Raw genomic sequence first — 499,856 nt, forward strand, 5'->3', positions numbered from 1 at the left:
ACAGTCACTCCCCCAATGAAATCATATAATTCTAGTGGCACAAGTCACAGTCACTCCCCCAATGACATTATATAATTCTAGTGGCACAAGTCACAGGCACTCCTCCAATGACATCATCTAATTCTAGTGGCACAAGTCACAGGCACTCCCCCAATGACATCATCTAATTCTAGTGGCACAAGTCACAGGCACTCCCCCAATGACATCATCTAATTCTAGTGGCACAAGTCACAGGCACTCCCCCAATGACATCATCTAATTCTAGTGGCACAAGTCACAGGCACTCCTCCAATGACATCATCTAATTCTAGTGGCACAAGTCACAGGCACTCCTCCAATGACATCATCTAATTCTAGTGGCACAAGTCACAGGCACTCCCCCAATGACATCATCTAATTCTAGTGGCACAAGTCACAGTCACTCCCCCAATGACATTATATAATTCTAGTGGCACAAGTCACAGGCACTCCTCCAATGACATCATCTAATTCTAGTGGCACAAGTCACAGGCACTCCCCCAATGACATCATCTAATTCTAGTGGCACAAGTCACAGGCACTCCCCCAATGACATCATCTAATTCTAGTGGCACAAGTCACAGGCACTCCCCCAATGACATCATCTAATTCTAGTGGCACAATTCACAGTCACTCCTCCAATGACATCATATAATTCTAGTGGCACAATTCACAGTCACTCCTCCAATGACATTATATAATTCTAGTGGCACAAGTCACAGTCACTCCTCCAATGACATCATATAATTCTAGTGGTACAAGTCACAGTCACTCCTCCAATGACATCATATAATTCTAGTGGCACAAGTCACAGTCACTCCTCCAATGAACACATCTGTTAACACATATCCCATCCTGATAGACTGCGCTGCGCTACATAATACATACTATATCAGAAATGTGAAGGACATTACAAAGTCTCACAAGTACTTTACCAAACTCTCTATATGCAACTTTTTAAATATTATATATGTCCCTGTTTGATTCCAGGTCTACACACACTCAAACATCTAGGGGTAAATGTATCAAGCCGAGAGTTTTCCGGCGGGTTTGAAAAGTGGAGATGTTGCCCTTAGCAACCAATCAGATTCTAGCTTTCATTCTGTAGAATGTACAAAATAAATTATATCTAGAATCTTACAGGTTTTTCAAAAACCGCCAAAAAACTCTCAGCTTGATACATTTACCCCCTAGAGTCCAAATATATATATATATATATATATATATATATATATATATATATATATATATATATATATATATATATATATATATATATATATATATATATACACACACACACACATATACATACACACACACACACACACACACACACACACACACTGTAGTACATATAATCAGACAGTTGCATTCATACACAAGGCTCTCCATACTATAAAGGCAGAGAGCGTATTGGGTTATTCTGCTAATTTTACAAACGGTTTGACCATAAATAGTCTTGTTTCAAACACAGGGCCAGGAAGGAGCTCTTCAATGGAGATCAGATTACACTCACCTCTTCAGTGAGGTATTTTCGCTAGGAGTCAGTGGCCCAGGCCCCATCCTAAGTGAGAATTGGGGGCCTCCGACCTCTTCTCCAATTTCCTTCTTCCCCCAGTGTGGCACATGTACAGCTAGTTCTGACCCCAGTGTGCGTTACATACATACATACATAAACAAGTCGTGTGATAAGCAGAGACAGGCCACTGGTGATACACAGTGCAGAAAGCAAGTTCATAGGGCAAGTGTTTCATGTAATTCTAAAGACTATTCATACCAATGTAAACCTTCACACCACAACTAAACTGAAATAACGGTCCCATCACTGGCAAAATAAACAGAAACAAAAATAATCAGGATTATTTTAAAAACAAACAAACAAACATAGGAAAAGCAATATAAAGTAATGTAGCACAACAGAATAGTGATTGGCAAAAATAATAATATGGTATAAAACATGTTGCATTCTAAAATAAGCAAGCCATGACATTGTTGGGTAACATAGCTTTCTAGTTTGGCATCATTAGATAATTAGCCTAATTCAGAAAACTATGTTATGCTAGCCTCACACATGGCAATTTCAGTAGTCAATTTGGTGGTTTTAGACCAAATTGACCAACGTGCGTAGGAGGTCAAATTAGTCAGAAAACAATTAATCTACCAGTAAGGCTGGCTACACACTATACAAAATTGCTCCCAATGCGATATCCTTAACGATTTTACCAACGGCTGCCCATTCTTGTGTACACACTAAACATGATTTACCTTCACATCTGTGCTCTTCATCTGTCATAACCATCGGCTGAAGAGACCGTAACTCTGCAGAGAGATCTATGGACACTGCTGGTCCTGAGTACATACACACCGCAGGATTGGAACGACATTGTTCCAGCGTTGATCAAGATTTTTAGCTCAGTTTAAAAATCAAATGAAACAATATGATGCGCTTTGGACCGCTCATCGTTGGAGCGTACACACTAATGAAATACCGGGCCGAACGGTCTTTATCATGTGATTGTCCCAAAAATCGCTTGCAAAGTCTTCAGTGAAGAAAGTCTAAAGAAATGCTTTGGCAAATGAAATGAATGAGAAAATGCTGCATTAAATAAATACATAAGTAAATTAAATACTATTGTGAAACTAGAAGCACCAGCATGCCCTTTTCTGCATTAATAATGCATTTATTTGCCACTAATGCCACGGCTATCTATGTGGCTGGAGGTCAGTACCCGATCACCAAAATACACCCGGCCGGCATGTGAGCATTGTTTGAAATTGTCTGAGCCCTCTCATTCATTTCTATGTGCATTTCAATAGGCTTTCTGCACCTATTGAAAATGCATTGCTTAATGAGAAGAATAGGAGATGCGTACATTTTCCGGAGAGCAGAATCGCCCCAAGTTGCCTAAATTTAAAATTACATTTGTAACAGATTGGAGAGTTTGTGGAATTACTTAACAATTTAAGTATGCCGATGTTAGGAGATTTTAATTCCATCGTATATTGATGGATCTCCCCAATACCTTTAATGTGCAGCTTCTTTGGCTTTAGAAACACATTCCACTTCTTGATTTGAATTGCGTAAACAATTTAAGGGGTTCTTCCTGTTCTTACTACTACCTATAAAGAGTCGTCCCCCATGTCGCCTGTGTCACTTAAGAGTAAGGTTGGGAACGACTTTCACCAAAGTCCTCACCAACTCCTCCCCTTTATATATTTTTGACCTCGTCACAAGTTACACTCCCCCTCACCCTCTTCTATCTGCCTCTAACCTACCCCTCTCCTACGCTCTAGTAACCACCTCTCACTCCTGCCTCTAAGACTTCTCCCGTGCTGCTCCTCACTTATGGGTCGCCTTACTCTGTCTGATCAGACTCTCCTCTAACCTACAACTGCTTTCTCTTGACTATAATCTATCCTACTCCCACCTGATACTACTCCTACTGGATGTTCTACCAGCTTCGGTCCCACATGCCCCTATTGTCTCAGCATTGCCCTCTCCCTCTAGGTGCCAAGCTCTCTCAAGCAGTGTCCTCTTTACCCTTTGTCTCGTATCTGCACCTCGTTCATCAACCTCATCTGACCCCTTCTGTTTTATGTGCGTGTTTTATGTAACTCTGTCTGGCGCTGTGGACTATTGTGCGCCTTACACAATGAGAATGATGGGGACAGTGTAAACCTGAAATTACGGTCCTTCATCCATAGGACTGCCATTGACTTTCTGTCTGGATCCTCTCCTCACAGAGATAGAGTTAATCCGGATATAAAAAATAAAATAAAATCTAAATATATAAATATCAAATAAAAATAAAATGGTCTACATTAATGACATCTTCATATTCTTTCCTGATATGTCCTCTCACAGGTTACTTGATAAGACTGTACTACAATGTCTATGAGACAAAGACCTCTATAGTAAACTGGATAAATTTAGCAATCCCAGGCCTCTTTTGTGGGGTACATTTTTTTTGACATCTAGTCCCCAGATGGACCCAGACAAAGGCTAACCCTCTTAAATAGTCCCCTAAAGCATTCTCTGCTTTCCTCACTTTGAAAAAAGATTTTTCTTCTGCTCCAGTAACTGGTCACTTACCTATCCATGTGCTGTACTCCCACTTACCCAGGATCTGCACTCTCCCGCAGAGTGTTTTATTATGGGTATGTGTGTTTTATCATAAGAATGTGAATTTGGGCAAATTGAGTCTCTATTTAGGCAACACTGCCCTTTCACCAGTTGCTGACCAACAGGTTTTATAATTTAGCTCTTGGAACTATTCTAATGTCAACTGAATCACTATGTAATGATCCAGTTTGTTTGACTGTTTCTCTTGACCTGATCTTCTCCTGTTATTCTGTTTTTCACCTGTGCCGCCTGACCCCGACCCTGACCTTGGATTGGATTCTGATTTTGAGTCTAAGCTACCTGTTGTGACCTCAGATTATATTCATCTATCTGTCAGCAGTCACCTATGGAGAGTAGTCGCTGAGCGGTGACCTGTGGTTCTCCTGCAGAAAGGTCATCATTCTCTTGCAGCATTCCCTATTGAAGACAGAGGATTTCCATTAGACTCAGGAATATGGATCAGCCAGTGGCAATTGCCAGTGGTATACTGGGTCCACATCGGAGAAAATGTGCGACAAACACCATATAGAATTGTATAATATTATTAAGCAACATTTATTAATCACCAATATTTTACATAAAGCTGTAGAATTAGTAAAAGATGAAATCACATGGAGAATTAAAGTTCATTAAGGGCATTAAATGAGTGAAATATTACCATTGATTTTGAATAAGTTCAATTTCATGTAGTGAACGAGGATCACAGTTGAAAGCATGTAGATATAACATGGTTTAGGAGTGAATGTGGACTAAGGGGGGGGGTCTGGACTTTTTGTTTAGAATGGGGTGGATTGTAAACCCTGACCGGTAACATAATCCAGGTTACCCCTCCCATCCAGCTACTTTACTCTGCTCACCCCTCCCAACCTCACTGATCACATTACCCAGCTCATCTACTGTTACTTCCTTTAAACCCCCTCTATAGCTTCTAACCTTACCTGCCTCACCCACCACCACCCACTGGGACAGCTTACTCCCTACCCTCATTCCTCTCTACCTTTCCCCAATAAACATACCCCCCCCCCCCATCCTGTACAGCAGCACTGACCCTCTCCCACGCTGCTGCAAACCCTAGAAAGTATCCACCTCTTGTACCCTCCGCAGGCATGATTTAAAGGAGGAATGATGCCGAAGGAAGATAAGATGCCAAAGAGCCCAACCTCCATCCACAACCCTTTAAAGAAGCTGAAAGTTGACTTCTCCACAGACCCCCTCACACAAAAATAGACTGGAGAAAAAAGGTAGACATGTTGGTCTCAGACCAGGAACTGGACAAACAGCTTGTCGAGGTGGATGAGTTTCCTGATATGTCAGCTGTTTCGCCCTTTAGTCAAATGTACCCAACTGGCATGGCGGCTGAGAACTTGTAGACCACAACAGATTTCTGTCAGGTATCACGAACACTGTTGAACCTGCATTAAATCAGCCAAGGACACTTCCACTGCATTTCTGGAGGAAAACTTTATCGTGAAAACCTTTAGGTCGGGCAGGACCTCAGGAAATAATCGTCTCCCAGCTGAGCTCTGTGTAGCACTGTGTGAAGCGCCAGGGAATCTCATTGGCCTGGACCTGCTACAGCTGTGCTTTGCCTTTGTCCCTGATGGAGAAGATAATCACAATCTTGTATAAGTGGATGGGGAAGCAATTGCTTAAAAACTGGCATCCCATCTCTCTCCTGAATGTGGACTACAAGATAATTTTCAAAGTGTTAGCCAATAGGTTACAGACTGTAATTGGAAAGATTGTTCACCTGGACAAGTCCTGTTGTGCAGGATTGCAGACAACCTTGGCCATAGTGCACTATATCAGGTACTGCCAAGTGCATGGGGCCCTGGTGGTCTTGATCAGGAGAAGGCCATTGATTGTGTTTTCCCATAGTTTACACTGGAAGAATTGTTCTGTTTATACGTTAAATCTTTCTGTATCAGGCAAGGCTGTCCTCTTGTCCCCTGTCGTTTTTGGTTGCATAGAGCTCTTCACTGAGTACATCAGGCAGAGCCCAGAAATCATCGGGATCGCCACACTGGGACGATCATCATTAGCTATTTATCTAGCAGCGCTAATTCCGCAGCACTGTACAGAGAACTTATTTATATCAGTCCCTACCCATTGGAGCTTACAGTCTAAATTCCCTAACATACACATACGGAGAGACTAGGGTCAATTTTGATAGCAGCCAATTAACCTACCGGTATGTTTTTGGAGTGTGGGAGGAAACCCATGCAAACACAGGGAGAACATACGAACTCTACACACATAAGGCCATGGTCTGGAATCGAACTCATGACCCCCGTGCTGTGAGGTAGAAGTGCTACCCACTAGGTCACTGTGCTGCCCAAAGACCATACAAAAAAGATGATGTCACTGCCTTCTTTGCAGACCAGTGTTCCATGCCAACACTAATACAGATCTGCAAAGACTTCAACTGAGCTTCAGGGGCAAAAGCTAACTGCAGATAGTCAGAGGAGACACTCTTCGGCAGTTGCATGTCATCCAATGCACCCTCCTCACCCAATATCAGACCATACTTCATCAAAATTCTGAGGTTCTGGTTTAGAGAAGATGCTGGGACAAAAAATTGTACTATGATCCTTCCCATTCTGCAGTACAATGACAGGCATGACCTCTTCTGATCAATGCTTCACTTCATCTGGGGCTCCAAAATGGACATAATAAAGTGAGTAGTAGTGTACAAGGAGACCTTCCAAGGCAGGAAAGGGATTTTGATATTTCCACCATGCCTTTATAGGACCCCAATTTGAGCAGCAGCTCTGCAGACAATTCCATGTCTCATTATTTCATTCTGACCCTCTGGAGATGGATTGGCTGGGACAGTTCATTTTCTTACAACTTGGACGTTTCCTTGGTTTTACATGGATGTTTGAAAGTTTGTGATTGAACACCAACTGGATGGAGTTAAGCAAACTCGCAGAAACCAAAACTATCCACAAGCTCATCAGGGCACGTTTGAGTCTACTCCAGGGCTCACTGTTGCCACAATAAAGGCCGTTTTAGAAAATAAGGCTTTCAGCAGGTACAAAGACATGGCATGTATGGTTATCCAAGGGGGCCCGGCTCTCAGGTCTTTCACCTGTGCACATCTTCTGGGAGTGTGCTTCAGCACAGGTCCTGTTGAATACCCTGGAACTCATGACCCAAGTGCTGGGAGGCTAACTGCTAGACCATCGTGCTGCCCATGGAACCATAAGGCCCCTTAGGAAGCAGGTAATGAAAGCTATAAGACCAGATAGGGGAGAGGAGCAAAGTCTACCAACTGTCCAATTCTGATGCAACAGTCACGAATTTGGGGTCTGTCCAGAGCAATTAGGGATTTGTCGCAATTGCACAGACAGTTAGGAGGTATGCCCCACTTCATCCTTCTCTGTTACCGTGAAGGAACTGTGTGCAACAAATCCATCCCTGCTGGTGACTATACAGTACAGTGCTTACCACATAGCCCATGCATGGTCATATGCTGCACTGTTATTACACGCTGGGCTCCTGTAATCAGGACTCTGCACATGCTTCTCCGACAGCCTTTGGTGCTCGGCCACACGTGAGAACGACATCTGACTGCAATAAGCCCACAGCCCATCAGCATCAACAGAGAGAGTTTCCCGAGAGTAGAGGTAAAGCATTTTTAATAACACTTGATGGGGGAGCATTTTAGTGTAGTCATATTGGATAGGTGGATGGCTGATTGGATGGGGGCTTCTCTTTGGGAATAGGATATCTGACTGGGTGAAGTTGCAGTAGGGGTTACTGGGGACCATAATAAAGTGGGGTGGGGGCAAATCAAAATGAATATTTTTGTGGAGGAGGGACGGGAGTTCCTTGGAAATATGATGGTGGGGGCAGTAGGGAATAGATTTCTGTTTTACGATTTCTGTTCTACGAGTGACATAGTCTTCAGAGGAGGTTGACAAGAGACGTAGTTCTATGTTAATTTAAATAGAGTGACCTGGTGGATAGGTGCCGGGAATGCAATGGGAAAGGATTTTGGCACAGACAGATCAGGAACAGGGGAGGGGAACTAGTGCTACGGCCACACTGGGTTCATAATCTGGCTTTGATGGTAGATAAAAGGTTTGTGCAGTATAGAACTTAGTGTGTAAGCTCCAATGGGGAGGGACTCATATGAGTGGTTCATATACAATTGTCCGATATCAGAAATAGACAATACAGAGTCAGATAGGAATAAAATCAATATTTTTATATGCTTAAAAGCCTTTTTCTAATGCTCACTCTTATTAAACCTCAGGTTGAGCTGGGTCTTACTATACAGGAACAGAATACAATGATGTCCGGTTTGCATTAACAGATACACTAGAAAAAAAAAACAAAAAAACCTCATGCACAATGAAATATCGAGTTCAGCCAGTTATGCAGAGGTTAATCAGCTCGTAGTCACAGTTGGAAGTAATCGGATTGTCTTCCTCTTGCTAGCAAACACTCTGCCGCCTGGATCTCTCCTTGTCCCCCAATTAAAATAAAATGGGGGAAATAAGCCATCACATGGAACAGCTTAGCGTTTAGCCGCAGTTACTCGCGCTCCGGTGATCAAATGTGGTCAGTGACAGCCACGCAAGGTGAGTTCACTTGTAAAGCGGTCCGGCGAGGGTCAACGTGAGGACAAGTCACCTTTACTATCCACATGTGGCTAAAGGGTTATACAGCCTGAGGCGAAGACCACGTCCTCTAATACAGACAAGCAGCACATTCAATAACAATCTTATTGTCACACAACCAAGTAACAAAAAGTATTTTTTCCAATGCTCCAGACACACCCCAGAGAACGAATATATTTCCCATAGTCTCCTAATTTCTCCTTCGTGTTATCAATGTGGAGGCAGCAAATTAGAGGGTTGATCCAACACATTTAGCAAATGGAGGGTTTCCTACCAAGAAACCCCCCAGTAAGCTGTTGCAAAGAGCCAGCTCATTACTTTTTGTGCTAGTTTTTGCCACAGCAGAACTGCAGAGAAAATAAGCACACTGCAAGCCATCCATATTGCTTCAATAGAGATCTATGGAAGCCCGACTGATCGTGTTAATGCCAAGATCTGCAGCTAACGCCGTCTGTCCGATCCAGGTTAACAGGGTAACAGAATTATGGGAAGTCTTCTTGTTTCCCTGCAGTTACAAATTCGCTTTCTGACATTGGTAGCTGGTTATTTAGTGTCCAGGAAGGGGGTGGCAGGACTGATTAAGAAGGGATTGTCCAAAGTGACCTCTATAGGGATACTTATCAATAAATAATTATTTTTATGACAATATACTCATTTTTAATAAACTTTTCTGATGTTGTTGCAGGTTTAAGAAAATCCTTTAAATGCTGGCAAAATCCTCATAGGTGACTGTTAGAAGGTAGAATATCTCATCCACTGATCTTTCAATAAAAGCTGAAAACACATTGGGGATCATTTATCAAAAACAGTTCAACAAGTAACGGTTATCTGCTTTCATGTTTTAAACTGCACATACAATGACAGATAGGATCTGATTGGCTGCTATTATTTTATACACACTTACCTGTAGAGCAGTTTTCATAAAAAGTGCAGAGACAGACCCACTCCCTACTTTTCTTACCCTCTATAATTCCTAATGGTTTGTTTGAACCTATCCGCTTTTAATGTGTGTTTTAACCATTAGTAACCAAGTTCACACCATTGCATTCTAAAATCTTGATACTGCATGCTCTATTTTTCATGTTTTAATGCATTCTACCAATACAATAGATTACATGGGCTAAGAACAGACTAAGAAAAGAACGAAAACATGGTAAACATGCAAACGTACACATACAATATACTGATGTTCCACAATCTAATATTGTTACAGAACTCAGGGACATATAACAGAGAAACTTCTAAAAGCCAGAGACAATCCCATTTCAAACACCAATTAAAAAAAAACACAAAGTCTTTCCTTTAGCGAATAGTAATGAATAAAGACACAGATAATCCTGTTCTAAAACAGTCTTTATCTCGATATGCTATATAATATGCTGGTGTTACATATTTTATATTATTTTATGATTAACAAAATAAATGGATGTAAATCAGATATTTTAAGAACTATTCTACAGAGCTATATATTTTTTAGTTTAATAAAGATAAAATTGCAATGATATATTTACCTTTGGTGCTGTGTTACCTCAACATCCAAGTGCTGTGTTCCTATCTCCTACCACTACTTGCCTCAAGTTTATCAGAGAAGGTCATTGACACCTGCTCAGTCGAAAGAGGCTCACACTACTAGGAGAGAGGAGTACAACGCTGGAACATCGGATCTGTGAGACGCCAGCCCAGGGAACCATCAGATCAAGGTAGCACTGCGGCAACATTTTAGTTTAATCTCATGTTAATGAAATCTACCCAGAATTTATTTTTTATTTTGGTTTAGGGTGGAGTTATCCTTCAAGAATTTGCCCCTTATGGGCGATTCCCAATGCTGGACCGACCCTGTACGTAGGAGGCTACATCTTTAGTACATTGAGCATTTGAAGTTATGAATCAGGATCCGATTGGCCATAAAAGCTACCAAGGGAGCCTCTACAACACGTTTAGCACAAGTAAAATTATTTAATGGTCCTCAGATATCACAAAGTCCTTTATCAGATACGCTCATTTTGTAGATGGATGGTGAATGGATGGGCTTCATAACATGTATTGTTTTTAACTGTGTAAAGGGCCATTGTAAATGGACATACTGCAGTGTTCTTCATGATTCCCTGACAGCTCCTGCCGTCCTCCTAGTGATTTACTGGTCACCAATTTTAGGACAGTCCTACTGTACACAATGTACACCTGCTCGGGAATAACACACACTTCAGTGAGCAACATCCTCTGATCTCTATAGTTAATCAAGATGTCTGCTCCCTTGTCAGCTTTACTTCTAAAGAGTACTCATTTAATTTTTTTTTTGTTTTGTAAAGTAAACATTTTAAAATGATGTAATTATGTGTATAGTTTTCCGATACATACTGGGGAATTATTACGGTGTAAATATGTCGGAGCAGAGTGGTGAAGGCGGCCATTTTGAGTCAGGCATATCAATTCTCCAAGGACCAATTACCAACGTCCCTCATGAATATAGGTCCAGGCCACAAAATGTGTCTCCATAGTGTGTAGGTAACAGATTCGCTTTCCCTGATGGTGGTATTGCTTTCCTAAGCATGGACCTGTCACCTGCACACATCAAAGACATCTATTTTATGGGCTGAACATGTATGCAGACTATGAATTCGCTAGGAACTAATGACATCACAGAGGCGCTGCCTGACTTGTATACATGAGAGACAACTTATATTCAATACTAGCTGAAGTACCTGGAATTGCCTGGGTTTAAATCTTGAAGTTATTAAATTATCAATGAGTTGGATGTAACGGTCAACATTTTAAAAGTAATTAGCAGCCAAGACATCATCCAAATCCGTCCAGTGAAAGGCCCAGAATCCACGGGTCAAAGTACTGCCCAACGTACTGCAACGGGAGGTCTGACAGAGACCCTAACCCTCCTAAAACCTGACCAGGATCCAATTGGACCACCTCGTGTTGGTTTCATCCCAATCGGTGCAAGAGGGCCTGAGTGCATAACCAGACAGACAAACAAACAGACCAATGATTTTTATATGCAAGATAATGAGAAGCTACGTTTTCATGAACACAGATTCAGACCACAAACTCACTGTTTCCACTGTGTGTAGGTGACGGGGTTATCATAATATTTTGGAGGAGAGGTTTTACGAGAAAGCCCTGCTCCTGAAACCTGAAAATGGCTTCACTTAGCCAACAGAGGACTATGGAGCTTTAGAAAGAGCACCAATGTTTTTGGTAAACTTCACACCCTTCATGTTTGATAAGCCGTGGACAAAGGTTGGGACGTTTACCCTGAAACATGCTGCTGGCTACTCTAATAAAAAGATAGGATAGTAGTATACATGATTGGCACAGCGCCATGGCTCAGTGGTTAGCATTTCTGCCTCACTGCGCTGCGGTCCTGAGTTCGATTCCTGCCCAAGGCTTTATCTGTGTGTAGTTTGTATGTTCTCAGTGAGTTTCCTCTGGGTGCTCCGGTTTCCTCCTAGACACCAAAAACCATACTAGCAGATTAATGGGCTGCTGACACAGTTAACCCTAGTCTGTCTGAGTGTGTGGTAGGTAATTTAGACTGTAAGCTCCAATGGTGCAGGGACTGATGTGAATAACAAATATTGTCTGTAAAACACTGTGGAACTGGTGGCGCTATATAAATAAATAAATGATGATGATGATGATACTGAATGTGTGAAACCTCGCATTTATCTCCGGTACACAGTCCAGTCTACAATATAGAATGACGCGATTAAAATAAGCCAGATTGTGGGTGCACTTCGTATCAGTAGTAATATTGCTGTTTATTTATAAAACAACAGCCGTATTCCGTAGCTCAGTGCAATTAGAGAAATTGCAGACAGAAATATTGGCAGACATATACATACAGATTTACATTTACAGCTGCCACAACGGACTTACGTATTTATACAATGCAAATGGCATCCGTCTACCCTGGAAAGTTCTCCCCTACAGAAACAATGTGTATGCAAATCAGCAATATATGCAACTGGCCTTATCCTATTGATTACAATGATCCCCGCCTACGTATATCGGTTGTGGTGCAATCAGGATTTTTATTTTAGGCATTTCCCTGCATTATTTTGCCCTACAGAATATATATTTTCTGCCCTGATCACACGATTGTGATTGCAGAATATTGTTTATGAACGACCATCAATGTTTGGTCCACGGACACCACATATGTGCAGCGTGTTCTTGTGTAGCAGTATATTGGCTGTGACGTGACCCTGCCTTCCATATGGTGGGTTCCTCCAAGCCCACCAACACAAAGAATGAATGGGGAAAGACAAGCACAACCCTGTCCCCCTCTGGACCAGTGACTGGCAGCAAATGATGGATCACTTTGCTGGGCTTTAGTGTCAAGAGGGTATGACCTCTCAGCAGCCAGCCCTCCAGAGGCCAGATCTCTGCCTGTGACAGCCGGCATGCCAGCCACACAGAGCTGTCCGCATCAGGACCCCGGGACTTCAATTAAATGGCCCAGAATAAAAGATCCATCAAAACGGGGAGGAGAGAGGACCGGCAACTGGATCATAGTGATGTGTGAGACAGGCCAAGATTGATGAGAGGTGGTGGGGGGCAGCTGATAAAAGTACAATATGTTCTCCTCAGAGGTACAGAGAAAACAAAATCACAACACTCGCCTACACGAGAGCACGCAGCAATGAAACTATATATTTATCCAAAATTCCACGGACATAGGTGGTCGCTAGTTCTGAGAAGACAGGAATACAGTCCATAGCTACATGTCTACGCTAATGTATATGTGTGTGTAAATAATAATAATTTAAAAAATAAAAAAATATATATATATATATATATATATATATATATATATATATACATATACATATATATATATATATATATATATATATATATATATATATATATACATACACACACACACCATCATCATCATCATTTATTTATATAGCGCCACTGATTCCGCAGCGCTGTACAGAGAACTCACTCACATCAGTCTGTTCAATAAACTATGCTCACAAACTGTATTGTGTATTGGAGTTCTTATAATGAACAAATAACAAAGGTATTTATACACAGCGCACTTTGCTTTTTAAAATAAAAGGTTATCCTGAAATATATAAATGATAAATAGAAAACATTTACGTACAGAAAAACGGTCCATAGCGATCCCACGTAGGTGTGTACTATATCATGTGAGGCATCAATGTGTTCTGTTTATCCTGTGGTTCGCCATAGTTTTTAACCATCTAAAATACATAAGAAAAATTATTATTAAAACCAGAAATGGAAGAATAAAAAACAAAAACTAACAAAACAACTAAAAAAAAAGGTGGAGATGAAAGAAAATGCTGGAAAACACTAAAAAGAAGGACACATTTACCTCAGTTTATATGAAGAATATTCTCAGAAAGGTGAATAAAAAGCAAGATGGCGTAAACTACGCCAACATCAGAAGACCTATTTTCGCTGTATGCTTGTGAGCCATATACGATTTAAAAATAATATCAAACAATGAAACCTATAGGTGTCTGAGAAGCCAGGGAGCACAGTAAGGTCGGATAGGGTGTGGTCCCAAGTGTCGCCAGCCCTAATTAAAATAATCGTAACAAAAAGTGGAGGGAAATCCTGTGGTCAAAATTTATTTTTGGTTTCATATTTATTTTACGCCATTTTTTTTCTTTGTCAACTTTGGAGAATATCCTGAGGGTATCTGGGTGGACGGAGACCTTTGTGCAGTAGTTAAATATCATTTTCATGAGGACTGAGAGTGAAAGTGCCCAGGTGAAAGATCCAAGGCAGTGCAAAGAGGGATGCGGAGGGAAGATGTAAGAGGGAGGGGGGGGGGGGTCTTTGTTCCACTTGGTTGATCAGAGAACCCCCTTTGAGCCCAGCTGCTGCCATTACAATAGTTTGCAGCACAAGTCATGTGGGACTTGTTTGCGGTGCCCTTACAACAAACAGCTGCTTTAAAGGAATAAGGCTTCAGTGGAGACCATGCCGAGGTGTCCGCTCTCTGTGACCTGCAACTGACCTCCGGCAAAATGGCCGCTCTGAAATAAGGCCTCTGCATGTCATTAAATCCAAATGCAGGGGGCCAAATTGTAAAGAATGTCAGTAATTTAAGATTACCTGTTAGTAATTATTCTTTCAAACTCTTGTGAGATTGATACGATGATATTTTATTTAAAGCTTAATGTAGGTGATGTACGCAATGGCAGTGTTTCACAAAGACATGCTCCTGGGGGATATTTTGCCAACAATAATTCTTTGAGAAATTAAGGTGTACCCGTCACCCGTACACAAGTAGGGGCATCTATTTTACAGGCCCCAGTGATATTTTCCAGAATGCAGTCCGTCAATCCTTCGGAAGCCTTGATTTCACTGAGACAGGAGACTCGTTGTACAGACGTCCACTTTCCAGCATTCACAAGAACGCGTCCAATCACTTCACAACAAACCAATGATATCACTGAGGGACATTGGTGACATTATAGGCGGCATTTTCGTGAATAGGTCTGGAGTCCTCAATGTGGCTGTCTCCTCTGTGTGCAGAGGACAGGCAGGTTTTAAGGGACATTGAGGACAGAAGACCTCATTTAGAAATCCAGCTAAAGTGTGCAAATTGTTACACGGCCAAACCATATTCTAATACATGGGGTGCAAATGCAAATTTATTTCTTTTTTTGCATACTGGCTGCTTTTGCATATAGAACACAAATACTGAACAGCTTTATTTTAACACTGCAATTAAGTTGAGCGAGTTCAAGCCCCTCTCTCAACTCTAAATCTCTCCGAAATTTTAAATTTGCCACCTCTGCAGCACAACATGGTTTCGCCAATTTGCGGAACAGCAGCTTGGTCTACTCCCAAAGTTAAATAAGGCCCATAGAGAAAGCATAGATTCTTGTACTCCACCACTGTCAGGCATGGGAAACGCTGCTGGTGGCTCCCGGGAGAGAACGACTTGGCTGGGGAGTAGCTATCAGACACCAGGACCGGGAAAAGCTGTTTAGACCTGGGACGACGGGGCATGAGTGTCAAGGCTGAAGTCAATGGGTTAGAGATGATAGAATCGTGAGGGATGACACCATAGATGATATAAACAGGCAACCAAACAAGACTCCTGAAGTACCAGCAGAGAATCGAAATTCCAAGTTGTGCAAAGATTGGCGAGAGCCCTATAAAGGCTTCACAAAGTTGAGGTTTCTCTTAATTGACTTTAACTTTAGCAAAGTGCTAGTTGCAGTAAGTAAAAAAGAATGTGCAGTAGTCAGTGTTAATGGTGCACTGCCACCTGTCGTTTGTAGTTGGTATTGCGGTGGATCCTCATATGTTGCAGTTGTCAGTGTTGATAGGGTACTGCCACCTGTCGTTTGTAGCTGGTATTGCCGGGGATCCTCATAGCGTGTTTGTATTAAAGTTCATGATTATGCATTGTTGTAATCTTGAATTATTTGTTAAAAGTTGGGGCTTTTTTTTTTTACCCCTGCTCTCTTTCTCTAAATGTTCAGTGCACAAAGGATCCAATTTCTCCCTCCATTTGCATTCAGTGACCTCATTAGGAGCTGCCTTGCTGGCTTTAGTAACAGGCACCAACGGAACCTTATTAATCATCATATTTGCACTTATCAACATGAGAAAAAGCTGCCACAATGCATCCCTTGGGCTGAGCAAAATACAAATATTACTTGTATATGGAGATGGAACAGTGCCACCCAGTGGCCACATTATCATGGAAATTAGTAGAAAGCTTCTATATCACATATCCCTGTGGGAATTAGGGTTCTATTTATTAAACGTCAAAGAGTCTCAACTCTGATTGGTTGCTATGGGCAACACCTCCACTTTTCCATTTTTGATACATTTACCCTAGTTCTTCTTTCTAGTAACTATAATTTGAGCCCATTCCATAAACACCTTGTGATTGCGAGCGAGGAATTAATAGAAAGCAGAGGAGATGCCACAAGTTGGTTGAGCCAAAAAAGACCAAATATAAGACAATGAAAAAAATAAATTGGTTTCGCCAGTAAATACATTATTGACTGCCAAGGTTTACCCTTAGACATTCCTGCTTTCTTGAATGCTGGGTAAGGGAAGGTCCACAAATACTGTTAGAACTAGCGGATCGCTTGCATGCAAAGTTAAAAAAAAAAAGTTGGTTGACCAGATAAAGTCATCAATGCCTGGGAATAGTTACAAGACGATCATCCTATTGGACTTGGGAATAACGTTAAAATTCCCCAAACACTGTAAATAATTCCATGAATAACATTTTAATAAGACGACAAAGCAGGAATGTAAAGAAGGAATTTAAAAATTCTTTAGGAAGCGATGTTTGCGAATTTCACTCAGCGATATAGACTTTTGGGGGGATGGTTCTGGAACATCAAAGGAACATAAAAGTCATAATTCTAATGGTTTCTTGTGTGAAGCATGCTGAGGGCCCACTGGTAGATCCTATGGCAAATTAAATTGCCTGTCTGAGCCTGTGCATTCATGTTTGTCTCTGTTTTACCTGTCAATTCACATGATTATTCCCATTTACAGTATGCCCTTCAGACATTGTGGTCTGTATAACTATCACTAAGTGCAGTCACTGTGGGCCAGGTCCTGAAACTCTCCACCTACCTGGTCCAGCCAAGGACTTGGTAATAAAGAATGAGAAATCATCATCATCACCATTTATTTATATAGCGCCACTAATTCCCCAGCGCTGTACAGAGAACTCACTCACGTCTCCATATTCCTAAAGCAAGTGTGACACTTGGTCCAATTTCAACTATTGGCCTCTATTTGTCTGCACATGACGGACAGAGAAAAAGGGGGGCTCATCAAATCCTCAACGATTCAGGTTTTTTTAGGGGAAAAAAGAAAAAAAAAAAAGTATTTTCTGAAGCAAAAACATATAAAAAAGTAAAATAATCATAAATTGTATCAATCCGTTGTAAAAATCTCTCATGTGCCTTATTCCTTTCCAATCACCAGGCTGCAGTACTGCATCGCCTTGGGTTTGGGCAGAGTTCCATGTGCCAGGAACGTGACGCTTACACTGCCCGCTACGTGCAGGGGAATGGAGAGCCCAGGGGCAGCGTTATGAGGACTGATATAAGCAAGCACAAGAGGGCTCGTGTGACATTAACCCACAGCGGGCTGAACAGATCCTGGTCACCAGGGAGACTAGGAAGTGCCCATGGGCAACCAGAATATATCATGGGTGGCACACAAGGCTGGCATATCATGTTTTATGGGTGGCACACAAGGCTGGCATAACATGTGTGCAGGAGGGTACAAGGGTAGTATAATATGCTGGTCACCTGAGCTTTATAACCCAAGCATGATCTGCTATATTAGACTTATTGTGCAATTACACGATCACAAGTATGTGGACACCTCTTCTAATTAGCGTTTTTGGCCATTTCAGCCACACCCATTGCCAACAGGTGCAGAGGATCAAGCATGCAGCTACGCAATCTCCAACTGCAGCAGTAGAATGGTTCATAACACGGCATGGTCATAGGGTGTCACCTTTCCAACCAGTCAGTAGGTCACATTTCTGCCCCAGTCAGCTGTAAGTGCTGTTATTGTGAAGCGGAAACATCCCAGAGCAGCACCAGCCCCACTGTAAAGCGGAAGGCCAGACAAGGTCCCAAGACAGGGCCGCCGAGTGCTGAAGAACACAGGGCGTATAAATTGTCTGACCATGGTTGCAACACTCACTACAGAGTTCCAAACTGCCTCTAGAAGCAACGTCAGCACAAGCACTGCTTGTCTGGACCTTTATGGATCCGGGATTCCATGGGCGCGAAGCTGCACACAAGCGTCACATCACCATGCACAATGCCAAACGTTGACTGGAGTGGTGTACAGCACACCGCCATTGGACTCTGGAGCAGTGTAAACTCGTTCTCTGGAGCGAGACCAATCACGCTCCATCATCTGGAAGTCTGACAGACAGATGTAGGTTTGGCCGGATGTCAGGAAAATGCTTCCAACCTGGATGCATACTGCAGTGGGCAGCATGGTGGCTCAGTGGTTAGCACTTCTGCCTCACAGCACTGGGGCCATGAGTTCAATTCCCAACCATGGCCTTATCTCTGAGGAGTATGTATGTTCTCCCCGTGTTTGCGTGGGTTTCCTCCGGGTGCTCCGGTTTCCTCCCACACTCCAAAAACATACTGGTAGGTTAATTGGCTGCTATCAAAATTGACCCTAGTCTCTGTGTGTGTGTGTGTGTGTGTGTGTGTGTTAGGGAATTTAGACTGTAAGCTCCAATGGAGCAGGGACTGATATGAGAGAGTTCTCTGTACAGCGCTGCGGAATTAGTGGCGCTATATAAATAAATGATGATGATGATGATACTGCCATCTATAAAGTCTGGTGAAGGAGGAATAATGGTCTGGAGCTGTTTTTCAAGGTTTGGCCTGGGCACATAGTTCCAGTGAAGGGAAGTCTCAATGCTACAGCGTACAGAGACATTCAAGAGAATTTTGTGCTTCCAACTTTGTGGCAGGCCCTTTCCTGCTTCACAATACCCCCAGGCACAAAACAACGTCCATCAAAAAATGGTTTCTCGAGTTTGGTGTGGAAGAACTTGACAGGCCTTTTGGGTGAACTGCGAGTCAGGCCTTATAGCCCAACATCAGTGCCCAACCTCACGAATGCTCTTGTGGCTGAATGGATGAGAATCCCCACAGCAAGGTTCTAAAATCTAACGAAAAGCCTACCCAGAAGTGTGGAGGCTGAAATAGCATCGTGGGGGGGGGATGGGACCAATTCTGTATTAACGGCCATGGTTTTGGTAGGAGATGCTCAACGAGCAATTAGCACATTTTACATTACGATATTGGTGGCTCCTAAATTTTGGCTGTTGTACATGTCTTTTGGGGAGATATGTCCAAGACAAACCTAAAGAACGTTCTCTGATAAAATAAATGATTGCTTTAATAAATAAAGCAGTTGTAGTATTGCAGCCCATCACATGACAGGTTTTTATAATGATTCTTCCTCAGAAATGATGTTGCTTAAACTTTTTTTCCCCTCAAATGTCAAGGGTTAAAACGGAGGACTGAGTGATAAAACTTTGTCACTTCATTTTCCTCACGTTACCGCCTCTCTATGCACGGGAATACATTTAACAACTATTTTCTCAAGTTAGCGTCAAACGCTTCGTATCTGCCGGCTGGGCCTTGTGCGCAAAGTTATCTGGATACTATTCGAATTCTGACACCAACGCTTGGTGTCAACAGATCCTGCGAGGAAAAAAAACAGAGCAGAGTCTGCTTATTTAATCCTCCTATGATCTGCAATTTTATCATTCCAACGGATTTATTAAACATAAACAAGTCGTAAAGCAGGGGCCAGCAACGTCTGATACACAGTGGCAGCCTGGAATGGCCCCATAAGGGCTCACAGCGGCTGGTGTTACGTTTCTTACTAGACCAGGTGGCTGAAGGTACAAGGGCGCCCTCTTGAGGCTAAACAGGAGAGTAACCAAGCTTATAGAGAAAGATCAGAACATTTTATTAACTTCCATTAAAACATGATCAAACATGACATATCGAAGCAGGATTTTCAAATTAAAAACAAGAATCCATAGGGTTTATTTTCTTGCAACAATAATCTGCCATTGGTAATTAACCGCTGATCACAAAAAATAACAGAGGCACTTCTGAGCATGCGTGGTCCGTCATTGTCGGTCAGCACAGCGGTCACACGGCCAAACACCTATAGTTCAGTCAATGCACAAGGGAAAAGATCTTGCTAACATGCCCACCCTGCTAGCCAAAGACCTGCGCGATGTACATGCAGCCATTTTTCTTGTGGTTCTGCCAGTTTTGTGATACAGAACTGGAAAGTGTGTTAACCACTTTAAAATCGTGGCAGAGGAGGGTTTGAGCGGGAGGACCAATCACAATCTGGAATTTCTTGATTGCGGCTTGTGATTGGTCCTTACACTCGGCCCCTTCCCATCTGATTTTCAACTGGTGTTATAAGAGCAACTGCAAGATATTTTACTAATGTGTCTCTATTCCTAGTAACCCCAGGGTCCTGGCTAGGAGCAGGGCTAGTAAAATCTTTTACTAGGTGGTAGTACAGCTTTAAAGAGAAAGTACAGCCATTCTCTGACATTACTTTGTGTATCAGTGGCTGTGCAAAACCTTCCAACGGCCACGTCACGATGGGCGTGCTTAGTCCAATTGAAGCTCTAACCCATTCTTGTCGCTATACAGAGTGGCAGTAAACGGGTCTTACCTCCCAGCTTTTGGATCCGCGGGACAAAGATATCAGCTCAGACAGAGCCCTCAAATCGGCACGGCCCTGCCAAAATCAGGAGTTGGGAGACTTGGGCGTCTGGTCTGCAGACTTGCTTGTACAAATGCACTGTGCGGATTAGTGTGGATTTATACACAGTGATGTCACAAGAACTCAAATGACCGCCGTCGCGGGTTCTTGACCTCCAAGAGACCCCATCAGGAAAAGATTTTCAGATATTCAGCGTTACTCTACTTTCCACTACAGCTCCGTTAAAAACATAAGGTGCTACCTACCCACTCGGCAATCGTCTTTTCGGATACAATATAGGTCACCTATTTCTCCTGAGTATATGGATAACATATCTGATGATTAATCCTCATTTTTACAAGACTAAACTTGATCCACCCTTCTGAATGTACGTTATGGAAAAAGCAATCTCTGAGATCACAATAATTACATGGAATATGGGTGTTTTCTAGCAGGGGAGACCATCTCTACTCTCCCTCGGTTTCCCCTCTGCATAGGGGGTGTCCAGGAATGCAACTTAAACAAGCAGAACCCCTGGCATTAGTAACACATATCATTCACTGTAAACACTGTGTATCATTACAGGCCAGGAATCAGCAGGCATCCTGGTACCACAGCAGTTATAGGCAATGCAATCATCACTGGACCCAACTGTTATAAACGTCATGTTGCAAAGCACACGTTTATACATCTTATACTATGGAAGAAAGAAAGAAAGAAAAAAAGAGATAAAAAGAACGATTAAAACAAAAAACAATGTTTTTGATATGTTGTAAAGGATGGTGGACTCTTTTGCCATAGCACTCTTCAAATGTCAGGACAGCTCTGGTTAATGAGAAAAACATTCAGAAGTTGCTCACCGCACTCTGCCAAAAAAGCCAATTTTACACTGCAGGTACTTGACTTGAATCAATGCTCGAAAAACATCGATACCAAAATGCTTCAGTAAACAAAATAAGTAAATCCATGTTCATGAACTCTTGACCTCTCCAAATTACAACAACGTGGCATAAGATAAGCGCAGATATGTAATCAAAATATTTGGGAATTTGTTTTTTTGGGGGGAAATGCACATTATGGCTTCCTGGTAAAAGTGCATAAACACACATAGGTATGATATGGGTTTTCACCAAAGATCACTGCAGGCTTCCGGACGGGTTTACACGCGGTAAACGCACAACACTGAACAAAAGGACTTCAAAAAAAATCTCTACCGCAACATAAGTAAAAGGCCAGTGGGCCATTGGAATCAATTCCTCTGGGTGATCCGGATTCCTCCCACACAGTTAATATGGTTAAATGGTTAATGGACCCTAGTTTGCGTGGTTGGTAATGTAGACTGTAAGCTCCAATGGGGTAGAAAATGAATGACTAATTGTAGAGCGATGTTTAATAATAATATAATGGCACTATATAGACATCCAGCTGATTTAATGAGCCTAAGAAATAAACTGACTAGATTTTCTTTGGATGTCTCTACAGTAGGTTGACTATTTGGGACAGCGATGGGTCCACTTTAAGGGCCCGTTCACCCCTATCTTCCATTAATGTGGTTTTCATCCGTTAAATAAACTCAGAGGCGCATCTAAACTTTTTTAGATTGTGTCAACCAATGAAAAGACCCTGTTCTACTAGTACGATACATTGTACTGTTAAAAGCACAGTGCACAACAAGTGCAGGGATATGTATAGTGAAGTGCGTGTTCGTTTATTTTCCCAAAGCATATGTGGGAACGAGTTCCAAATAAGACACACAACAGATATTTATCCTGCAACTAGTAGCTCTTGTATCTGGACACCTGAGAATTTTGTCACAGACCAAAAGCTTCCATCTTGTATTCAGATCTGTCCCACTGTCAGGAAGGGGGGTTACGGAAATCAGTCGAATGTGCAATGTGGAAAATATTTATCTTTCTGTAAATAGTCACTCAAAAACTCACAGGCATTAATCTTCATTTTAAGCCTTTTGTAGTATCAATTAAAATGTGCTTGTGAGTTCCACAAAGTAGGGCGGCCATTTTGTGGCTGAACCAACATTAAGCAGGAACGAGAGATGTCAATGAAACAAGAAGCTAAAGTTGTCTCTTCCCTTTTGGATGTCGCTAATTCCCGTGATTTCATAAGCTGTACTCTTAGGCCGGTCTCAATGCGTTTAAAAACCAGGTTTGAAAGTGACCGATATTCAGTTACCAAGCGTTTCAGCTTGCGTTCAAGAGGAGGACACTACCAACTTAAATGCATTTAAGTTGCGTTAAATTCACTGGATGAAGCAAGAAGCATATGAAAAGTGTGCGACAAATCTAACGCGACTGAATGCAAGTAAAAACACAAGTTGGTATCTACGGTCTATTAACTGTTCGGCCAGTAATTGTGGGCTGAATCAAAAGCCATTGGAAATGTCTGAGTGATGTTACTAGTTCCTAGTGAATTGGTAGATTATGATATCATGAAAAAAACTTGTCTCCCACTACATGCAGAGGACAGCAGCAGTTTATATCATTTGTCCATGTTCCCCTACATAAGTACTGTATTTAAAATGACCCTATAAAAATTTGGAAGAACCCATCTTAGTTTAAGCCAGAGTGTTGGCATACACTGCCATCTACTGGTTAGGCAAGGTAATGCTCTGCACTGTATTGTTTTACATTTAGATTACAGGGTGTTAATCATAAACAACGTGCAAAGGAAAGTCAATATTAAACAAGTTGAACTTCTATGGTATGTATGGTTAATATAGTTGTAGTTTCTACATTCTCTCTCCAACCAGAGGTAAAAAAAAAACAACAAAAACGTTTATTTTAAAATTTGGGGAAACTTCCTTTTTAAAAAGGAAAATAGACTTTTTGTGCTCTCTCTCATACATTATATATATATATATATATATATATATATATATATATATATATATATATATATATATATATATATATATATATCATCTGGCAAAGCCTAAAGGATCCCTGGTGATATTGTACACATTTGAGCTTAAGTATAAAGCTTTAAAATATTTTTTTCTATCACCCAGATATGGGTGATATGCTCATGAAAAGGTTTCGTCTTTAACTTAAATTGTAGCATGGTTCATTCATGTATACATGGCCTGTCGTCCATACCACTGAATAAAATATATTATAATGCATTACCTGCAGCTGAGGGCAGAGGAGAGATTGGTCAACACAACCATCCACACGGACCTGAGACATGTTACATTATAAAATACTCTTCTCCTGCTTTCCCCTATGACCAGTAATAGTAATAACCAGAAACAACAGAACACTGTGATCCTCACCTTGTACCTGAGTTCTGTGTCGTCACAATGAGCCATGAATGAAGACCAGCCCATGTGACTATGTCGTCATCTCCGAGGAGCCGGTGTGCAGAAGCTGCAGTGCACGCTGATCACCAGGAGGGGGCGCACAGATTGATGTTACAGGTCAGTGTATTAATAACAAGGAAGTTTTGGAAACTTATAATACGAATAAGTCGTTTGTTATAATCAACTAACCGCAGATCTAACATGGGGCAAATCGAATAATGTAGACCAATAGCAGCAATTCCCTTTTCCTTTAGTTACATTGACATACCTAGAGTTTTGTTTTTCACCATAGTTCACTCCCCATTACAGCAGCCTAACATGGGTTATTCGTTGTCTCTAATTTTCAAAGTTTTTGTTGTTGGGCATATCTTTTTAGACTGCAGCTACACAGTAATAGTGGATGTATTTGACCTGTATGCTTAATGTAGTTTTCAGTATTGATTCACATGCTGGAGTTATTTTCATTCTCCCTGAATGTCAGGGAGACTCCCTGAAATAGGGGTGACGTCCCTCACTCCCTGAAGAGTCTGGCATTGTCCCTGATACTGAGCCAGTACAAGACGTGGTTGGCTTCGCCATCTATGGCATGATGACACAGTTCAGAAATTGTGTCCTATGTCCATGTATTGATGCCTATGGAGGTGGCCATTTACATGGAGACCAAGATTTTATCAAAGACTGACAGGTAAGACAACTTGACTTCAGTAATGGCGACAGAAATGTAAAAGACACTTCAGTCTCTAGAGATTCATTAGCTGCTTGTTTTTAACGCATATTTGCCTACTCTCACGGAATGTCCGGGAAACTCCCGCATTTCTGGGAGACCTCCCGGGAGAGCAGGGCAACCTCCCGGTTCTCGCCCCCGCAATAGATAAGTGGTGGGGGGCGGGGCTTAATGGCACAAAAATTGCGTCATCTTATTGCGTCATTGTGCCAATCATTTAGGGGGCAGGTCAAAATGATGCCCCACATTCCCACATCCCCCTGGATCTCCCTGAAGCCAACGAGGAAAAGTTGTCAAGTATGAGTTATTTGCATAGTGAAAAATGGCTGCTGTGCAGTGCAAACCAGTTTTGGATCCACCATGGTGCATGGGTTTAGGATAGAAGATGTCAGTGTTTGTGCAGGCACAGAGCAGAGTGGATAACTAGAGTAATGTCTTGAACTCTGTACAAGTTCATAGCTGGCAGTCTCATCCTATACTTGATACCTGGAACTTACTTTGCGTCACCATGTTGCACTTAAGCAGGGAAGGGCATTTACAGGTGCACTACAAGTCACATCATAAAAAGCTTCACGCATACAAAATGAACACATAGGATAAAGACATTGCTCATATACCCTCACTTTCACCATTGCTGAAAAGTTTATTCAAGTGTTAGGAGATTTAATATGACATTTATACATTTGCATGTCTGGAGATTTTTCATTCTCTACTTAGATATACTTCAGGTTTGCAGATGTGTCTCCCAAGAATGGAGGCCTCCATCTTGATGTGGACCACCCAGGTGCATATCTGCAAATTTCACGCATTCTAACTTGTACATCAAGGACCTCATTTAAAGTAAGGAGCAGTTTGCAACTGGAGAAACCATGTTGCGATACACAGGGTGCAAGGGTTATTTATTTTTTATTTTTTGCATGCAGGGGAAACACATACTGGGCAGCATTATTTTTATACTGTGATTTAGAGCTGGGCTAGGACGACCCCCTACCCCCCCCTCCTAACCCTAAATCTGTCCGCACATTTTAAATTTGCCCCTTCCCCCTGCAGCACAACATGGTTTTGCCAAGGCAACGTTTCACCTTCTAGCAGGGCTACAGAACTGACCTCTGCTGGATACATGGACAGATGCACAGTACCACTTCTCTTATTGTTTCATGTATGGAATGCTATTCTCAGTTACATATCTTATGTAGGCTACGCAAGCTGTGAGTGAGTGTTCCAATATTGCTGTGTGGGGCCCGAAAATGACCATGATGTCCAATTATGTTGATCCTAATAAAAGCAAAAGGATCATTATCGGTTATGTTGTAAATGGGTAAACTTATCAAGCTGCGGTGTTGAAAAAGTGGAGATGTTGCCTATAGCAACCAATCGGATTCTAGTTATCATTTATTTAGTACATTCTACAAAGTGACAGCTAGAATCTGATTGGTTGCTACAGGCAACATCTCCACTTTTTCAAACCTGCAGCTTGATAAATTAACCCCTAAATGCGGGACATCCTGTAGATGCAGGCATTTCCCAACTTCACTACCAATCTGCAATGACACCAGAAGTGATATAGCCACTACACCAGAGGGCCAACAGCCACTTATGGGTGTTGCCAAATTGGACCAAGTCGCTCTACACTTGTGCTGAGTGATAGGAACGGCCTGTGTGTGGACAGATTTACTTAGAACAGTGATGGCTAACCTATGACACTCCAGTTGTTGTGAAACTACAAGCCCCAGCATGCTTTGCCAGCTATTAGCCAGTTATCTACTGGCAAAGCATGCTGGGACTTGTAGTTTCACAACACCTGGAGTGTCACAGGTTCGCCATCACTGACTTAGTATGTTCAGACAACTGCACAGTACCATTCCTTGTGTTCTGTATGCTGGGAATCACACACTCTACATTGTGTTGTTTTGTGTGTATTGACAACATCAAAAATACCACTAATTATGTATACCTGCCAACAGTCCATTCCCTGCTTGTAGTGTATCCTGGGTCGATGTAGACATGGTGTGGGTGTTTGGGGATATAGTCTAATGTGTCCTGATTTTCCTCTGAGATGGGTTCATGTTCTGTATGCTGGATGTAAAAATTATTACTTCTTATTCTCCTGCTCTATATCCTGGTTATAATTCAGTATTTGTATATATGAATAACTCCATAGTACCACTTCTCTTGTTTGTTATGTTGGATGTAGTAATCAACATGTGATCTGATTCTAGGTAGTATTGAAAATACAGAAGGATTGTCATTCTATAGGGGGACGTGTACAACTTACCTGCCCGGAAAAACAGTCTATGGGGAAATTCTATAACTATATGCTAGTACCCGTACTAAACTTGGAGTATGTACTCAAGTGGATCTGAAATAATTAATGAAATCATTCACTGTAATTTATTTCCCTAAAAATAGGGTCCCAGACTGTGTCTGACAGCGTCCACTCATCTTGTGGGATGTTAACTCAATGATAGTGCAGTATGTGTTAATTTTCCTGACGGGTGTATGTCACATGTGAAACAATAAGTGGGTACACTATGTCCTCCCTACACATATATATAACAGGACCTGTTCTGGCCACAAACCGAACCTCTTTGTTAAATACAGAAGTTATTATTTTGCAAATGCACCAATAAAAGTTGAAATGTGAAGGAGCCTTCACTATCTTATTATGCAGTGGCTCAGGGTAGGGATTGTACATTCTCTACCCAGAGTTCCAAGAGTGTCCCTTTCACACTGAACCACAGAAGGTTTAATACATTTGTGGCCAGAAACTTTGTGGCTTTCTTGCCAATTTACCTTCTTATATTCAATATACTGGGGACTTTATTACTAAGAGTAGAGTTTACCAACTGATGATAATATTTTTCTTATTACGTACCATGTGAAATATATTTATACTTCATCATCATCATCATCATTTATTTATATCGCGCCACTAATTCCGCAGCGCTGTACAGAGAACTCACTCACATCAGTCCCTGTCCCATTGGAGCTTACAGTCTAAATTCCTTAGCACACACACACAGAAAGAGACTAGGGTCAATTTGATAACAGCCAATTAATCTACTAGTATGTTTTTGGAGTGTGGGAGAAAACCCACGCAAACACGGGGAGAACATACAAACTCCACACAGATAAGGCCATGGTCGGGAATTGAACTCATAACCTCAGTGCTGTGAGGCAGAAGTGCTAACACAATCATTTATAGGGCAGCACAGTGGCTTAGTGGTTAGCACTTCTGCCTCACATCACTGGGTTCATGATTTCAAATCCCGACCATGACCTTATCTGTGAGGAGTTTGTATGTTCTCCCTGTGTTTGCGTGGGTTTCCTCCAGGTGCTCCGGTTTCCTCCCACACTCCAAAAACATACTAGTAGGTTAATTGGCTGCTATCAAAATTGACCTTAGTCTCTCTCTGTCTGTCTGTCTGTCTGTGTGTTAGGGAATTTAGACTGTAAGCTCCAAAGGGGCAGGGACTGATGTGAATGAGTTCTCTACAGCGCTGCGGAATTAGTGGCGCTATATAAATAATTGATGATGATGAATCATTCATAGGAAGGGCATTGATGCCATTTCATGAAGACTGACGTTAGGTGGACTTTTTTTCTCCTTTTTTTTACTGACTATAATATTTTCCACAATCACTGTCCATTGACCAAGGGTACAGCTATGGGTTTTTAATGTGCTCCGTGTATGCCAGTCTGTGCCCTCAGAATAGTATTTTTCTGGTACTCTGCTGATCATTTGCATTTTATTTCTTCATCAATGTGAAACACGTTCATAACTTCTCACATCGGGCGATAAAAACAAACACACTTTTTTTTTTTCAAAATAAATAATTATATTGATAAAGTTATAGCTTTTTCTTGCATTAATATGACATGCTGAGAACCTTTCTGTGTCATCACAGGCAGACTCAGAGAGACGCGGGGACAAACAGTGGGGGAAACAGGGAGGGGAGAGATGTAAGGACGTGACACCAAGTGAGAGAGAGATCATGTAAGAGGGGATAGAGAAAGAGAAGGACAGCAAGGGAACTAAGAGATAGAGGGAGAAATGGAATAGAAGAGAGAGAATGAGGGAGAGAAGAAGGAACAGAGAGACAGAAACCTGAGACAGGGGGAGATACACAAAGAGAGAAGGGGAACAAAGGAACAGTGAAACCAAGACGGAGAACCCAAGGAACATAAGAGGGGATAAACCACATGAAGACATAGAGATGACCCACCTAGAATATTGAAGGGAGAATGAGACAAAGATTGGGTAGAGGAAGACTGAAATAGGATAGGTGCAGACAAAAAATAAGGATGATGCATTGGAAAGAGGGAAGACTGAGAAGGAAGCGACCTAGAGAAAGAGGGAAGAGAGAACTAACGGGATCGATAGCGAGGAAGGAAGGGAGCAGAGATAAATGATACCACTGAGTAATGGAGCAGAAAGAGACACGGAGTAGTAAACTTGGCAGGAGCAAGAAGCTCAGGAAGACAAAGAGGAACCAGAAGATCAGCGGCTGGGTTGAGACAGAGAGTGGGATGGACAGATACACGGACTAAAACACTAAAGGGTGTAGCCAGCATTACATATAAAACAGCCATATGGAGACACTACTAGTACAACGGGCAGTATTATCTCCTCTCAAAGTCTGCAGTGCCCTCCTCTGGAATAGGATTCGGGACAGACCTGCCCCGATTTTTTTTTTTTTTTTTTTTTTGGTAAGCTTATAAACAGGAAATATTGATTAGTTTTTCGACCCGCCAACCATTGCAGAGCGGGACCTGGTCCTTGTGGTGTGCTTATTTAAGTCTGCAAAGTCATACACACGTATACAGCCCTGGTTAACCAGATAACTCCAATGTCAACTGGTGGATGGACCACCTCATCTTGTGCCTCTGTAGATAATCACCGTGAGGTGCCTGCAGGAATGTCTGAATGCAGGATGGGTAAAGATGATTTGGAAAAAATAGTCACACAGTCTGACCATATATTGTCATTGCAACCTGTCCTCAGTCATTTGGTTGGTCTTCACCTGGCTCACAACCACTGATAGACAATGCAACGTCCAGTCTGAGATCCTTCAGAAGAGTCCTGGATTCTGAAGGTCTCTGGATAAATGTGCAATCATGTGGCCCACTCCAGAAATGGTTCTCTGGTGCCCTTCTACTGTTTGATGTGTTGTAACTGGACCTGGAAGACATCCAGATGGCTAATGGTGTCATGGACTTGTAGCGTTAAAACAGTAGATATTTCTTTTGTCATCTTAAAATTGGTAGGTTGGGTTGGATGGTTTGAAGTTCTTCCTTGATGACTACTACAGTGGACTTTAGGGTTTTCCAGTGCTTCCGAGCAAGCGATATTCCTGCCTGGACGTCGGTGAATCATTTCAGGATAGTGTTTGACCTTTCGACTTATTGGCATAATTAGAAGCACATCTTTTTATTAATCGGAGTTCCCAAGGAACGTAACGCTCCAGACCACAAGGACAGGAACTCACGGTGATCCAACTCTTGAAGCCTAACCTCACTATGCTGGGCAGTACTGGGAGGTAAAAATGGCTGACTTTTGTACTGTTCTACACTACACTGGATCTGTACCCCCCCCCCCTCCCCTGGCTGAGCAATAGACATGCAGGAGCCGCTGCCCCCCAAATTGTAGACATAAAGAAAGGGGGCTGGCAAATGGCTTAATCCTGATTGGCTTGGGAAGCCCGGGGCTTGAAAAATGACCGACAGTCAGTACAGAGGAACACCAGTCTAATATTACTGATGGACCACATCAAAGGGCAGTGGAAGCTGAAAACTCATAAGTTCAGTAATGACGTTACTCTCACACAGAGATAAAAGGTCTGTAGTACAAGAAAGACGTAATTTTCAGTGTCACATTCAGGATCCTTTCTGTCTGTCACTGGCCCTCCTACTGCAGGGTGACACACACAGAAGGGAGCTATGAGACACGGAGTCGGTCCCTCCCACTGCAGGGTGACACAGAGGGAAGGGAGCTATGAGACATGGAGTCGGTCCCTCCCACTGCAGGGTGACACAGAGGGAAGGGAGCTATGAGACATTGAGTCGGTCCCTCCCACTGCAGGGTGACACAGAGGGAAGGGAGCTATGAGACATGGAGTCGGTCCCTCCCACTGCAAGGTGACACAGAGGGAAGGGAGCTATGAGACATGGAGTCAGTCCCTCCCACTGCAGGGTCACACAGAGGGAAGGGAGCTATGAGACATGGAGTTGGTCCCTCCCACTGCAGGGTCACACAGAGGGAAGGGAGCTATGAGACATGGAGTCGGTCCCTTCCACTGCAGGGTCACACAGAGGGAAGGGAGCTATGAGACATGGAGTCGGTCCCTCCCACTGCAGGGTCACACAGAGGGAAGGGAGCTATGAGACATGGAGTCGGTCCCTTCCACTGCAGTGTCACACAGAGGGAAGGGAGCTATGAGACACAGAGTCTGTCCCTTCTACTGTAAGGTGTAAAACCTAATTAAATTTATTCCAATGCAAACTTTGCATCTTTAAATAGTCTCTTTTTCTTGTATTTAATGAAACCCGTGGCTGAATATCCAGGGTGGCAACAAAAAGGGGGCAACCCCTTATTATCTAATAAGAAAGGTTTGATCTGGGCTGCTTGGCACAAGCGGTCTGTCTGGAGTTTGTATGTTCTCCCCATGTTTGCGTTGGTTTGCTCCAAGTATTTACTTTTCCTCCCACAGTCCAAAAGAACAACAAATTTGTAGGCATTTTTTTCTTTAATGTCGCCATACTATTACTGTCTATCTGGGTTGAAGGATAAGTACACTGTGATATTCTGCTCAAAAACACATCAGATACTCTTAAAAATCCTGACGGTAAGCTTGAAACCGCTACTAACTGCTTCGTTAACGCTGCCTATCATTTTACAAGTCGCTCATAGATGTTTATACTAGAAACCACTATGCAGAGGAAAAATCCAAACAGGTGAATGAACCTTATAAGGGGACTTGGAGAAGAAAAATATGATGCGGGGTTGGAATTGCTTTACATGGGGGTGACTGTAGGACACCAGATTGATTGAAGTGAAAGGCTATGGATTTTAACCTCATCTCTGACTGTGGGTGAAGAAATTGGATCAGTAATCTCTCCCCAATCTCGTTGCCAATCTGTCGTATTGAACACTGTCAAAAAAAAGTTGTGCAGAATATGACCCGCTCTCTATAGTTGGCCAAAATAATGGCAAATACTTAAATATGCATTAGTATACATTAGAATCCACTATCTACTTATCAGTATCATGTTATATTATGTGAGATAAACTCCTAAGTTTTTCTCTGATCGAATGACTTGTCAGCTGACGTTGGATGAAATTGCACCAGTGCTCCTAATATCTTGTTATCCAACATTCAGCCCATCCGTTCACTAGGTACTAGTGACATCATTGAGGCATGAGCCACAAAGTGCCTCTTGCTTCAGTGCTGCTACTGGTTGCTTGTGAATTGATTGGCTGCCACCTCATGGATCTTGGTTCAGCCGACAAAATGGCTGTGCGTAGCCCACAGGTTTATTTTAATTGTGACTGATCAACCAACAAGGAAGAAAATGCATACAAGAAGTGGTTTACTGTACGTTGATAGGGCAGATGTCTCCACCTTAACCTCAAGCAATAGTTTAGGTACCGTTTGGTGCTGCTTAGGCCTAGCAGTGGTTCTCACCCATTCCTCTTTGTATCTAAGAGTCTATCATTCCTATACAGGGCTATTCCCAAGCCCCCTTTTATTTTTTTGCTAAACTGTGCTACTGGACCCAAGTAGACGTGGAATGGCAGAAGGATATGACCACGATGGGAAAATAAATACAAAAATAAATAAATTATTCCCTATTTTTTTGTCTTTAACTCCACCCTAATGGAACATCTCACAACCTTTGTGAGTGGCAACCCATGGAATGTTTGAGTTCTAGACGAGAGCCCGTGGTTGCATCCTCAATGCCTCCTCAGAAGCCTTTGATATGGCAGTAGGCTTCCAGGCTAGAGAACAAGATGTAGAGGAGCCAAAGACCTACGAAAAGCATGGAGGTGAGGGTCTTGGAGAGGCGAGTCCCCCCTAGCTCACCTCCTATACTCGGTCTACGGCGGTACAAGAGGACGCCGATACTGATGAATGCGAAGATGGTGAAGAGTGTGACCGAGAAGGCCAAGCTGCCAGCCTTCACCACAAAGTCTTTCCCTTGGATGGCCCAGTAGACTGCAGCTACAGACCAAGCCACCCCAATACCCAAGAAGACATTCACTGCGTTGCTGCCCGTCACGTTGCCGATGCACGCGTCTGCGTATTGGTCCTGCGTTGCTGCCACCTTGCTGGCGAACGTGTCTGCAAACGGAAAAATAAAGACCAAGTTAGAATTAAACTTTCTAGTTTCCTACAAAACACAACTGTAAATAGTGAAACCCTGTTCCCATATTCTTATTCACGTTAAACAAGTCTATCAAGTTCAACCCCGCATCCGTTTTTCCGTTTGTTTCATCAGGCACACACACCTCCAGTGCCCTGTGGTGTGAGGTTATGGGGATACCGCCCATTCTGACTCCAGTATTAGCACTTAGATTCTACTGTGGATATACATTACCCTGTAAATAAGCTAAGCAGTCATAACTTTGTACAGTCTTCTCTTCTGTAAGCCATATCCACATGCCTTTTCACAGTATCCACGCTATTGGACAACAATCCCTCCCTGGGCAACCCATTCTGTATTTTTACTGCTCTTACTGTAAAAAATCCTTTCCTGTGTTGCTTATGAGACCTGATTTTGATTGGTCTTTTGGGCATTTTTGTAAATTGATACCAGGGCGTAAATGTATCAAGCTGAGAGTTTTCTGGCGGGTTTGAAAAACCAATAAGTTCTAGCTATCATCTATTTAGTATATTCTACAAAATGATAGCTAGAATCTGATTGGATGCTATAGGCGGCATCTCCACTTTTAAAACCCGCCGGAAAACTCTCAGCTTGATACAGGTTGTCATACCTGCATAACTCTCCTGGTTATCGGAGAATGACCACCTTACCTGGGATGGATGTGCCAAGTGCCACAAACACCACAGCGGTGACCGAGTCCTTGAGACCCACGGTACAGCCGAAATGTGATGCCAGGTCCCCTATGACTGCAGTCAGGAGCCCCACAATGGTTATGCACACGAAGAAACAGGCCCAACCATTCCAGTATTCTGTGGGGGGCACAAAGGCGAACAGGACTTTCCAGAACACCGTGAGGAAGTGCATGACGTAGTCAAAGCAGGAAGGTAGTTTTTCTTCTCTTCCGTCGTCCTCTTCTTCCTCGTCACCTGGGGGGGAGGTCAGACCTGAGTGAAATCAGTCATATACACAAGTATCGTACACTGGTATCCTCTCTGTATATAACATACACAGCTATCTCACTGTGATCCTCTCTGTATATAACATACACAGCTATCTTACTGTGATCCTCTCTGTATATAACATACACAGCTATCTCACTGTGATCCCCTCTCTGTATATAACATACACAGCTATCTCACTGTGATCCCCTCTCTGTATATAACATACACAGCTATCTCTCTGTGATCCCCTCTCTGTATATAACGCACACAGCTATCTCTCTGTGATCCCCTCTCTGTTTATAACATACACAGCTATCTCGCTGTGATCCCCTCTCTGTATATAACATACACAGCTATCTCGCTGTGATCCCCTCTCTGTATATAACATACACAGCTATCTCACTGTGATCCCCTCTCTGTATATAACATACACAGCTATCTCACTGTGATCCCCTCTCTGTATATAACATACACAGCTATCTCACTGTGATCCCCTCTCTGTATATAACATACACAGCTATCTCACTGTGATCCCCTCTCTGTATATAACATACACAGCTATCTCACTGTGATCCCCTCTCTGTATATAACGCACACAGCTATCTCTCTGTGATCCCCTCTCTGTTTATAACATACACAGCTATCTCGCTGTGATCCCCTCTCTGTATATAACATACACAGCTATCTCGCTCTGATCCTCTCTGTATATAACATACACAGCTATCTCGCTCTGATCCTCTCTGTATAACATACACAGCTATCTCACTCTGATCCTCTCTGTATATAACATACACAGCTATCTCACTCTGATCCTCTCTGTATATAACATACACAGCTATCTCACTGTGATCCCCTCTCTGTATATAACATACACAGCTATCTCGCTCTGATCCTCTCTGTATAACATACACAGCTATCTCACTCTGATCCTCTCTGTATATAACATACACAGCTATCTCACTGTGATCCCCTCTCTGTATATAACATACACAGCTATCTCACTGTGATCCCCTCTCTGTATATAACATACACAGCTATCTCACTCTGATCCTCTCTGTATATAACATACACAGCTATCTCGCTCTGATCCTCTCTGTATATAACATACACAGCTATCTCGCTCTGATCCTCTCTGTATATAACATACACAGCTATCTCGCTCTGATCCTCTCTGTATAACATACACAGCTATCTCACTCTGATCCTCTCTGTATATAACATACACAGCTATCTCACTCTGATCCTCTCTGTATATAACATACACACTTGGAATGTGTGACAATATCACTTACTATGAGTGCAGCCTACCACCTGGTTCATTAATCTCAACTTTTCTCTTTTTTGTTCTTATAACATACTGCTCAATTGAATCTCATTTATCCTTAAACAAATCTGAATGAGTGAATATTGGGACTGTCTTTATTTCATCTCATCTTAGTACATTTGATGTTTTTTATTAAATGTGACTAATCATGCGCTTTCTTATACAAAGTGCGTCTGCAGGGTCCCATTGAGAATATGGAATGAGGCCCGATGTCCTCCATAGCTATATCATCCACTAGGCTCCCACATAGAGCCCAGTGGGCACTGAGGGGCCCAGATCACCCTGACCCTTTCTATGGTTTAATTGACAGAGAGGAGGAAGGGGGCCCAAACCAGTCTACTGCCTAGGCTCTAGGGTATGCTGGTTTGGGCTCTGAATTCTCCACCACCTCCGTGCATTAGAGCAAGAAGCTTATCAGCTCCCTGCTAAACAGGGAGCATGTCGGTAACTGTACTCTCTACACTCATTTATATATCTCGTCATGGAAAATATATATTTTTTTTTTACATGCGGATACAAAATGAGGGACACAAATGCCCACATTCTGAAAGATGCGCCCAAATTCACCCACATATTCCCTTCCCATCAGAAGATGACATACTTTTGCACCCCCTTTAGACACAGCTATCTTGTTGCTCAGATCCGCGCGCATCCTATACAAATAAGCGCACTTGCTCAGAAAGAAAGTAGAGCTGCCGGCTCACATTATCGCCAATGAGTCTTCTTGTGGTTGATAATATTGATGCCTGTGCACAAGTGAATGACTTTGGTTGAAGTGTCAGTAAATTATATCTTAAGTGGCTTCATGGGAATTTCTTAAAATATTTTCTGATGGGAACACTTGAAAAAGAGAACTTCGTAAACCCTGAAAGCTCAGCGGTCTAGATTAGGGATGCTTTTCCACTTCCTATCACAAGAGGGCAGTAGATGCTTACCTGAGCTAGCCTTGGCTATAGACTACATGGCAGCAAGCCAGCTGCACCGACTTTACAAGGTACGTAGTCAACTCACCTGCACTGACAGTGATCGCTTCCATGAACTGCTCTCTCCAGGAGTGAGTGCCAATCACTAGAGCCAGGTTAGTCTTCTTTATAAGCTTGTCCACTGTGCTCTGCGGGGAGAGAACAGGTAAATAAACAAGTCTGGGCACGGATAATACTCATTTCTCTCTGCTAATCAACCTGGAAAATGTCACCAACTAATCTCTCCCAGAAAACCGACGTCCAATTAGAGCAAAGATCAGCCATAGCTGGCCCTAGGGCCACATGCGGCCCTCCGAGCCTTCACCTGCGGCCCCCAGCTTCTTCCTGCTTTACTATCAGATGTGTTGGTTATAGCTTGTAACACTTGTATAAAATGCCTTATGATGGGTTATTACAGATAGGTGTCTCTTTCCTTAAATACATTTATTTTTTTAACTTATTACTGAGATTAAGGGTATTGTGTGGCCCTTTTCATGAGTAGAGGGCCACCAGTACGGGCCCTGCAGTGTCAGGTTGCCTATCACTGAGTTGTATGTATCAAGCTGCGGGTTTCCGGCAGGTTTGAAAAGTGGAGATGTTGCCTATAGAAACCAATCAGATTCTAGTTATCATTTATTTAGTACACTCTATAAAATGACAGCTAAAATCTGATTGGCTGCCATAGGCAACATCTCCACTTTTTCAAACCCACCGGACACTGGCAGCTTGATACATTTACCCCCTAAACCAGTGATGGCTAACCTGTGACACTCCAGGTGTTGTGAAACTACAAGCCCCAGCATGCTTTGCCAGTTTTCAGCTAGTTATCTACTGGCAATGCATGCTGGGGCTTGTAGTTTCACAACACCTGGAGTGTCACAGGTTAGCCATCACTGCCCTAAACCATAAACTGTCTGCATTATCATTAACCAGGTATTGTAAACATTTGGTCTGGTGAACTGGCTTCCATTAAGGATAATCTGCCTAAAGTATGCCCATTGCGCACGCAGTGAACCTCATTTCTGAGCGCCTTGGTTTTGCACCTCTGCTCCTCTTTAGTCCAAATAGTGCACTTAGGTGCATGCCTACTGTACGCTCATGTTAGATATCTCACACAAGCTGGAAGAGCACCTAGGTCTGCAGGGAGGCGCACTGTGCAAAGGTGTAACCGTCGTATCGAAGCCCAACCTCCGACCAGCTCAGACCCATCCCTTTCATTAATGATATTATTCAGATTTATTCCTGAAATCCTGCTCATGCAGCCTAACTTTGGCTAAAAGTAATCATGGGACCTGGTGGCTGTCTTTACATGTGGTACTTTTGTGTATATGAAGCTTTAGTTTATATTGGTCAAAGCGCAGGTAAAACTGCGCTTCTCTGCAGAATGCGTCCTATTTACAGTTGAGGATGAGACCCCGTCTCCGACAGCTGAAAGCTGGTGTAAAATTATTTTTGCAGAATGAAAATCGCTCTGTGCCCTTCCAAAAGACTAGGAACTCCCCTAAAAAAGACCCACTTTCCAACCCTTATTTTATTTTAATAATCGTATTACACAAAATAAAACCTTCCCTCCGCATAGCTCCTCCCATTGGCCAGTCTGTCCTTCCGCAAACCTGCGCACTCCATTGGAAATCAAAAGTTCGCCGCCACCAAAAACAATATTGCACTGCTCCTCCCCCTTCCTGTGTGTTGTAAATGAGGCCCTATGGAGGCAGCGTTGTTCTGGTTTGAGCCAATATTCATGAACATTTAGGGGTAGATTTTCTAAGCTGCGGGTTTGAAAAAGTGGGGATGTTGCCTATAGCAACCTATCAGATTCTAGCTTTCATTTATTTAGTACCTTCTACAAAATGACAGCTAGAATCTGATTGGTTGCTATAGGCAACATCCCCACTTTTTCAAACCCGCAGCTTAGTAAATCTAGCCCTTAGACTCTAAATTCAGTAGCATTCTTATACATATTGCGGACAACACTTGTTGCCTCTGTTGTGTGTGTATGCAAAATATTTTACCCGGTATGCTTAGTCTTCTCGTGTTATCAACCCCACGACCTGCTGTCAGACATCAGGCAGGAAGACCTTTAATCTACCAAACCATCGCTCTCAGTAATACAATCACAGTGATGCAGAACAGAGACAACATGTGCCTTCAGATATTATCGCCTCTGTGCCCTTTTCCCACATTAAGGGAAGATGACCGAAGCCCCTTATGACGTAACTGGACCATGTTTCCCTATCTTGTCTCCAATTATAGAAGAACATTTTATAAACTCTTAAAAATATTTAGGTATTTCTGTAAGATAAAACCCGGGAACTGTTTGTGTTAATTCCATTTATTTGTTTTTAAATAACAATGTAACTGGCCTGTACTTGCCCCCCTGGAATCGTTCTTTACCCTATACATTGCCTTATCTTTGTAGCTTCCTAAAGTGCTTCTCAGCTATGAGTAGACAGAGGTGTTTCTTTTTATCACTCTGGGATACAGGTCTTATGTGCTTTCTGTATTCTATATATTGTATCCAGGGACCAGCTTAGTGTTGTATCCAAGGGCAACCAAAATAAACAAATATGTTTTGTATCATAAAGGCATTGTTTAAAAGCACAGAAAAAGAATGCATTTTATAAAGGTTGCAACAGGGCTTGCACAGACCAATAAATTAACGTTATCTACATAGTTAATGAGGTTGAAAAAAGACACCAGTCCTTCAAGTTCAACCTAATTTGGATCTCCTGCGATCCTGCACTTATATTTGAAAATTGATCCTGAGTAAGCAACCGCCCATCTGTTTCAATTGTGGAAATCCCCCCAGACCCAATATTGCAGTCCTATTTTTACCCTATATCCACTACTATCCTTCATTTTAATTAACGGTCGTATCCCTGGATACACTTTTCCGCTAAAAATTTGTCTAACTCTTTCTTAAACATATCTATTGACTCTGCCATCACAACCTTCCCTGGCAGTGAATTCCATATCTTGACTGCCCTTACTGTAAAGAACCCCTTCCTTTGCTGGTTGTGAAACTTCCTCTCCTCTAAACTTAGGGGGTGACCGCATGTGCTGTGTATAGTCCTTGAGGTAAAAAGTTTCCATGAAAGTTCTCTGTATTGACCCTTAATGTATTTGTACATAGTAATCATATCTCCCCTTAGATGCCTCTTTTCTAAAGTAAACATACCTAAACTGGCTAACCTTTCCTCATAACTTAATGACTCCATACCCTTTATCAATTTTGTCCCCCTTCTCTGAACCCTTTCTAGTTCCAAATTATCTTTTTTTATAGAGTGGTGCCCAGAACTGTACTGCATATTCAAGATGAGGTCTTACCAACGATTTATACAGTGGCAAAATGAAACTGTCTTCCCTTGCATCTATGCCCCTTTTTATGCATGCCAATACTTTGTTTGCCCTTGCAGCTGCTGCTTGACATTGAGCACTATTGCTAAGTCTACTGTCTACGAGCACTCCTAAAGGTGTGAAGCCCCAAAAACCTAAATACAGAGGTAAAAACCCTGTCTTTACATCACAGGGTATGATGCTGAGTTAGACACATTTTGGGCATAAATGATGATTAAAAAAGTGATCCATAAAAATAGCATGTCTCCTGCATCTCAGGATGTGCCCAGCTCTGCACTTGAATACGCCAGGCTTACATCAGGCACACTCACAACTAGGTCATAAGCACAAGAAAAGTTTTTAACTTGTTTTGATAGCGAATAACGCATTAGCTATTAGGCTTCAGTTATAATATTCCATCTCATTTACAAAATTCTGTAACATATGCACGATCAATGCAAAAATCACCAATCGGCTTCAGGGGTGAATTGCAAACAGCCAATCAGAAACAGCCATCATTATCATCATCTGAGCATACTGTCCTCTAGCAGGTGCAAATGATATTGCGCTTGGTGAGTGTCTATGCGTTTCCATGCTGGTCATTTGCATGAACTCGCCCTAGAGATACTTGCCTACGCTAGACTGCCAGTGCCATGTCAAATGTGCCCGACTTTGCATGCGTGCCTAGGTGTCTTTTTATGGACATGCGGAGTGCAAATTTTTCGGAATTTACACAAACTGGCGTAACTTTAACTCTATCAGGCCCACTATGCTTGTCTTCCATACTTGTTGGCATAGGAAGTCAGTATTATTAATCTGAAGCCTATATGTGAGTTCTGGGATGTACGGTCTCACGTTACATTGTTACTGAGTGGGATTAGCTGTGTAGTACTGGATTAGCCGCACTGAATGTATATACAACTCCAGTGCAATCTGATATTAAGCCGGAGAGCAGGACACAAGACCCCCATCATTACTCACAGTTGGCTTGTACCTCAGCTGCCATGACATACTGCTCATATACAAATGATTTCTGCTACCACAGCACCGCAGAAATGCTTAAGCTTAAATAAGGATTATACAGCATTCTTCCCCTCTTTATGGGTTTACTACAGCAAAAAGCAGATAAACCCTTGTGCTAATCTCTTCCTAGCATTTAAGGATGACTGCTGAAAATGATAATTATGAACTTGCAGCAGAAGGAGCTGTGTCTATGACGGATGAGAGGTGTCTGGTCATTAATGCTGCTCTTCACAATTATTAAAGTGATTTAATAATGCAGGATTCCAGGACTGGAGAAATGTAGTGTTTTTTTTTTTTTATATAACATTTGAAGGAGTCAGGAGACACTGGATAATGGAGTAATGAGAGGAACATGTAATGGGGAGTCAGAGGATCTAGGCAATGGGTATTCGGGGGGGATGCGGGAAATGGGGATTATGGGGGGGTGCGGGCAATGGGGATTCGGGGGGATGCGGGCAATGTGTAATCGGGAGGATGAGGGCAATGGGGATTTAGGGGGATGCGGTTAATGAGAATTCAGGGGGGATGCGGGCATGGTGGAGTCAGGAGGATCAGGGTAATGGGGAGTTGGGTCGCGTCGGAGGGAACCAGGGAAACTGGAGTTGGGTGAAGTCGGGAGGATCCGAGTAATGGGGAGGACCCGGTCAAGGTAGACTTGGGTGGCGTCGGAAGGAGCCAAGGAAACTGGAGTTGGGTGGAGTGTGGAGGATCTGGGTAATATGGAGGTGGGAGGATATGGGTAATGGGGAGAATGCGGATAATGGGGAGGTTCCGGGTAAGGTGGAGTTGGGAGGTTCCGGGTAAGGTGGAGTCGGGAGGTTCCGGGTAAGGTGGAGTCGGGAGTCGGGAGGTTCCGGGTAAGGTGGAGTCGGGAGGTTCCGGGTAAGGTGGAGTCGGGAGGTTCCGGGTAAGGTGGAGTCGGGAGGATCCGGGTAAGGTGGAGTCGGGAGGATCCGGGTAAGGTGGTGTCAGGAGTAGCTGTGTAGTGGGGAATTAGGAGCAACGATATTGGAAAGTATAGGGTAATTGGATAATAGAGAATCAGGAGAAACTGGGTAGCAAAGAGTCAGGTGGAGGTGAGTAATGGGTAGTCATGAGAAAGTGTATAATGGGGAGTCAGAAGGATCTAGATAATGAAGAGTCATAGGGAACTGGGTAACACAAACCACACACACTATGAAATTGCAGCTTATAACGGGCTGTTGGAAATGCCAATGTTTCAAAAATCGCTGCAAGGCCTGTTAGTAATCTGATGGAATCAGATCATTGTCATGCATGTTGGAAGATGATTTGTCTAGGCATATATATATATATATAATCATTTTTTTTTTTAAATGGAGATCCAGGAAAATCGACACTGAAGATCCAGGCTGGAATGAATACTAGAGAGTCAAGAGGAACTGGTTAATTGGGCAATCTAGTTATTGGAGATACAGCAGGAACTGGATAATAGATATTCATGATAAGTTGGATATTCAGGAGACAGGATGACATGAATATTAGAGAGTGAAGAGGAACTGGTTAATGGGCATTCAGGAACTGGGTAATTTTAAATATCAGAAAACCCACTGACATTTTAACTCTTGCTCACATCCCACTATAACATCTCCGTCATTGAGAACCCTGCAAGTGGTCACTGTCCACGTTTAAGGAGAGACTGTCATAAACTTGTGTATACATTCATGTGTATTGAAACATAGCCTAATGGATATGTTTCTCTAACAGATTATCGAGTGGTAATTGTCCTGTCTCCATATACAAACAGAACGCTGCCAACCTGCCTTCTCTATCCATCTCTGTCGGGAGAATTGTGCAGACTGCTGCAAGTAGATTCACATTTTACAGGAACTGAGTGTATCAATCTATAATCTTTTACCATTCAGAACCTGATAGTTCTTCTTTTGCAGAGCCTCCAATTTATTGTACAGATAATCTACAGACTATAGATTACTGACATTGACTAGAGATCTGCAGAGCATTGTCCTACTAGTGCTTGATATATACACATATTGATATATATCACATACTTAACAACCAGGAATAACCCAACAACTTCAATCATTTTGATCCATTATTTACTGCAAATAATTTGGTGGAACGATCATTTCAGCAGTTCCTGCGTTCTTACACCTCTAACTATATCTAGCTGTCCCTAACATAGAAGGTTGGAGTCGTTTATTGACCATATTCTGATAATGACGGCATCCCAGTGACATTTATAAATATCTCACATGTGTTGGTTTACATTCTCTACAGCTCTTTTCTCATTGGCTTGTCCCTTTTAACCAGTGTTGTTAAAGGAAAGTAGAACGTGTTATTTTAATGAATACCCGCACTAGTGCTGTATATTGACCGTAGATCAGCATGACTGCTGAAGTACTGGAACAGTGAACACTCTGCCACACATGTGGATGGATTAATAGCAGTCATCCGGTTGCTCAGGTGCGAAACAACTGGATAATACCGAAAAGCATTAACCAGCTAATTCATGGGTCACTTCGGAGTCGTTTACCGCATGTCCCGATGGCTCATCATCAGATGGCGATAAGAATTGGTGGCCTTTTGGAACCCATGAATGCTGTAAATTGCACACGATTCAATCTGAAACGGCCTAACTGGCTGGCAAACTAGTCAGTGTGTTTGTTAGTAGAGACACTACAGTCACTGTACCTTGAATTCATAGGACTCTTCGATGATGATCTCCATCTTGGAGTGCTCCCCCAGAATTGGTTTCCCCATCTCCGCAATCCTCTTTGCCTCTTCCTCCTCCGCAGTCAGCTTCTTGTCTTCCTCATCTGGCCACGGAGAGAGCACATCTTACACATGGTGACAAGCCTGCATGCAGGACCGTACAAGACCTAAGGTGCCTAAAGCCAACAAGTCATTCTGAAGGCGACTCATGGCTACTCTAAACTTGTGTGGAACTGTATCGTATACTGTGAGGCGGTAAGGCCGGACCTGCCGATAGCTTGAACTGCCTCTGTGCTGTGTAACTATGTTTTTAAGGCATTACCCAGAATAACCGGCTGCAGCCAGGACTGTATTTACAATTTGTGCTGTCATTAGGCACACCGTATTGTCATGGACCCAAGTCGGCCATTAGCTTTACTGGAAAAATTGGTGGTTGGTTAAGTTAATATCGCCTCAGGCATGTGCTCTATTGTAAATGTAGCCTGGCCTCAGCGGTAATACACTGTCAACATATTGTAAACCAAACTGATACTTGAGCTATCACTTTTCCCCCTGTCAGCCTATAGAGGTATATATGTAACTCAGTGCTTAGACTATCTAACCAAAACCCTCAGTGATATCAGAACTATTGTATTGTAACAGGTGACATTACTGTCTAATTATAACAATATAATCAACAAGTGATATTAATATATGAATGATTAACTGTAAATTATACCTGTGTAAACTGTGAGTTGTGATATCTTGACTTATAATCAGTGAGGTGTGATGTCATCACGTCAGGGGGTCATTATAAATGTGTGTATAATAAGGGATAATACACCCCCTACTGTTCATTATTAGGCATATTAGAGGTCACCTCTGATTACTCTGACAGAACTCCTCATACCCAAATAATTTACAGTAGGGAGTGTGTTATCCCATATTTAATACAGGAAATGATGGCCATAGGATTCTTGTATATTATGAGTCTGTTAAAGACTTTTGATGACATTAACAGTAGCTTTCAATAAGGAATATAACAGGGCAACATAACACGATTCTTTTATAGTATATGAATTGTACATAATTCAATTTAAAATGTTTAATTAACAGTGGGCACAGAGAAGTAAGAAAGACAAAGAAAAGATCTTACCTTGACTGAGTAGCAGAGCTAGAGAGATGGGGACAGAAGAGAGTGAGATGACAGAACTGAAGTACCAAACTTCAAAAATCAGCACCCCCCCCCATTCACCCCCCCATCCTGACATCACACTTTACAGTGATGTGTCCCACCTTGATACCACTAGTCTGTATTCTCCTTGGAACAGGGTTACACAGTTATAAGTTCTTTATTTAGAACAGAATTGCGACTTATACGATTTTACTCTGCTGTAAGCTTTTCGGGACAGAATCTGTATATTCACCTCTAGGGCAGGCCTGGCCAGTCTGTGGCTCTCCTGGTGTTGTGAAACTACAAGTCCCAGAATGCCTTGCCAGTAGATAGTCAGCCAATAGCTGTCAGGGCAAGCTGGGACTGGTAGTTTCACAACATCTGGAGAACCACAGGTTGACCAGGCCTGCACTAGATTATAAAACCCAGAGGATCTGTCATTATACTACTAGATTGTTAGCTCTTTGCAACAGGGAATCCCTTTATACTACTAGATGGTAAGACCTTTCGGACAGGGTTTCCTTTTATATTACAAAATTATAAGCTCTTTGGGACAGAATCTTAAATTATCTTAAATCCAAATGTATCACTGCATAGCAGTGGCGGATCCAGGGGGGGGGGGCGATCGGGGCTTGCTGCCGACAGCTACACACTGTGCAGGTCCGTTCAGCAGTGACAGTATGCTGCCCGGCTGCTCTGATTGTGTTTTAAACACAATCAGAGCAGCGGGACAGCACACTTTCACTTCTGAACGGACCTGCACAGTGTGCAGCCGCCGGCAGCCTTAGAACACAGAAAGGGGGCGGGGCCTAAATCACCCCCCCCCCCTAAAATCGCCCCGGGTAGGGCAAATGTCTGGGTCCGCCCCTGCTGCATAGTAAGTCCGTTGGAGCAGGTTCCCACTTAATACCACTAGGTTTTAAGCTCAGTTACATCACAAAACTGGAATCTTATCAGACCAATAGTTTTTTTCTAAGATTATATTACTAGATTGTCAGCTTATTGCGCCAGCCAGAGTCTCTCATTCACACCAGTACTCTAGCGTAGTCCATTCACTATATACATACACAGTGGTGTTAAATTTACTCAAATTCATTATTTGATTCAATTTGAATATGTGGCACATTGTCAGTGAGATTTCCATTGTAAAAACCACAGTCAGTGATATGTGATGAATAACAAATAATAGGGATATCCTCAAAACCCATTTTGGTTTTGCCCCAGCGCAGGAATAAAGTTGCCCCAACTGCAGGATAATGCTGTTATTCCACTATATCCATCCCAAAGTTCTCAAGCTATTTCAACCACTAAGCAATAGGCTGGCATTGATAGCGTAAAAGTAGAGCTGTACCCATGAGTGCCGCGCTATGGACACCCTGCAAACATTTACGCCATGCTGTCTGTTGCTTAGCAACGACCGCACTGGGTGTTGCTGAATTACACTGTATTCTATTCGACAGGATAACGCGATTTGCCAACAATGTGCCACAGCAAGATGTTCCTAGGCAACAGATGAAGTATGTTGCTAGGCAAAAGTGTAATCATCTGCATGTTGCTTAGCAACAAAGTAACTAAGGAAATCAATGCTTCCCATCCACTGGAGATAATGTGAGCCCTATAAACCATTAGCAAATGCTGCCATAGATTTCCTAATTAAGAGACTATTTTTAGGAGACTCTGATTAACCTTTTCCATGCCAGAGAAAGAGTAGCTTTATTATTGGGCCACTTAGGATCTATTTCCCCTCGATAGGACACTAGTGGGATTGAGAGAGTGGCGTCTAGACTGATAGATGTGAGAATCTGCGGATACCTGAAATCCCACGTTTCATCCATCTGGGCTCTTCCAGGACCACATAAAAGTTCTCTTGTTTCTCGTATTCTTCATCGTCGACAATTTTGACCTGCAGGGTTTTACTGAGGAGAGAACATGGAATAGACTTGTCAGTCTCAAAGTATAAATGATTGCACTCCTATCACATACTGGGCGAATTTCAACTATATCAAAAGATGAGGCTGACATGGCGAGAATAATACATTAGCTCAGTTCCCTGGAGATGGAGAGTTACGTGTTTGGTGAATCAGTGATTGTGCCCAAGGTTTTTAAAGTTTCTCTATCACCAAAAAGGAGCAAAGGCAGTCAGGGCCCTCTTAAGAACATCTTGGGCCCCCGGGCAAGCAGTGCACCGGGGCCCCTATATATACAAAAAAAATAAAAAATGATTATATATATGGGCCCTGCAGCCCAGGGGGGCCCGTCATCACGCCCGCCCAACATCCATTGCGGAGCGCGACGGAGGAGGAGACCAGGGAGGGAGCCAGATCGCCAGCTGACCGCAAGGTAAGTATTTTCTTCTTTTTTTGCAGGGTTTTTTTTTTTTTTTTGCTGCCTCCGACGGGCCCCCCTGGGCTGCAGGGCCCCCGGGCACCTGCCCATTGTGCCCAATGGAAAAGACGGCCCTGAAGGCAGTCACACCATTAAGTATGAGAATGCAGTTTGCTGGGATCCACTGCCTTGTGAATATTAGTTTTGAAGTGCTACCAAGTATATGTCATAAGTTGCTATTGAATGGATAGCGGTAGATTTATTAAACCTTTTAAAAAGGAAAAGTGGAGATGTTGCCTATAGCAACCAATCAGATTCTAGTTATCATTTATATAGTTCATTCTACAAAATGACATCTATAATATGATTGGTTGCTATAGGCAACATCTCCACTTTTTCAAACCTGCAGTTTAGTAAATATACCTTTAAGGAGTTATTCTAATTTTTTTCTTTTTCTCTAACAATTGGCCTTTAGGGGGGAACTGTTCCATTGTCTAAGGATCATTTTCAAAATGTTCTTGTACCAGGAAGCAATGTGGTAATTTTCATTTGTAATATTTAAACGTAAATATGCAGAGAAATGATTTTCTCTCTGTGTATGTCTATGATGTCATTGCACATTTAATGGAAAATATAGAGCTACAACCTCCATTCTGGGTATGTTTATCCCAGTAACCACCTGCTGTTCAGGAATGAAAAAATAAATAAATATTTATTTATTTATTTGCTTCTTAGTCAATTCATACAAATTTTATGTTGTGTTATTTAGGGCTTTCTTTTAGTAGCATATTGGAATTAATATAGTTTTATTGTATGTGAATTCTATACAGGAAAACAGTCAAAAGTGTGTTAAAAATGACATTTCCATTATTCCGTGGTTACATTTATGCAATTAGGAAAACCCTAGATATTTACCTGAAATGTGTGTACTTTACTGAAGGTGTGCCACTAATAAAGGGCTCTGACAGTGCTCTTATGTCCTAGTTATTAGCATGTTAATCTGGCAAAACATTCTGTACCTCCAACATTTAGAATCCTGAAGGCGGGTCAAAATAAACCACGCCCCCATTCAGACCATACTCCTCCCATTAACGGGCATATTTGTATAAAACTCCTGTTGAAGCCCCACCCCTTTTTTGTTCCGCGAATCGTGATGTCCCTCTAAAATCAGGACCATTGGGAGGGATGCATTCTTTCATCTCCCGCCTCATTCTATATGGTATCCCCCTCACATACAGCAATCTCTGGTTGTACTATATATGGTCGGCTAAAAGTGTTGTGCAAACATACTTTATACAGGTGTCCCCTGAACGCCCTGTGAGCTCCCTTCTCTTAGGGGCGTCCCTGGGGTAGGACCGTATTTTCAGCCGACACTGTCCTAAGCATTGTGATCAAATGCATCCTGTATTAGTAATGGTGCCCTCCACATACGTGCACCACCTCTATCAACAAACATAAAAACTCATCTAAAGTGAGAAACATGAATATAATTACCATAAAACTACATCTGTGCTGCCTAGTTTGCCTGTATGGTAAGTAGAGCCAGGCACTGCTGATGTTATGGTTTTGACAGAGCCACGCTGGCACACACCTTTCCATATAAACCCACCACAGTGGTCACTTGCCCACATTGGTGTACGTCTCGCCTACAGTGTAAAAATGGCCCATTTATAGAAAGAACCAATATTCTAGTATCTTGTATGACCAGCTGTCTCTCTGCTAGGTCCAGATAGACGACTCAACTCTACTAAATCTCAACATGTTCAAAACTGAGCTGCTCATCTCCTCTCGTCCCAGGGTCACCACTACCAACACTACAGTTTCCGCAGGCTCCTAAGTGCGCTGTTTTGACATCCGCCTGGACTCTGCCTTCTTCTTCACTCTCTACATCCTGTCACTCACCCAGTTTGTGTCTCCCCCACCTTCAGAATACGCCCTTTTCTCACCTAAGATGCAGCCAAATTACGTATTCATTTTCTCATCATCTCCCGCCTGAACTACTGCAACGTCCTTTATGGCATCCCCCTCGCCCATCTGTAGCTGCTTCAACTCATCCTAGATTATTCAGCAAGACTCTCTGCTCCACATCTACAACACAAATCTGCAAATCACAACAATGGTTCTCTGTCTTCAAGAATCCTATTAAAATGACTTACCTACAAAGCCCTCAACAACACCCCGTCATACATCTCAAGCCTCCTCTCGAAATACTCTCTCACATGCCTTCTTAGACCTGCACCTCGACTCCTCTCTCATCACCACACATCATTCTCTCCTACAAGACAAATATTCCCATCTGCACTTATTTTTTCCCTCTTGTATGTCACTGTATTACGTATACTCTGTTTTCGCCACTGTATGGCGCTGTGGAGCACTGTGGAACAAATCACAGATAATAATATTCATGAGAATGCAGCCTATTAATTCACCAGGGACCGGTAGGATCACTGAGACGTGAAAACCAGTGAGGACACTGTTCCATTTGTGTCTCTGAATAATATTTTATTCTTCCTAAACAAATCAACTGATATAACATTGTCAACTCATGCTGGGAAATGGTTGGTACATGCAAATATGGTGCTGGGTGACCTATCTACATATATTTTACTAAACCTATATTTAAAAACGTCTCTCGCTTCCATTCTTGTCCATCGTATTAGTAGTCATTGCAAACTTAATCTCTTTAGAACCTTATTAATGAAGTTGATGCTTGAGCAAGAGCAGTTTGCAAGACCTGGGATATAGAAAGCGACAGAGTATTGATGGGAGGGGTGGAGTGGCGATGGCAGATAGTATGGAAATGTATGAGGATGTCCTGGGAGAATGATGATAATGAGTATCTCTTCTAACACCCATAGGCAAAGAATGGAAGAGTGAGGGGGGGGGATGATAAAGGGGGGGGGTTGCGTAGAGTTTGCCAATGAATAATTTAAGCCCCAGATTCATAGAGTGCTGTCCCCTGAGGTCATCAAAACACTCTATCAAAAGCATTTCTCTCTCTCCTCTAATAAAAGGTCCATTACCAAGTCAGAACCCAGGAAGGTCTCTCCCAGGAGAGGCAGGGGAGGGACATCTGGTCTTTATGTTCATGTCCTCGTCTCCCAAGGTTCTATATTCTGTCCTGTACATTGTGAGATCGATGGGGAACATTTAATAAAAGTCAGTGCCGGGAACAAACGTTGGTATACTAGTATAAAAATCGGCACACTCTGGGTGCGATTTATAATTTAGAATGTGATCTTTTTTCCTCCCAATTATCATTTCACGGTAAAGGGGTATGTAATACTTTTAAAGAAAGTGGCACCATTATACGTAAATGACCACATTAAACCGACAGTTCGTATAGAGGCATAGGAGGGATTTTTTTAAATCCCTTTTTTTTTTTTTTTTTCTATCATTCTTTATCAAACAATAAAGAAACGTCAAAATAGAAATTAAAATTGCCCTAAAAAACAGTAAAAGGCTTGGTGTAAAACAAAATACCCAACAGCCGCAACATGGATACGTAGTATTTAGCCACCTGTCGTTTTTCGGGTTGTCGCAGTGGGATGTCTGACGCCCACCATTCACTTTGTGTAGACTAATTACAAAACAAATTTAAATGGGAGTTTTTTATTTGTAGATTAGAAATGAAGCAGCGCAACCTATTTAAAGAACCATGGGTTTATTCTCACAGGTTGTGATCTGCATTCTCCTGGGATCATACAGAGTAGGAACTGAGTAATGTCGGCAGCACGGTGGCTAAGTGGTTAGCACTTCTGCCTGGGTTTCCTCCGGGTGCTCCGGTTTCCTCCCACACTCCAAAAACATACTAGTAGGTTAATTATCTGCTATCAAAAATTGACCCTAGTGTATGTATGTATGTATGTTAGGGAATTTAGACTAGTGGGGCAGGGACTGATGTGAGTGAGTTCTTTGTACAGCGCTGCGGAATTAGTGGCGCTATATAAATATATGATGATGATCCATACGTGTATTAGAGGACAGACCAAACTGCGTGAACAGGCTCTGGCAAAAGAGTAAAGAGCCCCATATTTGGGAATATCCAGTTGCTCAGTGTTCCTAGTGGATTGATGAACATTAGGCCAGGACACACACTGATGCCTTCAATGTGTATAGGGGATATACTCTAAGCAAAATAAATACATTGAAAGAAAATTCCAGTATGCAATGTTTTTTTCTTCTTCTTTTCTTCCATACAATACGGTGCTATGAATTCACTGGCAGAGTTCAGGGTTTGCTATTCACACTCTCTAGCTGGCAACCTTCTAGATTCTCAGTGTGGTCTCTAGTCGTGACCGTTCTCTTGCAAAGAAATACGCAACACTTTTGTCTCCTGTTCATTGTGTATAAGCAATTTGTGTCTCTTCTGGAGGCTGTTTGAGCGAAGGAAGCAGATCTTACACTTGTGTTTATCAAAGAGTAGGATCGTGGAGAGGGTGTATTGGGAATAGATTTCATCTCGCACAAACGCCTACGCATACTCAGCACACTGCTCTCACAGCGAGGAGGGGACATTTATTTGGACATTGCGTGTGCACTGTTTCTTGGGATGCTGCTAATCTCAGCATGGTGATGCCGGGGAGGGATGGGTGTGTAGGGGGGTGTCAGAGAGACGGTAGAGATTGTCTTATACAAGTCTTATTCCACGGGTAACAGAACACAGCATTGCTGTTGTTGCTATGGCTCGTGGGAGCTATGTCACTTTAATCTATGAATCCAGGTTAATGACATTTGTTCCAAATCGCCTTGAACGTGTCTCTATATATACCTCCCACCAATCCCGATTTAGGAGGGCTGTGAGTTGAAGGCTCTGTCCCACCACCCCAATCAGGGCAGCCTTGTCCAGTGGGCTTATATGTCTGCCATCACCAGCTGAACAGGGAGTGTGGCCATGGCAAAATAGGGGGGCTCACGCCGCTCGAGGGCTGCCTAGCTCTGCAAAGAGCTTGGCTGCCCATTACATACCTCCCTACCCTCAACGATACAAACATTTCCCCTGGGCAGAGCCCTAAAACTGGGACTGTCCTGGTTTCAGCGGAACAGGTAGGCACAGGGAGGTATGTCTTTTTCACTGCTGCTCTGCATGGCATGCGGGTGTTTGGAGGGGTAGGGGAGAAGAGAACGGGGCAGCCTATCGCTACGAAAGCACTAGGCACGCCTCTGGGTGAGTCCCAAAGGGGCGTTGTTTGCCTACATCATGATGTGGCCACACCCCCATCCAGATGCCTCCTAGCCAAATGTAGACAGGTAGGTATATGTTTGGTTTTATGCATACTTGCAAACTATCCCGGAATGTCCGCGAGACTCCCAAAATTCGGGTAGGTCTCCCGGACTCCCAGGAGAACAGGCAAATATCCCGCAAACGGCATCATGCTGTCAGAATGACGCCTTTCGCGGTGCCCCGCCCTTCCCACCCTCCAACCACGCCCCCTGCCTGGGATCTCCCGGAAAGAAGTTTAAAAATGTTGGCAAGTATGGTTTTATGTCTATCTCTTGTACTTCTCAAAATCAAGATTCATATATGCTTAATTTTAACTGCACAAAGTTGTTTTGATTTTTATTTTTTTTGGGCTTACCTGTCACCTACCCACAGTGGAGGCAGAGATTGTGTGACCTGAAGAAGTATTCATGAGAGTGCATCAGTTCCAGGAACCAGTGAGGCATAAAGCACAGACTGCCAGTAGGTAAAATCTGATTGGATGAGACCAGTGTCCATCGATTCCGGTGCAGCCTGTCATTGCAACCAGCGCTTCAGACCCTGTGGCTTCTTGGCACATGAGTTAGGCGGAGACAGTTGCATCACACAAACAGTGGGCGCATCAGGAGACAGAATAATATTCACATATGTCAAAGTGCCAGGAGCTTATCAGAAGAAGATATGTAGAAAGTCGGGATCATGGTTGGGGGGGATTTCCTGTCAGTAATCCCATTGAATGACACTGCAGCTAGGCATTGGCAGAACACAGTAAATGTGGCTTTCACAGTGCATATACCAGCCCCTGGGAATCACTTCAATTCCTGGCCTGTAGCAGAACCCCCTGCAGCTTGTTTTAGCTACCTTTTTGGAAAACTGACTGATATCAGAGTACAATAGCTTACACCCAGCAATATAGCACATGCAAATATAATGTCTAGACATAAATTGGGACAATGACACTAGTGTTCTGGGAAAGGAAGCCAATTTGTATCTATGTTAAAAAGACAACTAACGTTCTCAAGGGGCACAAGAGCCAACTGGGTTTGACTTGAGTTTCCATACTATGTTTTGTAAAACTAAACATACATAAAACTATACATTTTAGAACTGCAAAACATAATCCGCTTAGAGAACCATTTGAGCTTGAAGACTGGGAATGTGTACTATGGAAAAGAAAAGGAGACCAAATGGGACATTTTTGCAAATATTTTAAATAAATACTGTTGTAAGTACATACCGTATAGCAAAGTACTTGCTGTGAATAAAAGGCAACCAATGTGGGTAATTAAGAAAGTATTGCAGGGGATTAGGGGGAAAAAGAGAGAATTTAAACTGTTACAACTGGAGGGTACTGAAAATGCAAGAAATGTAGCAAACGTATGTAAACATGAAAGCAGATTAGCAAAGATTAAAGCTAAACAACAGATTGCTAAACAAAGCAAATCGAATCCCAAAATATTTTACGAATAAATCAATGGGAATAAAAATAAAAATAGATTTTACGAACGTGTCCATCTCCTTGGTCAGAGCTCAGGGGCTGCTTCAGAACCAGTCAGTTCCCTTCCCCAGTTTAAAATGGCATTAGAGGCAGGGCCGGATTAACCATAGGGCTAACTGGGCTACAGCCCAGGGGCCTATGACATCCAGGGGGCCCTTGAAAGTGCTCAGCAGCAGTATTGATTGGTCGGGGGCAGGTGCGCCCCCGGCGCGATTAGTGCTGCCGAGCACTTTCACTGCGGTCCTTCTCCAGCACGCTGTAGTCTCCTTACTGAGGAGATCTCGTGTGAGTGAGACTCACGAGGCCAGCTCGGATCACGGGGGGGGGCCCCCTTAGCCCAGGGGCCTCCATTCCCTTAATCCGGCACTGATTAGAGGGGAGGGTGTGAGAACGAGAACCAATCACAAGCCGTAACTCTTGACTGCGGCTTGTGATTGGTCCTCCTTCTCACACCTCTTTAAGGGCTAATATACTGATGTAAAAAATGAGTAAGCATGAACCCTGCCACACAAGTGACCCCCATTATGAAGGACGTGCATCTAAAGTTGCCCAATTAACTTCTCTTTTGCTCACTTAAATTTCTGGCTTGCAAATCTTGGTGTTGCATTTTTCTACGTGCAAAAAATCTGCCCGCTTAGCGTCAGCTGTGGCAACCTCGGTATGCCCAGCATCCTGCAAATATTTACAGGCGTGATGATGCCATCTTGATGCCCAAAAGCAGGTCTAATTGTGCAAGAAATGCTCAGAATCAGCTGCTTGCATGTTGTAAATGAGGCACCCTGGGCTTTTTGGGAGAAGTTGGTTGTATTTTGGACAAATTCATTCATTCTTACTCCATTAAGTTTCTTCTTTGTGTTGACAATAGGACACAGAAGCGGATAGTTATAACTTTACTAGAAGTAGGGGAGATGAGGGGATAAGAAGATAAATGAGAGACATCTAGCCTTGCCTGCATAGCAACTCCGATCCTATGTAGCTATCTATATACTAAACTAATACTGCAGAGATTTCCATATCATTAGTTGTCACCAGGGGGCAGCAATGAGCAGAGGAAAATCCACTTGAGCAAAGCTTTTTGTGGTCCTAGATTTCTCATATTTTATATTATTTAGCATTTTATACTTATCCTTTTATACAGCACCAACATATTCCACGTCGCAGACTTTTATCCCCCCACATCCGTCACTTACAATCTAATTTCTCTACCTCAGGCACACACACCTGTCGGTTATATTACCAGTATGTCTTTGGACCACCGGAGGAAACCGGAGCACTCACAAACACATGTAGAGCATACAGACTCAACATGACTTCAACCCAGGGCTCAGAGACAGCAATGCTAACCACTGTGCGTTAAAAACCACAAAAACATTAGTTTTAGTGTAGCTGTAACTGTGATTGACTCAAGTAACCGTTTTTATTAGGCAATAATTAATGGTTCTTCTCCATAAAACTGCAGCTGTAATAAATGCTACTTAAACTCCTGATGATACTTAACGTGATGTTTATTCCTGTATCATTTTTGTTAGGGACATTTAGCAGTGTGTGTGTTAGAAACATTCTGTGCGCAAAGCCAGGAAACACTTGTGAAAATGAAGACAATTAATAAGCTATAATGGCCGTGCCCTGCTGTCTTCTTACATTGTACGAGAAGACGAGCGTAGCGTGACCAGGCAGATATTATAACATTATCGTCATCTAATTGTCTCAGGCCATCGGGAGATTTGTCCACCGCGTCCTCCTGTAACAGAATCCCTACTTATGAGACTCAGAAAATCCCAAGACACTTGTGGTAAAGGGGACAATGGAAATATGAAATATAATGGTATAAGAGGAGAGGGGGATGGCGAGGCACAGGCAGAGGGTGGGAGACAGGAAGAGTATGGTACAGAGATTTGTAAGCTGGGTTGTGTAAAGAAAATCGGAGTACGATGGAGACAGCACAATAGAGAGTATGAATGGGAGTGTATAAGGGAGTATTATAGAAAGATTAATATAAAGAGTGCTATAGATACTGGGGAAAAAATGGACAAACATGGATACATGAGGGACACCAAGTATATTTAAAGCAAGGGCCTCCCCACAACCATGACTCATGTTAATTAAACAACATTCGAGCAAGGTCGGAGTCATGTATAAAACTGTTGAACTACACTAGTTGCCTATAATTGTGTATAGCAGGGCTTCAAGAGGGGAGCTGAGTGACTTTGAACTGGGGCTGATTGTTGGGGTGCATTTGGTAGGAGCTTCAGTGGCAGAGACAGCTCACTTAGCTAATGTTTCACATGCAACGTTGTCTAAGTTGATGTCGCCATGGAACTCTGAAATCATCACCAGCAGCGGGCAACAGTGGGCAGAAGCAGATGCTCCAGGAGCGTGATATCCGTGCATTTGGCAAAGCGGGCAAGAAACTGCAGATCAATAGATTGCAAACTTCAACTTTTGGCATAAGCAGCCAGTTTAATAAAAAATGATCCCATGAAAACTATACGAAGCAGGATGTGACCGTCGGGTTGTAGGGCATAAACCACTTATAACACCTGTCAATGCATGTTTGTTAGTGGTGGAAAGAGCACAGGCAATAGTCCATCCAGCAGTAGAGGAAGATGATATGGTCAGATGAGCCATCATTCATCATGTTCTCAACAATAGACGAGAGCATGTGTGGCCCCAATATTAAGAGCCCCGAGTGCTTGTTTCTAACCGTAAATGGTTTTGATGGATCCGTAAAGATGTGGAGTGATGTTCCTTGCTATGACTTGGGTGCAGCAATCTCCTTAGAAGAAAAAATCAGCGCTAATCGCTACTTAATGGCACCAACTTCACCCAGTGATCCAGCAATTAATGGGAGGGTTGTCTTCAAATTTAACAATGCCCCCATCTAAAGACCATGTGTAGTCTCCCAGTGGTTTGATGAGCAGAAAACCAATGTTATCTATATGTCATGTCCTTTGCAGTTACCAGATCTGAACCCAATTGAGAATTTCTGGAATTTATGTAACAACCCTGGAGACGGTGTTTTCCATCAAGCAGGTGTCAGTTGAGGGACTATCTTGTGGAAGAATGGTGCCATATGGCTCCTGCACAATTCCATGCATTGGTTGGCTCAGTGCATACAGTCCATACTGGCTGCATAAGATGGGACGAAGCCTAGTAACTGACTTTATATTGGTATTTCCATTTTTGTCCACTTCCTATAGATCACAGGAGCACAATGTGCGGGCCAGATGAGCAGGACAGATATGAGGAGAGACACCGGGACAAATGCTACTGATGCGTGTCCCTTGTATCTGTCCCGCATCGTAACAGGTGTCACCGTGGTTAGCGGAGTGGGGACTTTGCCAAGTCCTGACCCCCAAAGCCACAGTGAGATCTGACATTTGTCGGGCAGCACGGTGGCTCAGTAGTTAGCACTTCTGCCTCACAGCACTGGGGTCATGAGTTCAATTCCCAACCATGGCCTTATATGTGTGGAGTCTGTATGTTCTACCTTTGTTAGCGTGGGTTTTCTCCGGGTGCTCCGGTTTCCTCCCACACCCCAAAAATATACTGGTAGGTTAATTGGCTGCTATCAAATTGACAGTCTCTATCTCTGTCTGTGAGTATATGTTAGGGAATTTAGAGTGTAAGCTCCAAAAGGGGCAGGGACTGATGTGATTTCTCTGTACAGTGCTGTGGAATTAGTGGCGCTATATAAATTGCCGATGATGATAATGACGAAGAGAGGTCAGTCTGGCAGTGAATGAAAATGAATGAGCTTCACTCTGATTGGCTACAAGACTGTCCCAGTACTACTTACTTAATATGTTAGAGGGGGAAGGAGGTAAATTTGTTACTACAGAGGCAATGGTGTTACTACAGTAGTCTGGGGAGGAATGTTTTAAATATGTGAAACTTGTTCACTCGACAGCAGCGGCAGATCTAGACTTTTCTCGTGGGGTGGGGTGGGGTAGCAGAAGCCCCTTTCCATAATCTCTATTGGTGTAAAAATTAGACTCTCTCTACCTCTCAGTGCACTGTACAGGCCATGTGGCAGCATCCTGCTACTCTGATTTGTTGGATACTTCCAGCCATTTACCAGTCAGAGTCTGGAGACCTCCTGCTACTCTAATTGGTGAATGGCCAGTGCCATCCACCAATCAATGACAATGTCACACTCAGTAACTGTATGGCCACACACAGCCTGGCAATTGAGAAGTAGACAGCGGATGCTGCCCGCCCTCTTCTATTGTATATAAAACACAAATCAAAACCATTACATTGACCGGCACGGGAAGCAGACTCTACTGTCCCCCCGCTATGGAGGCAATCTCCCCAATTGCCCTTTCCACTGTAATTTGTCCCTGCTCAACAGTGGATGACGTTTTGTTGCGCAAGTCCAATATATTGTGTTATATGCCCACTTTAAGAGATCATCATGGTAGACCTCAGTCAGCAAGGGGAGAAAATGTAGTGCTGGTCTATAGAATAGTATATGGCATAATAGTCACACGTGTACTTTCTTTGTGTTACAAGGACTGCACAAAGTGGGCCTGAGTCATTAAGGAAAGTAATACAAAAAAAGGAGTAACTTCTCTCCGGGACAAACCATTTTACAATGCAAGGGGCGCAAATTAGTTTATTATTTTGCACATAAGGTAAATACTGCCTGTTTTTTCATATAGCGCACAAATAGCTTTATTTGTATACTGAAATTTAAAGTTAATCTAGGACATGCCCTATCCCAACTATAAATCTCTCCTAACATTTTAAATTTACCTCCCGCCACAATGCAACATGGTTTTGCCCAGGAGCAAAGTTACTCCTTTTTTATGCTTTGCTGTCTTTAATGTCTCAGGCCTAATGGGTTAAACATATCTTTCTGCTTGATAAGCGATAATAATAAAAGCAGATTTAACACAAAATAATACATTTTCCTTAAGACAACCCCTAGACCCCCAGCATCAAGAAGTCAGACTAATGATGAACCCTGAACATAGAGGTCCAGCCCCAGGCTCCCATTATCCCAATTAGCAGGCTGACACAGAGCTTAGCAGAGCACGGAGGCAGCTAATTGGCCGGAATGAAGGGCAGGAATCCCAGAGCACAGACCATTTCTGTAACACGAATCGCTCTGTTTGCAAACTGTGAGGCTCGTAAATAGATCTCTGAGAGAGCCTGCGGCACAGTAAGTGGCACAGACAGAAGGGAGCTATGAGATGTGGAGCCTGCCCCTCCCACTGCAGGGCGACACGGGCAGAAGAGAGAGCTAGGATTCCATCCCTCTATGTGTGCATACATAGTTTATATTTAGCACCATGGTATGCAATGATTTAAACAAAACTCGCCAGGAAAAAGTGCAGATTATTGGTGAATTTCCGCAGCAGTAACGTAGAAATTGGGAATTCCCTGCCTCAGAGAGCTGAGGTTCTAAAATGTCTACTGCTAAAAATTACACCCACACTAGGTAATATAATAATAATTTATATGTGCATTTTTCAAGAAAGTTGCACACAGGTGTTTGAGAAGGTAAGAAGGTGCCTGGTAATCATCATGTGGGAGAAGTAAAGAAGAGAGAAGAAATGTATTGAGGTACAGAGGAGTCAGAGGAGTCTATGGGTAGACGTTTGTAGCTTATTCTCAGATTAACAAGGGCTCCAAAAGAGAGTTTTCAGACAGAACAGGAAGAGACTGAGAGAAGAGAACAAATAGATAATCCTTGCTTCAGTATTTTGGATGAACTCTACATTGGCAACAGTAGAAACAGGGAAAGCAATAAGAATACAATCAGAGCAGTGAATGCAGGACAGAATTAGGGCACGTTTTAGTGGTTAAGTGGCAGTGAATGGATGTATCTTACCGATGTTCCAAAAGCAGAAACAACAGACTAGACAGTGGAAGTGTCGACTAGAATTGTCAATGGACATAGAAATAGGATTGTGGGAAATCATGATGGGGTTGTTTGTGTGAGGATTCACAACTCTAGCTCCAAATAACAACTGTCAGAAAACAGTTACTGTGAGGAATCACACACTAACTCCAGCTGACAGGTTTCAGATAACTATTCACAATGACAGCTACAACCATCTTTTTTTAATTCTGTAATCAGCACTCTGCTAAGACCAGTAATCTAGCAAGTTACCTCACCTGGACCGCACAGCTTTGCTTACTCTGCTATCGGCCTTTAAGTGGAAATGTCAAAGCAATCAGAACATTTATCTCACCTGTTTGTAGCTTTTAAAAATTTTCCCTATTGCAGGAGCAAAGTTTTGTTTTGGATTTCTCCGCGGGATGTAGTTAAAAAGTCAACAGTGCAATGTTGACACCAAAATGTCTACAGTCATAAGGTCGACAGTCAGAATGTGTACATGTTGAGAAGGTTGAGACAGTTAAAATGTCGACATATAAAATGTGTACAGTGTTCTAAAGTCAACAGTCAAACTGTCTATATATATATATCAGTAGATTTAAAACAACAATACATGAAAAAAATAAAAACGGCGTGCCACCCAAACAGCTTAATCAACACTAGTGCTGCTAGCCTAGGCTAGTAATAGCAAAATCAGGGGGAATAAAAAGTGTGGGGCCCTCCAAATTTTAATATTACCAGCACTAGGCTTTACCAGTGCTGGTTCCCTAGAGAGATCGGGTCTGCAACAAAAAATGCGGAACCCCCACCCCTAGATTTAACCAACACTGGGGCTCTTCCTATACCCCTGGGGCAGTGGGTGTGGGGTAATAATGTTTCAATTTTGTCCCTGGTGTACTACAGATTTCAGCATGCCCAGGCTGCCATTAAGTGTTTGGGCATGCTGGCGCTTGTAGTACTAAACCATTCTACCCCACCATTCTACAGTCTCCAGTCACTGGACTTTGGCTTCATCCATCACTATTCTACCTTCTACAGTCTTTTGACTTCAGCTTGTACCTCACTACCAGTCCCCTCAGGACTAAGCGGCATGGCCGGACGTGATGTGTCTCTGATTGCTCCCCCCAGCCAAGTAGGTCTTTCCTGGGAGCTGCCAGCATTGTGACACCTTATGTTAAATGCAAATTAATCATTAATTTTGACTGTAAAATGCCATAAAAACAGTAAAAGCGGGTGGAGCATCCAATGCAATTGTGGGCAACATCTGATTTGTGAGCTATGGCCTCCAGTCCAGCTCAGAACCAATCATATACTGTCCACTCTACAAAGCAAGGGGAGTACACCAGGCTTTTAAGAGCTCTGCTCCGTTCACGGTGTGCTTCAGGTGACTGATCAATTTTGACATTTCTTGTAGGCATTTGGTGATTGGGGCAGAGAAACAGGACTATCTTCAACATATAGGCAGTAGCTGATTCCAAATTTGATAAGCAGCCACAAAGACTACAGGATCTTACACCACAGACTACAGGATCTTACACCACAGACTACAGGATCTTACACCACAGACTACAGGATCTTACACCACAGACTACAGGATCTTACACCACAGACTACAGGATCTTACACCACAGACTACAGGATCTTACACCAAAGACTACAGGATCTTACACAAAAAGACTACAGGATCTTACACAAAAAGACTACAGGATCTTACACCACAGACTACAGGATCTTACACCAAAGACTACAGGATCTTACACCACAGACTACAGGATCTTACACCAAAAGACTACAGGATCTTACACCACAGACTACAGGACCTTACACCACAGACTACAGGACCTTACACCACAGACTACAGGATCTTACACCAATGACTACAGGATCTTACACCACAGACTACAGGATCTTACACCAATGACTACAGGATCTTACACCAACCCTTGAGGTTGTGAAGATTAATTGTCAAAAGAGACTCCAAAAAGAACAATTAAAGATGTCAGGAGAACCAAGAAATGTCAGTGCCTCTGAGGCCAAGTGAATGAAGAAGTGCCAAAACTGTGGTCATCCATGTAAGTAGGGAATAATTACCCCCTCTTAGCCATATGATAGTCAGTGACAACAGTGTCTGTAGAGTGTTATATACAAATATTGGATTGTAAGCGAATTTAGTTATAGAGAGTCTTCAAAGTAGACGTTTAGGGCTAGTGGCTCAAATGCTTCTTTGGCAACGAGCAATCGAGAATCTGGCAAATATTGTTCATAATTGCAACAAAAAGATAACTACCTTCCTGTAGTAAATGCAGCCTAAATATTCCTTGGATTTCGCCAATCCTAAAATAAATGATTCAATATAAATATACTTAGAATAAATAATGGCATAATTATTACCATGGTAATAACGGTTCAGGAAATACATTGGAGGAAAGAGTTAAATCAGAGATTTCTGGAAAGGATTGGTGATACAGTGAAATACTGATTTCAAGAGATATAACATAATGGCATGAGGACTGCTTGTTGAGGGGTTTAAAAATAAATTCCATAATATTCTCTGTTAAAATGGGATCACGGTAAGAAGAAGAGAAGAGGGAGTGTAAGAAAATAATATGCGTACTACAGGAGGCTTTTGTGCAAAGTGGTTTTTGAAGTAGCTAATCAAAAAAAATGGAAAAACCTGATGTGGATAGGTTTTATTAATAAGCGCTGTGAAATGTCAGAGCACGGAATATTAGAACATGGCATTAAGGCATAACAGGATACATTTGTGGTGGTGTTAACCTGGAAGAGAACTGGACATTCTCCCCCGATATTCTGGATAGCAGCATAAACAATAACTAATCCTGGTTGCTTATGTTGCATAGGCTGATGATTTAAGCCTTGAGATCACATACATTTTAAAGGAGCAACTTTGTCAAGACGGGTGGATAAAACGGAGTCAATGTTTTCAACTTAAAATTTGCAGCTAGATGTAATGAACTTTTGTCCGCCCCCTCTATGACCAGATGGGCAGGGGTTGTGTAAGAAGGACACACCACCCTACATGGGAGCAACGTTCAGTGCATTGTCATTATTGGTGAACCGTATCGCACTCCCCACCAGGAGGTGTGAGGACTGTGAGAAGAAATGGCTATACACAGTAACTTTTCCCAGAATGCTCAGGAGAAAGGAGGACAAGTAGAAGCAATTGCTCCTAGATTTCTAGAGATGGCATATTATTTAAAGATATATGACATGGAAAAAGAGGGTAAGGACAATGAGCCCTGGAGGATCATGTGAGGGCAGGCACCAGTGGAGGCAGCTCTCTCCATGGTGCTGGACAGGGGATCATGGTGCTGGACAGGGGATCACTGCAGTTCTGCAATTAAGCAGAAGAAATACATGTCTTTCTTGGAGTTCTCCTTCTTTAGCAGCGTGGCAGATTCTACTGCTCTCTATCTAATAAACTAGACTTGAAAATATAGCATGGATATGTGAATACACTTTGTATCGCTTTATGTTTTTACCAGCAAAAAATACTGTTTTAAGAAAAGAGGTACTAATGTTATTCATCTGATAATTCGACCAAAAACACAAAGGTAGCCTTATATGAAAGAACCGTCTTGCATTGAAACAAGAGGGCATTTTAAGAATGTGAAAAGCCATGTCTTTCTGCTTTGTTATGTCAAACACCCAGTTTTGTGCCTTTGGGTGTCCCAGAACCCTGGCACAATGACACTTTGCGTCCCAGAACCCTGGCACAATGACACTTGGCGTCCCGGAATACTGACACAATGACACTTGGCGTCCCGGAACCCTAGCACAATGACACTTGGCGTCCCGGAACCCTGGCACAATGACACTTGGCGTCCCGGAACCATGGCACAATGACACCTGGCGTCCCGGAACACTGACACAATGACACTTGGCGTCCCGGAACACTGGCACAATGACACTTGGCGTCCCGGAACACTGACACAATGACACTTGGCGTCCAAGAACCCTAGCACAATGACACTTGGTGTCCCAGAACCCTAGTACAATGACAAGTGGCTCCCAGAACATTGGCACAATGACACTTGGGAATTCAATTGGCCGTGTTACTTGAAAAAGTAATGTGGCCTGCACACTATTACCATTATTATGGTAATAGTGCGCGTAATTACCGTTATTACGGTAGTTTTAACACCAGCTTTTTGCTGGAGCTGCAAGCAGAAAGCTGGGTTAATATTACTGTAATAACGGTAATATGGTTAATGCGGCGGTACTTTGGGGGGAATTGAATTCCCCCTTGGTGTTCAAGAACACTGGCACAATGACAATGGTATCTGGCACCAAGACGTTAACAATCGATCCTTTAGGTCCTGTAAGTTGTGAGATGGGGTCTCCATGGCTCGGACTTGTTTTTCCATCACATCCCACAGATGCTCGATCGGATTGAAATCTGGGGAATTTGGAGGCCAAGTCAACAACTTGGAATCTTTGTCATGTTCCTCAAACCATTCCTGAACAATATTTGCAGTGTGGGAGGGCGCATTATCCTGCTGAAAGAGGCCACTGCCATCAGGGAATACCATTACCATGAAGGGTGTACTTGGTCTTCAACAATGTTTAGGTAGGTGATACGTGTCAACGTAACATCCACATGAATGCCAGGAACTAAGGCTTCCCAGCAGAACATTGCCCAGAACATCACACTGCCTCAGCTGGCTGCCTTCTTACCATAGTGCATCCTGGTGCCATCTTTTCCCCAGGTACATGGTGCACACACCCGGCTATCCATATGATGTATAAGAAACGTGATCCATCATACCAGGCCACCTTTCTCCATTGCTCCATGATCCAGTGCTGGCGCTCATGTGCCCATTGTAGGCACTTTCGTTGGTGGACAGGGGATCGGCATGGACACTCTGACAGGTCTGCGGTACACAGCCCCATACGCAGCAGGGTGTGATGCACTGTGTATTGTGGCACCTTCCTATCACAGCCAGCACTAACTTTTCCAGCAATTTGTGCTACAGTAGCTCTTCTGTGGGATTGGACTATACGGACTAGCCTTCACTCCCCACATTCACCCATGATCCAATCCGTGGCCCTTGTCAAAGTCGCTCAAATCCTTACGCTTGCCCATTCTTCCTGCTTTCAACACATCAAATTCAAGAACTGACTGTTCACTTGACAGGAACCATTGTAACGAGTTAATCAATATTATGTACTTGTCAGTGGTTTTAATGTTGTAGCGGATCAGTATATAATTCTAGCAAATATTCTGCAATATTATGGACATTCTTAAATATACACATGTGATATAGACAATAATATAGAATGTTTCCCATGTTAACTTGCATTATAGATTCAGATTTTTCTATATATCCTAATTACTCCTGCTTTATTTTTCATTAACTTTAATGATATGGTTTTGCCCTATAAAATTGTTTTACCCAATAGAAAAATCACTTATGTGTCTTGTAGAACTATATTATAGAGGCCGAGTCCTAGAGACACATTAGTTTGAGAATCGTAATATAGATACATTGAATAAAACCTGTCTCATTCTGCAATAACTAATGTTATACATGCACAGGTTATATATGTTCTGTATGCTGACATTTCACATACTCCGTGTAGCCTGAACATCACATCTATTACCAGTCTAGATCAAATAAATTACTAATCAATACCTCACTGATGAGAAAGCACCATGACCTTCATATTCTAATAAGAAGAAATTTGACAGAGGTCGGTGGCTAGATGTCTGTGTATTAGGATGAGGTGCAAGGTCTGTATCTTGAAGTCTGTAAATTAGGAGGAGGGGGAGATCTTTATCCTGATGTCTGTGTATTAGGAGAAATTGAGAAACTTGTGTATTAGGAGAAGAGGGTTGTGTTCTGATGTCCGTGTGTTAGGTAGAGGTTAGAGGTCTGTATCTTGATGTCTGTGTATTAGAAAGATGTGAGAGGTTTCTTCCTGATGTCTATGAATTAGTAGATGAGGAGCTTGCTGTGTCCTGATGTCTGTGTATTAGGAGGAGAGGAGATGGTTGTGTCCTGATGTCTGTGTATTAGAAGGAGAGGAGATGGCTGTGTCCTGATGACTGTGTATTAGGAGGAGAGAAGATGGCTGTGTCCTGATGTCTGTGTATTAGAGGAGGAGGTGGCTGTGTCCTGATATCTGTGTATTAGGAGGAGAGGAGATGGCTGTGTCCTGATGTCTGTGTATTAGAGGAGGAGATGTCTGTGTCCTGATGTCTGTGTATTAGAGGAGGAGAGAAGAGGTCTGTGTCCTGATGACTGTGTATTAGGAGGATGCGAGAGGTCTGTGTCCTGATGTCTGTGTATTAGAGGAGGAGATGGCTGTGTCCTGATGTCTGTGTATTAGGAGGAGAGGATATAGCTGTGTCCTGATGACTGTGTTTTAGAGGAGGAGGTGGCTGTGTCCTGATGACTGTGTATTAGGAGGATGCGAGAGGTCTGTGTCCTGATGTCTGTGTATTAGAGGAGGAGATGTCTGTGTCCTGATGTCTGTGTATTAGGAGGAGAGGAGATGGCTGTGTCCTGATGTCTGTGTATTAGAGGAGGAGGTGGCTGTGTCCTGATATCTGTGTATTAGGAGGAGAGGAGATGGCTGTGTCCCGATGACTGTGTATTAGAGAAGGAGGTGGTTGTGTCCTGATGTCTGTGTATTAGGAGGATGCGAGAGGTCTGTGTCCTGATGTCTGTGTATTAGGAGGATGCGAGAGGTCTGTGTCCTGATGTCTGTGTATTAGAGGAGGAGATGGCTGTGTCCTGATGTCTGTGTATTAGGAGGAGAGGAGATGGCTGTGTCCTGATGTCTGTGCATTAGAGGAGGAGTTGGCTGTATCCTGATGTCTGTGTATTAGGAGAAATTGAGAAACTTGTGTATTAGGAGAAGAGCAGAGGGTTGTGTCCTGATGTCTGTGTATTAGGAAGAGGTGAGAGGTCTGTGTATTAGGAAGAGGTGAGAGGTCTGTGTCCTGATGTCTGTGTATTAGGAGGAGGTGGCTGTGTCCTGATGTCTGTGTATTAGGAGGAGAGAAGAGGGCTGTCTCCTTACATCTATAGATACTTGTGTATTAAGAGGACTGTGTGACCTTTTTATTTAAGTGAGATAAGCCCATATCCCAGGGAATTCAGCCTTGTGCTGAACTGACTAGTGCTCCTGCTGCAGGTTTCCCTACTATAGTATCCCCAGCTCTGCCTTTCACAGCGTAGTGCTGAAGACGGCTTTTTGGGGGGAAAGGGGCAGACTATTTGTCCCCCTGATTTTGCCACTACGAGCCCAAGCTATGAGCATTGGGGGTTTTTTTTGTTTGTTTTTTTTATATTTTATAGTTTTCTATGTTTCCATCCGTGATGATGATCAGTTTTTTTGTTGCACTGTCTTTTCTACAGATGACCCTGTAAAGGTATTTCTAAGTTGTCAGGTCTCTGTGAGATGTGTTGGGTGCACACGTTGACCCTGTGGAGTGAGAAGCGTACACTCTGATTATTCACTAATCCCTCATTACCTTAGAGCACCCATCTATCATTAATACTGTGAAAGCTCTTCTCACTCTCACAGAATCAGCCCACGCTCTCTGCCGGCTGATTAAAACCTGGTAAAAAAAAAACAACTGTATCTTGGATCGGCAGAAGAGGTGGGCGGATAGACCTCTGATATGCTGCAGTAATCTGCTGTCACTGTCTCCTCAATACAGAGGCTATTTTAGCGTGGCCATTTCCAGAGTACAGTGACACTCTAAGACAATTAACTTGCAATCTGTGAGGCACAAATGTCTGTGACCTGTATGAAATCACTTAGGGCCTGATTCATTAAGGATCTTAACTTGAGAAACTTCTTATTTCAGTCTCCTGGACAAAACAATTATACAATGCAAGGGGTGCAAATTAGTATTCTATTTTGCACATAAGTTAAATACTGACTGTTTTTTCATGTAGCACACAAATACTTGAAAGCTTATTTGTACACTAAAATTTAAAGTTGATATTTGTGTGCTACATGAAAAAACAGTCAGTATTTAACTTATGTGCAAAACAGAATACTAATTTGCACCTCTTGCATCGTAACATGGTTTTGCCCAGGAGACTGAAATAAGAAGTTTCTCAAATTAAGATCCTTAATAAATCAGGCCCTAGAGAATATTTTGCATGATATGAATAGGGGCTAGTCTATAAAATTGGGGTAGGGACAGAATTGTCTTAAATAAAGTTTAAAAATAACATGGAGCATAAGACAGAAAATGAAACATTTAATGTAAATGTCACGTAGGCATCTTTCATATATGTACTGCCCTGACAGGCGTGAGAAAGTGATTGTGACGCCCTTTGGGTGGGATGTGGGCTTCGCGGAAACTGGAATGTTTAAATGTGGGACTCCTATTCTTGGAGGAAAGGATTCGGTTTAGGGGATTGATTGATAATTATGGGTACTATGTTTTCTGTTCAAACCTGTGTGTGTGGGGACACCTGTTTGCTATCTTTAACCCACAGGGTTAGAAGAACTGTACAAAGCACAAACCAGTCTCTGGTATATCCCCTGAGCATTGGTGTGTATACTGAGTGGTGTGAGATGCTGCTGTGTGACCTGTCTACACAGGGCAGGGGGTAGAGGAACTGCACAGAGCACAAATCAATGTCATTGCTCCAACCCCTGTCCATTAGTATGATTATTTAATGTGAGAATCCTGATACTGTGTTACCTGTAAGATCAACTGTCAGACTGTAAGGGGTGGTAGTCACTATTCTGATAGTGATTGCACTGTTTTGTCCGACATGAAAAATCCAAAGGCTAACAGGGCGACATGGCAGAAATCCTGACTTACCCATCACAATGAACCAATACATATTGCAAAAGCCGCAATGGAGTGACCTAAATACAAAAACAACTCTATAGAATAGCCCAGAACTCAAGAGTCTGTGAAATGATTTATAGATTGTTGTTCATCAATGGTCCCTATTGATGCTACTCAACCACTATTGCCAAGAAGAATGGGTGAAAAGTACAGTGTCCACCAGCTGGCGTGTTATATTACCGCTACAGGGGCTTCTTCAAAATATTGAAACAAAGGGAATGAATACGTATGCAATCAATCACTGTCTGCCTTTTATTTGTAAAAAAAAAACGTTAACTGTAAAAACAACAAGAATATAATACAGACTTACCTGTAAAACAACAAAGCAGATTTGCGAAGAGAGCGGCGTGCTGACAGCTACAAGTTCCGATGACGGGGTTGGCCGGCACTTCATGTTGACGTCAGTTTAAAGAGCGACATAGAGGAATGTGCGTTTAAAACGGCAATGTCAGGACCCCACAACTACACACTTTAGTGTGTGTTACATTAAAGTGTGTAGTTGTGGGGTCCTCACATTGCCGCTTTAAATGCACATTCCTCTATGTCGTGTAAATGCCATTGGGTAAACGAATATAACCGAACTAATCAGATTCTAGCTACCATTTATCTAGTACATTTGAGAAAATGATAGTTATACCCTGCAATGGGCAACACCTGCACTTTTCCTGTTTGGAAGGTTGGATAAATTTACCCCGTGGACTCCTGGGGCTTTGGTAGAGGAAGTGGTCCATGTAGCAGCAGTGATCCGTGGTGCACATAGTGAGTCTAGTGAGTGGTGTGAGGACTCAGCCGCTGTGTCACCTCTCCTGGCACTTTAAGACATTAGCGGATCACATTAGTGGACCCAAACAGTACTGATTTCAAGGAAGGAGTGAATTAGAAAGAAACACAAACCTCACTATCATCACCCCTGAACAGAACCCCCTAGTGCGACTTGTCCTGTCTACTGTGACGGAGGAGGAAACTAAACTAAACAGAACACCAATCAGAGCCAGCATCGTCTACTGCTAAACATCGGTACATCTACTGCTGACAGAATGGACAGGAACATAGATATCACTGATAAGATAGATGACACCGCATCACACACTGGGTGGAATAATTGGCTTACTAGATAATGATAGAGGATAACGGTATGTAAAGATTCATGAGAGAGGAGATGATGAGAACGGAAACACAGATAACACCTTGATTATAGGACTTGCTGTGTCAGAAAGTTTTGTGCTCCAAATATTCCCCCCCAGGGAAATGCCTTTCAGAGGCTGCCTGGGTATGATGGGAAGTTCTGGGCTCACATACGGCCCTCAGAGCTTTCACCTGCGGCCCCCAACTCCCTCCTGCTTTAATGGCAGACGTGTTGGTTATAGCTTGCAGGGCTTGTTTAAAACGCCTGATGATTTGTTATTACAGATAGGTGTCTCTTTCTTTAATTAAATGTATTGCTTTGACTTATTACTGAGATTAAGAGTAATGTGTGGCCCTTGTCAAGATGTGGCCCCTGAGGTGCATCAGGTTGCCTATCTCTGGGTTACACACTAGAGAGTGCGATAGTCCTGCATCCCTGGACAGACAACCACATTTACATAAACTGCTAATTGCACATTTATTAACCAACAACTTAGATATCAAGGGATTTGGTAAAAGCTTTAACCTGTTCCTGTCTGGATTGTAAGTTACCGCCCCCCCGACAATTAAACATTGTCTTCTACATGTTGGACATTCTGCGGTGGGAAAAGGAATTTAATTTCTACCTCTCCAGACCCAGCTGCTGTTACACTTTGCCGGCTGAGCATTCCCGCTGTAATAGCTAAATATTGACTGTCTGTTACCGCCTTTCTGACTGATCTACACACAGGATTTGATGGTAATTAACTCTTCCTGAAAGCAACACATGATCCTCCTTGGGGACTCCTGTGTTGTGTAGGAACTCGTCCAACACCGTTTACATATAATGCTGCCTATCTGGCCTAAGATTCCATCAGTTGCATAATTAGAGCAAATCAGGCCACTATTTTACATCACATATCAGAGGATGTGTATTACTGAGCTGAACAATTACTTGGGAATTCTTACCGCTCATCGACACAACTCTGTAATGGCAAATAAAGAAAACACTTCTAATGCGGTTTCATAATAATTACAAATAAAAGGCAGACAGTGATTAATTGCATACGTATTCATTCCCTTTGTTTTAATATTTTTAAGAAGCCCCTGTAGCTGTAATATAACATGCCAGCTGGTGGACACTGTACGTTTCACCCATTCTTCTTGGCAATAGTGGTTGAGTAGCATAAGGTTGGATGCGGACCATTGATGAACAACAATCTATAAATCATTTCACAGACTCTTGAGTTCTGGGCTATTCTATATAGTTGGTTTTGTATTTAGGTCACTCCATTGCAGCTTTTGCAATATGCATTGGATCATTGTGCTCCTGAAGTCCCAAGTCCTAGATCTCTTAGATACTGCAACAGGGTTATGCTCCAAGATTTGCCTATATCTTGCTCCATCCATTCTATCCTCTACTTTGACAAGTGTTCCAGTCTTTGAGAAGAGTAGCAGCAGCGTAGCTTGCCCAAAGGATTGTGTTCCCACGACCATGCTTCATGGTAGGGATAGTGTTCTTGGGAAAATTCATGGTGTTAGGCTTGTGCCAAACATCTCATTAGACCATATAATCCGACTCCACTTGGTATGAGGGTCTGCCAGATGCTGGCAAACTGTAGGCAACACAACATGACAATTTTTTTACAGTGGTTTTCTTGTTGAAAACCCTATTTTTGCAGATTTGCAATCAACAAAATTCAGCATTGAAGCTGTGAAACTACCCTAAGTACGTTGGTATTTCAGCCCATTGCTGATCAGGTGGGTTAACTACAGAGGTACCTTGCCCTGTGGGTCTTTCTGTTGTAGAGCGACCAGTCCACCCTGGCACTGTTTTTGCAGGGAAACTCTCCGCTACTCTCTCTATTTTAGCGGTAACCACCCCAGACTATGGGAGTGGTGCTGCTTACTAGTTTGGGGGGTAGGTACAGGCGAAAGTTACACCTCCTTTGAGTCAAGTCTAACCATGCTGTATATACAAGAGACATGCCCCTACTGTATTTAATGTGCCCATGCATGCCCCTGATATGCCCCTCAAAGTGCAATTTACTCTAAACACGTCCAACTGTGAACGAGGCCCACAAAGTAAAACATAAGATACAGGATAAATCCATATAGTCTGCCCAATTACTGATCTGTGTACAACACATTCTACTATGGTCAGCACTTACTGCATTCATTCCATAGAACACACAGAAATTCTTTCAAAGTTTCAGAACTCAGCTAAAAGCTTATCCCAGCACTTTCCTCCATAAATACAGATATCCTACCCAGCCTTATTCCATTCACACTTCAGTCCACGACTTCATGTCTGAGCACTTACATACACTTTCCACCTGAAATTTATTGAGGCCATTGAAGGCATCCAGACTGCAGTATCACAGCATTGCTGGTGTAAATACCCAGACATAACAAAAAGTTAGATTGCAGGAGCACCCATTGGTAGTTGAGCTGAACCTCGCTCATCCCTGCTCCACTAATTTGTTTTTCGCTTTTTTGCTGCCGCGCTGTGTGAGGCGGATTAGAAGTGATGTGGAGAGCGGAGGAGGAACTCAAGTATTCCCGGAGGCTGTTGGTTTCTGCACATAAGCAGGTAAGTTCATTAATTAATTGTATGTCATTATAGTAGATTTTGTGGGGGGTTTTTAGGCATGTATATGTGAAATAATAATAAAAATATATATGTGAATAAATAAATGTGTGTATATATGTGTGTGTGTGTGTGTATATATATATATATATATATATATATATATATATATATATATATATAATGTGTTGTATATAATATGTATATATATATATTGTATGTAATATGTGTCACTCAAGTCCTACCACCCGTACACTAAGATATTGTTGAGTGAGGCACTAGTAGTTTTATTTTAAAGGACAACTTTAAAAGATGCCCTCTTACAACTTTTAATACATTTATTACTTCATCTTCCTTTTTCACATGAATCATATCATTTAGGCAGTGTTGTTTATTTGCATTGCCTAAGCTACGAATCAACTCTACTCAATGCATTGTATACAGTTGTATCCACAGAGCAGTTTGGTGTCATATCCAAGGTCATTGATAATAAGCAGAGAAGGTTGATAAAACAATGTATTTATAAAGAAATTAGAGGAAGGTACATACAATCTAATAAATTAAAGATGTTTGAAGCCCCTATAAATACTTTCTTCTGAAATGATACAATCACATGCTTTTTTGCTGTTCATCATTAATGCATGTCGTTGCACACTTGGTTATTATTGCTCATATTTGTTTAATGATTAACAATTTATTTCAATGTAAACTATACCTTGTGTATAATGTATATATAGTTTCACTTTATTGGTGTTCAGTAAAATGAACCCGTGGGCATACATTATTTTTCACTGATAATCTATTTTTCTTGCATGTTTTTATTTATTAAAATCAATGAGAGCACCCAGCAGCTGGTTATGATGACGAATTGTATTGCAACTGCAACTTGATTTTGCCAGAAAGAACAGCCATATTATAAACATACAGCATGTACATTTTAAATGTAATGTACCCTTAATACAACCTTTTGGCTCCTTATTTTTCTGACCAGCACAGAATAAAATTATGTTAAAGGTTCAACATCTGTCTACCTTGGTCGTGCTACTTACACCGTTTCGTCATTCAGGAACTCCAGCTCTCCGTAGGCGTCCTCAAAGTCAATGCCTCCTCCTCTTGCTGTGCCTTCTACCGTCCGATACGGTATGACAACTGTTCCTCTTGCCCCAGAGTTCCTCACCACTCGTATCTCCAGGACCCCAACACTCTCACTAACATGAAGTAGTTTCTCCTCAAAAGTAAATATTCCAGCGTGATCATCATCCAGTATGGTCACGGTGGCAATGAGTGGAGAGACCAGACGTGCTTTGGGATGTCCTTCCCCATCTGGTTCAAACATTCCTTCTGCATCTCCCACGCTCAAGTTCATCAGTCGCACAAAGAAATGCTCATCTTCCTCAAAGATGTCATCATCAATTATGCCAATTTTAATCTCTTTTTGGGTCTCCCCTGGTTTAAAAATCAATGTTCCTTCACTATACTCGTAGTCGGAGCCTGCGTTGGCAGAGCCGTCCTCTGTCTTGTAGTCCACGTAGAATGTGCTCCCACCGTCTCCTCCTTGGCAAGTAATGTTGAGTGTCACAAATCCACAATTCTCCAGGCACTGGTAGTTACAGGGTTGGAAGAAGATCTTGCTTGTATTCTCCTCTCCAGAGTCAGATGTCACTTCCTGTAGGTTAGCTGGTTTTTTGCTGTGGTCTGCTGCGTGTTTCTTCAGCACATTGCCTGCTCCAATCATCATGCGTGTGGCCTGGATGCGATAGAAGGCTCTGCTCTTCTGCTGGTGCAACAAGGCATAGTAATTGGCCATTTCTACCAGCTGATCCAACTCCCGCTCTGGGTACTTCTGTTTCAGCTCCTTTAGGATACGGATGACCTCTTTTCGGCTTTCATCGAGTTCCTTGGCTTCGGCAGCTGCTGCCGCGCTGTCTTGCGCTGTTTGGTCTTTATTTTCTGTTGCCACCACTGCAGCTGCCCCCAACTTCCCATCCATCTCTATGCTTTTGGGGAACTCGCCTTCGGTCTCAATGATGATACCTCTACGTTTATCTGCTCGGTATCTTTTGTAAACATATTTGTAGAAGAGAAGTCGCTTGTCTGCCACCCAGGCAAAGAGCACACAGGCCGGAAAAAATAAGAGCGTGACCAATCCTTCCCAGACCTGTACACGGCCTGGGGAGATGACGGCGAGAATGAGATACAGCCATATGTAGGCAAAGATACTCCAAGTAGCGGTGACAAAAAAGACTCTTGGGTGCTTTATCTTCCGCGACTCGCCATTGGGGATTACGTAGACGCATATGGCAATAATGACAAACATGTTAAATGCAGCAGATCCCACAATGGTTCCTGGTCCCAGATCTCCTGCATGGAAGTTGTGACCACACACTTCGATCACAGAAAGCAGGATCTCCGGTGCAGAGGAGCCTAGCGCCATCAATGTTAGATTGGAAACGGTCTCATTCCATATGCGCACAGTCGCCACGCTGGTCTCCCCGTTTGGTTTGGTCAGAGTAATCTCCTTCTCTTGAGATGTGATTACCTCAATGGATGCCATGAAGCGGTCAGCAATTATAGACACGCCCAGGAAAAGGTAAAGCATGGCCACAAAGTAAACAACAGCTCGGGCCACCTTGTCTCCCGACGATGGGTTATGAGGGCTCCAGACTGGGAGCAGAATACCTGGTTGACATGTGGTATCACCTGATGCGTCACAGGTTCCATTTTCCGATGTTTCTGATGAGGCAGAAGCAAGTAAAGATACTATCAGAAGGAGTCCAACTCTCAGGAGGTATGCCATAATTGGTCCGTCTGTTTTGGAGGTCTTAAGCAAGATGGTGGTGGGCTTATGGCAGTTGTGGACAAAGACGCCTAGGAGAAAAAAAATGGGAAAATAGTAAAACTAGGGTAAAATACATGTATACAAATACAACTATTCCTATTAGTATTTTAAATCATTTAAATGTTATAAAGTCACAGCCAATGCTTTTAAACATTTACTAGTAACCCACCAATTACCCTGCTACACTCTTTTAAAGGTCCATAGCAGCGTCCTTGACAACAATTTCCTTATGTACCTAATCAAGACCTTAACACGATTCTCTTCCTATTTATTCCTAATGATCAATACCATGAACCATTATAATGCTCTTCTTGATGACCACTCTCAAGGATGTTACCAACGTTACTTTCCACACCAAGCGATCCCACCAAGGACCTGAGATAACTATTCCTATTGACTGGTGTTATAGACAAAAACTTCAGCTTCCTAATAATCCTATAACCACTGCCTGCATCACAGAATTTAATTCTAAATATTTTTGAATTTCCCAAATCAAGAGACTTTCAAACCTTGGTAGTGCAATGCATGTGTTATATTTGGATTTTGATGAAGTGTTCAATACTCTTCCATATAACTGGAACTGGTACATGAGAGTACTAGGTCTAGGGGTGAAATGATGTACATGGATAGAGAACAGGTTGAAAGATAGAAGACAAAGGACTGATAAATGGAATATATTCAGAATGGGCCTTAGTTATTAGTGGTATACCACAGGAATCTGTGTTGGGCCCTGTTATTTTCAATGTTTTTATGAATGAACTTGTGGATTGCCTAGAAAGTAAGGTGCCCATATTTATTTTAAAAATGAGGTAGATACAAGTACATTTACAGAGGAGAAGGTCCTAACAGAGCTCTCAAAACTGAAAGTGGATAAATCAATGGGCCCAGATGGGATACATCCAAGGATACTAAAAGAGCTTAAAGGGGTGTTGGTAACATCATTAACAGAATTATTCAATCAGTCACTAGCTACAGGTGTAATTCCAGAGGACTGGACAAGAACAAATGTAGTCCCACTGCAGAAAAGTGGAAGCAAGGAAGAGGCGAGCAACTACCGACCAGTGAGCCTTACATCAGTAGTAGGGAAATTGATGGAAACACTCTTAAAAGAAAGAGTTGTAGAATATCTCAAATCCAGTAACTTACAGAATCCCAAACAGCATGGATTTACTGGGGGAGATCATGTCAAACAAATCTTTTTGACTTTTTTGACTGGGTGACTAAAGTAATAGATCAAGGAGGGGCTGTAGATATAGCTTATCTAGATTTTAGTAAGGCTTTTGACACTGTTCCAAATCCCAGACTGTTAAATAAACTTGAAAGCTCGGGGTTGGATTCAAAGATGGTGGAATGGATAAGATCTTGGTTGCAGGAGAGAAAACAGAAAGTTATAGTAAATGGAGTACATTCACGGGAGGGAAAGGTTACCAGTGGAGTACCCCAAGGATCTGTACTTGGACCAGTGCTTTTTAATATCTTTATTGGAGATATTGCAAATGATATTAAAGGGAAAGTATGCCTGTATGCAGATGACACAATGATATGCAACAGGGTTATATACACCAGGAGGGGTAAAACAAATGATTGATGATCTAGGTAGACTAGAGGAATGGTCAAGAGAGTGGCAACTACAGTTTAATGCCAAAAAATGCAAAATCATGCACTTGGGTCTCAAAAACCCAAAGCTTAAATATAGTATTAATGGCACTATAATGTAAACTACTGAGGAGGAAAGGGATCTAGGAGTCACTATTTAATGTGACTTAAAGGCAGGTAAGCAATGCAACAAAGCAACGAGGAAGGTAAGTCAGATGCTTGGTTGCATAGCGAGAGGAATCAGTAGCAGAAAGAAAGGAGTAATAATGCCACTGTATAGGTCATTGGTACGGCCTCATCTAGATACTGTGTTCAGTTGGGTGGGGTACGAATTTCCGCAGCTGCTATAAGCGGCAAGTGGTAGGATGACAAAGAATTCACGAAACTCACTTGCCCGACTCCTAATAAATGCTGACTGACCTTAACAATGACAAAACAAGTCCCCGACAGAGTGGTAAGAAATCCCGAGTATCAGTAATAGTTATAAAGGTGGGTAAGGTATGGAATTACCACATAAAGGGGTGATGGCAAATTTACTAGCAGAATTTAAAAATGAATTGAACGCCCATAGTATAAGACATAGGGGGGAATTCAATTCCCCCTCAGCATAGCGCCGCGCTTAGTGTATTACCATTAATACAACACAGATTTAACACAGATTTCTGCTCGAGGCTCAGGGAGCCGCAAGCAAACAGCCGGTCGTTGAAATTACTGTATTAACGATAATTATAGGGGCAGCACATCTGCCTTACAGCACTGGGGTCATGAGTTCAATTCCCGACCATGGCCTTATCTGTGAGGAGTTTGTATGTTCTCCCCGTGTTTGCGTGGGTTTCCTCCGGGTGCTCCGGTTTCCTCCCACACTCCAAAAACATACTGGTAGGTTAATTGGCTGCTAACAAATTGACTCTAGTCTGTGTGTCTATGTCTGTCTCTGTCTGTGTGTGTATGTTAGGGAATTTAGACTGTAAGCCACAATGGGGCGGGGACTGATGTGAGTGAGTTCTCTGTACAGCGCTGCGGAATTAGTGGCGCTATATAAATTGATGATGATGATGATTATGCAAACTATTACCGTAATATCAGTAATAGTGCGCAGGCCGCGTTACTTTTTACTAAAATGCAGCCATTGAATTCCCCTCATAGTATCCACAGTTATAATTAGTAAAGGCTATTATGGGGGGAGATTGATCCAGTAAATTTAACTGATTGCCACTTTTGGGGTCAAGGATTTTCTTCACCTGTGATTATGAATAAGTCACTGTCACACTGGGGGTTTGTTTTGCTTTTATCACAATTAGAATTTATGAACTTAATGGAATTGTCTTTTTTAACCATGTTGACTATGTAATTTGCAAACATTTTAATATGTTTTCAGTGCAGCAACATTGTTTAGAGAAAGTAAAAAAATACCAGTACTTGAACAGGGAATGTAGGGGGATGTAGAAGCTCAGAATTCTGACTTTTCAAATTTGTATGTCCGCTCAAATCTATACATCTCATAGCTGGATAAGTCATTAATAATTTTACTGTGTGTTTATTATTCATTCAAAAGGAGGGAATGAAAGTTCAAGTATTACTACCTACTTCAGAACTCTAGAACATAGTCTCAAGTTATGTAGAGGGCTTATGTTTTTTATATCTCTTAGATGTCGATACACAGTGTTTGCTGAAGAATGAAATCTAATTAAAAATATAATTTGCTTCTTGAACCAGTATTTTTTTGAGTCTTGCAAGGACTACATGGGTGTTGTCATGGGTGAAATTAAAATAGTTGTCGACGGGACAGTGCGTACTGCAAGTGACCCGCCATTAGATAGGTGGCTTCGCAAATCCGTTAGTGTTCGTACCCTAGCTCAACCACAGTTGGCAACCATCGTAAGTTTACCGGTTGGCTCCACTCCGCTCAGTAAATGGCATCTGCAGTGGTTTTTCCCAACAGTATCCCAGTGAAGTCACCTCTACCTGACTGCTATGTAGGGGGCTTCTTAAGGCCACTTACACACTAACACCAAAGACCCCTGAAAGACCAAGGGTTGTTTTCCAGCACACGTTGGCAGTATCACTGGTTTCTGATTTCCTAATGCCAGTGGGTAACCAGCCTTAGGGTTAGTCTTCTTTTTGACCAGCATTCACCTTTAAATGGGAGCAAGAAGGAGATACACTATAAATACATGTTTTCTAAGTTGAAAATTTAGTATTCAAGACAAAAACAACAAAACAAAAGGGCAACCAGCCACTAATATGGTTATTCTTCATGATGTTTTTTTAAAAAGAATTGGTGATTCCTTCCTCTGATAAGCATGGATGTCGCTGCTGTGACAATGTGACAAATAAGCATTGTCTGACAAAGGGGCGATGTTGTTTATTTATTGTACATGTTACTGCTGAGCTAGGCGGCCCGCTCTGCCGCCTCACGCTGTGCCGATCCTTTGTTTGCTGCCGTCTCAGGAGAGATGTCAAGCAGGGACAGACTTAACGTCTACGCTATTTATACACCTCTCACCCCTGGGAGAGCTCTAAGCCGCGTTCCTCTCCCTGTGTACCAGCCCGAGACGTACAGGAATCTAGTGCCAGGTGCCGCAGGTTTCGCGTCGTTAAACAAGGGGAGCCCCTGGGACACTCTTGGTATGAGAGCTGCACATAGATCAGCTCAGTCTGCAGAACTGGAGACTGGGGGAAAGCTGGATGAGAGAAGAGCAATGTTGTTTAAAGGCCTTTACAAACCTGGGGCTGAGAAAACAAATATGGCAGGTGGACTGGTCTCATTTCTCAAGTTACTATAAGTTCATGAATTTATCCTTGAACAACTGATGACTAAATTACTGTTCTGTAGAATTAATATGCCATCAATAATTCCTACTAAGAATGCCAGTGATTTTTTTTTTTGTACCCTTTTGAATGAAGGACACTCCTCCGTGGGTGTTATGTAAAGGACCGCCGTGATTTGGGAGGAGCAGACCCCAGCCAGATCCTGCAGTATTATAATGCTCCAGGCCTCTATAGACAGGAACCAGACTGGAGTTGGCAAAGTGCAAGTTACTGATAACGTGACCGGCTTAGTTTCTTGTTTTATTCCGAACAAATGAAATAAAGCTGAAAAAAAGTGCACAAAGATCCTGACTTAGTGTTGGCAGAAAGTCCAGTTGCACTATAAAAAATACAACGTGCGCAAAATTTGTGACATTGCGCATGCACTCAGCTTGGGGACGTAGATTGTAAACTCCGATGGGACTGATGTGAATGATTACATGTCTTCTGTGTAATACGATTGGCGTTATATAAATTGATGTTGATGATTAAACAAATTTAAAAATAAACCTAAAATAATCTGAAAAATTTACTGTGTGAAAGTTTCACGCGTGAAAAGCCTATTGTTTTTAATGAGGAAGTTCATGCCAGGTAACCAAGATAGTTACTGTTTGACTGGATATACATACCCATGAGTAATCCATGCATCGGAAAATAGGATTATGCATTGATTTATCCACTGTATCCTATGCACTATTTTCCTAATAAAACCCATATATAGAGAAGAAGCGGAAAGCCAAGTATAGCTGACTTTCTAGCAATGAGGATACATTACGATTGGATTCATCCCCCAGTGTGTGAGTCATACGTGCTGAGATGTTAGCAGTGTAGGACTGCGAGTAAGTCGCGGAGAATGAACACAGAGATATACGGGTAATGACAGCACAGATTATGGCTTTACAGTCTTGCATAAGTAACTTAAAAATAATTGTGTTGTCTCCCTCTGCCCACTGCCTTCACACAGCAAAGATGGGAAAGGAGTGGTTGGTTAAGGTGTCAGTGGTACAATCAAATAAGCAAGAACAACGGGCACCAATTATTTGAAAGAATGATGTACCCAATTTTTTTATTCCTTTTTATTATTCCTCTCCCTTCCTTCCTTTTGTAGCGTAGCTTATTGAGTGCATTATTTTATAGGTATAAATGATGTACTTAGAATTTGTTGGATTTACTGTGGTACACAGGAGCACAGAGAGTGGGGGGGGGTACAAAGTATAGGGGCCTGGCTCTGTAGTGGGTGGAGCCACCAACCTGATGTGGCCATGCCCATTTCTGTGGCTATGGAACAGGCCCCAATGTTGTACTGGGGCCCAAAATTCCTTTTGCCAGCCCTGCTGGTACCCTGCGCTTTCCTGACAGCTATAACGGCCTATTATATGCTCTTCTGTGGTTGCTAGTACTACAATATGGTACTGTGGGATAACCAGTTCTAAACACTATAGTGGCTGGGGAGGTCAGACATCTACACCTGCTCCCAAATGCTGTCAGTATAACATCCGATAGGACCGGGGCAGAGCTAGTAGCAGAGGTCAAGGCAAGACTGCAGTGACAAGATGAGTATTGCTAGGGTGTGAATAAGCTACTGGTCAAAGGCAGGGAGCATAAGGGGGGTGGAGAATTCCTTTAAGAGGGGCAGCTAGTCAGGAAGCTCTCCTCCCACAACTAGTATGCCCAACGCCCAGTAAGGGATTCTGGGGATTCTCTCCTAGCACCTGTGACGTATTCTCACGGTCTAACAACCTTCCAATGTTTTCATCAGACCAGGGGGTATATTTACTAAACTGCGGGTTTGAAAAAGTGGAGATAGCAACCAATCATATCCTAGCTGTCATTTTGTAGAGTGCACTAAATAAATGACAGCTAGAATCTGATTGGTTGCTAGAGTCAACATCTCCACTTTTTCAAACCCGCAGTTTGGTAAACCTAGCCCCAGGGCTCATCCCCCATTCCGGGTCAGCTTATAAATTCTGCAGACCATTATGTGTAGAATACAGATGGAATGTTGGTGCCAGGCGGGTATATGTGTCCTGAATTATGATGGACCCAATCACTGGGGTTTTCTAGTTTGGGAAAGTTTGGTTTTTAATTTCAACATGTCCCCAGTTCCAGCACAATAAACCAAGATTTTCATTAATTTTCATTAAATGAAAGGGACACTTTGCATTTAACCACCATGCTGTTCATAAGTTGATGAACACCTCTATGTATTGTGGGACATAGTGAGAATCCTGTGGAATATTTTGCCTTCATACATAAAGCTGGGGTAAGATTTTGTCTTGACTGTTTGATGTGCAAGATACAATACAATGCATTTCCCTCTCATTAAAGCACAAAGGAGGAGGAGGTAGGAGCAGGAGGTAGTTGGTAGTGATGTCGGTCACATTGCTGGAGCCTGTAGGTAGTGACCTAGAAATATCTCGGTATTATACAAAAGAACATTTCTGTAAGACAAGAAAACTATATTCAACGTGAGAAACGCAGAACAGAGGGAAATTGGAACAGTATTTTACATTAAAAGTCTTTGGAGACGAGACTTTACGGACCTCAATGTGTGCGTTACGAGAGGAGAACAGGAGGCAGCCGTAGAACATAAAAGACATGTCTGGATACATCAAAGCAATCATCCGGGGACTCCATAGATCTTATTGCCGGGGAAAATAAAGATATAAAGCGAGGGATCGTGTGCTAAGCTGGGGAGGGAAAGCCCCGGAGAGACGTGAGAAAAATTCTTTAGCATCCAATTGAGTTTGGGTGCATGGAAAGGACTCCCAGAGGAGGCAACCGTGGAAGGCAAAGTGCAAAGAGGGGATTTAAAAATAGTAGCTTGTCAGGAATCAAAGACCGCTGATGCTAATGTAATCAGAACGGAAGGACAGGGAAGTCTCAAGAGGCCCCAACCTATGGTGGCAAAAAATATGGGGTCAGCTGCTGTGTATGGTACTGATCACTGCTTGTTAAATAGGTGAATAAAAAAATCATCTGGGATGGAATTCTAATTGGAGGAGAGCTGCTAATTGCCATGCAGTGTCATATAAAACACTAGCTCTGAGAACCACATGCAGAACCCATGTGATGTATATATCTCGGTCCACTGCTTAAATACACCGGGTCATTGCTCACTCTAGCCGCAGTGATCCACATTATTATCATAGCCGATATCGTTCACATGGTCACCTGCTGTTCCTAAATTATAGGAGCGTCAAAGGGTTTGAATATACGGCCCTGGAAGTTCTTGTTCATAAAGATGTGTGTGTTTTATTCAATGCCGACCAACTACACCAGGGGTAGGCAACCTGCGGCTCTCCAGGGGTTGTGAAACTACAAATCCCAGCATGCCTTGCCACCTATCTGCTGGTTATCTACTGGCAAAGCATGCTGGGACTTGTAGTTTCACAACACCTGGAGAGCTGCAGGTTGCCTACCCCTGAACTACACAGTACTACTTCTCTTGTTCAGTGTAGAATGTAATTACTCAGTATCTGTTTCTATTCGGTGTATAGGGTTATGTCAAATACACTGTCATGAAGTCCATTAGTCTGGTCATGTTGGGGCTGTAGCACCTCACTGTCAATCTACTACAGTACTCATATCAATGGGAATCCCTGGATATTTCAAAGCTTAGTAACAAGACATTTGAAGCCAGACTACTCTGGTCTCTCAGGACCATGTCTGATCTGTCAGTTTACCTGATGTTAAATTGGGATCCCTACAATATTACAACTAAGGCTGACAGAGCATGCTGGGACTTCTGGTTCCACAACAGCTGGCATGTCACAGATTACCCACCTCAAAAAAAATATCAAATGTATCTTTTTCTTTTTTTTTTTAACTGTGTATTTATTAAAGATCAGTACAGTGCAAAACAATAGGCAACAAAAGACAAAACAAAAATCTCAAAACACAATATCAGTTGTACATACAAAGATAACAATTCAGAGTATTAGAGAGAATTACGAAACAAATACTGCACTTCCCATTTTTTGGGGTATAGATCAGAGAGCGGTAAGAGGGACAATGGACAGAAGAGGAGACGGCGTGGCTAGAACCGTCAAAGAGGAGAGAGGGGAGAGTAGGTGGAGAGGAAGGGAGAAAATGTAAAGTAAATGGAGAAGTGTGAAAGAAGAACAACCAAGGACCCCGAACCTTGGACTTGGAGAAGTTCTTAAGTTCATAAATTCCAGGCGCTGGACGTGCCAGGAACTGCTGATGATTGGAGAGTGGGAGGAGAAGAGAAGACTGTTTCCAGTCAGAAGCAAGTTGACAGGTGAGTTTATTTTGGTGATGTGCGTTGGCAGGAATAGAAAGGGGTAGGAGGAAAAATTTGGGTTCTAAGGGAATCATACGTTTGAGTAGCGGAAAATCATATTCTTGATTTCCAACCAGAAACCAGTGAGCTGTGGACAGCCCCACCAAACGTGCTCTTATCTGCTTGAGACATGTAAAAGTCAAGGACTTCAGTTTTGTCTGGATTTTATCTTATAACCCGAAAAAATGTCTGTAATTCAAGTTCAGTAAGAATGGGGAGAAAAGAGAGCAGAGCTGATTCGCTGTAGTTAGTAACACATCATCCGCATACAAAGCCAATTTATGCTCCGTGGTACCTACATAAACATCAGATATCTTTTTATTAGATTGAACCCAGGCGGCCAATGGTTCTATAATGAGAGCGGAAATAAGTGGTGAAAGTGGCGTCCTTGACGAGTGCTATTGGAACAAATGTGTCCTTTTCATCTAGAAATATATCGCTTAGGTTGGTTTTAAATGGTGAAATTATCAAGTATTATACAAAAAAGTGACAAACGCTGTATCCCTACAATTGTATTAATACCAACTCTGCCGGGAGTCCACTCCATGCAGGTCATGCATATTCCCTGTATCACACTTATTGGTGGTATTCTCCTATAGTGCGGGGTCTCACATTGCCCCTTGTTCTTGTTATGAGGCTCCATCTGCTGGGTGTGGGGATATGTTCCTGAGCTCCCCACTTATTCTATACGTTTATATAATGTAGCATCACACTGCCTACCACCTCCTCTCCCATCATACAATATAGAGGTTATAGCCCGTGTGCTGGGCTGGTAGAATTTCCTCGTTCTTGTGAGCTGGATAATACAATCTGCAAGCTGCCTGCGTTGGATGTTTATTTTTGGAGAAGCAGTTGTCTTGGTGACGCTGAATCGTATGAGATAGCGACAATGCCAATGGAGACTGGAATCTTCTACAAATGATCAGAGCACATTGAACGAGTATCTTTAGCCGCTCTTTTCTTTCTCATTCACTTTATTAAGCAATTAGGTCACACAATAGTGGTACTCACAGATTTCTGTCTGTTTATAGATTGGTGGGTCACCGGGTATACGAGTGATTTGTGACACCAGTATAATTGTTTCTAGAGGTTAAAATGTTCTCGGGATAACAGATTGGGAGATTGATGCACACAATAGTCACCAAAAGGGTGTAGTTTCCATGGCAACGTTCATGTGTTGCCAACTACACACTGCCACTTCTATTTTTTGGATATGCTTTTTTTACATCTGTTCTTATTATGTTTGTCTGGATAACCACAAGTGCCACTATTCTTATATTCTGAACTGATTTTTTAGTGATAGTCTATAGAAGTGGAGAAGCTTCAAAATGTCCCAAAAAATTACTTTTATGGAACAACTAAACATTTTTACTCAGTATTCTATTAAAATGACCTTTTTTTTTTCGGTTGACACATTGGGCTAGATTTACTAAACTTCAGGTTTGAAAAAGTGGAGATGTTGCCTATAGCAACCAATCAGATTCTAGCTGTCATTTATTTATTGCACTCTACAAAATGACAGCTTGAATCTGATTGGTTGCTATAGACAACATCTCTACTTTCTCAAACCCGCAGTTTAGTAAATATACCCCATTGTCTCTTTTGTCCATTTCATTCCTTACAAAAATTATTTTTTGTTAGCTTAAGAAAACATTTTGTCATTCTCTTCAGGAGATGCAGATTCAGTAGAAAAAAATGATTACGTGTACTTTATAAAAATGACAGTTTATTGTGGTGTTAAGTGAACCATATCTACTTTGTATGTCCATGTCCCTTAGTATAAGAAGAGAAGGAAGTGGTGATATCATGTTATACAATATTGATTCTTCTCCCCCCTTCACCCAGGAGATCCCAGAAGAGAAGTCATGTGCAAATCACATTATATTAGCCCTACCCCCAGCGGCAAAATACCGCAATCGTATTGAGACCCCTTCCCTTGGAACTGGGTAGGATCTGGGAGAAAGTCCTACTCGCACGGGGGTCCTGGAGAACTACTTGAAATTCAGGAGTCTCCTGGAGTAGGCAAGTATGCTGAAGACAAGTTAAGGCAAAATTTATTTCCCCCCCCCCTCATTTTTTATAGAACATCACCTACAGCATTTGTTCTTATTCAGTATATATGGACTACGGCACAGTACCACTTCTCTTGCCCTGTATCATGAAATTAACTCTAAGGGCACGCTTGCCTACTCTCCCGGAATGTCCGGGTGGCTCCTGAAGTTTGGGGAGTTCTTCCCGACTCCCGAAGAGTAGCCCAGCCTCCAGGATCCTGCCTGATCTTCTTGCAAAGTTGTTGGGGCAGTGACTGTTGTTGGGGCAGTGACAGCTGGTGGGGCAGTGACTGTTGTTGGGGCAGTGACAGCTGTTGGGGCAGTGACAGCTGGTGGGGCAGTGACTTGGCGGGGCAGTGACTATTGGTGAAGCAGTGACTGTTGGTGGAGCAGTGACTGTTGGTGGGTCAGTGACTGTTGGGGCAGGGGCAGTTGGTGAAGCAGAGACTGTTGGCGGGGCAGGAGCAGTTGGTGAAGCAGAGACTGTTGGCGGGGCAGGAGCAGGTGGTGAAGCAGTGACTGTTGGTGGAGCAGTGGTAGTTTGTGAGGCAGTGACTATTGGGGCAGTGACTGTTGGCAGTTGCAGTTGGTGAAGCAGTGACTGTTGGCGGGGCAGAAGCAGTTGGTGAAGCAGTGACTGTTGGCGGGGCAGGAGCAGTTGGCGGGGCAGGGGCAGTTGGTGAGGCAGTGACTGTTGGCGGGGCAGAAGCAGTTGGTGAAGCAGTGACTGTTGGCGGGGCAGGAGCAGTTGGCGGGGCAGGGGCAGTTGGTGAGGCAGTGACTGTTGGCATGACAGTGGAAGTTGGTGAAGCAGTGACTGTTGGTGGGGCAGAAGCAGTTGGTGAAGCAGTGACTGTTGGCGGGGCAGAAGCAGTTGGTGAAGCAGTGACTGTTGGTGGGGCAGGAGCAGTTGGCGGGGCAGGAGCAGTTGGTGAGGCAGTGACAGTTGGCATGACAGTGGAAGTTGGTGAAGCAGTGACTGTTGGCGGGGCAGTGGGGTACTTGTCTTAGGTCTTTTTTAAAAGTAGAGAATTATGGAACTATACACCTGTATACCATATTCTATTTAACCAAGTATATAGGAATTTACTTTTTTGATGGGTTTTTTTTGGACTTCAAAGAAGGATAATCCTAGAGATAATATTACAGTGTCATGTGTGCTACATGTCACTAGCTTGTGTTGTGATTTACATACCAGGAAATTAGTTATAAGTAGACGTTCCGATGTATTATTTCAACCCCTCCCCCCCCCCCCCCCAAAAAAAAAAGAAAAAAGAAAAACAACACCCTGTTTTCGGTTAAAGGCTTCAAAATCTTATCCCTCTATGAGCAGGTTACTGGCCCCGCACCACTCACTTCTGCCGCTGGTCACTCTCTGTCCCGCTCCCTGCCTGAAATTGGTGGATGTTAATAAAACACTATGGACACTGATTGGTTTTGAAATTACAGTGAGATTTGTGATTGGCTGCTGTGTGATGGGTGGAGTTCCAGCCTCAGTAGATGTGGAGAACTTCCAGACTGCTGCAGAGGAATATTGTCCAGCCTGGCTGGGTAGAGCCTCCAGGAGAGGCTATATATCAGGAGGGTATCAGCTGTCGTTCAGATGAAGACCCTTCCCCCTCTATGATACTTTAACAGCTCCTTCTGGGGTCAGTTGTCTCCTGCAGTAGTGTCTGAGACCAGGGACAGCTACTTCTTGGGGCCCCTTCCATAGCCACCAAAGGGAGCGGAGCCACACCAGGTTGGTGGCTCCTCCCACAACACAGACTAGCCTGGGCCCTGGATCCCTCTTCTCAGCGCCCCTGACTGTTCCTTCTGTATTATTTCAGGTGCTCTGTTCCACCAGGTCATATTTGTGTTTAATTTTTTTAATTTTTTTTTTATGTATCACATTTATGAAAATGTAATATTTAGTTAATTTGTTGTAATTATTAGTCATAATTGTAATCACTGACTCTATGACATCAATTTTAACCAATTATAAAATTTTATAATGATAATTAAAATTGATTATTACATTCTATTATAATTGCGTATTTGCAATGCAAAATTGAATGTGAACCTTGTCACCCCATCCTAAAGTTAATTAACCCCTTTCATCATTCCCTATTCAAGTGTGCAATAGCTAAATACAGTTAAAGTGCTGAAAATAGAACCTCTTGTATTGGATTATGCGCTTTAGGCAAGAATGTGCCTTAGAGCAGTGCTTACTGTGACGTTTTACACACAGCGGCCTCTTCAATCCTTCCCCATTTTTTGGGATGGGAGCTCCCATCGCAACTCCATCAGCGTCTCTGATAATTGCCGTTTGTCTTCCTTCCTCTCCCCGTCACCCATTTTGCCCCCTCCTCTGGCAACATGTCCCCCTCTCCTTGTCACCTGACACTATCCCCTTCCCTGGGATCGTAACACCCCTCACTCCCCTACTTAAAATAAAAACCGAATTACATGAAGTTTCCTTTTTATGGTATATTTAATCATTAACACTGAAAAACACAGATTTTTTTTTTTGCATGTAAACTAAAACAACAGGAAAATCAGCACTGAATTGCTGAAAAAAATTTAACACTGAAAATCGTAACACCTAGTTATAAGGGAAGAAGCGGATATAGTTTATATATCGAGGGCTGTTGTATGACTCCATACATAAGGGCTGGAGGGAGTTCCTCACTTGGTGCATATGAGTAGGTGGTCCTCAGCATAGGAGACAATTTTTGAAAATGATTGCGGGTAATTATATATATATATATATATATATATATATATATATATATATATATATATATAATTATAGCACCCTTATTTGACTGAAAAATGCCATGCCTACATGTTATTGGCGGTGGCAGCACAAGTATTCGGGGTGGCATCTATGGTCAACGGTACCATGTGCAATACATGTGTCTATCCCGGGCAGTGTAAACATATTTACTGTTATTACCTTTTACATCAGCGCTAGTTAACATTTTATATGGTCCCCAGTTCACAGCTGATTTGCAGGTGATGGGTGTACATAACATACATTACATTAGTTCATAGTTGTCCGGAAGACTCCCGATTTTTTGGTGAGCTCTCCCAGACTCCCGGGAGAGCAGGGCAACATCCCGAATCCTGCCCGATTCGTTAGTGAAGTGGGTGGGGGTGGGGCTAATCGTGTCATCCTGGCACCAAAATTGGTATTGTATAGCAGGGGGCAGGGCCTAATGACACGATTAGTGTGGCCATCATAGGCAAACCGTGGGGGGTTCCTAGTGCCTGGAACCCCCCCCCCCCCTCCCAGCCTGGGGTACTGTATGCTTTAGGTGGCTGGACCCTGCCCTGACCAGCTTGTGTGCAGATTGTTTCTGTCTGCACTGTTCACAGCCATCTCTCCCCAAGTACTGAAAGCAGCAAGAACAGGTAGGAGAGAGCAGGACGGTCTGTCAACTGTTCTGACACACTCAATCGGGACTTTGTTCTGATTGTAGGGACAGTTGGGAGGTATGTCCAGCTTCACACAGCTCTGCTCGAAAAGGGAGAATTGTGTGCCCCTAACAGTAGTGCACACAGCATTGCCCGTGTATATAATGGGAATAGAAAGAGTTGGAGAGCAGCCAAGCACCGTCTAAATTTATAGCCATGCCCCGAAGCATGCTGGTCACACCCACTGCCGGTGTGGCATGGAAAAATCCTGCGTTTGCCTCTGGCCATGGCCACAAGACATGAACAAATTTCAAGATCTCCTGGAGGGCTGATCTCCAAAGTTGGCAAGTATGCATTAGTTAAACATGTTACTCCACTTTGGACTAAGCCCCCCCCCCCTTTGTGTTCTCTTCCATGTATTACAAAAGGGGTGGAGCCTGGGAATTCTCTTCCCTGGATCTAGAAACAACCATTTATCTGATTACAGCTCACAATACAGGGGAATTCCATCTGTTCTATGGAATGATTCCATTCTGTTCTATTAAATTGGAAAAGACTGATTGAGTCCTCCGACTGCATTCACCTAAATGACACGATCCATCTTCATGTTTTGGCAGGACCCAGGGGGTGACTCAACGAAAGGGGGAGGTTGTCCAAAAGTCCAACAGCCCCTTTAAAGTAGTTACTTGAGGCCTCTCCGGAATATTTACCAATTGCTAGAATGTAAAGAGCTATAAGCTAAGTGATTGCTCTTCATGGTAGTCGTAAAGTACATATCTGTCCTGTGTAAAGTATGACTGCTCATTTGTGTTGTGTTTCAGAGGGTTACAAGATATTTAGGGGTAGGTTTACTAACGCTTCTAAAAAGGAAAAGTGGAGATGTTGCCCATAGCAACCAATCAGATTCTAGCTATCATGTTCTAGAATGTACTAGATAAATGGTAGCTAGAATCTGATTGGTTGCTATGAGCAACATCTCCAATTTTCCTTTTTAGAAACTTTAGTAAATCTGTCCTCTAATGTTGCAATGGGATGATAGCTGGGAAGTTGCTGTGTATTACAAATCCTTTAAAGTGTATTTAAAGCAGCATATTTGTATGTACCTCATTTATACATCACACTTTCTCTTGAACAGACAATATAGCAAAGCATTTCTGTTACAATTTTGTTGTCTCCGTCTATACATAATAGTACCACCCACTCTCAGAGACATCCTCACGGAAGCCCCATTCATGCTTGTACAACTGATTTACATTAGTCTACATAGACATAAGTCTATTTGCGGAGAAAATGTTCTATTCAGTATTCCTTTGCACCATGTTTACCAACTGTCCTACAGTATTTGTAATTCCTAGTCAAGTATTGAAATGCTGATGTCATTAGCATGCAGGAACATCAGTGAGACATTCATACTGCATATGCAGAAATAAGGAAGCATGGTGGCACAGTGGTTAGCATTGCTGCCTCACAGCTCTGGGGCCAGGAGTTCTATTCCGACCAGGACCCTATCTGTGTGGAGTTTGTATGCTTGCGTGTGCTTCCTCTGGGTGCTCTGTTTTCCTCCCGCAAAAGATTACCGGTAGGATAATTGGCTTCTGACACATTGGACCCTAGTCTGTGTGTGTGTGTGGGAGGGAATTTAGATCCTAAGCTCCGATGGGGCAGGGATTGATGTGAGTGATTACATATCCTCTGTCCAGAGCTGCGTAATATGATTGGGGCTATATATATATAGTAATAATAATGTCACAGTTGTAAGCCAGACAAAGGAATTCTTCTGGTCCCGGTACAGGACTGCTGTTGAAGGTAACCGTCTTCCAATGAGAGGGATTTGCAGCGTTTTTGTGCCTCTGTAATTAAGACTGATCTTGAGATTCTTAATATGCCTCAGTTTGAGACCATATAAAACAATTGTGTCGTATGTGTTCACCAAAGATCACTTCTATAAATGTACCCAGCTATTTATTTATTTTTCCATTTTGCACTGCTTAATGTAATCCCCTAACCGCCCTGCTCAATGAATGGAACAATCTGATTACATAGGAGAGGTGGAGACTGGGAGACTCACAACAGATGTGGATTCAGCACAGATCATTGGAGTGTAATTCACATCCAGTCAGATCCCTTTAACTGGCATCAGTGAACAATGCTCTTATGAAGAGTGCACACAAGTGACCAGTCCTGAAAGAAGGGCGGTCCTACCACAGCCAATCAGATCATTCAGTGTAATAAGCGCCATGGATGATATGCTTTATTAATGTAGATCACTATAACTGTGTTCATGAAGAACACCGCTAAAATACTACACCAGTGGATTTAATAGACACTGTACAAAATCAACCTAATATGCAACATGTGAAGCCGTAAAACAACTGCTGTGTACTGGTCCTTGTACTTAGAGTCATGTAATACCTGACAGGTGATCACCGGTGGATCATATTGACCATGAAGATATGATAACGTAGGGCTTGTGACTGTCCTTATTTCTACATGTAATTGCTGGAGATTACATGGAACTAGTGTTATTAGGCAGATTCGGGTGACAGAAGCTGGTTACACGTCAGGAAGGAGCTGTCCGTGATTTCAGCATTGCACTTATACAGTATCTCAGACCCACTCTCCAGACTCCATGTGTTACATGAGAACGTCAGTTCCCCATTTCTTAATCTCTCCAGGTATTAACACAAGTTTATTAGGTAGCAACAAAACTTTACCACTAAATGAGGTCTCAAACTCAGTGCGCGACCAGCTGACCACCAACACACATGTATAACACATGGATACAACACGTGTACATACTAACACAGCAACCGCCTGACTTCCAGCACTACACCAACATGTATAGAATCGCACATGGATACAACACGTGTACATATTCACACAGCAACCACCTGACTGCTAGCACTACACCAACATGTATAGAATCGCACATGGATACAACACGTGTACATATTCACACAGCAACCACCTGACTTCCAGCACTACACCAACATACATGGAATCACACATGAATACAACACGTGTACACATTCACACAGCAACCACCTGACTTCTAACACTACACCAACATACATGGTATCACACATGAATACAACATGTGTACATATTCACACAGCAACCACCTGACTGCTAGCACTACACCAACATACATGGAATCACACATGAATACAACACGTGTACACATTCACACAGCAACCACCTGACTTCCAGCACTACACCAACATACATGGAATCACACATGAATACAACACGTGTACACATTCACACAGCGACCACCTGACTGCTAGCACTACACCAACATACATGGTATCACACATGAATACAACATGTGTACATATTAACACAGCAACCACCTGACTGCTAGCAGTACACCAACATGCATGGTATCACACATGGATACAACACGTGTACACATTCACACAGCGACCACCTGACTTCCAGCACTACACCAACATGCATGGTATCACACATGGATACATCACGTGTACACATTCACACAGCGACCACCTGACTTCCAGCACTACACCAACATGCATGGTATCACACATGGATACAACACGTGTACATATTAACACAGCAACCACCTGACTGCTAGCAGTACACCAACATGCATGGTATCACACATGGATACAACACGTGTACACATTCACACAGCGACCACCTGACTTCCAGCACTACACCAACATGCATGGTATCACACATGGATACATCACGTGTACACATTCACACAGCGACCACCTGACTTCCAGCACTACACCAACATGCATGGTATCACACATGGATACAACACGTGTACACATTCACACAGCGACCACCTGACTTCCAGCACTACACCAACATGCATGGTATCACACATGGATACATCACGTGTACACATTCACACAGCGACCACCTGACTTCCAGCACTACACCAACATGCATGGTATCACACATGGATACAACATGTGTACATATTAACACAGCGACCACCTGACTTCCAGCACTACACCAACATGCATGGTATCACACATGGATACATCACGTGTACACATTCACACAGCGACCACCTGACTGCTAGCACTACACTAACATGCATGGTATCACACATGGATACAACACGTGTACACATTCACACAGCGACCACCTGACTTCCAGCACTACACCAACATGCATGGTATCACACATGAATACAACATGTGTACATATTAACACAGCAACCACCTGACTGCCAGCACTACACCAACATATATGAAATCACACATGGATACATCACGTGTACACATTCACTAACCAGACTCCATGTGTTACATGAGAACGTCAGTTCCCCATTTCTTAATCTCTTTTGGTGTTAAAACGGGTTTATTAGGTAGCAGCAAAACTCTACCACTAAATGAGGTCTCAAACTCAGTGCGCGACCAGCTGACCACCAACATACATGTATAACACATGGATACAACACGTGTACATACTAACTCAGCGACCGCCTGACTTCCAGCACTACACCAACATACATGAATTCACACATGGATACAACACATGTGCATATTCACACAGCAACCACCTGACTTACAACACTACACCAACATGCATGGAATCACACATGGATACAACACGTGTACATATTCTCACAGCCAGGTATATACTTAGACTAATACATATACCATCACACATACATGAATTTTCACAGACAGCACAGAAATGCCATCACTGAAGGAACTGGTAAGGTTTGCATATAAGGAATCACACAGGTACAGATTATAATAGATATACAAGCCTGGATTTTCTACAGATATCCACACATACATGGAATCAGAGACATGCTGATACTAACATGGAACCAGACTACTGTCACACATACATTAAATGACACAAATGATCATACATGCCTGACCTCACGGACATGGTGAAACATACATACATGGAATCACACAGATGGTTACACACACGGATGAATTCATTCACACACTTGACCCTGGTGACCCTCCATCTTCATTCTCCCTAGCAACAAGATTCCTGCAGTCACTCTGTCCCCCCAGCAGTGACTCCTCACCCCTAATAACAGGATGAGATGTGCTCCATCAGCAAGCTCAGCTCCATGTCACAAAGAGAGTAACACAATTATTATATCTGGAGGTGTGTGTGTATATGTGTGCTTCTATATCCATAGAGTAACAAGGGGTAATACTGAGGGCAATAGGAGGGTACATAGAGATTATTAGCTACATTAGTGGGGCATTAGCTGTCACTCTGTCTGTCTTATGAATATAGAAATTGATAGCAGACAGTTCACCCAGGCTAACCATTATATTCCCTATATTACAGTAGGTGTCACTTGGCATCTCGGTGGTGGGGGGTTAAATAAATGCCCCCTCCATCCAATCTCTCGTTCTATAAATCATCTTGTTAACGCTGTACTCACCCTTGATATATTTGCATGTTTCTGTCACATCACCTCAGTCCCTTCTTTACGTGATACATGTCAAGCTCTTTAATTATTTCCAGATAGGTTTTACTTTCTAGCCTATATATCATGTTATCAGCTCGGTCTAGTTTATACCTCCAGAACTGTACACAATACTAAGGATGAAATCTCACAAGTGACCTATACGGCGGCGATATAACCGACCTGTTCCTGCTACTAATACCTTGTCCTATACAATGTACTATTCCACTGGCTTTTGACATTACATGACTACACTGCTTCCTCACCATCATATCATATAACACACAGGTCCTAATGCTGTTGCCGACAGTACATTATCATTCACTGTATAAGCTGCAACTGATATTTCTAAATTATATTACAAATGTCCACAGTTTGATTGACAAGCGATGATGCATATAATATATACGTATCACTAAAGACAGCGACCAATCAGCCAGCTGGGTCAGCTTGGACATTTGACCCCATTTACACTTGGACATTGAACCAAATACGTTCAGACAGGTGATAGCGATGGAGAAGATTCTTAAGGGCTAATTCCTCTGTTTAATAGAGACTGCAGCTGTTCTATTCACGGCCACCACTGGGTGTTAGAGACCACGTATCTATCACATCACACAGCTGTGCTTGGAAAATAAGCCCCCAGCCTCTTATTGGGGTATCAGGCTGATAAATGATACTTATCTCTATAAAAGGGAAAGAGCCTTTAATTAATTGCTTCAATGGAAATCATCATCATTCTTCCCCACGTGCTCCACTCTTAGTGCTGGGAGCAGGGGGCTGCCACTTGTGGACTGGCTTTGGGAAAACAATTAAGCAGCCGATACAGATGGGTGAGCTATGTGCATCCAGTAATGGAGAATGGAATTCTATCTCGGAGTCGGGTGCATGGACAATACCAGGCTTCACACTGGGCAGTGTCCACACACATCTGCTTGTTGAGACTGTTGGACATCATGGGATGGAGAGAGAGGGAGGGACAGAGAGATATAGGAAGAGAATATATATAGGGACAGGTAACGTGGTGCATAGACCGGGATCAGCGGTGTAGATAGTGATGGGGGATATTTGGATCAGACTAAGAGCTCCCTGTGTATTAGAAGGATTGAGTGCACTATGTGATTACCAGAGATAATGTGGTGTTTGTGTGAGAGGGAGGCAGATCTGGAGAGGTACAATTACACAAATTAAGATGAGGGTGGAGGATAAGACAGAGGGGATAGAGGGCAGATGTGAGAACCGGGGAAGAGAGAGAGAGAGAGAACTGGGAAGGAGGGAGAGCCGGAGACAGTAGCTATTGTGATGATCTTGAATGGAGAAGCAGAGAAGGATACCAGGCACAGCCACACACACAGAAAATGAGGCAGAGAGGACTCATACAACAATATATAAGAGAAGCTTGGCCACTCTGACAGACAGACAGACATCTCACCTGTTCCCTGGTCTCTCTCCCCACATCACACGCTCCAATGCATGCCTGTCCTTCCCTTGCTCAGCGAGGGGGTCCCTGGCTGCCTTGAGAAGGGGGGTTGCAGGAGTATCAGTGTCTGCGGAAAAGCCTCAGCTCCCACCCCCCTGCTCTCTCCTCTCCTCCACAGCTGTTGCGCCTCCAGCTTCTCTCCACCTCCACTCCCTCTCCCTTGCCTGTCTGGATCCGCATATTGCTTCTCCCTCCCTGTGTCTCCACCCTCTACACCCCTCCACACATCACCCACCTCTCCTTTGTCAGCCTTCCCTCTCCCCTCTCTGGCTGCTCCTCTACACTCAATTTCAGCACCTGGACAGCGCCAGAGACAACTCGCTGTTGTCACATGTGCACGTTACACCTGGATATATCAGACTCAGCAGAGCAGGCACAGGACAAAGGCTTGTACAGAGTAATAGGAGGGGATATAGGGGGGAACAGGAGGTGTTAACAGAAGGGGTTAGATGTAATAATAGGATGAGAGATTATATGTATTATATATATTATATAGTGCCAATAATATTACACAGTGCTGTACAGAGAATATACTCATTCATATCAGTCCCTGCCCTATTGGAGCTTACAATCTAAATTCCCTAAAACACACAGTCTATGGTCTATTTTGTCAGTAGTCAATTAAAATATCAGTTAGCTATTGGAATGTGGGAGGAAACTAGAACACCCGGAAAAAAACACGCTCAGGCATGGGGAGAACATACAAACTATACGCAGATAGGACCATGGTCGAAATCAAACTTGTGACCCCAGTGATCTGAGACAGCAATGCTAACTACTGTGCCACCATGCTGCCCCCAGTTGTAAATTTATATAGATATAATTAAGTGATTCACAAAATAAACAGCAGAAATATGTAAAGACAATATTATTAATAGCCACCAAAAATGCATATAATTTGAATGCAATAAACACACGGCCTGACAAGGACAAGGCTGGCAACTGTGCAACAGACACATGCAGAAAAAGACACATACAAATAAAACCCACCTCCCCCCACACACAACACAATCGTGCCATGAAGCATTATATACATAAGACAGACTAGGGTATTATAGTATATAATATATGGACTATTACAGCTATAGAGAAAGGTTATACAGGGGCAAACGCAGGACTTGTAGAGGGGGGTTTCCACACCACACCACCAGTGGGCGTGACCAGCATGTATGGAGCCATGGCTATAATATTAAACTTGCTGCACTCCAACTCTTCCTATCCCTATAATATACATGGACAATGCTGCGTGCACTACTGTTAGGTGCACGCAGCTTTCCCTCTTCAAACAGCCATGTGAAGCGGGAGCAGGGTCCAATCACCTCAATTATACAGTGCCCCAGGCTTGGATGGGGGGTTTCCAGGCACTAGGAACCCCCCCCCCCCCCTCGGTTTTTAGGAGGATTTATATAAGGAGGGGGCAATATGGATTATAAGGAGGAGTCATAAGGAAAGGCTATATGAAGTAACATTAAGAGGTATAAAGAGATTATAACATTAGGAGGTATAGAGAGATTACACGGAGTAACGTTAGGAGGTACGGAGATATTACACGGAGTAACGTTAGGAGGTACAGAGAGATTACACGGAGTAACGTTAGGAGGTACGGAGAGGTTACATGGAGTAACATTAGGAGGTACGGAGAGATTACACGGAGTAACATTAGGAGGTACGGAGAGATTACACGGAGTAAAATTAGGAGGTACGGAGAGATTACACGGAGTAACATTAGGAGGTACGGAGAGATTACACGGAGTAACGTTAGGAGGTATAGAGAGATTACACGGAGTAACATTAGGAGGTACGGAGAGATTACACTGAGTAACATTAGGAGGTACGGAGAGATTACACTGAGTAACGTTAGGAGGTACGGAGAGATTACACGGAGTAACGTTAGGAGGTATAGAGAGATTACACGGAGTAACGTTAGGAGGTACGGAGAGATTACACGGAGTAACGTTAGGAGGTATAGAGAGATTACACAGAGTAACATTAGGAGGTACGGAGAGATTACACGGAGTAACGTTAGGAGGTACGGAGAGATTACACGGAGTAACGTTAGGAGGTACAGAGAGATTACACGGAGTAACGTTAGGAGGTACAGAGAGATTACACGGAGTAACGTTAGGAGGTACGGAGAGATTACACGGAGTAACGTTAGCAGGTACGGAGAGATTACACGGCGTAACGTTAGGAGGTACGGAGAGACTACACGGCGTAACGTTATCAGGTACGGAGAGATTACACGGAGTAACGTTAGGAGGTACAGAGAGATTACACGGAGTAACGTTAGGAGGTACAGAGAGATTACACGGAGTAACGTTAGGAGGTACAGAGAGATTACACGGAGTAACGTTAGGAGGTACAGAGAGATTACACGGAGTAACGTTAGAAGGTATAGAGAGATTACACGGAGTAACGTTAGGAAGTACAGAGAGATTACACGGAGTAACGTTAGCAGGTACAGAGAGATTACACGGAGTAACGTTAGGTGGTACAGAGAGATTACACGGAGTAACGTTAGGAGGTATAGAGAGATTACACGGAGTAACGTTAGGAGGTACAGAGAGATTACATGGAGTGAAAGAAGGAGGATATATAGAGTAATATGACGCTTTATAGATTGAGGTTATATGGAGTTATTGGAGGTGTTATAAGGAGGAGTTATATGTAGTAACAGAATGAGATATAGGGAGGGTTGTATGCACTAGATAGAGTAAGAGGAAGAGTAGAAAGGTTATAGGGAGGAGTCGTGTAGTGATCAGAGGATCTATATGGAAGCTATATATGAAGTTATATGAGGAGTTACAGGGAGTAATAGTAAGAGTTATAAGGAGATTATATAAGGAGTAATCCGAGGTTTTATAAGGAAATGTTATATGGAATAGTAAGAAGTGATATAGGGAGGGGTTATATTATTATTATTAATTATTATTTATAGGGCACCACAAGATTTCCGAAGTGCTGAACAGAATACAGACAGTGGACCGTACAAGAAAAACAGTACAGAACAATAAACAACGCCAGGACTCCAAAAGCTCCAAGCATAGCTAGTGCAGTGATGTTGGAGCAGAAGAATAGGTAGAGAGACAGGGGGGAAGAGGGCCCTGCTTGTAAGAGCTTACACCCTTAAGGGAAGGCAAACAGACAGGAGGCACAAAGGGAGTCATAGGAGGGGATGAAGCGTAAGGAGTGAGTAGCGGGACAGGCGAAGAGAGAAGGGAGAAGATCAAGCATGGAGAGAAGGTTAGGTGGATGGCTGGTAGGCTTTGAGGACTAGATGAGTTTAAAATGCCCGTTTGCAGATGCACAAATTAGGGGACAGACGGAAGGAGTGTGGGAAGTCGTTTCAGTGGAGGGGCTCAGCCCGGGAGAAATCTTGGATTCTGGAGTAGGATGAGATGATCACAGTGGAGGAGAGGTGACGGTCATTGGCCAATTGTAGGGAACGGGAGAGTGTGTGAATGGAGAGGAGGTTGGAGATGTATGGGGCTGTAGGGGAAGGGGAGCCAGTGTAGGGCAAGGCAGAGAGGGGAGGCGGAAGAGGAGCAGCATGAAAGGAAGATAAGTCTCGCAGCCTTATTAAGTGTAGAATGAAAGAGGGCGAGATGGGAGAGGGGTAGGTCGGTGAGGAGAAGGTTACAGTAATCAAGATGGAAAATGATGAGTGCTAGGATAATGGTTTTGGTGGAGTTGGAAGCAACAGTTGGGAATAATGGGAGGAATTTGTATTGATAAAAACAAGCTGAAAAACAATTGAGCAACAATAACCGCTCATAAATATAAAATGATATATATAATCAAAAGTCCACCAAGTCCATTTACCCTGAAAAACTAATGTCCATTGCCCAAGCCAAATGGTTACCATTTAAAGAGCATCTGTATATGTTATACTGATGCTGTTTTATTTTAGACTTCAGTCTTCCTGTAAAGTTATTCATTCAAACACCTTCCTATAATGTTAAATTGTTCCTACTTTTCTTGACCTCTAAAGACTTGATCCATCTTAGTTTTGACAAAATGAGATCCTTCAAAAATAGGAAAGGCTCCAGGTTAATCCAAACTCTTGTTCTTGTGTGCCGGTGATAATATTTTGTTATCAGATAACTACTGTAAAATATTACCACTGGCTCTCGCAAATGAATGTGTCCCCCTGACAGCCGTTAATCAGAGGGAAACTTTTAGCCTCCCTATAAAAAATGTTTAGCCAATCAACAAACGGTCCCAAGATACTGTACTGTATACACAGATCGTCCTGGTCTTCTCCAGCAAAGACTTTAGCCTGGTCTAGACCAACAACATAATGGCCTCAAAGCTTTGAATCTCCCAAACATTCCCCTTTCTTTTGACATTCATTAGGGCTTTTAGCCTCCAACGACACCAAGCTCTTTACTTTTGGGTAACATAATCAACAATGACACCGTCGTGGACTCTCAAGCAACTTTCATATACATCCACTAGAATTGGAACTAGGAGGTATTTACCTTTCTTCTAAAACTGTCTTGTTATACTGGCTGGTCCCAGGGCCTTCTTTTGACACAAGTTGTCTACAGCCTCCTTAACCTTTTCCACTATTAATTCTGCTCTCGAGGGTTAGAAATCCAGATCATCAGTGTTCGGTATAAGAGATGTCTTCAAAACCTGTGATATTTTATTTTTATCCAAAATGTTTTGTTGTACAATAAATCAGCATAGTACGTTCAGACCAGCCGGTCTATCCTTTGTCCTGACTCCATCCCCTCCAAATAGAGTGACAGCATCCACCTTAATGGTTCTGCTGAAGAATGTCTTTCTTCTTTTTTTTTTTTTTATCTAATTTTGTCTTATTCATTTTGTATCATACTTAGGACACAAATGTCTGGAACAGGAGTAATTTTCCAGATTCTTGAAATACTGTACTGTGTAGAAAAATGTAATTTCCTGCAAGAAGGATCTTAAAAGCCCCTGCACAACAGAATCGTTTACCAGACTGGCATTGTGTCTCCATAGACCTCTACTTACTTCGTGGTGCTTACTAGCACCCAAACGGAGATATAGGGCCACATGGTCTAATAAGGAACTTATATTTTTACTCCTCGTGTTGATGACTTCTGCAGGACTCGCACAGGCCAAAGTCATTTTACTGTTTCTTTTACCTCCTGGATTTCTATCATCTTGTTCAAATACATCATATTTGCCACTATTCACCATTCTGCCAGTGGATCTGTCACTTGGTGTCCTAGCAACATTGAGATCCTCTGCCATAATCACTGGAACAGATGTAAAGAGATACTGCTTAACTTCATGGAGTAATCACATTCTACCTGTCACTGTCTGTGGACCGTAGATATTGACGAGTGGAAGCGTCCTGCCTTTAAGGGTTATCTCCAGAAGTAGACACATGTCCATCAATACCTCTGTCGCTCTAGGTACAGTCACGGAATTGCAGCTCCTCCACAGTCCTATTTGCCATTCCTTCACAGCTCAACGTAACCGTCCTACTGCATATAGGTGTGTCTCCTATACATCAGCATCTAGGTATTTCAGATGGTCATAGACGTTATCTCTAGTTTTCCTGAGCTTAGTGCTATTCACGTTACTTGAAATCACTTGTCAGAAAAAAACATCATAGAGCGCATAAAGAAGACAAAAAGGAGTAGAAACATGTCTCATCATTATATATCAGGTTCAGCGTCACCGTGCTGATCACCTTACTGTGCTCTGTGCCTTGGTTCTCCCCAGTCTTATGGAGAATAATGATTCAGTTACCTGTTGTTCCCGGGAAATGCTTTTCTGGGGTGGGGAACGTATACTCGATGACAGTAACACCGACAACAATGACACCGACATGAAAATCACGATTACCATCAATGCGACTATGAGTATATATATCTACATACCATAATTTAGATGTACAGCATCTCCGTCACCTTAAATTGTGACTAGACAAAAAGCGGCGACTGGTAAGCTCGTCATTTACACTGCTTAGAGTGCAGCAATGGGTGGGCCCAGTGCCAGAATACATTATAGAGGTGGTGGGTCCACCCATTGCCGCCTTAAAAGCGGCAATCGCACTCAGAGCGCTCTCTATACTCACTGTCGCATTGATGGTAATCGTGATTTCTTTATCGGTGTCATTGTTGTCAGTGTTATTGTCAACGGGAAAGTGACTATCATCACTCTTCTGTTGTGTCTTCTGCTGAACTTGTTAATATTATCCCAGACATTAAAACCTCCTCTTCTAGGACATCTGCTTCTGCTGCCTGTCTCTCATCTGGAGCGTCCCTATAAATGTTGTGCCAGGCACCTGGACAGTCTATATGAGAGTGGCTATAAACCGCACCTATCATTCACATAGGTAGCCCTTACATGGCCAACCTCACTGCACAAATTCCACTTAATGATTGTGCAAACCCCTGTCACATGATCAGACTTCCTATCCTCCATCATCATCAGCTATTTATATAGCGCCACTAATTCCGCAGCGCTGTACAGAGAACTCCCTCCCATCAGTCCCTGCCCCATTGGAGCTTACAGTCTAAATTCCCTATCACACATACACACGTCTATCCTTAAAACATGTCCTGGGCTAGACTCAATATAAACATACTCCTCTCTCATGTCCAATGAAGAATTAGGGAGACGCTGGGTTACATGGCTATGTTGCTGCAGTTTTACCTAAACACTTAACCACCAGTCCAGACACCACCGCCATGTTTATTCTTTGTCAGATCTGATGCTAGATCCCAATGCCTCTTGAGACAGATCACAGTGTCCCGGGGAGTCATTGCTTCATTACAAAAAAATATTGTTACACCGACTGTCTGGCTTGGAAAACTGGAATAAAATTTAACTTACTCCAACCTTCCATGTCCTTAAACTTACTGAAATATGCTCAGGATCTATCCAAGTCAGAAATAAATTTAAAATCCATATCATATATTTGTCTATCTGGTAGTTTTTATATTGCTAATATGTTTTATGGTACAAAACCCATCTGGTGACATAACTAATCTAATATCTTCTCTCTGGCAGCGGCTCTCGTGTCCCTGACCACACTAGTTCCATATAGTTTGTATTAGAGCTCAAATATGGTGCTCCATGACTCCTTGCATTTGGAGGGGGCACATGGTCAGATCCACTATTTGTTCTACCTCTGTAAGCTTCCCTCACCCTCATTCACCTCCTGTATATTATCATCTGTATAGTCGACTTATCACTAGGCAAATTTACAACGTCACAACATATTATCAACATTTTTGTCCGCACTGTCCCTATGTATGGCATAATATCACTGAACATGTTAGCAAGGTAATTCTCTTTTCCCTGCCGCATTTCTGCAGGGTTCCTGTATTACTTTGCTGAGTTGTATTGGCATTTCCATTCTTTCACACTGCTCCTTAACACTGCCCCCTGGTGAATGTGGGGATAGCACAGGTACTGCAGCTCTTTACTGCTGTTGCTGAATACTGCCCCCTGGTGCTTGCAGTGATAGCATAGGTACTGCATCTCTTTCCTGTTGTTGCTGAATAGTGCCCCCCGGTATTTGTGATGATTGCACAGGTACTGCATCTCTTTCCTGTTGTTGCTGAATAGTGCCCCCTGGTATTTGTGATAATTGCGCAGGTACTGCATCTCTTTCGTGCTGCTGCTGAATACTGCCCCCTGGGACTTGTGGTGATCACACAGGTACTGCATCTCTTCTCTGCTGTTGCTGAATACTGCCCCCTGGTGCTTATGGTGATAGCACAGGTACTGCATCTCTTCCCTTCTGCTGCTGAATACTGCCCCCTGGTGCTTATGGTTATAGCACAGGTACTGCATCTCTTTCCTGCTGCTGCTGAATACTGCCCCCTGGGACTTGTGGTGATCACACAGGTACTGCATCTCTTCCCTGCTGCTGCTGAATATTGCCCCCTGGTGCTTATGGTGATAGCACAGGTACTGCATCTCTTTCCTGCTGTTGCTGAATACTGCCCCCTGGTGTTTGTGGTGATTGTACAGGTATTTCTGCCCTTACCTGCTGTTGCTACCAAACACTCGTGAGATTTCAAACAGTTTTTAGCTTTTCTCAGCAAAATGAGTGTCTCTTACAATAAATGCAAGGCCCATACTTAATGAATTAAGTTTGCCATCATATAAAGTTTATTTGATTAGATTTTCAGCCTTTAGTTTTTAAACACAATTAATCTGTTTTTCTGTTATCAATTTTTTTTTTTTTTAAGCCTCTATTTTTGGTTTATAAGTGAACACATTTTATATGCGAGGCACAGCTTAGGTGCACGTTCTGCCCCATTAAGACTGCATTGGGATTTATACTGGCTGTTTGAATCCACTCAGCCTCTTTGATGTTCCTGGCCTTGGAGAATTCCTTTCATTAGGCACGTCCATCTTTACTATAGCACTGCTCATTCCTGCCACGTCTCTGCTCTACAGGCGGACAAACCTGTCATGTCTTGAAGACTGCAGCCTTCATCATTGCTGCTCTTGTTGGGTCTCGATCTCCAGCTTAAAGACTGGTTCCCAGGTTTGTTGTAGCCACAGCTTTAACAGTACTTTGTTTTACTGGCTGCAAGGGCTTCTCTGCAGATTGTAGTTTAGTTGTATCCACTGGCACAGTCACATTATAGCCTCTTCCAAGTCCCCCATCACCTGACTGGGATCGAGTGTGACTAAGGCACCGTAGCCTGGATACTAGCACTTGGAGGTTTGCATACCTGGTCCTGCCTGATATACGGTTATTGCTGCATATTTTCTTTGATTTTTCTTCCATTTGAAGCTATTACATTTCCTATGTTTGGATTTTTGTTTGAGGCAGTTGTATTTGCTGTTTTGGTGCTAATGTGTCAGACCAAACCTTTTTCTTCTTTACTAAATGCACTTTCTTTCATTAATACTTCCACGTTCACTGCACCTGATCTGGGGACATTCACATCACATTGCTGTAAAATAACTTTTGTCTATTTGAGCCAGGGAGATGTCTCCCAGTACAGGCCTTGAGTCCTGGGGCTTGCCTGGAGAGCTTCCCTACCCAGGGTGACCCGATGTGGAGTTATACAAGTAGTTATATGCATACCTCTCAACTGTCCCAACAGCCAGGAGGAGTAGGAGTTCTATAGAGTGAAAGGAGAAGTTATAGGGAGAAGTTATATGGAGTAATAGGAGGAGATATAGGGTGGAGTTATATGGAGTAATAGGAGGAGATATAGGGTGGAGTTATATGGAGTAATAGGAGGAGATATAGGGAGGAGTTATATGGAGTAATGGGAGGAGTTATATGGAGAGTTATATGAACAATGGAGGAACCATAATTCGCTCTTAGATAAAAGACAGTAAATATACATCATCATTTACTTATATAGCGCCACTGATTCTGCAGCGTTGTACAGAGAACTCACATCAGTCCCTGACCCATTGGGGCTTACAGTCTAAATTCCCTAACACACACACACACACACACACACACACACACACACACAGACTAGGGTCAATTTGTTAGCAGCCAATTCACCTACCAGTATGTTTTTGGAGTGTGGGAGGAAACCGGAGCACCTGGAGGAAACCCACGCAAACACGGGGAGAACATACAAACTCTTCACACATAAGGCCATGGTCGGGAATCGAACTCATGACCCCAGTACTGTAAGGCTGAAGTGCTAACCACTTAGCCACCATGCTGCCCTCACATATCCACATAAATATCCACATATTTACAAACTGGTTACCTGGTAAAATGTTGATAACAATATCAGAGCATCAATTTCTGTAAAAAAAAATATGGTAAAAAACTTTAGCTTTAGAGTTCACAGCTGTTGGGGAAAAATGGGCAATAAACATCAAAGTTATTCATGTAGATAAATACCTTCCCAGAATTTTACATACTTTCTACTTTTCTTTACCCCTAAAGACTTAATCCACCTTAGTTCTGACAAAGTGAGATTTACAGCCTTCAAATATAGGAGCTCATGGTGATCAGTTCCATAATGTTCTGCTTCCCCAGTAATCAGTCATAAAATGTTCCAGCGTTTCCTCCTGATGACAACCCAGAGGACAATTCCTATCTGAATGCATAAGAATTTTAAATTACTGCTGACAAACTTTTTGATAACCAAGATATGTCAAAAAACTTTGCCGGAAGTCTCGACCTATTTAACTTTAAATTTTCTTGCAAAATTCTATCTACACAGTCTCGGAGTGCAAGTTGGGAACAAAAGAAGGTCCTGCATACTTTATAATAAAGTTATTTTCTTGACTTATTCTCAATATAAGATTTCTCTATTGCCCACTTCCTCAGAGACTTGAGACCAGATTCCAGATGGTGTGGAGTAGTTCTGCGTCCATCTACCCCTCTGGAGACCACCACCTCGCAGCCAATATTCTGCAAAAGGCAATATCCAATTCCTGATACTGTTAACCCACAGAGAACCAATATATGAGTCCAAGTTTCCAAAATGTACTCTTAAGAACAAGGAGTCAAAGAATACCCTTGGGTTCAACATATCCAAACCAATATCTTTTCTCTGTAGGTAAGTGATCCCCAGACTAGAGAGCCTGGCTGAAAAAGATTCTGTTACAGGAAAAATTACAGCAATATATCAATAAACAAACCAGAAAAGTTTATATCATTGTAATCCTTTCACTGTAGATCAGCCTCCAGGCTCTCCACCTCTGAAACTTTGCATTTCCGATTTCCAACTTCTCCTCTCCAATTTAACCTGGCATTATCTTCCTTACCAAATTTCACCCCTGAGATCTTAATATGGACGGAGGCCTTTGCAAATTCAGGCAGATCAAAAGCAGGATCCCCTAGCTGTGTCCATAAAGCTTCAGTCTTTTTATGGTTGACCAGAGACCATGAGGCCACTGAATAGCTTCTGATGGCAGAAGATAACATCTGGCCATCGCAAGGCTCAGACACCACTACAGTCACATCATCCGCATATGCGGCTACAGTCAGAGGCAAGCAGTGGGAGACCGGTACCCTTTGAAAACCACAAACTTGTAATGACCTCAGAAATTGGTCAAAGACAAAGAGTGGACTCAAAGGACAACCCAAAATCACCCCCGCCTCAATTCTGAAAATGTCACCCTGCCAGTTATTAATCAGAGGGAAACTCTCTGCCTCCTTACACAAAGTTTTTAGCCAACCAACAAATTGTCCCGCGATACCGTACTTATAATCATGATCTATTTTATCAAAGGCTTTAGCCTGGTCTAGACCAGCAACTTACTTCACACACCCAAGTGTTTTGCTTCTCTTAAACATTTATTAAGATAACTGTTCCAGAGATGTTCTGCCCTTTTACTGTCAGCCTGATAATAATGCTGGGGAAAGACAGACTAATCTACAAAAAAATCAACATCGAAGATGATTAGTGGCCTCCAATTCTTGATGTCACCAGGCTCTTTACCTTAGGACAACAGAATCAACGATGACTTCCTCATGGATTGAGGTGTGCAGCGCTTTTCAAAACAGCTTTTATTTACACCCACCAGAATTTCGCGATCTTACCTGTTCCCCGTTCCAGCGATTTCTGTCCTCTGACAGCACTCTATCCGGCACTTCTGGGTGTCGGCATCACGTGACCGCAAGCGGGGAGGCAGGGAATTCAAATCCCCTTACTGTTTAAACTCATTCTGACACTGTAGCAGTGTCAGAGCAACAAGTTACCGAGCTTGTCTGACTCCCGGTTCCTGTGTACCTGGTGCCTGTCCCCTGTGCTCTCTCCTCCAGAGCTTCCCTTATACTTGCTGACCGCTTGTGTACCAGTTCTCGGCTCCGTTTGACCCTCCAACTGCTTTCTGAATTGCACCTCATTTGACTTCTCTATTGTGTCCAGTATTGAGCGTGTTACACCTAGTCGCAGGCCAGGGGACCGCAACCTGCGGGTTCACTGCAGCTAACCCACCCATCTTGTGTTGGTTCTTGGTGAAAACCAGGGAACCCGTTAGACTCTGCAATCCTGGTTGGCCAGCACCAATCTAGGTTAACATGAGGAATCCTAAATATCTTTGTACTGTTACAAATTAGAGGATTTTTATAAAACTCTGTTATATTGTCTGGTCCTTGTGCCTTTCTTTGACGCAAGTTGTCAATAGTCACCTTAACCTCTTACACTGTTAATTCTGCTGTCAAGGGGAAGAAACCCAAATGATCAGTATCAGGTTTAGGAGTTGCCTTCAAGAATTGGGCCACCTTTTCTGTATCCAAAACCTTTTTCTGAAACAAGTCAGCATAGTACAATTTCACCACTCCCAAAATACCCACTTGAGACTTTTGTAAACGACTCTGAGTGCCTATGAAACCTGATGTTAATTTTTTTTAAACTCTCAGGTGCCTCTGGGGACCCATAATCTATTTCCAGGATCAAAGACTTGTATCTGCTGTACTGTATAACAGTCTTTAGCCAGTTAATCTTTTGTCCCGCATCCCTCACCTCCGAATAAAGTGACTCCAATTCCTTACGAAGTCTTAGATACTAGAAATACTTACTCTTTCCCCTGCTAACTTGCAGTCTGTTAAATAGAGAAGCGATATCCTTCTTGACATCTTCCCGCCAATCTGCACTGCTTTCATGTTTTAAGAGGGATTTTACCTGACCATGTGCAACAGAATCCTCTACAGACTGGCATTAAGTTTCCACAGCCCTCTACCGACATCTGGGGGTAAATGTATCAAGCTGAGAGTTTTCCGGCGGGTTTGAAAAACCAATCAGATTCTAGCTATCATTTATTTAGTACATTCAACAAAATAATAGCTAGAATCTGATTGGTTGCTATAGGCAACATCTCCACTTTTCAAACCTGCCCGAAAACTTTCTGCTTGATACATTTACCACCTGGGCTCTTTCTAGGACCCAGGCAGAAATACTGGGCCACATGATCAAAATAAAGAACTAATTTTTCACTCATTCTATTAACATCTTCTGGTGGACTTTATTCTACTTCTTCTTTCACCACCAGAGTAAGTGAAACCTGTTTTTCTACCTTCTTGCTCAAAAACATCACATAAATTAGTTTGCAAAATAATCTTGTTCAGGACCTTGAACTCTTTATACAACATTCTGGCCGAGGATCTGTCACTAGCAACATTAAGAACGCCAGTCATAACCTCTGCAACAGATGTAAAGAAATACTGCTTAACTTCATGGAATAAACTGATTCTGGCACTGTCTGGGGTCCATACATATTGATGAGTGTGAGTCTCCTGGTCTGAAGGGTTACCTCCAATAAGCAGACTTCTACCCATCAATACCTCTGTCAATCTATGTACAATCACAGACACTGTTGTAGAAGAAGATGATTCAACTGGCTGTTGCTGAAGGGCATTTTCTATTGGCCATTGGACACTTTCTGGCTGGTGAAGCTCTTGCCTTGTAGGCCATCTCCTGCTGAACTTCCTGCCATGTTCGTATTGACCCTGACATCAATGTCTCATTTTCCAAAGCCCAGGGTTGGTGGGGCACCAAAAAACAACTTACCTGATCGCATCGTCGGCACTCCTCCTCCCTGTTCCATTAGCACTGAATGTCGAGCGTGGCGTCATCACGCCCAACATTCAGTGAGGAGCGGCGCAGAGAGGAGCTACAAGCATGAAGACAAAAGGGAAGAAGGAACGAAGGAAAGGGGGGAGCAGGATCGCACAGAGTGATGAAGGGGGGGAGCAGAATGGCAAAGAGTGATGAAGGGGGGAGCAGGATGGCAAAGAGTGATGAAGGGGGGAGCAGCATGGCACAGAGTGATGAAGGGGGAGCAGAATAGCACAGAGTGATGAAGGGGTGAGCAGGATGGCACAGAGTGATGAAGGGTGGAGCAGGATGGCACAGAGTGAAGAATAGGGGAGCAGGATGGCACAGAGTGAGGAAGGGGGGAGCAGGATGGCACAGAGTGAAGAATAGGGGAGCAGGATGGCACAGAGTGAGGAAGGGGGGAGCAGGATTGGACAGAGTGATAAAGGGGGACCAGGAGAAGGAGGAGCAAAAGCAGCATGGCACAGTGTGAGGAAGGGGGGCCAGGTGAAGGGGGGGGGCAAATGCAGCATGAAGGGTACAGTGTGATGATGAAGGGGCACAGTAATGTGTGTATGATGGCACAGGGCTTGTGGCAATGTAATGTGTGTGATGGCACAGGGGGCTTGTAGCAATGTAATGTGTGTGTGTGTGGTAGCACAGGGGGCTTGTGGCAATGTAATGTGTGTGTGATGACACAGGGGGATTGTGGTACTGTAATGTGTGTGTGTGTGTGTGTGTGTGTGTGTGTGTGTGTGTGTGTGTGTGTGTGTGAATGATGGCACAGGGGGCTTGTGGCAATGCAATGTGTGTGTGTGTGGTGGCACAGGGGGCTTGTGGCAATGTAATGTGTGCGTGATGGCACAGGGGGCTTGTGGCAATGTAATGTGTGTGTGTGTGTGTGTGTGAATGATGGCACAGGGGGCTTGTGGCAATGCAGTGTGTGTGTGTGATGGCACAGAGGGCTTGTGGAAATGTAATGTATGTGTGTGAGGGCACAGGGGGGTTGTGGCAATGTAATGTGTGTGGTAGGTGATGGCTATTTAATGGGTGCTATTTTGTTTGTGGGGTGATGGGGGGCCAATTTAATTTAATAGTGAGGACTATTAATTTAAGATGGGGTAGTTTGGAGGCTATTAATTGAATGTGGGGGTGAGATTGGGAAGAAAAAGGTCTATTTATTACATGTGAATATTAATTATTTAAGGGCAGTGACGGTTGCGAGAAATAGGTATATTTATTAAATGTAAATACTATAAATTTATTACTGGAGCTGTTTGGAGGAAGGGAAATAGGTTTATTTATTATATGGGAATACTGTTACTTTAATGTTGGGGTTGGTTGGAGGGATATAGATCTATTTATTAAATGGAATAATATTATTTTAATATTGGGGTTGAAGGAAGGCCTAATTATTAATCATGGCTGCTATTGAATTACGCCAGGGCTGGTTGGAATTTTCTAAATATACCCATGTTTTTTCCAAATAGGGCCCCCAACATTCCAGGATCCAGAAAAGCTGCAACTAAAGAAACCTGCAGCCACGGGTGGTGAAACTGACAAGAACAGGTAGGAGAGAGCAGAACAGTCTGTCAAGTGTTCTGGTTCTAGTGGGACAATCCCGATTTTTGGCGACTGTTCTGCCCAATCTAAGGGGCAGGTCAAGACTGTGTACTCTTTATATACACACTGCATTCATTATATACTACACTATGGTGCTATCTGTCCTTCATGGGCTTACCACACCCCTTCTAGTAATTTGGTTATGCCTCTCTAGTGGCTGGTCACACCCTCTCTGGTGGACCTCTACCATTGTATACTCCCTGTGGGCCCTTTATGCCCCAGTTCGACACTGCCAAAGCCTCTTCGTCTACCACCAAACCCTTTTCTGGAGAATCCTTACAAATGTTGTGCCAGGCATCTGAACAATCTTTATATATCGGTGGCCAATTCTTCCACATAAATTGCACATAACATTCACACAGGTAGCACTTACATGCCAAGCTCACTACACAGATTACACTTAAGGACTATGCAAACACTGGCCACATGACCAGACTTCTCACATTTATAACATGTCCTGGGCTGACCTACAAGGAAACATACCCCTCTGTCATGTCCAATGAAGAAAGAATTTGGCATATGTTGGGTTACATGGTTATACTGCCGTAGATTTACCAAAACCCTCCAACCACTAGTCCAGACACCATCAGTATCTTTGTCGAGTCTGACACTAGATTGCAATGCCTCCTGAACCAGATTACAATGTCCTGGGAAGCTCTGCTTCATTCCAAAATATTATTGTTATACTGACTGTGTCTAACTTAGAGATTGGAATAAAACTAAACTTATTCCAGCATTCTACATCCCTAAACTTGCTGAAATTGGCCCAGAATCTATCCAGATCAGACGTGAGATTAAAACTCACATTATACCCTTGCCTATGTTTATTCCTGCCAATATGTTTGTTGGTACAAACCCCATCTGGTGACACAATAACTCGCGTATGACATATCTTCTGTCTGGCAACTCAACTCCTCTCTGGTACCTTTGCTTCTGAATCTGACCACATTCCTCCTCCTATTATGCCAGGAGGAACCCAGCCAGATCCATTATTTGTATTATATTCTTGTGTACCATTTTTTTTATTATAATAAATATTTTTCAGAAATATTTTTGATGGAGGTTTTTATTGAACATGATATCTTGTGCATAAGGGATTGTTCTATAATTATTCTGCGGTGTTCGGAGATTTCACAACAGTATGTAAATGAGATGAGATGGTTTTTCATGCACATTGTCTGCTTGGAGAGACACAAGGGTCACCTGCTCCACTCGCCTGTAGGAGACGTTTGCATTAGATTGAGAATCCATATTTTCAGAGTTTGAGAAAGGTTTGTGTATTAGAGATATCACGAAAGGCCAACTTGACACACACTTGGGTGTTTGTATTTCACCACACAGTTTCAATAAATGCAAATATTTCTTCTTTCTGTTGGGTATCAAAACATGTATTGACCATCTGGAGCCGGATTCGTATAAATTTGGATTAATTGTTATTATATTTTTGATGGATATTATTAGACACCTTTCTTGCATTTATAGTTGTTACTGTGATTCCGCATTAATATTTATTGCTATATTTAATATAGTTATTATACTGATAAATTGTTTTAGAATTTTTTTCATTCATTATTACTATATGACCTCCCATATCTAGTACCTTGACACTAGATAATGCATGCTGGGAAAACTCGCCAGATTCATACTTTAAAGCTACTTATATATAACCTCCAATAATTATTTTAATAATGTTACTACCCTGAAAATTAAATTATTCAATCAGCCCTATTTCTCCACTCACTCCTCAGTGATATAACCCTAGACTACATGAGCCGGCTAGTTTAGTGGGGGTTTCATTGTGGAAGAAGTAGGGAGTCAATATTATTGAAGATATATTCACAGATACTGCTCTCCTGTCATTCCAGTAAATGCAAAATAGATATTACATTCTCAAGGAATCCTTTTTCATGTTTCTTCAGATTAGACAAGCTGTCCGCAAGCGATGAGACCCTGGGGGGGTGCATTATCCAGAATTCTCCATTAGCAGCGTTACTACTTAAATGAACATAACGGACATTTTTAACCAAGATATATAGTATAGTATGCTACTATCAACCAAACTAATAGCAGTAGGCAACACACAGGAGGTCTGGGCAGATAATATATAAGAGCTCTCGTAGGATGAGTAGAGGGCGGCTGTGGGAGCCCTTCATCAGTTTATTCAGAACTTGATCTCGATCCAAGTCTATGTATAACCTACTCAGATGTACAAAGGTTTCTTCTCCCACACCCAGAAATGCCCCAAATGCCAAAGAGCGGTTGGCACATTCATACATCTAATATGGTCTTGCCTGCTGATAATACGCTTTTGATATGATATGTTGCCCCTTTTATGAACACTTATTGAATATCCATATCCTGCCTCGACAGTGCTGTGTCCGCTGGGGTTATTTGATGAATACATCCATACTACCCAAGATAAAACCTTGGAAACATTGTTCTATGCTAGGAAAACTATGACAAGCAAATGGCTAGCTTTGGATCCTCCCACTACAGTAACGAGGGAATCATAGGAGGAGCCACCCAAGAATGTTCCACAATATGTTTTGTATACATGCAAATGTCTAGATTTGTCCAACCAGTTGGCCTGGGAATATTTAAGAAATGCACAAGACTGGGTTTAGAACTGTAATGACCAGTCTGTGTCTTTGTCCCAGGAGATAGTCCTACTGCTTTTAACCATACAGGAGAGTTGGCTAAATTAACAGGTGTTTTTGAGGTACTATGTATCGTTAAAATAGAGATTTTATATTTTGACCCCCAAAGTAGTGAACAAATATATCATGTAAACTTTTTAAAGGCCTGGAAGGAGCAGGAATATATTTGTACCTCCACTTATGGGTGACGTTGATCGGGTTACCCAGTATCAGAGCCCAGAGTCCCTTATGAGCTATCCCTTATCTTTCAGTGGAAGGAGTCCTTCTTCGGTGCTTTGGTTGCAGATGGGTTTTCTGACACTCAAAGAAGAACCAACTTGGAACGACACGATATTGTTAGTCCACCAGGTGATGTTGTTCACCTAAGACCATATATGCTCCCAAAGAGGAAAAGGGGGGTAGTAAAGTTAAAGATATGCTGAGGCTGGGGGTCACTGAGGAGTCCATGAGCGAATGTTGTAATCCCTCTGTGCTTCTCCCAATATAAGTAATCACTTTGCAAGGACATTTGCAAGATGAATATTATTTCCACATTTAATTCCTACCGACTCTGTACGGACCCAGCCTTATGATCCCTGAATTTCAGTGAACAATTTATTCTCCAAATGGATAGCTCTGATGTGAATCTTGTGGCAGACTTGTGTCTGGACTTTGAGGAGTTAGAGTCTCCTTTGTTGTATTTATTCTGGAAGCTCTTGAGACTGAGATGGTTGCACTCTATGAGGTAAGTTAATCTTCACATGTAGAGGTGATACTTTCCCTCCAGCTATATCTTTTGTGTTTTGTCATCTTCAAGTATGCTTGTTCTTTAATGAGGATTTTCTGTCCTGTACAGGGTTGTAGTGCCGAGCTTCTGCCTTGGCCCGTCTAAAACCACCCTCTAATGGAGGAAGCATGTGGTAGGGTTGAGGTCAGCCATGTGTGGAAGAGGTGAACTTCAATATAGGATAGGGCCACCAGTACGTCTGTTTTTTCCATACTGCACATGTGCACCAAACATGAAAACACATACGTCCATATGAAGATTTTGTTGCATGTTGTCTCCTTACGCTTGGAGAGGAAGGAACGGGTGAGTGTAGGCCAAGTACCAGTAATTGGGACATAGGTAGACCTGGATGCATACACATTTACGCCTGTTTATTTTTGGACAGAAGATTTCAATATGATTTTTAAAGGGGAAAATAAAAGATGTTTTTTTAAATTGTATTTAACTTAATTTGTGTTTGTATTTAATTATATTTTACATGGAGAATGAGACATTCACATTCTCTCGCATAGGCTACTTTTTACATTATTATATTGTGCACAAGTAAATTAATGGGACTTTCGCATTTACTACTAACACTGTTAAGCCACATACGTCATCTCTTCGTTATGCCTGCGCTATCGTGGTGCATAAGTATTAACACTTGCACCTCCTGACCTGCCGCATACACTAGTGTAGCGTTTCGGCTGGACATATTACTGTTAATGTGCTTATTATTGCGTGCATCCTACTCTACATGAGCCTAGTCCTGTGTTGCTGTCCCTGCTTTTGGACCGGTGGTTGAAGTACACGTCTGTCTCTAGAGTCCTGGATCGGAGCCTGGGGCTAGTACAAGATATGGCCACTAGACATGCTCATGGAATGTTGGGATTTTGTTTTAGTTACCTTCTACTAAACTGTATTTGTACATTATAGAACATCTTTAAAAACCTTGGATTACCCCAGGAAATTAGGGTTAGCTGTCTTTTATGGCTATTTATACTCTTTTCCGGCTGCTACGTGATATATTATTAACGCCACAGCATAACTCAGTGTTGTGCAGACGTATAGAGGATGGTATTCATATTAGCTAAGTGATTCATTGTCCACTTGCCCTGAATATTTAATACAGTAGTCCTTAACCCTGGATGTGGGATGTCTTTGTCTTCTTCCCTTGGAGGATCCTTAAAATCTGCTTCTTGTGATGACCCTGTGTCCTCCGCCATACATTATGTAGGATAACAAAAGGGGGAGAGAGTGGTTATGTAACCTGACTCTAGGTAATGATATGATGCAGTCTCCCATTTCACCAGGCACCATGGCAACCTGAGACCTGTCAATCAGCAGCATGCACTGGTATGTATGGATTATCCAGTCAGCGTATAGTGCACAATTAACTCTGCCTGTACATCAGACCCCTCTGTTATAAGTCACCCATTTCATTGATGGATGCCTTTTTTAAACTCCTATAATTGCTGCTTTATGGAAAGCCCCTCAATGTGGAGTCTTAGAAAATATAGTCATTTTCTATTCTCTAAAAAGGATAATTTCTTATTTTTTCTATATGGATTGCTGTTTTCGCTTGAAAAATATTAAAAACCAAGCAAACAAAACTATATATATATATATATCAAAAGCGGAACTAGCGACATGTGGGCTCCGGTGCAGGGAGTGGGGGGGGGGGGGGAGGAGGCCCACAGATCTCCATTGGTCCACCAGCTGCACCAATGGTAGTGCTGACATATATATATTTATATATATACATATATACACATTTTATATATATATATATATATATATATATATATATATATATATATATATATATATATATGTGTGTGTGTGTCTATATATTTGTGTACTATATATATATATATATATATATATATACATACATACACACACTCTATGCCCTCTGTGAATGGGAATTAACATGTCCTCTACAGGATACAAAGTGGATTGCATCTTTCTCCAAATTATAAATAGTTAATAAAAACATCTACAAAAAATAACCGCCCCCATAAGTTTACCGTTATCCAGCCTTACCTTATCTTACTTCTGGAAATAGCTGCACTTTGTCTAGCACAGAAAGACTCTTATGTCTAAAAGTTTGCGATCTCCCTCAGATTTTTAACAGTACTGAAATATCAGGACAGTGAAGCCTATTTAAAAAAAATTCACGTTCTTCCTGTAACCACATCACGGATCTGAGACGTTACGGGACATCTTGCTGAATTATACTACATCTTTTCAGCTTTAGGTTCCTCAAGTCAGAGGGAAATTATGATATGATGTTATTATTTACTTCAGTGGTTGAAGTGGGGTGTATACAGTGGCATGCCATACCGCCACTACAACTACTGCCTTCATTGTAACACTATCTTATTCCAGTCACTTACAATAATATATATACACAGATGTCCAAGTGGGCATTTAGAATTGCTGGTATGGAAATTTAAAGTAAATAGCCTGTACAGTAATCTATTTCACTGGTAAAATAAACAGAAAAGAAAGTAGAGTGTAATGTAAAATTAGTGTCCTTAGGTGAGATGCTCCAGATCTTATATCTATAAGTTGCAGACTACAATAATTCCTTATGATTTAAGTCAGGTGCATCCCAGTAAGGTGACCGATTTTTCAGATTTGCCTGCAGAAATTAAAGAGGGTACTCAGCAGTTTATTGGCAGTCATACATTTGTCATAGAGTATGATGCAGGTACTCACTCTTGTATGTCAATGTGCTGTTTTTGTAGTCAGCTTTCCAGTGCCATCATTCTGGAGTTTGGGGGTAGCCCCTCCCTCCTGTTCATGGAACGCGTTATGCTGCACTGCTGTTCTGGCGCCCCGTTGCCATGGGAATGGAAGTAAACTACGGGAGACCTTGTGGACCAAAAGAGAGTAGTTTGCTGTTCACTGCTGGGCTGTGCAGTTATAGCGCCCGTCCATGCTGTATGTCTTAGTGACTTGGGCGGTATATTTACTAAACTGCCGGTTTGAAAAAGTGGAGATGTTGCCTATAGCAACCAATCAGAATGACAGCTAGAATCTGATTGGTTGCTATTGGCAACATCTCCACTTTTTCAAACTCACAGTTTAGTAAATATACTACTTGGTGTTAATGCTGGCCCTCGCCTTTTCTCTAGCCCAGTGTCAGCATGCACCCCTCCCTGTTTCACCAAGCTACCCCCTCCACTTCTACACATGTTGTAAAAGCTGCCCCGTCTGTTGGGATCCCTACATGCTTCTAGTGGCCCACTTCAAGCACCGAGCGCTGTATATGTGTGTATATATAGATATATATATATGTGTATATATATATATATATATATATATATATATATATATATATACATATACATGTGTAAATATAATTACATGTATATATATATATATATATATATATATATATATATGTATATATATATGTATATATATATATATATATATATATATATGTGTATATATATATATATATATATATATATAGTATGTGTGTACAGAGTTTGTTACCTTGAGGACATTGGTCACATATTCGGAATTGCAGGGATGAGAGACGAGGGTTTATAACACTTCTGCTCCTATGAGCTACATTGTAAGTGCAATTTCTGTTTTTAACAATAAATGCGCTAATAGCATTACACTATGGTGACGTATCTCTCTTTTTAAGAATACACTAACATTGAACTGATTGGTTGGGAGTTGTTGAAATTTATCCCTGCATCAACCCTCTCCAAAAAGGATGATTACAGAGGGGATACAAGCTGAGTGGGTAAACAAAAGCAGACTCTCCTTACCGATTGGCTACAATATTTAGAACAATACGGAATTTAAGGTACCTTTTATTTGGTTATACGATGCTATCGGAATAGCACATATTTGTGGGACCATTAAAGACCACTATTGAGTCAGGACGATATAATTATACAGCGAAGGCTGAATGAGGAAATAGAGCTGGACTGAATCATTACACCTGCCCAGTATTTTCTTACACAAGAGAGATCAATTCGTTGTGCAATTATTCACATCAGTAACTGTGGTTGGTTCTGGTGCGCTATTGATTTCTTCACTTGGTATCAAGTCTAAATTTGCATTATACAGCAATATGCTTTTTAGGTAAAATAGTTAGTTTTTTTTATATTTATTTTTATAATTTATTTTAGATTTTGTTTTCATTTCTGTTTTTTTTTTTTTTTAACAACTTTATTTATTCAAAGTTCAGCAGGTGACATCACACAATTATGTTATGGAAAACAGTAAACATATAAGCCTTTAGATACAGCGTTAAGTGGTGTATATGACATTGTAGTAAATAAAAGTAAAGGATGTTGATTAATCAGCTGGGACCCTGATAGCAATAGGTGCTGAATCGTTTTTGTCAAAGAAAGGAAGAGAGAAGAAATAGAAGAGAGGATTAGAGAATAGATTCATGGATGGAGGCAGTGCGGCGTGCGCTGTGAAAGGTGGGCTAAGAGATAGGGAACAAAAGAGAGAAGAAAGAGAGGGGGAGGGTGGGGGCTAGGAACCAGGATGGACAGGGCTAACAGATTAGACAATTATGTTAAGAAGGGGGGTTTGAATATGAAAGTAGGAAGCCCATACTGAACGATTTGGATGTGTTTTGGATAATGCTGGTTATGTATTTCATTTTATATGTCTACCAGATTCTATAATTGTCTGTGGCGTGGGAGCATGGGTATATTTCTATATCTATTTTATTTATTCTCAACAAAATAGTTTGATTTCATATACAACACCTTTAAAGTTCTCTTTTCCAACTGTGGATTCCTTTCCTTGAGCGCTAAATTCCTATCATACTAGCAGGATAGTATACAACCTATCCAACTGCTACCTTAGTAAGAAGGTGGGAAGATAATACCCATCTAATTTTTGCCTGGACCATTCACAAAGGGGAGAGACATCTACACCTATCCAGTCACTGCCTGGCAGGGGAGGACTGGAAAATTTTAGCCCGAGGGGCAAGTCTCGACTCAGCAGCCCCTATTTTAATGAAAATAAAAATGTAGGTGACCCAGCCCAAGGTAGCCCTCTATGGGACCTGCCAGGGGGGCAGATGCCGCCTTGCCCCCCAGTCCAGCCTGCCCCTGCTGTCTGGAGAATGCACAAAGGGGGTGGGACAGCAACACCCAACCCATAGGCCAACCGAGGAGGGAGCGGGTTTCCTAGTGCCTGGAAACCCCCCTCCAAGCCTGTGGCACTGTATAATTGAAGTGGCTGGACCCTGCCCCCGCTTCACACAGCTCTGCTTGAAAAGGGAGAGCTGTGTGCACCTAACAGTAGTACACGCAGCATTGCCCATGTATATTATGGGGATCGGAAGAGTTGGAGAGCAGCCAAGCGCTGTCTAAAATTTTAGCCACGCCCCCATCCATGCTGGTCACGCTCACTGGTGGCGTGGTGTGGAAACCCCCCTCTACAAATCCTGCGTTTACCCCTGCAACCAATCAATGCTTGGAGAGTTCACAAAGGAACAGGACAGCACCACCCATCCAATCACCTACTAGGAATTTTATAAAGTGAGTAGGACATAATAGTTCATTTGTTCAATGCTGTAAACATTTCATAAAACTATCCATCTGATGCTGCTTGGAGAATTCACAAAGGTGGTAGAATTTTTTAACAAGGTACAGGAGGGAAACATTCTACATAGGAAGAGAAGTATTAGAACACGAGGACATGCACTGAGACTGGAGGGAAGTAGGTTCAGAGGAAATGTGAGGAAAAACTACTTCACAGAAAGGGTAGTGGATAAGTGGAATAGCCTCCCATCAGAGGAGGTAGAGGCTGATACAGTAGAGCAATTTAAACATACTTGGGGTAGACATAAGGATATCCTTACAAAGAACTAAGCATCAAATAGGGTTTGAGGTTACCATAGGTTAAAAAATGGGCAGACTAGATGGGCCAAGTGGTTCTTATCTGCCGTCAAATTCTATGTTTCTATGAATGGCATCACCCATCCATTCACTGCCTGGAAGCTTTGCTAAGCGGGTGCTATGGCATTATCCACTTGCTGTCAGAACAATTCTCACTTCCAATATGTGATGGTGGAAGGTGAATTCTGCCTAGAAAACCAAGATTCCCCCATTGGTTTCTCTAGAATATACTTAACATGTAATCCTTCAGCCTGCAAGGAACTCCTCAATAATGACAATCCTTTAGGGGCAGCACGCAGCTGTGGACATAATATTAACACTGCCGTTCCAGGGGGGGGTGTTTTAATAGTCTGAATCAGGACTCAACAGGATTATGCCTCTTGATCCATGACTTGTCCATGATTACTGCATCGCATAGAGAGTGTGCCGAGCACGTGTAGATAGCAGTCTATGTATAATACTGAAATCATGTCTGACAGGCAGTGCTAACAGTGTATATGTTCAGTATGAATATTATCACTGATATAAACCAGAAATCATGGTATCATGTAGATGCGTTATTACATGCCGTGCAAGAATTCATTTATAATTGAAATAAAAAATAATAAGCGTGGTGCTTTTAATATAGTGTTTAATATAGTGTTATTTGTGCTCCATTTGTCTTGAAAAGGCAATTAAAAGGTTAATGGTTTACTAACACCACTGGCAGCGATAGGGTTAATGGAATGATTAAACCCTCTTGAGCAATAAACGTTTCTTAGAATGTCCCCCGTTAGGTCAGTATAGACTTTAGGGGACACTAAAGATATTCTTCATGCCAGCTCCAGTTAGAGCTGAAAGAGTTAACGTATTGTTTTTCACTATGACAGATAATCCTGGTCTTCTTAGACCCAGTAGCCCTGCGATCATGCAGGGTATAGAGAATAGCCTGTAATCCGTATACATTACACGCTGTATAGAAGTAATCTAGCCATTAGCAATCGTTCATAATGTATCCTGATGGTCTCTCTGGAGTCCCAGACCTTCAGTGACTAGGCCACCAAAAGACGGCACTTAGGATTGTCTGCCTGACATGAAAATGTGATTGGCAGTTGTGAATGGGTTAAATACCGCTGGCTTTCTGGGTTTTTTTGCTATTTTTTTGCAAACCACAAACAGGTTGACCTGCAAGACACATTAGACATGGAGAGAGGGTTGTTTTCTATGCAGAAACACTCTCCACATTTCACATAAATTTCCACTAGAGAATAATACTTGTCCGGGCCTAACCCTATCCCCATGTGAGTAAGGACACTGGTGCCTGCTCTGTACCTTAAATGACCTGCTTAGCACAGAGCTATAGGGAATTCCTATTACTTTCCTTCTCTCATACTTGGCTCTATCGGTGTAGAACAAGTGCCTGAACACAACGGTGGTTAATCCGCAATATTATTAGCCACTCTCTGCACTGCCCATCAATAAATAATTTAATCACTTATTAGATTTCATTAAATCCTACAGCTCTGCATAAAACCCTACTGCAATTTACATTTATGTCCTGAACACTTGCAGCTTCTACCAACTTAGCTCTTGAAGTGCCCCAGTTGTCTTATACATAACATATTATTCACTTGGTACTTGAGGACACTTAAACATGGGGCACAATGGCCAAAAATGTCTCCTTTGGCAACAAATACAATTGAAAAGTTTTGTGTTTCTTTTCTAATGCACAATGTATCCTGAAACTAGAACACTTTGCTTATTTAATAACATGCAGCGTTAAAACACGCAAATTCGCACTTCAGAATTCAGAAAGAGGTTGGTGCCAACATTTCTATTTTGGGAACGTCCTTGAACGTGTAGTATATTTTATATTTACTCTCATCCTTTGCTATTCTGAACCTTATCTCATTCATTTGTACTACGTGTCTGTGCAACTGTGTATGAAATTTATTATCTATTGCTTTAACCTGTGTTGGTCTTGTGTTCATTGATGCATCATTTATGACAGTGGCCCGGCCTCATCTAACCTATTAATACAAATAGTTGTTCTTTTTCTCTGATCAGCTGACCAATTATCTCTGATATAGCTGGTTTGTATTCATTCCAACTATAGCATTCAGTCTAAGGGAAAACGTGTTTGGGGTTTCCTACATTAAGTGGGTTTTCTCAGATAGTGTTGGGAAATGCACAATTAAATAACATAGTGAAACAAACATTGAACAACATCTGAAGACATCCAGAAATAAGTAGCATCTGCTACAAGCTGACCCCGCACGTCTTCTCTGGCTGCACTGGACATTGCAACTAGGTATTTTGGTTTGTTTTTAATTGCCTCAGTTTCTTGCCCTTTATTCTTAAATCCCAATGTTGAACAAATTGCTTTTCTTATTATCCTTTTATGGCATTATCATTAGAGCGATATCATCCTTCTTCCCTGCAACACACACCTTTGTCCACACGGTCCCCTCACTACTCCACTCCCCTCTAATTAACACTTATGAACTTTTGTCCTATTTTTATTCACTAACCGGAACATCCTCATCCTGTCGACAGAAAATAAAAGGTCACATATCTCACAATCATCTTACCTATCTTCCTCTCTCTCTGCTTCTGTTAGCTGGTGATATATCACCAAATCCAGGTCCCCCCACATCCCCCATGCACGTATATCAGAACAATACCGAAATCCAGCAAACCTCAAACACATCACTGGTCTGCCATCATCTTCAACATTTATTTATATAGCACCAGCAAATTCCGTAGCGCTTTACAATTGCCATCTCTTCCAAGGTCCTTTCAATGGGTAGCACGGTGGCTCAGTGGTTAACACTTCTACCTCACAGCACTGGGGTCATGAGTTCAATTCCCAACCATGGCCTTATCTGTGTGGAGTTTGTATGTTCTCCCCGTGTTTGTGTGGGTTTCCTCCGGGTGCTCTGGTTTCCTCCCACACTCCAAAAACATACTAGTAGGTTAATTAGCTGCTATCAAAATTGACCCTAGTCTGTCTGTCTGTGTCTGTCTGTCTGTGTCTGTCTGTGTCTGTCTGTGTCTGTCTGTGTGTGTGTGTGTGTGTGTGTGTATGTTAGGAAATTTAGACTGTAAGCTCAAATGGGGCAGGGACTGATGTGAGTGAGTTCTCTGTACAGCGCTGCGGAATCAGTGGCGCTATATAAATAAATGGTGATGATGATGATGTGCCCTTTGGAACGCACGCTCTGTTTGTGACAAACTTAACTCCATACACAACTTCTTCCTCTCAAACAACCTCAACATCACGCAATCAGACACTGCTTCACCTGCAGCCCTTTCACATGGTGGCCTCCATTTCACCCATACACCCAGACCTGGAGTCAGACAAGGAGGTGGGGCTGGACTACTTCTTTCCCCATATTGCACATCCACAGTTCTCCCAAATGTCCCAACACTCACATTCCGATCTCTTGAAATACATGCTATTTTTAACTCTCTATGCATATTCCTGTGATCTGGAACATTTCTCTGAATGGCTCCTTCATTTCTTATCTTACAACATCTCCACCATCATTATGGGTGATTTCAACATCCCCATTAATTATCCACATTCCAATTGTGCTTCCAAACTACTCTCTTTAACTTCCTCCCATGACCTCTCCCAATGGACTCAATCCTCTGCTCATCGGGATGGCCACTAACATGATCTTGGTTTCTGACGCTAACACTCCTTTTCCCCCTCTCGGACCATCACCTTATCAGCTACAAGCTCTCCCCCAATACTTTACCCTTTCTGCTGTCTAACTCTACCAAGCCTCCTCATAGCCGCAGAATTCTTAACTCTACTGATTTTCAATAGTTTTCCACCTCTCTCCAACAAATTATCTCCCCAATTTATACATTCTCCTCCCCTGATACTGCAGTACCTCATTACTACCAAACCCTAGCAACAGCCCTTAATCAAGTGGCTCCAACGACTCTTCATAATCCGCGTCGACTTTGATGTCAGCCGTGGCACAGTAAAGCAGCACAAAATCTTCAAAAATGTTCTCGCAAAGCAGAACATCACTGGCGTAAATCTCGTACCTCTAATGATTTCCTCTCATATACTTCTATTTACCACTCCTATTGAAATGCTATGGACACTGCAAAACAAACATACATCCAATCTCATCTCTGTTCAGGCTTCGAACCCCAAATGCCTTTTTAACTCATTTAAAACTCTTCTCAATCCTCCCATACATAACCCTCCAACTACCATCAGTGCCCAGAATATTGCTTCCTACTTCAAGGACAAGATTGATAAGATCAGACTAGAAATGTATCATCTCCCTCGACTAGCAATCAGCTCAATTCTTTCCCAGCACCCTCTACACCCTTTCTTCATTTGATCCCATAGATGAAGATGAAGTATCTACTCATTTCTTATGTTCCTACTCTACTACCTCCTGTCCTTTTGATCCTATACCCTCAGAAATCGGTAGAACCGTGTCTCCTGTGCCTATGCCACCCTGAACTAAAATCTGTAATCTCTCTCTCTCTCTCTCTCTCTCTACTGTTTTCTTCCCTTCATTATACAAGCACACAGTGATTACTCCTATTCTGAAGAAAACAAAATTCTGACCCAAACTTTCTCTCAAATTGCCTTCCCATATCTCAGTTCCCATGCCCCTCCATGCTTCTTGAGAGAATTGTCTACACTCGCCTCACACACTTTCTTACCGTACACAACCTATTGGATCCTCTTCAGTCAGGCTTTCATTCTCAACACTCCACAGAGACTGCATTGATTACGGTTGTCAATGATGTGATCACTGCTAACACCAAAGGTCATTACTCATGTCTAAATCTTCTGAATCTCTCTGCTGTATTTGACACTGTTGGTCCCTCTCTCATCATACAAATGCTACAATCCCATTATACACTGTCCTAACCTGGTTCTCATCCTACCTTTCTAATCGCTCTTTCAGTGTTAGTTTCTCTGGATCCACCTCCGCTCCGCTTCCTTTATCAGTTGGAGTACCGCAAGGCTCAGTGCTAGGTCCTCTACTGTTCTCTATCCACACAACTTCTCTTGGAAAACTAATAAGCTCCTTTGGATTTCAGTATCATCTCTATGCGGATGATACACAATTTTATCTATCCTCTCCTGATCTCTCGCCATCTGTGTTATTGACTGTCTTTCTGTCATTTCATCTTGGATGTCTTCTCGCCAACTCAAACTCAATCTTTCAAGAACTGAATTAAAAATATTCCCACCCACCAACAGAAGTTACCTACCTGACATTTCTATTTCTGTTTACAACATGACCATAAATCCCACCCCACAAGCTTGCTGCATAGGTGTTATCCGTGACTCAGAAATATCCTTTGTTCCCCACATCGACCTATAGCTAAATCATGTTACATACATCTAAAAACATTTCCAGAATACGTACATATCTCACACAAGACACTGCAAAAACTGTAATTCATTCACTCATCATCTCCCGTATTGACTATTGTAACTCCCTCCTTGCTGGTCTTCCCAAGATCAGACTTGCAAATCATTCTTCGCCTACTGAGCCACTCTGTCAGTCTCTACATTGGTTGCCTGTTTTTCACCGAATCCAATATAAATTACTTCTACTAACATACAAGGCCATCAACAAAACTGTACCAACATACATCTACTCGTCTCAAACAAGATCTGCGTCTCTCTTCCACTCTCATCACTTCCTCCCATTCCCGGTTACAGGACTTTTTTGAGGGGCTGCACCCAATCTGGAATTCCCTCCCTTGCACAATAAGACTTTCTTCTGGTCTACAAACCTTCAAGCGTTCTCTGAAAACCCACTTCAGGCAAGCTTATAATATTCCTCAACCACCCTCTTAACCTCCCTAGTTTACCCTATTACCACTCTTTACACAGTTCACACAAGACAACAACTTCTGACCAACTTTTTACCTTTGCATTCTAGCTGGACCAATATGTAGAACTTAACGTCATGTATCAGACCCCCATTGTCCCATAGATTGTAAGCTTGTGAGCAGGGCCCTCTTACCTCTCTGTATTATCCAGTATTGTTTAATTACTGCGTTTGTTCCCAATTGTAAAGTGCATGGAATTTGCAGGCTCTATATAAGTAAATGTTCATTATGATAACATTTTACTATCACATGTTGAAAATTGAGTTTAAGCACCTTCTAGTGTCTTTCTGAGCTGACGAAGATAGCATGACTAGTTGTGTTATGTTGTACAGTCACAAAGGCCTGCAGTCTAAAGGGTGAATGTATCAAACTGTCTCAAAAGAAAAGCGGAGGTGTTGCCCATAGCAACCAATAAGATTATTGTCCTATAATTTACCTAGTACATTCTAGATACCTCCATGTTTCCTTTTTAGAAAGTTTGACACATTTACTCCTAAATCTGATCAGTTAATAGTAAATGGTGTGAAACTCTTACCTCTTTTCTTATTGATAGCTAACCCTTCATAGTCAGACATTAAAAAAACTGCACATTAACTATACATTATGTTAAATAAGTTATATATTTGTACTGTATTTTTTTGTTTTGTTACCAAGGCTTTTATGTCCTATAGAAAAAATCACTCTTGGATACGACACAGGTCAGCTCTGCTCCATTCTCTCGATACAGTTCTACCCACAAGGCAGTCTTCTGTGGAACCCAACATGAATCAACATCTGCCTGGACCTCATAAAGGCTTTGATGGGTAAAAAAAAATAAAAAAAAAATTATATAAAGCAATAAATTAAAGTAATCTGAATGGAACATTTAATTAAATACTAACATGACCTATTATGATTTATTTAATGTTCATGTTCTTTTGTAGCTTTCATTGTGTGTATATTGTTAAATCTATATAAGTTAAATTTTATTTTGACCTTCGGTCATATATGTGTCCTCCAGCCACATATCATACGTGTTTCAGATGGCATTACACAATGCGTGACACGTTGGTGTGACTGTGTTGTGTGTACTATTATTGTACTATGGTCCTTCCTGGTGTAATGATGTCTTATTCCGGCTGTCAGAAGAGAGATCTGGGGATCGAGCCAGCTCCCTCTATATCTCACAGGTCTCCTATTGTACAAGCTGGAGGAAGGATAAACAGGGCTATAAATAAAACACTCTCTCCCAAGCCAAAAACTAGGACATAGTGACAGGTATGCTTTAAGGAGACAGATGGGTTAATATGCTGAAATCCTGGGGTCAAAGTATTTTACTGAGAATCTGCATTAAAAGACGATCAAATCAAAAATACAAATTGAGTTTTATATACGTCTAACATTCAAAGATAAATATGTAAATTCAGCCAGACATAAGCTGTTCCTGTGCACTCCTAAAGCCAAGTGCTGTCCATTCTGTATTTACAGGCATAACCAGAAATGTGTAGATCATAAACGCCAAACGGCTAATATTCTCGCTCTGCACATTCATCTTCTACCCCTTATATAATAAAAATACATACTGAATAACCTGAAATAAGACACAGACACAGTTTTAAGTTTTGGCAAACTAAGGTCACAGTTTTAATGGTTTAAATAATGGTGGAGAGGAAAGCAATACAAGTTAAACCAACAAGGTAATACTATACAACCAAACATAGGGATGGCCAACCGGCCCAGAATCCCAGGCGCTAACATACGGCGTCGGAGAGACTACACCCCTTCTGGCCTCAAAGGGCACGTTCGCTGGAATGCTGCCCAGGGCCTTTGCAGAAAGGAGCCCAACAGAGACTTAGATCAGTGGGGTGAGAATCCTGCGGCCTAATATAAACTCTTGCGCCACGTATTAACCGATGACTGCACTGCTTTCCCGCCGACTGTGCCTCGTCTAAATAGGGAAAAATTAGGTTAGCAACACAAACAACCACACAGTACATATACATAACGCGACGGGGAGGGACTTTGTGAGGCAAAAGAGAAAGAACTTCCTGTTCTTGGATGCTATATCGGCGTGTTTGCCACTCCCAGTGGCAGACTATTGGATGAACGTTCAAAAGAAACCAGGGAAAACTTTAACCCCTGAAGGTAAGTGCAATGGAAGCCAACAAGCCTGGCGTCTAAGTCTATTCATCCTTATGCAGGTCTTCATTTATCATTATCAGTTATTGCAATGATTTCTATTACCTCACATGCAGCAGGACAAATTATGGCATAATGTGAGCAGCCAAACTAGAACAGCTCTTATCTTGACACCTTGGACAATAAACTTATATATGTTTTACAGCTGAATGCAAACTATTGTTCTGTTATTATCCATTCTCATGATTGTAGAATGCTTGGGAAACTTATGAAAACAATGTGTTAATATTTACAATCTGTGGAACCAAGGTGCACGCCTTTAAATAATGAAATGTGTACATGTGAATAAAATCATTTGAGAGAGTGCAGCCAGGATAATTAAGACCACTGTGTATGTGCAAACAAAAGAAAAGATTGTCCGGTGCTCTGAAACAAACAATATATAAATCACTTTGTGGCAGCAGATACATAAGTAGGAGAATTTCGTGCACAATATCGCTATATTGGGATAATCTCCCCTGCCAATGTCAAGGCACCTCCTGTAGGCGAGTCCCTAGCCAGTTTAGCAACAAGTGTACTCAGAGTGTCACATTTAAAACGTTCAAGAATCTCCATTTTCGAAATATGCAGCAACCTGTGTGTTAATATGTTAACGTTGTCATGGGCTACCCGGCTATCTGAATTTACTTTAGACCAATGATGGGCAACAGATGGCCCTACGTGCTTTCATCTGCGGCCCTCAGCTGCTTTCTGCCTTGATGTCATATTTGTTTGCAATAGCTTGTAACAGTTGTTTAAAATGCCTGTTGATATGTATGACGGATAGATGTCTCTTTGATTAAATGTATTGTTTGAACTTATTAACTGTGATTAAGGGGAATGTGCGGACCTTGTGAAGTATAGAGGACCATCCATGCAACCCTTGAAGTGTATCGGTTGTCTATCATTGCTTTAGATAGAATGGCTTCCAGCAAATCACTGTGGGTGAACAAACAAGGGGTTAATGCATTTTGATGAAGGAAAAAAAGATAATTCAGGGATCTTACCCTGATCATTTACCGTTATCATAGAAGGGCTATCAACTCTTTTTATTGCAGTTAAGAGTTCCAATGAAAAGATTGGCTAGGTGTCTGTTTGGGTAAATCCGGTGTATAATCCTTATGGGAAACATAATGAATTAAATCAATACTTTCCATAATCCATGTTTGAGAAGACCTCTCTTGTACTCTTGAAAGGAACATCATTTTATCATGTGTAAATGATATATACAGACTTGGGATGATGTTATCTCTCGTAGGAATCCATACAAAGTAATCACGTTTCTTATGTACATGCAGAGAAAATCTTACCATGTTTAGTGGAATTAATGTCATGTCTCCGATATGTTCCAGAAGAGAGTTAGGATATTTTTTGAGAAACCATTGCTAGAACTGTAGTTAGACAAAAGGGGCTATAAATTGGCTGTAAAACAGATTAGCATACCAGCACACCTCTTTCAGTGATGTCCCAAAGGAGGGGATTTTGAGCAAGGAATAAAGTTTAGAAAGTAATTAAATGGTTTTAGAACTTGTCAGTGTTTTGGGTGCCTGTTTGCTATTGAGAACTGTCCAACTTCTAGCCTTCAGATTACGTGAAAAAGCATGGGTGTAGTTTTTCTGTTTGCCTTTTTTTTAATTTACATTTTTTTGCATTTATATTTCTGTATGTCAAAATTGTTCTCACTATTTTTATTCAAAAATCATTGTGATATTTTGGAATATTACTAGCTCCTTTATATGATGCAAGCTGCATTTTAGTGTTTGGTGCTGCTTTAAGGTCATTTCATCATCACCACTTACATGATGTGTAGACTTTTACGGTGAAATCTAACAATCTCTGCACATTAATGCTTACCTGGATCACACACATGTGCTAAGTGACCACATATACTGTGTGTGATATGTACTGAACAAACATGCAAGCCGTGGCATGTTGAGTAAGCAGCGCATTAGCTCAGCTCTATGCCTTAGCTCACACTTTTTCTTGTTCTCACATATATAAGGCATAGGATATTTGTGGATATTGTTAGGGAACGACACAGTAGTGCTGACATTACATCAAAATCGCTGATCTGAAGTACTTCCCTCTGCACTCTATTCTCCTCCGGCGACGGCCAGTGTCCTTTCCTTCCTCTCGCCCCCCTTCACCTCATATTCTTGGAAAATGTTCTACAGATTGAGCAATTAGTGCAAAAATTCTTCTTCTTTGTTCCTCTAGTGACAATATGTGTTTTTTCTGCTGGAATGTTTTTTCTTTGCATTGTTATCTACCTGTTTTTGCAATGTACTAATTGTTGATCCCTGTCTGTATATCAGTACTATCTTTCAAAATAAATAGAAGAAAAAAAATTGCTGAGCTACCATCTCTATTCAGCTGCTGGCCCCTCTGAGCTCAACTGTCATTGATGTTGCCATCAATGTTTGGCTCCTGAATGAGGCCAACAGCCAATATGCTGGACCGCGTGTCAGAGCTGCAGAGACTGCTGTAACTATCAACCACAGCCAGGGGGCGGTAAAGTATTGTTCACCTCTTCCATTGCCCTGTACAATGTGTTTCATTATCTACCCTACCTAATCCACATCTCTCCATTCTGCAACTACTTATTTTACACTCGATCTTTCTGATCCTGCCCCTTCTCATGGCTGCTGGGGGCATATCATCTAGGCTTGGGCCCTGTGCAATCCCCACTATATGCTCACGCAATTTGTTCCACCCCAAAACTTTCCATTCACCTGTTATGGCTAACGGCTACCAAGATAAACTATATATACTAGAACATTAGGTATCAGGGTCTTCACCTTTAGCAGCTGCCTTTCCCGTAGAGCTAACTGTGCTCACAGGTATTTGGATGCCCCAGGTCTTAAGCTAGGTGTAGTAAAAGTTCATCTATGGCGGTCATAGCGCAGATGGAACAGGAGCCGGTAGCCAAGATAATGCAGCGGGTGGTCAGAAGCAGGCCGGGATCAGGGGTTGAAGCGAGCAGAGTAGTCAGGGTCAGGCCAAAGGGTCAGGGTCACAAGCGAAACAGCAAAATCCAGAATTCAGGCAGAGATCAGGGCTTCAGGCAAAGTCCAAGTTCAGGCATAGGTCTCAACAGGAGGTCAATCAAAAGTCAGGTGACAAATGAGCAGGTCAGCAACCACACAGGTAGTGAAACGCTATAACCGGCAAGGAGGCTAAGCCCTCCCTGCTGTATATACACGCATAGACCAATGAGAAGCGAGAGGGCTAGATAAAATATAGGCCCCAGGACTTGCCTTATTAATTTGTACAGCCTTCCTCCTAATGCCCAGGAGGCTGTACAACTAAAAACTACATAAAACATGCCTGTGTCCGTTGCCTAGGTGATGGCTGGGACGCAAAACCAGAAGTGACGTCCTGCTCGTCATGGCGATGACCAGGACACAGGCCAGCAGAGGAGAGGGAGTTGCGGCAGCTTGAGGCACTGCCACGGCTTATAACACCACCTCATACTTCCAATCCCTCCAACGTATCTCAACTACCTTCTACATTTTCCTGTGCAGTTTAGAACGCCAGATCTGTTTGTAACAAAGTCTCATCCATCCATGATCTATTCATTTCAAAATCCCTCAGCCTCCTTTGCAATTTCAGAAACCTGGCTCACCCCCACCGACAGTAGACTTCATCTTCCACACACTGTGATTGACTCTCCAATGACCTTGCCTTCTCCGGCTTCTGCTCCATTTCTAGTTTCTTCAACTTAGATATCCCACTCTCCGATCACAACCTCCTGTCCCTCAGCCTCACCTAACCTCACGGCCCTCCCCCTGCACCCAAATCCACATGCACACAGCACCATCTACATACTCTTAACCCATTCCGCTTCATTTTCACTAACACTACTGATTTCTCCTATGACTACTGTGTCCTGCCCTAATCAGGCTGCCTCATTCTACAACAAAACACCCACTATTGCCCTATTTCTCTCCTCCCCTTTGCCTCCAAACTACATGTGCAACTTCAGTACAAACACCTATCTTACCTTCTGTCCTCTTAACTCCAATGATCTACTTACTGCAAAGTCTAAGGGTCACTTCTCCAAACTCATCCTCCTGGACCTTTCTGCTGCTATTGATACAGTTCATCACCCTCGTATCCTGTACACCCCTTTGGTTTCTGTGACGCTGTTCTTTCCAGGTTCACTACATAATGGACCCACATAACAAACCATTCCTTTAGTGTCTCTATTTCTGGAACATCCGCCCCTACCCTCCCACTATATGTTGGGGTCCCACAAGGCTTTACTCTCGTTTCTCTGCTTTTCTCACTGTACACCTTTTCTCTTGGGGCAAGTAATTTGCTAATTCTGCCAACAAAACTGTGACAAGATCAGGCATCACAGTGAGAATATCGGGCCAGCCCGAGCTGTCAATCAGTGGGCCAACTCAACAGCAGAGGTCCACTTAGTTATTAAATGCCACCCAGTGGCCAGATCCAGTATTGCTGTGGAGTCCAGAAGAGGGAGGGGAGAGGCAGCTTACAGGAAGTGTGAAATAGCTGTTGACCCTGTGACATAAAAAAAAGAGTGGAAGGGGTTAAAAACAAGAGGGTCAGGACTCTATCTACAATCAGAAAGTGGAATCTGCCTGTTTACTGACGATTGTTCCAGCTCCTCTCCAACCCACACTGGATGGCACGGAAACAGCAGTTGGTAGACAAGGTGTCATGTGTTACCTCCACTCTTTACCACATAGACTCTACACACCACCAATAAAAAGGGACCATGGTTGGGGGTGTTTGACCCAGGGAGGGGGCAAAGATCAGGTGACCTTGGGGAAGGGACAATAATGAACCCCCTGAGAAGGTGGTTGTTGTTAGAGAATCTTGGAAGAGAAAGGACTTAGGCTATGTACACACTGAAGAATTTTCCGCCCGACCTGTTATCTCAAACGATTGTACCCTTATACTGAAAGGCCGATCAGTCTGGCGATTCATGCATTCCTTCTACAGTACTCTCTACATCTATTCACCAGGACATTCATCGCTAGCATTGGCTGAAAAGAACACGACTCTGTAAACTCTATGGAGATCATGAGCATGAGTGCTTAAACACTACATGATCGGTCGGAAAATATTAAACAATACAACCAACCAAATGAAACGATGATCGGCACTTTGGGACAACTTTAGATCATCGTGTCACTATACACACTCACACGATATCTGACCAAATGCTCGGATGTCGACTGATTGGAGATTTTTTCATGCAATCATTGGGCCAGTGTGTACCTAGTCTTAGACTGATATAGAGTAACCGTATTCTATCACAGCCAGAAAATATTGCTTGAAGCAGGAGCTTCTTCAGACATGGCGGACAGTGTACTACTAGGACTGATTCTGTCACCACTCCGTCGGTAGACACTCGTTCTGGGGAATTGGTGAGCCTACATCGGTAGGGAGACTAATACCCAGGGTCCCACCAAACTGGTGAAGAGTTAGCCGAGTGGCTTGGATCAGCAAGATACACAGACCCACCTTATGGATCAGAAACCTTGGCCTACTTGGATTGTCATCTGTAGACTTTATTACTGGGAGTTTGTGCCTGCTAGGACTCTGTGCTGGAAGGTAACCTGCTGGGGAGTTTTTACTTGCACTCGTGATTTTCTGACATTTGTTATATTTGGTGGAACACGTTTCTCTTTGGGGAGCACTGTTGTATTTTACTTAGTGTTTACACTTTGTTAAATAAACGAGTTATTATCTCTGCTTTGCCTCCTTACCTGTGCGACCTGTGAACCTAGAGAGTATCTAGAGGGTATCTAGAGAACTACGGTTCCATATTCTGCTATCTCCACATGGATGTCCCAAAGCTGCCTAAAACTCAACATGGCCAAAATAGAGCTATATATATATATATATATATATATATATATATATATATATATATATATATATATATATATATATATATTATATTTCAGTGTGTTGAGAAATTGCATCCATTCTTTGTAGATACATACATTGCCCCAGAAATAATTGAGATACAGTCTGTTTCATGCATCTCTGAAGACAGGGTCTGAAAACTACCAGGAGGGCTGGGAGAGACCTGTGGTTACCGTATATGGGAAGTCTATACACATTTCACAAACATTTTTGTATACATCACTTTCCAGAGGGACATAAGCACTGATTTTCCAAGTGCAAATGTGGATTAATAATGATACTGTTGAACACAGAACTATTTAAACATTTCAATTCACTTCCCAGAGTTACAGTAGCGCTGGACATCTTTTATCTTAACCGCCAGAATCGCTGCTGAATCCTTCTCCTCATTTCCATGTAATTCTCCTAAATTCTGAAAGAACTGCCAGCAAAATAGATGAAGGAAGCATTCTAGGAATAAGCAGCAAATGTAATTCTTTTCACACTATCTAATCAGGAAATGTTAGTCTTCAGCAATGGGTTTTACGTTAATGAACAGCTTATTGCGCTCTTTTAATTCTTTACATTGTAAAATCCTATCCCATCTGTTGGGCAGGCATTCCAAGTACCCATCACCCTTACTAAATACATACCCTTATCACTTCCAGAATTAGAGAATATTCATCATTGAAACCATTTATGTTTAAAATAATTAGTACAAATGATAGTTTACATTTGGCAGCATGGTCTGTAAAATAATCCCAAATTTAAAATATGGATTCAGTGCAACACTCCTCTCACTCTGAATGTACCGATTACCTGTCTTCATAGCCCAGATAACACACAGATCACGGTTTGAGAAAGATAAATTTAATATACATTTGCCCCACCGCTTCGGAGCTATTACACACAAGTATTACAGCAGCAGTGTCAGGATGCACTGTTTTTATTATTCCCAACAATGATAATACAGATCTGGTATTTGGAAGGGTGTCCCTATTTCACCTCCCACTAAGGGTGGAATTGAATTGCCGGCGATGTGATGTGCAAACATTGCCAGCAATTACGGTTGAAATCGCTGCTCATTTTTTAGAGGTGCAAGTAAAAACAAAGGGTCTCTGGAATGTCCGTAAATTCCCCCCTAAGTGTCCGGAGACCGCTCAGGTGTAGCGCCAAGTGACAGCTCAGCCTCCACGTCTCTCGGTGCGCACTACATGTCCGGAGACCGCTCAGGTGTAGCGCCATGTGACGGCTCAGCCTCCACGTCTCTCTGTGCACACGAATCCTCCGGCGTTCTGTTGCGCTCCACTTGCTCTCGCAGCCTTTGGATGAGGCTGTGGGAGGTCTTCGTCAGACTATGCTGTGTGGGGAGGAGAAGGAGAGAGGCGCGATCAGTGATTACTATAATAAACTAAACACCAGCGACTATCTTTATTTAACTGCAATGTCTTCTAGCTGCTCTAACCAAGTGAGTCAGTCTATTTCCAGTTATATCGTAGTTTGGTTAAATATAGCTTCAAATAAGACACGGAGTAATCTGAAAATACAACTCCATCTATAGACATGCGGTAGCTGATCAGACCCTTCTGCAACCAGTGGCAAAATAAAGCTTTGCACCTGCTGTCTATTGTGTTATGCAAATGTCCAAGGAACAACAGCAGCCTAAGCAAGAGCTACTAGCCAATTAGTAATCAAGCGGTTAGCTGGGATATAACAGGTGTTGAGAGGGCTGCAGCTTGATCTCTGCAGCATAGAACTATTATGTAAAAAAAGATAATAGCAGTATATGTCACAGTTACTGTATCATGAGATATGCTACGTTAATAATTATAAGCACATGGCTGTCAGAAAAATGTATGTCTGGTTGGAGCCCTCGCTATACATCACACTCTGTTCATCCTGGATCTATAAGCAGCACAGCACGCTGCACGACGTGTCTTAATGAATGCACAGTATTTGGTCTACCAGTCCGTTAATAAACATGATTGCTTAGGATTTTACCCTTGCAAAGCCACACGGACAGGGAACAAACCTTACATCTAAGGCATGTAGCCTTACACTATATGTGCTGACCTATCAGGTTGGTCAGAGACACAGATGAGAGTATAACTCAGTGTTGGCTAACCTGTGACATTTCAGGTGTTGTGAAACTACAAGTCCCAGCATGCTTTGCCAATATATAGCAGCTTATTGCTGGAAGGGTATGCTGGGACTTGTAGTTTCACAACACCTGGAGTGTCACAGGTTAGCCAACACTGGTATAACTAATAGACATGAATAGTAACAGCGCCACCTCCTGGAGTATCCTGTGTGCTGCCCTTGTAACACTTTTTCCCTCAGGCATTTAGAATGTCTAATGCTCGATGATTCATTCCCGTTAATCAAAGAAAATCAGCACCACCAGTAATAAATTACATAAGCAAATGTTTATTCATCCAGACTAGAGGCAATGTTTCAGGAATACAACCAACTTTTATTAAGTCCCTCATTGCTGTTGAGAAGCATGCAACAGGACGAAGACCTGCGTCAGATGTTCATGTAAAGTGTATATACCAGGAACAGGTACGAATCTACCGGTGGTAATCGAGTTATCGGTGCTGTAAACATAGACACTGTTTACTCCTACTTAATTATTCCGATAATGAACAAAGCGATATAGGAAAATGAACTACTTACCAGTAAAGAGACACAGAGGAAATCCGATGACAGGACATCGCGACACTTCCAAATGACATCAGTTGCGTGCACAACTTGGAAATTTCGCTTTATAAAGCGGCAACGCATGGACCCAGGTATTACCTTTACGTTAGGGGTTAGGAATAAAATTAATATTACCATAGTCCGTGCGTTGCCGCTTTAAAAAAAACAAACAAAAAACAAAGTCGTGCACGCAACGGACGTCATTTGGAAGTGTCGCGATGTCCTCTCATTAGATTTCTTCTGTATCTTTTTACTGGTAAGTAGTTATTTTTTCTATGTCGCTCTGTTCGTTACGTAGGAGTAAACAGTGTTGGTGTTTACAGCACCGATAACTCATACTACACCCCACATCTACAAATAGCAAATGGCTCATTGTAGTGCTGAAAAAATCTTTCTAGACATATTTGGGGGATAATGAAAGTTCCTTGCCCTCCACAATAACCCCATAGTCCTCCATGATGGGAACTCCTCACATTGAGCAGTCAGGGCCTTACACTGCTACAAACCTTTTCTCACTGGCCAGATTTGACCAGAAACACTGGAGGACTGACCCAGATTTCAGCATAGCCAACAAGGCGAAGCAAAAACAATGCCACAGGTAGATTTAAACAGATAGGTATATTTTTAAATTATTTTTTTTTGTTTGTTTTTTTGCATTATTGTGCAAGATAATTTTTTATCCAATTGGTACGGGTAAGGGTGATGTCACAGGGGCGGGACTAAAAACTGCGTCCCTCCAGTAAGAATAATGCAGTGTTCTGATGCTATTGTCTAACACAGAACGAGAGCTTGCTCTGGACTATAATAAGCCACTACCGGAGTTATTCACTGTATCATATCGATGCATGGTTCTGGCTAGAAAAACTCAGCGTTCATCTGCTCCCGTGTAACAACACCCCGAAGAAAGATAATGTTCATTTACTTACGACCCCATGAAACCTTCAGTCTGCACGAAGGTTCCATAACCAAGAATTGGAGTAAATCATTTTTATTGAACAAGAAAAAGGTTTTAGAGGATATTCTTCTCATCTGTATTATTAAATACTAGTAAAAATGACCTTGTTGCTGCCGGGTGTGAGATAGCTGTATAAAGATATTCAGTATTACAAGTGTATATTAGGGTGAAATGACAGACGCCACAGAATCATGTTTCTAAATCTCCAGAGTGAATTACTAGTCCCACGCGGGAGATGATTAATTAGTAGCGAGTTGTATGAGATCTTCCAAATTATTTTTAATGTCTGTGGTTCCCATTTTTATCTCAATTGCAATCAATTTGCATTCCACCATATATCATCTCTACAGTCAACATCTTCTGTTTACAAAATGATTACTAGTGAATTAATTAGGAGGAAATACAGACACTGTAAGCTCTCTGCATGCAACATACACAATTACAATATACATTCAACTACCAGGTACCTGGTCACCGTAAGGACTACGTTATGCAGGATAGGTATTTTTGTAGGCGGCAAGTACACTTTAATATAGTTTTAATCATATTTATAGTTTTGTTCTAATACTTCTTTTGAGTTTGTTTAAAAACCAGAAGCAGTAGACAGCGACTAAAGCTAGGTACACACTACACTCGTCCAATAATCGGCTAAATCGTTCAGTCGTGTCAGTGTGTGCAGTGACACGATGGTCGAAAGTCTGCCCAAATGGACGATTGTGGCCTCATTTGATTGGACGTACCGTTTAATATTTTTGTTCCAATATCGTTTCCGTTGTGTAGTGTGTATAAACTTCCGACCGATCCACAACAGTGATTACGAAATTACAGTCATTGCTCACGACAACATGGCTGTAAAAAGTCGCTTAAGGGACGTCCGCTCTTCCCTTTATCGTCCTAAACAAGGCTAGTGTGTATGCAGTCCATGGACCGAGCGATCGGACCATCGATCGCATGTAAAATCGATCGGCATAAAAAGTTGGTGGAAAATTCTGTAGTGTGTACCCAGCTTGAGTAACGTCAGCATACTAAGAAGGAGGGACATCGGAGATGAGACACTGAAATATTACCAAAGTGAAACAAGTTTCCTTAATAAAAATAGACAGATGCTAGTTGGAGAGTGCTAGGAAACCTCTGAAACAGGAAGATAATACTAGAGATCCGCCCAATCTTCCTATGAGAACTAACGCAATCTATTAAAGTCCAAATAGCTGTCTAGATGTTGGAATGAAGCCTCTCAGCTTATCCTGATGCTAGCATGGCTCCAGTGACAATTAGAAAACTAAAGTAAACATAAGGTGATATGTTAGGAACCTGCAGGTCTCTACCCACAATTCCTTGCATCTCTGGTGAACATGCTTGTTGTCTTGTACTAGCTGTGAGCATGCGTGAACGGAACAAGCAGCTGACCCAGAAGGCAGAATGTAGCAGAGAGATCTTTAATCATTACACCTACGAGAACAGCTATAAAGCCACTTTTTGATTAAATACTGAAACTCGCTCATGTTTTGTAACATTTTATGCAATAAACACTAAGGGCTAGATTTACTAAACTGCGGGCTTGGAAAAGTGGAGATGTTGCCTATAGCAACCAATCAGATCCTAGCTTTCATTTAGTGCATTCTACAAAATGACAGTTAGAATCTGATTGGTTGCTATAGGCAACATCCCCACTTTTTCAAGCCCGCAGTTTAGTAAATATACCCCCAAGTTTCATGTTGAAGCTGTGGTCCTGTTGCTGTGCGCGCTCTCAGACTGACAGGTCACAGCTAATATTTTATTGCCATAATAATCCACACCACAAGACATCACGGATGAACCAAATATGTTAATAGCAAAACAATAAAACAGCAATTTGCATCATACTCACATAGACTGATTTGCATCTATGATTATAGAAGAGGTGGATTAATGAAACAACATTCTAGCAAGACCTGGAACAGTTACAACACTCAGCTATGAAGGGGAGCACTGGCTCAGGGCCCTCACCTGCAGTATATGGAGTCCTTTAAGGCAGACAATGGCCAGCTCACACAGCCCATCCCATGTCAGATCCACCTCAGCCATGCAGAGCAGGGGGCTGGGGAAGCTTCTTTGCCACAGTCGCTGGAAATGCCCCCCCAGACCGGGCCGCTCTATGTACTTGTAACACAGCAGCTCCTGAGAGTGGAGAGACGGAGAATGAGAATAATCCCGGGAGTTCCGAGTAACCAAGGAAACAGGACATTAAGAAAGGACTGTAATCAGTGAGGGATGGTTCACACCGTACAGCAGTGCCCGGAACGTTTAGTTCAGAAAAGTATGTAAAGAATCAAGTACAAATAGAATCAATTCAGCGCAATGTGTCTTCCGGATAGTCCGTGGAGACACACTGAGCAATGTTGGCACTGAAATCTCTGCTCATTTTTCCCCTCACACCAACATGTGCAGAGATTCCTTACCAAAATGGCCGGCAACGTGCACAGCCGAACATGGCGGTGATGTCCGGCGGTACATCACGATCAACACTATCCCCCCATATATGGGGTTCCTCAGGTCAACTGGCTCACGAGGTCATTTATTTGTACTCGTTATTGATTTTAATGTTGCCCACCAAGAAGTAGTTAACGCTACGGTGTAAACGTGGGCTTAGAGTTACATCATGGCTGAATTCAGACACCACTACAAAGTAAAACTACAGCAGAGCATGAGAGGGTAATAAGATGCAGCAATCACGCTGTGTAACACCTTAGGGGGCTGTTTACGTGGGAAATAGCACTTCAGCAAGCCACAGGCAGAATAGCGGTCTCACAAGCTGCACTTATTTAATTAGATTCATTGTTGACACCTTCACTGCCAGTTTCACCCACCCATACAACCGACATGTGTCAGTGGGCGTTAATCTAATTAATGTAGAGTTGTTAAACTGCAATTCACCCTCCCCCGTAGTGCTATATCCAGGGAAAAGAATGATGCTTCTGCTTAAGCAACTACAAGCGGGACAGTGGGTTCAGGCACCTCCGTATTACGGTATAAAGTGGGGTCAGTCACCAAAAATAGGCAAATTTGAACAAAACTATTAAAAATACATTAAAAACAAAACAAGGTTATGTGGCAAAATACCCATTATGTTTATTACTTAGGAAACTCGGAAGTCGGTCACATAAGCTTTGGTTTCTATACTATCTAATGTCATCTCGGAACAGAAAGCAAGCTGGGTGGACTTAAGGGTCCAATTGACACACATGAAATAAACATTTATATAAAGCCTCCTTTCTGTGCAGGGCTTTACTAAGAAGCCCTGCTGAGGAACCACACTGGATCAGAAAGTAGAGTTTGGAGATGAGCAAGTGTGTCCTCTATAAACATTTATACATGTTGCCAGTCAATGCCACGACCTGCCATTAGATTTGGGACTTACCTGTCCATAAGTTCCCAGTAAAATTTCTGGCTCTCCATCAAAATCCACATCCGCTGTCACAGCACAGAGGACACTGTCAAACTGGTCGCTATCTGGCAGAAGGAGCTGCTCTCGGAGGCCGTTTTGCAAGATGTTCCTGAGATAACATTGGAATGAATAGCAGACAATGCATCAAAAGTGAATATGAATAAAACAGTGTAATCATTATTGGTAGAATGCACTGCGGAATTTGATGGTTCTATTTAAATATATGCTGGTGATGAAATTTTGATGATGAAAATATTAACTCCATGTCGCATAGCTCCCCTCTGTCTAGGTAACCCTGCAGTGGGAGGGGCTAACTCCATGTCCAATAGCTCCCCTATGTCTAGGTAACCCTGCAGTGGGAGGGGCTAACTCCATGTCCAATAGCTCCCCTCTGTCTAGGTAACCATGCAGTGGGAGGGGCTGACTCCACGTCTAATAGCTTCCCTCTGTCTAGGTAACCCTGCAGTGGGAGGGGCTGACTCCATGTCTAATAGCTCCCCTCTGTCTAGGTAACCCTGCAGGACAAAGGAAAGCACTAACCTATAAACTGCAGACAGCTCTATGGTACTGGTCACCAGGACACTGTACTCCTCCTGAAAGGTACGCCTTTCACCAGCACCTAGGATTAGAGATAACAATTGGGAACAACAGAGAAAATCATCCTCAGTTATGACGTTATGTTGATATCCTCACCGTCACATGGGCACAGCTCCTCCTCTCTTCTGTGGATGCTGGGCATGCTGAAGACGACAACCTTGGAAAGAGGACCATCCTGTTGTAGAGACCAGCTCTGCAGAATCTCTGCCCAGAGAAGGACAGAGAGGTCACATGTCCATAAGAAACATCTTCTGAGGTCATTAACCACTGTGTTTATTTTATTTTTAAATGATCTATTTCATTTTAAACTATTTCAGTTAGGCTCAAGCCAGAAGCAAAAGGTAAAAATTTCAGATTCCAGGCTAGGTGGAGCTAGTCTGCCACCTGATCAGGCATTGGAATTGGCACAATCCCATACAGGACTAAAGGGTGTGTGACCAGACCTATCTGCAGGCCAGTATAGAGCTCAGACAGGAGCTGTGGGTCCTGCACGAAGCAGGGAGGAGCAATTGGAGACAGACAAGGGGTCTGTCCAAGAAGACTGTAGTCTTGAGTAAAGTGCCCAGGGAGGCCATTATGTGTCCTACAAGAGGCCTAAGAAGACAGCTGAGAGAGGAGCTGTGGTGTAACCTGCAGGAGGCAGGGGAGAGAAGCTGCAAAAGAAAGGATCTACAGAGAGGTACAAGAAAGGGGCTCCTTTGTGCAGCCACTAGAGAGTGATCAGTAGCCTAGCTGCCCACTGGCTAGACGGGGTCCAAGCAGGGAGCTAGTGCCAAGAATGGGGGATGGAAAACTGGGACTGATTTCCTGCAAGTAATCGGCTGCATAAAATGCATGCCGTATACTCTGAATGGCTGCATCTAAATGAATGTTCTTCTCAGACTGGACGCAACACAAGGTTCCCATCTAAGATTACGTCAATTTGGTGGTTAATTGCATCAAATGCCCTCCTGGGGGTATAGTTACTAAACTGCGGGTTTGAAAAAGTGGAGATGTTGCCTATAGCAACCAATCAGATTCTAGTTATTTATTTAGTACATTCTACAAAATGACAGCTAGAATCGGATTGGTTGCTATAGGCAACATCTAAACTTTTTCAAACCCGCAGTTTAGTAAATATACCCCTGGAGTGTTCGTTACTGCTGCCAGAGTTATCAGCTTCCTGTGAACTGGTTTACAGCTTACTGTCTTTATCAGCATGTTAGTGAGGAATCCTTCGCTTTGTAAAACTGCTTGTAGATTTTATATATTCTGTGTATCCCATGATATTTATAAGTTTGGTTATATCACTTACTATGAACTATCTATGCTGTCATTTTTTTGTGTCCCTTTGCTTGGATTAAATACATATATTTGAATTTCGAGGCTTCTTAACATCCGTATTTTTATTTGCCATCTGTTTATACAGTGACTTTAATAAAGAACCAACACTGACTCTTATTATCCGCTTAAGGGTATCATCTATTTTGTAGAGCTAGTAATTGTGAAATGATTGCAATGGTTGCTTCCTTGAATTGTGTTAATGAAACAATTGATCTTTGGAGTCACTATAATAAATGTTGGTGTTATTAGCGTGCAGTTCTCTCAAAGTGTTCTGTATCTTTTGGTGTAATGTGATAATGATTAAACAGCACCATCCTCTCTTCACACGTAATCTCAGCCTGGGATTTATATTATATTATTTACAATGGAAATTTTTATTTGTAGGTCACACATTCATCTTCACAAAGGCCCCTCAAACAGATGAATACTAAACATCGGACAAATAGTAGATATATAGTAAAAGTAATAAAATTACATTAAGATATTTAATTTCTTAAATAAGGATTCACCGAACCCTTTAATCAATGCTTGAACCACCTCTGACTATTACTTCTTTTTGGATAAGTCACTGATAACTCTGAACACAGATGGGGCAATATTTGCCCTTCCTCCTTGTAAAGTAGCCGAAGCTGTATCAGGTTAGTTGGGGAGCGGCGAGCGGACAGCAAGTGCCAGGTCTTGTCTCAGACTTTCCATGGGATTAGGGTAAGGACTGAATGAGCCACTCAAGGTTCTCTATTTTAAGCCATTCCAGTGTTGCACTTGCAGTGTGTTTTGCATCACTGTCCTGCTTTTTGGCAGAGGGAGCTGGTATTTGTCATAATGTGCATCACAAATCTTCCCGTTTCTCTAAGAAGCACATCCACTGCACAATGCTACCTCCGCCATACTTCATAATGGTGGATGGTGTCACCTGGCTAAAGTGCAGTGTTTAATTTGCACCATACAAATCTCTGGGCAATCAGGTCTAAAAGTTCCATATTAGTGTGGTCAGGCCACGGGACTTTCTGCCACATCTCTGAAGTGTGCTCTAGGTGGTGTTGTGCAAACTCTTTGCAGGAAAGGATAAGTTTTGTTTTGTCAGCCACGGCTTCTTCCTTGTTACTATCCCATAAGGAGCCATTTTGTGGCGTGCCTTGGAGATTGCTGACCCATGTACATTATCTTTCATTGTAGCTTGACCAACGTCACAGTTGACCACGAAGTAACGTCTTGGATAAAGGCTTTTTCTGTCCATCAACCAAGTCTAGGGATTTGGCCTGATCTAGGCTGTGTGGCTGTAGTTTTATACATCTTCCCACTTCTGAGCTCATAAATATGTTCAATACCTTTGCTATGGTCTCGTACCCGTCCCCAGATTGGCACATCTCTATAATAAGATCTCTGACTTACTTGGACTGCTCTGTCATACCTGACCAGATGACCTGTCATTTCTTACACAATGTTTGTTTATTGAAACCACCTCTGTGACTTTTAAAGTCACAATTCTACTGTAATTTATTTTAAATTCAGAAATTGCAGCTATAAAATGTTGAAAATGGTTTGGGGACCCAATTCATTTTCAAAGCTCTGTACATGGATGTTTGCGAGAACGGCTGTGGTAAAATGAAAAGTGTTTAGATTAAAAACAAAGATCTATTACTTTTTATATGTGTTCAATAAAATATATGGAAAGTATACAGCAGGGATAGCCCCCCTCTGTGTATTATTACTGGTTCATGTAACATTCAGCTGGGGTATATATCTTCAATATAACACCATCCCCACAGCTCCAGGTATACCCCAGCATCAGGAGTATAGTGAGCTAGGATAGGAAAAACAAAAAATCCAAACACCTCCCTCCCTTCCCTATAATAGTACTTTGGTGAAGATCCCTCCACTGGGACCCCCGGACTTGTCATACTGTCAGGGGCCTGACACTTACGTCTAGTGGGCTCTCCTCCAATCAGGAGCTGGCTTTAAGTTACAGCTGCTGTGTCTCCAGCACCGGAGAGGGGAGAGGTCACAGGATGAAAAGAAGATTTGGTAAAAATAAAATGTAAAGAGAAAAACCCCTGCAAGGGGAAATAAGTATTGTGAGTTAAAGATTTTGGGTGGTCACATGTGAGGCTTACCCTAGACCAGGGGTGGGCAAACCTGTCCTCAAGGGCCATATCCAGTTCATGTTTTTAGGATTTCTGTCTGTAGAAACAGGTGGGATAATTACTGACCCAGCCAAATAGATTAACTCAGCTGTACATGATTAAAGAAATCCTAAAAACATGAACTGGATATGGCCCTTGAGGACAGGTTTGCCCACCCCTGCCCTAGACACACCAATTGAGATATATATATATATATATATATATATATATATAATTTGTCTCTAATGTACAGTAATAGTAAGAGTGTACCTCTCTTTCCTTGATCCACATGTGAGACACAGAAATATCCGCTCTGACATCCATACGCTGTAATGCGTCTCTGGGTATCCGGGATGTTGTGAACACTCAACCAGGTGACACTGTAAAATTACAAGTGTGAGTGATTGGTTTCAGACATTGGATCACTTGACCCAGCTTAATGTAATGCATAAGTAGATGCTGTTATTTACCTATAAAAATAACAAGCAGCGGCACTAAGGCAGGGGAATACTAGATTGGACTATTCAACAAAATATACATATTTTATATGGAATACTCAATATTTTCTATACAATAATTTATTTCTCTGTAATATGGAGCAACGTGCCTAAAACCTACTATAGGACAGTTAATAGGGATACTTTACTTTCCTCACACTGCCAAAGCATTCACCTCATTTTCTTGTGTAACAATACACATCAAAGTGGCAGTAAGGGGTGGTACCATTAAGAATGTCTGTATATATAACATTCTACTCATTAGCCTGTCTAGCAGTGCTCCTCACAGTGACTGCAGGAAGCACTCGCAGGTATGATATTCCACTCATTATTTGGTCTAACAGTGACTACTCATCATGACCATAGTATATTCAGTGATCATGCCAGACTGTATAACATCCCCTACTTATTACCTTCTATAGTAATGCTTCTCAAAGTGCCCATATGATACACTCAGTGATCAGGTTTGTATCACTTCCCTCCTTGTCATTCAAAGTGACTGTTAGAGAAACTCAGTGATCATGTTTGTATGTATAACATCCCCTCATTACTTTGTAAAACAGTGCTCCTCGCAATGACTGTATAAATAGACTTTCATTGATCAAAGTCCGTGTGTATAACATTCCCTCCTCATTATCTTGTACAGCAGTGCTCCTCACAGTGACTGTAGAACCTCATTGATCATGTTTGTGTGTATAACACCTTTCTCATTATCTTGTACAGCAGTGCTCCTCACAGTGAATGTAGGAGAACCTCATTGATCATGTTTGTGTGTATAACACATCTTTCTCATTATCTTGTACAAGTGATTGTAGGAGACATCAGTGATTATGTCTGTGTGTATTGCACTCACAATGCAGCAGAAATTATTTACTTCCCCCCCCCCCCCCATTTTGCAATACTGGGACTCTGATTAAAGATCCAAATCTACTTATGGCTCTATAGCAGATTAAGATGTAGTTCTATTGAGTTCTTGATGTTTATTTAAATTGATGTTTCAATGTACCAATCATCTAAACTGCAAACACAGACATATATACAGAAACAATACAATGTGTGTAAATCCCTGAAGTGCATCAGACTGTGTGTGGACCCATTCAAAATGGCACTTACAGTTGTCGGAGATTGACGCACCTGTAATAACAGCCACAGCCACTTACTTGCTCGGGAGATCTCTCAGCTCTGGGAAGAGATTTTCCACTGGTTGTTCTTCAAACTGGTGCAGACCTTCATTCTATCATCAAACCAGAACATTGACATTACTTTTCTTGAACATGTCCAGAGCGGGTATAAACAATTCTCACACTTCTACCTCTCCCCTTAATTCCTCCTCCACTATCATCTCTCCCCTCCAGCTTCACCTTCAGATAAGTTAGCTATTGGCTTGTACATGCCCTCTTGCAACTTTTACTAATACACTGATATATATTTTTGACATACGTATATGCCATTCAGCAATATTCTTACATATTTTTGTTGTCCCTACAACACAATGGCATACAATGGAGAAAGCATAGCAGAGGTGTATCTGTAGACCAGCGTTCTGTCGTACTCCAGGGCAATAAAGTTGCAGGGGGATATTTACAAGCCAAGTAAAGCTATCTGAGCGTGGAATACCAATAGTGTCAGTGTGTGAGCAGCATGCTCTAGTACCCTATATAAAACGTCCTCTCACCTCCTTGTACAGGTGGATATACTGATCGTTGCCTCCCAGTAAAAACACCGTCTCCTGCTGGTCTCCATCTTGCACCCTGTGGGATTGGGATTGGGATTGCACCCATATTGGGATTAGATAGAACTGTCACAGATAGCAGCAGCAATACAATATATCAGCTCTGTGGTGTAATTAGGCAGCATGGTGGCTCAGTGGTTAGCACTTCTGCCTCACAGCACTGGGGTCATGAGTTCAATTCCTGACCATGGCCTTATCTGTAAGGAGTTTGTATGTTCTCCCCGTGTTCGCGTGGGTTTCCTCCCACATTCTAAAAAACATACTAGTAGGTTAATTGGCTGCTAACAAATTGTCCCTAGTCTGTCTGTGTGTGTATGTATGTTAGGGAATGTAGACTGTAAGCTCCAATGGGGCAGGGATTGATGTGAATGAGTTCTCTGTACAGCGCTGCCAAATTAGTGGCGCTATATAAATAAATGATGACGATGATTATTATTAAATGACCCTGCAGTTGGGGCATTTATAAAAAGGCAGCACCTGCTTAAACCACAGATAGTGGAAAAAGTGAAGTGCACCAGGTGTGAATATTCCACTGTACTAACCAAGCGCACAAATGGAGCCAGAAAGGCACAGTGTGGTAAATAAGAAGTACGAGCAACAAATACATAGCAGCCATTCAACAATTTTGAAAACCATCCATGGGAACATGCTCCATTCTGTTCAGGAGTCTCCCCTTATCCATTCTTCACAAATGAGCCTCATTGTCTGACATTCTGAGAGGAGGTGGCTGCAGGTATTCACATACAGCACGTCAGTGTCGGATACTCACTCTGCGTGACACAGCTGGAAAGGGGTGAATTTCAGCTCCAGATTTAAGCAGCTCTCTGCGGGGATAAAATGAGATTCCTGACTAGCAATATATTGTAGGTCGCATTTTTTATCTCTTAAATCCATCTTCTTACATTTATGGATCCTGTAGCATAAGAATTATTTGAGCCTGTCATTAAATGGACATCTTCACCCTGAATTACAGCATAGCTGACACTAATGTATTCATTTAAGCAAGGTTTATTTTCCTTATTATCTTTTACTTATATAGTGCCAACATATTACACAAGCTCCAGAAAAAGGGATATTTCCTAAGGATCATTTACGTTATAAAAGTCATATCTGTGCCCACTGGCTCACTAGCGACACTCTTTATACAAAGCGGATTGAGTGGCTGAAACCTGCTTCAATGTAAATTTCGGTAGTCAGAGACAACCACTTGAAATACAAGGGAAAGGGAGAAAACATGACAGCATCCAGCATTGTATCACTTCCCCGACACCACTGGGCTAAGAGACAATTTTTAATAAAAAATATCTATGAAGAAATAATGTGCATCAAGATACTAGACCATTTCTTTGTAACGGTTTATGTAAATCTTACGGGCAATGGAGTCCAGATTGTATTCAGATCCTGGCTCATAGTCACAGTAAATGTTTAGAAAAGGACTTGCTTTATCACCAGAATCCTAAAGTAGAAAGAAATAAGAACAGTAAGAGTCTGCCCAACCTGGATTTTGCAGACTGACACAGGGAGCTATGGGGAAAGGAGTTTGTCTCTCTCTGTAGTGTGCGATATGAAAATGGCACTTTATAGGATCTGAACACACCTTAATAAACGTTATTCCAACTACCAGCCCACGCTTGGGAGGCGACTTGCTGAAGGAATCAATAGAGACAATCTCAGCATCAACTACAAGGAAAAAACAAGCGAGTTAAGTCTGGTACAGACAGATAAACCAATACTATTTATGATCCAAGCATCACTTAATACTCATCCCCTTCTCTGCTCCTGGCTAAGCCCATCCATCACTCATATCCCCTCAGTTTAAGCTTTGTTGCTGGACCTACCATCTCACCAGTGCCATAGTTACCCCCCTCAGGGGCTGCAATTGAAGGGTTGAACAGCTGTGACACAATCCATCAAACTAGGCTCTTCCTGCCCACTTCTCTCGCCATGAAGTTAAGGGAAAGGGGGGGGGGGTGCAAAATTGTAACGGAAAGGTAGAACAAGAGAATAAGAGAATAGTAAAGTAAAAAAAGAAAACCTAAAGGAAAAATAAGTATTTTTTTAATGTTGACGTATTCCCACGGTAAAGGATGAAGACAATGGGGGAGATTCAATTAGCGATGGTCTGAGGAACATCGCAGCCGCAGGATTTTTAAAACAAATCTCCGCTGATTTATCCTTGCAAACCATAGAGGTGTGAGGAAAACCATCAGCTGAGAATTTACTGTACTAATGGTAAAAATGCACAGACACGAAGTTCTGAGGAACAATGCGGCTAATTGAATCTCCCCAATAAGTGATCCTTGGGCAGGCGCTGGAGGATAGGTGCAGACATGACAGTCCCCTCCACCTTCACTAGCCCTTCTGTTCTACTATACGGTTTTGATTTTTTAACTGTATACGTGGCAAAGATTGCCATAATCCTTTTAAAAAGCAAAGTGGAGCGGAGTTTAAAAAACATGTGAACACAAACATTGGTGGGTGTTGGGGGGTGAAGGAAGCTGCATGTTAAATTAAGGAGGAGTCCATTGTTGCCTTTTGTGGAAGACAAGGGGGCGTGACAAGTGCATTAGCCTAGGTTGGCCTGAACTTTTAACCAGGCCCTGCTTCCAAGGCCAAGCCCTCTACTCAAACATATACACCAAGGACCATCCCTCACCTCAAAACTGGTCATCTGTGTTAGCTAATCAAATGGTCTTCAAAAGCCATGTAGTATGCACACCAGTCCCATCCCTTGCACATGACCTTTCATCACACCTGTACCGCCCACTAGGACACACCCTTTCATCACACCTGGCCCACTTCTGCTTCACATCTAACCCACCCCTAGCACACGCCCCTGCTTCACATCTGGCCCACCCCCTTGCTTCACATCTGGCCCACCCCTAGCACACGCCCCTGCTTCACATCTGGCCCACGCCCATTCCTCTCACCTATCCTGTCCCTAGCACACGCCCATTTCTCACTCATATCCTGCTCCTAGCACATACCTTTTCCTTACATCTGTTCATTCCCCATTTTCACACCATTTTAGCTCAAGGGCCACGCCCTCTCACACCTGTTCCATAAGGCCACGCCCTCTCCTCATACCTGTCCCATACAATGCCACGCCCTCTCCAAACAACTGTTTCCAGGTATGGCCAAGCCCTCTCCTCACACCTGTTCTCATGTAAGACCACGCCCTCTCCCCACACCTATTCCCATGTAAGACCACGCCCTCTCCTCACACCTGTTCCCATGTAAGACCACGCCCTCTCCCCCACACCTATTCCCATGTAAGACCACGCCCTCTCCCCCACACCTATTCCCATGTAAGGCCACGCCTCTCCTTACACCTATTCCCATGTAAGGCCACGCCCTCTCCCCCACACCTATTCCCAGGTAAGACCACGCCCTCTCCTCACACCTGGTATGTAGGTGAACTGGAGCTCCCGGGCCCCGGCGCGCAGCTTGTCCCGCATGTCTTGGTACTTGAAGCTGGTCACTTTACCCTTCAGGGTGGCAGCCAAGAGCTCATGACCGGCGGCCCCGGTGCAGGGCAGCACCGACAGACCGTACACATTGCTCTGTGATGGGAACCGACTGAACGTATCCTCTGTGAGTGGACAGCAGTCGCCAGACATATCCGGAAGTGACGTCGTCCGGTGCCCGCTGCCAGCTATCAAGATGGCGGACTGTGACATCCGCAGCTAGCTCTGCTGATAGCCTAATAAACTGACAGCTGCCTATCAGTAACAATCATAAGGGCATCCCCTTAATCATATTACACAAGTGTGCTAATTGCTGTATGTGCTAGGACAAACAAGAATACAATGGTTTACATGTGATATCACAAGCACAGTTAATTATATTTGCACTAATTAGTCTGATGTACAGTTGGGAATAGGTAAACTATTGCATCTGTTGCAAAAATAATCATTTAAATACGATCAACCATTTTTCTTTTGTTCTGCTGCAGTGTTTCCAGATGTATATAGTAAACAGAAAGATCATTGCTGACAATGCACCAGAAGTGTGTTGTCCATGTCCTCTTTAAAGGAAATTCCAGAACAATACAATAAATAACTTTTTCCCAAACAGTAGAGAGGTACGGAGGTTCATTCCATGGACCCTGGAATGTGGGAGCTACTCACTACTACTGTTAGTCCTGGTAAAGATTGTTTCTTCCAGTATAAGATCCTGGACAAATTCAAAGAACATAGGCTGAGGAGACCAGGCAAGGGATTTTTTTTTTTCTGTTAGCACTTGCGAGGAGGATGAGGGTAGATGAGACAGTTAAAAATAATATTGCAGTTATAAATTCCCTTACCTAATCTATAAGCATATATGTATATTAACCATATTCTGTGGTATATAACCAATGCTTGTATTAAGCATTCTTTGTAAGTGTCACAATGCCTGGGCTTATCATTCTAACAAATGAACAGTCATGTGATTGCTTTGTGTTTTTAGCAGTCCTTTATGCCTTATCGGCTACAAGAACAGTGCTGCTATTGGTCGGATTGTCATGTACAATGGTAGAATTTTGCTTGTTGTTAAAGTTATATCACCACCTCAGAAGCGAACAGAGCATTATAGCCTTGCCTGCTCCCCAGGGGGAGAATCTGGAGGTTTGATCCATGGTCAGTCTCACACCTCCAGACTGGAAAAGGGGCTTGTGACATTTTGGATGGTGTTTTGAGTAGGAGAACCAAAGAGAAGCCGTAATCACGAACATTGAAGTTTCTCATTAGTCCTCCCACTTACCTACCCCCTGTTCTGCACCCATGTTAAAGTGGTGAACAAAAATGTTGGTAATTCATCTTGCAAAGTGTACCGATCTCTTGTACACAGTTGATGTAGCCATTTTATGAGCTGAAACAATATACATGAGAATGCAGGGTATTATTATTATTATTATTATCCTTTATTTGTTAGGCGCCACAAGGTTTCCGCGGCGCCGTACACTATACAGGGTGAAACAGCCTGTACAGGGTATCATTTCCCTACTGTCCAGTGGCATCACTGGGGGATAAAGGCTACTACTTCACTAAACACCCCAAAATGGTGGTTTTGACAACTCTGTGTAAACTGGTGTCCAGGAACACAGTGACTTCAATTCAACTAAATATAATCTACTAACCTAAACTTTAATTGCATCTCCCTTGTAATACTACATATTTTGAGTGAGTTATGTATTCATTTAAGTATCAATGCTCATCAAAACAAGTAGCCAACCTGTGGCTCTCCAGGTGTTGTGGGACTACAAGTCCCAGCCTGCCCTGCCAGCAATCAGCTGTCTACTGACATATCATGCTGGAGCTTGTAGTTTTACAACACCTGGAGCCACAGGTTGGCCAGGCCTGGTTTAGAGCACAATAAATAGATCTTTTTCAAAGATCTAAACACTGGAAAGTGATCACACTTGTTAATGCAATTGTTAAAGTGTACAGGTCAAGCAGTTTTGAAAATTCTAGCATTAATAATATTGTCTGGGCGGAAGCTTATGGCAATGTAATTATTAGCACATATTACTATTGTGGAAATCAGCTACAAAATAGTGCTGTCATAAATGCCATAAGCATTATTTAAATTCGTTATTGAACGCAGTTGAATTTCCTGTGACACTGAGCTTGAGTCATTCAGATCTGGCAGTTTGATGATGTCACAGGTACAGTGAGCATGCTGCTGCCAGTACATGGGCTAGTCACACTCTCAATTATATTCATAAGGCTAGGTACACACTGGAAGTTTTTCAGCCAATATATGACTGTTCGGTCAGATATTGCATTAGTGTGTATACTTACACGATACACAACATTAGTCCCCTTTGGTTGGTCGGCGTGTTTGATAATCTCATAGACAACATCTCCACTTTTTCAAACCCGCAGTTTAGTAAATATACCCCATGGTCTGTTCAGCCGATGCCAGCAAAAAACATGACCCAATGACTAAATGTAGAGTGCTGTAGATGGAGACTGAATATTTCGTTTCAGAGTCACAGAAGTTGACAAAATTCGTTATGACATGTGGATACCTATACAAGGTGGTTAATCAGTGCAACAGGAATGAATGAATTTATATTGTGCTGTCATTCTCTCAACAACTATAGGACCAGATGAAGAGCACAGATCTGAAGGTAAATCGTGTGTAGTGTAATAGAATCCCACGCCACCTAAATATTTTTCGAGAAACATGTACTGATAGGTACCTGTAACACTCTGAATTGGCTGCTTTTCAGTAGCCAGCCACTCGTATACTGGCGGGAGTATATCCCCCATCATGAATGTCACTCCTGAGAATAAGTATAGAACCCCATTAATACAAAAATAACTTATTATACAAACTAGCTGCGATAGGTTAAAGCACTGGGATCTAGTGTTCAGCTAGATTAATCACTTTTTATGATGCCATTGCACGGCTATAAAAAATTTAAAGTAAATACAAATATTTTCTTCTTTAAAAATTAGCTAAATACACTTTCTATTTTAGTGATCTTTGATGTTTTGGAAAGAAAATCGTCTCTGTGACACTTACCTGTGTTTTATCAGTGTGTTTGTCTTGCCCACTCAGTTAACCACCATTAAGCATATTATTCGCTGGTTAGCATATCATAGTAACTACATATGACACAACAGTAATCACATGATCCCCACCACTGCTTGAACCTGCTCAATGTGTGGTTTCCCTTTTGGCAAAGCCTGTGGAAGTCACATGATCAGGAGTGGACAGTAGCACATTGGAAATGATCTGAAACTTAACCAGCAGTTGTTTCCTTGTTACAATTTTGTAAGTTACAGGGGCAACTTTGTTTTTTTAATTATTATTACTTTAAATACAGAACAGGGTCCACAGACGTGTTGTATCCTACTTGCTTTATTTAACATGGCTCAGCTGCGTTTTTTTACGAGATGGTTCACGAGACAATAGACAAAACCAAGAAAAAAAAAAATGCATTAGAAATTGCAGATAAACACTCACATCTACAGCTTTATGCAAGATAAAGGAATAACAGTTATGTAGCTTACTAGCGACGCTCTGAGTCACTGACGGAGATTGGCAGACAAATGTCAGGTTCTCCATTCTCCTTCTGGAGCCCTTCGTCTCAGACACATGTACGGCTGTCACCCACACACTAAGCACAAACGACATTAGCTTTGCTTTATGAAGACAGTGTAAATTCCCCACAGTGTCTTGTCCCTGGACCCTTGGGCTCCGCAGTGTGCCGAATCTACCACAATTTTATAGATTATATGTTTGTGTTATCTAACATCTCTGGATAAATAACTTTTTATTTTAATTCTTTTGAATATACTCCATGAAGGCATATAGTAATAAAATGTATTGTCACTGTTTTACTGACAACCGTGGCAAGCTCTGGCAGCTGATCTTCCAAAACTAAAAATACATAGAACCCCAACATTTGGTCAAGCTGCAATTATGGATATCCCTATAAAGAAAATATAGTATGCTAAGTGGGGGGGTGAGGTGATTACGCTTAAAGACCCTACCCGACCCAATTTTATTCTCCCCTCCATGCGCCCAAAATCCATGCAATGGTTAAACGACTGAGCCTGTTGTCCCAAAAAGCGAGAACTGCACAAAGATGCTGTCTGAGTTGGAGAAAGGAAACCACCGTAGACGTTGGGTGAGGTTTCCATGGCTAGCTAAAAACGTGCAGGAAAATCATGACGCCCACTGCAGTATTGTATACTTAATCTGTGATATCACAAGACCTCCAACCATATCTCTAAACACCAGGCCTGGCCAACCTGTGGCTCTCCAGGTGTTGTAGAACTACAAGTCTCAACATGCCTTGCCAGCTACCGGCTGGCTATCTACTGGCGAAGCATGCTGGGGTAGTAGTTTCACAACACCTGGAGAGCCACAGGTTGGCCAGGCCTGTCCTACACTTTTAAAAGTCCACCCAATGACTCCACACAGTGGTGCTGCCATTTTGTGTACAGAACCGGTAGCTGAATGCAGCCTTCAGGCCACATTCTCAAGTATTTAGAAACAACACACAAAATGGCTGCCACGTCTGTGTGTAGTCGTCAGATGCACTTCAAACACAAATAACAGAGGTTCTTGTGGTAAGTTAGAATTTTATGTCAATATTGAAAATGGGCTTTAGTGTTCCCCCACCCCACCCTCAAAATTCCTGAAGTGGACTTTGGCCAGTGGGGAAGGGGATGCAGGATAGGCCCATTAGCGCAAGTCCTCCTCTTCTCCTTTGATGGTCTTCTTGATGCGTAGCAGCATGGTGGTCAGCCATTGGTCCAGACGAGAGATAGAGTCGTACTCTTTTACCTATTGGGCGAGAGGTCTGGTTACACGATGTGCTTCCGAAATAAATGGTACTTTCAATGTGTTGGAAGTTATAGGCAGAGGTTTACCCAGTAAGTTATAGTTGTATGGGCTTCAAAAGATAAAATAATTTGTGCCCCCTTTAACATATCTTTAAAGTCAAAATACCACAACTTACTGCGTCTGTATAATTATCCACATTCTGTTCTTCATGAGCTTCAACAAGTTTCTGTCAGGAGAGAAGAGATCATGAGGGAAGTATAAAATAAGTATAATATATAGAGAATAAGATATGATAACAAATATATATTTATTATATATACATATGGAAAGCTATCAGAGTTCCCGCTATATAAAATCCAATTCACCATCTGTCAATGAACATCTATGTGATCAGAATGGTTAATACTTTGGATGGGTTTGTAAACCTGATCATTAACATTTCTTAAACTTTCCAGTCTGTCCGGTGTGGATTGATGTCTGTCGAATCTAAATCAGATTGTTCACCTGTAAGTATCAGTTTATCAGTTATGAGCTCATCAGCTAAAGAGAATTAAATACACTGCATGGTTTGCGTGTACAATTAGTTCTGCTTTATTAGTTACAAGTCCATATCTATATAGCAAAAATCACGTATTACAGAAAACTACGCCCCAAAAGGTTTTAACTGCTTTATTCTCTCATTTTCACACAGGAATACTCCCCAGGGGGGAGTTGGCTTATCTCCTGTGCTGCCATATTCAAGGCCATGAGCACAGTCTCCTGCAAACAATGAATAACTCCTACAAACTAGCTGTATCTAATCTGTCTTTAAGCTATAAGAGAATAAAATGGCTATAAAGGCAACAAGATGGCGTCAGCTTAGCAAAATCACATTTCTCATGCCCCATAGAAGTCAAATACATCACCTTTATAAGTTTACACTCCCTGGATTCGGAGAAAGCCGGGAACATCTCCTCGTACTTCTGAATCGCCAGCTGTCACACAAACACACACAGGTCAGTACTTTAATCAGTCCACTCTTTATACACATATGTTTGCGCGTGTACTCTACCTTGGCATTGTACATATCGATGCAGAAATGGCAGAGGGCAGCTTTGAAGAAATATTCTTTGGCACTATACTTGAGCAGGGGGCTGTCCATGGCGTTGGTACCAACCTAACAGATACAGGATGACAAACTAAGCAAACAGACATGTACAAAAGGCGTTGCTATATGGTCCCTCTGCCCTACAGGATTGGCATCCAGCCCCCCCTGGAAAACCCCAGCGGGTTCCACCCAGAGAAGACCTTAAAATTAGCTAAAGACTCAAGGCTCTACCTGCTCGTAGATTTCCACTGCCTTCGCGTATTGCTCCAGCTGAGCGGTATAAGTGGCCACTTTCAGCAGACATTTGTTGGCAGAACTACAGGAGAAGCAGAGAAGATTATGGCCATGTATGATTGCAATTAGTTATTTACAAAGGACAAGATAGAAGCCTCTAGAATGTTGCTGTATCTTAATACTGAATAACTAGGAGTCTTGGCAGCTAAATGCACCATACTGGTCTGTAGTAAGAAGTTAGTTTGGGGTTTGAGAAGCTCCCTAAGACATCAGATAAGATAAAATGTTCACTCCACCCAAACCACAGCAAAAATCTGTTTTGACAAGAAAACATATTTCAGGATTTCGTTACTATTTTGGTCATATAAAGCAACTTGTGTTTTATCTTTAAATATGTATGAGAACGAAACAGTACTAAAGAGAAGGCTATATTCATATACTGAAACACGATAAAGAGATACCACAATGTTACAGACAGAAGGGTCACCCTGCAGGCTCTCGATCATATAGCTATATAACAGAAAGGACATCGCGGGTACCTGTTGGACTCCTCCCCCTTGTAATAATCCGCTGCCTGCTCGTAGTGGGCTATTGCCTGTGGGAGAAACACAGAACAGGAAGAGTAAGGACAAACATAATGTAATAAGCGGCCAATAAAGATCCCTCCCACAGAGAACCTCCGACAGCTCCATCGTCTATACACCTACCCAATACAGCCCCCCCTCACACACACACACACATCAGCTAGCAGTACGAGTGAGTTTATAGTCATCCATCAGAGGGAGAATGACATGTAGCTGCAGCGAATAACACAGACAGGATTAAAAAGCTGTGTGCCGTTTTTGTGATATGTCAGACAGAACATGTGATACTAAGCCAACATCAGATGTCAATCACAGTCACTGGTTTCTAGTGGATTGACAGACAAATAATATCTGTCTCTGTATAAGGGGGGCACTATACTGTGACCATCAGAAGAAAGACAGAACATAGAAGAGGACTGAAACATGGCAGAGAGGTGGTAATACGGCAGGGAAGCAGGTAGAAGTAGATTCAGACATTAAAAAGGAAAGAAGAGCATTTTGTTTGTATGTTGTGTTGGTTTATATGTTCTGGAAAATTTAAATACAAAAGAAGAGATTTTGCATTGACAACGGTGGAGAATCAATTCAGCTTCATGTGTTCCGGAACAATGCAACGTTCAGGCTGAAATCTCCGCTCATTGTCCTCTCTCACCATAGAGGTGCTCAGAAAAATGAGCGGAGATCTCTTACCGCAACAGGCGGCAATGTGTGTAGCTGTTCATCGCGGCACATCACTCCGAATTTAAACTCCCCCAATGAGCATGAAAATGTGAATGCTGCGTCTGCACAAGTTTAAAACTAAAATGACTTTTTAGAAGCCCGGCGACACACCTTCTCGATGTCCACCAGCTCGGACTCGTAGATCTCTGCTATAGATATGTGATGTTTGGCTGCGATGGTGAATCGTCCCTGTATGACAAAAGAACAGCGTCATTAATACTGGAAACAGTTTGGTAACTTAATAAAACATCAATTTCCAAAAAGCAATGACATGTAACAGAGTTCACCAAATACCCAAATTAGGTACAACATTAGTGAGCGGTCTCAAGTTGTGACATAAAAGTCTATACTGAAATAATGAAAAGCAGATGCACATGATCTGAAATAGGCAGTGGCGGATGCGGAGCAGGGGCGACCGGGCAATCACCCCCCCCCCCCCCCCCAACAATACCTTTGCAAGTTGAGAGAGAGTTCTGGCTGTCTTGTAAATCAAAAGGAAGTGGTGGGGACCACCAATCACAGTGAAGGAGGGATGTGGCTATGCTAAATTGCCCTCCACCCCCTACAATAAAGTCTAGGTCCGCCCCTGGACATAGGATAAGTTTAGCACGATAATGCTTAATAAAGGACTGCTTTGGTGCAAATACAAGAAAGTTAAGAGTAGATTTATCTGCATGCTTGTCGTGGCGCTTTAAACAGTAAATAGCACCGTTCACACGTCAATGGTTTTAAAATCCCCAAAATATCACAACAGTCACATTTGCAGCTCCCAGCCAGGAGAAGGGTAGAAGTCACGTGTCCAGCATTTTTATGAATGACTCCTTATAGCATGGAGTTACAACACAGGGATGAAGTCACAAGGTATAATGGATTACTCACCATGTCAGTGTAGATTTCAATTGCTCGGAGAAGACAGTTGATGGCCTCTGCAAAACAAAGGTACGTACAATGTGACATCAACCATCAGCTACCTCCTGATACGTTCTCCCACCCACTCAGTTGTCTTTCCATCTAACAGGCAAAATGCCATTAACCTAGAAAAGGTGTCATAGTCAATCACAGAAATGAGAGGAGATGCCTATTTATACTAAGAAATTATAACGCAACAAGCATGTAACCTACTATAGACAACAACAGTGTCATCCATCATATATAATTTATTTTTATAGGTATATTTAATTGTTACGTTAAATTATATAATTGTGGCAATCATTGAATTTTTACAGCCTTTGTAAACCATAATCTTTTCTTACATTCATACTTCGACATGCAGCCACTAGAGGGCGCATCTGTCTCTAATGAGAAACTGAATTTTGCATGTTCAGCTGCAGCAAGAATATTCTGAGTACAGGATGTGCGCCCTCTAGTGGTAAGGGGCTACTATGAATCTTATTAACTTTACAATGGTCTCAAGTAACTAAGTGGGTGAAATTGGGTTCCCTACGTTTAATTGGATATTTGTTTTAATAATTATTAATAATAATGTATCCAAATTAATTTATTAAGCGTTAAGGGGTAAATAACACATTAGACAACAGTTTATTTTTGTATCACACAAGTTAAAATAAATTATGTATTATGCCTACAATATAAAGATACACTGTAAACACTGACTATTTGTTAAACCTATTTGTGCTTCTAAGAGACTGGGTACACACTACAGGGTTTTCAGACGATTATGGGGCCAATCACACGATAAACGACCGTTCGGCCCGATATCGCATTAGTGTGTATGCTCCAACGATGAACGATTATATCATCATCATCATCATTTATTTATATAGCACCACTACTTCCGCAGCGCTGTACAGAGAACTCATTCAAATCAGTCCCTGCCCCATTGGAGCTTACAATCTAAATTCTCTAACATTCATATACACAGACTAGGGTCAATTTGTTAGCAGCCAATTAACCTACCAGTATGTTTTTGGAGTGTGGGAGAAAACCCACTCAAACACGGAGAGAGCATACAAACACTTCACAGATAAGGCCATGGTCGGGAATTGAACTCATGACCCCAGTGCTGTAAGGCAGAAGTGCTAACCACTGAGCCACCTTGCTGCCTTATAGTTTCAAAGTACATGGTATAGTTTCATTTGATTTTATAAATGGACTAAAAATCTCAATAAACGATGGAACGATGTCGGGCAAATCACGCAGTGTGTATGCACTCAGGACCAACAGTTTAAGCCATTGTTGGCTAACCTGTGACACTCCAGGTGTTGTGAAACTACAAGTCCCATCTGTGTACCATGTATTGTATCCTGCAGGCATCTAACTCTATAGAGCTTGTCATTAATAGGATTCTTGCTTTGTGTGTTCAGCAAAGTGTGTAATGTTTTCGGCTGTTTGACTAATCCCAATCAATGTCCGCAGACACCAGGACTTCCCTTACCTTGTGGGTCAGACTTTTTAAAGGCGTTTCCAGCATCCACAAAGTTAGTGGCGGCGTCATGTTTGCTCTGGACCTGCAGGTGCAGTTGGGCCGCCTGGCAGAAAGCATTGCCAGCAGCTAGGAGACAAGGAGAGGGGTAATGACATATCATACAGTCTAGAAGCAGAGGGGTAATGACATATCATACAGTCTAGAAGCAGAGGGGTAATGACATATCATACAGTCTAGAAGCAGAGGGGTAATGACATATCTCATACAGTCTAGAAGGAGAGGGGTAATGACATATCTCATACAGTCTAGAAGGAGAGGGGTAATGACATATCTCATACAGTCTAGAAGGAGAGGGGTAATGACATATCTCATACAGTCTAGAAGGAGAGGGGTAATGACATATCATACAGTCTGAGAAGCAGAGGGGTAATGACATATCATACAGTCTGAGAAGCAGAGGGGTAATGACATATCATACAGTCTAGAAGCAGAGGGGTAATGACATATCATACAGTCTAGAAGCAGAGGGGTAATGACATATCATACAGTCTAGAAGGAGAGGGGTAATGACATATCTCCTACAGTCTAGAAGGAGAGGGGTAATGACATATCTCATACAGTCTAGAAGCAGAGGGGTAATGACATATCTCATACAGTCTAGAAGCAGAGGGGTAATGACATATCATACAGTCTAGAAGCAGGGGGTAATGACATATCATACAGTCTAGAAGGAGAGGGGTAATGACATATCATACAGTCTAGAAGCAGAGGGGTAATGACATATCATACAGTCTAGAAGCAGAGGGGTAATGACATATCATACAGTCTGAGAAGCAGAGGGGTAATGACATATCATACAGTCTGAGAAGCAGAGGGGTAATGACATATCATACAGTCTGAGAAGCAGAGGGGTAATGACATATCATACAGTCTGAGAAGCAGAGGGGTAATGACATATCATACAGTCTGAGAAGCAGAGGGGTAATGACATATCATACAGTCTGAGAAGCAGAGGGGTAATGACATATCACACAGTCTGAGAAGCAGAGGGGTAATGACATATCATACAGTCTGAGAAGCAGAGGGGTAATGACAAATCATACAGTCTAGAAGCAGAGGGGTAATGACATATCATACAGTCTAGAAGCAGAGGGGTAATGACATATTATACAGTCTGAGAAGCAGAGGGGTAATGACATATCACACAGTCTGAGAAGCAGAGGGGTAATGACATATCACACAGTCTGAGAAGCAGAGGGGTAATGACATATCATACAGTCTAGAAGCAGAGGGGTAATGACATATCATACAGTCTAGAAGCAGAGGGGTAATGACATATCATACAGTCTAGAAGCAGAGGGGTAATGACATATTATACAGTCTGAGAAGCAGAGGGGTAATGACATATCATACAGTCTGAGAAGCAGAGGGGTAATGACATATCACACAGTCTGAGAAGCAGAGGGGTAATGACATATCACACAGTCTGAGAAGCAGAGGGGTAATGACATATCATACAGTCTAGAAGCAGAGGGGTAATGACATATCATACAGTCTAGAAGCAGAGGGGTAATGACATATCATACAGTCTAGAAGCAGAGGGGTAATGACATATCATACAGTCTAGAAGGAGAGGGGTAATGACATATCATACAGTCTAGAAGGAGAGGGGTAATGACATATCATACAGTCTAGAAGGAGAGGGGTAATGACATATCATACAGTCTAGAAGGAGAGGGGTAATGACATATCATACAGTCTAGAAGGAGAGGGGTAATGACATCATACAGTCTGAGAACGTTGTACAGAAATGGCCTCTATCTTTATACTGACCACAATCATTATTACAGATTTCTACAGCACCAGCTCAGGGACTTTGCAAATTAAATCACATTTCCAGCCCCCCAGGACATAATGGTACCACCTACCGCTCCAATTTTTCACTATTTTGAACATGTTGGCTGCCCGGGCGTAGAGCTCACAAGCTTCTTCTACCTTGGAGGAGCCCCTGAAAAAGAACCAGATTGGGTAAGAAACACAGCTCCCCCACCATGGTTCCAATAGGTAGGGGGGGTCTTGCAGATACAGAGACGGTATAAACAACACAACCCCATAATAATCTCATGGACCAGAATAAGAGTGCGTGGGGTGTGGGGGAGGGGGGTGGGTGTGGGGGGTGTTCTTGTGAGGAACACAGTCCCTATTACCATAACTCCTCATGGGCGGGTCTCGACCAAGGACACAGGTGATATAGAGACATTAGTACATTAGCATATTTAAACACAAGAGGATTTGTAGAACAAGAGGAGGGGACTGAAAGGTAACACAAGGAAGCGCTTATTTAAAAATGAACAAAAAAAAAAGTGGCAGAGCCGTGGAACAGCCTCCCAGCGGATGTGGTAGAGATTCATAGCTACAGGGACTGAATCCATGATACAAGCAAAGCTACTGCAAGGACTTCTTAAAACAAAACAAAAAACCTACAACCTCCCACGCTACACAAAATAAATAAATGAATCCTATTTCTTAAGCTGTCAAATTCTATGTTTCCAGCATGCGGCTGCCACTGCTAGAATGACGGATGTTCTAATGGAAGTTTACACGACACTGCATGATGCCGTCATTTAGGGAGATCTATCAAACTCGCATCTGTACACACAATTAGGGAAGGTATAAAAAGAACATTCTCACTAAAGACATTATTATTAATAATAATAATAATAATAATAATAATGTGCTACATAGAGTAATATCAGTGGTCGCAGAATACCATACCACCACTTCTCCCACTACCAGAGGCGCCAGCTCTGCGGATCTTCATGTCAGCACCTTTGCACTGACCCTATTCTTAATCTAATCATCCCCCATGCCAGATGCCCCAACCCCCCCCCCAATCATGTACACCCCAGCGGGTAGCCAGCTCCACTATTAAACATATAGAACACTCTATTTCCAGGTGCGGTGTGTGTGAGGACACCGAAGGTGCTGCCGTGAGAGGCTTTGGCTAAAACAAAGCAAAACTGTGCCCCTCTTCCACTGGTTCCCTTGTGAATTCTCCCTCCAGCAAAGGGCAGAGAGACCCCGAAGATTGGCTCTAAACTGAGAACATCTGGTAGCCGGTTGCCATAGACAAGAGCGCAGGGAGCAGCAACAAGCAGTAAGTGGTACTATGGAGCTCACAAGCGGTAGGAGGAGACAACACTTGGGGACGGAGGTAACAGGCAGAAAGCAAGATATAAGGGCACATAGGACTAATGAGCAGGGAACGAGGGAAGCCACAAGGATGCAAGAAGGACAGACATAACGGTAGCAGACCGACGGCTAGGTGGGAAATAAGGAAAAACAGAATATGTATATAATGGAGATCACTATGCTCATCTAAGACAATGGGGGCTTTTTCTCAGCAAAGTACCCTCCCCTAAAACATTGGAAAAAGGGTCATTATTGCGGGAGAATTGGTTAGGGACAAGGTAGGCCAAGTTTTCTGCTTATATTCCATGTGTGTAATGATTGTTATTACAGCTTAAGGCAGTGGATTCCAAACTTTTTCTGTTCAAGGCACCCTTAGGGTCTCCAAAAATCTTTCAAGGCCCCCCTAAGCCAAAATAGTTACCAAGTAGTCCCCCGCCTTGCTTATTACTGGCCCTGGCCGATGCACCCCTGTGAGATCTCCAAGGGAGCCCAGGGAGTCTAGGTGAACAGTTTGGGAACCACTGGCTTAAGGGTTTGAGGCCAAGGGAGGGACTCGGGGCTTAATGTTAAGTGATGGCTGGGGGAGGGGGGGGGGTTATAAAGTTAATTTCACACTATCAAATTCCATGCCACCACTTCAACCTCCGGTAATAATAATAATTAATGACGTCGTATCACGGTATAAAAGCACATGAATAACTGCACAAGTTCTTGAATGACAGTCCTATAGCCAGACTGTCAAGGAGGGGGAGACAGAGTGGGGGTTCTGACAAATACACTCCCCGTAGCATTATATAATCTGAGGGGCCAGGTTGGGGGATACATAAAGGTACACAGTTCTCCATTACATTCTATTCCCGCCACAGGCTGCACACAGACAGATGTCAGTAGTCTCTTACTGAAGCTCAGGATGACAAAACAGGTTTAACGTTTACTCTACAGTGATCCATCACTAATAGGATCACTGCCACCAGACAACTTGTTTCCAGGGCTCGTCATAGACAAACTAACCGCGATTAACTACGGTCATTAAATACAATCATCAACTCTAATTAGCACACACAACTGAGTGTATAGATTTTTTTTATGTACAAAATGCCCTAATGACAAAAAAAAATAACAAGATATATAAAAAAAAAAGTAAATGAGATATTTTGTCATGAAGAGCTGACAATCTAAATGGCACAGCCATAGACGTGCAGTGCGGAGATTAATGTCTATTACCTGTTTCTTCTCATTACATCACGTCAGTTGTCAAACAGATTTGCATAAGAGTTTTTTGTTGCATTTTGTAGAATAAAAACAAAATGTCAGTTTTTACATGGTGAACTCACATAATCTTAGTGTAAAAAAGTACATAAGTATAAGGTAACTTTTACCAAAAATAGAAAAAACAGTTAAAACTAACAAGATGTTTCAGCCTTTTAATCATCATCATCATTTATTTATATAGCACCGTCAAATTCCGTAGCACTTTACGATCACTATAACACTCTAAATGACAGAGCAATTCTCAATATACACTATGGGCCAGAGTCATTAAGGAGAGCAAAGAATAAAAAAGGAGTAACTTTGCACATGGGCAAAACCATATTGCATTGGAGGAGGAGGTAAATTTAAAATGTGGGGACAGATTTATAGTTGGGGTAGAGTATGTCCTAGATCAACTTTAAATTTCAGTGTACAAATAAGCTCACAAGTATTTGTGTGCTAGATGACAAAAGAGCCAGTATTTAACTTATGTGCAAAATAATAAACTAATTTGTACCCCTTGCATTGTAACATGGTTTGTTCCAGAAAACATTTACTCCTTTTTTTGCCTTACTTTCCTTAGTGACTCAGGCCCTATATGTCCCCTATACCTGCATCCTTAATATACACAGACACCATCCACGGGGGATAACAGTTCCATAAATTTCTACTGGTCCATCTAAACATAAATCTCTGCGCCATAGTTTATCCTTGGTAAAATAGAGCTGTCACACTCTGTCCTCTATTCTGTCTCTCTACGTTTTATCCCACTCTAATGCACCTCACTTACGTGGTCCCACACAAAGACCCATACTTCTGTCACTATCGTATTTGGTAGGATTTTAAAATAATTTCCAAAAAGCGTATATGCATCTAACTATGCCCTCTGCAGTACAGTCTACATAGACTAGTGCACAATTCTCTTCAAGACATAATTACTTAACTTGGTTATCATTTTTTTTTTTTGCATTTTAAATAATCTTCTTCCAAAGATATTAACTTATAAATACCAGAGAATGGAGTAATAAATAGTGACAACTATATACAGAATAAAATGAAATATAATCTGCAATTAATCAATATAGACATATCCAGGGACACTCCCTGTAATTTGGGAAATATCAAATATGAATGCCCAATCTCCTATACTAACAATGTCCAGATCCTTACCTTACTACATTATCCTATTCTGCACGATGTATGACTTACCTCTATGAATTTAAGGCCTCATACCCACTGCACACTACTGTGCCAATATAATGCATGAAAATAGGTCTGAAAATGGAAACTATTGCGTCTAATGACTCAATTCCTGGCGTTACTATTTTTTGGAGTGTGGTGTGTGTTACCAAACACTGCTCCACTCACTTGTGTTAGCTGCAAGCGAGCGTATTAGGGAAGCACAAACACGTTTCACATGCGTTTTTCCTATAATTTCTAGTTGTGTGTTTTAATAGTAAGGCTGTATACCCACTGGCATTTAAGAGTCACAATCAATAGTCAGATTCACATGAACGCCATCATAATACACCACAAATTCCTGTCTTGAGTCATATTCTCACGTCATTATACCCCCTCCCATCCTGTGACACCCTGCATGCTGTCAGAACCTCAATTCTTCAGCTACCTTTTGGCTCCCCCCCAATATTTCAACAGTCACCCCGTTACTCTCTATTAGCCTTATCACCCACCCTGTAACTGCTGCCCAATCCCGCAACAGTCACCCCGTTACTATCAGCCTTGTCACCCACCTTGTACCTGCCTTCCAACACATTCACCCAGTTACTCTCCATTAGTCTTGCTACCCACCCTGTACCTGACCCCCCAACAGTCACCCCGTTATTCCCTATCAGCCTTGTTAACCACCCTGTACACCCCCCCAAATCCCCCAATAGTCAGCCCGTTACTCTATCAGCCTCGTCGCCCAACCTGTACCTGCCCCCCCAATAGTCACCCCACTATTCTCTCTCAGCCTTGTCACCCACCCTGTACCCTGCCCCCCTACACAATCACCCTGTTATTATTTATCACCCTTGTCATCACCCTGTACTTGCTCACCAACAGTCACCCAGTTATTTTCTATCAGCCTTGTCACCCACCTTGTACCTGCCCCGTACCCCAGTCACCCCGTTATTCTTTATCAGCCTTGTCACCCACACACCCAAGTACCTGCCTCACCCCCCAATCCCTCAACACACAGTCACCCCGTTATTCTCTATCAGCCCTGTCACCCGCCATGCACCTGCCCCGCACCCCAGTCACCCCCTGCTCACCCGAAGAGCCCGGAGAAGAAGGACTGGGAGGATTTGACTTTCTTGTCGGCCTCAGCCAGGAGCTGCATCGCCTCCTTCTCCTTCCCGGAGTTATCCATGGCGGGTGACAGGCCGGGCACCGGGGATCAGTGATGGGGGTGGTAGGTGGGGGTATAACCAGCGCAGTCCCGGAGATGAGGTTGGGGGTGGTCTCTGTCTCCTCCTGACAGCTCAGTGATGGGGGGGGAAGGCTCAGGATCAACCGCTGACACAGCTACACTGCTACTTCCGCCCACACCATGCACGTGATCGGCGCAGGAACCTCACTTCCGCCCACAACTCAGGTCAGCTGACCCACACGTCACATGACCGATTTAAAGCCCTCGCCGACCAAAAAAAGCGCAGACTAGGAACTTGGCGGCATATGTGAGTCTCTGCTTCATGTTGGGACTTAGGAGAACGAATAATTTATTTTTTTCAGATGATATAATTGCTTGTTATAGTAATACATTGTATGGGAGTCTTATTAAAAACCTGAATACACTTTGTTTTCCCAGCTAATTGTATTTGAATACTTAATTATTGTTAGTTCCTACAGCCTTTATTAGAGGAGCCCAAGTTCTGTCCTCAAGAGCTACCAGCAGTTCATGTTTTCAGGATATCTTTAATCATGCACAGGTGAGTTACCCTATTTTCTTGGGTTGGTAAGTAAGTATCCCACCTGTTTCTACAGACTGAAATCCTGAAAATATGACCTGTTGGTACCTCTTGGGAATTGGGTTTGAGTACCTCTGCTTTACTAGATACATTGCTGCCTGGCTTCCCTCTGTTTTTCAATCATGTATTTATATAATCAGCAAGCTTTGGTTATTCTCATTAACATTGTGTTGTATTACACAGTCCTGCTGTGCTCTCCACATTAGATGCAGTTGTATGCAGAGAATGATCTGATTATATGAGTACATGGCTGACAAAGGCCAAAAAGATAGATATGTATTTGTGAGTGGGCATGTTTAAGCCAATACATTAGTCATGTACATGTGGAAAAGTTCCTCTTTAATGAATAGAGGAAAAGTAAGAAATGACAAAATAGTTGCACATGAGCAGACATTGTGCAATATCTGGAATCAGCATGGATATTAAAATATAGATTAATGTGCAAAATAAGAAATTGAGGGCTTGTTTGTTTTATATTTTTTTCTCTTCATCACTAGATATAGGTGTTTATTATATACAAATATTTTCAATATATTCTACATTGAAGTGCTTAATGTTATACTGTTTACAGAACCACACACACATCTATGTGAGTTTTCAGTGTGTACTGCAGTAGTGTGTGTGTACATAGGGTTACAGGTATCAAATCTTCTAAAAAGGAAGTTAAGTTGTTGCCTATAGACACCAATCAGATTCTAGCGATCATATAATGTACTAAATGATTGCTAGAATCTTATTGGTTCCCTGCAGTAGTACTAACGTAGACATGATGGCAAGTATATAAACCACATGCAATGCAAATAATATTTAATAAACCATCTTCATATCACCTGTACAGATGGGAACAGTGAAAGTAGTGATCTAATGATCCAGGCAGTCCAACAGCACTGAAACGATCTTGATAAAGGTCGTTTTGGATTGAAATGATCAATCCACTTTTTTTCCCTCCAGGAATCTAACACTTGCAAAAAAAAAAAAAATCCAGTCTGTGGCAGTTTATTGTGTATAAAAAAATAAATAAATGGGCAGTATATGAAAATATCATTCCCAAATATCCATGTCCTCCATTGTGATTTTCAATGTCTTGCAGGTCACCAGTGGCGAGGGACTCGGATAGAAGGAGTTTAACCATGAGCACAATCAGAAAAGAGTAAGTACACAAATGTATAATTCACATGTCAATATACACATACAGGATGTAGACTACAGAAGACAAGTGAAGCAGCTCCTCTTTCTGTTACATAGGGGATTCAGTGAAACAGAACATTTCATAAATGATTCTAATAATTTTCTTCCAGGACCACTCTACAGAGAAGATTGTTCAAAAATCCAAGTAGACCTGTGAGCCTTAATTAGCATTGTTTAAAGACCAGGGCTGGTGCATTTAGTCCAGTGGTTCCCAAACTTTTTCAGTTCGCGGCACCCTTAGTCTCCAAATTTTTTCAAGGCACCCCTCCAAAATAATTACTGAGCAGTCCTGTTTTAGAAGTAGTTGGGTCAAAAAATTGTAATAAGTATTTAGGTCACGACAGAAATACTTATTCAGTTGTATGCAAAAATGCCCCCTCTGCATCCAGGCACTCTGCCCCCTCCTCTGCGCCCTGTCGCGCTGTCCCCCCTGCTCTGCGCCCTGTCGCGCTGTCCCCCCTGCTCTGCGCCCTGTCGCGCTGTCCCCCCTGCTCTGCGCCCTGTCGCGCTGTCCCCCCTGCTCTGCGCCCTGTCGCGCTGTCCCCCCTGCTCTGCGCCCTGTCACGCTGTCCCCCCTCCTCTGCGCCCTGTCACGCTGTCCCCCCTCCTCTGTCACGCGCCAGGCGCCAGCCATAGAAAAAAGAAAGAAAACTGGAACTTACCAATCCGCTGGGCGCCGGGACACAGCAGCCTCCTCCTCTCTCCCGCAGCTTGTTACTGACGTCGATATTCAGTGACAGCTGAATTTTGTATATGATCATTGAAAGGCAAAGCTCTTTTCCCTTCCATACTGGTACATTTTATAAGTTCTAAAATGTTGTGACGAAAATTAGGCATGTTTACTAGGATTGCCTCACTGTGTCTATACAACGCAATCTGCAGAAATGTGTGGGATTTGACATTAGCAGAGATTCCATGTTCTCTGGACCAATAACCTCCAGCAGCCTCTGGAGCCAAATAAACAGGGAGGAAGGCTGGGTAAAGAATCCTCTACAGTGTTCTTGACCTGCTTGTAGATAAGTGTTTAACAGATCAGCAATTTCTTCCTGAATATCTAAAGTTCAACAGGGAACTAAGTTCCTGAAAACAGTTTCCTGCAGCAGACCCATTCCTGACACCTCTCTTAGCTTACACTACTGGCCACAGCACAGTTTGCATAAAGATAATTTATAGTGTATACCACAATATCTTTAGAAGCAGCTTCTTCTGATATTCCAAGTATAATACGCCCATACCTGCCAGAAACTAATGTAGAGGTGACATCCCTGTGAGTTACAGAGCGTGGGCTACAAGCCATTCGCCAAGACACTCTTGAACCGAGCTGAGACTTAATTGACCGCAGCTTCCAGTTGGATCAGTGCAGACATCCAATGATGTGACCTGCCAGTTACGTGGTCACAATTAGATACGCTTCAGTGAGCGTCAGTTCTGCAGCTGACCACAAGATGTCCTTGGTCTCGCACCAGCCATGTTTCTCAGGCGCAAACCAGGCAGCCAGTTGTCCTCAGTGATGTATGTCCCGTCTCAAGCAGTGAACACAACCTAACGAAAAATTAAGCTGTTAAAGACTTCGCTTGTTTTTGAAATTGAGTTTTATTCTTTTAGGAGACAAGTGATGGTTTTCTTGTAAAGAGAAACTAGCCATGAAGATGGTGCACGCATTCTATGTCCAACAGCATCCAGGGTTTATCGCTTTTGGATGGTGGAGTTATCTTGATCGTAATCAGCACTTTGCTGCTACAAGTACATTAGTTTGAGAGATACATTATTAAAACTAGCTTTGCAATAACTAAATTCAATTAACTTTTTTTTTTTTTGCGTCTTTGGAAATAATATTTCCATTTAGCATCACCATGAAAGTCTGAAAATTATGGCAACAAAAAATTGCACCTTCTTTCAAATCCTTTTTTTTTTTTTTTTTTTTAAAAAAAAAAAAATCTCAGGAAAATTATCAATCAACTAACGCTTACAAAGTCCTACAATATGATAAATCTAACCATAACACCTTTTATTTTGTCATTATTTTTTTTAAAAAACAAAACAAAAAAACAACATGAAGAAGCCATGTGTGAAATGGTGAATACACCCTTCCTGCTTCAATATCCAAGAATCAAAGCGTTGTAATGGCCTAGTTGAAGGCCAAACCTCAACCTCATTGAGATGCTAGAGCGGGACCTGAAGAGCATTAACAAATGGCCACAACATCTATTAACTAAAGTAGTTTTGTAAAGAGTGGGGTAAAATTCCTGAAATACCATGTAAGAGACTGACCAAAAAGTGTACTGAAAACTATCACTTGAAGTTATTGCTGGTTCTACAAGCTACTCAACCATGGCGTGTTTACTTTTTGACACATGGCTTCTTCATGTTGTGTGGGTTTGTTGTGTTTTATTTTGGGGTTTTTTAAATTTTATTTAATTAGTGAATAATGAAAGAGCGGTTATGGGTTATATTTGTCACTTTGGATTTAGATTACCCAAGTTTGAGCATATACACTTATATATTTAAAAGCACTTTATCATAATACAGTGGCTATAAAAATCCATTTTTACATTGCGGAGAGAGTAAAATTGGACATACTTGAGAATTCTGACCGCTGATCAAGTGGAAGGTTGCGTTATCCAGATGTACAGAATTGGAAGAGAGTTGCCCAAATAGCCTGAGTTGTAATTGCCGCTAAACAGGATTCTAACAAGTATTAAAACAAGGAAGCAGTGAATACTTATATAATCAATGTAGGCCTATTGTGTTGTTTTTTTTTTTTATTTGCAGTAAAACTTGATAGTTTTTGTATTGTACATTTTAAAGTATTTTGTTGACCAGTGGTCAGAACGCCCAAATAAATCTATTTTGATTCCATGATACAAAGAGAAAAAATTTGAAAAAGGTAAGTGGGGTGAATACTCCTTTGTATAGTCTCTGGAGGCTGGTTAAAGATCATCCTTCAGCCCATGATGCCCTCCTCTTTCTAGCCTTTGATTCCATTCTGTATCTAGATCACAAATTGCGATTTAAGTTGGCGCCTTCGCGTTCTTAGTACGGTAGTTTATATTCTCTGTACCGTGACTGCTGTTCTTGTTTACAGTCGGTTTTATCCCAAGTATTAGATTGCAGGGATACGGTGTTAAATCTTTGGAGAGTGCCATATATTTATTATAGGCAGTGGTTCATAGTCTCTTTGGTGTTATACACATGCCACATGATTAACTTTATTGTAAAAAACACCAATGTTAAAATATTGTAATAAACGCCATAATTAACTTTGGCTTTCAAATATACTTCTATTTATGTAATAAAATTAAATAACAAGAACTATGGAAAATATGTACCAAGACTTCTGTTAAGATGAACAACATAGGACAGGTCTGACCAACCTGTGGCTCTTTGCCAGTAGATGCCTAGCTGATGGCTGGGACTTGTAGTTTCGCAACACCTGGAGAGCCACCTCTTGACCCATCCTGACATGGGGCATCATGACACAGTATTGAGTGTTACAAGGTGGTTGAACAGCTGGCAAGAGGTACAGACTCCTTCTGTATGTTTGGTATTCTGCACATAGGTATAAATAAGTACACTACATAATCGATGAGGGGGATTCATAGAAAACAAATGTACTTGCCCAAGGTGTTTGTGGGCTGTCTGTAAAGTTCTACCAAGTCGTATGATATATTTAAACCACACAGTAGTACAGAAGTTTCAGAATGTGATCAGTTTCTCTCTCTTCCCCCAGAAAAATTATCTATAATTGTTCCCGCCTATAAGATGGCATCTGGTTTGGTTACCGCAACACGAAGGAAAAGAGAGAAGGTGGCTAGTCTTGATAGGACGGCCTCCAACCTGTCCGTGGATCTGTACAAGTCCAAGGTGTGGAACTATTACACGAAGCTGGGAGATGCCTACGTGGAATGTAAAGTGTGCAGAAAGCAGCTGTCCTTCCATAATAACACCACGATTATGAGGGAGCATCTTGTCAGAAGGCACAGCTTCCGCAGTTTTGGTATCCCTCTGACCAAGGAACAGCCGGAACTGGACTTGGACCAGGAGGGGGCAGCAAAGAGACTGAGGCAAGTACTACCTGTAAGTGGTCTCTGCCCATCGGTATCTGAAACACGGACACAAGTGATAGCTAACCTGCTGCTGGAGATGGTTTACCTCGATCTCCATCCTCTTTCTGTGGTGGAAGATAAGGGTTTTGGCCTACTCCTTGGCTACCTGGAACCTAATATTATTCTGCCCTGCCCAACACAACTAGCTGGCATGTTGTGGCACAAATACACAGTCGTTAAACAGCAACTCAAGTGTTGTCTGCAAGCCGCCCACTCAATTGTCCTCTCCATTGAGAGTTGGAGTAATCACTCCAAAATATCCCATCTAGCGATTTCAGCCAATGTAATTGACAATGAATGGAGATTATGCAGATACTTACTGGAAACGCAACCTGTTTACCAAAGCAAAACAGAAGACGGCCTGGTAAAGAGACTGCATTCTGTGCTGGAAGAGTTTGGATTATCTAGTGGCCTTGTATCCTGTGTTGTGCACGATCGATCAGCATCCGTGTCGTCTCATGCTCAATCTCTGAAGGACGCCCATGGTTGGGCCAGCCTGTGTTGCACTTCCCATGTCCTACAGCTTTGTGTCCAAGCAGGGTTAGAGGTTGAGGAAGTGAGTGAAGCTTTGTGTGCAGCAAGAGGGTTAGTTTACTACTTCCAGGAGGACTTTAAAGCCAGCTGCTACCTCAATGCCAAACTGGAAGCTATGAACAAACCCAGACTGGTTTTGGACTCGCAGCTGTACTGGATTAGTACTTTAGAGATGTGTCAGAGCTTGTTGGACCTCAAGTGGGCCATCCTTTCTGTTTTGGAAGAACAGAGTGTTGAAAACCTTTCTGAGCAGCACTGGAAGTTGCTACAAGACTTGGTGCCCATGTTGAAGACCATATGGATTGCTACAGAATTCCTGCAGGAAGAACAGAACGCCCCCATCTCTTCCCTGATGCCGTGTGTCCATGGTATATTAACTGTGGTTGGGCAAACTTCTGAAAACAGCAATAGCATCATTAAAGCTGCTGCAAGTCAAATACGCGCTGAGATCTGTCGACATTGGGACGTGTTGGATGAAGGGAAGTTAATAACCAACCCATCCGCAATTGCCTCCTTTTTGGACCCTCGTTTTAAAGATCTTAGGTTCCTTAAACCCTGGGCGAGAGGAGAGCTACACATGAGGGTGAGAAATATGCTTTTGCAGATGTGTGAGCCATGTTCCACCAGCCAGCCCTGGACACTGAGTTGTGCAATTGAAGGTAGTGGCACAGAGACTCTTCAGCTGTCTGTTCAGAAGGACACTGGTCCCTCTGCTGGATCTGAAAATGTGTACGACCTTCTTCTTGGGAAAGATCCAACAGAGAGCATGCCTGAAGCACATCTCCAACTGGAGAACTACATATTGGAACCTATCTGTAAACGCACCACTGACCCTCTGGGATGGTGGAAGAGTAACCATCACCGATTTCCAACATTATCCCGATTAGCCCGCCAATATCTTGCCATACCGGTCACTGCCGTAAAGCGCGCATGTGCTTTCAACCCAAAGCTAGACTCGCTAGAAAAGCAGCGTGCTGCTCTAGAGTCAAAATACATGGACCAGATCCTTTTCTTACACCAGAATAAAGACTTCTTAGAATGGCGTATGAAAGCAAGCGAGTAAAGGTTTCTTGTTTTGGTGGGTTTCAAGAGTCTGGGCTTCAGTTATGTACAATGGGCACTTTTAGTGATTTGATTTTGAATATTTATGAGGCTGTATCAATACTTGCTCAAATGAAATAAATTGGGCCTTTTTTTTTTTTTTTGAATACTGGTGGAGTCTTCCACTTCCTTTACTACCCCACCTTGATTTCATTCATCCTAAATGGAGAAGTCTCCACGTTCCTCTCCTCCTTTTATGTACACTAATTAATATGTAATAACTGGCTGTTAAGAAAAACCTGTAAATATCTGTATAGTTCCTTGTGAATAATATAGCTTTTTTGCTATTTTGTAGTGTTTTCTACTTGTTTTAGAGGATGATCAAAAATTGCACTTTGTCAGGTAAATTATTGCCAAATAGAGCACATGTTTTGAATGGTGTTTTCTAATAAACTAATTTTGTTACTGAACCCTGCAGTCATTTTCATGTTGTGATAAAGCATTAGATATATCAACCTTGTTTAATAGTGACTGTCGCTACTCTACTGTTTTTAAATACGCTGATCAGCTTCATGCTTGCGTAGCTATTCCTGCTTAATACCTGCCTTCATATGGACACAATAAGCTAAAATACTCTGTACTAATGTCTTAATGGCTGCAGGTTCAAATCTAATGCACACTTCATCTGCTTGTCCCGTGTTGAAGAATGACAGTAGGTGCTCAGACTCAAACATACCTACAAATGAAGCCATTTTAATTTTCAATTAAAGCATCTTTGAGGTTAAGCCAGAAACCATGCATAGCTGTATTTCATAGTAATGCTTTCCTATGCGGATTTTCACATTTGTTCCAACACATGCCACCCTTTCCATCTTAACTGTTTTCAGATCAGAATGTTTAGGTGGCTGTTTGACTTTTGGGACAATGCAGATGGTTTTGTTTTGAGGAAAACATAAAAACCGGTTCATGTTCTTTAGCAAATTGGTTTTTATTGTGCAAAAGTTTAATGGAAAAATAATTTGGGGAAACTAGAACTGTTTTAATGAAAATATATTTTGCATTGGCCATAAACATTGTTTTATACATTCTAACATTTACGTTCTGGGTAACCTATAAAACTGAACTCTGGTCCTTGTAGTCCTTATGCCTCTGGTTGTCTACAGTTTCTCTGTTATCTGCAGGTCAAGAGCCACAAGTCTTAATCTGGTAAACTAAAAGTCTTTCCTAAGGTTCTATAGAATGTGTTTGTTAATGAAGGTTACTGCTGTCCCACAATAACACTATAAGTGTATGTTCAGCAGAATCCCCATACCTCACTTACCAAACTAAAAGTTTCAGCATGTTTAAAAACACAGGTGATTTTAGTATTACGTTCACTTGCATTACTAGGGCTATGCCCCTATTCCACTCCATGTTTTTACAGAGAACAGATGCTCTTACCATTACTAATAGGCATATGCCATTGCCAGACAGGTCAAGCAAATAGGTCATTGCTGACTTATCTAAGCAGGTCTACTAAAATCTATTTAGAAGTCTATCTGAGATTCCAATTGCACATATACATGTATCTCCCAATGAGCTCACAGCATGAGTGATGTCAGATGGGGTTGGAACCTGCTCGGCCAATCCCAGTTGTTGATTGTTTCGGTGTAGGTTCAGCATCTTCTCCTGCTGCCGATGCCTCTTCATATGAGCGTTCCTACTCTTCACCCTGTCAAACACCCTGAGAGGAAAATGCTAAAATTATAGAGAGGATACTGGGATGGAGGGGTCAGCTGCAACCGAAGTGCACATCAGCTACAGGTACCGGCAATTTATAAGCGTATCTGGCAGCATTCTATACATTACAGTTCGTAAGATACATAACATTTCAGTGTAGGAGAAAACAAAATGAAGGGACTGGACCACTGATCATGATTATTCTACAGCAAATCAACACAGGGTTTCAAACTGACCACTTTAGATTGTAATGAAATTTGGTATAATAAATACTGTGATGGGTGTAAAGAAACCCCCCAAAATCTTAGTCTTATATGTGCACTGGTTTTGAAATTATGACTTTAATAGCAAATTTTTCATTAAAAGAATGCAACTTTAACTTTTTTTTTTTAATTATTTGTAGCCCACCTGATTGAATTAGAGTTTGGCAAGGTCTCATTTTAAACCTCTTTTTATGAGCTTTCATATGGTATAGAACACAGCAGTATGTTTTAATAAATATTAAAAATATAAAATTTTCAAAATTTAGATTTTCTCAAAGCCATATTTCAAAATTTTGGAAAAACATCTCAAAAATTGTTCCTACTGTTAATCCCCAATGTTTTACTTTGGGATCACGATGCGATCATTTGCTACAAGAGCTTTCACATTGGACTGTTTGTTAAAATAATAAAAATGGGAGCTATCTAGGCCTGTTCATTACTTTTAATTTATGTCCTTAAACAATCCCTTTGTATATTATGCACAATGACACAGTATGTAATACTGAAATATTATAAAATTATGACAAATATTTTAGTCTTTCACATATTACAAGAAAACTTACTACAGATCATTACCACTTGGTGCTGCTGCTCTGGATGGATGGTGCTACTTGATGGGTTGGACCTGGCTGAAGGCTTCATTTTGGTTTTTAGTATTTCCATTTCAGAAAGGGTGTAGATTTGACTTGTTGGAGTTAACGGATTCCCCTTACACAGAACATCTCCTATAGCAATCCACAAAACCTCCGGCTTCCTTGGGTATGATAAAGATGGTGATGGACCAGTTGGATGGAGGAACGTCACTTTCACTTCAGTGACGGTTTCATCTTTCGCCAGAATAAATGTGAGCAACCATTTGTTGTCATAGACAGCAGTTACATACCCTCTGATGTCAGCAAGTGGAAGCTGATACTATGTATCTCAGGAAACGGAACAATGACCCTCTTGCTCTTTTCGAAGTGTCCCAAGTTGTTTTCTGCAGCTGGCTCAAACTTTTGCAACATTTGGCATTTCAGAATAATTTACACATCCATTCTGAAACAGTTCTCAACACCTTCTTATTAGAAGTATGATTTGGCCCTTTTGAATGTGTTGAAACAATAAGGTGCCACTTTCCTCCATCTTTATTCTTCTCTACCAATTTATATACCACAGCAGGCTATGACTGGGCTGCCGGGGATTCGGAGAAATGATTCCTACGAGACTCTGCTGAGGGGTGAGAGAAGCACCTGCTGAGCTCTGATTGGAGGAGCCCATCACATTCTCCTCTGACCCGTGGAGATCAGCAGCAGCCTCATGGGCTGTGCCTTCTCTTCTCTGCCTGGCTGGGTGACTGAGGCTTCTTCTTGTGAGCACAGTGTTGCTCCCAGTCTGCTGTCTCTCTCCCTCCCAGCACCCCTTCTCCAAGTTGCTGTTCCTCCTTGCTCCCAGCACACGTTCTCCCAGTCTGATACTCCACTGTAATTAAACACTCCACTTTATCAAATGTGACACAAATGGTCCAGGGTCAGGTAAGGTTTGGGTGGGCTTAAATTAGTGACCAAGAGGTTTTTATTCACTAATTAAAGCCCACCCTAACCTGACCCTGTAAAAGGTGGGTCTATTCAACACCATTGAAGTGTCTTTCCATGTAGAGTATCTTTCCACATAAGTTTACACGCCTGTGCAAAAGTGGGAGCAGGCGCTGGCTGTAAAATTTTCTCCCCAAACGCACCTGAAGAGGACATGCATCCTCTAATGAAGTAAACTGGAAAAAATATTGTTTTGCTGATTTTCTCAGATGTGTAGTGCCTCAATAATTATGACCCTCAAAATAAAACGTTGGGGATTTATTAACAGTGAACAATTTTTTAGATGTTTTTTAAAAATATGGCTTTTTGATTTTGAAAATGTTATATTTTTATTGAAACATACTGCTGTTTATATATCATATGAAGGCCCATAAAGAGGTTTAACATGAGACCTTGCCTCTCTAACTCTCTAGCTTGATGAGGTGAGATGCAATTAAAAAAACTTTAAAAGCAAGTTTTTTGTTAAAAAAATTGCAGTTTTAAAAGTGTATAACTTCAAAACCAGTGTACATATCAGCCTGAGATTTGGGGATATTCTTTTACACCCATGGCAGCATTTATTATACCAAATTTAATTGAAATCAGAGAATGTAAGGTAGAATTTTTTCTAAAACTATGTTGATTTGATGTGGAATGACCCTGGCCTTAAGTCCAAATAACTGATCTAAAAATCAGATTTATGCTCCAAAAGTCTAATGTTTAGTTGATGCTTTGACTTTGCTGGTTCTATTCTGTCCCAAAGGGAAAACACTGCAGACTGGACTCCCACCGATAGCGCCTCTCCCCACCGTGTGCCCCTAGTCCTTGTCTATCTCCAGTAGTCTTAGGCAATCTGTGGCTCTCCCATGAGGTGTCGAGAATAAGGTCCAGCATTGTCCTACCAGAGAGATGGATGTGTAGTTCCACAACATCTGGGAAGACACAGGTCTACCCAGATGTGGCCTATATCCACTGCACCATAGATTTTTTTTTTTTCCTTTAAAAGTTTTTATTAAATTTTGCAAAAGTTTTTAAGGGGTACAGAAATAAAAAAAAGGGGGGGGGGGAGTGGGGAGGAGGAAAGGACAATAAACAAATGGGTAAAAGGGGAGGGGGGGGTACTGCACCATAGATTTTTAACTCTCTTCTCAATGACCCCCAACATGTTCTGGTATTGCACTGTCAGAACTACTGGCCCAGTAACTTCATGTTGACAAAAAAATCCTGTACTGATGAACGCTAATAAGGGTGAAACAGTCTATACATTGAATTTCTGTGTCAACCTTTAAAAACCCTCCGACACATTGACTTAAATGCCATTTCCCAAAACTATTCTCCATGGGCCTGATTCATTAATGATCTTAACTTGAGAAACTTTTTATTTCAGTTTCCTGGACAAAACCATGTTACAATGCAAGGGGTGCATATTAGTATTCTGTTTTGCACATAAGTTAAATACTGGCTGTTTTTTTCATGTAGCACACAAATACTTGATAGCTTATTTGTACACTGAAATTTAAAGTTGATATTTGTGTGCTACATGAAAAAACTGGCAGTATTTAACTTATGTGCAAAACAGAACACTAATTTGCACCCCTTGCATTGTAACATGGTTTTGTCCAGGAGACTGAAATAAGAAGTTTCTCAAGTTAAGATCCTTAATGAATCAGGCCCCATATTATTATCCCTAGGGAGTAGCTTAAAGACATTTATTTGATTATTTATTTATTTTTTTAAAGGTCTTCCTGTTACTTCATTAAAGCTAAACTGTGATGAAAACCCAGATACCTGTCACACTCTTTGCATGCAAACTGTCCGACAGGCTGTGCACTGTCTACTGGGTCCTGCTGGCTGCCATGTGTCGCCTCCTTAGACTCTGGTTTTTGACTCTGGACGGTGGTTTTGTTTCTGACGCCATAGAAGAGTCCTTTCTGCACAAGGAAATGCAGAAATCTGGTATTAGCAGCTAAATCCAAATGCTGGAGGCCAGAGCAGAAACTTCTTTTCTGGCTTACCATGCTGCCTCCAAGCTTCTCTCCATTGTGCCCATTGTTGGCTCCTTGTTCTGTAGCTGAAGTCTGGTGTCTATCAAAGCTTATAATCTTCTTCCAGGTGTAGTAATACTCCACACACTGATATACACTCTTCTCAGGGAGCTAAAGAGTCAGTATTTTGTCATAATACAAGAGGGAAACGTTTAGAACCATCTATAATAAAATAGCACATAAAGATAAACATAATTACATCCCCTCCCCACTTTCTGTTGAGGATCTTCTTACCACTGATTGGATATAGGAGAAATTCTTTCTGTTCTTGGAATAAGCTTTCTTAAACAACCGCTTCTCTGTAAGTGACCAGTAGTCCGATCCTGTGAGCCAAAAAATATATCAGAATGCAGGATGTGCTTCTGTAACAGTACAAAGATAGTTGCTCTATACTAGTAAGATGACTAAGCAGTCTCTTTGTCAGTTCTAGGAATGTGTTTAAAATATAGACCACCATCTACATAGGTTCAGGAGAAGTGGTGTCACAATTAGAGAGTTGGGTATCGCACATGGCAAAAAGACTGAGCAGATTTATCAAACCTTCCAACAAGAAAAAGTGGAAGTGTTAAATCAGATTTAAGCTATAATTTTCTAGAATGTATTAGATAATAGCATGAATATATGGGCATCATGGTGGCTAAGTGGTTAGCACTTCTGCCTCACAGCAATGGGGTCACGAATTCAATTCCCGGCCATGGCCTTATCTGTGCGGAGTTTGTATGTTCTCCCCGTGTTTGTGCGGGTTTCCTCCGGGTGCTCCGGTTTCCTCCCACACTCCAAAAACATACTGGTAGGCAGTGGCGGATCCAGGGGGGGGGCGATCGGGGCGATCAGCAGGGGCCTGCTGCCGACAGCTGCACACTGTGCAGGTCCGTTCAGCAGTGACAGTATGCTGCCCGGCTGCTCTAATTGTGTTTTAAACACAATCAGAGCAGCGGGACAGCACACTTTCACTGCTGAACGGACCTGCACAGTGTGCAGCCGCCGGCAGCCTTAGAACACAGAAAGGGGGCGGGGCCTAAATCCCCCCCCCACCCCCTAAAATCGCCCCGGGTAGAGCAAATGTCTGGGTCCGCCCCTGCTGGTAGGTTAATTGGCTGCTACCAAATTGACCCTAGTTTCTCTCTATGTGTGTGTGTTAGGGAATTTAGACTGTAAGCTCCAGTGGGGGCAGGGACTGATGTGAGTGAGTTCTCTGTATGGCGCTGCGGAATTAGTGGCGCTATATAAATAAATGATGATGATGAATCGTCTTAGAAGGTTTGATAAATCTATTTCTGAGAGAGTTAGATATAATTAGATCATAGAGGCAAGTTTTTACATACAGTGGTTGTTCCAGAGTGCAAGGGCCTAGGGAGAGCTTGATTTGACTAGATTTTGCGTACATAAAGTAATAGGAAAACAAATACAGGAAATAAGTGAAAATATGATATGCGGAGAAGGTTTATGCAGGGGCAGGCGAGTTAGGCAACAGCTGGAATTTTCTATTCATCCCTAATTGGGATCTGCCCCAATATTATTCTGTCCGCTGTACCTCTGCATGTTGTGTGAGTGTTGTAGTGGAGCTGCCCGGTCTGTAGGTCATTCAGAGAGAGAGAGGCGCAGTAAAGTGGCCTAAGTTGTAGTTTGGGGGCACGAGTGATCATTTTAAGAGCAAGGAAAGAGAAGAGACGTGTGCGTGTGTATATAAGTAATAAGAGGATGGAGAAAACCGCAGCAGTTCTGCTTATAGTACAAAGGTTTTAAGTGTTGTCGAAATGAATAGCAGTTGTGATAAACAAAAGCACTCATTGAATGGTGAGCGTACCATCCACTCACAAAACTTACCAAGCTAGTCCATGCAGACGGACCTTGCTGATATACTCCGTGAAAATCTTGCATGTCCCTGCGAGTCACTTTTGTTAGACCAAAAGTGTGCGTGTGTATCTGACGTGGAGGGGTAAGTGTGCGCACACTAGAATTCAGTGGTTCGACAATGCGTCGTCGGAGAAAGCGAATGCAGCTTTCCTGCCCGTTTACACCAAACTGTTTACTGAAAGTAAAGTGAGGACAGTGAAGCATGACACAACCCTGTGGTGGCTTCGACTATAGCCTGGAGAGCAGTGGAGATGAGTATACCCCTGACGCTGCAGAGGAGAGTGGTTCAGACACCAGCGGTGATGGCGGTGGAACAAAGTGAAGGGACACAGTGTTGTCTTCTATGCACGACCATTGTCGTGCTGATGGCAGCGGTGTTTTAAACACAGAAGGAAATATGATGTGATGTACATCCAAAAACAGTGATGGCTCCAGGGCATGTAACATAAAGCAGTACAGTCTGTACTGTGAGAAGTCCTTCTCAAGCATAGCCCGGCATATGGAGCATGTTCAGTGCAATGAGATTTAAGTAGCCTGGGCCATGAAATTCCCCAAGCACTCGAATGATTGGAGCATGTAATTAGCACATCTTCGGACTAGCGGCAACTTTGCACACGAATCTGGGGTGATAAGGACAGGATGTGGCGTCCATGCAAACTACCACACAAGGCTTCATGCACTTGCTTGTTCTCAAGAAAATACCTGTGGCAACGCATGAAGAGAGGGAAGCTAAACCAGAGAGGCAACCAATCCAAACGTGGCAAAACCCAATGTCTAGTCTCTGCTCAGCCTGTTACACCTGACATCAATTGTGGCTTTTGGAAGCTCTCGAGGGACATGACCCCAGATGAAGCCTAGAGATATGGGCAGGCTGTTACAGGCCATAAGAGCTTTGGAGAGGATAGAAGACTTTACCGTCCCATCATACTTTTTGCATGTAGTAGACACTGTGAAGCAGGTAACTGGCTATGATAAGGAGACCAGTGCATTTAAGACACCCTCGCTGGCACTAAAGGTCGAGAATGGCTTGCAAAAGATAGCGAGCATTGTGGCATACCAAGCAATGATGGAGGGCTGCATGCTGCGGTTGTAAGTGCACGCAACTTCAGGAGGATCTATGAGGCAAGATGGAACAAGTTTATCTCATCGGCTCTCTTGAAAACTGTTAAGGAGTCCAAAAGGAAACATGCCTCAGCTCTTACCTTCCACTGAAGATGTGAAAAAGATGTAATTGTATGTCGATGAGAACCAAAGCAATTTATCCACTAAGCCTACACTTAACAACTGGGCATTGCTTGCAAAGGTCACCCTGGCACAGGTGATCTTGTTCAATAGAAGAAGGGAAGGTGAAGTTTCCAAGATGCTGTTGACTACCTTCTCTTCAAGATATATTCAGATCTCTATGAAGAGCTTTCCAAGCTTGAGAAGCTCTACTGGCACTTCACACGGATTGAAATCTGAGGAAAACGAAGGAGGAAATTTCTAATCCTGTTGACACCAGTAATGCAAAGCGCAATGGAATGTCTTGCAGAAAAGCATGAAGAATGTGGAGTACTCAAAATGTCTATGTTTGCCAGAGCAGCTGCCTTGTCACATTTAAGAGGCTCCGACTGCATACGACTGTTTGCCCAAGAGTGTGGGACAAAAAAATGTCCAAACATTGTCTTAGGTTCTCAACCTAAACAACACAGAATTTGATCAGCTGGCAGACTTCCTTGGGCATGACATCAAGGTGCACCGGCAGTATTACCGCCTCCCAGAAGGTACCCTTTAACTTGCCAAGATCAGCAAACTTTTAATGGCTCTTGAGAGGAATAGACTGGCTGAATTCAAAGACAAGAATTTGGAAGAGATGGACACTGATGCAGACAGTAAGTTAGAAATCTTGTATCTGATGTATGGTTTTGACTTTTACAAAACCATTTTTCTGTTTCATTTTTAGAACTGGTCCAGCTATAGAGTGTCACAGTCATAATGAACAACTCTGCTTCCTTTCAGGTTATCAAGAAGTGTGGAGAAAAATCTGACAGAGATGAGGACCAAGCTGTGGAGAAGAACATGATCCAAACATGCTGTGTGCCCGGAAAGCATAATTGTGTCGCATGTATCAAGGCTGAACCATCAGGACTGCAAGATCGAAACTGGACAGCTGTATAATTCTACATAAAGAGCTGTATTACAGCTGTAAAGAGAAATAAAATTTGTTGAAACGATACACAGCAGTTGACCAGGACTGTAACCTCCATGGCAAGGTGTATGTGGATGTCCGCAGACGGATGACAGGGACTGCATTTCCTATATGTAGTCCCTGTCAGTACTTTGATCAACGTCAAGCTGAAAATCCCAAGTGGTAACACTGGTGACAAACTTCTGAAATCCATTAGTACTGCTCAGCATAGAGTGCCCCTGAGTCCAGTCCACTCCCCCAAGCTCTTCTTCATCCATACGTCTAATCCGCACTATGGCTTTGTGCTCTTTTACTTTTTATGTTGCGTATTATTATAACCCAGTACAAGTAGTGAACGCATCTCATCCGTGTGGGCCCCAACAACAGTCAGAGGGTAGGTGAATTACAATGAGGGAGCAGCAGCTACAATGCGGTGGGTGTAGTGTATGACGTTATCCAGGAGGAGGGCATCAGAACTTGTAATATCACTGATTAGTGTCCTGACAGTAGTCACCATCCCAAACTATAGTACAAATCCATCAATAAATGTCCAGGAATCACTTAATATTTTTGCCAATATCCATGCTATTTCCACACTACGGCTGATTTCCTAATCTAATCTAATTTTTCAAGATTATGCTTCCCCACCACTGGATAAATAGTCCAATATTTGCTGATGGTCATACACACAAATTGCTCCACAAATGGAAACGCCCGGCCTTGGAATAATTCAGAAGCTGCTATATCACAGGAGGGTTTCTGTAAGAACTTCACATCTAATAAGGGCAAAGTAGGAATAAGTTTTACTTACCGGCATAGTGATAATCTGCAAGACACTGAGGCAGATATTTCTGAGTTTCCTTTAGTAACAGTTTATTCAGGGTCTCCTAAAAAGAAATGTTTTGCTAATCAGTGGCTTGCTTGGGAACTCATTAGCGTTATGAATCAGATACAAACACAGGGGCCAATTGAATTAACCATGAGGTTCCGTAGTGAGCTTGTGGCTATGGTATTACATCATGTTCCAAGTATCTTCACTAATTATTGCTTGTACCTCATAGAGGTGCTAACAGAAATGAGCGAGGTTTTCGTTACCATATTTGCCGGCAACGCAAGCAGAACGATAGCCGCGTGGTGACTACGGAACCTTGTGAAAAGTTCAAATAGCCCCATAAGAGTTACAAAAAGGGCTGTTCTGAGTTAATGGGAGGGTCATAAAAATGTCTTTCAACATGGTAGTGCTCACATTGAGATAGCCCAACATAGCAGCTTGTGTATCAGGAAACTGTAGAACTGATGGAAATATTAGTAGCTTAGTACTGGGAAAAACCTAACTAGTTAACCTAAAATGACTTTCAACACAGGCATGCCTTTCTAATTCCATATTCTTCCTGATGAAGCAAGTTGGCGTCGGAGAGGACACAGGACTCACCATGACATTGCCCTGGGATAAGTGCAGGCAGTGCAGAGCGAATTCCAGGTTGTTGCCACCTCTAGGTACCGCGCTGGAGCAGGCCAGGTTAAGGAGATGGGAGACTGGGAAGTAAAGAGTGACAGTGTCTAGTGAGGAGGAAGCCTGGGAATACTTGTAGAAAAATGGCTAATGTCTAGAGAGGAGGCAGGAATGTGTGACGATACTGCAAGACTGGGGGGTAAATGTATCAAGCTGAGAGTTTCCGGCGGGTTTAAAAAGTGGGGATGTTGCTTATGGCAACCCAATGAGATTCTAGTTATTAATTTAGTACATTCTACAAAATGACAGCTGGAATCTGATTGGTTGCTATAAGTAACATCTTCACTTTTCAAACCCACTGGAAACTCTCAGCTTGATACATTTACTCCTCAGAGGTAAAGACCTATAGACACAATACGGCAAAGAGTAATGGTTATAAAGAGAACCATAGTGTGAGTTGACAGTTATATTATGACAATGCCATCTATCAATTGATCGGAAACCAATGCCTCATTATTACTGGTCATGAAATGCCCCAATAATATTACCGGTTCATTGCGAATTGATAGGCTTTATTCACATACATATTCGATATGGCCACACAATGGGGCTGCCTCCACTCTGCAGAGCTGAACTACCATCTAGTAAAAAGTGGTAGTGCGAGAACTTCATCCCTCCCGTCACCCAAGCTGGAGACCTGGGGGTTGATCTGCTCCTCCTGCAATTCAGAGATTGCAGCTTGTGATTGGTCCTCCAGCTCACACCCCACCTCTGGTACCATTTAAAGGTAGTGAACATAACCAATTTGCCCTGGGAAAAATGCTTGCATGTAGCAGCCTCGCAGTTACCAGCTAGGGGATGGGGGAGTCCCTGCACTACAAGCTTGTACTAGGTATTAATGCAGCTTTAAATGATGGTGTCTAAAAAAACAAAAATATCAATGTAAAATAATTTATTAGAATTCATTAAATATTTGTAGATCTATTTCTATTTGTTTTATGGCTGTCGGTCAGGCAGAGCTGCAGCAACACTATCGACTGAGTGAAGAACGTCTCTTAACTGCAATTTCCCTCTCATGAGCACTTGTTCAGTCTCTGTCAAATACCAGCTGGATTGTGAGTGAGTGACCAATCACTTGTTTCTTGTGATACGGGGAATGTATGCAGTGATTTAACAGCGGAATTGCTCCGCTGTGACAGAACAACATTCCTCATCCGCTTTAATGCTGGGCTGACTGAGTGTATCATCACCACAGAATGCCGTGATTTCCAGATCAGAAAACCTCAGAGTTCTAAGTCACTCCTGTGACCTTGCTTTGAAAACAAACACTCACTGCAGCTGTCACAAAACACAATTAGTCTGTATAGTAAAAGAAGTGATTCCATTTGACTGATCAGAGGCACGTGCCCAGAGGTCAGACAAAGTAAGAATGCCTAAAATATTAGCAAAAGTATTATACACTCAAGCCTTAAGCTTCCACATACTCACTGTGCTAGTGGAGGAAAGATAAACACAGTGGGCCTGATTTATCATACCACGTATTCTGAGCGCTACCCGCGATCAGTATTATACACACGTATTTAGGCTTTGCATACGCCCAAATTCATCAAAGAACGTATCTCAGGATAAATGTGCTGTTGAAATCGGGGGCAGGTCTGCTGTGTTATACTACACAAGATGCTGCAGGATATGTACAATACAATACCTATGTGGATTATAAATTTGTAACTGAACGCACAGGAAAATAAAAAAAATATTGAATTAATGTCACCTGTTAATGATAAAGGCATTAATGATAAACCAGTTAAAAAAGTTGTTTATTCAAACACCCCTACCCTCATGAAAAACATATATTAGGATGTTGTTATGTCTACTGAACATAAAATACAATTTTACAGTTGCCTCTGATTGCAAACACATGTTATAGCATTCATACGAGATTGCTATCATTACTGATCAGGACTTAGACTTAGACTAGCCCCTTATCTGGAGCAAGATATACGGACGTGGCTGTGTGCGCACGAGTCTGGCACACCCCTACTGTACATTGACTATGGCAAAAAGCCCCTTCCCCGCCCCGCCCCGATCACTCCCCGAAATCGTAGGCTGTAATAAGTGCTCATTTCGTTTGTGAACACAGCGGACAGGGCTGCATCATGACGTATCTCCCGATTCTGGGCACTCGCAGGGTGATATTGCGGACGACATGCACAAAGGCGGCAGATACGTGCCTTGATGAAAATTATTGGAACTTCTTCTCTATTGGTTAAATGTCTCCTCTAGTATTCTATATACTCATTATACAAAGTGATTATATTAATAGATAAACAAAGAGTAGTGGGCAGTAATCCTAACAGTTCTGGAAACTAAGCTCTTATTGACTGAGAGATCCCGTGTGATCAGGTCTCTGAAAGTCACCTATCCCAAAGATCTCATACCTGCTTTTGTATCCAACCAAGGTCTCCAAACCAGATCCGCCTTTTCTTCTTCACCTTCCAGTAATAATGTATCCCGCCTCTCAGGAATCTCTGCCTGGAATCTATCTCCAATGTTAATGTGCCTTGGGGTGATAAACATGGATGTAATTCAGTAGATTGGGAGATACTTCTACTCAGATTGTCAACCAAGGTGGAGAACTTACGGGTGGACGGTAAACACCATGGTGTCTTTCGCCAGCCAGATCCCACCATTCAAAGACTCTTTCTCTACAGGAATAATATACACTGATTAAATATTGCATCCATCAATACCTTGAATTCGCTCCAACATGTGCTGTCCAAAATGTGAGATATAAATGTGATTAGCAGTTGATCTGCCTCCGATGTTGACCTCAAATGTTATGATAAAGTGCTAAATGTAAACCTGTTGTACGCAAAGGAAATTATTTACCTAACCACCAAATGGACACACTCATTACTCTGACATAAGCTGCACAAATACTCACCTGGAAGGTTCAGAATGGGGCCCTTGGTACAGGAAGGAGTACAGAAAGTGTTAAAGTAGAGCCCCGTTCCCTGGCGAATTGGGCTGAGCATGGGAGGTGGAGTGTACGGTGGGTACTGGAAAGCGGCATTGTGGAGATACTCAGAAAGGTAAATGTTTGGGGAGCGCAGATTGCTCTGAAAGCAACCAGAGGGAGACAAGCTTGTCTCCAGGAGCGGTGGGGGAATATATAATGATTTAGGACTAGGTCTCTTCTTCTTCTTTCCTGTTTTGGTTGTAATGCTCTGAAGATGGCTCGTCGTTCCATTTACCTGAACATCAAGAGAAAGAGTTATAAGTAACCGCTAGGAGGCAACTTGTAATATATATTCAGGACCTGTATCATGACAAGAACAGACAGAAAAACAGCAATAAGACAACATAGGGGGAAGAAGTTCTAAGAAACAGCCACAAGATGAGTTGGGGAAGCAACATGTAAAGAGTTACAAGGAAGAACTAATAGAAATGACCGAAGATAATCGTTCCTAAAAACAGTAATAACAATAACCAGGAATATTCATGTAAAGAGATGTGAAATAACGAACAGTCAGACTTCTGTAAAACCACCAGAAACGTGCAGAGTCTTAGGAATTGTCAGCTGTCACCTTTCCCGGCAGAACCACTGAGCTATCATAGGCTCAAAATGAGACATTTTTATAATTGAACCAGGGGCTTGCACCTTGTGTCAGTGAAGTATCGGGAGCCAACACTTCGACTTACTGGTTGCAGGACAGAGAGAGGATAGGACTACCTGGAAAATACACATGAATCCAGTTCACCTTGCTCTCTGTCTGTTGATCTTTTGTAGAAACGGGGACAGATACAGGAATTACAAGATGTCCTGCAGATGTGTAATTTGTAACCCATGTAGATGGTTTTAAAGTTCGTGGCGGAAGTCCTGCCTTCTGTCCGCTGCTCCTTATGTTCCCCTTTTGGACATCCTATAAAATAAAGCCTTATTTTAATATTTCAATACCAGAATTTAATAAAAACACACTATAAAGCCCTTACCGGTGCGCATAACATCAAAAACACTGTTGCAAGGGGTTATCGGTTTAAAATTTGATGTAAAATATATATATATATATATATATATATATATATATATGCATCTCAGAATTCCTAAGCATTGTGTATTTAAGCATTAGGTGTGTTAAATATAAAATAGAACATAAAAGACTCTCCCTGATATATGAATATGCTACATGAATACAGGTGTTCCTTTCTAATATTATACCCAAGTTACTTTCGTGGCCTCATTCAGTGAATGCTCTTCTTGGGAGTTTACACTCCCTAACTGTGTTAACTTGCTATGTGCTAAAATATAGATTATCTGTTTGTAATCCCACAAGCCTTGCATTAATTCTGTACCGCATACATCCCTGAGTCTTTCAATAAAACATAATGATGAAAAAACAATAAAAAAATAATACTTTTGAGGCAATAGAATGTTCAAATGTGGAATTCAAATTGTTCCATCTATTGTGTCTGATAAATATTTAATTGCAATCAACTGAAAATTAACTTGACTTAACTGTTTTATATAGCTTAATTCCACAAATTATATTTTTTTCATTTTTGGAAAATGAAACGCTGTGGACACTGCCTGTCAAAGTGAATTTATGAGAGGGCTTTTTAAAAAAACAAAACAAAACAAAAACAAAACGTTTGTATTTATTGAAGAAATGTGTAAAAGAAGTGATTAATAACCATTTTCGAAAGTCAGGCAAAATTGTTTCTACTTTGTTTTTCTATATAACACTGGGGGTGGGAAGAAGGGGGCGAGGAAGAGAGGGGGAGTGGTGGACAGGTATAAAATCCATTCTAAAAATAAGTGAAACAGCAGCAAAAGCTATAAATATATATTATAGTTGAGGTAGTTTATGTGTACTGAAGGCTCGTATCCTGATCGATCCTGTAGGGAACCCAGAGGCGGAAACAACTATGCTCAGTAAATCATTTTTGCATCTTCTTCTCTCTCTGAAGTACCGGGGGGCCGATGTGGCATCAAATCAAAGCTGCTTGTCAGGCAGGTAATAAGTGATGTTCTCCTGGCTCGCTATATGCTATATGAAGTTTTTAAGAGCTGGACCAGAAGGGGGTTCCTGTTGTTCCCACTTTTTAGCTGTCAGAGATTTTTGGCTATAAGTGTAAGTTTTTTGTCTGGCTCTTATTGGGGGGCAGGAGAGCAAAAAAGGTCCATGGGTCTTTGGGTACTGGTTGATCTGACATTGAGCTAAGTGTAAAAAAGGGGATACAAGTGAATTCATCTTTTTAATGAATAATGCTTTTTTATTTAAATGGCAACTCCATGGTTTTACCCAGTATCGCCTACCTTCAGCAGTAGAACCATGTGAGCCCCATGTCAGGGGACTGCCTGTGCTCTAAGGCTTCATGTCCTGACAGTCACAACCAGGAGAAGAACCTGCATGTTCAGTGGACCAATTACTGAGGACTGTTTCTAATTACACAAGGTAACCTAATCATTCACAAGTCCGCTACGTATACCTGCCATGGTTGGCTCTGCTTGCTCTCTCCATCACACACCAGGGGCTCCTTCTCTCCCACAGAACCACTGAGCAATAGGGCAGCGGGATCTGTTAACTCCTTCATACCAGAGGCTGCATGCAACCTTTCCAGAGGTAGAAAATAAAAGAGATATCACTTATTGAAAAGAATCAGCACAAATATGGACAAGGTCGCCATAAAAGCAGTGAACCTGGGCCAACTGTGACACGTTCGTTCAAAACACTTAGAACAAGCAAATAGAACTCAGTTAATATTAAGGGTTATACTCATGTGGAAAATAAAGTAACTGAGAACTTATTAAAGTATACCTGTTGTCTACACACAGTGGGAGCAGCCATTGAGACAACAGTCATTGGACTGTGACCCATCTGCCCAGTAGGATGTAGTGACATTACTGAAGCATGAAGCCCTACAGGACATGATAGCTGGGTGAATTTTGTTAAGAGAACTCAGACTGGGTGATGACTACAAAGCTATAGCAGCCATTCAGTAATTTACAGCCAGCACCTTGTCCAAAACTCTCCAAGCTGTTATGCCTGGTGCTGAGTGAGATTCTCTCTCCAATGGCCGTGTTCCATGAATAAAAGGGAGGGTGTTTGGTAAACAATAAATGGAGACCAGATACACCCTTCATGTTAATCTATTACAGCCTGGTGGCTAATTTGGGGGTTTCAACTCCCAGGGGGAAATTCAACTGCTGATTGTGCACATTGCCGGCCTTTACGGTAGGACTCTCTGCACATTTTTCTGCGAGGAAAAACAAGCGGGGGTTCCTGCCTTAACATCGGCGCAATGTGTCTCTGTGGGCGCTCCGTTGACACATCGCGCTGAATTGAATATCCCCCATAGGGTAATATGAAATACATAGAATATTAGAATACACATATATATATATATATATATATATATATATATATATATATATATATGTAAAGGAATACATACATATATATATATATATATATATATATAAAAATGAATCTGAACCAGGTGAGTCTCGGTAGTTTACCTGTCTGGAATGACGTCTCTCCCTACACTAGGAAGCTTATAGATATTCCCTCCCTAGGAACCGAGAGAGAAACAAGTGAGAACAGCAATTTCATCACAGTCTAAATCTGTCTATATGTCTATCTATATGTTGATATTCTCTCACTTTCACTCTCTCTATATGTGTATACTTAATACACTATTCCTTATTACTCTGTCCTTAACCCCTTAAACATTTCCCATTCTGTAAACATACAATGTAAATTAACAGATGGCTAATATGCCAACTCTGTGTCTTTTCTTTATTAGACTATTGGATCTAGCTCAGTGGTCAGGGAACAGGGGTAAATTACCCCAAATGGGGTAAAATGAAATTCCTGGGGGTAATGCTGCCGGTTCACATGCTGTCAGTTGGATTGTAGACCCCTTTAAATGTGAAATTGCTGTTGTACCAGAAGAGCCTCCAGGGTTGGCAGAGGCACTTCTTGAGCTTCGATACAATAATGAAGCACGTATTGCATTTGAAAACAAAGCAGATCTGTCATATTTTTGGATGTCAACAGCTGCAAAGGCATTCAAAATTGCACATGAGGAGGTAGTCAAAAAGTTGCTGCCTTTTGCAACAACCTACCTTTGCGAACAAGGATTTTCCACTCTAACTAACATAAAAACAAAGCAGAGAAATCGATTGGACGCTGGAGACTGTATCCAAATTGCTCTGACATCAAAATGCCCCAATATTGATGCTCTCGTATCAAAAATGAAGCAACATCTTTTCTCCAAAACCTGAAGTGTTTAAGTTAAAGCCTTCAAAGAAATTTTGAATAGATTCAATACAATTTTGAATTCCAATAATTAATAATATATGATTTCCTTCCTTTCAAATCAAGGGGGTAACGTCGGCGTATCTAAATATATTTGGGGGTAAAAGGTAAAAAAGTTCCCTGACCCCTGGGTGAAGCCAATACATCAGCACTAGTAAGTACATATATACAGGTGTAAAGTTGTGCAATAGCCAGACATCCAGAAATATAGGCTGGTTTCACATGAGCTCATTCACTCAGCAGGAAAATAGCTAGTGTTAAAGCTCTGCAATATTTCATGGTAGCAGGAAAAACTATATATAAGATCTCAGCAGTGGCTGCACAGCAAGTTAGTTGTGTGCCAGGCTCAGGAGAAATAACAGACTTGTATAAATCACTTGTTTGTTTCAACTGTCTATCCCAGTGATGGGCAAACTGCGGCCCGCGGGCCAGATCCGGCCCACTTAGAGGTTCTATCCAGCCCGCCAATATTTTAAAAAATTTCATTAAAATATGCATAAAATTATTAGGGCCGACCCTGTGTGTCAGAACCTTCATTTTTATGCCATCCCAGCTATTTCCTCCATTACACTTCATCCTCCTTCCAAAAAGGACACTTCGTATGTCAATCACTCAAACACCTGCCCGCCCCCTAATGGCTGAAAGTCATGTGAGAAGAGATGGGCTGGGCCATATATACTAAGGCGGATTTCGATTGGCTGCTGTGTTGTCAGTTAGTGGCTCACCAGAAAGACGGATCTGCAACAACCTGCTGAAATAAGTCCTGTGTCTGTACGATCTATGCACTTATAGAGGTAACACTGCTATATAACACCCTCCCGTCCCATTCAAAACATTTGTATTATATATTTTGATATTTGAGTTTTTTAATAAATTATATTGGCCTGCCTAAAGTTTTTCTTTTTTATTTGGCCTGCTCCTGAAAAAGTTTGCCCATCACTGCTCTATCTTATATGCTGCATGCAATTATTTTGAAAGCTCTCTAAGCATGAAATCTAGGCAAAGCGTATTAATTCAACAAGAAACCACCTTCTTTTAAATAAACTGTTGTGTTTTCGTGGAGGAAACAAACACAGCATTGAAACCTCTCATGTGACACCATCCAAACAGCGGTCCCTGATTTTTCATGTATATAATGGTGTTGCAAACTGATGACAACTAGTGGCGGTAAATCTGTACTGCGCTGATATACATATACAGCTGTGACCAGATATATTGGCACTTTTGCACTTTTTTTTAATAATTTAAAGTTTCCTCTGAACCTAAGGTGAAATTAACAACAGTATTTTGTCTGCACAATTCTTTCTCTGGTAACATACAGAACCTTTGTGTCTTTATTCTGAATTAAATACTATATATCTTTTTAAATCAGAAATTGAAAAGAACTGGCATTGAAAAAATTATTGACTTAATATTTGGTAGACGCCTTTGGTCAAAACAACTGCAATTAGCCACTTCCTATAGCCATGGATGAGGTTCCTGCACCCCTCTACTGGCAGTTTGGTCCTCTATACTTCTCCAGTTCTCCCAGATCTGAAGGTTCCTTCTCCCAACTGCTGTTCACAGATCTCTCCACAAGTTTTATGTGGGATATAGATCTGGACTTTGAAGTGTCTTTGGAGTCATTGTCTGCTGGAAGACGCAGCTTTCTGACACTGGGTTCAACACTGTACTCCGAAAATGGCCGGGGAATCTCCAAATTCCATGATGTCATGCACACGTTCAAGGCCCCCAGTGCCAGATACAGCACAGAGGCCTCAAAACATAACTGAACCTCATCCATGTTTGACTGGTGTTTTTTCAGTTTTGCTTCTGTAAACACAGGGATGATGTGCTTTTACTAAACATCAAACCAAACTTAAGCGACACGTTATTTCTGCAGTCACCTTCCAGTTAGCGTCTGACTGTTTATCTCAAGTTGTGCCATCATTCACATCAGTTACCAAAATATGGAACATGTATCGCACGGAGTACATGACATCATCCACAATTCAGCAGAGTCATTCACCAGGATGTTTGACAATGTCCAATTACCTTTAGTCAATCAGTATGTTTTACCTCTAGAGGCATTGGTTCCATTGTCTACACCCCTCTCACTTACCACACCCAACCCCTTAAATTAATTCAAAACCCTGGTTGATAAAATTTAAACCCTTGAATCTATTTTTCTTCGCTTTGAACTGTGTTATTTTTTTGCCTCTAACATCGATGGATTGTTCAGTAAATAAAAGTTTAAGAAAAAAGAAAAATTCCCTTCTGTACAGTAAGGAATGAACGCCACTCCCCTCCCAAAAAAAAGTGCATTCTGCACCCCTGTAGCTTGTTGAATTTTGCTTTACAAAATCAAATCTTGTTTTTTGTCCACACTTAATAAGAAATGTTTCATTCACCTGCCAAACCTGTGATTGATCAGTGATATCCAGAAAAAGTTGCCCGTATCTTGTCCTCAGGTGCAGCCCTAAATTGGCATTTAGTGAAGGTGTGATTCTACTTACCTGGATCCTGTTGAAAATGGAAAGTCTAGATTTTCTTTCATTACTCTGTGATTTTTGCGCGGTAGAAAAAGACTCTAGCGCCACCTGGCTCGGAGAAACTGTACTGGACAGAGTGAAGTTCAACTTTCCCTTGTTGAAGGGCAATTTACGGTGAGGTTTTCCAGGTTTCAGACATGGTTTACTGTTTCCGCTTATTAGCTGATTCCCATCTGAGGCAGTGTCTGAAGTAAGACGCTCTCCAAGTTCCTGGTGTTCTCGATCACTTTTGTTTCTACTACCGATGAGAGAGATGGAACCTGAAGCACTTTCTTTAACACAGATAATCCTAGAATATGTTTCCAGTTCTTGAAATTGAGTGTATGAACACGTTGTATTAGCTTTCAGCAGAGGATCCCTTTGTACACTGTCTGTGCATTTCATGTCCCTCTTCGGCGGGGCGGGCACCGTCAATGTTTCTGTAATACATTGCTGGACGGACTTGTTGGGTAGAGCCTGCACTGCCGTGTGGGATGTAGCTAACTGGGAACTTGTCAAGGGCTGAAACAAGTGCTGTGGATTTTCTATCTGCATGGTTGAACCTTCACAAGGCTGAATAGCGAGTTTTGTGAAATCTGGGTCATTCGGAAATGTGCTCTCCTGTGTACTTGTTGTCTCATGAATTAACTCATGTCCACAGCTTGGCCATAGTGAGGTGTCCTTTGATGCTTTCATAGTAGGAGACATATACATTTGAGCAAGTGCATTCAAGTTTCCTGAGCATATCTCCATGGGGATTCCATCATCCAAGGTTCCTAAAGAGCCAGCTGAACTTCCCAGCTGATTTTGTTCACAATGAATCTTCTGACTTTGCCGAACAGGCAGGTTCTTCGGAGCTTTATCTGAGCTAAAGTTCAGCCACTGTGAACTTGGATCAGAGCATATGACAGATTCTGGACCCATGGAGTCTTTGCTGCTTGTATTAATCAAGGTGTAAGCACTTGATGTAGAATTCCTAAGAAGAGATTCACTTTCTTCTAAACTCTTGCTGCCATTTAAAGCCATGGTCTGGGACATATGGTTGGCTTTGGGATCTTGGAAGACCGTCACATTTGATGTAATCTTCTGCTGCACAATCCCAGTCACCAGGCACTTGAATACATCCTTGTTGGGCCTGATGGGTCTGGAGGAAACAGTCTCTACTATCTTGTTCTGTATTAAAAAAGGGTTTGTCTTTGGTAGTTCCTTCTTCTGGGGATCTTCACATTGAGTGCCATCCCTAGCATTTGTCTCTCTTAATGTACATAGCCCATGATGAACTTCATAATGTCTCTTCAAGGACCTAGAATCACAATAACTCTTATTGCATCCTTGCTCTGTGCACATAAAAGGCTTTGTCTTCAGGTGAGTCAACATGTGTCCAATTCTGAAATAAAGGACACAGACATCATTGAGTTACTATCGTCATAAACTGCACTCACTACAACCTGTTTATTGATAAGTACTTAATGCGAGAGTTTCATGCATGCCGTACCCTAATCCTATCCCACCTGGGCACTGTCACCTGCAACCTTCACCTCTTCATGACAATCTGAACTAGGGTGGAATCTCCTCAAAGGCATCAAATCATCCTCCGGTTCCAAAATGACCTTCTTAAATAACCCATAACACTTCATGATTGTAAGTGAACACTATTATAAAAGCAATGTTACCCACAATCCTGTGCTTTTTCTAGCTTGTGCCACAATGCCTATCCTCGTAATTTGCCTCTTCAAACATACAGTAGTTATTATATATTATTATAATTATAATAATAATAACATAATAGTATTCTAGTGACTCATACGCAATACAATAAGCAGCGTACTGATCAAAATATAGTACAAAGAGTATTCTAGTGACCCATATACAATACAGAGAGCCACGATACAAAACCAATTATATTACGGAAACCATTGTACAATACAGACCCCCAGATCTCTGGTGGCTATACAATGCAGACGCCTACTTCCCTGGAGGCTATAAAATGCAGCAAGATCAGGTGACGCATCTGAGCATGATTAAAAGTTATTCAAGTAAAAATGGCAATACAAGAACACCGTCAGAACAATGGACACATTTCTGACACGACACGGTCCTTAGTAAGCAAATCTGACAACAGTATAATTCAGCGGCAGAAAAAATAGCAGGTAGTGAAATACACTAGCAAGTATACCTGTCATTAACAAACACATGTGTACTAATTCTCACATTAAACCATATTAAAACAAAATAAAAATAAATAAATTTAAACACATATTCACTTTCTGGATCAGAGATCCCATATTTGTATAAATAAAATGAATATACATATAGAGATTGTTGTACATTCTAAATTACCATGCACATGTGTACTTATTAACTAAATAAAAATAAAAATTGAAAAAAAAAAGTCACATCCCATTCCACATTAAACCTTTTGGTCTACAAGCCTGAAGCTGAAAAATCTCAGACACTTTCATCTAATAAATGAAGCAAATTACCACCTCTCTGCAACAGTCTGACTCGCTTGTAATGCCCCTAGCGTGGCAATCATGGGAATGTTTGGCCACATTTCACCGACTGACTACAAATACATTTTCTAAATCTTAATTTTCATTATGCTACAACATTCCGTCCATCTGCTGGTGTGAAACACATGCTAGACTGTAATGACGGCTCTCGGCACACTGATTGGTGGTTTACTCCAGCCATTCACCAATGGCGAAAACTCCTGACACACACTGACTGGTAAACGTTTGGTGTGATTAACCAATCCATGTACCACAGGTGAAGTGGTGGTGGTGGAAGGGAGACATGTTCCAGTCCTATGAAATCTTGACGATAGAGAGATAAAATTGTGAGGCATGGACATGGGGGTCAAATGCTGCAGACTCCCAAGAATTCTGTGAGACTGACTCCACCATGCAGCCTGCATTCATGGTGCAGTCAGAGCTTGAAAAAGAGTGACTAAAAGTGCAGAGACCAGTGATCTATCTGGTTAATCAATCTACAGTCAGCATGCAATGAACACAGCCTGATGTTGTCACATAACAAGTGCATGAAATATTAAGGGGTATTTACTAACATGGCTCAAATATGCAAATACGCACTAAAATATTAACAACCAGTCAGACATTTGCTTTTATTATGTAACCTAACAGATAAAAGCTAATTGCTGCTTGCTGGCTACTGCTTTAATGCACTTTTAAGCAACGTTAGTAAATAATTCTACAGGTACCCACACATTACAATCCGATTCTACACTTCGTTAAGATTTTGATGCAATTGTACATAAATCTTTGGTTATGTGGGAATCACATACTCAAATCAGAAATATAAGATTAGACTGCATAGAATTGTGATTGAATACATTATTATGGACCAGTAAACCGTAGCAAATAATGTTTTTAAGCCCCTTTTCATTACCACTAATATATATTTGCTCAAAGCACCCCCCCCCCCCCTCCCAATTATACAGGTCGTCAGTGAGAAGCCCTGCTGGAGAAAGATTGATAACGAGAGCAGCAGGGTGCCCATCTTTAGCCAGCTTGAAACAGCCCATTGCAAAAGAGGGGGGTGGGGGTGCAGCAGGAACTGCAGTCCCTAAACTGCAGGATTCCTTTATGGTGTACAGATAGCATACTCTCCTGTCCAACCAAAGATGGGCCCCCTATTGTGAGAAGCCAGACCCCAGTTTGGCCTCTATCTGAAGACCTACACAATATGGGGACAGGGGTGGTCTGTCACAGGCTTGTCTTTTAGTGCGATCATGCTATAGCACTGCAGTATATGTGCTGTATGCAATGAAAATTTTCATGTGTGTGGATAAGTTTACGATCTTCTAGCTGCAACCTTATTAGGTTGGGTATAGACATAATAATTTTTTAGGATTTAGAACTAACGGTTGGCTTTATATAGGACTAGGATTATATGGGATCAGATTAAGAATGAACGATCACCTCAGAAATCATTAAGATTTTGTCGCGCTAGAATACCCACGCGTCCAACACATCTATACTTTATTTAATCTATTGGATTTTCATTTTTACAATTAGATTAAAAAGGATCAGATGCTATATCGCATTTTAAAGCCAGCTTTAATTTCCAATGGCGTTGTGAGCACACAATTTGTGCCATGTGTGATGTCAACGGAATAGGATGGACATCATTTTCAATCAAATAATTGAGTTGAAAACACAATGTAATATGTGGATACCATCAGTGTGCTCTTAGATGTCTGCAAGTGTCCAGGAGAAACCGCTGTGAAGGCACATGAAAAATGTTTCATAAAAAGTGGTCCTTTTACATTAATTTGTGCAAATAATGGTACGTACAGATGGTCCTGTCTTTTGAAGGCTTTTTTGCAGACTATGCAGATGTGGCTTCTTTCCTGGCTGTGGATCAGGATGTGTTTGCTGAGGGAGCTCGCAGTGGTAAAGACCTTTCCACACACATTACACTCCAACCCTGGGGCTCTTGGACAATTCTCTCTGGAAGTGTCTTGGATTTCGGGCTTGGTTTGCAGTGACTTGTCCTCTTCTAGACACATACCAAGATCTGGGAAAGTGGAAACAATAGGAGGTAAAACATACTGTACCCTGCTTATATTATTGTTGTTTATTTATATAGAGCCAGTCATATAACGCAGTGCTGCACAAATGATAGAAGTCATTTACATCAGTCACTGCAAGCACTGAGCTTACAATCTAAATTCCCTACCACACATACAAAGGTCCATTTTGTCAGAAGCCAATTAACCTACCAGTATGTGCAAACACAGAAAGAAAATACAAACTTCACACAGATAGGACCCTGGTCAGAATCAAACTCACGACCCCAGCGCTGAGAGGCAGCATTGCTAACCACCCTGCCACTGTGAACAATGTAGGAGGGGGATATAGAGAATATATGTATTTAGACATGGGCATGAAAAGTATTTAGAGGAGTCTCAAGGTTTATCAAGTGGGAACATGGGTCACTTTTTGGCTAATTTCTGTCTGCACCATTTTTTGGCTAGTGTAAGCCTGTTTATTTAAACACGGGGTGCTCCTACAGGAGGTGGAGTTACCCTCTAAAGGGGAAACGGTCATGACCTTGTTATGTACACACCCAACTAAATTCTTGCAATTTTCAGCTGTAAATGACCCTTTATGTCTCACAGCTTACTTCTTTCTGTGTCACCCTGTGGTGGAAGGGACAGATATTATGTCTCATAGCTCCCTTCTGCCTCTGTTGACCCGCAGTGGAAGGGATAAACTGAATCTATTATAGTTCCATCCTGTCTATGTCACTCTGTAGTGGGAGGGACACGCAAATCTGCATGGGTACATATGAGTACTTTTTGAGTATGCACAGAAGACACGCTATGCAAACTGGCTTAGTACTCACTCTGCATTAGTCCCCATGTCCCTGTCTGTGTGACCCTGCAGTGAGAGGAATATACATGTTTTATAGCTCCCTTCGGTCTGTGTCACCCTGCAGTGGGAGTGTGGGATGGATAGACTCCACTTTTCATAGCTCCCTTCGGTCTGTTAGTCTGAAGTGAGAGGAACAGGCTTCATGTGATTGTAGAGTGGGTATATTTAACAAACCTGTGTCCCAATCATTGTTAATAGATGACAAAGTGTAAGCATCTGAAGATTCCTCTTGAGTCCTCCAGGGCAGAGAAATAGTATCCGGATTACCAACCAACATTACTTCATGAGAACTTGACATTTCCAGGGTCTGCTGTGGATGGTCAGGCTGCATAATGTCACAGGTCGGCTGACACATATCCTGACCGAAGTCCGAAGTGGGGACACCAGATTGCAGGTCATCCTCATCACCCAGGCTGTAAAGACTCATCTTTCTGTGGCTACTTCTAATCCTAGAATAAGAAACATAGAGTGTAAGCTTGCGAGCAGGGCCTCCTTACCTCTCTGTCTGTATTACCCCCATTACTGTGTTTGTTCTCAATTGTAAAGCACTACGAAATTTGCTGGCGCTTTATAAATAAACGATAATGAAATCAAATTTTTCAAAGAAATTGAGAAAGGCACTAATGGCTAGATTTACTAAACTGTGGGTTTCAAAAAGTGGGGATCTTGCCTATGGCAACCAATCAGATTCTAGCTTTTATTTATTTAGTGCATTCTACAAAATGACAGCTAGAATCTGATTGGTTGCTATAGACAACATCTCCACTTTTTCAAACCCGCAGTTTAGTAAATATACCCCCAGGTGTTAACGCAGGAGTCACTTTCATTACATGTAGACTAGAACCAAACTTGAAAATCTTCCATTTTGCTATCGGAAAAAATGTAAAAATGTCCTAATTAACAAACAAAACTATTGCTTATGGTTTTTGTGCTGCAGCAGTTGCATGCGTTTTACATCAAATGGGGAATCTTTGGGCACAAATTGTGACAGAAACGGGTGTTTAAAGCAATTAATGTCATGATGAGTCTGGAAAACGTTTACCTGGTCCCTTATTAATAAAAATAAAGAACATACTCCAAGCAGTTGGGTTGCAATAGTATTAAATAAATGACACTTGACCATTGCTTTTCTGATTATAATGATAATTATGGGCTACTGCAACTTCCAGGGGCCCCTCCTAACTACCTGGCCAGGATCCCTTCCAAATGCAGCACGAGGGGGTCGATCCTCCCTCAATGGCTGCTATTATAACTGTTCCCTAAAGTAGGGTGGGCGGGGGCAGGACAGGCCATACTCCTGTTCTCTGGCTGGACAGTGACTACTGCTCCACCCTACTTGCCCTCACCCTCAAGATGGCTGACACAATAACAGCCAATCACACTAGGTAAGTTCGCAACAACCACCATGCAGCCCCGCCGGTCGCGCAGCCCGTGCAGCCAGATCCACCGAGGAGCACGCTCTGCTGTCCATCATCTGCGAGACGCTCCGTCATTGGTTGGAATAGTCTCGTGACGTCACCATAATGGATACGCCTATCGGAGGTAAGGGGGACAAAAAAAAAGCGCTGCCTGTGATTGGCTAAAAGTCACATTCCCGTTATCCCTGGTGGGGGAGTCTCAGCAGGGTGTTGTCAGTCGGCCTAGATGGGAGGCATCACCAGGGAATGTAATGTTTATAGCAGCAGCAGTTGTCTCATATATATTCTCAAAATACTCCCTTATCTCAGTATTCCCTTCTTGTCCTGTCAGTACAACCCCATATAATCCTAATATACCCCTTTATCTCAGTACATCCCCCATATTCTCCAAATACCCCCTTATCTCAGTATTCCCTCCCTGTCCTGTCAGTACAACCCCATATAATCCTAATTTACCCCTTTATCTCAGTACATCCCCTATATTCTCCATATACCCCCTTATATCAGTATTCCTTCCCTGTCCTGTCAGTACACCCCAATATATTCCTAATAACCACGTATCTTAATATCCCCTATCTGTCCTGTTAATACACCCCACCTATATTCTCCAAGTACGCCCTTTTATCTCAGTATTCCCTCCATGTCCTGTCATTACATTCCCCCATATTCTCCAAATACCCCCTTATCTCGGTATCCCTCCCTATTTTGTCAGTACACCCCAATAAATTCCTAATACCCCCGTATCTCAATATCCCCTCTCTGTCGTGTCAGTTCACCCCCATATTCTCCAAGTATGCCCTTTTATCTCAGAATTTCCTCCATGTACACTCACCACAACACCCATATATTCCTAATTTACTCCTTTATCTCAATACACTCCCCCTTATTCTCCAAGTACGATCCTTTCAGTACTTCTTCCATGTCCTGTCATTACATCCCCCTATATACTCCAAGTACTACTTTATCTCAGTATTCACTCCCTATCCTGTCAGTACACCCCAATATATTCCTAATAACCCCAATTTATTCCTAATAACCCCGTATCTCAATATCCCCTCTCTGTCCTGTCAATACATCCCCAATATTCTTCAAATAGATACTTATTTCAGTATACCCTCACTGTCCTGTAAGTACACCCCAATATATTTATAATATCACTGTATCTCAATATCCCCTCTCTGTCCTGTTAATACACCCCCCCCCCCATATTCTCCAAATACCCCCTTACTTCAGTATCCCCTCCATGTCTTGTAATGATAACCCTCAAATTCTCCAAAGATCTCCTTTTTTTTCTTCCATCCTCCATGGCCGCCATTACAATAGTTAAGCCCTTCTAGCTTTAGGTAGGGACAGTAAATTAGAAACGCCCCCAGGTAGTATATAGGGCAGTTCCTCCTCTTTCCCTGTGTCTTTTCCTGTCTGTAGCTGAAGTTAGAGAACACAGGTAGAGTAGTTTGTTCTTGTTTTTTGTCTGTATAGAGGCTTACCTGCTGGAAATATACCGGCAACGCACTGCTGATGGTGTAAGCCGAGGAGAAAGGTTGGCTGCCCGAGGAATGTTAGCTGCTACCTTTTGGTAGCAAACACACTACAAGATCGAAGTAGTTATTTAACAGTTTAGTAATACTCTTCAATATTGGTACTCTTGTAGAGCCCATGGAGAGGAAGGAAGAAAATAAAGCCAACAGTATACAGTCCGTGGAGCCTGTGACAAGCCATTATCTCCAGATTATGGTGGGGTCTTTTGTTCAACATGTATTTCCTAGCCACAAGAAGCAATCCCCATCCAGAAATTTAAGGAAGTGATAGTATGACTAATTCATTTTTGACTAAATAGGATTTATATGCTATGTAGGGAGTGAAGAGAACAAGGTCCCAGACAAGTATGGACTTAGAGGACAGGGGCTCCCAGTCATAAATGGACTCTTCAGAACAATGATGGGCAACCTGATACCTCTCTGGGCCTCATGGTGCTGCCCTCTAACCTACAAAATTGCAGCACATTACCCATAATCTCAGTAATAAGTAGTTAAAACAACATATTTAATCAAAGAAAGAGACGCCTATCTGTAATAACATCAGCAGGTATTTTAAACAAGTGTTACAAGCTATAACCAACAATTCTGACAATAGAGCAGGAAGGAGCTGGAGGGCAGTAAGTGAAGACATTTGTTGTCTGTGACTGTGTTAGAGGATATGGATAAACTCTATAGTAGTGATCTTGGAGATATTAAATAGTAGCCTAGTCTATTTAATGTGTAGAATGTGGAGATTCTACTTAGACAAATATCTACATTTATGGGGATGAATGAAACATCACCCCCCCCCCCCCCCTCCCTCTGCAGCTTAGAGATCCCTCTTTGAGGGTGCCCAGGTTCTTCTCTCACCACAAAGTTCCAAGAACAGAAGGGAAAGATGCTCTGGTAATCCCATGGACAAGTAGGGTATGTATTCCCTATGTTTCCTCTCATTGCTCGCACCCTGCAAAAGATTAAAAAAAAAGAAACAGCAGAAGAGTCATAGCAATCCTTCCATTATGTTCATGAAACCCGTGGTTTGCAGCAGCTTGGGAAATGCTTCAAGAGAACTGTGGTGTCTACTTCTTCGGCCAGTCCTCTTACACAAAGGTCCAATTCATCATCATCACCATTTATTTATATAGCGCCACTGATTCAACTTTTCATTCAAATCCAAAAAGACTATCTTTGATATATGGATATTGAACTGTGACTGCTCAGAAGTAAAAGAGTCTTAGCGAATGTAATTGACACACTTCTGCTGGCAAGGAAAAATAATCCTTTGGTGGTCTATTATAAAGTTTGGAAGAAATTCATCATGTGGTGTGAGCCGCAAGTGGATCCAGACTCAGCTGCTATTGTACATGTTCTTGATTTCCTGCAGGACGGCTCTAGCTAAGGACTCGTCAGATTTAAAGGTACAAGTGTCTGCACTCAGTGTCTTACTTGACAACAAGCTATATGGCTGGTGTTTGTTTACCTTACCTAGTATTGTTTGGATACATCCCAATATAATGGTTGATATGGAGGATGGAAACGGATAGAAGCGAATTAGACCTAGAGATAATTGCTTTTCCTTGAGATACTCCATGGCAGCCCAAATTTCTCACCCATATTACCACTTATAAACATTTTTTGAGAAAGAGTTGGCACTAGTGATACAGAATACAAATAATTCTTAATGTTCAACAATAAAAAAAAAAAAAAATTTGTAAACAACATTATTGTGTCCCGTGCAATTTATTTTCTTTCTTTCTTATAACTCAGCCGTAAGAAAATGTATAAATACGTTTTACGGCCATCAACAGCTATGAGCTTCTTCTATTGTCAACCCAAGTGTTGAGAGATGGTTAGGGAGACCAAATGGTTTCTTTAGATGTGGAAAACTTAAATGTACCACTTGTGGATTTGCAGATCACAAGTGCATCGATTTCACTTCGTTTATATCAGATGAAAGGTTTCCATTTGATAAGTCTTTGGACTGCCAATCTACCTTTGTTATCTATTTGATGAATTGCAAGTGTGCAATTCAGTACGTGGGTCGAGCAATAAGATCTGTGGGTGTACAATTCCAGGAACACCCATGTAACATATTAAAAAATGATAGAACCAGGGCCGGTGCTAGGGTCCTTGGCGCCCTAGGCACACATTCACATCCGCGCCCCCCCCCAGGCACACTTTCACAATCCGCGCCCCCCCCTCCACACGTCTTTACTTGCCGCCATAAAGCTGCTCCTCTCTGCTCCGTCTCCTCCCCTCCACTCACTGACACTGTCAGGCCATGATCATGATGTCACGCCCGACAGTCAGTGAGTGGAGAGGAGGAGACGGAGGAGAGAAGCGTCGGTGGTGATCCATAGCCCCTTCCCCCCTCCCCGTGGAAGCTGTGCGGCGGCCCTGGAAGGTATGGCCAGCGGTCGCCGGACAGTTTTAAAGTAATTTTAATTCTGTGGCGCCCTCCAGAGCCCGGCGCCCTAGGCAACTGCCTAACCTTGCCTAATGGGAGCACCGGGCCTGGATAGAACACATCGTTTATCTACACATGTCAACTTGTGTCAAGGGGGTCAACTAGTTGGTCTGAAGGTTAGTGCCATGGAACAAATCGGGATCACTAAGAGGGGAGGTGACAGGTTCCACTTGTTATGTAACCGTGGATTTTTAGACACCACAGGGTTTAAATGACAGTATTGAACTGAACCATATTTGATTGTATGTTTAAGACTGCACTTGCTGAGATTATTTATAGTTATATGTATTTTCCTAATATACCCTCCCCATTTTTTATTTTTTTCTTCATTTTGCCACGATAGTCATATATGGGACGACCGCTTTCTAGTCCAATATTATTAAGCCTTCTACTTTGTGCAATTTCTCTGTGTGGTTTTTACACAAGTTGTCCTATCAATTCAGTTGGTCTTCGCTAGTGACTATGGCCTATTTTTGGGGGTGAATCTCGACCCCTTTCCTCTGTTTATGTCCAGCTTGTTTTTTTAATAAAGATTGCATCCACTATCTTTAGATTGTTGTATGTATATCCTAATTCATGTCAGCCCATATTTTTATAGATATGTCGCACATATCAGATTTACATGGCTGCCCTCGTATCAAGTGCATCTTTATACATTTTTATACGTTTATATATAGACTTGATAATGGAATTATTATTGTATTTTACTAATTATGACAACCAGATCTGATTATCCCTTTATTATTTTTCTTATATCATTATTATTGTCAGTTGAGGATTGTATTTTGTTTACTGTATTTTGCATTTTAAGCATGCTATTTTTTTAAAGAGATATAATTGAATTGATCTAATAATACCAATATATATTCTAATGTGTTTACATGGTTTATTTGTTTTTATTAAAGTATTTGATTTGATGGGGAATTTGAGCCTTTCCATATTTTTGTGATTTGTTATTCGCTGGTTACCCGATTTTTTTTTTTTGTGTGTGCAAAGGGAATTACTAACATTTTATGTGACAGTATGGTGCCTTTTGTTCTCATGCACTATTTTTATTTGCTTATGAAAGAATAGATGTTAATATACCAGAACTCGACTGGGAATGAGTTATAAGGTGGAATTTAAGGATGTTATATACAAACATGACTCTATTCCCATAATTGCATATCATATGTGAATATACTAGTTCACGATCCTCAATCCCATGATGTGATCTATGTAAGAGCTTCTATCCGTTTACTCTGGTAACCATGACAGCGGCAGCTATAATTCTACGTGGGCCGTACTTTTCAGATATTATGAATGGAGACCCTTATTTGATTGGCAGCCACGGATCATGTGATCATCGGAAAGACCATTGGCGGATTCAGGTCAGGTGACCGCTGTACCCTGATATGCACTCTAGTTATGCTGCTGCTAAAACGGCTTGTCATGAGCCGGGAAACGCGTCAGGATATCAGCAAACCTGTTTGGTGCAAATTGTTGTTTCATTAAACCCCGGGGTTAATCTACTTAGCAGCAGCTTCTGGTGCTGCAAGTCACTTGCTACCTGACTAACCAAGGGATGGATGTTCAATATATCTTACTCTACAGGCTGGAGGAACGGAGAAGTACCAACTGTGCTGTTTGGAAATAATTTCTCGTACACATCCTGAGTTTTTCTTTCTAATGTAGATCTGATACACACAAAGCTGTTATATTAGGGTGATACAGCCTATGAGTATTTAAAATTTGCTATTTCAAATCCACTATCCCATTTCTATGTGAACTTTGTCTACTTTGATGAGGATTTCATTTACTAATGAAGAACGTCTGGAGCTGGACTGTGTTATTATGTTAAACACCATGATTTGATTTGTTATATTCCATCAATACATATCTGCCTTTTTATCTATTAAGACTATGTCTATATGTACTAATTGATTTTTATTAAAGAGATATTGTTTGGTTTTAAGTTTAGCGCTTTCTCTTTTTTATATTGTTGATATACAGGCTTCAGAGCCTGTTTGAGAGCTGCAACTTAACCAATAGAATCAAGTTTTATTTCCACATAAGGTCAATTAGCGCTAATCGTATTGTGTGTTGTACTTCATGAGGGTGTCTAAGTTGGAGGAATTGATCAAAGTTTTTGAGAGTAATATGGAACCAGTCCTGGAAGTCAGAAAATGTTGCAAAGAGCAGGATCGAGAAACATTATTTAGAGACCTAACACCTCCTGCCAGCCAGGGACCAAAAGCCAACAAACTTTAACAAGTTCGAGTTGTCAAAAATGGGAATCACTGGTGAGGAGAAAGGGGCTAGCACAAAGCATTTATTCGTGCAATCCCAAATAGACAAGGAATGAGTCACCCGTGAGTGAGAAGTGCCACGAAAGCCAGAGGAGAGAGGAGTGTGTCCCAACACCTGTGCTTTCCATTTCAATTGTTGACCTAGAGCTGTAACTTTTAGCTGTCACAACTTATGCTTAGAGTACCTGCTAACTTTGGCGCAACTCGAGTAGAAGGTGCAGAATCTAACGTGCCCCTGGTTTTCACCAAGAACCCCCGCAAGGAAGTATGGGCTCCGCCGCAGGAGACACGCAGGTCACGGTCCTTCACTGAGTCATATAGCAAGGCACAGAATGAGAGTAGTCAAGTGAGCCGGTTTGGTAATGTGCTGGCAACGAGGCACAAGGGAGCATCGAGAAGAGAGGTCAAACAATGCCAAGTCGGTAACTTTAGGGAGCGAACAATGCACAGGGGAAATCCAAAGGGGTAGTCAGACAATCCGGGTAGTAAGGGCACTGGAGATCAAGGGGTAGTCAGACAAGCCAATATCGCACTAGAACGCTGCAGCAGGAAAAGACCTGATACTCTGGCACAGGCATGGGGTCAGGGGCTGCCTTAAATAGTGCTGACAGCCAATGGAGAGAGAGGCGACAGCGCTGTAATCGGCCGCCCGCCGGAGATTAGAAATAGCGTCCCATTGCTTAGCAATGGGACGCGCATGCTCAGATGAACCAGCTGGAAGTCTTGCGTCTGGTTGCCTGGCAACCAGACGCAACCGGAGCAGAGACAGGCAGCCATCCCAAAGGAGCAGCGGGGTGGCGCCTGACAGTATTCCCTCCTCTCCTCTCATCCCGTTGATTATAAAATTCTTTAAGTAGTACAGGAGCGTGTAAGTCCTGTTTGTCCACCCAGGACCTCTCTTCTGGACCAAACCCCTTCCAGTGAACTAGAAATTGTATTTACGGCAATGTAACATGAGAGAGTCCAAAATCCGACTGATTTCATATTCTACACCAGAAGAAGACTGCACGGGTGTAGATCGAGAAGGAGGCTGAAAGAACTCGTTGAGTAGTAGGGGTCGTAGTAAAGAAGCATGGAAGGTGTTGTGGCATTTGAGGAGGTAATTTTACTTTGTAAGAAACAGGGTTAATAACCTGTAGGATAGTGTAAGGACCAATAAACCGAGGAGCTAGCTTCATAGACGGAACTTTAAGTCTCAAATCCATGATGGATAGCCAGACTTGGTCTCCTACAGCAAGAAGTGGCATAGGTCCGCGGCAGCGATCCGCAAAGGTTTTGTGATGTTGGGTGGCTTTAAGCAATGCTGCTTTAGTCCTAGACCAAATAAACGAAAACTCCCGGAGGAGCGAGTTAGCATTGGGAACCGTGGAGGCTGAAAACACAAAAGGTTCCGGAAAAGTAGGATGAGTTCCGAACACAATGAAGAATGGAGAAAATCCTGTAGATTCATGGACATGCTGGTTGTGGGAGAATTCAGCCCAAGGAAGAAGTTGAGATCATTTATTCTGATTATCAGAAGTGAAGCACTGTAGGAAGGTCTTCAGGTCTTGGTTTATCCGTTCGGTCTGGCCAATGGTTTGAGGGTGGTACCCTGAAGAGAATTTTAAATCAGTACCAAGGTTCTTACAAAAGGCTCTCCAGAAGCACAAAGTAAACGGGACCCCTCGGTCAGAGATGATCTCCTTGGTACAGCCATGAATCTTCTTAATCCCGGCGTGACCAGCAATGCATGAAGAGTGTGCCCAATGTAAGGTCTTGAGTCGTAGATAGATAGATAGATAGATAGATAGATAGATAGATAGATCGACCAGGAGGGGGGGTACAGGTCTCAGTTCTGGTGAGGGCTACTATACTAGAGGGATCAATGATGGGTTGAGGTTCCAATGGGGTCAAGCGATCCAACTCATCAAAGGACCGTGATAAAGCATCAGCTCGTCCGGTTTTGGCGCCTGGACAAAACGTAAGGACCATATTGAATCGTACAAAGAAGGGTGCCCAGCGAGCCTAATGAGGGTTGAGACAGCTGGCTTCCCGGATGAATATAAGATTCCTATGGTCTGTAAACACAGTGACTGGATGAAGAGTGCCCTCCAGTAAATGACGCCAATCCTCAAGTGCGGATTTGATGGCCAGAAGCTCCTTATCACTAATTCCATAGTTATTTTCACTGGGAAGAAACCGTCTGGAGAAGAGTCCACAAGGAGTGTGAGTGCCCAATGATCTTTGAAAGAGAACTGCTCCGATACCGATAGATGATGCATCAACTTCCAAGAAAAATGGTCGTTCCTGATCAGGTTGAGCAAAAACTGGGGCAGAGGAGAAAGCGTTCTTTAAAGCTGCAATGGCCTCCGGAAACCAAACTATGGGGTTAGTGTATTTCTTGGTTAATGCTGTGATGGGTGCAATGATGGTAGAAAAGTCTTGGATAAATTGTCGGTAGTAGTTGGAAAACCCAATGAATCTCTGAATGCTTTGAGACCCTGGGGTTGGAGCCACTCCAGCATAGCGGATACTTTAGCTGGATGCATCCGTAACCCCTTGCCGGAAACAATGAATCCAAGAAAAGACACTTGTGGAACCTCAAAGATGCATTTCTCTAATTTGCAGTAGAGGCAGTGTTTGCGTAGTCTGAATAGGACCTCTTTGACCTGTTCACGATGGGAGGAAAGGTCCTTAGAAAACACCAAAATTTCATCCAGATAGACTACAACTGAAGTATACAATAAATCCTGGAAGATCTCGTTGACAAACGATTGAAAGATGGCAGGGGCATTACAAAGGCAGAAGGGCATTACGAGGTACTCAAAATGCCCGTCCCTGGTATTGAAGGCCGGCTTTAATTCATCTCCACTTCAAATATGAATCAAATTGTAGGCTCCTTGAAAGTCGAGTTTAGTGAATATCTGGGAACCGCTGATCCTGTCAAACAAGTCGATGATAAGGGGTAAAGGGTAATGATTCTTAACAGAGATGTGGTTAAGGGGACGGTAATCAATACATGGGCGTAGAGAATCGTCCTTCTTCTTAACAAAGAAGAACCCTGCTCCAGCCGGAGAAGACTTGCGATTGAACCCTCGTTTCAAATTATCTGCAATGTATTGAGACATGGCTAGCGCCTCAGGTCGAGACAACGGAGAGATCCCACCCTTGGGAATTGGTTGACCAGGTGTTAATTCGAACTGTATGGCGCATTGGCTCAGAAAGCCTCTGCACCGTTCTCCATCTCCATACAGTCCGGGAACCGTAAGTCGGGCAGTGGGACACGTGAATATCTATACTCTTATTGTATGCTATTTATCCCACCTGGCACATGAATAGATGTATGTCCCCATGCCATTTGTGGGACCTGTACCAGTAAAACTTCTCTGCATGACCTTTTGTAGGATTGTGGGTCTAGACGCATGGTTCAGAGAGTAAAAACCTAACTTCAAAGTTTTTCTTATTTTAACCTTTTTATAGTGCCAACCTACTACACAGGACAGTAAATAGGAACATTGATATTATTTTTGCCAAATAACACATTAGGACTACCCCTTCATCGATTATTTTAATATTTTTCTAAAATGCTGCTTAGTCTAGACTCATTTTTTGTGTTACCATTGTACATTTGACTTTTTCTTTTTATTGGTAGAATTGCGCTTATAATTTTTTTTTTCCCTGTATTAAGTGTACCTAAGGTGGAAAAAGCGGCCCATCGAAAGTATTGGCCAAAGCAACGACTCTGCCACTTCCAAGTACATGTAAAAAGTCCTTTGGCAGCTCACGGTGGCGCAGGAATGTTCACGTAAATGTGCGCTGCGCTCTGCCTTAAAGCTCATCTTAAATAACATGTCCCGTAAGACAATCCTGCCTACCTCAAATCTAGCTGGGTATGCCATTATCCACACAGTATCAAGGGGTGCATAGAATGACATCACAAAATGTAATTTGCACTGCGACTACACATTTTTGTAACATTAAGTGACCTTTATTGTCCTTGCTGCAGATCTGATGTAGTGCGATTCAGATTGCCCTAAAAGGGTATTATATTTATTGTCAGCCAAGTATATCTTTCTAATCCTAAGGGGGAGATTCAATTAGCCGCAAAGTGTTGTGCGGACATCGCCCTGCGCACACTTCTGGCTGTTACGGTAGAAGTCATCGCTCATTTCATTGCACCTCTATGGGTCGCGAGGAAAAATTAGCTGAGATTCCTGTCAAATCTCCGCCATGAACAGTCTCTGGAATGTCCGTGAGACACTTTGCGGCTCATTGAATTTGAGATTCAACTAGCAGCGAAGTGGCGCGCGGACATCGTACTGCGCTCACTTGCAGCTGTTGCGGTAGAAATCTCTGCTCATTTTTCCTCGCACCTATATGGGGCGCAAGGAAAAATGAGCAGATTTCTGTCAAATCTCCGCCTCGAAGTCCCTAAGACTATCTTCATAATTTTAAGATGCACACATCCAAAGTAGTCCAGAACATATTGAGGGATATTTAAAATAAGAAAGTTCCAAATCGCACAGACTGCCATATATTGCTAAAAGAGTTTGCATGTTCACGGTGACTCAGTGGTTAGCACTTCTGCCTTACAGCACTGGGGTCATGAGTTCAATTCCCGAACATGGTCTTATCTGTGAGTTTGTATGTTCTCCCCGTGTTTGCGTGGGTTTCCTCCCACACTCCAAAAACATACTGGTAGGTTAATTGGCTGCTAACAAATTGACCCTAGTTTCTCTCTCTGTCTGTCTGTGTGTGCTACGAAATTTAGACTGTAAGCCCCAATGGGGCAGGGACTGATGTGAGTGAGTTCTCTGTACAGCGCTGCGGAATTAGTGGCGCTATATAAATAAATGGTAATAATAATAATGTTCTTTCTAGTTTGTGTCAGAGTTCATATCAAAAGTGGCTGTAATGCTGTAGTTATAATCATTAAGTGTTGCCTGAGGTTAATATTATTTGAGAAGAAATAGCAAAATTTGCACTTTTTTGTGAACTGCTCTTTTTATAAATATCCTGCATACATGTATATGTCATATATAAGTCAGGTTTATAGTTTAATAACACAATACTAATCTCTAATAGTACATATTAGGACATTTGCATATGCAGATGTGTGCAGTCAACAAGAGAGATGCCTTCTAACCACAGAGAGCTTGCACTCCAGGACTGTCACAGGCACTGTGATCCAGTATAGAGAGAGGCTCTCAATTTATATATGTTTTCGCACCCAAGCTGCGCCCAGCCCATCGCTGTCACAGAGAGGATGCTATGCCATTCAAATCCAGCCAATGGTTACTTACAAACAAACCCACTGCACCTCCCCCTTGATTAATTATTACACACGGTGGTCAATCACTTTCAACACGCCCAATCGGCCAGCAGGGTGGCCAGCGAAAGCCCACCCACTTCTCTCCTGCCTAAGCCAATCAGAGGAAGTTGTTGCCTCTCTGGCAGAACCAGTTTATAATGGTTCTAGTTAGGACCCTTGCTTTAGGTGGCTTCTTCATTGCCTGTACAGAATGTCACAAACAGGTCCTTTTCTATTCTGAAAGCTGAAGGGATTGAAATCTTGTTAGAGCCAGTGTAACAGCATAAGCAATGTTTGAACAGATTATAATTATATAACACCAGTTTAACCGACAACATTGTATAGCATGTTTAAACTTATATAACAATTGTAAACAGTTTACAAAGAACAGACAAGTATGCAAAATTATTTCTCTGTTAGTGTTAAAACACATTTGGTAAGTTGTAATTCCAAAAAAACTTACAGAAACCAATGCAGATAAATATTTGAAAAAACAAAGATAATGGCGCTGGGAAAAAAGTGGAAAATCAGATAGAAGTAAAACATGAAATAGGCTGATAGTAACATTTCAAATGTAAAAACAGTTTAATATTGAACAATCAATACAGCAAAAAATTCCTAATAGGGATATATAGAAAGCTGGTAAGCAAATATTGGGAATAGACTCCTCGGAGGTTTCAATTGAGAAACATGGATGTAAGATCAGTCTATGCCAAACTAGATCTATATATAGTCACAGACAATGATTCATAAAGGGCTAGAAATTAAAAAAGCCCAATCCAAAAGGTGTATAGAGTCTCCAATGGGTTAATCAAACTTGTGTCCAGATGCATCAAAACACAGAAGATACTGGGAGGAATGTTCATACGTGTTAGTAAACAAACCGCCATCCGGACAGCACTAGACTGCGAAGACAGTGTATCACTCTTAGGACATCGTTCTTACTCACAGCTGTACTCAGAAAATTCCGCCGTGGGAGTCCAAATGGTCGATGCGGTACAGTGAGATTCACACGGGCTAATCCGTTAATAAAAGTCATCCATGTATACTCACTGACTCTTGACGCATCACTTGACCAAGCAGAGTCCTGTTAGAACGTGTAGGTGCACCTACTAAAAGTCCTGTCCGGAAACACAGACGGTAGTACACGCTTCCTCCTCAACTTTGATTCCTCAATCCTCCGTGAGTATAGGAGATCCTTGATTCTCAAGCACTACTCCCAATAGCTGGTAGCTGACGCATTTCGTCCCCAAGGTGGGACTTTCTCAAAGCTTACTCTCCAATGCTTTAGCTTGCCTTAAATAGAGACTCAAGTAGTCACAGTAATTGAAGCCATCCACATCATATTACTAGCAAATTATCCATGTAAAAACACGGAGAATTAATTCCTTCAGATTTAACATCACGATATAAGGGAACAGTATACTTATAGACGTACCAATAATGAATAAATATCATTATCACCTCATCACATATTGAGATGGATTCTTAAAAACTGTATATGATAAAAAAAATATATAAAAACAAATTATAATAATACAGCCCATCACATAACAATCACTAAATGAAGAGCCTCCTAAATATCAAATAAATATTTGAAATGCGTAATATGTCAGTGATTTATAAATAATAATACTGTACAGCAAGAGAAGTTGGCACTTTATAAATATATAATAACACTTATGTAATAACATAATAAAAGTAATATCAGCAGGGGTGATAGTAAAACTAAAATAGCATTTGCTGCACATTAGTGCTAAGAACACACTAATAATAGGTCTATTGAGAGAACTAGGTTGACCAATTTGTAGAAACTAATAAATGTATAACAGAGTTCTGCATAAACAGCACACACAGGGCCTGATTCGTTAAGGAACGTAAATGCGGGTACATGTTGTATTTGCACAAAGTCAATGTACAGTAAGGGCGTGCCAAGCTCAAGTACATGCAGCAGCATCCAATTCAAGCTTAGGGCATCTCAAAGGTACGTGTTTCTGTCTTATCATTTGCACCAGTTACAGGTCAGTTGTAATTGCTGAGTGATAGTGATGGTGGCATATGCATGCTATAACCTATGTTTGCAATCAGGTGCAACTGTAAAAATTTACTTTATGTTCAGTGGACAATAATAACATCCATATAAATGTATTTTATTGCGGGGGGGGGGTGTGAAATATATATATTTTTAATGTTTGTTTTGTCATTAATGACTATATTAACAGGTTACATTAACTGATTTTTTTTTCTGTGCATACTGGGACTTTATATTCCACATGTGTATTGGACGTATCCTTCAGTGAATTGTTTGTTAGAGCAGAGCGGACCTAGACCCGTATTCAACAAGACATATCTGCAGATCCCCTCCTAGTTGAATACAGACTGTGTGTATGCCTGATTAAAGTGCCTTGAAAGACAAACACGATTTACATTTGCTTTGTGTGCTTTATTGAATCAGGCAGTCTTTAAAATTGCTCCTAATCTGATTAACAAGTGTATATATGTATACACAGTTGTCACAGTGGAAATGTAAAAATTGGTATGGAAAATGTAAGCGATATATATATATATATATATATACACACACACACACACACACAGGTAAAACTGGAAATTTAGAGGTAGTTCCATTTTCCATACCACCACTTCTTCCACTATATATATATAATATATATATAATATATATATATATATATATATATATATATATATATATATATATATATATATAACTAGATAGATAGATAACCATGTATCTTGGTGTATACAGAAAATTCAAGTTTTAGCATGCATCTGTTCTGCTAAAACCTATGTGTCCTACGTTACCAATTACTTTCAATTAAAATAAAAATAAGTTTGGGAAGAGCTGGTAATGACTCCACGTTACATGCTGCAATGTACGTTCCTGAACTTTTGCATTAGCTTAGTACTTAGTACTCCGCACGCAGTTGCAGGAGACAGTTCACAGACTGTGCATCTAACGACATTGTCAGAGGCAGCATCTGACTGCAGACTCCACACACTGTCAATGTCCCACAAAGTTTGCAGCATGGAGGGAAAAATTCTGGGCTATCAGCTACCGGCCTCATTTGCATGCAAATGTAAGCAGGCTGTGCCCCAGTGTGAGCGCAGAGTTCCCCCCAGCCCTTCCTATTTGGGTGGATTCCATTGTTTTGGAGGAGGAGAGAGGTGGGAGGGGACAGATGAGTGGGAAGTGAGAAAAAAAAAAAAATAACCCTTTTTCTTTCCTCCAAAAAAGTGCAATTGATTTGCAGGTATATATTTTTTTGGCCATTAATGCATGTGGTCCTGGAGGGGTGCGAGCCTGGGGGGCGCCCCTGTGCCGGCTGAGGGTGCCCGGATGTGAGCAGGCTCTGCCGTAAGCCTCTATGTGTCTAGGCCACTTGGGTCCTTGCATTGAGAGCCCGTGCTGGGATGACTTGGAGACCCCGGGCCGACTGCTGCTCAAACACCGCGGTGAGTTTGTTACAATTGTAGCAATTTCTCTTTAAATCTGTATAACTCTGTCTTACCTGCACCCACACCAGGAGCCAGGGATGGGGAGTGAGGGGGAGCACCCAGCCCCCCCCTTGCACCCAACACCACCCCCTCTCCCCTGCATCTCACCCCCCTCTCTCTCTCAGATCAGGGGCTCTCCCTGTCACGTCTGCAGGATGTAATGGGCTTTACATGGAAGGGGATGCAGGATAGTGGGGGGGCTCCCCTGGATGTATGGAGGGTGCCCCCTCTCTGCAAATCTGATGTCATTGAGTTAGGATCCTGTTGTCTGTGGCCTTGTTATTTACGTCGACTCTCTGTGTAGTGCAAACACATCACACTGGCTGTACACACACATATAACATGGGGATGGCCACTGTGGTTACATTGCACTGAGATCCCCTTGGCAGTGGGCTCCTGTGATTTGCACTGTGCAACACAGATCCTGTGCAATTGAAGTGACCAGATTTTGCCAGCTCCCTGCAAACAGACTCACTACTTTTTTGTCTCATATTATGCTCATTGGGTCTTTGCTTTTTTTTACTCTAGTATATGAATAACAGCGGAGGGAACATTGACAATTTGAGGTAGTAGGGCTGCATACAGTATTGTATCTCCTGTCCCTAAGATTAAGGGGGGGGGGATCCTTGTTACCCCCCCCCCCCCCCCTCTCTTGCACAATAACAGCTCCTGAAACTTGGTAGTATGAGGGCTGGAGAAATTTGTCCAGTCTCTCTGGTTGCAGTATATGATAGCTGTCTTTATACATTTCATATTGATGCAGGATTATTTGTTGCAGTGTTCTAGCATCACATCTAGTGACTGTGTGTGAGGATATCAATAAAGTGTCAGAAATAAAATAACTGTGCCACGGTATTATCTTTCATTATGAAGAGGATCAAACTATTTCCTATGAGTTGCATCAAAGTTATTTAGTAGTAGAAAAAAAAAATGACAGGTATCAATTCTAACACGTTGCCATGATATAATATTGTGGAGAGATACTGCAGTTCTCTAATGTTTTTTCTGTGATAGAACTATGTACTTTGATTACTTGGAACAATCTGTCTGTAGCTTACAAACTCTCAGTCAGACCCATTCTCTACTTTTCTTTCACTTTCATGTATATTAGTTACTGAACAGCTACAGTATATGTTGGTACTATATCAATAGAGGAAAAACACTAAGGTGTCATAGGGCATGTGAGGTAAAACATTGAATTTGAGTGCAAAAGGTGATGTGTTGTGACAATATTGATCTGGCGATCTGTGGTGCATATATTGGTTAGAAATATTGTGATTGGGAGACGAGGTTCATATATGAGGAGAGAACGTTATACTGGGGGTCCACAACACATATTTGGATTAACAGAGAGCATCACGGGACATAAGTAAGGCTGAACCATTGGACTTCCTGTGCATATACTGGGAGCAAAACTGTCATGGTGGCTGTACTGTCAAGCTGGTTAGTGACAGCTTAGTGCTGTATTTGGAATTGTGTGATTGAATGAAAAGGTTAAACTTAATTGGAGAATGTTGTATAGTGATTATATGAAAGATGGCAAGATCTACCTATGTAAGATGTGGAAATGATATTATGGGGGGCTACAAGCTATGTTCTGTAACAAATTGGACAAGACAACCCCTCCCTCTAATATTTTAACTCTTCGCACTTATGTATGAATAGAACGACTTTGTATTTAATATTTTTACCATTTACCTAGCTGGCCAGCAGCTTTGTGGACCTAAGGTAACATAAAATACAGCATGATAAGCGCATTTATAATGCGTATCTCTGAAAACCGCTGTTATGGACAGTGTGTGTGGTTATAGTCAGTTTAACGGCATGAAAATACTGTGTGTAATTTACACTCTGTAACCATGTTCTAAAGTGGACATTGTTACTTGGTGATAAGTTTAGTGCATTGCAGATGGTAGCATCTGATGCATTAAGATATTTCCTTTACAAAAATGACATTATTAGGGTCAAGATGTTGTTTGTAAAAGGGGAAAGTGTCCCACTGTAGGAGGAACAAATCAAACTCAAAAAATGATTTTATTGTAGAAGGTGAGCTGTGCATTTTTTATAGTTGTTCGCTGCATGCTGCCGTATGTATGTGGATGGTTATCACACATCTCAAGTCACAGACTTGCATCAATAGAAAAACTGCCCTATTATGTATGTATTGCTATATACTTGTTTTACCTCTTCACATAATTGTCTCTGCACAGTGCTGCTCACTTAGGTTGGGTATACACTTCATAAATATTCTCCTGATGCGATATCATTAACGATATTACCAACAACAGAGTAAAGGGAAAAAGAAGCCCCGATCAGCAGCCGATTCATTTGTATACACATTTTATACTATTTTAGCTTCAGATCTTCATCTGTCATAACCATCGGCTGAAAAGATGGTGACTCTGCACACTCCATAGAGAACTATGGACAATGCCGGTTGTGAGTGTACACACTACAGAATTGGAACAACATTGTTCAATTGTTGAATCACGTTTTTAGTCCGATTTAACAATCAAATGAAACGATGCGATGTGCTGTGGAACGAGAATAGGTCGTTGTTGAAGTGTACACACTACTCCGATATGGGGCCAATCAGTCATTTGTCGTTTGCTTGGCCCGATAATTGGCTGAAAACACTGTAGTGTACCCAGTTTTAGAGAGATGCTATTATGGTCTACAAACTTTCAAGCGTTCTCTGAAAACCTACCTCTTCAGACAAACTTATAATATTCCTCAACTACCCTCTTAACCTCACTACCTTACCCTATTACCACCCGTTACACAATTTCACACAAGACAACCACCCCCTGATCAACATTGTTGTGTGACAGGATCATTTAGCCTATGAGTCACTTTTACCTTTGCAGCCTGGCTGGGCCGAAATGCAAAATGTAGACTTAGTCTTAGCCTCATGTGTCAAACTCCCATTGTCCCATAGATTGTAAGATTGCGAGCAGGGCCTTCTCACCTCTTTGTCTGTTTTACCCAGATTGTTTATTAGTTTACTATGTTTGTCCCCAATTGTAAAGCGCTACGGAATATGTTGGCGCTATATAAATAAATGATGATGATAGCCTCCAATCAATCAAGATTGCAGAAGTTTGATTAGTCAGGATAATATACCACTTTGTCACTCTTTAAATACATACAAATTTGTATACATTTTGATGATCCCATGAGCTAAGAAAAAAATCAAGGCTGGCGAAAAAATATTACACAATGTTGTTTCCCGTTTTTTATGTTGTAAAACATAATAATGTTATAAAGACGTTTGAGAGGTGCTGTAGATATACATGTTAAAATTCATATATGACATAACCTGTCGGATACCTGTCTGCCTCCCCATTTGCTTATCGCTCATATACAGCCAATCGCTTGGTCAGTGACTCTGGTTTTCAGTGTCCCAAAGTACCGATATCTTATCATGTGTGAATAATGTAGACAGGAATGGTGCATCTGTATAACACTGTGTGCGTACTGTAGCATATTATGTGTGCGTTGTGGAGTCTATAGTGTTTTATATTTGTACATTGTAGAGTCTGTACTTAATGTCTGTATAATAGTGTGTAAATCATGGAAATTGTACCATGTGTGTGTGAATGGGAGAATCGGCAGCATCTGTATTAAACTATGTGTGAATTGTGAAATCTGTAATACACTTCTGTATAATATCCTGTGTCCTAATATTGCGTGAATCACGGAGAGTATTATGTCGTTATATAATTTGTGTGAATTGTAGAGTGCTTTGTGTTTATTTGAGGTCATGTGTGAATCATGAAGACTACACCGTGTCTCTATAATATGTTTGGATAATGTGTCCATATAATATGTAATAATTGTGAAGCCTGTGTACATGATGTGTGCTTCTATTGAACAGCCAATGGTTCTTCTACATGTGCTGGATAAACACATGCTTCAAGGCTGGATTCTTAAAATAATAAATAAATAGAAATCCATACAATGCAGGCACTCAGAAGCCAGGGGCACACGTCTATGCAGGCGATGCCAGGACTTCTATATGCCAAGACGCTTCTGTTAGTATATCTGCAGTGGTTTAGTGATGTTTATATGACCTACACATGTAGATATATTGCAGGATAGAAGACGTTTTCGAGAGAATTAACCTCAAACGTGACATTTTAAAATGTTGTACATGACCTGTATATATCTCAACGACACTAGTATCCTCTGGTTGGACCGTTGTGTAATTGTACTAGCTTTCACATTTTATCAACAAGTGTTTCTTCGTTTTGGCCTTACACTTAGCCCTGCATCTTATTTTGTGTGTACTGTGCTTTTCCTGCCAACCTGTTTCTTCAGTCTGTATGTCCTGTGGTTCTGTGCGTGCTGACTTGGGCCTCCCGTCTAGTGCCTGACTTGGGTGCGTGCTGACCTGTGCCTCCCGTCTAGTCCCTGGTTTGGGTGCGTGCTGACCTGTGCCTCCCGTCTAGTCCCTGGCTTGGATGCGTGCTGACCTGTGCCTCCCGTCTAGTCCCTGGCTTCGATGCGTGCCGACCTGTGCCTCCCGTGTAGTCTTTGGCTTGGGTGCGTGCTGACCTGTGCCTCCTGTCTAGTCCCTGGCTTCGATGCGTGCTGACCTGTGCCTCCAGTCTAGTCCCTGGTTTGGGTGCGTGCTGACCTGTGCCTCCCGTCTAGTGCCTGGCTTGGTTGCGTGCTGACCTGTGCCTCCCGTCTAGTTCCTGGCTTGGATGCCTGCTGACTTGTGCCTCCCGTCTAGTGCCTGGCTTCGATGCGTGCCGACCTGTGCCTCCCGTGTAGTCCCTGGCTTCGATGCGTGCCGACCTGTGCCTCCCGTGTAGTCCTTGGCTTTGATGCGTGCCGACCTGTGCCTCCCGTGTAGTCCTTGGCTTCGATGCGTTCTGACCTGTGCCTCCAGTCTAGTCCCTGGCTTGGGTGCGTTCTGACCTGTGCCTCCCGTCTAGTCCCTGGCTTGGGTGCGTGCTGACCTGTGCCTCCCGTCTAGTCCCTGGCTTGGGTGCGTGCTGACCTGTGCCTCCCGTCTAGTCCCTGGCTTGGGTGCGTGCTGACTTGTGCCTCCCGTCTAGTCCCTGGCTTGGGTGCGTGCCGACTTGTGCCTCCCGTCTAGTCCCTGGCTTCGATGCGTGCCGACCTGTGCCTCCCGTGTAGTCCTTGGCTTCGATGCGTGCTGACCTGTGCCTCCAGTCTAGTCTCTGGCTTGGGTGCGTTCTGACCTGTGCCTCCAGTCTAGTCCCTGGTTTGGGTGCGTGCTGACCTGTGCCTCCCGTGTAGTTCCTGGCTTGGGTGCGTGCTGACCTGTGCCTCCCGTCTAGAGCCTGGCTTGGGTGCGTGCTGACCTGTGCCTCCCGTCTAGAGCCTGGGTTCGGTGCGTGCTGACCTGTGCCTCCCGTCTAGAGCCTGGGTTCGGTGCGTGCTGACCTGTGCCTCCCGTCTAGAGCCTGGGTTCGGTGCGTGCTGACCTGTGCCTCCCGTCTAGAGCCTGGGTTCGGTGCGTGCTGACCTGTGCCTCCCGTCTAGAGCCTGGCTTCGGTGCGTGCTGACCTGTGCCTCCCGTCTAGTGCCTGGCTTGGGTGCGTGCTGACCTGTGCCCTCAGGTTGCTTACTTGTTCCAATGCATGTCTTGTTGTCAGCATAGACATGTCTCTTTGTTTTGTGCTTGCCATGTATCAGTGGCACCAAGATACAGCCCTGTATGGGATAACTGTGTGTGGACTGGTCTCTTGTGTCTTTTAGTACTTCGCTATGCCCTCTGTCCATTACATCAATCCTGTGCTTACTGTACCTACAGTCATGTCTTTAGTCCTCTGTGACCTGACTATATTCGTCCTGTCATGTCAATATTACAGTATTTATTTTTTACATACATTCCAGTTGTTTGTAATTCTGAAGAAAGCTCATGCTCTTGATTTAAATTAATTGAACATTTTTGACATGTACATATCTACTACAGGGTAGTGTCACGTGAGCTCTGTGGCGGTCAGATTCCTATTTACCATCACATAATATAACCAGGGGTTCTCAGAATTCCTGTCCTGTTGATGGGCTATAGACAGCTCAGGGGCTAAATGTAAGTTTACCTCGTTGCCCAGCACTGGTTAAAGCTGTGCAAATGCTAACTGCTGTTAACATAGGCCTCTCCCCTCCCTTTAAGTGATTTATATCAACTTAATGGTCTGTTTATTGCTGTCCATTTACTGCAAGTTTAATTGTGTTCTTTATATGGAACATGCAGTATCACGATCTATGTGTCCTGGAGATCTGGTGTATAGAACTGATCACTTTACTCTAGATGAGATATTACCAGTGATGTATCATCATCTTCATTTATTTATATAGCGCCACTAATTCTGCAGCGCTGTACTCTCTGTACAGCGCTGCAGAATACTCACTCGCATCAGTTCCTGCCCTATTGGATCTTAAATTACACACAGAGAGAATATAGGGTCAATTTTGATAGCAGCCAATTAACCTACCAGTATATTTTTGGAGTGTGGTAGGAAACCGGAGCACCCACAGGAAACTCGGGCAAACACGGGGAGAACATACAAACTCCACACAGATAAGGACATGGTCGGGAATTGAACTCAAGACCCCAGCACTGTGAGGCAGAAGTGCTAACCACTTGGCCACCGTGATGTATAAAGTGATATCACTACCTGTGTCCTGAAGATCTGATATATAGAACTGATCACTGTGCTCTTTGTGTGATATCACTGGAGATCTCATGTATAGAACTTATCACTATATTCTAGGTGAGCTCTCTCCAGTGATATCACTTCCTCTTTATTTAGTCTATTTATCTATGGGCGATGGTCAAGTAAAGGCATAAAAAAGGCTTTATTTTCAAAATAAATAATGTGGTTTAATGTATTTATATTTGTTACAAAAAAATGTAATTTTCAAATAGGCCTACATTTTGTGTTTTTAAATATATATATATATATATATATATATATATATATATATATATATATATATATATATAATATGAGAGAGATATTTATATTATACAACTAAAAGCCCAAAACTGTCCCAATATTAGCAGGGCAGCTAGTAACTGCTGTTAAAAATGTCCTTTAGTGATAATTATGCCCCTAGATATGGTGTACAGCGCTGATCACTGTACTCTAGGTCTCACCCCTCTTTATATATGGTGTATAAAGTCACATCACTACCTTTCTAGCAAGCAAATGCCTAACAGATGAATGAATATGATTGTTTTTTATTTATTTTCTGATTTGCCTTCTGTTGGTAAATATCTAAGAATGTACAAGTACTGTGTATAGATCTCTAGTCATAAGAAAGTACCCAGTCTCCACACTCACATGATGGTAACGGCAGGGTGTGTGATGAGACCAGTTTGGGAAACCAAGCTTCAAGTAACCTGCTCTCCATATTATGCAAAATTCCAATTCATCCCCATGTTACGAGATGACGTATCTCTCTTTCTAACATGTTAGAATAAAATAGAATCCTGCATGCCACAGTGTGCTGGTGACTTCTTCAGGTTTCTGCATAACTGACTGAGATTAGACGGGTGTGATATTAAGTACTAGATCTTTAGCACATGGTCCACACAGTGAATGTTACGGACAATGAGAAATAATAGTTATTGTTTGTGTTTTTCCAGCTTCTGAGCTGTAACACATTGAACAGCAATCTATATACTAGTAGTGCCTCATACTTTACATGCTGTGGTCTGTGGTTTATTTTGTTGTGTTTTTGTGTTTGTTTTGTTAGGACTAGTCTCAGCTATTCAAGATTTGCCCTGGCTCCTTGAAAGTTCCTGAATGCTACATTATTTAGTCCCCCCCCCTGATGTATGGGGAGCTGCCACACAGTAGGATTTCTTAAATATTATATGCTGCATTTATTAGTATTTGTTCTTCTGTATGTAGCAGACCGTCCCAGGAACTGCAGGCAGTCGTTACAGATTTCTATGTTGACGTTAAGACCCAGCACTGGTTGTAATCTCAGTATGTCTTACTGCAGTAGGATGGTTTGTATGTACTGTGATCAGAGATCTCAATGTAAGTGAATTCCCTGAATGGTAAGGCATAGAGTATCTCCAATAACTGGATATTGCTTGCTTTATCACTGCTTTGTACTGTGGAAGCCTAGTATTTCTTTGCTTGTTTCACCTATAACACGAATAGTCACTAAATGTAGCCACAACATCTAGATTTTGTTTTAATGTGGCTTAGGCTGACCACGTGCTTTTGATGTGTTCGTTCGGCACAGCCCCCGAATGACTGGATGTGTGGCCAGTTTGTGTTCACGTAGCCAAATTATCATAAATTCAGTGGGCAACCATAGGAAATGTAATCGCATAGGATGTAATGCTTCGTGTTGGCTGATGATTAGACACACAGGGTCATCTGCTAATAGTCTTTTTTTTGTTTATCAGATTTGGCAGTTCTTTTGGGACCCTAGATGTATTGATATTGCCAAAATTTGGTGGGAAAATTGGCAGATCTGAGATGAGGAATGATTGACTGCTTCAGACCTGTGTCGGAGTATACATTTCCATCTATGTTACTGAACTGCCTGCAGTAGATGGTGCTTGGTTTGAAAACTTTGCTCAGATGATATAGAGAAGTATCGGAGGTAGTTATTCCTAATGTGATGTGACTGCTCCTGTGTAATTAAATAGTATTATAGGGGTAGTAGTTTGTACATGGTGTGATTGTTGTACTGTGATGATTACACAGTAGTATAGGGGTAGTAGTGTGTACATGGTGTGATTGTTGTACTGTGATGATTACACAGTATTATAGGGGTAGTAGTGTGTACATGGTATGATTGTTGTGCTGTGATGATTAAATAGTATTATAGGGGTAGTAGTGTGTACATGGTATGATTGTTGTACTGTGATGATTACACAGTAGTATAGGGGTAGTAGTGTGTACATGGTGTGATTGTTGTACTGTGATGATTACATAGTAGTATAGGGGTAGTAGTGTGTACATGGTGTGATTGTTGTACTGTGATGATTACACAGTAATATAGGGGTAGTAGTGTGTACATGGTGTGATTGTTGTACTGTGATGATTACACAGTAGTATAGGGGTAGTAGTGTGTACATGGTGTGATTGTTGTACTGTGATTACAGAGTAGTATAGGGGTAGTAGTGTGTACATGGTGTGATTGTTGTACTGTGATGATTACAGAGTATTATAGGGGTAGTAGTGTATACACTGTGTGATTACTCTACTGTGATTACAGAGAAGTATAGAGGTAATATTGTGTGATTTCTCTTTTGCGATGACTATAGAGAAGTATAGGGTTAGTAATCCATGTATGATGTGAAAACTCTGCTGAGATGATATTAAGTACTATAGGCTTAGAAGTCTATACAGAGGTGGATAGTACTGCTGAGATATTGAGAAGTATAGGGTTAATATACATTGTGTGAAATTTCTGTTGATATGTTGTAAAGAAATATTGTAGGGGTAGTAGTCCTTGCACAGGGTGATAGCCCTGCTGAGATGATATTGAGAAGTATTGGGGTAGTAGTCCGTACATGGCGTGATAGCTCAGCCGAGATGGTATTGAGGAGTATTGGGGTAGTAGTCCATACATGGCGTGATGGCCCTGCTGAGATGATATTGAGTTCTCTGTACAATGAATGTAAGCTTTGTGGAGAATATGTTGACAAGTTTGAGGTATTAGTCTACATACAGTGGACTGCTGAGCTCAGCTGAAACTAACCAGGAAGTGTCTGTCTGTCAGGAAGTAACGTTCTTGTTTTTAGCCACGGTGAGAGTCGCTTCCCTTAATGTAATAGCACTGTGTAAGTAGAGACATCACACTCTAACAACATGCCAGAGGCTGGTTCATGTGGTACAGTTGTTTTGGAACACTTGGGAAAACTTTTTTTTTATTTCTTTTTACATTTCTTTAGGGATTGTTGGGGCAATGCGATGTTCTTGTTAAGGTGTACATGGTACCTACGTGTCATGGAAGCATATTTTGTGGGCTGAACCAATATCCAGGAGCCTTTCACTTTTCCAGGAATACAGCTAGCGGCACCACTGAGACGTGAGGTCACTAGTTCCTAGTTAGCTCATTCACTAGGGGCCCACAAAATGGATACCTCCACTGTGTGTAGACATCAGATGCACTTTAAAGTGGAACTAATCTCACAAAATGAAAACGTGTCACGGCCAAAAGTTTTGAGAATGACACAAGAATTGGTTTTCACAAAGTTTGCTGCTTCAGTGTTTTTAGACCTTTTTGTCAGATTCTGCTATGGTATACTGAGGTAAAATTACAAGCATTTCATAAGTGTCAAAGGCTTTTATTGGCATTTACATTAAGTTTATGCAAAGAGTTAATATTTGCAGTGTTGACCGTTCTTTTTGAAGACCTCTGCAATTCGCCCTGGCATGCTGTCAATCAACATCTGGGCCACATACTGACTGATGGCCGCTTATTCTTGCCTAATCAATGCTTGTAGCTTGTCACAATTTGTGGGTTTTTGATTGCCCACCCGCCTCTTGAGGATTGACCACCAGTTCTCAATGGGATTGGGGTCTGGGGAGTTTCCTGGTCATGAACCCAAAATGTTGATGTTTTGATCCCCCAAGTCACTTAGTTATCACTTTTGCCTTATGGCAGGGTGCTCCATCATGCTGGAAAAGGCATTGTTCATCACCAAACTGTTCTTGGATGGTTGAGAGAAGTTGCTCTTGGAGGATGTTTTGGTACCATTCCTTATTGATGGCTTTGTTCTTAAGCAAAATTGTGAGTGAGCCCAGTCCCTTGGCTGAGAAGCAACCCCACACTTGAATAGTCTCAGGATACTTACTGCTGGCATGAGACAGGGCTGATAGTAGCGCTCACCTTTTCTTCTCTGGACAATTCATCAGAGAAATTGACTTTACCCCAGTCCTTAGCAGTCCAATCCCTGTACCTTTTGCAGAATATCAGTCTGTCTCTGATGTTTTTCCTGGAGAGAAGTGACTTCTTTGCTGACCTTCTTGACACCAGGCCACCCTCAAAAAGTCTTTGCCTCACTGTGTGTGCAGATGCACTCACACCTGCCTGCTGCCATCCTTGAGCAAGCTCTGCACTGGTGGTGCCCCGATCCAGCAGCTGAATAATCTTTAGGAGATGGTCCTGGCACTTGCTGGATGTTCTTGGACACCCTGAAGTTAATTGGCTGCTATCTAAATTGACCCGTGTGTGTGTGTAGGGAATCTAGACTGTAAGCTGCAATGGGGCAGGACTGATATGAATGAGTTCTCTGTACAGCGCTGCGGAATTAGTGGCGCTATATAAATAGATGATTATTGAACCTCTCTCCTTGAAGTTCTTGATGATCCGATAAATGGTTGATATAGGTGCAATCTTACTAGCAGCAATATCCTTGCCTGTGAAGCCCATTTTGTGCAAAGCAATGATGACTGCATGTGTTTCCTTGCAGACAACCATGGTCAACAGAGGAAGAACAATGATTTCAAGCACCACCCTCCCTTTAAAGCTTCCAGTCTGTTATTCTAACTCAATCAGCAGGACAGAGTGATCTCCAGCCTTGTCCTTGTCAACACTCTTACCTGTACTAACGAGAGAATCACTGACCTAATGTCAGCTGGTCCTTTTGTGGCAGGGCTGAAATGTAGTGGAAATGACCATTATTGTTTGTTGAAATTGTTATGTCTGAGATGTAAGTGTATGGTTTTGGAATTTGTATATAGGAGCAATGTGTGTTTATCAGCCAGGGAGCTACCACCTTGACCTCTCAGTACTTGGTGTATAATGGGTGAAAAGACAAATAAATCTTTTCCCCGGACGTTTCTTTATTAAGACTAACAAGGGACCACAAATAAACATTTACCTTTTTTTTGGCTGCAAGCTATGTCCCCTGATTTTTAGTTTACCAATTGGCTACCTATAAAAGTGGGCTGCATGCAGCCTGTAGAAATGTGAGTAGGATAATGTAGAGACTGCTCAGAAAATACAGACAGCGTTTTTGCTGTCATGTCGTGTACATTGTGTCCCAGCTTTTGGCTTAGTAGCGCTATGTTGTAGTTGTTTGATGTGCACCCCATCACTTTACGTGTGGTGCCTCAGTGATGTCACTAGTTCCTAGTCAGTTGATTGGCTGAATTTTGGTTCAGTCCACAAAATGGCTACCTCCGGTGTGTCCAGGTGACTGCTCAGTTTTAATGTCTTTATAATTGATGCTTCGTATATGTTGCCGCTAAGCCGATAAATGTCATAGGAGGCCGGTTTGTGAAGGAACCGTGAGGTTGTGACTTTCTAACACATTTTAAATGTTGTCTCTTCTTCGCACTCCTCACATTGTTGTAGGTGTTTTGTTCTCTGGCTTTGGGTTAAGTTGACCTCGCATAGAACAATATGTTAAGTGAATAGACTGCGCTTTTAACCATATTACTCAGATGCTGCTTTGTGTGTGGGCCTCAAATGGCCAGAAATCTTGTCCAAAATTCGGTCGGGGTCAATCAGATGTTGACCGGGTGTATCAGACCTGTTGGCTGATTGACAGGGAGCTGGATGTATTCGTGTCCATCTGGTGGTCGCATTAATAGGGCCTTATAGGATTCAACCATTTGACCACGGGATCGGATCTGTCCAATTTGGCAGCAGATCTGATTGTTTGCTAGCCTCTATACGCTCGAGTGTGGAGTACACAAATATGGCCGCCTGCCCTGGTGGGCTCATCAGCTGAAAGAACTCTACATTTGTTCTGTCAGTAGAGGTAAGATTAATAAATCCTATATATAACTTTCATGTCTGGAGCACCTGGATTTTATATAATCTGGTTACAAATTAACCTCCGGGGTGCGGCCCTTGGCTCATTATTACGTCTGCTTGTCCTGCTGTGTGCAGCGTTTCCTATGATTTCAGTGTACTCTGCGCTGTGTATAAAGTTTCCTTTCAGCTACTGCAGTTTCCACTGTGTGCTGTGTAAAAAAAAAAAAAATATATATAAAAATTGTTCTTTGATTTTGTACAGTGTTTCCACTGACTGCATTAAACTGTTCTGTGTACATTGGTCCAATCTGATGAATAAATTGCACTTTGTGTATATTATTAAATGTTACTGCAGCTCCCCTTTGTGCGGTGTACAGCGGCTGCAGTGTACCCTGAGCTGTGTAAAACGTAGTTACTATAGTTGTCTCTGTGCGGTGTACAGTTTCCGTTTAGTTACTGCAGTGCTCATTGTTTCCAGTGAATGCAGTGTACTTTGTGGTATTTATGACGTTTCCTGTTACTGTAGTGCTCTCTGCGCTGTACGTTGCTTCCAGTTACTGCAGTGTACGGCTGTTCGTGGCAGTGCGTTGTGGGCTCTGTATTTTGTCATGTGTCTGCAGTGTACTTTTATACTTAATGCTTTCTTCCAGTAACTGCTGAATACAGTGATTCCTTATGGTGACACCAGTGTACACAGTAATGTGCACAATATCCCCTGCAGTGTATTCCAGGCTGGTTACGGAGGCTGTACCATTTCCTTTTTTGACAGCAGACTAGTCGCTGACAGGATATGAAGAGTGCAGGGCTTTCCTGCTGCAGAGGGTGCAGGCAATGCTCTCTGATTGGGAATCCTCCCTGACAGTCTTGAGAACTTCTGGTTTTTGGGCATGTAGTTAAATATTTTTCCACCATACCTGGAGGTAGTGTCTGTCACCCAGGACTGGAAGCAGTAAATCAGTCCATTCTCACTCCCTGTAAACACAGACTGTTCTGTTTTGTGTAGAAACTGTTACTGATAAGCTGCCCTGTTAGTATTGTCCCAGGAAGTACAGGTTAATTAGAATAACACAAGATAATCCCTTATCTCCAGTGTCATCTCTGCTCGCATTGTATTCCTGCTTTATGCTGCCTCTCTATGTATGTTTTGTAACTTTATTAGGCAGCGATAACTGGAAGAGATATAAGCCGGTTCTCCATGCAGATAGGGATAGCCCAGGGCCTGCACGGTGTGAGAGGTGTGGATGGCAAGCAGCTAGCTGGGGCTTGTTGTGAAACCTGGTCTGTTGGTTCTCTTGTGAGCAGAGAGCAGATTGTGTCAGAGGTCAAAGGGCAGCGTTAGTATGTCTGGGGAGGCCCAGCCTGCTCTCTGCAGTTCCCACATTCAGCCTGTATATATGTGTACTGGCATAGGGGGGTATGTGTTCTGGCGTAGGGAGGTATGTGTACTGGCACATAGAGGGGGTATGTGTACTGGCACATAGAGGGGGTATGTGTACTGGCACATAGAGGGGGTATGTGTACTGGCACATAGAGGGGGTATGTGTACTGGCACATAGAGGGGGTATGTGTACTGGCACATAGAGGGGGTATGTGTACTGGCACATAGAGGGGATATGTGTACTGGCACATAGAGGGGGTATGTGTACTGGCACATAGAGGGGGTATGTGTACTGGCACATAGAGGGGGTATGTGTACTGGCACATAGAGGGGGTATGTGTACTGGCACATAGAGGGGGTATGTGTACTGGCACATAGAGGGGGTATGTGTACTGGCACATAGAGGGGGTATGTGTACTGGCACAGGGGGGGGGGGTATGTGTACTGGCACAGGGGGGGGATATGTGTACTGGCACAGGGGGGGGATATGTGTACTGGCACAGGGGGGGGATATGTGTACTGGCACAGGGGGGGGATATGTGTACTGGCACAGGGGGGGGATATGTGTACTGGCACAGGGGGGGGATATGTGTACTGGCACATAGAGGGGGTATGTGTACTGGCACAGGGGGGGGGGTATGTGTACTGGCACAGGGGGGGGGGTATGTGTACTGGCACAGGGGGGGGATATGTGTACTGGCACAGGGGGGGGGATATGTGTACTGGCACAGGGGGGGGGGATATGTGTACTGGCACAGGGGGGGGGATATGTGTACTGGCACAGGGGGGGGGATATGTGTACTGGCACGGGGGGGGGGGGATATGTGTACTGGCACGGGGGGGGGATATGTGTACTGGCACGAGGGGGGGGGAATATGTGTACTGGCACGGGGGGGGGGGATATGTGTACTGGCACGAGGGGGGGGGGATATGTGTACTGGCACGAGGGGGGGGGGATATGTGTACTGGCACGGGGGGGGGGATATGTGTACTGGCACGGGGGGGGGGGATATGTGTACTGGCACAGGGGGGGGGGGATATGTGTACTGGCACAGGGGGGGGGGATATGTGTACTGGCATATGGAGGGGGGTACGTGTACTGGCATATGGAGGGGGGTACGTGTACTGGCATATGGAGGGGGGTACGTGTACTGGCATATGGAGGGGGGTACGTGTACTGGCATAGGGGGGGGGATATGTGTACTGGCATAGGGGGGGGGATATGTGTACTGGCACAGGGGGGGGGGGATATGTGTACTGGCACAGGGGGGGGGATATGTGTACTGGCACAGGGGGGGGGGGATATGTGTACTGGCACAGGGGGGGATACGTGTACTGGCATAGGGGAGAGAACTTTTTCTTTGCACCTCTTTATATCCAGACTTAGGCTGAGAGGGACAAGAATGAAAATCCCTTTCACTGGGGAACTCAAGCATGCCGTTCTGGAGCAACCTCTGTCTAGTAGATTTAGGCAACCTTTGGCTGGCAGGGGATGCTGGGACTTGTAGTTCCACCATAAGATGCCTGCCTCTAACTTAACCAGATGTGGATTCTGCAGCATCTTATCTTGTGATGGGACATAGACACTAAGATTGGGATTAAGGAAATAATGCACAGTGTTCAGTGCACCCGTTCTGTGGCACTAGCAAAAAACGGGATCTGGGGGTCATAAAACAGATCTGTTCTGTTCTCAGGTCTCCCACTGAATGTGAGTTAGTGCGGCCTCACAAACTATGTACCAGGCCAGACAGCATTCCTCTCCTGAACTTCACACCCCCTCCCAGCTGTTTAACTGTTTGCAGAGCAGCCTGCAGCGCATTGCAGGCACAGTGCTGTTAACCTGTTCCCTGCTGCTTCATATTGCACAGCGGAGGCCCATGACCAGGAGTTATGTGAGAGACCCAACAACATAGACATCAGTGACTCACCGTCTGTCTACTGATTGCTTTGTGTGTAAGAAGCACATGTGAGTGCTGGAGATAATATGATACAAGTTCCAGCTGCTATATCATACATAAAAATGTAGGAACTCATTTCCAGGGGCTGTTCCTCGATAAGTGTTTCCCTGGACGTCTTCGTCTCTGGCACTGACCAAAAGTATGTGGACACCCGAACGTCCCATCCGTATGTGCTTGTTCCAAAACCATTAATATGGTTAATGTTATTGCAGCCTCCTCGCTTCTGGGAAGGCTTTCCACTAGATTTTGGAACAGGTCTGTGGGGATTTGTATCGGATCAGCCACAGGAGCAGTAGTGAGGTTGGGCACTGATGTTGGGTGATTAGGTCTTGCTCCTTCCTACTCATCCCAAAGGTGTTTGATGGGGCTGAGGTCAGGGCTCTGTGTTGGCCGGTCATGGTCTTCTACACCAAACTCGGGAAACCATTTGCTTCTTTTATTATGTATGTTATATGTAATTTTCAGTATCTATTGTTTTTTTCCCACTATATGAACAGCACTGCTTCACATATGATGGATATAAGTCATAATACCTGCTATGTTTCCCTCTGGACAAGGTGCACAGTATCACTTCTACCATTCTGTGTGCTGTGGGTAGTTCTAAAAAAAAAAAAAAAAGTACACTCTCTATCTATGTACAACTGCACAATACCACTTCTTAGTTTCGGTATCTGCCCTGTTTCTCTGCATGCTGCATGGGCAGTATCGCTCCTTTCATTCTGTATACTATATGTGACTCTTAGTATGTGTTATTTTTATTTGTCTATGGGCAGCGCCACTTCTGACGCCCATCTTGGTATCTGTTCTTATGCTGTATAAGATAAAATAAATATAAATATTACTATAATCCATGTCCAACGTGGCTGTGTGTAGTTCAGCATTTCATACAAATGCACATGAGCAGCCGCACTCTAGTGTCTCTATACTTGTAGGTGATTTCTCTGAACTAACTAATTTTAGTGGATCCCAAACTTTCTCAGTTCGAGGTACGCTTAGGATCTCCATAATGTTTTCAAGGCACCCCTGAGTAAAAATAATCACCAAGTAGCCCCCCGCCATACTTGCCACCGGCCCTGGCCGCGGCACCCCTGTGAGATTGCCTCAGCGCCCCAGGGAGCCACGGTGCACAGTTTGGAAATAGTTGAACTATTTTGTTTTGCTCCATAGCAGAGCGGTCTATATGGTTTATCCCTAAATTTTAGAATATTTTTTACTATTCATATAGCACTGACTTTATCAGCACAGTTATAGGTGGGAAGTCTGTCTATATGTTTACACTTTATTTCACATATATGAATTTATATGTAGTATGTCATATGCTTTATGTGTATCTAGGCTTTCTATCAAATCTAGGCCACCTGTTGCTCTCCAGTAATTGTCAAACTACGTGGCTGATGGGATGGGCATGTTGGAGCTTGTAGTTCCACTGTATCTGGAATATCCGCATGTTGTCCAAGCCTGTCTTACATGTACATGTCAGAAACTTATGAAATCTCTTTGATTGAATCCCCCCCTCCCCCCCTCAAAAAAAAGAACCGCTTTTACTTTTAAGCTATGAAAAATGAGTTCCAGCTTTCCGTAAATAAGAGAAATTCCAGCACGTTTTTGGACAGGAAATATTCCCATTCCCACTGACGGACGTTTGTTTACTATTTTATTTTTATATTGTGAATCCGATATTCACGTGAGCGTGTGTCATTGTCCTGTCATCGGTGACTCTCTCCCCTGGAACCATAACATTTGCCCTGAGGATTCTTTCAGCTTGGAGTTGTGTATAATATCAGACCCACTGCTGGGTGACTATGCTAAGAATCTACTTCCCGTGCTGAGGCTGTTTATCAGTCTGGTTTATAATGTCTGCCCAGTTGTAAGAGACACAGCAGAAATCGGTTTCATTGACAGACTAGAGAATGGTTTCTCGCCCTGCTTTCTGTACAAAGCGGATTCTAAAAGAGAAATCACTTTTATTCACCAGCCACTCTGCCCGAAGCACTGCTGGCTTCAGAACTTAACATAGATGGAATAATGGTATGATTTATAAGAACAGCATTGTGTATGCACACAGTAGTTAAGTAAACCGGTTGACGGATGGAGAGTCTTACTATAGTCATGTACCCACTGGAGTTTTTCCTTAACGTTGCGATAAACGATACACGACTGAGATTACATGTCAATACAATGTGCTCTTGTATGCGTTTGGAGATCTTTGTGGGGTGATATGAGTGGAGAAACACGTTTTCTACCACGCTCCTGTACCGACCCCTCCTAGAAAACGGAAATTGGTCAGCCAGACGCATGTGTAAAAGTTTTGTTTAGGTACAGGTGGGTGTGTTGGCAATGTGCTCCCATTGAGATGAGGGATCTTTATGAAAAGCGCTGACGCTTTCCTCAGATGAAATAAAAAACCTCCCAAAAACTCATAACAAGGTAAAAGTGCAGATGGATATCATAATCATCATCGCCATTTATTTATATAGCGCCACTGATTCCGCAGCGCTGTACAGAGACCTCATTCACATCAGTCCCTGCCCCATTGGGCTTACAGTCTAGAGACAGAGACAGACACACAGACTAGGGTCAATTTTGTTAGCTGCCAATTAACCTACCAGTATGTTTTTGGAGTGTAGGAGGAAACCGGAGCACCCGGAGGAAACCCACGCAAACACAGGGAGAAAATAGAAACTCCACACAGATAAGGCCATGGTCGGGAATTGAACTCATGACCCCAGTGCTGTAAGGCAGAAGTGCTAACCACTGAGCCGCTGTGCTGCCCACGGGTATGATCCCATTAAAGAGAAACCATGAAAATTCTAGTACGTCGTCTAATTTTAACGCCAGTGGCTAAGAGGGGCTTTTCCATCTACAACCTTAATGGAGGTTCTGGTGGGTGGTAACGGAGTGTGACTTAAGGCGCCCCAAAGGTGTCTCCCAGGAGTATTACTAATGAAGGAGAGACGAAAACTTGGGCAAACCATTTTTAACCAACAGTGTGCACAAGTAAGGAGGGGGCGGATATTTATAACGGAGCAGAACACGTTCCCCAATTATATGCCCCCCTCCCCTCCTTCATGGTGTGTCGTCTGAAGATAAGAGGGAAATTGTTACTTGCTGATTTTTCTTTACTCTTAATGTGCTATTTACTAAATGAGAACTGAGAACGCGTTCTGCCTTTTTTGTTATAGCAATATTTTTTGGAAGCCGTTTTTTGTGTTGTTGGGTCTTCAAAAAAACCAATACAAAATGCATTTCAAATAACACCCTTTGAAGTTTAATGTTTAGAGTGCGCTCATTGGCTGAACCAATCTGCATTTTGATTCTTTTAATTAATGTCCCGTCAGGAGCACGAGGTGTCACCATGAGGTTCTGGACTGTTTCAACATTCCAAGGAAGGGCAAATTTCTAGCGCTAGGTCTGGTAATACTGACATACTCTGCGGAGCATGACATTTAGTGATAGGATTGACTATTATTGGTTGTAGTCTCTAGTGTGTGGGTAAAATTCCTGGCTGGGTTGGATATATAGATGATTAATCCATTTATTTTTGTTGGTTCTTAATTAACCCCCACCCACACACACACCATAATATCAGTGTATTGGGAGAGAATGGGAATCCTTTGCTTGGTTTGAATCTGGTCTCTGCTGATTGGCCATCAGTCTGCAGAATGGACAGTAGAGGACTAGCTGTGATCCTGTATGGAGGAAGGGCTCTCCTCTCCGGGATGTGGTGGGCTGTACCCCTCCTCTTCTCTCTGATAGTTTGCAGCTTGCAATGCTGCTGTGTGAGGGGAAAGAATCTGTGTCTGGGCTCTTCAAACGGGAGGAGGGGGGATGTGTTTTTTGTTTGTTTCGGAGAGCTGGCTTCCACTGTGTAACTATCTCAGTGCCACAGGCTCAACCGTGCATACAGTACCCCTACACTGGGCAATATAATACATCTGCCCCAACCTGGGTAATGCTGGGATCCTGCTCTGTGCAATATATACATACATCTGCCACAACCTGTGTAACGCTGGCATCCTGCACTGTGCAATATATACATACATCTGCCACAACCTGTGTAATGCTGGCATCCTGCACTGTGAATATTAAATAGTGTAGGATCACATGTTTGTAGATTGCACAGTTCAAGGTGACAATATTACACGGTGCAATAAGCAGACATCTGTATATATTGCACAGTGCAGGATCCCAGCATTACCCAGGTTGGAGCAGATGTCTGTTTATATTGCACAGTGCAGGGTCCCAGCATTACCCAGGTTGAAGCAGATGTCTGTATATATTGCACAGTGCAGGGTCCCAGCATTACCCAGGTTGGAGCAGATGTCTGTATATATTGCACAGTGCAGGGTCCCAGCATTATCCAGGTTGGAGCAGATGTCTGTATATATTGCACAGTGCAGGGTCCCAGCATTACCCAGGTTGAAGCAGAGGTCTGTATATATTGCACAGTGCAGGTTCCCAGCATTACCCAGGTTGGAGCAGATGTCTGTATATATTGCACAGTGCAGGGTCCCAGCATTACCCAGGTTGGAGCAGATATCTGTATATTAAAGAGTGTGGGGTGAGATGTCTCTATGTTGCAGACAACGGTGCAATGCTAAGTCAATGTACTGTACAATATACAGACATCTGCCCCGGCAGCCTAGTGTGTGGTATGATGCCAGCACTGTGTATTCTGCCCCTAGTATACTCTGTGTAACGTAGTACATTGTCACAGCTGATTGCCAGCAGTCTCCCCGTGGGTATCTTACAAGGCAATCCCTTTGTTAGCCGCGCTGCTCTTCAGCAGTACAGCTGTAATGCACATTGCACAGTACAGAGCTTCCCCTCTTCTGGGCTTGTAACTGAATCCTTCTTGGCCACTGCCCAGCCATGGCTGCCAGCCAAATCTCTCATCTTCCAGAACAAAGTCACCTCTCACCTTGCAGCACCCAGCCATTAGCCAGGCCGTGTCCTCTGATGTCACCAGAAACTGCCCACAGTTATGGAAGCTGAAAATATGTTTTGTGTTTATTGATTTGTAGCATTCGGAGCAGTGACTTCTCCTGTGTGCTGTGTGCCGATGGGCGGCAGGAGAGATACGGGTGTAATCATTGCGTGGAAATAAGAGTGTCTGTGTTTTTATTTGTGTGTGTGTAACAATTTGCATCTTTTATTAATTATGGCTGTGCAGATCTTATTTCGCCCCAACATCCAAAGATTTAATAATTGGCAGTGGGAACGTTTTACAGAAAGAAGTAATTATAAGTTATAACCCGCGCTGTGGATGTGTTCCATTAGCGGAATCTTCTTATCTGTGTTTGATTGTTGTAAATTGCACATTTCTGGGCCATGGGCCAGGGAGAAAAACTGTCAGTTATTATGATAAAGGACAGGACCATCTATATTTGTAGTGTTATTAACCTTTTTCTTTATTTCCTCCAAGCAAGCAGCGGAGTGGTGGGATTTCAACCACCCAACTTCAGCCGATAGGATAAATGTCTGCTACTTAGGGGGCGCTCTGCTGTAGTTTATATAGACCCCCCCCCCTCCCCTTCCCCCTCACATTTATAAGAATGTAGCCTGATAATTCATTAATAGTGACGTCACTAAGGTTTAAGGAACGCTTTCCTAGCAAATTGAATTTTAAATGTTTTTGTTCACCCCACAAAATGTTTTTCCTCTGTACGTAGGCGACTGTTCCCCCTTTAGTCGTTTTTAAGCTAGTTTATAGTGAAATATTTGTTTAATAATGTCAAACGCATCCTCTGGGTCTTGTATTTTTCATTAACATTGCAATCAGTATGGCAGGTTCCACTCATAAGAATAAATATACAGATTATTTAGGTTTCCCGTTCAAGTCAGCACACCATTTCATTAATACAGAAGGGTAATACATACCCCTCTTTTCTTTAATCCAGGGGGAAATGGCAGGAATTGGAGAGACTGGGCTACCTCCTACCTCTGTATTAGCATGGTTACTCTTTGCAGTGTTTCCTTTGCTTGTTTGATATTAATATTTCCTTTTTTCTTTTCTATTTTTCTTTTTTTTTCCAGTTGACATGGACGATGAAGATGGCCGATGTTTGTTAGATGTAATTTGGTGAGTATGGGTAAAAAAAGCGTCCGGTCTGAGAAAAACTCTAACCTGTCTCAAATTATTCCTGAAATTCCGTCCTTTCTAAAGCTGGATACCCTCTGCAGAAAATGATTGCAGATGTGATATGGGTAGCGATTTTACCAATGATTGTAAGTCCCGATGATCATGCCGATTCACGCGTACACGATCTGTACTCTTCATCTGGTCATAATCATCTGTTGAAAAGATAATGACTTTGTAAATTCTCTGGAGATCTTCAGAATTTGCCCGACATCGTTGATCGTGATTTTTAGTCTGCTTATAAAATCAATTCAAACGATACGATGTGCTTGGGTGCGATAAAACATGATGGTGGGAGAGTACACACTAATGCTATATCTTAACAAGCGGTCGTTTACCGTGTGATCAGCGTGATAATTTGATGAAAAACCTGTAGTGTGTACCTAGCTTAAGAATTGGCAAGACTCTTCCCAACAACCAAATGCTTTAATATGGCACTCAAAGCTGTATTTGATTTAGAATGTTCTGTAACTGTACAAAAGAAACATACTTTTGAGAAAGATCATTTGATATTGGTAAGCTGATGGCGGGAGAGCCCTGAAAAATAGAGAATGACCCCTCTTGTACATGTGCTCATTCTGGTGGGCACCCAAGGCACTCTGGGTAATTATACACCCTCCAGTCACTAGCGTGACCTCTGGCGCAGATTGAAGGACCCTGGAGCTTGTGGTGAGTTTGGGGGGCATTACCACTATTATATTTTGGGGTGGGAAAATTCATTGGGGCCCACCTAATTGAAATGTAGTATTAAATGTAGCTGTGTTCGGGTTATTGATTTAAGATTCTAACCAGTGATTTATCCCTCTTGCAGTGACCCCCAAGCGCTTAATGACTTTTTACATGGATCAGACAAGGTGAGTGCAAGAAAAACCCCTTTTGCTACTGCACAGCAATGTGTAAAGGCTTATTATAGATTGTGGTGTTGGCTATATTACACATTGCTCCAAAAAAATTCTGCTATCAGCACCGGCCTTGTAGAGTCTAGTAGTGGTTGAACACTGTAGCAATAGCGTTGTACAAAAACATACTGCTCCGTCTTTAATGTGTGTTGTGGCAGATTTGTTCTGCCTTTAGTATGTGTTCTTGGTGCGATTCCTATGTTCCTTCAATACAGATTTTGTGGATTAGTAGACACAGATTAACGTTGAAAATTAAACTCCGTTGAACGGATCTAAAATACAGTGCTCCCACCTTACACATATATGACCTGTTTTAGTTTACAATCTTGTTGTCATTGTTCTGCTTATTTAAAGTAGTGTTTACCACTTGTCTGTATGTTACGGTACCCTTAAAGGAGTTGTCGCTTGATAAATATACCCCTATGTTTTGGAAATGTGCCCTGTGAAGCAACTTGGATTTGGGGAACTTTTATATCAGGTCAGAGTTAGTGAACTTGTATCTCTGCAGCTGTGGTTGATCTACACCCCAGCTACAGACTGGCACAGCATGCTGGGTCTTGTAGTTCCGCCCCAGGATTACAGTCACTGGTTACTTCCGTTTTAATCTCGGTAATCCCTGTTCGTACAGCATGATGAAAGCAGACACATGTTTAATGTTGGGACACTACCTGTGTATCGTCAGTAATATACAATATATTTTTAAACTTCTATAGATTGATGGAGAGGATCTGCTGGATAATACAGGAGACGCAGCGAGTGCCTTCTTTGTGGGCACTGGGGTAATGGCTTTTACTTGACTCTATAGCTTATATACTTTAGTTGTTGTCACACTTAGTGTGCTTGTCAAGCATGTCTTAAATACTCTAGTTGTGCTATTAATGATAGAATAAGCCTAATTGCATGTAAGTAATGAGCACATTATCAGCTATTAACCTTTGCCCCCTCTCTCTGTGTCGTGCCTTATTCAATTAGACAGCAGAGCGCTGGAAAGAAAAGATCCTCAATAGGTCAAGTTTTTTGCAAATCGTTTATTGATAAAAATATATGCACTTGCAAACCACAGGGTAAATTAGACATGTACCGAGTTAACCCTTTCTGTTGATGTCCTCCCATCTGGGCGTGTCGGGGGTCAACCTTCTCCTACAGGAAATGGGAAACACTTTCTATGGTTCAGGAAGTGCTGAAACAATTTAGTCTTCTCTAAATTGCCAGTAGAAGGTGGTTCGCTCGGAAACGTGTAGCAGGGAAGACACAGATGAAAGGGTTAACTCATTACATGCCTAATTGACGTTGTTGTTTTTTTTTTAAGTGCTCATGTTATATTTTTAGCAATAAATTATTGGGGTTAATTCCACGCTGGCAGCAGTAGCTACTGCATTCATTCTATCGGGGCTATGAGACTGCGCTCTCCTTCCCCTGTCTGGAGTATTAGAAAAAAAGTTGTTTGTATGGGCAGAAGTTTGTGTGACCTTACTCCCATGTGATCATCAACAGCCAATGTACTTGAGAGCCGGCAGCTTGATGATGTCACAGAATGTTTCTCAAGAGCACACTGAGCATGCTCCTGCCAGTACATAGGCAGGTCACACTGGCATTAAAACTGTACTAAAGATTTTACTACAGTGCCTCTCCCCCTTAGCCAGAGCATTGGTGCTGCTCCTTGCAGCCATTGTAAAACCATTGGCGGGGGGCAATCGTAAGCCACAATCAAGAGACCAGGTGCTCTTTCCCCTCCACCGTTATTTAAAGTAGATTGATTTAGTGGTAGAGGCTCAGGAATAATGGGCTGCACATAGCCACACAAGCGGATCCAGGTAGTAGTGCAGCTTTAATACTCAGAAATAGGCATAGCCCACAGCAGATGGCTAGCCTCATGCAGCATGCCTATAGAGGTGATCATAGAACAAACTGTATAGCTGTAACCCAGTATGTTTAGTTAGATGTTGTCAAGATATGTGCCACTGTGTATAAATGACAACTACTCTTTTTAAATGGTGCAGATATAAATATAAAATTGTGCTCGATTGACAGCTGCGAATGAAACAGAAGTTTGTGTGATTACAAAGACTTCTATTTAGCAAACTGTTGCAACATATCAGCAGAGAAACTCTGTACAAGCAGCACAACTTTACAGGGTAGTACGACAGGAGCTTTCTTGTTAATTAGTTTGAGGATTCATAAAAATGTATTTTAGGCATTTCACAAAATGTAAAAAAAAAATGTTTTTGGGGCTGAAACGGTTTTGTAACATGTTCTTTATTAATGTTTCTTTAGCTTCATGTTCAGGAAACTCCGGGGAACCATTTAACTACAGAACCAAACCCCCCAACTGGTGGAGTAGACTTGGACTTTTTGGCAGATGACATCCTCGGATCTCCATCCGGCGGCGGTGCCAACTCTGACCAGCCCTGTGACATTCTACAGCAGAGCCTGCAGGAGGCCAACATCACAGAACAGACTCTTGAAGCAGAGGCAGAACTGGACTTGGGTTCCTTCCAGCTCCCCAATCTGCAGCCCGTTGTGCCGGCTGCTCCAGATGGTACCCCCCAGATATTTTCAGGAGGAGCGGACCTCATTGGACTGCAGCAGCCGGCAGTGCTGACACACCAAGCACTAGTCCAACAGTCTGTGGGAGCAGACGTGGTCAACAAGGCCATCAGTGTACAGCCCTTTATCCAACAAGTTGGCCTCGGTAATGTTACAATTCAGCCACTCTCCAACCTTCCGGGATTGCCTAATGGCAGTCCTGGGGGGGCATTGGGCATCGGGCAAATACAAGTGGTGGGACAGCAAGTGATGGCCATCAACCAGCCTACTCAACAGATTATTGCCAAGCAAGTGCAGCCAACACAGGTAGCCAATTTGCCAGTTGGCAGCTACCTGGCAGGTGCCACCCCAGAGCAGCAGCAGGTCACGTTAACGTCAAGCGGGGTGTCGCCACAGAATGCTGGGTTGGTCCTACAGAACAAAATTCCCACAGTGGCCACCACGCTGAACGGCAACTCCATGTTTGCCAGCGTGTCGGCGGCACAGTGCACGCAATCCCTAACCGTTACTTCCAGTCTGAACAGCCCGGTTATTATCCAGCGGACTCCAACCCCAATACAACCCAAACCGGCCGGCGTACTCCAGCAGAAGCTGTTCCAGATCTCGCCCAAACCGTATGCTCCCAACAACACCACGCTCACCATTCAGGCCGAGGCAGCCCTGCAGCAGCATCAGAAAGCGCAGCAGAATCTGACGTTTATGGCTGGCAAGCCCGGGCAGAACGTGGTCCTCTCCAGCTTTTCCCAGGGCCTCACTGCTAACATGTTCAAACAGCCTCCCCCACAGCAGCAGGCACTGGGGAAGCACATGAGCGTCCAGCTACTAAACCAAGGCAGCAGCATCGTCATCCCAGCCCAGCATGCCCAGGCTATGCTGCAGGGGCAGAACCAGTTCCTCTTGCCAGGAGGATCAACCGTCCAGCAGCTTTCTGCACTGCAGGCCAACATGGGTGGCCAGATCTTAACTACTTCCCACCCCAGCGGACACATTATCGCCAGTCAAGGTCCAGGTGGCCAATTACTCAATCAGGCCCTGCCTGCCCAAATACTTACCAATCAGAACCTTGCAAGCCAGCTGAACTTGGGGCAGGTCCTCACGTCTCAGAACGCACATGGCACAGCTCATATACTGTCCGGGCCCATACAGTTGCAGGCAGGACAGGTTGGTCAGCCCACATTGTTCCAGATGCCAGTGTCCCTGGCAAGTAGTCTTAGCACCCAAAGTCAGCCTGCAGTAACCACATCTCTGAACCATGCAGGGCAGACGGTCATACAAGGAGTGACATTGCCCAATCAGGTGGCCATGTTCAACCCCCCTGATGGCCTTGGTCAAGCAGTAAGCATCCAGCAGGCCTCAGCAAGGAGCAGCCAGAGCCCGGGGATTGTGCAGCAAGGGGCCAACCTGATGTCTAGCACAGAGCAAACCTCCATCCTGACCGTCCAAACCACACAGCAGCCATCGCAAGGACAAGCCCAGCTCCAGTTGAATGTACAGCAGCAGCCTTTAGCACCTCCGCTTCCTCAACAGGCAATGTCCCGGCCCAGTCTCGCTCCCAGTCCAGACAAAATTATCCTTAGCCAAGCGACTCCAGGAAATATCATAAGTGCGGAGTCGATGCAGATGTTCCTCCAGCAGGTACGTGTCTCTCTGTACACATTACTGTTCCTAATGGTGGTTCATGTTGGCAAACACAACCTGGAGCGTATTAAACCTGGTATTAATAGAGAGTATTGTCTTGAAAGTATTAACTGTCACATTTACAGGACAGTATGGAAGGACATATGACCCTGCAACTACTCTAGAGCAGGGGTGTCCAACCTTTTATCTTCCCTGGGCCACATTGGCAGACGTCGAGTTGGTTTGGGCCGCACATAAGATACACTAACAATAACGATAGCTGATCATCCAAAAAACCATAGAAAACATAGTTAATAAATATATATATATATATATATATATATATATATATATATATATATATATATATATATATATATATATATATATATATATATATACTTACCTTTCAATCGCCCTGTTCAAAAAATCCTCACTAGTTATTATACTATAATCACTTTTTGTAATGTTTCGATGCAATATCAATAAAGTGCATTTAAGCCAGGCATTGTATATCAGGGTGCCCTGCCCAGGCCTGCGGTACCTGACATATATATCACTGTGACCCCAAATTGTGACCTGTTTTGCTAATTACACCACTATGTTAGTTAAGGGATAACAACTTATAATGGGCCAAAGAGAATAATATATAATACCCCATTAGTATTACAAGTAGAAGTATGTAGCAGGGAGATAAGGTCCATGATGCTCCAGGACCAGGTGACTTTTATTCACTGGTCAGCGTCCCTTGAAATAATAAAAACAATCCCCCTTAACTTACCTTTTAATCGGCTTGTTCGCCTGTCCTCTTCTCTTCTTTTCTCCAATTCTGTGCTGCTGATTGTTCTTCTCGCGCGGGTGACTCCTCTGTGCTGCGCTCCGCAATGGATGTTGGGCGTGATGACATCACGCCCGACATTCACTGCGAGCACCGCACAGAGGAGGAGACAAGGGAGGGAGCCGGAGTACCAGCTGACGTGACCGTGTGACCGCAAGGTAAGTATTTTCTTTTCTTTTTTTTTGCAGGATTTTTTTTCCCCATTAACAGTGCTGCCCCCTTGCCCCAACCAAAACTCCTTCTGGGCCACATTTACAGGCGTGGTGGGCCGCGGGTTGGACAACCCTGCTCTAGAGCAATGACATGGTCACATGTCCTTCCATACTGTACTCTAGAGCAGGGTCACATGTCCTTCCATACTGTACTCTAGAGCAGGGTCACATGTCCTTCCATACTGTACTCTAGAGCAGGGTCACATGTCCTTCCATACTGTACTCTAGAGCAGGGTCACATGTCCTTCCATACTGTACTCTAGAGCAGGGTCACATGTCCTTCCATACTATGCTCTAGAGCAGGGTCACATGTCCTTCCATACTGTACTCTAGAGCAGGGTCACATGTCCTTCCATACTGTACTCTAGAGCAGGGTCACATGTCCTTCCATACTGTACTCTAGAGCAGGGTCACATGTCCTTCCATACTGTACTCTAGAGCAGGGTCATATGTCCTTCCATACTATGCTCTAGAGTGTTCATCATCACCATTTATTTATATAGCGCCACTAATTCCACAGCGCTGTACAGAGAACTCGCTCCCATGAGTCCCTGCCCCATTGGAACTTACAGTCTAAATTCCCTAACACACTCACACTGTCCACTGCTCTAGAGGACAGCAGGGAGTTTCCACCATCAGACAACTTTAATTTATTGGTGTGCACATAATACAGTATCCTATATTCTGCACAGCCCACAAGCCTCATGCATTTCATCATCACCATTTATTTATATAGCGCCACTAATTCCGCAGCGCTGTACAGAGAACTCATTCACATCAGTCCCTGCCCCATTGGAGCTTACAGTCTAAATTCCCTAACACACACACACAGAGACTAGGGTCAATTTGATAGAAGCCAATTAACCTACTAGTATGTTTTTGGAGTGTGGGAGGAAACCAGAGCACCCAGAGGAAACCCATAGAGTAAAAAAACAATTAAAAATCTTAACAACTAAGTTACGTGTGTGCATGAATACATCTAAAAATCATTTAATTGAGCGTGCTACTATAAACAAGTTATTTTAAGTCTATAATTACTACAGTGTTCAAAAGACTGGATATGCAATCAAAATTATATAATGTCCATCTCCATATCATTCTTAGCCATAGAAGGAGTGCCCCCAATCATTGTAGATGAGTTCACTGATTCACAATGTGGATGTAGTGACCACATGTGAAATGATAATACACAAACAACCATTTCTTTTATTTGAATATATTTCCATTAATTCACCGTATATGACCCATGCAATTGTAATTTTATATCATCATCCGCTATATATATATAGATAGATATAGATATATATATATATATAGATATATAGATATATATAATATATTTTCCCCTAATTCCGCAGCGCTGTACAGAGAACTCGCATCAGTCCCTGCCCCATTAGAGCTTACAGTCTAAATTCCCTAACACACAGAGAACAAGAGAGACTACGGTCAAATTAATATAAGCCAATGAACCTACTAGTGGTATGTTTTTGGAGTTTATATGTTATGTTAGAATATATAGGTCATACCGAAGTGTGTTCCTCTAAATACTAAGAGCTCATTGTGTACAGTGGTGTTGTGTACACAAAATGCCACTCACAGTCGTTCCTCATTCCCTACCTTCCCCCAGCACAGGCTACTCCAGCAACTCTGAGTTCTCCGGGCTTGATACTGCACAGGTGGAATCCTCCAGTCTATGGGACGTTCAGCGTATATGTAATAACTTGTGGTCGTATACAATCGCTCCTTGATGTAGTCAAACACCACACCAACATCAGGATAGAATAGTAGCCTGCGCATGTGTCATCTGTGCACGCCTTCCTACAACTTTTACTAAATACATCACTACCCCCCTCCCCTTGTTTCCCTCTGTGCTTTTCAGTTAAAACTTTTATATAAGCTAAACAGCATGGTAGATTATCATTGCCCTTGGATGTGACACAAAACTGCTCCGTAGATAAAGTTGTATCCAATGCACAGAGCTGAACCCTGTCTTATCCAATAGCCACACAAATAAACAACTCTGCCTGTGTCCATGTAAAGGCTTTGTTGAAAAATTCAGGTGTCCTAAAGATGAATCGCTGCGTTTAGTAAAATCCAATAAATGTAGTTCTCTGAAGGTGGAAAACGTAAATATTGTGTAACCTACCATACAGTATGGTGGGATGAAAGTAAAAACCATATCGGTTAGAATAGTGTATGGAAGGTGATCACTGTTAAGAGTCCAATATGCTGGGGAAGTGTATACCTTGTCACTACCCCTCACAGCTAGGGTTTAAAGCTGGATGGGGGTATTAAACCTTACAAGAAGAGTCCACCGGGAGAATAGCAGCAAAGGAAGACGTTATACATCAGACTCTGTATGAGACAATATCGAAGACGTCTCCGTATCAGTAGCTGTGAAGCACCGTCACACTGAATGTCTCCCTCTAGTGGCCAGAATGTAGAACTCCACATGGAGAGAATCTTGCCATCCAGTGTATAGCACTGCGTCCATTGTGAATGGCACGGGATGCACAAATACACATACCACACATGCATATACTGATCTGAGCTCCATGTTACTGTCACTAGCTGTCATAAGACATGAATAAATGAAGTGTTGTATGAGTGAGTGTTTAACAGAAGGTTGCCGGTGTTGGCCATTGCAGAAGGAACAGCAGCAGCAATTTTACGAAGCCGCATTGAAATCGCAGCAGGAAAGCAGCCTGGTTCAAACCTCTGTGGCTCCACAGCTCCTTATGCCAATCTACAGCATAGCCGCCTCTGGCAGCACTTTCAGCAGCAGCACCGCCAGCAGCAGTAGCGTGCCCGCCTCCGTCATAGTGAGCAGCAGTGCCGGCTCCGCAGCCCAACCCAACCGTGAACTGGCCCAGAACCATGCCACAGCACCGGAATCCAAAGGACACTTACCTCATTTCCCTGCCAGCCAGTCTCAGCAGGCTATGTCCTGCCAGGTAGCCACTCCGTCTGCTTTCACCTGAATCCTTTCTATGGCTCCCCTTCTAATACTCTATCCCATAACCTGTGGTGGCAAAGTTCCTCTACTTCACTTTACTATGCCAACTCCGTGCAGTGCCGCACCACCTAGTCAGCTTCCGTTCACCCCAAGAAGATCTAGCGCAGGCCTGACCAACCTGTGGCTCTCCAGGTGCTGCAAAGCTACAAGTTCCAGCATGCCCTGCCAGTTATTTTTCTGACCATCTACTAACAAAGCATGCTGGGGCTTGTAGTTTCACAACGCACGGAGAGCCACAGGTTGGTAAAGCCTAATCTAGCACAAAGACACTATTTTCTAAGCTTTCCATACCTTGATCCGTTTTAGAATTAGTGGCATCTCGCTGCTTGAGAGGCTTAATAATATATTGTGTAGTTCCCCATATCACCTCTATTACCACTGAGCACAGTTGCAGTATTTGAGAATGACTTGTGCTGTATAAACAGGGAGTTCAAAGTCCCTTTTCCTGAATGATGTTTATTGAAGTTTTTCTTTCTACAACAACATTCCCGGCCCCAGCTTTCTGCTTGCTGCAGATAAAGGTCTAGAAAGGAGGTTACACAGGATTAGTGTCACAAAGCTGCACGTATTATAAAATGATGTCACTCCAACATAGACAGTACTATCACACTGAATTCAGAACCATATTTTAATGGTTAAGCCTAGTGTCCAGTGTCATTACATTGCTTTAGTGATGCAGGCTCCTTGATCTATCTGGCATCACTCAATGATTGAGCTGCAATAATGTGACTAATCTCCCCCCTCCCCCGCATTGGTAAATATAACCATTATAGGAGACTACACCATTAGCTGTAACTACACAAAGCACTTGCACGGCGGCCAGCATCTTAGCGTCTCTACCTCTCCTCTGGTGGCTCTTGCTTGCACATCATTTTGTATTGTTACTAATTTCTTCCCTTTCCCCCCCAATCGCTGCTGCTGTTCTCTGGTTACTTTCATCCTGACCCTCTCCCCTCTTCCCCACTCTGCTTCAGTGTTCTTATAACCTGCTGATTCTCTCCCCGTATCCTGTGTGGTTTATGCTCTGGTGGGAGGAACTTGCAGTATAGCGGGAATAGTGTGACTTACTATAAGAAATAGATTGACTCTTACTAACCTCACTTGTTTAAGGGCCACTAAATGTAAAATCCAAGTTGATCCAATATGAAAAAGTATCTTGAAACATTGCTGCTTAGTAAAGTCTGTACAGTACATTTTTAGCCGGTTACAAGATATTGTTTGGTTATTATTCTGTCTGCTTGCACTGGTCTTCACCCTCTGGCTGGAGACTTTGTCTGCCCTGATATATATTTACTGCAGATGCTCCAATACTGGTCTGTAAGTGACAGCCTAATCTTCTTTTGATGGACAGCATTCATTCATGGTCACCTGACATTACTCTTTAGCATTGAGCTTGAGTGACATCATGATGACCTCACCAGGGATTACCTGATGGGTGTAGAGGAGATGAGATTGGATCACACACTTTTCCATGAGTGTTACTCTCTCTTATGAAAATGTGTGTATGTCACACAGAATGAGTCACTCTAATCCTTGTCTGAAATACTTGTTTTCTTATTCCCAGCCCACTCGGATTTCTTCCCTGCAAAGGGTTAGTGGTATAGTATAAGGGGGGAAGCATTTTAACTAAAATATGCACCTCATCTTAAGACTTATAACTGTGTCAGGCCAAGTATATTTGTATACACATTTGGTGTCCCCCATCAGAGAACTGGTCCGTTTAAAATTTTAGGGTGAAATGTGGGGGTTTGTAACTAAACTAATGATGGGACAATTGTTTCGGACAAGTCCTAGAAATAAGCTTTTTGCACAAATGCGAAATCCTTTCTGAAATATATTTGAATCCAGAAATAAAGACTTTCTTTTCCGCGTTCTATAAAGCAACTTGCATTTTAATTTAGTGGCACCTTAGGACGTCGGAAGCAAAACCAGATCTTTTGTGTAGAGGAAGTCCTGGTCAGACCTGTCATTATGTGCTGGTGGGTACTGGTGCTATGACAGTCTCTTGTTTACTCTGATAGTTCCTTGTGTAACTTAGTTCAGCCTAGATAAGGATGTGCTAAAATAAGTTTAGAACATGGAAATATTGTGAGCAAATATTTGATCTAGATCTGATCAGTTTTGGAACAAGTCAGATAAGTGGATCCAGTTTGTATGCTCTGTATCTCTACTACAGAGTGCTCGAGAGGAGGGGGGGAGGTGTTTTACAAAACCTTGTGTGATATACCTGGTGTATTCCTTATTTAACTATGTCCGTCATTTGTTGTTTTCTCCTGTAGATTCCTACCGGACAACAGAAGCTTCCAGGAGCCTCACCTTCCCACACACTACCTCACCCTCCGAGCCCACAGCTGCAGGTGTCCGCTTCCCACCACCCACAGATGCAGTCCCCCCACCAGTCGCGTCCTCCTTCCCAGCCACAACCTCTATCTCGGCCTCCGTCTCGTCCTCATTCTCGGCCTCCATCCCAGCCTCAGAGTATCCCACGTCCTCCTTCCGAGCCACTCTCCCGCTCCTGTACTCCTCAGATGCCAAATCTTTTTGTCATCCAGAACCAAATCTCCTCCTCCCCTCATGGTTCTTCCCAGCACCCTCTACGTCCTCCTTCTCAGCCTCAGGTACAGACGTCTTTTCCACCTCACCAGCCACTCTCCAGCGATATCCCACAAACCCTGTCATCCCCTCAGCAACACATTCAGCTCCAGGTACAGCTGGGCTCCACCCAGCCTGAGATTCGGACGGGGGGCTCTGTTTCTATGCAGGCCACCCCACCCTCTTCAGACTCCCAGGTGCATTCATTCCCAGTGCAGTTTCAGGCTCAAACCCCCATTAAACCCCAGACCTCTACGCAGTCCCTGCACCTAACACCTGAACAACAGCGTACCTTCCAGATGACCCCCAGCCAATTCCAGGCTTTGACGTTGTCCAACACTCTGCCACAGCAAAAACAGCTATTGGAAAGATACCAACAGGTGAGAGCAGTGTATTAGGCGTAATAATGCAGCCAGATGTTTAGATATCTTGTACTTGTGCTTATTTGAGTCTCCCTGTTTGTGTTCAGTACAGCTGCCCCCTCTGAGAAACCTTTTCTGATATGACTTAAATTTACTACTGGTCTTCCTTGTAATCTAGATGCAGCAGGGCCTGATGTTGCCATCCCAGCAGCCACAAGGGGGCGCACAGACATCCCCAGCTCTTGGCTCTCAGTACAGCGGTCAGACGTCTTCAGTGTTGATCGGTGGACAGGGGCAGTCGGTGCCCACCCAAGCACCCTTGCACGGGCACTCTCCTGGCCAGGTGCTGGTCCAGCCAATGCCTGGGGCACACAGCGATCTGTCAAAGGTGCAAGGAGGGAGCATCAACCAGGCAACTCAACTATCAACACTAATTCAGCAGCAGCAGCAGCAACAACAAGCCTCCGTTTTAGTGAAGAGTTCAGGTGAGAGAACTGCGGCTGTCGCTGTAATCACTACCCTGATTTCAGAAGGAACTTGTGCCCGAATTATAGGAAGAGCTGTTGTACCTCATTATGTTGTTTACTAAAGTATTAATGGCAGTACTCATTATCTTGTGCTTGCCCAGGCATGCTGGGACTTATAGTTCCACACCGCCTGGTTGTCCACCTCTACATAGAAACATGTATACATACGGCAGACCTATATTCTCACATTACTCATACACTGATTCATTAAGAGATGGTTACTTAGGTTATAAAGTTATCTGATCTTTAATCATCCCATCCTCTCCCTGCTTCAAGTAGCATCTCACCGTGTCTGCTCTTCACAGGCTCTGCGGCTTCTTCTGGGCCCCAAGACCCAAATATTTACCCTGGTACAGCCGTGAAAACCCCTGGGGTGCAGGGGAAACCCATGAACGCTGTTCCAATGCAGACGCAGGTAAGATGTCCCCCAACCATTCTCTGATTTGCAATTTGTTGTTAACTTTTTTTGGTGGCAAAATTGGAATATATATATATATATATTTTCCAAACTGCTTGTGCGGTGTTGGTATTTCTTTACAGCAGCACAATGTTTTTAAGGAGACAAGTGCACTGATCTTTGGGGGGTATTGACCTGATCACTTGTGTGATTGTTAGTGAGGACAGGACTGTAGGTGACAGGGGCAGTGCTGTGATGTGAGGGGAATGACGACCAGCAGGAAGAGACACATTAGGATTATATACAGAAAGTTACAGGTACCTCCCAGCAGCACTAAGTGGAGATATGAGATTCCTGTCAAACTGATGTAAGAAGTTCAAACGTCCAGCTCTGTTACTTTGTTGCAACGCTCTACAAAACCCATTATGCTGTAGAGAAGCCGCTGGAAATTATGACATTATTTATTTTAGCCATAAGGCCGGTTAACCAGTGGCGTTGAGTGCAAACGATTTTTAATACGTGATTCACATGTGGTGTACTTGCTGGGCAGGTTTGTGGAGGCTCCCAGAATACATGTGGCATTGAGCTTTCCTATTCATTTATATGCAGAAACTCCATTGAAATGACTGGGAAAAGCTTTGTAAATTAAAAATATATGAAATAGCCATCAATTAACTTTTTAAGTGCAGTGACATGCTTTCAATTTACTGAAATAAGACAAATGGCACAAACACTGCACCACAACGCTAGTACAGACACAGGTAGGAACGTTTATGAATGAACGGTTATGGACATACAGAATGAGTTTCAGTCCTAAATACATTTGGATTATAAACGCACTCAGACAGAGTTTAACCACCAATGGGGAACCAGCCTCAGGCAGCGCAATAAATAAGATTATTTCCAGATCTTCTTGCTATCAATTGTGAATATATAAATATAATTTATTTTATTTATTTACTAGATCTCTCATTTATTACTGAGCTTCGGACAATGAGGCCGTACACTTTCTATTAATACTTTAATAAAAATGGTCATGGCAGTGGGTGTTCATTAGAAGAATAAGCGGCACCACAAGACTCACTCTCTCTGTAATGTAACGATGACAGACACACAACAATGGTTTTATATGCAAAAAGCGTCTTTTCTATGAAATCCATCAATGACCTGCAGTGCGAAAATAAGATAAAACAATGGTGGCAAATGATAAAAGGTGTTCACAATAACAAGCAGGAGAAAGAGAGAAACAATAAACTTGTTTCTGTATTATTTTTATTGAGAGAGGCTATTTATCTTTCATCATGGGGGTGGGTAGAATTGATCTTTCCGAGTCCAGGTTTTCCATCATGGAGAGTCTCCTATTTGGGACATAGCTGGTTGAGTAGGGAAAGTGGCCAGTTTTTGAGCTTTGTTTTTATTACTGAATATTGGGGTGTATGAAAGGCCTAGATCTCAGTGATTGGCTTGCAGTCTTCTATGTAACAGGAAACGTTTTTACAAAGTTGCAGTGGAAAGTTGGGCACTTATGATATAGAATTGGGCAATTGGCTACAATATCGCTGCATGAGTGTCCCCAAAAGAGACTTCACTGCCAATAATCCAATAATAGTGCCATAGAGTAAAGATCTCGACCAGTTTGGCCACCATCCAAACGTGGGGCGGCAGTACCCGCCCAGACTTGAGATAACACAGAACATTATGTCTTTATGCTTAGGGTTACTCTTCTTCTTTCAGGGTAAATCGGGTGTGATCAGCTCCGTATCTGGTATCAATCTGGGGAAGGGCTCTATGCAGATCCAAGTCATTGGAAAGGGGATGCAGCAGATTGTACCCACTCCCCAGGTCCAGACTCAGCCACAGGTAAACGACCCCCTCCTAAGCCCTGTGTATGTTGTAGCTGGAATCGGGAATAAACATTGACCTTATGTGTTATTGAACAGTTGCAAAAGGCAAAGTGAAATTTCAAAGGCAAAACGACTATATTTGTAAGATCTATATTTTCCTCCTGTAGGTCGGCTTTCCGCAGCTTACCGTACTGTCAGTGCCATGTCCGTTTGTCCCTATTAACACTTTTGTTTTCTGTTATTCTTTAGTTTGAAAGTAAATTTGGAGCACTGAAAAAACTTCAAACACTACAGCCCAGCAAGGAAGCCTGGTGAGGACACAGTGTGGGGTTGTAGAGTAACCTGTCCGTGCATAGACTGTGTTAGTCAGTCATAGGGATCGTTCATCCCTACGCTTTCACAAACAATTTGAGCTCAATTAGGGAATGCAAAAGAGTACGCTGGGGTTACCTGGGGCAGAATGTAGGCCAGATTAAATAGACAGATTTCTACCTGGGATTTCCTTATTAGGTATCTGATCCCTTTGAAAGCAGTGGAATCTTTGGACTGGCAAGTCCATTGGGAAATTGACACTGTTGACAATAGTGTTCTGTGACACTGCCCTTGTATCCTGCATGGGGTTGAAGAAGGATTATTATTGTCATTGATGTGTAAGAAATCACATTGTTCAGCAGTGGCGGACAGTGGGGAACACAGCGAATAGATAAACATACAAGGTAGACATAATAATTGCAGATGTAAAGACCAAGGGTAGGGAGGGCCCCGCTCACAGGAGAGCTCACATTGTAGAGATCTAGCTTAGTGTAATAGAGTGTAGGGAAATGGGATTGGACACAGGCAGAAGATCTAGCACAGTGGGTAGGATTGGACAGTAATGAGAGATTCAACACCTGGAGATCAGGTAATAGAGATGTAATGCAGGAAGATAGGACTGGACAGTAGATGGGGAGATCTAGCAGAGGTGTGTACGTGTCAGGCTCGGGGTCTGGTTGTTAGGTGCCTATAATGTGAGGGAATAACCCCGATCCCTGATTTGTGAGAAGTAGTGCGGTGAATGGTCTTGGACACCAGTGGCAGATGTCAGTCATTATTATTATTAATATTTATTTATAAGGCGCCACAAGGCATCCGCAGCGCCGTACAGAGACAAACAAAATCACAATACAATGGGAGACAGCACAGTACAGTAAACACAGCAACTCAGTACGCTCAATGCACAGCTAGAGAGGGCGGGGAAGGGGGAGGGAGGATCCGCAAACGACGGGGCTAATTGTCATTGGTCAATTGTCATAGTCATTGGGTTAATGCCTCACACTGGGGAACAGGGGAAACGCAACATTTACATCCCTATACCTATTACTTTCCTCTTCTTTCCATAGTTTCCTGGAACAGTTACATAAGCACCAGGGCTCCGTTCTGCACCCAGATTACAAATCTTCCTTTCACTCATTTGAAGATGCCCTGCACCGGCTTCTCCCGTACCACGTCTACCAAGGCCTGCTGCCCAACACACAGGACCTGAGGAAGGGTGAGGATGTTTACCAATCATCTCCTAGTTCCCTGTCACTAGATTCATAGTAATTTCAGTATGTGTGTGATCCACACCTGAAGTCCATTATGCTTTTACCTCTTTGCCCCCGTAGTGGATGACGAGTTTGAGACTGTATCGACCCAACTCCTGAAGCGCACCCAGGCCATGCTGAACAAGTACCGCTTGCTGCTTTTGGAAGAGTCCAGGGTGAGAGACAGAACAATTGGCTTTGTTTCCGGGACTCGCAAACCATACAAAGGCTTTCTGTATGGAGAGTGCAAATGTTGATTTTGCATAATTGATATTCCACTGACACCTAAGACACTTTACATAGATCACTTACATATTACTTCCTATTTAGGATATATTGTACTTATTTGTAATATTAAAGGTGGTGTATAAATAGCTACATGTTAATAAGTTACTCTCTCTATGGGTATGAGGTACGAAGGTGCGTCGTAGAGTAACTCATCATTACCTATCGGATTCCGACTTTCATTAATCTACTTGGCACTAGACTGATCAACGCTAATTACTGACTGGTTGTTAGGAGTTAATGCACTGCATGTTTGCACATATGTTAATATATAAACTTTCATTGTCCTTAACAGTCCTTCTAGATCTAGTATAGACTGACATACAGGAAATGTTTTAGTTCTACTTCTTTATATTAGGGAGTGAAGCACTAAATATATCCTGTGTTAGTTAGTATGTTCTTTTTGCCCGTGGTGTTCATATGTACTGACCTCATTCCCTTCCCCTGGTAGAGAGTGAGTCCTTCTGCAGAGATGGTGATGATTGACAGAATGTTCATCCAGGAGGAGAAAGTGGCGCTGTCCCTGGACCGACAGTTTGCAAAGGAGAGACCAGGTAACTACCACTTCTACCCCCCAAGTATTGTAATATTTATTTGGAAATGCACTGTTTTGCCACCAGTTCTTTGACCACTAGGTGGCAGAGTAGGATGTTAAAGTGTCTCTCTCAGTGTGTTAGTAGTGTATTGTAATGGGACATGCTTTTATAGTTACATATATAAATCTTTGGTAACTTTTTTTCTGCTCTTTCCTTTGCAGATGAATATGTATCTTCCTCCTCTTCACAGTCTCAAAACTTAGTCCCTTCCGTAGCCTCTGTTTCTTCCTCCCCTTGTCCCGCCCCTGCACCGGAGATCTTGAAGCCCACTGCAGTACAGACCTCCACACCAATACATCCTACCAAACTTGTGATCAAGCACAGTGGCGGGGGCTCTCCTTCTGTCACTTGGGCCAAGGCCTCACCGTCGCTCGATGCAGACGATGACGCGCTCCCTTCCCGAAGCAAACCTCCAATCAAGACTTACGAAGCCCGTAGCCGTATTGGGCTGAAGTTGAAGATCAAGCAAGAGGCAGGGCTAAGCAAGGTCATCCATAACACAGCCTTGGATCCTATTCATCAAAACCCTCCTCCACCACCTCCCCCGCCTGCCCCTCCGACAACTCCTGCCAGCACTGTCATCAAGACTATTAACCCAACTCCAGCTGCCACCACCACACCGACAGGACAGATGAATGGTACACTGGACCACTCATCACCCGCTGAAAAGAGGCCCCTGGCGACACACTGTCGGCTGCCTCTCCGCAAGACGTATCGGGAGAATGTAGATGCCTTTGTGACGGGTAAACCAGCAGACACCAGGTCAAAGGTGGAAACTCTGATGCAGTTACCAGTTATTGCACAGCCTATAAAGATGGAGGATGGATCGCGGAGTGTAATTACATCCCACAAGACACAAGGTGTTACCATGGCTGAGAGGGTGAAGAAAGAGGACGGCTCAAAACTGCTGTTCTATAGCAGGGGTGACGGTAAGCCCAACAAGATGGAGGAGACGACAGTGAGCATGAGGAGAGAGGTCAAGGATGGAGAGCCAGGCTTCTTCCAACGGGTGATCAAGACTGAGCCAATGGATAATGAGGCGGAGTTGAGCTGGGACATGCCTCTTCCTTCTGCCAAAAGGCTGAAGTCAGAACATTTTGATGTGGACAATGCCAGCTTTTCAAGTGACAGCCCCCAAGATGACACTCTGAATGAACACCTACAAAGTGCCATCGACAGCATACTTAATCTTCAGCAGCCCCAGAGTGGTGGAGGTCCCAATACTCTTTTGCGCTCCTCAGCCCAGCCTTCCTACCATCACTCCTCCTCTTCCTCTCCCTTTTCCTCCCCAGTCCACCGCACAGACTCGTACCTCACCCCCAACCACAATGGAGGCCTGGGGGCCAGGACGTTAAATAGATAACAACAGGGGGATTGGAAACTATTGAGCGAGCCGTGAGAACTAAATCAATGAATTGACTGGGGAGACAAGCGATCATGACAGGAGTAGGACATGAGATGCTGCAGTACTTGGGAGACAGGAGGGCACACATTTTTGGATTAAGCCTCAATTCTTTGTCCCATTTGTTCCCACTGCGTGACAAATGGATCTGTGGAAAGATTGTGTTGCTTCCCTGTTAAGAGAGCGTTGTATGATAGGAAAGTCTCATCGTGAGCCGGCTTTCTCCCCAGCCTCTGCAGACAAACCTTTCAAGGACGCATACAACCAGTGATCTGTTGCCTTCAAAACTTTATTTTTTGTTGTTTTCCCTATTACCTCCCTCCCATCTCTTTTCTCATCTCAACTTGAACTATCAAAAGAAAATAGACAAAAAAAACTTACGACCTTAAGGAAAAAAAAGACTGAAGGGACTAGAGAAGGGACTGGCTTCAAAACAAAGCGTATTAAAATTATTGTAATGATATTTCTTTAAGTTATTCAAGCATCAAGTCAGGGTTTTTTATGTTTTTGTGTTTTTTGTTTTTTTTTCTATTTGTTTTTTTTTTTTTGTTTGTTTTTTTTTTCCTTATCTGGGAAAATAGCAAATGAATGCACAGTGCACATCATGGGACAGTGCTATACATGAATTATTCACTTTTTTTGGATAAGGGGGGGGGTGGTAAATGTCCAAATAGGGTAATCTCTCCAGTTACTTAGAGTCTGGCTCGTACGTCTGCTCTGGATTGGGAAGTAGGAATCACTTTTGTATACACCGAATTTCGGAGCAGAATCGTATATAAATTCAACAAGGGGTGGACGGAGAACGTTATGGGGGAACGTAGTGCACAGGCGACTAGCAAACCTGATTTACAAGGTGGGCTTAGTGGTTTATCCTTTACAGGTAAAGCTCCCTAGGATGTCATTTGCACATCGATAAAGATGAACACTGTTAATCTGTATTCAATGTTTCCGTTACGGAAGTGTTTAAGTCGTATTATCTAATGACAACCCCTTAGCATGGTCATCATCAGGTGCTCTTTCCTGTCTCTCGAAAACCCCCATTTCAATGCCCACATTGGTATAGCACTAAATCAGAGCAAATGACATCTTTTTGTGACACATTTTCCGGTGGTCGGGATACAAGTTACACAGCTGGGACAGCACATTGTACCAAAATGGACCAATTACAGTAAAATAAAATGTCATTGGAAAGTAACACAAGTGTCGTTCAGCTGTCAAGGAGCTTTATGTTAAGAAATAAAAGCACTGTACACTAGAGAGGTTGGAGTCTTTTGCAGTAACATTAGCTTAGAACTCCGTAACCAAATTGCTACACTTCAGAACAGCCTCACTAAGACTCGTCACCCATCCAGACAGACGTACCCTTGAAATCTGCTCCCTATAGCTTGTCATCTTTTGCAAGTTTTGGTATTTATTTTATTTTGCAAACTTTAAAAAACCCATTACTCCCCCCCCTCATTTTCACCACCCCAATCCCCCAACCAACATTACGGTCTAAATATAGTACTATAAAAGAATTTCTACTGTATTTATAATGTAGAATGATTTTTTTAAAAGAATGATGTACATTTAGTACTTCTGTGTAAATTAAATTTGCTCCTCTTTTTAAAAACTGTATGATTTTTTTTTTTTTTTTTAAATGTTTAAAAATACAGAGTTTGAAAAGCTGCCAGCAGGAGGGCCGGTGTTTGTCAGACAGGAGGGCCGGTGTTTGTCAGACAGGAGGGCCGGTGTTTGTCAGACAGGAGGGCCGGTGTTTGTCAGACAGGAGGGCCGGTGTTTGTCAGACAGGAGGGCCGGTGTTTGTCAGACAGGAGGGCCGGTGTTTGTCAGACAGCAGGGCCGGTGTTTGTCAGACAGGAGGGCCGGTGTTTGTCAGACAGCAGGGCCGGTGTTTGTCAGACAGGAGGGCCGGTGTTTGTCAGACAGGAGGGCCGGTGTTTGTCAGACAGTAGGGCCGGTGTTTGTCAGACAGGAGGGCCGGTGTTTGTCAGACAGTAGGGCCGGTGTTTGTCAGACAGTAGGGCCGGTGTTTGTCAGACAGGAGGGCCGGTGTTTGTCAGACAGGAGGGCCGGTGTTTGTCAGACAGGAGGGCCGGTGTTTGTCAGACAGGAGGGCCGGTGTTTGTCAGACAGGAGGGCCGGTGTTTGTCAGACAGTAGGGCCGGTGTTTGTCAGACAGGAGGGCCGGTGTTTGTCAGACAGCAGGGCCGGTGTTTGTCAGACAGCAGGGCCGGTGTTTGTCAGACAGCAGGGCCGGTGTTTGTCAGACAGCAGGGCCGGTGTTTGTCAGACAGCAGGGCCGGTGTTTGTCAGACAGGAGGGCCGGTGTTTGTCAGACAGCAGGGCCGTGCATCCGTAAATGTAAGATGTTATTGGAAACTTAAGAAGACTTGTAGTAACAGATATGAGATTTAATTTTTAATATGGATAATAACATTTCAAGTCAAAGAAAGATTGGGCATTGAACGTCCTGGATGGAGACGGTGAACTTTGCATTAAGATTCCGTTGGGTAAGTCCGTGATTCTTGCCGGTGTTGGCTTCTGTGAAGGTGACGTCACGGCTCTCCTTGGCGACATGCAATCTGCAGCCACTGTCAATAACAGAAATAAGTCTGTAAAATGGACAGCTGGGGGATAAGTAGTATTTAGGGTCGTGGTTTACAGCAGACTAAATCTGTTTAGTAAAAGGTAAGTTTGATGTACACAACAGAGTTGCCGTCTCAGGCTTGTAAGCAACCGACACAAGAATCCATCTAACCGGTGCTCCTAGATGAAGACCACTTGGGGGACTGCCAGTTTCTTTCTAATATGATGTTTAGGACATTGACCAGTGTTTAAAGGAACATTATATTATTATTTAAAAAAAAAAAAAAAAATTGTCCGGAATACACCTAGACAGTAGGGTTTTTGTTGCAGAACTAAAATAAGCTATTTCCAATTTAATTGCTATATTTAGAGTAAAAGACGGTGACATATTCAGAATTATAACCGCGGAGACGGCACTGGTCATCTTTGGAGACTTTCAGACGATATGACCACTTTAACGTATAGTAATAGATGGAATGCTGCATGGAGGATGATGGGTCATGGGACAGATTTACCAGGGAAAGGAACCTCTAACGATGAATCAATTTGCAGAGATTTAAGCACTTTGCACAAACCTCTCTGTTAGTGTTAATTGTGGTGAAAACTGTGTATTAATAGCCATGTAGTCAAAATGTAATTTATTTATTTTTTTAATTGTTATTTATCTGAAAAATCTAATAAAATACCTGAGTGAAGGGAACGGGCAAAACAAGTGAAACAAAACATAGTGTAATTTCATAGAAACATAATCAGCATATTATTATCGGTATGCAAAATGGGGGGGAAATGAGTAAAGAAAGAAGAGAAAGGAAAGAATAGGAGGGAGAGGGAAGTCACTAGGCAGAGAGAAGAAAAGAGTAAAGATGATGAGAATCCAAGACCATACTAAACTTGGTAGTTAGGGCTCCAAGGACTTAAAAAGCTAGAGGGGGGGAGGCTCTGTGATAGTCAACATTTTATTTTCTTGCTCAACCCTAGGAACGAGGGATTTAGATATTAGACGTGACAGAAATTAAAATTAGCCGTCCAGCCATGATCACACGTGGAAAGGGTTATCAAGAGCTCCTGCCCTGTACATACATTGGAGGCAGCCATGTTATGGGCTGAACCAACATTCAGAGCCTCAGATTGGTCATGAGCTGCTTATATGGTATCGCTGATTCCTTTTCCCAGGCAGCACCAATATCCGGCCAATCAGTTTACTAGGAACTAGTGACCTCAGCACAGAGACACGGTATGATGTAGGTCATTAATAAAGGTAGCGGTGACCAATACACACCAGCATGTTGGTGAGCTGTGGTCTGATCTATCACGTGTTTAGGGTCTGTGAGTTGGTCTCATTAACACTTCTTAATCTCACCTGTTGTTCGCCAAGACTGACAACGCCATCTTCGTTCTGGTCCATGTGACGACAGTCCTCTGTAATATGCAAGAGATCAGTGAGGGTCTTCCACTCTTGTCATTGACTTGCTTAATTATCTCATTGTTCTAAATTCTGTATTGCAGATGCCAAGACTGCTATTCACAGTTCTATCAATCAGTCCTCCATCCCCTAAGGGATGGGAGAGGACGAATCACAAGCTGCAAGCCAGAGATTGCTGCTTGTGATTGGCCCTACTGCTCAGGCTTCAGGGACTGCAGCTAGATGGAGGAGGCCCACCTTAGGACAATATTGTCCTTTGTGGCAGTGCAGCTTTAAAGTATCACAAGAGTAAGGCCCCTATAAATATAAGGATGACTAGGAAACAGCAGTAAACACCCCAGAGGACTCGACCCACTATCTGAGCCAGGGCCTAAGGACCCACCAGCAGAGGCTGTGCATTCGTTATTGGTGACTTTCTAGGTCTGAATTCTAATCAGAGTGATGTCTTTACAGAGCACTCTGCAACTAAAACAAGCTGCTTCTGCTGTCTTCTAAAGAGGTAAGAAAAAAACATTGGGGTCATATTCGAGCCCCCAGAGCGTCCTTGGTTATACCAGGGTTGGACTAGGAAAGCATTTCATACCTGTGGAAAGGTGGATGACAGTCATGTGTTCCACAGTGCACTCACTCATTGGACCATACACTCTCATAGGAATTAATGTTATTTGTTAAAAGAAACAGCGAAATGTAATAAATACAGAAATCAGTAACAGATTTTGCAGTGATGAGTTCTGGAGCCACTGATGTCACCCCACACGGACACCAGTAATTAGCCTTGTAGTGACTAATCACTAGAGGGAAGTCATGTGACCTCAGGAGTAAGATCAGGTGACACAATTTACATTTATTTATAAACAGTCATCACTGTAGCCAGTCAGCCAAGATAGAGGAAAGGTTCAATTACATAAAAATCCAATTCCCATTACAACAACTGCCAGTGATCATCGCAGTTATCAGGTCATTGCATGTTCTTGCTGAATTTCCACAGTACTGTCAAATCCTGGTGGAAACAAACTGCAGACTTAAACCAAGGCGATCCACTGAGAAATTTCCACCATTTGATTGATCGGAAAAATATGCTCCAGGAATAGCATTATTATAAGTGCTATAACATAGATGATTATAGGGGGAGGGGATTAACATTATTTTTTGCAGAGTGAGGTGTGACTGATAGACGATAGAGTGCAGTTTTAGGGGAAATCCTTGCTGTGAAGAGGGCCGTTTCCACTCTGCAAAAGGAGACTCATCCTTCCTATGACCCGATCAGAACTGGGAGCTTCACTATTATCACGCCAGCAGATGCAGGGACTTCTACCTATAAACCTGTGCACTCCCTTGCAGCATTCCTGGGCCCCAGCGTCCTGGACATCTCAGTGTTAGCTGAATGGAGGCTTAGTGCATTCCATATCTGGGCCCAGGAAAAGCCAAGTTTTTCAAAATGGCAGCTGTTTGGAGGTGGAGCCTGTGGGATTTGAAGCCTCTGCAGTGCCCCCTGCAGGACATGTGACACAGCTGACCAATAGGAGTGCGGGACAGTAGGAGCATCTCCTATGCAGGCAGCATCCTGTGCCTGCTAATGGCCACAGTGGTACATGGCCAATGAGGACTGTCCATTTCCCCCCCAGCTCTGCATCTTCTTAAGGAACTGTTTTATCCTTCTAGTCTCTAGCTAACTGAGCTGGTGATCAGTGAGGATCTTACTTCAGAGGCCAGCAGGGCAGCCATTTCCTTCTGGGGACTGGCGTCTTTTGATCCCAGGAATGTATGTTCAAACCGGGGGGAACTAGTTTCCCAATCTTGTTGGTCCACCGTTATATCGTTGTCAAATATCACACACAACTACTTGCAGGGACCCTCAGCGTTACATACATCCCGCCGCAGTTGGGAAACCCTTCTGGCGCTGACTGTCCCAGAGTGGGCTCGGTCCCTAGCACAGGCTTAGGACAGTGTTTGCCTGTCGGGGGACTATACTGTGGAGGAGTCTGTTCCTGAGTTATCCAGTGCGATTGCAACCTACCGTTTGTTTGCCCCAACAACCTGAGAGAAATGAATTTATTGTATGAAAATTTATCTTTTTTAGGAGAATCTTATCCTATTATAAATGGTACTAACGTCGTAGCTGATTTGCTGTTTATGCTTTCGTACATTTCACCGCTTTAGATTTTATTTTCTACACCTGGTATAGTTAGCGGAGGCGGTTCCCATGGGTGGAGGGTAGGTGTGCCCCTAAGTGCGGGCTGTGTGGACCATCCAACAGCAGGTGTCAACTATTGGTACAATAAACAGTATCTCTGTCATAGGTACTTGGTAGGGTACCACTGGAAGCCGTGCTTACCAAATACACCAACGAGGTGCGCTAGGCAGGAAAGGAAACTGTCAAAATCCACCTGACGCAGGTCATTTCCATATTTCAGGCACAACGACTCCACCAGTTTGTTGTTCAGCTGAAATCCTGGGGAAAACGAGAGGTAAAAGTGACTATAGGATTAGAGGGTTTAAGGAAAAAAATAAACCTGATATACAAGTTGCCTTGTAGTAAAGAGCCACTGCTAGTATAACCCAAATAAATAAATATATATATATATATTTATAAAACTTTCAGCATCCTGTCAGAACTAAACATCAGAAAAAGGGTGAGTTGTGGGAGCAGCTTCTCTTGTGCACACAAGGTTTGTAGGACAATTGCTTGCCTACAATTGCTCCTTCCCCTCGTAATTCTAATGTCTCGTCATCCCACATGACCCCTAACCTTCATCTTAGCCAGGGCCTAGCAATTTTAAATTCTCTCGTCTTAGCACTGTATCTCATCTCACCCAATCTATTCCAAAACTCGACCTTTGTTTTGGGTTTAATAGTCCTTAAATGTGGCCTTGACAAAAAGTAATGTGTAAAACAGGCCAGAGATCACCCAGACCGTAGGGCAGTAGACATAGTGTCTGTCTGATACAGGAACCCACGGTGGTCACAGAGGTTATCAGTGGTAATCTGACCGACATTTAGAGGGATTGTATACTGAGGACGCCACATTAGAAGAAGTACGGAGGATCTCTCACCAGCAGCTTCGAGCGCTAGACGCAGTTCTCGTATGTCCATCGTTCCAGATCTGTCAGTATCGTATCTTGTGAATAAGTGCTAGAAGAGAAGAGGAGATAAAACCTCTGTCTGAGCCTGTGCCAATGTTGCCATAGGATAAGATGATATATCTCCAGATTCTCATGTACCTTTTATTGGGCCACCCTGCCTCCGACCACTGCTTGAATTTAGGGGCACTAAGAGATCGGTCAGTGTTGATGGATCCAACCCATCTTAGTTGTCAAAAAGCTGGGATTGGGCTGAGTAGCAGCTTGGCCAGGACTCGTGACTGATCAGGAATCTCATTTATTACATATATGATGGGGGAGAGATTGAATCAGCTGCCCAGATATTACTGTCCGTATCGGCAGCTCCCTCATCTGCCGACTGTCAGTGGTGACTACTTGGGTTCCATTGAGATGGGGCTCCCCACAAAACTGTAGGAGTGGTCCAGAAATACATACCCCCTTTAATGGGCTGCTCTCGTCAAAAGCAAGTATTGGACGTAACCCTGCTCCAACTACCATTTACCAAGTGCATAGACCACAAAAGAGTTCTGCGGTTGTATGGGAAACCAGTCCCTACGTTTTCCTGTTTAACTTCAGCAATGGTCGGTTTAGATAGTGATCAGAGAGTATTACCTCCCATTCTTTTATCTTGCTCCAGAGATATTTAAATTCTTCCAACTGTAGCTTCCTGTTCCCACTGGACTGTAATCCGTTATGTTAAGGAGAACACACTGTCAGCTCTGTACTATTATTATTATTATTATTATCCTGTATTTATAGAGCACTGACATATTCCGCAGCTCTTTACAAAGAATGTTTTTGATCACATCAGTCCCTGCCCAAGTGGAGTCTACATTCTAAATACCTCACCCTCATGCACAGTAAGGTCCACTCGTCAGAAGCCAATTAACCCACCGGTATTTCCTGGAGTGTGGGAGAAACCCCAAATCAACAAGGTAAGAACATTCAAACACCTCACAGACAGGGGTCAGAATAGGACCCATGTGTCATAAAATTAATATTCTTCAACTGTAGTCTGCTAATTATTTTAAAGCTTTATAGATAATACATGTAAGATTTTCTCTTAATGGAGAGTTATGTAACGTAGGTCTCTCAAGGTGTTGTGGGACTACAAGTCACACTATGCCCCAGCACCTGGAACTAATTTGACCTTTTTGTTGTCCTGGACAGTTACAGGAAAATAGTGATTCCTTGTGTATAATTCAGGTGTATAATAAAATTGCTGTAATATAGGTTCCACTAAGGGGGCTGCTTTGTCAAAGCTTCTAAAATGGAAAAGTGCAGGTGTTGCTCATAGCAAACAATCAGATTCTAGCTGTCATTTACCTAGTAAATATATATACAGACTAAGGATACATCCGAGATTTTCAGAAGTTGAGCGCAGGTGTCCTGGGAAAATCCGTCTGTCTTAAGGTGCGTGTCTAAAACAAAGAAGTAGCAGGGAGTAAAATGACAGATTTGTCGTAAATTTACTGCATATTCCCTCTTCTCAATTCCAAAGTGGAGCCCGAGCACAGAAAAGGTGCTGTCAGTTATTATAAATGTCTCCTAACAGAGCAAGACTGCTATAATGTCACGTGGGTTAATATGTGTCTCACAATGTAAAGATTAAGCCATATTTGGTGAATCGAGAGAGTGGCAGGAAATGTGTCGGCCAGACAGACTGACTTGTTCCTTGTACGAGTTATTAGGATTCTGCTAATTGAGGCGTTTTCCTTGTACACTCATTAGGCCGTTTCCTCTTACGTTTGGAGGTGACCTGTAACAGGATCCTCTGTAATTCTTCAGGGCTGATTTCCTGGTCCTCGAATTCAAGAAACAAAGAAAACTAGTAAGGATGATGTATATTACCAGAAACACCACATACTGTGCACATCACAGGCTGGCTACCAGCAGGACCCACTACTCACATACTCTGCACATCACTGGCTGTCTACCAGAAGGACCCACTACTCACATACTCTGCACATCACTGGCTGTCTACCCGCAGGACCCACTACTCACATACTGTGCCCATCACTGGCTGTCTACCAGCAGGACCCACTACTCACATACTGTGCACATCACAGGCTGTCTACCAGCAGGACCCACTACTCACATACTGTGCACATCACTGGCTGTCTACCAGCAGGACCCACTACTCACAGACTGTGCACATCACTGGCTGTCTACCAGCAGGACCCACTACTCACATACTCTGCACATCACTGGCTGTCTACCCGCAGGACCCACTACTCACATACTCTGCACATCACTGGCTGTCTACCCGCAGGACCCACTACTCACATACTGTGCCCATCACTAGCTGTCTACCAGCAGGACCCACTACTCACATACTGTGCACATCACAGGCTGTCTACCAGCAGGACCCACTACTCACATACTGTGCACATCGCAGGCTGTCTACCAGCAGGACCCACTACTCACATACTGTGCACATCATAGTAACAGGCTGTCTACCAGCAGGAACCACTACTCACATACTGTGCACATCACTGGCTGTCTACCAGCAGGAACCACTACTCACATACTGTGCACATCACTGGCTGTCTACCAGCAGGACCCACTACTCACATACTCTGCACATCACTGGCTGTCTACCAGCAGGACCCACTACTCACATACTGTGCACATCACTGGCTGTCTACCAGCAGGACCCACTACTCACATACTGTGCACATCACTGGCTGTCTACCAGCAGGACCCACTACTCACATACTGTGCACATCACTGGCTGTCTACCAGCAGGACCCACTACTCACAGACTGTGCACATCACTGGCTGTCTACCAGCAGGACCCACTACTCACATACTCTGCACATCACTGGCTGTCTACCCGCAGGACCCACTACTCACATACTCTGCACATCACTGGCTGTCTACCCGCAGGACCCACTACTCACATACTGTGCCCATCACTAGCTGTCTACCAGCAGGACCCACTACTCACATACTGTGCACATCACAGGCTGTCTACCAGCAGGACCCACTACTCACATACTGTGCACATCGCAGGCTGTCTACCAGCAGGACCCACTACTCACATACTGTGCACATCATAGTAACAGGCTGTCTACCAGCAGGAACCACTACTCACATACTGTGCACATCACTGGCTGTCTACCAGCAGGAACCACTACTCACATACTGTGCACATCACTGGCTGTCTACCAGCAGGACCCACTACTCACATACTCTGCACATCACTGGCTGTCTACCAGCAGGACCCACTACTCACATACTGTGCACATCACTGGCTGTCTACCAGCAGGACCCACTACTCACATACTGTGCACATCACTGGCTGTCTACCAGCAGGACCCACTACTCACATACTGTGCACATCACAGGCTGTCTACCAGCAGGATCCACTACTCACATACTGTGCAAATCACAGGCTGTCTACCAGCAGGAGCCACTACTCACATACTGTGCACATCACTGGCTGTCTACCAGCAGGACCCACTACTCACATACTCTGCACATCACAGGCTGTCTACCAGCAGGACCCGCTACTCACATACTGTGCACATCACAGGCTGTCTACCAGCAGCACCCACTACTCACATACTGTGCACATCGCTGGCTGTCTACCAGCAGGACCCACTACTCACATACTGTGCACATCACTGGTAGGATCCACTACTTTTGCAGAAAGAAGTTACATAAAACATTCTCAATCAGCAAACACACCGGTTAGTTATATTACACCAGTTTAAATGTACAAATTGTTCAATGAAAAAAATCTGCTTGTCAAAAGATCTTCAATTAGAATTCACAGGATCTTTGTTAGTCAAGTGACAGGATCGGTCATGATGTGGCCTCTTGGGTCCAGGATCAGATTATTTTAGCTATAGAGCAGGTTGTTAGTGAAGTCAGAAGATGACCACAAGCACAGGCTGATAGTGGAAGTTTCTGCCATGCTCGATAATGAACCTCTATTGATTGTGACTAGATCATTATGGAAGATCTCACTAGCTCTGGGGCCACAGATGCTGCAATAACGAGCCAATTGCCCAAGATCCGCTGTGTTATTGCAGGATGTGTGGCCAGCGTAACACACACTGAAGGTTGTTTCTTACCTGGCCAGAGAGTCGCTGGAAATGTCTGTTGAATTCTTCCATGCTGCCCCGAAGCGCGCTCTCCTGCGGGAAAGGAAGAAACACCTGTAAATGCTATAATTACCAGTACTGTAATAAGGATTTACAGGCTTAGTGATACGGGACAACATACCTGGAACACCTCCCCTTTTGCTTTGACCTCACAGTCAATCTCCCTGAGAAAGAATACCGGACATTAATGTTAGCACAGAGACATACAGAGGAGGAGACACCTATATATTACAGATAACTAAGATGAGTAAGGAGCGCTGCCTCACGTGAGTGTGTTCTCTGTCTCAGTGAAGACCCTCAGGTTAAAGGAAGACTCCTCGTGGGGGGTGAAGGTGGTGGGGATGACCAGATACTGTCCGGGGGGCAGCTCAAAGCGGGCGGTGACATCTCGTTTGGCCACATATGGTGTAAGGACCATGGGGATCAGACTGGAGACCGTTTCCACCCTCTGAGACACAGAGCTCGTGTGACTGAACTAAAAGACACAAAATGACTGGAGTCAGATGTGCTAAAGAGGATCAGACAATCGTAGGGTATATTGACAACCCATGCACTGTACAGGAGTAGGGATCAGATAATCACCACTGCCAGATCATGCAATGCAGTAACGGTGATCAGCCTATCAGTGATTACACAAACCATCCATTAATAAAGATTAGACAATCGTCAAGAAGACTGCACACTGATTGGGATCAGGGATTGTGATATATAGATATATATATATATATATATATATATATATATATATATAGATATTTATAGATATAAATATATAGGTATAGATATATCTTGGTTATGGGGTCAGACAATCATTGTGTACACTGTACTGGCACATCAGACAGTACTGGGATTAGACAATCACTGATAAATGGACAGACCAGTCACTGGTCAGTAAGGGTAGACACCATGCTAGAGTAGACCCGATAGACATCTTAGTACTGGAATGTATGATTCACCTGGGTTGGAACCTGCAAAATAATATTTTTAAATAAATTAGAGCAGGGGAAAGTGAAAGGACGTGATGCCAGAATACAGAATTGTCAGTATCTATCAACCTCAGTGTTTAACTCTAAGCAACACTTCACCTTATAGATCTCAAAACCGATAACTAGGAAGTCCCTCCCGATGGCTCTGCCCTTCCGTCTGTCCTTCTGTAGAAGGGAAGCCAGTAGGGTGATCAAACTCTTCTCATCCTCTCCGTGTAAAGTCACCAGGAACTGAGGGTTGGTCCAGAACGTGACTGGAATGGGTAGAAGAGCGGAGAGTTAGACACAAGGTACATAATAACATAGATACGTAGCAGAAAGAGATCTCCCCCGGCATCTGTCTCATAAACAATTAGTGGCTTCGTCCCCCACGTAGTCGCATTATAACTCTCAGTTGTAAATTTCTTGTTCAAAATCTCGCAGTACATCCTGCTTCCAAATTGCTTTATGGATACACCCCTTAACTCTTTATCTACTTGTGACTTACCACAAGCAATAAGAATGATTGGCATGGCAATTTTAAATGCTGCCATGCCAGCCTAAGTGGCAGAAGCTTAGGCATTGACCCAACTGCCAATACTCTCCTGTGATTGGTGGGCCAGCCTCTTGAACTGCCTACACTTGGGCACTCCATTCCCTACTGTTTAGAGGTATGTGCACTTGTCTAAGTGTGTAGGAGGAATGCAATGACATTCTGTGAGCTATGTAATACACTTTATATTATATATTACTTAGTGGGCATGATAGACAATTTCTCACCTCTGTTATTTCGGCAGCCTCCGGCGTTGTGCCCTCTCACCCATCTCCCCTGGAAAGAGTTGGCATTCCATGGGTGGGGAACGTCGCTACAAGCTGAGTCCGGAGACAAATTGCAAATTTCCAGGGTATCAAAATAACGCAAAAAATCATCCATCTGCATCCTAAATGAAAGTTTGTTATTCTGTCAGTGATTGGCTAAGACTGTGTTATTCATCTAGTCTATTTTTGGCGCCAGACTGTAATGTCTCACCAGAATTCACCATCTTCGCCTCTCACTTGAAGTTTCTCCGAAAGTGATTTGTCCAGAAGTGACCACATGGGGGAGCTATAAGCAAAGCGAAAACATTACATGTCAGTATACCTCCAATCTGTCTGAAAAGACCTTGTGAAAAGGATCATTATTACATAATACCAGTGTATTGTTAACCTTTCATCTGCCTTCTATAAATAAGCATATAGTTATGTTGTTTCTAACCTATCAACTTATGAGCTGGAGCTCTCAGAATAGTTTGGAAACACAGGCATGCAATTATATGTCACCCTTCTGCTCGAATCTTTGCTGGAGATGTAGACAAGAAGTGTGTTCAACAACACTTATCTGGTGGTGACTGTGCCCAGTTATTAAACACTGTTGGACAAACATCATAGGTCTTTATAAAGTGTGAAGATTACACTAGAGGGGGTGGATCCACTCACACCCCATACACATACTAAATATAAGAAAACACTGACACTACAAGTGCTGAATGTGACCAAAGTCCTGATTCCTAAATACTGCAAATCTCTACTTCTGAATGGAAAACCAAAATTGACCAAAATATGACAACTAGAGCTGGGCATGCATATGAAGGGGTTAAAATACACCACCAGTATAATGATTTTTTTAATATCTGGTTATTGGAAGCTCGGTGTTCCGGAGAAGGGCGGGTTCACCATATACAATCAACCCCCCTCCTTGATTTACCCCATTGTACGTCTTTCCCTTCCTTTCCAGCATCTGAAACGCGTCTGGCTAAAGACTAAGGCCCTCATTTAGAGAGTGACGCATTTTGTACTTGGAACGTATATAAAAAGCGCAGACTTTGTACAATGTCTATACTTAGCCCTGCGATAGCATAGGGATGCTGATGGCAGTGTTAGTGATATATAATAGTGTAATGAAGTTTCATATACATAAGAGGGAATAGTGTCTTAACAGTGTAATAAATGCGGATGTTGCGTTTTCCATATAAAATGTAATTAAATACAAACACACCCACACATCTGTGGTTTCCTACTTTCAAAATCAAATGGTATCTTCTGTTTTGCATTTGTTCAAATGGAAATGGCAATTAAGTAAAGGAAAAAGACGGCAGCGACGTTATATAATATAGCCACGATGCTAATAGATTTAGTATTGGATGGATCAATATGCAAGCAGTCAACCAGCAGACAGTGTTTCTGATGGTGATCATCATCATTGTGTATTTTTGCATCAGCCCTGCAGTACATGTAAGAGATAAACCTCCTAAGAGGTGTACCTGGGGATGCATCTATGTCTAATTATGTTGTACCTCCAGGGGGCGTGCTACATGTACCTGTACGTGCCCCTACTGTGCTCAACTAACGCTCTTGGCGTAACAGGCGCAAATCTAAAAACTGACGTACTTTGACTCTGAATGAGACCACAAGAGAGCAGAGGGCAATAAATAACACTAGACTATCTGGATACTTGTGAGAGGAACATATAGATATCTTTTAAAACTTTTCAAGGATAAAGTGAATAATGAATTGGATAGTTCTTGTATAATTGTGGGGAGTAAGGCCTAATCATAACTGCAGTATAAATATGTTATATCAAATAAATCCATTGATAAATTGATCTACTAAAGTGTAAAATGTGAAGTCAGAGGGTCTGGTGTGTGGTTACCTGATGCTTCTGCCCACCTCTATGTTAAAAGATAACAGCAACACTTTCAGAGAAAGCTGAGTAGCTTCAAAGGCCCCTGGGGTGAGCTACAACCTGACATAGGAGAGAGACTTTAAGGAGCCATTCACAGCTTGTGGTCTTACACAAGGATGATGGATTGTTGTATCTTATATAGACAAAAATAAATCAGTTTCCAAAATGCAATAAAATCAATAAAATTAGTGATCAAACACATATTCCTCAATAGCATGATGAAGGGCAGCCCATATGTCAAATAGAGCATTCTGTCACACAGAGACGTTCAGGAAATTAATATAAGCGCAACTAATACTCTGTACCTAGGCCTGTTTGGTATCAATAGATTGGGAAATTCATAGTTAATCTATTAATAATAAAATTGGATATGTGTGACACTCCACTGGAAAATTAGGTCACACAGTAGAATTGGGTAGTAAATCAGGCAACATGCAAATGGTGGTTGTAAACAGTGTCACCGACCACAACCCCTGGAGGTGGGGTAAGGTGTAAAGGTGTCTTTAAAAACTGAGACCAGTTACAAGAAATTGTCAGTCTCTTGGGAAATCAATCATCATTGATAAGCTGTCCATCTTCAAAAGCCAATTTTACTGTCTGTAAGTTATACTCTGAACTTAATCCCTTTATTTTAAATCTGTTTTGCTTGCGTATGTATGTCAATTGTTTATTAATTGTTTTTATAACCTGTAACTTTTTGTATATTAAATCTAAAAATTAATAAGTGATGTCCTTATTGCTCTGAACAAATTTACTGCCTGTTTAGAAGAGAGAGCTGGGTTAACTCTTTACATACCAGTGTGTGCAGTGTTAACTGTTTAGCTACCAAAGTACAGAGTGTGTGCAATTGGTTAATTAAGCCATAGGTTTGCTATGGGCCTTATACGTAGCTGGTGGCAGTTGCGGAGAAGTGTGAAAGCGTGTGTCTGTGTTGGGAAAGGGACCAGCTAAATCTGTGGCCTGAGAGAGAGGTGAGTGTGAGGTTTAGGCTGAAATCCTGCATGTTTCTTTACAGTAAGCTTCCAAGTCACAGAGGGCGGTTTGTGACTGGTAAACATAGTCAGGGGAGCTTTCCTGTCAAAATAGAGGTGATATATTTTTTGACTGAGTGAATATATGATAAGATATTAAATGAGCCAGTGGCTAGGGGTAGCTATTCCTGACAATGCTCTTTGTAGTAGAGCCCCCCTAGTAACTGTTGTTTAACCTCCTTGCTGTACTCCACATATTACTGACATATACAGTACATGACATAACTGATGCTCATTACACAGTTTGAAAAGACAATAATATGGGCTCCCCACCACCTCACTACAGTAAAACACAGCAGCACCTACAACCACTGTTTACTTTTCTACTTTGTGGAAACAATATTGCAGCTGTCTAGTTGACCATTCTTGCAGACAAGCTGATAAGTTTACATTTTTGGTTTTAAAGAAGGCATTAAAAATGAACAGCACTGTTTGCAAATCTTCTATCAGTTGGGTTAATGTAAATAAGGCAGACAGTAGACCCATCAATGTAATTTTCCTGCACACTCACTCGTCACTCCAGCGTCCATTCCATTCCACTTTCCCCCATGGATTCCGCAGTCGAAGTAACGGGATTCTGCGCCCGTTATACTCTACCTGGAAAACGTCACAACAAATGAGCAGATTATTAGTGCCTCAGATTTTCATTTCTGTTACTTGATTTTCTTATAATCTCTCCTATACACAGCTTTGATTACTATTGTTGACTTTTAACCTATGTTAGTATTATAGTACTTGTTTTATATAAATCCATCTCTACACAGCCATTCCATTTTAAAGTAATCCAAGTATAAAGCATTGATCAAACACTGTCCTCTGAGCATGGCTGCTCATAGGAGGGAAATACATGTCACGGGGCCCGTGATAGGGTCCCATGGCTATTACCATAATTATAATCTTTTGGGATGCAGAAGAAAACAATCATGCAGCTCCTGAAAGGCCCGAAGCGCCATGTGTCACAAACACGTTGTCATGGTGACAGTCATGTGCTGTGCAGCTTGGTCATGACCGCTGCACCATCCCACCACTGACATATACTCCTACTACTTAATGTAGTTCCTATACAATTGTTTTTTTTATAGTGCTATAAAAAACAAATCTACAGTCTACAGCTGATCGCCTGACCTGCAGTAACATGGAATACCCAGGGTATTCTTTCAAAGTTAACCCCTTGAAAAGGCAGAGGCGAAACGCGTGTTGGGCGGGCGGCAGTGTCTTGTACACAGCCGTCAGAGACCTCTCTGCAGTGATTAAAACATCCATTACACATATCTGGTATGAATGAGAGACAAATACTAAATACAAATACTTCTGCAGAAAAAGGATAAAACGGACAATTTTGATTGAAATCACTATAAGCAGCTCGAAAAATACGGGCTGAATCACAATTCTTAGTCTGGAAGATATGAATATTGCAGATAGCTCGGGATGATATAGATTCCACTCTATCTCCGGACATATATAAAAGAACTATCCCAAGGCTTAATCTCTGCATATCTTAACATCTTAATATCTGACTGTCTCAACCAGAAGGAGATACTAATGTAACAGCTTAAGAAAAGCTGTTCTCAAACTAGATACATTATGGTAAACATAGAATGAATATTAGTCTGGAGGACATGAATACAATTTAAGTTCTCGGTAGAGTAAATACATCTTTCCTGAGGCATGATAGGACTGTAATAAATTATAGACGAATAAAACAGTCACAACATGATGGACTGAAAGAATATAGGATTTAATACCAACTATTTTCATGGCATCTAAAATCCCAACATAATTTAAATATAGGGCTAGCCTAGGTAACTGACAGTCTAAACAGGAGAATTCTGAACGAGATGCTCCTGTACCAATAAATTAATTAATGGACAATTAACAAGTAAAATGAATAACTTGAATCACTACAGCAAAGAGGTCTCATTGTTGTCGAATCACAACATGTTAAACACTTTTTCAATCTATTATCACTTCTCTCTATTATTTTTAATATATTTCGCTGGTGGTAATTATGTACATGGTAGTAAAACATTGTTAGGCAATTGTAATAAAGAGTTATGTTTTTATCATATATAGATAACAATTAAAGGTGAATTGTAGAATGCCCCCATTATAAGAGAACGCTTCTTCTTCCAAAGACTGTGGGCCTCAGTCATTAAGGAAAGTAAGGCAAAAAAAAAGGAGTGAATGTTCTCTGGGACAAACCATGTTACAATGCAAGGGGTGGAAATTAGTTTATTACTTTGCACATAAGTTAAATACTGCCTGTTTTTTCTTGTAGCACACAAATACTTAATAGCTTTATTTTTACACTGAAATTTAAAGTTGATCTAAGACATGCCCTACCCCAACTATTAATCTGCCATCACATTTTAAATTTACCTCCCCCTCCAATGCAACATGGCTTTGCCCAGGTGCAAAGTTACTGCTTTTTTATACTTTGCTCTCCTTAATTAATCAGACCCGTAGTGTTGAGGACATGTAGTGAGCAGGTAAATGACAGCCGTGAGGAGAGGTTGCAGGTAAGACAATCATGTAGTATACAGTGTAGCAGGATATACGACATATTACCTCTGCGACGCCTATGATGGAGTATGCGTGGCCTTTCACCAATCCTTCTGTGGTCCTCATCTCACTCTCCTGCTGGCTCAGAACCTGGACAACAGTTGTAATTCACATCATTATTTTTTTGATGGACCCTCTAACACTTCAACTTAATCCATTGAAACTGAGAAGCGATCAGTTACAGGTCTATCATCACATATCTTCAGACCACATGCAGCCTAATGGATGGGGTCTCCCTAACAACGTCTGATATGGAAATGGCACTACGGTTGACATAATCTAAATGCCTAGGTCACAGTTAGAGTACGTCATTGGAGACCCTCTATATGTCTCTCAGGAAAGATACTTGTTTTGTTCTTCATTTGTTAATTCAGTATTAATAAAATAAGTGATTTGGTTCCCTGCATATATTGTAATAGATGAAGGAGATAACTCTTTAATCTTCACGTACTTCAACCCCACGTAACACTATACCTCCCAATGGTCCTGATTTTGGAGGGACAGCCCGATTTGTGTACTCAAAACAGGCGTGGCTTAACAGGAAAGTGGGCGGAGTTTGACTAAATTTGCTCATCTTGGGGTGGTGTTTGTCCAAAACTGGGATGGGGCTTATTTGTGTCCTGCTTTCAGGATTTTGAAACGTTGGTTATCACTACAGCTACTGCAGCAAGAACCACCTCATATTTTCCTACGATAAGTTTCCTAATGCCAGCGCCCCCAGGTGTCAGACACTAGTATTACACAAGGATGATATTTCCACCACTTCTTGTAGAGTCTTCTTACATTGATTGAGGCTCCCATCAGTGACCTTTTCTCCACGGCCGCCTGGATGACCTTGTAAAGGTTTGGAGGGGGAGTTTTAAGGTCCACGCTTTCGTCCACTCCTCCCGTGAAATCCACAAAGGCTTCATTCACCCAGCCTCCATTCAGAGCCTCATAGGACCCATTCAATCTGAGGATAGACACAACTCTATTAGGCATTTATCTCTCTTTACATGTTATTCTCTTGTGTGATGTATCTTTTTTTTTTCCTTCCTTTAGTTAATTCTTGATAAAAATATACATAGAAAAAAATGTCAGTAATAAAATGAACGGTTCACTCAGAAACGAGTCAGATATAAATGTCAGGACGTTCATTTAGTGTCTTGGAAGAATACAAATTTGATAAATTAGTCAGAAATCGAAAATTATCTTCTCACTTTACTCACTTCCTTAATAATGACCCAAAAACAGGAGAATGTTTGGGAAATCAGGAGCAAAGGAAAAAGCTGTAATATTTATAGCAGCCAATGAAATTATAACAGAAAGCAAGTAATTTAGATTCAGTTTAGACCCCCATCAAAGTTCTAAACTGTATTGGTGACATACAGTACATGAAAACTGTGGTGTTGCCTATAGCAACCAATTAGACGTTTTCTCTCATTCTCTTAACTATAAAATGAAAACTTTCCCATCATGGAAACTACACTAACTCTTACTCACTCCCTTATAATCTCTCACTGTGATTACAGCAACCTCCTCATCCCTGTTTCCACCTCATTACTCTATCCTCAATGTTGCTGCCCGCTTTATTTTCCTCTCCCGCCACTCTATCCCTGTTGTCCCTCTCTGCCAGTCGCTACAGTGGCCTACAGAATTACTTTTCGACTCCTCACCCTCACCTTCAAAGCCTGCAGCCAATCCCCCACATCTCCAACCTCATCTCTACCCACACTCCTCCCTTCCTCACTGTTTATCCCTTTCCACTACAATCTTCTGGACTTTGGCCAGGCTGCTCCACACTTGTGGGACATCTCCCGATCTCCCATGCCTTATCAGCTTAGCCTCTACTCTCCAAGGCTTCATGTGTGCCCTTAAAACTCATTTCTTTCTTCAAGCCTATCAGCCCTCCTCAGAGTTCCTTGTAGCTTCTTTGCTGCCGCTATCACTCCCCCACTCGGTGTCACCCTATCGGTGTCTTCCCCTTCCCATTAGGAAGGCCCTCTTTCCTTGTGTCCTCCTTCTATTATTCCATCACTCTGTGTGCCTCTAGGCCTGCTTCCCTAGCCCTGTAGTCATGAGACCAGGCCTACTTCACGTTGGACGTTACCATCACTCTTACTTACTGTCCCGTAAATAACTTAATCTGCATTACCAATCTGTTAACTAGTTTGTGCTGCGGTTTCCTCCCACATGTCAAAGACATACTAGTAGGTTAATTGGCTGCTACCAAATTGACCTTAGTCTCTCTCTGTCTCTGTCTGTGTGTGTATGTTAGGGAATTTAGACTGTAAGCTCCAATGGGGCAGGGACTTATGTGAGTTCTGTGTACAGCGCTGCGGAATTAGTGGCGCTATATAAATAGCTGGTAATTATGATGAATTAGTTGAGGTCTGTTCTTTGTATTGTAATTTTTTTGGTTTTAGGTGATCTTTTTCTAATGTATTATGTAGTGTGCTATGGATTGTTGCTGTCTGTGTATTGTATAGCACTGTCAATTTCATGTACAGACCTTTTCTGGTGACTTATAAATAAAATATAATAATAATAATAATAATAATAATAATTATAACTAAAGTCTGAATGGTTGCTGTTGGCATCACCACGATTTTCCTATGCAACATTTTTCATAGTTCCCCACAAGGTATTTAAACTCTATTTGCATTTAAGCAAAGCTGGAAATGTTCTCCTATAATCATCTCTACATGGCTTTGTTGATAAATGTCTGAAAATCGTTTCTGAGCATAAAGATATGATAGAATTAGCTATTAATTATTAAATGTCATCCCCATCGCCTAACAAAGAACAATATAATTTATATACTAAAAAGTAAGATTGTCTGTATGTCCCAGTGATCTCGGACTGGTCCACGTTGCACCAACAAATAACGATGAAACATTTTGGGGTATATTTACTAAACTGCGGGTTTGAAAAAGTGGAGATGTTGCCTACAGCAACCAATCAGAGTCTAGTTATCATTTATTTAGTACATTCTACAAACTGACAGCTAGAATCTGATTGGTTGCTATAGGCAACATCTCCATTTTTTCAAACCCGCAGTTTAGTAAATCTAGCCCTTGGTCTTTCCGAGCACCTGTCACTAACTTGGCATAAGCCTTTTCCAGTAGAGCCGGCCAGAATTCATTCTTCTGCGCGGAAGTGACAAACACGAGCTCTCCGTCCTTTGTGGGCAGACGGTCGTCGACCACAACATCCACCCACAACCCGTACTGCCAGAACTGGAAGACACAACATACAGCAGATGTTACAGGTGGTGATAGCATTGGTCATGGATCACTGAAAATCTATTGTTTAAAAAAGTTTAAAGATGATTTTAGTAACATCAACAGCAGAGCTCCATACTTGTCTGGTCCACTAAGCATGTCACTGGAGCACAAGAGTCCTAGAACAGGCTGAGCCATTAAACATACAAAACTGAATTGCAATTCCCCAGGACCCATTCATAAGATCTGGACTATGCCTTACACCACCTACTCTCAATGAAAAAACACATTTTTAAAAATGTTAATATTTTTCAAAGGTGAAGGTGGAATACCTTATAAGCATTCTATTTCTGTTTATGAATAGTAATAGTAGTTTTAAAGCAACAGCTATCAGCATCATAACAGATCGCCACTGTTTTCCCATTAAACACAGAAAAGTTTTCAAAAGTTACAGATCCCAAAGTGGTGGTAATTGTATTAACCATCCTGAAAATTCCGACAGGTTTCAGTCCTGACGTCAGCGCGACTTACATCAATGTTAATTTAAAGCGGCAATGTCTGTTTTTACAGCTAGCCTGCGGGGTCCAGACATTGCCGCTTTAAATTAACATTGATGTAAGTCGCGCTGACGTCAAACTGAAGTGGCGGAGTCCCGTGTCTTCGGAATGACTGCCTGTCAGCATGCCGCTTCCATCGGAGATCTGGAGCTTCGGTGTTCAGGTAAGTCTGCTTATATTATATTAGTTTTTGTCAGAACTCAGCTTTTTTTTTGTAGGACTAAAGCCTGTCGGAATTTTCAGGGTCGTAAATACGTACCCAACCCATCACAAAGTACCACAGTATTCATAATATGTCATTAAAATGACCTTTACTAAGATATGGATGAAAGTGGAATGCCGAAACTGCAACTATATTATACTAACGTAGCCAGGGCCTGATTAATGGTTCAGGCCTATCTAGGCTAATACGCTCATAGCCCCTCACCTTTCGTGCTAGGCTAATTCGCAGTAGGTGAAAATGGACTTGTTTTTAATTTAAAATCCAGCTTCACAGCTCTTCCAATGAATGTTCCCATGTTTTTGAAACTCAACTCCCCTTAGCTCTTAAGAGAATCACAACAAACTGCAGAACAGCGGTATGAACGAGCGCTACTAAGGGTGACGATGTGAAGGGGGAGGGGCTGTCTCACCTACACCTGTCACCGCCCTCGTCTCTACTGCTTACTTATTCTCAATCAGCCGCCCATGGATGACTCATCGTCTTCAGCTTTTACCATGGGAATATATCAGGCTTAATACTACATTTTTCTTTCATGTTTTCTTTTTTTTTTTGATGAACAACTATTCGCTTACAAAGTAAGCCCCGCCCCTGCACAGTTAAGCACAAACTCCGCCCGCAAATGTACATATTTTGGCAAAACTCGACCCATTTTCCAATTAAACTCCACCCCTTCTAACCACTCCATTAATCGGGATGTCCTGCCAAGATAGGGACAGTTGGGACATAGGCATGCCTGGCCACAAGCATTTCCTTAGGATGGTGTCACACTGGCTCTTTGGACGTCACCCCTCACTCTGATTAAGTCAATTAATTGAAGCAAATAGTGCTGCCAATGAGAGCTCTCGCTGTATAACATCAGTCATTTGGATTTAATGATATGATTCCCTCCCCCCTTCTTGTAAACTTCCTTTGTACAACATGTATTGTTAGAAATAACTCTCATTCAGACAGAACTACCCTTGTCAAACAGTCTCACCTGAAAATGGAATATTCCAGCATATTCCTTGTCAAAACTGCCCTGGGGAGGAACCACGCGCTTCATAAGAAGCGGGTAAAGAGTCAGGGATGCTGCAGCAGCCAGAAACCAGCAGTTACCTGAGAGCAGAAACACAACCATTATATAACTTATTATACACTATATTATCAGACTGCTCACATCAATGTCAGATCAACAACCCTTAATCACAGGGGCTGCTCACCCCTCACCTAGGGGTAAATGTATCAAGCTGAGAGTTTTCCGGCGGGTTTGGAAAACCAATCAGATTCTAGCTATCATTTATTTAGTACATTCTACAAAATGACAGCTAGAATCTGATTGGTTGCTATAGGCAACATCTCCACTTTTCAAACCCACCGGAAAATTCTCAGCTTGATACATTTACCCCCTGGTGTGAATCTGACAGCATTACTACAATATAAATTCAGTCTGAATGTTATTACCAGTTTGTGGAAGAATCCTATGAATAAAAATTAGGTAAATATTTTATTGTTTTCTGTTAGAATGACAATATTCTTATAGGTATTGTGCTACAGTTACGTTTCCATAAGTATGGCTTTGTGCGTCCCACAGATATTCTATAAAATAACTTAAGAATACAGTTTTTGTCCTAATTTTGTTTTCGTTAGAAGAGACCACTCGCCAAAACATGTTTGATTTTCCAGGACGATTGAACACTAATTAATTGGGGACAATATTATTGTATTATATTATGGGGAAATATAATATATAATTAGATTAACTGGGAAATGCTATTTGATTTCTAATGGGGGCAATAATTATTTATGATGCACACATGTGGCATTATATAGTGCCCCTATGACATAATAATACAATAATACTTCCCCTGTATAGTATAATGAAAAAAAAAAAATTGTAAAAAAATTGTCTTTTTCCTGGCGGTTTTGATGGCAGTTTAGCTGTTTTCAATCCGCCACAGACCTTTAATATCGCAGCCTCAAACCGACCTATAGTAAATGCGGCGGTTCAGAGCACTAAACTGCTGGCGATGTGCGACGGTGTAAAACCGCCACCAAACATGATTTTTAGTAAGTTTACCCCTGATCCTCCTATCAGGTAGCTTTTTGGCAACACATCTTTGAAATTAATTTATCAACATGTCTATTCTATACATTTGCTTTAGCAAAATCATACTCACTTTACATATGTTTCAGTTTTGATGTTGATAAGATGATGGAATCATTATCTTAGTTTTATAGAATGTCTAGCCCAGAAATCACTTTAAAATACAGTTTTTATCACATTGATGTCCCAGTCCCTTATTTATTTTACAACATCAATGTATTATTTGTTTATTCGTCTTTGTAGAACACTCCCTATGCATTGGTGTATGATCTTTTTATCTTTGCAGTGATATATTCCATGTGTAACTACTAATGTACACACAGTATGAAGGTCTGTCAGCATTGTGAATGATACCTGTTCGTGAATATATTAGTTCTGCACAACGGGGAATATTTAGAAAAACTGTTCTACAAATAACTGTGTAGAAAAAGTGGTGTTACCCATAGCAGGTATGATAAGTTTGCATTTATCCTCTAAACTGTACCATGAAAAGTGAATCTTAGGGGTAAATGTATCAAGCTGCGAGTTTCTGGCGGGTTTGAAAAGTGGAGATGTTGCCTATAGCAACCAATCAGATTCTAGTTATCATTAATTTAGTACATTCTACAAAATAATATCTAGAATCCGATTGGTTGCTATAGGCAACATCTCCACATTTCAAACCCGCCAGAAACTAGGAGCTTGATACATTTACCCCTTAGAATCTGATTGGTTGCTAACAGCAATGCCTCCATTTCTAAATAGATAGTTAAAAAGTTTTCATAAATATCCATCAATGTCTTGTCCCCATTACACTGATCAGATTATTTCTCAATCAGTAATTACCCAGTTATACAGCAAAAATCATTAGAATATAGTGAATGTGAGAATCTTGCATGCAGAAAAAGAGGGATTTTGTGGTCAATACTGAAAAATAGGGACATTACCAGAGACAAATTCTTATCAACTGTGAATGATCCGGAAAATCAGGGACTGCTGGCAACAATGTATTCAGCCCATCCATTCACTAGGAATTACTGATATTTGTGAGGCATGAGGCACAAAGTGCTTCATGCCTCTGTGATGTGATGATTCCTAATGAAGACATAGTAGAGTTGCCAGAAAGGTACAGCTCAAATGTAGTGGAAAGCAAGGTATAAATTAGCATTAAAAGGATATATTTAATGCACAGAACCAAAATGTGTAAATACTAGTGTATGAGTTATTTCAAAAGAAAAGTAACTATTGTACTAAGCCAATTTGGATGACTCCAGTGTAATGCAAAGCCCATATAGATAACTTGTGACCTTTACAGTACAATGCAGAGCTTTTTATGATACGCCCCTCCTATAAAATGCAGAATTCATTTTGGATATCCTATCCCCCAGTACAATGCAAATTGTATTATGATGATCACCTTCCCAGTGCAATGCTTTGTTTATTCTAGTTTTCCATTTGCCCCGTATCACTATTACAGTACACCCCCAGTGCAATGCGGAGGTTACAATATTGGTAACAGTTCTAATCTTTCCCTGCTCCCAGAACAATGTAGAAAGTAGTCTATTTGGGTGCAAGGTGGCAGCCCTCATTTCAGACTCATTAATACACCAAAAATTACTATTTTAAGATGTAGCTGACCTTTAAGGACTGAATATGTTTATAAAATAACAAAGCACAAATTAAGGACAAAGCTAATTCTGGTTTGTAACTATAAGATGCTGTATGGGCTGTAGAACTCAAATGGGGGGTATTTATAAAAAAAAAAACCAGAAGGTGGTATAACTTCTTGTTTGTGCCGTGGCGCAACCTGGGGTGGAAAGAGAGAGAGAGAGGGGGGGGGGGGGGTGTATAGAGAACACAGATACAGATATGGTACCAACAATATAATTTGGTGCTTGTGGGTAAGCAGTAGATTAAGCTCGTTTTGCTGATGTGGGTCTATAGCTCTTTGCCCTGTTTACAGCTCTAATGCGGTGTATATTGTGGTGGTTGTGGTACCTTCTGTATGGGATGTGTCTATAGCTCTGCGGTGGTGGTGGGTAGGGGTGTCTATAGCTCTTGGTTGTTTAAAGCTCAAAATAGAGGGCAGTAGAGGTGTGACTGCCTCTAGTGGTGTTGGTGTGTGTTAGTTGGTGCTGAGATGTTTTCTTGTTTAAAGCTCTTGGGTGTTATATCGCTCTCTGTGTGTAATATGCTAAGGCTATATGTCCTTTTGAAGTGGGTAATGTATATTGATGTGCGGGTGTATGTAGGTGCTTACTCTTGCTTAAATAGCTCTTATAAGAGCAGTTTTGGTGGTTGTCAGCCGATCTTGCTGTCCCGTGGGTAGGCGCTGTAGTTAGAATGAATTGTAGCGTGTGCCGAGCGGTCGTGTGGCTGTGGCCGAGCGTATGGCGGCCGCCGGACTTCCGGTGTTGGTGGAGCGCACTGTGCGTTCCACTGCGGACTGGATCTCTCGTGTCCCTCTGCTTATACCTTTGTTTTTTGAGAGTTGGGCGAGTGATGTTGCGGCGGAGTTTCCAGGAGCAGAATTGAGTTCTCAGGGAGTCTTTCACACCCCGTGCGCTCCACCAACACCGGAAGTCCGGCGGCCGCCATACGCATGCGCACTAGGTGAACCAGGAGAACCCGCTCGGCCACAGCCACACGACCGCTCGGCACACGCTACAATTCACTCTAACTACAGCGCCTACCCACGGGACAGCAAGATCGGCTGACAACCACCAAAACTGCTCTTATAAGAGCTATTTAAGCAAGAGTAAGCACCTACATACACCCGCACATCAATATACATTACCCACTTCAAAAGGACATATAGCCTTAGCATATTACACACAGAAAGCGATATAACACCCAAGAGCTTTAAACAAGAAAACATCTCAGCACCAACTAACACACACCAACACCACTAGAGGCAGTCACACCTCTACTGCCCTCTATTTTGAGCTTTAAACAACCAAGAGCTATAGACACCCCTACCCACCACCACCGCAGAGCTATAGACACATCCCATACAGAAGGTACCACAACCACCACAATATACACCACATTAGAGCTGTAAACAGGGCAAAGAGCTATAGACCCACATCAGCAAAACGAGCTTAATCTACTGCTTACCCACAAGCACCAAATTATATTGTTGGTACCATATCTGTATCTGTGTTCTCTATACACCCCCCTTCCCCCCTCTCTCTCTCTCTTTCCACCCCAGGTTGCGCCACGGCACAAAGAAGAAGATAAACAACAAGTTCGGTAACTGGAACACCCGAAGATTCTGTAACGGCAGCACCAATCCCAAAGACACTCCCGTCAAGCGCAGACGACCAAGGTAAGCTCCCCAAAAAGAGCCCCTACCACCTAATCCAGAAGGTGGTATAACAACTAATCATATTATATCATCATCATCATTTATTTATATAGCTCCGCTAATTCCGCAGCGCTGTACAGAGATCTCACTCACATCAGTCCCTGCCCCATCGGGCGTCTAGAGAGATGGAATGATAGTCCGAGTAATAGTACAAACAGCAGAACTATGGGGTTGGTGGTAAAAGTTTGTGGATTGATATATTCTTAAGGAAAATTGTATGTGATGTTACCGGTTGTGTGGTGATCACGTCAGACACATTACTGTGGAACTTACCCAGCTGTCCCTGGCAAATATCCGTCCATTTCATATCTTCACAGATGAACTGAGGACTCTGGCAGATCTCCTAGGACAGACAGACAGACAGACAGGATAAGGGGGTTAATCATAAAACACTATATCACCCAAATTCTCAGAAATTAACGTTATCACCTTAGAATTAGTAATGGTGACACACCAAACATTTCTATCCTATGCGAGCACCTTCCATGTAGAAGTCTGGTGGGATTCCCTCTCTTGTCACGTGACCCTTACCATATTCACTTGAACAAACAGGAATAGGAGCTGCCGTCTTCAAATCTCCGCAAGTGCCAACCAGGTGTCAACAGGGAGTTTGACTTTGAAATGTCACCTGATTGGTCAAGTGCCCCGAAGATCTAAACCTTGCATGTCTACTCTGTTATGGGACAGTCCACTGAATAGTTACCTGGTCAGTGCTGGCAATGAAAATGTTATTTTCTTTCTCTAAAGGTGTTCTGAGACTGCGTATGCAACTGGTTCTAGTACAAACTTAGTTAGAAGTTAGCCATGCATAGTTTGGAATATATACCCACAGCACAGATATATCATGATTAATCGGCATAGATACTCAAACCAAATACTGCTAATTGTAGTAGAGGAAGTAAATAAACTAGACAGGGTCAGGTATGGTGTCCCACCAAACCCCCACCTCAGAACAAAAGATATAGGTTGCCGTTGTAGCTGATTAAGTTTAGATGGGTAGTGACACGTGGGACTTGTGTAAATTTTAGTATACATGATGGGTGATGAGTTATTGGAAATTGCAGTAGAAAAACCTCTTCTATTTTAATGTGGAGGAAGAAGCTACATTCGGGATGGAGGATGTGGGGAACGTAGAGCGACCAAGCCAAGTGTCATCAGCAGCGACCAGGCCCAAGTCCACAAGAAGAAGGGTAGTGCAGAAAAGACTCCAGGACAGATCCTGTAGGTCTGCCCAGGGCTAAGGGCCAATCAATGATGGAACAATGTTCCAGTTCTGCAGTGTGTACACACTCAGGACCGTCAGTGTCCATAGATCTCTATGGAGTGTACAGAGTCACAATCTTTTCAGTCAATGGTTATGACAGATGAAGAGCACAGATCTGTTTACCTTTGCATTCTAGCTGGTCTAGTGTGCAATATGATGTAGCACATGCCCTTGTGTTTCAAACTCCCATTGTCCCATAGATTGTAAGCTTGGGTTCTCCTACCTCTCTGTCTGTATGTCCTACCTAGTATTGTTTTATTAATGTTTGTTCCCAATTGTAAAGCGCTACAGAATTTGCTGGCGCTATATAAATAAATTTTGATGATGATGATGATCTGTAGATAAATCATGTAAAACGTGTATAGTGTGTACACATAAATCAGCATGCTGGTCGGAGCTTTTTTTTCCCCAGTAGTTCGTAAAATCGTTACTGATATGGGGATATGTACCAAGCTGAGAGTTTTCCGGCTGGTTTGAAAAGTGGAGATGTTGCCTATAGCAACCAATCAGATTCTAGCTATCATTTTGTACAATGTGCTAAATAAAAGATAGCTAGAATCTAATTGGTTGTTCAAACCCGCCGGAAAACTCTCAGCTTGGTACATTTACCCCATGGCATCAAGAGAAAATTTCTGTAGTGTGTACCCAGCCCAACTGGCAGGATGCCTATCTACAGGTTGCCACTGACAAGGTTAGGAAATAAGGGAGCTGGGCCGTGGAGGTTTTCATTTGTTCATGGGCTGTTGAGACCATTAAACATGTTGACAAGGATTATTTAGAGAGGACAGTGTGCACTTGTCTGTGGTAGTCCTGGATATATTTTGCAACATCCAGGGAGCACTTAAGGGGTTTTAGAAAAATAGGCCACAGCATATAGCAGCAAAGGCAGACCTCAAAGAATCAAATCCAGATACAACCTCTCTTGTATGAATATTATATGAATATTGAGGGAATGGAGTTTGGGAGCGGCCTAGCGCTTTACAGTTTTAGGCATGCCCTTGGGGGACATGGCGCGTCTGCAATGTGATGCAACCACCCCCCGAAGTTACAAGGTCATGCTCCCTTATCAGAGGGGGGTGTCCTTGTCCTGATTTTAAAACATAGAATGTTGGGAGCTATGTGTAAAGTCACAAAAGCATTAATAATTGAATATGACCACAAATAAAATAATTATTTTAGCCCATTTCGATTAATGGTATAGCAGGGCCGTATATAATATACAATTAAGTAACACTTACATTCTGATTGTGTCTGTGGGAAGCATATGGTGTTAGAGGAACTTCTAAGTCTGTACAAGTTAGTGTTTGATCCCTCATAAAACTCTGCGTGAACGTTTCCCAACCGTCTGCATTTTTCGCAGCATATGTTTGTAATGGAAGTGTTGCGCCTTTTATAGTCAAGACAAAAACTTTACTAAGTTGTGTCCTTGATTGTGTAAACAAACTGGAAAGTCTTTTGTAGAGAATAACTGACCCTTGATTGTTAATCCTTTGAGTGCCAGAGTGCTGTGTGTTAACCCTATGACCGCTGAACAGGAGAGTGTGAGATTGTGTTCTTCTAACCTTCGTGGGCGGCCAATACATCTAGGTTACAGCATGGTGTTAGAGTGTGGGAGCGATGTCACTCAATTGCATTACCTGTGTTAAAGGTGAATAAGAGATTGAGTGCTGAAAGTGATTTAACCCTTGCAGCTACACTCAACCCCATGTGTAGAGTATGTAGGTGACACTTCAGTTAAATCCCGTGGTTTCTGCTTCTGTTTAATGGATGTGGTTCAATGTTGCACTGGGGTAGGCAAAACCCACAAATCACAAATAGTTGTTTTTTTTTGTTAAAAATAGTATTTAAACAGCTGGTTTTCATTTATTTTACACCGTATGTAAAGATGTTGCTAGTTACTTTTACCCTTTCTTGTCTTCTCACAGCACTCTTTTGTGTCTGCGATCTCTTTCATAGATGTCAATAGAAAAGCTAACCTGATAGGGTCAGCAGATCTAAAAGCGAACAATTAAGTATACATATCAAACAGAGCAAGCCTGCCTTTATTCTAGTGTTGGAGCCGGGCCTGCTAAACTGGTCTAGCTGTAATCCACAAGCCTATTTATCTATTTGTCAACACGCAGCCTGCAAACAGCAAACTGTAGTCACAAGAAAATGGCTTATTTAAAGGGAAACTATCTTTACAGTACATTCTGTAATAGGGTGAATACAATTAAATATAACTCTTCTGTCAATTATTTTTATTTAATAAATGTCCAGAACTTTGATGGTATTTACCGTTTTGTGGTAACATTTTTAGCATGTTGCTGCTGTTTAGAGCTTTTAGTCTCAGGCTAAAACTTCTCATTGTTAAAAGTTACAGCAGTGACACCTGCAGGTCACAGATAACCAGTGCATTATGATTTCTTAAGCTCACACTGAGCCTTATTCATGCTTGGACGTCCATCCGTTTGCGTATTGTATCTTATGTGAAAGAGCTCTGCACATGCCCAGAAACGGACCTTATTCCAATGAACATAAATGCATACAATTCAGGAGGGAGGGAAGGGGCAGAGTAACGTAGGTGGAGTGGTAGAAGAGTGATGGGAGCATCTGCTTCCAGACCTGTTCCATTGTGGGCTACCTTGGTCTGAGTCACTGGGCCACCTACATTTTTTTTTCCCTTTAAAATGTTCCTAATAAGCTGCTACATCAAGTCTTCAAGTCTTGCTGTCCCCCAGGCTAAAATTTGCCAGCCAGACCCTGTGTGAACCCAGCCTAAGGAACTAGAACAGAGGACGGGACCATATCCAAGACAGCTGGTAACTGCATTCTGTCATAGAATCTGAAGATAAAGGTGAAGATGAGTATATGATCCTGTGTGTTTGGTGTTTGTATGCTCAGATGTGTGTAAATTGGGAGTCACCTGATATTTGTGTTAGTATTAGGGATTTAACCTGAAGAGGGAAAAGCTGATTGTCTGGGCAGGGAGCAACTCCATAAACAGAGATAAGATAAGAGGAGGGCAGGGAATACTGGAAAATGACATGGCACAGGGTAGAACAGGATATATAGTTAACACTTTCCCTTCTTAGTTACAAGCCTTTCATTACTAGTCTTATCTTCATGGAATAAATGAAGCTCTCTGGGTTCCACAGCGATATTTTCGATAGGGTAGCCCTCAATTCTTGCATTATTTCATACAGCACCATATAGTGACACAGAGCATAACGCTGGGTTATGTGGAGTTTGTATGTTATCTCTTTGTTTGTGTGGGTCTTTCTATAGATGCTCTCATCTTCCCCCACAGACCAAAAACATACTAACAGGTTACGGTTAATAGGTTTTTGGAAAAATGGACCAAGTATGTGTGACCATGTACATGTGTGTAGGGAATATTAGCTCCAATGGGACTGATGTTAATTATTAAAATATTCTCTGTAAACCTCTGCATAATATATATATATATATATATATATATATATATATATATATATATATATATAGCATATTAGCAGGCAAATAAGTATATATACTATGGGCCTTTGGCTCCACGGAGGGTGCTATAAATCAGAGGGATAGGAAGGGTTAGGGTCCATGGGAATTGGGTAGTGGGTGGCTTCGGTGGAACTAGGGAGGTTTCTTAAAGGGAAGGCTTCACCTTTACCTAGAACAGAATCATATAGAGCTTGGAGCAAAGACATGGAGCAAACTTGCACCTTGGCAAAGCCATGTTGCACTGCAGAAGGGGGACATTTAAAATGTGAGAACAGATTTAAAGAGTGGGGGGAGTCCTAGCTCAACTCTAAATTGCAGTGTAAAAATAAAGATGTCGGGTATTTGTGGGCTACAAAAGCAGCCAGTATTTTCCTTGCATAGAAAAAAATAAATGCATTTGTACCCGTTGCACTGCAACTTGTTTATTCCAGGAGCCAAGTTGCAGAAGAGCATACTCATTGGTAAGATACACTCATTTACAGAAGAGCACACTCACTGTTAGGACACACTCATTTACAGAAGAGCACATTCACTTTTAGGACACACTCATTTAAGGAAGAGCACACTCACTGTTAGGACACACTCATTTACAGAAGAGTACACTCACTGGTAAGATACACTCACTTACAGAAGAGCACACTCACTGTTAGGACACACTCATTTACACAAGAGCACACTCACTGGTAAGATACACTCAGTTACAGTACAGCACACTCACTGTTCGAACACACTCATTTACACAAGAGCACACCCACTGGTAAGATACACATTTACAGAAGAGCACACTCACTGGTAAGATACACATTTACAGAAGAGCACACTCACTGATTAGAACATACTCATGTACACAAGAGCACACTCACTGGTAAGATGCACTCATTTACAGAAGAGCACACTCACTGTTAGGACACACTCATTTACAGAAGAACACACTCACTGTTAGGACACACTCATTTACAGAAGAGCACACTCACTGTTAGGACACACTCATTTACAGAAGAGCACACTCACTGTTAGGACACACTCATTTACACAAGAGCACACTCACTGGTAAGATACACTCAGTTACAGTACAGCACACTCACTGTTCGAACACACTCATTTACACAAGAGCACACCCACTGGTAAGATACACATTTACAGAAGAGCACACTCACTGGTAAGATACACATTTACAGAAGAGCACACTCACTGATTAGAACATACTCATGTACACAAGAGCACACTCACTGGTAAGATGCACTCATTTACAGAAGAGCACACTCACTGTTAGGACACACTCATTTACAGAAGAACACACTCACTGTTAGGACACACTCATTTACAGAAGAGCACACTCACTGTTAGGACACACTCATTTACAGAAGAGCACACTCACTGTTAGGACACACTCATTTACAGAAGAGCACACTCACTGTTAGGACACACTCATTTACAGAAGAGCACACTCACTGTTAGGACACACTCATTTATAGAAGAACACACTCACTATTAGGACACACTCATTTATAGAAGAACACACTCACTGTTAGGACACACTCATTTACAGAAGAGCACACTCACTGTTAGGACACACTCATTTACAGAAGAGCACACTCACTATTAGGACACACTCATTTATAGAAGAACACACTCACTGTTAGGACACACTCATTTACAGAAGAACACACTCACTGTTAGGACACACCCATTTACAGAAGAGCACACTCACTGTTAGGACACACTCATTTACAGAAGAGCACACTCACTACGATAAAGGAGAGCACACTTGCTAGTAGGACACACTCTAAACAATTTACGGTTTAATATTTCTCATAAAATACTGCTGGCTTTAGCTTTAATTAAGTTTTAAATTAATCATAAGAGAGGGGACATTGGGACTGATTATTACATGTGGCACTATTGTATGTTTGAATGTTTTTATTGGTTGAAGTGCAGCAGAAAATGAGCGTTAATGTGTCAAGTTTGCCGAGAAGGTGCCAAATGCATGACATTAAATTATATGACAAGGTTCGATCTCGGCCACTTCAAAGGACGTGGAAAAACCCAAGGCCTTTCACAGGGATCAAAATCTGTGTGCCCTCCAGGGAAGCATAGATCGCCCTCCTGAACGCACCTTTTACACCTTTTTATCTCCTTTAAATAATCACACCTTGTAAAGCGAAATTTCATTATAGCATGTACTAGCATAAACAAGCGCATTATTGCGCCTAGCCTGCCCTCAGCAAGAAACACCCCCAAATCCAGGGGCGACAAGGGGGTTGGGGGTCAGGTACAAAGTTCCTGAGTCTGGGCCTCTCTTGGGGCCTGGCAGTGGTGAGTATGGTGGTTGGGGTGGATGGGTCTGGCCAGATCCTCCAGCTATTCCTATCAGAAGGTGCAATATCCCATCTAGAGTTCAGTTCTATAAACCAGAGATAGAGGTAGCTAATGTCACAACAACAGAATGTGTGAAATCGGAACACTCTGAAAAGGTTGGGTGACCACATTGTGAGGGGGCGTTGCTGCTTCGCTATGGGGCTGTGGCCTTGTCCCCCCACTCCAGGAGCATGCTTAGCAATTCTGTAGTGCCCCCTAAAACTAAGCTGCATTGCTGCACCCACCTGCTAATTGAGGTCTCTCCTCCCAACATTCCCGAGAGTCGGGACATTTTACACATCACTGGTGAAATCTCACCTATAGTTTTCAGTTCTCAACACCAGGGGGTCTAGTTACCTACCGGTTATAACCATATTTTCCAGGGAAAAAGGGCGTCTTGCCAGAAATGGGTTTTTAAAAACAATTTCTCTCAACTTAAGAAGGGGGCACAGCCGGAAGTCACACTGCTATCACTCACGGTAACCCTGCTGTCGCTGAGTATTCTACGGGGATGGCGAAAATGCACGATTCATTAAGCGGCAAGAGGACTCTCTGATTGGCGTTAACTATGTAAGAGGACAGAATGAACAAAGCAGCATTCTGTTCCTGATCCTCTTTTACAGGGTCCACCTGGCTCCCCCTCTTTCTATCTGCACTGTGCAGAGCAGCGATTGTCACAGTGTATACATTTATACTGTATAACCTTTATTCATACAAGTATAATGTAATATTTAAACAGTTTTGTATTATTTATATTTTTCTAATTTTCATTAATAAAAAAAAACATTTCTTCCAGTGAGCATATTAATGCCCAATATTGTTCCCAACAAGTTATCCGTTCCTCCTCTGTCCACCCAACCCTTCCTTCCTTAGGTAGAATATTGAAAAGTATTGTCTTTTTATTTATGAACTTCACTAAGGAGTCAAGTATTGAGAAGAAAGATACTGAGCATGTGTTGTGAAAAGTCCAGTTTATTCAAGACAGACCAGGACGAGATAACCCCCGGGTTGGTTCCACAGTGGGCAGCACGATGGCTAAGTGGTTAGCACTTCTGCCTCACAGCGCTGGGGTCATGAGTTCAATTCCCGACCATGGCCTTATCAGTGAGGAGTTTGTATGTTCTCCCCGTGTTTGCGTGGGTTTCCTCCAGGTGCTCCAGTTTCACTAGTAGGTTAATTGGCTGCTATCAAAATTAACCCTAGTCTCTGTCTGCCTGTGTGTGTATGTTAGGGAATTTAGACTGTAAGCTCCAATGGGGCAGGGACTGATGTGAGTGAGGTCTCTGTACAGCGCTGCGGAATCAGTGGCGCTATATAAATAAATGATGATGATGATGATAGTTGGCTACCTTGGGCTGGGCCAAAGGGCCACCTTCCTTTAAAATGTTTCTAATAGGCTGCTGAGTCAAGTCTTGCCCAGATCGGGCTAATAGTTACCAGCCAGCCCCTGCTGGTTACAGCCACTTTTCACAGGCGTTGTCCTAGTGAGGTTAATATTATAAAAAGCTGGGAAATGATATTTTTTATTTCTGCAATAAATCAGCAGTAAGTTATCACCGCAACAGGTCAGTGATTGATAAACAGGCCCCCAGTTGCCATCTCCGGAAGGTAAGAAGATATCACAATAATGTTATAATATGCCTTGTTCTGTAAAGAAATTTTTTTTTTAATTCAATAATATTTTAAAAATATTTTTTTCATTTTTAAAATGAATTAAATTGAGCCGGCTCACGCGGACGCACATCTCTAAAGACCAGCATGAGAATCAGCTAAGTGAGCCTGTATCGCTCCAGGCCAGCATTGCTGAGGCAATGTAGTATCGCTCAACTGCTTTAACGATTATTTATTGTGTTAAATTGTGATGATAACTGTTTGTTTGTTTTTTACCGCAATAGCGGAGAGGTTAGAGTCAAGTGAGCGCTGTGCCTGGATCGCCCTAACACAAGCTAACTTTAGACAACGGTTCGGCACCCCCCAACCCTACTTTGCCCAGTGTTACAGTATATATCTCACGTCTCAGCATGGTAACAAAGAGGGGTGGGTGCTAAAACCTGAATGCAGGGGGGAAATCTTCTAGACGATGTAAGCAATACATGGGAGACTGTGTTTTTGGAGATGGTGCCAGTGGCGAAACGACCGTGGGTGTAGGGACGGGAGCAGAAAAAGCGAGGGGGCAGTACCCCCTCCTTAAGGCTCCAGTGGGAAACCTCTTGCACTCCTGAGGCCTTCACATCAACCTGCGAGCTCCCTATCCTCTTCTGAGCGGAGCATGCGCCAATACTTATGTGCCGGCAGAACATGATCAGAAGACGGCCCCGTTCTGCTCTTTTCACAGCAAAGCAGGGTGGACATGAAGCAAACTGTGGCATTGACAGTCCCCTATTCTAAAAAAAATCACTTTACTATCATGAGTCGTCTCTGAGATAAATGGGGATCAGACAAGAAACATTTTAAATGCTAAAAAAAAATTAAATTCCAAATTATTTTTAAAGGGAGGTCCAACTGTGGTAGTACGGAGTACTCTGCGTATTTCAGTCTCAAACCAAACATTCTCAAGATCCTCTGTACAACGGAACATTAAGAAGTAGAGTGGGTCATTCATACTCAAACGTATGTTCATAGCAGAAAGAGAGGCACATTTTTACATAAATGAATGTACTGTATTTTTCGGTGTACATAGGAATAAATACCCGCTGTCCCTCTTTCCTTCCAAACTGTTCCTCATACAATAACTGTCACATATTTATTCACTTTTATCTCAATTTATAACTCTGCATAGTTTAGTTATTGGTGGCGTTTGTGACAGTATGTCGTAAGCTGTACATTATAATTTGCATCTGAAATGTGCACACTTGAACCACAGAACAGCCTTTATCCCCCCTCCCTCCTCATCTTGACTCCATACCTGAGGTCTCTTCCATTGGATCCCCCTGGCCTCTGGAGACCAGGGTCCTAACTGGTTGTATCCCAGAGATTTGGGCTCAGCAGGAAAATAGGGATCCTCAAACAGACGCCCCTGCTGCAGACACCCCTGGAGCAGCTTGCTGTAGTCTTGCCCCACGTAGGGTGTAACTTCCCCCTTGACAGAAGTGTCATTTTCATCCTTCACCAGACGCACAGTGATATCTGTTGGGGCCATGGTGACAGACTGTAAGCACCTGTGCAGGTAGTGTTTGTGTAATATATGTAACAGGAGAATGGGAGGGGTCAGGTGACGAAAACCATTCAAAGAGTCTGATAACACTTCTCTTGAAGAACTGTAAACTGTGATTGTAATTGTGTCCCTTCCCTCTGGGATTAGAATAACTGTATAGTAACTCTATGCAACATAAATTGGTGGCTCCAACAATTCATGAACCTGTAGTTGTCTTGGGACAGACAACTACTGCCTTCTTTTTTTTCTATCAATGCTGAATATCTGCATTCATTCCAACTTTTATTTTAGAAGCAGTTACTGGTTTCAGGGGGAATAACAAAGATCCGGCAAAAGATAATTTTGCGGGAACAGACACCTGTAAAGCTGCAGGTAGGGGGGACACACAATAATTACAGTTTTAGTCTATTCCTGGTTTCAGTGTGTTCTGTGAATATATAGATAAGGAGGTTATATATGGGATAATGCTGAAGTAATGACATCAGAATTCAGACATTATAAGCAATGACATCAGAACACATTGTTTATACAAAAATTATTTACAGGAGTTTATGTAAATGTAGCTCCCCTGGAAATGAAACCCCAGACCCAGTACTTGTTGTGGGAGGCTTCATCCCAGGAGTGTAGAGACAGGGGAGGAGGAGGAGGGGTGGGTGCTGGAAACTACACACCCTACACATCTGGAGGGTGTCCAGGTGCAATCCAGGGGTTTGGAGGGAGTTCAGGTCCATTCCAGGGGTATGGAGGGAGTTCAGGTCCATTCCAGAGGTATGGAGGGAGTTCAGGTTCAATCCAGGGGTCCAGGGGAGTCTAGGTCCAATCTAGGTGTCCAGATGGTGGGAATCTGGAACTGTTCTATTTGTTTGCAGAGTGTCCTGATTTGATCCAGTTGTTCCAAGTACCTGTGTTTGCTACTACTTGAATCTTGTGGCAGATTGAGAAGAGCCTCTAGTGACCCATCCAGGCCTTTGATCCATATTTAAAGAGCTCACCAGGTTTCCAGAACTGGCCAGTGTCCTTGGCAAGTGTAAGTACTGTGAGTAAGCCGCTACATACTGTTCTGTACCATACAATAGCCTGAGCACCAGTACAATGGCCCACCAGAGCTACAGATCTGGCATTGAACTGCCTAACACTATAGACTATACCATTTATAGAGACTTTGAGCGATTAAAAGGGCATCACACCCTATATATACCAGTTTCTCGAAGCAAGCAGCTATACTAATAGAGCTTCTACACTTACAGACAAGGCTGCAAGTCTGGTGAAGAAGGCTGCCAAATTGTCAGACGGGTTTGCAAGATTATTAGAGCTAGCTGCAATCATGCCAATCTCATAAGAGAGTCTGAGATTAGCCTCCCAAAAGTCCTGTACAAGCTGCTGAGAAGCAGAGGGAGTCCAAGTCTTACCCAGAGCAACACAGCAAGCTATGGTCCAGAATAAAAGGAAGGTTCCAGTCGCACCCTAGAGATCCAGGGAGAGTTCAGGAGTATTCTTGTCCTGTCTCTTTGCCATTATTCCAGGTACCTGCTGCTGAAATGGCTACTGTTCCCTTTTTGTTACCATGTGGTGAGGAGAGTCAGTGGTGAATATTCAAGGTATTTGATTCATGTTCAGAGAACCCTCCAAGTTTCCAGAGATGGTCAGTGTCTGGTGCATGTGTGAGTAACCCAACACTGCGCTGCACTACACCCGGAGCTATTTCCCATGTGACAACAGAGGTAGTGCCTTGCATTACTCTACACTCTTCCCTCACCTATCGCTATCATACACTCAGTAGTGACTACTGTTTAAGGAATTGTTTTAGAGACTACTCTGCCCCTTTCCACTATACATAGCTATACCTTCCTAGGAACAGAATATTATTGCCAGTTGATCCACACATTGACCTTAATTCAGGAACTACAACCCTTATTATCATTATCTACATCTTTCAAGGTATCCTCTCTGCAGTGACAATCCTTGAGACTGTAATATATATATATAAAGTACCGAGATTGTGACATTCTTCCAGATCGAAGCACATTTGTGAATTAGAATGTACATTTGTTCATTCAATGTTGTCTGCACTTCACACGTTGATTCAGGATGCAAATCCATAGGTATCTACTGATTGTAAACCATCCTCATTATCATGATGTGCAAATTCTAGCAAAGTCCTAAAGTAACTTGATACTGTTATATGGGATCTGTTTTCCTGAGCCGAGTACCACGCCTAAGATTTAATTTCTGTGTTCTCATATTCTTCGTCAGGTGTTTCCATTGCTACACTTCCAGTGTCTCACTTTATGTTTATACAACACTACACATTACTCTATTGCTGTTGTTCAGAGAACAAACCATTTAACGACGTAGCCAAGTACTTATCAGGTGTCAGGCCATAGGCTACTAGGCCTTCATCCCAATAAATGTGCCAAGTGGCTCATTCCCTATACCTGAAAGTGTGTCTGTGTTCCTGCAAGTGTTTTTTTATGGAGTCAGGTAGGGGTATCCCAAAGCCAACCTCGTCTGGACCCTGCAAAGACCTGAAGAGAGACTGACATAGGTGAAGGCACGATGTTGAGAAGAGAACACGGAAAATAGATTAATCTGTGAAGTTAACATCCGTCTCCTCTCCAGGTGCATTGAGGCGCCCGTAGGCACAGGGTCGACAATTAGAAATCAGGGAGATAAAATAAAATATTTTCATAAGTAAATGGAGTTTCTGATAAAGTGGATCACCACTGATATTCTCCAAATCCCCTATAACAGTCACTTAAAAATGATTGTAATGAGTGGAATCCTGTCCCCAGCTCACCACAAGGGAGGCGGTGAAGAACATGCAACTGGGCAATCAGTGTAAGGGTTCTGGAACCAAAACAACACAGTAGGAACTGATCCAGAAAACAGTCTGAGCTCATCAGTGGTTACCTCTCAACTGAAAAGTGTTTTTAGTTAATTACATGGAACATGCCACTTTTGTTAATAACACTGTCAAGATACTATTCACTCTTTTGATGATGACATTTCACTATATTATTATATTGTGCACAAATAGGGTAATGTGACTTTAGTATTTACTACTGACACTGTACTCTACAATATGTATATGGTATCTTTACACCATCTCTACACTACCGTTACACCACCTTTACACAATTGTGGGGTATACACACGTCCAACACCTGGCGCAAATGCTACTGGTTTTGTACTGAATGCGTCTTGAGATGCGTCCGATTCAACATATACACATAAATCTGCTTTTTTTTTTTTTACAGTTGTCTTTTCTCTATGTGCTTTCTAAGCACTAATGTATCCACTTCTCCCTCATTGTGAGGGAGAAGTGGATACATGATTATTATTGTTTTTAAAAAAGAACGTAGGACATGGGATTTATAAGACTATAGCCTATATAGGCCTTTTGGTTCTCTTTATACTTTGTTTGAATCCTAAACTCTAAGCTCAAATTATATATTTGAATACATTTACTATCTATTGTTCCAACTCTAACTGGCTCCAACAGAGTAGCCAGTTTCTCTACACTTAAGGTCCTTGACTAATTCTTCCATCCCTTCCTTATAAATATCTCCCACCACACTCTAATTACCATCCCATCCCATACTGAACTCTGTTCCTTTTCTATCTTTGACATTAAGATTGACCCAGAGGCACCTCATTGTCTTAGTAAAATAGGCCAATATATATGACCTGAACACTTGCCAATCAGGATATTTAAAATTATTTATTGTAGAACTGCAAAAATTCAAAAAGGCCTGCTCCTGTTTGGTGCAGATTTCAATACTATCATATGCTCAAATTTAGATAGATTAGGACCCAGAAATCCCTCACCAGCTATGGCATGATCACAGATGTATGGCTGAGGCTGGTCTGTTTCACTGGTGGAGAGCACTGAACCTCTCCTTCTCTGACTACATGTTCTAGTCGTGTCCTCACATCTCATGTTCTTGAACAGACATGGTTATGGTGTGTAGTCAATGCAATTTTCATCACTCTGGACTGACATTACCTCCAACCTCTTATATTATCTGGGCTAGTTGTGACATTTTTAAAAAAACTCAAGGGGACGTCCGTGGAGATGACTGAACAAAACACTCTTAAAAGTTCCACAGTTTATAGAAACTATCTCATCCTCTCTTCATGAATATTCTGAATACAACATAAATCCAGAAACATATCTCCCCACAGTGTGGTAAGCGTATAAGGCTGCCATCATTGGTGCAATTAGTAAATATGCAGCATACTCTAAAAACTGCGATCTCACCTAAGACACTTTGAGCCGGATTCACATGTACCACCTGAGGGGTAACGAGATAGACACATACAGATGTCTTACCTTCTAAACGATGACCGGCTACCGTCCACCTCGGATTCACCCCAGCTGCTCTCCGTCTCAGCACCGTCTTCAGTGAAGGTCTGACTCCTGGACCCTGCAGGGGAATACACTAAAGGAGACAGGTGCATACAAATAATAAACAGTTTGTTATGTGACTTGCCAGTGACCACCTAACCAATGGTCACTAGCTACTTACCTGGGAACAGACCGATACCTCTTTTACTTACCTGCTCTGGGACACCCGTGTCCGCTGGAACTCAGCTGGTCTGCAGGCCTCCGCCGACGGCCTGAGCCCCGGCTGTTAAGCCTGCCTTGTCTTGGGGCTCAGGACTTTAGGTGCCCTTTCTGACAGATGAGAGGGGCCTTATATGCCACTCTCAGTAACTTAAACATTTAACTATCAAGGGACCAAGTGTCCTCTACACTATCAATGACCTAGCGTCCAAGGCCTATCGCCTGCTATCAACTGTAAGGGCCTACTGCCCTGCTAACAAGAGGAACCTACTGTCCCTCTAACCACAAGGGCCTAATGCCCTCCTAACAAGGACTTGGCGTCCTTTTAGCAATCAGGGGCTGCTGCCCTATCAGGAGCCTTGCGCCCCACTAAACTAGGAGGCCTGTGCCTCTCTACACCTATGGGCCTTGCACCCAACCTCAACTCTATGGGCCTTGCACCCAGGAAACTATAGGGCCATGTGCCTTAACTATCAGCTAAAGGGCCTTATGCCCTGCACCCAGGGCCTTGCATCCTATCTAAACTCAAGGGCTATTGCGCAAAATCTACCTCTAAGGGCCTTGTGTCCTATCTCTGTCTAATGGGCCTTGTGCCCAAGTCCTACCGATTGGGCCTTGTGCCCAAAAACTACTACTGGGGTCTTATGTCCCCTAACTATGGAGTCTAGTGCCCATATCTACCAAATGTGCCTACTGCTCAATGAAACCCTGCCTATGCCCTAACTACGTCAGGGCCTTGTGCCCACTACTTTTGCCAAAGGGCCTAGTGGCCAAATTGCCCATATGCCTTGTGCCAGACCTAACAGAGTATTTTATACTCACCTGCTCCGTGCAGGATACTTCACTTACCCCGATGTCTACGAGTCTTCCAGGCCCTCCAACCGGTGGTGCCTCTTCTCCTCTTCGGTGCGCCGCTTCCCACTGTCTTCTTGGCGGGATGCTCTTGGCCGTTACATGGACTCCTTGTCGATGATCTGTTCTTTTTCTTGATCTCAGCGTCTTCTGACTTCCGCACCATCTTCTTCTCCTGCCGAGCCGTCTTCTCCGTCGTCTTCTCATGGCAGGGTAGCTCCTAGCCACTTCCGCTGGCGTCTCCGGCTTCTTTGGTGCTGGGCGTCCCACGACTTCCTCTTCCGTCTACTCCGCTGGCGAACTGACCTGAAAATGGTGGCGCCCAGCAGCTTCAATACTTGCCGGGGCGCTGACTTCACTCGGCGTAGCCACAAGCCCTGATTGACTCGCCACGGTGCCAAAAAATCATGTGTGAACGCAAATTACACGGCTGCCTACTGCTTAAAGGGCGGAAAGAGGGAGGGAATGTGCAGACGAACATAGTACAAAGTAAGGGCGTGCCAACACAGAAGCGGAACGAGTCAAGTCCTGGGTTTGTTGCAAGCATGCTTTTTTTTACTCATATCATTTGCACCAGCTACAGGGCAGGTGTAAGTGCCGACTGTTAGCGACGACTGAGACGGTGTAGACTTGTATGAAAAACTACATGTATGTGTGCAGCAAGATAGCACAGAAGATGTGTATGCAAGTACGAGAGACTAAAATACACCATGTGTATGCACAATACTCATAAGAACATGCTGATTTAAGTATATAATATAATAAAAAATAAAAGCACAGATTTTTATTAATGCTATTATGTGTTTTGCATTTTATGTATTTATTTTATAATTTATTATTTTTGTATGCGTTCTGATGGGACTTTATATTGCACATATGTATGTGCGTATCCTGCATACTGCTCTGTCTGTCTACATACGGCACATCATGTTTAGGCAGAGCGTACTTACACCCATATTCAAATCGAAACACACTAAATTGAACACAATAAAGTAAGCAAAAACTGAGTAATAACACAATACAAAATGGATTTATGGAAGCCACCTAGGCCCAGCCTCATACTGTCAGATTTGCATGGCTGGTCTTCCTGCATATGCTTGCCAAAAAAATTATTATTTATATTGAGATGTTATCTGGGCACGGGTGCAAAAGAGCAACTTGTGTGGGAGTGTGAGCTCAGCTTTATTACTTTTCTCACTTATTTGTTTATAAAACTGACGCATAAAACATACAGGCTGCATTGTCATTTGCTGAGATGCAAAATAGCTTACATGTGATCTATATGCAGTGTGGCCGTGGCCGCCGTGCATTATATGTATTTCATGTGTCTGCTTGTAAACATGCAATAAAAGTTAATAAATAATAGAACTGAAATATCAGTTATTGATTTGTATGTTTGTCTTTTTATCATTGTTACTGTCATTTATGAGGCTAACAGGATACAGAAAACAAAAGAGAGCTGAGAAACGGAGGAGGTGTAAGTGTGGAGGTAGAGGTATATGGGGCGGACGTATGTGTGTGGGGTGGAGGTGTGTGGGGTGGAGGTGTGTGTGGTGGAGGTGCATGTGGGGTGAAGGTGTATGGGACGGAGGTATGTATGTGTGTGTGTGGGGTGGAGGTGTGATGGAGTGAAAGTGTGCATGTGGTGGAGGTGTGTGTGTGATGTAGGTGTATGTGCAGTAGAGGTGTATGTAGGGTGGAGGTGTGTGGGGGTGGAGGTGGATGTGTGTTTGGGGTGGAGGTGTGTGGGGTGGAGGTGTGTGGGGGTGGAGGTGTGTGGGGTGGAGGTGTGTGGGGATGAAGGTGTATGTGGGGGGGAGGTGTGTGTGGTGGAGGTGTATGTGGGGTGGAGGTATATGTGAGTTGGAGGTGTATGTGGGGGGAGGTGTGTGGGGATGAAGGTGTATGTGGGGGGGGAGGTGTGTGTGGTGGAGGTGTATGTGGGGTGGAGGTGTATGTAGGGTGGAGGTGTGTGGGGTGGAGGTGTGTGGGGGTGGAGGTGTGTGGGGTGGAGGTGTGTGGGGATGAAGGTGTATGTGGGGGGGAGGTGTGTGTGGTGGAGGTGTATGTGGGGTGGAGGTATATGTGAGTTGGAGGTGTATGTGGGGGGAGGTGTGTGTGGGAGTAGAGGTGTATGTAGGGTGGAGGTGGATGTGTGTTTGGGGTGGAGGTGTGTGGGGTGGAGGTATGTGTTGGGTGGAGGTGTGTGGGATGAAGGTGTATGTGGGGGGAGGTGTATGTGGGGTGGAGGTGTGTGGGGATGAAGGTGTATGTGGGGGGGGAGGTGTGTGTGGTGGAGGTGTATGTGGGGTGGAGGTGTATGTAGGGTGGAGGTGTGTGGGGGTGGAGGTGGATGTGTGTTTGGGGTGGAGGTGTGTGGGGATGAAGGTGTATGTGGGGGGGGAGGTGTGTGTGGTGGAGGTGTATGTGGGGTGGAGGTGTATGTAGGGTGGAGGTGTGTGGGGGTGGAGGTGGATGTGTGTTTGGGGTGGAGGTGTGTGGGATGAAGGTGTATGTGGGGGGAGGTGTGTGTGGTGGAGGTGTATGTGGGGTGGAGGTGTATGTGGGGTGGAGGTGTGTGGGGTGGAGGTGTATGTGGGGGGGGAGGTGTGTGTGGTGGAGGTGTATGTGGGGTGGAGGTGTATGTAGGGTGGAGGTGTGTGGGGGTGGAGGTGGATGTGTGTTTGGGGTGGAGGTGTGTGGGGATGAAGGTGTATGTGGGGGTGGAGGTGTGTGGGGTGGAGGTGTGTGGGGATGAAGGTGTATGTGGGGGGGGAGGTGTGTGTGGTGGAGGTGTATGTGGGGTGGAGGTGTATGTGAGTTGGAGGTATATGTGGGAGTAGAGGTGAGTGTGCGGTGGAGGTCTGTGTGTGTGGAATGGAAGTGGTGGTGGAGGTGTGTGGCGGTAGAGGTGTATGTGGGGTGGAGGTGTGAGTGTGGTGGATATGTTTGTGGGTTGAAGCTGTGTGCCTGAGGTGGAAGTAGTTATTGGGTAAAGGTGTGTGTGGGGATGGAGGTGTGTGTGTGATGTAGGTGTATGTGCAGTAGAGGTGTATGTAGGGTGGGGGTGGAGGTGGATGTGTGTTTGGGGTGGAGGTGTGTGGGGTGGAGGTATGTGTTGGGTGGAGGTGTGTGGGGATGAAGGTGTATGTGGGGGGGAGGTGTGTGTGGTGGAGGTGTATGTGGGGTGGAGGTGTATGTGAGTTGGAGGTGTATGTGGGGATGAAGGTGTATGTGGGGTGGAGGTGTATGTGGGGATGAAGGTGTATGTGGGGGGGGAGGTGTGTGTGGTGGAGGTGTATGTGGGGTGGAGGTGTATGTAGGGTGGAGGTGTGTGGGGGTGGAGGTGGATGTGTGTTTGGGGTGGAGGTGTGTGGGGTGGAGGTGTGTGGGGATGAAGGTGTATGTGGGGGGGAGGTGTGTGTGGTGGAGGTGTATGTGGGGTGAAGGTATATGTGAGTTGGAGGTGTACGTGGGAGTAGAGGTGAGTGTGCGGTGGAGGTCTGTGTGTGTGGAATGGAAGTGGTGGTGGAGGTGTGTGGCGGTAGAGGTGTATGTGGGGTGGAGGTGTGAGTGTGGTGGATATGTTTGTGGGTTGAAGCTGTGTGCCTGAGGTGGAAGTAGTTATTGGGTAAAGGTGTGTGTGGGGATGGAGGTGTGTGTGGGGATGGAGGTGTGTGTGGGATCATTTATACAGACAAAAATTAACATTAAAGCTGCACTACCACCTACATAAAAGATTTTACTAATGTGCTTCTCTCTCTATTCCTGTTACGTCAGTAACATATTTTCAGTTGGTGGTAGCGCAACTTTAAAAACCTGACCCCTATGATTTTTGTAGCTGTTTATGCGTTCAAAAATGCGGCCATAATTTAGAGTTGTAAGAAACGCGCTTGTGGGCCCTTACATTGGGAGAGGTGGATCGGGGACAGGCAAGCATGAGTACAATAGGGTGTGGAAACGTAAGTCAACTACGCCCCTTAGAGATGTGTCTGATTGTGTCTCACACTTATCTGTAAGATATACAGTACCTTCTAGGAGGCTTCTGAGTTGATGATGATGATGGTGTCTGCAATTTTGTGGTGCGGGCATCTATTTACTAGATTTGACGTTGCACGTATCTTCACAAATGTCAACTGAAATGAAGACTGTAGAAACGTAAGGGACTGACGCATTTTTGCGTTTATGCAATTTTATGTTAAATGAGGTCCAAAGTGGCAAAATAAATAAAAATGAGGTAGTGCACATAGCTAGTATAGGACACTAATAAAGTGTTAATGTAGAGGTGAACATTTCTGTGACGTGAGTCTCGGCCATTTAGCCCAGTTAGATGTCTATAGAAATTTAGTTTGTAGCCCTGTATATGGACTCTATCTCACTGCGTGTCTGAACTTTCGCTTTTATTTTTTTAATAAATGTTTTATTGAATGTTTTATAGAATAACAAGTGAGGAGGTTGAGGGCAGAGAAAGGAAGAATGGAGGGGGAGGGTAGGGGGAGGAGGCAGCAATACAAACAGGTTTTAGCATAATCAGTACAAATAAGAAGATATCTCCTCTGATATATACGGAGTCGCAAGACAATAGAGATCAATCTAACCTGATTCCTAACACTGATTACAGTTGATTTCTAGTTGTTTTGGAATTTTGTGAACAGCGGTTTTTGAAACATGCATTCAATCTCACTGTATTGTATCTTTGTCGTGGCGAAGGCGGATGAAAAGGGTGTACAGGCTACCCCATAGTAGGTGGGTATTAAGGGTGATAGGTTGGAAAAATGGGGCATTAGTGGCAGTGTGATGAGAGATGGGGAAGGCTGTTATTGGGGCAGCATGGTGGCTTAGTGGTTAGCACCTCTGCCTCACAGCACTGGGGTCATGAGTTTGATTCCCAACCATGGCCTTATCTGTGTGGAGTTTGTATGTTCTCCCCGTGTTTGAGTGGGTTTCCTCTGAGTGCTCCGGTTTCCTCCCACACTCCAAAAACATACTGGTAGGTTAATTGGCTGCTATCAAAAATTAACCCTAGTCTCTCTCTCTCTGTCTGTGTGATGTGAGTTCTCTGTACAGCGCTGCAGAATTAGTGGCGCTATATAAACATATATTCTTAAGTGTGGAGAGTCACTCTTCTCAATTGAATCATAATTTAGGAGTCATCATGGTTGGTTTGTAATGTAGGTTCAGCCTCATAGTGGTCTATGCTGGAGACCAAGTGCTGAAAGTGTTGTGTAGCAACACATGGTAAGTTGACCATGTACTGTTGCTCGTAGCAGGTAAGGAGGGTGGTTCTGAGTGCCTCCAATTGCTTGCGATTTGGCTGCATTTAATATGCCAGGTTTGTTTTTTGAACTGTGTTATAATATGTCTGGGATTGGTCTGAGCAAGATGGACTTTGGTAGCTAGATAGTAGTTAGTTCTTGTTAGACCATGAGTTCTTATTAGACCATGAACTTTTGCCAACAAGTATGTGTCCCATGTAGATAGGATTCATGCTTGTGGCTATAAGATCCGGTCAGGGCAAGGCTGCCACAGACTTGTGCAACTGACCCGGATTCCGTTTTACCACTGTCATGGCTGCCTGCTTTATAGAGCTAGCTATTCCTTTCTGACCACCACTTTCCTTTTTTAAACATTTCTCAGATTATTACCATTAGTTTACCGTTGATGCTAACTTGCATATCGCTTTGGAATCTGTGGACGACTCTACTGCTAAAACTAACTGTTGCCACTGAGTCCTGATCAGTTGTTGCTGCAGCGGTTCCTGTCTGCCTACTTCAGGTTACTCATTGTGACATGCAGCTCGCTCTCCTGCCCACTGTACATAAGTATCTCCATATATTCAACTTGCAGCCTAAGATATAACAATACAACATCTAAACTAAAACCCAGAAAAACAGATCCCACCTAAGTGAATTCTTAGGAGCCTAAGGACTCAAATACAATTTATACCTGTCTAACTCCCACCTGTGCCAAAATACAATGCATCAAAACCTATCCTGACCACAAGATTGTAAACAATTGAGTTGAGAAGGGTCAATATGAAATGGAGGTTACACATTTAGACGGGCAAAACTTGAGGCAGTATGTACCCATTACATGTCTCCAGAAAGTGCAACCATAATCTTAGATCTCCTATATTTCCACAGTGAACCATAAAACATGGTGAGGCTTGTACCCACCTCTAGGAGCAGCAATGATGTGCCTGCAAGAGACTTAGCCAATGGGCATATTTTGCTCAGCAAACGTCTAATGTCCTAAGAAGGACTGAAACTGTTTGAGGGACTGAATTTTTTAATAAAAGCAAAGGTGAAATCAACTCCTTCAAAGCTTCTGTCCTGGGACATGGAACATCCGGAGTGTTGTGTCGATCACAAAGCCTAAAATTGTGAAAACAGTTGTGGGCAGCCAAGGACAAATAGGACCAATGTGCAAGTGCAAATAAAATAAAAATGTTGTCCGGCGCTTAGAAACAAACAGAATTTAAAAATCACTGTGTCAGCATAAACATAAAGGAGAATTTTGTGCACAATATAGCTATATTGGGGTTAAGCTCACCTGCCGGACGTCAAGGCATCTCCTGTAGGTGAGTCCCTAAGCTAGTGATACAAATTTACATTCAGGGTGTTCCATTTAAAACCTTTCCCTGAACCTCCATCTTATAAAGCCTGCAGCACCTTTGTAGGGAGTGGTCAACTCCCAAAAAACTAGAAAATAGTGAAAGGAAAAAAGGGCGCTTCTTTAAATTAATGAAATGTGTACAAGTGTATAAAATCATTTGAAACAGCAGCCAAGGACAAATAGGACCAATGTGCAAGTGCAAATAAAAGAAAAATGTTGTCCGGCGCTCAGAAACAAACAGAATTTAAAAATCACTGTGTCAGCATAAACATAAAGGAGAATTTTGTGCACAATAAAGCTATATTGGGGTTGAGCTCACCTGCCGGACGTCAAGGCATCTCCTGTAGGTGAGTCCCTAACCTATTTGTCCTTGGCTGCTGTTTCAAATGATTTTATACACTTGTACACATTTCATTAATTTAAAGAAGCGCCCTTTTTTCCTTTCACTATTTTCTAGTTTTTTGGGAGTTGACCACTCCCTACAGGTGTTGCAGGCTTTATAAGATGGAGGTTCAGGGGAAGGTTTTAAATGGAACACCCTGAATGTAAATTTGTATCACTAGCTTAGGGACTCACCTACAGGAGATGCCTTGACGTCCGGCAGGTGAGCTTAACCCCAATATAGCTATATTGTGCACAAAATTCTCCTTTATGTTTATGCTGACACAGTGATTTTTAAATTCTGTTTGTTTCTGAGCGCCGGACAACATTTTTCTTTTATTAAAACAGTTGTGGGGCCAACTGTCATGGAAACACCAAAGTCACCAGCCAAGGCCTGAAAACATGTAAGGATATCCCTGCAGAAAGAAGACCTCACAGGAAAGTCATCCAAAAAATTACCAACTCCCCTGTTGCTGGATTCTGTCCTAATAAGCCACTCCACCAATAAGCACAACACTGCAAACAATTGTTGTCATGTTGCACAGCACATGGGCAGCCGTCTTCTAGATATTGCCTCTTGAACTTATGGCCCAGCAGAAGAAAGCAGATGGGGTGTGTTTAATGTAATCTGAAAGCGGACTCTACATTCTCTATATCAATTAGTACCCCAACACCGATTCCTCACACAAAAGGCAAGCTTGGTTGGTGGGCAGAGGGGCATCTGCCCACCAGGCTGATACAATTTCACCACTGGAGCTGGCTGTCGGCGGCCGCACACTGCAAACAGTGTGTGATTGTTACAAGTGTGTGTTTAGATTGATACACAATATTTAGAGTTACACAGGAGTTAAACAGGAGGTGAAGAGGAGGAGAGCACTCTGCCTGGACACCGCTACAGGAGGACAACATCTGTCCTGTGAGATCCTGTTACCTTCCACCTCATGCACCTCCTTTGTGTACACCCGGGACACTCCCTACTGAACTGTGTGCACACCATGCTTCCTAAAACAGCTTTATCTTTGTTGCTGTTTGTGATCTCACCTTCAACCCATACTACCCACTTACCTCACACGCCCTCTCACATGTGCTCCTTCTGTTATTCATCATGGTTTATTAATAATAACCTTTAAACTTTCTCATGCATGCTCTCAGCTACCACTTACTCTGTCACTCCTGATTAGTGATTTTCCTAGTTACAAACCGCTGCTCCTGAACTAGTAGAAGGCAGATTTATCTACCTTTACCCTCATCCATCTAATCAGGTCTTCTTCTCTGTCATCCCTCCTTGCACCCACCTCCTACTTACTTCCACGTCCCCTCTCTGACGTCTCAGCTCTACATTTGCCGTAATCACCTTCCCAGCCTACAGCTTCAAATGATCGGCTCCCTGTACCCTCTTCACTGCCCAACCTACACTAACTTCAACTAGCCTCTCACCCACGTATGATCCTCCCTTGCCCTCTTTCTCACCTCCTCCTGACTGTTGGTGACATATCCACTAACCCAGGCCCTACACAATCCCCACTATTTGTTCTTGTTCTTCTTCCCATCACAAAGTTTCACACCCACCATATACTTCCAAATCTTCCAACATCATTCTCGTCTCTGCATTTTACCACCACTTCATTACCTGTGCACTTAGGAACACCGGAACCATCTAACTCACATCGTTCTATGATCTATTCCTCTCTCATTCCTTCATTCTGCTTGAAATGACTGAAACATGACACTACTTTCCTTTCTATTTTCTTCTATGGGAAGGGGGGGGGGGGTCTCTCTATCACCCACACTCCGTGACCTAGTGACTGACAATGTGGTGGAATAAGCTTCCTACGGCCCCATGTCTGCACCTTCTGCGTCATCCGTCAGAACCCAACCTCTCCTTTTCCCCCTTTGACGTCCATAACATTTGTTTCTTCTCCCCAGTCCAACTCTAAGTTGCTGTCATCTATTACCCACAGGCCCAACCAATTCCACTGACCTACACACTTTTATTCTAGGGGGCTTCAACATATCCATCCCTACCCCCCGTTTTGTCATTATGATGCGCTGGTAGAAGAGCCTGAGCCACTTACTTCTGTCCTGTCCCCTCCCCCCCCCCATCCCCCAGGCTACAAGTTGCCAGCCAGCCCATGGCACTGCCATGACCACCTGACATAAATTAGGGTCTATGGCATCAGTGACTGATCACTCCTCCAGATAATTACACCTAGATGTGAGGCATTTCTTTTAATGGGAAAAAGCATGAGAAGGAAAGGGGGTAGCCATTAGAATACTTCTCCTGAATCCCATCCCTATGCTCTAAGATTGAGAGCAAATTCCTCTCACTCACAGGAGAGAATAACACTCCCACGAGGATAACAAGACCTTGGGAGAATCCCGCTTACAGCCAACACGCTATAGCCATAGTAGAACTTTGAATGAGTCACTGAGCCATCTTTTTTCTACTTTCATTGCCATCATGACCTTTACCTTTAGTCTCTCAGGTATGAGCCCCCTCTGTGGGCCCTCTTTTATTCTATAGCACCTAATGGCTAAATGGGCAACTTTCAAATAAGAACATTCATGATAGAAGCACACAGGTGGGGAATCACTTACATTGACCTTTGGTAAGACACACTTGCTAGACACACTTTATAGACACAGGAGGGTTATTCTTCCAGACACAGAAAAAGGGGTAAAACAATTTCACAAAAAAATGCTAACATTATGAAACTGTTTGAGTCAACAGAGTGGTATCTGCTTAAACAACTTGTATAACTGTTTGTTATTTAGATAAAATTATTTTATTTCCCTCTTGGTAAGTTCATATTTATGATCGCCTTCATTTAGTCTTTAGATCACTTGTTTAGTTTTTGTTTATAGTCTGTTATATCTTTGTTCTAGTTTTTATTCTAATTTAATATACAAATGTTTTATGGTTTTGTATTTTTATTTTTTTTGCTTTTTTATATGAACTTTATTGGTCAAGCTTGTTAATTATATAAGAGTCCTTTTCAAATGTTTTTAATAATATTATATGATGTCATAGCAGAAGAGAAAAGTAAGAACACCAAAGATAGATGCTCACAAGATATTGTATATAAGCTTGATAGACTGAGTCATAAATTTTATGCTTATATTGTTATTTTATGTATTATATACAATAAAAAAGTAAAAAAAAAACAAGGTGGAAAAAGGTCTGACATGATTGATCTTGATTTCAGGTATTACGTCACAAACACCTGCAATTTTAGTAAGAGACGTTTTATATCCACTGTATATACAGAATATTGAAAAAAAATAAAGAATGTACCATTTGGACAATGTTGAAAAGTAGCTAAATTTCCAGTGACAAAAATGTAAAACCTGTGTGTACCCCTTGGTATGACTAGGTACACACCACAGGCTTTCAGCCGTTTATTGTGCCACACTATAAAAAAACTGTTTGGCCCGATATCGCATTAGCGTGTACACTGCAACGATGAATGATAATTGTTCCAAAGCTCATTGTATCGTTTCATTTAATTCTTAAACCGAACTAAAAATCTTGTTCAACGATGGAACGATGTCCTTCAAATTCTGCAGTGCACTCACAATCAGGATCTCCATAGAGTTTATAGAGTCACGATCTTTTCAACTGATGGTTATGAAAGATGAAGAGCACAGATCTGAGGGTAAATCATCATCATCATCAGTTATTTATATAGCGCCACTAATTCCGCAGCGCTGTACAGAGAACTCATTCACATCAGTCCCTGCCCCATTAGAGCTTACAGTCTAAACTGCCTAACATACTAGGGTCAATTATGAAAGCAGTCAATTAACCTACTAGTATGTTTTTGGAGACTGGAGCACCCAGAGGAAACCCACACAAACACAGGGAAAACATAGAAACTCCACACAGATAAGGCCATGGTCAGGAATCAAACTCATGACACCAGTGCTGTAAGGCAGAAGTGCTAACCACTAGGCCACTGTGCTGCCGACATATCTTTTAAAACATGTATAGTGTGTACACATGAATCGGCATGCTGATCAGGGCCTTTTTTTCTTTCAGTCGTTGTTAAAATCGTTACTGATAATGGCATCTGGAGAAATTTTCTGGGTGATTTGGATCAGTTGGAAACTATGCAAATAGTGTATAAAAAAAACCAAAGAACACTGTCTCCATCTAGTGGACACAAATGAACCTAGCAGTTAAATAGTTGACATCAAGTAACACCCATATCATTTTCTAGTGGTTCCATAATTTACACCGTTGTGATATTTACTTTGTGCTAGCCACAGAGGTGTTGTCAACATTAAATATAATTTTTAGGATATTCCCTTTGATCTCTAAATGGTACTTTGGTCCATTTCTGGGGTCTCCTACCATTCCTATTTTGCAGGGCCCCAACACTTGAAAAAATCCAATTGCAGCCGGTCATAAATCTGCTGCTGATTGGAGGAGCAGGAGTGAAGGGAGAGGATAATTACTAAAAATCATATTTAAAGTGAAAATAAATATATATATATATATATAATTCATTCAACCATTCATTAATGAATAATTCAGCACAATTAGCTTGGATAATATGTTTCCTTTGCCTGTAGTGTTGGTGGGCAGTGGGCATTCACCTCCGCAGTAATCATGGATGGCAACACAACAGGACCACCAAGAAACCTTGCTGGATGCTTCCATTGGTGATTTCAAATTAAATGTTAGTATCAATCACATTTTATGCTCTAAATTCAGATTATTATACAATATATAGACATTGAAGAAAAAAAAAAGGCTGGATTTAAGACAAAAATTTACTTTTCTCATGTTTTGTTGTATGTAAAAGACATTTTCAGTTAGGCTTAGTGGCCAATGGATATTCCCGTCAACAGCAAATCAGAGACTGATCTGTGGTTCCACATCTGAAGAGTGTCAGATACATTCCCTGAGAGAGCCCCTGTAGCGCTGTCTGGTTATGCCAAATGGATTTCTTCTGAGAATCAGCCGTCTCTTATTATATAACTGTTTCACCTTAATTACTAGCTTGTTTTATATAGACAGTGATAAGCAGATCTGTAATTTTATCACATTTGAATGGGTCAGAGTGAAAAACCATCTATACCAAGGTGCACAGTTGTGGGCATGCTGGGACTTGACAGTGCACCAAGCTTGAGACTACTGCTTCTAACGGCATGCAGAGCAAGACCAGTGAGGACAGGAAACCTGAGCTAAGTGATACAGCCTGCTACTTGTACGCTGTGTGATATCCCTGTGTATAGAGAAAGGGATTCAGGCTAAGAGAGATGGATAGTCCTTATGTTGAGAGATAACTGGAGCTTCTGAGAGGGTACAGTTAGCACTTGACTATTGAGGGAGAGTGTGTGTGCGCTGCGAACATGTGTTACTCCACCTATTAATCCTAGAAGTTATAAGCTCTGCGTGGGCTGTCTTGTCACGCCTTTACTGTACATTGCCTACATGCATAATATGCAACAAGCAACAAGGAGAAGATGAATGTGGGACTGGGGCATGAAGGGCCCACAGAGGGAATACAATGGTAGAGGCCCACCAGAGGGGGTGTAGCCAGCCACTGAAGAGGAGTAGCCAAACTACTAGAGGGGAGTGGCAAGCCCAAGAAGGACAGAGATAGCACCATAGTGTAGTATATAAAGAATGCACTGTGTATATAAAGAGTACACAGTCTTGACCTGCCCCTTAGATTAGGCAGAACAGTCACCAACAATCGGGATTGTCCTACTAGAATTAGAACAGAATCAGACTCTCCTGCTCTCTCTCTCCTACCTGTTCTTGTCACTTTCACCACTTGTGGCTGTTGGTTTCTTTAGTTGCAGCTTGTCTGGATCCTGAAATATTGGGGGCCCTATTTGAAAAAAAAATGGGCACATTTAGAAAATGCCAGCCAACCCAGGCGTTAAATCAATAGCACCCACGATTAATAATTAGGCCTTCCTCCAGCCCAAACATTAAAATAATAGTATTCCCTTTTAATAAAGAGATCTATATCTCTCCAACCAAATCCAACATTAAAGTAATAGTATTCCCATTTAATAAATAAACCAATTTCCCTCCCTCCAGACAGCCCCAGCAATAAATTAATAGCATTTACGTTTAATAAATATACCTATTTCTCGCTACAATCAATGCCCTTAAATAATTCATATTCACGTTTAAAAAAATAACCTCATTCTTCCCAAACTCACCCCCACATTCAATTAATAGCCCCCAAACCACCCCGTCTTAATGTAATCGGCGCCACCATTAAATTAAATTGCCCACCATCACCCCACAAACAAAAGAGCACCCATTAATTAGCCACCACCTACCACACACACACTACATTGCCACAAGCCCCCTGTGCTATCACACACACACATTACATTGCCACAAGCCCCCTGTGCCATCACACACACACACACATTACATTGCCACAAGCCCCCTGTGCCATCACACACACACACACATTACATTGCCACGAGCCCCCTGTGCCATCACACACACACATTACATTGCCACAAGCCCCCTGTGCCATCACACACACACACACATTACATTGCCACAAGCTCCCTGTGCCATCACACACACACACACACATTACATTGTCACAAGCTTCCTGTGCCATCACACACACACACACACTACATTGCCACAAGCCCCATGTGCCATCACACACACACACATTACATTGTCACAAGCCCCCTGTGTCATCACACACACACACACACACATTACATTGCCACAAGCTCCCTGTGCCATCACACACACACACACACACACACACATTACATTGTCACAAGCCCCCTGTGTCATCACACACACACACACACATTACATTGCCACAAGCCCCCTGTGTCATCACACACACACACACACACATTACATTGCCACAAGCTTCCTGTGCCATCACACACACACACACACTACATTGCCACAAGCCCCATGTGCCATCACACACACACACACACTACATTGCCACAAGCCCCCTGTGCCATCACACACACACACTACATTGCCACAAGCCCCCTGTGCCATCACACACACACACTACATTGCCACAAGCCCCCTGTGCCATCACACACACACACACTACCTTGTCGCAAGCTTCCTGTGCCATCACACACACACACTACATTGCCACAAGCCCCTGTGACATCAAACACACACACACACACACACACTACATTGTCACACTCTGCCATCACACACACACACACACACACACACACACACACACATTACATTGTCACAAGCTTCCTGTGCCATCACACACACACATTACATTTCCACAAGCCCCCTGTACCATTACACACACACACACACACACACATACACTATATTGCCACAAGCCCCCTGTGCCATCACACACACACACACACACACATTACATTGTCACAAGCTTCCTGTGCCATCACACACACACACACATTACATTGCCACAAGCCCCATGTGCCATTACACACACACACTACATTGTCACAAGCCCATTGTGGCATGACACACACACCACATTGCCACAAGTCCACTTTGCCATCACACACACACTACAATGTCACAAGCCCATTGTGCCATCACACACACACACTACATTGCCACAAGACCCTGTGCCATCACACACACATTACTGTGCTACTTCATCATCACCACGTCATGCCTCCTTATGATCACACTTTGACCTCTTATGATCACCACGCTGTGCCCCCTTATGATCACAATGCGCCCTCCATGCTGCTTTCCTCCCCTTCACCTGACCCCCCTTCATCACACTGTGCTATGCTGCTCCCCCCCTTCATCACTCTGTGCCATGCTGCTCCCCCCCCCTTCATCACTCTGTGCCATGCTGCTCCCCCCTTCATCACTCTGTGCCATGCTGCACCCCCATCTTCATCACACTGTGCCATGCTGCTCCCCCCTTCATCACTCTGTGCCATGCTGCTCCCCCCTTCATCACTCTGTGCCATTCTGCTTTCTCCCCCTTCATCACTCTGTGCCATTCTGCTTTCTCCCCCTTCATCACTCTGTGCCATTCTGATTCCCCTCTTCTTCACCACTGTGCCTTTCTGCCCCCCTTCTTCATCACTCTGTGCCTTTCTGCCCCCCCCCTTCTCATCACTATGTGCCATGCTGCTTTGCTCCCCTTGCCTCCATTCCTTTACTTACCTTCCTATTGGCTTCTTTCATCTCTTTTGTTCTCTTCTTGTATTCTGTCTTCTTTCTTGCATTTTGGCTTTCCTCTGCGCCGCTCCTCGCTGAATGTCGGGCATGATGACATCACACCTGACATTTAGTCCGAACATTGCAGGGAGGAGGGGCGCCGACGCCAAGATGAGGTAAGTATTTTTTTTTTAAAAAGTACCCTGCTCCCCCCACCAATGAAGGGGACGGAGCTATCAGGCGTTGGAGCCCACCGGGAATACCCTGGCTCCCCAGTGGACCAGTCTGACCCCTGAGTGGGGGTGACGGGAGTAATGTGATCAGCAACAGGTCAGTATAAGGGTGAAAAGAAGAATGAGCACAATTTAGGAAAGTAACTAGTGTGAATAAGGGGGCTATTTATGAAGATTGATTATGATTATGAGGGAGAAGGGGTTAAAGATCTCAATGGACCCTTAATGGAGTTAATTATGATGAAAGGGTTCTTTTGATCAGACTGAGGGAGGCTATGAGGGGGTTACTGAAAATGAAAGGAATTAATTGTTGATGTAGGGGTTAATTTAATAACGGGTATGAGGTAGTTAATTATTATAAGGGGGTTACCGATATTGAATGGTGTTGTTCTGATGCTGAAGAAGTTAATAATTTTGAGGAGGGATTCAATAATAATTATGGGAATTATATTGTGTGGTGGTCACAAAATTGCTCTTTGCATTACATGGCAGTCACAAGAATGCTCTCTGTATTGTATGGTGGTCACAAGAATGCTCTCTGTATTGTGCTGTGTTGCAGTCACAAGAATGCTCTCTGTATAGTACTGTAGTTTATATATATATATATATATATATATATATCAATAATACTGGCCAAATTGTCATTCAAAGCAATATAATACCTGCTTTGTCTTGCAATACATTTTGTGTAGGGCGTATTTTCATTTAATTCAAACAGTTACACATTTGTACAATAGTTCACCTAAGTTAAGGAACAGGTGGAGGACATACATGTGACAAAATAATAGTAAAGAGTCTGATTTAACTTACATGTTTTGAAGTGGTTTAAAAAAAATCTTTTCCACAGCAAGCAGCAGCCTGACAGGATGTGACTGCAATCAAAACAGAGCACCTGCAATGAAGATCTGATTTAATTGTATTATCAATTATCAGCCCCCAATAAAGGTTTTATTTAAAAGTTTTATTTTGATAACTTCCAATGTTTAAGCTGATACATTTATTTCCTTTACAACATTGTAAAACTCGTGACTGATGTCATGACTTATGTTTGTACAGAATGCTTCTAATAAAAAAACAAACAAACAAAAAAACCACAGAGCACCTGCAACAAACTCCCTTTTAAAGGCAAGGTGGGGGTGTCATCTATCCATCAAGTTATGGCTGTGGGAGAAGTGTAAACTATTTAAACCTGTCTGTTTCATTGCTCAGTTGTGACCGCTGTAAGTTAGTGGCCGGTGCCTAGGGAGTTGGTTTCTGTCTATCAAGCGTAAGGGTCACAAGAAAGAGTGTGGAACTCTATGCTGCCAATTTACTTTACCATCCTAACAATAAAAGCAAGATATTTGTGTATGCATCACCTGAAGTGTGCTTGTATCACACCTCTCGTTTTACACTCCTTCCTGGATTTGAGATAAATAGATGTTTAACTGTAAGAAAACAGAAATAACCCTTCTCCTTCAATCTCCGTCTGCTTTGATATGTTCAGCTCTCTGCACCTTTTCACCACTAGGTGGCATAACAGAAGCATGTTACGCAGCATGACAGTTCCAGCAGTACTGTAAATTCCTATGGTGGGGTGGGCACCCAGGGACTGGGATGGAGAGAGCACACCTCCCTCCAAACTTATACATTCTCTCTTGTTTAATACAGCTGTTTTCCACACTGATTTTTTTTTTTTTTTACTTAACATTAAGTTGGAAACTTGGGAGTAGTAAGTTGCCCCCAGTCCCTCTTTTTAGTTGACCTATTAACCCATTGTATAGAAATGTTAAGGTGGTCCTGAATTCCCCACCCTCCTATTCCCTCCTTCGCACACACCCTGTTCCTGCCTGCCCTTTTTTTCCAGTGCTTCGGTTATGTTTTGGGATAGACTTTGGGCTCTGCTTCAGACTGACATCACAAGACAAGAGGAGAAGCACAGACCTGGTAAGAGGACCAGACAGTACAGAAATCACCAAGAAAGAAGAATCTCCTGTTAATATCACATAAAGCTGCTGGGTGCGGCCAATACAGAAAACTCTGAGATAAAACTTCAGCTCTCCCTGTTCTGTCGCCTCAAACTGTGAAGATGTTCACCTGGATGAAGAAGAATGAGAAGCACAAAAAGACCCCAGAAGTCATCCACACGGTGACTGAGGGTCTGAAAGACCTGTATAAGAAGAAGCTGAAGCCGGTGGAAGATTACTACAAATTCCACGATTTCCATTCTCCGTCACTGGAGGATGCGGACTTTGACAACAAGCCGATGGTGCTGGTCATGGGCCAGTACTCCACCGGGAAGACCACCTTTATTAAGTATCTCCTGGAGCAGGACATCCCCGGCAGTCGGATTGGACCCGAGCCCACCACCGACTCATTTATTGCTGTAATGCATGGAGAAACTGAGGGGGTCATCCCGGGCAATGCACTCATGGTGGACCCCAATAAACCCTTCCGCAAGCTCAACCCTTTCGGAAACACTTTTCTGAACAGGTGAGTGCAGACGGTACATCAATATGCAACAGGAGAGTGCACAGGGTATATCAATATACAACAGGAGAGTGCATAGGGTATATCAATATACAACAGGAGAGTGCATAGGGTATATCAATATACAACAGGAGTGTGCATAGGGTATATCAATATACAACAGGAGAGTGCATAGGGTATATCAATATACAACAGGAGTGTGCATAGGGTATATCAATATACAACAGGAGTGTGCATAGGGTATATCAATATACAACAGGAGAGTGCATAGGGTATATCAATATACAACAGGAGTGTGCATAGGGTATATCAATATACAACAGGAGAGTGCATAGGGTATATCAATATACAACAGGAGAGTGCATAGGGTATATCAATATACAACAGGAGTGTGCATAGGGTATATCAATATACAACAGGAGAGTGCATAGGGTATATCAATATACAACAGGAGTGTGCATAGGGTATATCAATATACAACAGGAGTGTGCATAGGGTATATCAATATACAACAGGAGTGTGCATAGGGTATATCAATATACAACAGGAGAGTGCATAGGGTATATCAATATACAACAGGAGTGTGCATAGGGTATATCAATATACAACAGGTGAGTGCGGTTCTGGGCACACACTAGAGCTATGACACATACTTACAGACATGAGGGTGCAGGTCCACCAATTTAAACAAGTGATAATGGGGCAGCAATATCTGCCCCGATACTGCTTTCTGTAATCACTTACGTGAATGTAATTTAAGCTACTTATAGAGGCGTCCTCCAGTATAGTGGGATAGATCCTACCTGGAGGGGTGTTTGGGGCAAAGACACTTATTTGACCACTTGGCAAACGCCCTTTGGATATATACATCCTGGTACATTCTGCCACTTACTTTTTGCCATTTTTTAATTGTATAATGCCTATAAATGAACAAGATACTTCATCATGAAGACAAAACAAAGATCGGTCCTATATCAATAAAGCAAAGAAAATATATAACATTTGTCTGATCAAGAGGTGGAAACCTTCCAGTCATGGAAGAGGTTAAGCAGATGAATTTGGTTCAGTAAACTTATCCACATAAGCTAAGTGTGGGTAGGTGTGAACACGATGTCCACATAGATATAAGACATAGAGAAGGAAAGTGTCTGGAGAAAATTAAACAACTACATTGAGTGTGGCAGGCTGAGGGAGTGGTGTGTATACAGATGAAGTTGTGAATAGATATAATGATTGCAGACCAGCGATGCTGCAGCGTAATTTCCCACTGGTCAAAGTTTGCAGCAGAAGGGCCCAGTTTGCAGAGGTGGGAAGGTCCAGCATATTTTCTTAGACTTGTTTGCAGAATTTATAGTCTGATTTAGAGTTGTGCAGAAATGCATCTGTGCAACGTAAAGATGCATCATGGTGCAAAATGGACACACTGCACATGCGCACAGCTCATGCCCATGTTTAGAGCAGCACTTATCTTGCACTTGTGCTTGGGGAACCTGATCAGGGGTGTTAGCAGTCAAGTGCAGTACCGTAGGGCTGTGCAGGCACGCCTCTTTGAGATGCTTATTATTTTTTGTTACACAAAACTTGAGATACGTTAGCTAGGGGGCATAAAGTTTTAGATTGAGGTTTATGATGTTGATTGTCGGATCTATGCGCTATATTTATTGCTGCACATATCATAAAATGTGTGCAACTAAAGACACGGTGTTGAACATGGAAGTGTGGTGACATGTCTTTGCTCATCTTTACGTTCAACGCCAAATCAGGCTGTATAACTGAAGCTAGGACGAAGACAGTAAATCATTCTGCTGCCTGGTGTCACTGGGGTAGGACTGGGAACATTAAATGCCAAATTCTGCCAGGAAATCTTACACAATGGCATGGCCAAACGCAGAATAGGGTGAATATTTCACAGAACAGCTTTCAAAATTCCGCTCTACCAATCAAATTAAAATCTAATAATTATTTTAGTTTATTTATATAGCGTCCAATATATTACCAAGCACTGTACAGTGGATATGTAGTCATTAACATCAGTCCCTGCCCCATTGGAGCTTACAATCTAAATAATAAAGATATGGTTAGGTAGATATAGTGTGGTACGTCAGCACAGAGACTGGAATGTAGAACAAGCAGGTGGTATGTAGGAGAGCTAGTAGAGATGTCTCAGATAAGTACAGGGTTACTAGGTCAGACACATATAATACACATACTGCACATCATAATTACATATGGGATAATGAATTCCGTCTTGTAACTTATAAGGATGTTATAAGTCACTGAGGGGTTCCTTGACCATATAAAGGATCTCAGAGGTGACTTTTAATATACGTAATAATTTACAGTAGGGGGTACATCATTACTTATAATACACAAGTGTCCTTAAGTTATAACATAAGTACCGTATTTCCCCAAGTATAAGGCGCACCCATGTATAAGACGCATCTTCATTTTGGCCCCTAAATTTTAAAAAAATATATATTACGGTAGCTGTCAAAAATGCAATCGCAAAGCTACCCCCCCCCCCACCCGCTACCACTGTACCTCTGTCCCCCTCCTGCGTGATCTCCGCTGCACTGTGCCTGGCCCCCTGCTCCTGGATCCCCGCTTGCACTGTGCCTGGCACCTTCCTCCGTGATCTCCGCTGCACTGTGCCTGGCCCCCTGCTCCTGGATTCCCGCTTGCACTGTGCCTGGCACCTTCCTCCGTGATCTCCGCTGCACTGTGCCTGGCCCCCTGCTCCTGGATTCCCGCTTGCACTGTGCCTGGCACCTTCCTCCGTGATCTCCGCTGCACTGTGCCTGGCCCCCTGCTCCTGGATCCCCGCTTGCACTGTGCCTGGCACCTTCCTCCGTGATCTCCGCTGCACTGTGCCTGGCCCCCTGCTCCTGGATCCCCGCTTGCACTGTGCCTGGCACCTTCCTCCGTGATCCCCGCTGCCACTGTAACACTGGCCCGCTCCCCCTCGATCCGCCCCGCTGTCACTGAACACTGCCCCCCCCCCTGCATCCCCGCTACCCCTGTATAAGACGCACCCAGGTTTTATACCCAAAATTTTGGGGGAAAAGGTGCGTCTTATACATGGGGAAATACGGTACTAACCAACTATAACTACATTACTGTAAATAATACAGATATTATTTACAGCAAATCATACATATATTAGCATCACTTATAGAGACATGTCAGTGATCAGAGCACACAGCAAGACATGGTGTAAGGGGGATCAGGCTGCAATGCTCCCCCCTCCTCCCATGCACACACCTCTGGACATTTCCTAGTATGACAGGATCCAGTGTATTATTAGTTTGTCACTGTTTATGTTTGGTGGGAACAGTTTCCTTAGACACATAGGTACTTAAAGTGGTTTATAAACATTAAGTTCTGGATGATCCCAGCATCCTCTCTGCTAAGCGTCCTCCTAAAGGGATCTGTTGATAAGATCATTGTGTTTTGGAACATCACTTTTGACTTATTACATAACATGGTGCAGAGAGATGATATGCTACCACCAATAGCAACCAAGCATCAGCTATTATCAGTATAGTACAGTAAGGGTAATGAAAGCCAATCTGATTGGTTGCAGCACTTGTTCTACTTTTATTAAATAAGCCCCTTAGTAACGTGTGCACAGATGTGCAGGAACCAATCAGATGTTAGCAGTCATTGTCTAAACTATGCAGTAAAATGACAGCTATAATCGGATGGCTAAGCTCTGGGTTATCGCACCATCTCATCATATAAGAAGCTATACCTCTGCAGCTATATGTATTTTTATCCCTATTCTTATTTACCTGCTCTCCAGCATCTGCTCGTCCTCCATTTCCCATCCTCCTCCTTTCCATTCTACACCAGGTGTTTAACCTCCACTCTCCTCTCTCCACAGGTTCATGTGTGCCCAGCTGCCCAACAAAGTCTTGGAAAGCATCAGCTTAATAGACACTCCTGGCATCCTGTCTGGGGCCAAGCAGCGGGTGAGCAGAGGTGAGTGTCCTGCACTGGACGGGGGAAGCCCACTCACTCAATTTTCATACATCATAATGATACTTTATTTTGTTGTATCATAAGAGGTAACTATAGGTTAAATAAATCTATGAGATGAAGACAACAGTGAAGAAAACCAAATTCTTCAGGTGTGATACTTTCATCCTACCCCAAATCCTTTATGTTCTGCATCTAATCATTCCAGAGGTTTACACAGTACAGTAAGTCCAGTGTGCAGAAACTATTTGTTCCAGGTGTATAGGGTCATGCATACTAGACACTTCATGCATCAAAACAGCATTCTGTCATTCTATCAGGCTCTAGCCTGGTAGATATTCAGGTGAGCTCCTAGCCTGTCTGGTAATCAGGTGAGCTCCTAACCTGTCTGGTAATCAGGTGAGCTCCTAGCCTGTCTGCTAATCGGGTGAGCTCCTAGCCTGTCTGCTAATCAGGTGAGCCTCCTAGCCTGTCAGGTAATCAGGTGAGCTCCTAACCTGTCTGGTAATCAGGTGAGCTCCTAACCTGTCTGGTAATCAGGTGAGCTCCTAGCCTGTCTGCTAATCAGGTGAGCCTCCTAGCCTGTCAGGTAATCAGGTAAACTCCTAGCCTGTCTGCTAATCAGGTGAGCTCCTAGCCTAGCAGGTAATCAGGTGAGCTCCTAGCCTGTCAGGTAATCAGGTAAACTCCTAGCCTGTCTGCTAATCAGGTGAGCTCCTAGCCTAGCAGGTAATCAGGTGAGCTCCTAGCATGTCAGGTAATCAGGTGAGCTCCTAACCTGTCTGGTAATCAGATGAGCTCCTAACCTGTCTGGTAATCAGGTGAGCTCCTAGCCTGTCTGCTAATCAGGTGAGCCTCCTAGCCTGTCAGGTAATCAGGTAAACTCCTAGCCTGTCTGCTAATCAGGTGAGCTCCTAGCCTAGCAGGTAATCAGGTGAGCTCCTAGCATGTCAGGTAATCAGATGAGCTCCTAGCCTGTCAGGTAATCAGGTGAGCTCCTAACCTGGCAGGTAATCAGGTGAGCTCCTAGCCTGTCAGGTAATCAGGTGAGCTCCTAGCCTAGCAGTTAATCATGTGAGCTCCTAACCTGGCAGGTAATCAGGTGAGATCCTAGCCTGTCTGGTAATCAACTGAGTTTCTAGCCTGATAGGTAATCAGATAAGACTCTAGCCTGGCATGTAATCAGGGGATCTTCTAGCCTGGCAGGTAATCAGGTGAGCTCCTAGCCTGTCTGATAATCTGGGGCCTGATTCATTAAGGATCTTAATTTAAGAAACTTCTTATTTCAGTCTCCTGGCCAAAACCATGTTACAATGCAAGGGGTGCAAATTAGTGTTCTGTTTTGCACATAAGTTAAATACTGACTGTTTTTCATGTAGCACACAAATATCAACTTTAAATTTCAGTGTACAAATAAGCTATCAAGTATTTGTTCCAAAGTAAATGTCAAAATATTCATCTTGTATGAATGTTGTAAATAAACATTCAGACCCCCCAAAGTTTCCAAAGCACAACATTTTTCTTTAAAAATAAAAAAATAAATAAAAATAGTGTAATAATATAGTTGAAGCTCACAATAAGGATTGTACTCACAGATTTAGTAGAATGTATATGCCTATAAAATGCTCTGGGCCTTTTCCCCTTCATTAAGGGAGTGGAAAACTTTTAAACTGAATTCATTTGAATTAACAATTTTTTTCCTTTTTTTTGCATTTATATTTCAGTGATTGCTTAGCAAGCATTTTGTATTTCACAAAGACCATTGTATCTTTTTTTTTTTTAATGAATAAAATTTTTATTGGATTTTTCAAGGTTTTTCAAAAGGGGTACAGAAGAAAAAAAAAGGGGGAAAGGGTACATAAGGGGGATGGAACACATACACAATATCCTTGAGAAAAAATACAGCATCAAGATCAAATGCAATTGACTATACGTTGTGTACATTCGGCTTGATTAATACTTTACAGACCATTGTATCTTTTATATTTTACAATGATTTACGCTTGTGATGTAACTGTTGTATATTATGATGGAAATTGATTGAGATTGATAGTTTTAGGTTGAAAAAACAACTCTGTTACACGGTAGACATTTATTTCATGATTACAGGCCACAGTTATTAGTGTTATTAATGGACTGTGAGATTATAGCAATGAGGCAAATTAGCTAATGCAAGTTACATAACTGAATTACGTTATTATACAGCCATGAGATGTTAGTATCTGTATTTGCTTCTATTTTAGTGCTTTGTATAGACACAACTACAGCTAGAAAGAAGTATGAAGTACGCCCTGAGTTCAGACAGTCCATCTCGCATTCTGCATTACTCGGAATTGTTTAGTTGATGTTAAGTAGGTAGTTTGGAACACAGGGATAGGTGACTTCTAGGAAGAATTGTCCACTGAGCCAGGTCAGACACAGTGCAGTGCAGTATGTCCCATCCTGTGTTTTTTGGAGAAGGGAAGGGCAAAGGGCAGCAGGAATTTGCACCCATTAACTGATCTAAACATAATCCGCTATTGTTTATGGAAATATCCCCTCTAGTTAGGAGTGGTTACAGCTCTGGCTCGGTGCCTCCTGGCTCCGGTGTATAAACATCAAGTAATGGGAGCTGACAGCACTCTCCAGGCCCTGCAGGAGATAGGTTACCTCTTGGTATTATATAAGGATTGACAACTGTGTGTCCAAAAATATTTATATATCGAATAATAATATATTATATAATATTATGCATATATATAATATTTATATTGAGCTTGCCTACTCTCCCTGAATGTCCGGGAGGCTTCTGAATTTCGGGAAGTTCTCGAGGAAGAGCAGACACCCTCCCGGAACCCAGCAGAGGTGGGGCTTAATTATACGATTCACGTCATCAGGCTCCGACCAATATCCCCCCTCCTCCCACCCCAGTGCGTTATGCAATGCTGCAAATCTTGGCATTACATAGCAGGGGGGCGGGGCCACAGTGATGCAATAACATGACCACTCCCCTTCCCACCTGACCAGGAGATCCTAGGAGATAGATATATCATTTATGAAATGGGAGGGAATACATTAAACTTAGTGGTAGAGGAGTAGCCTGGCAATAATATATCAGATGTGAGGGGGGTTGGCTATGATACATACTCACATTTGGCAGGTGCAGTCTGGCACTGATACCTTATATAATGTGTGATGGGCCAGTCAGGCACTGATTATTTATAAATGTATATGGCACAAGAATACTCTGCAACACTTTATAATATGGGTGGAACACAGTGTTAAAGAAGACTGGGTACTAACACACAGACATAGAGGTAAGATGGCACTGTTTGTAAGCTTACAATCTATAGCCAGCCAGGCTGCAAGGGGAAAGGTGCTAAGATCCAGTCACACAGCTGGTTAAGTGGTCAGTAGTTTCTTTGAGTATATAAAGAAAATGAATGTACATTCTGAGTGAACTGTGTACAGCGGGGTTATCAGGTAGAATAAAAGGCGGCTCAGGAATTTGATAAGCTTGCCAGAAGAGGGAAGGGCAGCCTGGCACTGTTAGGCTATGTCATGTAATACAGGTAAGGGAGGGCAGCCTGGCACTGAAAGACTCTGTACTGTAATACAAGTAAGGGAGGGCATCCTGGCACTGTTAGCCTCTGTATTGCAATATATGTGAGGGATGGCAGCCTGGCACTGTTAGCGTCTGTCCTGTAATACAGGTAAGGGAGGATAGCCTGGCACTGTTAGGCTCTGTACTGTAATACAAGTAAGGGAGGGCAGCTTGGCACTGTTAGGCACTTTACTGTAATACATGCATGGGAGGACATCTTGGCATTCTTAGGCTCTGTACTGTAACACAGGTAAGGATGTCAGCCTGGCACTGTTAGGCTCTGTCCTGTAATACAGTTAGTGGAGGGCAGCCTGGCACTGTTAGCCTCTGTACTGTAATATATGTGAGCAGCACTGTGGCTTAGTGGTTAGCACTTCTACCTCACAGCACTGGGGTCATGAGTTAGATTCCATGGCCTTATCTGTGTGGAGTTTGTTTGTTCTCCCTGTGTTTACGTGGGTTTCCTCCGGGTGCTCCGGTTTCCTCCCACACTCCAAAAACATACTAGTAGGTTAATTTGCTGCTATTAAATTGCCCTTAGTCTCTCTGTCTGTGTGTGTGTGTGTATGTTAGGGTATTTAGACTGTAAGCTCCAATGGGGCAGGGACTGATGTGAATGAGTTCTCTGTACAGTACTGCGGAATTAGTGGCGCTATATAAATAAATGGTGATGATGATGATATGTGAGGGATGGCAGCCTGGCACTGTTAGGCTCTGTCCTGTAATACATGCATTGGAGGATAGCCTGGCACTGTTAGGCTATGTTCTGTAATACAGGTAAGGGAGGGCAATCTGGCACTGTTAGGCTCTGTACTGTAATACAGGTAAGGGAGGGCAGCCTGGCACTGTTAGGCTCTGTACTGTAATACAGGTAAGGGAGGGTAGCCTGGCACTGTTAGGCTCTGTCCTGTAATATAGGTAAGGGAGGGCAGCCTGGCACTGTTAGCCTCTGTCCTGTAAAACATGTAAGGGGCAGTCTGTTTCTGAATATACTGAAACACTTATAATTTCTTTCCATTTGTACAGACTCTGTTGCTATGTTTTTGCAATGCTGTGTTAAACATGAATTAAGGGTCTGTTTAGTATTTAGTGCCGGGTGATGCTGTGTAGCTGTCGCTGGTTAACTGTTCACATGCAGAATGATAATGAGGAGGGCATTTTGGGAAGGGGGTGGAAGGATAATGACAAAATGTTGGTGGTAAAGCCCAGCCGGTATTCTGTGCCTATACTACTCAATCTGCTGTCTGGATGGGAATTCCTTCCCTCCTCTGCACTGTGTATTGGGTTGTTGCTTAGGAGCAGCACAAACACGGGTGTTCCCCAAGAGGGGGGAAGAGACAGCAAAGAGCAGTAATTATAGTACTACTTTGCTGTGTCTTTGCTTGCTGCAGTACTTATAACCATTGCAGTCTGCATAGTTATAGTTCTATATCATGGTCCAGTGATCTGTCTTAGCAGAAGAATATCACCAAGCTGTGTCTATGAAAGGTATGATCTCAGCCAGAACATGGACACTACCCACAGGTTCCTTAGCATTTGCATACCAGTAAAAATGTCTTCTTATGCAAAGCCACAGAGCCGTAACAATGCCGCCCCCCTAGCCCTCAATTTTAACCAAATTAACCTAAAATATTCCTAAATTGCGCCCCCCTTCAGCGTTGCACCCTGGGCGGTCACCCCTGTCGCACAGCCCTAGTTACGGCCCTGCAGGGACGAGGTGCACTCTCATGCTTTCTGCGATTAAAGAGTATAAAAGCCTGATTTGTGTTATACTTGTCCCACTTTAATGCCCAAGCGACAAATCTTGGGTCAACGGTTGGCAGAACTCCATTGAGGGTGTGATTTAATGCATTTGATATGATCTAAGTGCAGCAAACACGAGCAAAGAGCTTCTCAATTCTGTAGGGTGCCAGTGCCTTAGAGTGCCACAGGGCAAGTAGTGTGATCATTTGGAACAGAATGTGTTTGTGCTTGTCACTTAGATGTACAGAATTCTCTGCCTAGGTCTCAGCCTCCTTCTCCGAGTCTCCCCTGGGCTTTGCTCCCTCCCATATCTAAATCTCCAAAAAAGGCTCTTGGTTGCATGGGTTTGCTGGAAAGTTTGAGTCCTGGAGAGGGAGAGGCAGCTGAGATCCAGGGGAAGGGAATAGGGGGAGGGGGGGAGGGGGGGGGGGAAGGTTTTGCAGCCAGCGAACAAAATAATTAAATCATATCCCATCTGTGAAGTGCGATTTCTTTTTCCACTAACAATAACACGTTCCCTTATCTCTCCCTGCCAGAGGGTACAGTGTATAACAATGCCAGGCCAGAACAGTGACAGGGGAGAAGGAGGTGCTTGGTCTTGTTACAGAGAGTACATCAGTGGATAATAATCCCTATATAAAGCTGACAGCCTATGAGCATAGAGTGTATACTACAGTACATAGGCTGTACATCATTGTATAATATGTGTACAGAATGTGCACTAGTGTATAATAATCTGAGTATAGAATCATCAGCATCATCAACATTTATTCATACTTGCCTTCTTTCGGAAGTTCTGTCCGGGAGAGGGGCGTGACTGGAGGGCGGGAGGGGGCAGGGCGTGGCCAAACGGGGGGGAATGACGCGATTCACTGAGAATCGCGTCATTTTGGGAAGGCAGTTGCGAGATGCAGGAGACTTGCCTGCTCTCCCAGGAGTCTGTGAGACCGACCCGAATTTCGGGAGTCTCCCGGACATTCCGGGAGAGTTGGCAAGTATGCATTTATTTATACAGCGCCAGCAGATTCCGTAGCGCTTTACATTAGAATGTGCACCAGTGTCTACTAACCGGAGAGTGTGCAAGCTAGTAAATGGTAAATTTTCAATATATATATATAATATATATTTGAAATCTATATATATTTATATATATAGTATACAGTGTACACTAAGGATAAGTAATGTCAGTAAGCACCCATGAGTAATAATCTGAACATAATACATACCTAGAAACAATAATAGCATCATGATCCAATCATACCCAGCAGCTCCTACCTCCCTTGCTCACATCAAAAAGGAGGCTGCATTAACACCATTTTGTCTCTAGAAAAGTAAAATGGCTGACAGTATGCCAAGTGGGATGTAGTGTATTGTCTCTGAATTATTACATCGCCCTCCCCTCCCCCAGGTTATACTTCTCACACCCACAAAGGGTGGGTTGAAATATAAGTAATGTGCGTGCTTTAAATCATATAAAAGGTGACTTATATTAAATAACAGTGTTACTCTCTTGTCATCACTGGTCTTGGGTCAAGAAGATTTATGTAACCCCAGAGCCCAGTGACAGAGGACGATGAGAGAATAACACTGTGATTTCAGATAAACCAGCTTTTATATGATTAATTACGCACATTAATTATATTTTGACCCATACTATGTTTGACATACTAAATCTTTGGTGCTCTCTCTCTCTCTCTCTCTCTTGTGTCCTTTCTGGTTTAGGACATGTTTAATTACATTTAAATAAACCTTTCACAGTTCTATCCTAGTTCTCAATTCATCATGGAATTATTTGTGTCCAGTTATCCATAAACTGTTTATATCTTTCCTAGCTGGCATTTCTGTTCCCGCAAACATGGTTCTTGCTCAAGTGGAATTATATAATAAAATTCAAACCAAGTATGTTATAAGTCGATGCGAGGGACAACTAGACGTACATGTGAAAGCGATAAGTCGGTGTTTTATACGGACTTGAATCAATCCTACAATACCAGCTTGAGCTGGAAGCTGCCTTGGTGATCTCTTGTAAAGTGGATGATATTGTGTATCTCTCAACAACTCCAACTTTGTCCCAATTAATGAACTATGCAAAGCGGTGGGCACAACAGAACAAATTATTGGCTTCATCATAATATGGGCGCGGCTGGATGCATCAGGGCGGGGTTTAATTGGATAGTAGGCAGGGCTTATTTTGTCCCAAATTTGCTTTTCAAAGGTGTCATACTGTGCTCTATATATGGAAAGCATAGAACATTTTGGGATGATGACATGTTCTCCAATTACTTCAATAACAAGAAATATTGTGAGACCATCAGTGTACAATAATTAAAACTGTGTAATTTAAAACAACTTGTAATTTTTTTGCAAATAGTTAAGTACTTTCTCAGTGTTCAATTGCTGAAACTTTGACCACGTTTTTAAACATATGGATAAGTTGCAACATGTATGTATAATTGTGAACAGCTTCAATAGAAAGAAATGGGGGGAAAAAAAATAACAAGAATTGTAAATTAAAAATAGGTCTGCTGTAGTACTGTTGCTAGGAGCTGTGGCTGATGCAATGCAGATGTTCACAGAAATATGTCAGATTCCCGGAGTGTAGACAGATAAAACTAGTGAATGATTTTCAGCATATTCAGCTGTGCTGACAACCATGGAGGAAAGTATGATGCTCTAAATATCTTTCTGTTGCAACAAAGATTTGCTTAACTTTAATCTATAATCACCACTGCACAGACTGACACAATTTACAAAACATAATCCCTATAACATTTGACCCACTGGACTGGATATTGTGAGCATGACATGGTCAAGTAATGAGATAATACCCTGTTCTCCTTGTTTTGGGAACATCATTGTAAGGTAGGGTCTCTTCTATTCAGCATTGAAGACCTACAAAGACAACCAAACTGTGAAAGTGAATAAGGCTGGGAAGACTTTTTAAAACTCCTCCCTAGTAACTATATGCAAATATCAACCTCCACCACCGTAGCTGTATAATATTAGGTAGGATACCGGTTGCAGAGGAAATGCAAACTCTTTAGTTAGCAAGATGTTTTCTCTGTATAGGAGCACAGGTTCTGTATATGCCTGAAACAAGCCTTATGTGCTAGCACCTAATTACTAGATCATTAGGCCATTCCCTGATGCAGATCTCCGCAGATGAAAAGGAAGAAAGTGAGCAGTGGTTGATAACTGAGCCTGTGGCTCATTGTGTAGAGGTTACACTGCTGCAACCCAGAGTTAGCAGTTTGAGTCCCACAGCACTAATTTACCCATGGGCATTGGTGGTGTCAGGTGGCATAAGAAACTTTGTGTCTGCTGCAGAAAAGTGACTGTGCTATTTTGACAAAATATTTGGACTTCAACCTGTGGCCCCTGCGGGCAGAGAAAGCAGTTTTGATGACATATGAGGCACCTGATGAGGGTGTATGGGTAAACTAGAGAAGGACTGAATTACTAAGGGCCCTGACAGGTGGTGATCACCACATCCCCTCCCTAGTACATGAGGTCCATACAAATGTCTAGTTACACCCCGCCTGGGTGCTAGAATTTATTTCAGACAGAAGTCCTATTTCAAGCATCATGAGTCATAACAGTAAGTTGTAGTACCCAGCATAGTGATTTTAATTAGGCAACATAATTTGTAGGCGCTACCCGTTAAACATTTTCATAAAAAATTGGCCGTGCGGCTGCTCTGGGGCGAGTGGTGAAGGAGGGATAATCGTCCATCCGCTCTGGAGGCCCCTCAGCTTTCCTGAGTTTGCACTGGGACTAGTGCATGCACACTGCATAGTGAAACCACTTTTGGGCTTACAGTTCCAGACCTGAACGCTCAAAAGGAGAGCGTCACTGCTAATGTGCCAGCCCCAGCACCTGTTATAAAGACCAAAGCAGGGGCCTCCATAGCGGATTGCCGTTCATCCTCCCAAACATGGCAAATGAGTGTTACAACCCTGGCACCTAAATTTGAGATGCATATTTCCACATTGTCACAAAAGAGGAGTTTCAAAAGACTATTAGACTTGACTTTCTTAGTCATAACAATAATGTAGAAACATGAGAAACAGGATACTTGGAATAAGGTAATAGAGAAATAAATAATAAAGTTTTGTCTAAGACGTTACAAACTATTATAAAACTGAGGCATCTTTTCCCTCCTAAGTTTCACCCTGTTCTGACTTTTCCACAGATTTTCCTATTCCCCCATGAGTTTGACGGACTAACTACATCCTTCTCCTCCTTTCCAGGTTATGACTTTCCATCAGTCCTACAATGGTTTGCTGAGCGAGTGGATCGTATCATTCTTCTTTTTGATGCCCACAAGCTGGAGATTTCAGATGAGTTCTCAGAGGCCATTCGAGCCCTTAAAGGCAACGAGGACAAGATACGAGTTGTCCTGAACAAGGCCGACATGGTGGAAACCCAGCAGCTGATGCGTGTGTACGGTGCCCTTATGTGGTCTCTGGGCAAAGTGTTCAATACGCCAGAAGTTCTACGGGTTTACATAGGCTCCTTCTGGTCTGAGCCTCTAATGATTTCCAACAACAGGCACTTGTTTGAGCTAGAAGAACAGGACTTGTTCCAAGACATCCAGAACCTGCCCAGAAACTCTGCCCTGCGCAAGCTCAATGACCTGGTGAAGAGGGCTCGGCTTGTTAGGGTAAGATTCTCTTCCACATCTCTCATGTACAGCAACAGCATAGACATGCTTACTGGATTGAGGTTTTTAACAGGTTATTTCTTCTAAATATTATTGATAGTGAGATGGTAAATAACTTAGTTCTTCTAAGGATTAGTGTGTTGTTTTCACCAGACTAATTAGCCCTGGCAGATACCGTATGACAGTGGTTCCCAAACTGTGCGCCTAGGCTCCCTGGGGTGCCTTGGAGAGCTCACAGGGGTGCCTCGGTCAGGGCCAGTGGTAAGCAAGGCAGGGGACTACTTGGTGATTATTTTGGCTTAGGGGTGCCTTGAAAAAATTTGGAGACCCTAAGGGTGCATTGAACTGAAAAAGTTTGGAATCCACTACCGTATGGAATCATAGGGACTTAAATGGAAGTAGCAGACGATAAGTAGTGAGGTTCGTGGAGGTATAGGTATGTAGGAGATTGGTATTCAGCAAGCAAGAGTACAAAAAAAATAGTATATATAGGTAAGCAATGAGAGAAGCCAGAGAGGAGGGTCTGATAAGCCTAGTTCAGAGAGCCAGGTGAGTAGTTAGATCACAGAAATGGTCACATTTGGTGCAGGTATTCAGTTGAAAGCCAAGTGCCTGACCGCAGAATCTGGAGTGAATGGAGTTATTGAGATTTCTGGTACTCGGTTGCTACCAAGTCTTAATATACAAAGTAATTGAAATTTCAAGTGGGGGTGTCAGTGATAGGAAGAATGATACAGAGAAACAAAGAGAAAATGATACTTAGTTAGACACAGTGATACACAACAGAACCAGATTTTCAATTATACAGCAATGCAAACATATTTGCAAGAGCCTTATATAGAACTTATATGGAGTTGAAGGCTATACCACAGCTCATTAACAGCCATGAGCTCATTACTGGACAGACATTTCTGAAAGGAAAGCCAACTAGAAGACTAGCTCAGAGGCTAAGTAAGACACAGGAGGCAAAGGTCTTGGGCTCACACACCAGCAGGTCCTGACATAATGATACCGAAATAGTTAATTGGTCAGTCTTTTTCTATGACTAATGATCATTTGCAGATGCATGAAGGTTGCCACTGCACAGTTAAGATGGCTTATTAGTTTGTGGGATGCTAATGAATCTGTTTTTCCTGGGACTAACTATAGAGGATTAATAAGTACATTTTTCATAGTAGTGACATGTTTAAAAGGTTACTCTATACCGGTAGCAAACGACAGTGACAATTTTTATCATTGACGTAATTTTTTTCCTATAATGAAAAATACACACTTTAAACACAGATGAGATTCTGAGAATAACAGGAGATGTCTACCTAGTTCTTAGAGGAGAAAGCAGAAAGATCCATGTGATGACATTATCAGTATGTGAGGAAGGAGAGCTGTTTATGGATTTAAAGTTCAGAGGTTACATCTATCATTTGTCGGTTTTGTAAAATTGCTGATTTTCTGCAATTTTGCCTGCAGGATTTAAAAACGCCAATTTTTTTAAAGGCAAAACTCCACAGTTTAACATACAACTGTATAATAAACTTAATTTCCATTTTGAATCCATATTTTCAAAGTCCTTGTGCAAATGCAGCAATGCAGGGTAGACTGGCATGGCAGCATAAACTCCACGATCACACACGTACGTACTTTGTTACAGAGATTGTGCTGTACAAAACTTGGAGAGTGCAAATAACTTGTCATCACATGTATGATACAGACAGTTGAAGAGCCTGGTGTTTGGAAAGGGAAGTGGATATGCATACCCCCCATTGTGAATACATTTATGTACATAAACACACAGCATGCCTGCAGTTATTGAGCTCACACAATCACTCAGCAGGGAACCATACCAAAGATGTAGGTCTCATAATACAGACGTCTTGGGGTCATTTACAAAGCAAAAAGAAAAACTGGTGCAGCAGAGACATCATGCAGCTGCTTATATGCTAATTACACCGGATTTTAGGTTGTACACGGTAAGGTGGCTTTTGCAAACGCCTACTAGTGTTTGCTAAAGATGATAGGTGGATTGGTCAGAGAAGTTCCTACAAATAGAGATCTAAGGGCTGATTTAGAGTTGAACATGAGTACATTTGCTTGTCGGAATTATGTACCTCATGCACAATTTGTCGCACTGTGCATTGTACAACTTGCGTCAGGATTTTCAACTGCACAGATATAACAATTTTGACACTGTGTGCTTCGAAAGGTAGATCAAAGACAGCACAATAAGGGCGTGGAGACATATTTTAGCTGCACCTTTTCAGATGCATTGGTATTTTTTTTTCATGTACCTTGGAAAGGGTAACTTAAGCAGCCTAAATTATGCACCGACGGGTCAAAGTAGTGGCAGCATGGTGGCTAAGTGGTTAGCACTTCTGCCTCACATGGGTCATGAGTTCAATTCCCAACCATGACCTTATCTGTGTGGAGTTGGTATGTTCTCCCCGTGTTTGCGTGGGTTTCCTCCGAGTGCTCCGGTTTCCTCCCACACTCCAAAAACATACTACTAGATTAATTGGCTGCTATCAAAATTGACCCTAGCCTCTCTCTCTGTCTGTCTGTCTGTATGTGTATGTTAGGGAATTTAGACTGTATGCTCCAATGGGGCAGGGACTGATGTGAATGAGTTCTCTGTACAGTGCTGCGGAATCAGTGGCACTATATAAATAAATGGTGATGATGATGATGAAAGTATGCACCTTGTAACTTTGATATTTAAGGTTGCATATAATAAAAAATGCGTGCTACTGAAAATACCGATGTGCAGATGTAAGTGTGCATGTGTTTGTTAAATGCTTTATTGTACAGTGTGGGTTCTGTGTTAATGGTATTGGATATTGTATTATACATACTGATGTGTGTGACAGGTGGTGTACAGAGATTGTATTCTTGTAATATATAGTGTGGGGTTGCTTTGGTCATTGGATTAAACATTGTATAGTTTGTAGTGCTCTACTCCTGATTGTGAGTACCTGCTCTAGAGGATGCTTTATAACATTTCTGAAAGCTCCAGTACATAAGCATTGTGGATCACCTATTAATCTGGTATCAGGGTGCAAGAGGGATGGGGCACAAAGTAAGGCCAGTGATCATGGGTGGAAATGCTGTTTTGACACTAGATTTCGTTTGCTTCTCAGTCTGGTCTCTGGCATCCAAGCTGGGAAAATGGTGTGTGACCCAAAGCCAACACATTCCAGGCAGTTTACTCACAGATAGAGAGAAAGTGGGAGTGAGGGAGAGAGGGGAAAACTGTGTGAGAGGAAAACTAAGAGATAGGAAAAGAAGAGTGAAGTGACAGAAATTGAGAGAGGGAAGGAAAGTTGTGGGATAGAGATACAAGGTTGTGGGGAGGGGGTGTAAGAATGGGATAGTGGAAATAAGTGAGACTGGGTAAATAATCACCATTGAATGTCAATCTGCTTGCAAACATCTTCATTTTCTGTGTCTCCCTCTTACTACCCACTTAATTTTATCTCTCTTCTGTTCTCTATTCATCAGTGTCCATCTGCTACTCTTTCCCTACAGTCTCCCTCTCCTGCTTTCTCCACCTGTCTCTTTCCTGCTCTCTCCCCACCAATCTCCCTCTTGTGTTCCTACCCCACCAGTCTCCCTCTCCTGCTCTCTCCCCACCAAGTCTCCCTCTTCTGCTCTCTCCCCACCAAGTCTCCATCTTCTGCTCTCGCACCAGTCTCCCTCTTCTGCTCTCTCCCACCAGTCTCCCTTTCCTGTTCTCTCCCCATCAGTCTCTGTCTCCTGCCGTCTCCTCTTCAGTCTCCCTCTCAGACTCTCTTCCCATCAGTCTCCCTCTCCCCATCAGCCTCCCTCTCCCACTCTCTCCCCACCAGTCTCCCACTAATGCTTTTTCCTCACCAGGCTCTCTCTCCTGTTCTCTCCCTCTCCTGCTCTCTCCCCACCAAGTCTCCCCTTCTGCTCTCTCCCCACCAAGTCTCCCTCTTCTGCTCTCCCAGCAGTCTTCCTCTTCTGCGCTCTCCCACCAGTCTCCCTTTCCTGTTCTCTCCCCATCAGTCTCTGTCTCCTGCCCTCTCCTCTTCAGTCTCCCTCTCACACTCTTTTGCCATCAGTCTCGCTTTCCCCATCAGCCTCCCTCTCCCACTCTCTCCTTACCAGTCTCCCACTAATGCTCTCTCCCCACCAGTCTCCCACTAATGCTCTCTCCCCACCAGTCTCCCACTAATGCTCTCTCCCCACCAGGCTCCCACTAATGCTCTCTCCCCACCAGGCTTTCTCTCCCCCCTGTCTCCCTCACCCACTCTCTTCCTATCCCATCCCACCAGTCTCCCTCTCCTAAAGTCTCCCTCCCCTGCTCTCTCCACACCAGTCTCCCATCCTCTCCGCCACCCACTGGTCTAATTACCACCACTCTTATCTCCACCTAGGCTTGTTGAATGAATCATCTATGGAACATTGTATGCAAACTGTGGCAGCAGCTCCTGTAGTGTTGGATCACTTAAAAGAATAATACTAATTTGGGGATTTGGTAGCTGCTGGAGGGGTGGGGGGCACACAGTAGATTTGTGTATGCGTGATTACATTGGGAAATTGAGCTATGGCTCTAGAGACAGCCTGGAAACATTAGGACCTCCTTATCTCTTCCTGTCACCTTCTCACCGTGTCCCCTGCTTTGTCCTGTTAATGAGAGGCGAGCATGGGATTTCCTTGCCGAGGGTGTATATAACGCTGGTGCATGGACATCTGTGAAACCACTTCATGGACATAATGCTGGGCTGGTGGGAGCGCGGCAGTGCCTTCCACATCTAGATGAAACAAAACAGCCCTAATAACTCATGCCTTAATATAAGCTGCAGAAATCTGGGAGAGGGCCGGATACTTTGTTCTGAAATGCAGAGCAGTTTCTAGACCTATCCAGGTGTCCAGAGCATGGAAGAAGCATGTCCTACAATGGACACTGTGCTACAGAAACCTTCACATATTTGATTACTAGATTGTGTGAGGAAATAAAAAAGCATTGTCGAGCCTGAGACAAGTGGTAAGCAGAAGAGGCAGCTGCTTTGGGTATAAGGTGACATTGGCTACAGACCAGACTGGGACATAATTTGCTGTGGTACAGAAAGTCTAAGTGCTTTTCCATGCACTGACTAATGTCTGTGAGTTAGAACACAGAGCCTGGTAAATTTTTGGTTATGGCATCAGACATTATATGATGGCAGCTTGGTATCCTTGCCATGGGTGCCCAAACATATGTGCATGGCACATTACATAACCAAAAGTATGTGGACACCCAAACCCGAACTTGGTAGATTGTGCTTCAAATGAGGACAGGGGATTTTTCCCTGCTGTGTGCTTCAGCACTCGGCTGTCCCATTGTGTGAGCTTGTGTGTCCTGCTAGTTCACCGCTGAGCTGTTCTTACTCGTAGACGTATACAATTCACAATAACAGCACTTACAGTTCCTCGGGACAGCTCTAGCAGGGCAGAAATTTGACAAACTGACTTGTTGGAAAGCTTGCATCTTATGACTGTGCCATGTTAAAAGTCACTGGGCTCATCAGTACGACCCATTTTACTGCTAATGTTTGACTATGGAGATTGCATGGTTGTATGCTTGATTTTATGCACCTGAAGCAATGGGTATCGCATAGGGGGAGCTATTTAGTGTCCCATCCCCTCTTTAACTCCTAACAGGGTCAGCCTGCCTGCAGCCGCACACTGTATACTTGTGCCTGACGGCTGAGAGGCAGGCAGAGGATGCTGCCCGATTACTCTGATTATGTTTAAAACCCAATCAGAGCCGCCAGGCAGGATTTTCTTTCTGCCTGTCAGCCAACAGGCACACGTCCGCCACTGCTAGCGACGAACTCCTCCTCTGGATCCGACACTGGGGTACGATGGAAATGACAATAATTAGAAAGTGGTTCACATAATTTTGGCCAAGTAGTGTATGCACTACATTTCTCATCATCTGCCTCAAAAACTACACCCATTTCTTTCATCAAGAAAAACTATTTTACCTACTTATTTCTTAATGTTTCCTTATCATATACACCCTTAATATTGGGAAAGTGATCAGGAACTCCCAAATGTTTGTAAAAGTTTACCAACTACATTCTAATGTCCACAGGCTGTTAATGTATGGTCACTCTGTTACTTTGTAAATCTTTTATTCTTTACTAATTTCCTACCCCTACCCCAGCAAACAGGTGTCCCTGCCCATCTAGGTTTGATAAAAGTGAAGTACATGTAGTGTGGATGCAGCAAGAGTAGTGTTATAAAGTTACTTGACACAAGAGCTTATATTCTCACATAATGGGAGTCACTCTCATGCTCACCATCAAAGTTGTGGTCATTCCAGCTTACTCACACACACTGGGCAAGGGTTCACTGCCTTCCATACACAGATATAGTTGCAAGTGTATCTGGGAATTGAAGGCTCTCACAGAACAAAGACATATACTTTCACTACTCGACTCACTTACAGGACAGGGTAAGAGCCTTCTGCTCTGGCGGTACTCTCACGCTCAAATCCCCAACTCTGTATCATCAGCGGCTCATCTCTCTCTCTGTGGTGTATAGTCTGCCTCTCAGAACTCAACCATACTTTAGCCTTGGCAGCATCTCGATAGCTGCCATAGAGGTCGGGTTCACTAGACTTCAGGTTAGGCTTGACGGGATACAAACTTAGAACATCACTTAAGCTCACCATTTGAAACAGGTATAACTGGGCTCAGTATTTTTTCCCAAGGCATTCATCATCATCATCATCATCATCTATTTATTTATATAGCGCCACTAATTCCGCAGCGCTGTACAGAGAACTCATTCACATCAGTCCCTGCCCCATTAGACCTTACCATCTAACTAACCCCCTAACATACACACACAGACCGAGAGAGACTAAGGGCAATTGAATAGCAGCCAATTAACCTACCAGTATGTTTTTGGAGTGTGGGAGGAAACCGGAGCACCCGGAGGAAACCCACGCAAACACGGGGAGAACATACAAACTCCACACAGATAAGACCAAGGTCAGGAATCAAACTCATGACCCCAGGGCTGTGAGGCAGAAGTGTTAACCACTGAGCCACCGTGCTGCCCCATTCAAGTCACACTTACAACACTCAGGTCCAGCAAATTTTGTAGGAATCTGTCTAAGGTGCTGCTGGATGTATGGGCAACAGATGCTGGGAAACCCTGGAGTAGAATACTAACAGTCAGACGGTGAAACTTTACTCAGTAAAATATACCATTTACCACTTTCATATGACTTAAGCATTGTCGGTAAAGGCTTGTTCAGATGAGTGTATGCCTTCCGTGTGTCATCCGTTGACTTCCCAATGAAGGGCACATGGATCAGGCAGAGCATACATGGAAATCTTTATATGCAATACGGTTTGGGAACCAGAAAACTGTTAAAATCGGTGAGTGCACCGCTCAGGCCCTGTGTTCTGTTTCCTAATACACTTGTCTATTCAGACAGAGCATATTACATAGGGATCTGCTTCCATGTTTGATCCGTGTGCAGTCTCTATGAAATGCAATGGGTCATGGATAGGGAAAACATGTTTGTCTGAACGAACAATTAAATAGTTTTACGGTAAGATTTTTAATTATGTTTTATTCCAATTTAAATTGGAAAAGCAGAACTTCAAGGATGTGATAAGAATGTGATTATCTGGATGTTACATTAGACATTTCAGGCTACAAATACCATTTATATCTAAATATTTCAAAATTGCCAGTAACCTAATGCACCAATTAGCCAATCAATTGACTAGTGTAATATAGCTGAATAAAGTTCACTATATTTTTGGTGCTGTTTTATCCCTCCACAGCTTCTGTAGCCTATAACTTCTAGGTTGGTTGTTCAGCCGCTGGTTTACCTTAGTTTAGTTTAGTATATATAGAGCAGACAATTTTGTTTGCCTGTGATTGCAGTATCATACCTCCCAAATTAAGTTTAGACGAAGGACAAGCTGTGCATGACGAGAAGAGAGCTTTTGTACTGAAAATATGAAGCTTTTTCTTTTACTAATCTCTACAGATATCTGCAGAACATTGATCCATTCCAGCTATCCTGCAGGACAGATATATAGATCTATATTTACAGGGTGTCTCACATGAAAACCAGCTACAGCTCCAAAAATGGAATTGTTTTAAACCTTAATTCTCCAACATCTGGGAGTAAATGTATCATTCTCCATATTCTGAAAATAGCCGGAAATCGGCAACCCAGAATACTGAGTTCTTTTGGGAACCTGCAAATATTGTCATAATGCAAAACTACTATATTCCCCAAACTTGCCTGTACTGTCAATATCATGCTTAAAGCATACTTGCCAACTCTCGAAAACAAGTTTCTGGGAGAGGGGGCGTGACTGGAGGGCGGGAGGGGGCGGGACGAGGCCAAACGTGTCATTTTGGTCCCGCCCCCCGCGAAAACGTAATTTACGTCGCGGGGGGCGGGGCCAAAATGACGCGATTGGCCTCGTCCCGCCCCCTCCCGCCCTCCAAAATGGCGTCAATCACCGAGAATCGCGTCATTTGACGCGATTCTCGTTGAAATCCAGGATGCGGGAGAAATGCCAACGAGCCCGGGAGACTGAACCGAATTTCGGGAGTCTCCTGGACATTCCGGGAGAGTTGGCAAGTATGGCTTAAAGAGGTTAGACATCTTGCCATCTGCTCCCATCTATGAAATCCCAAGAATGTAAGTTTTGTTTTTCAATTTACCTGTCCAGTGACTTCAGCGCAGTTATACTGCAACACTGATCAGCTACTTGCATGGAAACAATTTGATGGATCAATAAACCTTTGTTCCGAAACATCACTCGTACCTCTCTAACACGCTGTAATGTGCTATATGTCATATCCCATTATAGTAGCATGTGCTATGGAATTATACCGAGCGAGACAAGAGATTTGCTCTGAAATGTGGGTCTGCAGACCCGTCAAAAAATTTATCATCACAGAGTTAAAATAGATGGCCAGGTAAGTATAATTGTTAATAAATAAATAATGTTATGGGGGGGGTCATAGAAGAGTGTGGACGTATTTTTTTGGCTGGAGAGGGAACATCAGGACTGCCCTAATTACACATGGCACGTGCAATTGTGTGCAAGTTTTTATTACATTGCTCGGAGTGCACCTAAAATGTGCTTTGATGAAGAAAAATGGAAGTGCCAAATATGTGCTATTAGCAGCATAAGATTAGACCTGAAGACCCAGCTCTGACCTGGTATAAAGTTCTGTTGCTGGGTGGGAATGATCATACACCACCTTGCACAGCAGGATGTGCCCCTAAAAATGTGCCCTCTTCACTCCTTTATCCCATTTTCATAATCATCGTACAAGGAACTCTCAGTTCTGCACTACTCCACAAAACAAGGCACACTGGTGGATATGTCCCATTTCTGGCTATGCAGTCTTCTGGTTCTCCGCCTATGTCGCCATCTACATTACGCCATGGACCTATGTGCAAATCTTATTTTGCAGAGGACAATGTGTGTGACCATAGGAGGGATGGTACTGATTAGCTAGCTCACAGCTGAGTGTGACTACTCCTAGATTATGACACAGTGAGCACACATCGCAAGAAGAGGAAGGAAGCGGATGAGACGGAATCCAAACTAAACACATTCAATAAAAGCAGAGAGCACTGATATAAAATAATAACAAGTATCCAGTCATGAAGATAAGTGACTGCTAACTCAAACTGAATGTGAACAACAACAACAAAAAAAAAAAGATATTGATCAGATTTTGCTGGGGACCATTTGTGGCACCTTATAAGTAAAAATAAAAACAGAGATAAGCACTGCTGTAAAACATATGCACAATTATAAGGAATAATTGTCAAACACCTAAATCGGGGCAGGCTGGGCTGGTCCCATAGCGCACTACCTTGGGCTGGGCCACCTGCATTTTTTCCCATTAAAATAGGCTACCGAGTCAAGTCTTGCCCCCCCCTCCCCCAGTGGCGGATCCAGGGGGGGGGGGGGGGGGGGCGATCGGGGCAATTGCCCCCCCCCCCCCTAGCAGGGGCTTGCTGCCGACGGCTGCACACTATGTGCAGGACCGTTCGGCAGTGACAGGCAAAGACAGTGTGCTGCCCGGCTGCTCTGATTGTGTTTTAAACACAGAGCAGCCGGGAAGCACACTCTCCCTACCTGTCACTGCCGAACGGACCTGCACATAGTTTGCAGCCGCCGGCAGCCTCAGAAGTCAGAAAGAAACGGAATCCAAACTAAACACATTCAATAAATCTCCCCCCCCCCCCCCTAAATCGCCCCGGGTACAACAGTTTTCTAGATCCGCCCCTGCCCCCCCCCCCATGGCCAAACTTGAGTTATTCAATACTGGTAGCAATATTGCAGTGTGTCTGGTTGGCATTATCTATTAAATTAATGTTGTTCCCACTAATATTATTATTATTATTATCATTATTATTATTTATTTGTTAGGCGCCACAAGGTGTCCGCAGCGCCGTACATAGTACAAACAGTAAACCATACAGGGTTAAACAGTACAGAACAGTAAACACAAAGTACCAATGCTTCAGAAACTCCGGGACAGACAAATGGAGTAAGGACGGAGCAGAAGAACAGGTGTGGAGACACGAGGGAAGAAGTACCCTGCTCAAACGAGCTTACATCCTAACACTAATAGCAAAGGAACGATGAGGCAGAGGCTCGATCATGTATGGAATACATGGAGGCCTTGTACTGTCAATGGAAGATGACGCAGGTAGTGATCCGAATGATTATGATCGGATTATTATTGGGAATCATGATAGTTTTGGGACCACACATACCGAGTCAGTTATTCAATAATGGCAGCAATATTGCATTGTGTCTGGTTGTCATTATCTATTAAATTAATGTCGTTTTCACTATTAGCAAAGTAATGATCAACTATTCTTCGTCTGGTTTGTAAGTCGGAGTAACTTTCATGTTTTCTTTTTGGGGGGAGGGAAGTGCAGGGGCAAGCGCTGCTTCTGCACACAGGCTCACTGTATTATTTAAATGCCCCAGACATTTACAGTGGACCCTGGTACAGCCCTCCACTATGATTAAACTATTCTCTTGAAGCATCTTTGGTTATGGTCTTTTACCCACTCTAAATTTGCTAGTTGGGAAAAGCTGATCTAGAATGTCTACAAGTCTTTGCTCCTCTCTATGCGTGCATAACGTTTTTTAGTTGACTTGTGTATGTTTACGATGTTAGGATACGGATTCTATTTATGGTATAACACACATTTATCTTGTTGTTTACAGATCACAAAAGGTCTCTGAGGTTTGTGTTTAGGGTTTCATACAGGTCAAAGGATTGTAGTAGCTAAAGTATGTGACAAAAAACGCAGGAAAGAAATTTAGTGTTTTTGGACTGTTCTCCAGGACATAGTGTGACAGACCTGAACAAACCATAAATCAGGCGAGTGAGGGACTACGATCTCACGTAACAGTCACTGTATCTTCAAGATTCTCCTCGCTTGGTGAGGTGTATTCTGGGTAAATGAGACTTTTTACAGAATAAGCTCAAATAACCTATCATACAGAGGCTGATAATAACCCAGAATGTTAGGCAACTAACAAGTTTAAGAGCTGATCCTATTCTAACTCTGAGGACTTGTACACACTGAGTGAATACTGTAGTATTCAGCTTAAACTTAAGAAAATAGTGGATACATAAAATGCACACTGAGGGCTTGAGTCATTAACAAAAGTAAGGCAAAAAAAAGGAGTATATGTTCTCCAGGACAAACCATGTTACAATGCAAGGCGTGCAAATTAGTTTATTATTTTGCATGCAAAGAAAATACTGGCTGTATTTTTCATCTAGCATATAAATACTTGATAGCTTTATTTGTACACTGAAATTTTAAGTTGATCTAGGACATGCCCTAACTTAACTATAAATCTGTCCTCACATTATAAATTTACCTACCCCTCTAATGCAACATGGTTTTGCCCAGGTGCAAATTTACTCCTTAATGACTCAGGTCTTGAGAGAAAATGGCCTATTGATAAGTATAAAAGTAATATATTATTAATAGATTAGCATTGAGCTGAATATGAGCAGATAGAAACATGGTAGTGTCTGGGGAGTGTGGCACCTTATCTCACATCCAATGGTTCCTGACACATCTGAAAGAGATAAGCGGGTCAGTGTCATTAATGGTGTCAGTCCCAGAGGAAGCCGAGAGCCTTTCAGTCATCCTGTTCCCCCCTGAAGTGTTAGATGTCTCAAGCTCCCGCCCGCTCGGCCTTCCTACCATTCTCTCTATTGATGTCCCGGTTGTGTGGCTGCTATTTACTGCCAACTCTGGAGAATTCTCCTGGCTTCCTTAGCAGGAAGAGAGCAGGAAGCTGACGGACAGACAATGACGTGGAGAAAGCAGAGACTCTACAAGTGTCAGCCACACCATTCAGTCCTTGCTTTTCTGTGCCAACAGCAGGTCTTGCCATGGAAAATAGTGAGAAGAATAAACAAGGTCCATATGTTTGGGGGAGATGGGAGGCAGCCCTGCAACTGACACTATATGGAGTCTTACATGTTCTTTCCTAGGCTAATTAGATGGTAATATTCTCCAGGCAGCTGCCGCACTATTTTGTATTTGATATAGTCAAATGCTGCTCACAGTAGACATAGGTAGGAACATTCTACTTACTGCACAGATAGTACCTGAAAAGGAAAGGGAGCTTCAGTGGTACTTATAGTACCTAAGAAATTACTGTGTTAACATAAAGGGAAGGAGTTTCAGTGGTTGATGCAGTATTTGAGAAGATAGCGGACAGACACTGGGAGGTGGGTGCTTCACTTCTAGTTGTAGTTCTTGAGACGCTAAGATAATGCATGTTCTACGGAAACTCCTTCCCTAAGATGTTAGTAAGCACATAATAAGAAGTTAGCAGGTCAACAATGCGTAGATGGTTCTTCACTTGTAAGATGTAGTATTTGTTAGTGGGCAGATATTGGGAAGGAATTTCAGTGGAATATGCAGTATCTGAGCAGTTAGTTGGCAGACACTGTGAGATTAGCAATTCACTTGTAGTCGCAGCATCTGAGAGAGTGAGCAAATATTGAGAAGGTGGATCTTCACTTGTAGATGTAGTATCTGAAATGTTAGTAGGCCGACAGTAAAATGAGGGAATTTCAGTGGAATACGCAGTATCTGAGTTAGCTGGCAGACGTTAGTTGACAGATATTGTGAGGTACGTGCTTGCTTAGTGAATACTGCCATATTTCTGAGAATATCGATCCCACATCTCACTAAGTGAGTAAACTGCCTTGTTAGCTATAATATGTACTATGCTCATTTTTTTGTTGCTAATCTTGGTACTTGTTTATATCTCTGTGTTTTTACAGCAATCAGATCTTGTTGTAATCATTTCTCTAAGTATACAAGACAGTGTTGCTAAGCATGAGATAGATAATTGTGATAATTGTAAAACTAATATGTCATGTATGAATAGGTGCTTCTTACATGGAGTTGTAATATAATTGTTATTCATTGGGGCAGCACGGTGGCTCAGTGGTTAGCACTTCTGCCCCACAGCGCTGGGGTCATGGGTTCAATTCCCGACCATGGCCTTATCAGTGAGGAGTTTGTATGTTCTCCCCGTGTTTGCGTGGGTTTCCTCTGGGTGCTCCAGTTTCCTCCCACACTCCAAAAACATACTGGTAGGTTAATTGGCTACTAACTAATTGACCCCGCGTCTGTGTGTCTGTCTGTGTGTGTGTGTGTGTGTGTTAGGGAATTTAGACTGTAAGCCCCAATGGGGCAGGGACTGATGTGAGTGAGTTCTCTGTACAGCGCTGCGGAATTAGTGGCGCTATATAAATAAATGGTGATGATGACGATGAAGTTCCACATGAAGTATACATTTACAGGCTGGTGTAAATATGGGTGTTTTCTTTCTCATGCAGTTTATCCTTTCATTAATGCCTCTGATCTCTGTACCACTGACAGGTCCATGCCCACATCATAAGTTATTTGAAGAAGGAGATGCCTGCTGTCTTCCGCAAAGGAAACAAGAAGAAGCAGCTAATTAACGAATTACCCGTTATTTATGCCAAGATACAGTTAGAGCATCACATCTCGCCAGGAGATTTCCCTGACTGCGCCAAAATGCAGGTAACTGCCCCTCAGACACCTCTGATATCCTGTCTTATTTTGGACACACGCAGATCTGGTTGGTCAATACTGTGTCTTTCCATTAAATTGGCTGACGCTTGTACAGACAAATAATTCTGACCTCTATTGGAGCATGCCTAAGGTCATCGGCCATCCAGGAAAAGTTAGGGGGCAGCTCTACATTGTGATCCAGTCATTCAGAGAACACCGAAAATGCATCACATGTGTGGTCAAATTGACCACAGATATGGTCATTCAATAATAAGGCCAAATGAGTGGACTGCAATGTGTGTGAGCAGATTTGGGACTAGATTGAACTAGCACAGAAACTAGTCCTGTAGAACAACAATAAGATCAGTAAAGAGCTGCTTTTTGGAAATGGAGAATAAGAGAGTTAATACTTTTATCCCTTATCAAGAGGACTAAAAGTGTATTAGTAATTATTTTGATCAGACTATTATTATTATTATTAATTTTTATTTATAGGGCACCACTAGGTGTCCGTAGCGCCGTACAGGGACAAACAAAATTACAATACGAGGTGAGACAGCACAGTACAGTAAACAATAAGCACAGTAACTCAGTGAGCTCAAAGCACATCTAGAGGGGCGGGGGAGGGGAGAGGGGAAGGTCCGCAAATGAGCCCAAGAGGGAGGGCACGGATGACAGGGAGACCCCCAGGGGGGAGAGGAGGGAGTGAGAGGGGACGGGACGGACGGGGGGAAGAGGGTCCTCGAGGAGGGCTAGGTAGGTGGAGAGCAGAGTTAGAAGTGGTGAAGACAGGAGGAGAGATGACCCTGCTCAAAGGAGCGTACAATCTAAGGGGTGGGGTAGACAGACAGAGAGACACGGGGGAGAGAGGGAGAGATGGAGGAGCGGAGGATAAGGATAAGGGAAGGGGAATGAAAGGGAAGAGGCAGAAGAAAAGGTAGGAAGTTAAGTGGGAGACTGGAAGGCTTTAAGAAAAAGGTGGGTTTTTAAAGCCCATTTGAAACTGGACGATAAAACAACTGTTTATTTACAAGTACTGCAAATGCTTAATAATTCTGTCTCTACAAATAGATTTTTTTTAAATTAGGAAAACCCCTGAGCCATACCCAAGTTTGATGCATGCTGCACTAACCTTTCTAAAACAGTAGCTCCCTTTACAAATTATTCTCATTCTACACATCCATGAAGGTGACTAGACTGAACTAGCATCAGAATCTAATATGCACTTTTGACTACTATGTTATACTGGAACATAGAAAGTAATTAAACCAACTATTGCATATTAATATATATATTACGGAGTGAAACAATACATCCAAAATTAAGTCTGCGATTTCTTTAATCCTTTTGCAGACAATTGTGATTATTAAAGATCTGCTTAGGAGGGCATCAGATGCAAGATGGACAAGCTCTAAGGCCACTTATCCACACAGTAATTAAGAAAACACCAGTGGCACCCAATCACGTTTCATGTTTAACCAGCACTTACAACTGAGGGCAGAGGGGTTCTTGGGAGACGATCCACTGACCTCACTGCATTCACTTGCAGTAAATCCAAAAGTCACTGCCAGGTGCAAGCGGCTATGGGGTCACTGGAACCAATAAGTTCCATCTCCATACTCATTTACATGCTTTTACTGGTGTTAAAAAACATTAGTAAGCATGCGTTGTAACGCCAGTGGGTAACAATCTAACAGTCTACTTGGTACTATAATTTGTTTTGCAGAGCAACTGGTCCTTAGACACCAGGAATGGTCTCAAAACTAGAATTATTTATCTGCTAAATTATCACCTACAGCTCTTAAGGGGACTCCAGTGTGCTGGCCTATGAGGCAATACATCCACAGGAAATGGGATGCAAGTAAACATAGAGGCGCCAATTTGGTGTGAATCATAAGGCCATAAATGCCTTGTTAAACATTTATCTTTGTTGACGTGTTTGCCAATCACCTTTGTCAATCTTCTTTTATTCACACTTCTTCTTAACATCCAACAGGAACAGCTGATGATTCATGACTTCACAAAGTTTCATTCCTTGAAGCTAAATATGATAGGTGTCTTGGATGAGATGCTGACAGTTGACATCGCTAAACTGATGCCTCTGCTGCGGCAGGAAGACCTGGACACCATTGACAACCTGGTACAAGGAGGAGCCTTTGACGGAACCCACAATGGACCCTTTGTTGAAGGATCCATTGATGGAATCTATGATGGTCTTGATGATGACGACTGGGTGGTTACAAAAGACAAACCTAAATACGATGAGATCTTCTTCAACTTATCACCCACTGATGGCAAATTAACTGGCACTAAAGCAAAGAACTGGATGATAACTACTAAATTGCCAAACTCTGTATTGGGCAAGATATGGAAGCTTTCCGATGTTGACCGTGACGGTATGCTGGATGATGAAGAGTTTGCCTTGGCAAGTCATTTGATTGAGGTCAAACTGGACGGGCATGGGTTGCCTCCCGAGCTGCCTAGACAACTGGTCCCACCATCCAAGAGGCGACAGAAAGGATCTGCTGAATAAATCCACCATTTCACACTCCCATGCTCGATATTAGCCTTTCAACCTTTCCTTTATTGACAGTGTTATCCCCAACCACTTGCACATTCACAAACTTAATGTCCTCCAACAAGACAAGTTGACAGGAACATTGTTCGTCAAATGTTACTAACATAAGCAAATTGTTTCAAATACACGTGCCTGCTTGAATTGTTGAATATGCAAAGAATCTTGGCCATGTCCTATTTCAGTAGATCTGGGCACTACAAATGGGTGTCAGGAACTGAAAAGGGTTGAAGAAAGGTCATGTCAAGAAGAGTCCCATTCCACCAAAGTCCAACTAACCAGCACATATTTACAATGCACATGAAGTCTCTGAAGAACCTTGCATCATATATAAAGCCTTGTCCACCACTTGCCCTACAGTGACTGAAGTTAAATTCCTGGACTGTGCAATGTAACAGTACTTACAATCCACTACTTATATTCTGGTTCTGAGATATCTAAATTGTTACATACTTCACGCTAGAACATTATCAATGTTGTTTATATATTCTGCTTTTCTCACTGAATGAAAGTTGAGCACCTTTACGCCTTAATGCTTTAATATATATGTTTGTATACACGATCCCTTAAATAATTCCACAGGGAATAATGCAATTAATAAAGGAATGCCTTGCGTTATACAAAGGTAAGATCAAGCAGACCTGCCAATTGAATCCATACTATCCGCATGTATCCCATGATGTTGGGCTTCAGAACCTTTGAATCTCCCTAAGTGTAGCTGTGAAGCTTAGCTATAGCCTCTGTAAAAATGCTGATATGAATTTTGGAAGTGCTTACAGGTCTAATGACTTTCAAACCATGTCTGTCAATCAGAATAAAAAAAAAAACGCACCCTTGACTACTATGTAATACTGGTGCTTAGGAAGCAAATAAACCAACTATTGGATATTAATATATACAAATCCTATGTATTAATGAGCAAAACAATATACCTGAAATAAATGAAGTGTATATACTTAAATACATCTGTCTAGCATGCGATTTGTCCAATCATTTTACAGCTAATTGCTACATATAAACTCTGCCGAGGATATCGAAGCTTCTCCACCTTCTCCAGCCTTCTTAGTAATGCTGGTCCACAGAGTATTCACGGGTAATGATGTCACAGGCAGAATGAAGGGAAGGAACTGGCATATTATGCTTTCCTGTTTAAGAAGTTTTTCCCTCTGGCAGTCGCTCTAACCCACTGTCTAAGGTTGTTGGAGGTATCTTTTGCTTTTTCTGATGGAGGATTAGGAAGTACTCCTATTACACTTTTACTTTTTAACAAAGCTGCAGCGGTATAACTGAACAGAGCAAAGTCTTTAAGATTTTTTTGGTTAAGCTGCCCTTTAAAACATATCTTATAAACCTAATTTACTGAAATGACTTTGAGATAAACCATACTAGTTACCCCATACATTTCTCCCAGATAGGGGGTTGGTGTGCCCTCAATGAGCACCACATACCCTGCACTGGTACATTACTTGTATAAGGATAAACAGGTATTGCTTTGTAGCGCTGTAGACTGGTGACTAGTGGTCTATCGGAGGACGCAATAATGAATAAAGTAACTTTTGCTGCATTGTGATACAAGGGATCTCACTTTGGCATTTGCATGAGATATGTATTTGTAAATAAATTCTGACAATTCTGGGTTTACACCTTATTTCCCTAATCCATTACTTTTAACAGAGGACTCCATGTTGTTAGAGCAGTGTTGACCAACGCAGTCAAATGTTACCCGTCTCCCATGTGACTCTTGAACTCTGTAGGTGGGTGACACACGGGCAGTAAGAAATCGCCAGTGACAATACAACCGCCTTTGACGAGCAGTGGTGACCAGCGGCTGCACTTGAGATCGGAGTCAGGGGAGAGGTCAATGGACGACACTCCGCTAACCCCAATATATTCACTTACAATAAACACAAGAAAATAGAGCAGACTAGGTACAATGTCATCATGCAGAAAACGCTCCCAACAAGCGCAAGTGCATATTTGGTCATTGGTTTCCATTCCCATACATGGTAACATGCTTTCCTTAGCATTAAAAGCTAATACAATCATGATGTTTGACACCAGTGAGTATGGGGTCTTAAATTAGCCACCCATCATATTTGCAGAGAGCACAATCTACCTGCACCAGCTATGTCTATGTAGTCACTGTACCCTCTGAGCTGCATGCTCTGAAAATAATAGTGGTAAAAACTGTATTTATTAGTTAAAGCATACCTCCAACATTGTCCCGGAGGTAATCAGGACAAAGTGCAAAAAAAAGGGGAGTGCACACTCCATGTTGGGGGCTTTCAAAGTGGGACTGTCCTGTGTTAACTAGAACTGTTGGGTGTTTTGGGTAAAGTTTGATATACATTGTTTCACTGAACAGCCACTTCTCAATGCAGTTCTTCAATGTGGAATCCACATAACTAACATTTCCAGAGCACACAGCTTACAGGAACAAGTGACTTCAGAGGGCATGCACCACAGCAGCATGTTCCCACAGCCCAAGCAGCAGATAAATTCATGCTGGTTATTGGATGGTATCACGATCCATCACAGATCTGCTGAGCATACCTCCCAATTTTTTCATGTTTGGAATCGACACCAGGAGATAGAGGCTTGATCCCGCCACATGAGAGAGTGGCCATATCATTTTGGTGTGCAGCTAAGCGCAGCGTTGAAGGAGCACCTGTTAGCGTGGCATATCTCCTGACTGTCCTGGACACTGTCCTGCTTAGATACTAGTTGGCAGTATGGTAAAGTGCAGGAAAACTAACAGTGAAGTAAGGAACGCAAGCTGACGGCTGCTGCACTAAAGTTACTATAAGAAGTCACTTAAGCTCTAGCAGTTGTTATACCAGTGACAGAGGATTCCTACAACCAGTTAATGACATGGCCAGGTAGACTTTAAATGAACCACACGTGGGAGAATTTACACTTGCTCTTTTACAACGTTTCTCAGTTTTTTTCAGGTTAATTTATGAAGCTACAAAAATGCTGGTCCACAGAATAAATTATGTTTTGCAGGATGAGTTATGCCCCGCACAAAAGGGCTTGTTATTTACATGTCCATGGACGTAGCAGAGGTCAGCGATATAGTTTAAATCCGATGCCTTTTGCACCTTTCAGCGTATTTATAGGTGTAATACAAATACTCACATCTATAAAGTGTAAATAGTGACACATTTAATAAAAAGAGTCCTGACATAAATGAGGAGCGTATATAATCTATAATATAAATGCTTAGTGGCGTGTGTTAGTCTGTCTGTGTGTGGAAAAAATAAAACCAAGCTGCAGCGCCACCTGCTGGGAGAAGTTATACACTGACCTACTAAATTCTTAGTGTGTGTGGAAAAAAAAATCAGAAAGGGCTGAAATTTGGTATACTAAGATGTTTTTAATTTGTTAATTTAATTTGTTAATTGTTAAAAGTGTTTATAAAGATTTAAAAAAAATATATATATATTTCTTGAAGGAGAAGTGACAGTTGGGAGTGGTTGGTGGTTGCCGGGGGTGACAGTGTGGAGTGGTTGGTGGTTGCCGGGGGTGACAGCGAGAGGAGTGTGATACTCAGGACCGCTGAGAGAGATCCCTGTGTCTGGATAGACATCTGGATAGATGTGGCGATGAAAATGAAGGATGAGGTGATGGAGAAGAATGATGAGGTGGTGACATACGGACAAAACCACGTTAAAAAAGGGCGCTTGCGTCGGGAAGTAACGCTCTTCCCCTGAGGAGGCCTGGGCTATGGCCCAAATGCATGACAAGAACCTTTTTAACACCTTAAGTAGCTTGATTTGACTAGAATGCATGAGTATCATGCATGGGTTAACTTGTATTATATATATATATATATATATATATATATATATATATATATATATTTATTTTTTCAGTTCCATCTGAAAAAATAGGGCGTGTTCTGCCTGCCATGTAGGCACCGCAACAACGTCCTCCAGAGAACAGCCCCCTTGGCATAAATCACCCTAAATTGCTGAAACCTGTCACGCCGCCCGTATTGGACCAACCGCTGAAGCTGGAACAGGACGTGCAGCCGTCTTCCCTGACGAACTATGTATAATAAGCTTCCTTCCCCCTCTCTTTTAACTACCCTCACCTTGTCCTGTCTCGCCCCCCTGCCCCCTCCTTTCCCTGAGTGGCTACCTGCAGGTGTAACAAAATAGTACGGACTTCATTGTCTGCACCCCCCTTTCTTCATGTCACTTGCATCGGGCCGGCTAGCTACCATCCTCCCTTATCCCTGTTCGGCGCTATTGCTGCGCCTGAGATTCCTTTTCTCTGACGATCCAATAGCTCATATCTGTTGTTCACACGCGATTGTGGCTGTTTTATATAAAACAATTTAGGTTTAGTGGTTGTTTGAAGACCACAAATTCCACCATTGTGAGCCCATCACACAAGCAGATTACTATACATGAGATCTTCAGTATATCAAACTGGTATAATCTGCCATACACCCACACAATGCCGTGTGCTCACGTTTTCCTTACAACTTCCTTTTTAGACCACTACTAAAACAAAGTAATCAGTCCATGCACATAAGAACCACTACAAATCGGTTACGCCCATAAGAATAAAACAACATAACAGAGAACTTTGGACACATGTTAATAAGGGCTTAGGGTTTGGCTTATTTAGCTTAACTGAGCAACAAGTGTTTCCATAACGTAGACTGTGAGTTTAATGGGGTTTAAAATAATTATTGGCCACCCCATCCAATTTTTGACACCCCCCCATAATGTGAACAAAAATTATTAATGCTTGGTTACCAGCAATCAAGCGCTGCATGTTATCGCAGATCTATAAACCAATTGTCCGTTACAAAGCAGTGTGAAGAAGGGAGATTAGCGGCAGATAGAGCCTCCACTTTTATTTAATTATTTACTATTATGAGTGGATTTTTAGAAAGGGATGGGCAGGCAATTATTAAAAAAAGAGTATTCAATCTACACGTGGCTTGGAGGAAACGGACCATGTAGAGAAACTTTTTATGGAGAACCAATGTCCTCAGTTACACTCAAACACCTTCTAGTTTCTGTCTTCTCGTTTTTCCCAAACAGAACAAAGAGAGACAGCTCAAATAAGGCTAAATATACCCATGTTCCCAAGCCTGAGATTTATACCATGTAAAGGGCAGGCTGCCATGGACTTCTCTCATCAGAAAGAAATGGTGTGTGTTTATTCAAGAATATTCTGAAATACTGCAATGCAAAGGGATGGTGGCAAGCTCTGTAAAGGAATTATTTAGAAGCACAATACATTAAAGAGAGCCCTGTGAGCTGCTGATATACCAACCAGTGTTTCCAATTTCAAACTCCAGATTTCCTAATCTTGACCTGTTTTTTACCTGGAAACCCGGAAACAAAATAACTTGTAAGTGGAAACCAGGAAAAGCAGGGGAAGCAGTCCTGATTCTGGGAATGTTGTGAACATATCACCCAACATCTGGGTAGGAAGCATTGGAATGGACTGTGTGGCCATGTCATGTAGGATGGCATAGCACGTCAAGATTGGGTTGAAGCGCTAAACTGACTCAATCTTTTCTCCCCTCCCCCCCAAACCCTGTTCAACGCCGCTCTGCCCTACTTTTCCATTGATCAGGATAAAGCTATCCAGATTGGGAAGGTGGGACAGGACCTCAAATCAGGACTGTCCCGCCTAATTCGGGACGGATAGGAGGTATGGTTGTGAAGTAGGTCAGAGTGTCCGTGAACCAGTACCAGCAGGGATGAAGAGGTGTCACAAGGGGTGTTGGGGGGCAGTCTAGAGCTTCAGAAGTGCCAGACATGTCTCCGGGGTGATAGCATGTAACACGGCCCTAAACATGACGAAACCCCTATAGGATTCTGGGGCGGGGGGTGTAGCCGCCTCCTGATTTAGAAGTCCTAGATGTTGGGAGGTATTTACTGGAAGACTCCAGGGAAATAGTATAAAGTGGTGAGGATGTCACAATCTGGAATATCCTCCAATCTGAACTGAGGGAAGTCTGGAAAACAGTAACAAAAATCATAAAAATGCTGAAGGAAATTGAACAAAAACCCTGGACAGCAGCCGTCACCTACACACAGTGGGAGCAGTCAATTTATGGGCTGACCAAATATATTCATGAGAAAACAGCCACCCACATGGTACACAGTTTGCTCTTTAAATATGTCAGCTCTTTTAAAGCAGAAAGTAATTAAACCAGATGCAGTTATAATGAAGATAATTCTAAACGTATTCAGTGACTTAAAGCTATAGACGAGAATAATTGTATTGTCCATTTTCTACTGTGGAAGCAGCAACACAGGGCAGCAATGCAGTTACTGCATTCAACAGAAAAACTAACTTATAATGTTTTATCTACAACTAAACCGCTAGGCCTGCAAGAGTTAAACTCGGACAACTACAGTAGGGCTACCAAACCCGTCTTGCTGTTATGTACTGCATGACGGAACTTGCAGGTCTTCAACAGCTAGAGAGCCACACGTTGCCTAAGGTTGCCCTACGTTGTGTTTGCCTAGTATATTTTCCATCAATCCATCATCTGTGAACAGTGAGTGTGAATAATCACTTCTAATGATCACTATATTATCCCTGTCATTAGGAAAGGAGTCTTCACCTGTCACCAAGGTGACTCAGACTGTGAAATATGTGTGGCCCACATAGCAGAACAGCCGTCCATTATTTGGGCATTCTTCTAAACCCTGTCATAAGCACACTGCAATCTGCACCAAACTCTCCCGCAGTTATGGAACCCTAAGGTCAAACTGATACTTTAACCTCTTGTGCCCCAGAAACATCTGTTTTTCCACGTGTAAAGATATATTGCCCGGCTGTCTACATTTATCATATATGTACTTGATATTGCTGGACTCTGTCCAGAGCAGCTAACGCCCAGAAATCCATGTGTCTGCATAGTGTTACATTATTGTCTTGCAATAAACATCAATGTGTTTTCACATATCAGTTGTGGCTCCTTTTTCGTTCTTTCTGCTGAGTGCAGCGACGGGGCTGACTGGTTGTGCTATCTCTAGATATTACAAATAGATTTAATGCAAACAGTCTTTACACATTTGTAATGTGTAAAGTATCACCTTAAATCCCATCACCATCATCCCTTTGTAGTGAGTAAGAGTTGACAGTGAGATCACTGCAATAGGAAAGCTCCTGTGTGGCGAGCAGTGCACTGAATCAAAAAGATCTGTGGGACCTAATGATTGGCTTGCCGTCTCCTAGCAGAAATGCTTTGTACAGATTGATGGAGTTGAACACAGAGGCAATGCCGTTGTAAAGGGAAATAACTGCAATTGATATAAGATAACTGACAGGTTATGCGTTGGTAACTGAACATCATGATTCATTAAAGTAGTAACAATTTCGTCATTGACCATGTGGTAATATATCATTTACCGTTCGTTTAACATTGCCGGAAATAGTAATTTTTTTTTATAAACTCCTGTATGCGCTAATTATTCTAGTGCCTACAGCATTGGAAATGATGCAGACGATGGGCCTGATTTATCAAGGCACACATACTGAGCACAACTAAAACGCACTTAAATCGGATGTGCGTAGTCCCGAATTCCAAAAGGAACAAGTCTGAAGATACGTGCGCTGATGAATTCGAGTGTAGGTCTGCTGTGCTCTACTACACAAAACTAGAGATGCTCAGGCTCGGTTCCCCGAGAACCGAACACACCCGAACGTAGGGGATCAGAGTACCGAGCCGAGCCAGCTCGGTACTGTCGCGCACCCTCGGAATTGAAAACGAGGCAAAATGTCATTGTGACGACGTCGGATCTCGGGAGTTTGAATTCCTTTTTAAGACCCAACATAGCGAGGGGTGGGAAGGAGGGCGGACCCCCATTTTTCTTTTCTGCCACTGCTGTGTGTCAATGTGTCCTAGATGTGCTAGGAACTGCCGTGTGTTTGTGTCATTGCTCTGTCGCTTACCATCCAGCCAGTTGGCTGCAGTATTTGTCCGAAAGTCTATGAAAATAATATTGTGACCTGTGAGGTGGTAGTGTTAGTGAGGTTAGTAATAATGTAGGAACAAAAAAGAGCAAAATTATGTGATTTTAGCATATATTAGGATTTTTTCTAAAAAACCAAAACCAAAACCAAAACACGAAGCTAATCCAAATCCAAAACCAAAACCAGTTCACGGGGGTCAGTGAGCATCTCTACACAAGACACTGCAGGATACGTCCAATACCTATGTGTATTATACATTCGCAAAAGAATGCACAGAAAAAAATAGAAATGATGTCACCTATTAATTATATAGGCATTAATGATAAAACAGTTTAAAAAAAACAAGAAGTGTTTTTTCCCCATGAAATAAATTTATTAGGATGCTCTTAATGTCTACTGAACATAAAATACATTTTTACAGCTGCTCCTGATTGCAAACACATGTTACAGCATGCACACAAAACGGTCGTCACTAGTACTCAGGACTTAGACTAGCCCTGTATCTGGGCACGCGCAGAGTGATTTTGCACATGATACGCTCAAAATCCACCAATATGTGCCTTTATGAACCAGGCCCACTGTTATTTTAAAGAAACATGCATGCACAGTGGTGCAATTCTCTTTTAAATCGCCTCTAAGTTGCCAGAAAAATGCCCGCGTGGACTAGTCCTTAGAATGTATTAATGCAGACTCAGCAGTGGGTTCCTTATAGCTCAGAGCAGGGACACAGAGCCACGCCCAAATGTGAGCAGAACAGACTGTTATTGAAACCTCTGTTCCATGCTCAGTTTTCCGTTCTAATCCCGGAATACTGCTGCATTCTTTGTAGGAATAACATGTTCTATAACGTTGGCTCTGCTCAGCTCATGAATCATCACACTGGATGACTCACTCTCTCCACAAAGCAAGGAGACCAGAACTAAAGCGCGGGTAACACAGAGGGGCTGCCTGCTAGGGAGGGGGGGTACAAATAACTGCAGAAGACCTGAAGGAGCTCTGCCACGTTAGGTGGAATTCCTACTCTTCAAGTATAGTAGTTTGGGAGGTAAATGACCTTTTCTGAATAGTAGAGTTGGAGAGCAGCCAAGCACTGTCTAAAATTATAGCCATGCCCCCATGCATGCTGGTCACGCCTACTAGTGGCGTGGTGTGGAAACCCCCCTCTACAAATCCTGCGTTTGCCCCTGGTAAGATACAAGCTGCGGCCCATTAAAAGTATAGGTGTGAAACTGGAACATCATGTACTCACACAACTGTAGAACCAGCTTAATAGCGCTAAAGTAGGTGCGTGATGTGACAAAGGTCCGTTTGCACTTATATAATTCCCTATACAGATGTTTAACATCCAGTGTTTTAGTGCTACCGTGCACCCTATTTACGTACAACTTGTAAAGGACTAAATTGTTCTATTAATAACATTTGTTGCTTTGCACGCTCTGCCACTATTTTCTCCTAATAGGCACCCACTTGTCTGCATTTACCTTTTCACCTTAGGGCTTTCATTCAAAGATTCCATCACACTTCCTGCTACTAATCCTGCACCTGTGATTCTCCCTCCATTACCACTGTCTATATTACCTATTAAGTAGGATAATCACAATGTCCCAACATGTGCTATGCAATCAGAAGGGACGTGTAAAATATTGGGGAAAACTAGTGTTGTCCTGGTAGCTCATGATTAAGGTAAACTCTGCCTCCCAATCCTGGCCTTAGTTACTTGTCTCCATGGACTCTGGAGTGGCCTGGATAGAAAGAGTGGAGCATGGATTGTACACACAAAGTTCCCTAATTAGCTGAATCCAGGCTGTATATATTAAGACATTAAAGTTCACAGCGCAGGAAAAGTCAATGTAGAGGAGAGCTGATCATTCCGTTGAAATTTATTAGACGGGACGGGATAGATTGTGCTCTGCTATATGAGCTGCAGCCTTGATATAACACAGACTAGCCAGGAGGCCGGAGACCCAAACATATAGCTATCCCCCTACATGGATATACTTTATAACTTGTGTACTATGTAAGTAGCAAACAACAACGGGCTTCCTGCGTGTCCTCCTCATGCACCTGACGGAGAGCTCTTAATATAGCGTTGTCTCAAGCTGATGGTTTAGCTCAGAAGCTGAGCCGGCTGTCACTGCGTATGCTCTCCTACTAGGAGGAATGGAGGAAGTCGGCCCGGGAGGGACCATTACACACAGTTGCGACTGTAGATTTTAAAAAGAATAGCAAACTGAGTTTAATAGTAAAATGCTGTCTATTTGTACTCTTCATATCTTCAACTTCTTTTAACAGTTTTGACCTCCCAACATTTAATCTTTGTAATTCGGGACAGTGTGAGCACCTCCAAAAAGGGGGCATGGTCACATCACACTGGGGGTTTGACATGCGACATTGATGTGTGCTAGGTCTCCCCCTCTCTAAAAATACTTCAGCTTTGTTGCGCTTACCAGTGGAAAGGGAGTAAGACAGTCCCCTAGAATCGTGATTGACTTTATAGGGACAGTAAGGTGAGCCATTACTCATACACGTCCAGCCTGGTGTTCTGACATATAAGTTACAAAACATCCACATAGCCCATAGAGCAGCGGTGGGCAACAGGCGGCTCACCAAGCTTTAACCTATGCCCCCCCCCCCCCCAGACGGCTGCACCCAATCTTATCAGAACTGGGAAAGCCGACTTCTGCATTACGTGACCTGCTCTGCACAGTGGTCACATGGCATACCCGGATCAGGAGGAGGAGGGAGTGCATAGTGCAGGGAGGTCACATGGCATACCCAGAGTAGGAGGAGGAGGGAGTGCACAGTGCAGGGAGGTCACATGGCATACCCGGAGCAGGAGGAGGAGTGAGTGCATAGTGCAGGGAGGTCACATGGCATAACCGGAGGAGGGAGTGCACAGTGCAGGTAGGTCACATGGCATACCCAGAGCAGGAGGAGGACGGAGTCCATAGTGCAGGGAGGTCACATGGCATACCCGGAGGTGGAGGAGGGAGTGCACAGTGCAGGGAGGTCACATGGCATACCCGGAGCAGGAGGAGGAGGAAGTGCATAGTGCAGGGAGGTCACCAGGGCCGCCGAGAGGGGGGGGGGAGCGGGTACATTTTACCCGGGCCCGGCCATGCCAGGGGGCCCGGGCCGGGCCCTTGCTGCTATTTTTTGTCATTTTTTTTTTTTTTTTTATTTTTTTTTATTTTGCGTATTTTTATTTTTTTTTAAAAAAAATTCCCGCGGGGTAGGGGGAGGGGGGGGGGCGTTGGTGGGGGGAGCTATAAGAAATAAAAAAAAAAAAAAAAAAAAATCAATACTCACGTGACCGCGGCGCCGCGTCCCTCCTCTCCTGTCTTCTCCATTCACACTGACTGTCGGGCGTGACGTCATCAAGTCACGCCCGGCAGTCAGTCAGTGAGGAGCGCCGCAGCCTGACAAGACCAAAGAAGAAGAAAGAAGAGAAGACAGAAGAGAAGAAAAGAAAGAAGCTGACAAAAGGTAAGGAAAGAAACTGAGAGGCACAGAGGAGGAAAAGAGAGGGACAGAGGAGGAAAAGAGAGGGACAGAGGAGGAAAAGAGAGGCACAGAGGAGGAAAAGAGAGGCACAGAGGAGGAAAAGAGAGGCACAGAGGAGGAAAAGAGAGGCACAGAGGAGGAAAAGAGGGGCACAGAGGAGGAAAAGAGAGGCACAGAGGAGGAAAAGAGAGGCACAGAGGAGGAAAAGAGGGGCACAGAGGAGGAAAAGAGAGGCACAGAGGAGGAAAAGGGGGCACAGAGGAGGAAAAGGGGGCACAGAGGAGGAAAAGAGAGGCACAGAGGAGGAAAAGAGAGGCACAGAGGAGGAAAAGAGGGGCACAGAGGAGGAAAAGAGGGGCACAGAGGAGGAAAAGAGGGGCACAGAGGAGGAAAAGAGAGGCACAGAGGAGGAAAAGAGGGGCAGAGAGGCACAGAGGAGGAAAAGAGGGGCAGAGAGGCACAGAGGAGGAAAAGAGGGGCAGAGAGGCACAGAGGAGGAAAAGAGGGGCAGAGAGGCACAGAGGAGGAAAAGAGGGGCAGAGAGGCACAGAGGAGGAAAAGAGGGGCAGAGAGGCACAGAGGAGGAAAAGAGGGGCAGAGAGGCACAGAGGAGGAAAAGAGGGGCAGAGAGGCACAGAGGAGGAAAACAGGGGCAGAGAGGCACAGAGGAGGAAAACAGCGGCAGAGAGGCACAGAGTTATAAAAAAAAGGGGCAAAGAGGCACAGAGTGAATAAAAAGGGGGGAAAGCAGCATGGAGGGCGCAGTGTAGTTGTGATGGGGCTTGTTGCAATGTAGTGTGTGTGCGGTAGGTGGTGGCTAATTAATGGGCGCTATTTTGTTTGTAGGGTGATGGTGAGGCAATTTAATAGTGGGGATTATTAATTTAAGATGGGGTGATTTGGGGCCTATTGAATGTGGAGGTGAGTTTGGGGAGGATGAGGTCTATTTATTAAATGTGACTATGAATTATTTAATGGCAGTGATGGTTGCGGGAAATAGGTATTGCTAGGCTGTTTGCATGACGGGAAATAGGTTTATTTATTACATGTGAATTCTATTATTTTAATGTTGGGGCTGGAGGAAGGCCTAATTATTAATCGTGGGTGCTATTGATTTAACGCTGCGTCTGACTGAAATTTTCTAAATGTAGCCATTTTTTTCCCAAATAGGTCCTTCTACATTCCAAGATCCAGGCAAGCCACAACTAAAGAAACCAGCAGCCTCGGGTGGAGAAAGTGAGAAGAACAGGTAGGACAGAGCAGCATAGTGTGTGAAATGTTGTGATTCTAGTAGGGACAATGCCAATGTTTGGTGAGCCCAGTGGGCGCAGGCCAAGACTGAACTGTTTGTGTACACACTGCATTCTTTGTATACTACACTGTGGTGCTGGATGTCTTAAAAGTCAGGAGTGCTTGGACATATGTGACGCTGTGGTGAATTCAGGACCTAGTGATTTTGATGTGCTAGCTATGCGCCCACCGGTGCATTGCCACGGCCCCAAATGTATGACCACATTCCCGAAAATTTTTGCACCGTCGTTAGGCTAGCCACGCCCCAATGGCGCATTGACACGCCCCTGAATGTATGACCAAACCCGCGTCGTGTTTTTTGCGCCGCCGTTAGGCGGCGCAAAAATTTTTTAGGGCTTACTCAACTATGGGGGGGCCCCATGAGTTTGTTGTACCCGGGCCCTGAATTCCTCTTGGCAGCCCTGGAGGTCACATGGCATACCCGGAGGAGGAGGACGGAGTGCATAGTGCAGGGAGGTCACATGGCATACCCGGAGCAGGAGGAGGAGGGGGTGCATAGTCCAGGGAGGTCACATGGGATACCCGGAGCAGGAGGAGGAGGGAGTGCATAGTGCAGGGAGGTCACATGGCATACCCGGAGGAGGAGGGAGTGCACAGTGCAGGGAGGTCACATGGCATACCCAGAGGAGGGAGTGCTCTATGCTCTTCCTCCTTTTCCTGGGCGGCCCCTTGAAGGTTGGAGGGCCACACATCCATCTCCTTCATATTACCATAGGGCGAACATGGCCACAAAGGAACCCTTTTTTTTTTTTCTTATTACATAATGCGCAAGGCACAATGTAATAAGCAAATACAGTGTAGAACCTGGTGACAAGTTCTCTTTCTAAAAACTTGCACCAGCTTAGCTGGTAGTAATGTCTTCAGTGGAAGCAATTACTATCTCCTGCTCTGAGCTAGAAAATATTCTGTCCCATAACTTCTTCTTAAGGAAGACTCATAGGGGCATATTCAATTCTCGGCGGAAACGCAGAGAATCTCGTCATTACGGTAATCGTGCGTGGAAAAAACGTTAATACAGTAATTTCCTAGCTGGATTTCAGCTCGCGGCTCGCGGCTCAAATCCAGCTAACAATTACCGTATTAACGGTAATAGTTTTTCCGCGGCGTGGAAAACAAACATTTGAATATGCCCCATAGACTTGAGAATATATGTAATAACTTACAAAGCAAAATCATATATTTTTTAAGACATTTTTAGCAGAAATTCAACTTTGGTTTTAAATGTTTTAAATAGAGATTTTATCACCAAGTGCCTCTCAGTATTTGCAGGCTGGCTGGAATAAACTGTGTTATTTTCACTTGTGTTATCTTGTTACAAAAAAAGACTTGGTAGATGTAAATTTACAGAGTGATCTCCTAGGACGGTCTTCCCCTCCCTTGCCCCCGCATGCCTCTCTCTGTGTCAATCCTCTTCTTAATAATTACTGGAAGGTGAACATGTTGAGACAGAAGAGTGTCTGGCTATTGTACTCTCTTTTGCACACAGTACACAATGTGCTGATTATTCAATACTTACATACTTCAACTTTAATACAAATCTCAGTATTGACTGGTATAAATCAGACATTGGCAGCTGGTATAAGTCATCTGGCAAAAATAAACTTCATTTTCTCTATATTTGTATTTAACGTGTGTCTGAGCTGCATTCTAGTAAATATAAAAAAACAGAAACACTAACAGCACCCCTAGTGATTAAATAATCAATAAGTCACTGTCACTTGCTAAAAATATTTTCAGAATAATTTTTTCTTTTTTAAAGATGACCTATTGCAGCAGCCCCACTCCCTAAATAAAGGGCTGCAATGTTTTGGATTCCTATTTTTTTCTAAAATCCCTATATTTTTTTGCTATAATCACAAAAATTGGGTCTTTTTTTGTTCCTACATTATTATTAACAACAATAACATTAACTTCCAGTCAATTTTTGTCAAGTGACAGGAACACTGCTACCCCTCCTGTTTCTGTATGAGCAATGGCACTGGAGAGTGACAAGAACACTGCTACCTGTTTCTGTGTGAGCAATGCCGCTGGATCTCCTGGGAAGGGAGGTACTCAGGGCCGCCATCAGGGGGGCACGGGGGGTACAACAGCGCAACCGATGAGCGCCCCCCCCCCCCCTCTTTCCCGTCACAGGCAGAGCACATGATCGCAGGGGGAATGAATCCTCCATCCCTGCGATCGCATCCTGGTGCCTGGCACGGTGACAGCCAGGCTGAAGACACAGTAGCGGGGACCAGCGGCGGGCCCCCAGGTAAGTATATGTTGCTGTTGCTCATGGGGGGGGGGGGGGGCGCTCATCGGGGCGGGACAAGGGGGGCACGTACTGGGCATGATTATTTCTGTAGGCGGCCCTGGAGGTACTTATGGAATCCAAAACCTGCGAGATCCGACAACGCAACAATGACGTACTCTCCTCCAACACTCCCAGGGCCTGATTCATCAAGGTACGTATACTGAGCACAATGTACGTTTGTTTTAATAGTCACGTAAATCAGGATTACGGACGCCTGAATTCAACAAGGAGCGGATGTGAAGATACGTGTGGTGGTGAATACGGGTGAACGTCCGCTGTGCTCCACTACACAGCACACGGCCGGATATGTCCAATACATTTGTGGAATATAAAAATCACCAAAGAACATACAGAAAAAAATAACAATTTAAGTAATATCACCTGTTAATAATATAGGCATTAATGATAATGAAAAAATAAAAAAGTTTTATTTTGTTTTTTCCATTAAGTATATTTATTAGGATGCCCTTAATGTCTACTGTACATAGATTGCATACACCTGTTATAGCTGTATACACAGCCGTCATCATTAGTAAGCGGCACTTAGACCAGACCTGTAGCTGGAGCAAGAGATACGGCTGAACAACAGGTACCCGAGAAATGCCCCGAACTTGGATTGGACGCTGCTGCATGCGCGCGTGATTGGCACGTCCTTACTGCACAATGACTACAGCCGAGCGCCCCTTCCCTGCCTCGATCACTCCCTGAAATTGTAGACTGTAGTAAGTGTCCTTTGCGTCTGGAAGGTGAATTAAATGTGGCTGTGTTCTATGGGGCATGAGACGGTTCTGGCCATGTGCAGAGTGATTTTGCGAATAATACGCACAAAACCGGCAGATACGTTCCTTTATGAATCAGGCCCAGAGTCTTTTTTTCTCCGTACAAAAGGACATGATTTAGATCCCACCTCTGTGGTGATGGAGATCTGGGGGTAAATGTAACAAGCTGAGAGTTTTCTATCACTTATTTAATACATTCTACAAACTGATAGCTAGAATCTGATTGGTTGCTATAGGCAACATCTCCACTTTTCAAACCCGCCGGAAAACTCTCAGCTTGATACATTTACCCACTGGTCTAATCCCTATAATGGGATTAATTTTGTCCTTCCAGAGGCTTCCAGAGGCACTTCTGTCGAAAACCACATTATCTAGGCTGAATTTATCCAATGTATACAGCTCCGACGTCCTCTCATCCTCACGATTAATTTAAGACATAAACCAGGATAAACTGAGAAGTATTTTAGGAGAAAAAACGTTTATGAATGAATAATGTGATAATAAGTTGGCCTTTGAAGTGACATTTCACGGTCTCCACCATGCTTATTGTCAGGTCTATCCCAAATCTTCATTTTCTGGGGGAAGTAACAAGGCCCAGGAATGGGGGGGGTACCTCGAAATGCACTGGTGGTGTAATTAGGCAAAGCTGCTCATATACAGAAGCAGTGACAGGTTCGCAAATGCTCCATACCGACAGCACTCTATCTAAGGGAGTACTCGCTTTGCCGAGATGAAGGACAGCTGTTTGATGCACATTAAGCAGTGCATTTGATCCAACGTTTAACAGCCTATTTACTAACAAGCAGTAATACGAAAATCTGTTATCAAAGCAATTTATGAATCTTTTGAATAAAATTGCAAATTATGAATAAAATATTGCTACAGTAACTCAGCCATACTCCACTGCTATTGGCTAAGAGCGGCGACAGTTAACTTACCGATTGGCCGTGCCAGCCTCAGGGGATCTTTGCTTGCGGTTCGTTTGTGCATAGTGGAACTACGAGCCCAGACTTGAACTTTCAGTTCCACTAAAAATAAACAAGTAATAAAATAATTTGTTCAAAAATTGATAAAAATATTTAAAATAATATATTTAAAATATATTGTCAATTAAAACAACAATGTTTCATTCAAAAATAAAACGTTTTCTTATTGATATTCTTCTCTTACTGCCGCTCTGAGATGGGGATAATAGAATAAGTACTGCAGCGGTACATGTAACCCAGTGAATCTTATCGCAGGTGGCGGCTACCGTGATAACCGTGCTATCACCAGCCGTGACCCTTTGATGTATAGGGCGAAGCTTATTGCTGGCACAATCACCCATTTTCGCCTATATTAAATATGCTCCACAGTATATGAATTCAATAGAAACTGAACACTAACAAAATGCACTAAATATCCACTGGTTACTCAAGGGCTAAGACTGGGGATCTTCCGTCAGAATGGGGGGAAGAAATAAAAAAAAAAAAAAAAAAAAAAAAAAAAGAAGCCCAAATTAGTGATCCCTCTTCCTATAGAAATGAATGTTTTTACTGCTACTAACCCCGGTCATGAGCAGCAAAATTAAGCTGCTGCCCAATATATGTACAAATCAGACAAGACTAGATAACAGTCAGTCACACACAGTCTATCCATAAACATCAGGTGAAGGCAAGGTCAGCAACAGGCAGAGGTTAAAGCCAGGCACCAATGGTTAGATGGTCAATAGAAAGCAAGGGCCTACAATGCGTATCACAGAGCAACACACCCGGTCAGGTATATAAAACCTAGACTGGGTGCCAAAGTGGTGCCACACCAGCGCTAGTTGAGCTGCACATGACCACTTCTGCGGACATGCACAGAGCAGTGAGGGTGGTAAACAACGGGTATTCACCTAAGACAACACTAACCAGGTAATAGTTTTCTAAGGACAAATATAATAGGTGGTGTGATATTCTTGACATAAGACTGTAGTCAAAATTTATAGAGAAAGAGAACACGGTGGGCAACACGGTGGCTAAGTGGTTAGCACTTCTGGCTCACAGCGCTGGGGTCATGAGTTCAAATCCCGACCATGGCCTTATCTGTGTGGAGTTTGTATGTTCTCCCTGTTTGCGTGGGTTTCCTCCGGGTGCTCCGGTTTCCTCCCACACGCCAAAAACATACTGGTAGGTTAATTGGCTGCTATCAAAATTGACCCTAGTCTGTGTGTGTGTGTGTTAGGGAATTTAGACTGTAAGCTCCAATGGGGCAGGGACTGATGTGAGTGAGTTCTCTGTACAGCGCTGCGGAATCAGTGGCGCTATATAAATAAATGATGATGAAAGAGAAGAAAAGCCCCATGTTTTGGATTATACTTTTATTCGACGCCATAGGGTTATTATAACAGCCTTGTCTTTGTCTTGTCTTTTTTCAGTAAATTCACAGACAGTTCCTAACGAGAGCACCCATCACCCCACCCTCTCCTGCCAGAGCTGCCCCAGATTCCTCAGCAGAGTGCAAGTATTCTGGGTCAGAGGATCAGCAGATTACATAGTTCTCTGAGTGTGCAGAAATGAGACACATCGCTCTCAGCTCCAAGCTCTATTACAAAGCTAGAAGCACATAAACACTTAGGATTTCTAGGATAATATAAAGCTATAGGAGATGCTATAGGGAGATTACACACTGCTGCGCAATTACATCTATTTGTACAGGTAAGCGCAAGGATGAAAGTGGCGGCGGCTGCTGGGGTGCAAATATTGGACAGATCTTACTTCTAATTGCTGATTGGTTGCCAGACACGATAATAGTACCGCACCCAAATACAAGAATTTGATACTGTGCTGTGGGGCAAGATGTGTAAACAATATTATGGGGCTGATACTGGGCATTAATGGGGGTAATTCTGGTATAGCAGAGCTGAGCCGCTGTTACCCCTGCAAAACTACGTATCTTTACATAACTTCAAGGTGGATTGTCTATGGAAAACTGAACACATAAACGTAATCAACAGATTAAAATGTAGAGAAGTGTAACATGAAATAAAGCCGGCCTGATGTCCCCTAATTCCATGCCTTAAGACATGTGGGTGTAACTGGGGTTGAACAATATTCTAATAGCAAAATGTAAAAGTTGAATTATAGCATGGGTGGACCCCTTGTTACTTACCTGGTGCCCCCAACATTCTGCAGACTGTGTGTTGTCAAGGAGCAAACAGGCTGCCTGTCTGAGAAAAGTCTGGGTCTGCTGGACTGGGGAGAGTGCGCCTCGGACATCATAGACCTCTCCTCATTCTGATCGACTTAGTGGTTCGTTCGAGGCAGTGTGTTGTTCTATGACAAAAGCTGACTGTGGGAGTGAATGGTGCAGTGGTGGGTACAAGACATCGGAGGACCTGCCAGGTAGCCTGACCACAGGTAAGCAAGTGATGGAAAGTGTTCTATAATGGAATTTATATAGATCAAAGTGTACAAATCAGAATACAGATGTGAGAATTCCCTCATTCATGCAAGTCTGAAAACCAAGGCTACTAGATCAGCTTCCAGTAACTCGTTATAATTGTATAACAGAATAAGTGACAGAGTTTAAAAAATTAAAATGTTTCTCTGGGATAAGGGACGTTTTATCCATAAACCCAGAGATCACAGGTCAGAGTCTCACGTTTCCGAGGTCTGAATGATGTTACTTATTTATATAGGGAGACGAACACTCTGAGCTCCATAAAGTTATAAGATAAATATAACACCTTATTTATATACCAGAGAGAGGTAACAAGCCCCATGCTGTTTAGTATGAATCATTTAAACACATTCCTAGAAAATCTTCCATCCAGCTGACCGGCGCTTCCCTCAATTGTCCTCAGCATATTTTCTGAGTGTGTAATTAATGGCAGCGCTGAGTGGTGTTTAATTCCTGAGATGTTCTCTGGGCATAACCTAGATGTGACCCCAGGATGCCTGGGTGTGCCCCCATAAATAATGCTGGAGGGAAACCCTGTGTAAATGTACAGAAAGCATCTGGGGAGTGGGGAGGGGGTGTTATTTACACAGTGAGGAATGTTCCTATAGGTTCCAAACCTGGAGAACTTCACACACACTTCTCATTTCAGCCATAGGCTTGGCTGTTACATTCAACGCAGTAACCCTTTAAATGCCAGATCCAACTGCAGCTATCTGGGCTGAATACAGCAACCATGCATGTATGTAATTCATGTATGGAGAGCTACATCTTGTAATGTCAGATATTACAACATAGGACATATTCTCACTGACAATATGACATAATGTTAAGTCAGTCTAAATTGTCTATTAAATGAAAAGCTGGGGCATCCCTGCTAGATGAAAATGATAGTCCCAACAAAAAACTGAACACAGCAGGTGCCCCTATATAAGGAAACACTTAGCAGAGGTTTTGAAGTTACCCTGCAAGACATTATTAGGGGGCAAGAGCCCCCTACTGTCAAGTTTAAGCATTGCATGTACAGATGTGGGTGTAACTGGGGTTGTAAAGGAATTCATTTCTGGAGGAGAGATCTGTGGGCATGACCAATCAAGACCAAGAATAAACAACTAAAAATATTTGTAGCAGAGAAGAGACAGGGCAATGTAGTGTGTGACATGTACATTCCTAATTATATCACACGGGTCAGAATAAACTTTTGTTTAGACTTGAATTTATTGAATGCAAGCATGAGGAGGTTGTGCTAAGGACTGATCTAACCTGAACACATGATATAAATTAGTAGGCTTGCAGCTCTACAGCTATTGTGGAGCTAGAGCTTCTACAATTAGTGTAATGTGCAGTTGCAAGTATGAGGTGCTTGCCAAACAGTAATCATTAAGGTTTATTTTAAGGCACTTCGTCACAAAGGCTGACGAAGGAGGTTCAGACGTTAGACAGAGGGTAGAGAGCACCCTGCTCATAAGGGCTTACAGTCTAGAGGGAGAGGGCAATGCTGAGACAATAATTAGTGGGACTCGGAGCGGAGATGGGACCGTAGCTGGTAGAACATGCAGGAGTGAATTATCAGGTGGGGGTATTTCAGGCTATACCGAGGAGGTGGCTTTTGAGTGAATGCCTGAAAGATTGAAGGTTAAGGGAGAGCCTGGTCAGTCAAGGTAGGGAGTTCCACAAGTGGGCAGCAGCACAGGAGAAGTCTTGAGAGACGGGATCGAGAGGTGATCAAAGGAGGTGAGTGGCAGGTCAGAGGCAAAGGGAGTGCATCTTGTGATGAGGTCAGGGGTGTTTGAAGAGGAGGAGTTGGTGAGGGCTTTGAAGGTGAAGGTGAGTAGTTTGAGTAGAATTCTGAGCTAGTTTTGTAAAACTTTTCCAAAAGTTAGGAGCCAGGGCAAGAAGAGCCAGCAATTTTGAAACAACAAGGGGTGTGATGATTTTTTGGCACTTTACATAATATCAAATCTAAATGGCCAACACATAGTAATAACCCCAAGTATTATACAGCAGCAAACATCGCCAACCCACGTTCTTCGTCACACGCATTGCCAGTCCCTGTCGTTCATTACACCATTTACAAGTTGGTGCCCCATTACAAATATGGCAGCCTCTGCCCTTTCACCCCATTAACCAGCCTATGCCACCATTACACCATTTATCAGCTTGTGCCTCCATCAAAACTACCTGCCGGTGGCAGAGTCGATGTCCTCTAGCCATTCCCCCCACTCCAGAATAACTTCGGTGAACCATTAGGACAGATTTCCAAAGATTACAGTTCCATGATACATTGCTATAACATACTGTAATGTTACTTTGGGCAGAATCATACTATATGATCCCTACATGGCATTGGCTACTGTAGCAGCACAGAGTTTACTAATACTGTGCCTGTGAGCTTTAATCACCAGGAACTGGCTCCAATGGTTCCCGTCAAAAGCACTGCAGAGTGGGCCAACAAGGGGGCATACTCTACAGAAGTGGGACATCTATTTACTAGTGCAGGCCTGGACTAATCTTAGCCATCAAGTCACCACAATCAACAATTAAAAAATACGCTGTGAAATCTAAGATTTGTCCAGCTCTGAGCTAGTAAACAGATCATAGAGCAGAGGTAGGTAACCTGTAGCTCATCAACTGTTGTGAAACTACAAGTCCCAACATACCCTGCACAATTTGTAGGAACGTAGGGGTGTAAGCATAAGTGAGGCTTGCCAGACATGAATCTAAACAGAACACACTTATAAATACATTATAAAGCATAGGAACCTTTTGCTCGCCAACTGTTATGGAACTAAAAGTCCCAGCATGACCTTCTCAGATAGGTCCATACAGCAGATATTGCTGAAGCTACTAAATTAGTGCAATAAGGCCATGATTGCCAACTTTCCTGGAATGTCCAGGAGACTCCCGAAATCTGGGTAGGTCTCCTGGAGTCCCGGGAGAGCAGGCAATTGTTCTGCATTCCTAGTGAAGTGGGCAGGATGGGAGCCTCAATGACGTGATTCGCGGTTCTTAACGGCAAAATGTTGTGGGGGTGGGGCATGTTGACCATGCCCCACCCCCTTCCGCCACGCCCCCTATCCGGCATCTCCCAGAGGTCCATCTCCATATATGAAAGTTGGCAAGTATGAATAAAGCTAATTTTATTTATATATTATACATTTGTATGTTTAACGCTCTTTTTTCTGACTTTTTCAGCTTTAACTTTCTAGCTAATTATTATTAGGTTAATTGGCTGATGATAAAATTAAAGTGTGTGTGTTAGCGAATTTAGACTGTAAGCTCCAGTGGGGCAGGGATTGATGTGAATGACAAATATTCTCTGTACAGCACTACGGAATTTGTGGCGCTATATAAATAAATGGTGATGATATATTATGTTAAGGATGAAAACTTTGACATGAACTGAAATAAGGAAACTCTGGTGAGCTTTTAAAAAAAATGTACTTCACATATAAAGATCTGTAATAAAGCCAATATTTGCCCAAGAAAGGGGTTTGTTTTTTTCCTGTGACCCCAGGAATACCTTTTGTAGGAGCGTCTTTGTAGCAGTTTTAAGGCTGTTTCTATTCAGACTGCGATTTTGGGGAAGGGGAGTGGGGCAGCCTGCAGTTACACAATCCATCATCTGTTGCAACATTGCAAGCATAACGGCAACACTAAAGCGGATCTGTCTCGCTCCTGCGGCATTGTCGCTAAGTTGCCTGCAGCATGGTTGAAGTATATAATGTGGCCTAGTGGCTAGCACTTCTGCCTCAGAGCACTGGGGTAATGAGTTCCCAACCATGGCCTTATCTGTGTGGAGTTTGTATGTTCTCCCCGTGTTTGCGTGGGTTTTTTCCGGGTGCTCCTGTTTCCTCCCACACTCCCAAAAACATACTGGTAGGTAAATTGGCTGCTATTAAAAAAAATTGACCCTAGTCTCTGTCGGTGTGTGTCTTTGTAAGGAAATTTAGACTGTAAGCTCCAATGGGGCAGGGAGTGATGTGAATAAATTCTCTGTACAGCGTTGCGGAATTAGTGGCGCTATATAAATAAATGATGATGATGATGTTTGAATCTTGATTTGCTTACAGTTGATGGCTCTTAAAATGAGAAGGGACAGGCTAGATATTCACTGCATAGCACTGCCTATACCCAGAGCTATGAAACTCAGGAGGCCAGGTATTGCTGCATATTCTAAACGTACGCTCAGAGGTACCATGTTATATTGGCAAATATGAATATATGGGCCGAATAGATTTAATGGAAAAAAAAAACTTGTTTGAAAAAGGAAATGTCCTTTAAAGTTGCATTACCAACTAGGAGGCATTTTTACTAAAGCAGCCAGACCCCCAAGTTGTTTCCCAGAGTCTCAGGGGCTCCAGCTCTGGTGGGGCCACCTAGGAAAATGAAGTAGGGACTGGTCTATGCAGCAAAAAGAAGGGAAATGTGAGCAGAAAGAGGGACAAGGGATTTTAGGTAAAACATGGGCAATTTTAGTAACTAGTGTCGGTATATTGTCAGAACTTTCTTACTCAGTAATATCACTGAACATTTAGTTTATAATTTACTCTCTGCTGACAATCATTACTGCAATGAAGGGACTGGAACATGTCACACAATTTGACGGGCCATAACAATATATATAACATCCCCCACTACAGGGAAGATTTGTACACATATGTATTGTTGCATACATAGAGGTATAATAAGTACCCTATAACTGTATTATGCATATAATGTGTTATAGACATAGAGATACCTAATAAATACACGGTGACTTAAATCTTCCACCTCCTATTTCCAGCTGTTCTCCTGTACAAAGATGGCCGCTGTTCTCCTCCTGTACAAAGATGGCCGCTGTTCTCCTCCTGTACAAAGATGGCCGCTGTTCTCCTCCTGTACAAAGATGGCCGCTGTTCTCCTCCTGTACAAAGATGGCCGCTGTTCTCCTCCTGTACAAAGATGGCCGCTGTTCTCCTCCTGTACAAAGATGGCCGCTGTTCTCCTCCTGTACAAAGATGGTCGCTATCATCCAGTACAAAGATGGCCGCTGTTTGCCTTCAAGCTGAGGTGTGGTGACGAATTTCCGGTTTGGACGGTAACTCCGCCTTTAAGACCAAGATGGCGGCAGCCAAGAGACGAAACGTGGAGGAGCGGGATTTCTTGGGGTTCACCGCGCTGTCCAAGTGTGGTAAGAAGGGCGAGCCGAAGAGGAAACGGGTGAACAGGAACAAGAAGAAGAACTGGGGCCGGCACAGTGATGTCCGCGATGTGGAGGAGTTCCTGGACGACGTGCGGCTGCAGGAGAGGACTGCCGGGTGAGAGACGGGTGTACACAGCGGGGGTGGGCTGCTGGGGGCGTAAGATTAGACTGTAGTGGTCCGACAGGGTGGGGGGTGCGCAAATGGGTGTCTCAGGTAGAGGGCCATAGGGTGCTGGAGGGCGCAGACGGGTGTCCCTAGTATAGGGTGCGGGTGGGTGTCCCGGGTAGGGTGCGGATGGGTGTCCCGGGTAGGGTGCGGATGGGTGTCCTGGGTCGGGGGATGCAGGGTGCCTGTCTTCTGGCACCCAGGGATGGGGGATCACATATGGCTGGTGGGGTCAGAGGTGAGGTTTATGGACTACTGGAAAAGGCTGTTTTGGGGCTGACCCCTTGTGTGTCTTTGCACTCTGCCCAATGTCTGGTTGTCTCACACAGGGGCCTGCTGGCAGAGAAGGAGGATGAAAGCTTGTTCTTTGTGGATACTAGAAAGCCTGAAAAAGGTAAGTTCTGGTCCCTCTGCTTAAAGCAATGAACACTGCCAAATCATTGTAGACATTCCAAGTATATATAGCAGCCTGCATAGTTTTTAAATTGGTCTAATTTCGTTAAAGCTAAACTTTTTTTTTTTACACTATTCTCAGCCACAAAAGTTAGTGTATTGGCACAGATCATGATAAACAATGTGATGTCTGAAATAGTAAAGTCTGCGTGCATTCTTTATGTGAAAGATTGTGCTTGAGCACATTGAGGTCAATGACCCTACTTGTTGCATCAATGCATTATGGAAATGCAGAAAAACAAAACCTTCAGTTGCTGAGCATTGCAGTTTGCCTAGCTTTGTATAATTAGTATGTATTGAAACCGGAGGCAAAACTACATGCTATAGAAGGTTATCATCCACCAGAATTGCATTGTTGCCAATAGAAACTAGCACTATTGGTCAGCATAGAGGTTTAGTCACTGGGTCAGTGATGGGAAACAGGCGGCCCTCCAAGCCTTCACCTGTGGCCCCCAGCTCTTTCTTGATTTAGTCTGGTTTGTTTGTTATAGCTTATATATCCCTTGTTTATCTTTCATGACGATACCTGTTGAACTGCTCTTAGATGGCTGTCTCTGTAATTGAACGTTTTGTTTAAACTTACTAGAGCCTAACGGTAATGTGCGGCCTCTTTGAAAGTTAGAGGGCACCCATGTGGCCCCTGAAGTGTTTCATGCTGCCTGTCGCTGCCCTAGACTAATGCTCTGGCTGATGGAAAGTAGTTTTAAGCAGCTACAGTTTCTGCAGAGAAAAAAAAAGCAACAAAAGCTTTTTTTTACTTGTAATCACTATGCTGTCACACTGGTAATGAGTGTTATTGGGCAAGGGAAAATACTATAATAGAGGACTGTATGGGGAAGATAGCCTAAGGCCCTGCCACTACCACCTTGTATGGTAGATTACTGTACATCTTGGATTTGAAAGGGTTAATGGTTCTGTCTTACGAAACTGATGTGTTTTGGTGGATGTTTAGTATCCTTTTGTAAATAAAATGTTTGCATTCACAATATATCTGCTTAATGCGTTAAAGCGCATTTTGCTATCTTATGTTGAACCAGTTGCTGAATACAGCATGTATATTAAATGTTTAAAACTGAGCTTTGTATTTTTCACCAGCTGTCAAGAAGAAAGTTAAACATGTAAAACCTCTGAAAATAGACCTCATTCTACAGCTGGATTCCAAAGTACCTGCACCAAAAGAGTGAGTCAGAAACTGCTAATCGTAACTTATGACTTTCTTTTTCTAGAATGCATCTGTTAACTTTGACAACAAACCTTGCCATATAGAGACCACTATATAACAATCTAACACTATAGCAGATTAATGTTGCACAAGTAAACCTTACTGTATCACCACTGTTCATAAATTTCTATGCTATATAAATGTTGATTCTAGTCAGACTTCGGGTCTGATCATCTCAAACTTGGGTTTTGAGTGGATTTGCAATCGTCAAGTTACATAAAGATGAACCAGAAACAAACAGATCATACTTGACAATTATGCAATAACTCCAAATAACTAATCTCCAAAACACCCCAGCGTTACTCTAGGCCAGTGGCACCCTGGGGTGCCACAGCAATTTCACAGGGGTGCCAGGGCTAGTGGTAAGCAAGGCAAGCGGCTGCTTGGTAATTATTTTGGCTTAGGGGTGCCTCGAAAAAAAATGGAGAGCCTAAGGGTGCCTCAAACTGAAAGTCTGGGATTCATTGCTCTAATCTGTATATAGATGATAAACCTCTTGCTACAGAATCTCCCCTGGGGCTCTGGTCTCCTCCAGATGGTGTCTGTGTTTTTTGTTGTCTCCTAACTGCATCTTGTCCTCGGTGTTAAACACATTCTCTCCCTATAGTGTCTTGTTTACTCTTAAACCACTTCAGCGTTTTGTTGAACAGCGTGTTTATTCTGCTGGCTTTATTCTTGCAGTCTACTTATAAATGGCCGTCCTCTGCACAAAATACATTCACCTTGCTGACTTCTAAACTAGTGCTTTGTTATTAAAGCTGATTCATGAGTTTTGTCATTTACCTCTTACATTTCAACCCGGATCAAAGTCTGCAGCCAAGGACTGCACCGTATATATTTTGACTTTGCCCATCTGGACCACAGTTTAAAATATTTTGGCATAGCAGTCTGGGAATGGTACGTAAAGCACTCATGCCCTATGACTTCATTAACCAGAGCTACCCAGACACCAAAGCCAGCCAACCCCATTAAGTATAATATTTAACTGCTTGTAACTTCCCTCATAAAAGCAAGCTCACACTAGTCTTGTGAAAACCTTAATGCTCAGTCATACCTTTCTTGTGCAGTAGGCAGCAGTCTCTTTAGATTATATAGAAGCTAAAAGGTTGCATCGTTCACTTTAATTGGTGTACTTGCCCAGTTTGTTCTCTTCCTGTACTTGGGCTCCATGGCATTGGTTAGATCCTTGCAGCTCTAAAAGCAAATAGGAAAAGGACTGAATGTGTACTTGGACCTTCCATGTCATACATTATTCCTGTCCACACAGCATTACTTCTCACCAAGTGCCCAATGGAAGGAAGCTGAAGAGGAAGAGGGAGCGAGAGGAGAAGTTGGAGAAGAGGGGGATTCTGCCCCGACCAGAGAGGCTGCTCCGGGCTCAGCTAAACAAACCCAGCTCCACATGTAAAGACGAGGCCAACAACAACCCATCCCGAGGCTTCTATGATATCTGGGCAGAGACGAGTAAGTGGATTCGCAGTAATCCGTGGCAACCCCTTCCAGATCTAGGCCACATACTGGATCTTATTCACTTTTTTTTTCCCCCTCTGTAGATCCATTGGATTCTGCAGTTGAAGGAAAAGACCAATGGTTTTTGGATCAGACCAAAAAGGGTCGTGTCAAGGTGAGCTTAGGTTATCCATACAGAGTATATATTAGAACAAATGGGTAACATGCTCCTTGAGCACGCACCCTCATGTTAATGTGCAGTTATTGCAGGGGTTGTGATACACTGGCATTCATCTAGGTGATGCCTATCCATGCACTAGGGCATAATAACCTCATCAAGGCACTTTGTGCACCATATGGCCCTATTTGTGATGTCGCTGGTTCCTAGTAGATAGACCACATTCTTGTTAATATTGGCTGGCACCAGAGTCTCTACCCTCGCATCCAACATTCCTTCTCCCATATGGTTTGTGATGACCAAGACAATTGCTTAGTGTATGACTTAGATGCATTCTCGTACTAGATGTTTTGATGCCAGTTGAAGCGTTGTTCCATTTTTAATTTTGTCCAGTAAACTTTCAAGAGATTAAAAACTGCTTATGTATAATACCGCATTTCCCATTTTAACTGTTGACATAATCGGCCTCAGAACGCTGATCCTAACACTGTCTTCTCTACAGCGTCCCCAGAGAATGCAGCAGAAACCATCTCCACTGCCGGCTGTTGAAGTTCCTGCTCCTGGGGCCTCCTACAACCCCACCTATGAATCGCACCAGGTCAGTGTACAGGTCTGACATCCATTGGTGCAATGTATCAGACCTCACCTGGTGGTTTCTCTGGCACTAAGGGCGTGTGCCACAAACACTGAGCTAATTAGTAATTGCACAGCCACCTCTTGTCTTGCACTGTTGACTATTACAACAGATGAAGAAAAGCAGTGCAACATTTTATCCAGACTACTGATCGCTGAAGTCTAGTAAAGCCTATGTAGAAAGAATAATGCTGACAGTTTCAAAGTATATTTATATGATTTGTAATCCATTGTGGGTGTTACTTATTGATTAAATTACTTTTGTAAATTCTCTTCTGAATAAAATGTAAATACCCCTATGCAGCATTACACACACTGGTTAGAAGTATAGATTTAACGCGCTACCACCTAGATAAATCCTCTTACTTAGGTGCCCTCCCATCTAGCTGGAGGACCAGTGGGGCTGCATGCGGCCAGTTCCCAGGAGTTCTGCAGGTTAAGGAACACAGAACCAGCAAATGTTTCCTGATGGGGAGAGAGGGCCTTGTTATAGCAAGTAGAACGAATTGTTGTAACTAATTGTTGGGGGCCAGTACTGAACCCTAAAGATAGCCGTGTGTAGCCCATAGGGCCATGACAACCGGGATATTCTTGTGGCCGGCTCCTAACTTTCTTCCTAATGTTGCCACCTTTGCACTGGAATCAAGACCTATTTTTCCTCATGGGTAGACACCAACTTTGGGTGCAAGGTGTTTCTAGCACCACATTTTACCACTTTCTGTTGCGTATTTTAGTTTTGTTTTTCCTGTGGTCGACAGCCACCCCCTTCTTTTATTCTCATTGTATTAAGGTTTTTTTTTTTTTTTTTTTTTTTATTTAATACTTTTGCGTGAATTGAGGCTAATATCTGGGAGTGAGTTGTTAATCTGTTTTACATAATACATGAGCTTTAGAATTCTAAATATCTGATATGGGTCCTCTTACAGTGTGATTGGTGTTTTGTTTTTGGCTTTTTTTTTTTTTTTTTGGTTCATGATTTGTGGAACAAAATTCTGATTTAAAGATGACCTGTCTTCCTCCAGGCACTGCTCCTCCGGGCACATGAGGTGGAACTAAAGAGGCTGAAAGAGGAGGAAAGACTGGAGAGGCAGCTGAAGTTTCCCACGAAGGCCGAAGCTCCAACGGAGGTTTGTTTCCTCCCTGATTCATCTTCCTAAGGAAAAAATACACCTGCATTTTGTAATTGTAAAGAGCTACTAGCCCCACACCACCTCCTCCCTTTGTTTCATTGCTCTGCTCCTGCCCCTTTAAGGTACCCATGTAGTGAGAGCCCTAGATGTTTGGAGTATGCCACTGTTGCACCAAGTATGTCAAAATAGAGATCTAGAGTCCCCTGGCTGGGAGCAGGTACAAGAATCGCTGCTCCTTGTATATAAAAGACCTAATAACAGTCATCTGTTTAGCACCTTGTCAGTGCCGTATGCTCTGGCAATTCTTTATACATTAGGAAAAAAACAAAGTTGTTCTTACAAATATCATAGTGATAGATGATAGTGATAGAGGCTTTCTACAAGCAGAACCCCTCGTCTCACCCTTCCAATCTGTCGGTAGTCGCGGTCTGTCCTCGGGTAACCTGGGAGCTGGTAGGGGAGGGAGGCTGCTGTAGAGCCAGTGTGCTGCTGGTGGTTGGGGTACCCCACTGGCGTTTTTATCTTTTTCTCCTATGTGTCACTTCCCAGTCCCACACCCCAGTGCTGATGAAAGGGAACAATGAATAGTAATGCGATAGATCACTTGTCATGTAGATATATAGTATATTTTTATATCTTTATGGGTTATACCACTTAATAGTAATATTGAATGTCGACCCATGACTGTATCCCTGATTTCTCCAGCCATGATCTAGAAACCATATGGAGTGTGATCATTGATCTGTGGTGCAGGTTAAAACAGCAAACGCAGTAAACACAACTGTGGTAGAAGACCAGTACAGAGTAAAATTGATATCATTGGTGGATAGAGCCCGGTCCTGATGCATTTTGGCCGTGTATGACAGGCGCAACCTGTGGCTCCAACTCTGCTGAATTCGGTTCCAGCAGGCGTCTGGTTCCATGTAGACTCGCTGGTTACCTAACTCATGTGGTGGTGGCAGTATGATAGACCGCTGAACATTCTCTGCTCTCTCCCTTGGGCAGGAAAGTAAATTCCAGGAGCTGTGCGAGGGGCTGGTGGAGGAGTCGGACCATGACTGTTCAGGAGAGGAGGAGAGCGAGGAGCAGAGATCGGTGTCCCTGCCTCAGAGGGAACGCAAGACTGAACGGCAGAGGAAGAAGGAAAAAGATGCCAAATTTCTGGTGAGTTTGGTTAAACCTGTCTTATAATCTTAAAAATGTCCCTTTTTAAGATTTTGTTCATTTTATTCAAATAACCAGAACTTATTTTGTAATCTGTTAGGCCATATGGTGAATGCAGGATCACTATCGCTTGGAATAGGAGTCATTGGTTCATATGGACGGGGCATGCATTGTGGCCATTGGAATGGGATATTTTTGCTGTATTTGCATTTAAATACTGTACTTCACTTAAGATTTCAAAGTATATTGGTGCTGCATTCCCTGTGTCTGAACAGACCATTTGTACATCACAAGGGGGAGTCTGAGTCTAACTTTGAGTGATCCTATAACCAGGATTTCATTTTTCCACAAGTCAATTGAACACACAGACAGAATATGGATATGTATTCCAGAAATGCTTATCTGCCCCTGTTAGCAATCATTCTAGTAGTGTGAACAGACAGCTGGTTACTGTAACTTTAGGGTTATTACACATCTTTATTAGAGGTTCCCCTGTATGGGTGATGGGGTTCTCTAGCTGTTACAGCACTCTCTCCGCTTCCTACCTGAGTCGCTGTCCTGTTCCCAGGAAGACTGGGGTTTATGTGTTTTGCTCCAGTGTTAAATATATCCTATTCCATGTGACCTGCCTGTAGAGTTAAGATGTGATGCCCTTCTCTGACACTGTAAATCTGTGCCTGATTTGGTGCCAGCTGGGCAAGAAGCCAGTACCAGCTTAAATCCACCCTCTGAGTCCTTTCACTTCTCCATCTGCTCTCGAGGTGTTTTCTCTCCTGACACCCTGTAACTAATCCTGCAGCGCATCTGAGCTTGGGGCATTAATAGATTCATTTAGCCTCTGGAAATTGGAGGAATCTGCCAAAGCATTATGACTGGAGACTAGCACTGGTAACCACAGACTGCTCGTTCCAAACACATCAAATGTAAACAGCTGTAATTACCTTCTCATGCTCCCAGTAACTGGGTCTGGATGCGGGGGCATCCTTTATATTTACATTACTGCAGTCTCCTGCCTGTTGTGCATAGAATGTTGATTACGCTAAGGAGGGACTTTCACTATTGGAGAGGAGAATTGGGTAATAAGATTTTATTTGAGCACTTAAGTCTTATCCAGTTCTAATCTTGGGGAGAACTCATTGCGGAGAGTGGCACTCCGTGGCAAATTATTTTTTTTGCAATTAACTCTTAATATCCTGAGCTATTCACAGCTACACTAGTGATATCTATCAAAAAATAGATTGCAGATCCTCCACTTAATCCTCAGCCATAGCAAGCGCTGACATATAAACAAATTGGTAGAAGCTGATTCATATTAAACAAGCATTTTACATCTGCAGGTGACTTTCTTATTGGTTTATACATGGCAGCCTGCAGCTTTCACTAAACTGCGTTACTTTATCGCTAGCTTTTTGCTGTTTTTCAGCCATGTATTTATGCAAGGTAAGGGGGTAAGGTATCTTTTTGCTGCAATGTTTTGTCTCTATGGCAACAAAATGGACATATATTCCAGGATACAAATTTTAAAAAACATCCTAAATATAAGCCTGAAAGTTGCAGCAATTAAGTTTTGTGTAGGCATGTAGAAATAAATGCAATATCAGAAGGTGGACGTCCCCTTTGTGAGGGTTCTTGGCGTTTTCATGTCTCTTGCAGAAGTAAGAATTCTATGCAAACAATTTGTTGTGCTATGTGAAGCCTTTGGTTATTTCCCCCCTCTGTATGTGGTTGTAGTGCAGCCTGCCTATCATTTTCCTGTAAACCAGCTGTGTATGACTGGACACAATGTCCAGCTCTCTTCTGCTTGTGATCTAGACCGTCTTGTTTGCGGCTGATCAGTATAACCTCTGTCTGCTGAACCTGCCCTGTGATGAGACCCATCCTTGCGCTGTGAGAATTCTCTGCCTTGCAGGAATGTGATGCGAAAAATGGGTGCCCCGGGGATTTGGGGTGTTTCCCATCCCTGGGCTCTGAGGGCAACGCATGACAAGTGGTCCCCACTGTCCTTTGTTTATATACGACAAATTTTTTTTCTCAGCAGACTAGCAGTCTGTCACAGCTTGTTTATTCTGGATGTTTTAGGGTGGAATGTTTAGCTGAAGTTTGTGGGGAAGTTTGTGTTGAACAAATTGGTCTAGGAGAAAACTTCGACACAACATTTGCCAATATGGCTGCTCGTGTTCATGCTTGTAAATACTGATCTTTGTGCAGAAACATGCTGATTGGCCAATTACAGTAATTTCTGGGATGCATTGTGTATGATACTACCACAAGATGTTTGGTAGTCTTGCTATGTGATTGTGTCCTGTGCAGTGCTACAGTCTGATTTGGGAGGTAGTCATGGTTATCCTCCTGTTTATTCCCCAGAAAGCTCGGCTAGAGGCAGAGAAGACCGAGAGGCTGCGTCGTCAGGGACTGTTCCAGCTGAAGTCTCTCCACTCAATGGTGAAATCTCGACAAGCGGAGCTGTTGAGGCGCAAGAAGCTTCGGGAGGAGAAACGCAAAGCGCAGGCCTTGCAGCCACGGAGACTGGGCCGCCTCAAGTGAGTAAGACGGGATGAGCTGTCTGGCAGCTGGAATACCATGGTCACAAGCATTCTGTCTGCAGAGCTTTCACGCTCTTGTTAGATGTCTCCAGTAGAACATTCAGAACTGTCCATTATTGTGATAATAGGAGATGAGGGCACAATCTTATAGTTTTGGGACTCTGCCCTGTGATGAGATGCATCCTTGCGCTGCGAGAATTCCCAGCATTGCATGCTGGGAATGTGATGCCAACACTGGGTGCCCTGGGGCTGTGGTGTTAACCCTCTCTGGGGTCTGAGGGCAGAGGACCGATAAAGCAGCACATTAGGAGACTACTCCATACTGATGCAGGTTGCAGCTCCTTCCTGTCTGCCTCCCCTCTGTTTCCTGAAATATGCTGTGCTGCTGTGAGCAGTCCGTTAACCTGATGTCTGTGGAAATAATGGATGAGCAATAGATGAACAATGAATACATTTAGGAGCTTTATACTCTACTTTGTTTAACAGACTATGTCCCATTTTCAATTCATCCAGTGATGCTATCCTTTAACACCTTCATTTTAAGGTATCAAGAGCCTGCTATAGATCTTCTCCTGAGCAATGAACTAACAGACTCGCTGAGGAAGTTAAAGGTAAAGTTCTATACCGAACTCATCTAGTACCTTGGTCATGGCAGTGGGTGCTGATTTTGCTTTAAGACAGAGTTGTAGGCTTAATGTACTCAGTAGGCTAAAGAAACCTGTTATCTTCACAGCCCGAGGGAAGCGTTACCACAGACCGGTTTAAGAGTTTCCAGAAAAGAAATCTCATAGAACCCAGAGAGCGTGCAAAGTGAGTACTAGTGAATGGAGGGGGGGGGGGGCTTCTAATGATGCAGTCACTTGGCTAAATGAATGTACTTGAATGGTCATGTCTTTGGTGTTTACATGACACAGTATTTTTTTTTTGTTAACTTGGTATTGTGTGAGCTGACCACTTTCTGTGCTCTTTGTACAGGTTCAAGAGAAGGCTAAAGGTGAAATATGTAGAGAAACGAGCCTTCCGAGAAGTCACGTAAGTGTTGTACAAATGGTCAATGTCCTACCGTTTTTAGAGCAAGTTTTACACACATTGGTTTCTTGGAATGTATTGCTGAAATGGGGCTGTCTACAGTTTTCTGGTGTGGTATGTCTCTTGGTGGAGGGGGGGGGGGGTGTATTTGTGAAAACTGGTGCACAGCTAATTATGCCAAAAAATGGTGGTGTAACACATGACTACAGATCAGGCTACTGTCATTTATAGCACACTTTCTGTTTGGCTACCTGCGCTCCGGGCTCCATAAATAGCCTATTGTATGTTACAAAAAATTATTCATAAATTACTGGGAATGGTGTGTTGTCCGTTGTGGAAATGTTCTAGTGCAGTGCCTACGGGCCTCTAATTTCTAAGTTTGAAACATCACTTGTGGATGGAGGCAATGGGTTGCACTGAAACTCGCTGTCTCGGACTTAAAAGGGTATCGGGGCGTAGTTTTACTTCCCATTTGGTTAAGCCATAATCCAGCAAAAGTGGTACAAACCCTCCTCCTGACCAGCAAATCCCTCCGACTCTCCTCATTCATGCCGACTTTCACCAGGTTGGTGCAGTGCTCCACGACGTGATCAAACTATGTTGAGGTTCTGGTAGACTTGGTGCCTTTTGCACCATTTTTTTTATGTTCTCCTCTAGGGGCTCGGTCAACGTCTTCTGTAATGTGTGCAGTAGCGGGCTAAAACTTGCCAGACCTCCCCTGAATGTGTGGCTCCAAACTCAGTGGAAAAGGCACCACCACCCACCTATTTTTGTTGTGAGGTTTGGCGTTCAGGAACAGGGAATATTCTTGTGTACTTATAATTCATTCCGCTGAGAAAATAAATTCTAGTTCCAAGAAGCAACCTGGGTAAATGGGAGGCTGAATGTGGCCCAGTCCTTGCAAGAACCTGTGGTCCAGGGAAGTTGGCTCTATTTCCAGAGGACATAAATCTGCCACTTGAGGGCAGCTCTAGGCCGATCACTTCTCTGAGATACTGGTCAGTCGGCTGTAGCTGCGGTGTCCCTTGTTTCCTGCTGTGAGGAAGTACCATATTGGGCTGAAGCGGATGATGTGGAGTATGGTGCTGTCGCCCTCCTGGGCTCCTAAACATGCAGACGTATAACAAAATAGGATAGACATCTTGGGAGGACAGTGTCTTGCTCATTTATCTCGGTAGTAGGACATTTCCCGTAAATGAACTGACAAATAAAACCTGGCCTCCTTTGTGTAGATTGGCGCTCTAATGACAGTTCGCGTTTTTATCCCCTTACAAATTGTGCCAGTTAACTATTGCTATAAGATTTCAACTGAAACCCTAAACATAATTTCTTTTTCTTTTCTCAGGTTATAGTTTGGACTGTGGATTTCTACCAGCACGGGGCCCTTAGACAGAGCTTAATATTTTGGATGTCTTCAACAAAAAATATTTGTCCCTGGCAGGGACTGTGTTGTAACCACAAAAGACTGAGAGGAGATGGTGCAAAACTTCACCACCTGCCTGTTATATCTGTCGGGTTAGCAAGACTGGTTAGATCTCGGCCACAGGTTACATGTTGATCCGAATTAAATTATTTTGCCTTCAGACTTTGTTACTGCAACGTGTATTTAAAGCTTCTACAGCCCGTTCCGTTGCAGGTCATTGTAGTCCAACAAAACGTTTCCATGGCTTTTCTTGACTGTCCAGGAAAAATTGGGAGCTTTATAATGTCAGGGCTTGCTGATAACAATGTGTGTAATGGACTCTGCCTAAAATAATTCCACCTACTCGAGTTCAGGTTGTGCTACTGGTTAATAAAATCAGATCGGTCTTGTACAAAGTACTTTGTTATGATGGACCTCTTCCTTTGGACAAGTTTTAATGGCATAGTACAAGTTCTGCCATATGGTAAATAAAAAAAAATAACATAATTTTCTGTGCAAATAAAGATATTGATCAAATTCTTCATGGGGTTTGAAGTGATTTTGGTCACCTTCACTAAAGAGATGAGTTTTCAGGGAATATTTGGAGCCGAGGGCGAAGTCTTGTACAAGGCAGGGAATTCCAGAGTGGGTGCAACCTGAAAAAAGTCCTCTAATCTGGAATGGGTAGGTTGATGAGGTGCAGAGTGCATGGATCAATTTGGCAGACACTGACGAGTGTATGTAGATTTGTTAATGGCTTTGTACGTTGGGAAAAGTATTGTACACTTGGGTTTTGTTGAGTACCAGAAACCAATGTTAGGGCTGGCAGAGCAGGAGTAAAAGAGCGTTTAACGATGAAAATTAGCCTAGTTATTTAGTACAAAATGGATTGTAGAGGTGAACGTCTGGATAGGAGAAGACTAGTTAGGGGGGAGTTTTGGTACTGTGGGAAGACTATCCATGAGATTAGTGTCTTGTGTATGTTCTGAAGATGGTATTTGGATACAGATAGAACTGTCCTTTTTTTGCTCCCCCACATTCAGTCAAGGATGACACCTTGGTTTAACAGAAATAGAGATGCCCGATAATTAGCTTCTGGTGGAAAGACGAACGACTACTTTATTTGAAAGATTGAGGTGGTTATAGGACATCCAAGATGGAATGGTAGAAAGACCTTTAGTATTGCAGGCCAATACAAATGGTAAGATCTTAAGAGGATAGATCCATTTAAGTGTCCTCCACATAGATGTGATATTGAAACCCAAAAGAGCCCATTAGTTTTCTGAGAAGTGGTATAGCTAGAGAAGCAAAGCATGATTGGGACTTGGCTTAAGTGCTCCAGCTCGTTGAGCAAACTGAGAAGAGGTAGGTACAGAGAAGCAAACGCTAAAGAGGTGGTTTGATGGGATGAGAACCAGGATAGGATAGCATCATGAAGATCTAGAGAATGCAGACTATGTATGGGAAGTGAGTGGTCAACAGTGTCTAATGAATCCGAGGTCAAGGACAATTAGAAGCGAGTAATGTATTTTAGACTTGGCAGTGATTACAATCATTGACCATCTTCGTGTTGTGTGGCGCATGAAGTTGTAGCTGAAGATGGTCCTATAGGTTGTGGAGAAAGTTTACAAGGCTCAAGCTTGGAGTTGCATGAGTGTTTATAGGGAATGGTATTCTTGTGAAAGGGCTACAAGTAAGGCAATGTGTATGAATTATCTTTGTATTGTCAGATTTAGAAGAGTTCATCGATGGAGGTTGAAGCAGATTTAGACTTTTGTTTAGGGATGGGTTCACCCATTTAACGCCTGTTGTTCATTCACACTTAAAGGCCTTTACGTGCTTCTCATTCTCCTGGATCTCTGCTGCATTTGACACTGACCATTCACTTCTAATACAAACGCTACATTCCCCAGGCCTTCAGGGCACTGTGCTATCCTGGTTCTTATTCCACAGATCTAATCACTCTTTTAATGTTTGAGGAAGCAGAGGTGGATCCCGCGTTATCAGTTGGAGTACCACAAGGCTCAGTCCTAGCTCCTCTTTAGCTATAATGTCATCTTACATCCGTTTTGGTTTATTCTTATTTAACGACAAGTCTTTGAAATACATATACAGTTCCTTACTCCAGACTGTCTGAAACAGTCTGTTTCGTTTTTTAGCGTTTTATAAATCCAACTTGTCAAGTAGGTGTAATTTTGAATGGAGTTGACAATAAGCATTTCTCAGTTTGTTTGTTTTTTATTTTTAAAGGAGAGTTGTGCTGGACTAAAGTTCCTGCTGCCTATTATAGATACCTTTTTATAGTGATCAATTCATCTAATTACCCTTTGTGTCAATAGGGGGGATCATTATTAAAGTGGACATGTTCCCTATTCAGAGTGGAGTATAACTTCAGGAGAATATCGATACACTAAGAGGCACTGTCTCACTAATATACCAGGCCACATGAATATTAAGCAGGTGTTGTCGATGGCTCATAGCCAGTTCAAGGTTGTGTTCTGGTTTAGCCCATAAAATAAGATGGAAGCCTGCGATGTATTAAACATATTACACTTGGATGAGATCTGGAGTTTCAGATTAGTTATTAAAATGTTCTAAAATCATTCCTCCGAATACCAAAATTATCCCAGTCACCATGAGGCACTGTTGGGCGATATTATGTTGGAGGAGATCTATAAAATGTGTAAAGGCTTAAAATTGGGCAAGTCACCTGGCCCTGATGGTCTTTCAAATGAAAACTACAACCACAACGATCAGCTGTTCTGGTCCAAGTATATACCATTCTTCATAGGCAGGGTGCCATATCTCCTGGGTTTAATGAAACCCATACCACATTGCTCCTTAAGTTGAGCATGGATTCCCAATTAATGGATTTTTATTGTCCCAATACTTTATTGAATACTGATTGCAAGTTGTTGGTAAAAATAATAGTGGATAGACTGCAGTCTATACTGCTAGATCTTCTCACTCCGGTCAGATAGGCTTTGTCAGGGGGATCCGTACTGTTATAGCTGCGGTGATCGCATCTAGCCCACAGCCCACTACACTGCATTGAGTTTGGATCTTCACAAGGCCTTTAATGCGGAGTTGTGATCTCATCTGTTGAGATGCTACAATACAGGGCCTTTGAAAATGACTATAGTGATAATCTGAGGCTTGTACTAAAACCCTGCTATGAGGTTACCTGATTATTGGCTGTAGAGCAGTGTTGGCTAACCTGTGACACTCCAGGTGTTGTGAGACTACAAGTCCCAGCATTCTCTTCCAGCAATAAGCTGTATATGTATTGGCAAATCATGCTGGGAGTTGTAGTTTCACAACACCTGGCGTGTCACAGGTTAGCCATCACTGCTGTAGAGCATACAAATTGAATATGCATAGGGGAAAGAGGGCAGGGGTGCCCATTGTCACCTCTGTTATTTAATGTACATTTGATCGCTTGCTACGCCTCTTGCACAAATACCAAGATTTTCGGGGGACTTGGATAGGAAATAAGAAAATTAAAAATAATGGCTTTTGCACATGACGTCCTTTTGCATCTGGGAAACCCGCAGATGTCCTTGGCAAGGATAATGATATAGAATGTTTTGGAACTATCTCAGGGCTATCTCTAAATTGGGGACAAGTCTGTGACGCCGTGTCTGGGAGAGAGGAACGGTTGTCCTGGATGGGGCTGCAACTTTGCTTTCTGTTGGACGCCCAACAAGCTCACATACTTGGGCATCTAATTACCAAAAATAACCGAAACATTTCTAACCTATATTTTCTAAACATCTCCATTTGTATAAAGGTATTTGGAGGGGGGTGGGTGTCTGATGTTATCGTATACAGGGAGAGCATGTCTCGTTTAGATGATAGCTTTTCCCAAATTATTACCTTCACACTCTGTTTTACTCCCACACAGAGATGTTGTGCAAATTAACAATCTATTTAGAAAGTTTATATGGGTGGGTAAGATCACATAATGGTCTGATCAGATTACAACAAAATAAATCAAATGGAGAGATAAATTTACCAGATGTTGGGAATTATAACTGTGCCTCATTGATGCGTTCCCTCCGGGACTGGCTTCAGGGTTGTTATACTTCCACATTACTGGAAAGTGAGTATTTGGCCAATGTAGACCTAATCAGTTTCCACCACCTTCATGAGCAGGAGATTGCGCAAAGATTGTGAGAGAATCCCTTGTTGTGGACTACGGGGAAGGTGTGTCCTATCATTAGCCACAGGGCTGGTCTTAACACACCAATAGCTATACCGAATCCTGATTTTCAGGATGGTGCGGCAGCCTACCCTTTCTTAATCTGGAAGGTGGGATGTATCGGGACAATTGACTGCCTAATACACAGAGAAACGTCCCCTAACGTTTACAGAAGCAATATCTAGATTTCTTGGTGTGGAGCCTTTTCCACTGGCTTTTTTTCCCCAAGCCCAACACTGTTATCTTCCTGCTTGGGATGTTCTCTGAATTAAATTGGAGCAATCTGGTAGATGGGTCCTGAGCACCCCAAATGCTAAAACCAGAGCCTTTACTTTATATTTTAATCCATTGCGCACCCTCATTGATCTTTCCTCCTCTGCAGCGGGGATGGGTAGATGGCTATTTATATTCCCCTCTCTCACTGTCTTGCAAACTTCTCTCACCAAGCATGTGTGGAAATGTTTTTGCACATATTTCCTGGAGCACACCTCTCTCCCCCACACCTCTTTAAAAAACAAAAAACAAACAACTTATAAGATTTAGTACCCATTCCAGGTGTGGTAAGGGTGATGCAGACTTATCTCATTGTCTATGGCAATGTCCTTTGATCCGGGAATTTTGGCTACAAGCCTGAACCATTGCGTTAAGAGACTTTGTTAATTATATACCCTTCACCTCAGAATGGGCTATATTTGGTATCCTTCATAGGAATCCGAGAGCAACATTGTTTAAAGAAAAATACTTCTATCCAATCCATTCTGAAAAGGAAGAATAATCACTAGATAGAGAAGTAAAAGCAGAACGTTTCTTCATCATGTGGGAAAGCTATATTAATACTCTGACGTTGAACACAAGGAAACAGACTCGTGATGTCTCTCATATACCTCCTGGTATACTCTTGGGCAACTGACAGAAGACCCGCCTATTGTTTTGTAAGGAACCTTCTTCTTAGGGGGTCAATGACTGCTTTATGGCTCCTGTAACAAGAGATACAAATGGGAAACTTGGGATATTTGGTTATTAATGTGGTTATTTCATTGTAGCATTGACTTTATTGCTTATAGCTACAACGTTATCACACTGGTGTCGCTACTTACTGCCGGATGTATATTTGTGATGTTTTGTTTATTTGATTCAGTTTCAAATGACTATGTGTTATGTATACTATTTCTGTAATTGGGTTGGTTCTCTACATTGCCTAGAGCGATGTATACCACAACATTGCTGCTGTAACTTTTTTTTATTCACAAAATGCTTCTAATAAAAAGTTATAGGGAAAAAAAAATCATCCTAAAAAATAATGTGTCGTACCTAGAGGGACAGGTTGTGCACATTACCAGTTGTCGTATATATCCAAAGTCAGCTCGTTAAGTTGTGTAAACTGTCATAAGTACCCCCACTGTTATCCCTTTTCCTACAACAAGGTCTGAAACAAAGGAAAGGTGTATAACCTGTGTAGCATATTTATTGCTCCCAATTACTCCCTTAACCATTGATGTAAGACTTCTCTCTATGCCAAGCCAGCTTTTTATATCTGCTCCCAGGTAGGAGCACCAGGTCCGTGAGCTCTTTTCGCTATGGAGAGCTCTATTATCCCAATATTCAAGCTGTTGTGATTGGGCCTCAGATGAGAAATAAGCTGACCTAAGATAATGGATCTAGGATGAACATGAGGCCCTATCATGACTTTGCCATGAAGTTGTCACCAGGGCCTGATTAAGGGTTCAGGCCGCCCCTAGACAAATATGCTCCAGGTATATCCGTGGTAGGTAAAAACAAACTTGTCCTTAATTTAAAATCCAGCTTCCTTCACCCCCCCCCCCCTCCCCAGTGTTTATGTTCCTGTGTTTTAGAGACTCTGCTCAACTTGGCTTTTTAAAAGGGTCATGGACATATTTGTCACTTATTTCATTTCCATTAATATCAGAACTATAAAGCAGAAGAGACATGAAGGAGCGCTACTGCGGGGTAAAGTCGCCATCCTTGTCTCCTATTCGATTATCCTCAATCGCCCGCCCAAGAATGACTCATTGTCTTCAGCCTTAACCATGGGAATACGTCAATTTTAAAATCTTGCTACAATTTTTGTTTCATCTTTTACCACTATTCAGAACATCTATTCTCTAATATCTTTAAATGATTTTCAGTTTATACCGCTCCCTGTCACAATTTTGCACCCCAAATATTGTTTATGGGGCGGAGCACTGTGGCTCTTTAAAAATGAACTATAATAAATATTGGAATTGTTTGCAGACTGATGATGGAACCGTGTGTAGCAGCGATCAGAAGCTCAGCGGTCCCGGCTTAATGCAGTAATGTCTTCTTGCCCCTTTTCCCCAGGCTGCTCATTCACTAGGTGTCTGTCTGCTGATGTGAGGCTCTTTGGCTTTCCTCCATGTATTATTCAGGGGTTTAATGTGTTTTCTATGTTATACATTCTGTCTCCCTCTTTCTTTCCTGCTGATGCTACAGAAATAGAAACACTGAATTTGTATTTTTTTTTTTTCCTGTCCGTTTTTTGCATTCTAAATTTAGCTGTGAGGCTGCCCTGCGGATGTAGTGGCAGAGAGGGAGAGGGGGGCTTGAGTGTCGAGGAGTGAGCAGACTAGTCTCCGAGGCTACCTTGTTCTGCTCCGTTGGTGAAATGCTTTTAACTGTTCAAGGACTGAAGCTGGAAGGAGCCAGCAAGAGACATAAGGGCATGACCTCTGCTCTTGTGTTCTGGGTGACTGAAGTCCTCATTCTCAAGAGGTTTGGTTCATGCACAGTATGTAATTAACTAAATTAAACAGCTTTTTATTGTTGAGCCCCACTTAGTATTATATCCTGTGATTGAAGCAGGAGATCTTATTAGCTGCCTGTCTCTTACCTGCTTCCTGCACTATAACTCCAATGTGCTTTATCCACAGACTACGCCACATTGCATCACTCTTGAGGGTTTATTTATGACCCATCTCATTTTATTCACATTAATTATCATTTCATATCGCAATGATAAGAAATGATTTAACATTGCTATTTATTACAATTCTTCAGCTGGGACAGTGGCTCCGAAAGAGGCCTGTCCAGGCAAGGAATATATAGTAAAGTGATTGTGGTTATTTTACTTTAGACTTTCTGCTCTTCAGATGGAGTTAGCTGCTGGATTTCACCTATGGGGACTGCATTTGTGATTGAAGATGCTGGAACTGCAGCAGATATCCTCTAATGAAAAATAGGCCGGGTACTTTAATCCTCTGAAAACTACAGTTTTGGGGGGGATTTACAGTGATTAAAACCTCTTCAGGGGTACATAAATAGGCCCCATAGTATGCAGTATTTCAGGAATAACAAATGCAGATACTCCAGTCATCTGAGTGTGACTTCTTTGGATTGCTGTAACTTCTACAAGTTGAACTGAGTAGTGTCCAATACAGACTTGTACCATGATATACACACAGGTCAAGGACAATACAGGACGAACTACAATGTGATGTGAACACATGGCCCAGGTCCAATACTATGACGCGTACACGCTCGACGGATACTCCGATGCTAGGACGCGTACACGCTCGACGGATACTCCGATGCTAGGACGCGTACACGCTCGACGGATACTCCGATGCTAGGACGCGTACACGCTCGGCGGATACTCCGATGCTAGGACGCGTACACGCTCGACGGATACTCCCATGCTAGGACGCGTACACGCTCGGCGGATACTCCGATGCTAGGGCGCGTACACGCTCGGCAGATACTCCGATGCTAGGGCGCGTACACGCTCGGCGGATACTCCGATGCTAGGGCGCGTACACGCTCGACGGATACTCCGGTGCTAGGACGTGTACACACAGACAAGGTCTAGTAAGACACTGCTTACCTGCTTTCACACCTCCTTTCTGTCAAATGTGGAGGGAAGGTATGAAAAGAAGCAGTAGGTGCTGCTTCATGACACCATTCAATAAAGTGATTGAGGAAAGGTGTATAGTTATGTCAAGCCTGCCCATTCCCAAACAGTGTCCACTGCAGGGTGATGCAGACAGAAGGGAGCTATGAGATATGGGATCTGTCCCTCCCACTGCAGGGTGACGCAGACAGATGTGAGCTATGAGATATGGGATCTGTCCCTCCCACTGCAGGGTGATGCAGACAGAAGGGCGCTATGAGATATGGGATCTGTCCCTCCCACTGCAGGGTGACGCAGAGAGATGTGAGCTATGAGATATGGGATCTGTCCCTCCCACTGCAGGGTGTCGCAGACAGAAGGAAGATATGGATTTTGTTCCTCCCACTGCAGGGTAAAAGAATGAAGCTATGAGATATAGCTCTTGTCCCTCCCACTGCAGGGTGACAGAAGGTATCTATGAGACATGGAGTCTTTCCCTCCGACTGTAGGGTGACACAGACAGAGGGTAGCTATGAGATATAGGGGTATATTTACTAAACTGTGGGTTTGAAAAAGTGGAGATGTTGCCCATAGCAACCAGTCAGATTCTAGTTATTCATTTACTATATTCTACAAAATAACAGCTAGAATCTGATTGGTTGCTATAGGCAACATCTCCACTTTTTCAAACCCACAGTTTAGTAAATATACCCCATAGGATCTGTCCCTCCCACTGCAGGGTGACACAGACAGAATGTACCTATGAGACATGGACTCTGTACCTACTACTGCTGGGTGTGACACACAGACAGAAGGAAACTGAGACATGGAGTCTGCCCCTCCCACTGCAGGGTGACACAGCCAGAAGGGAGGTAGGAGGTATGGGCAGGGCCGGATTAAGGGGGGGGCCTCCATTCCCCTGTGAGGGTACCCCCTCCGGTGCGCTGTACGCTCTTTACTGAGGAAGTGAAAGTGCTCAGCAGCACTGATCGCGCCGGGGGCGCCCCCGACCGATCAATACTGCTGCTGAGCACTTTCAAGGGCCCCCTGGATGCCATAGGCCCCTGGGCTGTAGCCCATTTAGCCCTATGGTTAATCCGGCCCTGGGTATGGGATATGGGATCTTTCCCAGGGGAACAAAATTGGTTAAAACCAGGCAATCTGGAATTTGACAGTGAAAACACTGCCTGCAGGTAACAGAATGTATTTATAACAACCATTCAACCACAACAATATAAGTCATTCTACAAACTGTGATATTTTGCCCCATGTAACAGTAATGTAGTCATGTAACATTAAGAAGACACATCAGCATTTATTAATTCATAGTTTTTCCATAGAATGCCTGAGAATTGTTATTCTGGGAATATTGCACCTGTGTTACAGTTGAACCCCATAGCATTGCATCATCATCAGTTTACCCCAGCCCATGCCCTCGTGCCAGAAATGTTTCTTTTGGTAAGTAAACGTCAGGAGCTGTTGGATAATGTTGCACATTTGGTTGATACAAACATCTTTGAGTTGCTTCCACTTGGCTGTATCCTGAGTCTGTCCCGGTGTGTGAGTTCCGTGATGGTTGGCCACGAAACCGCACTGGCTGCGGCATAGCTTGAAACGACAATGGCTTATGCACTCTTCATGCAGAGTTACCTACATACCCGGCAGCTAAAGGTGCCACATCTCTCCTGAGGAATAATTTGCTGAATGCAGGCAGTTTTTTTCCTTTTAAGTGAAATTAATATTTTAAAAAAAAATAAATCACAACCAATTGAATTCATCCATTGCTGATCTCAATAATTAATCCTAAAACAATGAACATGGTATTAAATTACAGTTCTGTCCACATTTTTTTTAAGAAAACATCCAATATAAGTATTAAATACATGCTTGCATACCATCTCATAAGTTATATAAAAAAATAAATAAAGTCACGTGAAGGACATGTAGATTTGCGAGAGAAATTTCTTTTGGGTCCAAATCCAGACAGCAGGGTAACAGGTAAGTAGCGTTTTACCACTACAAGGCATCATTATGTGCATGTTTTATTAAGTACCCGCTAAGAGACTGTATATTGTTAGCCATGGGACAGATTAGACAAATTGGATCTGCTAAAGAAAATCATTTTATGATTGATCACCATTATTTTTGCGTACGCTCTTAAACACCAGTCATTAAAGCAGTCACAGAGGACTATTCCATTGGGTATTCCGGAGATTCTGTCTATACAATGTTAGATCATCTGCAGTGTTAGGCTGCAGATATATTTGTACAATATATTTAATTTTCATTTTACACATCATGGCTTGTTTGTGATGAATCCCCCTTCATGACAACAGGCTGGTCCTTCCCCCACACTGCCGACTTTAGAACAAGTATTTTGGAAATCCTTTAACTCAGATACTGCAACACACCTATCTTTTTTCGTCTTGGGCTTCCATTACCTGCAACTAGCTTGCCCAATACACCCTCTCCGGCTCAATGGTCAAGCAGTGAGATTTAGCACCATACAAGAGTCACATTGTTTAGAGAGAGGGGTCTCGCCCCTTTTTCCGCTGTGATCCAGCTTAATAAGGAAAACAAATGAATGCTAAGGTAAAAGGATTTTAGATTATACCATGCCTTGAATATGAGTTCTAGAGTTCAGAGACGAGCAGAGTTTTATTAAGGGAATGGGGGTTGGGAATTGCTCTACAAGCTGGTACTATACGGACAGGTCCAGGCATTAAGCACAAGTGCCAAGCAGTCAGATACATGTTAAAGCATTTGGACAATGATTGCACGTGCTGGCACATCGGACTCATCAGCCAGATGGATTTCCTGGCATTCCCCTTAGCCGTCTCATCAATCTTGATCAACCGTTGAACAAAATTGGCCCCTCTTAATTAGTTTGTGTATGGGCAACTTTAGAAGGAACCTAATTATCTTGTACAAATGTAAGTATGGTGAGTGCAAAAATTTGTCTCCAGATCTTTTCACATCTAGGGCTGTGTGCATCTACTAGAGGGACGTGGTTTTATCAGGAGTGAGAACAGAGAGGGATTCTTCATGGCAAGTGTAAGACTACCAAGGGAGGTGATGAAGTCATATCAACTAAAACGATGATTGAATGGATTTCTGGCAAGAAATGGACTTTATGGTGATTGCTGGAAATGATTTGTTTGGTTGATCCAGGGAATTTATTAGAGTTCCATAAATACCCCCCTCTCCACCCCGTGTGATGTTGAATTGGTATCTACCGTACCAGGGATTTTGTTCTTCTGCCTTCAGCTCATGTTTAAAAAAGATTCAATTTGATGGACTAATGGGTTTGGATTTGTTTTTATTTTTTGTTTCTTCAATTTACTTGGTAAATATGTAAGTCTTGAAATCAGCTTTGCGACCCATGGTTTGGTTTGGTAGAGTTGTAGAGGTGAGTCCCGGAGGTAGCATGATATGTGCCTATCTACTCTAGTTCAAATTGCCTCTTTCCAGTGGCATACCTACTGCCTGAGGAACTTATGCAGTTGCAATGGGGTCCGGCGATTTTGGTCTATCAGCTCTGGCGGTCCCAACTCTGCTCTTCCGAACATGCGCATAGGTTGGCAAATGCATTGTAAAGCACCAGTTTGGATGTCTGTTCCAGAACTCAAAACCCAAGCAATGGATCACAGCACAGGTCTAAGCCACTAATCATGGTCAGAAGATCAGATTTGGGGCATCTTAAGCGGATGGACCAGTTTCGCAACCCCACTCACCCAAATTTTGCTTTGGGGCCCAGCGCTTTCATGGTACGTCACAGGCTCCTTCTGTTAACTGAAGGATAAGTTAGTGGAAATGAATGTACATTTCATCTCACGCTAAATGCATCACATAAACGAGGGTGGCGACTCTAAATAGGTTGACAACCCCTACTGGGGATTGGTCTTAAGCATTGTGCTGGTTAGGTTCCTTGCTTGAGAATGCAAGCTCCGCTGCCTTGATTTCTTACATCAGTCAGAGATGTGTTGTAAAGCAATGAGCTATCGTGTATGGAAGATGCTGATAATAATTATAAAGTATAAAAATTAAGATAGCACCACAACATGCTGATTTTACAACCAGTAAATACTCTCCTTATTGTCCCTAGATTAGACGTTCCTCTCCTTGGAGGCATAATCTCATCTTTCAAATAGCAATTTTTAATATTTATTTTGTAACATGCAAAAGTATTTAAAATTAAATCGCAGACTTTTTATCATCCAAAATTTTGCTGGTACTGTAACTGTTCCCCATTGTATGAAATCTGCTTTGAAGCCTTTATAATCAACCGCTTGGTGTCCCGGCGTTCCCTGTACCTGCCTAATGGGCGTTCCAGTGTTCCCTCATCCTGCCTTGTGGATGTTCCAGCCTTCCTTTGACCTGCTTGCGGGTGTTCCAGCATTCCTTGACCTTCCTGCTGGATGTATGTGTTCCCTCTCTCTGCCTGTTACGGCGTTCCTTTGCCCTACTTATTGGGCGATGCAGTGTTCCCTAGTCCTGCCTGCGGAATGCTGAGGATGTTCCTATGCTACTCTGTTAGAAAAATAAAAAATCCTGACTCTGTAGCAGGTTTTGTAATTGGCAATTCTGAAGCAGGTGAGGTGTGAATGAGGAATTTTTTTTAGGAGGGAGTTTTCTGTCAGTGAGAGGTACGTAACAGTCATGAGAGGTTTTGAAGCTCCTCTCTAAAATACCCCTAGTTTTGTATTTTTTGTCCTCCCTGCCTGTCATTATGGCTTCTTAAGTGTTAGTGCAGATTTTTGGAACTTATACACAACCTGGTATAATAATCATAGAATACCCCTCCCGGTCATTAGCCAGTTCTGTGGCTGGTATAATAAAAACAAGATCAGTTGCAGAATATAATAGCACTGAGCATATCTCTTCACTTTACAGGCCCAAAGTCTTAAAAAAAACAAAAAAAACCAAACTGTCAGTAATTTCGGTTCCCACCCTAAACACACATGTCCCACCCCATGCTCCCCTACTGGAAGCCAGATTCTGCTTCCCATTACAAACCAGCAGCCATATTTATTGCCAAGCTGCTAGTAAAGTTTCAAGGGTCTCCACTGGTGGTTGGAAGACAGAAGCCATACTCAGCCATAATTTATAATGCTCTGATTACATTATCTATAGTATATAAGAGATCTCTAAACCGTTGGCATGACCACACAAGGGGTCAAACGTATGCAGACTCACTGGACTGTGTCCTCCCCAACGTTGGCACTTGAGCCAGAGTAGAAGGCTCCTTTTTACGCACCTCGCACACTGACTTCCTGCGAGCTTGGACTCCCCTCATGGCTGTCTTTATTTTCCTCCACCCAAGGTGGTTCAGCTCGGCTAAGTTTAGAAGGACACAGATGCCACTTACGGCAAACATGAAAACCAGGAAGACTGTCTTCTCGGTGGGCCGAGACACATAGCACTCTACCTCCTTGACACAGGGGTAGCGGTCACACTCGAAGATGGGTGGAACACTGAAGCCATAAAGGAAGTACTGTCCTGCAAGGAAGCCAATCTCCAAAGCATTCCTAAAGAATACCTGAATTATGTAAAATCGGGAGATGCCCTCTTGGCGTTTCACCTTGGGGCTCTTTGCTGCTTTCTTAGGTGTGCTTGGGATCTCTTTTACCTCCAGGCAGTCTGGTTCATCCTTGGAGGAGAGGTCCGGGTTCTGCATCAAGATTCCATTGATGTTTTTCATTCTTCGGTGCTCTCGGGGTAGTTCCTTCTCTAGCAGGGGGTAGAGAAAGGAGTATCTCCGGTCTCTCTGCTTGGCGGACTGGTGGACGGAGTACGTAATGAAGCAGAGACTTGGCGTGCAGACTAGGATTATTTGGAAGACCCAGTACCGGATATGGGAGATTGGAAAGGCTCGATCGTAGCAAGCTTGGTTACAGCCAGGTTGAAGAGTGTTGCACATAAACATGGTCTGCTCGTCCTCATAGACCGTCTCCCCAACAATAGCCACAATTAAGATTCGAAAAATGACCACTACAGTCAGCAGAATCCTGTCAGGAAAGAGAAGCAGATAATGAGTAGTCTATTACATACGTGAGGGTGCATTCATTATTCATGTGCTAAAGTTCTGGCCAGACATTCATACATAGGGAGCAGTGAAATGGTCTACCCCTAACGAGCTATCGACACAATGTTGGGCAATATATATTGGTAAAATATAGCTGAAAGGTGTGCGTTCATCCATCTAGTAAAAGAACAGCAGATATTACTTAAAAATATCCTTTGTCCAATGCAATCAGTGGTAGAGGAGATGCATATACAAAGGTATTCTCAAAACTATTAGCACCAATTGTCCAATGTCTTCTACACAACGTAAACTGAAACTCAATAAAAACGCAGAGATTTCCTACCTGCTGAAACTGCTACTGTATACATTGCTTTATCATCTTGGCTTCTGTCTGTGATTCTCACTTATGAGCTAACATCATCAATTAGAGTTGTTTAATTATGTCGCCTTTGGATACGACATAGATCTGCTTTGCTCTCATCCATGGATACATTTGTACCACTCAGAAACTTTGTGTGGTAATTCCGGGCAAAACTATAATAAACTACTCCGATAATATAAAGCCATAGCTGAACAGGAAGCTCTTAATAAAGGTTTCAGGAATGTACAAGCCAATAAATTAACTCATCTAACATCTGAATCCTCCCGTAAGTTGCCCCTATACTGGCAGACCAGATTGCTCTAAATAAGACCTGAGCTATCGGATCTATGACCAATTTGGCCATTGATGTGGATTCCTAAATTAGATATATCCAGTGGTGTGACTGGACCGCACATGGTGGCAGATTGAGGTCATAGGCCGAATTGGATTCTTCGGCAGTCTCAAGCGACATTTGATTAATCCCTATCAGATGTTGGTCAGGATTGCTGATCATTTTGGCCATTCAAATCACTATGGGCCCGGAAAGTAAGGCAAAAAATGTTTTCTCCTGGACAAAACCATGTTACAATGCAAATACTGTCTGTTTCTTCATGTAGCACACAAATACTTGATAGCTTATATGTACACTGAAATGTAATGTTGATCTAGGGCATGCTCTACCCCAATTATAAATCTGTCCTCACATTTTAAATTTACTCCCCCCCCCCCCCCACCCTCCAAAACAACATGGTTTTGCCAAGGTTCAAAATTACTCAGTTATTTTGCTTTTCTTTCCTTAATGAATCAGGCCCTATGTGTATGCACAACTTTATTGAGAAGGACTGACCAAATCATGTACTAAAGAGATTCAGAATGTAGCTCTCTAGAACAGTACTGGGCTACAGACGGGCTGCCAGCTCACTTCCACATCACAGGACCTCTCGTGCACGACGCAGGAAGTTCACACCGCTAACGAAGTAGGAGGGAGTGCAATGAACATTCCCTCCTTCCTCTTTACGGCCTTTTTGAAAGTTGAAGGGACCCTCAAAGAACGAGAGGTTGCCCATCCCAAAATGATTGTAAGCTTGCGAGCAGGGCCCTCTTACCCCTCTCTGTATGTATTACCCAGTATTGTTTTATTAATGTTTGTTCCCAATTGTAAAGCGCTACTTAATTTGCTGGCGCTATATAAATAAATGTTGATGATGATGATGCCTAGAATCGGATTGGTTGCTATGCGCCACACCTCCAAGTTTCTTGTTTAGAAGATTTAGTAAATCTAGCTCTCTAACATTCTAACCAACAACAAAACTGTCTAAAAACCACTTTGCTTAAAAGTCCTTTCTCTGTAAAGGGCTGGCCCACATTTAGATAACTTTAATGTATTGGCTTGTACATGCCTAAAAATATTACCATGTTGCTTTATCACCATGTATATGTTATATCAGACAAGTTGTTTATTTTGCTTATCCTTGGATACGACACAGCTCTGCTCTATGATAAGTTTCAATTGTACAATGTATTTAGTAAGAACTGGATGAGGGCACGCATGGCTGTTTTAATAAAGGAACAAAGAAGGCATTTCCTCTGGACCCAATAATGGATTTCCTGGTAATGGGACGGGAGAGGCCAAAAGATCTCATATCTCAGCTCTCTGGAGACTGAGGAAACCAATTTAAAAACTAAAAGTAACTCTTAATTAATTTAAATTACAAAATGCCTTTGTACTTGTTATAATCCAGGTGCTTTTTATTAGTTTGTGTCCAAATGACAGAACTAAACTGTTACAAACACAGAAGCCAGCATGGAATCACTAATTTACTGCAAATACTCATTTCTACACTGTATTTTATATTGCCTCTGCTGTTGTCAGTACACATCAGCAGGGCCGTCTCCAGCAATGCATCCTTTATTTAAATACCATACGTTTAATGGAAAAATAGCAAGTGACAATGATTTTCATCCACTATTGATGACTTGTCTAAAACACTACAGAGTAAATGTATCTGTTTGTTTCAGAAAGGCTCAGAAACCTGACGTGAATAGATCTGATATTTTACATGTACAGGGCTGGAAATGGTGTTGTGTAATGAATGAGCTGTGTGTCCTGTACAGATGTTGTTGGACGCAGCACATCTGTGGTGTCAAGTTGATAAGATTTCCAGATATTAAAGGTACGTTCTCATGTCATGTAGCATTTGTGCTAGAATAGAACCCTAGAATTTGACTCAGCCCGTCTAGTCTGCTCTTGTTTATTACTAAAAAAACTCAAATCCTGTTTGAGGCTTAGCTTGTTTTCAGATTCTGGCTATTCCACCTATCTACCATCCTTTTGGTTATTCCATGATTCCCCTAAATCTGCTACCCTGTAAATTTAAGTGCATGCCCTCTTGTTCTAATACTTCTCTTCTTCCATAGATTGCTTTCCTCCTGTACCTTGTTAAACCACTGAAATATTTAAAAGCTTCCATTGTATCCACCCTCTCCATTCTCTGCTCTGAACTATACGTCTCCAGGTCCTTTAGTCGTTCCCAGTATGTATTGTAATTTAGACCACACACCATTTTAGTAGCTCTTCTCTGCACACTCTCTAATTTAGACTGGGTACCCAGGACAGTGTTTTCAGCCCATTATCGGGTCAATCAGACGATAAACAACCAGTTGGCCAGATATTGCATTAATGTGTATGCTGCAACGATGAACGATTATCGTTGCAAAGCCCATCGTATCGTTGAACGAGATTTTTAAACCAAACTGAAAATCTCATTCAACGATGGAACGACATCCTTCCAATCCTGCAGTGTGTATGCACTCATGATCAGGATCTCCAAAGGGTTTACAGAGCCATTATCATTTCAGCCGATGAAGAGCACAGATCTGAAGGTAAATCATGTAAAACGTGTATAGCGTGTACACATGAATCGGCATGCTGATCGGGACCTTTTATTTTTATAAGTCGTTGGTAAAAATCGTTATAGATAATACATCGGGAGAATTTCTGTAGTGTGTACCCAGCCTTATCTATGTCCTTCTGGAGATATGGCCTCCAGAACTAGACATACTATTGGTGGTCTCACCAATAAACTATATAATGGCATTACCGCCTCTCTCTTCCTATGGAACCTTGCATCTAATTGGACTTTCCCATTGCTTCGCTACATTGTTTAATTGTAATTGTATAACTCCCTGGCGCTTGATCAGAGGGGGTAGCAGGTAATTTTAGGGTCAATACAGAGGTACCAACCTCTACTTGTAATTCTTAGGAATAGTATATGCTTCGGCACTAGGAATAATAGTCAGGTATAAATAAATACAGAGAAATTTATTAACTGCAGTATTTGTGGGTAACACCCTCCAGTATTCATAACACTGACATATTAAAAGATGGCACATATGAGGCTGTAAGCATAAAGACAGACAGAGAAGATATACCACATTTAAGTGCGGCATCTCTGCTAGGATTGCGATACTACCCGCGACTTCCGGGTTTGGATTATCACACTTCAGCGGGACGGCACAAGCGTTCATCACATCAGCTACCTTGGCACATAACTGGATAATCTGGAAGGACACCATAGCCCATCTATATTGAGGGTAAGTCCTCTATCACTCAGCCTTTCTTAGGCGCTCTCCATCGGACTACAATGTCTGCTGACATTCCTAAAGGAGACTTTATACCTGCATGACACGCATAGAGTTGATTTTTACTCCTGGTGTTCAGCGGACCCTAGTGGCCCTATCAGAAAACCGTGTTTATGTGGCCTGACAAGCCTAACGGAAACTTCATGATTGCCACATCTATTTACCATTGACTTTTTTGTATCTCTGTGTCTAGTGGACTTTACCAGCCCTATCAGAGACTTGTGTTTGTATGGCGAATATGGATTTTGTTTGCCGCACTTAAATGTGGTATATCTTCTCTGTCTGTCTTTATGCTTACAGCCTCATATGTGCCATCTTTTAATATGTCAGTGTTATGAATACTGGAGGGTGTTACCCACAAATACTGCAGTTAATAAATTTCTCTGTATTTATTTATACCTAACTATTATTCCTAGTGCCGAAGCATATACTATTCCTAAGAATTACAAGTAGAGGTTGGTACCTCTGTATTGACCCTAAAATTACCTGCTACCCCCTCTGATCAAGCGCCAGGGAGTTATACAATTACAATTATACACTCTAATAGGGTCGAGCTATCCCTATATCCCCCTACTCCCAGGTGGCTGCTTACCCACTGATATTTTAATAGGGAGCGCTGAACATTCATATTACCATTTACTGCATCGCTACATTGTTTGCCTAGCTTTAGGTCACCTGAAACAGTGACTCCTAGGGACAGATTGAATTCCCTGAGTTCTAAAGATCAACGCGGCCCACGCACTATTACCTTTACTATGGTAATTTCTCTGCTGATGTTTGTTCCATTAATACTATATTAAGCCTTTGTATTTTTGAGAAAAAAATGAAAGATTTCCCAATTTCTAGCATTGAACCATAGTTTCCTCACTCTTGAAAATCCCAATCAGAAAATTAATTATTATTATTGTTGATTTGTATGGCGTCACAGTGCTCCGCAGTGCCAGACAGAGAGGAAATATAATAAAGAAGTAGACAAAATAAATGCAAAAAACAAGGAGGGTAGCTCGTCAATAATTTTGGTCACCTTCCTAGGTTTGTCTACCCTGTTACATATATTTGTGTCATCTGCAACAAATAAGGCATACATTCACCCGAATACCACTTGTAATTTCACAAATAAAGATATTAAAGAGCACTGGTTCGAGTCCATATTCCTGGTTACTCTACTGGTAACCTTCTGAATACATTCCATTTACTATAAATTGTCTATCCTGCAATCCATAGCCATTCAACCATCTTTGACTCCAATTCCAAGCATTCCAATTTAATTATCAGTCGTCAATGTGAGACAGTGTGAATGCCTTGCTGATATCAAGATAGGATACATCTGCAGCTCCACACTGATCACCTTTGTCACCCAGTCCAAAAATCAAACAGGCTTTGTTTTACATGATACCCGACCAGTAATAGAACACACCGATACCGGACTGATCTTACCAGATGATGAGAATAAGGGGCTGCGCATTGAGTGGACAGGGAAAAAAGGGATGGGGTGATAAAGTGGTGAGTAAATGGAACATAGAGCACAGAGTGAGGTGGGAAGTAGAAGGGGATAATGTAAGGAGATATCTCATAGAGGACAGTGTGGACCCAGCCCGGGAGAGATGGGGGCACAGGACAAGGTGGAAAAGAGAGAGAAATAAAGGGACAGTGGGTCCAGCTATGGAGAGATGGGGGCACAGGACAAGATGGAAAGGATAGAGAGAGAAAAAGGGGCAGTGGGTACAGCTATGGAGATATGGGGGGCACAGGACAAGGTGGAAAAGAGAGAGAAATAAAGGGGCAGTGGGTCCAGCTATGGAGAGATGGGGGCACAGGACAAGGTGGAAAGGACAGAAAGAGAAAAAGGGGCAGTGGGTCCAGCTATGGAGAGATGGGGGCACAGAACAAGGTGGAAAGGACAGAAAGAGAAAAAGGGGCAGTGGGTATGCCAGCAAGGTATATACAGGGGTACATTGGTAAACATGAGAGAGATGGACAAGAGATTGGCAATTAATATGGGCATGGTGGGTTTCTAAGGGTAAAATGGGAGAACAAGGTGACCAGGAGAGAGGGGCAGACAGCGTCATTGGGGCAGAAATAGGGAATAGAATGAGGTGGACTGGAGATAGGAGAATATTTGAAGATGACATGGGTGTACTGGACAGGATGAAAGATTGTTACAGATATTAGGTAGATATTAGTGTAGTCCGCTGCTTGCCTGGTTTAGGTGCATGTCTCCTCAGCACCTACCTTTAAAGATCACTTGGGTTTGTCACACAGGTTCTAGCTAAGTCTCTCATGTTTCAGTTGTGACTACACCAACTTCTCTCTCACACTGGCAACACTCAATAGCAAACAAGTCTCGTGACTGAGAGCAATCACCTGCGCTCACACTGTCTGACTCACTGACAGGCAGTGGCGGATCCAGGGGGGGGCGATTGGGGCGATCGCCCCCCCCCCCCCCCCCCCCCCCAGCAGGGGCTTGCTGCCGACAGCTGCACAGTATGTGCAGGTCCGTTCAGCAGTGACAGTGTGCTGCCCGGCTGCTCTGATTGTGTTTTAAACACAATCAGAACAGCGGGACAGCACACTTTCACTGCTGAACGGACCTGCACAGTGTGCAGCCGTCAGCAGCCTTAGAACACAGGAAGGGGGCGGGGCCTAAATTGCCTCCCCTAAAATCGCCCCGGGTAGGGCAAAAATCTGGGTCTGCCCATGCTGACAGGGCTCATCATTTTGCCCTGTAGTTTCTATTGAACCAACTCCCCAATTCTCCACAGCTACTCCTCGCACACTGGGTTCCGAAGCCTCTCTCTTGGAACTTTGACATGGCCAATCACATAGCAGCTGGGTTGGCTCAAACACAGTCAAAGGGGTAGCAAATCAGACACATCCAGACTTCATTCTCTTAGCCCACCTGGGACTCCAAAGTCCTATCCTTTTAATACTTGGGTTCCCCAAAACACTCCAGCTGTGCCCACAGGGTGTTGCACTTGCTCTCTCAAGGGAGTGTTACATTAGGATGCAGGAATGGGTGTTGTAAAGACATAAACTAGGATCAAGAAAAATAAACTTGAAATAAACATGACTTAAAAACTTGTACAATCCAGGACATCATGGTTCCTTTCAAGAAGAGCACCCGGGTGATTCATGTAATAGCTGTTTTACAGATCTGCAGAACAGTGCAGTAATTTAGCACAGTATAGTGCAGGTTTATTGTCTGACGGTGCAAAATTCTTGTGAAGGTTGATTGTTTGTGTAGTAAATCTTATGGACTCTCATTGTCAATAATGTGAGAGGCTAGGACATGTTATACTTACGTCATACATAGTGGTAGATTTACTAAAACCTCTAAAAAATAAAAAGTGGGGGTGTTACCCATAGCAACCAATGAGATTCTAATTATTATTTATCTTGTACATTCTAGAACATGATAGCTAGAATCTCATTGGTTGCTATGGACAACACCTCAACTTTTCCTTTCTAGAAGTTTGAGTAAATCCAGTCTACTCCAAGGTCTGATGTTGTACACCATGTAGGTTATTTATATTTTATGTCCTGTTTTTCTATACTTTGTGTCCTTTAACCTGAATGAATCAGGAATGTTTGTGCAGTATGTATAGTAAAAAAAAAACAACTAAAGTACCGAACTTGCGCGGCAGATGGGGCTTTGATGTGTCTCGTACATAATAAAGATAGCAGAAGTATCAGGGGAGGACTGCAGTCCTGTCATGCAGAGAGCAACGGTCGCTTTCTGTCTGTGCGCAACTAGGAGCAGATGGAAAAGCCATTCACACGTGCCAGACGGTACCACAGGGCTCTAGTTATGCACTCACGCACACAATGACACCGAATGCACAATGCCCTCGTGAGATGTCCCTGTCTTCTTCTACAAACTCTTGCACGAAGTTGCAGTAAAGCAGCTGATGTCTATTAATGTTTTGACTTTGAGTGATCAAGAAATCTGTTACCATAAAAGAGTTAAGGTTTTAAGGAAACCATGTTGTAGTTGGGCACAGCATGAGTTATAAATTGTGCCAACTTTCTACTGTTCTCTGCTGGATAAAAATAAGATGTTTTTTTGAACTCTATTTTTAGGCGTGTATGGCCTAGGGGGGGCAGCTATTGGGGGGTCAACACTTATTAACAGCCTTCCCTCCTCATTTTAATAGCCTTCTTCCCTCCCCCTTCCTTGTGTATACTTACCTGCTTCTCTCATCCTACACTCACTTGGGCATTACCCTTTTCCCACTACTTTCACCTACCTCTGATGTCAGGTTAGTGACAATTGGTTGTGTGTGCCGCCTCCTAGAGAATTTGCTGAACCCGAGTGTTGAAAGTGTGACTTGAATGGGGCAGCACGGTGGCTTAGTGGTTAGCACTTCTGCCTTACAGCACTGGGGTCATGGGTTCAATTTCCGACCATGGCCTCATCTGTGAGGTGTTTGTATGTTCTTCCCGTGTTTGCCTGGGTTTCCTCCGGGTGCTCCGGTTTCCTCCCACACTCCAAAAACATACTGGTAGGTTAATTGGCTGCTAACAAATTGACCCTAGTCTGTGTCTGTGTGTGTGTGTGTGTGTGTTAGGGAATTTCGACTGTAAGCCCCAATGGGGCAGGGACTGATGTGAGTAAGTTCTCTGTACAACGCTGCAGAAATAGTGGGACTATATAAATTGATGATGATGATGATGATGAACGTTCAACTTAGCTCTCAGATTTAAGGGGTGTTTTAAAATGTTTGCCTGTGTAAGTGGGAGGAGATTGGTGGACGCTGACCAGTAATCACATTAGTAATCTCTCCTCTCTTTGCGGCACTGAGAGGGAAGGGCACAGATTAGATTACCTTGGCATTCAGATCATAGCATCAATACATGCAATGCATTGAACAAATGATCATTTTAAGTTTTATGCTATAGGTTTGAGGGTGTGGAGAGCTGGGTGAGTGGGTTAAGGGGGGGCGAGAGGGAGCCAGGAAAACATATGTCCGTTTGCCCAGTAGGATGCCCGCTGGTTGCTCTGCTTAAATTTGCAAGGAGTCCCTTGGCTTATAGAAATTAAACTTTCATAAAGGTCTGCGTTGCTGTGACAGCAGCATGCTGGTCACATGAGAACCTGATATGTGTAATGTGTGCAATCTCTAGATGTTCCTGGTTTATTAGTTAAAAAACGCCCGATCAACATAAAGCAGACAGACAGGGTGGAGTATATGAAAATCAGTACAAGCCATATTTATAGTATTATATTATAAAATCTAGGAGATTGCATCCGCTTGACGTGTCTCTATAGAGGGTTAATCACAGCAATAGCTGTCACTGGGCCATCCTCAGCCCACTTGTAATGGTGTTAGCACGTGGTGAGACTTCTCGCACCACTTGGAAGATGTGCCTGTGCCTTCAAGGTGTTAATGAACTGAAAGCTATTGTTAGTATAAGCCAGCACCTCTCCTTTTCCACCCCAGTTACCCGGGAATCTGGGATACAGCAAAGTCTATTCCTGTCGCTGCTGTAAATTATGTTCACCCCTTAAGGGTCTGTCTTGGGAAGGGGAAATCTATAGCTGGGGCTTGAATATCTCTCTTTAGCACAGTTATGGCAATATGCAAGTACTGGGGATCAAAATGCAGTAATGAGAAATACATGTTTATAAATGAAATTGTCAGACTAACGGTGCTTAGAGGTCTACAATGGAACAGTTGGTGGTATATAGACACAATGCAATGAACAACACAACCTACAGTATAATCTGGATATATAACAAGGAGCAATGAGAGTGTACTGATGATGATGATGATGATACAAGCCAGTCAGTGGAGACAAATATACAGGAGTCTTATAAACATCTCCCAGCATACAGTAAAATATCTAAACATCTAGGTATATTAAAAACAAAGAGTTCTGGGTATAAATGTATCAAGCTGCAAGTTTCCGGCGGGTTTGAAAAGTGGAGATGTTGCCCGTAGCAACCAGTCAGATTCTAGTTATCTTATAGTACATTGTACCAAATGACAGCTAGAATCTGATTGGTTGCTATAGGCAACATCTCCACTTTTCAAACCCGCCGGAAACTTGCAGCTTGGTACATTTATACCCAGAACTCTTTATTTTTAATATACCTAGATGTTTAGATATTTTACTGTATGCTGGGAGATGTTTATCCAGACAGATAAAATATGGGGTTTATAGCTGACATGGAAAAAAAATCACCCACTACATAGATGACAAATATAAGCATTGTATGGGAACATAGTTTAGAGATTGGGTTCTCCAAACACTTTTTAATTATAATTGTCTTGCACTCCTAAAGACCTTTCATTATTAGTACTCTTACTAAGAAAATGCAGAAGTTGTTGGTACATTACATTCTTCCAGGCTGTACGGTGCTCCCTATCATACCCCTTAACCCTTCCTTCCACAGATTTTATTTTTTCTGTCTCCCACCCTTTGCTAGTTTCCTTTATACCATTTTATAAGTTCCATTAAGCAGGATAATAGAACAGGGATATAATTTTCCTTATGCTGTTTATTTTGTATGCAGTTCACAATATAACATGCTAGTTATGTTTGCTTTATTTTGAAATAAAAGTATTGACACAAAAAAAAAATAAAGGGTTCTGCCGTGTTGTCGCTTATTTGGTAATTGTAGACATGGCGGACAGGCCTTAAGGCTGATATATATGATTTCAAGCTGAGATTCCTCAACACACAGTGCGTCTAAGGTCTGAGGGGTATGGAACAGGACAGACTGTTAATGGCAATACCACCTGCACCCAGTGGAGGATTCCATTTTGTGAGCTGAACTGAGATTCACGAGAATGTAGCCTATCAGTGCACCAGGGACCAGTACCTCAAGAAAGTTAGTTAGCCAGTGTCTTTGTTATGTCATTGGTTCCTGGCAAGTTGCTAGGCTACATACTGGTTCAGCCCACAAAATGACTTCCTCCACTGTGTGTTAGTGACAGGTCCACATTAAATAAGTTGAATTTGTTAGGCTGGTGCACTGTTGCTCTTGAGGGTGAGCATAATGGCCCTGAGTCTTGGCCTGAGTCATTAAGGAAAGTAAAGCATAAAAAAGGAGTAACTTTGCATGTTGGCAAAACCATGTTGCATTGTAGGGGGAGGTAAATTTAAAATGTGGGGACAGATTTATAGTTGGGATAGGGCATGTCCTTGACCAACTTTAAATTTCAGTGTAAAAATAAAGCTATCAAGTATTTGTGTGCTACATGAAAACACAGACAGTATTTATCTTATGTGCAAAATAATAAACTAATTTGCACCTCTTGCATTGTAACATGGTTTGTCCAAGATAAAACTTACTGCTTTGTTTTGCCTTACTTTCCTTAATGAATCAGGCCCAATGTATTTAAAAGCAGTCCTGCGATGAAAAAGAAATAGTGATCTTGAGTAGGGTGATGACACAAATTAAATTATGCTATTGCTCTCCTATTTGATGTTCACAGTTGTGAATTTCTTCTGAACTGTGTTCTGGAGCACCATGAGGTGTTCCATAGGATCAATCAATCAATATTATTTAAGCGTTGGTGTCCCTGCTTACCACATAGAGATCAGGCATTATGTTGTAAAGAAAAAAATAATGGTACTGAGAACAATATACCTGTGATATCTTCAATAAACTAATTGGAAAGTCTGGATCTCACTGGCAGAGAGGGCTATTATTATTATTATCTTTTACTTATAAAGCGCCAACTTATTACACATACTTACGCATACCTACTCTCCCGGAATTTCCGGGAGGCTCCCGAATTTCAGGGAGCCCTCATTGACTCCCAGAAGAGTAGGCAAACCTCCGGGACCCTGTAAAATGCTGAAATTCACAGCATTGAATAATGGGGCGGGGCTTAAGCGCATCATTAAGCCCCGTCTCCCGCTATTCAATCCAGTGAATTTTTGTATTTTTTGATAGGGGCGGGTCTATAGTGACATCATGACGTCGTCATGCCCCCTCCTACCCTCTGTCACATGATCTGTATTGGAATCTCCCTGGGTACAGATTTAAAAAGTTGGCAAATATATTTTTACGCAGTGCTGTACATTGATGGGATCATGATACAAACATATGACATGAAACATAAGTTAAAGATGGCCCTGCCCAAACAAGCTTACAATCTAAGTGGTATGGGGTAGACAGACTTGTCAGGTAAGGTAGCATAATAACAATTGTAGCTGCTGGTGGGGAAAGGTTTGCCTTGTCATTCTTCTTTATGAAGTGGCCTATCTCATCCTTTACCCAAACTACTAACATTCTAAAATAAATATATCTAATAAAGTAAAGTTTTGAACTTTCAGACCAAGAATTCTGGGACTTGTAGTCTTACTCCATTCCCACAGCCATAACATTCATTGGCTAGAGAACTACATCTCCCACAATAATCACATGACAGGTGGTAGCCAATCAGTGTGAAGTCTGGTGATTGGACTTCTGGGAGAGCGGACAGCTAGGGGGATAGGAATGGTGACTGCAGGGGTGTAAGGAGCAGTGGGGTGGCCTATTCAAGACATTTATACCACAACTGGAGAGGGATGGGGGCACAAGTGAGTGTAATAAGAGAGAGTTAATGGAATGGATAAAGGGAGAATTCTGCAGGGGAATAAATCTGTGTGATTGTGAGGGTATGAATGGGGCATTTGTATGAAGGGACATGAAGGTGGAGGAGTTGAGTTGATATTTCACCGATTCTCTTTTATATTCTCATGCAGGACTCATCTTGCAGATTGGGTCCCAGAGCTGTTTACACAGCTTATGTAGACACTGGTTAAGAAACAATGAACTAGATGAATGTAAAAACTTTTCAGTTGCTTCTTAGAAATAGTAGAACCCATCTTGTTCATCTAGACAGGAGATAAGAACTCTAATATAAAAAAAAAACATTTAATACTACAGATGACAGAAGCGATCTACATTGATGATCAGGATAATTTTGTTTAGCCTGTTTTTGGCATATTTGGGGTGAAAAGCTGCCCTGAAAAGTATTTCAGAGAGTATTATATTATATATCCTGCAAATACGTGTGGCTAATTTTTCAAAAGTCGCATAATGTCATTATTTGGTTTGTGACTTCATAAATGTACACAACTTAATTTTTAGATTGCATGCCGCATACATGGTCAGCTGTGGGGTTTGATGGAATATGTATGACAAGCATAGCATCAGAAATATTATAACGCTGTTATGTTAGCATTAACCATGGACCCTTGAATAATGTGAATTAATTAAGCTTATAGAGAGTGTTTTTGTTAGAAGGTGAAATGCAGCAGGTATAATGGTTTTGAAAAGTTTTGGAAAATCTGAGTATTCCAGTTTTGATCCCACCCTCGTCTGCTGAGCACTGCATGCTATCTGACAGATCTTTCTATTTTTCTCCTACCCACCACTAGGGGGGCTGTAGATGACCATCACTGTGATTAGTTCCTATTGCTTTTTCTCAACTCCAGCATCCAACCTGCAGCCAGTGGCCAGTGGCTGGACTGCTTGTGGCTGGGGGATGAGTAAAGGTCATCACATAAGGTCTTTGCATTGTATACTGAGCATCACATGATAGGGCTCTGTATTTTATGTTAGTCATTGAGTTATGGGGCTTTTATCACCAGGTAATGGGTCTCTGTACTATTTACAGATGGGGCTCTACACTATATAGTCATCAGATGTTAAGGGTCAATATTGTACATTGATCTTCATATTATGTGGCTCTGTACTGTATACTGATCATCACATGATAGGGTCCTGTATTATATGCTAGTCTTCGAATGATAAGGGCCCTGTCATCAGATAATAGATCTCTGTACTATTTATTGCTCATCAGTCTCTAGACTGTGTTTAATAGCAGTGATGTGTTAACATCTACATGTAGGATAAAGTCATTACAATGATCTAATTGGGCTGTATTTCCCACTTTTACTATTTCCTGTAAACTGTTACTGCATCATTACAAGCAGGTTTATACCAATATCAATAAGCATTATATTCATATTATATTAAGCATATTATATTAAGCATAGTATTCTTGTTTATTTTTATAGAGCCAAAATCATATTATCCAACGCTCTACAGAGAGCAGATAGAACTAAAGAGATGAAGAAGACTGTATCGGAGAGGAACCAGTCAGCAGTGGCCTACGGAACTTGGAGTAAGACTGAGCGAGTTTGTCTTCAATCCTGTATTTTTCTAAACTAGCCTATTGTCATTATTTTACAGCATAGTTCTATGTCACAGTGTCTTCAGTTAATTATTTCCTAGTTGTTCGCAAGTGTGGTTTTACAGTTGTGTGCTGAAGTTGTCTAGCTTAAAGAAGATATACTATTCTGAAGACATGCTAATTTAGCACTATGAGACACTGAACAGAACACATGCTAGCTTAAAAACCAATGTACTAAAGATGGAATAGCTTCAATCTATAAATTGGTGGCCTGAAGGCATGCTTGTGTAGAACCAGGAGATGATGGACCATGGATATGCTAATTTAGAACACTAAACGTCACACTAGCTAGGAGCTAAACACCACTACACCCTGCAACGCTGAACTAGAACTAGGAAACACTGACCTGAAGTCATGCTGGTTTGTAGTCTGTTTTTACACTAGACTAGTGAAACAATGAACTGAAAGAGAGTAGTTTAGAGCTAGTGAACAATGGACTGAGGCAATCTATCGCAGAGCTAAGAAACATTTAACTGAATACACACTATCATACAAATTAAGAAACACTAGACTGATGAAATGCTTAGAGCTAGAGAAAATTACATTACAGTAATAAACATGCCAGTCATTCACTAGGAAACAGTGAACTGAAAATACACCATCTTAAAACTAGGAAACGCTGGTCGGAAGACACGCTAGCTTGCAAATAGAAACCATTGGAGTATATGCTTGCCTAGAGCTACTATAGAAGACACCACACTGAAGACATTTGGTTATAACTAGGAAACACTGGTCGGAAGACACACTATAGCTGAAAAAATAGAAACCATTGGAGTATATGCTTGCTTAGAGCTACTGTAGAAGACACTACACCGAAGATACTAGACTACGACTTGGAAACGCTGAACCTCACTAACTAAGAACTAATGTTAGCCACACATACCCCAATATTGCAAGAGTTATTGTTAAACTGGCCCAATATTAATGTGTTTTTGGACCCAAATAACTATAATGACCGAGATTGATCTGATCATAAGCAATTAGATCATTATTGGCATGCCCATACATCTAGGCAGCTGTATGCAGTGTCCTTGACCACTCTAACAGGCCTGTGTTGTTCCCTGGCCCCATCAGCCCACGTGTATCCGGCTTAAGAAATTCTGGACTGAAAGCACGCTAGGTTAGAACTAAGAAACAATAGACAAGAAGCGACCTATCCACCTTCAGCTATGCACAACTAACCATAAGGGATTGTGTAGAAAATTACAGTAGGCCCAGCTACTTTACCAGCCATGTACTAAGCATTAAATGACCAAAACTAGACCACAGACAGTTACCATGCCCTAAAATTAGACATAAGTACTGAGGCCTTTATATGGGCTCTTATCATATGGAAACTATATTCTTTAAAATTGAGATTCAGAAGCAAAACAGTTAATTTAAAAATCCAGATTATCAAAGCATGAGGACTATACAGAGTCACGAAACAGCAATGAAAATGGCAAATTGAGTGTGACATTTCAGACGGGGAGAGGGAAAAGACTGCGGGGAACAAGTGATCTTTATGTGATAGCAATTAAAACCTGTACATGAGTATACAGTGTCTCGTCCATATATCATGCACTGACAGGTTTGCAGGGTTACACTAGCACTTGTACAGTAACCTAGCAACACACACAGCATATAGTAAATAGTGAGAACGATGGCAGACACACCTTGTACATTCACAAAGGTATTTCTCTTCCATGTATGTGGGTTCTATAGCTTAAGTAAACAGCTGTGATTTTGGTGCCAATTCATCCCTGTGAGAACCTGTCAGTGTGTGTATTGATACGTGTGTTATGAAGAATACATCTTGCTTGGTTCTGATTGCCATCGCAGCCCCGTAACATGTATTGCTCATATCGATTGCTTTTAACTCTTTCATGTTCAGAGTCTGCTTTTCACACTGAACACTGCTTCTTTTTGGCACTATTCATTTAAAATATAAACACAGGTACATTATTCGGTTAAATCAATGCTTCTCTAAGCTGATTGTATGCAAAGAACTTACACACACACACACACACACACACACACACACACACACCACTCGCCACACCCACTCCTCAACCTACCTTCCATCTACCCTGGTGTGAGGACAGCTGCATTGCTTCAGTCTAATCTAGTGCATGGAAACCCCCCCCATCATAGAGTATTTAAGGTGACATGGATTCACATTGCTAGGAGCTGTATGGTGTGCTGTGTGCATGTTTGTGTCTCCTTAGGATGTATTTTTCCATGTTTAACCCCATGGGCCTCAGGCCACCCCTCTGTTTCAGTCCATCCTCTTACCTCCCTATCATGGTGGAGTGCTGCTGTACTGCAGCCTCCAGCAGGCGCTCCAGGATGGTCCACTCGCCCATCACGTCCACCTCTTGCCCCGCCGTGCTCAGCTCGGACACCGGAGAGGAACCAGCCGACCCCCCTCTCCAACCACTTTCCCCTGCTACCGGTCTCCTCCTCCTAATTTTACCGATCACTCCTTGGCAACATCATCATCAGTGGGGGACGGGGAGAACCAGAACTCCCCTCCTCCTCTTCCTCTGTGCCCCAAGTCTTGTCCTCAGCTCAACCCAAAGCTTCGATGTGGGGCAGGTAGCATTTCCCTGACACTAGTCCCCTACCCCAGGAGATGGTGGATAACCGTCCAGCTACACAGAAAAACTGCACTTCTGGTTCTTAAAATTTAGCCCTAAGCCTAAAAATCAATAACTATCCAAGAATAATGAATGACAACGGCCCAGTGTTAGAGCATTTAACCCTTAACAAGCACCTGTTTGTTAAATAATAATGCTACCTTCCCTTGTCTAAGAATCCCCCTCCGTTCATGTGTATCTTTGCTGCCCCCTTGCTTACAACTCTCCCGTCTCCACCTTCCTTAGCCAGGTCGCTGTCCAGTGCTGAAACAGCTGCTGGTCCAGATTACATCCCTTTTCTGCCAGTGATTAGCATCAATTCCAAGTTATCTCTCCTTCCCTGCCATCTCCTCTGCTTCTCTCACCTTCCAGCCGCCTGACCCCCCATTCATTCCCTGAGACTACCTGCTGACTCCCCTCCTCTCTGTGTGTCATTGCATCCCTCTGTCTTCTACCTTTCTCTGCCCTCCCCCTGCCTCTTTTCTCTTTGTCTCCCCCTCACTCTTTGTAGGTCCCTCCTCCTCTGGATCTTCCACGGTGTGATCTCTCTCTGTCACTTTCTCTCACACACACGCTCTCTCTCTCTCTCTCTCTAGCTCTGTCTCTCCACCACAGGCTGCTGTCTCGCTTTAATCCGGATAAATGACTCTTTCTCTATTGGATGGGAGGAGATTTTCTGCCATATTATAAGCTGATTTCACCCTGCATCCTTCCCCAGTCAGTGGGATGGCTCGTGTGTATAGGAATGTAGGCGAGTGATTGAGTGAGCTCTGGATTATGGCTGTGTCTCACACACCAGGCTGATAGCTATCTCAAATCTTCTATCTGATTTCCTCTCCGTATTCTCCGCCTGGCCCTCTCTCTACCTGTACTCTCTCTATTTCCACCTTATTTTGCTGTATAATATACATTTAATCAGCCTTTTGTACTCTAGTCCCTAATTTTTAGCTATCCCCACCCTTTAATTTGCATTTCCCCCGCCCTTTTACGTCTCATGTTTCTATTTCCTCATCGATCAGTCATTGCTTCTGACTTCCTCCCCTCGTCCTTTCTTCCCCCAGTTACATGTATATTGTCCCTATAGAGCACATGTTCATATCCATCTTTCTAAAATCCCATTATTGATTGCTGAATTACACTAGGAGCTTTCCATTTATTATTTTGAATCCATTACCACGCAGTCAATAATATAGATCCTGATCAACATTGCCAAAGGCATGTGACTTGTACAAAACATCTCAGGATATGGTTCACGTGTAAGAAGCTATGTATAGATTAGCTTCTTGTATATGTGAAGGTGTGTAGTTTGTGTGTAGTTGTGTGTAGTTTGTGTTTTCTTTATATGTATTGAGGATGAATGACTTTGTGGGAAGGTGTGTGTATATATATATATATATATATATATATATATATATATATATATATATATAAAATCTCTATACCATGAGAAGAGAGAAGGCTTTGAATAACGCATAACAGATTCACATAAATAGACGTGAGGTTATTTTATGTTTGATTGGGAACAATTTTCTGTGAATAGTTAAACAGGAATATAGGGACTAGCCACACACCGTGAGATATGATTCGGCCCAGTTTGGTAGTTTAAAACCAAATAACAGCAACATTACACCATGCGCGGGTGCAAAAATTTGGTTGCTAATCATAGTGGCATGTGTTTGTGACCTACGTATATGTCTACCCCCCTTACTATCAAATCATCTGTATGTTTGTTTAATCCAGACCTGCATGTTTGTTACCAAATTGGGTACATGTTTGAATTTTGGGAATTGTGCCGAATGAATCTGCTACAAGTAATATAACATTACTTTGTCTTACAGTGTTTAAGAGAGGCAGGAAAGCCACATGGAAGCATGGGGTACATTTATCAAGCTGCGGGTTTGAAAAAGTGGAGATGTTGCCTATAGCAACCAATCAGATTGTACTTATTTATAGGATCTGATTGGTTGCTGTAGGCAACATCTCCACTTTTTCGAACCTGCAGCTTGATAAATTTACCCCCATGGTCTGCAGATCTGTCAGATTGTTTCCATGCAGGCTGCATGAGGGAGCTGAGCGGTGTACATGGTCTGTATCCTTCTAGGTCAGGGCTGAATCGACAGATACATGATTATATATAAAAAAAAAAGAGACCATTATGGTAGCAATAGAATAGTGCATCCTTACCAAATTCTCACTCCTTGCCTCTGCAAGATCCCAGAGGGGAGGCGAAATGTGAGGATGGAAGGGGCCCTGCCCCTGTGATGTAATAAAGCAAAAGCGCCATTTTGCCAAGTAGGGCGGGGTCAAAATGACGCAATTCACTGCAAATTGGAGGCTCCCATCCTATGAGTGGGCAGGTTGCATAATAATTGCCTGCTCTACTTTGAGGTCGTGAGACCTACCCAGAATTCGTGAGTCTCCTGGACATTCCAGGAGAGTGAGCAAGTGAGGAATAGTGCAGATTTACGTCGGTGTAGTTACGGATTAGTGCATTTGTAGGACTCTCGCGTGCCCAAGATATCTGGGAAGTCTTGTTTTCCGGAATAAAATTTAGTTACACATAAATATAATAAACATATTAACAGATGCATGAATACAATTAAGCATAATAACACATACATAGATAGTCATGAGCTAGAAGATTCAGGTTCAAATTAGACATAAGGGTCATATGAGGTAGACAGGCATGAGCCATAGAGGACCCTGCACGTGAGAGCTTACATTCTATAGGGAGGAGGTAAATGAGGGATGGAAGATGCAAAAATTGACTCGGGTGGATGTGGTGGACGGAGGAAGAAGAGGGAAAAAACATGAGGGTGTAAGGGGAGTAGGGTAGGCAAGCATGAAGGTGTAAGAGGGGTACGGTAGGCAAGCATGAAGGAGGGGGGTACGGTAGGCAAGCATGAAGGAGGGGGGTACGGTAGGCAAGCATGAAGGAGGGGGGTACGGTAGGCAAGCATGAAGTGGTGAGTTTTGAGGGAGTGTTTGAAGGATATTAAGTTGTGGGAGAGACTGGTAGGGCAAGCAAGTTGTTCCGTAGGTAGGGAACAACCTAGGAGGAGTCTTGGAGGCAGGAGCAAGAGGTGATCAAAGGAATTGAGTCGCAGATCAGAGGCCACTATACACGGGTGAAAGGGAGTCTATCTTGTGACAAGGTCAGGTGTGTTTGAAGGAGGAATGGAGTGGTCGAGCTGGGGTGTATCTTTTTACAAGGTTGGCGATGTATGGAGAGGAAGCATTAGAAAATAGTCCCTACACCTAGAATAATATAATTGGTACAAATAGTATCTTGGAAATGTTTTACTGCAATTGGCATCCTCAAAACATGTGGTGACTTAAAACACACCCGATCCGGCTCTCCAGGCACTAGCAGACATAAGTGCCAGAGTCACACAAATCTGCATAGGCATATATGAGTATGGCCACTTTTCTAGGCATACACAGAGAAAGCGTAACCTGGCGTAGTACTCACTCTGTATCAGCCCCTGTGTCTTCACATTAACCAGTCAATTTCATACCATGATGTGATCATAGTGGTTGAATAATTTAAAGCAATATTTCCCAAACCTGGTCCTCAAGTACCTCCAATCTGTTTGGCTGAGTAAGTAATGCACAAAACATGATCTGTTGGAGGTCCTTGAGGACTGGAGTTGGGAAATACTGATTTAAAGGAACTGTCCCCTCAAAACTATTCATTGCTTAATTGCATGCCTCCCAACATGTCTGTCCCCGGCAGCAGGACAAGGGGTAAGGGGTGCCACCATGTCGCAAAGGGGCATGGCCATGCATGATGGGGGTATGGCCACACCCTCAGAGGGCTGCCTAGTGCTAGGCTGCCCATTACATACCTCCCTTCACCCAACATTCCCACCTGTAGGACAAACTTGGTCTGGTGGGACAGAGCCCTAAAATCGGGACTATCCTGGAGCGCTCTCGGTGAAGATTAAGGAAATTGAGGGTACGAGTAGAGAAACGATGACAATACTACTGAATTCCAAGCTCTACTGGGTAGATTGTTTGTGCTTTCATCGAAGCTAGGTAAAATTCTACAAAGAGAATGTTTGTATTCATGTAGCCATTAATATTTACATTGCACAAATAAAGACAAAACAAAATATAGGGGAGGAGTCCCTATAAGCGGCAAGGAGAAACTGTGGAATGGATGAATTTATATGTATGACTACTTTTCATCCCTATGTTGAGGAAAGATTTATTCTTCAGTTATCTCAAGGTCAGCAGATGTTTCTTCCTCAGCACTAAAAAGTAAATATTTCTCCTGCTAAACCTCTCTGGGATATAAATAATTATACTGATTGGTCTGAAGCGCGGAGCCTTTTTAAATACGTTTTCTAATTTTAGTACCAAACTAGCAATTCTTTCCCTCTGTCAAGATGCCAAAGCTGATTTGGCAGCATCTGGAGAGATTATTGAAGAAGGATTTTAGCAGTGAAATCTGTTTTTGGTCGAAATCCATTTTAACAGAATTTGCACTGATTGCCACCATTCACAAAGTGCTCTACTAATTTTACAATGCAATGCATATTTAAGGTTTACCAGGGTGACTGGTGAGATGACATTTTTAGAGTCTTTTACTTGTTGTACACTTTGAGATTTTTTCCTCTCAGGCAATATATTTATCTGAACACATTTTTATTTTTTTAAAAAAATTGGTTTATTTTTTGTAATTGTTCCTATGTTTTTACAGAAAGGGTAACACAAATATCCCTCCCTCTGCTAACTGGTAAAACTGTTAGGTCCAAGGGAAGAAATCCCACAGGTATTGAGTTAACCTTGGCCCAGCCCCCTTGATCTGTTCTCTAGGCTGCTGAACCTGGACCGTTTTAAAAGTATGTGGGGGATTGGAGATCGTCGAGCCTGCTGATTGGATGAGCTATAGAATGTCCAATCAGTGTCTAGAAAACCTGAGAGCTCTGTTAATTTACAAAATACTCCAGTCCACTTTGTAGATGGCTGTGTAGGAGAGCTTGATAACAGTGTGTGTCTTGATGATGGAGAGAAAAATGGGCGTAAAGGGCAGTGTCCAGATGTGCAGAGCTTGGTGGAGACTTCCCCAATAGACTTACAGCTGTACTTGTAGCTAAAGGGGCTTTACCAATTATTAAAGAGGTAATCAATTGTTGTCTGTTTTGTTAGTGGTAAAAAATAAAAAAAAAAATCCTTTCATGACGAAAATAAAAATAAAAAAAGTGAAAAATACCAATTGGGTGAATACTTTATCCACTGTATTGTCTCCTTTCTCTCTCATACATGATATAACATGATATAACACCTTCACTCTCCTCACTGTGCATTATATCACTGCTCTCCCTCTCGTACATAATATATAATCTCCCTCTACCCCCTTGTACATTAGATAATGCCTCCACTCCCTCTCGTACATAAGATATTTTCCCCCTTGTACATAATATATTATCTCCCCTCTCACCCTCGTACATAATATATTATCTACCTGTTCTCCGTCGTACATTAGATAATGCCTCCACTCCCTCTCGTACATAATATATTATCTCCCCTCTCCCTCTCGTACATAATATATTATCTCCCCTCTCCCTCTCGTACATAATATATTATCTCCCCTCTCCCTCTCGTACATAATATATTATCTCCCCTGTCCCCCTCATACATAATATATTATCTCCTCTCCCCCCGTCGTACATAATATATTATCTCCCCTCTCCCTCTCGTACATAAAATATTATCTCCCCTGTCCCCCTCATACATAATATATTATCTCCCCTCTCCCCCTCGTACATAATATATTATCTCCCCTCTCCCTCTCGTACATAAAATATTATCTCCCCTGTTCCCCTCATACATAATATATTATCTCCTCTCCCCCCCGTCATACATATTATATTATCTCCCCTCTCCTCCTTGTACATGAGATAATGCCTCCACTCCCTTTTGTGCATAATATATTATCTCCCCTCTCCCCCTCGTACATAATATATTATTTTCCCTCTCCCCTTGTACATAATATATTATCTTTCCTCTCCTCCTCGTACATAATATATTATCTCCTTTCTCATCCATGTACAAAATATATTATCTCCCCTCTCCCTCTTGAAAATGAGATAATGCCTCCACTCCCACTTATACATAATATATTATCTCCCTGTTCCCTCTCGTACAAAATATATTATCTACCGTCTCCCCCTCGTACATGAGATAATGCCTCCACTTCCTCTTGTACATAATATATTATCTCCCTTCTCCCCCTCGTACATGAGATAATGCCTCCACTCCCTCTTGTACATAATATATTATCTCCCCCTCGTACATGAGATAATGCCTCAACTCGTCCTCGTACATAATATATTATCTCCCCTCTCCCCCTTGTACATAATCATATATCCCCTCTCTCTCTCACATGATATCACATATCCTCTCTCTCTCTCTCACATGATATGACATATCTTCTCTCTCTCACATGATATCATATCTCCTCTATATCTCTCTCACATGATATCACATATCCTCTCTCACGTGATATCATATATCCTCTCTCACACATGATATCATATATCCTCTCTCTCTCAGAAGATATCACATATCTTCTCTCTCACATGATATCATATATCCTCTCTCTCTCTCTCTCTCTCTCAAATGATATCACATATCTCTCTCACATGATATCATATATCCTCTCTCTCTCACATGATATCATATATCCTCTATCTCTCTCTCACATGATATCATATATCCTCTATCTCTCTCTCACATGATATCATATATCGTCTCTCTCTCACATTATATCATATCTCACTCCCTTTCTCACACATGATATCATATCTCTCTCTCTCTCACACATGATATCACATATCCTCTCTCTCACATAATATGACATATCTTCTCTCTCACGTGATATCATATATCCTCTCTCACACATGATATCATATATCCCCTCTCTCTCTCAGAAGATATCACATATCTTCTCTCTCACATGATATCATATATCCTCTCTCTCTCTCTCTCAAATGATATAACATATCTCTCTCACATGATATCATATCTCTCTCTCACACATGATATCATATATCTTCTCTCTCTCTCACATGATATAATATATCCTCTCTCTCTCTCACATGATATGATATATCCTCTCTCTCACATGATATGATATATCCTCTCTCTCACATGATATCGTATATCCCCTCAAACTCATATGATATATATCCTCTCTCTCTCAGAAGATATCACATATCTTCTCTCTCACATGATATCATATATTCTCTCTCTTAAATGATATCACATATCTCCTCTCTCTCTCACATGATATCATATATTCTCTCTCACACATGATATCATATAGTATATCTCTCACACATGATATCATATAGTATATCTCTCTCTCTCACAGGATATGACTTATCCTTTCTTCCAGTACATGATATCTCCTCTCTCTTCCTTGCACATGATCATGTCCCCAGCAGTGTGTGAGTTAAGTGCTGGCAGTCAGCTGGTGGGTGGGATGTGGGATGATATTATTCCTTGTGATCTCCCCTCTTATCACAGGTAAAGAAGTCCTGGGGGAATTTACTGACAGATATTTAATAGATCTAAACATGGAAGAGACCAGTGCCAGCTACAGGGAGGTGTGTGTGGGGTTGTAAACTAAACCCCCAGATCTACACCAAACACATTTGTATCATACATCTCAATACATTTCTGTCACTCACTGCACAATCATTCTTTCCTGTGAGCTCTTGCTGCTATTTCTACATATAATAAACCCCCTCAATGTTCATGCAACGGTCTACACTACACCTCCATATGACCAGTGCCTCTATATGCTGTATATGAACCAATCTCTTATACTACTCTGCCTCTGCACCCCCATCCTATACTGCAGTTCTCTACTACTCCTGTACTGACCTCATACACAGCTCTGTCACGATACCTCCCTCCTATACTGCAGCTCTCAAGTATTCCTGTACTGAACTCATACACAGCTCTGTCACTACACCTCCATCCTATACTGCAGCTATGTACTATTCCTGTACTGATCTCATACACAGCCCTGTCACTATACCTCTATCCTATCCTGCAGCTTCCTACTATTTCTGTACTGACCTCATACACAGCTCTGTCACTATACCTCCATCCTATCCTGCAGCTCCCTTCTATTCCTGTACTGTCCTCATACACAGCTCTGTCACTATACCTCCATCCTATCCTGCAGCTCCCTTCTATTCCTGTACTGACCTAATACACAGCTCTGTCACTACACCTCTATCCTATCCTGTAGCTCTTTCTACTATTCCTGTACTGACCTCATACACAGCTCTGTCACTATACCTCCATCCTATCCTGCAGCTCCCTTCTATTCCTGTACTGACCTAATACACAGCTCTGTCACTACACCTGCATCCTATCCTGTAGCTCTCTCTTCTATACCTGTACTGACCTCATACACAGCTCTGTCACTAAACCTTCATCCTATACTGCAGTTCCCTACTATTCCTGTACTGACCTAATACACAGCTCTGTCACTACACCTCCATCCTATCCTGTAGCTCTTTCTACTATTCCTGTACTGACCTCATACACAGCTCTGTCACTACACCTCCAACCTATACTGCAGCTCCCTACTATTCCTGTACTGACCTCATACACAGCTCTGTCACTACACCTCCATCCTATCCTTCAGCTCCCTACTATTCCTGTGCAGACCTCATACACAGCTCTGTCACTATACCTGCATCCTATCCCACAGCTCTCTGCTATTCCTGTACTGTCCTGATATACAGCTCTGTCTATACACCTGCATCTTATCCTACAACTTTTTGTACTATTCCTGTACTGACCTCATACACAGCTCTGTCACTGCACCTCCATCCTATACTGCAGCTCCCTACTATTCCTGTACTGACCTCATACACAGCTCTGTCACTACACCTCCATCCTATACCGCAGCTCCCTACTATTCCTGTACTGACCTCATACACAGCTCTGTCACTACACCTCCATCCTATCCTGTAGCTCTCTCTACTATACCTGTACTGACCTCATACACAGCTCTGTCACTGCACCTCCATCCTATACTGCAGCTCCCTACTATTCCTGTACTGACCTCATACACAGCCCTGTCACTACACCTCCATCCTATCCTGCACCTCTCTCTACTATTCCTGTACTGACCTCATACACAGCTCTGTCACTACACCTCCATCTTATCCTACAACTTTTTTCTACTATTTCAGTACTGACCTCATAGACAGCTCTGTCACTACACCTCCATCCTGCCCTAGTGCTCTCTCTACTATTCCTGTATTCACCTGAAGCACAGCTCTGTCAGTACACATCTTATCCTGCAGCTCTGTCTACTATTCCTGCCTTATAGCACTGGGGTCATGAGTTCAATTCCCGACCATGGCCTTATCTGTGTGGAGTTTGTATGTTCTCCCCGTGTTTGCGTGGGATTCCTCCGGGTGCTCCAGTTTCCTCCCACACTCCAAAAACATACTAATAGGTTAATTGGCTGTTAATAAATTGACCCGTGTGTGTGTGTGTGTGTGTGTGTGTGTGTGTGTGTGTGTGTGTGTGTGTGTTAGGGAATTTAGACTGTAAGAACCAATGGGGGCAGGGACTGATGTGAGTGAGTTCTCTGTACAGCGCTGCGGAATTAGTGGCGCTATATAAATAAATGGTGATGATGATGATGATTCCTGTACTGACCTCATACACAGTTCTGTCACTACACCTCTATCCTATCTTGAAGCTCTCTCTACTATTCCGGTACTGACCTCATACACACCTCTGTCACTACACCTCCATCCTATCCTGCACCTCTCTCTACTATTCCTGTAGTGATCGATATATTTATCAAAATATTCCCGATCTCATCTCAGTGGTAAGTATGATTTTTTCAAGGCTGCAAAAAATCATTTATTGCCAACATTCATAAATAAACCCCAACAAATATCGCTGATACAGCTGAGCCATACCGGTATATGGTTGGTTTTTCTTTTTTTTTTTTTTAATAAAGTGGCATTGAAAGTTCTAGTCCTAAAACATAGCTTTCTTTCAATGAAATACTGTTTAAAATTATTTATTTTATTTATTTATTTTTAAAAAAGCTAAAAAAGATCTATTTTTAGGCATTATTTTTCTTTTCAAATAAGTGGAACTGAAACCCAAATGTGGGCTTTCAGTCCCATTCGGCATGCGCAAGTCGGCTGATGCATGTGCGTATTGGCAAAGACTAGGCTTATCACTTGCAGCCAGTAGAGCTCCGCAGCCCTAGTGATATTTTTTGGTTTCACTAGGAAGTGTGCAGATGTGGGAGAGTTGTCAGCTCTCCCGGGAGACCTACCCAGATTTAGGGATCTTCCCAACTGTGCTGACTGTCGTGAAAGGGGCGGGGTTTACTAAATGGGCGTTTCTAATCTGGAAATGGGCGTTTCTGGACACAGTTTTGGCAGAATTATTCTGTTCCGGTTCCGTTAATCTGAATATTGGGGGATATGCAATGATTCCCAACCTTTCTTTGTTGTGCCATTCCTCTTACCTCTGTCTGTACCCAGCTTTGTGGTATTCCTGTATTTGTTCCCAATTGTAAAGCTCTGTAGAGTATGCTGGCGCTATATTAATAAATGTTCCTAATAATAATTATAATACATTTTTGTGACACATCAAAGTTAAAGTATTATAATAAAAATAGTATCGAAAGCATCAACAAATGTGAACACAATTAAAAATCAAAGCAATTCCTAACTAATAATTGTAGTTAATATTTTACTTTCTTCAAAATGTTCCCTCTTTTTTCCTTTAAGACACAGTCAGCTCAGTGTTGTGACACAAAAATGTACCAGTGCACTTGTCTGGAATCACTGGTTTAAAAGATGTTATGACACTTGGTGCCATCTAGTGGTCAAATCATGCAACATTGTATATAAGATAATCATCATGATCATCATCATTTATTTATATAGCGCCACTAGTTCTGCAGCGCTGTACAGATAACTCACTCACATCAGTCCCTGCCCCCATTGGAGCTTACAGTCTAAATTCCCTAACACACACAGACAGACTGGGTTCAATTTGATAGCAGCCAATAAACCTACTAAATATATATTTTAAATATTTCCTGTCACCTACACCTTAGTTATTATCAGGTATATATATATATAGCCCCTACATATTTTGCAGGTCTTTACAATATTATTTTATTTTAATTATTCACATTAGTCCCTGCCCCAATGGAGCTTACAATCTATGGCATACTTGTCTACTCTCCCAGAATTTGCAGGAGGTTCCCGAATTTCGGGGGAGTCCTCATTGAAGAGCAGGTATCCTCCCAGATCATGGTGGAGGCGGGGCTTAATGACACGTTTTCGCATAATCAGGTCCCTTCCCTCGCTATGCAGTGCCGTGAATTTCGGAATTTCATAGCAGGGGGCGTGGGATGGCGTCACCACGCCCCCTCATACACTTGTCACATGGTGGGCGAGTATGATCTATTTACTAAGCTGCTATGACCTGAAAATCTGGGGAAAACAACTGTTTACTCCAGAGAATGGCCATCGCAGCTCTTCTTTTAATTTGTAAAGCAGTACAAACCTGATTACTCTGTTTAACGATGGTCATTGCAGTCCCCATAGACCGCCAGGCTTAAAAAACGCCATGTCAGCAATAAAAGGTATTCTACTTGCTGCTAACTAACTACCAATGATAAATAGACCCCTATATTCCCTACTACACACACTAAAGTTAATTTTGCAAGAAGCCAATTAACCTACCTGTATATCTTTGGAGTGTGGGAGGATACCAGAGAACACTGAGGGAACCCATAACACCAGTGTTATGAGGCAGCAATGCTATCCACTGTGCCACAGTCCTGCCCAAACTTAAACACATCTAGGTAGGTAACATATGACTTAACATACCTTACATTTACTGTGTATTACTCATACTTATCTACTCTCCCGGAATTTCCATGAGGTTCCTGAATTTTGGGGAGTTCTACCGGACTCCCGGAAGAGTAGGCAAACCTCCCGGACCCTGTAAAATGCAGAAATTCACAGCATTGAATAGCGGGGCGGGGCTTAATCACACCATTAAGCCCCGCCCCCTGCTATTCAATACCTTGAATTTCGGGGCTATAGTGACATAATTATGCCGTTACGTCCCCTCCTAACATCTGTCACATGATATGTACTCCGATCTCCTGGAGTATAGATTTAAAAAGTAGGCAAGTATGTTATTACTGCTGTTTAGTTTTCTTATACTCACCTTTTTATATGCCAGTATAGAGTCAGCCATCTCCTGGGCCACTACTATATTAATGAGAGTGAGACCAGCCCATGTACTGGCAGGAGCATGCTCAGTGAGCTTCTCAGAGACATGCAGTGACATCATCAAGTCACCTGCTTTCAGGACATTGGCTCTGAATGATCACATGACCTCAGTTTCACAGGAACTCCTGCCCAAAACAGCTAACTTAATTAATGCCAAAGACATTTCTGACTCAGAGAGGTATGTATGTTAGTAGCTATATATTGCAATTATGCTATTTTTTCTTAAACACTATAGGACAGTTACTTTTCAATGCTGGCCACAGAAATGCAGATCCAATCATATATATATATATATATATATATATATATATATATATATATATATAATGTGATATATATTACTTTATTTAAATATATAAAATTTTACACTTTATATTTACTTATTTAAAGTTCCAGATTAGAGCCAGCATGTATGGGTGGAGGGGGCCCCAGTGACGTAATGCCTGTTTTGGGTCTTTTTACCACTGTAAGACCAAAAACAGGCACTATGTCATTGGGGGCAGGGCCAAAATGTTGCGTTTTGTGAAGCCCTGCACCCTCAACTCATACACCTGTCCTGCCCTCCAGAAACTCCCGGAAGTGCCCAACATAAAATTGTCAAGTATACCCAAATGCTGTGAAGTGTGTACACTCACATAAATCCTTCATTCTGACTGGATTTTTTTATTTTTTTTTCATGCAAAACAAATGTGTTTTTTTAACCACATGCAGGAACATAATGCTAAGTCCACATGGGGCGTTTTGTTTGTCAGTCAATAATTTAGACCTAAAGTGTCCCAAAATAGTCCACAAACAGCTTTGGCCAAGACTGTTTAAAATCCATATTTCAAGCAGGAACATAGAAGGAAAGATTCTCTTATAGTAGTGTGGACATTATGGGCCTGAGTCATTAAGAAGAGCAAAACATAACAAAGAAGTAACTTTTTGCACCTGGGCAAAACCAAGTTGCTTTGGAGAGGGAGGTACATTTAAAATGTGAGGACAGATTTATAGTTGGGGTAGGGCATGTCCTAGATCAACTTTAAATTTCAGTGTAAAAATAAGGCTATCAAGTATTTGTGTGCTACATGAAAAACAGGCAGTATTTAACTTATGTGCAAAATAATAAACTAAATTGCACCCCTTGCATTGTACCATAGTTTGTCCAGGAGAAAACCTAGTCCTTTTTTATGCTTTGCCCTCTTTAATGACTCAGGCCCTATGTTGTGCTCTCATTGGCTGGCCACACTAATGGCACAATTAGTGCGGTCAGCAGACCACAGCACGCAGACTGACTGCTCACATCTGCTGACAGGATTCTGATCATTTATGTGACATACACTCTCCAATATCAGTGTTAATAGATTATTATTATTATTATTATTATCATCATTAGAGTTGATTTATGAGGTGTCGCAGTGCTTTGTAGCTCTGGGCAGTGGGGAAATGATTATTGTACATTTTTAGTTTCCTTGTTGGACTAGTTTATCTACATGGTTAATCTATAGTTTTATGTATCACTTTTCACTATGCTGCAAACAATAGGTATTACATACTTGCCGACTCTCCCGGAATGTCCGGGAGACTCCCGAGTTTCGTGTGGGTCTCCCGGACTACCGGGAGAGTATGGCAGCCTCCTGCATCTGCCCACTTCCTAGTGAAGTGGGCAGATGCCTCAATTCCCCGAGAATCGCAGCATTTGGCCCTGTCCCCCGCTGTTTGCATCATTGCGTCACAGGGGCGGGACCAAAATGACGCGATTTTCTGAGCCCTGCCCCCCCGCATGCCAACCTCTCCCCAGCAGTTCCCAGACGCCGACTGCCATAAGTTGGCAAGTATGAAGTATTATCACTAATTAGCTCATAGTGGTGTCTATAAGTCAGAGTTTAAGCAGGATAAGAGCTCATCTAGCTCATAACAACAATTCATAAATTGCCAGTGAAACAATCAGTGTGCGAAAAAAATTACATATTCACATCCACCAATGCATCTCACCCTTCCGGCATGTTTTTATGGATCCTGAACTTAAATACTTTCTTAGACTGGCAGTCTCACGGTATAATTTCTTCCTGCCCTTTATTCATACTTGCCAACTTTGGGAAATTGTTCACCGGGACACTGGGGGAGGGGGGGGGGGGGTTGATTCACCAGGTCCTGTCCCCAAACACCCACCCCCCCCCGCCCCCCAGTCCCTAAACGTACATCACATTTTCTGGCCTATTACAGCGGGGGACAGGACAATACTGAATTTAACGTTGGAGAAAGAGAGTTAGCTAATGGGCAGCCCTCTGGGGTCGTGGCCAAACCCCCTTTGAGGCGTGGTCACACCCCATGTCCCGCTGCCAAGAACCTGCATGTTGGGAGGTATGAGGTCACAGGTATGCCTGATAATGGGCATAACACCCCTCTTTTTGTTCTCTTGACGATCAGATGGACACCACTATTTACATATTGAGTATGAACACTCAGACAAGAATGCAAGTGGTTCCTTTTAGTGGATAAAACAATAATCAGTTGCTTATAGAAACACAAATTGTGGCACAGACTGTGCCTGCAGAATTAATTTCCTAGAATTCAGTTTTCAGTCAGAGATATGTCCTTTGTACCTCATACGTTATGCTTTAGGGAGTGGGGATAACCTTATTCATTGTGCACTTGTGTCATTTTCACTTGTTCCACTGGTATTGCTCCTAACCCCCTCTGGTGTCTTAGTACCTGCTGTCTCCAGTACACCTCCCACCTCACTCTCCCCTCTAGTGCACTCAGTGTTTCCATGACAATGTATGGTGGCTCACTGTCATAAGTGGTCAGAGCTAGCCCCTCTCCAGTGCCCTAGTTCTCCCCCCTCCCCGCGCCTGGCTCTCCCGTCCGCCCTCATTGGTCGCGCTCCAGCTCTGTTGCTAAGCAGCTTAACACAACATCGGTAATCAAACACATACATGTAAATGTCCCAAGTCTGTGAACACTGCAAAAATGTCAGCAAAGGAATGTACCGTGACATCACTAAGGTGTGTTTAGTTTCTGTGCTGACAGATAAGACCCTGTAATGTACAGTGTAAGATCAGACTCTGTATTGTACAGTGTGTGGAGATCAGACTCTGTATTGTACAGTGCGGGGGAGATCAGACTCTGTATTGTACAGTGCAGGAGGAGATCATACTCTGTATTGTACAGTGTGGAGGAGATCAGACTCTGTATTGTACAGTGTGTGGGAGATCAGACTCTGTATTGTACAGTGTGTGGAGATCAGACTCTGTATTGTACAGTGCGGGGGAGATCAGACTCTGTATTGTACAGTGCGGGGGAGATCAGACTCTGTATTGTACAGTGCGGGGGAGATCAGACTGTATTGTACAGTGTGGGGGAGATCAGACTCTGTATTGTACAGTGTGGGGGGGGGATCAGACTCTGTATTGTACAGTGTGGGGGGGGGATCAGACTCTGTATTGTACAGTGTGGAGGAGATCAGACTCTGTATTGTACAGTGTGGAGGAGATCAGACTCTGTATTGTACAGTGCAGGAGGAGATCATACTCTGTATTGTACAGTGTGGAGGAGATCAGACTCTGTATTGTACAGTGTGGGGGGGGGGGGGATCAGACTCTGTATTGTACAGTGCTGGGGGAGATCAGACTCTGTATTGTACAGTGCAGGAGGAGATCATACTCTGTATTGTACAGTGTGGAGGAGATCATACTCTGTATTGTACAGTGTGGAGGAGATCAGACTCTGTATTGTACAGTGTGTGGAGATCAGACTCTGTATTTTACAGTGCGGGGGAGATCAGACTCTGTATTGTACAGTGCGGGGAAGATCAGACTCTGTATTGTACAGTGTGGGGGAGATCAGACTCTGTATTGTACAGTGTGGAGGAGATCAGACTCTGTATTGTACAGTGTGGGGGGGGGGGAGATCAGACTCTGTATTGTACAGTGTGGAGGAGATCAGACTCTGTATTGTACAGTGTGGGGGGGGGGGATCAGACTCTGTATTGTACAGTGCTGGGGGAGATCAGACTCTGTATTGTACAGTGCAGGAGGAGATCATACTCTGTATTGTACAGTGTGGAGGAGATCAGACTCTGTATTGTACTGTGTGAGGAGATCAGACTCTGTATTGTACAGTGTGTGGAGATCAGACTCTGTATTTTACAGTGCGGGGGAGATCAGACTCTGTATTGTACAGTGCGGGGAAGATCAGACTCTGTATTGTACAGTGTGGGGGAGATCAGACTCTGTATTGTACAGTGCGGGGGAGATCAGACTGTATTGTACAGTGTGGGGGAGATCAGACTGTATTGTACAGTGTGGGGGGGGATCAGACTCTGTATTGTACAGTGTGGGGGGGGATCAGACTCTGTATTGTACAGTGTGGAGGAGATCAGACTCTGTATTGTACAGTGTGGAGGAGATCAGACTCTGTATTGTACAGTGTGGAGGAGATCAGACTCTGTATTGTACAGTGCAGGAGGAGATCATACTCTGTATTGTACAGTGTGGAGGAGATCAGACTCTGTATTGTACAGTGTGGGGGGGGTGGATCAGACTCTGTATTGTACAGTGCTGGGGGAGATCAGACTCTGTATTGTACAGTGCAGGAGGAGATCATACTCTGTATTGTACAGTGTGGAGGAGATCATACTCTGTATTGTACAGTGTGGAGGAGATCAGACTCTGTATTGTACAGTGTGTGGAGATCAGACTCTGTATTGTACAGTGTGGAGGAGATCATACTCTGTATTGTACAGTGCGGGGAAGATCAGACTCTGTATTGTACAGTGTGGGGGAGATCAGACTCTGTATTGTACAGTGTGGAGGAGATCAGACTCTGTATTGTACAGTGTGGGGGGGGGGGAGATCAGACTCTGTATTGTACAGTGTGGAGGAGATCAGACTCTGTATTGTACAGTGTGGGGGGGGGGGATCAGACTCTGTATTGTACAGTGCTGGGGGAGATCAGACTCTGTATTGTACAGTGCAGGAGGAGATCAGACTCTGTATTGTACAGTGTGGAGGAGATCAGACTCTGTATTGTACTGAGTGTGAGGAGATCAGACTCTGTATTGTACAGTGTGTGGAGATCAGACTCTGTATTTTACAGTGCGGGGGAGATCAGACTCTGTATTGTACAGTGCGGGGAAGATCAGACTCTGTATTGTACAGTGCTGGGGGAGATCAGACTCTGTATTGTACAGTGCAGGAGGAGATCATACTCTGTATTGTACAGTGTGGAGGAGATCATACTCTGTATTGTACAGTGTGGAGGAGATCAGACTCTGTATTGTACAGTGTGTGGAGATCAGACTCTGTATTGTACAGTGTGGAGGAGATCATACTCTGTATTGTACAGTGCGGGGAAGATCAGACTCTGTATTGTACAGTGTGGGGGAGATCAGACTCTGTATTGTACAGTGTGGAGGAGATCAGACTCTGTATTGTACAGTGTGGGGGGGGGGGAGATCAGACTCTGTATTGTACAGTGTGGAGGAGATCAGACTCTGTATTGTACAGTGTGGGGGGGGGGATCAGACTCTGTATTGTACAGTGCTGGGGGAGATCAGACTCTGTATTGTACAGTGCAGGAGGAGATCAGACTCTGTATTGTACAGTGTGGAGGAGATCAGACTCTGTATTGTACTGTGTGAGGAGATCAGACTCTGTATTGTACAGTGTGTGGAGATCAGACTCTGTATTTTACAGTGCGGGGGAGATCAGACTCTGTATTGTACAGTGCGGGGAAGATCAGACTCTGTATTGTACAGTGTGGGGGAGATCAGACTCTGTATTGTACAGTGTGGAGGAGATCAGACTCTGTATTGTACAGTGTGGGGGGGGGGGGAGATCAGACTCTGTATTGTACAGTGTGGAGGAGATCAGACTCTGTATTGTACAGTGTGGGGGGGGGGGGGATCAGACTCTGTATTGTACAGTGCTGGGGGAGATCAGACTCTGTATTGTACAGTGCAGGAGGAGATCATACTCTGTATTGTACAGTGCAGGAGGAGATCATACTCTGTATTGTACAGTGTGGAGGAGATCAGACTCTGTATTGTACTGTGTGAGGAGATCAGACTCTGTATTGTACAGTGTGGGGAGATCAGACTCTGTATTGTACAGTGCGAGGGAGATCAGACTCTGTATTGTACAATGTGGGGGAGATCAAACTCTGTATTGTACAGTGTGGGGGAGATCAAACTCTGTATTGTACAGTGTGGGGGAGATCAGACTCTGTATTGTACAGTGCGGGGGAGATCAGACTCTGTATTGTACAGTGCGGGGGAGATCAGACTCTGTATTGTACAGTGTGTGGGAGATCAGACTCTGTATTGTACAGTGTGTGGGAGATCAGACTCTGTATTGTACAGTGTGTGGGAGATCAGACTCTGTATTGTACAGTGTGTGGGAGATCAGACTCTGTATTGTACAGTGTGTGGGAGATCAGACTCTGTATTGTACAGTGTGTGGGAGATCAGACTCTGTATTGTACAGTGCGGGGGAGATCAGACTCTGTATTGTACAGTGCGGGGGAGATCAGACTCTGTATTGTACAGTGCGGGGGAGATCAGACTCTATTGTACAGTGCGGGGAGATCAGACTCTGTATTGTACAGTGCGGGGGAGATCAGACTGTATTGTACAGTGTGGGGGAGATCAGACTCTGTATTGTACAGTGTGGGGGGGGGATCAGACTCTGTATTGTACAGTGTGGAGGAGATCAGACTCTGTATTGTACAGTGCGGGGGAGATCAGACTCTGTATTGTACAGTGTGTGGGAGATCAGACTCTGTATTGTACAGTGTGTGGAGATCAGACTCTGTATTGTACAGTGCGGGGGAGATCAGACTCTGTATTGTACAGTGCGGGGGAGATCAGACTCTGTATTGTACAGTGCGGGGGAGATCAGACTGTATTGTACAGTGTGGGGGAGATCAGACTCTGTATTGTACAGTGTGGGGGGGGATCAGACTCTGTATTGTACAGTGTGGAGAAGATCAGACTCTGTATTGTACAGTGTGGAGGAGATCAGACTCTGTATTGTACAGTGCAGGAGGAGATCATACTCTGTATTGTACAGTGTGGAGGAGATCAGACTCTGTATTGTACAGTGTGGGGGGGGGATCAGACTCTGTATTGTACAGTGCTGGGGTAGATCAGACTCTGTATTGTACAGTGCAGGAGGAGATCATACTCTGTATTGTACTGTGTGAGGAGATCGGACTCTGTATTGTACAGTGTGGGGAGATCAGACTCTGTATTGTACAGTGCGAGTGAGATCAGACTCTGTATTGTACAGTGTGGGGGAGATCAGACTCTGTATTGTACAGTGCGGGGGAGATCAGACTCTGTATTGTACAGTGTGTGGGAGATCAGACTCTGTATTGTACAGTGTGTGGGAGATCAGACTCTGTATTGTACAGTGTGTGGGAGATCAGACTCTGTATTGTACAGTGTGAGGAGATCAGACTCTGTATTGTACAGTGCGAGGGAGATCAGACTCTCTATTGTACAGTGCGGGGGGGGATCAGACTCTGTATTGTACAGTGCTGGGGGAGATCAGACTCTGTATTGTACAGTGCAGGAGGAGATCATACTCTGTATTGTACAGTGTGGAGGAGATCAGACTCTGTATTGTACTGTGTGAGGAGATCAGACTCTGTATTGTACAGTGTGGGGAGATCAGACTCTGTATTGTACAGTGCGAGGGAGATCAGACTCTGTATTGTACAGTGTGGGGGAGATCAAACTCTGTATTGTACAGTGCGGGGGAGATCAGACTCTGTATTGTACAGTGCGGGGGAGATCAGACTGTATTGTACAGTGTGGGGGAGATCAGACTGTATTGTACAGTGTGGGGGAGATCAGACTCTGTATTGTACAGTGTGTGGAGATCAGACTCTGTATTGTACAGTGTGGGGGAGATCAGACTGTATTGTGCAGTGTGGGGGAGATCAGACTCTGTATTGTACAGTGTGGGGGGGGGATCAGACTCTGTATTGTACAGTGTGGAGGAGATCAGACTCTGTATTGTACAGTGCAGGAGGAGATCATACTCTGTATTGTACAGTGTGGAGGAGATCAGACTCTGTATTGTACAGTGTGGGGGGGGGGGATCAGACTCTGTATTGTACAGTGCATGGGTAGATCAGACTCTGTATTGTACAGTGCAGGAGGAGATCATACTCTGTATTGTACTGTGTGAGGAGATCAGACTCTGTATTGTACAGTGTGGGGAGATCAGACTGTATTGTACAGTGCGAGGGAGATCAGACTCTGTATTGTACAGTGTGGGGGAGATCAGACTCTGTATTGTACAGTGCGGGGGAGATCAGACTCTGTATTGTACAGTGTGTGGGAGATCAGACTCTGTATTGTACAGTGTGTGGGAGATCAGACTCTGTATTGTACAGTGTGTGGGAGATCAGACTCTGTATTGTACAGTGTGTGGGAGATCAGACTCTGTATTGTACAGTGTGTGGGAGATCAGACTCTGTATTGTACAGTGTGTGGGAGATCAGACTCTGTATTGTACAGTGTGAGGAGATCAGACTCTCTATTGTACAGTGCGAGGGAGATCAGACTCTCTATTGTACAGTGCGGGGGAGATCAGACTCTGTATTGTACAGTGCGGGGGAGATCAGATCCTGTATTGTACAGTGTGGAGGAGATCAGACTCTGTATTGTACAGTGCAGGAGGAGATCATACTCTGTATTGTACAGTGTGGAGGAGATCAGACTCTGTATTGTACAGTGTGGGGGGGGGGATCAGACTCTGTATTGTACAGTGCATGGGTAGATCAGACTCTGTATTGTACAGTGCAGGAGGAGATCATACTCTGTATTGTACTGTGTGGAGGAGATCAGACTCTGTATTGTACAGTGTGGAGGAGATCAGACTCTGTATTGTACAGTGCAGGAGGAGATCATACTCTGTATTGTACAGTGTGGAGGAGATCAGACTCTGTATTGTACAGTGTGGGGGGGGGATCAGACTCTGTATTGTACAGTGCATGGGTAGATCAGACTCTGTATTGTACAGTGCAGGAGGAGATCATACTCTGTATTGTACTGTGTGAGGAGATCAGACTCTGTATTGTACAGTGTGGGGAGATCAGACTCTGTATTGTACAGTGCGAGGGAGATCAGACTCTGTATTGTACAGTGTGTGGGAGATCAGACTCTGTATTGTACAGTGTGTGGGAGATCAGACTCTGTATTGTACAGTGTGAGGAGATCAGACTCTCTATTGTACAGTGCGAGGGAGATCAGACTCTCTATTGTACAGTGCGGGGGAGATCAGACTCTGTATTGTACAGTGCGGGGGAGATCAGATCCTGTATTGTACATTGTGGGGAGATCAGACTCTGTATTGTACAGTGTGGGGGAGATCAGACTGTGTATTGTACAGTGTGGGGGGGGGGATCAGACTCTGTATTGTACAGTGTGGAGGGGGGGGATCAGACTCTGTATTGTACAGTGTGGGGGGGGGATCAGACTCTGTATTGTACAGTGTGGAGGAGATCAGACTCTGTATTGTATAGTGTGGAGGAGATCAGACTCTGTATTGTACAGTGCAGGAGGAGATCAGACTCTGTATTGTACAGTGCAGGAGGAGATCAGACTCTGTATTGTACAGTGCGGGGGAGATCAGACTCTGTATTGTACAGTGCGGGGAGATCAGACTCTGTATTGTACAGTGTGTGGGAGATCAGACTCTGTATTGTACAGTGTGTGGGAGATCAGACTCTGTATTGTACAGTGTGTGGGAGATCAAACTCTGTATTGTACAGTGTGTGGGAGATCAGACTCTGTATTGTACAGTGTGTGGGAGATCAGACTCTGTATTGTACAGTGTGTGGGAGATCAGACTCTGTATTGTACAGTGCGGGGGAGATCAGACTCTATTGTACAGTGCGGGGGAGATCAGACTCTGTATTGTACAGTGTGTGGGAGATCAGACTCTGTATTGTACAGTGTGTGGGAGATCAGACTCTGTATTGTACAGTGTGTGGGAGATCAGACTCTGTATTGTACAGTGCGGGGGAGATCAGACTCTATTGTACAGTGCGGGGGAGATCAGACTCTGTATTGTACAGTGCGGGGGAGATCAGACTGTATTGTACAGTGTGGGGGAGATCAGACTCTGTATTGTACAGTGTGGGGGGGGGATCAGACTCTGTATTGTACAGTGTGGAGGAGATCAGACTCTGTATTGTACAGTGTGGAGGAGATCAGACTCTGTATTGTACAGTGCGGGGGAGATCAGACTCTGTATTGTACAGTGTGTGGGAGATCAGACTCTGTATTGTACAGTGTGTGGAGATCAGACTCTGTATTGTACAGTGCGGGGGAGATCAGACTGTATTGTGCAGTGTGGGGGAGATCAGACTCTGTATTGTACAGTGTGGGGGGGGGGGATCAGACTCTGTATTGTACAGTGTGGAGGAGATCAGACTCTGTATTGTACAGTGTGGAGGAGATCAGACTCTGTATTGTACAGTGCAGGAGGAGATCATACTCTGTATTGTACAGTGTGGAGGAGATCAGACTCTGTATTGTACAGTGTGGGGGGGGGGATCAGACTCTGTATTGTACAGTGCATGGGTAGATCAGACTCTGTATTGTACAGTGCAGGAGGAGATCATACTCTGTATTGTACTGTGTGAGGAGATCAGACTCTGTATTGTACAGTGTGGGGAGATCAGACTCTGTATTGTACAGTGCGAGGGAGATCAGACTCTGTATTGTACAGTGCGGGGGAGATCAGACTCTGTATTGTACAGTGCGGGGGAGATCAGACTCTGTATTGTACAGTGTGTGGGAGATCAGACTCTGTATTGTACAGTGTGTGGGAGATCAGACTCTGTATTGTACAGTGCAGGAGGAGATCATACTCTGTATTGTACAGTGTGGAGGAGATCAGACTCTGTATTGTACAGTGTGGGGGGGGGATCAGACTCTGTATTGTACAGTGCATGGGTAGATCAGACTCTGTATTGTACAGTGCAGGAGGAGATCATACTCTGTATTGTACTGTGTGAGGAGATCAGACTCTGTATTGTACAGTGTGGGGAGATCAGACTCTGTATTGTACAGTGCGAGGGAGATCAGACTCTGTATTGTACAGTGTGTGGGAGATCAGACTCTGTATTGTACAGTGTGTGGGAGATCAGACTCTGTATTGTACAGTGTGAGGAGATCAGACTCTCTATTGTACAGTGCGAGGGAGATCAGACTCTCTATTGTACAGTGCGGGGGAGATCAGACTCTGTATTGTACAGTGCGGGGGAGATCAGATCCTGTATTGTACATTGTGGGGAGATCAGACTCTGTATTGTACAGTGTGGGGGAGATCAGACTGTGTATTGTACAGTGTGGGGGGGGGGGATCAGACTCTGTATTGTACAGTGTGGAGGGGGGGATCAGACTCTGTATTGTACAGTGTGGGGGGGGGATCAGACTCTGTATTGTACAGTGTGGAGGAGATCAGACTCTGTATTGTATAGTGTGGAGGAGATCAGACTCTGTATTGTACAGTGCAGGAGGAGATCAGACTCTGTATTGTACAGTGCAGGAGGAGATCAGACTCTGTATTGTACAGTGCGGGGGAGATCAGACTCTGTATTGTACAGTGCGGGGGAGATCAGACTCTGTATTGTACAGTGTGTGGGAGATCAGACTCTGTATTGTACAGTGTGTGGGAGATCAGACTCTGTATTGTACAGTGTGTGGGAGATCAGACTCTGTATTGTACAGTGCGGGGGAGATCAGACTCTATTGTACAGTGCGGGGGAGATCAGACTCTGTATTGTACAGTGTGTGGGAGATCAGACTCTGTATTGTACAGTGTGTGGAGATCAGACTCTGTATTGTACAGTGTGTGGGAGATCAGACTCTGTATTGTACAGTGCGGGGGAGATCAGACTCTATTGTACAGTGCGGGGGAGATCAGACTCTGTATTGTACAGTGCGGGGGAGATCAGACTGTATTGTACAGTGTGGGGGAGATCAGACTCTGTATTGTACAGTGTGGGGGGGGGGATCAGACTCTGTATTGTACAGTGTGGAGGAGATCAGACTCTGTATTGTACAGTGTGGAGGAGATCAGACTCTGTATTGTACAGTGCGGGGGAGATCAGACTCTGTATTGTACAGTGTGTGGGAGATCAGACTCTGTATTGTACAGTGTGTGGAGATCAGACTCTGTATTGTACAGTGCGGGGGAGATCAGACTGTATTGTGCAGTGTGGGGGAGATCAGACTCTGTATTGTACAGTGTGGGGGGGGGGGGATCAGACTCTGTATTGTACAGTGTGGAGGAGATCAGACTCTGTATTGTACAGTGTGGAGGAGATCAGACTCTGTATTGTACAGTGCAGGAGGAGATCATACTCTGTATTGTACAGTGTGGAGGAGATCAGACTCTGTATTGTACAGTGTGGGGGGGGGGGATCAGACTCTGTATTGTACAGTGCATGGGTAGATCAGACTCTGTATTGTACAGTGCAGGAGGAGATCATACTCTGTATTGTACTGTGTGAGGAGATCAGACTCTGTATTGTACAGTGTGGGGAGATCAGACTCTGTATTGTACAGTGCGAGGGAGATCAGACTCTGTATTGTACAGTGCGGGGGAGATCAGACTCTGTATTGTACAGTGTGTGGGAGATCAGACTCTGTATTGTACAGTGTGTGGGAGATCAGACTCTGTATTGTACAGTGTGTGGGAGATCAGACTCTGTATTGTACAGTGTGTGGGAGATCAGACTCTGTATTGTACAGTGTGTGGGAGATCAGACTCTGTATTGTACAGTGTGAGGAGATCAGACTCTGTATTGTACAGTGCGAGGGAGATCAGACTCTCTATTGTACAGTGCGGGGGAGATCAGACTCTGTATTGTACAGTGCGGGGGAGATCAGATCCTGTATTGTACATTGTGGGGAGATCAGACTCTGTATTGTACAGTGTGGGGGAGATCAGACTGTGTATTGTACAGTGTGGGGGAGATCAGACTGTGTATTGTACAGTGTGGGGGGGGGATCAGACTCTGTATTGTACAGTGTGGGGGGGGATCAGACTCTGTATTGTACAGTGTGGGGGGGGGGATCAGACTCTGTATTGTACAGTGTGGAGGAGATCAGACTCTGTATTGTACAGTGTGGAGGAGATCAGACTCTGTATTGTACAGTGTGGAGGAGATCAGACTCTGTATTGTACAGTGCAGGAGGAGATCAGACTCTGTATTGTACAGTGCAGGAGGAGATCATACTCTGTATTGTACAGTGTGGAGGAGATCAGACTCTGTATTGTACAGTGCGGGGGAGATCAGACTCTGTATTGTACAGTGCGGGGGAGATCAGACTCTGTATTGTACAGTGTGTGGAGATCAGACTCTGTATTGTACAGTGTGTGGAGATCAGACTCTGTATTGTACAGTGTGTGGAGATCAGACTCTGTATTTTACAGTGCGGGGGAGATCAGACTCTGTATTGTACAGTGCGGGGGAGATCAGACTGTATTGTACAGTGTGGGGGAGATCAGACTCTGTATTGTACAGTGTGGGGGGGGGGGATCAGACTCTGTATTGTACAGTGTGGAGGAGATCAGACTCTGTATTGTACAGAGTGGAGGAGATCAGACTCTGTATTGTACAGTGAGGAGGAGATCAGACTCTGTATTGTACAGTGTGGAGGAGATCAGACTCTGTATTGTACAGTGCTGGGGGAGATCATACTCTGTATTGTACAGTGTGGAGGAGATCAGACTCTGTATTGTACAGTGTGAGGAGATCAGACTCTGTATTGTACAGTGTGGGAGATCAGACTCTGTATTGTACAGTGCGAGGGAGATCAGACTCTGTATTGTACAGTGTGGAGGAGATCAGACTCTGTATTGTACAGTGCGAGGGAGATCAGACTCTGTATTGTACAGTGCGGGGGAGATCAGACTCTGTATTGTACAGTGCGGGGGAGATCAGGACCCTGTATTGTACAGTGCGGGGGAGATCAGACTCTGTATTGTACAGTGTGGGGGGGGATCAGACTCTGTATTGTACAGTGTGGAGGAGATCAGACTCTGTATTGTACAGTGTGGAGGAGATCAGACTCTGTATTGTACAGTGCAGGAGGAGATCATACTCTGTATTGTACAGTGTGGAGGAGATCAGACTCTGTATTGTACAGTGTGGAGGAGATCAGACTGTATTGTACAGTGTGGAGGAGATCAGACTCTGTATTGTACAGTGCAGGAGGAGATCATACTCTGTATTGTACAGTGTGGAGGAGATCAGACTCTGTATTGTACAGTGTGGAGGAGATCAGACTCTGTATTGTACAGTGTGGAGGAGATCAGACTCTGTATTGTACAGTGTGAGGAGATCAGACTCTGTATTGTACAGTGCGAGGCAGATCAGACTCTATTGTACAGTGCGAGGGAGATCAGACTCTATTGTACAGTGCGAGGGAGATCAGACTCTGTATTGTACAGTGCGGGGGAGATCAGACTCTGTATTGTACAGTGCGGGGAGATCAGACTCTGTATTGTACAGTCCTGGGGAGATCAGACTCTGTATTGTACAGTGCGGGGGAGATCAGACTGTGTATTGTACAGTGTGGGGGGGGGGGGATCAGACTCTGTATTGTACAGTGTGGAGGAGATCAGACTCTGTATTGTACAGTGTGAGGAGATCAGACTCTGTATTGTACAGTGTGAGGAGATCAGACTCTGTATTGTACAGTGCGAGGCAGATCAGACTCTATTGTACAGTGCGAGGGAGATCAGACTCTATTGTACAGTGCGAGGGAGATCAGACTCTGTATTGTACAGTGCGGGGGAGATCAGACTCTGTATTGTACAGTGCGGGGAGATCAGACTCTGTATTGTACAGTCCTGGGGAGATCAGACTCTGTATTGTACAGTGCGGGGAGATCAGACTCTGTATTGTACAGTGCGGGGGAGATCAGATCCTGTATTGTACATTGCGGGGGAGATCAGACTCTGTATTGTACAGTGCGGGGGAGATCAGACTGTGTATTGTACAGTGTGGGGGGGGGGGGTATCAGACTCTGTATTGTACAGTGCGGGGGAGATCAGACTCTGTATTGTACAGTGCGGGGGAGATCAGACTCTGTATTGTACAGTGTGTGGGAGATCAGACTCTGTATTGTACAGTGTGTGGGAGATCAGACTCTGTATTGTACAGTGCGGGGGAGATCAGACTGTATTGTGCAGTGTTGGGGAGATCAGACTCTGTATTGTACAGTGTGGGGGGGGGATCAGACTCTGTATTGTACAGTGTGGAGGAGATCAGACTCTGTATTGTACAGTGTGGAGGAGCTCAGACTCTGTATTGTACAGTGCAGGAGGAGATCATACTCTGTATTGTACAGTGTGGAGGAGATCATACTCTGTATTGTACAGTGTGGAGGAGATCAGACTCTGTATTGTACAGTGCGGGGGAGATCAGACTCTGTATTGTACAGTGCGGGGAGATCAGACTCTGTATTGTACAGTCCTGGGGAGATCAGACTCTGTATTGTACAGTGCGGGGGAGATCAGACTCTGTATTGTACAGTGCGGGGGAGATCAGATCCTGTATTGTACATTGCGGGGGAGATCAGACTCTGTATTGTACAGTGCGGGGGAGATCAGACTGTGTATTGTACAGTGTGGGGGGGGGGTATCAGACTCTGTATTGTACAGTGCGGGGAGATCAGACTCTGTATTGTACAGTGCGGGGGAGATCAGACTCTGTATTGTACAGTGTGTGGGAGATCAGACTCTGTATTGTACAGTGTGTGGGAGATCAGACTCTGTATTGTACAGTGTGTGGGAGATCAGACTCTGTATTGTACAGTGTGTGGGAGATCAGACTCTGTATTGTACAGTGTGAGGAGATCAGACTCTGTATTGTACAGTGCGAGGGAGATCAGACTCTGTATTGTACAGTGCGAGGGAGATCAGACTCTGTATTGTACAGTGCGGGGGAGATCAGACTCTGTATTGTACAGTGCGGGGGAGATCAGATCCTGTATTGTACATTGCGGGGGAGATCAGACTCTGTATTGTACAGTGCGGGGGAGATCAGACTGTGTATTGTACAGTGTGGGGGGGGGGGGGGTATCAGACTCTGTATTGTACAGTGTGGGGGGGGGATCATACTCTGTATTGTACAGTGTGGAGGAGATCAGACTCTGTATTGTACAGTGTGGAGGAGATCAGACTCTGTATTGTACAGTGTGGAGGAGATCAGACTCTGTATTGTACAGTGTGGAGGAGATCAGACTCTGTATTGTACAGTGTGGCGGAGATCAGACTCTGTATTGTACAGTGCAGGAGGAGATCATACTCTGTATTGTACAGTGTGGAGGAGATCAGACTCTGTATTGTACAGTGTGGAGGAGATCAGACTCTGTATTGTACAGTGCGGGGGAGATCAGACTCTGTATTGTACAGTGCGGGGGAGATCAGACTCTGTATTGTACAGTGTGTGGAGATCAGACTCTGTATTGTACAGTGTGTGGAGATCAGACTCTGTATTGTACAGTGTGTGGAGATCAGACTCTGTATTTTACAGTGCGGGGGAGATCAGACTCTGTATTGTACAGTGCGGGGGAGATCAGACTGTATTGTACAGTGCGGGGGAGATCAGACTCTGTATTGTACAGTGTGGGGGGGGGATCAGACTCTGTATTGTACAGTGTGGAGGAGATCAGACTCTGTATTGTACAGTGTGGAGGAGATCAGACTCTGTATTGTACAGTGCTGGGGGAGATCAGACTCTGTATTGTACAGTGGGAGGAGATCAGACTCTGTATTGTACAGTGTGGAGGAGATCAGACTCTGTATTGTACAGTGCGGGGGAGATCAGACTCTGTATTGTACAGTGCGGGGGAGATCAGACTCTGTATTGTACAGTGTGAGGAGATCAGACTCTGTATTGTACAGTGCGAGGGAGATCAGACTCTGTATTGTACAGTGCGGGGGAGATCAGACTCTGTATTGTACAGTGCGGGGGAGATCAGATCCTGTATTGTACATTGCGGGGGGAGATCAGACTCTGTATTGTACAGTGTGGGGGAGATCAGACTGTGTATTGTACAGTGTGGGGGGGGGGGGGTATCAGACTCTGTATTGTACAGTGTGGGGGGGGGGGGTATCAGACTCTGTATTGTACAGTGTGGGGGGGGGGTATCAGACTCTGTATTGTACAGTGTGGAGGAGATCAGACTCTGTATTGTACAGTGTGGAGGAGATCAGACTCTGTATTGTACAGTGTGGAGGAGATCAGACTCTGTATTGTACAGTGTGGAGGAGATCAGACTCTGTATTGTACAGTGTGGAGGAGATCAGACTCTGTATTGTACAGTGTGGCGGAGATCAGACTCTGTATTGTACAGTGCAGGAGGAGATCATACTCTGTATTGTACAGTGTGGAGGAGATCAGACTCTGTATTGTACAGTGTGGAGGAGATCAGACTCTGTATTGTACAGTGCGGGGGAGATCAGACTCTGTATTGTACAGTGCGGGGGAGATCAGACTCTGTATTGTACAGTGCGGGGGAGATCAGACTCTGTATTGTACAGTGTGTGGAGATCAGACTCTGTATTGTACAGTGTGTGGAGATCAGACTCTGTATTGTACAGTGTGTGGAGATCAGACTCTGTATTTTACAGTGCGGGGGAGATCAGACTCTGTATTGTACAGTGCGGGGGAGATCAGACTGTATTGTACAGTGCGGGGGAGATCAGACTCTGTATTGTACAGTGTGGGGGGGGGGATCAGACTCTGTATTGTACAGTGTGGAGGAGATCAGACTCTGTATTGTACAGTGTGGAGGAGATCAGAGTCTGTATTGTACAGTGCGGGGAGATCAGATTCTGTATTGTACATTGTGGGGAGATCAGACTCTGTATTGTACAGTCCTGGGGAGATCAGACTCTGTATTGTACAGTGCGGGGGAGATCAGACTGTGTATTGTACAGTGTGGGGGGGGGGGGGGATCAGACTCTGTATTGTACAGTGTGGAGGAGATCAGACTCTGTATTGTACAGTGTGGAGGAGATCAGACTCTGTATTGTACAGTGTGGAGGAGATCAGACTCTGTATTGTACAGTGCAGGAGGAGATCATACTTTGTATTGTACAGTGTGGAGGAGATCAGACTCTGTATTGTACAGTGTGAGGAGATCAGACTCTGTATTGTACAGTGCGAGGGAGATCAGACTCTGTATTGTACAGTGCGGGGGAGATCAGACTGTATTGTGCAGTGTGGGGGAGATCAGACTCTGTATTGTACAGTGTGGGGGGGGGATCAGACTCTGTATTGTACAGTGTGGAGGAGATCAGACTCTGTATTGTACAGTGTGGAGGAGCTCAGACTCTGTATTGTACAGTGCAGGAGGAGATCATACTCTGTATTGTACAGTGTGGAGGAGATCATACTCTGTATTGTACAGTGTGGAGGAGATCAGACTCTGTATTGTACAGTGTGGGGGGGGATCAGACTCTGTATTGTACAGTGCTGGGGTAGATCAGACTCTGTATTGTACAGTGCGGGGGAGATCAGACTCTGTATTGTACAGTGCGAGGGAGATCAGACTCTGTATTGTACAGTGTGGGGGAGATCAGACTCTGTATTGTACAGTGCGGGGGAGATCAGACTCTGTATTGTACAGTGCGGGGGAGATCAGACTCTGTATTGTACAGTGCGGGGGAGATCAGACTCTGTATTGTACAGTGCGGGGGAGATCAGACTCTGTATTGTACAGTGTGTGGGGAGATCAGACTCTGTATTGTACAGTGTGTGGGAGATCAGACTCTGTATTGTACAGTGTGTGGGAGATCAGACTCTGTATTGTACAGTGTGTGGGAGATCAGACTCTGTATTGTACAGTGTGTGGGAGATCAGACTCTGTATTGTACAGTGTGTGGGAGATCAGACTCTGTATTGTACAGTGTGAGGAGATCAGACTCTGTATTGTACAGTGCGAGGGAGATCAGACTCTGTATTGTACAGTGCGGGGGAGATCAGATCCTGTATTGTACATTGCGGGGGAGATCAGACTCTGTATTGTACAGTGTGTGGAGATCAGACTCTGTATTGTACAGTGTGTGGAGATCAGACTCTGTATTGTACAGTGTGGGGGGGGGATCAGACTCTGTATTGTACAGTGTGGGGGGGGGATCAGACTCTGTATTGTACAGTGTGGAGGAGATCAGACTCTGTATTGTACAGTGTGGAGGAGATCAGACTCTGTATTGTACAGTGTGGAGGAGATCAGACTCTGTATTGTACAGTGCAGGAGGAGATCATACTCTGTATTGTACAGTGCAGGAGGAGATCATACTCTGTATTGTACAGTGTGGAGGAGATCAGACTCTGTATTGTACAGTGTGGAGGAGATCAGACTCTGTATTGTACAGTGCGAGGCAGATCAGACTCTATTGTACAGTGCGAGGGAGATCAGACTCTGTATTGTACAGTGCGGGGGAGATCAGACTCTGTATTGTACAGTGCGGGGGAGATCAGATCCTGTATTGTACATTGTGGGGAGATCAGACTCTGTATTGTACAGTGCGGGGGAGATCAGACTGTGTATTGTACAGTGTGGGGGGGGGGATCAGACTCTGTATTGTACAGTGTGGAGGAGATCAGACTCTGTATTGTACAGTGTGGAGGAGATCAGACTCTGTATTGTACAGTGTGGAGGAGATCAGACTCTGTATTGTACAGTGCAGGAGGAGATCATACTCTGTATTGTACAGTGTGGAGGAGATCAGACTCTGTATTGTACAGTGTGAGGAGATCAGACTCTGTATTGTACAGTGCGAGGGAGATCAGACTCTGTATTGTACAGTGCGGGGGAGATCAGACTCTGTATTGTACAGTGCGGGGGAGATCAGATCCTGTATTGTACATTGTGGGGAGATCAGACTCTGTATTGTACAGCGTGAGGAAGATCAGATAATTGCACATAATGGGTGGAGATTTTTTTATGAAACTGATGAAGATTAATTTGGCATTAGACGTACCTCTTACATTCAGGCTTTTAATCTGCCTCTTTAAAATTCATAGTACTGCTCAGTGACTATAACCTTAGTAATTGCATCACTCTCCCACAAGTGTCTTTTCCTAGAGAACTGAGCCATATCATGAGTGGGGGGTGGGGGTCAGATGCTGGGCACCTTATTTAACACTTTCATGCCTGTAAGAAATCATCGGATATCACTACAGTGTGGATTATATGGGGACGGCCCAGAATTGCATAGCCGGAATAATATATTAATCCTTTAAATTGTGAAGTCTTTGAGCAAGGTTCTAATTCCTATTGTCTCATATTTGTATAAAAGTTAAAAACTATGTAACTATGCCCTGCATGTACTCTGTATAATACTCTCTACAGCACTGCAGACGATGTTGGCACTTCATAAATAAATAAATAATAATAATAATAATAAATGAGACATATGTTTACAAGCTTAATGCAGGACAGGATGGAGGTGTAGTGACAGAGCTGTGTATGTGATATAAGTAAGTTATAGAATAGAGAGCTATAGGACAGGATGGAGGTGTAGTGACAGAGCTGTGTATGTGATATAAGTAAGTTATAGAATAGAGAGCTATAGGACAGGATGGAGGTGTAGTGACAGAGCTGTGTATGTAATATAAGTAAGTTATAGAATAGAGAGCTATATGATAGGATGGAGGTGTAGTGACAGAGCTGTGTCTGTAATATAAGTAAGTTATAGAATAGAGAGCTATATGATAGGATGGAGGTGTAGTGACAGAGCTGTGTATGTGATATAAATAAGTTATAGAATAGAGAGCTATAGGACAGGATGGAGGTGTAGTGACAGAGCTGTGTATGTGATATAAATAAGTTATAGAATAGAGAGCTATAGGACAGGATGGAGGTGTAGTGACAGAGCTGTGTATGTATTATAAGTAAGTTATAGAATAGAGAGCTATATGATAGGATGGAGGTGCAGTGACAGAGCTGTGTCTGTAATATAAGTAAGTTATAGAATGGTTGTGGACTCTATAGTGTCCAGAGATGAGAGGTGCACGTTGAAACCAGGTTGCCCCCACCTCCGAGTTTTGCACCCAGGACTGTACAGGTGACTTGGGGCATTCGCTGCACCTGGAGGAACAACATTTTCACCGGGAAAGTAGTTAGAGAGTGGGAATCACAGTAAAGGGGTAGTAATGGCAGACTAGCTGGATGGATTTAATAATAAATTTGAAGCCTTTATTACATGGAATGGTATCAGTAATTATAATGAGGAAATTAAGATTGATCCAGATAATTAGACTGTAGCATCTGAGTGTAAGGAACAACCAAAAAGATTATTTCTATCTGATCAAAATCTTCTGACTTTTTTCACAAAATGTCACAATAATCTTGTTCAAATAAAAGTTGATACTTTGTTATCTGTGATCTGCAGATACAGAGCTTTGAAATCATTTCCTATATAATTAGCTACTAAAGGTATCACCTTTTTTCATTTGTTTGTTGTACTTTTCTAAATGTATCAACTTATTTGTCCTGATTACCCCAAACACATGTTCAATATAAATGTCCTCCCAACCCTTTTACTCCAAATCATAAGAAGGGATTTCCCAAAACCTTTCCTCCTATACAGGTAGAGTACCCCCCCCCCCATTCCCTATACTCCCCCTTCCTCCCCATGTGTTTACTAAAAGTACATATTTATACTTTATAAACCCTAAGTCTTGTAATATAAATGCTGTACCCAAAAATGTTATTACTAATAACGACATCCGACCATATAAAATAGTTGACATATAATCATATTTACTAATGTTACCCATTTACATAAAGAATGTAAGTAAGAAATACTCCGAAATACTCCATTTAGAATACTAGGCTCCCCTATCTATTTATCTGTGAATAGTTAGGGAATCAGGAATTATTTTTACTGCATATATACATTAACATATATAAAAAGAATAAATCAAGGGCAAATAATTTAGCAAGGTCTCCTCGTTGTAGGAAAGCAGTCTGGGGAGGATATATCTGTAACAGGACATAGAGGAGAGCAGAAAAAATCCATTCTTTGATTTTTTCCAAAAGTCGAGCCGTTCCTCCCATGAGGCGTCCTGACCCCCAACTCTCTCAGCCCCCCAGTCAGTGGACGCTCTGTAGTAATTGATTGCGGGAGACTGGTGCATTTTGCAATCACTGTAGCAGAATGACTGACGGTGTGAGAGGAGTATGGACAGGAGAGAGGGAGGAAGTTTTCTTACTCTCCTGCCCCTACTCTTGTCACCCACGCTGGCTCTGACAGTGATTGACGGGTGACCATAGTGAAGGAGTGGGGGAATGTAGAAGAGTCGACTAGTTATTGATGCTTGGTAACCCTTATTTCCCCCTGTGTTTTAAATAGTTATTTTTAGAGGGAACACTTCTACGTAAGTATAAAGGAATCATTTAAAGGCATGGTAGATATGAAAGCTCCATTGCATGCAAAGGCCGGGCTTGTAATGATTAAATTGTCTCTCTTCTTATGGCACAAACACCGCACACTTTCTGTGCCCATCTGTAGCCTTCCTACCTAGTCACTCGCAGGTGCTAACAGTGTCTTTCTCCCCAAATTTCAGGCTCTGTATACTTTCTCCCTGGCAAACCAAATAAGTATCCTTGTTGCCCAAATTTCTGTGCAACACATACAAATTGTATCAGACCATTGTGCTATATGAAACAGAGGCGGAATATACCCATAGCAAAATTTGGGTAAGGGTCCGGCAACCCCCCTTCATCCTCCCTGCCCCTTCTGAGCAGTGTAGTTCCGCTACGCATGCGTAGCATCGTACTATGCTCGTGTGGTCTGTGCGTGTCGTGCTCACAATGACCACAACTTTGCTGTCTTTCTCCCAGCAGTTTATCCTCCTCTGTATTTAGTTTTCTGGCCACTACAGTTTTAGGGATTGTTTCTGATTGATTGTGCCACAGGCATATCAGCAGGGTGACACTTCTGTAAAAAAGATAGCTCTTTTGGTTGGGATTGTAAGGGTTAATACCTGGTAAGAGTTAAGGTGAATGTGGTGTAATTGAACAAAGGATTTCTCTTTGAGGGTACATATGCATTGTTGTTCTAGATGTGCTTCTTAGCGCTAGTAAGTTTCGGTCTGAAAAAAAGCACAGGTCCAAATGTACGTCTCATTGTGTGACCCGTCAGACGTCAGCCAGGAAGGGTGGTAGAGACATTTGCACAACGACAGCACCTGACCTTGTATGTTGTGGCGGTCTGATCGTGTTAGTAGTGCCCTATCAGATCCGCTTGTACAGAAGAAAACAAATATTAATGTCACCTGTTAATAATATAGTCATTAATGACAACACAATTATATAATAAGACATCTTTTTTTTATAAATAAAATATATTTATTAGGATGTTTTTAATGTCTACTGTACATAAAATATATTTTTACATTTTGTCCTGATTGCAAATACATGTTATAGCATACATATGTGACTGTCATCACTAATCAGCACTTGCACCTGACTTGTAGCTGCTGCAAGTGATACGACTGACAAACACGTACCTTTGAGATGCCCTGAATCGGACACTGCTGCATGCACTCTAGCTTGGCACGCCCTGACTGTAGATTGACTACGTGCATACGCCCAGTCCCCTCTTTGTCCTGCCCATTAAACCGTAGGCCATAGTACGGGTCCTTAGCGCTCAAAGATGAATTGGACGTTGCTGCGTTCACTGGCGTATGGTTCGGTTCTGGGCATGCGCAGAACAATTTTATGCCAAATACGACACATATCTACATTTACATGCCTTAATGATTCATGCCCTGAATGAGTGACATAATGTCAGTCATCTAATGTTTTTAATGCCCCTGGAGTGCTGGCCGCTGACATGGAGGAGAAGCAGCTGGTGGCTTCTTACCGGGGATCTTTCAGTTGCTCCTCCTCAGTGGTGGATTCAGGATGGGGGAGCAGGGGCAACCCCCCCCCCCCTCCCCCAGCATGTGCAGGCTGCACACTATATTCTTGTCCCCATCGACTGAGAGGCAGCCAGAGATCCTGCACTGTTTAAACAATCAGAGCGGCTGGGTCTCTGCCAACAGGTACATGTATATACAGAGAAAAAGGGGTCTGGGCACCAAATCGTGTCCCCCCCCCCCCCCATAGCAAAAATCTAGACCCGCCACCGCTCCTCCTCCCTGTCATTGAAACGCTGGGAGCGTGACTCTTGGTTATGATGTCACAGCTAAGCGCCATACTGCCACTGGGAGTACCAGAAGATGCCCCCTTACCTCCTGCCTGCTAAGATATGAAGCAATGAGGGAGTGGGGGCACAATGCACAGAGCTTGCGCTGTCCCCGAGTGCGAACAGTAAGCCCCTGAGAGTATTTATGGGCTAGTTCTGCAAGTAAGAGAGCGGGAAAAACACCTGAAAGACCCGGCCAAAGGAAGTGTTACTAAGTACTGACTGACACTGTGTCAAAACACGGTTTTATTATTTTCTAATCTGTTAAATTTAGCAAATATATAGTAATTGTGCAATAAAGTGTACAGAGATATGTAATATTTAAGTTTCTCCCCTGCAGGTTGTTATCTTCTTTCCGCTTAGAGATTCTGGGAAACATGCAATTTCGCCAGAGTTGACCAAACGTTTCCATAGAAGAAAACTGCTCTCCTAATCTATTTAGAAGCAGGTGATACCACTTGGAGTTTTAATTAAGTACTTTACCTAATCACCCTAATGTGTGAACTGAAAGACTATTATCAGGAATGACTGTAAATTCCCTGTATGTACCTATAATACAATGCAGTGGTCTCACAGCAAATACAATTTATGCTGTAGCATTGCACTGGTTACAAATGATGTCATATCCCATTATAAACTGTATTATAAAGATTTTTTTTCAAACTTAGTCCTACATGTTTATTACAGGGGCTGTACTGAGCAAAATCAAGTGCTAGGGTCTTAACTAAAAGACCCAGGGCCAAGCCCTGCAACTAACCCCACCACAGTTATACAAGTAAAATTGAAACGTTTAGTTAAATATAACTATACCAATGTTGGGCATATCAAATAAGATTCTATAAACCAAGTTTTAAAACTTACATGGGGAACTGTGTTTATTGGGCCCTGTGTACCTTGTGTTGGGGCTTAGCAATGTTCTGGTTCATCAGATCGATATCACCCCCGAGAACTAATGAAAGTTTGGTGCGATCACTTATAATACAGGGGTTTGTTCTATGTCATTAGTGTTGCGTGTAGTTTGGACGGTCTAGCACCCCCTTTATATGATGTATTACCCGGCCCGGGTTGAGACAGAGCTTTCTCTGTTTGCAAAGTAGTCCCTTTGAAGTTATTTGGGGGACTCTGTCCTCCATCCTTACTTAGTAGCGGATCTTACAGCTCTTTGGCTCTTTGTAGACCACTGCAGAGACAGCCCCAGTGAGCAAAGGGTGGAGTTTACACAACTAATCTGACATTTGTACAAACAAGATCAAACAGCTATCTGCCCCAGCAGCAAGGTCGAGAAAGTTCCTTCCAATCTGTAAAGGACTCTGGCGCCCAGGTCTGGCCTCATCTAAGAAGAAAGCTCTGGACAACTTCACTATCTCTACCTGAGTCAATATTGACCAAAATCTCCATGTATTAGGCAGGAATGATGTCACTCAGGTCTCCAAATGGAGTTTGCTCACTTTGATAAGGCGAGAAAAAAACCCACAAGGAAATCTGGCTTCTCCTCCTCACCTTGTGAGAAAGGAGCTTTAATTTGGGCTCCTTTCAGCATGTACATTCCAGTGTAAGTAAAGAAAGGAGCAGAGTCACTGTGGCTTAAGGTGTTTACTCTGCGGTGGAGAGCTGGCTGGGCCTGGAGCCAGCACAGTCCCTATATGAGGCTATATAAAGTGGTATGATGTATGCGCTCATTGTTACAAGATGCCAATTGGGAAATAATTGCAGAACGTTCTCCTATGTTTGTTCTCATGAAACAAAAAAATTTGGAGGCTAAGTCATAGTTAATCATCTGGCAGAGACGGCGCTCATCCATTAATTTCACTGACGTCTGCTGTTATTTCACGTCTTGCAACCTGTGCAGGGCATGGCACCAAGAAACCACATATTGCTGTAGTACGGCTGCCATGTTATATATAAGAGGGGCGTCTATCAAGAGGTCCTCGTTTGCAGCGTTAAGTCTGATTTTTCTTATCGCGGCAATAAAAAACTCCATTATTACCGCAATTTAGAAAATATATATATATATTAGAGATGCTCACTGACGCCCGTGAACTGGTTTTGGTTTTGGATCTGGATTAACTTCGTGTTGTGGTTTTGGTAAAACCGCCCTTGTGTGTTTTGGTTTTGGATTTTTTAGAAAAAAATATGCTAAAATCACATAATTTTGCTCTTTTATTGTTCCTACATTATTATTAACCTCAATAACACTACTTTCAAGTCATTTGCAGTTAATTTTGACCTCACAGGTCACAATATTATTTTCATACACTTTCAAACAAATACTGCAGCGACCTGGCTGGATGGTAAGCGACAGAGCAATGACACAAACACACGGCAGTTCCTACCACATCTAGGACACATTGGCACACAGCAGTGGCAGAAAAGAAAAATGGGGGTCCGCCCTCCCTCCTGCCCCCCAACATGTTGGATCTTAAAAAGGAATTCAAAACTTGCGAGATCCGACGACATCACAATGACATGTATATATATCTAATATATATATATATATATATATAATCTATCTATAATCTACTATATAAATGCCTAGTGGCGTGTGTGAAAAAAACAAAACAAGCTGCAGCGCCACCTGCTGGGCAGAGTTATACACTGACCTATATATTTCTTGAAGGAGAAGTGACAGTTGGGAGTGGTTGGTGGTTGCCGGGGGTGACAGTGGGGTGTTTTTAACACCTTAAGTAGCTTGATGAAGGATGTGGCGATGAAGATGAAGGGTGAGGTGATGGAGAAAAATGATGAGGTGGTGACATGTGGACAAAACCACGTTAAAAAAGGGCGCTTGCGTCGGGAAGTAACGCTCTTCCCCTGAGGAGGCCTGGGCTAGGCCCAGATGCATGACAAGAACCTTTTTAACACCTTAAGTAGCTTGATTTGACTAGAATGCATGAGTATCATGCACGGGTTAACTTGTGTGTGTGTATATATATATATATATATATATATACTGGTAACTTGGAGTGTCAAGGGTTAATTCACTGCTTTGTCTGGCCAATCAAGGCTATATATGCATACATGAATGAGCCCAGATTCGGTCTTTCAGTTCACTTAATAAAACAATAAATGCATAAAAGTTTAAAAATAGATAAAGAATATAAAAAAAAAGTTTAAAAACCTTTTAAAAAAAAAAAAAGAAAGCTTTATTCAAAGATACTTGTTAAATAGCCTTGACCAGCGTAAGCTCTGAGAAGGTGCCTCCATAGCCCGAAGAGCGCTTAGAGTTGCAGATTGCGGAAACATCCCACATTAGTGTCATAAATTAGTCATGAAAGTGAGTTGATGTCGGAACTGTCTGTAATAAACAGGTGACACTTTTGTCTACTTTGAAGTTTTGTTTTACAGGCGGGCAAAGTACGCCTAGAAATCTGATTCTGCTCCGATGGGCAACTGGAAGGCATTAAAACTATAGGAAACTCTATCTCTACTAGCTCAGAGTTGGTGCCAGAATCAAGTCTTTTTTGTGTAGTGGAAATGGTTGTGTGCTTCTCTATACAGCAATAAACACTCCTAACACAAAGTCTCCACTCCTTTATCTCATTATAACAGTCTTGCTCTGCAAAATAAGAGGTTTATTTTTGCACTGCTCTGCAAAAGTAGGCGCTCCAGTGCAAAGAATGCCATCGCTCTGCCACTGAGCAGTGCAAATGCTGCTATTTTACTCTGTAATCCCATGCACGGCGGCTCAACCCAGGAGAATTCTGTGCTGCGTTTAACCTGTTTTTCCTTAGTAAATGGGGCAGACTAAAAACATTAGGAGACATTATTAACAAATAGTTACTCAATGATAGTGCAAACAATTTTTAGAAAAAATATGTGCAAAATGTAGTAAGGTTCTGATGTCGAGTTTGACACAAGTGCATTCACTCACTGTAATTTTGCATGCCACGTAAAAGTCGCTGCGCATGCGCATAACTTGCTTAAAAAAAAATGAGCTATGCGTATCTAACACACAGGGATGTTCATGTGCAAATGCAGAACAGTAAGGGTGTGCAAACCCCCCCTGAGCTGTACTCATATTGAGGGCTAGAATTACAACAGAAATGCGTGTTTTGTAGGTGTACTTTTTGTTCCTACACAAAGTAGCTGACAGTACTATGGTTGCCACGCAAGTACTAACTTGCACGGTGAGATTCACCTAAGTACCTGGAAGTCACAAGATGTACTGGCAAACTTGCGTCTGTGCATATTTGTTCAAATGACCCTCTCAATTCACATACACCGATCAACCACACCATTTTAAAACCACTGACAATTGAAGTGAACAACATTGATACTCCCATTATAATGACACCTCTCAAGGGTTTGGTTATATTGGACAGCAAGGGAACAGTCAGTTCTTGAAGTTGATGTGTTGGAAGCAAGAAAAATGAGCAAGCGTCAGTATCTGAGCGACTTTGACAAAGGCCAAATTGTAATGACTAGACAACTAGGTCAGAGCATCTCCAAAACGACAGGCCTCCTGGGGTGTTCCTGGTATGCAGGGATTAGTACCTACCAAAAGTGGTCCAAGGAAGGACAACCGGTGAACCGGCAATAGGGCCATGAGCTCCCAATGCTCATTGATGTGCGTGGGGAGTGAAGGCTCTAGCCCGTCTGTTCCAATCTCACAGAAGAGCTACTGTAGCACAAATTGCTGAAAAGGTTAATGCTGGCTGTCATAGAAAGTTGTCAGAACACATAGTGCGTCGCAGCTTGCTGCATATGAGTCAGAGTTGTTTTAGCAGCACAAGGGGGACCTATACAATATTAGGCAGCTGGTTTTAAATTATGTGGCTGATTGGTGTATATTGAGTACAGAGGTCATATATAAAGCACAAAATGGCCAATGTGCAGTACCAAATTAGCTTTGGTCCCACAGGGCACCTCAATCTACACAAATGTGCTTAGATTTTTGCCTTAGCGCATGTGTTTGAAGAATGAAAAGGAGGCATTAGCAGAGGAGCAGAAAATGCTGAGGGAAGGAGTTGGGGCTGAGCCAGCCGGATAGTGGGAATGGTCTTGATCTCTGCTTGAGTGACAGTTTACCCCCAGAGAGGTGCGGAGTCTAAGGGAAGAGAGGTATTCACCATGGATTCCTGCAAGGGAATATGGTCTTAGCTGCTCTCAACCACAGGTCGCGGTACTCTCGGGTGCAGACCAGATATTTTGGAGAACCACCAAGTAGCTGTAAGGCAGAATGGAATGTAGCCCCAAGTATATGGAAATTCAGGAACTGGACGGATGCTGTGTGATGATCAGCAGTGTAGCCACGAGTCTTGATAGCGGAACAGGCTGAGCAGGTAGTACTGTGAAGCGATGAGCTGCAGGACTCAGAAGGGCTGAGGTATACACAAGTGTAATAATTCAGGAACAGGACAGATGCTGAGCGATACAGTATAGTCGTAGGTCTTAACAGCAGAATAAGCTGAATGATGATGCTGTGAAGCGATGAGCTGCAGGACTCGGAAGGGCTGAGGTATACACAAGTGTAATAATTCAGGAACTGGACGGATGCTGAGCGATACAGTATAGTCATAGGTCTTAACAGCAGAATAAGCTGAATGATGATGCTGTGAAGCGATGAGCTGCAGGACTCAGAAGGACTCAGGTATATGCTAGTGTAGTAATTCAGGAACAGGACGGATGCTGAGGGAACCACAATAGTCACAGGTCTTAGCATCGATTTGGCTGAACAAGTGTAGCAGATAGCAGTAACCAATGGAAACCAATGTACATAAGGATCAGCATGGAACTAAAGTGGTGAGATGTGTGATATGGTGTACTGGTGCTCCTCAAATAAAGAAATCATACTGAGAGAATATAGAATATATAAAAGCCCTTTAAAATAACTATTATTTATTAAATACCTATAAAACTATTGAAAACAATATAATGTGTGCACGCTTGTACAGTATAATTTGGGACCAATATATGCAATATACATTATATGAAAAAGATCCACAATGTCAAAAGGGCAAAAGCTTAATATAAAAGAGTCCAAAACTTCCATATTATCGTCGGAACAGCTCTCATAGTGCTATATACAACTTTGAAACGCGTATCCACCAGGAGGAGAAGTCTATATACTAGCAGCCAAGAATTTGCTTCAAAACAGTTGCAAGGATTCCTCTGAAAATGATACACAAATACCGCACTCACCACCAGAATGAAACACCCCAGCATCTGAACAAGTGGTGCTGAACATAGGTCTCTTCTTTTGGACTATACTTATACAAGTCGGTGATCTCGAGCAGAACAATGTTTCCCAAATCCTTTACGCTGCATATAATAAACATGAACCTACAACAGGATACTTCTCAGAATAGAATTAAGTTCTCACCAGTTTCCCTGTATGTAAACATGGAAAAATGTTCCAATCTTTCTATAGGAATGAATCGCACCATTGACCACACAACTAACGCGTTTCCCCATAACAAACGTCTTCATCAGAGGTAAATGTGTGTAAAAAGAGGTAGGTATTTCAACCATCCCCAACAAATGGAAAATAATCATCAAAAGCAATCAATTTAAAACCTTAACTTCAGCTCTATTGGACTGGGGAATGCACTCTATATTCTCTCAGAAAGATATCATTGTAAGGTCACATATATTTCTGCTTGTCCTTTACAATAAAACTAATTATTATTTACATCAAGCTTTATTAAAACTCACATGTACTAATAAAATAGGTTATTATTTTACCAAAACAAAAGCAGTCAATAAAGTTCATTCAGATTTAGACCATCTGTATTTAGTGTGCATAGATTATGAAACCAATATGGCTCCCTCATGCAGAGTCTCTTAAAGCGGTGCACACTACAGAAGATTTCTCCCGATGCGACATCATTAACGATTTAATCAACGACTGAACATCCCGATCAGCAGCCGATTCATGTGTACACACTATACACGTTTTACACGGTTTACCTTCAGTTTTGTGCTCTTCATCTGTCATAACCATCTGCTGAAAAGATCGGACTCTGTAAAGTCTATGGAGATCCTGATGGTGAGTGCATACACACTGCAGGATTGGAACCACATTGTTTCATCGTTGAATGAGATTTTTAGTCCGTTAATGAAATGAAATCAAACACTACAATTTGCTTTGGAACGTAATCGTTGGGAAGTACACACTAATACAATATCGGGCCAAACGGTCGTTTATGGTGTAGTTGACCTGATAATCGGCTGAAAAACCTGTAGTGTGTACCCAGTCTAACTTGTTCTATTCCAATTATTCAATTTTAAAGTCATCAGAATTGCTTTCATGTACTAAGTTAAAATGCTTAGATATACTGTAGTATGCATTGTGGATTTCTATATGATATTTCTGCCATGTCCCAGAATTCTCACTCTCCGGGGACGGATCGTATGACCTGCATATTATAAGTGGCATGAACCTTCAAGGAGGTAAACCAAAAATCTGGTTTCGGAATATAGAAACTCCTTTGATGTTATAGGTTTCGTTTCTTTGCTCACCCGTGACTAAAAATGCACACTTCTGAATTCTATATGCTTACAAGTCATACAGGATCCTCACCAACAGCGATAACATCATGGTATTTTTCCTGGGAATCAAACTAAACCCCCACTGACTGTCTAGAGTATGGGATCTGTTTCTAAGATGGAAAATTGATTTTACACTATATGAGCCATTCCTAAATATAGGAATGAAGGGTACAGATTAATGTACGAGGAATCCTTTTTTCCTCATTTTTTTCTCTATCCATATTGTAAAATTATCTATCGGATGATTCCAGTGGGTAAATGTATTAAACTGTGCTTTTTGCATCTTGCTGATATTTGGCAACTTTTGCAGCTAAATTTAAAACGGCAATGTGTTTAAAGGCAAATCTTGCCTTTAAACACATTGCCAGTTGCCTTTAAACACATTGCCGTTTTAAATTTAGCTGTCAAAGTTGTCAAATATCGGTGAGTTGCAAACAGCACGGTTTAATACATTTACCCCCAGGAGACCCTCTGGATAATCCCCCACAAGAGCTGTTAGTCTGGGGCTTCATGGATTGGGTTTACATGGCCAAGCAGCCCCACACAAGCCTCACATCATTGGAGTGGTGTAAAGCAGATTGCCATTGGAGCAGTGAAAACGCGTTCTCTGGAGTGAGGAATCACAGTTCATCGCCTGCCAGTCTGATTGCCAAATCTGGGTTTGGTGGATGCCTTGGAGAACGCTTCCTACACAAATGCATACTGCCAACTGTAAAGAATGGTAGAAGAGGAATAATGGCCTAGGGCTGTTATTAATGGTTTGGCCTGCACCCCTTAGTTTCAGTGAAAGGGAATGTTAATGCTGCCGCTTATAATAACATTCCATAGAATTGTGTGCTTCCAACTTTGCAGCTACAGCTTGGTGAAGGCTTTTTCTAATTTAGCATGACAATGTCCCTGTCCACCAAGCAAGGTCCATCAAAAATGGTTTCTTGAGTTTGGTGTGAAAGAACTTGGCTGGCCTACACAGAGCCCTGACCTCAACCCCATTGAACAACTTCGGGATGAATTGGAATGCTGACTGTGAGACAGGCCTTATTGCTCAACAGCAGTACTCGACCTCACTAATGCTCTTGTGGCTGAAAGGACGCGAATCCCAACAGCCATGTTCCAAAATCTAGTAAAAGGCTTTCCCAGAAGAGTGGAAGCTATTATAGCAGTAAAGGGGGTAGCAACTCTATATTAAGCCCCATGGATTTCAAATGGAATGCTCAACAAGCAGATTTAAAGGCTGTGGGAGACCCTGATCAGGCAAGGTAGGGCATTCCATAAGTGAGTAGCGACACTGGAGAATTATTGTAGGTAGGAGTGAGAGATAGTTACCAGTGATAAGGCAAGACGCAGCTCAATGGCTGCGACATCTAAGAGGGTGTGTGGGAGAGTATATTGATATGAGATTTAAGATGTATGAAGTGGTGGTGTTGTTGTGGACTTTATAGCTAAGGGTAAGTAATCTGAATTGGATTCTGGAGGACACAAGGAGCCAGTGTAGGGATGGGCAGTGTGGTGCAACCACTGTGGAGCATCAAGAGAGGAAGATCCGTTTTAATGATAGATTGAAGCAGGGATAGATGGGTGAGGGTAATGCCAGATATGATGTTGCAGCAGTTGAGTCAGGAGATGGTGAGAGAGTGGATAAGAGTTTTGTTTGCATCTTGGGTAAGTAAAGGGTGTATTCTGGTAGTATTTTGAAGGTGGGAGCAACATACCTGCAAGAGAAACTGGATGTGAGGAATAAAGCAGAGGGCAGGGTCAAGTATAACGCCAAGACAGCGGGATTTCGAGACTGAGGAAATTGGCGAGGGAGATTTGAGGGGAGGTGGTGACTCTGAGAGAAGGGAAGATGATAAGCTCAGTTTTGGACTGTTCAGCTGACAGTTTCTCATGAGGACCCCAAAACACAGAAGTCAGCCATGTTCTATCTGACTTCACCATGATGTTCACCATGACATTTGGCAACGACAACACACTCTTCGCTCATTATGAAAACCAACAGGTGATGTATCACATATCAATGATAGAATAATACGTCCAACTCACCATGGTACATTGATTGTCTTAGTTGAGAAACCCAGAGGCACCGGGGCAAAGAAGAGAAAGGGGCAGGAAAAATAAATATAGTAATTGTAATCAAAATCAAACCCCAGTAGTTGAAGTAGTCTAGTGTGACAGGAACATTGGGTTTTTCCTTCACTGTTGTGAGTTATGGTGGGAGCTTCAGAACACTGCATTTTCCTGTCTGGAAAAGCTCAGTTTCCCACCATGCCCATGTGACACTAACCTAATCATGGTATTTACTAGTTATGTCTACCGATACAATTCCATACAATAGTGGCATCAAAATCACTTCTAATTCTACAGACATAAGATATTCATGAGCATTAATGAAAGGGTGAACTTCCCATGTATTGCTTACTGGTTTCCTGAGAAGTTTATTGTGACATCGTCAAAATGTTGTACGCCCAGTAAAAACTCAGTTTTCAACACTGGTTCTTGATTGGCTCTGAATGATCATGTGACATTTCACAGATTAACTGAGTCTAACTAGGCATGTGCAAATTTGAATTTGTAGGTTTTGTAACGAACAGCTAATTTGCCTTTTGAATTAATGCAAAATAGCAGGAAGCACAAGGTGAGGGCAAGGAGAACAGCTGATATTCCCTGGAAGGGTGGGTGTACTAATAACTAACTATTGCTTAATGATAGAGGTAATAGCTGAAAAAGAACATCAACAAAAGAAGTAATATCGAGTTTTGGGTGGGGTACATTATGTTAACTACAGAGAATTGCTTACCTGGGCTGCAGATACAGAAGAGTTGCGCTGAACCATTAGAATCAGCAACATACCTCCCGGTATTCTAAATAAATAAATGGGAAGGGGACATGGCCACATAGCATTGGGGGGGACATGGTCATGTCATGTTGAGGCATGTCACCTACCTAGTGCTTGGCCACTCCGATCTACCCTCTATTACCCTAAAAACACTTCTGCATGCACCTGTGGCAGTTGTGCCTGCAGAGTTCCCTTACCTTCTGAGCAGAATTTAATTTGGAGCCCTAAAATTCCTCCTGGCGTCCACTGCATTCTGAGGCTTCAAATAGTTTGTGATGTCGATGGTCACACGATAGTCTGCTCCAACTGGGGAACAGGACCCAGAGCAGCACAGGTGGCAGCTATAGAGCCCTGTTGTCTAACATAATTTTGTGTTGCAGGCAACTAAAACCTCACACGGCCAGGGCTTTTAGCTACTAGCCCAACATGGCTTGATACTGGAGATGCCACTCTAAATATAATCAGCTGTTTCTGTCTTTAAAGTGCTATATCAGCAGAAGTACCCTAATATGAAGCCTGCACTTTGCCATAATCGTCATGTTCTTCTATGGCCTTTTAGAATCAGTGACCGTTATCAGAATACAAAGGGTAAAAGTCACATAGTGCTACTTTGCATTGGCCATGAGATTACACCATGACAGTCTTGAGTGATGGGTGCAGTTTGGCATCTTGTTCCATCCCTATGTGCTGGTCCTTCCCAAAATCCAATCCTCAATGAAGATTTCCTGTTTTAGAATAATATATACAGGGATGAGATAGATAAAAATGAAGACTGATCCAGCATTAAAAAACCGATTCTGAGCAGTGAGTATATTTTATATTGCATATTACCTAGCTATATTTCTAGGTAGGCTAGAAATATAGCTAGGTAATTATGTTAGACAACAGGGCTATATAGCTGCCACCTGTGCTGCTCTGGGTCCTGTTCCCCTCCCCTTAGATTGTACGCTCCTCTGAGCAGGGCCATCTCTCCTCCTGTTTCCACCACTTCTAACTCTGCTCTCCAGCTACTTTGCCCTCCTCCCCCCTCTGGGGGTCTCCCTGTCTTCCGCGCCCTCCTTTAGGGCCCCGTCATTTGCGGATACTCCCCCCGCCCTCACTAGCTGTGCATTGAGCTTACTGAGTTACTGTGCTTTATGTTTACTGTACTGTGCTGTCTCACCTTGTATTGTAATTCATTTTTGTCCCTGTGCGGCGCCACGAACACCTTGTGGCGCCCTATAAATAAAAAATAATAATAATAATAGGCTGCCAGTTTTTGTTAAATTCAGTATTTAATGTAGATATAAAACCAGTGGATGTAGTATACGACTTCACACACCAGATCAAAACGCTCTGAGCACCTCAAAAACGTTCTGCAGGAATCGCCAAAACAAACTGTGCACAAAGCAAGTGCCTTACTTAAGTCTGGTAAGAGGTACTTCTCATTCTTTTGCTTTTCTGTCAAAGGAATCTTTTTTTCTTTTATGGTTGAGCAAAAATATCTCTGATCCCATGTCTATCCATTAGTAGAGTGGATCAGATTGGGGGGCCTGGTGTATTCTATACTATAGACGCCTCGAACTAACACGTTACAAAATTAACTTCATCACATCTTGAACTTGGTAGTACAAATAGTTATTTACACTACTCAATTTAATTTGCATAGGCAGAGAACTATATAACCCGTCCCCCCTGTCCCGTCCCCCAAAAAAAGGGTCTCTGATCCAGAAAGTACTCATTTTGTACATTTTACTTGAAAGTGTAACCAACGCCTAGATGTAGGAAGGGGTTGTTTGCACAACCAAAAAGCCCACACCTGTAAACTTGGCTCTTTAAATATATTTTGCTTTTCATTATAAGATCAGGGAGGGCTTGATTAATGTCCAGTAAAACAATAGTTTTTGTTTACAAAAATAAATGTGTTAACCCAATTTCAACCAGGGTTGATGAGCTGTAACACAGCAATCTGTGTCAAAATATTCAGCTGATTAAATGGTTATAGTATCACTACAAGATAGTTATCAGTAAGTTGCTCAGTTTTAGCAAGAGACTTTTAGGTAGATATAAGTCTGTAATGGATTAATGTGTCTGGTCTGGAAACCAAGTTGCCTGTCTTCCAAATAACACACTCTTATTGTAATCAGTTGCTAATTAAATTAATATAGTACTTGTAAATGCAAGTATATTGTTAAGGAAAACTACTACTGAAATTTACTGGATTATTTGTTTAAAAATTTTTTAATTCAAAATTGTTGGAAAATTAACTAGATATATTTACAATGATAAATATGGTACAGCACTGACAAATGGCAAAAATGTTGTATAAATAAATATCTTACTCAGAAGTCACTAGACACGGGAATTGGATTGATTGGAACATGCTAGAAAATGATTGTTAAGAAGCTTTATTTATTACCTTTTTTATACAGGGAAATATACAATAAATAGTCACAAAAAAATATTTAAGCCAAAGCATGAATTGGATTGCAAAGAAAAACAAAAACAAACATTTTTTTTTTTTACATGTCACGCCAATGTGTATTTTCAAGTAATTTGCAATTTTTACACGTGAAAATGGCAAAAAAAAGTTTCAATTTCAAAATAAATTAATTTGTTACAGTTGAAGGTGAATGAGTCTTGTAAATGTATTATTATCTATTTGAAGTTAGTATTTATCGTGTATTTTATATTCTTTGGATTGCTACTATTGTGTATTTATGTTTAAAAGGTATAATATTACTACAGAGGAAAAACTTAAATATTCCTAAATGATAAATTTTTGTTCAAGAAACTACTTATTCTTTCTAATATTATTAACATAACATACACTGATACAATGTTGTAAAAATAAATATAAAATGTTTTAACTTACTCCAAACCCAAAAGTATTGATTTTTTTGGCATTAAATGTCGCACAAATGTTTATAGTGTTTTTCTTTAGTAATTAGCAGTAAGGTATCTCTTTAAAAACAATAATAATTTTGCTAAATACAACCAGTTAAAAAAAGGTGATTCAGTATTTTTATGTCCCCTAATTTGAAGTGCTTTCTTACCAGGCTAAATTAAGAGAAAATAATTACATCCATACAGTTTTGTATATTAAAAAACAAATGCCTGTAGAAAAAGTGTTTGTTTTAATTATTAAATTGTAGGAGTTATTAGCAAGCCAGAATTTGTTTTTAAATACAAATGTGGATTGTACAGTAAATGAAAAAAACAAAAAAAACTGCTTAGTATCATTTTGCTGGTTTAACTTACAGCTAATATTTTTAAAAATACCAGACAGCTTTTCTCACCTGATGGATCATCCCGTTTATCAATTTATCTGTTAATCTGTTTGGTATGTCCCTTCTCTAACCTCTATAATTGACACATATGTCAATATGAGTTTTAAAACGCTTTTTTTTAAACTCTGAAAAATGATTACAGTAAGTTGATTTCACAGCTACAAATACCGTGGTTTAGAGATTTTTACACAATCACAAAATTGTGCTGATTCTTACTAAAGGCTTATTGATAAATTTCCACTTTGTTTCCAATCCTTGTGTTCTAAAGTGTGAAAAGTGCATAAACATTCAAATAGTTTCACCTTTCGTTTGACAGGATAGTATAGTGTGCTTTTACCAAATCAGCATGCCGATCTTCTCTGATGTTCATACATATTTGTCTGTTTATTTAACTGAATGCAGTCAAAGCAAACACAGGAAAAAAAACAGATCTGAATAACTTGTGTGTTTATGTGTTTTTGCATGAAAACACTACGATGTCAAGCTGTGAGTTTATCTAGTAAGATTTTAGGAGCTACTTTGCAACTTGGTAAACTGTAGCAGAGTGCGTCTGAAATCACAATCACAAAGAAAACAGACTTTATGTAGTTGTGTACTAAAGTGGCAGTTATTGATCCTTAAATTGCAGAGGCACAGTGATCATGGTTAAACTAAAAGCTGCACAGCATTATTATTTTATAAAAAAAAAAAGAAAATGACAACTAATTTTTATATGGTTTGTATATAAAAACTTCCTTTGAGTCTTCTTCAGCATGAATATGGAACATTTTCACTGGTGGCCTACTGACCCGATGTTTCCCTATTATAAAACCCACATTTACGTAGGTAGTGAAGATATGCATCCACACGCATCTATTTTTAGCTGTGTTACCAGTTCTTCACCCAATTTAAGTGTCATCTCACTATATTTTTAAATCAGTGTTTGGAGGGCAGTTGAGGCATCTATCCTGTGATCCAACAATTATTTAGTATAAAATATATGTTGAGTATTGATAAGGGAATGGTATTGCCACCAGTCACCAAGGCTTGAACACCATATTTCGGGCAGATTTGTCAAATTCATGGAGATCTGAGGCAGGGCTGAGGAAGTCCTGTGCTAACAGCAGACCGTGACCATGTAGTTGTTGTTCTGGCATGGAACCCTTGTAGTCCAACTTCACGTCACCGTAGTCCTCTAGGGAAGTGCACGGGCTATGGCATACACCCTTGACCTCATCAGATTCCACACTGTAAGGTTTGGACTCTTCTTCGCCCAGATCTGCCCTGTTCTTGGCTTGCCTTTTCATTTTGTAGCGATGATTTTGGAACCAGATCTTGACCTGGTTAGGCGTAAGGTGGATGTGTTTAGCTAGTTGCTCTCTCTCAGGGGCTGTAAGATATTTTTGCTGCTCAAATCTTTTCTCTAGTTCATACACTTGAGCCTGGGAGAAAAGGACCCTCCGTTTTCTTTTGGATGTATGCGGAAAGTATAGGGGGGTTTTTGCTCCATCTCCGATATAGCCTAGGCAGCCGGAAGCCGTCACATTAAATCCAGAAGGTGTAATTATTCTAGAGACTAAAACAGAAATAATAGATTACATGACGAATACAGTTATTCATTTTATGTCTTAAACAAAAGTAAAAATATGTTTTTTTTTTCTTTCCCATCTTACAGAGCAGAAATTGAACCTGTTATAAAATAAAAATAGATTCAATATTTTGAAAAACATCAGCAGATTTTATATTTTATTTAAATTAAATAATATGATTTACTAACAAGAAAAGTAGAAAATCAATTGACCCTACACATCTCAAGTCTTTCACTTGGCATTCACTGGACTATTTATTATCAAAATACAAATTATATTAATTGGATATATTTTTTTAAATAAATATTGTGGTTTATCATTGTGTAGTGAATTTACAGGATTCATATTAAATTCAAAAAGACATTTTTTTAATAAATATTATAACACATCATGATGCCAAAACATAAATTATGTAATGGGCTTTGTATTTTAAACATGAAACATAATTAATACCTAGAGTTGGAGAGGTTTATTATTACTACAGGTGGAAGCAACTAAAAAAAGTAAAATATATATATTTGACAATTTTAAAATGTTTTAAAATAAAGATAACTTAAAAATTGGAAATCCAAGAATGATATATTTATTTTATTTTATTTAAATATGTATTACATGTTTATATATATATTTTTTGTATTCTTCCTTGCCTTGTAACTAATTATATTATTAACATAATTGCCCTAGACAGATCCAGGTTCTTCTCACATAGTATTACATATAATTATATACAATGTATTTATGTATTGAACATGTTATGTATCTATTGCTGTTTCAGGGATTTACAAGAATATTATATATACACAAACGCCAAGAGTAGTCTGCCTGATGAGGTCACTGATAACTTAATTCAAATATTGGAGAAAGGTTAGTGATAACATCTTCAATAAGCCTATTCTATGGGTAAATAATTGTCTTGTCTGCTACAATAGATTCTAGAGAAACAGCAAAAATACACAGAGATAAGAGAATAATTGCTTCAAAATTATTCTATTCTATCCATTCTCTAGGCACATGGTCTTAATTTATGAATTAGCTTATTTAACCCAGTAATTCACTAAATAAAAAAACCAAAACACAATAGAACATTGCGTCATCCTGGTACTGTTTTGAAAGAAAATCTTCATTTGTCTTCATTTTAGAGCTCAGGACTCACCCAGGACCTTAAACAGTTTTATCAGCTATAGGTCCTTGGCCAGCAATCCTCTGATTACAAGGGTTGTTGGGGCCATGACTGGTGACAAGCCAGTAGATATTAACACTGTATTGTTGCCACTTCAGACTACCAAAGATTATTATTCGATCTCAAGTCTAAAAGGGAATTGTCCATTCAAAAACTTTATCAGTGAATGGGGATCAATTAAAAGGGATCTTTAATGAAACCAATACAAATCCTTATACCAAATATAACTCAACTGAAAACAAAATGTAACCACACACAATTTTACCTATTTAATGACTATTAATTAGAATATGTATTATATTAAATTATAGCTACAGAATAACGTGCAAACATATACATTTCATCTCTTTATTGCAGAATAACTTAGAAATGGAGAATTCTACTTGCAGGAAAGGAAACCTCAGTGTGTAGTAAAAGTTAAGTAGTAAAAGTGAGATGTGTTATCGTTGAATCCCTATATAGGTGGCATGGTATGTACTTACATGAAGGGTAATGTATCTCCTGGCTACCTCCATACCAGTCTGCACCCCCGATGTTGTCCTGGTAAGTTGGTAGGTCCCCAGGACTGGTGTAACCTCCTGGGCAACAAGTTCTGATTGGGTTTTGAGGCAGACAGTGGGCCATGGAGAATCCAGGTGATCCCATTGTTGGTTGAAGACAGGGCTGGTGAGACACCTGCACCAGAGGGCCATATCCTTCTAGGCAAGGGTCCACGGAGAAAGCTTTAAGGTCCTCCATGTAGACTGCTTGTTGGGTTGTACCCCACAATCCAAGTGAGAAGGGAACACTTTTGGCTTAGGACTCTGGACGTTTAATATTAGATGTCCTCTTAGCGTTGGAACTAATCTCAACTACTAGCTCTCCTCCCGTGCACAAATCTTATCAAGACTCTGTGGTCCAGAGAACACCAGAGAGAGAAGGAACAAGTGGCAGAAGGGAGGAGCCTACTCAGAACAATGGTATTAATAGTATGTTGTGTCTTCTTATCACTGAGTGTAGCTACAAAGGGGGCTAATGCTTTTCTGACAGTGAATGAGAAAACATCAGAGATTAGGGCCGTCTGTGTCATAGTGCCCCCTAATACCTGTGTCTGTGTGGCCTGTGCAAATGAACAACTTCAATGTTTCTTATTTTAAAATTACCAACATGTATTTATATAGTGTAGTTATGTGACTAATATTGCACACCTAGTAATGTGGTATAGTAAATATGAGTAAGCCAAATTGAATACATTTACTATATGGAGATAATCCTAAAAAATGGAGTAAATGTGACATTAAAAAGTTACTTTAACAGCAATTGATATTCTATAATAATTATATTATTTTAACATATTTTTTAAAATAATTAAGTAAAAGGTTATGCTGATATGACACAATGGATGTGGTTTAGATTAACTTAAAAAAAAAATTGTCAAAAAGAAAACTACTCCAAAAACTATACTCCATAATAACAGCAGCGTTCATAGCTGAAAGTGTCATTAAAAGTACATTTTTCTTGTTGCAAAAAACTGCAGCTATAAGTGAAATGAGCAGTCTGTTAAGGGCCTCATATAAATTTAAGAACATACTTGCCAACTGTTAAATGTCGGCCCCTGGGAGATCCGGGGGAGAGGTGGGCGTGTGTGGGGCGGAGCTAGCTGAATTGAGTCATCTTGTTCCCGTCCCCCCACAACGCAATGACGTAAACGCATTCTCCATGGCGCAGACATTAAAGCTTTTGTCTACTGCAGGTTGAGATGACTTTAATTTATTGTCCTTCTTTAAATGTTACTGAATACAGTGTTTATGTGGCTTCTGTGCTTTTCAGACATGTTTTTATATTAACTGGGCAACTAGTTTATGTTTGTTGCGCTGGGATAAATCTTTACTGTGCCCTCTGCATTAGGCTGAGTACACACTACAGGGTTTGTCAGCCGAATATTTGGTCAATCACACGACAAACAACCGTTTGGCCCCATATCGCATTATCGTGTGCGAATGGTGTCCAAAGATGAACAATTATTGTTCGAAGGCTCTTCGTATCATTTCATGTAATTTTTAAACCAAACTAAAAATCTTGTTTAACTATGGAACGATGTCGTTCCAAATCTGCAGTGTGTATGCACTCCAAACCGGCAGTCTCCATATATCCCTTTGGATGTGCAGACTCACTTTATTTTCAGCCGATGGTTAAGACGATGAAGATGAAGAGCACAGATCTGAAGCTAAATCTTGTAAAACGTCTTTAGTGTAAACACATGAATCGGCATGCTGATCGGGACTTTCAGTCGTTGGTAAAATCATTAACTATATCACATCGGGAGAAATGTTCTGTAGTGTGTACCCAGCCTAAATCCTGCTGTAAGGAATTTTAGCTCCTGCTAGAAATTTAGTGGGGCAGCCATGTGAGGTGGTAGTCCCTTATATTCCTGATACTAAGGATTGGAATGACATTGTTCCATTATTGAACAAGATTTCTAGTCCAATCAAACATGTGCTTTGGAAAAATAATCGATCATTGTTGCAGTGTACACACTAACGGGATATTGTGCCTATCGATTATGCAGATTTGAATTAGGAGCTCTAAAAGACTGCTTGGAAGATAAGCTCCTGAAGGATTTCAGGTGTGGTCATGTCCTGATATGGGAGAAGTATGCAGTACTGCCTAACTTATCTTTTCCTTGTTTTGCAATGCATTTTACACTCTCACTACAACACATTGACCTCTACAGAGAAAAACAATTGGTTTCTGTAATTGCCATTAGCACCATTAGCCACAGGCAATTTATCGTTATCAAAAAACAATGTGTTTCTTAATAGACACTGGTGCAAAACAAAAATTCTGTACTTGGCATTAGTGGCATTATCTATTCATGTGTGGCAAGATATAGGCAATTCAATGTGACATCAACCAGTGTATTTTTTAAAAGGCAGCAAGCGGCAAATGGGTACATGCTTTGCTGCACCTGAAAGATAGTCAATCCTTCCTCGTTACCATTGATACAAAATCTTCAGTCATTCAAACAAGAAAAGGAACTATGTAAAAGGCGAAATGCGTCAGCTTGTTCACAACAATCTCGTGTCAGTGGTGATGAATGTGTTAAAGATATTCACCTGATTGACACCAACATTTTCTCCCAGGGACAGAGACATCTATTAACAATCCAAGCAAATCTATTTAATGGTGGTAATGGTGCAGACGTTTTATGAAAAAGAGGATGAAGAGCCACTCAGTACTGCAACCTAAGGACAGAAAATCCTGGAAGCCAGTGGCCATTGGTGCAGTACCGGGGTTCATGAAGATAATGGGGCGGGGAGAACTGTGGGCCCAGTTCTCCCCGCCTCCCTGCACAGGGCCCACAACTTGCTAGTTCCGTCTCTGCTGGAAACAGCACCCTGAATTGCCCTACAGCACTTCTATCTGATCAAGCACTGGCATTTTGGCAGAAAAAGGTTGACCAGTGGCCAAAATGATCCCACTTTAACATGGCCTGATTAATGGTTCAGACCACCCTAATACACTTGTAGGGCCGTCCCTTTCCATGCCAGGATAATATACCATTGTTCTTAATTTAAAACCCATCTTCCTTCACCTCTCCAATGCTTGCGTTCATATTCAACAGCTATCAATGTCACTCATGTTGTATTCATCAATATCAGAATTGTATAGCGGAATGGAGGCGTGAACAAGCGCTACTGAGGGCGGAGGGGAGGGGCTGTCACGCCTGCACCTACCGTCATCCTTGTCTCTCCTTGCTTATCCTCAAGCAACTGCCTGAAGATGACTCATTCAACCTTTACCCTGGAAATACATCAAGATTTAAACCGTACTACATTTTTCCTTCAAGTTGTCTTTTTACTTTGGAGAACAACTATTCTTTTACATTTTAAAATTAATGTCAGTTTATGCTTAACTCCTAAATTCAACCCCTGCTCCAGCGCAAGATTATAGGTGCACTATGTAAAACATTTACTGCACTGTGATCATTGTAGTACATACTTACCAACTTTACAATGTTGGTATCCGGGAGCCTGCGGGGGAGGTGGGCGTCATGAGGGGCGGGCCTCCAAAATCTGTGTCATTTTGGACCCGCCCCCATGACGTCATGACGCAAAATGCGTCATTTGACAGCGGGGGGCGGGGCCAAATGCCGCGATTCACCAGGAATCGCGGCGTTTGTGACCTAATTCTGCCCACTTCACTAGGAAGTGGGCAGATCCGGGATTTTGCCACACTCGCCCGGGAGTCCGGGAGACTCTCTCAAAATGCGGGAGTCTCCCGGACATACCGGGAGAGTTGGCAAGTATGTTGTAGTATGACATCTTCATGATATTATACTGTAGATAGAATTTTTTTGGTCCTAGTTCGATTTGTCAGCAGAATACTCCTGAGATATCTTGACTTGAACAATTAGGAGTTTATTTAGTAATTCAGACAATTTTGTGTCCAAATCCAGGCGAATCTGCAGAATTCCCGGGGGTAAATATATTAAGGTCCGATTTCTGCAAATTGCTGATACTCAAAACTTGCCTTTAAACATATTGTCATTTTAAATATTGCCTGCAAAGTTGCCGAATATCGACAATTTGCAGAAACCTCAATACATTTACCCCCTGGGGTTTCACCAGCACTCCTGTAGGTCTATAGAGGGCAAATGAGGGGGCATTTATTATAAGCGGGGCACAGCAAGAACAGGTCACACCGAAAACCTATCCTATCTCCCCTGTTTGAAATGTTGAACATCTTTTTTCTGTTTAACCCTTTATGTGCCCGTGGTCTGCTAACTTGACACCTTTGGTGGTTCAGCTAATTTTCATGTATTTTATATATAAAAATAAAACATTTATGACAGACAATGTTGGTTAAAGTAAATTTTTTGTATCTCTTTATTTTTCGGAACAGCAAACAGAGATAAGTTCAGATTAAATGAGTAGAGATGATCACATTGATGAGGGACATTTGCACATGAATTAAAGAGTTGACCAATGACAAGTCTAATACACATCACATACTGCAACTTTTTGAGACTAAAATAATAAATGTTGGGATGAATGAAACCACCTCTTGCAGAGGTGCCCAAACCCAGTCCTCAAGAGCTACCAACAGGTCATGTTTTCCGGCTTTCTTTAATCATATACAGGTGAGTTAATTTATTTGGCTGCGTCAGTAGCTATTCCACCCGTTTCTACAGGCACAAATCCTGAAAACATGACCTGTTGGTAGCTCTTAAGGACTTGGTTTTGAGCACCTCTAACCTCTTGTCTTTGTGATGTTCATTTTCTGCAGTTTTTAACAAAACGGATCTGGGTGAATAATGTAAAAAGTCTTCATGTTACATTTCTAAGCAAAGGAGTATAAGGTGGGAATAGAGCAGGGAGGGCACGAGAGGAGGGGGGGGGGGGGGGGGTTGCGGGCAGGGGGGTTATGAGTCAGGGGATGATTACATAGCTGTTATTCGGTTTATGATGTACCCAGAAGTGACGTTCTATGGAAGGTGTAGCATGGGTCCAAGATTTTGTAGAATTTCTTAATTAAGCTGCTTGATCAAAATACCATTTCTAATAATTAATAACAATAAAATGAAAACATTATTTTTGCCTACAAGTCAATATAAAAAAAACAATGTAACACGCAAACTGCCAACTAAAAGTAGACGTTAAGATTTGCAAATAAAGTTTAAAAAACCCCACAAAATCATAATTCTGTTCTTTGCTCATACAATTAGTGTTACCCTTAAAATATATCATGAAAATGTACCGTGTGATATGGAAATTGTTAACTTTATTACAAGTTAGGTGTATGTTTATGGGCAATCATGACATGTATTTGTATTTTGGTGTATTGTGGTCTTTTTGTTTTTTTTCTATTATTTTATTTATTTATTTATTTTATTCTCCATATGCTGGGAGCCAATTTTTTTTAAAAAAATTACTTGTGACATTTTTTCAACACTATCACAAGGGGGAAGGATTGTCTCCCATGTGTTTTGAGTAAATAGGCTATCAGAGAACCACAATGCATAGGGAGTGATAAAAACAAGCTGAAGGTTGTGCTTTAAATCCCAGAGGATCTCTCTCGTTTTACCACGGAGCATCTGTGCAAACCCATGTGAGTGACATGGAAGCACCAACCACAGGCTCACGGGCTCACTGAATGTGAGCCAGTTCATGAAGGGGTGAGGAGCAGAAAACCTCATAATCTGGGAAATTGTCTAAACAAAAACTCAGCAATATGGCAGAGTATTCTTAACAGTAAAGGTGCTCCTAATCGCTCTATGGGTGGTCAACCAGTTACAATAAGTAGCGACATACATGACAGCTGTGAGCCGATATAAATGCAAGTTGCACCAGTTGCAAATCTTCAATTGTAAATATTTTATATGTTGCGTCATACTTGTCAACTCTCCCGGAATGTCCGGGAGACTCCCGAAATCTGGGTTGGTCTCCCGGACTCCCGGGAGAGCAGGCAAGTCTCCCGCATCCCGCAATTCCCTGGCCAAAATAACGCGATTCGTGGTAAATCGGGCCATTTTGGCCCCGCCCCTCGTAACAAAATAGCTTTTTCGTCGCGAGGGGTGGGGGTCAAATGACGCGATTAACCGCGCACCGTCCCCTCCCGCCCTCTAGTCACGCCCTTCTCCCAGACTGCATGCCTGAAAGTAGGCAAGTATGTGTTGCATGCAGCTTTGAATGTCCCCCCACATAGAGCTCGTGCAACCATTAGGTGCCCCTAGGCGGTTGCCTACGGAGCCAGTGGAGCCTAAAACAATGAATAAAATGTTTTTAATGCCCCAGCAGCGCCCCTTCGTGGAGCACAGACCACTGACATGAAAGAGAAGTAGCCAGCAGCTTCTTACATGAGAAGCTGCTGCTTCTCTATATCAGGATTACATTGGGAGTGTGGCGCTTGAATATACTGTCATAGCCAAGTGCCCTACTTCCAGGCGCAGGAGGAGAGGGTGCTACCTCCTGCCTGGTAAAATAAGGAGTGGGGTTTGGGATGCCATGCAAAAGGGGGAATTAGCGTTCCCATGGCTAGTGCCGAAATGTGGCCATGTTTAATTCATTTGTGTTCATTTTGTTTTGCGTTATACTGCTTTCTTTTTTTTAAAAAAAAACATACATTAAACTTTTGGTATACAATTGCAAGATACTCATTGTGTTTTGCAAAACGTAATTAGATTATCAATGATTACAAACCGCTGAAAAATATGTTCACTGACATTTATAATTTCTGCAGTGCTAAAACAGTTCTATATTGTATCATTCAGATATCCCATTGTTGTAAGCTCAGGACTGCCATCCAGTGGACTCACACCAAACTACATGATCATTTTTTTTCTCTAAAGCCAGTGGGGGACAGAAAATAACTAAGGGGGTAAAGCCCCACCCACCTGAGGCTGGGCTTCTCCTCACTTGACTTAAGTCTATGGGGTAAATTTATCAAGCTGCAGGTTTGAAAAAGTGGAGATGTGGGGACGAGGCTAGGACGCCATCTCAGACGGACGCAGATTTTGGGCTCTCCTTTTCACGAGACCCCTAATCCATCTTACCTTTGGGCTTCCTCACTGCCAACACTGCCTAAATACTGTACAATGCTCACTGGGATCTCCTGTGGAACTTGCCTGACTCCTGGGACGCTTGGAGCTCTCCTACGGCCGGCTGGACATCATGTGCCGGATATCCTCTTGTGTGCTGGGCTTGCTGCCTTTCCAGCGGCCTCCTAGCTCCTGGACCTCCCTGCCTCCTGGGTGACTCCTCCGGCTCCATCAGCTTCTGGCCAGGCTCCCAGCCTATTTGTCCGCCCACGGCAGATCTCGCGGCCTACTTCCGGTGGAGACCCTGGGCTAAAGTTACAGCTGCCCTGCGGACCCCTCACTTCCGATTTCACTGCGGTACTTCCGGTCGGACCATATTGGACAGAGTTGGCACCCCTGCACCTGGGCTTTCACTGAAAGTTACCTCTGCTGCATCCCTCTGCCACTCTGTTGGGAGTATCGGACAATGTCTTCATAAGACTAGTCCCTGCAGCCCCCTTCCACCCTTTCCTCCACTCTTCTGCTGTCAACTGTGGGTAGCAGGATCACTCTCACCTCAAGCCTAGGGCACCCTTACAGCTGGAGGGCCACTTCCATCATTTCTGCGAACTCTGACTTCTGTATTGGACACGCAGCTGTCCTCATTACTCCTGCACCCCCTGCATTGCTCCAGTGTGCCTCTCCTCCGACTGGATCACTCCCAAAAATTCTTCACTACGGCTATATTTGCCCTTGCAGCTGAATAAAAGCCTATATACCCGCTGTGAGGACACTCTCATACCATGAGAGGTCTCTGACACTACATCTTTCTAATATTTTGAAATTCCCATAAAAAAAAAGAAACATCCTCCACCCTAAAAACCAAGTATGTTCTCCAGAAACAGCAAGGCGGCCCCTCCGCCTACCCATACATCGCCGTCTTTGGGCCGGGATTCTGATATAGACTCTCCACAGCCTTCTATGGTCAAAGTAATGAAACAAGTAAAAACCACCATTTAATTGGAGTTACGCTCAGAAATTGCTGCTCTGGGCTCATGCACTGATTCTTTGGAAAAACCAACTGACGATCTCTGCGCTTTCCAGACTCAAACTTACCAAGACTTAGCAGCTCTTCGCGCTGACCTAGATGCTCTCAAATATCAACTGGAAGACCAAGAAAATCGTTCCCGCCGGAATAATATTAGACTCAAAAAGGTTCCGTAGTCTATCTCGGCAGAAGATTTACCCTCCTACTTGCAGGGTCTGTTCTTTACCCTGGACCCAAATTTGCTATCTTCCAATTTTCGTTTGGATGGTGGTCACCGGGCCCTGCAGCCCAAACCGCAACCATCTCAACCACCTTGAGATGTTATCGTACGATTACATTATTACTCCACGAAATAAAAGATCCTCCATGCAGCCCGCGATCAATGAGACATTTCCTATTCTGAGATCAACCCACTTTTCTTTCAGGACCTTTCACCAACTACCCTGAAGAAACGACGTGACCTTGCTGACATCACTCAATGCTTACGGCCCGCCGGTATCAGCTATCGTTGGGGTTTCCCATTTCAGCTTACCTTTTCCTACGACAATCATACACACTCAATCAAGACTCCTGAACAAGGCCGGGACCTGCTACAAACTTTGAAATTACCTGACCTTCCAGAATTGTCCTCGTCCACATCATCAGTGACCCGCAAACGGCCGCCGCAAGCTGAATGGTCTACTACATAAATAATACATTTTGGACCTTTTTCACTCCTAGTGTTGCACATCCTTTACACATGCTTTAATGTCATTTCTTCTGACCCATTTTATTTAATGACTGTCTTGTTCGGAGTGTTGCTGTGACAGGGAACGTCTAGTACCCATGCCTAATCTTACTTGCTCATGGGACCGCATCGTGTTTTATGTTTTCTTCCGTTGGTTTTTCCCTGGCGCGGTGGTATCCCTAACATAGCTCCCCATTCACACCTAGTGACCCGTCAATAGGTTGTAGTTTTCATGGTTTCTAGTTTTTTTCTCTTGCTCTCATAAGTTTCATAATAATATCAGGTTGCTTATTAAGTTTAATTACTGTTCTCTCAAGACAGAGAGATTTTGCTCTTAGAACTCCTATTAACTCCCTCCCTGAGTGGGGACGCTGGCTCGGGGGGCACTCGGTGATCAAGCTCGGTTAATACATGGTGGTCATTTATTTAGCTCTCAACTACTTTTCAGTATCACTCAGATCTCTCTCCCACCCTCCATCTCTTATTCCCTGCTCGATTCCTAAACATTCCAAACACAATCAGAAATTCATCACACATATACTTAGTGCCGTTAGATGTCAAATTGCCCTTTTTTGTCAAAATCCGAACCCACCTCCGCTCCCATCCATCATGAACCGCATATGACAAGTATATCATATGGAATACATTACAAGTATTCTCCGCCACACCCCCATCCCCTTTAATAAGGTCTGGAGTCCTTGGACTGACAGTCAAGGAGCTTCTCTCCCCTTGTCTTTCTAAGGCTGTGTAGCTGTCACTCTTTCTCTCTCAAGTCATGGATCTTCAGCTACTCTACTCGTTTCTTCCTGCATTTTTGGCTAGTTACACTCAGTCCCCTCTCGTTTCACTCTTTCCTCTCTTCTCTTTTTCCACCCCCCCATTGACATTATAAACGGTTTGGATTATGCTGTCTATTTGTCTTGGAAGTTAAACTATGTCAACTTCCCACTCTTTGTTATTTACCTGTAAAACCCAATAAAATATTTATTAAACAAAAAGATTAAAGTGGAGATGTTGCCTATAGCAACCAGATTTATTTATTACATTATACGAAATGACAGCTAGAATCTGATCGGTTGCTATAGGCAACATCTCCACTTTTTCAAACCTGCAGTTCAGTAAATATACCCACTTGTCAGATTTCGGGAAGGCAGTGTTGGAAGTCAGTGTAAGGTCAAAGTACTTTGTGTACAAACATTTTGCAATGGGGTTCAGATATTTCTAGTTATGCTCCTGCTGACACCACATGAATAAGCATAACAGTAATATCTGTAGGGAATGGGGATAAACCATCAATTTACTGCAATAAACAACACTAAGCTAGCACAAGTGGTTCTGGAGATGTACCAGACTAAAAAGAAAAGAGGGATCTAATGCAAGGAAATCAGCACATTCAATATGTGCCCTGAAAGATCACGTGATCAAGAACAGTTGAGTACTATTGAGGGACATGCCACTGAGTGTAATAAAAAGTGTCCCTGGCCACAAGGAGGCAGCTTAATGCTTCATAGAAGGAACCTGCACAGGAGTCAAAGACCTAAACTCTGCAAGACAGAAAAGCAATTTTCCAGATGAGAAACAAAATTATTATAAACTCTACTGAAACAAATTGAGACTGAATCAAATCAATATTTACTCGCATTAGTAGTGCCAAATAAAAGTACCAGAAGGTGCTGGTGGCAGGATGTTCACCTCTAATGTTAGTCTGGTACTACAGTACGGAATCAGAACATATTACATACAGCTCATTTCTCTTTATTTCGAGTGGGGGACGGGGAGCAATTATCCATGATTTTTTTTTTAATTGATCTAAAATTCTGGAAATCCCGGCAAATTTTTGAATTTGCTGCTGCTATATAAATAAACTATAATGATGACGATAAGGTGCGTCTTATGATATGTGCAACCTTACATATAGTACATAGATGAATGCTGTGCAAATATGCTGTTGCATTGCATATAATTTATGCTTCATAAGTATCATATTTAAAGATACTTGTAATGGAAAATAACGATACATCTCAAATGGCGTAGATAGTACCCTTACTATACTCCACTTGTCACTAATCCGCTTCTTGTAGTGCAAGTGTCTGCAAGCATCAGATACCTGCGGCTGCAAATACTGCCACAAGTTGCGCATATTCAGTGCAATAAAGTTTACGTGAGACGCATAATTACCTAGCACAAATGCACTTACATTCATCTTTAATTCAGGCCCATAATACTTGTTTCTTTCAAATAATTATAATAATTGTATCTGCAAATGAAAATGTATTTGACATTGTACTATTACGACGCCGCTGTTGTTGCTACAATTCCAGTGTATAGCTGCTTTGTTTTCTCTTTTGTGTCTTTTCCTTTTCAACTTGATCTACTATTTAGATTTCTTAATTGTTAAAATACTTTTATTGTGATGCCAAGTGAACTTCCGTTAGTGCTGCTCTAGATGAAACAGTGTTGGAAGCCAAGAAGGGTCGAGCTAAGCAATCCCATGTGTTTACACTGTTTTTATCTATTTTAATAAAAGTCCTATGACCTCATTGATAGACGGATACTCATCCTTAGTGATGTTCACTGCTGCATGTACATCTTTCAGCCACGGTCCGGTGTCAGGTTCAAGGCCACTTCTGTTACTCTTTTATGCCTATATCAATATGCGTAAATGATTCACATTACACTGCTGATTACAGTACTGCACTATTGGGTTCACTCTATCTGCTTTGATGCCTTCCAGCAGCAACCAGTTACAATATGATTAGTTACACTGTACTGGGAATTAAGCAGATTTCTTCTATGACCTAACCTCTTATTCACCTTTATCATTTCCTACCGTAGGGCTATATTAGCTATTATTTTAATATTGTCTATGTCTGCTAATCACAATTTATCACTTTATGCTATGAAATTATATTGACATTATCCATGTGTTGCTGAAATACAAATACTAGGGCTGGCAGGCTTGGTGTAAATCTGCAGTCACATTGTACTGTGTTATATAGGTAACACACAAAGAGAAGAGTTCTATTGTTAATTGTCATTGCTGAAATAGAAATACTAGGGCAGGCAGGCTTGGTCTTCTGAATTTGCAGTCAAATTTTACAGTGTTATATAGGTTACACACAAAGAGGAGAGCAAAATTGCTAATTGTCATTGCTGAAATAGAAATAATAGGGCTGGCAGGCTTGGTCTAAATCTGCAGTTACATTTTACTGTACCATTGCTCATTCAGAAACAGGAGAGATGGCAGGGTTCAGTGCTGAAACAGAAATTGTAATAATAGTGCTGTCAGTGTTCTTAAAAGTCTCCAGTAACATTATACTGTGCCATAGCTCATACAGAAACAGGAGGGGTGGCATTGTCCTGATGATACTAATTCCTCTACCTCATGTGCTAAAGCCTATGTTCAAGTGCATAGTGGTTTTAAGTCAGTGGTTTTAAGTCAGTCAGTTTGAGGATTCAAACAATACTAATTCATCCCCGCTGGAATCCACCATTACAGAACTCTCTGTACTTTGATGCAATTGCCGGTAATGACCTTCCTAATAGAATTTGTAGTTCATTTTACGGCAGAGCTGTCACGATTTTTGGGCAATTCTTTTAGACCAGACCAAATGTGCTGACTCATCTGCATCACCACTGGGTGTCTTGGAAAAGCTTAGTTTTTTCTTAGAAGTAGTTGCCAGAGAAACTGAAGGAGGAGACTTTGTTGTGTCATGTACCACTTGAACTGTCAGCCTGCTGACCAGGAGCTCATTGCATCTCGAGATCTGGGTCAGTTGGAAAGAAAGAGAAGACATAGCTCTTAAACCTAAGATCAAGCCCAATTGCCAAAATGTAGTGATCCGATTTCAAGATGTTAATAACTCTTGAATCCTGGTGAAACAAATTAAGTATTTAATCTACAATTTCAATATAGTTTGCGGATTTGCTTTGTTTCATTTCCTCCTTCAATTTCTCTAGCTGCTTCTCAAAAAGTCTAATTAGGGGAATCACTTGACTCAAGCTAACAGTGTCTGCATTCTCTTCATAGGTGACTACTTTGCTGTAATAAAGTACATTGTCCCTCAAATTCCATTCTTCTTGCAGCTGCTGCATTCTCCTACATGCTGTTGCAGAATGCAGACACAGACAGCATCTCCTGCATGTCACTGTCATTTTTAAAAAGTTCTATACCACCAAGTTGATTGTGTGAGCAAAACTGGGAATGTGATGGAATTCCCCCTGCTGTAATGCTCTAACAATATTGGTGGCGGTATCAGAAATCACATATCCTCAGGAGAGTCCAAGCAGGATTAGCCATGTTGCAATGACATCCCTTAGTTTTTCATCATCATCTATTTATTTACATAGCACCACTAATGCCGCAGCGCTTTACAGAGAACTCATTCACATCAGTCCCTGTACCATTGAAGTGTACAATCTAAATCCCCTAACATACACACACACACACACACACAGATTGAGAGAGACTTAGGGCAATTTAATAGCAGCTAATTAACCTACCAGTATGTTTTTGGAGTGTGGGAGGAAACCGGAGCACCCGGGGGAAACCCACGCAAACACCGGGAGAACATTCAAACTCCACACAGATAAGGCCATGGTTGGAAATCCAACTCATGACCCCAGAGCTGTGAGGCAAAACTGCTAACCACTAAGCCACCGTGTTGCCCACAAACAGGTTGTCAGCGATATGTGTCTTAGTGAAGCAGCTGATACACAGAGTAGCCTGCCTCGGAAATATCTGGCGTTGTTTGTTAGATGCTGCTGCTGTTCCTGCTGCTGAAGGTGATTTACCAACCCAGTGGGCTGTCACAGTCATATAATCTTTAGTTTTCTTAGTTCCGCTTGTTCCCATATCTGTGGCTAAGTGTACAGTGGGTAGAATGGCATTTTGTATCACAATTATTTTCTTTTTTGTAACCTGGTACAGGTGAGGAATTGCTTTTCTAGTAAAATGGTGTAGTGATGGCAGCTACCTATTGGAAAAATCCCACGCCCCCTACTCTCCAATTGGTCTGTGGTCGGGTTTGGCATACCTACCAGATGGAACATATCACCAGTGTGCTGAGGGGCTCCTCTGTGTCTTTCAACAGGGTCTGGTCTCCCTGGGCATCATACCATAATCAACCCCTGCTTCAATTCTAGCTGAGCCAGATCTTTTATTGGAACTATTAATTAAAATGCTCTTTCCTGCTAAAAGCGTGAACTCCTTCTTCCTTACCCCAGTCCTCCCAACCCTCTCTTCCTTCCCCATATTACCTTGCACCATTCCTTTCCCCTTCTTCTTTTTCTTCTCCCCTTTTTTTTATACAGCTCAAAATTAAAACAACATCTTCATGGTACTATATTAGTATGTAGTTAAATTAATACTGTGAAAGCACTGTGAGAAAGTGTCATACACACTCAGGGGCGGATTGGGAACTTAAAGTGGCCCTGGAAAAAATGGTAACTCTCCCTTTTTTACCATCTACGGGAGACATCCCATTCTTCCCACCTTCTCCGATCTATCTGATTCCTCCATACCTGCCGCACAAGACTTGGTCCGCAATTTCTCCCAAATCTGGTCCCAAGTTTGTTCCAGGTTACTACTGTCTTCTAATCGGTACAAACACTTTTCGGATCGTCACAGAAGAAACCTTCCAGGACTTCGGGTAGGAGATAAAGTGTGGTTAGCTACCCCACCATGAAACTGGCTCCACGCTATATAGGTCCTTTTCCCATCTCCTCTGTGATCAATCCAGTCACTTACAGACCTCATCTACCAGCTTCCCTTCGGATTCATAATACATTTCATATTTCTCTGCTGAAACCACTCATTCTTAACAAATTTTCCAGTAAATCCTCAGCTGAGACTGATCGCCGGAACTTCTCCCACAGGACTTTCTGCCTGCCACTATTTAAACCCCACTCTGGCACCATTAGGGTGCCAGAGTATTGGTTCTACCAGCTCCAGCTATTAGTTATATTTCTCTTCCTGACCTCCTGTGTATTTGACTCCTTGGCTTGTTTGACCTCTCTTCTGGATATCCCTTGTACTTCGCTGCCCGCACTGGTATTGACCTTTGGAACGTTCCTGACTACTCTTGCCTACTCTCCGTTGTACCTCGCTTCCTTGGTTTCGACTCGGCCTGTCTGACTACCCTCTAATCGCTGCTCTGGTGACTTCCTGGGAGAACCGCGACCTGCACATCGCACGCAGCAAAGCCCAAACCTCCTTGCGGGGGTCCCTGGTGAATACCGGTGGTGTGTTAGACTCTGCGCCTCTCAGGTTAGTTGCGCTAATACCAATCAGTGATATTCCTTGTGTAAAAGTGTGACAGGGCCTAACAAACATACATGATACACCACTCCCTGATGTTGACATAGATCTATATGTAGATGCTCACGCTACTACATAAGCAGCACACTGTATACAGGTTGTGCTGTTGCTACACAGACAAACATATTGATTCAGCAATCACTCCCAAGCCATATGTCAGCACAGGAAGCATAGGAAGAGTTAAAAACATTGATGTTGGCCTGTATATACGCTGAAGGACAAAAAGTCAACATTTACACACGCTATGCCTATGGTATAGCTTATGACTATGGCCCAATATGGAAAAGCAGAAACTTTATGGGGTCATCGGGCAGACCCATAAAACATGCAAACCACATAAGAGAATTGTTTATTGCCTTTTAGATGCCTTCCAAACTGTCAGTGATTAAGGTGAAAGAACACACCAAGGAAACAACGCCCAAGGCAGATGGAAATAGACTGGTAGAGCAAGCTGCTCGAGAAGCTGCTGTAACGCCAATCCCAGAAGGGAAAGTTGCCTATGTGGTAGCCCCAGACCCCAAATTTGACCGAACCATATTCCAAGTTATGCAAAAGCAAGCAACAGAGAATGAGAAAAGAGCGTGGACTAGACTAGGTGCACGAGAAGTGCAAGGAGAATGGCGTAAAGGTCAGCAATTATGTCTGCCAAAAGCACTTTACCCGATTATGGCCAATATAGTACATGGGAAAGTGCACCTGGGGAAGGATGCTATGGTAGCACTAACAAATAAATACTGGATAGCACCAGGGTTTGCCCAAGCAGCGCAGGCGTTAGTGGCTGGTTGCCTAATCTGTGCACAAAACAACCCGGGTAAGTCTGTCCCAACTCCACAGAAAAGCACCCCTCAGACACAAGGATTCAGATAGATTTTATTCAGCCTCCCAAATGCTCAGGGTATGAAAATGTACTTGTGTTTGTGGACCTTTTCAGTCGTTGGGGGGAGATGTGGGCATGCAGAAAAGCAAATGCAGAAAATAATGTCTGAAACAGGCCTGCCATGTTTACCTATGGCCCTGCACTCAGTAAGAAACACTCCTAGGAAAGACACAGGTTTTGTCACGAATCTGTAGAATATTTAGTGGATCCCTGTTCTCTGGCAATGAATGGTGCTCATTCAGCAGTGCGGAGTCTAGCGGGTAGGGAGTTTTCACCAGTGACCCCCGCAAGGAGGTATGGGCTTTGCTGCCCCTATCCCGCAGGTCGCGGTCTCCCAAATGAGAGACAGAGAAGTGGTGGAGCTTGAAACTACAGGTTTTGATAACTCAAGGTAACGGCGACCAAGATTAGAACCAATCTGGCTAAAATCTCTATTTCCGTGTGAATCAAAGAAAATTCATTCAAAATGTATAGTATATGGTACTTGGTTCCATCGCGCCTTCATACAATATTCCCAGCCTCCCAGATATTGCTTATATATGCCTGTCCAATGGGGTACTTTTAGCTAGCCATAATGGAGTGTTTTGTTTTAACTAAAGGGCCTAATCATTCAGGGTTTGCATTATAATACATTTTTGCATTTTCAAAACAGGACGCCAACTTTCCAGAAGCCAGCGAGAGGATAACAAAGTTGCAAGAGAGAAGAGCAAGAACAGGTAAAGGACAATGGCACAATCTGTTTAAATTTGAATGCTGGAGAATACACCTGAACATTCATATTCAGGAGTGTTCCTATACACCTATATATTCGGAGGAGGGGAGGGGCGCTGCAGCCGTATTAGCCTAGGGCGGCCAGAACCCTTAATCAGGCCCTGTATACAACCCACAGAAATGCACCCTCACACCTACCTACTCCCACCTATACCACACACACTAATGCACTCTCACACCTACCCTACTCTCACCTATACCACTGACACTAATGCACTGTCATACATACCTACTATCACTGATACCACCCACACTAGTGCAACCTCACACCTACCCTAAACCCACCTATACCACTCACACTAATGCACCCTCACACCTATCCTACTCCCACCTATACCACCCACACTAATGTACCCTCGCACCTAACCTACTCCCACCTATACCACCCACACTAACGCACCCTCACACCTACCCTACTCCCACCTATAACACTCACACTAATGCACCCTCACACCTACCTAATCCCACCTATACCACCCACACTAATACACCCTCACACCTACCCTACTCTCACCTATACCACCCACACTAATGCACCCTCACACCTACCCTACTCTCACCTATACCACCCACACTAATACACCCTCACACCTACCCTACTCCCACCTATAACACTCACACTAATGTACCCTCACACCTACCTAATCCCACCTATACCACCCACACTAATACACCCTCACACCTACCCTACTCCCACCTATAACACTCACACTAATGTACCCTCACACCTACCCTAATCCCACCTATACCACCCACACTAATACACCCTCACACCTACCCTACTCTCACCTATACCACCCACACTAATGCACCCTCACACCTACCCTACTCTCACCTATACCACCCACACTAATGCACCCTCACACCTACCCTACTCTCACCTATACCACCCACACTAATACACCATCACAACTGCCCTACTCTCACCTATACCTCCCACACTAATGCACCCTCACACCTACCCTACTCTCACCTATACCACCCACACTAATGTACCCTCACACCTACCCTACTCTCACCTATACCACCCACACTAATGCACCCTCACACCTACCCTACTCTCACCTATACCACCCACACTAATACACCCTCACAACTGCCCTACTCTCACCTATACCTCCCACACTAATGCACCCTCACACCTACCCTACTCTCACCTATACCACCCACACTAATGTACCCTCACACCTACCCTACTCCCACTATACCACCCACACTAATGCACCCTCACACCTACCCTACTCTCACCTATACCACCCACACTAATGCACCCTCACACCTACCCTACTCTCACCTATACCACTGACACTAATGCACTGTCATACATACCTACTATCACTGATACCACCCACACTAGTGCAACCTCACACCTACCCTAAACCCACCTATACCACTCACACTAATGCACCCTCACACCTATCCTACTCCCACCTATACCACCCACACTAATGTACCCTCGCACCTAACCTACTCCCACCTATACCACCCACACTAACGCACCCTCACACCTACCCTACTCCCACCTATAACACTCACACTAATGCACCCTCACACCTACCTAATCCCACCTATACCACCCACACTAATACACCCTCACACCTACCCTACTCTCACCTATACCACCCACACTAATGCACCCTCACACCTACCCTACTCTCACCTATACCACCCACACTAATACACCCTCACACCTACCCTACTCCCACCTATAACACTCACACTAATGTACCCTCACACCTACCTAATCCCACCTATACCACCCACACTAATACACCCTCACACCTACCCTACTCCAACCTATAACACTCACACTAATGTACCCTCACACCTACCCTAATCCCACCTATACCACCCACACTAATACACCCTCACACCTACCCTACTCTCACCTATACCACCCACACTAATGCACCCTCACACCTACCCTACTCTCACCTATACCACCCACACTAATGCACCCTCACACCTACCCTACTCTCACCTATACCACCCACACTAATACACCCTCACAACTGCCCTACTCTCACCTATACCTCCCACACTAATGCACCCTCACACCTACCCTACTCTCACCTATACCACCCACACTAATGTACCCTCACACCTACCCTACTCTCACCTATACCACCCACACTAATGCACCCTCACACCTACCCTACTCTCACCTATACCACCCACACTAATACACCCTCACAACTGCCCTACTCTCACCTATACCTCCCACACTAATGCACCCTCACACCTACCCTACTCTCACCTATACCACCCACACTAATGCACCCTCATACCTACCTACTCCCACCTATACCATCCACACTAACGCACCCTCACACCTACCTACTCCTACCTATACCACCCACACTAATGCACCCTCATACCTACCCTACTACCACCTATACCACCCACACTAATGCATCCTCATATCTACCTACTCCCACCTATACCACCCACACTAATGCACCCTCACACCTACCTACTCCTACCTATACCACCCACACTAATGCACCCTCACACCTACCCTACTCCCACCTATACCACCCACACTAATGCACCCTCACACCTACCCTACTCTCACCTATACCACCCACACTAATGCACCCTCACAACCGCCCCAATCTCCACTCTAAATCACACTTGCTCATCTTGTTTCAACTGTGCACTCTTCCACTTAGAATGTAACCTCTCATGAGCAGGTCCCTCCATACCCTTTGTTTTCATGTTTACAGATGTAGACTTAGTGCACATATAGTTCCCCTTATCACAGATTGAAACGGACTCGGAGTGTTACTAGGTGAAAGCAGCAAAGTCCACCAACTGCAGAGTCCAGGGATGTTAGGCCTCTGTCACACTGATGCAGTAAGATTGTTGTGTCAAACACACCTCTATAAGTAACAAAGTTCATACAGCTAACTTGTTTAGCATGTGTGCATAATATCGTATACTGTGCTGCAATATTGTTGCATATGCTCTGTACAATAATAGCAAAATAGCATTCTTAGGAGGGAGGACTTATGAGACTCTGAATTGCAAATGTCAGAGCACCAGAGCTGTTTTTAATAAATGTCAATTAATGGCTCCTTATTACTGCAGCAAAATAGACAATGTAAAGCAAACCCTGTCCCATACTGCATAATTTAGGTATTTGGCAATCAACAGCACAAGGGAATCTATGCACACAGATGATGATTATGTGTGATTGGTATCTTTGTGAGTTCTTTTCCCTGGTTTGTGCTCCTTTTGCACTTAGTATAACCATAGCTATAGTTACATGCTGAAAAACAACTTAGAACTTGTGTTCTAGGGTGATTGCTGGGTCTATGTGTTTGCTTGGAATAGCAAAACTGACCTCCCTCTCTTGTGGCTCCACTTCTGCAGCACCAGTTTTCAAATTCTTACATTGGCTCCCATATCCCACAGAAACCATTTCAAATTGCTCACCTTTACCTACAAAACTCTCAATAACTCTTTATACATCTCAAAATACTCTCCCTCTCGTCCATATATATCTACCTCTGACCTGCGCCTCGCCTCCCACACTAATGCACCCTCACACCTACTCTACTCCCACCTACACCACCAACACTAATGCACCCTCACACCTACTCTACTCCCACCTGTACCATCCACACTAATGCACCCTCACACCTACTCTACTCCCACCTACACCACCCACACTAATGCACCATCAGATCTACCTACTCCCACCTGTACCATCCACACTAATGCACCCTCATACCTACCTACTACCACCTATACCACTCACACTAATGCACCCTCATACCTACCCTACTACCACCTATACCACCCACACTAATGCATCCTCATATCTACCTACTCCCACCTATACCACCCACACTAATGCATCCTCATATCTACCTACTCCCACCTATACCACCCACACTAATGCACCCTCATACCTACCTACTCCCACCTATACCATCCACACTAACGCACCCTCACACCTACCTACTCCTACCTATACCACCCACACTAATGCACCCTCATACCTACCCTACTACCACCTATACCACCCACACTAATGCATCCTCATATCTACCTACTCCCACCTATACCACCCACACTAATGCACCCTCACACCTACCTACTCCTACCTATACCACCCACACTAATGCACCCTCACACCTACCCTAATCCCACCTATACCACCCACACTAATGCACCCTCATACCTACCTACTCCCACCTATACCATCCACACTAACGCACCCTCACACCTACCCTACTCCCACCTATACCTCCCACACTAACACACCCTCAAAACTGCCCTACTCCCACCTATACTACCCACACTAATACACCATCACAATTGCCCCAATCTCCACTGTAAGCCACACTCAGTCATCTAGTTTCAGCTATGCCCTCTTTCACTTCAGCTATTCCCTCCACACCCTTTGTGTTAATGTCTGCATTTATTTTGTCTACCTTTCATTAGGTCTTATGTTTTATGTATGTCCTGTTATCCCTGCTATAGGGGGCTGCGGAGCACTGTGGCTCCGTAGAAGTCAGCGATAATAATAATAATAATAATTGGCGCACTGCAAACATATTTTTCCATATAGCAGATGAGTCTCTCTCTTATATAAATGAAGTAATTATACATGTCTCTCATCTGTATTGATTTTGCCTGGACATCCCAATTTGCGGACTGCGAAGAGGACAGGACTTAACCCAATAGTGAGTTGAGTTTTACCCAAATTTGGCTTACTTTGTCTCATTTTCGTGATTCTAAATGTTAAGAGGTATGAATTAGGGGGCAGAACTAGTGGTCGAAGTGGAAATTTAGAACTGCCAATCTGAAAAATGTAATGGGATGTAAGTGAATGGAATTTGATAGTTTTACAATGGAGGCAGTAGGAGAAGTGGCAGTATGCAATATCACTGTATACACCCCCATTTCCACCACGGGGCAGAAGAAGCCTGGTTTGTGCTTCAAATATCTTTCTGATTTCCAGCCTCCCAGGTTAACGCTTCTCTTCTTGTATTTAAAAAAAACTTTATAATAATCAACAATTTATCTCCAATAACCTTAGTTCTGAAACATTTACATGTATATTTGTAAGACACTACATGAAGGGCTATGGAATAGGCATTCCTTGAACTGAATGCCCGTCTTTGTTGGCTGACCCCTCTATTACCATGTAATCATTTATACGTGTGTCCGGTGTAAAACTGCCCATGAAATGCATTATCTTACAGCTGACTAACAGGGTCATGTGCCTCTAGTTTAAGATGTCAAAGAGTTCTTCATATGGTGACTGCCGGGTTACATTATTAAACAAACATAAAAGAAACCACCAGCTGCACACAGGGACGTCAGAGGCGTTCCAGCTTTATCCGATGAAGGTGACACGCTCCCTACTTGTGGGGGCTCTAACCTTCCTGGGATAAACACTCTGGTAGAAATTTATAATACATGTTCCTGTGTGCAGCTCAAGATTTCCTTTCTCATGTTTGCCTTCATTTTGGGGTCCACTTTAAGGTAAAACGTCAGCTAAAATAGTAAGCCAGGGGGTGACAGTCTAAGGAGGTATATTTACTAAACTGCGGGTTTGAAAAAGTGGAGTTGTTTCCTATAGCAACCAATCAGATTCTAGTTACTATTTATTTAGTACATTCTACAAAGTGACAGCTGGAAACTGATTGGTTGCTATAGGCAACATCTCCACTTTTTCAAACCTGAAGTTTAGTAAATATACCCCTAATACTCTTATTTATAGATACAACGGAGGGATTACCTGACTCTTGGACCACCATGCTGGCTTAAGTTTACCCAAGTAATGTATGTGTTTAATTGATGTAAGTGGTGTACAGGGAGGACTTTTTACAGCCATGTTGTCGTGAGCTATGACTGTAATTTCGTACTCACTGTTGTGGATCGGTCGGAAGTTTGTACACACTGCACAGTGGAAACGAGATTGGAACGAAAATATTAAACGGTACGACCAACCAAATGAGGCGATAATCGTCCATTTGGGCAGACTTTTGACCATCGTGTCACTGCACACACTGACCCGACTTTTGAACGAGCGGTCATATGTCGGCTGTTTGAGCCGATTATTGAAAACAGTGTAGTGTGTACCCAGCTTTAGACATATCATCAGTTTGGCAGGGGTTATACTTAGTTGTCCCTACTCACAGAATAGGTCCTAATTATGTGGCAGTAGACTGAGATTGTACCACCTTCTCAAAGAAACAGGCAGGGTTGTGGCAATGTGTCTACTTTGATAGGAAGCCTAGACTGCACTCCTTGTTCTGCTGGAACATCCAAAACCTTGGCAGTCCTTCTTCTTGGCAGGAGTGCTAACGGGGTCACATCTGAAGACCTAGGCATTATTTTGCCAGTTCTTGACTTTGGGTAAGGACTTGAATTTTGAATTGAAATTACATACAGTTTCATTCATCTGGGGATATAATGAAATAGAGGAAGGGGCTGGCCAGAATTTGCTAGGCCTAACTCTGACACACAGACCCAGATCACAGGATTATATACCCTTGTTGCACATGTTGTACCATTCATAATAAAAATACATGACACCTAAAGGTCACTGCATGGCCATAAGGTAACAGTTGTGTCTGTTTTATCAATAGATCAGTGTCTAATCATTAGAGCATGAATCCCTAATTTAAAGCTTCAGAATTGCATTTTGGATTCATGTCTGATCATGTGCCACCCAGTATGGTGGATCTATAGAGGGAGTTGGACGCTGGAGACAGAACACATGTTTATGTGTTTACTTGTTAATGACTGTTTCTAGTTCCTCACATTTCAGGTAAATCCATTAGTTACAGCAGATTATCCAACTCATTCTTCTAAATGTGAATTATGTCAATGTACAGACAAAGACCCAAACTGATGTCTGCAAAACACAAAATAATGAACCCAAAATACCAAGAAAAAGTTAATTAAGAAACGGCCATGTGAACGGAGAAAATTTCAGCTACGGCCCATGTCTTGTTTCCACATTTGTTTTTTGGATTGTAGGTGAAAGTTTTCCTTTTTGACCATGTCCCGTTTTTCTTTTTAAATCACATTCATTCTGCCGTTATCCAACATATTTCTCATTATTGCTTGATCAGACGATCTTTAGTCTTCCGTACCTTCTATTTAAGGAAAGGTTGGCAAGGGACAGAAGACCATAGCTATGACCTTGATTATTCTGCAGATGGACACAATTGCTCTCTCTGCAATCCCCACAATTCTAGGCTATAAACATTTGAGATGTTGTGGTTATTAGATATTCCTATCACAACTTCAATCCATTCCCTGCCAACCTAATAAGATGCTTAACAGACTTCTCCCTGACTGATGGCCCTTTGTGACTAGACCACACAACATCAGCAGTTCAAAAGTTCAAACTTACATCTGATATTACTAGTTCAATAGCTACACATGTACAATTTATTTTAATTCAACTACAGGAAAGTTTCTTATGCTCTGTAGAAACAGACTGCCTAAGGTTTTTACATATACGTGTGTGTAGTTATCATCATCATCTATTTTTATATAGCGCCACTAATTCCACAGTGCTGTACAGAGAACTCACTCCCATCAGTCCCTGCCCCATTGGAGCTCAGTCTAAATTCCCTATCATACACACACACACTGAGATAGACTAAGGTCAATTTACTAGCAGCCAATTAACCTACTAGTATGTTTTTCGATTGTGGGAGGAAACCGGAGCACCTGGAGGAAACCCACACAAACAAGGGGAGAACATACAAACTCCACACAGATAAGGCTATTGTTGGGAAACTAACTCATGACCCCAGTGTTGTGAGGCAGAAGTGCTAACCACTATGCCACCATGCTGCCCACCTTTATTAGTTGATCACACTGCCTTGCTTGCACATAATCTGCTCATTTGGCTTACACATAAGGAAAGTAGGCACTGTATATACCGACCGTATTTCCGAGACTCAATATTTACTTAATTTTTAATTCTGTAAATAAGTTTACTCACTGTCAGTTACCATTTTGAAAACACTAGAGCAGAATACTACCTCTCTAATAATAAATGGTTCATCTTAGATTATAAACACCACAAAACCAAAATAAAACAATAATGCACAAACAATAAAAAAATAATGAGAATTATATATCTACACATAGGGGCACATTTATCATTATTCGTCAAAAATGAAAAATAGTTATCAATCCTTATCGCATGGATAAGGATTGAACTATTTCTCAAATTTATTAAAAAATCTCCACAGGAGCAGCAGTCACGAAAAACTGCTGTTCCTGTGAAGTTAAAAACTTAACTTTTCACTGCCTCTTCATTCCGGAAACTGTTGTGCGGTCCGAAGAAGCCTTGTTCGCATGCTCCCTCTGAAAACGTCTCTGCACTTCAGTGATGCAGAGCGCGGAGTGTGACAGGGAGGGTCATGTGATCCCTCCACACATGTGCTGAGAGACAGGGAGGGATCATGTGATCCCTCCACACATGCGCTGTGTGGCAGGGAGGGTCATGTGATCCCTCCACACATGCGCTGTAAAGCTCTGCTCTTCGGAGCAGAGCTGAACAGTGCTGAAAAATAGCAGAAGCGGTAATGTACGGCTGCCTGAGCTGGCGTACATTACCATATATGTAAAAGGATTTTCATTCATTCTTAAATTGCGGTACATAGCAGTCCCCATAGACATCTATGGGGACTGCTATGTATTACGAAGAAAAGTGCAAAGCAGCAGATATCTGCTGCGATGCACTGTTGATAGATTAGAGAAATACTTTAATTGGCATCTATTCTCCAAAAAATTTTACATGAAAATGAGGTTTAATAAATAGGCCACATAGTAAGAAACATTGTACTGTGCGGTTCATCCGTTCTGCAAGAGAGGATACAAGTTTCCAAATACAAATCCATAATACATTAGTCCATGCCTAACAGTTAGATAATTCTGGCAATTATGATAATCTATTTAAATCGACTTTCCCATCCTCTTTTGGAAGTTTTCATCCTGAAAACACAATCTGTGGTCAATATGGGAGGTGGATCTTCTTTCTGGGTGTTAAAACCAACGCCAAAACTAATGATATTTAGTATGCTGTTGGTGTAATATAGATAAGGCACTGCAGACTTGATGTGATATTTGCCCGCTGCCTTATTCTGGCTGAGGGATAGAATGGTACAGTCCTAACTCCCCCCTCTGCTTTCTGGTACAGTCAGAACGTTGAACCGGGGAAAGGGCGTGGCCAGCAGACATTTATTAGCTGAGCAGCTGGGTCTGAAGTCAGTAGTACAGTGTCATATAGTGTGTGTGGTGTCCAGCAACAAAAACAAAGAGGTGCAATAATGTCTGGCGAACAGAAAGTAGAGATCTATGTTGTGTACTGGTAAGAGTCTGTTTAATCTTATTATTTATACCTGGATTTTTGACTGATCTGCGGATGTTAAGGTTATTTTCGTAAACTAATACTTGAAAGCAATGTATAACTTTAAGCTGAGTACCAGTAGAGGGGAAACATTTACTGAATTTGTAACGGACGTCACCAATGTCTATCCGAGTGATCAATAGATGGAAATATGTAGCCATATCTATGCTTGCTTTTAGTATTTATTTAACTTGTATTTTGTTTTTGGGTGTTTTCTCCTATTGATTCATGTTTACCACACTAAATTGTCTAGTTTGCTAAATAGAAACTAGACTGACACTCTTTGAAGAGTATTTATGTAGTGCCAGTTCTATCATGTAGTACTGTACAGAGAATGTAATATTTCACATCAGTCACTGTGTCATTGGAGCTTAGTCTAATTTACCTATCACACACACACAGGTTTTTATGAAGCCAATTAACCTATGGGTATATGGGAGGAAACCCACCCAAGCATGGGGTGAACATGCAAACTGCATACCCTGAATTAAATCTGCATTCGAATTCCCTATGTCTGTGCTAATTTATGGTTATCTGGCTTTGTATTATAAAACTAGGTAATATCTCCAGTCTATAACTAGTTCTGTGTTCCTCTTTGGACAGACAGGGGCTTCTCACTCTAGTACCTCCAGCTACTGTTCAGTGTGCTATAGGTTAGGGAGGGTACTAGATTAAGCTATTTGTCAGTTCCATTTACACACAATTTTAAGACTTTATAGCCTTGGTACTTTGAACTTCAAAAATGTTAAGAAAAAGCTTGGAAACCTGGTTTGGCTACTGTATGGCTGTTTTAGAATTTGTTTTTTATTCTCCTTATGTAGCACTTCATAATATCATTGATCTGCTTTAAATGACTTATAATCTAAAGTTCTTTATTCTTCTCTCCTAGTGGTGCTTGAGGGTACGGCCCCAAGGTAAGTTGCTTCTTTCATGGTTTTTATTAATGCTCTCTTCTCTGAGGCCAAAACCTGGATTGTCCTCTTAGCAGACACTTTTCTGGGTGCTATTTTGCTGTACTCCTTGCTCTGGCTAAAAATGGGGAGAGGGTGTGAGCAAGAGGACCAATCAAAAATTACAATCAGGAGATTGTAGCTTGTGATTGGTCCTCCTGCTCACACTCAATATTACGGAACTAGCATAGCCCCTAGGGGAAAACCAAACACTGCTACACGGGGAAGCCCCTGTGGGCTCCACTCTTGGATAGGACTTTGTTAATAAAACGTTGTGGTAGGTGGTGGTGTGGCTTTAAGGGATGGGTGTAACTTGGCTGTATTAGCTTATGAAAAAGTTTCTTTTAATTTGTCAAAACATTAAGCAGTCTTCCATGGCTGTACTTTTTTATGTGGTTATTTGTACATACAACACAGCATTCCCCAATGCACTGAACATTGAAGCATTAAAATAATTCTACTAAAGCCCTTTCACTTTAAGCTATAAAGACTTTAGCCATTATAGGTTTTGTAAAGTAAAGCTTTATTAATTTTCACAAGTCAATAAGTAAAACATAAACATTGCATTTAATGAACACTATTGCATAGTAAAAACTTGTACCTCTGTTGTAGGATGTTATATGACCAAGTATTGGCATACTATATAGTTACTGTGATACACTCCTGTGTCTTGAGCTAGGTACTCTTTGTAGCTGTAGGAGATTGATGTAGTATAATATGTGACAGTTCTTTGTTTTTTTTGGGGGTGTTTTTTTTTTTTTTTTAGTTTCAGCAGTTGAAGAAGGAGCTGGACGCACAGTTCCCGGGCCTGCTGAAATGTGTAAGTTCACTATCCTGCTCTCTAATGCTTAACTGTTGGCTGCGTGTTGGAAAAATGTTATACCTGTAACTTGTATGTTTCAGGATGCGGAAGGTACCACAACCGCAACAGGGTGGTTTGAAGTGACGGTTAATGGGAAGCTTGTGCATAGCAAGAAGGTAATGGGCTGGGCTTCTCTCTACTGCTGGGTCTTCTGTTTATAAAGAGTACAGGCTGTCTACTTCTCGAAGTGTGAAGTGGTGGGGGGAGGGGTGTTCTCCTCCATGTAGGCATGCATAGACCATGTTTGGGGGGAACCCTCCTTGGGTAATGTGTGTTAGTGAGTCATTAAATATGTCCAGTAAACCACTACATATCCTAAAGTAAGTTCATCTAATAATAAATCCTCCAGTTATTGCTCACTTTAAGCTGCCATATTGCATGTCTATCACCACTCGGATCACTTATGTGAATCCATCACCTCTCATAGCACACAGTGGTGCTAGAACAGCAGAAGGTGAAGACTAAAGTTCCTATCATGGAGTTTAGTCAGTACTAATTACCTATGAAATTCACTATCAGGTTATCTACTTCTGATTATCAAGAACTATTCTGACTCTAAGGAAAGTTTAGGCAGTGCAGTTCTTTCTACTACAGAAGTGTAAATGCAATACTTAATGGTTTTCACATC

At 42.7% G+C, this 499,856-nt stretch overlaps 12 protein-coding genes and 1 long non-coding RNA gene across 34 annotated transcripts in view; 6 read left to right on the forward strand and 7 right to left on the reverse strand.

The window, feature by feature from the left end:
* Positions 1 to 24,393, reverse strand: part of MEIS3 (Meis homeobox 3) — a 113,158-nt gene extending 88,765 nt beyond the window's left edge. For 3 of the 7 annotated variants that reach the window (XM_075186863.1, XM_075186874.1, XM_075186871.1), the window contains exons 1-2: positions 24,323 to 24,393; positions 13,898 to 13,997 (exon numbers count right to left, since the gene is read on the reverse strand). In XM_075186863.1, the coding sequence (XP_075042964.1) occupies positions 13,898 to 13,912 (15 nt within the window). In that variant the 5' untranslated portion in view covers positions 13,913 to 13,997; positions 24,323 to 24,393. Of the gene's footprint in view, positions 1 to 4,444; positions 4,562 to 13,897; positions 13,998 to 24,176; positions 24,281 to 24,322 lie in introns of those variants that run through there. The other 4 variants (XM_075186868.1, XM_075186867.1, XM_075186864.1 and 1 more) reach the window with 3 other exon arrangements.
* Positions 24,394 to 32,443: 8,050 nt separating this feature from the next.
* SLC8A2 (solute carrier family 8 member A2) lies at positions 32,444 to 96,426 on the reverse strand. Of its 2 annotated transcripts, XM_075186875.1 has the most exons (8): positions 96,158 to 96,416; positions 73,351 to 75,169; positions 46,701 to 46,804; positions 44,871 to 44,888; positions 43,715 to 43,839; positions 36,735 to 36,834; positions 34,109 to 34,384; positions 32,444 to 33,415 (listed from the first exon to the last, which is right to left on the reverse strand). In XM_075186875.1, exons 2-8 carry the CDS (start codon positions 75,096 to 75,098, stop codon positions 33,039 to 33,041), a joined length of 2,748 nt encoding a protein of 915 aa, XP_075042976.1. In that variant the 5' UTR covers positions 75,099 to 75,169; positions 96,158 to 96,416; the 3' UTR covers positions 32,444 to 33,038. The 2 variants fall into 2 exon arrangements, with proteins under 2 accessions (XP_075042976.1, XP_075042977.1); XM_075186876.1 differs by lacking the exon at positions 44,871 to 44,888 and having other exon boundaries at positions 96,158 to 96,426.
* A 38,941-nt stretch (positions 96,427 to 135,367) lies between these two features.
* Positions 135,368 to 151,523, reverse strand: KPTN (kaptin, actin binding protein). Of its 2 annotated transcripts, XM_075186877.1 has the most exons (13): positions 151,268 to 151,523; positions 149,462 to 149,544; positions 149,236 to 149,320; positions 148,634 to 148,688; positions 147,808 to 147,883; positions 147,293 to 147,366; positions 145,906 to 146,015; positions 142,286 to 142,393; positions 142,133 to 142,211; positions 141,566 to 141,701; positions 140,155 to 140,325; positions 135,747 to 135,873; positions 135,368 to 135,677 (listed from the first exon to the last, which is right to left on the reverse strand). In XM_075186877.1, exons 1-13 carry the CDS (start codon positions 151,482 to 151,484, stop codon positions 135,655 to 135,657), a joined length of 1,344 nt encoding a protein of 447 aa, XP_075042978.1. In that variant the 5' UTR covers positions 151,485 to 151,523; the 3' UTR covers positions 135,368 to 135,654. The 2 variants fall into 2 exon arrangements, with proteins under 2 accessions (XP_075042978.1, XP_075042979.1); XM_075186878.1 differs by lacking the exon at positions 140,155 to 140,325 and having other exon boundaries at positions 135,368 to 135,873.
* Positions 151,524 to 156,012: 4,489 nt separating this feature from the next.
* Positions 156,013 to 168,152, reverse strand: NAPA (NSF attachment protein alpha). 2 transcript variants are annotated; one of them, XM_075186879.1, is made up of 11 exons: positions 167,878 to 168,152; positions 163,090 to 163,169; positions 161,171 to 161,287; positions 159,655 to 159,701; positions 158,887 to 158,964; positions 158,011 to 158,066; positions 157,469 to 157,553; positions 157,202 to 157,306; positions 157,056 to 157,124; positions 156,326 to 156,376; positions 156,013 to 156,150 (listed from the first exon to the last, which is right to left on the reverse strand). In XM_075186879.1, the coding sequence occupies exons 1-11, from the start codon at positions 167,973 to 167,975 to the stop codon at positions 156,049 to 156,051; spliced, it is 888 nt and encodes a 295-aa protein (XP_075042980.1). In that variant the 5' UTR covers positions 167,976 to 168,152; the 3' UTR covers positions 156,013 to 156,048. The 2 variants fall into 2 exon arrangements, with proteins under 2 accessions (XP_075042980.1, XP_075042981.1); XM_075186880.1 differs by lacking the exon at positions 167,878 to 168,152 and adding an exon at positions 165,578 to 165,663.
* A 73-nt stretch (positions 168,153 to 168,225) lies between these two features.
* LOC142102185 (E3 SUMO-protein ligase ZBED1-like) lies at positions 168,226 to 175,862 on the forward strand. The gene is made up of 3 exons (XM_075186881.1): positions 168,226 to 168,282; positions 169,664 to 169,723; positions 173,492 to 175,862. Exon 3 carries the CDS (start codon positions 173,524 to 173,526, stop codon positions 175,462 to 175,464), a length of 1,941 nt encoding a protein of 646 aa, XP_075042982.1. The 5' UTR covers positions 168,226 to 168,282; positions 169,664 to 169,723; positions 173,492 to 173,523; the 3' UTR covers positions 175,465 to 175,862.
* Positions 175,863 to 176,476: 614 nt separating this feature from the next.
* On the reverse strand, positions 176,477 to 203,212 carry ZNF541 (zinc finger protein 541). The gene is made up of 16 exons (XM_075186882.1): positions 203,132 to 203,212; positions 201,902 to 202,176; positions 200,645 to 200,867; positions 196,314 to 197,715; positions 193,017 to 193,069; positions 191,987 to 192,110; positions 190,258 to 190,419; positions 189,441 to 189,750; positions 189,138 to 189,201; positions 188,935 to 189,056; positions 186,476 to 186,579; positions 185,855 to 185,930; positions 181,254 to 181,342; positions 180,990 to 181,130; positions 180,763 to 180,905; positions 176,477 to 177,165 (listed from the first exon to the last, which is right to left on the reverse strand). The coding sequence occupies exons 2-16, from the start codon at positions 202,152 to 202,154 to the stop codon at positions 176,958 to 176,960; spliced, it is 3,474 nt and encodes a 1,157-aa protein (XP_075042983.1). The 5' UTR covers positions 202,155 to 202,176; positions 203,132 to 203,212; the 3' UTR covers positions 176,477 to 176,957.
* A 2,728-nt stretch (positions 203,213 to 205,940) lies between these two features.
* Positions 205,941 to 260,726, forward strand: BICRA (BRD4 interacting chromatin remodeling complex associated protein). 4 transcript variants are annotated; one of them, XM_075186886.1, is made up of 15 exons: positions 205,941 to 206,080; positions 240,316 to 240,361; positions 241,230 to 241,272; positions 242,031 to 242,096; positions 243,592 to 245,499; positions 249,180 to 249,485; positions 251,827 to 252,519; positions 252,680 to 252,986; positions 253,334 to 253,443; positions 255,160 to 255,285; positions 255,519 to 255,580; positions 256,649 to 256,797; positions 256,913 to 257,007; positions 257,568 to 257,670; positions 257,874 to 260,726. In XM_075186886.1, exons 2-15 carry the CDS (start codon positions 240,321 to 240,323, stop codon positions 259,073 to 259,075), a joined length of 5,211 nt encoding a protein of 1,736 aa, XP_075042987.1. In that variant the 5' UTR covers positions 205,941 to 206,080; positions 240,316 to 240,320; the 3' UTR covers positions 259,076 to 260,726. The 4 variants fall into 4 exon arrangements, with proteins under 4 accessions (XP_075042987.1, XP_075042985.1, XP_075042984.1 ...); XM_075186883.1 differs by lacking the exon at positions 205,941 to 206,080 and adding an exon at positions 217,967 to 218,181; XM_075186884.1 differs by lacking the exons at positions 205,941 to 206,080; positions 242,031 to 242,096 and adding an exon at positions 217,966 to 218,181.
* Positions 260,727 to 261,522: 796 nt separating this feature from the next.
* LOC142102190 (calpain-2 catalytic subunit-like) lies at positions 261,523 to 375,250 on the reverse strand. Of its 9 annotated transcripts, none has more exons than XM_075186894.1 (24): positions 375,177 to 375,250; positions 367,954 to 368,043; positions 318,874 to 318,935; positions 306,735 to 306,851; positions 301,618 to 303,009; positions 287,305 to 287,374; positions 282,579 to 282,697; positions 280,704 to 280,837; positions 278,403 to 278,571; positions 277,626 to 277,709; positions 275,569 to 275,654; positions 272,335 to 272,409; positions 272,085 to 272,245; positions 271,408 to 271,579; positions 270,606 to 270,809; positions 270,461 to 270,503; positions 270,310 to 270,372; positions 267,974 to 268,031; positions 267,584 to 267,648; positions 266,840 to 266,908; positions 266,180 to 266,258; positions 265,462 to 265,578; positions 263,064 to 263,122; positions 261,523 to 261,708 (listed from the first exon to the last, which is right to left on the reverse strand). In XM_075186894.1, the coding sequence occupies exons 6-24, from the start codon at positions 287,336 to 287,338 to the stop codon at positions 261,673 to 261,675; spliced, it is 1,827 nt and encodes a 608-aa protein (XP_075042995.1). In that variant the 5' UTR covers positions 287,339 to 287,374; positions 301,618 to 303,009; positions 306,735 to 306,851; positions 318,874 to 318,935; positions 367,954 to 368,043; positions 375,177 to 375,250; the 3' UTR covers positions 261,523 to 261,672. The 9 variants fall into 9 exon arrangements, with proteins under 9 accessions (XP_075042995.1, XP_075042994.1, XP_075042992.1 ...); XM_075186893.1 differs by having other exon boundaries at positions 306,735 to 306,839; positions 318,874 to 318,955; XM_075186891.1 differs by having other exon boundaries at positions 318,874 to 318,955.
* EHD2 (EH domain containing 2) lies at positions 319,745 to 352,135 on the forward strand. Its single transcript, XM_075186888.1, has 5 exons — positions 319,745 to 320,535; positions 324,416 to 324,513; positions 334,087 to 334,499; positions 348,442 to 348,606; positions 350,594 to 352,135. Exons 1-5 carry the CDS (start codon positions 320,132 to 320,134, stop codon positions 351,128 to 351,130), a joined length of 1,617 nt encoding a protein of 538 aa, XP_075042989.1. The 5' UTR covers positions 319,745 to 320,131; the 3' UTR covers positions 351,131 to 352,135.
* Positions 375,251 to 375,511: 261 nt separating the features above from the next.
* Positions 375,512 to 387,531, forward strand: NOP53 (NOP53 ribosome biogenesis factor). The gene is made up of 13 exons (XM_075186898.1): positions 375,512 to 375,735; positions 376,116 to 376,180; positions 377,335 to 377,419; positions 378,729 to 378,925; positions 379,015 to 379,085; positions 379,591 to 379,686; positions 380,744 to 380,848; positions 381,857 to 382,015; positions 384,380 to 384,555; positions 385,103 to 385,169; positions 385,292 to 385,368; positions 385,534 to 385,590; positions 386,933 to 387,531. Exons 1-13 carry the CDS (start codon positions 375,539 to 375,541, stop codon positions 386,937 to 386,939), a joined length of 1,359 nt encoding a protein of 452 aa, XP_075042999.1. The 5' UTR covers positions 375,512 to 375,538; the 3' UTR covers positions 386,940 to 387,531.
* An 8,819-nt stretch (positions 387,532 to 396,350) lies between these two features.
* LOC142102193 (gap junction delta-2 protein-like) lies at positions 396,351 to 430,211 on the reverse strand. 2 transcript variants are annotated; one of them, XM_075186901.1, is made up of 2 exons: positions 430,153 to 430,211; positions 396,351 to 401,063 (listed from the first exon to the last, which is right to left on the reverse strand). In XM_075186901.1, exon 2 carries the CDS (start codon positions 400,979 to 400,981, stop codon positions 400,232 to 400,234), a length of 750 nt encoding a protein of 249 aa, XP_075043002.1. In that variant the 5' UTR covers positions 400,982 to 401,063; positions 430,153 to 430,211; the 3' UTR covers positions 396,351 to 400,231. The 2 variants fall into 2 exon arrangements, with proteins under 2 accessions (XP_075043002.1, XP_075043001.1); XM_075186900.1 differs by lacking the exon at positions 430,153 to 430,211 and adding an exon at positions 417,554 to 418,344.
* A 122-nt stretch (positions 430,212 to 430,333) lies between these two features.
* Positions 430,334 to 471,532, forward strand: LOC142101488 (uncharacterized). Its single transcript, XR_012679026.1, has 4 exons — positions 430,334 to 430,395; positions 454,782 to 454,889; positions 470,378 to 470,466; positions 471,140 to 471,532. It is a non-coding gene; the product is annotated as an uncharacterized LOC142101488 (long non-coding RNA).
* A 25,684-nt stretch (positions 471,533 to 497,216) lies between these two features.
* SELENOW (selenoprotein W) lies at positions 497,217 to 499,427 on the forward strand. The gene is made up of 4 exons (XM_075185942.1): positions 497,217 to 497,377; positions 498,306 to 498,330; positions 499,133 to 499,186; positions 499,270 to 499,427. Exons 1-4 carry the CDS (start codon positions 497,337 to 497,339, stop codon positions 499,387 to 499,389), a joined length of 240 nt encoding a protein of 79 aa, XP_075042043.1. The 5' UTR covers positions 497,217 to 497,336; the 3' UTR covers positions 499,390 to 499,427.
* Positions 499,428 to 499,856: the final 429 nt, after the last annotated feature.

This window comes from Mixophyes fleayi, chromosome 9 (genome assembly GCF_038048845.1).
Source record: "Mixophyes fleayi isolate aMixFle1 chromosome 9, aMixFle1.hap1, whole genome shotgun sequence".
Lineage (NCBI taxonomy): Eukaryota > Metazoa > Chordata > Amphibia > Anura > Limnodynastidae > Mixophyes > Mixophyes fleayi.

Bases quoted from the DNA above. Each gene is read 5' to 3' on its own strand.
- LOC142102193 (XM_075186900.1), bottom strand. From the start codon at position 417,624: ATGGGCGAGTGGACCATCCTGGAGCGCCTGCTGGAGGCTGCAGTACAG. The intron at 401,064-417,553 runs GTAAGAGGATGG...CTTTCCTGACAG, and splicing joins CACTCCACCATGATAGGGAG to GATTCTGCTGACTGTAGTGG.
- SLC8A2 (XM_075186875.1), bottom strand. From the start codon at position 75,098: ATGGCATACCTCCTGAGAGTTGGACTCCTTCTGATAGTATCTTTACTT. The intron at 46,805-73,350 runs GTAAGTAGCACG...TTCTCTCCTCAG, and splicing joins TTCCTGAATGACGAAACGGT to TAAAACCCTGCAGGTCAAAA. The intron at 36,835-43,714 runs GTACAGTGACTG...CTCTCCCCGCAG, and splicing joins AAGAGTCCTATGAATTCAAG to AGCACAGTGGACAAGCTTAT.
- NAPA (XM_075186879.1), bottom strand. From the start codon at position 167,975: ATGGATAACTCCGGGAAGGAGAAGGAGGCGATGCAGCTCCTGGCTGAG. The intron at 163,170-167,877 runs GTGAGCAGGGGG...GTTCTTTTTCAG, and splicing joins TTCTTCTCCGGGCTCTTCGG to GGGCTCCTCCAAGGTAGAAG. The intron at 157,307-157,468 runs GTAGAGCCTTGA...TGTATCTGTTAG, and splicing joins CAGTGGAAATCTACGAGCAG to GTTGGTACCAACGCCATGGA.
- NOP53 (XM_075186898.1), top strand. From the start codon at position 375,539: ATGGCGGCAGCCAAGAGACGAAACGTGGAGGAGCGGGATTTCTTGGGG. The intron at 375,736-376,115 runs GTGAGAGACGGG...TGTCTCACACAG, and splicing joins CTGCAGGAGAGGACTGCCGG to GGGCCTGCTGGCAGAGAAGG. The intron at 378,926-379,014 runs GTAAGTGGATTC...CCCCCTCTGTAG, and splicing joins TGATATCTGGGCAGAGACGA to ATCCATTGGATTCTGCAGTT.
- LOC142102185 (XM_075186881.1), top strand. From the start codon at position 173,524: ATGGCATCTGGTTTGGTTACCGCAACACGAAGGAAAAGAGAGAAGGTG.
- KPTN (XM_075186877.1), bottom strand. From the start codon at position 151,484: ATGTCTGGCGACTGCTGTCCACTCACAGAGGATACGTTCAGTCGGTTC. The intron at 147,367-147,807 runs GTGAGAGGACGT...GTTTGATGATAG, and splicing joins ATATCCACCTGTACAAGGAG to AATGAAGGTCTGCACCAGTT. The intron at 140,326-141,565 runs GTAAGTCCCAAA...CTCCACTCTCAG, and splicing joins TACTGGGAACTTATGGACAG to GAGCTGCTGTGTTACAAGTA.
- EHD2 (XM_075186888.1), top strand. From the start codon at position 320,132: ATGTTCACCTGGATGAAGAAGAATGAGAAGCACAAAAAGACCCCAGAA. The intron at 320,536-324,415 runs GTGAGTGCAGAC...CTCTCTCCACAG, and splicing joins GGAAACACTTTTCTGAACAG to GTTCATGTGTGCCCAGCTGC. The intron at 348,607-350,593 runs GTAACTGCCCCT...AACATCCAACAG, and splicing joins CTGACTGCGCCAAAATGCAG to GAACAGCTGATGATTCATGA.
- LOC142102190 (XM_075186889.1), bottom strand. From the start codon at position 297,269: ATGGCCCCAACAGATATCACTGTGCGTCTGGTGAAGGATGAAAATGAC. The intron at 275,655-277,625 runs GTAATATGTCGT...GACGTTTTCCAG, and splicing joins CCATCATAGGCGTCGCAGAG to GTAGAGTATAACGGGCGCAG. The intron at 267,649-267,973 runs GTAAGAGGAAAC...TCTTTGTTTTAG, and splicing joins GTTACAGGTCACCTCCAAAC to ACACGCACCTTAAGACAGAC.
- BICRA (XM_075186883.1), top strand. From the start codon at position 218,094: ATGTGTCTAGGCCACTTGGGTCCTTGCATTGAGAGCCCGTGCTGGGAT. The intron at 218,182-240,315 runs GTGAGTTTGTTA...TTTTTTTTCCAG, and splicing joins ACTGCTGCTCAAACACCGCG to TTGACATGGACGATGAAGAT. The intron at 252,987-253,333 runs GTGAGAGAACTG...TGCTCTTCACAG, and splicing joins CGTTTTAGTGAAGAGTTCAG to GCTCTGCGGCTTCTTCTGGG.
- ZNF541 (XM_075186882.1), bottom strand. From the start codon at position 202,154: ATGAGTCTTTACAGCCTGGGTGATGAGGATGACCTGCAATCTGGTGTC. The intron at 189,751-190,257 runs GTGAACTGGATT...CTTGATGTTCAG, and splicing joins ATCAACAGACAGAGAGCAAG to GTAAATGGAACGACGAGCCA. The intron at 181,343-185,854 runs GTAAGTAAAACT...TTTGGCTCACAG, and splicing joins TGCAGATTATCACTATGCCG to GATCGGACTACTGGTCACTT.